This window comes from Pongo pygmaeus, chromosome 1, assembly GCF_028885625.2.
Source record: "Pongo pygmaeus isolate AG05252 chromosome 1, NHGRI_mPonPyg2-v2.0_pri, whole genome shotgun sequence".
Classification (NCBI taxonomy): Eukaryota; Metazoa; Chordata; class Mammalia; order Primates; family Hominidae; genus Pongo; species Pongo pygmaeus.
In genome coordinates, this window is record NC_072373.2 from 184271997 (window position 1) to 184739028 (window position 467032).

Sequence of the window (467032 nt, forward strand, 5' to 3'; positions counted from 1 at the left end):
GGAAGCAGAGATGATCAGTTTGGCTTCCTTCCCTTCCCCAACACAGAATACAAAATAGAGAAACGGCACGAGTTATTCCAGGATTTGAGGAGGACGCCTCTTTTGCAGGAGGACGCAGTGAACAGCCAAAGTCATCTGACACCCTTTTCCATCTTTTTCCCTCTAGTATCCCAGTTTCAAGGCCCAGGAAAGGCAGGGACTAACATATGGAGCCGTTACCCAGAGTTCAAACGGTTAATCTCTAAGAATTCATTCTCTGACACCAGGCACAGCTCTTGTCCCCCTCTCTGGGACCGTCCCCTCTGAGCCCCAGGTTGGCAGCTTCCCTGAATTCCTTCTGGGATATAATTTGTAATTCGGCAGGGCTCTGGGACCCAGGCTCAGAGACCCAGGCTCTGCTCCCTCCTCAGGTTCCAGGAGTCAGGGCTTGCTCTAAGGGAGGAAATAAACAGGCCTTTCCCTTGCTCCCTCTCCCTTTCCAGGACAGGGCCCAGGGACCGAAGAGCTTCTGTCTTTCCCTGCCACACCCCCACGCTGCAGCCCAGACAAGGAGATTCCTTGTGTCCCGACCTCAGGCAGGCATCCTTGTGACCAAATGGTGGAAGGCTGGGGACAGGGTGGGGGAAGGGCAGTCACCAAGTCAGAAAAGATGACACCTCCCCTATCCAAGATTCTGGTACACCCCCAAAGCTCTGAGACCTTGAGCTTCTCTCTCCCTGGCTCCCATCAACAAAGGACAGAGGAGGCCAGGACTCATCTGCATATAAAAGGCCTGGAGAAACTGAAAAGGCATGGACACACAGAAGCTGAACCTCCCGGAAGGGAGATATGGAGTCAGAATACAGGAGTAGGGCCAGACACAGCAGCTCATGCCTGTAATCTCAGTACTGTAAGAGGCTGAGGCAGAAGGACTGCTTGAGCCCAGGAGTTCAAGTGCACCCTAGGCAACATGGTGAAACCCTGTCTCTGGAAAAAAATACAAAAATTAGCCAGGCATGGTGATGCATGCCTGTAGTCTTAGCTCCTTGGGAGGCTGAGGAAGGAGGATCATTTGAGTCCAGGAGGTCGAGCCTGCAGTGAGCACTACTGCACTCCAGCCTGGGCAACAGAGGGAGACCCTGTCACCCTATCTCAAAAAAAAAACAACAAAACAAAACAAAAAAATGGAATACAGGAATAGGGGCAACACAGGGACAGGGTAAGACAGGGGACCATGGCAGGGCAAGCCAAACAGACTTGAGAGGAATAAATGGAGGCCCCTGAAAGCTTCTCTCCCTAAAAGCAGTCAGGAGTGCTGGCCCAGACAGGGATGCAGGGATGGAGCCACAAAGGAAGTGAGATCCGCTAGGATAAAATGAGAACACTCTATTTAAAAAGTGAGAACCTTCTGAAAAGAAGCACAAATATCTGACAATGAGAAACTTTCCTGCCAGGAGGGGTGACATGTTCCTGTTCACAAGAAGTAATGGTATGGATGATAAATAATGTGATCTCACTTAGCAGCAGGGGCTCAGATACCCCTATATGACCTACCACCATCCAAGGACCCGTACAAAGGGCTACCCATCCTGGCAGGAAATGACATCACTCAGCAGGTAGGAAGGGGTGGGTCTACCAGCCCAAACACTTCTGGGAGGGCCAATCCATAGAGGGTTAGTCCTGAAGGTCCATGTCCCTCCTCAATCCTCCATCTTGGCCAAGAGAGGGGCCAAGGCTTCTAGACTTGGGTGAAGTAATTATGCCCCCATCTCTTCATCTGTTAACTCCAGGGAGTCCTAAATTCCTTAAATCCTTACTTAGCTGGGGGGAGTAGTGAGAGATACTAAACACCAAAAGCCATAGGTCAATCCTTTAGAGTCAATATCTCTATAGAAATATCTCTAGGGGCTGGGCATAATCCCAGCACTTTGGGAGGCTGAGGTGGGAGGATCCCTTGAGCCCAGGAGTTTGAGACCAGCCTGGGCAACATAGGGAAACCCTATCTCTACAAAAAAAAAAAAAATTAAAAAATAAGCCGGGCATGGTGGTGCACGCCTGTGGTCCTAACTATGGGGGAGGCTGAAATAGGAGGATCGCTTGAGCCCAGGAGGTCAAGGCTGCAGTGAGCTGTGATCATGCCACTGCTCTCTAGCTTGGGTAACAGCATAAGACCCTGTCTCAAAAAAAAAAAAAAAAAAAAAGAAAGAAAGAAAGAAAGAGCAAGCTAGCTCTAGGGACCCAATAATTGAGGGATAAAGAGAGAGACTCCCTAGGGACTAGAGAAATGATGAGCCAGGTTTCCATGGTAACTGATTTCAGTGCAGCCTCTTCCTAGTCTCAGACTGAGGGAGAATCAATTTTGGGGGAGACCACAGCTAATGGATAAAAGAGCCACAGGATTACAAAAGGGTGGAATAGTTGTTACAAGAAGGTCACATCATCCTGGCACTGCTCCCAGAACCAGTGGGCCTCGAAGCCCAGCTTGGCACTCTCATCCTCTGGTGATTCAGGTGGTCCACCTTGAAGCCTCTCCCCTGGGGGCTTCCACACAGCTCTCAAGCTCCCTAGTCTGGTGGTTGCCACATCCATCTCAGTCCTGGCCTTCTCTCCACCAGCTATAACTTTTGCCCAGTCCATCTCGGGACGTGGAGCCCCAGGTGGGCCCTGTTCATCCAGCTCGCTGGGGGCCACTGCATCCAGGAAGCTGCCAATAGAGACACTGTCCAGCTGGTCGGTGGTGCTGGTGTCTGGCAGGCTGTCCCAGCTGCCTCGCCTTGAGCGGCCTGGGCTCCCGCCTGTCAGGCTATATTGACTGCTGGTGAGGCTGCTGCAATGACTGGTCAACGTCCCCCGCTCCTCCAACAGCCAGCGCACTGCCTCGATGCCCTCATTCAAGGTCACCAGCTGCTGCAGGATCTTCACATCGATGGCTCGCAGGTAAGCCTGGGGGAGTGGGAGAAGGAATTAGTCCCAGTTCTGGGGCGTGGGTTTCCCCAGCGTTTCCACAGGCCACTACCTGGTGGTTCAGCCAACCATGTTTCACTTTAAGATGGATGGAATTATAACGGCTTGCAGTGTAGGCTTCAGAAGCAGACAGACTGCTGCCTAACATTTCAGCTCTACCACTGATTAGACGTATCTTCTTTGAGCCTCAGTCTCTTTGTTTGCAAAACAGGATTAAATCACTTACCTCACAAGGTAGCTGTGAGGATTCTGAAATGCTGTCTATTAAGTACTCAGCACAGTGCCTAGCACAGAGGAAGGTCTCAGTAAATGTCAAGTATTAAAATCCAATCCTACTAAGCTTTGAACTTCATATTTAGGGTACTTCTTTTTTTTTTTTTTTTGAGATGGAGTTTCGCTCTTGTTGTTCAGGATGGAGTGCAATGGCGCAATCTCGGCTCACTGCAACCTCCCCGCCTCCTGGGTTCAAGCGATTCTCCTGCCTCAGTCTCCCAATCAGCTGGGATTACAGGCATGCACCACCACACCCAGCTAATTTTGTATTTTTAGTAGAGACGGGTTTCACCATGTTGGCCAGGCTGGTCTCAAACTCTTGACCTTAGGTGATCCACCCACCTCAGCCTCCCAAAGTGCTGGGATTACAGGCATGAGCCACCATGCCCAGCCACAGGGTACTGACTACTGAGCCTGCCCATATTCACCAGAAAGACATAGAAACAAAGAATAGCAAGATAGGGTGTTAATCAGGAAGTAGATTGGGCCAAAAGGAGGCAGGAGCTGGGGGATAAAGAGAGCTAACCTGGTTCCCTGGTCTCTTCAGGGCATTGGTAGCAGCCGCCGAGAGGGGAAAGTATTGGCCAGAGCTTAGAAGGATCAGAATCCCACTGGCTGGGCATTCAGGGCTTCACCCCTGTACACACCAGTCTACCTGTCTGTACTGGAAGTAAATTTGACTTACAGGGTAATCTCAAGCGTCCATTCCAGCTCAGATGCACTGTTACCTTCCCTAAGCACAAGTCTGAACCTGTCTCTCCCTGCTCAAGAGCCTTTATGGGCATTGCACTGCTCTTAGAGAGTGCGGAATCCGAACATCTACAATAGCAGGGAACTCTGCCCTCCTCGTAGAGAATGAAATCTAAACATTTTAGCAGCTGGCATTCAAAAGCCTGTAACATGTGGCTCTCGCCCATCTCTATAGCTTCGCCTCTAGCATTCTGCTCTGTGAACCCAAGGTGCTGCCACAAATGACTTTATAAAACTAGTTTTATTTAGTTTTACTTTTATTATTATTTTTTGAGACAGGGTCTTGTTCTGTCACTCAGGCTAGAGTGCAGTGGCACAGTCATGGCTCACTACAGCCTCCATCTCCTGGTCTCAAGCAATTCTCCCACCTCAGCCTCCCAAGGAGCTGAGACCACAGGCGTGCACCACACCTGGCTAATTTTATTTTTTGTAGAGACAAGGTCTCACCTTGTTGCCCAGGTTGGTCTCAAACTCCTAGGCTCAAAGCAATTCTTCCACCTCGGTATCTCAAAGTGATGGGATTACGGGTGTGAGCCACCACACCCAGCCCAGTTTTATTTCTAATCAAAGTAACAGATGTACAGAGATTAAAGAGGCAAACAGTTCCACAAGATTATGAACGTGAACAGTTCTCCCATCCTGGTCCTACTTCCCAGAAACAACTATTATTATTTATTTAGCTGTTTATTTTGGTATTTACCTCCTAATCTCCATATTTATATTGCTATTTCTTGGTATTTAAATATTAGGCATTTTCTATTGATTTCCCACACTATATAAGATTAAGGATTTAACTTTCTTTTTTTTTCTTTTTTGAGACAGAGTTTCTCTCTTGTTGCCCAGGCTGGAGTGCAATGGCGCGATCTTAGCTCACTGCAACCTCCACCTCCAGGGTTCAAGCAATTCTCTTGCCTCAGCCTGCTGAGTAGCTGGGATTACAGGTATGACCTACCAGGCCTGACTAATTTTTGTATTTTTAGTAGAGACAGGGCGTCACCAGGTTAGCCAGGCTGGTCTCAAACTCCTGACCTCAAATAATCTGCCCACCTAAGTCTTCCAAAGTGCCAGGATTACAAGGCGTGGACCACCACGCCCAGCCAGGATTTAACTTTCATCCCACTCCCCATTCCCCTGCCATACAGATACCCTTCCCATCTTCCATCCTCCTAATAGGCAATAAAATTACTCAGTGTTTACTTTATTAGGATTTGGAAATGCTCTTCACAGCTAAGCCATGTAGTTTACTATAGTTACTTTTTATTTCTTACAACATTTTATCCTTAGAATTATTATTATTATTATATTGCCTAGTTTGCTATGTAGTTATCAGTAAGTCAACCTCAAACACTCTCTCAATTCTCTGAATTTCCCTCTCCAGGCTTTTGAATGCGTGACATGTTCTATCTATTCCATCTTCTGAGAGGCATCTCTTAAGTAGCCCTCTGCTCTGCTTCTATCTGTCCTTGCTGCACAATTGCCCTCCAGGGATCTCCCTTCATTATCATCTTGGTAATTCCTTTGCCTCTTTCCTTAGCTGGATCCCTTGTTTCTTAGATTCCATATCTTCTTTTTTTTTCATTTACTCCTTCATTTGGGTGAATGGTTCTCTCCCTCTAGTAGCATCCTGAGAAAGTTGGCATAAGAGGTAAATTTATTGAAGCTTTGCATGTTTTAAAATGTTATTACACATCCATAAGAAATAATGAAATCATGTCCTTTGCAGCAACATGTATGCAACTGGAGGCTATAATCGTAAGTGAATTAATGCAAGAGCAGAAAACCAAATACTGCATGTTCTAACTTATAAATGGGAGCTAAACATTGGGTATATGAACATAAAGATGGTAATGATAGACACTGGGGACTATTGGAGGAGGGAGAGAGGTGGGGGCAAGGATTGAAAAATTAATTGTTGGATACTATGCTCACTTCCTAGGTGATGGTTTCAACAGTATCCCAAATCTCAGCATCATGTGATATACCCATGTAACAAACCTGCGCAGGTACCCCCCTCTGAATCTAAAATAAAAGTTGGGCTGGGCATGGTGGCTCTTGCCTGTAATTCCAGCACTTGGGGAGGCCAAGAGAAGAGGATCACTTGAGTCTAGGAGTTTGAAACCAGCCTAGGTAACAGAGTGAGACACTGTCTCTACAAAAAATTTAAAAATTAGTCAGGTGTGGTGGTACGTGCCTGTAGACCCAGCTCCTCGGGAGGCGGAGGTGAGAGGATGGCTTGAGCCTGGGGGGTCAAGGCTGCAGTGATCCATGATGGTGCCACTGCACCCAGCCTGGCTGACAGAATGAGATTTCTCTCAAATAAGATAAAATAGGGCCGGGCATGGTGGCTCAAGCCTGTAATCCCAGCACTTTGGGAGGCTGAGGCGGGCGGATCATAAGGTCAGGAGATCGAGACCATCCTGGCTAATATGGTGAAACTCTGTCTACTAAAAATACAAAAAATTAGCTGGGGGAGGTGGTGGGCGTCTGTAGTCCCAGCTACTCGGAAGGCTAAGGCAGAAGAATGTCATGAACCCCGGGGGGCGGAGCCTGCAGTGAGCCGAGATCACGCCACTGCACTCCAGCCTGGGCAACAGCAAGACTCCGTCACACACACACACACACACACACACACACACACACAAAAAGATAAAATAAAAGTTGAAATTATTTTTAAAAAGTTATTAATCTTTCCTCACACTGTTGATGGTTTGGCTGGATATAGAATTCCAGGTTGAAAATAATTCTTCCTCAGGGGTTAAGGCATTGTTCCATTGTCTTATTTTATTTTTGAGACAGGGTCTTACTCTATAGCCCAGGCTGGAGTGCAGTGGTGGCACAATCATGGCTGACTACAGCCTTGATCCCCTGGGCTCAAGCAACCCTCCTGCCTCAGCCTCCTGAGTAGCTGGACTACAGGCATGTACCTACACCTGGCTAATTTTTAAATTTTTTTTGTAGATGGGGTCTCACTATGTTGCCCAGGCTGGTCTCAAACTCCTGAGCTCAAGGGATCTGCCCATCTTGGCCTCCCAGAGTGTTGGGATTATAGGCATGTGCTATGGCACCCAGCCTCCATGTCTTTTAATTTTCGGTGTTAGCCTTTAAAAATCTAATGCCGTTCCGATCCCTGATCCTTTGCATGTGATCCGTTTCCCATTCTTGCTGGAAGCTTTTAGGATCTTCTCTTTGTTCCCAGTGTTCTGTTTTTACAGCAATTTGCCATGGTGTGGGTTATTTTCATCTATTGAGTTAGCCACTTGATGGGCCTTTTCAATCTGGAAACTGACGTTCTTCAGTTCTGGGAGATTTTTAAAAATTATTTCTTTGATGATTATCCTCCAGTATTTTTCTGTTCTTTCTGGGAATCCTATTACTTGGACAGAGGGTGTCCTGAACTGATCCTCTATGTTTTTGTTTTTGTTTTTCACTCTTGCATCTCTTTCTTTTTTTTTTTTTTTTTTTTTTGAGACAGAGTTTCGTTCTGTCGCCCAGGCTAGAGTGCAGTGGTGCGATCTTGGCTCACTGCAAGCTCCACCTCCTGGGTTCACGCCATTCTCCTGCCTCAGCCTCCCGAGCAGCTGGGACTACAGGTGTCCACCACCACACCCGGCTAATTTTTTGTATTTTTAGTACAGACAGGGTTTCACCATATGAGCCAAGATGGTCTCAATCTCCTGACCTCGTGATCCACCTGCCTCGGCCTCTCAAAGTGCTGGGATTACAGGTGTGAGCCACAGCACCCAACCACATCTATTTCTATACTTGCTCTAGTTTCTGAAATATTTCAACTTTATCAACTCCTCTTTTTTTTTTTTTTTTTTTGAGATGGAGTCTCACTCTTGTCCCCCAGGCTGGAGTGCAATGGCGCACATCTTGGCTCACTGCAGCCTCTGCCTCTCGGGTTCAAGTGATTCTCATTACTCAGGCTCCCAAGTAACTGGAATTACAGGTGTCTGCCACTACATCTGGCTGATTTTTGTATTTTTAGTAGAGATGGGGTTTCACCATGTTGGTCAGGCCGCTATCGAACTCCTGACCTAAGGTGATCTGCTGCCTCGGCCTCCCAAGTGCTGGGATTACAGGCATGAGCCACCACACCTGGCCTATTATCAACTCTTCGGTTTTTCTTTTTTCTTTTCCCCCCCATGATGTGTTTATTTCCAAGTGTTGTTTCTAGTTCTCTGAATGTTTACCTTTTTACACCTTCTTGTTTTTGTTCATGGCTACAATATTATCTTTTATCTCTTTAAGGATATGCATATGCTTAATGATTTTTATAAGTTCGTATCTCTCTGTATTATCTCCATTTCATTTAAGTTGCTTTTGCTTTTCCTTTTTTTTTCCTTTTGAGACAGAGTCTCATTCTGTCACCCAGACTGGAGTGCAGTGGCACGATCTCGGCTCACTGCAACCTCTACCTCCTGGGTTCAAGCGATTCTCATGCCTCAACCTCCTGAATAGCTGGGATTACAGGTGCCCGCTACCACGACCAGCTAATTTTTGTATTTTCAGTAGGGATAGGGTTTCATCATGTTGGCCAGGCTGGTCTCAAATTCCTGACCTCAAGTGATCATCCCGCCTCGGCCTTCCAAAGTATTGGGATTACAGGCCTGAGCCACCATGCCCGGCCTCAAGTTGCTTTTTCCTATTTATTTAGGTCTATATAGAGGGTCAGATGTCTATGATCTTTAACTGCTGCTCACCCTTCAGAGTGGATCTCTACAATGACTAGAAACCGTGTATGTATGAAGCTTGCCAACTCTGAGCCTCACTACAGGATGATCTGATTGGGCTGTTTAATTGGAGGTCTAAAGTCTGTATCTTTTTTTTTCTCTTGAGTTAATCGTATTCCCCATACAATACCACTCTAGAGAGTATAATGTAAGCAAGGCTTCCAGTATCTTAGGAGCCAAGTAGGGGTAAAGGCTTGGAGAGGTATTTCATGATTTAGTACTTTTTAAAGTTTTTGTAGAGACAAAGTCTCGCTACGTTGTCCAGGCTGGAGTGCAGTGGCGTGATCATAGCTCACTGTAGCCTCAAACTCCCAGGCTCAAACTCCTCACCTCAGCCTCCCAAAGTGCTGTGATTACAGGCATAAGCCATTGTGCCTGGCCGTATTTAGTATATTTTTATTTAGTCCCTCTTGTCCTCAACTATGCTCAGTGTCTTTTAATCTAGAGACCTTCTGTTCTATTCTCTATATATAAAGTCATTCGTCACGTAACAATGGGGATATGCTTAGAGAAATGCACCAGCAAGAGGTTTTACTGCTGTGCAAATATGAGAGGGTAAATGCACAAACTAGATGACATTTTAAAAAATTTACATACTTTTTAAAATATGGAAAACAAAATGTCCCAGCACAATTACTGAATATCAATCCCTACTTGATCTGCTATGCCAATATCAAGTGCCATATATCATATTTGTGCATATGCTGCGTTATAATATTATGAAATCACTATCGTATATGCTGTTCATCATTGACCGAAACATCATATAAATATTTGTATGTGTGTACACACTTATATACACATAATAAATGTTTATTTATACATATATGTGCATATATACACACATGATAAATGTTTATTTGACATATGTAGTCTATAATTGATCAAAATGTTTATATGGTAATCCCAGCACTTTGGGAAGCTGAGGAGGACAGATCACTAGAGGTCAGGAGATCGAGACCATCCTGGCTAACACGGTGAAACCCCGTCTCTACTAAAAATTACAAAAAAAATTTTAGCCAGGCGTGGTGGTGGGCGCCTGTAGTCCCAGCTACTCAGGAGGCTAAGGCAAGAGAATGGCATGAACTCAGGAGGTGGAGCTTGCAGTGAGCTGGGATCATGCCACTGCACTCCAGCCTGGGCGACAGAGCGAGACTCCGTCAAAAAAAAATAAATAAATAAAAAATAAAATAAAAAATTAGCCGAGCATGGTGGCTCTTGCCTGTAATCCCAGCTACTCGGGAGGCTCAGGCAGGAGAATCACTTGAACCCGGGAGGCAGAGGTTACAGTGAGCTGAGATGGTGCCACTGTACTACAGCTTGGGTGACAGAGCGAGACTCTGACTCAAAAAAAAAAAAAAAAAATTGGCCGCGTGCGGTGGCTCACACCTGTAATCCCAGCACTTTGGGAGACCAAGGCGGGCAGATCACGAGGTCAGGAGATCGAGACCATCCTGGCTAACACGGTGAAACCCTGTCTCTGCTAAAAATACAAAAAAATTAGCTGGGTGTGGCAGCGTGCGCCTGTAGTCCCAGCTGCTGGGGAGGCTGAGGCAGGAGAATGGCATGAACCCGGGAGGCGGAGCTTGCAGTGAGCCGAGATCGCGCCACTGCACTCCAGCCTGGGTGACATAGCAAGACTCCATCTCAAAAAAAAAAAAAAAAAATTTACATGGATGTTTATATGTTATACGTGGTCTGACATTGACCAAAACGTCATTATGTGTGTATGTGTATTTACATATACAGGTCAGATCCCGCAGGTCACACACACACAGTAAATGTTTTTTGTTATTTGAAAAATGTTTATTGAATTATTCAGGAAATAACTGCTTTATTCACATCTATGATAAACCAGAGTAAGACCATGTATTAATATTTGTACATTGAGGCCAGGCGTGGTAGCTCACTCCTGTAATCCCAGCACTTTGGGAGGTCGAGGTGGGAAGATCACCTGAGGTCAGGAATTTGAGACCAGCCTGGCCAACATGGTGAAACCCTGTCTCTAATAAAAATACAAAAATTGGCCGGGCATTGTGGTGCACGCCTGTAATCCCAGCTACTCAGGAGGCTGAGGCAGGAGACTTGCTTGAACCAAGGAGGCAGAGGTTGTGGTGAGCCAAGGTCATACCACTGCACTCCAGCTTGGGCAACAGAGCAAGACTCTGTCTCAAAAATATATATATATATATTTATTTATACATTGAGAAAATTAGACACTGGAATTAAATGGACCTAGATTCGAGTTCCAGTTTTGCCATTAATGAGCCATATGAAATTAAAATTTATTTCTTTAAACCTTCTTTATTATAATATGAGGTACTATGTAAAGGTTTGTCATGAGACATCAAAGGAACATATTAACATGCATATCATACCATCTGACAAGTATAATACTGTAAATCAATAAATGGTAGGCTATTTGGCTCTACATATTACTATGGTCGACTTATTTACTATGTGTTATATTACTCTGTGTGTGTGTGTGTGTGTGTGTGTGTGTGTGTGTGTGTATGTGTGCAGGTTTTCATCCAGTTTTTGGCTCATAAGTCCCATAGCCATTGTTACAGTTTTTGTTATAATGCTGGGGCACTCAGAAGTAGGCTTCAGGAAACAGAGTCTCTTTCTGACCTTCTCCTGCTCTCCTCTCACCTTCCCAGAGTAGAACTCTAATCTGATTGTGGGTCATAAGACCCTCATTCCAGAGAGGGTCCTGACTCATACCCTGGAGGAAGGAATGCCGCAGAGAGAGGCCAATAAGAATCTAAACAGACAGGCTTTGCTGGGTTTTGATCAGACCCTTTTTGTCCAATAACATTTTGATATGGTTGTCCATGTTTCAATTGTGGACAACCAATAAAGTCTCTTTAAAAGGCCCAAAGGACCAGGCACAGTGGCTTAAGCCTGTAATCCCAACACTCTAGGGGACTGAGGTGGGAGGATCGCTTGATCCCAGGAGTTCAAGACCAGCCTGGGCAACATAGGGAAACCCTGTCTCTACCAAAAAAAAAAAAAAAAAAATTAGCTGAGTGTGGTATTGCACACCTGTAGTCCCAGCTACTTAGGCGGCTGAAGTGGGAGGATTGCTTGAGCCAGAGAAGTACACGCTGCAGTGAGCTGTGATTGCACCATTGTACTCCAGCCTGGGCAACAGAACCAGACCTTGTCTCAAAAAATAAAAAAAGGTCCCCAAGGACAGGATTCAGGGAGCTTCCAAGTAGCTGAACAGATGGAGGGTGGTGCACCCAGGGAGAGCACAGAAGTTTCGCACCCCTTCCCGTATGCCTTGCCCCATGCATCTCTTCATCTATATCCTTTGTAATATCCTTATAATAAACCAGTAAATGTGTTTCCCTGAGTTCTGTGAGCCACACCAGCAAACCAATCAAACCCAAGGAGGGGGTCATAGGAACCCCAATTTGAAGCTGGTTGGTCAGAAGGTCAGGAGGCCCAGATTTACGACTAGTTACTGAAGACGGGGACAGTCTTGGGGACTGAGCCCTCAACCTGTGGGATGTGACACTGTCTCCAGGTAGACAGAGTTGAAATTAAATTAGTAGACACCCAGCTGGTGTCTGCTGCAGAACTGATTGCTTGCTTGCTGGTGGGAAGAAATCCTCATATATTTTGGGGTCTTCCGTATTAATGATTATTGTTGTGTTGTATTAGGTGAAAAAATTTAAAAAACACACACACACAGTTTAGGGTTTTCTAAACACTATGGCAAAAGCATAGAAAAAAATTTTATACCTGAAATTATTTGTGTTTTTGGAAGCATATCACAACTCTAATTCAATTAAACAAATGATTATCGGGTACATGGATTTGCTAATAATTACAAAGATAATGGAGAAATTGTTCCTGCTTAATAGAAGCTTGCAGTCTCAATAAGGGGAGATGAACATAAATAACTGCGATATCACAGACTGTACAGACTATTAACTTGATAAAGGAGATTATCTTCAATTATTTCATCCTGGAGACAAATATATGAACAGTGAAAACAACTGTCCTAGTCCATGACCAAACTAAATACGTTATACAAAGCTCCTCATACTGAAAACACTTGTCCTGCTGTTTTCCCCTCCCTCCTTTCCTTCCTTTCTGCCTCCTTCCATCCCTCCCTTCCTTCCTCTTTCCAAAATTTACATCTACAGCCAGGCACGGTGGCTCATGCCTGTAATCCCAGCACTTTGGGAGGCTGAGGCAAGTGGATTACCCGAGGTCAGGAGTTCAAGACCAGCCTGGCCAACATGGCAAAACCCCGTCTCTACTAAAAATACAAAAATTAGCTGTGTGGTGGCGGGTGCATGTAATCCCAGCTACTCGGGAGGCTGAGGCTGCAGTGAGCTGAGATTGGGCCACTGCACTCTAGCCTGGGCAACAGAGCAAGACTCCATCTCAAAAAAAAAAAAAAAGAAAGAAAACAACAACAACAACAAAACTTACATCTCCAGTCTTCTGCTAGAAAAAGAATTAGCTGGCACCTGGTTGCACAGTTAGGGAGGGGATCTTAGAATATGACTGTTAAACATTCAACCAGCCCTTTTGTTTTCAGCCCCACTTGTGCCCCCAGTTCCAGAAATACCTGGTGCTTCCAACCCCTAAAACCTTTAAGGGTTTTTGCAGCATAAAATGTGTTGCTTTGGCAGGGTGCGGTGGCTCTGTAATCCCAGCACTTTGGGAGGCCGAGGCGGATGGATCACCTAAGTTCGGGAGTTCGAGACCAGCCTGACCAACATGGAGAAACCCCATCTCTATGAAAAATACAAAATTAGCTGGGCATGGTGTCACATGCCTGTAATCCCAGCTACTTGGGAAGCTGAGGCAGGAGAATTGCTTGAATCTAGGAGGCGGAGGTTGCGGTGAGCCAAGATTGCGCCATTGCACTCCAGCCTGGGCAACAAGAGCAAAACTCTATCCCCCCCAAAATAAAAAAGTGTTGCTTTTCAGCTTTCTCCACTGCTGGCTTGGGACTGAGCATTTTTTAGGTCTGAGTTAGTTACCACTCTTCCTTCTGCATTTCAGCTTCCAAAATTTTGTTCCTATTACCTTGTCTCTTATTCTCATTGTCATAACGGCTTCATGCCTTTTATTTATTTTATTTATTTATTTTTCTCTTTTTGAGACAGAGTTTTGCACAGTCATCCAGGCTGGAGTGCAGTGGCGCGATCTTGGCTCATTTCAACCTCCGCCTCCAGGGTTCAAGCGATTTTCCTGCCTCAGCTTCCCAAGTAGCTGGGATTACAGGTGCACCACCATGTCCAGCTAATTTTTGTATTTTTAGTAGAGATGGGGTTTCACCATGTTGGTCAGGCTGGTCTCGAACTCCTGACCTCAGGTGATCCACTTGCCTTGGCCTCCCAAAATGCTGGGATTACAGGCATGAGCCACCGTGCCCGGCCCTCAATCTGGTATCTTGAACTGGAATTCCCACTGACTTTATTCATTCTTCAAGCCCCAGCTCAAATGTCACCTCCTCGAGGAAGTCTTCCTTGCCCTTCCTCGAGATGGAATTAATCCATTCAGTTATGGAACCAATATTTATTGTTTCTTACAGGTGTGGCACTATGTTCGATGAAGAAAGAAAAGGCATCATTTCTTACCTTCAGAGGGTTCACAATCTAGTGGGTAAGATAAGACAATGAAGCAAGCACTTAAAATTCAGTGTGGTTGGCTGGGCATTGTGGCTCAGCCTGCAATCCCAGCACTTTGGGAGGCTGACACAAACGGACTGCTTGAGGCCAGGAGTTTGAGACTGGCCTGGGCAACATAGCAAGACCCTGTCTCTATTAAAAAAAAAAATAAGGCTGGTGGGGTGGCTCATACCTGTAATCCCAGCACTTTGGGAGGCCGAAGCAGGCAGATCACTTGAGGTCAGGAGTTCAAGACCAGCCTGGCCAACGTGGTGAAACCCCATCTCTACTAAAAATACAAAAATTAACTAGGCGGATGCCTGTAATCCCAGCTACTCAGGAGGCTGAGGCAGGAGAATCGCTTGAACCCGGGAGGCGGAGGTTGCAGTGAGCCGAGATCACGCCATTGCACTCCAGCCTGGACCCCAAGAACGAAACTCCGTGTCAAAAAAAATGATAATAAATAAATAATTTAAAAATGAAAAGTTCAGGCCGGGTGCGGTGGCTCATGCCTGTAATCCCAGCACTTTGGGAGGCCGAGGTGGGCAGATCACGAGGTCAGGAGATCGAGACCATCCTGGCTAACATGGTGAAACCCCGTCTCTACTAAAAATACAAAAAATTAGCTGGGTATGGTTGCAGGTGCCTGTAGTCCCAGCTACTCAGGAGGCTGAGGCAGGAGAATGGGCTGAACCTGGGAGGTGGAGCTTGCAGTGAGCCAAGATCACGCCACTGCACTCCAGCCTGGATGACAGAGCGAGACTCCGTCTCAAAAAAAAAAAAAAAAAAAAAGAAAAGTTCAGTGTGGCAAACGCTAGGGGAAACAACTGCTATACAGAGGACTGTAGATACCTAGAGGGCCATAACCTAACCAGGTCAGGAAATGCTTCCTAGGATAAGGGACATGAGCTGAAAATTTGAGGTTAAGAAGGACTCAGATAGGATGGGCGCAGTGGCTCACACCTGTAATCCCAGCACTTTGGGAGGCTGAGGCAGAAGATCACTTGAGGTCAGGACTTCGAAACCAGCCTGGCCAAGAGGGCAAAATCCCGTCTCTACTAAAAATACAAAAGTTAGCTAGATGTGGTGGCACATGCCCATAGTCCCAGCTACTCAGGAAGCTGAGGCAGGAGAACCGCTTGAGCTTGGAAGGCAGAGGTTGCAGTGAACCGACATTGTGCCATCGCACTCCAGCCTGGGTGATGGGAGTGAAACCCTGTGTCAAAAAAAAAAAATAGAAGGACTCAGCCAGACAAAGAGGTGGAGAGAAGCATTTCAAGCAGAGGAAACAGCCTGTGCCTCCTTCCAATTTGAAGCCACCTTTCTGGAGCACAAACCCAACCACATCACTCTACCGTCAAGACTTTTCCAGGAGGCCCTTCCTGGGTTCTATCAGCACTTATCATCCTGTACTAGAAATGTTCTTCTGTCTCCTCCTTCGCTAACCGGACTGTGAGCTCCCTGAGAGCAGATCCTGCCCAGTCCATTTCTGGTGCTCGGCCCAGCACTAAGGAGGTCACATTCAGTTCTGTGATCCTCTTGCCTTTACTATCCTTGACCCCTTTGACGGTTCCCAGGATTCAGGGGTCTGGGTTGTACTGTGTTGCTCGGAAATAAATCTGAGAGCAGATTCTATAATCCTGTGACAGTGGGATTCCCTGACTGTGACAGCATCACTCCCAGAATAGAAGAAAGCAAGGCTTTCTTGCCAGAAAAAGAAACACTCTTTTCACACCATATCTTGAAGAAAATAGAGTATAGGATAAACAGCTCAGGACAGATGCAGCCTCAGAGGCGACTCCAAACCCAATTCTCCTTCCAAGGAGAGTCAGGCTCCCTACTCCTCTCCTTAACATCTACATACCAGACTCTCTGCCCAGCGCTGGGGTCCTGTATGGTTTCCTCATTGCTCAATCCAAATCAGCCCTGGGGTAAAAGCCTGGAAATCCCAGTCCGAGCTCCCAGAGCGGGGACTATCAGAATATTGTTACTACAAAGGTTGTTACTATCATCTGGTTCCACAGTCTCCATCTCCCTCTACCCCCTCCACCAAGACGAGGAAAAACTGAGGCCAGGAGAGAGATAGAGTGCTGCTCAAGACCACAAAACGTTTCAGAAGCAGAGCCAAGACTTGAACCCGTGCCTTCTTCCTTGCCTAAAGCTTTTTCTCAAACTGCCTCTGTGGAGGTGGGTTGTCATAGCAACAGTTCTTTGGGTGGGAGAACTAAGAAGAAGTTGCCACTGTTTCCCATTCCCACATATCCCAGTCTGGCTTGTTCACTCAACCTTTGAATGGAGGGTAGAGGAAGAAAGCAGGAGGGACGAGGCCTAGAGGCAGGACTGACCTTGGCCTCAAGGTTAGGCCTTCCCCCTTTGTGCAAGGAGAGCTGGGAGAGGAACAATTGAAGGACAGTCCTTAGAGGGCTTGAACCAGACCTGCCTTCAGTAGCCCGAAGGGAAACCCCTTGCCCCACCCCTTGTCCTTCCTGGGTGCAACCCAGTAGGCAGGGCAGAGCACAGGAAGAGATTAATATTAATAACATCCTGGCCTGAGGAGGGAGAAAAAAATAGGATGGGGATCTCTCCTCGTTCTGGCCCCAGAAGGCTCCCTCCCTTGTGCCCTTTCTCAGGCAGCCTCAGGCCCAGGCAAGCTGGGTCAAGAATACAGAGAGACAAAATCAAAAGTTACATGCAGCCCCTTAAAGTTTACAGACAGTTTCCACCAAGGCAGAAAAGAGAGCCAGAGGGACTAGGTGTGGCTCTTCCACTGACTCCCTATGTGAGTTCAGAATCTGCAAGCACGTTTTATCTGTAAGATGGGAGAAATGATGACCAGTTTTCTCATTTCAATGACATAAAATGTTTAGACTATCTGGCACAAAGCAGGTCTCAAAGTAAAGATGCAAAGTGCAGTCAGATGATCTGGGTTCAAATCATGGCCCTGCTTTTTGCGTGATGTTAGGCAGTTATTAAACTCCCTGTGCCTCTGTTTTCTTTTCTTTTCTCCTCCCTCCCTCCCTTCCTCCCTTCCTTCCCTTCTTCCCTTTCTTTTTTTCAGACAGGGTCTAGCTCTGAGCTCTGTCACCCAGGCTGGAGTGCAGTGGTGCGATTTCAGCTCACTGCAACCTCCTCTTCCTGGGCTCAAGTGATCCTCCTGCCTCTGCCTCCAGAGTAGCTAGGACTACAGGCACACATCACAACACCCATCTAATTTTTGTATTTTTTGTAGAGACAGGGTCTTGCTTTGTTGCCCAGGCTGGTCTTCAAACTCCTGGGCTCAAGCGATCTGCCTGCCTCGGCCTCCCAAAGTGCTGGGATTACAGGCGTGAGCCACCATGCCCACCCTGTGCCTCAGTTTCTTCATCTATAAAATATCACTTACTTAACAGGGTTACTGTGGAGATGAAGAGAGCATCATGTAAAGTGCTCATCAAGCTGCCTGGCACATGCGCTGGATGAAAGTTAGTTTTCAAAGCAACTAGACAGTCTAGATAGGCTCTTACTAGGCCTTGAGCTAAAGTTGGTACAGTGAGTCAAAGGCAAGCCCCCACTTAGGTGGGTACAGTCACAGCCTTGCTCTGGAGAATTGGGCACTCACCTCCAACCTTCAAGGCCAAGTGCACACTTGGCATTCAAGTCCTTCTCCCAGGGGGACTTTCCTGACTGCTCCGCCCACCAGACCCTCTTCCCAGCCTCTCAGCTCAGGCATCAGAGCCCTGGCTGGTCTCAGAGCCCCCATGACTTCCTTCCCCTGCTCCTTCACAGACCAGCTTGGCACAGGCTGGGCACACAGGAAGACTTATTAGCTGACGTACTCACTGTGGGCTCCTGGTTGTGAGCCATGAAGCCGATGGCAATTCCTCAGTTCCCCAGAACTGGCTGCAAAGTAGTGGCAGGTGTAAATCACCCACTTCACCGGAATCAGGGCCCTGGGGAACCTGCCAGGGCCTCAGCTGCCCTTTTGGCTCTGAATCTAGACCAGCAGCAATAGAGAAAGGGGAGGGTTGCTGTTTCCTCTTCTCCCCAAGAATGTACAGATGAGATCCAAATATCCAGTTTACCTGGGAGATTGGCTGGGAGGAGACTGAGTCTGAGGCGAGGGAATCAGCACCAATGGTGCTGCTACTCTCTGTCCCTGCTATGGGTCTAGGAACTTTCCATTATTTTAAGTAGGGCTGGGGGATGTAGAGGAAACGGAGGTTTTCAGTGCCCCTGGTCCAGGTAGTTTTCAGCAGATAGGCCCCTTTACCCACATCTTTTCTGTGCTGAACACTGCGGCCTCACAGGAACTTAAACCCTTTCCTGGTTAGCAGAAGGAGAAAAAACCGGTTGTCTTACAACGGGGACTGGCGGGGAATAGGTGGCCCATACAGGCGGGGGGAATTTGTGCTGCGTTGAGTTCTCAGTACTTCCCAGTCCTCATCTCTCTCCTCCCAATTATTTGGCAAGAATAACTTCCAAAACCCACTGCTCCCACCCCAAGTCCTCAGGACCATCAACACCCCACTCACTCTTGGGGCACAAGTAATGGACGTCACTCCATCTCCACCCCAGCGTTTACGGATTGACCTGGGAGGGATTCTGAGCAGTTAGGTGGAGAGTTTTAACTGCCTCCTCTCCAGCTTAACTCTGGGAGCATGAGTTCGTCCCTCCCGGCCCTACACTGGGGACTCGTCCCCTTGGCCCATGGAGTCTGCACTCACCAGCTCCATCTTCAGCGCCATGATCTTGTCCCCCAAGTCGTGGCCGGTGCTAGGCGCCCCTGGGAGCAGCAGGGCGCCAGAGGTTCCCAGCTCACACTCGCCTCGCAGCCCGCGAAGCAGCCCTTCAGGGGTCTTCCTGCCAACCTTACCCTCCACATCCCGCAGGTCAGGTGTTTGGGACTCCACGGTCCCCTCCATGCGGGCCCAAGCCCGAAAAGGGCTGGGCGACCGGACGCCGGGGACCGACTCCCGGGGGTCCTCCCTTCGCCGCTGCTAAAGCGGAGCAAAACCGGTGGGTCCCCGCCCGCGCGGCGCGGGGGCGGGAGGAGGGCGCCGTAACACTCAGAAAAGCCGCGCAGCACCGTCTGTGGATATATTCGAGTGCTGCGCACACAACCTCTGGCCCTGCATTGCGTGGGGCTGGGCGATTCTGCAGTTGGACCTGAAAGAGCACTCGGAGACCTCAGCGCCTTCGCCCCACCCTGGCACTGAATCCAGCCAGGCACACAGCAGGCGCCCAATACATGTTTGCAGAATGAAGTCTAAGCAGGTTCAGTCAGAGATGTGGGAGTTTAAGGAACAGTGGTAACAGAGAGCTGCAGAGGGCTTGGAAGTCTTCCTGGAGCAGAGGAACTGGGTCTAAAACGATGGCTGGATTTTAGCTAGACACACACACACACACACACACACACACACCAGGGGCTAGAATTCAGACTAACGGAGTAGAAAGGGGCAACTAGTATTGAAGCTGAAGAGGTCCACATTGGGCTTACAAGCAAGAGATGCTCCTTAAGCTTGACTGTGTGTATGAATTATCTGCGGATCTTGTTAAAATGCAGGTTCTGATTTTGTAAATCTGGGGTGGGGCCTGAGATCCTGCATTTTTTTTTTTTTTTTTTTTTTTTTTTTTGAGACAGTCTCACTCTGTCTCCCAGGATGGAGTGCAGTGGCGCGATCTCGGCTCACTGCAAACCTCTGCCTCCCTGGGTTCAAGCAATTCTCCTGCCTCTGCCTCCTGAGTAGCTGGGATTACAGGCACGTGCCACCATGCCCAGCTAATATTTTTGTATTTTTAGTAGAGACAGGGTTTCACCAGGCTGGTCTCGAACTCCTGACTTCAGGTGATCTGCCTGCCTCGGCCTCCCAAAGTGCTGGGATTACAGGTGTGAGCCACTGCGCCCAGCCAAGATCCTGCATTTCTAATAAGCTCCCAGGTGATGGCCGTGCTGCTGGTCCACACTTCAAGTAATAAGGGACCACACATTGAGTAACAAGGTTACAGAAAATGGTTCTGAGATGTTTGAGTTTTATTTAACAGGTAATGAACAGCCATGAAAACTCTGGTTTGTTTAGGCTTTTAATTCAAGTAATTCCAGCCCATGGTTGCAGAAGGATTTACAATAAGAAGATAGTTACCCCTGCCCTACCCTTTCATACCTCTAGGCCCACTCCCAATTGGCAAAAAATAACTTTTAGGTTTTTTTTTGTCTTTTGGTGTTCATACTGATAACGTTATTGTTTAGAGTTAACTAAAAGTGGTTGTCAATTGGGAGTGGGCCTAGAGGTGTGAAAGGGTAGGGTAGGAGTAACTGTCTTCTTATTGTAAATCCTACCACTACTTTTTTTTCTTTTTTAGAGACAGGGTCTTCCTATGTTGCCCAGGCTGGACTCAAACTCCTCGGCTCAAGCAATCCTCCTGCCTCCCAAGCAGCTGTGACTACAGGAGTATGCCACCATGCCCAGCCACACTACTTCTCAATTTTAAACATTCGTCTGCTGTTTATTGTCCTATTCAGATAAATATGGATATATGGGTTTAACTCACACTCTGTAGTTTCTTTCCCCCCATTGGTGGCAATATATATTTCTTTTCTTTTCTTTTTTTTTTTTTTTTTTTTTTGAGATGGAGTCTCACTCTGTCACCCTGTCACCCAGGCTGGAGTGCAATGGCACGATCTTGACTCACTGCAACCTGCCCTCCTGGGTTCAAGCGATTCTTCTGCCTCAGCCTCCTGAGTAGCTGGGATTACAGGCACGTGCCACCATGCCCGACTAATTTTTGTATTTTTAGTAGAGACGGGGGTTTCACCATGTTGGTCAGGCTGGTCTCAAACTCTTGACCTCGTGATCTGCCTGCCTCAGCCTCCCAAAGTGCTGGGATTACGGGTGTGAGCCACTGCGCCCGGCCTGGCACTATATATTTCTATCACTCTTTTTAGTTCATCTAATGGTTACCTTTGTAATTAATTTTTTTTTTAATTTAGATAGAGTCTCGCTATGTTGCCCAGGCTGGTCTTGAACTCCTGGCCTCAAGCAATCCCCCCACCTTAGCCTCCCAAAGTGCTGGGATTACAGGCATGAGCCACCATGCCTGGCCTACCTTTATAATTTTAAGTAACGTCATTTTCCTTGGTACTTTTTGATCCATGGAAGGGTTTTAAGTTAGAGATAGACAAAACATTTGTCTTTTTTTGAGACAGAGTCCGGCTCTGTTGCCCAGGCTGGAGTGCAGTGGCACCATCTTGGCTCACTGCAACTTCCGCCTCCCAGGTTCAAGCCATTCTCCTGCCTCAGTCTCTGGAGTAGCTGGAATTACAGGCACCTGCCACAACACCCAGCTAATTCTTGTATTTTTAGTAGAGACGGGGTTTCACCATGTTGGCCAGGTGGATCCACCCGCCTCAGGTGATCCAACCGCCTTGGCCTCCCAAAGTGCTGGGATTACAGGCATGAGCCACCGAACCCAGCAACATTTATCTTAAAGAAAATCACTCTGGATTTTGCAAGGAGAAAAGGATAAGAGGAGTAAAAATCTAGAGTCAAGGAGACTGATTGGAAAGCAAGAAACTGAAATGGCCTACACCGGGGCTGATTGTGAGGTCAAAGAAGAATTAGACTAGAATGGAAGGCTCTTTAGGAGGTAAGACTGACAGGACTAGGTGACTGGTTACATTCATTTATAGTGGCATTCAATAAAAATTTGTTAAAAAATACAAATGAATGATTTCAACAAATGTTATGGAGAGCTTACTATGTGCCAGCCTTTGTGTGTGGTGTAGAGAATACAATGGTGAGCAAGACATACTTGGACTGGTCACTGGAGACAGACAAGGAGTCAAGGGTGACTCCCAGCTGTTTGGCCTGGTGCAGTTCACTGAGGAGGGGAACCCACAGGAAATCTAGGAGTGAAAGGAACTGATTCCAGAAGTTGTGCTGTTGTGTTAGAGGGGCCTGTGAAGATGTCCTGCTGGACATCAGGCAGCCTGGAGCTCAGGAAAGAGGTTAGAACTGCCAATGTCAGTTTGGGCATCTAGACTGGTGACAGAGGTCATGAGACAATGAGACCATCCATGAAGAGTCAGTTTGAGGAGAAAAGAGGGTCAGGAAGGAACCCTGAGGGACACCTTTTAATTATTTAATTATTTATTTTTATTTATTTTTTGAGACAGAGTCTTGCTCTGTCATCCAGGCTGGAGTGCAGTGGTGCAATCTCAACTGCAGCTTCTGCCTCCCAGGTTCAAGCGATTCTCCTGCCTCAGCCTCCTGACTAGCTAGGATTATAGGCGCCCGTCACCACGCCCAGCTAACTTTTGTATTTTTAGTAGAGACAGGGTTTCACTGTGTTGGGCAGGCTGGTCTCAAACTCCTGACCTCAACTGACCAGCCCACCTTGGCCTCCCAAACTGCTGGGATTACAGGCGTGAGTCACGGTGCCCAGCCGGGACATCTTTTCAAATGTAATAAAATGTGTTGGGTTTTCTTCTATTCTTATACATACTTACTAGGAAAAATCATCTATTTCTTTAACTCCTAAGACAAGTACTGTTAATATTTCATTTTGGGGGATATTACCCCACCATTCAGGAAGCAGATGGAATACAGAAAGCTCAAAAAAATCTAACTGGTCTTCTGGCTTTCTCTGTCTGCTTCCAACCCATTCTCCACAAAAAAAGTAAAGGTTCTCTTAAAACATAAATTGGATTATATTGCTCCCCTGTCTAAAACTGTTCTATGGCTATCCACTTCAAACAAGCATTAACATCACCTAGAAACTTCTTAGGAATGCAAAATCCCACCCTGCCCCAGACCACTGAATCTAAGACTCTAGGGATGGGGCCCAGCACCTCTGTTTTAAGAACTCATCCAGGTGATTCTGGCGCAAGCTAAAGTTGGAGAACCACTGTGTTAAGCTAACTGCTTTATATGTATGATGTTATTTAAACCTGGCAATTCTTATGTATTGTTGCCAGCAGAGTGCGGTGGTTAAGAGCAGAATCTGGAGCTAGGCTGAGTTTCAATTCCACCTCTCCTAGCTTTGTGACATTAGGTCTTATTTCTTTATCTGTGACAGGGATAGTAGCAGCGCCTATAGCCAGCACGGTGGCTCACTGCCTGTAATCCCAGCATTTTGGGAGGCCAAGGTGGGCGGATCACTTGAGGTCAGAAGTTCGACACCAGCCTGGCCAACATGGTGAAACCCCGTCTCTACTAAAAATATAAAAATTAGCTGGGTGTGGTGGTGCACGACCGTAGTCCCAGCTATTCAGGAGGCTGAGGCAGGAGAATCGCTTGAACCCAGGAGGCGGAGGTTGCAGCGAGCCGAGATGGAGGTTGCAGCGAGCCGCCGCCGCCGCCGCCCTAAGCACCGCCCGTCGCCCTCTCACCCCGCGGCAGCGGCGGCGGCGGCGGCGGAAGCGGGGGGGCGGGCCAGGCCGGGGCGGGGCCGCAAGCGGCATGGAGGAGGCGGAGGCCGTGGCGAGCCGGGCCGAGCAGTGAGGGCCCGAGCGGGGCCCGAGCGGGGCCCGGGGCCCCTAAGCCGTGAGTGCCTCCGCGTGGGGGTCTGGAACGGGTAGCGCTGCCGGTGCAGGTCTCCTGAGCCCTCGGGCGGCTCCGGGCCCTGGGAGGAGGAGAGAAGCTGGGGCAGATAGGATGGGATGAGGGTTGAAGACTGGGGCAGGAGAGGTCGCTCTTTGCCCACCACAGGCTTGGGAAGGCCTGGAGCTTGGTCCTTGTAGGGGCTAATGAACTTTGAGCCGACTATTTGGCCTCCACCCTTGGACAGCCTTGATTCAGAGAGTTACTCCAGTCTCAGGGAATTTCCAGGTGATCCAACCCCACTGAAGGGTTTCCTGCCAGCCCAGAGAAGTTGAGCCACTTTCCCCATGTCACACAGTATGGGTGCTTGCAGGGAAGAGTTGCTGGGAGGTCCTCCCTCACCTCCCCAGAAGGCATCAGACTTTGAGAGGAGCATCTTACCCCATGTGGCCCTCTGGTCCCGTCAGATTCCTGAAGTCATGGGCTGGCCAGGACATTGGTGACCCGCCAATCCGGCATGGACGACTGGAAGCCCAGCCCCCTCATCAAGCCCTTTGGGGCTCGGAAGAAGCGGAGCTGGTACCTTACCTGGAAGTATAAACTGACAAACCAGCGGGCCCTGCGGAGATTCTGTCAGGTATAGAGATGTCCCAAACCTTCCCCACCAAGGGCTCCCTCCCAGCTTCCTCCCCATCTAAATCAGGCACTGGGACCCACGTTGGCCAGCCCCAGTTGGAAAGGGGCAGCAGGTTCCTAGAGGGGAGACCTCTATGTGTCATGTCCCTATAGGTAATGATTTGAACCCAAAGTTCTGGAATCAGAACCCAAGTACAACTTCTAAGCTTCTGACGGAAGCCTGAAGTCTGATCAGGCTGGCTTTGCCGAGAGGCACACCCCTGTGAAGCAGTTAGGGCCAGGACCCAGGTCTGATCCCCTGCTTGGGTCCCTGGGCCTGGCTCCATCTCTAGAAACCAACAATGGAGGGGACCAAGGAAATCAAGGTCTCAAATAGAAGAATATAGGAGCACTGGGTAGGGAGGGCCCTAATGGAGGGGGAAGTGTCAGGGGAGGTTCCCTGGGGAAGGTGGCTGTGAAACTAGGCCCTGGTCAGGGGAGTAGAGCTAGGCAGACAGAGGAAGAGACAGGACCCAGTTTCTCTGGATGTCTTCACTGCAACCAGGGCCCTCCTTTCAGAAAGACCCTCTAGGATCTGAAGGACAGGCTCCTCTTAATCATCCCTACCCCTCCCCTCAGACAGGAGCCGTGCTTTTCCTGCTGGTGACTGTCATTGTCAATATCAAGTTGATCCTGGACACTCGGCGAGCCATCAGTGAAGCCAATGAAGACCCAGAGCCAGAGCAAGACTATGGTAGGGCCAGGCTAAGGATGGGGTAGGGGGCCTTGGATCTCACAGCTGGAGTGGCAGGCAGACCCTAAGGGGTGAGACTGTGCTGGGGAGACTATCTCCATGACCTGTTGTACCCCACAGATGAGGCCCTAGGCCGCCTGGAGCCCCCACGGCGCAGAGGCAGCGGTTCCCGGCGGGTCCTGGACGTAGAGGTGTATTCAAGTCGCAGCAAAGTATATGTGGCAGTGGATGGCACCACGGTCAGTGGGCCAGGGTCTGGTGTACAGTCACTCTATTCTGCTCAGGGCATGGTCCGCTGGCAGCAGGGTCTATTGCCTAAGTGGGAACTGCAACTCTGCCAATTTCTAGCTGTGTGACTTTGGAGTCCTTGATTCCTTATCTATAGACTGGGACTAATGATTTCTACTTGCCAGGATTCAATGAAAAGTTTGTGAAGTGTCTTGTATGTAGTGGGATCTCAAAAGTAATCATTCATAATAGTAGGCAGTCAATTCATTGATTTATTTTATAACCATCCCCTGGTCCTTTCTTTGGCCTCAGCCTTGTGCTGGGCACTGGGGACCTGAAAGTAATCAGACCTGGCCCTACCTTGAGGGGTTCAGTGTGATGGAGGATTTTGATACCTCCAGGATGAAGCAGAGACAGCAGAGGCTCTAAGAGCCATGAAAGTCATGGAGGGGAGGGTTGTAGAAAGACGTGATCTCTTCTCATGGGAGTGCTATAGAGGCTTTCTGGAAGAGGTGGCCTTCAAGCTGAGTTGGAAAAGAACTGTGTGAACAGAAGCATAGGCAGGAGGTGATGTTTCAAGCAGCTGGTGTTTTAAGTGCCCCTAAGACAGAGACACCTTGAATGCCAGAGTGAAAAGTTGGACTTTGTCTCTGCCACTGTGTAGGTGCTGGAGGATGAGGCCCGGGAGCAGGGCCGGGGCATCCATGTCATTGTCCTCAACCAGGCCACGGTGAGTTTCTGGGGGTGGGTGACCCAGAGGGCTGGAGCTGGGCTCTTCTTGCTGATTACACCAACTCACCAGAAGTGTATCCCCTGCCAGGGCCACGTGATGGCAAAACGTGTGTTTGACACGTACTCACCTCATGAGGATGAGGCCATGGTGCTGTTCCTCAACATGGTAGCACCTGGCCGAGTGCTCATCTGCACTGTCAAGGTCAGTTATTCTGTCCTGACCCTGACCCCCAATCCCTAGCTCCAACCCTGCTTCTAGCCCCGGCTTCTCTGCCCCTCATATAACATAGTGGGAAGATTCTCTGAAGGAAGGTCACTCAGGTTCCAATCTCCGCCTTAACATTTGTATTAATTCAGCAAATAGTTATTGAGCAACAACTGTATGCCAGGTACTGCTCTGGGTGCTGAAGATACAATGGGAAACAAGACAGAGTCCCCACCCTCATGGAGCTTATATTCCAGCAGTGGGAGGTCAACAGAAACAGCCAAGTAAATGTGGATAATGCTAGTAAATGATAACTTATATAAAGAAGAAAATAAAGCAGGGGATACAGAATGATAGAGGGGAGGGGACATTTTAGAAAGGGAAGGCCCCTGCAAGGAGATGATATGTGAGCAGAAAGCTGGGGAATTTGAGGAGTGAGCCAGGTGAGTATCTGGAGGAAGAGCATTCCAGGTGGAAAGAATGGCAAGTGCAAAGCCCCTAAAGTGGGAAGGTACACGGCATATTTGAGGAACAGCAAAGATGCCAGTCGAGGTGGAGCAGAATAAGGGAGGAGAGTAGGAGAGTGGTGGGAAAAGAAGGCAGAGAGTGTCGGGAGAGAGAGGTGCAGACCGTGCGGGTTTGTGGAAAGGATTTATTAGCTGGATGACCTTAGAATCTCTCTAAGCCTTCAGTTATTATTTTATCTGTGAAAGAGAGTAACCATAGAGGGTTATTGCAATAATGTAATGAGCTATTTTAAGTAAAAGGTTGCTACATAGTTGGTGCTCTGTGAGGCCAGGTCTCCTGGAACCATGCCAGTCAGGCTAACTGCCTTCTCTGGTCCCCCAGGATGAGGGCTCCTTCCACCTCAAGGACACAGCCAAGGCTCTGCTGAGGAGCCTAGGCAGCCAGGCTGGCCCTGCCCTGGGCTGGAGGGACACATGGGCCTTCGTGGGACGAAAAGGAGGTGCCGGCACCAGAGGCCATCCACTCTATAGTATCAAGGGCCTGGGAGGAGCAGAACCCCAGGAGATGGGGTGGGGTGGGGAACAAATAGGAGCCAGTGGCAGTGGGTTGGATGAAAGTAGGCAGGGAGATGGGAAAAAGCCCCCAAACTGGTGTCTGGGCCCCCATGGCCTTCATTCCTGCCTCCTGCCAGGTCCTGTCCTCGGGGAGAAACATTCTAAGTCACCTGCCCTCTCCTCCTGGGGGGACCCAGTCCTGCTGAAGACAGATGTGCCGTTGAGCTCAGCAGAAGGTAGAGTTAGTGGAGCATGGATGGGGCAGGGCCTGGGCTGGGGGTGGGCATTTAGATCCTCTCTGTGGAGCTTTATTCCTTTGATTGTGTGCCTGGGGCTCTTCAAACCTTGCTGGCCCCATGCCTCCATGACAACCGCATCCTTCCTTCAGAGGCAGAGTGCCACTGGGCAGACACAGAGCTGAACCGTCGCCGCCGGCGCTTCTGCAGCAAAGTTGAGGGCTATGGAAGTGTATGCAGCTGCAAGGACCCCACACCCATCGAGTTCAGCCCTGACCCAGTGAGTGGGGCCTTAGACAGTGAGGTTTGGACTCCTTCCCAGCTCAGCAAGGGGGCCCCAGGAATGATCTAGGTTGGGCTTTCCCTACCCGAGCCTGAGAGAGAACCAGGGGCAGGATTTACACTGTGCTCTGAAAGGCAAGACTGGGGTGAAGGGGCAGGCCATGTGAGCAAAGCTCAGCGTTGGAGTTGGGCTGAGTGTGTGGAGAGCCCAGAACAGGGAAGATCCTCTATCCCTTCCCTGTCTACTCCAGTCTGCACCTACCCTCACCTGAGAACTCTTCCCTAGGTGGGGATCCCAGTTTGAAGGGGGAATAAGGCAAAAGCTAAATGCTATTTCTCCCACAGCTCCCAGACAACAAGGTCCTCAATGTGCCTGTGGCTGTCATTGCAGGGAACCGACCCAATTACCTGTACAGGTAAGCCTGGGAATGGGCTATACCCAGTGCTGAACAGGAGGGTGCTTAGTAAGTGGGAGGGTGCTTAAGTCATCTACCTCCAGGAGGAACTCTTGAGGTGGGCAGAAAGGCAATAGATTCTAGACCCATTCACCTCTGTGGGTAAGCATAGGGAATCTGGGCCCAGCTGTAAACATAGAGGAGCCTGAGTTGGGGGGTGATGAAGTGACCCTAACCTATCCCTGGGCTCCCCAGGATGCTGCGCTCTCTGCTTTCAGCCCAGGGGGTGTCTCCTCAGATGATAACAGTTTTCATTGACGGCTACTATGAGGTGAGCAGGACTTGGGGGGTGCCTCGGGTGGAGCACAACATGGAGCAGCAGTGATTGCCAGGGACGGGCAAGGGAGACCGCCCAGGAAAGGGCTGTGAAATGTGAAGGCCTTGGATTGCAGAGGTGGGCAGGGAGAAAGTGACCTCACATGGTGAGCAGTGGCCATGTCCCCCAGGAACCCATGGATGTGGTGGCACTGTTTGGTCTGAGGGGCATCCAGCATACTCCCATCGGCATCAAGAATGCCCGTGTGTCTCAGGTACTGTGTAGGCAAGTGGGGATGGGGCAGACACCTGGCTCTGCCTTCTACCCTAAAGCTTATGTGCCCTATTCCCACCCCACTCCCAGCACTACAAGGCAAGCCTCACTGCCACTTTCAACCTGTTTCCGGTGAGTACTAAGGATACAACTCTTGGGCCTGGGAGGGGGGAAACATGGGCATAAGGTCTGGGCCTGTTATGTGGCAAGCTCTTCCCCTCACTGGGCCTCATCCTTCACATCTGGAAAATGGGGGTAATGCTGCCTGCAAGAAGGGGGTTGGGGGCAAAGGAGACCACAGGATGGAGAGACCCCCTTGGGACCATGATGTCCCATTCCCCTTCTAGGAGGCCAAGTTTGCTGTGGTTCTGGAAGAGGACCTGGACATTGCTGTGGATTTTTTCAGGTGAGGGGAGTCTCTAGGTTTCAGGTGAGGTCCCTCAGTCTGCAGGGAAAGAGTCAGTGAGGTGTCCTAGAGAGCTTTCTGGAGGACATGAGCTCACAAGTAGGGGCAAAGCCTGGGCAAAGGTAGGATGGCAGATGTTGGGGCTGCTGTTGAAGGTAGAGTGGATGAATGGAGACAGTGGGGATTTGGGGGAAGGAGGTACTCCAGGAAGGAGGTGCTCCTGAGACCTAGCTCCAGCTCTTCCAGCGTCTCTGTGTGACTAGATTTATCCTTGTGCCTCCCTGAACTCTTTGACCCTGCCTCTCTCAGTTTCCTGAGCCAATCCATCCACCTGCTGGAGGAGGATGACAGCCTGTACTGCATCTCTGCCTGGAATGACCAGGTAGGCTGGAATGACCAGGGTTTTAGCAGGCGAGTTTATGAGGCCTCAGCTAATACCTCTCACTATGGCCCCCTGTCCCCAGGGGTATGAACACACGGCTGAGGACCCAGCACTACTGTACCGTGTGGAGACCATGCCTGGGCTGGGCTGGGTGCTCAGGAGGTCGTTGTACAAGGAGGAGCTTGAGCCCAAGTGGCCTACACCGGAAAAGGTAACTGTCAGGGTAGGGTGAGGGGGCTGGAGTCCCCTACCAACTCGAAACATCTTAACCTTCATCGTGGTCCGTGTCTGCCAGCTCTGGGATTGGGACATGTGGATGCGGATGCCTGAACAACGCCGGGGTCGAGAGTGCATCATCCCTGACGTTTCCCGATCCTACCACTTTGGCATTGTCGGCCTCAACATGAACGGCTACTTTCATGTGAGTGGGAGGCAGGGAGCAGGGCACAGTGTGGCATGACAGTCAAGAACAAGAACATGGACTCTGAAGCAATCTTAGCTCTGCTGCTTGCTAGCCATGTAACCTTGGGGAAAGAACTATCCTATTTTTGCCTCAGTTTCTTTATCTGAAAAATGAGGATAAAGGGCTGGGCGCGGTGGCTCATGCCTGTAATCCCAGCACTTTGGGAGGCCGAGGCGGGCGGATCACGAGGTCAGGAGATCGAGACCATCCTGGCTAACATGGTAAAGCCTCATCTCTACTAAAAATACAAAAAATTAGCTGGGCCTGGTGATGGGTGCTTGTAGTCCCAGCTACTTGGGAGGCTGAGGCAGGAGAATGGCGTGAACCCGGGAGGCGAAGCTTGCAGTGAGCCAAGATCACGCCACTGCACTCCAGCCTAGGCGACAGAGCGAGACTCCATCTCAAAAAAAAAGAGGATAAAATACTGTTACCTCACTTCACTGGGTTACGATATTTTGAGGTTTAAATGAGTCAATATATATAAAATGCTTTGAGTTATAAACATATATAAGGGTCAGCTGGTATTATTTTTATTTTTACTATTTTTAGCACTAGACTATGGGTGTCTGGGGAGAGTATTTCTGCCTCTAAGTACTGGTCCAGCCCTGCAATCTCTGCCCTTTCCTGTTTTGGCAAGTGCTGGAGCCTATGCTTCAGCCTGAGGAGAACAGGGAAGTCCTTAGGTACCCCCACCCCACCTGGCTGCATTTAGAGGACCATTCCCCAGTTACAGCAGCAAGGGAGGCCTTGAGCCAGCCCAGCCCAAAGGAATGGATAGCGTCTAGCTTGGAACCTCCTAGAAGCCAGAGGCCCCTCAGAGGCTGACTAATACGCGACCACCATTCCTCTCCCAGAGAGGGGCAGGCACTTCCTTCAGGTCACTCTCAGTACCAGAGTCAAAGTAGTTTTTTCCTTCCCAGCCCAGCCCGTCCCTTTGCCCACCACCTCCTGCAGGGCCTGTTTCTGACATCTGTGGCTCTAGAACAGCAGGCCCAGGGAGAACTACAAGAGGCAGGGACTGCTAGTTCATGGGTCTGTAGTGCAGTACCGTGAGCTGCCGTGACAGCATGAGCTCTCCAGCAATGGTGGAGGCTAAATTAAAGCTAGTAAGAGCTTGCTGAGGGTGCTGCAAAGAGGATGAAGAAGATGGGGGGAAATTAGAGGGCTCTTTACAGGTCTAGGACTTCATTTGTGTGTCTTATAGATGTCTGGCTGGTCAGCAAGTGGGTGTGGGCCAGACAATGTGAGGTGCTGATTTTCACTCTCATACCCACTCCAGGAGGCCTACTTCAAGAAGCACAAGTTCAACACGGTTCCAGGTGTCCAGCTCAGGAATGTGGACAGGTTGGGGCTGGCAGCAGGCCAAGGGGTGGATATCTAGGAGATTTGGAGGCCAGTCCCTGAAAGTCCCTTCCAATCCTGGGCCTGTGTGTTTACCCCAGCCCTGCTGCTACAGATTCCCATGTGACCCCCTTGCCCTGCTCAGTGCTACCCATGGGACCTGAGGGCCTGCCCACTCCCCTGACCCATTTCTCCCTCCTCTTCAGTCTGAAGAAAGAAGCTTATGAAGTGGAAGTTCACAGGCTGCTCAGGTATGGCCTAGGACAATTGGGGTGTAGCAGGGAGCAAAGAGTCAAGTACTGGGGATCTTGGCCCCATAATTTACAGGGTCCTGTGCAAAATGAAAATCAGGGCCCTAATCTCAAACATTAGGAACTTCAGGCCGGGCGCAGTGGCCCACGCCTTTAATCCCAGCACTTTGGGAAGCTGAGGCGGGTGGATCATTAGGTCAGGAGATCGAGACCATCCTGGCTAACACGGTGAAACCCCGTCTCTACTAAAAATACAAAAAATTAGCCAGGCATGGTGGCAGGCGCCTGTAGTCCCAGCTACTTGGGAGGCTGAGGCAGGAGACTCCAGTGTGGGCGACAGAGCGAGACTCCGTCTCAAAAAAAAAAAAGGAACTTCAAGGTGGCAACAGCAAAGCATTCAACCAAGTACAGGGTCCTGTGGGACACACCCATGAAGTGGGCCCTGTCTTGGCCATATTCTCCCACCCTCCACTGCAGTGAGGCTGAGGTTCTGGACCACAGCAAGAACCCTTGTGAAGACTCTTTCCTGCCAGACACAGAGGGCCACACCTACGTGGCCTTTATTCGAATGGAGAAAGATGATGACTTCACCACCTGGACCCAGCTTGCCAAGGTGCTCCAATACCATGCCCACCCTGGAGAACCCCTCCTCCTCACACACATACTGCCCCAAGATCCAGGGAGCCTTTGCTCTGGAATCTTCAACCTCAGAACCTCCTCTTTATACTCTTAGAACACCTCTTCCAACCTCGTTGTCCAAATTCATATTCTAAAAGATGCTATCTCTTACAAATTGAGGTGGTTTCTGAGGAGGGGTGGGGGCTGGGCCAAAGGGTCTTCAGTGACCCCTCCCTACAGCTCTCTGACCCATATCTCTGTCCCCATCCCACCCTCACTAGTGCCTCCATATCTGGGACCTGGATGTGCGTGGCAACCACCGGGGCCTGTGGAGATTGTTTCGGAAGAAGAACCACTTCCTGGTGGTGGGGGTCCCGGCTTCCCCCTACTCGTGAGTGACCCTTTTCTGCCCTGGGAAACGGGAGGCCTAGTGAGATCCAGGGATATAGCTAATGGCTTCTTCTCTATACATTCTTGTATTATTTTCCCAGAGTGAAGAAGCCACCCTCAGTCACCCCAATTTTCCTGGAGCCACCCCCAAAGGAGGAGGGAGCCCCAGGAGCCGCAGAACAGACATGAGACCTCCTCCAGGACCCTGCGGGGCTGGGTACTGTGTACCCCGAGGCTAGCTAGCCCTTCCCTCCATCCTGTAGGATTTTGTAGATGCTGGTAGGGGCTGGGGCTACCTTGTTTTTAACATGAGACTTAATTACTAACTCCAAGGGGAGGGTTCCCCTGCTCCAACACCCCGTTCCTGAGTTAAAAGTCTATTTATTTACTTCCTTGTTGGAGAAGGGCAGGAAAGTACCTGGGAATCATTGTAATCCCTAGCAGCTCATCCTGCCCTTTGAATACCCTCACTTTCCAGGCCTGGCTCAGAATCTAACCTATTTATTGACTGTCCTGAGGGCCTTGAAAACAGGCCGAACCTGGAGGGCCTGGATTTCTTTTTGGGCTGGAATGCTGCCCTGAGGGTTGGGCTGGCTCTTACTCAGGAAACTGCTGTGCCCAACCCATGGACAGGCCCAGCTGGGGCCCACATGCTGACACAGACTCACTCAGAGACCCTTAGACACTGGACCAGGCCTCCTCTCAGCCTCCTCTTTGTCCAGATTTCCAAAGCTGGATAAGTTGGTCATTGATTAAAAAAGGAGAAGCCCTCTGGGGATGTGTCTTGTGATTGTGATTTTGTGTGTCAGTGGGGTGCTGGAGGGAAGTGGTGGAGAGAATACTTGTGTTGGATGGTGAGTTTTCCTTACTGTCCTCCACAGAGTTTATCTTCCATTTGGGGCCATTTGGCCACCAGGGGATGCCTGAGTCTCAAACTCCAAGGTTTTTCCCCAACTCTACCCTAGGACAGCCTGACTTTAGCCCCGCCCTACTTGAGGCTTGGAGCAGCCACCCCACCTCTTCCCCACCGTTTAACCACCAGCCTGTTTCCTGCTTATCTTGCCTGGACCAGGCACCTGTCCCCAGAGATGGAGCAGGAGAGAACAAAAAGGGATACTGGGGAGTTGGAAGAGGAAATGAGAGAGCAGGTGTGCATAGTAGGGGTGGGAAGGAAGTGGATGGGACAGGACTGGGCAGGCATCATTCAAGAGACAGGCTAGGGTGCAGATGGAGATGTAGGAGCAAGGGTGTCTATAGCCCTTAGAGCAATTTGCTATTGAGAATTCTCTATCTGGGCATTTTTGTGGAGAAATGGGTCATGGTCCTCATCAGATTCTCACATAGCCAGTAACCCAAAGAGGTTAGGAAGATCTAAGTTAGTCATAGAGGCACCAGAAAATGGATGGGATTGTCCAGAGAGAGTGAATGAGAAAGCCTACGGCAGGGAAAAGGACATTTAAGGGATCTGTGAAGGGCCTAATGTCAGGAGGGTGAGTGTAGGCCACCTCTTCAGAAAGGGTCTGCCTGCCTCTGTACAAGTACAGAACTCCGGCTGGAACTCCAGCCCTCCTGCCTGCTCTCTGCCCTGCCTCTTTCACAGGTGCCTGGAGCCCAACTCGGCGACAGCACGGGTGGTATGTCGCTTGGACATATCTCGCCACCCTGACGCCTTCAGTGTTTGCTGGAGCTGGAGATAGTGCCTGAGGTGGCACAATAGCCAGGTTGAGCAGCAATTAGCCCATGATGAGGTAGAGGCCCGCCCTGGGCAAACAAATCCCATGCAGCCTCCACACAGGCACCTGGCGGAGGAGAAGTGTGAGAGGCACAGTATGGTGGTGAAGGGGTGAGGCAGGCTAGCTCCTCTCCCTGTCCCGCACCCTGGCAGGCTCCTGGTCTGGCCCTCACAGACCAGCTCTAAGGCACTGTTTGGTTCTGGCCAGGTCCCTCTTCCTTTCTGGGCTCAGCAAGGGGGTGGTGGTTCTGGGCTGCCCTGGAAAAGCTCAGGAAGAGAATTCCAGGGGTCAAAGGGAAGTAAGGAGGGGGACTGGTTTGTTAGGCTGGGCTTTGCTTGTTAGCAGACACTGTACCCTCTCGCCATAGCCTCCCTCAGGCCTCTCACTCCTGGCTCAACAGTGATCAGGTCTATATCAGACATTCTGGCCAGCTGCCCCTTCAAGTGGAACTAGTACCATGTCAGCCAGGACTACACCAGGTGCTGGAGTTCTGGGCCCAAATCTAGGCTGAGCTCTTCACGGAAGCCTGTGGGACTGGGACAAGTAGCTTGGCCTTTCCTATCCCTAGTTTCCTACCTGGAGCATAGGGATGGTTAGGGCTAAAGAAGAGATGAGGTCTAGACCAGGTGAGGTGGCTCACGCCTGTAATCCCAGCACTTTGGGAGGCCGAGGCAGGTGGATCACCTGAGGTCAGGAGTTTGAGACCAGCCTGGCCAACATGGTGAAACCCTGTCTCTACTAAAAATATAAAAAATTAGCTGGGCGTGGCCGGGCATGGTGGCTCACGCCTGTAATCCCAGCATTTTGGGAGGCCGAGGTGGGCGGATCACAAGGTCAGGAGATCGAGACCATCCTGGCTAACACGGTGAAACCGTGTCTCTACTAAAAATACAAAAAATTAGCCGGGCGAGGTGGCGGGCGCCTGTAGTCCCAGCTACTCGGGAGGCTGAGGCAGGAGAATGGCGTGAACCCCAGGGGGCGGAGCCTGCAGTGAACCGAGATCGCGCCACTGCACTTCAGCCTGGGCAACAGCGAGACTGTCTGTCTCAAAAAAAAAAAAAAAAAGAAAAACCAAAACAAAAATTAGCCGGGCGTGGTGGCAGTTGCCTGTAATCCCAGCTGAGGCAGAAGAACTGCTTGAATCCGGAGGCAGAGTCTGCAGTGAGCCGAGATCACACCATTGCACTCCACCCTGGGCAACAAGAGCGAAACTGTCTCAAAAAAAAAAAAAAAAAGAAAATAAAAGAAAAAGAGATGAGGTCTGAAGAACACCAGGTAGGCCAGCAGCAAGGAAAAAAATGAAGTGCTTGCTGAGATCCCAGAAGCAGGGACAGATCTGGGGTTTTGCCTAAGTGGGAAAGGTAGGTAGCCTGGACCCTAGGAAGGGGGCTCCCGAAGGGCTTCACAGAACCTAAGGAGTGACCCTTTCCCATTGCCCGGGTAAGAATTCGTCACAAGCTTGTTATTTTCATAGCTTTCCAGTCCAGTGCCCCCACCCAGGAGAGGGTAGTTTCAGTCCAAAGTTCTCCCCATTATAAGGAGGCAGACTGGCCTAACCCAACTGTACTTCGTCATGCCCTCTCAGCCATCCCTCTTAGTTTCCCTCCAAGGCCTGGAACCCAAATGAAGGGGAGAAATAACCACTTCTGACCCCCAACCCCACCCTACTTCCCTCCTTTACAGGGCCTTCTGAGTTGGCAGCCCCACAGGAATCCGTGGCCAGTTTAGGCCCCTCTCCCCAAGGATACATGAAGAGTCCAACTGGCAACATTGTAACTGGTCTATGTATTTTGAAGTGCCTTCTACACATCCACCCAGAGGCTCTGCTGATTTCACTTATGCCCAGGTTATAAAATGCCTTTCTCTCATCCCCCAGTAGAGCACTGGGATCACCACTAGGCCTAGGGGGCATATCAAGGGTTTAATAGACTGGGGGAATGGGCAACAGAACTGGCCACCTTAGAGGCTCTGGAATGCCCCCCACCCATCCACCCACCAATGGAAGGAAAGTCAGGCACTGCCTAAAAGGAGTGGTCCCTATTTAGCCCCAAGTCTGGAGCAGAAAGGGCAGGTCCACTCTGGCCCAAGTGACATTGTTAGATCCTGTCCCCTCCCCCAATCACTGCTTCTTGCCAGGGTGCCTCTTCACAGTTCCCATGTGGCAGCAGTAGTGGCAGAGGCAGAAGTGGACTTATTGTAGATTGCAGTACAGATACATGGACACAATCATGGCAGCCAGCTGGAGAGGGAGGAACAGGGAGAGATGAGGGGACATGATAGGGATCCTGAAGCCTGTCCCACAGACACCCTACCTGAGGCCCAGTTAGAAGTCTGTTTCCTCCAGAGAGGCCTCAGATGGGTTGAGCAGCCCTGGTCTCACGCCCATGTCCCAGTCCCAGCCTCCTCATCTGCTTACCTCAAGGCCCCCAATTCCAGCTGCCACACCACCCACGGTGACTGCATTAGTTCGGATGTCATACAAAAGCTGATTGAAGCAACCCTTCAGGAAGAGAAAAGAGCATTTATAGTTGGCAGCTGCCCTACTCCCATCCCGTTTGCCACTCCAAGTCCATGAAAACAGTCCCCACCCACTCATACCAGCCCACACCTCTACTTTTTGGTCCTCAGCCTTTTGCTTGGTGCAGGTGTCATTGGCTGTGTTGGTGATGTTGTCATTGCAGCAGAATGGGGGAAAGGCATGGTTCTCTTTGAGGTAGGGTGAGTCCTCAAAATCCGTATAGTTGGTGAAGCCACAGCACTTGAGCTGGAGACAAGATGAGGGTGGAGGTGGGGCCTTGCTTCTTTCTCTCCACCCTAAAACCTCCCCCAGCCAACCTTACCCCTTTCATGGTAGTGTTCCACACTTGAGTGAAGTCTTCCTGGGAACCGTAGTCTTTCTTGATGGCAGGCACTACCAACAATGTCAGGAAGTGCTCAGCCTGGGTGAGGCAGGACAGTGTTTAGGGGCTGGTACAGAAGGTGGCCATTCACAGGCCACAGCCCACTCCCAGGGTTTTGCCCAATCTTCTTCCCTTCCTCATCCCAGCGTCTCACCATTGTGGTGTACACCAAGGCGACCACAGCAGCTGCAACCTCAGCAATGAAGATGAGGAGGAGGATGAAGAAGAACTGAGTGGGGAACAGGGGTCTGGGTTTTAGGGAGAGACAGTCCCTCATGCCCTCCTTGCCCTAATCCACCCCCCCGGAAAAGTGAGACAGAGGCCTTAGCCTAGGGGGGTCCCAGAGCCTGGTGTCAAGGGCGAGGGGACTCTTGGTCATCGGCCTGTGGAGCTGGGTTTGACACACCGTCATGAGGGCACACTTGCTCTCAGTTTTAGCACCATAGCAGCCCAGGAAACCAAGAGCAAAGACCACAACGCCGGCTGCGATGAGGAAGTAGCCCACGTTGACAAACTGCATGGCACTGGACGACAGCGGCCCGAAGATCTTCAGAAAGGATGCCCCATCGATTGACACCCAGATGCCCACTGCCAACAGGGCCGCACCACACAGCTGGGAAGAGAGAGGTCAGGCAGGCCTTAAACAGTGCTGGCAAGTAGCTTACTACCACACAGTTGAGTAAGAAGGATGGGAGCTGAGAAACTTCCCTCTTTATTGGCTTGGGAGTCTAAAACCTCATCCTGTAAGGAGGGAAACATCCTCTAGAGCCAGAAAAATGGGAGCTGGGATATGCACAGCTAGGACCAGGCTGCACACCTGGGCAGATATAAAGGAGATCAGGGGTTCTAGAAATATCCTCAGGATGAGGGGAGGAGCAAGACTTTCCCTCACTGCTGCCAGGGTCCTGCCACATAGCTAGGATTGCAAATAGGCGGATGAGGGCCCAGCCTCCTATTTCCTTTCTGAGCGATGGGTGCCTAGAACACCTCTGTCCTCTGATAGGTGGAGACGGGGGTGGTAGCAGAACAGGCTCAATAGTCACCATAGTAATGGAGGCGTGGCTGAGGTTCCACCTGCTGGCAACCTTGGAGAGGGAGGAGGTTGAGAAGGTTCACCCACCTGAGGCCCCATTTGGCTCCCCTCCAGAATCCAACTTCAGGCCTGCCCCTCATGTAGACAAGAACTCCTTGCCTCACAAGAGGAAAGTGAGGCACCAGTGGGAATACAGCCAGAGCTTCTCTTAAAGGCTGTCTAGCTCAACTCCAAATCTCAGGGGGAATCCTGAGGCCCAGATTGAGGAGGGCCCTGCGCAGTTCCCACAGATCTTAGAGCAAAGCCTCCCGGCCCAGGGCTTCAGTGGATGAATCAGCCTGACACCACCTTGGTGACTAGTCCTCACTTGCCAGCTATAAAAACTGAGGCTAGAACGGGAAGTGAGGTGGCAGATTGTGGCTGGATTCCAGGCATGTTTGCCCAAGGACAGAAAGCTGGACTTCTAGCCTGCAGGGTCAAATTTCATGGAGCTGGAGGTCTGCCCTATCCTGCTCTGCCCAGCCTGGCAAGGTCTGGGTAACAGAGGCCAGAAATCAAACCGGATTTGCCTTTAACCCTCTCAGGGCATAGCCTCTCCTGTCCAAATCCCTGGAATATTGCTTCCTCCACATACAGGGATAAAGACTAGTTCAGGACTGGCACAGTAGCTCACGCCTGTAATCCCAGCATTTTGGGAGGCCGAGGTGGGAGAATCACTTTAAGCCCAGGAGTTCGAGACCAGCCTGGGCAATATAGTGAGAGCGCCTCTACAAAAAAAAATTTTTTAAATTAGCTGAGCATGGTGGCACACTCCTGTAGTCCTAGATACCCAGGAGGCTGAATGAGGTAGGGGAATCCCTTGAACCCAGGAGGTTGACACCAGTAAGCCATGATCATGCCACTGCACTCCAGTTTTGGTGACAGAGCAAGATCCTGTCTCAAAGAAACAAACAACAACAACAACAACAACAAAAACACAAGTTCCCTGCAGCCAAAGGAAGCCCAAGGCACAGACCACATCAGAACTAGAGAGTCTACCCATGCTTCTAAACTAATCAGTACATACATAAACTCTGTCGCCCAGGCTGGAGTGCAGTGGTGTGATCTTGGCTCACTGCAACCTCCACCTCCTGGGTTCAAGTGATTGTCCTTCCTCAGCCTCCTGAGTAGCTGGAATTACAGGCATGCGCCACCACATCCAGCTAATTTTTGTATTTTTAGTAGAGACGGGGTTTCACCATATTGGCCAGGCTAGTCTCGAACTCCTGAGCTCAACTAATCTGCCCGCCTCAGCTTCCCAGAGTGCTGGGATTACAGTCGTGAGCTACTGCACCTGGCCCACTTCCTCACTTTTACTTACACTAACCTACTCTAATGTGGCTTAGGTCTCTGGTGACATCCTGTGCTAAATCCAGTCAACATTTCATGGGCCATATTCTCCTTGACCTCTCTGATAGCTTGCTCTCCTTGTTTTCCTCTCCCCCTCCCACTGCTCCTTCTCCATCTCCTTCACAGTGGTTTTTTGTTTTTGGTTTTTTTTTTTTTTTTTTTTTTTTGCTTATCCCTAACAAATTGCGTTTCCCAGAGTTCACTTTCCAAGTGTTCTCATCCATTCCCATGGCTTCAGTGGTTACCTGTGTGCACATGATTTTCAAATACCCATGGCCAGCTCCAATCTGAGCTGCACCTCCACTGGGTACAAAGCTGCTAGTGGGACATCCCCTCCCACAAACCGGGCCCAACCCCCTGCCATCTGGGTTGCTCATGCCAGAGATATGGGCATCATCTCCAAGACCTCTGTCTCCCTTGCCCCTTCTTCTACCCCTCAGCCATCATCCTAGAGCTTTGTCCTTTGTCCACTTTGTCCATTTCTCCCTATCTCCACCACCATCTCCAGGATTTACGCCTCATGGCTCAGCTTCTCAAACATGCCCTATGCAATGTTTCTGGTTTTCTGAACGATATCAAGTTTCATTACTTCTGGCCCTTTATGCATGCTTTATAACTCCCCCACCAAGTGCAATTTCCCAGCTTCAGCTATTTCCTCCAGGAAGTATTCTCCAACCAGGCTGAGTTCAGGCTCCCATAACCTCCGTCCTAAGCCCAAACACACTGTGTTGTTATTATCTGCCTATCTGGCTTATTGGAGCTGAGATCCTTCGGGGCAGAGAAAGGCTTTGCTTACCTCCCACCCCAGCACCCATCATGGTATCCTAGACATGAATGTTTGTCGAATGAATAAGGGCTGTTGCTCTGATGAGAGGTAGGCCCTCCCTCCTTTCAGCTCCCCGTCATACGGAAGAATTTCCTCTGTACTGAATTTCCTTCTGTGGTAGGTAAACTTGGGTGGAGCCCTTCTATTTTCTGGGCCCCCAGTGCCTATAAAGGGTGGAGAATCATTCCTGGTAGCTTACTCTGCCCTGCCTGAAGCCTAGGCTAAAGCTTTGTGGGAGAGAGGGGGTGCCCCTAGCTTCTCCATCCTCTTTTTCACACATGCCACTGTATGGCAGCCTGGCTGCTGCTGGGACTAGGAATCAGCAGCATTTGGGGAGACCTTTGCATCCCACTCATAAGGGGACACATGCAGGACGAAGCCTGGGCATAGCAGTCTCCCATTCCCCAGCTTAGTCTCTGCTCAGCTTGTGACCTGCTCCTATAGGGAGCCCCAAAGAGTCCACAACGTCCATACTTACAAAGATGAGCAAATTGAAGAGGATCATCATGGTCTTAATGAAACTGAAGCACTGCATGGTGGCTCCTGGGAGGCAGACATGTGCAAGTTAGGGCCTTGTTTCCCCTGGCCCCACCTGGGCTGGCCCTGGCTTCAGATATTCAGCCAGATATGCCAGACCCCAGGATCCTGAACCCATATCTCACCAAGCTTCTCCTGTACCTGGTCTGACACAGACCTTTTCCCAGTTTCTATCCTAACACCCTTACCCCTCTATACTACCCAGGACCTCCACCAGCACCTGACACTCTGAGATCCTAACACCCCAGGTTCCTCCACCTGCACACCCAGCCTGACTCCCACGCTGCAGGTCACTCCATGCTCTTTCCTGGCACCTGTATATCCTGCGCTCCCCCCAACACTAACCCCAGACCCTCCCAGAACCCTCACTAGAGCCCCTCCAGCTCCCCAGACCTGTTTCCAGATTGATATCTCTTCACAGGATAATCTCTATCCCTATCCCATTACCTGTTCAGGGCTCTTGGCAGCGAGTTCTGAAAGAGGGAACTGCTGAGGCTCCACAAAGGACAGAACAGCTCCCAGGAGTTGCCACTGAGTGGGCAGGCAGAGGGACGCCTGGCTTTCACACACCACTGCTCACCTGCAGGCAGGGTAGGCGCTTTAAAGCCTCCTTCTGCCCGCCTGCTGGCCCCACCCGTGGCCAGTTAGCCTCCCCTTGCCCCTGCTGCCCCCTGCTGCCTGGAGACAGATCCCTACAACCACCGCCTCAGCAGGCCTCCACCTGGCAACACCAGCCCTGGGCAACGCCCCTCCTGATCTCAAGAAGCAGCAGCCCAGGGGTGGGGCAAGTGGCTCCCCAGAATGTCTGCGTGCCCTCCACAACACTGTAATGTGCTTCTTACCCTGCATTTGCTGATACACTCATACACACCCTCTGTGCTCACACTTACATGCACACGCATCTGCCCGTGCTGCCATCCTGATGTTCATACAGCAAGCGCCCAGTTACATACGTAAACATGTACTAGTGTTCCTGAATGCACTTGTGTGTGTGCGCATGCATGCGCACACACGCACACTAAATTCTTTGTGGACTGACTCCCAGCAACTAACAAACAACAGAATAATATCTGATGTACATACTTAAGTATCTCTCTCTCTCACACACACACACACGCACACAAACACACACACACACACATACTTCCTCTCTCTCTTTCTCTCTCTCTCACTCACTTTCAAGGAAATGACTGAGATTTGGCAACTTCCGCTCTCTCCTCTGAGTAGCAAATAGTTCCTAATCCTCTTCCCTCCATAAAACCTCACATTCCCCATTTTTCCCCTCCCTTCATCTTTCCATCTCCTCTCCCTCCCCATCTTTTTCTTTTTCCCCTTCCCAGTCTTCTCTTAGCGCTCTGTGTACGCTCTGTGTACACCCCTTCCCTTTCTGCCAGTAGGTGGCACCATGGTCCCATGAAGGAGCCACCCCCCAGTTCCAAGGCTCTGTGATCCCATCTTTGTTACTCCTAGTGGGGCTGCCTGACCGCTTCCTGCTCCAGCACTCCTGATGTAGAGGCGCGGGGAAAAGTCCTGGCTGGCTTCCGGGTCATTCAGACCAGGTGCTGGAATCCTGGCTCTGTCGCTTATGAACTGTATGACCCTGGGGACTTTTCTTAGACTTGGTTTTAAACTTCTGTTTCCTGGTCTTCTGTGTAACAGAATAGTTCTGGGCTTTTCAAGTGAGATTTTCTTCCTGCTCTAGAAGGAAGGGACAGTAGGGAATGAGCACAGAGCAAGAAGGTCAAAGTCACAGGCAGTGGGGCTATGAGATGGAGGAAATTGATTTTTTTTTTTTTTGAGACAGGATCTTGCTCTGTTGCCCAGGTTGGAGTGTAGTGGCACCATCACGGCTCACTGCAGCCTTGCCCTCCTGAGCTCAAATGATCCTCAGCCTCCCAAGTAGCTGGGACCACAGGTATTTGCCGCCACGTCAAGCAAATTTTTTTTTTTTTTTTAAACAGATGAGGTCTTGCTATGCTGTCCAGGCTGGTCTTGAACTGGGCTCAAGTGATCCTCTTGCCTCAGCCTCCCAAAATGATGGAATTACAGGCATCAGCCACTGTGCCTAGCTGAGGAAGTGGATTTCTAAGTTTGTTTTGTTTTTATAGTGGAAGGAGGCAGCTGAAGAGACAGAAGAGAGAGGGGCTAATAGTATTACAGACTACACTAATAATACTGATCATATTTTAAATGTCTTGTATATATTAAGGCTTTTTTTCCTCTTCACAACCATCCCATGAGATAGACTTCCTTATCTCCATTTTTAAATATGGGGAAATAGAAGCACCAAAGGGTCAGGTACTTGCCATGATCACAAAGCTTGTAAGTGGCAGAGCCAGGATTCAATCCCAGTTAGTCTGGCACCAGAGTCTACGTCTTAACCACCAGGCAGACTATCTACACTGATGGAATCTCTAAGGAGGCAGACAAGGCTGGCTTCTATAAAGAGCAAGGGAAGAGGCCTTGGTCTGACCTGAGGAAGAGGAGGAGCAGGGGCAGGTCAGTTTATAGTTACAGTTGCTAGAAGTTGATGGAAGCAGGGTCATATTCTAAGACTGAGGATGGCAAGAGTAGAGGCTGGAGGAGGGGATGGGGGAAAGATGAGGTTTATGAGGGTGGTACTAAGGGTCCCACAGAATCCCGCAGGAACAGAAAGGAGGATGAAGCTGGGAAGGGGGCCTTTGAGGAGCAGAGTAAGGGGGAAAGGAAGAAGGGACTGAGGAGTCGAAGGAGAAGGAGAAGGTCTTTTTTTTTTTTTTTTTTTTGACAGAATCTCACTCTGTTGCCCAGGCTGGAATGCAGTGGCGCAATCTTGGCTCACTGCAACCTCCGCCTCCCAGTTTCAAGCGATTCTCCTGCCTCAGCCTCCTGAGTAGCTGGTATTATAGGTGCACACCACCACACCCGGCTAATTTTTGTATTTTTAGTAGAGACAGGGTTTCACCATGTTGGCCAAGCTGCTCTTGAGCTCCTGACCTGAAGTCATCCACCCACCTCAGGCTCCCAAAGTGCTGGGATTACAGGCATGAGCCACCGCACCTGGCACCTTTCTCTTTCATTCTCAGGAAGAATTGGGACCAGATTACATTCATCTATGGCCCTGGTGCTCAGCACATATGAAGTTGTTAGTGAACATTTCCTGAATGAATGAGTGCAGAATAATGAGAATTAAGTGCTCTGGGTTTTGGATCTTGATCATCATGGATTTGCTTCCTGCCTGCCTCTAATTGTGTGACTTCACCTCACTGAGCCCCAGTTTCCTTATACAGTGGATCCTTAATATTCACAGATTCCATACCTGTGAATTTGCCTGCTTACTGAAATTTATTTGTAATTCCCAAACCAGTACTTGTGGTACTTTTTCAGTCATTCATGGACATAAGCAGAAAGGCAAAAAATTTCAGCTGTCCAACACACCTATTTCCAGCTGAGGTCTGTTGAACAATAGGACTCTCTGTCTTCTTATTTCAGTTTTCATAGAGTAAACAAATGTGCTTTTTGGTGGTCTATTTAGTGCCGCATATTCTCACATTTTTTAGTGTTTTTTGCTGGTGATTTTACTCTCTAAAATGGTCCCCAGTTATAGTGCTGAAGTGCTCTTCAGTGTTTCTAAGAGCAAGAAGGCTGTGATGTGCCTTATAGGGGAAATACGTGCTTTAGATAAGTTTCATTCAGGCACAAGTTATAATGCTGTTGGCCGTGAGTTCAATGTCAATGACTCAACTATATATATATATATATATATATAAAATTTTTTTTTTGAGACAGAGTTTCACTCTTGTTGCCCAGGCTGGAGTGCAATGGCGCAATCTGGGCTCACTGTAATCTCCACCTCCCGGGTTCAAGCTATTCTCCTGTCTCAGCCTCCCAAGTAGCTGGGACTACAGGCACCCACCACCACACCCAGCTAATTTTTGTATTTTTAGTAGAGACGGGGTTTTGCCATGTTAACCAGGCTGGTCTTGAACTCCTGACCTCGGGTGATCCGCCCACCTCGGCCTCCCAAAGTGCTGAGATTACAGGCTTGACCCACCACGCCCGGCCAACAATATACATTAAATAAGGTGTCTCCACACATAAAATCAGGTTATATGTATAGATCAGTTGACAAAAATATTGTGATCAGAGGGTTTCAGGAACCTAACCTTGCATTTACCCTTTGTTCAGTATTTAGTGTTTGTGGCGACTTTATAGAACATTACTGGGAATAATGAGAATTGACTGTATATAAATAGTTATAATGATGGCATATCCTTGTAAAGTAGCTGAGATTAAATGAGATAACGTTGGTAAAGTGCTCAGCACAGTGTCTGGCACATAGTAAGTGTTCAAAAAACATTGTTAATATTGTTACTATATGGATAAGTGAGAAAGTGAGGAAGTGAGTTCCCCGTCTAGGGCCTCTTTTCCTAAGGGGCCAAACTGAGGCTGTCTGGCTCTTGGGCTGGCTTTTAGGCCAGACCCAATAGAGAAGATTGTGAAGGAGCCTGACCCATGAGGAGGGGCCAGGGCCCACAACTTGTAATAAAGGGCCCTGCCCTTGTGAATGAAGACTTTGTATGTCATAGAGGCCTCAGCTACCCTGGCCAACAGCACCCCCAGTCACACTGCAGAAGCTCCCTGTGCCCATGGGGCCATCTCAGCTTGTCCGTGGCCCTCGGCCCCAGGGCATGCGTTCCCCCTACCGCAGGCCAGGTATGGGCTGGCCCAGGCCCCGGTTTCCCAGAATGTTCAAGTGTAGCCGCAGAAGATATCAGCAGGGTCTCCGAGGTCGAACTGCCAGCAGTGCAGCCATCAATCCTGCCACCAGGGCCATGGGTATCAACAACACCCACACTGACACCACCATAGTGTGGATCTTCCCACCTCAAGGTTAGCCAGGGGGCCTGTGAGCCAGGGTGGGGTTTTAAAAAACAGAGCCACTAGGCCGGGCGCGGTAGCTCACACCTGTAATCCCGGCACTTTGGGAGGCCAAGGCGGGCAGATCACAAGGTCAGGAGATCGAGACCATCCTGGCTAACACGGTGAAATCCCGTCTCTACTAAAAATACAAAAAAAAATTAGCCGAGTGTGGTGGCACGCGCCTTTAGTCCCAGCTACTTGGGAGGCTGAGGCAGGAGAATCGCTTGAACCCAGGAGGCAGAGGTTGCAGTGAGCCAAGATCGCGCCACTGCACTCCAGCCTGGGTGACAGAGCGAGACTCTGTCTCTCTCAAGAAAAAAAAAAAAAACCAGAGCCACTGAAGATTTCCCTACCTGGTTCTGTTTAGACACGCCAAAGGATGATCTCTGTGAAATAGCACCCCTACATATATGGGGGACTCCTGATGGCAGGCACCCCAAAGTGCTGACAGCCTTAATGGAGGATGGATTGGCTGGAAGCAGAGGGTTTGGGGAGGGGCTGAATCCAAGGGGCAGGGAACTTCCAGAACTGCTTCCTTCCTCAAACTCTTCCCTCTCCTTCCTCTCTTCAGTTCTCAGACATCTCAGGCAACCTGGGATTTTTCTGATCCTCTAGAAGTGCCCAGAAGCTAACCCAGAAGCTTGGCTTGCCCTGGACCTGCATCTCCTGAGGGCTGTGTGGGTGGTGAACAACAAATACAATCATTCTGCTCAAACTGCCTTATTCCACACAGAGGTGTTAACCAGCTGACTATGCAGGGTGTGAGGGGAGGGTTAGGGCTGAATACTTACAGGGAAAGGCTTCAGTGACCACAGCAGGGATCATAGTTTAAGACAGTAGGAGGACAGGACAAGGTCAGCAACATAGACCATCTTTGGTCTCAGCTCTTGATCTGCCCCATGAAGTAGGGGCTCTCTTGTCTTACACTCCTAACTGCACAGGAAGAAGGGTCTCTGTAAACATCTTGGAAGGTATTGGGAGGCACAGATCAGAGAGGGATAGGTTGAAAGACTGAACCCTGAGAGTATACAAGTATGAGGTGGATGTGAGGTGGATGTGCCTCTGTGTGCCTGTGATGGTCAGCGTGTAGGTGTAGCTGCTGGTGTGTGTGTCTGAGGCATCAGCAGATGTGGCTGAATGTGCCTTTGTGATTTAATATGCCTCTGTGACTGACTGTGAGTGTCAAGGAGTGTTTGTGAGGGTATGGGTGTGCCGGAGAGGACATCAGCCCTGGTAAGAAAAGTGAAGGTCAGGAGGGGGATGGGGAACAGCCTAAAGGAGGAGAACATGGAGAAGGATGAGATTCTGAGAAAGGCATACTACCTTCAGCCCTTCAACCATTCTCTGAGGTCAGTGTTTTCCAGAACCGGCAGCTGAGCTGGGGTGCTTAGGGGTGGGGCAAGACTGAGTTTGAGCCCAGAAAGTAGGGAGGGTGCTAAGCTCTCTGGCCTGGGGATTTTCCATTTGGATTTCTGAGTGTGTGCTCATTTGTCACTGGCTGTAACCGGGTTTCTGTGGGGTTGTGTCTTAGTAGCTGGGAACATTTTGTGGGACTCTGTCTCTAATATGTTGCATTATGCATGGGCTAATGTGTGTCGCACCAGTCCGAGATCTGGCTCCATTTCCAGGCCTACCTTCCCAGGGGGCTAGGGAAGGGAGTGAACCCTGAGACCTTTGGTGGCCTGGCCCCCTGGGGTTCAGGAAGTCTGGCTAATGTCCTTTGCTGCCTGTGAAGGGAAAGTGAATTGTGCTTATGTCTGTCAACCCCAACTCTTGCCAGAGACTGGGACCCTAAGGGGGGTTGAGGCAGAGAATTCACCGACACACCATGCCCAGACAGTGCTGGGCTCCTCAGGTTATGGGATGGGGGTTGCTGAACATCAGCCGAAGCTAGAAGGTGCTTGGGCCATGCTCAAGGGCCCAAGAGGGGCCATACATATAAAGATACATGACACAGTTCACAAACACATACAGACATGTAAATATAAGTGAACTCATAGACACATACTGCAACAACCACACACATACATGCAAGCACATACTATAAGCAGATATACGCAGACACAGATGCATAGATCCCCATACGATGTATATAACAACACATACGCATGCCTCTAAATGAACACAGAAACATGCATGCACCCAGACACAAGCACACAAGCATCCAGATGCAGACACATGCCTTCACACTCATGCAAACCCAGGCACACACAGACATACACGCATGCAGACACACTCACCAGACTTCCCTGCCCCTGCGGCCCTGGGACCCAGAAGCCTCCCTCCCCTATATGAGTGTGTAGTATGTGTGTGTGCATGCACTCATGCCCACACTTGTGTCTGTGTGTATCTGTGTCTGTGAGAGTGTGTGTTTGTGCTCGAGTGTGTGTATGATGGGGGTGCTAAGCTGTGGGAACCAGATGACATCATCTCTTCCAGCTATTTTTAGCTGTATCTGCAATGATGGCTTCTTCACTGCCCCTCCCCCTTCAGGTTCTTAATTCTCCTCCCCATCTAGGCTCCCAGAGGCAGCAGCAGCCAGAGGGCACCCACCACCTCAGTTTAGGTGGCTCCCGGATGACTGGGTGCAGCCCACTCTCTCCCACCCTGCCAGAGTTCCCTGGAGGCTGAGAACACCAGGCTCTCAGGCTGGAAGGGCCTGGGTTAGCTGAGCTGACCTAGATGATCTCCACCCCTTAGGGTGCCTCTGCTTCTGCTTTTCAATCTGCAACTCTGTGTCAGTCAACAGTGCCTGCTATGTGCCAGGGATGGTGCTAAATTCTGGAGATACAGCAGTGAGCAAGGCAGTGGGAGTTCTTTCCCAGAGGAATTATAGCTCAGTGAGAGGCACATTACACAGATTACACAAGCTCTTCATTAAATCGTGAGGAGGGCTCTGAGCACTGGTAACAGGGGCTCCTAGTTTGAGATGATGTTCTCTGCCTCTCTCTGTTCTTCCTTCTCCCGTAGGTGAGATAACCTGAGGAAACCAGAGGGAATACAGCCCTTACCTTGCACACTTCATCCTAACAACCATATCTCCAGAATTCCACAGAGCAGTGCTTCCTTCTCACACCCTAGGCTGTGCTCCCAACATGGCACTAACACACCATCCAACTAATTGGTGGCCCATGATACTCATATCTCCTTTTTCTTTGTTTGTTTCTTTTTTCCTTTCTTTTTTTTTTTTTTTTTTTTTTTTTTGAGACAGAGCCTGGCTCTGTTGCCCAGGATGGAATGCAGTGGCACGATCTTGTCTCACTGCAGCCGTCTTCTCCCAGAGTCAAGTGATTCTCGTGCCTCAGCCTCTCTAGTAGCTGGGACTACAGGCGTGTGCCACCACGCCTGGCTAATTTTTGTATTTTTAGTAGAGATGGGGTTTTGCCATGTGGGCTAGGCTGGTCTTGAACTCCTGGCCTAAAGTGATCCACCTACCTCAGTCTTCCAAAGTGCAGGGATTACAGGCATGAGCCACCTGGCTCAGCCCTTCCCCCTGCCTAGTTTTTAGGGACAGGGTCTCTCTCTGTCACTCACACTGGAGTGCAGTGGCCTGACCTTAGCTCACTGCAGCCTCAATCTCCTGGGCACAATCTATCCTCCCACCTCAGTCCCACAAGTAGCTGGTACTACAGGTGCAGGCCACCAGGCCTGGATAATTTAAACGTTTTTTTGTAGAAACAGGTTCTCCCAGCTACTCAGGAGGCTGAGGCACGAGAATTGCTTAAACCTGGGAGGTGAAGTTTGCAGCCAAGATCATGCCACTGCACTCCAGTTCTTGGGCTCAAGTGATCCTCCCGCCTCAGCCTCCCAAAATGTTGGGATTACAGACGTGAGCTACTGCTTGCCCCCCACCACCTCACTTTTCTTTGAAATCTTCCTGTAGTCAATCCCTGGGAGGCAGGCCACTATTCCCCATCTATAGATGAGAAAACTGAGGCTCAGAAATGGACAGCTCTGGACCACACCTCACAGTGCCTGGGGAGCAGCCCAGGGGAGATGGCAGGCAGGTGGAGAAGGAAGTGGTGGCGCACTGGGACAGTTGGCACAGGTGCAGGAGGAGCAGGCCAGGCCAAGCCACGGAATCAGGAGGTGAGGGGGAGGAGGACGATGGCCTGAGGGTTCATGCCAGGAGGAGGGCTTCCCACTCCAGCCAGCCTCAGGCAGCCACTGGAAAATCGGGTTTGGCAGCTTCAGCCATGTGCTGCAGGACTGGAAGAAGGTCCAGGCTGTTCCTGGGAGGCAGCCTAGCATGGGCTCTTCCTCTAGCCCTGAGTTTCACCACCTGGCTAGTTGGGGGAGTATTACTTTATAATTCTGGGACCCTTTGGACCGTGAAGAGAACAGCTCTGGGCTAGAGGCAGGAGCCCGGAGCTTCAGTCTCAGTTCTGCCCCAAGCCCTGATCTGATCCTCTCTTCACCTCTGTGGCCCCGCTCTAGAGAAATAGGTTCCCCAGACCCCAACTCCTGCCCCCCAGATTCTCCTGGGAGTCTGACTCAGGCACAGGAACACAGTCAGTGGTAAGGGCACGAACAGACAGCCCCTGGGGCGCCAGGCTGGAGGTCGCTTGTCACTAATAGGTCAATGGCCGGAAGCCCAGCTCCAACCCCACAATGCAATACCGGTCACCCCACCCTTACCAGTGCCCTCACCCACACCCCCACTTCCGGCCTCTGTTCCTTCCTCACCTCTGGGGAAGGCTGCAGGGCTCCCAAGGGAATTTCCCCTGGTTCCTCCACTGGCTCTTTGCCCAGTGCTTAACCCTCCTTCCCACACCTACCCATTCAGCCAGGCCAGTCTCCCACAAAACTTTCTCTCCCTGGACCCTGGGGCAGGGCAAGGAGGGCAGGAAGCTGGGTGGAAGGACTGCAAAGGAGACTGCTTTTCCTGCTACCCTCAGGTACTGAAGCCCAAGTAAGAGTTTTCAGGAGAGAGGGAGTAGACTGAGTGTTGGGCCCTAGGACTGGGCTTCCCTGGATACTATCCCACCCCCTGAGCCTTGGGAGAGGTGGAAATGACCTTCCTCTGCACCAGCGTGCCCAGAGAAGAGAGCCTGGAGCTGAGACTTGCAACTTCTAGAAAACAAACACAAAACTGAGGCCAAGAGAGTGCTGACTACTATTACCAACAAAATTCATTAAACACAATTTTTAAAAAATCATGAAATTCTAGATTCATGGAGTTCACAGTTATGGAATCTTAGCATCACAGAATTCCAGCATGGTAGAATCTGGGTTACAGAAACTAAGAAATTCAGAATTGTGGCATTACTGAGTTCCAGATGACAAAATTAGAATATCCTTGAAATGGACATCTTGAGAAATCAATTAATAAAGCCCTTACATTCAGGTGGCTGTCTAAACTAGAGGATTTCCTGCTGGGGATAGGCAAAGTTGTCCGCACATGAACTCTGAGGGGAGGTAGGGAGCCTGGGACACATAAGCCTAAACAGGCAGGGCCAGGAGCGGTGGCTCACGCCTGTAATCCCAGCACTTTGGGAGGCTGAGGCTGGTGGATCACCTGAGGTCAGGAGTTTGAGACCAGCCTGGCCAACATGGTGAAGCCCCATCTCTACTAAAAATACAAAATTAGCCGGGTATGGTGGCAGGTACCTGTAATCCCAGCTACTTGGGAGGCTGAGGCAAGAGAATCGCTTGAACCTGGGAGGCAGAGGTTGCAGTGAGCCGAGATCATGCCATTGCACTCCAGCCTGGGGGAAAAGAGCTAGACTTTGTCTCAAAACAAACAAACACCAAACCAGGCAGAAGACAGACTTTGTCCATGAGAACACATTTCTGGTTCCTGAAGATGAGGGGCAGGGGGCAGCAGGTGGGGATAGAGAAAGCAGAACTATACAAAGAAAACATAACCTAAAGAAAGAATCACCAAGTAGCATAATATGCTGACCCCAGCATCTCCAGCTTCCCCATAACTGCGGTTACCATCAGCCCAGGACATTTCTTTCCAAAGGTTAGTAAGACTCCTTATCATATTGGAATGGCTATCTTTTTCAGGAAGAAAGGTACCAAACAGAAAATACTCCATGCTTTTCTCGGGGTGGCTGGGAGGAATAGACTGTCTTCAAAGGTGCTAAGCCCTGAGCCACATGATGACACCAAAGCCACTCCATGTGGTGGGGTTCAGAGCTCCCAGCAAGGTCCTGATAGAGGACCCTGTGGAGAGCACCTGGGTGGGGTGGTGCCTAGGGGGGCTGACCATCTCTACAGAAGGAGCCAATCTTGAGGCAAAATTTGTATGGGGACCCTTGTCCAATCTTTGGGGCTGGTTATTCAGCAGACAACAAAGGTATTTACCTAGCACTTCTGGGAAACTACTGCAAACTCAGGAACCCAGAAGGAGCAGTTCCAAAGAGAGGCAAATGCCAGGCCCTGCTGGGCATGGGAAATGGGGCAATGTCAGCTGAAGGTCTTCTTGCTCAGCTGTCTGTCCTTGGATTCAGCTTAATACCTCAGCCCTGACCTCTACTCACACGCCCATTTGCCTCCCTCTCCTTGCTTGCCTGCTGTTCTACGTACTTATACCTGCTGTGTGACCTTTGGCAAGTTCTATCCCATCTCTGGGCGTCAAATCTCCTTTGCTGTCTTTTGAAGTCTATAATTGGGTTTAAGTGCAGCTTTTAGGATTGTATATTCCTGCTTTTGTCCAGAGAAGTTTTAGCTTCAGGTATCTCCATTCCCAGCTTCCAGAAAAAGTATCAGGCAGCTTCAGGGGAGAATGCAGGGAATAGGGAATAAAAATAATGCCCACATTTGACATCCTAAATGTGTCAATGCCTATGATAGGTGTTTTCATAAATCTTATGCCCACAACCAACACTCCTTGTGTATAAATCATTGCTCCCATTTTATAGATGAAGAAACAGAGGCCCAGGGAGGGTAGATAAGATGCCTAAGATCATCCAGCTAGGGAGTAACAGAACTGGAATCTCACCTAGGTCTGTCTAAATCTGAGGGCTGTGGTTTCAGATTAGCATTACTCCATGAGGCTTCAATAGGTAAAATGTGAGTCCATGGATAAGAGTTTCAGGAAGAAGTGGTCCATGCAGCCCTGAGAGGCAGTGAGTTCCATTCGTAAGTGCAATAGGAGCTGACAGCTTCTTGTGCTGTGAAAAAAGCTGAACCAAGGTTCCTTCTATTTGGGAACTCTGGGTAGTCTCAGCTCAGATTAGAGATAGCTGGGCTGAATTGGGGGTGAGGAGGTTAGAGTGGAGCATGGAATGGTCCTGAACTGGTCTTCAGGGAGTTGAGGGGCTATGCCACTGTTCCTGGAGATAGTGTGTATGTGTTGAGGAGGGGGTGTAAAGGGGGCTTCTTCACTTTCTGGGATGGGCCAGTTCACCCTCCCCACCATCCCCAGCTGGAGCTGGTTGTCAGGCCTCCAGAGCCAGGGGCAGGGGGACTTTCCAGCTGGGATAGCATCATGATGTGTTGACAACAGATTCACTGCCTTGAGGTTCCCAGCAATCTTGCACAATTGCCTCAGTTAACTGATCGAAGGGAGGTGGAAGGATTTCAGATCCCCTGATTCCAGCCCGGCTCTGCCCTGGCCAAGGTTGGGTTATGATAAGGAGGCTGGGCAATCCAGCCACTGGCTGATAGGGTCACTGGCTCATAGGGTCAGGGCTGGAGGCAGCCCTGGGGGGTCATCTCATTTAGCTCCCTCACTGGAAAGGTGAAGGAGTCTGAGGTCCAGAGAGGGAACAGGTCCTGCCAAGGGTCACACAGAACCGCTGCTGTCCCCAACACTCCCCTTGGCACCAAGGACACAGAACTGAATCAGTCCTGGTCCTTGTTCTTGAGAGCTTGCACCCTAATGGAGAAAACAGACTAGCAGACACACCAAGAAAAATGTCAGGGCTAAAAGAGAGGCTCGGACTTTGTATACTAAAAGCTTAGAGAAGTAGGGATACAGACCTCCTAGAGGCTCCACAGAAGATGCCATAGTTTTTTTTTAAATTTATTTATTTTTTTTGAGATGGAGTCTTGCTCTGTCGCCTTGGTTGGAGTGCAATGGTGTGATCTAGGCTCACTGCAACTTCCGCCTCCCAGGTTCAAGTGCATGCCTCAGCCTCCCAAGTAGCTGAGGTTACAAGCATGCATCACCACACCCAGCTAATTTTTGTATTTTTAGTAGAGACAGGGTTTCACCGTGTTGGCCAGGCTGGTCTCAAACTCCTGATTTCAAGTGATCTGCTGTCCTCAGCTTCCCAAAGTGCTGGTATTACAGGCATGAGTCACTGCACCCGGCCACAGGTAGTTTTTAAACTGGGCTTAAAGAATGGGCAAAATTTTAGCTAATGCAAAGGGGAAAGAACTTTCCTGACTGAGAAACAGCGTGAGTGGAAGCCCAGAGCAGGCACTGAGTGGCCGTGTGAGATGACTGAAGGGCAGTAGCATAGCCAGGGCCAGGACTTGAGGTCAGGATGCTTGTGCTCTGTGAGCACACAGTAGTCACCAAGGTGCAGGCCTCAGGGATATGAGGACCCCAGAAGGAGCAGGTAGGGGGAACCTGATGAGACTACAGCTGAGAGATTCTTAACAGTAGAGGTGGGGGCTGTTATACTCACCACCTCCAGGCTGGCAGTTTCCCTTAATCCAAGACACACACATACACACAAAGCCTTTACGCCTATCTCCCTCCACGAGAACCCAGGCCCACCTCAAGATCTGGCCTAGAGGAGGAGGCTGCTCCTCACCTAGCTAGCTGCCTCTCCACCCAGGTTTCAAGGCCAGGGCGCACACCCCCTCCTTGCAGTAGCTTCCTCCCCACTGCCCCATTTCCCCTCCCCCCACACCCTCGTCTCTGGACCAGGAAGGGATGGGGGCATCCAGAGCTTCGGAGCTTTGGCAGCAGCTAGCCTTCTCGCGGCTGCTGTGATGCAAATCCGCTCCGGATTTATTCGCGGGGCGTTCTTTCCGTAAAGCGAGGCGCACCCGGCGCCAGCGCTTGGCTGGAAGTGCCTTTCCTGGCCCTGACCCAAGGGCGCCAGGGCCCAGAACTGGGGGTGCCTTCCCCGCTTGAGTCAAGCAGCTAGGGTCCTGGGCGCGCGGGTGGGAGCGAAGCAGGGAGTCGCGGGGTGGGGCTATAATTAACCGCGCCGGGCGCGGAGTCAGGAAAAGGAAGCCAAGATCTTGAAGGACTTGTAGCTGGTTGAACGCAGCTACAAGTGGGGGGTCTGGGGAGCTCCTTAAACAGGCTGGACTCTGGTCTCGAGGTCTGAGCCTGGGTTTTGGTAAAGAAAATTTGAAGGTTTGAGGCTGGCAAGCATGTTTAAGGTTGGGGGCGTGGGGTGGAGGATGCAGAATCCACGTCCCCTATCCGGAAAGCGGCTCCATTGTCTTGCTTGTCCCTGTCTAAACGTAGTTTGGACACCACTAGCGAATTCGACCGATTACTGTTCTCATCCTCGAGGTGCCCTCGCAAGGAAGCGAAGTGGGCTCACTAGCAGTTACTACTCAAGGGCCTGAGAGCCTGAGGCTTCTGGGGACCGGAAGGAGGGGTGGGGGAAGGGCATGCCGAACTAGGAGTGTGCTGTGTACTTCCAGAGGCTCCAGCTTCAGGAAAGAGAACTGCAGTTTGTGGTGTAAAAAGCTTGTATGACCTGGCCAGGCGTGGTGGCTCACGCCTCCCAGCACTTTGGGAGGCAGAGGCGGGCAGATCACTTGAGGCCAGGAGTTGGAGAACAGCCTGGCCAACATGGTGAAACCCCGTCTCTACTAAAAATACAAAAATTAGCCAGGCGTGGAGGCGCACACCTGTAATCCCAACTACTCGGGGGGCTGAAGCACAAGAGTCGCTTGAACCTGGGAGGCTGAGGTTGCACTGAGCCAAGATCATGTCACTGCACTCCAGCCCGGGCGACAGAGCGAGACTCTGTCTCAGAAAAAAAAGAAAAGAAAAGAAAAGAAAAAAAGCCTATAAGCATAGGAATGGACAGATGGTATTATTGAGTGCCTATGCATACCAGATGAAGGGTGTTCACCAAATTGACCAAAAAAAGAGTGCTTCTTATTTTTTCTTGGTACCTTCATAATAAGAAAAGGACAGGCCGGGCACGGTGGCTCACGCCTGTAATCCCAGCACTTTGGGAGGCCGAGGCGGGCGAATCACGAGGTCAGGAGATCGAGACCATCCTGGCTAACACAGGTGAAACCCCGTCTCTACTAAAAAAAAATACAAAAAATTAGCTGGGCGTGGTGGCGGGCACCTGTAGTCCCAGCTACTTGAGAGGCTGAGGCAGAATGGCGTGAACCTGGGAGGTAGAGCTTGCAGTGAGCTGAGATCGTGCCACTGCAGTCCAACCTGAGCTACAGAGCGAGACTCCATCTAAAAAAAAAAAAAAAAAAAGGACAAAGCAGCTGTTTAAATTAAAAATAAACAAATAAATAGACCTGGATTTCAACACTGCTGAACCACTTACCGTTTGGCCCTGGAAAATTTGCTTCAACTTCTCCAGGCCTCAGTTTTCTTATCTGTAAATTAAGAATAATAGGGGCCAGGCACAGTGGCTCACGCTTGTAATCCCAGCACTTTGGGAGGCTGAGGAGGGCGGATCATCTGAGGTCGGGAGTTGGAGACCAGCCTGACCAACATGGAGTAAACCCCGTCTCTGCTAAAAATACAAAATTAGCCAGGCATGGTGGCACATACCTGTAATCCCAGCTACTCAGGAGGCTGAGGCAGGAGAATCACTTGAACCTGAGAGGTGGAGGTTGTGGTGAGCCGAGATCACGCCATTGCATTCCAGCCTGGGCAACAAGAGTGAAACTCCATCTCAAAAAAAAAAAGAAGAAGAAGAAGAAGAAGAATAGGAATACCTAGGTGTTGTGAGGATTGAAATAAGGCATCAGAGGTGTTTGAATAGTGCTCCCTAAATGGCAGCAATAAGAACACTTAGCCTTGTTTGGGGGTATGTGTGGCGAACTGGGGAGCAAAAAGTCTTCTGGAAGAGTAGAAATCTGAGCTAAATCTCAAAATATGAGTAGGAGCTGGTCTCCGGGAAACAAAGGGAGGAAGTTACTCGGGAGACTGAGACGGGAAGATTGCTTGAGACCCGTCTGGGCAACATAGTGAGATCCTGTCTCTAAAAAAAAGTAGAAAACTTAGTGGGGCATAGTGATGCGCCTGTAGTCCCAGCTACTCAGGAGGCTCAGGCAGGAGGATCCTGTGAGCCCAGGAGTTTGAGGTTGCAACGAGCTATGATCATGCCACTGCACTCTAGGCTGGAACGCACAGTGAGACCCCCATCTCAAAAAAAAAGGGATGGGGGGAGTGAGGAGGAAGAGAAGGATGTTAATGACAGAGGGAATAGCATAAGCAAAACCAGGTAGGTAAGAGCCAGGACAGAAAATCTGGGGAAACTACAGGTGTAAGACAGGAAGTAGAAAGAGATGAGGTTAGAAAGGTAAGCAGGGACCAGACTGGGGCAAGGTAGGGGGCTTGGAGTTATTGAGGCCAGTTTTTTTTGTTGTTATTGAGACGGAGTTTCGCTCTTGTTGCCCAGGCCGTAGTGCAATGGCGCAATCTCGGCTCACTGCATCTCCGCCTCCCGGGTTCAAGCGATTCTCCTGTTGAGGCTGGTTTTTATCCTGAGAGCCTTTGAGGAGTTTTCAGCAGAAGCAAGAGATAGGCTCCCTGTGGGGCAGTGGGGAGTCAAGGAGACCTGTGAAGAGGAGGCTGTGGCAATGCCTCAGGGGAGGGGGATCGTGGCATGAACCACAGTGTTGGCCCTGGGATGGAAAGAAATGGATGGAGCTGAGAGGTACAAGTGACAGGTCTTGGTGATGAATTTAATGGGTAACATAAGTGAGAGGGAGGTATGAGGATGATATCCTGATTTCCAACTTGGGTCCTGGGTGGTGCTATTCACTGAGACAGGGAGCAGGAAGAATAACATATTTGGGAGGAGGCTGAGTTCAGTTTTGGACATGCCTATGACCACACCCCTAGATAGATCCTCAATAATTGGAGTCCTGTAATCCTCCTACCTGTTAACTACTCTGTCCAGAGATGGCAGAGGTATTATTAGTCAGTGCTGGTTGTTTGTTCCCTGGCTGTGGCTCGTTGGAGGTCTGACTGGCGACGCCATAGAGGTAGGGGGTGCCACTGCTACCACTGGGCTGGGCCTAGTGAGTCTCCTTTGTGGTCTGGTCAGCCAGGCAGTTTCTCTGGGCACAATCATGTTATATGAGCTCAAGGATTGGGTTGTCAGACTGTTCCCAAAGAGAATCCAAGGAGGGAGACAGTGCTCTGTGCTGTGGAGATTACTGTCTCTATTTTACAGCTGAGGAAACTGAGGCTCAGGAATTGAGTGGCAGAGCCAGGAGGTGAATGAAGGTCTGTGTGATGTCTTCTCACAGTACCAGCTGCCACATCATCAATGGTGACATCTGCTCTAAGAGGGCAGGGAAAGCACCAGGGCCATGGTTCCTTGGGGGAGGAATGCCATCTGGGGAGTAGGAGGGATCAGGAAGGAGAAAGGGAAAGCTTCCTGGAGGTGGTACCATTTGTGTTGTCCTAGAAGCATCATCTTGTTTTCTGTCTCTCTAGCTAGTAATCATTGAGAATCACTTGTTGCCTGCAGTGAGGGAGACCTTTTTGTCTGAAGGGCCTCTAGGCAGAATGTCTTCTTGGACCTCAAAAAGTGGCAAGCTGGAATTCCTGCAGACAGCTCCCACAGGCAAGCCTGACATGGGGGCACTTCTACCTCAGTCTCTGGCATTGGTCAGCTGGGGCATCCCTTTTGCACTGGTACTTCACTAGCAGCTGGAAACCCAGTTGTCTATTCATTTTCATATCAAGGTCAGCACAAGTTTATGTTCTGTTTTCAGGTTTTATTTTACTTTTAAAAAAAGCATCGTGGAATGAAGTGATAGATTCTGTCTAAAGAAGGACTGGCAATTATGAGAAAAACTTTCTGTGGATAATTGAGGGAAGGTTTTAAGACATAAAAGAAATGTCGCTAACCTTCATCTGTCATCCATCAAGCATTTTCCCTCAGGTGTCCAAAAGGCTGAAGCAGCCTGATGTGGTATAAAGGGGTGGCCATATTCTTCATAGGTAAGAACAGGTGACTTCCAAAATAATGTTTAAGTAATGTTTGTTCATTGTAGAAAACTTGAAAAATACAGGCAAATAAAAAGAAAAAATATATAAAGTATCCTTTAAGAAATGAACAGTGTGGTCGGGCGTGGTGACTCGTGCCTGTAATCCCAGCACTTTGGAAAGCTGAGGTGGGTGGATCACTTGAGGTGAAGAGTTTGAGACCAGCTTAACTAACATGGTAAAACCTCATCTCTACTAAAAATACAAAATATTAGCCGGGCATGGTGGCGCATGCCTGTAATCCCAGCTACTCCAGAGGCTGAGGCAGGAGAATCACTTGAACCTGGGAAGTGGAAGTTGCAGTGAGTCAAGATTGTGCCACTGTACTCCAGCCTGGGCGACAGAGCAAGACTCTGTCTCGGAAAAAATAAATAAATAAATAAACACTGCTCTCATTTTTTATATATGGAAATCAGAGTATCATGTATTTTTAAATTTTGGGGTATATGTGTTTTTCTTTTACATGATTAATATTATACCACATAGACAGTTTTGTATCTTGCTTTAATTTAATTAATTAATTAATTTATTTATTTATTTATTTATTTGAGATGGAGTCTCACTCTGTCACCCAGGCTGGAGTGCAGTGGGACGATCTCGGCTCACTGCAACCTCTGCTTCCTGGGCTCAAGTGATCCTCCTGAGTAGCTGGAACTACAGGCACACACCGTCACTCTCAGCTAATTTTTTTATTTTTTTGTGGAGATGGGGTTTTGCCATGTTTTCCAGGCTGGTCTCTAACTCCTGGGCTCAAGTGGTCCCCCACCTGGGCCTCCCAAAGTGCTGGGATTACAGGCATGAGCCACCCTACTCAAGCCACCATGCTCAGCCTATTTTACCAAACTCTTATCCTTAGATGTATAAATTGTTTCTAATTTTTTGCTATTCTAAAAATACTATGAAGAAAATCTTTTTTTTTTTTTTTTTTTTTTTTTTTGAGACGGAGTCTCACTCTGTCACCCAGGCTGGAGTGCGGTGGTGCGATCTCGGCTCACTGCAAGCTCCGCCTCCCGGGTTCATGCCATTCTTCTGCCTCAGCCTCCCGAGTAGCTGGGACTACAGGTGCCCGCCACCACATCCAGCTAATTTTTTGTATTTTTAGTAGAGACAGAGTTTCACCATGTTAGCCAGGATGGTCTCAATATTCTGACCTCGTGATCTGCCCACCTTGGCCTCCCAAAGTGCTGGGATTACAGGCGTGAGCCACCGCACCCAGCCTGAAGAAAATCTTTATGCGTAAATCTTTGTTGATATTTTGGCTTACATTCTTTCCTTCTTTTTCTGAAATTGGGTCTTGTTCTGTTGCCCAGACAGGAGTGCAGTGGCTATTCACAGGTGAAGTCATAGCACATTATAGCCTCAAACTCCTGGGCTCCAGCGATCCTCCTGGCTCAGCCTCCCAAGTAGCTGGAACTATAGGTGCATGCCACCATGCCTGGCTTGGATTATTTTCTTACAATTTTTTCTGGAAGTGGAATTACTGGGTCAGAGGATCAAAATATTTTTAAGGATCTTGACATATATTGCCAAAATGCTTTCCAGAAAGGTTGTGCCAATTACATGCCATCACCCTGATATTAATGTACCTGTCCTATGACATAGCACTGAGTATTAACATTTTAAAAATCCTTGGCTGGGTACAGTGGCTCATGCCTGTAATCTCAGCACTTTGGGAGGCCAAGGCAAGAGGATCACTTGAGGCCAGGAGTTTGAGACCAGCCTAGGCAACATAGTGAGACACTGTCTCTACAAAAAAAAAAAAAAAAAAAAAAAAAAAAATTAGCTAGGTATGGTGGGACATGCCTGTAGTTCCAGCTACTAAGGGAGGCTAAGGTCGGGGGATCATTTGAGCCCAGGAGTTCAAGGCTGCAGTGAGCTATGATTGTGCCACTGTACTCTGAGTGACAGAGTGAGACCCTGACAAAAAAAAAAGATCCTTGCAAATTTGATAAGTGAATCATTACTTTTTGGGTGTTTAGTAGTTTCTTGGAGGACCAAGAGGCATAGTTTAATCAGGTCAATGATGTGGTCCAATCTGATTGGTGAATTCCTCTACTGATCAGACTATCTCCTTAACTACATTGATGCAGTTTGGCCATTATTGTTTTTTACCCTCCTGGGAGTCTCTCCTTTTGGTTACGGTCTCCCTATTTTCCTTTGGGGAGCACTCCTCCCCATCTTGGTCCATGTGTTCCAACTGGGCCTAGTCCACACCTGAGTTCCACGGATGGGCACTGAAATCCTATCTTGGCCAATCATGACAAAAATTGGTTCAGTGATGGGCATTTCACCCAAGTGGGGCAATGAGTGCATTTTGCTGGAATAAATGGGACAGAGGCCCTCTCTCCAATTATGGGGTTAAGGATAGAGAACTGAAGCTGAAAAATGTAGGCCTGGAGATGGCTGTTGGTCGTCTTTGTCATTCAAGGGGAGAGCCTACTTGAGATGGAAGTCAACATTAGTTAAGAGATGCCAAGAAATGGAGAAGACATACCTGAAGATTTTTTTGAGCTCCTGGGTTCAGCTGCCTGGGTTTTCTGTTAATGAGGCAACAAATCCTCCCTTTAAAAAAGACAGTTTGAGCTAGGTTTCTATTATACGCAACTGAAAAAGTCCTATGGTTTTGCATGGTGTTCAGAAAAGGCAAATGTGCCTAATTTGTTACAGAATCATAGGTTCTAAAAGTTGAAGAATCTTCACCACCTTCTTCCATGTTTTATACACAGACCTACATGTATTTTAGTTAGATATCAGTCCAGTCTTTGCTTGCTTAAATCCAAGGATGGAGTACTCACTGTCTTAAGAGGTCATCTGTCCCATCACTGGAGAGTCAGTGTTGAAGGAGAGATTTTTGGTTTTTGTTTTCTCATAAACTGGAAGAACTAAATAAACTATCCCCATGCCTGAAAATCAAGACAAAGGAATAACCTAATCTGATGAATCAACTATTTTGGACAAATCATTGGCTGTGCAAAAGGAGAGGCTAAAGAACTAAGTTTAGGGACAGAACAGAGCTACATGAATGAATTAAAAAATGAGGTTTTTGTTTGCTTGTGTGTTTTTGCTTTTGAGAATCCGGGAGTCAGGAAGAGAGGGCTGGAGAGAAAAAGAGGAGGAAAAAGAAAGTAAAAAACAACACGGCATAGCAGAAAGGTAATGACAAGAATTTAGTATTAAATTTGGGTAGTTTCCTGTGGCTATGCTAAATCTCATGACAGTAAAGTTTGGTAACAAATGCCCCTGGTAAGCGATTTTTTTTCTGTGTGTGTATATGTGTGTGTGTGTGCATGGTACTCATAGACAGGGCTGAGAACCAGGTGCAGGACGGGGATAACACATGTGGCATATGTGGTGATCTACAAGCTAAATTCAGATAGTGGAAGCTGAAACTTAGAGCCAGAGGTGATGATGACAATGTAATTGTCCTGGGGATTTTCTGTAATCTCTGGAAATATTTTGGGGAATCTTTGGGAATGAGGGCTTGAGCCAGTCTTATCTGGTCCTTAAGGGGCAGAGAGAGCCCCAGCTAACAACTGGATCATGCTCAAAATCTAGTCTTATTATAATATAATTTTGTCTTACATTAAGGCAAAATTAGCCTCTCTAAAGCCTTCCTATGATCAAAGGTATTTGCCTTTGAGGGCCATGGAGAGTCTGTTCCCCTTGTTCCACGTGACTGTAACTTTATCATCTGACTTTGGAGTCAGAACTGAGTTTGAATCTGGGCTTTGCCCCTGACTGTGTGACCATGGAATTTATAATCTAGTGGAAGGAGACTGAAAATAAACAAATGAATAAAATAGGTAGTATTACAGATGGAGATAAGTGTTATGGAGTTAAAGCAGGTAACGGGGAGACAAAGTAGGTAAGGAGAGTGCCATGGGGATTATTTGCCATTTTATTTTATTTATTTATTTATTTATTTATTTATTTGTTTATTTATTTTTGAGACAGAGTCTCACTTTGCTGCCCAGGCTGGAGTGCAGTGGTGCCATCTCGGCTCACTGCAACTTCTGTCTCCCAGATTCAAGCAATTCTCCTGCCTCAGCCTCCTGAGTAGCTGGGATAACAGGCATGCGCCACCATCCTTGTCTAATTTTTTGTATTTTTGGTAGAGACGGGGTGTCACCATATTGGTTAGGCTGGTCTTGAACTCCTGACCTTGTGATCCACCCATCTCGGCCTCCCAAAGTGCTGGGATTACAGGCGTGAGCCACTGTGCCTGGCTGTAATCTATTGTTATTAAGATGACAACTTAGTCTTCAACCTTGTCAACCATTCTTTTTTGATAATGATTTGTGATTCTCTCTCCATCCCAGTTCTGTTTCTCTGACTCATGATCTTTTTAGCCTATCTTTCTTCTGCAGTTTGTTAATCAGTCACTAAATGTACCAGCACCTGCTATATGCTACACACTAGGTTGTAGGACTTTCTTAAGATGCCTACTGTCCCATGGGGGAGAGAACAGCTGTACATTAGTAGCCACTGTATAAAGCAGAGCAGGCCCAAGAGAATAACAAGTGCAGTGCTCTGGGAGTTCAGAGGTGAGCTCATGAAAGGCTTTGTGGAAGAGGTGGCACTTGGACTGACCTCTGAGGGTGGATGAAGATGAAGTGGAGAGGGCATTCCAGGAAGAAGGAAAGGCGTGAGACGCTAGCATGCCCAAGTCACAAGTGGGGTGGGGGAAACTGCCTGATATAGTACAAGTATGATATGTTGGAAGGTGAGAAGTGGAGAGCAGACTCTAAAGTGAGTTAATTAAGTTAGGGAGTTTGGATGTATTCTGAGAATGATAGAGAGCCATTGGACACTTTTAGACAGGGAGTGAAATAGTCACAATTGTGTTTTCAAATGATTTCTCTCACTGCAGTGGAGGAGGACAGCTTAGAGTCAGCAGGAATGGGGGTGAGGAGGAGTGGGATGGGGTGACCCAGGAGGCTGTAATAGCTGTCATAGTGAGTACTGATGAAGCCTTAGGAATGGAAATGGAGAGAAGTGATGATAGAAATTCAGGGAGAAACAAAGGATGTGCTACCTGCTCCCCAAGGATTATCAGGGAGCGTATAGGAATTGCCCAAATATGATTGCAATAGAAATGTGCTGTTAACTCTTCTGAAGTTGGGCTTTGGGTGGTTGAGGTCAGCTATTTTTCAGTCCTCTCCATAAAGGTATTATGAAATACCTTTCAGAAGCGAAGATCGAGGGAAATAACATGTGTCTGCCCTGGGCACCTTCTTGTTTTGATGTCTGATAACTGCACAAAGCTTCAGCACCCTTGGGCACTTTGGCCATCACCCAGTCCTTCAAGGACCAACTTTCTGAACAGGGATTTCTCTTGGAGTCCCTGCTGACTCTAAGCTTTCCTCCTCAACTGCAGTGAGAGGAGCTTGAATTGAGAGATGGAGAATTGAGATTTGGCCCTGGGAATATAAGGTTTAAAGTGAATAAGGCTATGATTTCCACATAATCATTCCAAAAGGCTGTTTTGACTTTCTAAATGGTCCATCCAGCTGAAGAAATTAAAAATCATCCCAAATTTGATAATTTGGGTAACTCTGGATCTGCTGAGCCACTAGTTCCTTTTAAAGAGGAAAGCCAATCCATGGTCAGGCGCAGTGGCTCATGTCTTATAATCCCAGCACTTTGGGAGGCCGAGGTGGGCAGATAGCTTGAGCTTATGAGTTCAAGACCACCCTGGGCAACATGGCAAAACCCTGTCTCTACAAAAAATATGAAAATTAGCTGGTGTGGTGGCATGTGCCTGTAGTCCCAGCTACTTGGGAGGCTGAGGTGGGAGGATGGCTTGAGCCCAGGAGGCAGAAGTTTCAGTGAGCTGAGGTCACACCACTGCACTCCAGCCTGGGCGACAGAGCCAGACCTTGCCTCAAAATAAATAAATAGGAAAGCCAATCCAAACCTCAGGCCCTGGGATTTATGATTCTAGTTGCCTGAATCTATAGCAGCAACGTCAGGAGGATTGAGAGGCTTTGGCCTTGAACATGGGTGACTGTTCCGTCACTTCCTATGTAATTTTCCTATTGACAGATAGAAGGAGTCCTGTGGGCAGACTTTGGAGTGGAGGGAATTGCAGGGAGTTAAGGAGCAGGAGACAAATATCAAAATAGCCCAGCTGAGCATTTTTTTAGCTTCAAGTGTTTTTGTTCACATTAGCTAATTAACTGACAGTTTGTCCAAGTGGAGCTGAGGGATGGCAGGAGACGGGAACTCATGGCCGATCATGCTTCCAGGGTCTGGAGGTGACTGATAACGTGACTGCAGTACCAGGGCCAGAGTGTGGGTTTGGACAGCTAATGGACAGAAGCTAATTGACAGGCGTCTGGGCCTGTGTGCATAATGGTCAGCTGGTTTGTCCACAACAGTGTGATAAATGCCCCATTTAGTCCAGGGGCAGTCGTGGCTCAGAGAGAACCGGTCAGGCTCTGTTACTGATGTGATAACAAGTGCATGGAGTATTAGCTACTTCACCACAGATGTCTTCTCTGGAGAACTGTCTCTGTGTCCAGGAGACTGAATGAGATTCTTCACGGTCAGAAATGTCACATACCCTTTTTTTTTTTTTTTTTTTTGAGACACAGTCTCGTTCTGTCGCCCAGGCTGGAGTACAGTGGCACGATCTCGGGTCACTGGAACCTCCGTCTCCAGGGTTCAAATGATTCTCCTGTCTGCCTCTGGGAGTAGCTGGGATTACAGGTGTGCGCCACCTTGCTCGGCTAATTTTTGTATTTTTAGTAGAGATGGGATTTCACCATGTTGGCCAGGCTGACAATTTTTTTTTAAACAGGAAATTTTTGCATCAAAACCTAGCCAGCAATGAATTCCTATTATTCACTCTCTATGTTCTATGAGAAAAACCAGGAAGAACATGCACATTTATAGAAACATGTATGCCAGCACAGCTCATAATAACTCAGTGTAGGCATCTATAGTTTCACATTTTAAGATACACTTTTTACAATTTATATAAGTAAATTTTACTCTTTTTCATGTACATTACTATTACTAAACCAGGGGTCGACAAACTTTTACTGTAAAGAGCCAGATAGTAAATATTTTAGGCCTTGTGGACATACAATTTCTGTTGTAAATACTCAGATCTGCCAGGCCTCCACAGACAATACGTAAATGAATGAGTATGACTTTATTTATGGATACTGAAATCTGAATTTATATAATTTTCACAAGATATTATGCTTCTTGAGATTTTTTTCCCAATCATTAAAAAATGTAGATGTACCCATGACAATTAAATTTTTTTTAAAAAATTAGGCTGGGCATGGTGGCTTACACCTGTAATCTCAGCACTTTGGGAGGCCAAGGTGGGCAGATAGCTTGAGTCAAGGAATTTAAGACCAGCCTGGGCAACTTGACAAAACCCCATCTCTACAAAAACAAACAAACAAAAAATATAAAAATTAGCTGGGCGTGCTGGCACGTGCCTGTAGTCACAGCTGCTCAGGAGGCTGAGGTGGGAGGATCACCTGAGCTTTGGTAGGTTGAGGCTGCATTGAGCTGAGATTGTGCCACTGCATTCCAGCCTGGGTGACAGAGTGAGACCTTGTCTCAAAAAAAAAAAAGGAAAAAAAGAAAAAGGAAACAAAACTTGTGGAGCAGCATTCTAGGCACTGGCTATACAGAGATGTAAACCATATATCTGACTCTGCAGAGTTTCCTGTTTTGTTTTTTTGTTTTTTCTTTTTTGTGGTTGTTGAGACAGGGTCTCCTCTGTCATCTAGGCTGGAGTGCATGGTATGATGATCATGGCTCACTGTAGCCTTGAACGCCTGGGCTCAAGTGATCTTCAGGATCACAGGTGCATGGCACCACCCACAGCTAATTTTTTGTATTTTTTGTAGAGATGGGGTTTCGTCATGTTACCTGGGCTGGTCTTCAACTCCTGGGTTCAAGCGATTCTCCCACCTTGGCCTCCCATAGGAGCCACTGTGCCTGGGCAGAATTTACTTTCTAGATCAAGATATAGGCATTGAACAAAAAGCGTAAGTAAAGTTATTTCAGATTGTGATACATCCTAGTAAGACATTAAAATAGGAATAAAATTTGATATGGAGAGGGCTTTTTTGGCTAGCACTGTAAGGGAAGGCCATTTTGAGGAGGTGAAATTTGAGCTGAGACCTGAATGAAGAGAAGGAGACAATTATAGTGAAGATCTGGGGGAAAGAACATTTTAGGTAGAGGGAGAGCAGGTACCTATAAAGAACCTGAGGCCTATCAGATCCTGACAGATAAAAGGCTGAAGCAGATGTGAATGAGTGGTTGTGTATTGGGAGGGTGAGGGTTAAAAGGAGATGAGGTGAGAGACAGGGGAGCTTCAAAATGAGGCCTCCACTTATCTCTATTCCGCATTCCCTCAGTTCTGTCTCTCACACTTTACTTCCTGGGATTCTGAACTTAACTTTTCTTTTGAGACAGGTATTGCTCTGTCACCCAGGCTGGAGTGCAGTGGCATGACTGACTATGGCTCACTGCAGCCTTAACCTCCCAGGCTCAAGCAATCCTCCCACCTCAGCCTCCCAAGTAGCTAGGACTACAGGTGTGTGCCACCATGTCTGGTTAATTTTTTTATTTTTTTGTGGAGTCAGGGTCTCACTATGTTGCCAGGGCTGGTCTCGAACTGCTGGGCTCAAGCAATCTGCCTGCCTCAGCTTCCCAAAGTGCTGGGATTACAGGCGTGCACCACCATGCTCAACAGGATTCTGAACTTTTCTGTTCTCCAAACAAGCTGTTCTTTTTTATATTCATGAGTTTTGCATAGGCCTCAAGCTGGAATGCATGGCTGTGAACACTGTCTCCTTCTTCCTTTCAGCAATAGAATTTCCCCATGTTTTAACAGGGCCTATGTTTAGAGCTTCCTACCCAACCTGAACTACCTGCTTATTTCTGGACTGTTACATGACAAGAAAACAAACTTCTGTCTTGTTTGACACACTGTACATGCAGTGTCTTTATTATGTGACTTACCCTTTACTCTCACTTTCGCTTATCTGCCTAGTGAATTCTTACTTATCCTTCTAGATCAAGTCCTAAGTACTGCTTTTCCTATCCTCTCCAGGAAAAGTTATCTGAACCTGACAGATGATTTTCTTTATTGCCTCATGGTACTTTGTATGTCTATCATAGTATTCCACTAGTTCAGCAGCACTGACTAGGAGTCTAAGTCATGCACTGTGTGGTAAATAAGGAGTTTGTGGTTTAGAGGGAAAGACAGACATGTGGCAAATAATTGTGAATGGTGATAGTACACTCTCTGTGAGAAGTGAGTTGGGGGGAGTACAGACATCCTTCATTCTTCCTTTCTCCTCAATTCCCACACCCAATTCTAACAAGATGAAAAAGTCTGTATTGCCCAGATCTTGGGAAAAACATTGGAAAAGAGAGGAGGAAGTCAGGTAGTATCAGGACAGCAGTTACAAGTCACACCAGCCTCAAGGAGGCATATTTCAACCCCATCAGCAGAGGTGGCAGCAGCCAGGACAGAAAGCATTGTCCCCCTGGAAGCCAAAATAGGTTGCTGCTTGTGGTCACTATTGGAGATGCAGCAAGCTCCTGGGAGCCATCTGCTATAGAAGCTGAACAAGTAGTATGCTGGCAAGATGACTAGCCATTCAAGAACTTATTCTCAACTCAAGAGGCCCTGGAGAAACTCTTTAAAATGGCTGAAGGACACTTTGAGGTAGGGTTAATTCCTACAAGTAGGAAAGTGGGTGCTCATCCTAGAGTAAGTTGGGTAAAAAAACTTATTAAATAATATCTAATTTTGTATTTACAGGCAAATGAGGCTGAGGATATATGGATTATATTTTGAATTATTTTGAATTTTATTGAATTTTATATCCATGCCATGGACTCATCGTTACCTCTAGAAGTAAAGCCAATTGATATTTAGGGCAAGGATGAAGATAACATTGGAAAATTTGCACGTGGAAGTAGATGTAGACTTCCAGAAGCCTCTAAGAATTGTGAGATTCAAAATAACTGTGAAAAAAAACCACACATAAAATTGAAAAGACCGTGCAAATTCTCTTAAATTCCTGAACAAATAAAGAGAGCCCAGCAAGGTCTTCAGGAGGGGGAAAACACAGCCTTACTTAAGTTTGCTAAAGATGTTAATCAGGCTGGGCGCAGTGGCTCATGTTAATCAGGCTGGGCGTGGTGGCTCATCCCAGCACTATGGGAGGCTGAGGAGGGCAGATCACGAGGTCAGGAGATCGAGACCATCCTGGCTAACATGGTGAAACCCCATCTCCACTAAAAATACAAAAAAATTAGCCGGGCGTGGTGGCAGGCGCCTGTAGTCCCAGCTACTTGGGAGGCTGAGGCAGGAGAATGGCGTGATCCCAGGAGGCGGAGCTTGCAGTGAGCAGAGATCACACCACTGCACTCCAGCCTGGGTGACAGAGTGAGACTCCATCTCAAAAAAAAAAAAAAAGATGTTAATCAGCCTACAATCCAAGGGAGATACCAGGGAATGGAGTTGTTGTGTTAGATATGGTTAGACAATCTCCATAAGAAAACAACCCAATTGCCACCAGTATCGTTGGCCTAGTTATTGGGGGAGAGGTGAAGGAAAGACTATTTAGTTAATCTAGAGACTTATGAGGATCTGAAAGTTGAGGGTATTTTTAGGAAAGGTGACCCCTAGCATGGAGAAAGAGTGCTCTTGGCTAGGGTACTACTCTACTGAGATGCTGTGGGTGGTAGATACCCAATATGGAGAAGTGATGGCAGAACCTCTTAGTCTGGCAAGGGGAATTTTCAAGCCTCAGTGTTAATTGGCTGAGTGTTGAATGCTCTGACAAAGCTAGCAGTGGGGAGGGTTTATAACCACAGGGATGTTCTGAATTTTTCTCTGTTGTATCAGACGGTGAGAGAAAAGATACTTCTGAACCAAGACTGAAGAAAGTCTTATAGAAGGCAGAGGAAACAGGAGCTAGAGATCCGAACAGCATGAATCAGGTCTCCTGTATAACAGGTGAGTTTTAGGGCTGTTCCAGGATAAGACTTTGGGGAAAATTCCAGCTGCCAAACCCCGGGTGGTCTTTTAGATTCTTCTACTTTTTGAAACTAACATGAAAATGGAGGAGGAGAGGCAGCTCAAGCTATGGAGTAGAGAAAACTCAATCAATTGAGGTGATTGTAGATACCCAGCAAGGACTCCAATGACTACTATACATGAGGACTTCATGGGACAGATGAAAGGGCTAATGGAGGCCCTTTAGGTTTTGGGGAAAGAGATATAACCATGGACACCTCTAAGTCCCTAAAAGGCAGAACACTGGAGAAGCTGGGGATGAGAAGGCTCCTGGCCAAGAGGAAATCCCAGCTATAGCATTCCTAAAGTTGAAGAGCATCAGGGAACAAGAGACCAGGAATGGGCCTAGAGCTTGATCTGTCTTTATTATTATTATTTGCAGAAATGGGGCCTCATTATGTTGCGCAGGCTGGTCTCAAACTCCTGGCCCAAGTGACCCTCCCACCTTGGCCTCTCAAAGTATTGGGATTACAGATGTGAACCACTGTGCCTGGCTGGGGTTGAGCTGTCTTCAACCTGCAAAAGAGGAGGCCTCTGCCAGGCAAAGATCCCATCTTTTTCTTGTGGAGGGATAATCCTAGAAAGAGGGGCAGGCATAAAAGCACCAACTCTCAAGAGGTGCTTAATGACAAATTCACAAGTAGCAAATACCCAAGCCACCTCCCATCACAAAAATGGAATGGATCAGATGTGGCTTTGGGACCAATTGTCAGGCTTGAGTTTCCTATAAGGACTTGTGGAGATGAGGGAAGAGATGAAAAATCTGTGGGTGTATGTTGGCAATGTTCAGGAGAGGTAGGTACATTGGTGGGGATCAAGTCTAGACTCTTTAAAAAGTGTTTATCAGCGGCCGAGCACAGTTGCTCATGCCTGTAACTTCAGCACTTTGGGAGGCCGAGGAGGGTGGATCACCTGAGGTCAGGAGTTCGAGACCAGCCTGACCAACATAGTGAAACCTCGACTCTACTAAAATACAAAAAAAATTAGCTGGACACAGTGGCGCATGCCTGTAATCCCAGTTACTCCTGAGGCTGAGGCAGGAGAATTGCTTGAACTCAGGAGGTGGAGGTTGCAGTGAGCCGAGATCGCGCCATTGCACTCCAGCCTGGGCAACAAAAACAAAACTCTGTCTCAAAAAAAAAAAAAAAAAAAAAAGTGTTTACCAGAAGCATGTAGGAATAGAGTATCTAGATGTTTTATCCTTATCCAGGTGTGGAAGCCACAGCAAAATAAAGGGAGGGAAGAGCCAATAATTCCCATTTTCTCTGCTTCCACTCTGGGTTCTCTAACTTAAAGTTTTAATTTGGGGGATTCCCCAAAATTCAAAACGTAGAAAGAGAAGTTGTCATGGAAGGGCCAAACCAGGAGTAGTTTTCTCTCTCCAAGAATGGGGCTTACTATAATGGGTTTAGGGTAAGTAGCGTAAGTTAAAGTATGGGAAACCCAGACTCTTTAGAAAATGGTACAGACAGTCTGTGTTATCTTAGATGGATGATTTTTGAAATCACCTCAAAGACCTACTGATTAACTACATTAACTCTGGATTCCATATCCTATATATTCCATTTAGTGATAGTGAAGGGAAAAAATCAGGTAAGATCTGAGTTTGTGTGGATTTCCTGGCTTTCAACAGACATTCCACAATAGCCCAGCACACTGTGTTCCACATACAGGATAGCTTAGCCACTTCCTATGGCGTGAGTTGTTTCCAGCAATGAGCGTCAGAGAAGGTATTATAATATCCCTACAACTGCATAAGAGTACATAGACAGGGGGGATTTTGTCTGTCTTGTACAGGTCATCAATATGAAGGGATGGGGGTTTCAGGAATCCATGTTGTTACCAGAAAGGGGTTCTGATCCAGACCCCAAAAGGGGGTTCTTGGATTTCGTGCAAAGAGCTACTGATTAATGGCATTATCTTTGGATAACGGAAGCTGTCTTACTTTATTAAGAAAGTAAAGGGATAAAAGAATGGCTGCTCCATAGGCAGAGCAGCAGTATGTGCTGCTTGACTGAGTATACTTATGGTTATTTCTTGATTATATGCTAAATAAGGAGTGGATTATTCTTGAGTTTACAGGGATTTCCTGGAAATCTTCCTTTTAGAACATATAGGGTAACTTCTTGGCCGGGTGCAGTGGCTTACACCTGTAATCCCAGCATTTTGGGAGGCTGAGGCAGGTGGATCCCTTGAGGTCAGGAGTTTGAGATCAGCCTGGCCAACTTGGCGAAACCCCGCCTCTGCTAAAAGTACAAAAAATAGCTGGGTGTGGTGGTGCATGCCTGTAGTCCCAGTTACTTGGGAGGCTGAGGCAAGAGAATTGCTTAGACCCAGAGGGCTGCAGTGAGCCAAGATCGCGCCACTGCACTCCAGCCTGGGTGACAAAGCAAGACTCAGTCTCAAACAGAAACAAAAACAAAAACCACACACACACAAAGAACATATAGAGTAACTTCTGGGTGTTGCCATGGTACTTATAAACTGTTATGGCACTGCTAGGAGTGTCTTTTTTTGTTGTTGTTTTTTGAGACAGAGTCTTGCTCTGTGGCCCAGGCTGGAGTGCAGTGGCACAATCTCGGCTCACTGCAACCTCTACCTCCTGGGTTCAAGCAATTCTCCCGCCTCAGCCTCCCAAGTAGTTGGGATTACAGGCACCTGCCATCATGCCCGGCTAATTTTTGTATTTTTGTAAAGACGGGGTTTCACTATGTTGCCCAGGCTGGTCTTGAACTCCTGACCTCAGGTGATCCACCCGCCTCAGCCTCCCAAAGTGCTGGGATTACAGGCATGAGCCACTTGCGCCCAGCCAGGAGTATCTTTTAGCATGCTAATACATTATAATTAGCATATAATGAGCAGTGAGAGACCAGAGGTCATTTTCGTAGCCATCTTGGTTTTGATGGGTTTTGGCCAGCTTCTTTACCGCATCCTGTTTTATCAGTGGAGTCTTTGTGACCTGTGTCTTGTGCTGCCCTCCTGTCTCATCCTATGACTAAGAATCCCCTCCTGGGGATGCAGCCCAGGAGGTCTCAGCCTAATTTCACCCAGCCCCTATTTAAGATGGAGTTGCTCTGGTTTCAATGCCTGAAGGTTGATGCAGAAAGTCATTTATCATTTGAATTTATCTGGAGGCATTTTTTTTTCGTTTATATATTCATTCTCTATTCATGTCTCTCTCTCTCTCTCTCCAAAATCTTGGAGAAGCACGAACAATGGCTCTTCAAGAGTAGTAAATATGTTTTGTTCTGCTCAGATTTTCTTTAAGCGCTCTTCTCCAATTCTCAATCTCTGTAGCTTGAGTGCAACTGATCCCTGCACTCTGCTTCCAAGGGTGGCTACATGACCTAGGCCTGGCCAATTAAAACATTCCACCTAACTGGACTCTGATTGGTTCAGGAGTAAGCATGTGATCCAAGCTAGGCTGATGAGATTCAACTCCAGAACTTCGCAGTTATATGGAGAAACTTGCACTCTGCTGGAAAGAGTTGCTAGTTGGATGCAATGTAACCCTGGAACTGCCTGACAGGATCCTTGTGACCTCTTGGGGAAACAACAGAGGGAAGGAGAACTGGGAACGCGTCTGGTTCTTGCTAACATTGAGCACCTCCACTCAGCTGTTCCTGAAGTGAGACTACCCCTTTATTTGTCTTAAGCTAGTTTTCTGTCACTTGCAACTGAAAAGTCATGCTAATACAACAGTGATACTGGACCATATGGAAGCCTGAAGTTGTCCCTTTACAGCTTCAGTAAATTTGCTTGATCTCAGTGAAAGGTGTAATATCACCAAGTGGGTAAGAACAGGCCATGAGAAGATCTCCACTATTAACAGTGGTCCCTCTCCATCAACTATTGAAAATTAGAAGCATTCATAATGTTTACGAAAAACACTTCCAAGATTGCAAAATTCTTTAGTGTTTTAACTTGGCATTATCAGTGCAGATCCAGGGCACCAATTTAGAAGTCAGCTTAAAATCCAGAAGGAAGTCAATTTTCTTACTCCCTTGAACCCTTTTGAGAGTTCAATGCTTGGTAGTTTTGGTAAGCTACTTGGTTGGAGCTTGTCCTAGCAATTGCTGACCCACATGGATGTTTGGAGGGCATCATGTTAGAAAAGTGAAGAAGAGCAAAAGTCTGTTGTTTTCATTAGCACAAATCTGTCTGATAGTGAGGTGCAACACTATTTAAAAAAACAGAGTTCTGGCCAGGCACGGTGCCTCACGCCTGTAATCTCAGCACTTTGGGAGGCCGAGGCAGGTGGATCACGAGGTCAGGAGATTGAGACCATCCTAGCTAACACAGTGAAACTCCGTCTCTACTAAAAATACAAAAACAATTAGCCGGGCGTGGTGGTGGGCGCCTATAGTCCCAGCTACTCAGGAGGCTGAGGAAGGAGAATGGCGTGCACTCGGGAGGCAGAGCTTGTAGTGAGCCAAGATCGCGCCACTGCACTCCAGCCTGGGGACAGAGCAAGACTCCGTCTCAAAACAACAACAACAACAACAAAAGCAGAGTTCCTGGCCGGGCGTGGTGGCTCACACCTGTAATCCCAGCACTTTGGGAAGCTGAGGCAGGTGGATCACTTGAGGTCAGGAGTTCAAGACCAGCCTGGCCAGCATGGTGAAACCCCATCTCTACTAAAAATACAAAAATTAGCTGGGCCTTGTGGCAGGCACCTGTAGTCCCAGCTACAGGCTGAGGCAGGAGGATTGCTTGAACCTTGGAGCACGGGGTTGCAGTGAGCCGAGATCATGTCAATGCACTCCAAAGCCTGGGCAACAGAGCAAGATTCCATCTCAAAAAATAAATAAAATAAAATAAAATAAAAAACAGAGTTCCTGCTTCAAAAGTAGGAAATCACAGGTAAGTTCTGAGAAAGCAGGAGTTTCAGGTGCTAGATTACCCTCCTTCCAGCCCCTGCCCATTTGTTTCCCAGTGCTAGGCTGGTTGCTTCTAGTAGAGGCCACTATAGGTCCGTGAGGGTACAGATGTTTTCTCTTCACTGGTATACTCAGGCCACTGAGAGTGAGGCTCTGAGGCAGGTCTAGCAGGAAGCTCCTGTCTTGAATATCATGCTCATGGTGGCATTTGACTGTGTGGTCCATGGCAGATCATTACTACCCCAGCCATGAGTATAGAATTGGAGAGAGGAGAGATGGGCAGGGGGCTGTCCCTAAAATACTCAAGGCTTCCCAAGGGAGATAACTGGAGCCTCCTCCAAGGGAGATAGCTTCAAGACCTGATCGATGAGGTTGTAGAGAACATTTGACATTTTTGGCTGCCTAGCATCTGAACACCTTTCCCATTTTGGAGGACTTCCAAATCAGATGGGAGGCAGGGCCCATAAACTCTGATATGATATCGAGTATGTTGCCAGAAGATGCAAGAATAAAATAAAGTACGATTTTTAGAGTTTGTGGCTGCCTATTAAGTTCAAAATCTCTAATTGGAGGTATAATGTATAGATTGAAAGTGGGTGAGGAAAGTCACAGTGATTGACCAAAATAATTTACCATTGATAGCACAACCCATGAAAAAAGCTGCACCCCTGCTTCTGTCGCATTTGATCAGCATTAGAGTTCACGAGGAAGCCCTCTCCCCGGTACTACTCTAGGATCTTTGGGGGAACAGAGAGAAAACTGGACAGTGGTTCAGAGGGTAAAGGGAACTTAGGATTCTTGGGCTGCAAGTAATAGAATGTAGTTGGAGTCTCCTTAAATAAATAATACATTTATATAAGCAGCCCCATTAGACAGGAAAAAGAGGGACTCCTGTCCTGGGCCCCATGTCTAGAGGGCCCTGCTTTGGCTCTTCTCTGAGCCTACCTCTCTTCATAGGATGAGCAATCCATATGGCCAAGGGTGCTTCTCCACCTAGATAAGTATTCCGCTTATCTCACCCCCCTCTTCTCAACTCTGCTTAGTATCCTGAGTCCTGGAATTCTCTGCCCAAATGGACTTTAGCCTGTTTCTAGGAACTGCATGGGCCTTTTCCCTGGATCTGTTCTCCTAAGGACAGCATTGTCAGTATCAGCACCTTTAGATGCAAGAGGTGGTCAAGGGGCAGCTATTTGTAAGGAGATTGCTATGGTTTTATGTGGTTTATTCCCATCAAAACTCATGTTGAAAATTGATCCCCAGCGTGGCAGTGTTGGGAGGTAGGGACTAGTGGGAGGTGTTTGGGTCATGGAGGAGGATGGGTCACAAATATATTAATGCCTTCCTGTAGGGGTGAGTGAGGTCTTGAACTCATGGGAATAGATGAGTTAAAAGAGCCTTGTTTCCTTGGTTGCTTTCTCTTGTGTCCTCTCTCACCATGCGATCTCTGCACATGCCAGCTCCCCTTCCACTCTGCACCATGAATGGAAGCAGCATGAGGCTCTCACCAGATGTGGCTGCCCAATTTTGGACTTTTCCAGCCAACAGAATCATAAGCCAAAATAAATATCTTTTTTTTTTTTTTTTAAGTATCCAGCCTCAGGTATTCTGTTATAGCAACACAAAATGGACTAAGACAGGGATGGATGGAAGGAGCTTCGACATGTATACGAAGACTCCCTTGACAGTCTCACAGTGCAAGATAGAGCCAAGGGTAGGAAGAAAAAGAGTCAGTTCTCTTCCTTACATCTCCCCCATGTTTTGTCAGAACTCTAAGGATCTGTGAATTCTAAATTTTAACCCAGTCTTCTTCTTTTTTTTTTTTTTGAGGTGGAGTTTCATTCTTGTTGTCCAGGCTGGAGTGCAATGGCGCGATCTCAGCTCACTGTAACCTCCGCCTTCTGGGTTCAAGCGATTCTCCTGCCTCAGCCTCCCGAGTAGCTGGTATTACAGGCATGCGCCATCACACCCGGCTAATTTTGCATTTTTAGTAGAGATGGGGTTTCTCCATGTTGGTCAGGCTGGTCTCAAACTCCCGACCTCGGTGATCTACCCGCCTCGGCCTCCCAAAGTACTGGGATCACAGGCGTGAGCCACCGTGCCCAGCCTCAACCCCGTCTTCTAAGTTTGCATGAAGATATATTTAGCAAGATAGGAGAATTGAGTGTTTTTTTGTTTTGAGACGGAGTCTCGGTCTGTCACCAGGCTGGAGTGCAGTGGCACGATCTTGGCTCACTGCAACCTCCACCTCCCGGGTTCAAGTGATTCTCCTGCCTCAGCCTCCCAAGTAGCTGGGACTACAGGTGCGTGCCACCATGCCCAGCTAATTTTTGTATTCTTAGTAGAGACAGGGTTTCACCACGATGGCCAGGATGGTCTCAATCTCTTGACCTCGTGATTCGCCCACCTCGGCCTCCCAAAATGCTGGGATTACAGGCGTGAGCCACCACACCTGGCCGAGGATTGAGTATTTTTTATTTAATGGTTGGCCTGATTTGTAACTTTCAAGTATTTTGACATATGGTATATGGCTCTCCATTTATATTCTTGTCCTGGGCCCTGCAAATGTTAGGTGTTAGGCCTGACCTTAGTATAGGAACCAAGCTGGGCCTTAAGAAGCTCTATACTCAGGAAATTGATTACTGCTTGTATTCTTTCCATTCCTCACCACTGCTCCTTTCAGAGCATTTCTTTCATCTTTCCTTGGCTTTCTGAAGACTGGCTTCCTTTGCAACTCAGCCTTCAGGGTGAACATGGGCATAATACCTCCAGAGATTGATTCCGTGTTATGGGTCCAAACCCCTGAAGAGCTTAGATCTTGTTTTGGGTACTATTTCCAAATATTTGTGAAAGAAACTCTAATCAATTCAGCCTAGGCCCTATCAACTATGGCCAGGGACACAGTCATGTACAAATTGAGAAGGGGGACATCATGGTGAACTGGCCAGAGGTACTAAAATGTATCCATTGCAATGATAGATACCAGAGACTGGGAAAGGGCGTGTGGGTGGGAGCGGGGATGAAGGGAGGTTGGTTAACAGTGAGATAGAAAGTGTAAGTTCTAATGTTCAACAGCAGAGTAGAGAGGCAAGTATTATGTATTTCAAAGTAGCTAGAAGAGAAGACTTTAAATGTTCCCAACACATAAAAATGATAAATACTCAAGGTGGTCAGGCATAGCAGCTCACATCCATAATCCCAGAACTTTGGGAGGCCAAAGTGGGAGGACTGCTTGAGTCCAGGAATTTGATACTGGCCTGGGCAACATAGTGAGACCCTGTCTCTACAAAAAAAATTTTTTTTCTTAGTTAGCTGGGCATGGTGGCATGTGCCTATAGTCCCAGCTACTGGCACTGAAGAGCAGGGGTGGCGGTGGGGAGGGCAGAGGTGGGGGGATCACTTGAGCTTATGAAGTCGAGGTCGAGGCTGCAGTGAGCTGTGATTACACCACTGCACTCCAGCCTGGGCGACACGGTGAGACCCTGTCTCAAAAAACACAAAACAAAACAAGAAAACACTCAAATGTGATGGATACACCAAATACCCTGACTTGATCATCTCACATTGTATATATGTAAAAAAAATCACATATACCCCATAAATATGTAAAGTATTCTGTATCAATTAAAGAAATAAACACAAAAAAGGTATCTACTACAATGGAGCAATTGACTGACCAGCCTGGGTCATTGATCCACTCACACCCTTAGGCCTTAACCCATTAGCAGTGCTCTTGGAGCTAGCTATCTACCCAGTGAGGTCCTGGAAATGAATGAATCACATGCAGAAGCAAAGGAGAAAAATACTACCAATGAAGGGAGAGATTCTCCACAAGAAAGGCTGTAATTTCATTATTGAGTGGCCCATTCTTTAGGGTGGGGACATGCTGGTTACCTAATCACTCATCAAGTGTGGCCTTGTCTACCTCCTAAGCATCTCTCACATCTACACAAATCTACACAGGACTGTTGATCATTTGCCCATATTGTTGCAACAATGTTTTCCAAGTCTTCAAAGTTTGCCCCTTCAATCCATTTTGCAATCTGATGATTCTCAAATGCAAATCTCATCACAACACTCCTCTGCTTAAAACTCCTAAACTCCCTCCATTGCTTGAGCATAAAGTACACATTCCTATCCTGACTTACAAGCCTCTTCATGCTTACCCTGTAGCTTCATCCTCACCACCCTTTACCTCCTTTAACATTAGGACAGCCTACAATTACTTTCTTTTTTTTTCTTTTCTTTTTTTTTTTTTTATTTTGAGACGGAGTCTCGCTGTGTCGCCCAGACTGGAGTGCAGTGGCGTGAACTCGGCTCACTGCAAGCTCTGCCTCCTGGGTTCACACCATTCTTCTGCCTCAGCCTCCCGAGTAGCTGGGACTACGGCGCCCGCCACGATGCCTGGCTAATTTTTTGCATTTTTAGTAGAGACGGGGTTTCACCGTGTTAGCCAGGATGGTCTTGAGCTGACCTCGTGATCCACCTGCCTCGGCCTCCCAAAGTGCTGGGATTACAGGCATGAGCCACCGCGCCCGGCCTCTGTAATTAATGTCCATGTCCACAAAGAGCGATGTGCTCTCCTCTGGGGCTTTGTACATGTTTTCTTCCTGTCTGGCCTATATTTTCATCTGGCCCTGTCACCTAACTAGAAAAGAAACTAGCTCAGATATGATGATTTTGAAACATTTGTGTGGCATCCAGTAGGCATTTGGATAGACAGGAGAGGGGGTAGGACTGGTTTTAGGAGGCTGAAAAGGGTGCCATCCAGAGGTCAAATCTAGTGATTAGCTTTCAACTCCAGGAAAGACATGCTTCTTCAGAAAGGAAGGCAAGGAAGCAAGAATGGGTACAAGTTTATAGGCTTTTGAAGGGATGAATGAAAGGAAGGGAGTATTATGTCTGTTGATTTCTGTCAAGTAAAAGGAGAGGTCACATTTACTGATCTGATGGTGGAAGGTAGTCACTTGAGATGAGTAGTGAAGGTTTGGAATATCAGAATAAGCAGATACAGAATGAGCCAAAGGAATCCCAGTTATGACCAGAGACCAGCCCAGAGCTAAGTTGGTAAACTTGGTTTTTCTTTACCTAAGCCCAACTGCCTGGGCATAAGAGCAGAAGTAGACTGTTGTTTTGGTCTGGGATTTGGCTTTGGCTGGCTGATTCTTTTGGAAAGACAAGAGAGAGACAGTTGATGACACTGGGAGAAGATGGTTAAAAAGATTCACGTTGGGATTAGGTTTCTGGTTTCCAGGACTAGAGCTAGTCTATGACAAAGTTTTATAGGTTTGAGCACTATATTTAATGTGACTTACAGTCATTTATTGGGAAAGATGATCCTTTATTCTAAAATTATATCATCTCTACATCTTGATTTTAAAATGTGTTTGAAGGCCGGGCGTGGTGGCTCATACCTGTAATCCCAGCACTTTGGGAGGCCAAGGCAGGTGGATCACCTGAGGTCAGGGGTTCAAGACCAGCCTGACCAAGATGGTGAAACCCCATCTCTACTAAAAATACAAAAATTAGCTGGGTGTGGTGGCGGGCGCCTGTAATCCCAGCTACTCGGGAGGCTGAGGCAATGAACTGCTTGAACCTGGGAGGCGGAAGTTTGCAGTGAGCTGAGATCATGCCACTGTACTCCAGCCTGGGTGACAGAGTGAGACTCTGTCTCAAAAATAAATAAATAAAATAAAGTAAAATAAAGTGTGCTTGAAAAAAATTAAATTATGGTGGTTGTATCATTTCCTAGGGCTGCCATAATGAATTACCACAAACTGGGTAACTTAAAACAACAGAAATCGGCCAGGTGCAGTGGCTCACGCCTGTAATCCCAGCACATGGGAGGCTGAGGCAGGAGGATAGCTTGAGGCCAGGAGTTTCAGTCCAGCCTGGACAACATAGGGAGACCCTGTCTCTACAAAAAATAAAAATAAAAAATTAGCCAGGCATGGCGGTGCACACCTGTGGTCCCAGCTACTCGGGAGGCTGAAGCAGGAGGATTGCTTGAGCCCAGGAGGTCAAGGCTGCAGTGGGCCATGATCACACCAGTGCATTCCAGCTTGAGTGACAGACCGAGACACCTTTCCTCTTGCCCCTCAAAAAAATTTCAGATGGGGAGCAGTTCATAGGTATGACAGATTTGTCTGGTTCTTATTTGCAGGGTCCTGGGAAACTCAGCAGAAACACCAACCACATGCCAGTATGTCAGGGTAGGATACTGAGCTAGATTCCTCCATTGTCTTGGAAAAGAAGACATGATCCAAGTGGTACGTGTGAGTTGTATTTAGGGAACAGAGTCAGAAGTCAATGCTGCAAGAACAGAATCAGTGAGGAGTGTGAGGTTAATACTCAGCAGTCGAGGATGCCAGGAAGAAGCTGAGAAAGAGTGTAAGGCTGTTGAAGAGGAAAGACGAGGAGGATGGGTACTCTCTTGTCCTGATCTTATGGTCTTAGGGAGAGTTAGTCAGTTTAGATGCACATAGGTAAGGCCGGGCACGGTGGCACATGCCTGTAATCCCAGCACTTTGGTAGGCCAAGGTGGGTGGATCCCCTGAGGTCAGCAGTTCAAGACCAGCCTGGCCAACATGGTGAAACCCCATCTCTACTAAAAATAGAAAAAATTAGCCGGGTGTCGTGGTGGACCACCTGTAATCCCAGCTTCTCAGGAGGCTGAGGCAGGAGAATTGCTTGAACTGGGGAGGCAGAGGTTCCAGTGAGCCTAGATCATGCCATTGTACTCCAGCCTGGGCAGCAAGAGTGAAACTCCGTCTCAAAAAGAAAAAAAAAAAAAAAAAAAGCAGCACGTGGGTCAGCAAAACTGTTCTCATAAGTCTCCCTTAGTAGATGGTGGGTTCATAAAGGGCAGAAATAGTGTCTTACGGGGTACTCAGCAAAAGATCTGACCCATGGGAGGGACTCAGTTGAATTAAACTGAAAGAGCTTGTCATTTTGAGCTGTTCTTCCTGTTTACCATTAACATTTAATTAATCTACTTTAGGCACAATTATCATATTGCATATTTGGTATATGTAATGGCCAATTATATTTTTTGTGTATTTGAAAATATATTGCTTTTGAACGTATACTCCCATTACATAATTTAGAATTTCAAACACTGACATCAACAGGGAAGGAACAGGGGCCCGAATGAAGTTTGGAGAATAGTAGTGATCTTCACTGAATGTCTCATTTCCAAGAAGCCTAAGATGAGCAGAGTGGAAGGTAGCCTCTACCCCTGGAAGAAAATCACTGTAAGTGTATCATTTTCAATCAAATGTTCAAAGCTGAGGACACAAACAATCATGTTCATGCCTTTTACATTCTAGGCTTGTACTTTCTTACCCAAGTGGTGATCTTTAAACCCTAGAAGTCACATCATTTCCCCAGATTTCAAGAATGATGCCCCTGCAGAAGTGTTTGGGAAGGCTGCAGGACTTTGTTTTTGAGACAAGATCTCACTCTGTGCCCAGGCTGGGAGCCGTGGCATAATCTTGGCTCACTGCAGCCTTGACCTTCCAGGCTAAAGCGATCCTCTGGCCTCAGCCTCCCAAGTAGCTGGGACTACAGGAGCACACCACCACACCTAGCTGATTTTTTATTTTTTGTAGAGACGGGGATCTCCATATGCTGCTCAGCTGGTCTTGAACTCCTGAGCTCAAGTGATCCTCCTGCCTCAGCCTCCCAAAGTGTTAGGATTATGGGCGTGAGCCACCATGCCTGGTCTTTTTATCTTTTTAAACCAAAATTGTCCAATACGGGAACTGGACTGATACTGCCCTCTAACAATGAAATGTATAGAATGGTTTTTAGATTTGAGACCTGTGGAATTACAGGGCAATTATTGGACATTCCAGAAAGAAGGCATAAACTACAAGTTGCTCAAAACTATTGAAATAATGACCACGGGAAGTGAGCATGCTTTAAAGCCCTATATGGTGTTACATTTCAGAAAAAAGCTGAGCTGGAAAATGACACCAGTTTCTCTTCTAGCTGCTGAATTTTCCTGAATTTCCTACAAACTGCTTGGAATTTTGCAAACAATTCACAGCTGATAAAATAACAGGGCAGCGGAACTCAGTGTCTGTGGTGAAGACCCTAGGGGCAGCCAGCGGGAGGGAAAAGTCATTGTCTGCCCCTCTTGGTTCCTGTAGCCAAAGAACTGTACAACTTTTTGGTTTTCTTTTTGTCCTTTTAAATAAACAAAGTGAGCTGAAGACCTACAGAAAGGATTACTAGGATAATTTGAACTTAGACTCCCCAGACCCTTCTTGGAGAGTTTACCTGCACTTTTGCTTATTCGCTCGAAGAATATTCACTGGCTACCCACTGTGTGCCAGGCCTTGGGCTGGGCATTGATGGTTAAAGGACCATGAGGAACCACTGTTGTCCAACATAAGAAACTCTAAAGAGTGATAGGAGAGAGACCTGGAAACAAACACTTTGAACATGATGTGCCAAGGGCTGTGCAGAGGCCAGCACAGGGGTCTGTGTGAGCACAATGTGTAAGATCAGATGAAGAGAGGTAGGAGTTTGCCACTTTTTAGTGGAATCAGCTTTCGACGAAACTTTTTCAGGCTTAGAGTTAATCATGTGAATTGCGAAAACTGAGAAGTAAAGGACCACACATTTAAAGCAGGTGCATGCAAGTTTGGGGCAGCCAAATGTCACCTCTTCCAGGAAGCTTCTACTCACCTGCACATGGTTAGAGATCATCACTGTTTTTGGAGCTCCCCCAAATTCTTGTCAAATTCTTGATTATAGCGCTTATCATGTCTTTAATTATTTACTCCTTTATTGGTCTCTCCTCTGTGAATTCTGGACTCAATGTCAGGGACTCAGTCTTATTCACTTTTGTATCCTCAGTGTTTGGAAACACCAACAAACATTTGCTAAGTGAATGAATGGGAGAGGAAGGCTGTGTGGTGCAGTGGGAAAGGCAATGAACTGGTAGTCAGGACATGGTGCTCTAATCCTGACTCTGCTACTAGTGGCTGCATGACTTTGAACAAATCCCCTCATTGCTCTGGGTCTCAATTTCCTCACCTGTAAAATGAGAATAAAAATACAGCCTTCCACCCCAGGGTTATGGAGATTAAATGAGGTAACAGAGCTTCACCAGCTGCCTGCCCTGTTTGTGCCCTGTCCTCCTGAAACAGCCTGGACTATTGTTCCTGCCATTTGGATCTAATTTGTGCTCTCTCCCCTGGTGAGAGCTGAGCTGAAATCTGTTGCCTTGTTGGAGGGGAAGTTTGCAGCAATGGCATACATATCATCCAGTCGGCCCCTGGGTTACTACAAGGGCAGACATCAAAAGTTAGGAGGATGTCAAGCTAGAGAGATTTGCTTCTTTTGTGACCCCTAAACCTAAATGAAGACCCAAAGTGGGAAGAGCGAGGCAGAGCAGATCTACATCACATGCTGAGGTGTGTAAGTGAGGCCTTAAACATTGTCCCCTGAGCCCTGGAATTCAGCAGCATCTAGGGGAATGCCACTTTAATGAAGTCTACTCATTCATATAATGTCATAATTTCTCAGTGCCTCGGGTTAAATGATTAACTCTATCATGGGTATTCAAGTGCGAAGAAAGATGAGGAGAGGTAAAAAATTGCAAATGCCAAATACAACGAATACCATTTGGAAAAAATGGAAAATCACGATTTTAGACACTGCTGTCTCAAGAGATGACTATCAATTTCCAGGTGAGATGTCTTTCCAGAAGATCCACTAACATGGTTCTTTGTACATTGTGAAGGCAAACTTTTCCATCAAAACTTGATATATCTTCTACTTACAAGTCAAGTGTCGGGGGAGGCCCTAAAAATCTGCAACTGATAATTTGTAGTGCTTTCTGGGAGTCATATTTGTTAAGTGAGTTTATTTAATTGCATGGACTGGGCCTTATCACAAGACAAGTGGTCAAGGGAAGATGGTGAGAGAAGAAAAAGAAGGTATTGAGGCGGGTAGAATCCCTACCCAAAGTCTAAAGTCAGTCCTGGTGCTAATGTTTGTGACCTTAAAAAAAAAAAAAAGTACGTTTCCATTTTGCAAGGCTTTTTTTTTTTTTTTTGAGACTGAGTCTCGCCCTGTCGCCCAGGCTGGAGTGCAATGGCGCGATGTCGGCTCACTGCAACCTCTGCCTCCTGCATTCAAACGATTCTCCTGCCTCAGCCTCCCGAGTAGCTGGGATTACAAGCACCTGCCAACATGCCCAGCTAATGTTTGTATTTTTAGTAAAGACGGAGTTTCACCATGTGGGCCAGGCTGGTCTCAAACTCCCGACCTCGTGATCTGCCCACTTCAGCCTCCCAAAGTGCTGGGATTACAGGCGTGAGCCACCATGCCCGGCCCCATTTTGCAAGGCTTTTAAAAAAATACTGTGTGCTCAGATGGCACCTTTAATCATGAAGAACTTCTGGCTAAGTTCCAGACTGATTCTGCTGGCACAGAGAGCTCTGAGATCATACCCTATATTCAGAGCACAGAAGAAATATTTCATCCATCTCTGAAATAAAGAGGAAGAAATGAAGCATATTTGAACAGTCGCAGAACAACCAGGGTGAAAAGTGAAGGGCATCCTAGCCATTTGGAGTTACAGAAAAGCACTATTAATTCTAAATACTTAAGTGGCATATTTTTTCATTCTAAGTGTTTCACTATAAACTAAGCAGCTTGCACAAATCTATTTCATAGATATATAAATGAAAGCAGATTTCATGATTTACCTGAGACTACTTTAAATTAAAAAAAGAAAGGGAGAGGGCAAAGGAAAACAAGCAGCTCCCAAAGTAGCAGGTTGTGACCCAGGAGTTTGAGTGCTTAGAGCTCAGTTTAATCCACACCCAGGCCAAATATAATTCTCCAACTTGGAAGTGGTCCAGGACACCCGAGCTAACATTTTTTACCTTTGCCAAAGAGCCTGGGGCAGTTTGGTGACAAGCAATCACAACCTCACTTCTATTTCTCAACTGAAAGACCAGAATCATCTGACAGGTGCTTTCCCCCATGGCAGGGCACTGGTTTAAGCTCAAGGACTAAGAAAGTTTGCTTCCCCTTGATTCATCATTGCCTCTTGCATCACTTATTCTCTAGAGATCTATTCAAAGGTCTATTTAAGTTCGAGAGTTGGGTCATACAATTTTAGGTGGAAAGACTGAATCACAGCTTTACTCCATGTGTCAGCTTTGACCACTTGATTATATATTGTGCTTGGACTTCACTTCATCCCTCAAAGCCTTAGCTGTGGGAAAAGCCTGGGTGATTGCTCTGTGTATTAGAAACTGAAACCCCACCACTAAATGCTGAAAAGTGGTCCAGGCAAAAGGTGCTGTGGAAATCTGAAAGCCATTATCTTTTCCACACTTTCTCTCTCTTCACCCTCATTTTGTTTGGGAATGCACATGAACACCCGTGAACAAAAATAGACCAACCCACCCTTGAGTGATTGTTCTGTCTTCTGAGTTACCAAACTTGAGTGCTTCTGGCTCCCAGATATGCTGAAGTAGAGACTGCTGGGAAGGCAGCCACAAATTAGAGTTGATCTTCCAGTATCTTCTACCTGTAAGGAATGGTTCAGGAAATTATAATTAATGAGTCCTGCCCCAAAGTTGAAATCATATTTGGATTTCAGAAATAATAAGAAAGCATATAAGAATCCTGGTGTCTTTTCTTAGCTCAACCATGTCCATCCATACTTTCCGGCCCTTTTTAACCAGTTACTCTATACCCAGTCCATATACATTTTGACTGTCTGCCCTCAGGAACTGTCTCAACTCAGGGCACCTTTAAGGAAGGCAGAACCACCTTAGGAGGTAGAGGGTGAAACGTGGCAACCCTTCCATAGGCGAATCAATATAGCAGACATGCTCAAGGTAGGAGGTTTTGCTAGGGCTTAAATCAGGTTGTCAACTCAAACACAATGGGCTTTGTTATTCCTGTGTAAAGAGGAAATGGAGCAGTTTTTGGCCTCCTCAGACTGTATTGTAGGGTATACAGGATGGCAATTCCAGGCACAATCTTCAGGAGACACAAATCTGCTTTTAGCTATTCAGTGTTCCCCAGCAAGTTAATTAGCTGTTTCTGAAATGCATGGAAATATTCAGCATTTTCATAGTGAAGCCAATCTCCCAGATTTAAGCTTTGGGGGTGGAAATGAGTATGTGAGGAAGAGGGTCTGTCAGGGAAACAGAATAGAGCCCTTTTGGTGAGAGATTCCAACACCTGTGATTTATCTTAGAAATTACACATGCACTGTAATTCCAAGACTTTTTTTTTTTTTTTTTAAATTGGTTTGAGCACTCGAGCAGGAGGGCTTGCTGAGACCTCTCACTATTTTAGGCGTGGGGAGTTACCTCTGGGTTCAAAAGCCTTGGGTGGGAAGCACAGAGGAACTGCTAAATGCCTCCCTCAGAAATGCCCAATCGCTCAAGGGGAGAAGCAGGGAGTGGGGTCAGGTAGCAGCCAGGAAGGTTGCAGGGGCCACGGGCACATCCTCTCACTGAGCGGTAAGGTTCCTGCAAGTGGGTTTGAGGACCATTGCTTTGACAACTTGTCAATGGTGCGGAGAGGGCTGTCCCAGCAAGGTGAAGAGGTCTGTAGGAAAGGAGTCTGCCCAGAGACCTCCTAAGGACCAGAAGAGCGCACACCCCGCCAAGTAACAGTACGCGCCCCCTCTGTGGCCGCTCTCCTCCCCCGCGGCCGGTCTCCGGGCAGAGGCGTCTCACGCCAGCAGGTCCTCCCTGGCTCCTCTCCTTACTCGTCCGGGCGGACCAAGCCTCAGCAGGAGCCCCGCCTGTCTCCAGGCAGTTTGAGCCCCCGAGCGCTCGCCCAGCCTGTCAGTAACCGCCGTTTGCGTTTTCTTCCTTTCTTTCTTTTTTTTCCTCCTCTTTTCTTTTCCCCTTCTGCCTTTGTCCCGCTTAGTAACTGGGCTCTGACCAATCGCCGCCTTACCGGCCGGCGCCGGCTGTCTCCTGATTGGCCCGCTTGGGGCGCGCAGCCGTCTCCCGCTCCTTCGCAGGAGCAAGGCAGACAAAAGACGCAAGCTCCTGGCTCCGGCAACCGGCCTCAGCCAATCACCACCCACCTTGCCTCTCTTCCCTCTCCCCACTCCCTCCTCGCCTGGCTCGCGTGCTCCAGGCACTGACTCCTGGAGTGCGGCCAGCGCCCGGATCGTACCATTCTGATTGAGGCTGGGGGAGAGCGCGGATGGCTGATGGGGGAGCCGAAGCCTAGAGAGCGGTGGGGAGACGTGAAAGTCGAGATGGAGGGCAGCTTTTTGAACATGTTCTCAGGCACTTGACAGAATCCCGGTACATCGAGGCGGGACGGCGTGGAAGGGGCGGTGGTGATGCCTGCTGTCCCCCCTCCCGGCGCGGTTGGGTGGCGCCTCAGCGGGTGGGCAGCGTGGGGCGGGGAGGGTGTCCCCTCCGCGCCGTTAAAATGAAACTCTAGTGGCTGGAGTTGGGGCAGAGCGTGAGGGCAGTTGGTGCGGGCGGGTTGCCTCTTACACCCTGGCGGGAGCGCCCAGACAAGCCGAGCTGACTGGACTTCTCTGGCCGGCCCCATTCCCGAGGCTGCGGCAGCTTCGGTTCCGAGCCCGACCGGAGAGGAGCCCGAGTCCCGGCCTCTGGGGGATTCGCTTTCTGCAGACCAGTGGGACCCCGAAACTTGAACGCAATCTCCAGCCCCCTTTTTTACCTTCCTTTGTCACTTGCCCGGGTTTCTCCCAACGTGTTCTTTTTTTTCCTCTTCATTCTCCGTCTGCCGAAGGACACAAAAGTGGCTTCCGCGGAAAGATTTGGAGGCGGTGGGAGCTTTTCTCCCCGGAGAGCGACTGTGTAGAAAGGATTTTTGGGAAGCCGCTTTTTAACACCTCTGCCCTCCGTCCCCCAAGCCTCTGTGTAACCCTCTGAGGAGAAAAGCCCGTAGCTTGAAAGTTCGGGGGCATTTTGTTGGGTTCTGTAGGAGAGAGGGGGAGGACCCTGTTCGGGTAGTTTGGCTGGACTAGTACTGGCCGTTGGAAACCCCGAAGTACCTTTCCGTGTGGAACTTTTGCAGATATATATTTTTAGATTTTTAAATATCAGATAAAAAATATATGCCTTCTATATATCTCCTGACGACCTACCCCTGACAGCGCGATGTACAATACGGTGTGGAGTATGGACCGCGATGACGCAGACTGGAGGGAGGTGATGATGCCCTATTCGACAGAACTGATATTTTATATTGAAATGGATCCTCCAGGTACTTGGGAGAAAAAAAAAAAGAATCTCGTGATGGGTCTGATTTGTATTTACCAAGAGCTTGGTGATGTTTTCAGGGCAGAAGTATTCCTGGGTGCCCTAGGTTCGGGATGAGAAGATTTGCAGTACAGCTGCGGTAAAACTGCTTCTGGTTTACACATTTAAAGTTTGCAGTTATGACCCTGAACCTATTGTCCTGCGAAGGTGGAGGTGGGGGCTGGAAGTGGGGGTGGGAGGAGAGACCCCTTTTTAAAATTATCATTTTTTACTTTGCGTTTGCGTGTCGTTCATGTTTTTCTTGTGCCCGCCACTTTATTTTATTTTTTTCTTTTTCAATTAAAGACTCTTCTACCTGCAAAGGATGCCCGGGGTTAAAACCGGTCTTTCACTTTGGGCGAATTCTTGAAAGCTTGTCCTTTCATACATTTGTCTAATTTGGTTCGTTGTGTTTTACCCCGGTTAACTTCTGAAACTGAGTTATGTGATTATTCATTGTAAGACTCCCTTTTTCTCTTGCAGAAACAAATGCCGGTTAGTGATTTTTTTTAGGGATTGGGCGTTCGTATTCAGCCATGGTCTTAGTCTGAGGTTTTCCTTCTCAGAAGATAGTCGCTCAGAGAGATCTACGTGCAATATTTTATTACTCTTTAATTTAATGATGATTTAACTTATGGGATAGGGTTTAATGTAACTTCAATTCCTAGAATAAAGAAAAAACAAAAACGAGGGAACCTTTCTGTTTCCTGTGAACATGTGATCTATACATATGTGTTCCTATACACATAATGTAAAGTATACATATATAGCATTATATTTTTATTTTAAAGCTCTGTCTGACGCTATTACAGACATTTTGTGTATCTGGTAGGAAAGGAAAAGGAAAGCAAAATGGAAAAGTTGGCTTTTTTTTCCTTTAAAGTCTACCCCATTTTATGATTATTAGCTGTCAGATTTTCTCAAACCCTGTTTGCAATTACAGATGGTGCTTTATGTAATGATTCTGGATAAGTAGAGAGCCTTTGTGACTCCTTGTTTCTCTCGAGGATGAATTCTTTATGTATTTTAAAACGTGTTATGGCTAAGCCTACAGAATAAATGTGTGTCATTGGGGAATCTCGCTTATTATAAGACTGTATTTTCGGGAACGTTTGAAAGGATTTGAGCCATGCAAGTGTGAAGAAGTGTTAACTGTCTTATAGAAGGTATGTGGAAATTGTTTCACGTGTCCTTGCAAACGGTGAATTATCCTGTTTTTTTTTTTTTCAGTTAGTCATAGTGTTAAATGGTGCTGTACTAAAAACTAATATTGAATAAACCTTTTTCACTCTTGATGATCACTTAGGATTTTTTTCTTTTCCTTCATTTCAGAGCCTTCTTTATTTGCTTTTATAATTGTGACTGCAATCCAGATGCAGCTTTTCAGTGTTTTGTAAAGTTTGTAAGATTTGCCACCCATCTATTGTGTCTTTCCCCCTTTGTTTCCCCCTAACGGTAAAGCGTGTTAGATACATTTGTCATACATATGAATAGAAATTTAGTACATCACTGGTACTTTTATTGTAAAAAGTAAGGTTAATAATTCCAGATTCCTGTTATAAGAATTATATATTCAAACTGCCTTAGAATTATACTGCATTATATAGTACCTTGCCTTGCAGACATACAAAGGGAATTTGTTGGGTGGGAGGTGAGTAGGGAGGAGGGGAGAAAATGAAGAATGCACTTATGGTTGAAATATATTAGCCTAGTAGAAAAATACTGGTCAAGTTGAGTTGAGTTGTCCAAAAATAATTTTAAGAAAAGTTGACTATTATAACTATATGGAGACATGGGTCTTATAAGGTTGTATAGAAAATTCTGATCCAAACTTTATTTTCCATGGAAATAAACTTTTGAGTTTAAAATGTTCATCCTTGAATGAAATTGTGCATACTGAGATTCTATTGAGAATACGGAAAAATACATATGCTGTTCTTTATTACCCCTTTTGTAGCTTTAATGTAGAATATGGTTAGTTATTCCTAACGCTTTTTAAAAAGGAAGCACACTTGAGTATGCTGAAACATTGCCTATGAAGTGAATGGTTTTTCATGGAAATAGTGTGAATGTCAACCTTGTTTTATGTGATAAATTAAGTTTTCAAAACATTTAAAACTGTATAATTAGTGAAGCGGTTGCAGTATGTTTTGTAGGTTTTTCTTAGCTCCCACCCCACATCAAGCTCTTATTATTTCCTTCCTGGACTGCTGTGATAGCGTACTAACTGCTCTCCCATTTCTATCCTGTTCAAGCCACGGTAATGTTAAGAGTATCATCTGATGATTTATCTTACAATGATAAATCTTCCAATGGGTTTAAAAACCTCCCAATGGCTTCCCTTTGCCTACAAAATAAATAAATAAATAAATAAATGAATAAATAAATAAAATCCCCCAATTGCTTACCCTCTCTTATAAATCCCTCTAATTTTTGCTTCCAACTTAATTTTCTAGTTAATTCTCCTCCTGGAGTGCATCATAAATTCTATAGAAGCAATTTTGTATTTGCTGTTACTTGCATTTATGCTTTTTTTCCTCTTCTTGGGATGCCTTTCACTCGCAATAGTTGCATGTTGAAATCTTATATGTATGTGTTTTTAGGACCCAGGTCAGATGCCTTTGGTGTCAGAATATGTTCTCTAACCCTTCTGTTAAAAGTCGTCCCTCCTTCCTCTTGCCTCCCTCTTCTAGCACTTCTTTTTTTTTTTTCCTGAGGCAGAGTCTCACTCTGTTGCCCAGGCTGGAGTGCAGTGGCGCGATCTTGGCTCACTGCAATCTCTGCCTCCTGAGTTCAAGTGATTCTCCTGCCTCAGCCTCCCAAGTAGCCGGGATTATAGGCATGTACCACCACACCAGCTAATTTTTGTATTTTTAGTAGAGACAGGGTTTCACCAGGCTGGTCTCGAACTCCTGACCTCAGGTGATCTGCCTGCCTCAGCCTCCCAAAGTACTAGGATTACAGGCGTGAGACAACGACCGTGCCCGGCCTACTCCTAGCACTTCTCAGATGAAATTTTTTCCATTCTGTCTAGAGAAGCTACTGTACTATTTATGTATACTTCTCCCTATGAAATTGGCTTCCCACCTAGTCATGAGCTGCTTTCTTAGCTTGCGCAGGGTCTTGCAAGTAGTAGACAATTTAGTCAATATATGTTGAATTAGTAAATAAGGAACATTGTTTCCTTCTAGTCTTTAGGTGCCTTTCTACTTAAGGTCCTTGCTCAACTCATTGCTTGGCTATTGTAGTAGCCTAGGTCTAAATAACTTTTGAATTAGACATTTATTGACTTAGGGCCCTTAACTGTAATGGTGCCAATATTTTTATATGTTTTTTCATCTTTATTTTATTTTCAAGACAGAGTCTCGCTGTGTCACCCAGTCTAGAGTGCAGTGGCGCTGTCTCGACTCACTGCAACCTCCGCATCCTGGGTTCAAAGGATTCTTGTCCCTCAGCCTCCCTAGTAGCTGGGACTACACCGGCACATGCTACCATGCCTGGCTAATTTTTGTATTTTTAGTAGAAATGGGGTTTTGCCATGTTGGCCAGGCTGGTCCTGAACTCCTTGCCTCAAGTGATCTGCCCACCTTGGACTCCCAATGTGTTGGGATTACAGACGTGAGCCACTATGCCTAGCCTTTCATCTTAATTTTAGACTGATCCATAAATGCAAAGTTTTATCTATTATTGCTTCTAGTGGCCTTAAAAACTATTTTTCAAAGATGTTTCCCTCTAGCCTATCTTTTCAATAACTAACATTATTATGCATCCTGAAGGTTCCTAATAACTGCATGGATTGGTGTATCTACCGTCATAGTAATGTAAAAGTTGAATCCAAATGGGAGTTTAATATCTTAATGTTTGTGTATTTCCTGGCAGCAGTAGATACACTGAACTGTTCAGATGAAACATAAAACTTTTTATTGTTGGCTAGGTGTGGTGGCTCATGCCTGTAATCCCAGTGTGCTTTGGAAGCCCAAAGCAGGAGGATCGTTTGAGGCCAGGAGGTCTAGACCAAAACAGCTTTGTAGAGATGCCGTTTCTACAAAAAACAACAACAAAACTTTTATTGTAGAAATGTCAAGATTGTAGTACAGAGAATCGCCTATAAGCATCTTGGTTAGTCTTGCTATGACTTCGGGAATTGGGATTATTCTGTAGCAGAGCTGGATAGAGGCCTCTCAAAGAGCCTCACCTTTGGTCTTTTGAGGATTACCTATACACAACTGATTATAACTCATATACAAAAGGTTGTAGCTAGTGGTCTGTTAGCTCAGCACTTCAGTTTTGACGTTGTTATTGTTTTCATTTTAGGAAAATGTAATAAATAATTTCCTTTTTAAATTAATGGACAATTCTTTTTTAAAATTGTTGGCTTTTTGTTCTTATCAAGACAGACTTCTGAAATTATATATTTTTGGTTTTTTTTCTTGAGGCAGGGTCTCACTTTTGTTGCTCAGGCTAGAGTACAGTGGCATGATCATGGCTCACTGCAGCCTCGACCTCCTGGGCTCAAATGATCCTTCCACCTCAGCCTCTCTAGGAGATGGGACTATAGGTGCTTGCCACCACACCCAGCTAATGTTTTAAAAATTATTTTTTGGTAGAGACAGGGTTTTGCCATGTTGCCTAGGCTGGCCTTGAACTCCTGGGCTCAAGTGATCTGTCTGCTTCAGCCTCCCAAAATGCTGGGATTACAGGCATGAGCCACCGCGCCCAGCCTGAAATTATCTTTAGGGCAGCAACATCTCTTCCTTAGATAATTGGAAAATGAAAAGTTTTGTTTGGCAAAACATGAATATAGGAAAGTCTAGAAAAGTGGTTCTCAATTTTTTTTGGTCTCAGTATCCCTTTTAGACTTAAAAAATTAGAAGACCTCAAAGGGCTTCTCTTTAAGTGGATTATATCTATTGATATTTGTAGTATTAGAATATAACTGAGAAAATATATTTAATTCATTAAAAAATAATAAAGCATTATATATGTGGCTTTTTTTTTTGAGGCAGGGTCTTGCTTTGTTGTCCCAGGCTGGCCTTGAACCCCTGGGCTGAAGTGACCCTTCTGCCTCAGCATCCCTCTGCGCCACCATGCCTGGCAAACATGTTAGCATAATTTTTCTAAATGAAAAAATAACTATATTTTCTAAAAGCAAAAAGAATTAGTGGGAAGAATGGCATTGACATCTTTACTATCCAGCTTCATAGAAGACTTATTTGGTTTTTTTTTTTGAGACAGGGTCTCGTTCTTTTGCCCAGACTGGAGTGCAGTGGCGTGATCTCAGCTCACTGGAACCTCCATCTCCCAGGCTCACGCAATTCTCCTGCCTCAGCCTCCTGAGTAGCTGGGATTACAGGCGCCTACGACCACGCCTGGCTAATTTTTGTGTTTTTAGTAGAGACGAGGTTTTATCATGTTGGCCAGGCTGGTCTTGAACTCCTGACCTCAAATGATCCACCCGAGTCGGCCTCCCAAAGTGCTGGGATTATAGGTGTGAGCCACCATGCCTGGCCAATAGAAGACATTTAAATTCCCATGTCTGCTCCTGAGATATTACAGGTTATAACCTCTGGAAAACTCCACTGTACAGTTATAAGAGAATGAGAGTGAAAATGGCCAATAACGTCTTAGTGATACTATGAAAATAGTTGTGACCTCTTGGACCCTCTGAAGGGTCTTAGAAACTCTAGATTGCGGCTAAGCGCGGTGGCTCACGCCTGTAATCCCAGCACTTTGGGAGGCCAAGGCAGGCGGATTACGATGTCAGGAGATCGAGACCATCCTGGCTAACGTGGTGAAACCCCATCTCTACTAAAAATACAAAAAGTTAGCTGGGTGTGGTGGCGGGTGCCTGTAGTCCCAGCTACTCGGGAGTCTGAGGCAGGAGAATGGCATGAACTCGGGAGGCGGAGTTTGCAGTGAGCCAAGATGGTGCCACTGCACTCCAGCCTGGGCAACAGAGCAAGATTCCATCTCAAGGAAAAAAAAAAAAAGAAACTCTAGATCGCATTTTGAGACCTACTAGTCTAGAAATTAGACTACATAGTTTGGTGGACAACCTGGTAAAGTATCTTCTGACTTTGAAGCCAGACACAAAGGTTGTTTCGAAGAAGCTTATTTGCTTACCTTGACATACTTGGTATTTTCAACCTGGCACAATTTAGATTAAGTAACATTTTGGTGGAAAACTGGTACACTGGCCCTATGGTTGGGGAAAATATCTGCTGAGAGCTACATAGAATAAATAGGTCATCTGCCATTTCATGATCCTTACTGTTAACAGGTTAAGCAGCCTTCTGTGGTTGAATTTTTATTTTTAACCCTGCACATTTGGATTCATCTTATATAAATACTTCTCCTGTGTGTAGTAAGATGTTTCTTTTATGATCTAGGTGTCAGTTTTTAATGATATTGTCATTTGGGACAAATGCTTATATAATCAAATGATGTAAAAGCCATGCCAGTTTTTTTGTCTTCTTATTGAAAAAGATTAGTCATTGCTTTCATTTAATATATTATAATGTATAGTGTATCCAACTATGTTTCACTAGAAGTATGGTGATTCTCCCATTTGATAATGCTTTTAAAATTTATTCTCATTGTTTTGATGCTGAATGCTTTTTTATTTTTATTTTTAGTTTTTTAATTTTTTTTTTGAGACGAAGTCTCGCTCTTGTCCCCTAGTCTGGAGTGCAGTGGCGTGATTTCTGCTCACTGCAATCTCCGACCCCTGGGTTCAAGCAATTCTTCTGCCTCAGCCTCCCGAGTAGCTGGGATTAAAGGTGTGTACCACCACACCCAGCTAATTTTTCGTATTTTAAGTAGAGACAGGGTTTCACCATGTTGGACAGGCTAGTGTCGAACTCCTGACCTCAGGCAATCCACCCACCTCGGCCTCCCAAAGTGCTAGGATTACCGGCCTTTTTCTTTTTTTTGAAAAAGAGTTTCATCCTTGTTGCCCAGGCTAGAGTGCAATGGTGCGATCTCGGTTCACCGCAACCTCCACCTCCTGGGTTCCAGCGATTCTCCTGCCTCAGGCTCCCGAGTAGCTGGGATTACAGGCATGTGCCACCACGCCCAGCTGGTTTTGTATTTTTAGTAGAGATGGGGTTTCTCCATGTTGGTCAGGCTGGTCTCGAACTCCCAACCTCAGGTGGTCTGCCCGCCTCGGCCTCCCAAAGTGCTGGGATTACAGGTGTGAGCCACTGCACCCAGCTGATCATGAATACTTTTATATTTTTCTTAGAATGTAGAAAAGATAGGACATGTTTATGATTGCCATATTTAACAAGATAGGTAGAAAAATATAAATGTATCTATGTGATATGGTATAATTTTTTATTGATATTAAAGGGGGAGACAGCCTGAGTGTAGTAGAAAGAACACAGGCTTTGGAAATAGATGACATAGATTACAAAACTAGCTTTGCTTCTTATCCTGCCCACAGAAAACCTTTCTGTGCATCTGTTTTCTGTAAAATTGAACTAATACTTACCTTTGCAGAGTTGTGGGGATTAAATGTACCATATCAATATCTAGTATAGTATTTGACATATATTATATACCCAATAAGTGTAGCTTGTATTTAGAGCTTCTTATTGATAACATGTAATTATCCCATGTCTACCTCTTTGGGTACTCTTGCAGTCAAAACCTTTGAGCTATTTTGCCCCATTCTTTTCTTCCTTCCCAGTGTTTACTGGGGCCACATTTTATCCATTTTGGGTTTTGGAATTGTTCTCTAGGGTCTTTTCTAGTTATAACATTTCATGAGTCTATGGAAATGTCAACCCAAGTCATCTTTTCCTTTTAGTTTCTATTGCCTCTTGTCCAGTTCCTCAATACTTCACCTTAGAAATGATTTGTAATGAAGGTAATAGTTGCTAACATTTGTCGAAGAAATTATTATAGTCCAAGCACTGTGTTAAATGCTTTTATATGTATTCTTTTAGCCACACAACAACCTTATAAAATTGGCACTGTTATTATCCCACTCTACAGACAGGAAACTGAGACTTAGGTTTAGTAACTTACCAAGTAGCAGAGCGGGTCCGTCTGCCTAACTAAAGCCAGGTTCTTAACCAGTACCTCCTAACTGGTTGCTCTATTTCTGATTTCTTCTACCCCTCACTATAAGTTTGTCCCAAATTCTTCAGCCAGGTTAATTCTACTGAAATGTTATTTTCATTGTTTTACTGTTCTTTTCAAAAGTAATCAGCTCTTCATTTCTTTTAAGTAGAGATAATATTCTTAAACTTGGTATACATAGTCTTTACTAATATGGCACCTAACTTACATATTTATAACTTTATTACTAATTTTCTATTCACACTTCTAGTTGAATTCCTTCTAGCCCAGTACCCTGATTGCTCATTCCTATCTCAAGCTTTTGCTTAAGCTGCTTCCTATGTAGAATATGCCCGTCTCACCTCCATCTTTAAATCAAGAGCCTGTCTGCGTCCCCTTTCCTTCTTAAAACTTTCTCCAAAAATTCTAGCACTGTACCCTTTTATATGTAGTGCTATCTCTGTTATTTTGACTTGGAATCATGTGTTATATTATGATAATTATTTCATGAATATAATTCACCTCCCAAACAAGATAAGTTTCTTGAGGTCAGGCTGTTGTATTTCCTTCATATCTTTTTTTCTTTTTTATTTTTTTGAGACAGGGTCTCATTTTGTCACTGAGGGGTGCAGTGGCTCATTGCAGCCTAAACTCTTGGGCTCAGGTGATCCTCCCACCTCAGCCTCCTGAGTAACTGGGACTACAGTCATGTGTCACCATGCCCAGCTTGTATCTTTTTTCCCTAAACATCCAGTGCCCAAGTATTTTGTTAAATTTTAGGCCCGTGGATCCAACTAGCTTCATTTTGTGACTTAAGCTTTAAAATGTTAATATTATTTATTATCAGCATGTGACCTCTAAACTTATGAAGATAATTGGCTGGGCACTTATTGTAACAAAGGGAATAATGAAAAAAATGCAATACTGAATGTTATTAGCAAGATTTATATAGTTCTGAGTAAAAGTTGTTTTTGAAACTTTGAACGATTAGAAATGAGTAGGCTGGGCGCGGTGGCTCACACCTGTAATCCCAGCAGTTTGAGGTGCCAAGGCGGGTGGATCACTTGAGGTCAGGAGTTCGAGACCAGCCTGGCCAACATGGTGAAACCCCATCTCTACTAAAAGTAAAAAAATTAGCCAGGCGTGATGGTGCGCCTGTAGTCCCAGCTAGTCAGGAGACTGAGGCAGGAGAATCGCTTGATCCCTGGAGGCAGAGGTTGCAGCAAGCTGAGATCGCGCCACTGCACTCCAGCCTGGGTGACAGAGCGAGACTCTGTCTAAAAAAAGAAACGAGTAATAAGTTTTTCACAGTGTATTAGGTTAGTTTTACATAGCACAGGGCCAAACGGAGAGTTTTAAGTTATCCAGTGTGTTATTATACCAATTAATTTTACCGTGTGTAAGACTTGACTTTTAACAAGGTAAAGTGAGCCATCAAGCCTTATTAAAGATCAGTTTCCACATTGCTTGCCCATATATGTTGTATGTATTGTTCCTTGTGCATATTTGTAAATTCACATAAAGTAAAAGGGTTATCTCATTGTTTTCTTTTTCTTTTTTTAAATTTATTTTATTTTATTTTATTTTTGAGACGGAGTCTCGCTCTGTCGCCCAGGCTGGAGTGCATTGGCATGATCACAAGTTACGGTAGCCTTCCCACCTCAGCCTCCCAAGTATCTGGGGCTACAGGCATGCACCACCACACCTGGCTAATTTTTAAAGTTCATTATTTTAATAAAAGAGGCAGTAGGCTATGTCCAGCCTGCGAAATCATACAATTTTGCATGTCCCATATCAGTATGAAAACTGCCCTATGAGTTGATATTGATGAGCCAACACAGAGCCAAAGTCGATACCATCTACCCTTATCTGTACTTGGACTTCCTGTCTCATGTTCTATTTGTGGGCCAGATTGCCTGTCCTTACCTGAGGATATGTGACAACAAATCCAGAGCATGCAGCTGTGTAATCTTAAATATTGTGATAGTTTTTATTTATTAACTATTTATTTTTAAATATATGTATATTTTAATAGAGATAGAGTCTTTCCAGGTTGCCCAAGCTTGTCTCGAACTCCTGGGCTCAAGCAATCCTCCCACCGCAGCCTCCCAAAATGCTGGGATTACAGGTGTGAGCCACCGTGCCCAACCAGTATTTATTTTTAAACTTAAGAAAAATTCAATTATGAATCAAAATTAAAAATCTGAATGAAAATTGCTCTGAAAAAGGTCTTGCTGAAAGGAATTGTGCTGGAAATATATTGCTTCAGATTCTGTTCTTACATATGTATTAGGCTTTTTTTCCCATAGAGGATAGAGTGACCTTTTTACAACAGGGTCACTCAGTATGGTCTAATTTATGTTGAACTTCTAATAGACATTTATAGAATTAACCACAACCTTTTTTTCTGATATTAGTTCTGGGATGTAGTTTATAAAAAGTGTTTAATTCATATGTTTTCAGCTGCAAGCAACAGAACTAATTCAAAATGGTTTTAAAAATAATAAATATTATCTTCTCATTTAATAGAGTTAGTTGATTTCAGTAGTTCAACAATGTCAGTAAAAACCCATATTTTGCTTAGCCACATATTGCTCAGTTCTGCCATCCTTGGGACTGGCTTCATGCTCAGGCTAGTAGCAAAGTGGTTGCAGTGATTGCAGGCATCATATCCATAAACAACAACTTCTAAAAGAAGAGGAAAAGTATCTCTTCCTGTGCCACTGTTTTTGGATAGAGGAAACTTTCTCCAAAAACCTCTAGCAAACTTCTTTCCCATCTTTTTGGCCAGAATTGGGTCATAGGCTAGTTCCTGAACCAGTCACCAGTAAATAACCCTTAGGTTAATCACGTTTCTCAATCTGGAATGGTGTTGGCTTCTACTGAGGTATATGGTTGTTTCGGGGAGAGATTCTGTTAAAGAGGAAGAGGGAGAGAACTGATGCTAGGAAAGTAATTTGGAAAACCATAACTCTCTTCAGTGTTATTGTCTTTGTCAATAAACAGTATTAGCAAGTTATTTTTTACTTTTTCAAAGTTAAAATCTAGCTGTGGAAAATGCATTCTCATTTTCTATTTTTTTTGAGACGGAGTCTCGTTCTGTTGCCAGGCTGGAATGCAGTGGCACGATCTCAGCTCACTGCAACCTCCACCTCCCGGGTTCAAGCGATTCTCCTGCCTCAGCCTCCTGAGTAGCTGGGATTACAGGTGCCCACCACCACGCCTGGCTAATTTTGTCTTTGGTAGAGATGTGGTTTCACCATGTTGGTCAGGATGGTCTCGATCTCTTGACCTTGTGATCCACCCACCTTGGCCTCCCAAAGTGCTGGGATTACAGGCGTGAGCCACCGCGCCCAGCCACATTTTCATTTTCTAAGTTGGACTTCATAGGGTCACATAGTATTGAGTTAATGTAAGATGGACCTTTTTCTATCTTGTTGGTTGCTTACTAGAAGATGAGGAAGCTAACATCTCTGGTTTACAGTTAACTAATTTGAGGAATATAGACATTGGAATAGAGTGTTAGTATAGCAAGCAAATGGGTATAAGAGAACATTTTGCAAAACTATACATTTAAAATTCTAAAGTTCAGTAAATTAAGTAAACTTGGGACCTGTGGAATGATTTATGATTTGAAAGCTAGCCTGAAAAATTAGGAGCCGTCCAGACTGGGCAACATGGAGAAACCTCGTCTTTACAAAAAATACAAAAATTAGCTGTGCATGGTGGTGCACTCTTATAGTCCCAGCTACTTGGAGGCTGAGGTGGGAGGATCACTTGAGCCCTGGAAGTCGAGGCTGCACTGAGCTGTGATTATACCACTGTACTCCAGCCTGGGTGACAGAGCGAGACCCTGTCTCAAAAAAAAAAAAAAAAAAAAAACAAAAATTAGGAGTTGGGTACAATGGCACATACTTGTAGTCTCAGCTACTTACAAGGCCAAAGTGGAGTTTTGCTTGAGACCAAGAGTTGGAGATCAGCCTGGGCAACATAGTGAGACTATCTCAAAAAATCAAAAAAAATGGAATACTACTTTAAAGTAACCTATAGATTATATCTTTCAATTAAAATGTATGATGTGCCTAAGTATTCCTCAGTATGTTAGAAATCTAGAGGCAGTATAGTGGAGTAGTTAAGAGAGGAGTCTCTGGAATCAGAATGCCTGAGTTCAGATCGTGTCTCTGCCACTTCTTAACATGTGTCCTTTGGCAATTTATTCACCTTTTCTGTGTTGTGGTTTCCTCACCCAAAAAGTAGGGTGATAATGGTCATTCAATATGGTTATGAGGATTTAGTAGATTAATAACTGTCAAGTACTTAGTGTGGTACCTGGAACATAGTAAACACCTGTAAATTTTTTTGTGTGTTAATTCATGTTTTTCAACAAATATTTGACTGCCAGGCACTATTCTAAGTGTAGTAGTGAACAAAACAGCAAAAATGCTTCATGGACTGTACATTTCCAAGGGAGTGAGGAGAGCAGAGAATAATAAACAAATTCATAAGTAAAATACATAGTGATGGTGATAAATGCTGTGGAGAAAGAAACAGAGGATAAAAATAGAGTACAGGGTGAGAGATCTGCTATTTTAAATAGGAGGCCAGGGAGGGCCTGACCTAAAGCAATGAAGGAGCAGGTCATATGGAAATATAACAGGTGTGAGGATGGGGGTTCCAGGTAGAGGATATCAGATGACCTACCCTGAGGCAGGAGCATCTCCGTGATATATTCAGGGATCATCTAGGAGGCCAGTATGGCTAGAATGGAATGAGGGGAAAGTAGTAAAAAAAGACAAGTGGCTGGGCGTGATGGCTCACGCCTGGAATCCCAGCACTTTCAGAGGTGGAGGCGGGCAGATCACCTGAGGTCAGGAGTTTGAGACCAGCCTGGCCAACATGACAAAACCCTGTCTCTACTAATAATATAAAAATTAGCTGGGCATGGTGGTGGGCGCCTGTAATCCCAGGTACTTGGGAGGCTGAGGCAGCAGAATCGCTTGAACCCGGGAGGCAGAGGTTGCAGTGAGCTGAGATCGTGCCACTGCATTCCAGCCTGGGTGGCAGAGGGAGACTCCATCGCAAAAAAAAAAAAAAAAGACAAGTAATGGTATGGGTGGTGGGGCTTTCCCACTATGTATGCCATTGTAAGCCATTGTAAGAACTTTGGCTTTTAAAACTTGTATGAGATGAGAAGCCATTAAAGTGTATTGAACAGTGATGTACTATGATTCTTGGCTTAAAGAATCATTCTGGCTGCTGGTGGAAAGAGGGAAAGGTAGAATTAGAGAAACTGGTTAGGAGGCTATTGCAACAATCAAGCTGAGGGATGATGGTGGCTTGGACAAGGGTAGAAGCTGTGAGGTTGTAAAAAGTGGTTGCATTCTGAATGTTACTAGTTATATAGCTTGTCATTTCCAAACTGACTTACTTTATTTTCTAATTTCTTAGCTTTGTATTTCTCCATATGCTATATATGCTTTAATAATTAATAAGTTTAACTTTTAAAGTAATGCCAAAGCTATTTGTATATATTTTGATGTATTTTTCTGTGTGGGTTTTTTTTTTTGAGTGTGCGTGACTGGGTCTTGCTGTGTTGCCCAGGCTGGAGTGCAGTGGCACCAACAGCTCACTGTAGCCTTGACCTCCTGGGCTCAAGTGGTCCTCCCACCTTGGCCTTCTGAGTAGCTAGGACTGACTACAGGCATGCACTACCACACCTGGCTAATTAAAACAAATTTTTTTTTTATAGAGACAGGATCTTGCTCTGTTGTCCAGACTGGCCTTGAACTCCTGGCCTCAGGCAATTCCCTTACCCTGGCCTCCCAAGTGCTGGGGTTACAGGCCTGAGCCATTATGCCTGACCTATTTTTCTCTCTTTCTTTCTCTTTTTTTCTTTCTTTCTTTCTTTCTTTTTTTTTTTTTTTTTGAGACAGGTTTCACTCTGTTGCCCAGGCTGGAGTGCAGTGGCATGATCTTGGTTCATTGCAGCCTTCACCTCCTAGGCTCAAGCAATCCTCCTACCTCAGCCTCCCGAGTAGCTGGGACTACAAGTGCGTGCCACCATGCCCAGCTAATTTTTCTCTTTTTTGAAGTGTTAAGCGATTCAGATCTCTGACATCCAGTTGCCAACTAACAGTATATGTGGCCTTAGTTGTTTGATGAAAGCTTGCTCATGAGTTACTTTTTAAATAAACATTAGTTGATAAATTTAGATTGTACTATAATTTACTTTTTTTTTGGAGACAAGATCTTGCTGTCACCCAGACTGGAGTGCAGTGGCACAAACATGGCTCACTGTAGCCTTGACCTCCTGGGCTCAAGTGATCCTCCTGCCCCAGCCTCCTGAGTAGCTAGGACTATAGGTGCATGCCACCATACCTAGCTAATTTTTTGATTTTTTGTAGGGATGAGGTCTTACTGTGTTGCCCACGCTGGTCTTGAACTCCTGAGCTCAAAGGATCCTCCTGCCTTGGCCTCCCAAAGTGCTGGGATTATAGATGTGAGCCACCACACCCAGCCAATTTACTTTCAGAAGTAACTTTGGAAAAGAAAATTTCCTGATGTTCTTAATTTTTTTGGTGGGCTGTGAAGGGGAGAAGAAACTAAAGAGAACGAAGCCATGCCATACATGTTTCATTTTACTTTATGTGCTGAAGTTCTTGCTTTCTGAGAATAATTAATAGAGATTTATGTTATTTTCTTTTTGGCATAATGTTTAAGTGCTTGAGTGTAGATAGATATTGATATAAAATGGGTAAAGTATCTGTGTTTAAGAGCTCCAGACTCAGGTTGTTGGGATTTCCTATTCTAGCCCTGCCTATTTCTAGTTTGTGACCTTGGACAGTTTTCTAATCTGTATAGCATAGAAAAGAATATTAATCCTGCTCTAGGGTTATTGTGAGAATTATATGGAATAGTACACATAAGACACTTAGGGCAGGTATCTGTTACTGTTGTTATTATTTTTATTATTTATTTATTTAAAACAAAAATTTTTTTTTTTTTTTGGATGGAGTTTCGCTCTGTCACCCAGGCTGGAGTGCAGTGGTGCGATCTCGGCTCACTGCAACCTCTGCCTCCCGGGTTCAACCGATTCTCCTGCCTGAGCCTCCGGAGTAGCTGGGACTGCAAAAACACATTTTTGAAAAAGAGATAAGGTTTTATTCTGTCACCCAGGCTAGCATGCGGTGCCCTGATCATAGCTCACTGCAGCCTTGAGTTCCTGGGTTCAAGGGATCCTTCTCCCTCAGCCTCCCAAGTAGGTAAGACTACAGGTATGCACTACCATGCCTGGCTAATTTTTTTTATTTTTAATTTTTGTAGAGACGGTGTCTCACTGTGTTTCCCAGGATGGTCTCAAACTCCTGTCCTCAAGTGATCCTTCTGCCTCAGGCTCCCAAAGCAGTGGGATTATAGGCATGAGCCACTGTGCCTGGCCTATTTTCATTATTATTAATAAAACTGGGATGCTTTGTGGCTCATCTCGATAGTGTCCCATTCAGAGGAAGAACCAGCCTAACAGTCTAATTAAATTGAAAAGTAATTTAAGTATTTATTCCATCCTCTCAAAAATGCCAAAGGGGTTTACATTCATAAAACTACAATACTACTTAAAATCCTATTTCTTCATGTTTGGCATGGTTAATCCCAAACTTTCTTCTCTCTTAAAACTTACCAACTCATGAGAACTTCAGCAGTCTCATTTTTGCGTTTCTTTTGTAACCCTTCTCAAACCCTTCTCAAAGTTTCTATTCCATGAGTACCTGTCTCCCATTAAACTCTCTCCTTTGCCCGTGTCATTATTCTGATCTGTACAGTAAGGGCCAGGAACCAAGAGAGCAAAGAAAAGAAGCTATGAATACTCAAATATAGCAACATTTTTGTTTCTGTCACACTTATCTGTGGTAGAGGATATAATATGTTTTGGCTTTTGGAAAAAAAGTCTGTTTAGTTTTAGAAGGACAACAAAGTGGTTCAGACCTGTTGCAGGACATTAATTCGGGACTTGGAATTTAGTTTTTCTCCAGATAGTCATAAACTTTGTAAGAGCTGCTATCATATCTCTCTAACTGGGACTGGTTCCTAGTGTTCAGCCCTTGAAATTTAGTATTGCCAGATAAAATATATGCAGTATGGACCATGCAGTATTATTCATTGTTTATTTGAAATTCAAATTTAACTATGTGTTCTCTATTTTTATTTGCTAAATCTAGCAACCTTAATTTAGAGAGAGGATGCTGACTAGGCTGTATTTTCTAGTACATTCTCTATGGTGTTTAAGAATACATGTGTAACTTGATGTAGTGGATATGAGGATACTTTCAGTTTTGATAACAGAAAATGCAACTCAAATTAGTTAAAACAAAGAGAATTTGAATTTGAATTACATACGCTTATGTAATTGAAAAGACCAACGGGAGTGAGGGCCCCTGGCATGGTTTGATCAAGGGTACAGGCTTTGGCCCTGTTTTTCTATAATTCTCTTGGCTTTACCCTGTATTAGCTTTTTTTTCTCAGATGGGCTTCCCCAGTAGTACAAGATGGCTGCCTTTGTATGTTTCCTCATTCCTGGAGAGAAAGAAGATGCTTCCTACAAATACAGTGCAAAATCCTAAGCTTGACACTAATTGAACCATCTCGTGCTCCAAAGGATCACTGTCTTAAAATCTGGGTAGCTTTCTGTGTCTGGACCAGTGGCTTTTAAACTTGAGTGTGCATTAGAACTACCTGGAGGACTTGTTAAATTACAGATTGCAGCCAGGCACTGTGGCTCATGCCTGTAATCCCAGCACTGTTGGAGGACAAGGCGGGAGGATTACATGAGTCCAGGAATTCAAGATCAGCCTGGGCAACATGGTGAAACTCTGTCTCTACCAAAAAAAAAAAAAAAAAAAAAAAATTAGGCCTGGTGGTTATGCCTGTAGTCTCGGCTACTTGGGAGGCTGAGATGGGAGGATTGCTTGAGCCTGGGAGGTCGAGGCTGCACTGAGCTGTGATTATGCCACTGCACTCCAGCCTGGATGACAGAGAAGATGCTATCTCAAAAAACAAAAACAAAACACACAAATTGCTAGGTCCTACCCCCAAAATGTCTAGTTGAGTAGGTTCCGTAGGCTTGGTTCCAAGAAGTTATATTTGTAACACGTTCCCAGATGTTACTGATTTTGCTGGTCACAAACCACACTTTAAGAACCACTGTTATGTCAAATCAGGGCCTACTCCTGGAGCTGAGGAAGGGGTCAATCCCACTTAAACTTTTTACCAGTGAGGAGAGGGGATAAGATGTTTTGGAGATAACAACAATGTCCACTGAAGAGAGGACTGCTGGTTTTTTTGCGTATCTAGTTTCTCTTCCCTCTTATTTAGGTAAGAACTTCCTGATTTTTCTCTTGGAACCACTACTCCTTTATTTGGAATGATGTGGCTTGGGTGGTTGGCCTAACCCATTGGTTTAAGGGTGGGCACGTGATCTAGGCCTGGTCAATGAGAGCACTTGCATAGTCACAGTGATCAGCCCAGGAGTGAATAGGGCAGTCATCTTTGTAGTTTAGTCAGTGTACGTTACTATACGTTGCTATTTACTGTCCTGGCTAGGGATATGAAGATTACATAATCCCTGTCCTCAAGAAGCTCAGACTGTAATTATGAAAGACATACCTGTAAATATACCCATGCAGCGCTCCTCATTATAATTCCGTTTCTTTCTCTCATCTAAAATATATTTTTAATAGATACTGTACTACCACCTTTATAATCCTTAACCATACTTATTATCGTTTAGTGTCTTTATTCCTCATTAAATTATAAATTCCATCAGGATAAGGACTGAGTCCATAATTAGTTGCTGGATCTTCAATACCTAGCCCTGTCTCTGGCACATAGAAAGTATTCAGTAAATATTGATTGAATGAATGTCGAAGTATAGCAATAGAAGAATATATAAACGAAATAGGGAATGATTGGTTTACTGGTGGAGTAGGAGAGGTAACAGCCTGAATAAATGCATAAAGTTATTAAAACACCTTAAGTTTTGTTGAAGACAATGTATGAGATAGGACGTGGCCTGCGCATGATGGCTCATGCCTATAATTCTGGCACTTTGGGAGGCTGTGGTGGGAGGATCTCTTGAGCTGAGGAGTTCGATACCAGCCTGGGCAACATAGTGAGACCCCCCCATCTCTTTAAAAAAAATCTGGCACATGACTGTAGTCCCAGCTACTTGGGAGGCTGAAGTGGGAAGATTCCTTGAGCCCAGGAGGCTGCAGTGAACTATGACTGGGTCATTGCACTCCAGCCTGGGCAACAGAGCATAACCTTGTCTCAAAAAAAAAAAAAAAAAAAAATTGAGAGATAGGAAGTGGTATTAGATGAATCTGGACCACTAGGTGGGGTCCAGATCATGAAAGGCCCCGAAGGCTATATTTAGGGGTTGAATTTTATCCTGCAGGCATTTGGGAAGCCACTGACTGATTGGTTTTAAGTAGGGAAGAGAGTACGTTGGCTGTAAGGTAAAAAATAGATTGGAGGAGAATAAGATTAAAGAAGGAAAACTGGTTAGGAGGCTATTTTAGTACAGAAGAAAGATGTTATGAAAGCCTAAGGCTAAGATTGTAGCAGTGAGAATGAATAGTAGAGTTGTTTAAAAAGTAGGATTGGTGGGCTTTCGAGGCTATTCTGAGGAAAATGAAATAATCTAGAATGACTTTTGATTTTCTAGCTTGGTAGATGGTGGTAGTATAAACCAAGAGAAGCAAGTTGAGGAAGAAGGACAGATTTGGATTATATGGCCTCTTACATAAAAATGAGGGAGTGGTGAAATGGCCCAGGTTCTCTCCTTTTGGTGGGATTCTTTTTCTCTTAGGCTTCACTTGGGCAGGAGAGGAGAGTGGCGTCTGCTACTTCTAGGTTTGGGGACTAGAGCAGATGATAGTAAATCAGATATTACTGAGTTCGTAGGGTGGGGGAGAGATTACAGTGAGAACGGAATGCTTCCAGGTTTTAGTTGTTAAAGTAATTTTTAGTTTTCAGATGTTTAAACTGCCTCATCCTTTTTGAAAGCAAGTGTATAAATTATAAGAAAATTAAGATTCATGAATTAGCTTCACCATTGGTGGAGATGTGAATTGCTGCAGCTGTTTTGGAAAGTTTGTCAATGTATAGTAAAATAGCTCTTCTGGGGATCTGTTCTGTAGAAATAAAAGTATCAACATATAAAGGTACATGTATGGATATTTTTATAATGTTTCCAATATTTGCTACTAAAAACAGCCTGAATATCCATCAATAGTAGGAAGTATAAATTGTCTTGTACCTATATTGTGGAATATTTCGCAACTCAGAGAATGTGTTATAAGTCTGTATGTATTTACCTGGAGGGATGTCTGTAATAGATTGTAAAGTAAGACAAACAAGTTATAAAGAAATGTGTATAATAAGATCCCATTTTTATAAAAAAACCAAAAACAATATTTCACATTCTTTTTTAGGATTATAGGAACCTGAAGAAAGGTGTAAAGGTGTATTTTATTTCAGGTTCTCTTTCCATGGCATATCACAGTGAACAAAACAAAGTCCTTGTTTTATGTAGGAGGACATGTGACAATAAATAAGAAGTGAATATATAGTATGTTAGGTGGAGATAAATATTATAGAGAAAACAACTACTGGCTTAAGGGGGATGGAGGACAGAGATGGAATTGCTATTTTATTTTGGGTAGTCAGAGGAGGCCTCACTGATATGGTGACTTAACTTTTTGTGAAATACAGTACTAAAAAGTGTAGGAAACATAAACATACAGTTTGCTGACTTCATATAAATTGAACAGCTACTTAACCACCACCTAGATAAAGATTTTATAGATAGCCAGCTTCTCAGAGACCCAAAACATGCCCACCCATCCTTTTTTTTGAGACAGAGTCTGGCTCTGTCACCCAGGCTGAAGTGCAGTGGTGTGATCTCAGCTCACTGCAATCTCTGCCTCTGGGTTCAAGCAATTTTCATGCCTCAGCCTCCTGAGTAGCTGGGATTACAGGCGTGCACAGCTACACGCGGCTAATTTTTGTATTTTTAGTAGAGATGGGGTTTTATCGTGTTGGCCAGGCTGGTCTTGAATTCCTGGCCTCAACTGATCTGCCCGCCTCAGTCTCCCAAAGTGCTGGGATTACAGGTGTGAGCACTGCGCAGAGCCTAAAACATGCCCTTTTCTAATTATATTTCCCTTCTTACCACCAGAGGTAAGAAGGCGGCGGTGGGGCATGTTTTGGGTCTCTGAGAAGCTTTGTGTACATGCTGCCTTGAGAGGAAAAAGTATCGTTAGAAGACTGGTTTGAATTTGGTCTGCTTACCAACTATGTGACATTGAATGGTTGTCATATAAAATGGAAGTAATAATACTTAATTCACAAGGATTTTTAAATAAGAATTATAATATTTATGTACCCATATATATATATTCACATATATATGTAATGAAATAACACCTAGTATCTGGCATATAGCAGGTACTCTATACATCTTTTGTGAAGGTCAGTGTTTTTGTGATATGGTAATAGGGAAATGTGTAGAGCTTGTGCTAGAGATTTTGTTAGAGGCAGCTACATATCTTACTTGCTAGAGGCTACTTGGCTCTAGTATGTTTGGCTCTAAGATCAGGATGGGTAAAATCTTGGGACAAGAGAAGCAATGTAGCAAGTGTGAGTGACCATCTTTCTTTTTTTATGGGTTATTTCAACTTTTTCTATGGGAAAATTAAAAAAAACCACAACTTTTTCTGTTCCCAGGCTGACCCTCCCCCCTCCGCTTTTTTTCATTTTCTGTCTCAGTAAAATTCCACTGCTGTTCAGCATAATTACTTCTTGGATCTTCACTTCCTCTCTATGGTAAGCCTAAATGCTGACCATCTCAAGCAGTAATTCAACAAATATTTATTGAATGGCTTCTATGTGTGAAACACTTGGCACTGGAGATACAAAGATGGGTAAGAAAATATGTGCCCTAAAGGAGCTCATAGTCTTTGAGTACAAAGATAGGGTTCAACAACTAAACTATAATCACTAAACTTTATATTAGAAGGTTGAGAAGAGCTCTGTAGAATCAAAGAAGAGGTATTACTTAACAAGGCCTGAGAATATGAGGGAAAGTTTCATGGAAAAAAACATGCATAACTTGAGTCTTAAAAAAAAAAGTAGCTGGGCTGGGCGTGGTGGCTCAGGCTGAGCCTGGTGGCTCACGCCTGTAATCTCGGCACTTTGGGAGGCAAAGGTGGGCGCATAACTTGAGGTCAGGAGTTCGAGACCAGCCTGGCCAACATGGTGAAACCTCAACTCTATTAAAAAAAAAAAAAAAAAAAAAGCCAAGCATGGTGGCATGTGCCTGTAGTCTCAGCTACTTGGGAGGCTGAGCCAGGAGAATCACTTGAACCTGCGAGGTAGAGGTTGCAGTGAGCTGAGATTGTGCCACTGCACTCCAGCTTGGGCAACAGAGTGAGACCCCATCTCAAAAAGAAAAAAAAGTAGATGAGGCAGGTTGGTAAAAGAGATAGGGATGGGCATTTTATGAGGTACAGGATATGTGCAAAGGCATGAGAAAGAGTTGTGTGTTTGGATGAGCTGCAGTTATTGGTGTATCTAGGGTGAAAGGTGCCTGTGAGAAGTAATAGGAAAATGAGCTTGGAAGAGTAAGCAGAGACTGGACCATGTAGGGCCTTCTGTGCCATGCTGAAGAGTTTGAACTTTATCCTGTATGTGGTGTGGAACTCTTGAAACATAGTGTGCTAAACCATTATGGTTATATTTGAAACTCAAAAGAAGCAGAGAAGGGTGGAAAAGAACCAGGAGATTGGTCGGGCGTGGTAGCTCACGCCTGTAATCCCAGAACTTTGGGAGGCTGAGGTGGGCGGATCACAGGGTCAAGAGATGGAGACCATCCTGGCCAACATGATGAACCCATCTCTACTAAAAATACAAAAAAACTAGCCGGGGGTGTTGGCGGGCGCCTGTAATCCCAGCTACTCGGGAGGCTGAGGCAGGAGAATCGCTTGAACCCAGGAGGCAGAGGTTGCAGTGAGCCGAGATTGCGTCACTGTACTTCAGCCTGGGCAACAGGCGGAGACTCCATCTCAAAAAAAAAAAAACCAGGACATTGGTCTCTGGTAAGCCGGGGAGAGATTTTTCAAGAAGATAAAAATGGCTAACAGTGTACAATTTAAAGTGATTAAGTGAAATAATGATACAAAAGCTACTGCTGGACTTTGCTATTGAGACAACCTTAACAAGATACATATTTATGTAGTGATTGGGGTAGAAGCCAAATTCCAATAGAAGAGTAACTGGGAGGTGAGAAAACAGACTGCAAATATAGACCATTTTTAGAAAACTTGCTGTGAAGAAAAAGTAAGAGGTAGTTAGAGAAGTAGAGCAGAGAAACATAATTTTTTTTTTTTTTTTGAGACGGAGTCTCGCTTTGTCGCCCAGGCTGGATGGAGTGCAGTGGCACGATCTTGGCTCACTGCAAGCTCCACCTTCCGGGTTCACACCATTCTCTTGCCTCAGCCTCCCGAGTAGCTGGGACTATAGGCGCTCACCACCATGCCCGGCTAATTTTTTGTATTTTTAGTAGAGACCCGGTTTCACCGTGTTAGCCAGGATAGTCTGGATCTCCTGACCTCGTGATCTGCCTGCCTCGGCCTCCCAAAGTGCTGAGATTACAGGCGTGAGCCACCGCGCCTGGCTGAGAAACATAATTTTTTTGAAGATGGAAGAGTTAAGCAAGTGTTATGTTTTGGTGGAGTAGAATAGAGTTAAGACTGAATATTTAGGGCTGTGTGATTTGATGGAACAGGAAGGTGGTGGGTGTGGAGGCAAGAAGGGATTACTGTACTAGCTCAGGGAAGGAGGAGATAAACCTTTGCCTAACATTTAGAATGAAGGATATGGGTATGAAAAAGAGTAGGCTGGAAAATGGGGTGAGGTCAGATTTATTTTTTCTGGTAAAGGGCAATTGTGAGAGAAGAGATGTATAGAGTGTTTGGCTTGAGATTTAGAGTACCCATTGATTACTGTCTGGGATGGAAAAGGTCACTGATCCGGAGGCATATGGATGAATTACCAACAGTATAGTAATCTCAGTTAGGATTAGAAACTGTAAATTTGTAGTGGCATGAATTCCTAACCTGTTACGATTTTCTTCAGCAGGACTCAGTAGCTGTGGTATGGGAATAGAGGAAGCAGGTGGTTGGATTGATCCTCCTGGTTGAGAGATTTACTGGCTAGTGTGGCAAAAGAACAATAGGGAGCTGGAGAGATCCTGGCAAGAGAGTGGGTGATGTTCCACATTAAGGGAATAATTAAGTAAATGATGATACATTCATATAAAAAGCTGTGTTTCTGCTATTAACATTTATGTTTATGAAGTGTTTATAAAAGTACTTATTTTATAATGTTAAGATAATAAAAGTGCTGTATATTGTACAAAAGGTTAGTAATAACTGTAATATTCAAGAGATTGTTTTAGGCATAATGATGAAAAGATACAAAACCATTGTATTGGTCACACCTATTCACATGAAGACAATTATTTGACAGGGATTATTAGCTCTTCTTTATAGGCGAAGAAAATGAGATTTAGTAAGGGTGAATTGTTCAGGGCCACAAATTTGGTAAAAGGCAAAGAGAACTATTATAATTTATGGAATAGTTACTGTGTCAGGCATTGTTTTATCTATGTAGTATTAATATTTTTCTCACATATTGCTCTAATTTTAATTTTTAGTTAAAAAAGCAGACTCAAAGGAGAGTAACAATATAAGCAATAGATAACTAAGTATGAATTATCTAAATAGTGGATTCCAACTAACTCTGCAAGTTGCAAAGAGTGATACCAAGTGCTAGAGAAGTTCAAAAGAAAGATGTAGGCTAGAGTTGAAGAAAGACTTTGGAGATAATCGTATTTGAACTTGGACTGTGAAGGATAGGTAGGATGGTCTTTTTAAGTAAATGATGATACAGTCATATAAAAAGCTGTGTTTCTGTTTTTGTTTTGTTTTGTTTTGTTTTGAGACAGAGTCTCGCTCTGTCACCCAGGCTGGAGTGCAGTGGCGTGATCTTGGCTCACTGTAACTTCCGCTTCCTGGTCTCTTTGATTTATTCCTTTCCATATTAAAAAAATAATAGTACTCTGTAATAGTCTGGTATCTCATGTATCTGGAGCCTTTGCTTAGATAAAAAGTCTTGCTTTTTTATTTTCTTTTTTTGAGACAGAGTCTCACTCTGTCACCCAGGCTGGAGTGCAGTGGCATGATCTCAGTGGTGCAATCTAGGCTTACTGCAACCTCCCAGGTTCAAGCAATTCTCATGCCTCAGCCTCCCGAGTAGCTGGGATTACAGGCACCTGCCACCATGCATGGCTAATTTTTGTATTTTTAGTAGGCTTTCGCCATGTTGGCCAGGCTGGTCTGGAATTCCTGACCTCAAGTGATCCACTTGCCTTGGCCTCCCAAAGTGTTGAGATTACAGGCATGAGCTGCTTATTTTTTTTAAAAAGACTAAGGCAGCCGGGCGCGGTGGCTCACGCCTGTAATCCCAGCAATTTGGGAGGCTGAGGAGGGTGGATCATCTGAGGTCAGGAGTTTGAGACCAGCCTGACCCCGTTTGTACTGAAAATACAAAATTAGCCAGGCGTGGTTGCACATGCTTGTAATCCCAGCTACTTGGGAGGCTGAGGCAGGAGAATCGCTTGAACCCAGGGGGCAGAGGTTGCAGTGAGCCGAGATCACGCCCTTGCACTCCATCTTGGGCAACAAGAGTGAAACTCTGTCAAAAAAAGAAAAAAAAAGACTAAGGCAATCAATCTGTGGATATCATAAAGGACTCAACATTATTTGCTGATCCCTGGGGTATCATTTAAGACTGCTTTGGAAGGAAGGGAAGAAATATGGGTTCCAACTAACTTTCCAAGTTGAGTCATGAACTCCTTGATAGGCCTTCTAGAATATGTTTAAAGTGTAAATATAATGTATCTATCCATCCATTATCTAAAGTTATTTTTCTCCTAAGTCATTTATATTTGGTTATTATTTTTTACTATGGTTAGTGGAAGAAAAACAATTTTAAATAACTACTAAAAACCATTGAAACCAAAGATTGAGATTTTTGGGGGAGCAGGGAGATAATCATCAAGAATATATCAGAAAGGATTTAATGGTTGAGGCTTGGTATGATAGCTTATGCCTGTAATCCCAGAACTTTGGGAGGCCAAGGTGGGTCTATCCACTTGAGCCCAGGATTTTGAGACCAGCCTGGGCAACATACCGAAAACTTGTCTCTACAAAAAAAAAAAAAATTAGCTGGGTGTGGTGGCATGCACCTGTAGTTCCAGCTGCTAGGGAGGCTGAGGTGGGAGGATCACTTGAGCCTGGAAGGTCAAGGCTGCAGTAAGCCAGAGTCATCCATTGTACTCCATCCTGGGCAACAGAGCAAGACTGTGTCTTAATAAATAAATAAATAAACAAATGATTGCACTGTACTCAAGGTTAAAATAGGGAATGCTGTATGTGGATTTATTATTCATCATTTTTTATATTTGAGATGCCTATAATTGCCATGTGTAAATTAATTTCCACAAGAAGTAGTCATCATTGTAATTTTTTTTGAAGGTTTCAAATATACTTTATTTCTTCATTGATGCCATATCTTAATGGGTACACAGTGCTTTTACTTGGCATCAATTATGAGCTGTTTTTTATTTTATTTATTTATTTATTTTTTTGAGGCAGAGTTTTGCTGTTTTGGCTAGGCTGGAGTGAAGTGGCGCAATCTTGGCTCACTGCAACCTCCGCCCCCACCTTCCCCTTCCACCCCAGCCCCAGGGTTCAAGCGATTCTCCTGCGTCAGCCTCCTGAGTAGCTGGGATTGTAGGTACCTGCCACCACACCCTACTGATTTTTGTATCTTTAGTACAGATGGGGTTTCGCTGTGTTGGCCAGGCTAGACTGGTCTCGAACTTCTGACCTCAGGTGATCCACCTGCCTTGGCCTCCCAAAGTGCTAGGATTATAGGCGTGAGCCACTGTTTCCAGCTGATGAGCTGTTTTTTGTTTTGTTTTGTTTTGTTTTGAGATGGAGTCTCGCTCTGTCACCTAGGCTGGAGTGCAGTGGCGTGATCTTGGCTTACCGTAACCTCCGCTTCCTGGATTCGGTTCCAGCGATTCTCCTGCCTCAGCCTTCTGAGTAGCTAGGATTACAGGCACAAACCGCCATGTCAGCTAATTTTTGTATTTTTAGTATGTTTCACCATGTTGGCCAGGTTGGTCTCGAACTCGACCTTGTGATCTGCCCGCCTTGGCCTCCCAAAGTTCTGGGATTACAGGTGTGAGCCACCGTGCCCAGCCGATGAGCTGTTTTTTAAACAATTCAGTATTACACCAGCTGGGATGATTACTGATCTCTCCATTCCTTTGGAGTGACTCTCCCATCAGGGGACAGGTTCCATTCTATTCCAATTTGAGTTGCTACATATGTCCATACAGCAATAGAGAAAGTGGCTCCACTAGCTAATACAGCATTACTGTATTTGTCATGAAAATCAGGTGTATGTTTCTGGTGCCTCTGCCTTGCGATTGTTTGCAGAATGCTTTGAACTTGGAGATGACTTAGCGCGTTTTTTGTTTTTGTTTTTGTTTTTGTTTTTGATGGAGTCTTATTACTCTGTCACCCAGGCTGGAGTGCAGTGGCGCAATCTTGGCTCACTGCAGCCTCCACATCCCGCGTTCAAGTTCCTTGCCTTAGCTTCCTGAGTAGCTGGGATTACAGGAGCTTGCCACTATGCCCAGCTAATTTTTTTGTAATTTTTAGTGGAGACAGGGTTTCTCCATGCTGGTCAGGCTGGTCTCGAACTCCTGACCTCAAATGATCCACCTGCCTCGGCCTTCCAAAGTACTGGGATTACAGGTGTGCACCACTGTGCCTGGCCATTAGTGCATTTTTGACCAAGGAAAACATTATGAAGGTGAAGACAGAACTGTGGCAATGCAACTGCTGCTTTGGTGCAAATTCTCATGATTGTAATCTGTTTCGTTCGTAGATGTTTCATTTAATGGATTATGTGGCTTCAAATGGGTACTTGATACTTTCTGATAGGATTTACCTGGTAACTACACAGAATTAAATATTAGACAATTTAGTGAGCTATGAAAAGATAGCTTTAATAGGAAAAGCACTTTTTAAAAATAACTAAGAAAATCTTACCAAAACTGACTTGAAAAGAAATTGAAAATCTTTATAATTTTGTAACCATAAAAGAAATTTAATTAGTGATTTAAAAAAATCTACCAAAACAATTCTAGGCCCGTACGATTTCCTTTTTTTTTATCATTGCAGTTTTAAAAAAATTCATGTCCAGGCATGGTGGCTCACGCCTGTAATCCCAACACTTTGGAAGTCCGAGGTGAGTGGATCACCTGAGGTCAGGAGTTTGAGACCAACCTGGCCAACATAGTGAAACTCTGCCTCTACTAAAAATACAAAAAAAACTAGCCAGGCGTGGTGGTGCATCCTGTAATCCCAGCTACGCAGGAGGCTGAGGCAGGAGAATTGCTTGAACCCGGGGAGCAGAGGTTGCAGTGAGCTGAGATCACGTCACTTCACCCCAGCTTGGGCAAAAGAGTGAGACTCTATCTCAAAAAAACAAAAAAAAACACCTTCACATAATATAAAATATACCATCATGGTCGGGCGTGGTGGTTCGTGCCTGTAATCCCAGCCCTTTGGGAGGCCAAGGCAGGTGGATCACGAGGTCAGGAGTTTGAGACCAGCCTGGCCAACATGGTGAAACCCCATCTCTACTAAAAATACAAAAAATTAGCTGGGCGTGGTGGCAGGCGCATGTAATCCCAGCTACTTGGGAGGCTGAGGCAGGAGAATCACTTTAACCTGGGAGGTGGAGGTTGCAGTGAGCCGAGATTGTGCCATTGCACTTCAGCCTGGACAACAGTGCAAGACTGTCTGTAAATAAATAAATAAATAATACCATCATAAACTTTTTTTTTTGAGGCAGAGTCTCGCTCTTGTTGCCCAGGCTAGAGTGCAGTAGCACGGTCTTGGCTCATGCAACCTCCACCTCACGGATTCAAGCAATTCTCGTGCCTCAGCCTCCTGAGTAGCTGGGATTACAGGCGCCTGCCACCATGCCTGGCTAATTTTTTGTATTTTACTAAAGACGGGGTTTCACCATGTTTCCCAGGCTGGTCTCAAACTCCGGAGCTCAGGCAATCTGCCTTCCCAAAGTGCTAGGATTACAGGCGTGAGCCACCGCGCCTGGCCCATCATAACCATTTTCAAGTGTATTGTTAAATGATATTAAGCATATTAACATTGTTTTGAAGCAGATCTCCAGATTTCATCTTGCAAATCTGAAACTCTGTACCCATTAAACAGTGACTCGTCTTTTCCCCTATCACCCAACCTCTGGTAACCAACCTTTACTTTGTTTCTATGATTTTGTCTACTTCAGATACCTCGTATAAGTAAGTGGGATCATGTAATGTTTGTCTTTGGCTTATTTCACTCAGTATAATGTCTTCAAGATTCAGTTATACTGTAGCATATGAAAGGATTTTCTTCCTTTTTAAGGCTGAATAATATTCCATTTAGGTATATACCACATTTTGTTTATCCATTAATCTGTTGATAGACTTTGGGTTGCTTCCACCTCTTAGCTATTGTGAATAGTGCTACTGTGAACATGGGTCTGCTAGTATAATGTCTCTTTGAGACTCTGCTTTCAGTTTTTTTTTTTTTTTTTTTTTTTAGATATATACCCAGAATAAAAAGGATTGCTGGATCATATGGTATTTTTAAAAAATTTTTTGAGGAACCCCCATACTGTTTTCCATAGCAGTTGCACCATTTTACAATCTCACCAACAGTGCTCAAGGGTTCCAGTTACTCCACTTCCTTGCCAACACTTGTTCTCTTCTTTTCTTTCTTTTTTCTTTTAGTAGCCATCTTAATCCGGCCCATATAGATTTATAAATGAGTTCTACCAAACATTTATAGACAATCATAACTTAATATAAATTCTTCCTGAATCAAGAAAAAGAAGAAACATTCTCATTCTTATTTAAGTATTTAATGGGTTATTGTAAGATGAATACTGTATAAAAAGCTAAAGATAATTTGCTGATATACATGAAATAAGGTTGTTGAATCCAAGACCACTATACAGTTGGATTCCTTTATACAAGTAGCAGATAACAAATGTAATTTTTAAAAAGCTTTATTGAGATATAATTCACATACCACACAAATCACCAATTTTAAGTATACAATTCAGTGTTTTGATACGTTGTTAATTTTTTAAAATTATAAAATATGAATGACAAAATTTTTCATTTTAACTGTTTCAAGTGCACAATTCAGTGGCATTAATTACATTTACATTGTTGTGCAGCTATATTCATCTTCCATATAGAAGCTCTATGACCATTAAGCACTAACTCCCTCATTCTCCCTTCACTTTCAGCTCCTGGTAAATTCTGTTCAACTTTCTGTATAAATTTGCCTATTCTAGATATTTCATGTAAATTGAATCATACAGTATTTGTCCTTTTGTGTCTTCTTATTTCATTTAACATAATGTTGGTGTTCATCCATACTGCAGCATGTATCAGAACGTTACTCATTTTTATGACTGAATAATACTGCATTGTACATATAGACCACATTTTGTTTATTCAGTAATCTGTTGGTGGACACTTGGGTTTTTGTTGTTGTTGTTGTTTGTTTGCTTTTTTGAGACAGAGTCTTGCTCTGTTGCCAGGCTGGAGTGCAGTGGTGTGGTCTCGGCTCAGTGCAACCTCCATCTCCAGGTTCAAGTGATTCTCCTGCCTCAGCCTCCCGAGTAGCTGTGACTACAGGCGCATGCCACCATACCCAGTTACTTTTTTTGTATTTTTAGTAGAGATGGGGTTTCACCATGTTGGCCAGGATGGTCTCCATCTCTTGACCTCGTGATCCGCCCACCTCAGCCTCCCAAAGTTCTGGGATTACAGGCGTGAGTCACCGCGCCCAGCCCACTTGGGATGTTTTTACAAATTTTTTTTTTTGAGACAGAGTCTCGCTTTGTTTCCCAGGCTGGAGTGCAGTGGTGCGATCTCAGCTTGCTGCAACCTCTGCCTTCTGGGTTCAGGTGATTCTCATGCCTCAGCCACCCGAATAGCTGGGATTACAGATGTGCCACCACACCCAGCTAATTTTTGTATTTTTAGTAGAGACAGTGTTTCGCCATGTTGACTAGGCTAGTCTTGAACTCCTAGCCTCAAGTGTTCTGCCTACCTCAGCCTCCCAAAGTGCTAGGATTACATGCATGAGCCATAGTTCCTGGCCTACAAAATATATTTTTAAAAAGATACTCATTATAGCAGCAACAGCTACAATGACAACAATCGAAAAGTACCAGTGAACAAAATCAACAAGAGATGCACATGACTTTTTATGTTGAAAATTATACAATTTCCATTAAAAGACATGAGGAGATCTAATTGGGATACCATATTAACTGATAGGAAGACCCAGTGACATAAACATGTCAATTCTTTCCAAATTAATTTATAAGTTCAATACACTTCTGTTTAATATAATGACAAGGTATTTCCTGTAACTTGACAAGCTCTAAAATGTATATAGGAGAGTAAACTGCCAAGAAAAATTAGGAAGGAGCACTTAGTCTTTCACATAGCATTATTTATAAAGCCATATTATTAATATTTAAGGCAATGTGGTATTGGCACAGGATAGACCAACCTCTGCGAAGAATAAAGCGCCCAGAAATAGAACCCCTGAATATAAAGAAACTTAATACATGACAGTGAGCGTTGAAGATGAGTAGGAGATGATGGACTGACTAAACAGTGAATGATAATGGAACAATTGGTTATTTATATGGAAAATAAAATGAGATTTCTACTTACCATTTTAAAAAATGTATATGATGATTAAAGATGTTAATGTGAAAAGTTAAACTTCTAGAAAAAAGTGGGAGAATGTTTTTATTATATTAGGGCAGGGAAGGTAGAAAGGATTTCTTCAACAAGACTTGAAATTTGAACTGTAAAAGAAAAAGATTGATAAATATGTCTAGATTAAAATAAAAAATGTACAGTTATTGAAATTCAGCATGAGATAGATAACCCATCTGGGAGAAAATATTTGCAGAAAAAAATAACTAAAAAGGATTAATAATCAGGATATATGAAGAATATTTTACCAACCAGTAATAATAATAAGACAGTAGATTGGAAGTTCATAGAAGATGAAATACAAATGTCCTGCAGACATGAAAAGGTGTTCAACTTCTTTAGTAGCCATGGAAATGCAAGTTAAAACTTCAGTGGAATAATATTTTACACTCACCATTTTAGTGAGGATGTAGAATAAGGAAAACTCTATTATACTTACATGGACAGTGGAGTATCAACTAGAACCTCGTTGTAGAGAGCAACTTAGCAATATCTAGTAAAGTGTATACCCTAGGGAAACTCTAGAAGATGGACAAGAGTTTGTACCTGTGACAAGTACCATTAAGTTCATAGCAACATTGTTTGTAAAAGCAGAAAACTACAAGCAGCTGAAATGTCCATCATTAAGAGAATGAAGAAATTATAGAATATTCATGTAATGGTAGAGAACGGTGAGAAAATAAAAATACCCACTTGTATCAACATAAATTAATCTAAAAATGTAATGCAGAACGAAATGCTGTGGGAAGATTCCTCCTGTATAAAGTTCATAAAGATACAAAATATGTTAGGAGATGGAACCCCTGGGGAAAAATAAGGGAATTTGGGAGGGGTAAAAAGCAGTGGTGGAGGAAGAAAAGCCTGAGGGAAAACCATTCCAAGGAGTCTAAAAAGGAGCAGCCAGAGATTAGAACCAGGTAGTTTTTCTGTCATATAAAAAATTGTACTAGGTTGAAGTAAGTCCTGAATTGAAACACCTAATTCTTTCTGATTGATCTTTGTGTATGTATTTTTGTGTTTTATTACAACTTAAAAAGGTCTGATAAAATTCTGTTTTAAATTAGGTAGAATTTTGAAAGTAACTTTGACTACTTTTTCTGTTATGATGTAATTCACATGCTATATATCCACCTTTTAAAAGTGTTTTTAACCACATCAGTGGTTTTTAGTATAGTCACATAGTTGTGCAACTATGTGACTATTTATATCTATGGAATAAGATATTACAACTATCTTATTCCAGAACATTGTTATCACCCCAAAAGAAGTCCTGTAACCATTAAGAGTCACTCTAGGCTGGGTGGGGTGGCTCATGCCCATAATCCCAGCTCTGGGAGACTGAGGTGGGAGGATCAGTTGAAGCCAGGAGTTCAAGACCAGCTTGGGCAATTTAACGAGACCCTGTCTCTACAAAAATAAAAAAAAAATTAGCTAAGCATGGTGTTGTGTGCCTGTAGTCCCAGTTACTTGGAGGGCCAATGTGGGAGGATCGCTTGAACTCAGTAGTTTGAGGTTGTCAGCTATGATAGTGCCACTGCACTCCAGCCTGGGTGGGTAAGCAAGATCCTGTCTCAAAAAAAGAAAAAGTCACTCCCCATTCTTCTTAGCCCCAGTCTGTGGCAACTATTAATCTACTTTCTGTCTCTAAGTTTGCCTATTCTGGACATTTCATGTAAATGGAATGACATGGTATATGGCCTTTTGTGTTTGACTTCTTTCACTTAGCATAATGTTTTCAAGGTTTATCCAGTTGTGGTATGTATCAGTACTTCATTCCTTTTTATGGCTAAACAATATTCCACTCTGTGGATATTTGTTTCGCCATTCACCAGTTAATGGATATTTGGGTTGTTTCCACCTTTAGCTATTTTGAATAATGCTGCCATGAACATTCATTGCAAGTTTTTATGTGAACTTAGTTTTCAGTTCTGTTGCGTATACACCTAGGAGTAGAATTACTGGGTCATATTTTACTTTCCTGACAGCAGTGTGTTATGGTTTCACTTTTTCCACATTGTCACCAACACTTGTTCGTTATATATCTTTTTGATTATAGCCATCCTAGTGGATGTGAGGTAGTATGTCACTGTGGTTTTGATTTGCATTTTCCTGATGGCTAATGATGCTGAGTATCTTTTTCATGTGCTTGTTGGAATGGGATTTTTTTTAAAATTTCATTTTTGGATTGTTCATTGCTAGTGTGTAGAAATACTCTTGATTTTTACGTATTCATCTTGTATTCTGCAACCTTGTTGAACTCTTTTATTAGCTTTAGTAGTTTTTTGAGTATTTCTTATGATTGAGTATGCAAATAGAGATCGTCATTTACCTTTTCTCTCTGGATGCTTTTTATTTATTTTACTTCCCTAATAGCCCTGGCTAGAATCTTTTTTTTTTTTTTTTTTGAGATGGAGTTTCGCTCTTGTTGCCCTGGCTGGAGTGCAATGGTGTGATCTCAGCTCACTGCAACCTCCACCTCCTGGGTTCAAGCGATTCTCCTGCCTCAGCCTCCTGAGTAGCTGGGATTACAGGCGCCCACCATCACACCTGGCTGATTTTTTGTATTTTTAGTAAAGACGGGGTTTCACCATGTTGGCCAGGCTGGTCTTGAACTCCTGACCTCAGGTGATCCACCTGCCTCAGCCTCCCAAAGTGCTGGGATTACAGGTATGAGCCACCACGCCCAGCCCCTGGCTAGAATCTTAATTACAGTGTTGAATAGACGTGGTGAGAGCAGACGTCCTTGTGCTGTTTTTGATTGTAGAGGAAAGCATTCAGTTTGTCATCATGAATTATGATGCTAGATGTGGGTTTTCTGTAGATACTCTTTATCAGGTGAGGAAATTCCCTTTAATCTAGTTTTTGTGTATTTTTATCATGAGTAGGTGTTTAATTTTTGAATTATTATTTTTTTGTGGAGGCAGGATCTCAAAATGTTGACCAGGCTGGTCTTGAACTCTTGGCCTCAAGGTGTCCTCTCGCCATGGCCTCCCAAAGTGCTAGGATTATAGATGTGAGCTACTGCACCTGGTAGGGTGTTTAATTTTGTCACATGATTTTTCTGCATCTGTTGAGATGATTATGCTGGTCTTTTTCCTTTGTTCTGTTAATACGGTGTGTTACCTTGATTGATTTTTGTTTGTTGAGTCAATCTTGCATTCCTGGAAACAAATCTTGCTTGGTCATGATATATAATCCTATTTATATGTTGCTGGAGTTGGTTTGCTAGTATTTTGTTGAGGATTTTTTTGTCTGTGTTCATAAAGGATATTGGCCTGTAGTTTTTTCCTCCTGTTTTTTTTTTTTTTTTCTTTTTCTGGTTTTGGTATCAGGAATACTGGCCTCACAGAATGAGTTGAGAAGTTCCCTGAATACTTATCTGATCTTAGTTTTCTTCATTTTTGTTATTGACTTCCTCTTCTTATTCTTTTTTTTTTTTTTTTTTAAAGACAGAGTCTCACTCTGTTGCCCAGGATGGAGTGCAGTGACACAATCTGTGCTCACTGCAACCTCCACCTCACAGGTTCAAGCGATCCTCCCACCTTAGCCTTCCGAGTATCTGGGATTTCACCATGTTGGCCAGGCTGCTCTCTAACTGTTGACCTCAAGTGATCTGCCTGCCCATCTCCCTAAGTGTTGGGATTACAGACGTAAGCCACTGCACCTGGCCAGTTTTATTACTGCCTTCTAAAAATATATTAATGCTGTTTTTTTGTTCCAGTTATTCTTTTTAAGAACACACAGAAATACTTTGTTAGATTCTATTTTAATTTAGCTTACCAGTGAGGAATGACTTGTGGCACCCAGCAGAATGTTAATGAAATTTCTGGTATTCCAGTGAAATCTGCCTAGTATACTGTCTTTCAGATGGCTGAATATAAAAGTCCATAAAAATTAGAGATGAGAGAGACTATGGTGATATAATCAACCATTTTACAGATAAATAGACCAGATTGTCCAAAGTTACACTGCTAGGTTACCTGGCTGAGCCAGGAGATTTTACTTTGGTAGTTTTTACTTACCAATGATTAGTAATGTGTGAAAAGGATAGGTTTTTTTTTTTTTTAAAAAAAAGGTTTAATTTCATCTGCGTGTTTGTGAACAATGCTAAGAAACAAATATAGTATTTATTTGAATGAAATAAGTGTATATGCGTGCCCACTTATTCTATATTCCAGCTGGAGAAGCCCTAGAACATATAATTAATCCATTGTGTCGGGCACGGTGGCTCATGCCTGTAATCCCAGCACTTTAGGAGGCCGAGGCAGGAGGATGATTGGAGTCCGGGAGTTCAAGACCATCCTGGGTAACATAGCGAGACCCTGTCTCCATAAAAATAAAAAATATACATATAATTCATTGCTATCAGGAGGAAATTTATTATTATTATCAACAGCATTTTGGGAAGTCTTCAAAGCAATTAACTTTTAACTGAAGAAACTATTTACCCAAATTATATCATATGAGTGGGTGGTATCAAAATGAACTGAAATCTTGAAGAAACTGTCTCCAACTTGGAAAGAGGTATAGAGGGAGAATCACATTAATGTATCAATCCAATATATCAACCTAAATGTGTCAGCCTTTAACTTTTAATTAATTGTTTTCCCTTCTAATTGTTTTTTTCCTTCTACTTTTAAGTTCAGGGGTACATGTGCAGGATGTGCACGTTTGTTACGTAGGTAAACATGTGCCATGGTGATTTGCTACACAGATCATCCCATCACCTAGGTATTAAGCCCAGCATCCATTAGCTATTCCTCCTGATGCTCTCTCTCCCCCGACCACCCTGCGACAGGCCCCAGTGTGTGTTGTTCCCTGCCATGTGTCCATGTATTCTCATCATTTAGTTCCCACTTATAAGTGAGGATATGCAGTGTTTGGTTTTCTGTTCCTGCGATCCTCCTGCCTTGGCCTCTCAAAGTTAGTTTGCTGAGGATAATGGCTTCCAACTCCATCCATGTCCCTGCAAAGGACATCATCTTGTTCCTTTTTATGGCTGCATAGTATTCCATGCTGTATATATACCACATTTTCTTTATCCAGTCTATCATTGATGGGCATTTAGGTTGATTTTGTGCCTTTGCTATTGTGAGTAGTGCTGCAATGAACATACACATACATGTATCTTAATAATAGGATGATTTATATTCTTTTTGGTATATACCCAGTAATGAGATTACTGGGTCAAATAGTATTTCCGCCTTTAGGTCTTTGAGGAATCACCATACTCTAGTTGTTGAAGTAATTGTTTATTTTGATTGTGAAACAGTTTTTAAAAAATGTATTTTCAGAGAGAAATAGTAGTATAATTTTATGAAAATATCATGTGTGTCTCCAAAGATAAAATCATCCTTCAATTTTGCTGAGCCAAGAAACTCAACTAAAACTACCTGCTGGAAATGGCACAGTTTTCTATCTTAATGTCAGTAACACACGATCCAAATTCTATGTTGTGATTGGCTGTTGTGCCATTTTCATTCAGAGGTTAGTTTTGCCAACAGTGTCTGTTTTGGAATTGGGATTTAGCTCACAAAGCAATTGGTTGTTGGGGTATAGGAAGGGGTAAGTGTTACTAATGAGCACACTACAGAGAAATCATTCCACTGGGGAAAAATAGCATTTGTCCATGCATGAGCAAAGTTGTTCTGTAATTCAATGCTGGATGCCAAATAGTCAGTGAAGTTTGGGTTTGGATGTGGCAGCTCACTGATGCTGGGGGGAAATTTTGTTTAATCATTGTCTTTTAAAATGAACTTGGTAAAAGCTGTCAGTTTTTTCCCTTTTAGAAAGATGAATGTTTTTTGTCTTTTTTCTCTTTTCCTGTTTCCATAATTTTATTTTTAGGCTTTCAAAAAGCTGAAGATTTAATTAAAATAAATGTTTTCCCCTTGGTTAGCTTGATTAGTCTTTTTTTTCTAAGCATTATTCTGCATCTAAGATTATATCCTAACATCCAAGATAGTTCTAATTCGCTTCATTTTTTGTTCCTCTAAAATGAAATAGATTTGTGAATTTTAGGAAGTATATATTATCAAATTATTTTGTTTTATTTTGTATTTTGAACCTTTTATAATATCTAGTTATCACAAATAGATATCTTTGGGATTTTTTTCTTGTTTCTTAGTTCTTTAACAGATAGTCAGAATTTATTATCTGATGGAATATTTTAGGTTTGTTTTGTGTCTTTGATAACACTTTTTTTTTTTTTTGAGACAGGGTCTCACTCTGTTGCCCAGGCTGGAGTGCAGTGGTGCGATCTTGGCTCACTGTAGCCTCGACATCCTGGGCTCAGGTGATCCTCCCACCTCAGCCTCCTAAACAGCTGGGACTACAGGCACACACCACCATACCTGGCTGATTGCTGTATTTTTTGTAGAGACAGTTTCTCCATATGTTGCCTAGGATGGTTTTTTTGTTGTTTGTTTGTTTTTTGAGACGGAGTCTCACTCTGTCACCCAGACTGGAGTGCAGTGGCATGATCTTGGCTCACTGCAAACTCTGCCTCCTGGGTTCAAGCGATTCTCCTGCCTCAGCCTCCCAAGTAGCTGGGATTACAGGCATCTGCCACCATGCATGGCTAATTTGCCTAGGCTGGTCTTAAACTCCTGGACTCAAGTGATCTGCCTGCCTAGGCCTCCCAAAGTGCTAGGATTACATGCATGAGCCACCACGCTTGGCTGACAACATTTAACATAATAATTTATGTTCTTAGTATTTAAATGCCCTCAATACTATATAGCAAAGATTTATGTGACTGAAACATTTTTCTTAAACTGAGCATTTTCATGTCAAAGATATTTGTAGAAGATCGCATTTACTATTTGGAAGGTAAATACTAAGAATTTTTTGGAAAGCAAATGTGAGAAGTTGACAGAGAAGGAGATATTAGGGGGCATTGCAAATCCCTTACAGTATTTCTTTTCAGTTGATTGACCAAAATGAGTAACTAAACATAGCTTAAATGAGTTAACTGCAAACCAGAAACATGAATTAGTAATAGTGTTTTTATTTCTTCCTAATGAAACTTAAATGCAAATTCTGATCTACTAGTTTATGATCTCTAGTATACTAAACTACCAGTACCAGCTAATTAAGCTGGAAGTACTGGGGACTTTTTCCTAACACAAGAATAATACTTTTATGTTTGCCGTTTTTGGTTCTACGTATGTTACTTAGGGCTGGTTCAGGGAGGTAGAATATGATGTTTGAAGTAGCTTATAGTGAAGAATGGGAAAGAGGTAAATTTAGGGTAAGATTTTTGGATTGTTTTGAGGGTCCACTTATGGTTGGAGAACATTATTAGTGAAACCAATTGAAGATGATGTAACTTTTTTCCTCTTTATTAGCCTAGAGAGCGAGCAGTAAAAGCATGAAAATGGATTGAGCTATAGTCGGGGTCTTGCCAGACAGGTACAGTGGGAGGATAAGAGAGCAAAAGAGATGATAGTATTAGTTGAGAGAGAGAGAGAATGAAGACCAGTATGGGATAGAAAGAAAGTATTAAGTTTGAGGAATTAGAGATCTTACTGAGGTGAAAGAACAGCGGTAGTATTGCTGTAAATTGGAGGTCTCATTGAGGTGAAAGAACTGGGATTATTGGAGTAAGTGGTAAAGATGTAGAGAGAGGGCCAAGCGTGGTGGCTCACTCCTGTAATCCCAGCACTTTGAGAGGCCGAGGCAGGCGGATCATGAGTTCAGGAGATCGAGACCAGCCTGGCTAACACGGTGTGAAACCCCGTCTCTACTAAAAATACAAAAAATTAGCTGGGCGTGGTGGCATGTGCCTGTAGTACCAGCTACTCGGGAGGCTGAGGCAGGAGAATCGCTTGAACCTGGGAGGTGGAGGTTGCAGTGAGTCGAGATAGCACCACTGCACTCCAGCCTGGGCGACAGAGCGAGACTCCATCTCAAAAAAAAAAAAAAAAAAAGTCAAGGAGTACGTTTGTGAGGTTAGGAATGTGGTTCTCATTCTAGTTTTATATCAGAATTACCAATTGCCTTTTTTAAAAAACACAGTTGCCCAGGTCTCATTCTGGATCAATGGAATCAGAATCTGTAGGGAGTTGGGCTAAGGCGCCTTCATTTAAGATGTTATACAGCTGATTAAAAAATACTTTAAAATTTACATACAGTGAAGTTTATACTCTTTGGTGTACAGTTCTTTGAGTTTTGACAAGTGCATAGTGGTGCCCTTTATCAGGATAGGGTGGATAGGAACAGGTGAGGAAATGTGGTGGGCCCGCCGTATTCACAGATTGTGCATTCTCGGATTGAAATAACAAACAACTGTGGATTAGAAATATTCAGGGTGTGTGTGAAAAAACCAATAAAAATAACAATACAACAACAAAAATAATACAAATAAAAATATAGTATAATAATTCTTTACATAGCATTTACATTGTATTAGATACAAGTAATCTAGAGATGACTTAAAGTATATGGGAGGATGTGCATAAGCTATATGAAAATACTACGTCATTTTATAAAATGGACTTGAGCATCCTTGGATTTTGGTATCTGCAGGGGTCCTGCAACCAATCCTATGAGGATACTGAGGGATGATTGTATATATTTGGTTTTGAATACCCTCAAATTTGCTTGTTGCACTAAAGCTACAGCCATAGAATTCAGAAGAGTGAAGATTATTACAATGAATTAATATTTTCTCTGTCATTTCCATAAGTCTAGATCTGGAATTGACATTTTTTCTGTAAAGAGTCATATAGTAAATACTTTAGGGTTTGCAGGCCACAAATGATCTCTTTCATATTCTCTGTGTGTGTGTGTGTGTGTGTATATGTGTATGTGTGTGTTTATAAGCATTTAAAAATGTAAAAACGGGCCAGGCGTGGTGGCTCATACCTGTAATCCCAGAACTTTGGGAGGCCGAGGCAGGTGGATCACCTCAGGTCAGGAGTTCAAGACCAGCCTGACCAACGTGGGGAAACCCCATCTTTACTACAAATACAAAAATTACCTGGGCGTGATAGCACGTGCCTATAGTCCCAGCTACTTGGGAGGCTGAGACAGGAGAATCGCTTGAATCCGGGAGGTGGAGGTTGCAGTGAGCCAGGATTGCACCATTGCACTCCAGTCTGGGTAACAGAGTGAGACTCTGTCTCAAAAAAAAAAAAAAAAAAAGTAAAAACGCTGGTCACTGTGGTGCACACCTTCAGTTTCACAGCTACTCAGGAGGGTGAGGCGAGAAGATGACTTGAACCCAGGAGTTTGAGACCAGCCTGGGCAACATAGTGAGACCCTCGTCTCAAAATAATAAAGTAAAAACTACTTTTTGCACCTTGGAAAACAGGCAGAGGGCCATAGTTGGCTAACCGCAGGCAGATCATCAATACCACAGTAAATCAAGCTCTGATTTGTAGTATTTGCTGATTTCCAAGGTATAAATACTCCCACTGTGGCTGATTTCAGTCTACTAGTGTGACTGACATACCGAATGCAGAATTTGAAAGAAATCCTCAGTAGCACACAGTATTTCCATTATATAAATACAATAGATGTTTCTTAAAAGCATAGTTAAATACAGTATTAATGAAGCAATGAGTTTTGAGTATTTTTTAACTTTATTTTTAATATAATTTAATTGTGAACTTACATGATTTAATATTTAATAATGACTGTGTGGAGGCTGGGCACGGTGGCTCACTCCTGTAATCCCAACACTTTGGGAGGTCAAGGCAGGCAGATCACGAGGTCAGGAGTTTGAGACCAGCCTGGCCAATATGGTGAAACCCCATCTGTACTAAAAATGCAAAAAAAACTAGCCGGGCATGGTGGCACACACCTGTAGTTCCAGCTACCTGGGAGGCCGAGGGAGGAGAATCACCTGAACCTAGGAGGTGGAGGTTGCAGTGAGCCGAGATTGCGCCACTGCACTCCATCCTGGGCAATAGAGGGAGACTCTGTCTCAAAAAAAAAAAAAAAAAGACTGCGTAGAACAGCAGTTTGCAAAATTCCTGAAAATACAACAATCAGCTCTCACTAGCCTGTACAAGTTGAATTCAACATAGCATGAAACTTAAGGTTCAGAGAGGTGAGATAATTTACCAAATCTAGTTTAAGTGGTGGAATCAGAATAAACTCTAGGTTTCTTTTGATTTTTATCTTAAAACAGTATGGGTTTATAGTTTAAAAAGTCAAAAAGTACTGCAAGGTTTATAGTACAAAATCATCAGTTGCCTGTCCTACCCTCTCTTTTGCCACTTTCTAGCCCCCAGGGGCAACACTTAACTCTTCTGGCCTTTTCTTCTGGTGTTTACCTGCCTATTTTTCGTAATATGGTAATACTGCTATTTGTAATTTTTCACTTTTTGATGTCATTTATTCCTTCTAAGGAAGATAGTGATTTACTTCTCTTATGCCATACACTCTTTCCTTCTATGCATTTTTCCAGTGTATTTATATCACAATTATAACTTTATTAAATTATCTTCCAATATTTACACTATTATTACTGTACAGTGTTCACAGCTAAGCCATTAGTTATTATGATTGCATCCTTTCTCTTTTTTTTTTTTTTTTTTGAGACGGAGTCTCACTCTGTCACCTAGGCTGGAGTGCAGTGGCGTGATCTCGGCTCACTGCAACCTCCGCCTCCCGGGTTCAAGTGATTCTCCTGCCTCAGCCTCCCGAGTAGCTGGAACTACAGGCACACGCCACCACACTTGGCTAATTTTTTACATTTTTAGTAGAGATGGGGTTTCACCATATTGGCCAGGCTGGTCTTGAACTCCTGACCTCGTGATCTACCCGCCTCAGCCTCCCAAAGTGCTGGGATTACAGATGTGAGCCACCACACCTGGCCGCATTTCCTTTTTTTATATAAATTTAAAGACAGAATTTTATGATTCTGACAGAGCCATATAACAGAACCATAAAATTCATCACAGTATGGTTAAACATCAAATAATTTACCATTTCCATTCTTTTCTTAAACATACCCTCTAAACTGCCCTTCATCCTCCTGTTTGAATTCTAACTGTTGTTTTCAGCTGTCATCCTAGTGCTGCATTCAGCATTATGCTGGGCATTGCCATTGCTTCTCTCCTGTGTTGGCATCCATTTTCCTGCATTTTACACCACCTGCTTTCCTAGTTTATTTCTTCATTTTGGTGGAGCACATCATTCAGGAGCTTCCTAAGAAAGGATGCTGAGAGATAAGTTGGTTGAGATCTTGTATATCTGAAAATATCTATTCTACCATCATATGTAATTGATAATTTGGCAGGATATATCATTCTAGCTTGAAAAATCATTATCCCTCAGATTTGGAAGGTTTATCTTCAGTGTTGCTAGTCTCCAGTGTTGTTGAGCAACCCAAAGACATTCTTTAGTCCTTTGTGACTTTTTTTTTTTTTTTTCCTTGTGATAGATTTTAGGACCTTCTCTTTTCCCTCAGTGTTGTGAAATTCCACAGGGGTGTAGCTTGATGTGGATCTTTTTCATTCATTGTGTGGCATACTCTGGGCATTTTCATTCAGGAAATGTGTGTCCTTCAGTTCTGAAAATTTTTTCTTATTTATTTTAATGTTTCTCTTCCTGCTTTCTGGAACTTCTATTAGTTTGATGCTGGATCTTCTGAGTTGATCCTCTGACTCTCTTATCTTTCCCCTATTTTTTCATTACTTTCTCTCTTTGTTCCACTTCCTGGGAGATTTCAGCTTTACCTGCCAGATTGTGAACGACTTAAAAAATTTTCTATCATAATTTTAATATATAAGGGCTCTTGTTCTTTGAATGTTACTTTAGTATAGATCTTGTTTGTCTTTCTTAGATGCAGTCTTTCCTTTTATATATCTGAGATATTATGCTGTCTTTGTGTGTCTGTGAAGTTTTTTTTCCCTTGAATTATCTGGTTACTCCCAAGTTTCTTCTTGTTTTGGTCTCCTTTAATGTAATGGCTTTCCTCAAATGTCTGTTTTTTTTTATTTTAAGTTGTGGCAAATATATGTAACATGTAATTTATCATTTTAACCATTTTATCTGTTTCTTTTAAAATATTTATTTATTTATTTTAGTGATGGGATCTTGCTCTGTTGCCCAGGCTGGTCTCAAACTTTTGGGCTCAAGCAATATTCCTGCCTTGGCCTCCCAGAATGTTGAGACCAGAGGCATGAGCCGTCACACTCAGCTGTTTTTAACCATTTTAAAATGGTTTAAGTTCTGTGGCATTAAGTACATTCATACTGTTGTGCAACCATCACCACCATCCACCTCCAGAACTTTTTCATCTTCCCCAGCTGAAGCTCTGTACCCATTAAATGCTAACTTCTATTCCATCCTCCCCTCAGCCCTTGGCCAACAGCATTCTACTTTCTGTCTCTACGGATTTGACACTTTAGTAGTAGCCTCATGTAGGAAGAATCATAATACTTGTCTTTTTGTGACTGGCTTATTTCACTTAGCGTAATATTTTCAATGTTTATCCATTTTGAAGCTCCATGTGAGTGGACAGGAACTTGTTAACTGGAGGCCTTCACTAAGAAGTGATAAGATGATGAATACCTGCCAGGTGCAGTGGCTCACACCTGTACTCCAGCACTTTGGGAGGCCAAGGCAGGAAGATCATTTGAGCCTAGGAATTTGAGACCACCCTTGGCAATATAGTGAGACCCCGTCTCTACCAAAAAAAAAAAAAGAAGATGATGAATATGTTTTTCATTGGGTAACCCTAGAATATCTGTATTTTTAGGTACTTTTTAGGGTCCTGTCAGTTTCTGTGGAAAAAATCTCCCAACTCCTGACTGGGGGTATATGCTTGACAGCTCATTGTTTAGGTAACCAGAAAGGGATAGGGGAATCTACCTGTTTGGTAAACTTTTCTTTAGTTATGCCGTTTTCAATATTGGGCTCACCCCTATTCTCAGCTGAGCTTGGTGTTCCCCGAGTCCAGAGCCTTTCTTTTTTTTTTTACATTCTAAAAGACAGCACTGAGCATGCTGTATCTTTCTTTCTTTTTTTTTTTTATTATACTTTAAGTTCTAGGGTACATGTGTACAACGTGCAGTTTTGTTACATATGTATACATGTGCCATGTTGGTGTGCTGCACCCATCAACTCGTCATTTACATTAGGTATATCTCCTAATGCTATCCCTCTGCCATTCCCCCACCACACGACAGGCCCCGGTGTGTGATGTTCCCCACCCTGTGTCCAAGTATTCTCGTTGTTCAGTTCCCACCTATGAGTGAGAACATGCAGTGTTTGGTTTTTCTGTCCTTGCGATAGTTTGCTCAGAATGATGGTTTATGTCCTTTGTAGGGACATGGATGAAGAGTCCAGAGCCTTTCTGATTGTTTCTCTGGATTGGTGAGTTGACAGGCAGCCTTTGTCTAGGGTGGAGGATGGGTAGTTGCCTGGTTGCTTGGGCAGGTAGGGAGGAGAACTAAGGACTTAACTACTCTTTCTATAGATTGTCAGCCAATTCTTCTGTTTCTGGCCACATGACTCAATCCTCCCTTCAGAGATGCATTGTGCTTTCAGTTCCTGGCCTTTCCAGAGTACAGTGGTGTGAATCAGATTGCTTTTTTTTTTTAAGACAGTCTCACTTTGTTGCCTAGGCTGGAGTGCAATGGCATAATCTCGGCTCACTGTAACCTCTGCCTCCCGGTGTCAAGCGATTCTCCTGCCTCAGCCTTCCGAGTAGCTGGGATTACAGGCGCCCGCCACCACTCTCTGCTAATTTTTGTATTTTTAGTAGAGACGGGGTTTCACCATGTTGGCCAGGCTGGTCTCGAACTCCTTACCTCAGGTGATCCACCTGCCTCGACCTCCCAAAGTGCGGGGATTACAAGTTGGAGTGCAGTGGCTATTCACATGTGCGATCATAGCACACTGTGGGTTCGAACTTCTGGCTTCAAGCAATCCTCCCATCTCAGCCTCCCGAGTAGCTGGGACTATAGGTGCACACCACTGCACCTGGCACCATTTTTGTTGTTAAAACATATAAAGAAAACATATACAATATACATACATGCCTACAGTGTTCTCTGCTGTTCCCCATCCCTATTGTATTCACTATTAACAGTTTGTGTATTCTTCATATGTTTCTGTGCATACATATCTATATGCACACTTACACACACACTTAAAACACCTATATGTCTCTATGTTTCTTCATATAGCTACATATTAATTAAAACTGAATTGAAAATATCTTTTTGTATTGCTAATATTTAAAAACTTGTAATATAGGCCAGGCGTTAGTGGCCCATGCATATAATCCCAGCACTTTGGGAGGCCAAGGCGGAAGGATTACTTGAGGCCAGGAGATTGAGACCGGCTTGAGCAACGTAATGAGACCCTGTCTCACAATTTTGAAAAAAACCCAAACTTGTAATATAGTTTCTAAAAATGGAAAGAGAAATATTTTTCATTGTCTACTAAATAGAAATAAAAGTGCTATATATATTTTATGGATACTCATTTCAGAAGGTATTTGCTTAGGTGCACTTAACTTATCACTCAGCATTGCAGTGCTGACCTAATGTAAGAACTACTTTGTCAAGGAGTTGAAAAGATGACTAATGTTTCCTAATCAGTTTTTCCCTCAAGATAGTCCTTTTGAACTACTTAAAAGCTTAATTATTTGGAATTATTTTACCTTGATTTATAATATCACAACCTGGAAGATAGATATAAATCTGCTTATCTTCATGCAATTAGGAGATTATTAGGAGATAAATTTTTATTCACATTTGCCCAGTATATTCTACCGTCTACATGGGAGGGTGGGGAGCAACTCGCAGAGAAGGCAAAACATTTAGATGGAAGATTCAGTTTGATTTGATAGAGCTACATTTGAGTGTATTCACAATTTTAGGAACAATGAATTATCTTGAAATTTATCCTTTTGGATTATAAAGTCCATATGTATGGAGACTATGTCTATCTAATCTAGTTCACTGCTATGTTCACAGCTTCTGGAACATGGAGGTGTTCAATATATATTTGCCTATGTATGTGTGGAGTGATTATAGATAGTAGGAATGTAGAAATAGACCAGTATTGCATTCAGTTCAGATCTTATGATTGTGTTCTTTTAGCAACTTCATGTAGCAACTGTCTTTATAGTAATTTCATTCTTTTTACATTTCTGTAGTTGAGAACAGCAAGATACAAGGAGGCAGCCCTCTGTAATAGATGTGAAATGGTCATTACATGTTTGTTGGTGGTAGAGCTATCTGTGAACTATCATTATCCATAAATAGCAGCTTCCTCATGCAGTCTGGTCAACTCAACTCATCTCAATATAGAGCTCCTCCAGTGAAGGGATGTAGAAAAGTCTCCATAACACCATTTGAAGGTGATTAGAGTGTAACCCACCTGCTGATACAATGAAGCACATTGGTTCTTGAGCCCTGTTGGTCATGTACTCAAATCACTAAGGACTAGATTTGAGAAGCTTAGTGTTTGACCTTAAAGTTTCCCTTTTGCTGGGTTTCTGTTACAATTTGCTTTTTCCCCCATTCTGATGAGTATTATAGTTAGGTGTTTCTATGTGTCATTCTCTCTGGATTTGTTCTTTTGAGTGCAGGGAACACCTTGTCTTTGTACCTTTTCATAGCTATAGTGCAGTGCTTTGTATAGCACAAGTTTACACTGTTAATCCTTGTGTTAAGTGGGTAAGTAGAAGAATTATAAATTTTGCTAAGTTATAGTTCAAACTGTAGCTACTTTTATAAGTCACATAAAATCCTTTTCAAACAAGATGGTTATTTAGCTACTTTGAAAAAAAAGTGTGGATTATAGCAAATCCATCCTCATCTAGTAATTTCAGAAGTCTGATATTTATTTATTTTAAAACAGCTTTATTGAGATATAATTCACATGCCATGCAGTTCACCCACATTGTATAATTCAGTGATTTTTAGTATCTTCACAGAGTTGTACAACCATCATGATAGCCAATTTTGGAATATTTTCATTACCCTGAAAGAAATCCTTTATACATTAGCAATCACTCCCTATTTCCCCCTTTACTCTCCAGCCCTAGCTAACCATTGATTTACTTTCCGTTTCTATAGATTTGCCTGTTCTGGACAATGGGATTATATAATATTTGGCCTTTCATGACAGGCTTCTTTCACTCAGCAAAATGTTTTCAGATTCGTCCATGTTGTAACATATCAATCAGTACCTCATTCCTTTCTATTGCTGAATAATCTATTGTATGGATATATACCTCATTTATTTATCTATTCGTCTGTTGATAGATATTTGGGTTGTTTTCCATTTTGGGGCCATTATAAATAATGCTACTATGAACATTCATGTGCAAGTTTTTGTGTAGATACATGTTTCTTTTTTCTTGGGTATATGTAAGAGTGAAATTGCTGGGCAACTCTGCATTTAACCTTTTGAGGAGGCTAGACTGTTTTCCAAGCAGCTGTATCATTTTACATTCCCACCAGTAGTCTATGAGTATTCCAGTTTCTCCACATCCTCACCAACACTTGCTATTATCTGTCTTTTTTATTATAGTCATCCTAGTGGGTGTGAAGTGGTATTTCACTGTGGTTTTGATTTGCATTTTTCTGTTGGCTGATTATGTTCAGTATCTTTTCATGTGCTTATTGGCCACTTGTTTGTCTTTTGGAGAAATATATATTCAGATCCTTTGCCCATATTTAATTGGGTCATTTGTCTTTTATTGAATTGAAAGGATTCTTTTACATATTCTAGATACAAGTACAAAAATATATTTACAGATACATTTACAAATATTTACAAAAATATATTTTATCAGTTCTACTTACAAAAACGTTCTTGCATCCTGTAGGTTGTCTCTTCACTTTCTTGATGATTTCCTTTGAAGTACAGAAGTTTTTCATTTTGATGCAGTTAATCTATTTTTTTCTTGTTTGTTATTTTCAGTGTCATATTTAAGAAACCATTACCTACTAAAGTCACAAAGATTTAAGCCTATTTTTTCTTGTAAGAATTTTATAGTTTTAGGTCTTGACATTTAGGTCTTTGATCAATTTTTAGTTAATTTTGGTGTGAGGCAGGGATCCAACTTCATTCTTTTTGCATGTGGATATCCACTTGTTCCAGAACAATTTGTTAAAAAGACTATTCTTTCCCTCATTGAATTATCTTGACACCCATGTTGAAAATCAGTTGACTAAGGGACTTTATTTATTTATTTGTTTATTTTTGAGACAGAGTCTCATTCTGTCTCCAGGCTGGAGTGCAGTGGTGCAATCTCGGCTTACTGCAACCTCTGCCTCCCGGGTTCTAGCAATTCTCCTGCTTCAGCCTCCCGAGTAGCTGGGATTACAGGTGTGCACCACCACGCTCAGCTAATATTTGTATTTTCAGTAGAGATGGGGTTTCATCATGTTGGCCAGGCTGGTCTCGAACTCTTGACCTCAGTTGATCTGCCCGCCTCCACTTCTCAAAGTGCTGAGATTACAGGTGTGAGCCACTGTACCTGGCCAACTAAGGGACTTCTGTTTGGGGGAAAATATTCACATTGTTCTCCTTCCCCCCAAGATTGCTTACAATTTTTTGGTTAAATTAAGAAAAAAGAAACAATCTGAAAAAAGTCACAAGTACAGTTCAAAGAACATAATTTTTTTGAATCATTTGAGAGTAAGTTGTCAACATGATGCCATATGATGACCATGTTGTGTGTATTTCCCACAAACAAGAACATTTTCCTACAGAAGCACAATATAACCATCAAAATCAGAAAACTAACATTGCTGTACTACTACTATGTCATACTCAGATCCCATTCAAGTTTTGCCCATTGTCCCAGTGTTGTCCTTAATAGCAAAAAAGATCCAGTCCAGAATTACACATTGTATTTAATTTTCAGGATTCTTTAGTCTTCTTCAATCTGAAACATTTCCTCAGTCTTTCCTTGACCCTCATGACCTGTACATTGTTGAAGATTACAGGTAAGTTATTTTGTAGAATGCCCCTCAATCATGGTTTGTCTGATGTTTCTTTATGATTAGATTCAGTTTATAAATATTTGGCAGGAATGTCACAGAAGTAATGTTACATCCTTTTTAGTGCATTGTATTGGGGCCCACAGTTTCGCCATTATTTCTAATATTAACCTTGATTCTTGATTAAGGTGGTATTTGCCAGGCTTTTTCACTATTATTGTTTTTCCTTTTGCAGTTAGGATTTTGTGGGACAGTATATTGAAATAATAGTAATCTTGGTCCTCATCGATGTTTTTTTCTTTCATTTATTTATTTATATCTGCATGGACACATATATTCCTATTTTGTTTAATGAGTTATATTTCTTTACTATTATTTGTATTGATATGCCAGCTGTTCCAGATTTGGTCAGTGAGAGCCCCTTCCAGCTCACTGTTTTGTTCTTTTAACATAGCCTCTCCCCATTCTTTGAGCACTTCCTTCCTTTTTGGCACAAGATGATGTTCAGACTCATTTGGTACTTGCTCTATTCTGTCCCTGGAATCAGCCATTTCTTCAAAGAGCCCTGGTTCCTTTTAGTAGAGAATGGTATTAGAAAGCAAGGTCTAGGTGCTCAGTGTACATATTGGGGTGTTGTTGCCCCCAGGACCTCTCAGGGCAGCAGTCCCCAACCTTTCTGGCACCTGGGACCAGTTTCATTGCTGGGGTGGGGTTAGGGTGGGGGTATTGGTTTCAGGATGAAACTGTACCACCTCAGATCATCAGGCATTAGTTAGATTTTCATAAGGAGCACACAACCTTGATCTCTCGCATGTGCAGTTCACAGAAGGGTTTGTGCTTCTATGAGAATCTAATGCTGAAGCACAGTCAGTAATGTTCGCTTGCCCACTGCTCACTTCCTGCTGTATGGCCCTTTTCCTAACAGGCCATGGACCAGTGCCAGTCCGCGGCCCGGGGGTTAGGGAATCTCTGTCTCGGGACAGAGCTAGGGAATATATGTATTCTGTGTACAGACATTTACATATTTATGTTTATATACATTGAAATTCATGAGTTGATATCTGTAGCTGTAATTCCAGTCCAAGATAAGGGGGTTCATTCTATTACAGTTGAGCAAATTATTAATAACATACCCATCATTTCATAGTTACCCTTTTTTTTTTGGTAGTAAGAATACCTAAAATTTACTCACTTGGCAGATTATCAGTATATAATACAATATTATTAACTATAATCCTCATGTTGTACATTGGTCACTTAGTGGCTTTTGGACTGAGTTGTTTGGAAGGGGGTTGCATGTTGTCTTTTGAGAGATGATGAGGTTTTACAGACTTAGAAGTTGGTGTTTCATAAGAAGGAAAAAAACAAATATCTTGACATTTTCACTTTTTAGGCAATCAAAAGGATTCCTTCTGTTGCTAACATTGAACATAAAGTAATACTCAATTTGATTGATAATTATTAGAATCTTAACATACCTTGGTTAGTGAGCTGCTCCTGAGGAAATTAGAAAACAATAAATAATTTACATCTACAGAGTAATATTCATTTCTCTTCTAGCTCTTCCACCAAAGCCACCTAAGCCAATGACTTCAGCAGTTCCAAATGGAATGAAGGACAGTTCTGTTTCTCTTCAGGATGCAGAATGGTACTGGGGGGATATTTCAAGGTAACTAGAATGCTACTGTGATTGAATGCAGTTTTTTAAAAAGTCATTTTTGAGAATTAGTAGTTAAAGTAAACCATTTTAAGCTGGGCATGGTGGCTCATGCCTATAATCCCAGCAACTCAGGAGGCTGAGGCTGAAGAATCGCATGATACCAGGACTTCGAGGCTGTAGAGAGCACTCTGTTGCGCTCCAGCCTGGGCAACAGAGTAAGACCCCCAACTCTCAAGAAAAAAAAAAAAAAAAAGCATTGTAATGCCCTACTAATTGTTATTTAAAGATTACCATTTAAGGCTGGGTGCGGTGGCTCACACCTGTAATCCATGCACTTTGGGAGGCTGAGGCGAGTGGATTGCCCGGGCTCGGGAGTTTGAGACCAGCCTGGGCAACACGGTGAAACCCTGTCTCTACTAAAATACAAAAAATTAGCTGGGCGTGTTGGCATGCGCCTGTAATCCCAGCTACTTGGGAGGCTGAGGCAGGAGAATTGCTAGAACCTGGGAGGCAGAGGTTGCAGTGAGCCGAGCTAGTGCCACTGCACTCCAGCCTGGGCGACAGAGTGAGACTCTGTCTCTTTTAAAAAAAAAAAAAAAAAAAAACATTTAAAAAATTTTGAGTGGGAACACTTCATTAGTGTCTTAATACTTTTCTTCCCATGAAAAAGTGACAAGAAAATCTTCATTATTTATTTATTTTGAGATGGAGTCTCACTCTTTTGCCCAGGCTGGAGTGCAGTGGCATGATCTCAGCTTACTGCAACCTCCGCCTCTTGGGTTCAAGCGATTCTCCTGCCTCAGCCTCCCAAGTAGCTGGGATTACAGTCATGCGTCACCATACCCTGCTAGTTTTTGTATTTTTAGTAGAGACAGGGTTTCACCATGTTGGCCAGGCTGGTCTCGATCTCCTGACCTCAGGTGATCCACCTACCTTGGCCTCCCAAAGTGCTGGGATTACAGGTGTAAGCCACTGCACCTGGCTGAAAATCTTTAAATGATGGGTGTGATTATTACTTCTAATACTATATTGAGGATGGACTTCTAAACAAGTGACACGTAGACATTTTAGGATAGTTACATGTGTTTTAGAATTAAAAATATTTGTGGGTACTTAACATTTCTGTACCTTTCTTTCTCTAAGCCAGTGGTTCCAAAATCTTTGCATGCACAAAAATCAATTGAGGTGGAGCCCAGGAATCTGCATTTAACAGCTTTCCTGGGTGACTTTGATGCAGTCTCTTTACACACCCCAGTTTGATAAACAGGACTCTAGGACAGATTTGTTTTCTGGGTAAAGTGTAGTTTTAGATAATTTTGAACCTAAAGAGGGAATTATATACATTTAATTTGAATATTGTATTTTCTTACTAAATTTTTTTCTTCTTAAACTTGCTTTAGTAGGTCTTAGATGTATTTTCTTTTTAAAGCCCTATCCATTTCTGTCAAATCAGTTTCCAGGTTGATGCTGTATTCCTCAGAACACTTAGCTATCCCTTTCTCTTCTCTGTTCTCTTCCTCTACCAAAATGGTATTTATTTAATTTTTTTTACCCTTACATTTCAACTATTTTAAGAGTACATTTGCATTGTTGTGCAGTCATCATCACCATCCATCTCCAGAACTTTTTCATTTCCCCTAACTGAAATTCTGTACCCATTAAACAATAACCCCCCATTCTCCCCTCCCTCAGCTCATGGCAACCACCATTCTGCTTTCTGTCTTATGAATTCAATTCTAGGTACTTTGCATAAGTGTAATCATATAATAATTGTCCTTTTGTGACTGGCTTATTTCACTTTCTTCATACATCTTCAAGGTTCATTCATGTTGTAGCATGTGCCAGAATTTCATTCCTTCTTAAGGCTAATATCTTATTATATGTATATGTTATATATTTTTTTAATCCATTCATCTGGACATTTGGATTGTTTCTAACTTATGACTGTTGTAAATAATGCTGCAGTTAATATTGGTGCACACATATCTGAGTCCCTGCTTTCAGTTATTTTGGGTAGTGGAATGGAATTGCCAGGTCATATGGTAGGTAATTCTGTGTTTAATTTTTTGAAGAGGACTTAATACATTTTATTAAAAAAAAATGTTTTTTGAGATAGAGTCTCATTCAGACCCCTAGGCTGGAGTGCAGTGGTGCAATCTCAGCCCACTGCAACCTCCGCCTCCCGGGTTCAAGCGATTCTCCTGTCTCAGCCTCCCAAGTAGCTGGGATTACAGGTGCTTGCCCCACCACCACGTCCGGCTAATTTTGTATTTTTAGTAGAGACAGGATTTCATCATGTTGGCTAGGTTGGTCTCGAACCCGTGACCTCAAGTGACCTCTCTGCTTCAGCCTCCTAAAGTGCTGGGATTATAGGCGTGAGCCACTGCACCCAGCCATTTTATTTTAAAATTGGTTAGAATATTTCTATTTTAATATTGTACAATAAAATAGTCTTTCTTTTTTTTAAGATCACGTGGTTCTGATATGATTTAAGGGTCTTTTATGCCCTGCCATTTCCTTTAAGTGTTCTAGTGTTGTGCCTTAAAGTCCTAAACCAACTCTACAGCAGGAATTTGTTATCGGGACAAATTCAAACTAGGAGAATATCCTATTGAAAGGTTATGAACTTAGTGAATTTTCCCCCTTCTGTTCAGAAACAGCTGCCACTGTTGCTTCAATATAACTTTCTTTCTAAACACCGCTGTTTTTTTCCTGAAACTTTACAAGTTCAGACCTGCCTAAGGAAACCCTAAAGGCATTTGATGGAAACAGTATCTCTTACACACATTTGAAATCTGGAAGAGTTTAAAAATCAAATAGCTCTTCTGTAGATTGCATAACACCAAAAATCAAAACAGAAAGAGCATATTTAATGCAGGGAAGAACTAAATGACCTCTAAAGGGCTCCATTATTCTATAACCTCAGGCACACCTACTGCCGAAGCCGCCTTAGTAGTAACATGTAAAGACAACCAATGTTGACATTTTTTCATTTTTCTTATAATTCTGTTCTTCAGGGAGGAGGTAAATGACAAATTGCGGGATATGCCGGATGGGACCTTCTTGGTCCGAGATGCCTCAACAAAAATGCAGGGAGATTATACTTTGACTTTGCGGTAAGTACTTTTCAGTCTTTTGGCTAGTGCTCTACTGATGTTATTTTAGTTCTGGGTATACAGATATTTCTGTATTTAAATCTTTTATCTATATAATTTTTCATATTTTCATTTAATTTATGTACATAATTTCCAGTCGGGCTAATTCTTTTTTCTATACATTAAGTATTTAAACATTTTGTATAAAAATGGCAACTTAAAAAATGTAGAAAGAAAATGAAAAGGTTAAAATCCCAAAATGTAAGGGAGGAGGAAGCATACTGTTGACCTTATAAAGGAAGTAGAAGTCATGGGCATATTCTAAGGGTAAAAATGAACCTATGCTTTGAATAACCCTATTATCTTCCTTAATGCAGACTTTAGAAAGCAGAACTCAACATAATTTTGGTTGATGAGGATATGCTGAAGATAAAGCAGTTCCTAGCCTATATCATGCTTTCCATATGGGCATATTAGAGTCTTTTAAGTGATGGATGTATGACTTTTTATATTTGCACATATTTTTAAAAGGTTAAGAAAACTGCATGAGAAATTTCCACATTTAATTTTAATAATTAAAGTAGCCCAGTTACAATAAAGCCTTATTTTTTTTTAAAAAGGAACTATTTAACAAAAAGAAAATAACAGTAACAATAACAATGACTAACTTTCTTGTACTAAGGCCTTTACATGCAATATATCATTTATTCTTCACAACAACCTTATGAGGGTAGGTATTATTACTATTCCCGTTTTATAGATGAGGTAACTAAGGGTTAACATGGTTAAGGAACTTGCCTAAAGTCACATAGTTAGAAAGTGGTAGAGGAAGAGTTTAAATCCAGATTCATCTGGCTGTTTGCTGCCTTTCCAGCCTAATATCTTTAGGAAAAATAATGCTTCATTTTATGCTAATATGGCATAAATTTGGAGGCACTATTTTAGTTTCTGGTAAAGAACTAAAGAAATTAATACCTTTGCACTTGAATTGTGCTGACTAATCAGTGTTCTACAATAATTCATTGAACACAATTTTTCCTCTACTCCAGTCAGGCTTCTGTCTCTACCACTCCATGGAGACTGCTAAACACTTTTCTCTTCTTACCTTACTTGACCTCTTAGCAGCATTAGTCATAGACACTTCTTAGAAGCAGTTTATTGTTTTGGCTGTTAAGACGTCACACTTTCCTGATTTTCTTCCTACCTTTAAGCTATTTTGCTCAATATCTAAATTTTAAGTGTTCCAGGGCTTGGGACTTGGGCCTCCTTTTCTTCTCTGTATTCATTCTCTTAAGGTGAGTTTGTCCTATCCCATGGCCTTAATATATGTGATGATTAATTTTAGGTGTCAATTTGGCTGGATTACCTAGAGAACTGGTAAAGCATTATTTTGGATGTGTCTGTGAGGGTGTTGCCAGAGCAGATTAGCATTTGAGTCAGTGGACTGAGTAAGGAAGATCGCCCCTCAGTGTGGGTAAGCACCATCCAATTGGCTGACGATAGAACAAAAAGAAAGAAAAAAGAATTTTATCTCTCTGTCTTGGAGCTGGAGCACACTCTTCTTATTCTGTCATTGGAAATCAGAACTCCAGCCTTTGGACTCCAGGACTTATACCAATCCTCCTCACCCCCTATGGGTTCTCAAGGCCTTCAATCTTGGACTGAGAGTTATACTATTGGCTTCTTGGGTTCTGAGGCTTTAGGACTTGGACTGAGCCACACTACTGGCATCCCAGCTTGCAGATGGCCTGTAATGGGACTTCTCAGCCTCCATAATCATGTAAGCCAATTCCCCTGATAAATCCCCTCATATTTATCTTTGTCTCTCTCCTATTGGTTCTGTCTCTCTGGAGACAGATTTGGTACCAGGAATGATTCTAGAGGAAGGTAATTTTTTTTTTTAACACAGGTTATTGCTCTGTCTTCTAGGCTGGAGTGCAGTGGCATGATCATGGCTCACTGCAGCCCTAACCTCCCAGGCCTAAGTGATCCTCCTACCTCAGCCTCCTGAGTAGCTGAGACCAAAGGCACATGCCACCACACCCAGCTAGTTTTTGTGTTTTTTATTTTTTGTAGACGGAGTCTCCCTGTGTTGCCCAGGCTGGTGTCAAAACTCCTGGGCTCAAGCAGTCCTCCTACCTCGACCTTCCAGTGATGGGATTACAGGCGTGAGCCACTGCGCCCAGCCTGAGGAAGAAAATTTTAAGGATGAATTTCCTTAATTAATTTTGGGGTTCCCGGAATTGGCTCTCTTAATTTGATGAGACTTAAAAATGCTAAGGACCCTACTTCTAATAGTACAGAGAGCACTGATAGTCCATGGTGTGAACTGTTTATATAGAGATATGCAAAATATCTGCATTTGATACTTCTAATTTACCACCTGTAAGAGGCAAGGAACTTGGCAACCCTGTGTTTGATACTGTCAAACGTTTGTAGAAAACCAAGGTTTTCTAATATTGCTGGACAAAGTGATGAAAGAAAAGGGTGAGCTCAGGGTTTTGATTTCCCGGCCCCAGCTCTGCCATAAATAGCCCAAGAGCTTCTAAATATGCCCTAAGTCAGAATCTTATCTTCTGTTGCCAAAGGTCTGAAATTGCAAAAAATCAAACACATGCTCTCATCATGTGATTAGCTGAATTACAATCAAAGTTGAAATATCAGCCTTGTAAGGTATCTGCTGTTAAAGTGAGGGCATTGGCTGGGAAAGATGGAATTCTATACGTTTGGATGGGGATGTGTGGGAAGACCCTGATGAGGCTGGGGACATTGAGCTCCTAAATTCTGATGAGTCTTGTTTGCCAGCAGAAATGGCCTCCCACCCCCAGTAATAGCATCCCCCCTACACTGGCCTTTCCACCTTTGTCTGAGGGGATTGACTCCGCATTGCCTGAGGAAACCATAATGGCCTTCCTCTAGGCAGCTGCTAAGCCAGAGGATGCTGAGTCTTCTCAGGACCCACCCCCACCACCCTTCTTTGCTTCTAGACCTATAGCTAGACTTGAGTCCCAGCAGCCCCTAAAGATGAGGTACAAAGTTTTACTCATGAGGAGATGTGCTACATGGTAAAAAAGCTATTTGAGGTTTCTAATTTATACAAGCAGAAATCAGGAAAATATGTATGGGAGTAGATATTTAGGGTGTATTTAGGGTGTGAGATAATGGTGGAAGGAACATAAAGTTGAGTCAGGCTGAATTTATTGTTTTTTGTGTGTGTGTTTTTTTTTGACAGAGTCTTGCTCTGTCGCCCAGGCTAGAGTGCAGTGGCTGATCTCGGCTCACTGCAAGCTCCGCCTCCCAGGTTCCTGCCATTCGCCTGCCTCAGCCTGCTGAGTAGCTGGGACTACAGGCGCCACCACCACGCCCGGGTAATTTTTTATATTTTTAGTAGAGACGGGGTTTCACCTGTGTTAGCCAGGATGATCTCGATCTCCTGACCTCGTGATCCTCCCGCCTCGGCCTCCCAAAGTGCTGGGATTACAGGCATGAGCCACTGTGCCCGGATGAATTTGTTTTTGGCCCACCAAACACATTCTGCATTTAATATTGCGGCTCAGGGAGTTAGAAAAGGCAACAGTTGGCCGGTCATGGTGGCTCGCGCCTGTAATCCCAGCACTTTGGGAGGCCAAGGCGGGCGGATCATGAGATCAGGAGTTAGAGACCAGCCTGGCCAGTATGGTGAGACCCTGTCTCTACTAAAAATACTAAAAAAAAAAAAAAAAAAAAATTAACTGAATGTGGTGGCCTGCGCCTGTAGTCCCAGCTACTCGGGAGGCTGAGGCAGAGGAATTGCTTGAACCTGGGAGGTGGAGGTTGCAGTGAACCAAGATCGCGCCACTGCACTCTGGCCTGGGCGACAGAGCAAGACTCCGTCTCAAAGAAAAAGAAAAGGCAACAGCTTATTTGGTTAGTAGGCTGAAACATGGATGAAAAGATGGCCTACTGTGAGCCAGCTGGAGGTGTCTGATCTACCTTGGTTAACACAGAGGAAGAGATTCAAATTAGGCAGGAGACTGGGTTGCTACAGTGGATAGTCAATTAAAATCTACCTATTCACACTGGATGGGTTCAGACCACATACTTTTCAGCAGTACTTTGAGAAACAGATTTGTGAGGAGAACCCCATCATCCCTAAATGCCATGATTGCCCTTCTCTGTAGGCCGGACCTTAAAATGGAAACTGCAGTCAGTCAATTGAAAAATTTAAATGCAATGGGAATAACTGGATCCCAGGGTAGCAGAGGCCAAGTGAAGGGACTCAGTTGACAAAGGCAAGGTGGACATGGTTATCATAACAGACAGCAGAAGCAAAGCAACAGTCAGAATAGTCTGACTCATGTAGACTTGCGGCATTGACTGATTCGCTGTATGGGCAGCTCACTGTCTATTTTCTTCTCCCTTCCCACCTAGTCTGTCTTGGCCTACTACAATTGAAATTCTCTGAGGTTGGGGATTTTGTTTAATGATTGCTGTATCTCCAGTGTCTAGATTAGTGCCTGATAATGGGTAAGCATTAGAGAATGGATGCCTAATAAATAAATAAATATATATATATACACATATATATATATGTATATATATATTTATATTTGTCTTTTTGAGACAGGGTCTCTCTTTGTCACCCAGGCTAGAGTACAGTGATGTGATCATAGTTCACTGAAGCCTTGAGGCTCCTGCCTCAGCCTCCCGAGTAGCTAAGACTACAGGGGTGTGCCACCATGACTGGTGGCTAATTTTGTAAAAATTTCTTCGTAGAGATGAGGTCTTACTGTGTTGCCCAGGCTGGTCTCACATTAAGGGTCTCAAGTGATCCTCCCACCTTGGCCTCCCCAGTCATGGGATTACAGGCATGAGCCACCATGCCCAGGCTATAAATACTTATTTAATAGATGAATGTGCTTCTTATTTATCTGGAAAATGGTTTTGATCCCACACTAAGTTGTGGAATTTCATTCCTTTTAAGGCTGAATAATAGTCTGCTATATGTATATACTACATTTTGTTGATCCATTCATCACTTGATAGCATTAGCAAGAATGTTTGAAAGTTTTCATGTATCTATCACAAGGTCTGACATACAGTAGGTGTTTGATAGGTGTTGAGTAAATGTTTGAATGAAAGACAGAATTAATGAGAGAAAGACAGAGAGAAAGTTTCTCGCAGGAAATGACAGTTGAGCTAGGCCTTGATAGATTTTTGCAAGGCAGAAGAGTGGTGATCTTCATTCAATTTAATAAATACTTGCAACTCAGTGCTAATTACTCTGCAGGGTATCTAACAATGAGTTAAAACTTTTGTCTCCGGGAATATATAATCTAGTGAGGACAAAGGGAATGAGAAAATGGCTTTGAGTGAAAGTTTAATAGCAGGAGAGGTTCACACAATACCCTTTGGAGGCTGAAAGGAGGAAAAGAGATATCTTTGTTAAGAGAATGTAGAAAACTGACCTTCACAGAAGAGATTACATTTGCAGAATATCTTGAAGAAGGGGATAGGTTTGGACATGTAGAAAGTGGGAGGGGAGTAGCAGGAATAGGTAACAATAGGAGCAAATATACGGAGGTGAGATTTTATAGCTGCTTTCTGTGAGATGTAGTCTTGTTTGGCTAAAAGATAAAGTTTGTGAAGAAGAAGTGGTAGGGGATAGGAGGTAGGAAAGGGGTCATGTTTAAGAGGGCCTTGAATTCCAAAACTTGGGAGTTTGTATTTAATGTTGTAGGTAGGTGGGGAGAACCACTGCATTTTTTCGGCAGGGACGTTGTGATCAGACTATATATATATATAAAATTTATATATATATAATTTATATATATAATTTATATATATTTAATATATATATAAATTATATATATTATATATAAATTATATATATTATATATAAATTATATATATATTATATATATAATTTATATATAATATATATAATTTATATATAATATATATAATTTATATATATATATATATATATTTTTTTTTGAGACAGAGTCTTGCTCTGTTGCCCAGGCTAGAGTGTAATGGCACGCAGTCTCGGCTCATTGCAACCTCCGCCTCCCAGGTTCAAGCGATTCTCCTGCCTCAGCCTCCTGAGTCTGGGATTACAGTCGTGTGCCACCATGCCCAGCTAATTTTTGTATTTCTGGTAGAGGCAGGGTTTCACCATGTTGGCCAGGCTGGTCTTGAACTCCTGACCTCAGGTGATCTGCCCGCCTCAGCCTCCCAAAATGCTGGGATTATAGGCATGAGCCACCACGGGGATAGATGTTGACTTCTAGCTGCTCCAGAACTGCAAGGTAAAAATGTATCTAGGATATAGCTAGAAATTTAGGTTTAATGCTTAGGAGAGAGTATAGGGCCAGAGAAAGAGTCAAGCTACCATATGCATAAATGGGATTTTTATGGAAAAAATATATAAAATTTAAAAGGTGGAGGCTGAAGGCAAAATTTTTTTTTAGGGAATAACTAGGGTTGGAGGAGACAGAGTGGTTTGAGAGGTTGAAAGAAAATAATAATTTCATCAAAGTTATGGAAGGATGAAATATTAAGAAGGGAGAGAGTGAGGGAGAAGGAAGTCCTGGGATAAAGGAAGGAGACAGAGTCTGAATTTGTTCAAAGTCATTGGTGACTCTCAAATGAGAGGAATGAGAGTAAAACCAGACTCAGAGAGTAGTAGGTAGTGAAGAAATAGAGATTTTTCAGTTCAGTAGCTCTTATTTTTTAAATTGGTAAATAGTATTTGTTATAGAAAATCTGGATACTTAACAAATCTTTAAGAATCTGCTATCTGTCAGGCATTGGACTAGGTGCTGAGATACAAGGAGGACTAGCAGGACCTTTAATTCCTTCATTCCTTCTCTCATCTGTGCTTAGAGTCCATGGTACATTATTATTAAAATTACCCATGTGAATATATCCTTAACAAACTTGCTCCTCTCTTCCTCCAGTGTAGTCACCAGACTAAATTCCAACACAGTATTAAATTCAGTTCTCCACCTAGTCCTTGCCTATACTTGAGCTGCTGAATGTGGAGAAGGGGACGTGACCACATGGACTGGTTTCACATTAATTATGACCACTAACCTTAAGTGACCTTTAAAACTGCCCAGCTTAACTTCTGCATTTCCACAATGCATTCATCCTGCTTCCTCGTCACTTTCCTAAATGACAATTTCACATGTTCTTTTTTTCTCTTTTAAAGGACAACCCTTCTTCCCTCTTTTAACTAAAGAACTTGCTTTTAATTTCACTGATATGTGGACACAGTCAGACGAGAACTCCTTTATGCTTCTATTACCACAGCTATCAACATATTTACACATTAATGTGAATAGTCTGCCGCTTTTCTGTTCCAGTGGATGACTGTTCCAGTGGATGACTGTTCATGTCCTTGTCCAGGGTCTGCTTCTCTGTTTGTAGACTGGATCCCATCCCATCCCACTAATCTACTCAAGGACCTCACTCTAGGAATTATCTTGTCCTCTTTGTTGGATCAGCAATTTTTGTCTCTCTATTGAGTCATTCCCATCAGCATATAAATATACTCTATTATTTCCCATTTAAGAATAGTAAATAATTGACGCTATATCTCTTTCTGATACTTCCTATTTCTCTGCCCTTATTTATAGCAGTGTTCCTCGAGACACTTGTCTTTGGGCATTTCTTCTTTATCTTCTTTCATTTTCTTGAATCCATTCCAGTCAGGGTTCTATCCTTACCATTTCACTGAAACCATTTAGTCAGTTCATTTAGTGATATCTACTTTGCCAAACCTAATTATCATTGGACTTGGTTGATAATTTCCTCTTTGTTGAAGTGCTTTTGTACGTATTGGTTTTTAGGATATCACACTCTTAGTTCTCCTCTCACTTCATTAATTGCTCCCTTTTGGTTTCCTTTGCTGGTTCTTCCTTCCATGTCTCTGACCACTAAACATTGGCATACCCCAGTGCTTAGGCCTTGGACCTCTTCTTCTGTCCAGCTATGCTCACCGTCAAGTAACATACATCGGCTGGTAACTCTGGAATTTCTATCTTTAGCTCAGACCTTTCTCCTGAACTTTAGATTCTTTAAGTAGCCTGCTGGATCATCTGCTTTTGAATGTTTAGTAGGCATCTCAAACTTAAAGTGTCTAAAACCAAACTTTTTCCCCCTTTAAACATACTCTTTTTTTTTTTTTTTGAGATAGCGTCTTACTCTGTACCCCTGGCTGGAGTGCAGTGGCGTGATCTCGGCTCACTGCAACCTCTGCCTCCTGGATTCAAGCGATTCTTTTGCCTCAGGCTTCTGAATAGCTGGGATTACAGGTGCCCTCCACCACGCCAGGCTAATTTTTGTATTTTAGTAGAGACGGGGTTTCACTACATTGGTCTGGCTGGTCTCGAACTCCTGACTTCAAGTGATCTGCCCGCCTCGGCCTCCCAAAGTGCTGGGATTACAGGCATGAGCCACCGTGCCTGGAATAAACTCATTCTTTTTAAATAGCCTTCTTCATGTCAATAAATGACAATTCCATTCTTCTGATTGCTTATGACAAAAACCTTGAAATCATCTTTATCTTGTCTCTCTGTCATATTCGTATCCAAGCCATCAGCAAATCCTGTCAGCTCTATCTTCAAAATATATTAAGAATCTCACTATTTCTTATGACCTCTACTACTGCTACCCTCATCCAAGACACCATCATGCCTAGATCATTATAAAAGTTTCGCAAGTGATCTTTCCACTTCTACCGCTGCCTCCTTTGAACAGTCTTTTCTCAACTCAGCAGCTAGAGTGAACCTTTTAAACCACAAGATAGATTATATGATTCTACTGAAAACCCTTTTGTGCCTCCCCATCTCACTCAGTAAAAGCCCTTACAGTAACCTACAGACTGTTATTACATAATCTAAGCTCCTTTTACATCTCTTACCTAGTCTCCTATTACTCTCCCTTTTGGTCATTCAGGCCCAGCATCACTGGCCTTCTTGCTGTTCCTTGAACATGCGAAGCATGCCCTTACCGCATCTCTCTCTAGGAAACTTCCCATACATATCTGCTGTACTAGCTCCCTCACTTCACTTAGAACTCTGTTCAAATGTCACCTGAACAGAGAGGTTTTCCTTGAGCAGTTCAAACAATTCCTCTATCACAAGAACTCCTTTCCCTTTACTCTGCTTTTTTTTCCCAATAGACTTATTACCATTTGGTATATTTAGTTGTTTATTTTTGTGTTCTGTCTTGAGAAGTTTGTTATCTTCCTTAATAAACTGAAAGACAGAGATATGTTCCTTATGCTGTTAAACTGGAAGCTCCATGAGAGCATGGACTGTATCTGGCTTGTTTATCATATATCTGTAGTGCATTGTGTAATTCCTGGCACATAGATATTCAGCACATCATTTTAAATGAATGAATGTCTTTTAACTTTAACAGAGAGGCCAGCTTGCAATTATTGTATGTGTGAGTGTACACATTTATAGTAACTGTATATGATTAGATGGTCCTTCTCATGTACATTTAATAGAAATAATTTATCATCCATCTAAAATCTGACCTAAACATTGTTTAAATCAGCTTATAGGGTCAATCTTACTGTGTTTGACCTTTTACAAAAAACGTCTTTATGTAAATGCCATTTATATAAAATGGCATGGCATAAAGAGAGATAGGGGCATAAGCCTGCATGCTGCTATAAGAAGAGTTGAATGGGAATGGTACAGCATTTTGCTATGAATCAGCCTGCTGTGGTTTTAGGTTATGCCCTATGGGACTTGCAAAACATTGCTATTTTAAACTTTAGTTATAAATTATCTTTTAAGAGACCATTTAGATATGACTCAGTAAACAAAGGTGGCCTGAACTGTCCAAGCATGAAATTACATTCATCTAATATACATAGCTCTTCAAAAGCTATACTTTGTAAAACAGTTGAATGACTTGAATCATTTGCATGTTGTGATTGCCTGAAGAGTCATTTCTGAGAATTATAAGCAAGTGTAAAAGGCAAAATAATATAAGGTTCTAGATTAATTATGCAGCTATAAATCATAGATTAAGGAGCTCAGTTATGTTTGTGCATTAACAACAAAACCTTGAGTGTGTTGGTGATTGTGTGACAAATTTTTATCATTCCGTTCATATAGAGATGGCTTCTGCTCCCCCCGCAGAGACATACAACCACATATCTTTAGGTCCTTAAGAGATTTTTTCTGTTCTTCCTGATAAAAATATTGATAGAATTTAAATTTGAAAATTCATTCAGAATATAAACAAAAATAGAATTTACTTCTGTTTTATTTTTCTTAAGTGGTTTTTTTGGCTACATTTGTTCATACTGAATGCTGTGTAGATATGTTGACCTTTAATAACCAAAGTATTTTATGGACAAAACAATGCAAAATGAATAATATATATATATATGTTCACACACACAATAACATGCCTTTTCACTCCTTCCAGCCTCATTAACATAGTAAAACTTGTTTATCATGTGACACCAAACTTTCACGTCTCCATATGAAAGCAGTAGTTCAGTTGAATTTGGGGGAAAAAAATCCACAGTTGTTGTCTTGTTGTTCACAGGAAGGGAGGCAATAATAAGTTAATAAAGATCTATCACCGGGATGGTAAATATGGCTTTTCTGATCCTCTGACATTTAATTCCGTGGTGGAGCTCATTAACCACTATCACCATGAATCTCTTGCTCAGTACAATCCCAAACTTGATGTGAAGCTGATGTACCCAGTGTCCAGATACCAACAGGTATGATTATGGAAATCCTTGCTAGCTATTGAGCAAGTGATTATTTAACAGCCTTATTTGATTTTATTTACCAGGCTTATCAGTTTAAAAAAACTAGCCATTTTGTTGTTTATTTATTTACTTTGAGACAAGGTCTCTGCTGCCCAGGCTGGATTGCAGTGGCATGAATATGGCTCACTGCAGTCTTGACCTTCTGGGCTCAAGTGGTCCTCCTGCCTCAGCCTCCCCGGTAGCTGGGATCACAGGTGCATGCCACAACTTCAGGGTCTTGCCATGTTGCCCAGGCTAGTCTTGAACTCCTGGGCTCAAGCAGTCGTCTCACTTCGACCACCCAAAGTGTTAGGATTATAGGCATGAGTCATTGCGCCTAGTGCCTACTTAAGATTTTAGATATTTTTGGAACTTATTTTGTGGCTACCCTTCTGTAATATCTTATTGCATGTACTTGTTACCTTTATATAAAAATACTTACATTTATGTTTCCCACTTCATTTCTTAATTTTTAAAGTATTAATCATTTTGATGTGACTTAAAGGCTGATCTTAATATTATCAAAGGATTTGGTATATTTGTGTGCTTGATATTAATACAGTGGCTTAAAGTTGTACAGTTGAAATACAGTTTAAAAATAATAGATGGTTGAGGTGATATTTTCCTTTAAAAAATAGATGTGGAAAAAGTCACACATCAGAATTGTTAACATTCTTTATTTTTTTCTTTACCTGTATAGGATCAGTTGGTAAAAGAAGATAATATTGATGCAGTAGGTAAAAAACTGCAAGAATACCACTCTCAGTATCAGGAGAAGAGTAAAGAGTATGATAGGCTGTATGAAGAATATACTAGAACATCCCAGGTTGGTATATTTATGTTGTTTTTGACTAGTATGTGTGCAGTGTTTTAGTTACATCAAATTTTCTATCATTCACTTGATGATCTTTAGCTGTTTTAATGTCTTAAAGGCTTAAACAGCCTTTTTGAAACTTTAATGATATAAATTCCCCTCCCTTCTTAATTGGTTAAGGATATAATTTGTATCAGTTAATATTAACTGGTCGCAAGTGACAAAAAAAAAACAAAGGCTTCAGATAGAAATTTAGTTTTCTTTCATGTGTATATAGGCACTACAGGGATGTTAGGGTAACTCCACTGTCCTCAGAACTTATAGGCATTTTCTGTCTTGATGCTTTGCTATCTGTGGAAGAGGGCTTACTCTAATATCAGCCATCACAACCATATTCTAGTAAACAGGAAGGAAGAATAGGAAGGAGAAAGGAAGGTTCTCTATCTTTAAGACAACTTCCTAGAAGGAGCACACTCTGCTTTCACTTTTATCCCACTGGCTAGAACTAAGTCACATGGCCATACCTAGCTACAGGTCACAGCTAGCTGTAGGGGAGGCTGAGAAATCTAGTTTTTATTTGGTCAGGTGTGCTCAGCTAACATGTGGGGATTTACTGAGGAAGAAGGAGCTGATAGGTGGAAATTGTGGGCTTACTAGTAGACTTAGCTACACAGTTTTTAGATCATTAACTTTAATAACCAGTAATACTTTTCATATTTATGATATAGAGCAAAATTCTGTAGAATAATCTAGTTTCTTTCCTAGGACTTCTTAGGCCTGACTACTTTTTAGATTCTTTTTTAGCTAGACTTGGATTGGTTTAATTTGCCCTAAGTTGTTACATAGTTTGTCAAAAGTGTTTGGAATTTTGATGAAGCTGAGTATCTTCAGAGAAGTTTACCTTTTATAATATTTGGGTAGAAGTGGCTTAGGAAAATATATTTAACTGTATTTCTCATGTACATTCTCTTGGAACACAGGTTATTACTTTGAATATCAAATGATTTATAGAAGCATTAGTCTATGTTGATTCGACTTAATTCCTAGTGAATTCTTAGTGCAACAATAACTTACCCTGGGCTCTTTCTAGTAGATAACAATAATGGATTTTTTTAGCGTTTACTTTCTATTTCATGAATTTCTGCTCTTTTTAATTTTTTTCTGCTTGCTTTCAGTTTAATTTTCTCTTTTCCTGGCTTCTTAAGGTGGAAATTTTGTTCATTGGTTTAAAAACTTTCTTCTTTTCTAAAATAAGCATTTAAAGCAATACATTTTCCTTTAAGCACTGTGTATATGCATCTCACAAATTTTGTCATACTGTTTTCCTTATTATTCAGTTTTTAATATTTTCTATTTTTCTGTGATTTCTTCTTTTGCCCCTTGTGTTTTTAATTTCTAAATATTTGGGACTTTCAAATATATTATTTATTTCTAATTTAAATTAATTTTGTTGTTAGTAAATATATTCATTAAAGTTATATTCTTTTGACATTATTGACCTAAATTTTATTTTATTATTGATATTTTTATGAGACAGAATCTTGCTCTGTCGCCCAGGCTGGAGTGAAGTGGCACCATCTCAGCTCACTGCAACCTCCGCCTCCTGGGTTCAAGCAATTCTCCTGCCTAAGCCTCCCGAATAGCTGGGATTACAGGCGTGCACCACCATCCCTGGCAAATTTTTGTATTTTTAGTAGAGACAGGGTTTCACCATGTTGGCCAGGCTGGTATCAAACTCCTGACCTCAGGTGATCTGCCCATCTCGGCCTCCCAAAGTGCTGGGATTATAGGCATGAGCCACCGTGCCTGGCCAGCTCTTTTTTTATTTTTATTTTTTATTTTACTTACTTATTTTTTTGAGACAGAGTCTCACTCTATTGCCCAGGCTGGAGTGTAGTGGCATGATCTCGGCTCACTGTGACCTCCGTCTCCCAGGTTCAAGTGATTCTCTTGCCTCAGCCTCCTGAGTAGCTGGGATTACAGGCATCTGCCACCATATCTGGCTAATTTTTGTATTTTTACTAGAGATGGGGTTTCACCATGTTGGTCAGGCTGGTCTTGAACCCCTGACCTCAAGTGATCAACCCGACTCAGCCTCCCAAAGTGTTGGGATTACAGGCGTAAGCCACGGCGCCCAGCCATAAACAACTCTTTAAGAAGCTTATCTGTGATTTGAAGAGAATTTCGGAATAAGAATGCTTTTTTTTCAAAGTGTTGTTACCAGAGCTTGTTTATATGCTGCTAAGAAGGAATCATTAGACTGGGAGAGTTAATGATGTAAAAGGGGCTAGCTTATACAATAGAGTGAAGCACCCAGAAAGGAAGGGGAGCTAAGACCCAGAGCACATGTAAATAAAGGGAGGGGAAGGGAGAGAAGAGGTGAACAGGTAGGTTTGTAGTTTTGGTGGCAGGTGTAGTGGTATAGTGGCATTGTTTATGGGGGAGGTGCTGACTTAGTAGTGATATCAAATACTTTTCCCTTTGCTGCTCTACTTACCAATATATCTACCAGTGTTAATAAAGTCTAAATTATTAGTGTTTTCTTTGAAGATCCAGGGTCAGAACTTTATAATTTCTAACTTGCAAGGGAGCTAAAGCTCTCCACTATAATTTAAGAGTTGTAGAATTAGTACCAAGATATTTGGCATATGGGAATTCTAGTTAGTTTTTAGTATTAAGATATATATGATGTAATCTCAATTGTATGCACTATCACAAGGTTCCAGCCTCCCTCATCTGCTAATCCTCTAATGTTCTAGCCCTACTGGGCAATTACTAATCCTTGAACATGCCTTGTTATTTTATGTATACATTATACCATGCCTCCTTTGTGCAGTGCTATATTTTCTTCCTCTATCTCAGTTCTTTAAGACCTAGCTTAAGTGTCACCTCCTCTGTGAAGTCTCTGTAAAGCAATAAATAACTAGTTAATATCACTTGGTTGCCTCTTCCATGACATGAAACCAAACCTTATTAGAGTTCAGAAATCTGTTCCACCTGTATATTCTGAGTCCTGGAGGGCAGGCTTCATGTTTCACAAATCTCTATCACCAGATGGTAATTTCTGTATAGTGGATTCTCAGTAATCAATTGCTGAAAATGACAAATGCTTAAGCTGGGTGTGTGGTGCCCTCCTAAAGTCTCCACTAGTTGGGAAGCTGAGGTGGAATGATCCCTTAAGCCCAGGATTTCAAGTCCAGCTTAGGCAACAGTTTTTAAAAAACCAATCCACTCGCCCACCCACCAACCGAAACCGAAACCAAAACTAAAACCAAAACCAAAACCAAACACCCCAGCCTAGTAAGTGCTAGATAATGTAGGAATTATCCCATAAGCATCAAAACTTCTAGAATTGTAAACATTCAGGACAGCAGTTTTTTAGACCCTTATGCATATTTATTGCCTTTCTAAAAAGCAAACTGAACAAAATTTAACCTGAAGATTTTTGGGGAATCGTGATTCAGATTCTTTTTTTGTTTTTGTTTTTTTGAGACAAAGTCTTGCCCTGTCGCCCAGGCTAGAGTGCAGTGGCGCAGTTTTGGCTCACTGCAACCTCTGCCTTCCAGGTTCAAGCGATTCTCCTGCCTCGGCCTCCTTAGTAGCTGGGATTACAGGCGCCCGCCACCACACCTGGCTAATTTTTGTATTTTTAATAGAGACGGGGTTTTGCCATGTTGGCCAGGCTGTCTTGAACTCCCGACCTCAAGTGATCTACCTGCCTCGGCCTCCCAAAGTGCTGGGATCACAGGTGTAAGCCACCACGCCTGGCCTATTTTATAGTTTAAATGATGTATTTTACATACAAGTAATAGAGTAGGGGTTGAATAAAAGCTCTTGTTTTAGTCCTCCTAAACAAGGAGAAAGACTTTTGAAAGACTAGGTGTTATATGGGATTACATTAATAACTGGAATTACAAAATTTGTTTAAGACCAAGGTTAGAAGAAAATAATAAAGATAATGAAGCCTGTGTTTTTTCTTTTTCTCTCCTGTAGGAAATACAGATGAAGAGGACTGCAATCGAAGCTTTTAATGAAACAATTAAAATATTTGAAGAGCAGTGTCACACACAAGAACAACATAGCAAAGAATATATTGAGCGATTTCGCAGAGAGGGGAATGAAAAGGAGATTGAACGGTAAGTCTACTTAGTACCTCCAAAGGGCATCAGTGATACAGGATTTCTTTTCTTCCCCAATAGTTTCTGTCTTGTTTGCTTTTACCCCCTCAAACTGCACAGCCCTACTATTGGAACCACTTGCTGTTTCCATAATGGCACCAAATTGAACTTCCTCTCTCCTCTGCTCTTTCTTCATTCTGCCAAATTAACTCCTGCTTATTCATTAGGACTTCAGGTTATATATCAATCATCTTTTCTAGAAACTGTTCCCTGATTCCAGAGACCAATTTAGGGGCTGTATTTTGGGTCCCTACAGTGTCTGGTCCTGATCTCTAGTGTAACATTTACTGAATGCTATGCCCACTCAACTGTAAACTCATTGAGAGTAGGCATGGTGGCTTATTCTCCCTGGTAGCCCTAGTACCTACCTATGTATGGGAGTACATAAGGGGTGCTCATTGAATATTTTTTTGAATTGAATATCAACTTTGGCAGTAGTCTGAGAATAAATTGTAGTATAACAAGACTGTAGACAGGAACACCAGCCTGACTTGCACATGACTGCAACGGTTGTGGTCATCAGGTTAAACGATAATGAGGGCCTGGACTAGAGAAGTAGCAGAAAAGAAGCGGGAGGTCATGGGAATGCTAAGGACTTCATGCCTGACCAGCAGGTGTGGGAGAAGTCAAAGATTATTCCTAGATTTCTGGTGTGAGAGACTGGAAGATGGTGTTTTTCACCAAAATAAGAAGTACATGAGGAGAGTTTAGGGTTGGAACCAGTGAGTTCGAGGTTCCTGTGAGAACACAAATGGAGCTCATTGGGGGCAGGCAGCTGATTGTTTGGATTTGGAACTTGGTATAGAAAGGATTTGGGAGGCTTAGGTGTGTAGTTGATGGTAGATGCTAAGAATGAAATTACACAGAAAGGATGAGTGGCAGGAGAAGTAATGGATTTGATAACTAAAAGGATATTGAAAGCCTATCAAAGCAAATTTAGTGGAGTATTGGAAGACTAAGCTAGATTATAGTGGGTTGAGGAGTGCTAAAGTGGATAATAAATACAAGTAATTAATATGCAATGGAAAAGCAAAATTATTTCTCATATTAGGACCACAGTATTAATGTATTTCTGTGTGCATGAGTTTAGAGCTAAGCGCTGTGAGGCAGTGTAGCTTAATGGTTAAAGTGCTGTGAGACAGTATAGCTTAATGGCATGAGTTTAGAGCTAAGTGCTGTGAGGCAGTGTAGCTTAAAAGGTTAAAACTGTGGGCTTGAATTCTGAATTGGCCATTTATTAGCTGTATAACCTTGGGTGAATTACTTAACTTTTCTCAGTCTGTTTTCTCTTCCATAAACTGAGTAATATCTTGTTGGAATGCTAGAGAATTAAGTAATATATATCTTGGCACATGATGGGCTTTCAGTAAATGATAATTATTTATTTATTTATTTATTTATTTGAGATGGAGTCTCTCTCTGTTGCCCAGGCTGGAGTGCAGTGGTGCCATCTTGGCTCACTGCAACCTCTGTCTCCTGGGTTCAAGCAGTTCTTGTGTCTCAGCCTCCTGAGTCGCTGGGATTACAGGCACCCCCCACCATGCCTGGCTAATTTTTGGTACTTTTTAGTAGAGATGGGGTTTTGCCAAATTGGCCAGGCTGGCCTTGAACTGCTGACCTCAGGTGATCCACCCGCCTTGGCCTCCCAAAGTGCTGGGATTACAGGCTTGAGCTACTGTGCCTGGCCTAATTATAATTATTATTAACGATGAAGAAACAGAAAAGGATTTGTAGTTTTGTTGCAGAGGGAAGTAAAGTAGCATGATAACGTTTTGTTTTATTTATTTATTTTTGAGACGGAGTCTCGCTCTCTCGCCCATGCTGGAGTGCAGTGGTGCGATTTTGGCTCACTGCACCCTCCGCCTCCTGGGTTCAAGTGATTATCCTGCCTCAGCCTCCCAAGTAGCTGGGATTATAGGCGCATGCCACCACAACCGGCTGATTTTTGTATTTTTTGTAGAGATAGGGTTTCATCAAGTTGGCCAGGCTGGTCCTGAGCTCCTGACCTCGGGTGATCCGCCCGCCTTGGCCTCCCAAAGTGCTGGGATTACAGGCATGAGCCACCACGCCCAGCCTATTTTTTTTTTTTATTATTATTTTTTGAGGTAGGGTCTTGCTCTGTTGCCCAGGCTGGAATGAAGTGGCATGATCATGGCTCACTGCAGCCTCAACCTCCTGGGCTCAAGGGATCCACTTGCCTCAGCCTCTCGAGTTGCTAGGACTACAGGCACATGCCACTGCACTGGCTAATTTTTAAAAATCTTTTTGTAGAGATGGGGTCCTGAACTCCTGGGCTCAAGCAATCCTCCCCCCTCAGCTTCCCAAAGTGCTGGGATTACAGGTGTGCGTCCAGCCTATGAAGTTTTAATAGTAATATAAAGCCACATATTGAGTGACAAGGGAATAATGTAGACGGTTGTTACCATAAGGATTCAGAGCATAGCAAAACGTTGTGTGTTGGAAAAGCTTATAGCTGTCATCTGTTGCGTGCTTACCAAGATAATGTCAGGGAATGTTTTTGTCCTTTACATGTATTGTCACATTTAATTAACAGAAAAACCCAGTGAAGTAAGTACTGTTGTAGGTACCCATTTGTATTAGTCCATTTTCATGCTGCTGATAAAGACATACCTGAGACTGGGGCAGTTTACAAAAGGAAGAGGTTTAATTGGACTTACAGTTCCACGTGACTAGGGAAGCCTCACAATCATGATGGAAGGGAAGGAAGAGCAAGTCACGTCTTACATGGATGGCAGCAGGCAAAGAGAGAATGAGGAAGATGCAAAAGCAGAAATCCCTGATAAAACCATCAGATCTCGTGAAACTTACTATCATGAGAACAGTATGGGGGAAACCGCCTCCATGATTCAGTTGTTTCACCTTGGTCCCTCCCACAACATGTGGGAATTATGGGAGTACATTTCAAGAGGAGATTTGGGTGGGGACACAGCCAAACCATATTATTCTGCCCCTGGCCCCTCCCAAATCTTTTATCTTTACATTTCAAAACCAATCATGCATTCCCAACAGTCCCCCAAAGTGTTAACTCATTTCAGCATTAACTCAAGAGTCCACAGTCCAAAGTCTCATCTGAGACAAGGCAAGTCTCTTCTGCCTATGAGCCTGTAAAATCAAAAGCAAGCTAGTTATTTCCTAGATACAGTGAGGGTACAGACATTGGGTAAATACAACTGTTCCAAATGGAAGAAATTGGCCAGAACAAAGGGGCTACAGGGTCCATGCAAGTCTGAAATCCAGCAGGACAGTCAAATCTTAAAGCTCCAAAATGGTCTCCTTTGACTCCATGTCTCTCACATCCAGGACATGCTGATGTAAGAGATGAGTTCCCATGGTCCTGGGCAGCTCCGCCCCTGTGGCTTTGCAGGGTACAGCCTCCCTCCTGGCTGCTTTCACAGGGTGGCCTTGAGTGTCTGCAGCTTTTCCAGGCACACGGTCTAGGCTGTCAATGGATCTACAATTCTGGGGTCTGGAGGACAGTGGCCCTCTTCTCACAGTGCCAAGAGGCAGTGCCCCAGTAGGAACTCTGTGTGGGGGCTTTGACCCCGCATTTGCCTTCCACACTGCCCTAGCAGAGGTTCTCCATGAGGGCCCCGCCCCTGCAGCAAACTTCTGCCTGGGCATCCGGGTGTTTGCATACGTCTGAAATCTAGGTGGAGGTTCCCAATTCTTGACTTCTGTGTACCTGCAGGCTTCAATGCCACGTGGAAGCTGCCAAGACTTGGGGCTTGTACCATCTGAATCCATGGCCTGAGCCCTATGTTGGTCCCTTTCAGCCATGGCTGGAGTGGCTAGGATGCAGGGCACCAAGTCTCTAGGCTGCACACAGCTCAGGGACCCTGGGCCCAGCCCACGAAACACGAAACTCCTTTTTCCTCTAGGCCTCCGGGCCTTGATGGGAGGGGCTGCCTTGAAGACCTCTGACATGCCCTGGAGACATTTCCCCCATTGTCTTGGGGATTAACTTTTGGCTTCTTGTTACTTATGCAAATTTCTGCGGCTGGCTTGAATTTCTCCTCAGAAAATGGAATTTTATTTTCTATTGCATTGTCAGGCTGCAAATTTTTCAAACTTTTATGCTCTGTTTCTCTTTTAAAACTGAATGCTTTTAAGAACACCCACGTCACCTCTTGAATGCTTTGCTGCTTAGAAATTTCTTCCACCAGATATGCTAAATCATCTCCCTCAAGTTCAAAGTTCCACAAATCTCTAGGGCAGGGGCAAAATGCCATCAATCTCTTTGCTAAAACGTAACAAGAGTCACCTTTGCTCCAGTTCGCAACAAGTTCCTCATCTCCATCTGAGACCACCTCAGCCTGGACCTTATTGTCCGTATGACTATCAGCATTTTGGGCAAAGCCATTCAACAAGTCTCTAGGAAGTTCCAAACTTTCCCACATTTTCCTGTCTTCTTCTGAGCCCTCCAAACTGTTCCAGCCTCTGCCTGTTACCCAGTTTTAAGGTCACTTCCACATTTTTGGGTATCTTTTCAGCAGTGCCCCATTCTACTAGTACTAATTTACTAAATTAGTACATTTTCATGCTGCTGATAAGGAAATACCCAAGACTGGGCAATTTACAAAGGGAAGAGGCTTAATTAGGCTTACAGTTCCACGTGGCTGGGGAAGCCTCACAATCATGGTGGAAGGCAAGGAGAGGAGCAAGTCCCATCTTACATGGATGGCAGCAGGCAAAGAGAGAATGAGGAAGATGAAAAGCAGAAACCCCTGATAAAACCATCAGATCTTGTGAGACCTATTCACTACCACGAGAACAGTATGGGGGAACCGCCCCCATGATTCAGTTGTCTCTTCCCGGGTCCTTCCTACAACATGTGGGAATTATGGGAGTACAGTTTAAGATGAGATTTGGGTGAGGGCACAGCCAAACCATATCACCATTTTAAACAGATGAGGAAATGAAGGCACTGAGAAGTTAAATAACTTGCCCAGCAAGTGACGGCAGAGATTCAGAGGTAGGTAGGCTAATTGCAAAACCATTGTTCTTAACTGTTGTGTTATGCTACCTCTGGAATATCAAACGTATAGCTTTACTTGTTCAGGCATTGCTGGATTCAGGGCCCAAACAAGGTTATTGGGATTCTCTCTCATATTGTATTTTGGCTCAGTTTTTTCTCTGGGTTGATTTTATCCTCAGGCAGGCATTGCCGGTGAAGTGACAGTATAGCTGCTGGGATGAGAACTGCATATTCATAATTTAGCAATTTGTGTGGAAAGAGAGAATTTATTTTAACAATACAGTTCTAGCAAATGTTCTAGAATTGACTCTCATTGGGTCAGTTTGAGTTTTATTCCTATTCCTGAACCAGTCACTGTGGCCTGAGGGTAAGGATGGGATAGAGTGGAATATTCTTATTGGCCAGCCTGGGCCATGTGTGTTTCCAACCCTGGATCTGAGATGGGGGAACGAATCCTTACCTCCAGGGAACATCAGGGTGCTAATACCAGAAATGGGAATGGATATGGGCCAGGCAAAAACAAATGTTCACCACGCTTAAGATATTAGGACCTCACTGGGTGCAATGGCTCATGCCTGTAATCCCAGTACTTTGGGAGGCTGAGGCAGGCAGATCACCTGAGGTTAGGAGTTTGAGACCAGCCTGGTCAACATGGCAAAACCCTGTCTCTACTAAAAATACAAAAATTAGCTGGGTGTGGTGGCATGCGCCTGTAATCCCAGCTACTGGGGAGGCTGAGGCAGGAGAATTGCTTGAACCCGGGAGGCGGAGGTTGCAGTGAGCCGAGATCATGCTCCATCCTGGGTAACAGAGCGAGACTCAATCTCAAGGGAAAAAAAAAAGGATATTAGGACCATGCTCACCCATAGGATCCGTCTGCTTGATTTCTGTTTTAGCCTTAACATGTCAAATATTTTTACAGAATTATGATGAATTATGATAAATTGAAATCACGTCTGGGCGAGATTCATGATAGCAAAATGCGTCTAGAGCAGGATTTGAAGAAACAAGCTTTGGACAACCGAGAAATAGATAAAAAAATGAATAGTATCAAACCTGACCTGATCCAGCTGCGAAAGATCCGAGATCAACACCTTGTGTAAGTAGTCTGGGAGTGTATGGGGAGGGAGACACCAGTGCCAGGTTACTACCAGCACTAGAGACACTAGAGGTGGAAGAAGAGATTAGAGATTTGTAATTGAGAATTGGCCAGTAAGATGGTAAGAATTTAGGAAAGTGGCCTTGGTAGTTGTAGGGGGTACCAGAGTTAATCTGAAGTTAATATGTGGAGCAAACCAGAATGTAGGACTCTAGATTCATACAAATGCCTTGGAAATCCCAGAGGCTGGCTGTGGCATGAGTAAAATGCTATATCTTAACCAGAACAGATTAATGTTTGCCTAAAACGTAAAAATCAGAATCTTTGTTTACATACTAGAACTGAGTGGGGAATTTCTATTTCCTCTGAGGGGAAATAGGTTCTAGGCTGGGCACTGTGGCCTACGCCTGTAACCCCAGCACTTTGGGAGGCCGAGGTAGGCAGATCATCTGAGGTCCGGAGTTCGAGACACCAGCCTGGCCAACATAGTGAAACTCCGTTTCTACTAAAAATACAAAATTAGCTGGGCGTGGTGGCACATGCTTGTAATCCCAGCTGCTTGGGAGGCTGAGGCAGGAGAATCACTTGAACCCTGGAGGCGGAGGTTGCAATGAGCCGAGATCATGCCACTACACTCCAGCCTGGGTGACAGAGTGAGACTCCATCTGAAAAAAAAAAAAAAAAAAAGATGGTGAAACCCTGTCTGTACTAAAAATACAAAAAATTACCTGGGCATAGTTGGTGGACGCCTATAATCCCAGCTACTTGGGAGGCTGAGGTAGGAGAATCGCTTGAACCTGGGAGGCAGAGGTTGCAGTGAGCCGAGATCGCGCCATTGCATTCCAGCCTGGGCAACAGAGTGAGTCTCAAAAACAACAACAAAAACAAAATGACATTCTTTATTTAAATAACAGAAATGTGTCTATAGAAGGCACTTGAGGTAATTTGACTGAGTAGTGAAACCTAATTCTTTAGTATTAGGGAAAACTATATAATTTAGCCAAATATAGGCATAATAGAGATAATATCCAAATATAAATGGAAAGATAGTATCAGAATAAAATGTGTGAATTATATTTTTAGAAACATAAATAACTGCTTCATAGGACAGAATGCATGAGAAAGGAAGATACTGGATATTGGGCTTAGTTCTGGGTAACGAATAGACCGTTTTGAAATACATCTATGGGTGACCTTGATGCATGTTACACCACTCAATTCAAACTACTGGCAGGAGAAGACAGAGCAGAGACCTCTGAATCTGGGTTTTCCATAGACTTCAGTGTTCTTTGTGTGAGAAAGAGGGAGAGGATGAAATATACACCTAGAGATTGGAACTGTGGCAGAAGAGTTTCAGTAGAGGAAGATTTAAGGTGATTTTTTTTTTTTTTTTTTTTTTTTTTTTTGTGAGACGGAGTCTCACTGTGTCACCCAGGCTGGAGTGCAATGGCACAATCTCAGCTCCCACTGCAGCCTCCACCTCCTGGGTTCAAGTGATTCTCCTACATCAGCCTTCCGAGTAGCTGGGAATACACGCATGCACCACCATGCCCAGCTAATTTTTGTATTTTTAGTAGAGATGGGGTTTCACCATGTTGACCAAGCTGGTCTTAAGCTCCAGACCTTAGGTGGTCTACCCACCTTGGCCTCCTAAAGTACTGGTATTACAGGCATGAGCCACTGTGCCCGGCCTAAGGTGATATTTTTTGGGGTAAACAATTACAACTACACCATGCTGAGTAGTTTTTAATAACAGCCCTCTCAAGAGATCATTTTAGTTTGCTATTGTGGTCAAAAGTCAAGCCAAGTGTATATAGCATACTGAAGAGCTTTGTAAACAAGGCAAGGAGGTGCTCTTATCTGTAAGTAGGGTGTGTCTGCTCTTGGAATGCTCACGTGGTTCTGGTCACATGAAGCTGAAGAAAGGCTCAAAAAGGCTATGCTATACACCAAAACGATGAATGGAAGTCCTTCTTTGCCCTGAAAAGCAGTAAGAAACACAAGGAATATATCATCCCAAGGGGCGTGAATAAGTGTGGTGTCTTAGTCTGTTTAGGCTGCTATAAAAAAAAATCATAAATTGGGTAGCTTGTAAACACCAGAAATTTCTCACAGTTATAAAGGCTAGGAAATCCAAACTCAAGGCACTGGCAGATTTGGTGTCTGGTGAGGGGTGAGGATCTGCTTTCTGGTTCATAGATGGCGCCTTCTACCTATGTCCTGGTAGAAGGAGCTAGGGGGTCTCTATCAGGCCTTTTTTATAAGGGCACTAATTCCATTCATGAGGGCTCTGCCTTTATGACCTAATCACCTCTCAAAGTCCTCACCTCCTAATACCATCACTTTGAGTGTTAGATTTTCAACCTATGAATTTTGGGAAGATACTAACATTTAGACTATATAGCCTGTGGCAAACCAGACCTTGGAAGTTTCTTTAGTGGGTTGTATAAACTAAATACAGAAGACAGAAAGAAAACAACAGCAAAAAACGACAACAACAAAAACCATACACACCAAAAAAACCACAAAAAGCAAAACAGTGACACAACAACAACAAATGTAAAAGAGTTTAGATAACATCATGGATGACAATTCATAACCTACAAGTAAGGACAACTCAGAAGTGTAGGGAGACACAGACAGCCATTACCTCTTTTGGAAGGGCTGCTTCCAGGAGAATAGTTCAGTGTCCCATGGTCCATGCTTTGATGTTTCTGACAGAGAATTATCTCTGGGCTTGGTGGATTTGATCTATTCTAATGCTGGAATTTGTATAGTCGGTCCTGAAGAAGACTGGTAGTAAAATATGTGTCTCATATTAGCATTGCTGCATGATACTGAGTATGATCTCTCTCTGGTCTTGTTTTAAAGGCATAGGGTGGAATTCTGTGATACCTAGCTAAAGATTGTCATTAGTTCTTTAAGCCCCCTTTGGATGTGGTCATTTCCTTGACTGGCCACTGCATAGTCCACAAGGATTCTATGTGATTGTCTGCTGAGATCTTGCTGTACTACTAGTAGGATATTCTTGAGTGTTTAAATACAGAATTTCATTGGTTAAATATAGAAAAAAAATTTCTACGATATTATTCTATTTACTGGAAGCTCAAGAATAGGTAAAACCTATCTATGATGATAGAATTAAAAGTAGTGATTATTTATGGTGGGGATTTTGATGGGAAAATGGGATGAGGAGCCTTTAAAGGTTCTAGAAATGTTCGAATCTTGATACGAGTGGGGTTCCATGGGTTTATACATAGGTAGAAATTTATCAGTACATTTAAGATTAATGTGCTTTATGTGTATTATAACTCAATAAATACATTAAAAATTTCTTAGGTATCAATTTTTTAAAAAATTCCTTTTCAAAAAAAGGAATTTTGTTGTTAATATGCAATTCTTTTTCCTCATGAGTTTAAGGCTAGCTTTCATGATTACCATTTACCTTTTATGGTATTGTAGTCCCCCTTGGTCCATGGTTTTGCTTACCGCGGTTTTGCTTTCCGTGTTTTCAGGTATCCCCAGTCAGCCACAGTCTAGTTAGGTGAATACAGCACAATAAGACATTTTGAGAGAGACCACATTCACATAACTTTTATTCCAGCATATCGTTATAATTGTTCTATTTTATTCTTAGTTATTTTATTTATTTATTTATTTATTTTGAGATGGAGTCTCGCTCTGTCGCTCAGGCTGGAGTGCAGTGGCGCGATCTCGGCTCGCTGCAAGCTCCGCCTCCCGGGTTCACGCCATTCTCCTGCCTCAGCCTCCCGAGTAGCTGGGACTACAGGTGCCTGCCACCACGCCCAGCTAATTTTTTTATTTTTTCAGCAGAGACAGGGTTTCACCCTGTTAGCCAGGATGGTCTCAATCTCCTGACCTCATGATCCGCCTGCCTTGGCCTCCCAAAGTGTATTATTAGTTATTGTTAATCCCTTACTGTGCTTAATTTATAAATTAAATGATCACAGGTATGTATCTATAGGAAAAAACAGTGTATATAGGGTTTAGTACTGTCTGGTTTCAGGCATCTATTTGTTTGTCTTGGAACTATTCCCCATGGATAAGCAGGGACTACAGTATTCATAAACCAAAATTCATAAATTTAAAATAATAACGGCCATAACAATATAGGTACATAATGATGATGGATTTTTTGATGCATATTCTGCTTAGGGAATTGATGAGTTTTGAGTAATATATGTACTAGGGGAGTTTGCAGATAAAGGAGTTCTATGTGGCTGGGTGCAGTGACTCACACCTGTAATCCCAGCACTTTGGGAGGCCGAGGCAGGTGGATCACCTGAGGTCAGGAGTTCGAGACCAGCCTGGCCAACATGGTGAAACCCTGTCTCTACTAAAAATACAAAAATTAGTCAGGCATGGTGGCGCATGCCTGTAATCCCAGCTAGTGGGAAGCCTGAGGCAGGAGAATTGCTTGAACCCGGTAGGTGGAGGTTGCAGTGAGCTGAGATCGCCCCACTGCACTCTAGCCTGGGCAACAGAACGAGACTCTGTATTAAAAAAAAGAAAAAAGAAAAGAAAAAAAAAAGAAAAAAGGAGCTCTGTGGAGGGTGGTGTGTTCTGGTTTTATTTTTTGTTTTTACAACTTTATTGAGATACAGTTTACATCACATACAGTTCACCCATTTAAAGTGTATTATTCAATGTTTTTAGTATGTTCACAGGTATTTTGTCATCACCACATATTTTAGAACATTTTCATCACCTTAAAAAAAACCCTGCACCGTTTACTTAACATCCCTATCACCCCTTTATCTAGCCCTAGACAACCACTAATCCACTTTCTGTGTTTATGGATTTGTCTATTCTGGACATTTCACATGAATGAAAATAATGTAAAATGTACTCTTTTGTGACTGGCTTCTTTTACTTAGCATGGTGTTTTCAAAGTTTGTCTGCGTTGTAGCATATATCAGTATTTCATTCCTTTTTATGGCCAAATAATAGTCTGTTGTATAGTTATACCACATTTTGTTTAATCATCATCAGTTGGTGGACATTTGGGTTGTTCTATCTTTTTGGCTATGTCAGTAATGCTGCTGTGAACATTTATGTACAGGTTTTTGGATGGATATGTATTTTCATTTTTCGTGGGTATATGCTGAGGAGTGAAATTCCTGGATCATATGGTAATTATCTGTGTCTCACTGAAGAACTGCCCAGACTGTTTGCATAGTGGTTGCACTATTTTACATTCACACCAGTAGTGATAATTTGGGTTTCTTAAAGTAATGAATCATTCTTTAATATATTTCTTTTCTTTTTTTGAGATGGATTTTTGGTCTTGTTGCCCAAGCTGGAGTGCAATGGTGCAATCTTGGCTCACTGCAACCTCTGCCTCCTGGGTTCAAGCAATTCTCTGGCCTCAGCCTCCTGAGTAGCTGGGATTATAGGCGCATACCACCACCTCCAGCTAATTTTTGTATTTTTAGTAGAGATGGGGTTTCACCATGTTGGCCAGGCTGGTCTCAAACTCCTGACCTCAGGTGATCCACCTGCCTCAGCCTCCCAAAGTGCTGGGATTACAGGCATGAGCCACCGCACCTGGCCTCATTCTTTAATATATTTCTGATAACTAAATTTTTATAAGTGATTTTTCTTTTTAAAGTATTGTATATGTTATCCCACTTTGTTTTTATGTAGAGAATATGTCTGTCCCTAAAATTTGGTGGAAGACAAGTTTCATTCCTCTTTTTTTTTTTTTTTTTTTTTTTGAGACAGAGTTTCACTCTTGTTGCCCAAGCTGGAGTGCAATGGCGCGATCTCGGCTCACTGTAACCTCTGCCTCCCAGGTTCAAGCGGTTCTCCTGCATCAGCCTCCCGAGCAGCTGGGATTACAGGCGTGCACCACCACACCTGGCTAATTTTTTGTATTTTTAGTAGGAATGGGGTTTCACCATGTTGGCCAGCCTGGTCTCAAACTCCTGATCTCAGGTGATCCACCTGCCTCGGCCTCCCAAAGTGCTGGCATTACAGGCATGAACCACTGCATCCAGCTGCATTCCTCATTTTTTTTTTTTAAATTAAATTTATTCCAAGCTCCCACTGGCCTGGTTACATTAAAAATATGTAATCTCTGTTGTCATTCCTACCTCCTACACAGACTGACACTTGGATCATGTAAGAATGTCATCCGGAAGTAGTGCCAGAAAATTAGAGGAGCACAAGGTCCTTTGTGCCTCCCTCTTGACTGCTGTCATTGAGTGCTCCTCTGCCTAATCATTGGGTCTTGCCATCTGGCTATTTTAGAAAATTCCAAGGTGTCTTTCACCATAATCTCATCACTGGCTACCAACGGATGCTGCATCTTAAAACCTCATTCTCCATCCAGGATGCCCTGTGCATGAGGCACCGTTTTCTGTCACCCCATTTTCTACTTCAGCCAGGCTCTAGGCAAGCTTCTGCTTTCTTCCAGGACCAAGGCATCAGCTTCAAAGTCGTTTTTCCTGTCCTTCTCTCTCAGGGGTTTCCAGCTTAATCCTTTTGTCTTAGACTGAAACACAAACTCTCTTCCTCTTAAAGTATGGTAGTTGGGCTGTAAAACCAATTAGATCTTTAGAAAGGACACTATATAATACATATTTTTTCCCTTACTTGCTGGGGTAGGGTTAGGAAAAGATATGCTAACCAGCTATTTTTTCTGTCTCGTATTTTTTAAGATTACTTTGATGTAATCTATGGAAGTAGTATCTTCCTTTTTTTTTTTTTTTTTTTTTTAAGAAGAGATTGCTGGGCCAAAGAGAGATGGGTCCAAGACCATGCCCAAAAATATGTATATATAGTATCCTTTCTAAAAATCTAATTGGTTTTACAACCCAATTACCACACTAACAGAATTAGAACTGGATGTTAGGTCTTTGAATGTTTTGCCTCAGATTTTTCCTGTCGAATTTATTGCATTTATTTGTGATCAGTGCATTATTCAATAACATTAAATGTGAATTAACATATTTACTAAAGTTATTTGAGGTTTTTGAAAATGGTTTTTAAAATCTAATCAGCTCCTGGCATTGTTAATAGGTTTGTAAGGACTCAGAACTAGATAAGTCTTTGAAATGGACTTTTAGGAGATTGGAAAAGCTGCCTAAGTCAGAAGGTAGGCACCATCATAAATGGAGGGTGGAGCAAAAGCAATTTTTCTTTTTCTTTTTCTTTTTTTTCATTAGGAAAGTGTTAGGAAATGAGTTCCTAACATTGTGTGTGGCAGAAAGAGAGGCTCAGTTTAAAGAGGTGGGTGGTTAAAAGAAAATGGGGATTCAAGAGAAAATGTGGTGCATTCATTCAGTTCACACCTTTTTACTCAGTATGCATATTTCTTTGATAAAGAGAAGGTCAGTTTCTTTAAGGATAGAAAACTTTGGGTGATAAGAATGCTTAGAGGAGGGCATCTGGATATTTTGATGACAGACGTGATGGTGTGAGGGAGGGAGTTTGTTACTAAATCAGTTGTATCAAGATCACATAGTATCTATTTTCCAGTTTCGCTAAGAATAAAAAATGAAATCCAAGTTAACTAAAGGGCAATTCTTACTGAGAAAGACTGTGAAATCTGTCCAACAGAACTTTAAAATTAGGTGTGATGCCAAGTTATCTTGTATACTTGGGGAGCTACAGGGTGGTCCTGGAGAGAGATACAGGATGATCCTGGAGTTGTGAAGATTTTGTTAAAAGCAGCCCACCAGCAAATATTTACTGACAATTGAATATCTACGTGCATGTGCTGTTTTAATAATTGGCAACATAGCCACGAACAGGACAGACCCCTTTCATTACAGCAGCTTACATTTTATTGGGGAGACAGACATAAACAAATACAAATATAAAATAGGCCTGGCCTGGTGGCTCATGCCTATAATCCCAGCACTTTGGGAGGCCAAGGTGGGCGGATCACCTGAGGCCAGGAGTTCAAGACCAGCCTGACCAACATGGTGAAACCCTGTCTGTACTAAAAATACGAAAATTAGCTGGGCGTGGTGGCGCGTGCCTGTAGTCCCAGCTACTCTGGAGGCAGAGGTGAGATAATTGCTTTGAACGCTTGAGATGGAGGTTGCAGTGAGCCGAGATTGTGCCATTGCATTCCAGCCTAGGTGACAGAGCGAGACGCCATCTCAAAAAAACCCCAACCAACCAACCAAACAAAAATATAAAATAATGGATTTTAGCTAAGTGCTATGAAGATGATAAAACAAGGTAAAGTGTAGAGAGTGACTGGGGACTGCCTTAGTTGGGACAGTTAGGATAGTCCTCCCTCAGGGGATGGTGTTGATGATGAAACCTGAATGATAGGAGCCTTGCTTGGTGGGTAATGATGAACGAAGGTGCTTTCCACTCCACCCTAGTTTTAGACTATTGGCCATCTGAAAGGAACAAAATGTGCTGGTTTACCTCATTTTACATCTAAAATACTATCACATTTTAAGATACTATGATTTTCTTTTTCTTTTCTTTCTTTCTTTTTTTTTTTTTTTGAGATGGTGTCTCGCTCTGTTGCCCACACTGGAGGGCAGTGGTGCAATCTCAGCTCACTACAGCCTCTACCCCCTGGTTTCAAGCAATTCTCCTGCCTCAGCCTCCCTAGTAGCTGGGATTACAGGCATGCACTACCACACCTGGCTAATTTTTGTATTTTTAGTAGAAACGGGGTTTCGCTATGTTGGCCAGGCTGGTCTCCAATTCCTGACCGCAGGTGATCCCACCTGCCTTGGCCTCCCAGAGTGCTGGGATTACAGGCATGAGCCACTGTGCCCGGCTTGGATACTATGATTTTCTTGGTAATGAAGTTCACTCGTATTAATTACTGAGATTGCCACCCTGAATTTCTTGTGGCCTGCTTAGATGCAAAAATAGATCTTGAAGTTTTTAGTTAAAATATTAAACTCAATTCAGTAGGTCACACAGGAAGTGCGTCCTCAGGCTTAGTGGAGATTGCAAATGTGACACCATGCTCACCTAACTAATGTTTTCAGAAACAAATGTCCCACTGTGAGTGCGAGTATGTGTGTGCTTGTGGTGGCACATCCTCCAGAAAAGAAAAATGAAAAGTGAAGGGCCTAATTTCAAGTAGCCCTCTATGTTTCTGCCTTTTTCCGGAAAAGATCAGTTCATCTTGATAGGAGTTGAAAGAAAAGTAATCGAGAGACTAATTTTGGGAAATCTTTGCCCACTCTGTGGGATTAGGAAAAACAAGAGGTGTCTAGACTCTAGAAGTTTAGTTGGCTCAGACATACCTACTTTGTCCAGTCAGAGTTTGCATGGATACTGACACTGGTGTCTTTCCTCTGGCAGATGGCTTAATCACAAAGGAGTGAGACAGAAACGCCTGAATGTCTGGCTGGGAATTAAGAATGAGGATGCTGATGAGTAAGTTCTCTCTATACCTTTCTGTCAGAGGGCTTTGTTATCAATATAAGACATGCGCCTTGTTTATACGTGGTAAATATTGGTTGTCATTGTCACTTGAGGTCATTGAATCTAGAACTTTGACTGTCTTTTGAATTGAATTGCCTGAAGGTACCCTATAGGCACTGGGGTTCAGAGACCTGCCTCTGAACTCAAAATCTGGATGTGTAAGCTACTTTGAGCATAGCTACTGAGAATCTGGATGTAAAAGCACTTTTATTCAAATGTTCATATTTCAGCTTATTGGATGAAACATGAATTCTTTGCTTTATGCACCATAGCAAGTAATGAAGTTAACACCCAAATAATTGCAATTTTGCTTTGTCATTTGTGGTTTAAAGATTTAGAAGAGTGTTTTATTTATGAATTTGCTTTTAGATAGAAGTAACTTGTTAGAATAATATATTAATATTTAATTTTTAGGAACTATTTTATCAATGAGGAAGATGAAAACCTGCCCCATTATGATGAGAAAACCTGGTTTGTTGAGGATATCAATCGAGTACAAGCAGAGGACTTGCTTTATGGGAAACCTGATGGTGCATTCTTAATTCGTGAGAGTAGCAAGAAAGGATGCTATGCTTGTTCTGTGGTGTAAGTCTTCTCTGGGGATATAACCTTTTGAAGTCTTTTGCATCAATTAATATAAAATCAACCCCTCATAAAATTCAGATGAAATTAGTTAATGTACAGTAACGAGGACCCATGGCTCGGACCATAACTATTAGTACAAAAAAACCCAGCTTTATGAGAAATGATATCTGAAATTATCTTGGAGTTTTAATTTACATGGTAAGTAGATTAGGCCCTGCAGTAGTGCTGTTGGATTTCAGGTGTCTCTGAAAGGTAATGTGAGATCTTAAATTGAAAAAAAAAAAAAAATCACTTAATTGTTTAGTAGTATCCTGTATGTCTAGTATGGTCTCCAGTGTCAGATGAGGAAAGGCTTGATTAAATAGAACTGTTATTACTTCAGAAGGAAAACTCTATCTAAAATTTTAAATTACACATAATTCTGTTGATGTAGTGATAGAAAATGTGGACGTGTTTTCCATAAGATAATCATGTGACTTTTTTGAGAAAAGCCTATTTTCCTTTTAATGGAAAGTGAAATTTTGGGGATAACTAACTGTGCTTCAGTCAGATTTTTGCCTGACTTCTTCTTTAAGAAGGCAAACATCTTCACTGACAAAAGCCACACTTAGAAAAGAGTTATGATGGTGCCAGATATACTGGGTTCAACTCCTGGCTTACTGCTTACTAGCTGGGTAACCTTGGGTAAATTACTTAATCTTTCTTTGCCCAGTTTCCTTATCTGTAAAATAAGGATAATACCTACTTTAGGGTTGTTGTGAGGATTAAATGAGTTAATCTATGTAATACAATATGCTTTTAACAGTGCAGGGACATAAGAAGTAAATGTCACCTACTAATATGATGATGCTACTGATGGATGTGGCAGAAGGCAAACAAAGTGAGAAAATGATTGTGCCCTTAGAGGGCAAGGTGGAGAAGATAGACGAAAGGCATTCATATTAACAGACTTCTCAGTGCTTTATGTGATCATCTTGTTCATAGCGCTCTACTTCTATCATGGAGTCAGAGTTTGAATCCAAGTTTACCTGGTTTCAAAACCCACATTTTTCTATTGCACCAGGCTTTTTTCATTTCACCAAATATCCAAGATGAATAGAACCACTGTGAAATAAGTATCATTAGTAGGCTGTGCACATGTGGAAGCGTTAATTTTAGTGGAGAAAGAACGGATTGGGAGGTTTTGTGGAAAAGGTATCTGAGATGGACCTCAAAAAGATGAATGGGATGTCTTACGGGCAGAAAATGGGGGAGGAGTTGAAAAGTGCATTGGATTACTGTTATCCAAGGATAGAACTACTTGCAACATTTCATTTCTCCTTGACCTGGGCTGTTCAAGTTATCTGAGTGGAAATGTAGGCGAGAATGGTTCTTGTAAGACTTGGGATCTTCTAAGAATAATAAAAAGAAGGAAGGCAGTAAGCCTAGTCGCTCACTGTCACTCAGGTTATTGGGTGGCAGCCTGTAGGTTCAGGACTTGGCTGGAGTCCTTACATAAACTGATTAATCAAAAACTACCCTTGGCTGGGCGTGATGGCTCACACCTGTAATCCCAGCATTTTAATAGGCTAAGGCAGGAGGATTCCTTGAGCCCAGGAGTTCACGACCAGCCTGGGCAACATAGCAAGACCCCATTTCTACTAAAAATAAAAAAGTAGCTGGGCATGTGGCTCACACCTGTAGTCCCGGCTACTTGGGAAGCTGTGGTGGGAGGATCACTTGAGCCCAGGAGTTCGAGGCTGCAGTGAGCTGTAATCAAGCCACTGTACCCTAGCTTTCGTGATAGAGCGAGACCCTGTCTTAAAAAAAAAAAAAAAAGAAAGAAAGAAACCTTTAGATTTGTGGTTGTTTTAACACCCGTATCTGTGGCCAAGTCTGTAGGGGATGGGGGGAACGCAATTTTACAAGCTTTGCCTGGTTAACAAAAAATACTTATTTGCATAACAATTGCTCTCAGACTTCTGGCCATTTAGTGTCCCTTTATCTATTGTTACCTACCTTAACATTTCTTCTGTGGTTTGTCATTGCAGGGCCGATGGGGAAGTGAAGCACTGTGTGATCTACAGCACTGCTCGGGGCTATGGCTTTGCAGAGCCCTACAACCTGTATAGCTCTCTGAAGGAGCTAGTGCTCCATTACCAGCAGACATCCTTGGTTCAGCACAACGACTCCCTCAACGTCAGGCTTGCCTACCCTGTTCATGCACAGATGCCCTCGCTTTGCAGATAAAGAGGAAGTGGGAAGAGAGGTGGTTCTCTGGCATTTTTTTCTACAGTTTTTATTAGACTACGATGAGGGCATTCTTTCTACATAGACTGCTTGTTTTGCACAAGAAGTGATTTTGTGAATGTGAAGTGGAGAGGCCGAGCAGCAGCCGGCCGGGATGGAGGCATTAGAGGCCTGAGGTTCTCTAGGACTCAGCCATGCCGCTGCACTAACATACTAAGCTGGAAGATGTTTTTTTTGAAAGTCTATTTCATTGGGGTTTTTGTTTTGTTTAGCCAGGCACCCTCAACAGAATATTAGGCTTGATGGTTATAGCGGGTGGGGTTGTATTTGGAAGCCTCTGAAGAGGCCATGTCTTTTTTAAATCTAACTCTTGAGAGTGCAGCAGGGGCATGGCTCTGCTGGGAGTTCTGTTTTGCTTTGGCAGTCTCTCTTCCCCCCCCATGAAGAAAGCTGTTTTGTATTTGTGATAGAATGGGATTTGATGAAAAAGACAACCAAAGGAAAATGGGGAGGCTTGGGATTTCATTTAAATAATCTAAGCCAAGATGATAAAAAAAAAACCTTCAACTGAAGGTACTTTGTTTCTTACCAACATAATTTAGGCTTCAGCATCTCACCAGCCCCTCCCTCTGAAGAAGTATTATGTTCAGAAGCCAACAAAACAATGTTTGTTGCCAGACCAATGTTTGATGGGAAAACGTGGTACTCGTAGTTGAATGTATACTTCTGTACCAAAACTTGAACATAAAAAGACTAGAATTTGTGAGTTTTAGCAAACACTAAAATTGGTCAGTGTAACCCCTTCTGTCCTTCCTGCCTGTTTCTCTGAGATGAGGAATAGCATTCTTTTTGTGGGGATGGTGAGCTTTGAATCATAAAATGAAGTTGGTGCTTGTATGGTGTTTCCTTAGCCTAAAGAATGATCTGTTGTTTGAAACCTTTGTAACTTGTTTGTATGAGTAAAGAAAAGGTGCAATCCAGTGCTTTTAGGTGGCTTGATATACCAAATAACAGTATAGAACAACATTATTATATGTGCTTCCCCAAGTTTAAAGGCCCTGCAGAAATAGTAAACATGGTTTAATTTCCCTTCATCTCCCCTTCCTTTGCTGGATGGGGTTTTGGGAGCTATAGGTTGCTAAGGAGGGGAGTCAGATTGTGGTCAGGGGCCTCAGTAAATCACAGACCCAGGGGCCCTGTGGTCCAGGGTGAGAGTCATACCACATTACACATGTGCTTCCATACAGTGGTTTCTGAAGCTTTTGCAGGGAGAGAAGATGGCTTAGTGTTTAGACTGTTAGTAGAAGCCATCTGGAAGCTTTTCTCTTTGCCTTTTTTTGTGATCCTGCCATTAAGGCTATGTGCAGTCTGCTCTCATGCTCCAGTGGCCTTGATTTTAGGCCAGGAATCTTCTGCTCCATGTGGCTTAAGCCTTCCAGCTGAGTGAAGCTAGGCAAATGGAGTGGGGGCAGGCATCTATTCCTGCCTCCATCATGCCCCACACCCATCAGTCAACACTCATTTGACAAATAGAGTCCAGCTGCCTCTGAGCCAATCCTGGAACCATAGTAGGCTCAGAGTGAGTCAGCTGTTTGAACCCAAAGTTGTGCAGTCAGGCATCCTGGCTGAGCTAGAGAAGCCAGTACCTGCGTCTTGGTTTATAAGGCTTACAGCTAGGAAAGCTCTAGTTTTGGGGGTGAAAGAAAAATATTACTTTACCTGAGCACTTATTTCCATGACAGGGTCTAAAATATGGACCATGATGTAGACATAGATTTATAATTTTGGAAAAACCTCCAGTTACTAGGAAGGGAAGTGCTTATCTTTGGCTTTTTCTTGGTTACACTGCAGTTTCAGGATTGGGTGAGACAGAGACAAATGAACCCCCCTCTAAAGTCATTTAACTAATAGCCAGCACATCCCTTCCCCAAACTGTCGATTGAAATCTTAACTGAAAGTTTTACTGAATAATACCAAGCTAATTGCTGCTGGGCACACCTGGATGGCTTTGCACCTGGTGTTGAACCTGCTGAAGCAGGTGGATGCTCAAGATCACGTGCAAGGAATCCCTCCCATCTGGTACTAAAATTTCAGTGTGTTCTGAGTGTCTTTTAAACCAAAATGGAAATACAGATACATGCCTGTAGTATTCAATAATGTGTCTGCTCCTTGTTGGGCAGACACTGACGGTGTGCAGGGAGAGACCAAATACCATCTTTATCTACACTTGGGCTGGCTTGTGGAGAAGGGCTGCTTTTTTTCAGTCCTACATTCCTTCATTTTTTTTTCTTTTGTTTTTCGTTCTTGAATTCATTGTTTTGTGGGATCTAAGACCCAGGGGTCATTTGAGAGGTTTGACAGTATCTTTTCTGACCAGTTGCCTCATGACTTGCTTGACCCTGAGCCAGTGGAAATGGCATAGGGACCAGTCTACTACCCACTGGGCCTGGTGTGTAGAGGGGGAGAGGGTAGCAAGGTGCTTCTCTACGCCCATGACTTGGGAGCAGGTCTTGGCCTCCTTCATGAGAGTCTAGTGCCGTGTCCTGTCCCATGATCTGGACCCTGGGACTGTCTTGGCATCTTAACTGCAGTTTCAATGAGGCAGAGGGCAAAGAGAGACCAAGATCAGAGGGGTTCATTATACCCCTGGCTAGAGAACCCAGCTACTGACATGAAAGCAGCTTGGGGCTGGCTGGACACAGGTACTAGGCCCATCGTTTCCAGGTGACGCTTTCATCACAGAACAGTGCTGTCTCCACCTGGCCTTAGATGGCACGCCATGATTCGGGCCTGGATAGCTGCCTGTGTCCTTACCACTAATCTGGCCAAGAATGAGGCCCTCCCAACACTCTCACTCCGTCTCCAAGCCTTGATGGGACCTCCACTTAATTAGGCCTCATGTGCTTTGAAGAAGCTTTGAGAGCCAATGTGGTGTCTTCCACGGGTCTCCTCTTTTTTGCTACAGCGAATCAGCCCTATTTCTCTTAAACTGAGAATTGCACCTGGGCAATTCCTGTTTTCTAAGGCGGTCTCTGCTGCTAGTTAAGAACCCAGAGTAGGCCTCTGTGAGGCTTCAGTGGCCTCAGAAACCAGAGGGTCCAGATAGGGGGCCTGCTTGGGCCCTCTGCTGCCAACTGCTCAACCCTGCTTTAGCTCCAGCCACTTGTGGCAAACAAACAACCTCGTTTCCTTACAAATTCCAGCATGTGACTTTGGTGCCCTGTTACTTGTGAAATATCTATTCTGTTGTCTTTGATGTGTCCAAGAAAATTGGTGTAGTTTACGTAAAAATATCTGACAAGAAAGCCAACTGTATGTCTTGTGATGAGACAGTTCATAATGTAGTTCCTAGACCGCTTTACAAATTGTTCTTGTCACCAGATGCGTTCAGACATTGCTGTGCAATTATTGGGGAGGGTAGGGGGAAAGGCGAGAGGAGATACTTACTGGTCTTTTTGTTTAATACCTTCCCCAAGAGGGGACAGTCTGGCCAACTTGCTCCAGTAATGCAATAAAGACATTGCAATAAAGTAATTTTTTTGTCTTCATGCTATGAAGGAGTGGGCTGGGGGCAGAGTGGGGGTCAACAGAGATGAGTACTCATGTGTTGAACAGCCCTTGAAACTTCCAAACCTGCTCTCCAGTAAGCACCAAAAGACTAGTACTGGGGCTGAACTGGGGCAGCCAGAGGCTCTTTTCTTCCTAGGGGAGGACATTGACTCCAACTAGGCATGATGCCAGAGTCCTGTCCACCGAACACAGACACAGGAAGTCTCAGATACTGACTCTGAGAAAATTAAAACTGAATGCCATTTCCTCCACACCTCACTGCCCACTCCAGACTAATAAGCTGTTTATTGGTTCTCATATTTCTGCCGAGAATGAAAAGTGTTTCCACATTCTACTCTGGGGGAGGGGGAAATGGGCCCAGCTTTATAATCTATCCTCTTATTGCCCCAGGCCCTTGTCATCTCCTGCCAAGGCACACTGTTGAGCTTCCTGTATTCTGGGAACGTAATGAGCCAACATGTGATAACCTCTTGTTGCACAGGATATTGCAGCGCTCATCCATGTCTCAGGCCCCACCATGTGTACTCAATTACAAATAAGTCAGATTGGGCAGGGAACAGCCTGTTGTTCTAAGTGACCTTGCCTATGTCTTTTCTCCCCACTACACTTTAGCTACACAGCATCCCAAGACCACTGCCAGGAACTATGGATTTCTCCTAATCCCAGAGTTGTTCGCACTTCTGTGTTTAGGATGCTCAAATTCCTATCTCCTTCCCAGTTCTTTCTTCTGAACTCTACCTGCTGGCTGGATGTTTCCACTGGGCTCCTGGGTGTCTCACTGACACTTCAAACTTGTTTACTTGGGGCTGGGCGTGGTGGCTCACGCCTGTAATCCCAGCACTTTGGGAGGCCGAGGCGGGCGGATCACCTGAGGTCAGGAGTTCGAGAACAGCCTGGCCAACATGGTGAAACCCCATCTCTACTAAAAGTACAAAAATTAGCTGGGCATGCTAGCATGCACCTGTAATCTCAGCTACTCAGGAGGCTGAGGCATGAGAATTGCTTGAACCTGGGATGCAGGGGTTGTAGTGAGCCGAGGCCGCGCCACTGCTCTCCAGCCTGGGCAATGGAGTGAGACTCCGTCTCAAAAAAACAAACTTGTTTACTTGGCAGAAAAAGTATGATTGGCTATGAATTCCCTCACCTTCCTACCACCAAACCTACAATCTTAGCTATATCTGCATAACTATTCTCCCTCCCATCTATTAAATTACAATAGTTCCCTCCAACTAAAGCCAGTCCTTCCACATGTATTTTGGAATCTATTTTCTTCCACCTCAGGAATCTCCCAAGATTAAGATCAATTCTTTCTCTTACTTCAACTGGATCATTTCCATTGACATTTAAACATGGTTGGTTGTTTCTCATTCTACTCCCCTAATCCCTACTCTATCATCCCATATACCTTTATCTCTTTTCTCCTCTTCAAAGCCAAGCCTTTGGAAAGAGCTGTCTTAAATCTCCTTATTTCCCCATCTCAAATATTTCAGTACTGGTTCCACCACTGTTTGAAACTGCTTTTCTTGATGCCTTCAATAACCATCACTGTTAACTATCCTTTCCATGGAAAGCTCCTTCATGGACTCTATCACAACTCACTAATCTAATATTATTCTGATATCTGACTGTTCTTTTACATCTCCTGGGTTCCTTCAGTTCTCACTTAATGCCATTTTACCTGGCAGTTTTATCCACAGCCACGAATCCACCTACCATCTCTAGGCTGATTACATCGGTTTATTTCACTTGCCCAGACCTCTATTGGAAGCTACTTCATATTTAGCGTATGGAATGCAGCACTGAACTACTTAGCCCTGGTTCTCTTCCTTGTTTCTTATTTCAGTGAATGGAAATACAATTCATCTGGTTATGTAAGTCAAAAATGTAGTCATCATCCTTGATAGCCCTCTGCTTCATACCCAAAGTCCTTCACCAAGTATCAATCAAAACACCACTTCTAACTTCACTGCTTCACTACCATCTGCACCCTTCATCCTGGAAGGTCCCCCTTCTTCCATTCTTGTCCCCCTCAGATCCATTCTCATTATAGCAACCAGTCATCTTTTCAAAATACAAATCTGAACCTATGTAAAACATTAAATAAGTCTCCATTGATCTTAGGGTGAATTACAAAATTAGATGGTCTGGCTTCTCCCTGATTAAGGATCTCATTCCCCATCTTCAGTTTTTCACTGGCTCTATCCCCTCAGCTAGTGCCAGTATCTCGGGACTTCTTCATCATTCTGTGTTATGTTCCCTGGACAGTTCTCATCTCCTGTGGCTTTCATTACCCTCTACTTCCTGATAGCTCCCAAATCTAGATGTCCAGCTTCCCACTCTTTCCTTCCTTACCTCCTCACTGTTGCTGTTGTAGTTCAGACCACCAAGATGGGTCACTACATCATCCTCTGTGGTACACTCACTCCACTCCAGCCTCTCTATACTGCAGCCAGAGTGGTCTTCCTAAAACAAATGATAATACCACTTCCCCGAAGTTATCTTTTAGAAACTCTTCACTACCCTCAGGATAATCCCACCAGTTTCTCAAGGGGAACACCACTGACACTGGGGCAGTTGCCCAATGTGGTATAGGATGTTTAGCATCTCTGTGCTTCCTCCTCCCATCCCCATTTCCAACCCTCCAGGAGGGCAGTTCCCAACATCCTTTTCACCTGTGGTGCGGTACTTCTGACCAGATCCCTACATGCACGGGGCACTTGCTCCCTCACCCATGCCCCTGCCATTCTCCAGCTCACAACCTGTGATCTGTCTGCCCAGGTCCCAGTACATTAGCCCAGGGTTCGCTGTGAATGAATGAACAAGCGGAGAGGACTAGAAGGCCGAGGGGCCAAATATCTGCACAAATGGGCTCTGCCACTGTGGATACAGTGCGCCATCTGGTGGCCACAGCCTTCCCAGGCAATGGCCCAGAGGCATTTTCATCTCCAGGCCTCCTAACACGTCTTCTTCAGACCTAGGCACTGGATTGTGGGACGATCAGTGCAACCAGTGCAAGACAGTTTCTCAAGTCCTCCATCACTATGGAGACAAAGCCTTGGTACTCTACCAAGCCCCACTGCCTGCCCTGTGATGCCACCTCCTGACTCCCCTGGCACTGGTCCCACTTTTATGTCCTCCCCCTTCCTCCCACACTACCATCAAATGAAGTTTCTACTCAATGCGGGCTGCACACACAATGTCCATCCACCTCCAGTGCTGAGGCCTCTACCTGCAACAGCCCAGGAAGAGCTCACTGGCTACAATCATGAAGGGCTTCTTACTAAATATGACTGGCAGCTTTCTGTTTTAATCTCACCCTCACCTTGGCATTTATCAAGTTAACTTCTCCGTCCATTTTAAAACTCCTCCCACAGACTTTATGACTCTTCTGGTTGCTGCTTCTGTCTTCTATCTCAAACACACCCAAAGTTAAACTCTGCCTCACTTCTTCCCCTCCTCATTTCCTGGCTGAGGCAATCCAAGTTAGGAGAGACATGTGAGTTCTGGAGTCCAAGGGAGACCTACGTTCTAACCCCAGTTCTACCCAAGCTACTGTATTACCATGGGCATCAAAGTCTGAGTGCCCTTATCTATGAAGGAATTTTAGTTGCTACATGTATTTTCTGGTTACCCATCACCTTCACAAAGTCAAATCTCCTGGAAGACCATTAGACATGGCCCTTGCCTCACTTGCCAGACCCATTTCTACTTTGAATTATCTTTGGTTCCTTGAATATGCCAGGTATACTGTATGTGCTAAACGTTGCCTGGACAGCCTTTCTTAAGCCAACCTCCACTCTTCCACACCCAGCAAACTACTACCTATCATCTATTCTTCATGTTTGAGCTCAAATGTCAAAGCCTTTGGGAAGTCAAGCTGGGTTAGGTGGCCCTCCCCTGATGGTGGAAACTGTTTTATTCACCACTATGTTCCCAGCAGCAACACAGGACCTAGTTACATGTGGGTTGACTGAAGGAAAACAAGCAAGCAAAAGACATAAAGATGGTTTCCAGGAGCATATATTACACAGGTCTGAGTGCAAGAAATGGCAAACAACTGCTATGTTTGCTTTAAAAGCTCATCTGGAACCAATGCCAAATCCCGATGCTTTTGATGGCCCCCTGGTTCTTGGCCCCTCCAGAGACTGGGCTCAGACTTTTGGGTGAGGGGGTAGCCTCGGCATGGAACGTCCTGCCTTCTGTCACCTGAGGCATCAGGCACTTGGGTGATGCTCAGGGCTGGATCCTCTTTCACTGCTTGTGCACACTCAGACTCCCATAGCCAGCCCTGGCTGGGATCCTCATAAGGTGGATGGGCCAGTCTGGGGGCACTAGGTGGCTGTGTCTTCCCCTGCTCCCTGGGAGACAGGTTCTTAGGGTGGGCTGGAGTTGTGGTTTCCAAATCCTGGAGGTTGGCTAGCCCACCTGCCATGGTTGCCTTTCTGCTTGGGGATGCCCTGTCTGGGCCCTCAATAAGGGATTTCCAGGATGACATGCCCAGCTTCCCAGAGGTGGAGCTGGGAGGAGAGCAACTGCTGGTGGGGGTGAGTCCCAAAGTGCTGGGAGAAAGTGCTGTTAGTGCCTGGGTGTGGAGGTGCTGTGTCTTCCAGCAACCTTCAGGAGGGATGGGGTCTGTGGCTCCAGACCTACCCAGGTTGGGGCCTGGTGAGGAGGAGCTGGCAGCCTCCTCAACGGCTTGTGGGCTCCCGAGCCTCCTGTGGGGACCACTGGGACTTTCCATTCTGGGAGGCCCCAGTTTGATCCCTGTCAATAGGCTTGGGACCACTGGGCCCGGGCTCCTAGGGTCTCTGGACGGGAAAGGATCCTCTTCCCCACTCTCTCCTGCTCCTTTGGGGGCCGCACTCTGGCTCACTTCTGGGTGAGGTGCCAAGCTCAGCTCCTGTGCACCCTGGCTGTTCTCAGGCCCCTCCTCGGTGTCGTCCTCTGAGGAGTCCACCTCACGAATGGCTTCTTGCTTCTGCAGCGACTCCCGTCGTTCAGCTCGGTCCTGCCGGAGGGTGCCTAGGGCCCGTGAGGGAGCAGGCTGCAGCACCCCCTTCCCTGGCAGGGCCCCCTTGCCAGATAGCACACCCCTGGCTCCAACTACCTCCAGAGGGCTCACTTCCCTGGGCGGCAGTTCCTTCTTTAGTTCAGAGTGGGGCAGGTCAAGGCTGTGCTTGCGAGAAGTGGCTAGCTTCTTCTCGGAAGCGGCAAGTGCTGCTGCCAGTTTCTCAGCCGACTGCACCCTCTTGAGTAGTGGTGAACGGGGTGGCTCCGCACTCTTGGGCCGCGAGAGTTGCCTACCCAGGGGAGGTGACAAGTGAAGCTTTGTGGGAAAGGCCTGGGCTACATGGCCAGACAGGGGCGATGGGGACCGCTGAGGTGAAGCTGCTGGGGGTGGGGGAGAAGGGGTGTGGGCCAGTGGTGACAGTGGGATGCTGCCTGCTGACTTGCGCCGTGGAGAGCGGTACTGGCGTTGGAGCTTGGGTGCCAGACCGTGGAGGGAGCTGGGCCGTGTGTGCCCAGAGCCGGCTGGGGAACTGGGCACGCTGGAGCTGGGGGAGCTGCTCTGTGATGAATTCCCTCCCACTTTGTACAGAGACAGACAGACAGACAGACAGACAGACAAAAGCAGAGCAGTGTTAGCTGTTAGAAGTGATTCAAGGGCAAGACAGGGCTTAGCCCTGTTATGTCCCAGAAACCAAGCTACCCCCTTCCCCATCAATTAATTCCTCCCTAAGACTACAGGATCTTTCAGGGGGTGGGCTAAATGAGAGATTCAGAGTGGGATCTGTGAGAAGCACACAGGGCCTAGGAACTTTCCTATTTCCCAGGGGTTGTCACTGATCTGCAGGGAGCCCTTCGTACCTGAATGCACAGCATCGGGGGTCACCCGGTAGCCTTGAGTGGGAGACCGGGGGGAAAGGCTGTGGCTGTGTGTGGGAGAGCCTGGCCCACTCTCCCCTGATGACAAGGAGCGGTTAAGGGAAGAAAGGCTGCGGCTGGTATGGAGCAGGGATGCTTGCTTGGTGATCTTGCGGAACAGGGAGCTCCTTTTTCTGCTGCGGGGATAAGGGTCAAAGGCTGAGTTGGTGCAGTGAGCACAGCACACACTGGACCCCCCAGGGCCAAGGCACCTACCACGTACCAGCACTCATGTGGCTCAGAGAAAACCCTCTGGACTGCGCCTGGCTCACCTTTCTTGCCCATCTTTGCCGCGGCTCCTCTTGCTCCTTCGGGCCATCTTGGCCTTGTAGCTGCCCTTCCGAGCTGGCCCCACTTTAATGGATGTGTTCTCCAGGGGAGTTGTTGAAATGGCCACCTTGTTTCCACTCTGGGGAGCAGAGCATGAGGCCTAGGCTAAGCTGGAGCCATATTCTTGCCCCTTCCCTCCCCCAATCCTTCCCTCCTGGCATGGCTGTACCATAGCTCCAGCTCTTGCCCCTGCAGCAACACATCTGAACCATAGGCCTATATTATTGTCTTCACAGATGAGGAAATGGCTCCCATTGGAGCCCCAGAGTGGTTTGGGGTAAGAAGGTAGAAAACAGGCTAACCCGTCCCATTTTGCAGCCCTACCCACAGCTCAGAAGGATCCCTGGGCCTTAGTCAGGGAAGGTACTGCCTTGTGGAGAAAACTCTCTGTTGTGCCACATTCAAGTTCTGTGTGTACCTACATCTTTTTTTTTTTTAAGACAGAGTCTCACTCTGTCACCCAGGCTGGAGTGCAGTGGTGCGATCTCAGCTCACTGCAACCTCTGCCTCCTGGGTTCAAGCACTTCTCCTGCCTCAGCCTCCCAAGTAGCTGGGATTACAGGCATGTGCTACCACACTCGGCTAATTTTTTTTTTTTTTTTTTTTTTTGGAAACAGAGTCTCGCTGTGCCTCCCAAGCTGGAGTGCAGTGGTATGATCTCAGCTCACTGCAAACTGCCTTTCGGGTTCAAGCGATTCTCCTTCCTCAGCCTCCCGAGTAGCTGGGATTACAAGTGCCTACCACCACGCTTGGCTAATTTTTGTATTTTTAGTAGAGACAGAGTTTTGCCATGTTGGGCAGGCTGATCTTAAACTCCTGACCACAGGTGATCCACCCGCCTTGGCCTCCCAAAGTGCTGGGATTACAGGCGTGAGCCACCACACCCAGGCATTTTTTTTTTTTGTATTTTTAGTAAAGGCAGGGTTTCACCATGTTGGCTAGGCTGGTCTCGAACTTCTGGTCTCAAGTGATCCACCTGCTGCAGCCTCCCAAAGTGTTGGGATTACAGGCATGAGCCACTGCGCCCGGCTTGTGTGTACCTACATCCATACTCGGTGTAGATGTGTGTGCACCCAACTCACCCACTCCCCTAACGGCCATCACAGACTCACAGGCTGAGGTCATTCAGGGACCATGCAGGCAGCATGCCCAGCACTAACCTTCAGGATCAGCTCCACCACCTCCGTGTGCACCAGGCCATGCACAGGCTCCCCATTGACATGGGTGATGAGGTCACCTTGACGAAGCCCTGCCTCGCTGGCCGGACCTCCATCCTCCACGTGCTGCCCCAGGAAGAGAACAGTACTCAGACTGGAGCCTGAACACGAAGTATGGGGCCTCGTTCTGGACATTAAGCTGTGAGCCCCTTCACCACCACCCTTTGACCCCCGAGCAGGGACAGATGGGCTCCACAAAGGGGAAGCTGGAAGGATGATGAAGCAGGGAGACAGCAGGTCTGGATGGTCAGACATACCCACACCATATGGTGCACGGTGTAGACATCGGAGTCACCCATGTAGACGCGAATGGCCCGCAGGGTGAAGCCATACTTCTTGCCAGCTCGGTGGATAATGATGGGAGGCCTCATGCTGCCAAGGGCTGGCAAGAAGTCCCTACTTGGAGAAGAGTCCCGGGATGATGGGTTGGACGACTGAGAATGTGGGGACATAGGGCTGGCCAACGGGGAGCAGGTGTGGTGTTCTGGAGAAGGAGAAGCCAGGACTTAGTGGGTCAGAGGGCCTTGGCCTGGCCCCCGGTCCAGTCTGTTGATGTCAGCACAACTCTAGTCACAGACAGAGCCTGAGCCCAGGTCCATTTTCCCCACAGCCCCTGACCTGTGAAGCTCTCTCACGTGTCCAGACCCCAAGAGACGGTGGTGGTGATGAGAAATGGCAGCTAGCATTTATGTGTGTATCAGGGACTGTATAAGCTTGTCATACATATTTAAATGTCACAATTAACCTATGAGCTGGCCACTATTATATCCACATTTTTGGAAGAGAAACTTGAGGCTTAGAGGAGTTAAGCAACTTGCTCAAGGTCAAGAGCCTGTTAGTGATGGAGCCAGGATTTGAGTGTGAGCTCTCTGCCCCAAAGCCTGCACTTGTGACATGGTGCTCTCCTGCCTTCTGGCACATGTATACACAACCCCAGACACCAATACACACCTTCAGAGACCACAGTCTCTCAGATCCCTGCTTAACACACACACACACACCCCTTCAGAGACCACAGTCTCTCAGATCCCTGCTTAACACAGACACACACACCCCTGCCACGTGCAGAACCCTGCCAAGGCCTAGAGATTCCAAGGCCCTTTCTGTGAGTTTTATCCTAGCTCCCCAGGGGCCTCACCCGATGGAATGAGGAGTGAGAGGGCTGTGGCTGAGGCGGACTTGATCACTTTGTTGACAGGGCGAGCGGTGCGCTTCTCTGTTGAGTCCCCAGAGAGCAGCCGGTGGCGGGCCCTACGCACAGCCAGGTCACTGATGGCCTTGGCTGTGGCTCCCTCAGCCAGCTGTGGGGTCCCACGGCCTCGGGTCTCCATAGCTGTAGGCCCAAGTGAGCAGTGAGACCCGTGATGCTGCTGAGCCTCCCCCCTGCGGTATCCTCCAGCTTAGGTCCTTTGGCCACCCACTGGGCCATACCTGGACTGGAACCACTGCTCCGACCCACAGCTTCCTCATCCAGCTTCGGCCGCTGCTCCCCCGAGGGTTCAGTGACAGGCCCAGATACCCCCTCTCCAGAGGGGGGTGTCAGGACCCATATACCCTCCTGTGGTTGCCTCCTGAGGGTGCTGCTGGCCTCCTCAGGGCCCTCTGGGAACCGAGGCGCATCCAGGAGGCCCGAGCAGCGGCGTCGCACTGTCATTGGAGGGCTTGAGTCACTCTCTGTGTGGGACGACTCAGACACTGACAGCCGCTTCCGTAATCTATGAGACACAAGGCCTGGGGTGAGATGACCCAGGTGGTCCCCCTCCTCCTGCCAGGTCTCCTTAGGGGTTATAGTAACACAAGGGTTACAGTAACAGAACTTTCCTCCGCAGACATTTCTCCAGGAGCCACCCTTGTGAATGCCCCCTCCCTGCCACCTGCACTCCTTGGCATCGGAATCTCTCCCATGATCTGTGACAATGCAGGGATAGCTGTGTCGCCCACCCTGGGTGAACTCTGGGTACTCACATCTCAGGGGAGCCAATCACCCAGCTCCGGTCTCGGCCTTTGAGCCCTGCCAGGCCATCTGAGCGGTCCTCCTTCTCCTCACTCAGGCTGCGCTTGGTCGGCGGTGGTGTCCGGCGCTCCTCGAGCAGTGAGAGCCGCTCCATGCTGCTGTACACCTGTGGGCACAGGGGATGCGCTGGGGATGGGCTCTGGCAGCCGTACCTCGCAAGTGGCATAAAGCGTCCTTGGCATCGGAAACCTAGGAATTTGAACCAGTTGGCTCCTTCCCTCTTCCACACACCCCTGCTGAATATTTGGGGAAGCGGTTATTCCATTGATCTGACCTGGCATCTCATGTCAGGGACTGCAGTGGTTCTAGAAGCACCTATATATAGCTATATGTAGCCCCAGCCCTTGGCTCCTCTTTTTCTAGAGGTGGCCCCAACCCCAACTCCCTGAGCCTGCCCCAGGAGTGCCCTTTGACAGGCCCTCTTCTTCTAATCCTCCAGCCTGTTCTGCCCATTCTGGGCCTCCTCAGTCACACCTTGCTGAACCTTGGAGAGCAGGAAGAGAACTGGCGGATCTCAAGGCAGCCATCCTCACTCACTTCTTCCTCATCCTCCGAGTCCATGTGGTGGTATCGCTCTGAGCGGGCTGGGCCAGACATAAAGGACACTTTCCTTCAGAGCCCTGCTGGTGGCCTCCTTGTGACCCCATTAGATTTCAGCAGAGCCCTGAGAAGTTGCTCCCAATGCAAGTTAAGTGCGCACAGGTGTTTCTAGGCAAACAGGTAGGACCCATCCTCCACCCCACCCATCGGTGGCCTTACTGTCAAAATAGCTAGTATCGTCCTCTGACTCCAACTGAGGAATAAATTCAGCCTTCTGGCGGAGAAGTCCTGTCCAGTCCAGACCAGTAAAGAATGGGTGCTGCTTCACCTCATAGGCACTGCCTGTGGACAGGGAGGGCATGGGCCACATGGAGTCCAGGTCAGCAAATCTAGTAAGAAGCCAGACCTTCAGAAGCTATACCTAGGGGATCAGCTCAAGCATCTTCCCTTTTCTGCCTACAGAGAGCAGGGCAGAGTTTCAGGATCCAGAGGGGCTGCCCGTAACTGAAGCCTGAACCTCCAGGGTACGTGACCCAGCCTCCCTTACCCCTCTTCCAAGTAGTGAGAAGTTAGCGGGGTCTGCCCTACCTGTGCCCAGTCTCTCCAGAGGGTTCTGGTGGAGCAGTTTGGAGGTGAGGTCCTGGGCGTCTGGGGGCAGTGCATCATCACCCTCAGGCCACACAATCTCATCTGAAGTCATCAGGGGTGAGAGGGAAAGGAGAAATTGTGCGTAGAGTGGAGAGATGCAGAAGAGGGTCCCAGAACAGTGAAAGGAAAGGAGGCAAAAAGGACCCAGCCCGGAGCCCCTGAAAGCCTTGCCTGGGACCCCAGTCCTTAAATTCTATAGGTTCCTAGACCATAGCTTGATCTCTGATCCACAGCAGGCACTGCAAAGCTCTAGCTCACCCTGCTTTTATACTCCACAAAACATACAGACATACCCCTCACACTTATGGGATGTGCACATACACAGACAGGAACACACAGGTGTATATGGGAGACATGGGAAGCCCCAGGGGACACAGTGTGCACATGTATGTACATGCAGAAACACAGAGACACCCACCCCCAAAGCAGCAGACATCACAAACACACATGGTGAGTTCAGAACAAGAGCTCACAGGCCTCACAAGCTGCCTGCATACATCATATTTGTGGATCCAGACTCTGTTTCCCCACTGGGCCAGGGGGATAGTACCTACCACTGATCACTTGCCCAAAGAGCTCCTCCGGAGTATCTCCAAAAAAAGGGACGCAGCCCACCAGGAACTCATACAGGATAATGCCCATGGCCCACCAGTCCACTGGCTTCCCATAGCCCTGGCGCAGGATCACCTCAGGCGCAATGTATTCTGGGGTCCCGCATACCTGGGCACAGAAAAGCCAGACTGGCTCAGCCTCCTGAGGCTGCTGACTGGCATGACAGCCGGAGATGGGGGATGCTCCCACCTCGAGCAGAAGAGTCTCTGAATGAAGACTCAGCCCACCTTAGTTAATGAACAAGATCAACAGAAGCCCCAGGGAACAAGAGTCGGAACTGTCAGTAGGTATTTCCTAATAAACAAAAATGTCTCATTCTAGCCCGGAACTACCATCCCTTAAGCCCTCAACACCCACCTCTGGCATCTGATCCCACAATTGGCCTCTGCACTCCAGCCTCTAACAAAACAGACCCTATCGGTCACGTAACTACTACAGGGACTGGTGAACAGTCACAGCCTGAAATGTCAAACCAGGGAACATCCAGAGGCTGCCTCTCAGGACGCTGGGCCACAGCCCAATGGAAATTCAGAGCTGTGTTCCAAGAACCTCAGGCTCCAGGAGAGCCTTGTCCTTGATTCAGGCTGGGAGATTCAGGACTGATCTCATATGAAATTCTGTGCTAACAGTTACATGACCTATTTTCCCCAAACCCTGAGGAGGAAGATGACTTTGGATTTTATATCCATATGATTCTCATGGCTCATCCTGTTTTCCAAAGTGCTACCTATCTCAATGCCTCTCTAGAACTCAAAGGTAGAAAAGATAGGGGTTCCCAATCTTAACATCTAGCTACAAGGTAGGCATATGGCCCCAAGGCCTTATTCTAGGGCCTGGAATCTATGTATGTGTACACAAATGTAAAGATGGGGTCTCACTATGTTGCCCAGGCTGGCCTCAAGCGATCCTCCTGCCTCAGCCTCCCAAAGGGTTGGGATTATGGGCGTAAGACACTGCGCCAGGACAAGGGCCTAGAATTTAACCCCCAATGTATCAACTACTCTTCCTTACCTGCTTGTCCAGGAATTCCCGGGCATCCTTTTCAATATGACCCTCATACAAGTTAGTTGTCAGACTCATGAGGCCAATTTTGGACAGTCCAAAGTCCGTGAGCTTGATGTGCCCCATGGATGTAATTAGGAGGCTGGGAGAACGGAGAAATAAAATTAAGAAGTTATTCCTGGTTTTCTGAGAGTACTGATTTTAGTATATGCCCAGTTTCCCCACTCAGGCTTCCACGGGGGTACTGTGAGACACAAGCTGGGTAGCTTCAGCAGGGGGGACAGGCAGGTGTGGAAACGTAAATCGCTCTGGCTGTGTGAGTGCTACATTCTGCACAAGCAACGAACCTGCCTTTTGCCCATTCCCACAACTCCATTTCTGTTTATTGCCCTAACTGTATTCTATATTGGGGGCAGGAGTCATTCAGTTGAGGAACAGAGTTTCTTCTACAGAGCTGAGATCAGCCTCATCCTAAGGCAGCTGCTGGAGCCACTCCTAGTCCCCTCTCCCAATCTGACTGGCCCATAATACTCCTGTTTCAGGGAGAGGGGCAGGGGGCACACATAATTTTGTTCTATGTCCATGGCTGGTCTTGGGAGGAGGGTTAGTTGGGAGAAACTAGAACTAAGATCCCTTTATATACTCTGCCTGAGCCACTCATTTTGTGCTGAAGGCTTTACCCTGCCACCCTTTTATTCTAATCATTCCCCAAATACTACCTCTGGCTCCGACTTCCTTTTTGAGCTCCAGGCCTACCCAACTGCCCATGTGTCTTACAGGCTTCAGAAACTCAACCTGTCCAAAACAAAGTCACGCCTCCCAACTGGTTCCCCTCCTCAGTGAAAAACAATAATTTCGGTTATCTGTTGAGCTCTGTGCTAAGTGCTTTAAAAATATTCTGGCCCCTGAAATGTTTTCTAGAGTAACACATCAAAGGTAGGTATAATTATTCCCTATATTAGAAAGGAGGAACGTGAGGGTCAGGGAAATTTTAATTAATAGACTCAAACTCAGACTTAATAAGCAGAAGAGTGGCCATCTGAATTCAGGTCTGTCTTATGTCAAAGCCACTTTCTCCTACAGAGGCTTATCACCCTGCACCAGTCCCAAGCTGGAAATCTGGAACACATCCCAGCCTCTTCTGTTCCCTCACTTCCCTTCCTACCCCCACCCCAGCCTGATCCTCTTTCCTTTCTACTTCCCCACGCTACCTCTCTTCTTTCTATCCTGACTCCCTGTTCTGCTGCAGGCAGTGCTGTCTTTGCCCTGGTCTCAGTATCTCTTTGGCAGTGGTCTCAGTGTCTCTTTTCATCGGCAGAGTGAGCTTTCTAAACCTAAACCATAATCTGGGCATGCCATTCTATCATATCTTTGGTTAGCAGACCCTTCCAAGACCCTCTAGGCCCCTTTAAAATAAAACCCAAATATAACAAAAGAGCTCTTGATGAACTAGTTCCTGCCTCTCTCTCTAGCCTTTTCTCTTACTACTCTCTCACCATCTAAGCTGTTGCCGTATTGTACTATTTGTAGTTCCTGAACAAGTGCTGTTCTCTCGCACCTGTGTGCCTCTGCACATTCTGCTCTCCTGCTTTAGAACGCAGGTCTTCCTTTTTCCACTTGACTAATACCCTCTGAGAAGAAGCCTATATACATATATTTCTGTCTCCCACTGTAGACTTAAGTTCTACATGCCAGGGACTACATTTAAAAACCCACAATATAGTGCTGGCACAGAGTAGATGTCAGTAAATGTCAGGACACTTGTTTAGCCATCTACTAGATGTGCTTATTCTTTTGTTCTTGCTTGGTTTCTTCAGTGGGGCTCCTCAATGACTCTTTCATGTCACCAAAGACTTATAGTGTTCCAGCCAGACCTTGAGGCAATGATCTGCATCTGGGGCGGTCGGGGGGCTAGAGAACTAGGCCCAGATGGACACACACAGGAACATGTTTTCCCAGCAGCCATCTGGATAGATTTAGAGCTACTGTGCTTGCCAACATTTTGTCTAGAGACCCAAGAGGGAGACCCTGGACAAGGGACACAGATTGTGGACATACTTGTCAGGCTTGAGGTCACGGTGTACGATGCCATAGTTGTGTAAGTACTCCAGGGCCAGCACAGTTTCCGCAAAGTATAGACGCACCATGTCCACAGGCAGGGCCCCAATATTCTTCAGCAGAGTGGCACAATCTCCCCCTGCAACAAGCCCAGGCTACCATGAGGAAAGGATTCAGTTCCCTGCTCTAGCTAGCCAGCTCCCATCTGGCAGTTTCTGAGGTCCCAGGGAGACAGCTTCATGGAATATCCTGGTGCTGGAGCCTCTGATTCTAGCCCCTTTGCTGCTGGCATGGGTGGGAGACAGGGTGATATGGTTTGGCTGTGTCCCCACCCATACCTCATCTTGAATTGTAGCTCCCATAATTCCCATGTGTTGTGGGAAGGGACCTGGAGGGAGATAACTGAATCATGGGAGTGGATCTTTCCCATGCTATTCTTGTGATAGTGAATAAGTCTCATGAGATCTGATGGTTATTTTTATTTATTTATTTTTTTGAGGCAAAGTCTTGCTCTGTCACCCAGGCTAGAGTGCAGTGGTGTGATCTCAGCTCACTGCAACCTCTGCCTCCCAGGTTCAAGCGATTCTCCTGCCTCGGCCTCCCGAGTAGCTGGGATCACAGGCGTGCACCACCACACCCAGCTAATTTTTGCATTTTTTGTAGAGACGGGGTTTGCCATGTTGGTCAGGCTGGTCTCGAATTCCTGACCTCAGGTGATCCACCTGGCTCAGCCTCCCAAAGTGCTGGGATTATAGGCATGAGCCACCACGTCCAGCCCATCTGATGGTTTTTATAAAGGGGAGTTTCCCTGCACAAGCTCTCTCTCGTCTGCCACCATGTGAGACATGCCTTTCACCTTCTGCCATGATTGTGAGGCCTCCGCAGCCACATGGAACTGTAAGTCCATTAAACCTCTTTGTTTTGTAAATTGCCCAGTCTCTGGTATGCCTTTATTAGCAGCATGAAAATACACAGGGTATGGAGGGGGGTGGAAAGTAAAGTGAATCTGCTGATAGCTGTCATGGACATTTTTCAGGCCAGAGAGGGAAGGAACCCAGGCCTTTATTAAAAGTAATGGCAAAAATGCAATTACTTTTGTACCAGCCTAATATTTTAGGACAGGAATACTGCATACTGTAAACATATCTGGCTGAGATGTTAACATTTGTTCATGTTACTTCCTTCTTACTGGCTTTTAGTTTCTGAGTAAAGTAACACTATGAACCCCCAGCATGTACCCACTAAACACTAAAGGACATTTTTGTTCAGCTTCAGCTTCAAGACTAGGCACAATATCTTTGGAGGCTGTATACACAGTGAGAAGGTGAGAGGGAAGGCCACTGGCAAAGCTGCTGCCTCTCTCCAGAACTATGCCCCATGTTGCTCTTCTGTTCTACTCCCAGAGCATTTTGCTTGGTTTTAGGGGGTGTCCCCTTTGCAAGCCATTCAGGATAATTAATGGCTTTCCTTTCTTCTGAGGGTCCGGATGCAATCCTCCTAGCACCCAATCCTGGGCTTTTGCAGCTCTGCTGCCTCCTCTGTTGCTGTCTGATACCAGCAGTAGAAAGCATGCAGACTTTGGGGTGCAAGATTCTATAGCTGCTGGCCTGCTACATCCTATCCCAGAATGCCTCTCATGGTAGAGGCAGGGAGCTTTGTGCCCACTGTGGCCAAATGGTCTCTGTGATCCTGAGGCGGAAACCAATGCCAAAGGTGGACTGGAAAGCTGGGCCCTGAAACTTCACCTCTGTACAAAGCTGCTGGTCCCTGTTTAAGGCTAAGTCTCAGATTGTGCCTTGGCCTCCATGCCAGGCCACCTTTGCCTCAGTACCTTCAACGTACTCCATCACCATGCACAAGTGGCGCTTGGTCTCAAAGGAGCAGAACATGCTGACCACAAAGGGGTTCTCAGCGAAAGTCAGTATGTCACGCTCCACGAAGGCCTGCTGGATCTGGTTCCGTAGGATCAGGTTCTGCTTGTTGATCTTCTTCATGGCAAAGCGCTGCCGGGTGGACTTGTGCCGCACCAGGAATACAGCCCTGGGAAACACAGTCCGGCCCATCCCCCATGGACCCTCAGCACCTGAGCTGTGCTCTCTGCCACCCAAACTGCCTTCTCTCACACCTTAGTAATAATGCACAGAACAAGGGGGCAAGGGCATGCATGTCAATGAGAAGGGTCTGGGACCCCCTGGTCCATAGAACTCTTAAACTTCTTGATAGACCATGTCCTGATGACACGGCTCAATGCTTCCCCAGACCTCAGGGAATAGAGGATGCGTGGTAGTAAAAGGCATGGGAATCTTGTCTGGGAAAGGAACAATGATCGGATATAGGAGGAATCTGAACTCCTGCCCACCCAGGAGGCTTCTGGGAGTGAGAAGGTCCACCCCGAGGCATCTGCCCAGAGGACTGGACAGCATACACTCTCACATGGAAGAGATCAAAGGCTGACCTGGCTTCAGTCCTGGCCACACCCTGACCCCTGCCTTTACCCATAGGCGCCATTGCTGATGAGCTTAATGGTCTCGAAGTCCTCTTCAGAGGGTGTCTTTTTAGATGGCAGAGATGTCCCACGGCCCTGGAAGACAAGGGAAAAGGCAGGAGACAGGCATGCTTCTCAGAGCCCATATCCTTGCAGAAGCTGTGGCTCTAGCATCTTCTCAGCTCTCAGCTCTAGTGCAGTCTCCTGCCCATTCTTCTGGGAGTAGAATGACTTCTCAGTGTTTGCTGTCACCAACTCCCCCATCCCTTCCTCAGATATTCTCTTAAAGAGAATTCATAGCTCTTTGCTTCATAGGGCCCAGGCTCCAGGAATGGGGTAGGAGCTCAGGGTTTTTACCTCAATAGAATCATCTGTCTCTGGAGTGTCAGGACTGTCACAGCTGCTCAACTGGGCCATTTCTGGAAACAAAGACACAAGAGAAGAGTGTGCGTGGCAATGTCAGGTATCTCAGCAGTATCCTCAGATCACACAACAGGTGCATGTAGGGTAGGCATTAATGCTTTTTGCATCAGCCTAGGATGTGAATTCAGTCACACGGCACTATACCCAATGTAGTCCCAGCTTTTGGATCAGGAAACAAGCCAAATCCTACTGCTACTCCCATTTCCAGAAGTCCATTGCCATTCACAGGGCCTGGCAAATTTATAAACTTGGGACATTTCCTGGAAAACAGGGCCTGAAACTGGGTTACTAGTTCCCATCCTGCTGGCCAAGACTGCTTCACTGGATGGGGCTGGGAAGCACAGAAGGCAGGAGCAGGATACCTACAGACCAGGGACTTGGAAGCCCATGGTTGCTGTAGGCGTTCAGCAGGAAGCCCAGAAGAATGGCGGTATCCTCTGAAGCCCTGTGTTGGACCACCCCAAAGACACAGGAAGACCTGTAAGGTGGCCAAGAGGAGAGGCAAGTTGCAGAGGAGGTGACCATTTTTGCAAATGTGATTGTGGCCCTTTGTTGTTGACCTCTTTGGAACTGAGGTTCTAAATGCAACTCAGCCGGCCGATGCAATCCAGGTTGGGATCTATCAGGCAGATGTGAACAGCAGTTCCAAAGTAAAGACTGTTTTGTCACAGAGATCACAGTGTATCTCCTAAAATCCTGAGGCCCCCGGGGCCATGTTGTGTCCATGGCCAAGCTAAGTCTCTTTTCCAAGCAGCTTCCCTGCTGTTAGAGCTTGCCAGCAGCGGTGGGGCCTCTTTGCAGCCACTAGGCAGCATGCTCACCCTCTAGGGGATCCCGTGTGAGGCCCAGCTGGCTAACGATGTAGCGGGGAATGTCACATTTAATCCCTTGTCCCTCTTTGGCGTGGCCCTCAGCTGCTTCTAAAAGGTGGTAGAACTCTTCAGGGTCAAACTCCTGTACCAAGGGAGAGAGGTAGTCAGTGGTGACAGATATAACCGAAAGCTGCTGGCCTCTTTGGTTTTAGAGCATATAGTAGACTGAGATGAACAAGACTTTCTCTGTGATAGGACACTCCCACCCCTGAATATTCAGAAACAACATGATTCAGGGATCACAGGAATGGGGACAAAGATGTCTTACAGGTCACCTCCAGATTGGACATGCTAAGCATATGCTGTCTTCCTGGCAATAAGAACTAGAGGTTTTACTCTAAAGAGAGCTCAGCCTATTGAGCTAGTCCCATACTTTCCATCAGCCAGGTGGCACTGTCTAGTGTATTCAGATGCCCAGTCCACAGCAGTCCTGGCACACACTCAATTATGGTTCACAGGAGCTTTGGCACAGCCCTACTGGTGCATGTATACCTTCAAATATTTACTGGGCATCTCCTATGTGCTAGAGGCTGGAGATCCATTGAAAAGCACAATCCTTGTCTGCATATAACAGAGCGCCTACTAAGTGCCACACACTGGGTTAAACCCTCTAGCAACTCTTTGACCTCACTGAGGAAATCAAGGCTCGCAGGGATGCACTGATTTGTCCATAATCACAGAAGTACGAAGGAATAGAAAACCAGCATTCAGCCCAGGTCTGACTCCAAGCCCCTGCTTAGCCAAGGACTTCATGTTCCTGAGGGAGAGGCTCTCTGCTCTATCACAGCACTAGCCTCTGCTCTGAACTCTGTTCTCATTCCCTGTGGCCCCAGTGTTTTGGAGAACTGTACCTGTCTGGATATAACCTACGCCAGACCTGGAAGTCCTTTTAACTTCTTATCGTTCCTTAGCTCCTATTTGGTCAGAATGTCTCTCTCATAAATACCCCTCTAATCCACCTCTTTCTCTCTGTTATCCTACCATTCATTGTCTGAGTTCTGGCCACCCCATCTCACATGAATTGCTTTGAGTACCTCTGCCCTGATGTCCCTGGCTCATCTTGCCCTCTCTTCCAATTCACTATCCATATTGCAGCCAAAGTAATCTTTCTTAGGACTAAATCTGATGTAATATTTACACAGAAATAAATAGGAACCAATTACTGATACATGCAACAACATGTATGAATTTCTACAAACATGCTGAGTGAAAGAATTCAGAACATACTACAGAAACCACACAGAAACATGGTTTCATTTCTAGGAAACTGTACAAAAAGCAAATCCATCCCTAGTGAAACAAAGCAGGTAAGTTATTGTCTGGGAGCAGGAGGAAGAGAGGACTGACTTCAAAGGGGCACAAGGGAAATTATATGATAGAAATATTCTCTATGTCACCTGTGGCCATGGTTCTACAAGTGTGTATTTGTTAAATCTCAACGAACTGTACCATCAAAGGGATATATTTTATTGTATGAAAATTATACCTTAATAATATTATTTAAGAAAAAAGTAAATGTGGCCATGTCACATTCCTACCAAAACTTTCTGGTGCCTTCAAGTGGCCGTAAGGGTAATGAAAAACTCCAGAGCCAAGAACCCGACACCCTCTGTGACCCTGTCATAGCCTACCTTCCAGGCTTACCCCTCAGCACTTCTTCAAACCCACCCTGTGCTCCACTGAATGCTCCTTCCTATGCTCCCAATCTGGGAAACTTAGACTCATCCTTCAGTTTGCTGAATAAGCCTCACGTCCCCCAGGGAGCATTCACTGAATGTTCCTTCCAGGGAAGACTAAAGCACTTCCTTTTCCAGGTTCCCGTTACGCTGTGTACTGACCTCAACTGCAACACTTCTCGCAGTATTGTAATTACTATTTACATGTCCTCATGCCTCATGCTTCCCAACTCCACTGTAGAGGAAACATCCCAAGATCAGAGACTGTGCTTTATTCATGTCTGTATCTCCAGTGTCTAGCACGAAGTAGGTACTCAGTCAAGTATTGCTGAAGATAAAATGAAGGACTCAACTTGTGCAAACTAAACTGGGCTATGCTCCTGACACTTCTCACCCCCAAGACTCCAACTGACATGAGCCCTGCTCATGTTGGGGTGGGCTAGACTAATAATTCTCCCTGCCACATCCCCTCAGGACCATACATTTGTGCTCACAAAAATCTGTTTAGTCCCCCAGTGGTGGCAAATCATATTTAAATAAGGACCTAAGCAACAGAAATGGCAGTGGTTACCACCACAGTTTTGCTGTCATCAGGATACTTCCTCTATAGTCCTCCTCTAAATCTGCCCACCCGACTTTCCTAGAGTCCACTCACCAGGCATTCCAGGAGACGTGCTGGGCGGGCAATGACAATCATCAGCTTTTTCACCAGCTGCATCACAAAAGCCACTTCTGAGCTCTCTGAGCGCTCATGAGCCTATAGAGAAAAGAAGCGTTGCTTAATCTATTGGCCCAGTGTGGCTGGGCTAAGCAGGACCAGACAGGGCAGAGCTGACTCCAGGGAAAAACAATTCGGTAGCATAGAGAGCTCCGCAAAGCAAGGAACTCAGAGAAGGCTGGCTGGCTGTAAGAGGGAGCGAGTTGCTCATAGGGAACCATTTGAGCTTTAGAACCCTACATGACACCAAGAAATGCCACACAGACATACAGCTGTACCAGCTCCTCCATCCAACAAGCCTCACTTACCCTCCAGACCCCAGCTCAAGGGGCAGCTCTCAATGGCGCCTTCACTGATGTTCACTTTCCACCCTAGACTGTAAGGAGTAGAAAGACCTCAAAGCTGAGGAGTGATATGACCAGAAAGGTACTTCAGAAGGATCACTCTGGCTGCAGTGTAGAGAGTACACTAAAGAGGGCAAGGCTAAATGCAGGAAAACCCATTAGCAGGCAACTCTAATAATTCAGATGAAAAAGGCATAGGTCAAGGCAGAAGAATGCAGACAAGGGGACAGACGTGGGTTACTACAGAAGCAGATAAGGGGTGAAAGAAGCATGAACAGAAGGCAACTACAACTTCAATTTTAGGAAAATTTCAATGAATAAGTGAAATAGTAACTATAAGAAGCCATTTAGGTGATAGGTAAAGAATGTACTGCATTTGGTTTTAGAGAACAGCTAGGCAGAAAAGATAAGCTCAGTTTCGGGCGGGTAGAGTTTCAGGCACCTACATGAGAGTCTCTTGGGTATCTGCTTGGCCCATGGGCCTTTCTCTTTTTTTCCTGAGAACCGCTCTGGTTTCTAGGAGCCACATTTGTACTGTGTGTCTGCACCTTCCCTCCCACCTCTAATAGCTGACCAGAGAGGATCACTTTCCTAGGAATTTAAAAAAGGATAGAAAGACAATTGTTAACGTCAGTGTGGCCGAACTGTTTAAGAACTGTGGAAAGGGATGGCCATACCTACCATGGAAATAGAGGAAAAGATGCATACAGAAAAAGGAAGAATGAAGACTTCCTGAGCTTCCTGGAGCTTCTGGTTTCTAGTTTTGGTTCCTTCTTAAGGCCTGGTTATATCCCTCGCTTCAATTCTCTAAGACCTACCCCTTTTACTGTTATAATGTTTCCCTTTACTGTTTAAACTATTCTGAGTCAGTTTCTATTACATGCAACCAAAGAATAAGAACCAATATGGGGAAGTCAAAGTGAAGGAGTCCAGCAGGCAGCTGGGTGCACTGATCTGAAGCTCAGGTGAACAGTAAGAGTGGCAGCCACATGTGGGAGTCCTCAGCGTAGAGATGACAACTGAAGACATGGGAGCAGGTGGCAAGACATCAGAGACAGAGTGGAGGAAGGAGAAAGGGGAGACCAGGCATGCAGGATGGTGCCCTGTGACACACCAGTAGGAAGAGGTGGGCAGCAAAGGAACTTGTGAAGAGGCAGCAAGACTGGTGAGAACAGTGAATTGACAACTGGGGAAGGAAGTTTAGGAAGTAGTCACTGTGCTCCACAGAGAGGTGGCAGAAGATGGGAACTGAAAGTGGCCACAGGATTTGGCAACTGGCCAATGAGTTCCTTGGTGAATTTTGCCTGAACAGTTTTGGTAGACTGGTGGGAAGGGAAACTGGAAGGCAGAAGATTGAGTAGTAAATAGGATACAAGGAAAGAAAAACAGTAAATGAGGACTTTTCTTCTTTTAAAGTATTGGTTATGAAATGAAGAGAAAGGTTGAGCAGTTGGTGAAATCCCATTTATTCTTTTAAAACCTGTCTCCTGTTCCCAACACACATATACACACACACACGAGAAGAAAAAGAATTGCTGTCTTTAACATGTTCTCTTGGCTGTTCATGCATACCACATGGTACTGTCATGCTGTTTCATAATGAGCTGTCTGTCTCTACAGCTACACTGCTGGGCCTAGTGAGTAAAGAGGCTCTGTGTCTTTTTCTTTTCTTTTCTTTTCTTTTTTTTTTTTTTGAGACAGAGTTTCACTTTTATTGCCCAGGCTGGAGTGCAATGGCATGATCTTGGCTCACCGCAACCTCCGCCTCCTGAGTTCAAGCGACTCTCCTGCCTCAGCCTCCCGAGCAGCTGGGATTATAGGCATGCGTCACCATGCTCAGCTAATTTTGTATTTTTAGTAGAGATAGATTTTCTTCATGTTGATCAGGCTGGTCTGGAACTCCTGACCTCAGGTGATCTGCCTGCCTCAGCCTCCCAAAGTGCTGGGATTACAGGAGTGAGCCACCACACCTGGCCCTTTTTCTTTCCTCAAATGCTAAGCCTAGCAGAATGCCTCCTATACAGCAGATGTCAGTCAATGTTTGTTGACTGTTTGAAAATGTATGATCTTAGGCTCTGGAATAAGCCAAACCTGGGTTGGGTCCTGGTTTTGCTACTTAAAAAAATCAGTTATCTTGAGCTAACTTAGTTTCCTTATCTGTAAATTTAGGAAATAATATTAAGTACCTTCCTTACAGGGTTGTGAAGATTTAATCAGATAAATTAAATGAGGTAATGTGTCTAGCATGTATTAAATGCTCCATAAATGTTACTGACTTTTATTATTCTAAAATCTGATCAAGTCATTTTTCAATTTGTCACATTGGATGATACCCACTGCCTTCATGATACAATCTAAGCTCCTCACAAGGCCGTTCAGCATCTGGCCCCCAGTTCAACTCTTCAAATTCATCTGCCAGCTGGTCGGGTGTAGCGGCTCACACCTGTAATCCCAGCACTTTGAGAGGCCGAGGCAGGGCAATCACTTGAGGTCAGGAGTTTGAGACCAGCCTGGCCAACATGGTGAAACACCTGGCTAGTGTACAGAGGGGGTCTCACTTTGTTGCTCAGGCTGGTCTGAAGCTCCTGGGCTCAAGTGATCCTCCCATCCTGGCCTCCCAAAGTGCTGGAATTACAGGCATGAGCCACTGTGCCCAAGCAAGAGGTTGTTTATGCTGTTTCCTAGCTTCAGTGAACTCCTACCTGTTTGTTAAGATCTAGCCTTCCCTGAACTTTCCACAAAGAGTCAGCATATCCTCCTCTGTGCTCAGAACCTACTTATCTCTAGTGCTCATCAATCACATTGTATTGTAGTCAGTGGAAGTGAGAGAATTCACATCTCTCACTTCAGTGTAGTCATAACTGTTATTCAGTGTAGTAATAACTGTTATTTTTATTAAGTACATGTTGATGGGTCTGTAACCCCATTGATGGCAAATTCCCTAAGATAGAGCCTGCACTGAATTCTTTTCTGCATTCCAAGGGCTTCACAAATTAGGGAACAGATGAACAAACTGGCTCCAAATTCAGTGCTCTTCCTATTGTATCAAACAACCTAACCGTACAAGCAGTCAGTCTGGGAAAATGCCTAAAGGTTTTGGGCAAGGCTCTGACTTTAGCATTTTAGAAGATAAATCTTAAACGTACCAGGAAACTTGGAAGTTACTCTACATTAATCCTTTACCTGATGCAGTAATCCCTGATTCCTATATGTCTCTGGGGTACCCCTTTCCATTGCTGGAAAACTGTCGGAAAGTTTTTCTTGAACAGAAACAAACAGCTACCAGTGATTTTCATGGGACTCTGGCTTTCTAAAGTTATACTTCTACAATGTTTGATTTTAAGTATTTCTTTTGAAATCACAAAAAGATATTTTTGTAGAAGGAACTACTTTTTCACCTATTAAATCAAAACCTTTCTCGCTGTAACTTCTGCCCACTGGACTAATTATGTCTTTCAGGGATACTAAGAACAATCTGCTCTCTTCTATATATGAGAAACTTTCCACTACTTGACAACAATAATCACGATCATCTTTAGTCACCCTTTCTCTAGATTCAACTGTTCTCTGAAAATTTGTTTAAACTCCCTGCTCCTTCTTATTTCTAGACAAACACACTGATGTCCTTTTGATCATTAGCCCTGGACCCTCAGTTCAGTTGGTACTACTCCAGAGAGAGAGGTCTTGGTCTGGAGGTAATAAGGGGTTCTGGACTGGGAAATTTTCTAGTGACGTGATGAGCTCTGGGAGGACAGGCACATCCTCTCTCTCCCAAACTATATTAATGGATAACATGGAGCCGCTGTGGTCTGAGTGAGATGGCATCTGGCCACCTTAATCAAGAGGCTGATAGCAAAGGAAGCGCTCGTGCAGGAAGCAGTGCTTAAGAACTCTCATGTGCTTTGGTCTTGGCCATCTCTAGATTACTTTACCTTTAGCCTCCCAGAGATTTTTTCACACCAGGGAGGATCAGGTCTCAAAACATGGAAGTCACAACTAGAGAACTTCTCACCATGCAAATGGCTAAACCCATCGTGCAAGCCTCATACCTGTTTTCCCTTGGCTGAGGATAAACAGTCTGAAGGCTCTGCTTAAACCAGTATTTCCAGTAGAAGAAAGCCCGTCACAGCCACTGGAGCCACTTTTTGGCTTTGGGTAGCAAACCTTGTAGTCAAATACTTACGACTACTACCCATGGTGGAGCTTCGTGTAATACAACAAAGTAATACAATTTTGGATTTAGAAAAGGAACAGAAGTGACTTCGTTTGATATCAAGCACGCTTCTCTCAGTATTGCAGGGGACTGAGGAGGAATCTAAGTCCCTCAGCTCTACCTTTGAGGGTGAGTAACAAGCAGTCTGTGAAGACTGAGAATACCACTAATGCCCTGATCTTAGCTTGGGATTATGAATCCAATACCAGGTGGAGGTTTTTTCAGAACCCCAGCAGAAGGACACTCACATCTTGTAAAAGTTTTTCCAAATTCTCTTGAAGTTCGTAGAAGTATTGTGATGTAATGAGGCCACTCCGAGATTTATCCAGGCAGTCTCGGGCCATCTCAATCACTTGATGATGAATAAAGCTCAGGGCTCCATCTGCCAAGGGCAGCACGCAGTCTGGAGTGTTGGAGGAAATAAACTCTGCTAGTCGCTCTTCCATTTGTGCGGTGGCCTGGGAAGAAAAGCAAGAAAGAAACACTTCCCTTCTAGTTCCAGCTCAGTTGGAGCTAAGCCTGAAGGACCTGGAAACAGCAAAATAATGGGCTCCCTCTGATCCTGGTTTCCTTACACTGCATTTGGGAAACATGATAACTGAAGACATTAATAGATCACCTTCAAGTCAAGTCAACTCAAGATGCCTTAGCTTTATATTCAAGGCCCTCTTTCACCTGGTCTTGCCCATCTCGCCCAACTCCCTCCAGGGCAAGCTCTTTTGCTGTACGGACACACAAGTGTTTGCTATCTTCCTTCTTTACTATGCTGTTTCATGCCTGTCTGTTTATGCTGTTCCCTGTATGTGGCTTTTTGACCCTGCCAAGCCTGCCTGGCAAACTCCTAATTCTCCTTCTAATCTCAGTTCAAATATTGTGTCTCCTCTGGGAAGTCTTTCATTTCCCCAGGCAAATGGGTTTCCATTCCTCTGTTCTTCCACTGGACCTCCCAACTGTGTAAACTTAGTGTATGGGCACTGCTGGTTTCTAAACTGGGAAGTTCGTTAAGTGAGAGAGAGTTTCATTTATCTCAGGATCCTCTTACTTAACCTTAGGACCCAAGGGAGTTAGGCATGTGCTTGGAGAGCTGCTTAGTGAACCTGTCTGGTCACAGATGGTGAGTTGGAATGAGGGGACTGTGGATAGGAACATGACCCTGGCCTGGATCCCCAGCAGAGGAGAATGGAGGTCTGGCTCCAAACCTCTTAGGGACCTAACTACACAGTCATGTCAAAATGACAGATACACATCTGTGAATGAGTTCTTAGCTGCCTATCTAAAACTCTGCCTTATTTCTTTTGCTACCAGGTGGTGATTTCTGATTTCCAGTGTGTGTTTAGGCAAATGTATACCTACATACATATATATGTGGTGTGTCTACATGGAGAATGAAAGAGGAAGAGGGTGAAAAAGTGGGAGTAGAGCAGAAAGAAGTAAAGGAATCTTAACACATTTTCTCCAACAATAGTTCATCCTATAGGAAGGAACTGGAAACATGCCTATAAACACAAACATCCAATGCTACAAAAACACCTAACACACAAGGAGGAGGAGGACAAGCATGAGATACATTTCTCAACATTATATACTCCCAAACTTCGTAAACACCATATACGTCAAAATGAATTCCTAGGTGTTTGTTCTGCCTCCTTCTTCATGCTTATTGTCTAGTGCCCACTCCAAAGCTGGAAAGCACAGACCACAGGGCACAGGTTCTGCAGTCCAGTATCCCCTCTCAGTCAGGAACAGGGCCTATCTTCAGGAGGCCAGGTCAGAGCATACAGGCATGTGGTGTTGAAAAATACAGGCAAATGTGGCCACGTACAGTGGCTCATGCCTGTAATCCCAGCACGTTGGGAGGCTGAGGCAGGTGGATCACCTGAGGTCAGGAGTTCGAGACCAGCCTGGCCAACATGGCAAAACTCGTCTCTACTAAAAATACAAAAATTAGCCGGGCATGGTGGTGCATGCCTGTAGTCCCAGCGTCTCAGAAGGCTGAGGCAGGAGAATTGTTTGAACCCCGGAGGCAGAGGTTGCAGTGAGCCGAGATGGTGCCATTGCATTCCAGCCTGGGTGACAAAGCAAGACTCCATCTCTTAACAAAAAGAGACATGCAAACGGGAAACAAGATCCTAGTTCCATATACAAGGAGGTTCACCGCCAAGCAGCAGAGTTATGAATGCTACTTCTCAGCTATCTCAGGATAACAACCTACTTTCCTCCCTCAGCATTTTCCTGCTTGAAAATGAAAATTCAGATGTTAGCAAGCAACTCTGAGATCTGTCTCCCACTCCTACTGCTCTCTCTGGCCTTCTTGCCAGTGCAGCCTACTTCTGTCTGTGTACTCTCTGACACCTGGTAATGAGGTGCTGCTTAAGAAATCTCTATCAAATGAATATGCCACCAGAGGGCAAATCCTGTAATGAGTGAACCCTGACTCATGGATCCTCATGTGCACAGTGAGAAGTAAAGCCTCCAGTTCTTTCTTTCCTCTTTAATATATGGTGGGATACCTTTCTGACATTCCCCTCTGGATAACTCTACTTCTGGGTAGTAAAGAAATAAAGGCTCTGCAAATACAGTTCCCAAACTCATAGCTTCCTGCTGTCTCCTTCTCCAGCAGTCTGGAAGCCCTTGTTGCTGTGTCCACAGCCTCCTGGCTGACTTTCTGTTCTTCTTCTTGGTTATCTCTGGAGGTAGCATTTCATTCCTTCACTCCAGAGTCTTCCCATTGGGGCTGGCTGTAGGCAGCCACCCTGAGGGGTATTGCCACTCTCCTTTTAAATGGATCCTTACCTTTGGGAATCTTTCTTTGTACACATGATTCATCATTATTATTTCACTATCAAAGGAAACTGGGGATCGTCCGGGACTAAAAAAGAAAGAAATGATTGTGTTACTTTAGTGCTATGGAACTATCAAGAAGAAAGATGGCCATCTCCAGAGACCCTGCCCCTCCCACCGTCTTCAGCAGCTACATACTCCCACTTTAATGGGTACTGAGTTCCAGAGCCTTTCTTATTCCTGGAGTTTCCAGTATACCTTGTTCAGTTCAAAATGGTACTATATGGAGTTAGGCTTGGTTTTCACAAAGATCTCTTCCAGGCTAGAAAGACCTAGAAAAGGACTTACTCCTAAGCGTACTGGTGGCTTTCCCAGGATAACCTCCCCCGGAGTAGGATTCTCTGTGTCCTCTTAGTTTTGGTCAATAGGGTTGGGTGTGCCCCAGCATATTCTTGGGAACAAAACAAATAAAAAAACTACCAAAGCAACCAAAGGGAGATGGTGCACACGTACATTTTTTTCCAAACTAGCTGCAGGCATGGACCTAACTTGGGGATGAATGAGGCCAGTCCAGACTGTTGTGAGTTATACATCTGGGTCATTTACTGAAGGCAGCCGGTATGTTTTCTGCCTTAATTTATTATCTTCCCTGATAACCTAAATCTCCCCCTCTGGCTCATGTGTTGTTATATCTCCTTAAAAAATTTCAAAGTTGGAGCCACACAGTTGAATGGATATGTGGGTCTTGCCCAGTTTACTGCCCCTGACACATGATCCCAGATGTGCTAGGTTCACAACTGTCCCACTCTGTCTTTCTTCCCTGGAATGTGCCATGTTTTGCCTGCTATACTGCTGCACATTACCAACGATTTAAGAGTAATATAGCAGGGATTTCTCTGAGCATCACTGTGGGCCTCTCAATCTCAACTGGCCTAAAAGGTACCCTTCTCTGTGTATGGGTTGTTGAGAACACCAAGACTCAGGTGTTCCTCTGTGAGACAGAGAAAGGCACTGGAGATTCACACCTGCTCGTTTGTATGCTTGATCCTTTGCACTGAAGCCTCAGGTGCCATCTTCATCAGTCTCTGAACCTGAACCAGTCATTGTGGTCTGGCCCAGCTTACTCCCTGACACTCCTGGTGCAGTGCCAGCACTACCCGAGGGGATTCTTTCTGGGAGGAACTGTTGCTCCTCTGGGATCCTACCCTGCACATCTTAGCCAATTCATTACTTCTTAGGGACCCTGCAAAACTGAGCTCGGTCATTAAAGTCATGTTCATTTTAATCTCCATCACCTTCCTTAACCTAAAATTCTGGCACTGATTTACCAGCTAATGCCAAAGAGAATCGAAAATTAATCAGCAGCTGTTAAGGTTAGTTTGGTTTGATGAAGATGTGCCCAGGTGATTCACAGAATAAAGACATATTCAAATGGACATTTAATTCTGCTTTTGAAATGGGCTTCTTCCCCACGCCAGCAACCTGTCTTCAGCAGCAACTTTTTTAGCTGGCCTAGATCATACACCCAGGGCCAATGGGTTCTGGAGCCAGATAACCATCAGAATTGACGATACCATTGTTCTCCTTTTACCAGATATAATCTAAAGTATATTTCTGCTGCTAACTACCTTTAAACAGAAAAAGAGAGGGACCACTTGACAGTATTGTAAAATACCTCCTGGGGTGATGGATTGAGCTGTACCTGAAGCCAAAAATAGCTTGGGCTTTGTTGAACTTGACTCACTCAAGTTGGCCAGTATATTATGCCAGGGGTTAACAAACTACAGCCTGCAGACTAACTATGGCCTGCTACCTTTTTTTTTGTTTGTTTGGTAAATAAAGTTTATATATTATTTGTGGATACTTTCATACTACAACAGCAGAGTTGAGGAATGTGACAGAGATATATGGCCTATAAAGCCTAAAAATATTTACTGTCTTGGCCCTTTATAGCATAAGTGTGCCCACCTCTGTGCTACGCAAACAGGCTGAAATCCACATGCACTGGAACAGTGGGCAGAGAGCACCCTCACCTGAGGCTCCGGGAGCGAGGCCGCATGGCTGGGGACTGCCGCCCTTCCTCATCTGGTACGCTCTCTGTGCTGAAATGCTTCGTCAAAAAGTGCAGCTCATCAGCTGTAGGCTGGAAAGGCAACTGATGCAGCTTTTCCTGTGAGGAACATGATGACTAGAGGGGAAAACATTAAGAAGTGGCATTAAAGACATGTCCCAGAGCAGTCCAAGAATGGGGAAGGACTGAAAATGGTCAGGGAACTTCCCAGTCACTATAAACCCAAAGCAGGTCTTCTTTCCCCTACTCCCTTAGCCTTGCCTGTGCTTGATCCTATTTTTCTCCAGCCCTTCAGAGCCCTCAGCCCTGACGAATTCAATATACTGGAGTCCTTCAAGAGTTGTGCAGGGAGTTGGGCCCAGACCTTCATGGAATTTTAGAACTGCAAAAGTAGTTAATAAATCATGCTTTCTCACTTGGGACATGTTTTAGGTGTACCCAGCTGCAAATAACATCCTCTTAAGTTCTCCCTTCCACAATCTTGAGAGTGCCACCCTGGGGGCAGCTCAGCAATGTTTCCTTTTGGCTGTCATCTGGAGGAGAAGTGCCTTTGCTGGTGCTGTGAAGGCTGCACCCAGACTCACTCAAGCTGGCCAATGTATTATGCCAGGGGTTAGCAAACTACAGCCTGCAGACCAACTATGGCCTGATGTCCAGCAGGCAAGAAAATCCAGCAGGGAAGAAAATTACTTTTACATCTGGACCTGAAGATTAGGCTTGGCCTGAAAACACTCATGAATTCTAAACATGGCTCAGTGACTGAGGATTCCTCACAACAACACTGCCAATCTCAATAGGCCATCTGAGGGAGGGTGCTCGGCTATCACAGGACTTCTACAGGCGCAGCTAATGCTGAAGCACCCATTCAGCCCCAGGATCAGGGAACTCCCCCCCATTACCTGACAAGACTGACAAAGAGAACAGGCAAGTTAAACACTGTCAGCCCAAGTTCTATTTACCAAACTGATCAATGATCGGGGGTTTGTTTTTTGTTTTTTTTTTTTTTTGAGACAGAGTTTCGTTCTTGTTGCCCAGGCTGGAGTGCAATGGCACGATCTTGGCTCACTGCAACCTCCGCCTCCCGGGTTCAAGTGACTCTCCTGCCTCAGCCTCCTGAGTAGTTGAGATTACAGGCATGTGCCACCATGCCCGGGTAATTTTGTATTTTTAATAAAGATGGGGTTTCTCCACGTTGGTCAGGCTGGTCTGGAACTCCCGACCTCAGGTGATCCGCCCGCCTTGGCCTCCCAAAGTGCTGGGATTACAGGCGTGAGCCACCGTGCCCAGCCTGTTTGTTTTTTTAGAGACAGGATTCTGTTCTGTTGTCCTGACTGGAGTGCAGTGGCATTATCATAGCTCACTGCTGCCTCAAACTTCTGGGCTCAAGTGATCCTCATGCCTCAGCCTCCCAAGCAGCTGAAACTGCAGGTGCATGCCACCATGTCCAGCTTTTTTTTTTTTTTTTAAAGTGACAGGGTCTTGCTGTGTTGTTCAGGCTGGTCTTTTGGAACGCCTGCTTTGACCTCTCAAAGTGCTGAGATTATAGGCCTGAGCTACTGCTCCCAGAGCCAAGGTTTAAATATCTAAATCCATTTAAGAATCAAAGCTAAAGCACCACACTGCGATAACTCTGTTGTCACAGGCTCAATAAACAAGTGAGAAATCAGCATTTCTTTTTGGCTAACAGTGCACATTTTCTCTCATAGAATGCTATAATACATGAAGTTATAAACAGCTAGTGAGATGTCTCCACAGGGTTATTTCTTGGCCACATTTTAATAAATGAGTTGGATCACAGTTGCAAAAAGTATTCTTACCAGCTATAGCTAACATGAAACTAGTGAGGCAATGTAAACTACAGTGGGCAAAACTGGTATTTTAAAGAATCCTAATAAGCTGGAGCAATGAGTTAAGTCTATTAAAATTTGCAGAAAAGGAATATTTACACATAGATGGTTCTAAAAAAATCACTTGTTTGAGTAAAGAGTTATGGGAAAGGGGATTTCTTTTTTTTGAGACAGTCTTGCTCTGTCACCCAGGCTGGAGTGCAGTGGCATGATCTCGGCTCACAGCAATCTCCACCTCCTGGGTTCAAGCGATTCTCCTGCCTCAGCCTCCTGAGACACTGGGACTACAGGCGCGTGCCACCACACCCAGCTAATTTTTTGTATTTTTAGTAGAGACGGGGTTTCACCATGTTAGCCACGATGGTCTCGATCTCCTGACCTTGTGATCAGCCTGCCTCAGCCTCCCAAAGTGCTAGGATTACAGGTGTGAGCCACTGCGCCTGGCCCGGGAAAGGGAATGTTTATTAGAGAAAGATCTTAAACTTAACAGTTGCCAAAGACCAGTGACATCTTTGGATTAATGTGATAGTAATATCTAGGTTGGAAGAGGAAATGTACTCCTTTTCCCAGCTCGAGATTGAGGAATAAAGGCGCACTGAGCAGGGAAGACCTGAAGAATGCTGCAAGTAATGGGGATGGGGTCAGCAGGTCTACGGCCTGCTTCTGTATGGCCTTCAAAGACTAAAACATTTACTCCCCGTTGAGCTCTTTATAGAAAAAGTTGGCCAACCTTGTCATTGTGGTTTTAATAAAAAGTTGCTCGGCTGGGTGTGGTAGTTCACACCTGTAATCCTAGCACTTTGGGAAGCCAAGGCAGATGGATCACTTGAGCCCAGAAATTTGGGACCAGCCTGGGAAGCGTGATGAAACCCCCTCTCTACAAAAAATTAGCCTGCTACAGGGTGGGGGCATGCCCCTGCAGTCCCAGTCTACTTAGGAGGCTGAGGTGGGAGGATCATCTGAGCCTGGGGAGGTTGAAGCTGCAGTGAGCCGTGATTGTGCCACTGCACTCCAGCCTGGGTGACAGTGACACTCTTTCAAAAAAAAAAAAGTTGCTCAATGAGGGCTTACTTAAGGGTCAATTGTGCATAGCAGCAATTAGTACAGCTTTTGTGTTTTAGGCTAAAACATTCTCCAAAAGAAATAAACGTTTTAGAGACAGGTCCAGCTTTTTGCTTCATATGCATCAAACTTGGGTATCAAATAACAATCACTCTTCCCTTCTTTTTTGAAAGAAAAAGGTGAAAAAGAGGGGAGAGTCTACCAAGTGCTTCAGATATGAGAAAGGTGATCTGCTCTTGGTTCCAGTTCTAGAAATAAGGATGGAGGAGTAGGGGAAGTATGCTTAAGAATCCCCATATCTGGTGGTCTCATTGTCAAAGCAAAAGTTCATCCTCAAGCTCTCCTCTGCCTCCACTAGAAGTAACTGATTCCCAGAAAGGGCACTGGTCATCCTTTCCAAAGGCACTTATGGAGGTGGCTATGGTTGGGAAGGTGCCCCAGCCCTCTGTTGCACCCAACATCATCTCTCAGCAACCTCTCTGAGTTTGACTTTGGAGAAAAAGTTGAGAACCATTTTGTAACACTAGATAACCCAAAGGGAAGTACTTCCTCAGGGTGAAGGAAGTATGGCCACAGATTTGGCTACTTACTGAGACAGTGGAGCTAGGAGTGTTAGTTCCATATCCTGAAGAGGGCAAAGAGGCCAAAGACCAGCGCCGCCCATCAGTCCTGTATGCAAGAAAAAGTATTAGGCAGTTTCTGCAGGACTACACCCTGACCCACGACCTGCCTGTCTGTTCATCAGCATTTTGGGGGCAGTTGATTCACTGTAGGGCTCCTCCTTAAGACATTACTGCTCAGTCTAGTACATGCTTTTATATCTCTCCCCTACAGAGGGCTTATTGTTGTTTTCCCTGCAAAGACAGACATCTCTGACTATAAAATAGTCCATAACTTTGTATAACAGAAGAACATCTGTCATATAATACTGTGGTTTTGGAATATATATTTTCATACTCTCAACTTACTTTCATAGAAACAATGACAGAGGATTCCAGCTATAGGCAACATTACAAGATAGAACTGCCACTGAAATGCAGCTATTTCCATTTGTGAAGGCTCCATGTTAAGGGCTCTTTGGTCTTCCCCAGGCCACTGGCTGACAACAGGAGGAAGTGGGCCACCATCTGGGTCTGAACTGAGCTAATCAATGGGAAATAGTTATAGGCTGCCTAGGAGCCGTTAGGACTCATAAAACCAATATTTGGGAATGTGTGTTGAAGAGTGACAGTAACTTTATGAAAGAAGAGGGAGGTGACATACCCTTAGCTGTATATGAGACTTTGGGGGAGGCTTCCTGCTGCTCTCAAAAGGATGCTCCCCACAGCTCTCATCAAAATAAACAAACAAAACACGCCCCCACCCCCCCCCCCCCCACCCCGCCACAGTTATTTGCTTTACTGTAGAGGGGAAAGATCAAGCAGAGATCTAGCTTGAAACTTTTATAATATGAACGTGTGATTCTTTGCCTGGACTGTGGGATGTGGTGTATTCTTTTTTGTAGAGCTTAAGGGTACAGCTTGCTCTGGTTGAAGTTAGATACAAAGTTTTTTTGCTGTTACTCACAGAACCTTAGACTATCAGCAATGGAGGATCTTTATAAGTTCATATTACAATTTACAGAGAAAACACTAAGATCCTGAGATTTGGGTGGTTTGTTCAAGGATTCATGGTTACGGCAGGGACAGGGAGAGGAACAAGCAAAAAGAAATAAATCTTGCTAGGGCTTCTCCCTTCGAAGCACTCCTCCCCACCCTCACCAATACCTAGCAGCTTTTCTACTCTGTTCTGTAAGGGGTGAGCCGCAGGTTCCATGCCACATGCACATGACTCAAACTTCATGCCACCCTGGCAGCAGCACATATAGGCTATAACTCTGCTGGAACCTAGTCTCTGAGGTTCAGACATGTCCAGGAAGGTGCTCAGACATGATGTTCTCTCTGACCTCTTTGCTGGGTCCTGGGAGCACCATACAATAAAGCAAGTCAGTTCCAGGAAACAGCTCAGCAAAGATGAGACAGGTATAACTCAGGGATGGATTTCCCAAACCCTTGTCAAATACACTTTTGTACACGTGAGTTTTCCTCCCCTTAGATAGAAATGAAAACCAGTTGCATGGCAGCTATTTCTCTGTATAATGAACAGCAGGGGCCACCAGAGTCAGGAAGAAATGCCACCACATGATGCCTCTATTTCCTCTAACTGGTCACCGCAGTCACCTGACTGTGCAAAGCTGTGGGAATAAGGGTGACTTGTCCCTAAGCTCAGAAGTTTGGAACTATTCAGCAATTCCTGCCTCCAAGCATATGAGCTCTGAGCCTTGGTTCCAGCAGGTAGAGGGAGATCCCTTTGGGCCTCTTTGCAAGACATGAAAGGCCCAATGTTCATACCCACAGTCAGAGAAGAATTATCACAACCAGTTTTCACCAACCACAACATCACAAACCATATTGTCTGGCCATGCATAGCAGTTTCCCAGCCCCTCTCCCCATTATACCCGCTATTACCTGTCAGCTCTGTGGCTATGGCTGTAGTAAAAAAATACACATTATAGTGAGAACCAAAGGAACCAGAGAGAGTGATCTTTTTGAATCTTGGTATTTGGTCTAGCTTGGCACATTCCTTCTGTTTAGGAATATGTGATAGTTTGAAGTGAAATTGTAGGACCAATGGGTCTATCCTTAGTGTTCAATTCAATCTGTCTTTTGTTTGACATTGCAAACCAATGTGATCCTCCAAAGCGCCAGCCAGTAACACAGAAACAAACAATTCCTGATACTCTGTTTGGCAGGGTTGAAACACTTCTCCCCATCCCACCAATAACCAGCAGCAGCTTTTCTTACTATGTTCTATAAGAGGACAGCCCAGAGATCCATGTTCCATGCACATGACTCAAATGTCATGCCACTTAGCATAGACCTGTTTGGGTCTCAGTGGTAAAAACCGGGCCCTGAAGCCTCCTAGGTGGTCCTACTCCTAAACCCAGGCAATGAAACAGACCCATGGTATCAATCGAACTGGCTGTTCCCTCTGCCTGGAATGGTCTACACACACCTGGGTCCTCACACCTAACATGGCAGCTGCTTCTCATCCTTCAGAGAGGCTTTACATGGCCACCCAGTGGAGGTTTTCTGGCTTTAGTCTCTTCCTGTTCTTGTTTTGTTTTGTTTTGTTTTGTTTGAGATGGAGTCTCGCTCTGTCGCCCAGGTTGGAGTGCAGTGGCACGATCTTGGCTCACTGCAACCTCTGCCTCCCGGATTCAAGTGATTCTCCTGCCTCAGCCTCCCGAGCAGCTAGGATTACAGACCTGTGTCACCATGCCCAGCTAATTTTTGTATTTTTAGTACAGATGGTGTTTCACCATGTTGGCCAGGCTGGTCTCAAACTCCTAACTTCAAGTGATCCGCCTGCTTCGGCCTCCCAAAGTGCTGGAATTACAGGCGTGAGCCACTGTGCCCGGCCCTCTTCCTGTTCTTTCATGCAGCATCATGCTCTTTCCCACTATGGTGCTTGTCATAATTTATAACCACATATTTGTTTGTCTTTCTCTCCCACTACTCATTTGTCTTCCCGCCAGGACACAGCTTTCAACAAATGAAGGTATCTCTATTAAAGGTGACTTGATTGTGGTTGAATTGAGACAGAAAATATGCAAATAAGATAATATCAGGAATTGAAAAGTACTAGTTTGAAAATAAAACTGGATGATTTGATGGAGAAAGACAAGAAGGCCCCCTTAGATTGAATGTTTAGGGAAGGCCTCTCTGAGGAGGTGACATTTAAGATGAGATATGAATCATAAGAATGAGTTAGCTAAATGAAGATCTGAGGGAACAGCATTCCTTACAGAGGAAACAACCAGTACACAGACTCTCCTACATCCTGAGTTTCAGGGAAGTAGGGACTATGTCTGTTTTGTTACCACTACATAACTAAGCACCCAGCCGAGTGCGCCTGGCTCTAGTTGGTGGTGCCCCATAAATATTTATCAAATGAATGAGAAATAACTCAATGCCACCTATGGGGATCTGGCCACAGGTCTTGGTGTCCCAGCTCGTACCTACTCTGAGAGTACAGTTTATATACAGTCCAGGCAAGAAGTCTGGGATAAGTCTTTCCAGCTGGGTTGGACAAACAAATGCATCAAACCAGCATATTCTTATACTGTAAGTGATCTTATCTGGATCCTTGCTTAACAAATTGGAAGTTCCATAGGGTAGGAGAGATGAGCCCGTGGAACAAACCTGGATAAAATTTGTTTTGAATAAAGTAAGTGGGTTGAAGGAGGAAACCCAAGTCAGCTATCAAACTTATCCCAACCTGTTCATGTTCTTTTCAGCTGCAAAGAATCCTGGAAAGAGGATGGATTTATTTTGGGTTGTCACTGGAATAGTGAGTTAACACCATTTCCAGGAGCCTCCCCTTTTCCTAATATGTCTTTTTTTAAAAAGTAGTCTAAGTAGGCCGGGTGCGGTGGCTCATGCCTGTAATCCCAGCACTTTGGGAGGCCGAGGCGGGCGGATCACGAGGTCAGGAGATCGAGACCATCCTGGCTAACATGGTGGTACCCCATCTCTACCAAAAATACAAAAAAAGAAATTAGCTGGGAGTGATGGTGGGCGCCTGTAGTCCCAGCTACTCGGGAGGCTGAGGCAGGAGAATGGCGTGAACCCGGGAGGTGGAGTTTGCAGTGAGCCGAGATCGTGCCACAGCACTCCAGCCTGGGTGACACAGTGAAACTCCGTCTCAAAAAAAAAAAATTACAAATCTGGAACCATAATTTTCCTGGAGGTCTTATACCAGGGGCTAACTCTAACCAAGAACAATTTTAAAAATTAAAAAATAAAATAAAATAAATAAAAACTCTGGCAAAGAATCTTAGAAGAGTTCTGACAAGAAATCATGTGTGTATAGAGCCTAGGTATGTGATTTGGATGGATTAATCTAATTCAGCTTTCTCTAAAGGCCTAATGATATTCCAGCCACAGGCAGAGCTGTCAGCGTTGCTGCCATGGGCCAGAGCCACGTTTGTTATCACTCTCAAGAGGGAAGAAACATGGGAGGAGGACTGTAAGCATGGCTCTGTATGCACCAAATCTTTCTAAATTCATAGAAGGAAAAGTGAAGTCCCTGTAGTCTCTTTATCCCCCAAATGAACTCCAGCTCAAAGTCAAGGAGAGAGGCACAAAGGGCCCTTCCAGCTGCTTTAAACTAGCTGAGTTAGAGAGGACAAAGAATATAACTTTGGGTCCTCCTGGAGGAGAGCTTATTTTCTCATTCATCACTCTAGGACAGTTCTAAATTGAGAGTATAATGCTTTGGAACATACCCGTAGGACATCAGGGACTTAAAAAAAAAAGTGAATTATACAAATAAATCTACTTTTACTTAATATCTACTCTCCTGTTCAAACATTCAAACACAAATACATGGGGCACCTACAAAGCAAAACCAGAATACGATCATTACAACCTGGGAGAGGAAAGCAAAGACAGAGTTTTGATGGATGGGAGCTTCAGGTAATACACTTGAAAGAGTAGTGACACTTAAAGGAGGAATCTGACATTCAACTAACCCTCATGCAAGTGCCACATGTGCTGGTCCCAGAGGAGGTTTCCTATCAACTTACCTACGGGCAGGAACAAAAGAAAAGTGAGCAGGTGCATTTGGAGAGAAATTCCGGGGGCTGTCCAAAGGACTGTTACCTGTGGATGGGAAAAGAAATGAAACTCTGTGAGGTTTGCCTGTGAGGAGGGTGGACATGACTTTTGGGCAAGAAATATTCCCCTAGCACTGGCAATTATATGGTTATTTTCTCAGGGCCACTATCAGTTTAATGAGTCTCTTTCTGTAAAAGTTTCATAGCCCAGAGGTTTTCTCCCTTGTTCCCAAGTTTCCTGTAACAACCCATGTCTCTCAGATAGCCATTCTAGATCTAGCAGCAACTTGACTATTTCCTGCCCTCCTAGGAACACACCTGAGACTTCAATCTATCTCGTCAAGTGAACCAACATTCAGAAGGCTTAAAGAGCTCATTCAGTCAGAGGGTATAGCCAAATGTTCATGCTTTCTCAAAGGGCAATAGGACCCCTAATCCAAAAGTTTCTTGCATATATATCTCTGCGCACTGTATCCAAGGGCTAAACCAGGAACAGGTGTGTTTTAAGGGGAAAGAGAAGTTCTCAGGTAGGGACTCAGGATAGTAGGAAACCTTAAGATAGTTCATAATCAAGGCCCCCAAGTCTACAAAGCATACCGCCATTTCTTATTAGTATTCACGTGTTCCCTGTAACTTGCTAACTTAAAGCGCAGAAGCTTTGAACAAAACTGTAAGTTTACCTTTGCATTAATCCCAATGGTTCTTAAACCTAAGCCTGCCATACTAATCTGGGCTATCTTCTAGCTGGGGGCTGGTACGTAGGAGCCCCTAGTTGGCAGTTGTTACTATGACTCTACTCAAAAGGCCATGTTGAAGTAAGCACCATACTCCATGCTGTGCTGGCTCCCCTCTAACCCCTGTCCAGCTCCTCTCTTCTGTGCTTACCTCCCAGGGGCCTGGTACTTCAACATGCGCTGGCTTTCTCTTGGATAGTATGTTTCCTGCACAGGGTATGGATGTTCCAAGTTGCCAAAAACCTACCCCTTTGTTTCCCACTTTCTCTATCCAATAGGGCTTATATAGCACTTAATGTCTTTTTATACTGATCTAGTAGAAACCAGCCTCTCAATCAGTGCTCCTACTAACCTATGCAGCAGCACCTCTGTATCAATTATATAATGGCATTGTTTTTGGTTGAAATAATAAGAGGCATTTTCAGTTCTTCTCACCCCCAGGTGCATAAAATATACAACTTCATCCAGTGGATCTGCTCTCAACATTGCATGAACTCTGGGTTTTCCATGCTCTGTGTCAGGGCTATCTGTTATGACCTCTCCCCATCTTCTGGCTAGCAGGCACCAGGATATAAGGGAAGTGATCCTGAGTAGCTGTTTCCTTAGCCAGAACTTAATAAGGGTCAGGCCTCCTCAGAAGTATCAAGGCTTATTTTTTAAAAAAAATTCTATTGTTTTTTGATAGTGTCATCTCATGTCAAAGATTAACAAATACCCACAGTTTGATTCTTGACATGCAAAGTCAGATGCCCTTTGTTGGTTCCCGAAACTACCCAGCTAAAGCCTCAAGGAGATGCCTGGACATGAGCATCCTACAATGACTAGCCTTCCAAGGATCGGTCTGGTTACAGAGTTACAAAGAATCTTCCAGGTGCACATAGTACAGCTAGGGTTACATAACACACACGTATGTCAGAAATAACTAACACCGAGAGGGGAAAAAAAAGCAGCAAAAAAACTAAATAAACAGCACCACTGAGCTGTAGGACAACTTCAAGCAGGGGGAGGGGAGAGCAGGGGATACAGAAAAAAGATAGGAAGAAATAATGGCGGACAATTTTGCAAATTTGATAAAAACCATATACCCACATGTTGTGTGACGGGTCCTTTACCAGATTATTTAAAGGTACACATGTTCACTGCCTGAAACCTGAAGGCTAGGCCCATGGCAATGGTACCCAGCTGAGAAGCAGGTATCCCTGAGAACCAACCAAACATCCCAGAGAGTATCTGAGAATCTCTCAAGAAAAACAGTATCATTGTTCAAACACAGTAGGCAAAGATCCAGAAAGTTAGCTTAAAAGCAGTTTAGAGGGAGCCGGGTACAGTGGCTCACGCCTGTCATCCCAGTTTGGGAGGCTGAGGAGGGCGATCACTTGAGTTCAGGAGTCTGAGACCAGCCTAAGCAACATGGCAAAACATCCCATGTCTAAAAACAAACAAACAAAAAATGCGGTTTAGAGACAGCAGGCAGCGTGGATCTCTAGAGCTGTCCTGCTGCCGTCCAGGAGTGCCTTGTATGTAAGTTGAATAAACTCGTCTACTCATCAAGTTAAATGTCTGAGTCATTCTTTGGTCTCATGGCTCCTTCCCAGTTTATATGGGACGTTGCAGTCCCAAGTTTTTCTTGTAACATCACAAATCTAAGAATCTCTAAGAATCCCAAACATGAGAAAGAAGAAGAGAAGTACATCAAAGAATACCCAGTCAAATCGCTCAAAACTCAAGATACAGAGAAAAATCTTAAGAGTGGCTAGAGCTTGGTGGAGCTCGGTAAAGTGAGAAGAAGATATGTTATACAGAGGAACAAAGACAAGGATTATAGCAGATTTCTCGTTGGAAACAATGCAAGAAGACAGAAGAGCAATATCTTTAAATTATGGAAGATATGGGCCGGGTGTGGTGGCTCACGCCTGTAATCCCAGCACTTTGGGAGGCCAAGGTGGGCAGATCACGAGGTCAGGAGATCGAGACCATCCTGGCTAACACAATGAAACCCTGTCTCTACTAAAAAACACAAAAAAATTAGCCAGGCATGGTGGCAGGTGCCTGTAGTCCCAGATATTCGGAAGGCTGAGGCAGGAGAATGGCGTGAACCCAGGAGGTGGAGCTTGCAGTGAGCCAAGATAGCACCACTGTACTCCAGCCTGGGCAACAAAGCGAGACTCTGTCTCAAAAAAAAAAAAAAAAAAATTATGGAAGATATGGCTATTCTCCTGCCAACCTAGAATTCTAGACCTAGCTGTTGTGTAGTAAAGAATTTGACTGGCCTTAGTCCCCAGTTCCTGGGAAGGAGCCTCTAAATCCTTGGAATTTCCCAAGTGATAGGAGTGCTTTTGTTATTTATGATAGGGCCTGATACTTTATGCTAATGATGTAACTCAGGATGGGGGCTGGCCACACCTGAAAGACCAACCGTGTAATTGGAGGGTTGGGGCTTTGAGGCTCACCTAGCACCAGGGAGTGCTAGCACTCACCTAGCACTTTGGGAGGCCAAGGCAGGCAGATCACCTGAGGTCAGGGGTTCAAGGCCAGCCTAGCCAACATGGCAAAACCCCATCTCTACTAAAAATACAAAAATTAACCGGGTGTGCTGGCACATGCCTGTAATCCCAGCTACTTGGGAGGCTGAGGCAGGAGAATCACTTAGAACCTAGGAGACGGAGGTTGCAGTGAGCCGAGATCATGCCACTGCACTCCAGCCTGGCTGGGCAACACAGTGAGACTCCGTCTCAAAAAAAAAAAAAAAAAAAAGAGAGGGTTAGGGCTTTGAGCCACTTGCTATCAGTCTGACATAAACCTGACTTCCCAGAAGTGGAGAGGGGCTAGAGATTAAGTTCAGTCATATGGCCAATGGGTCAATCAATCATGCTTGTAAAATAAAACCTCATTCTGGACAAAAAGCTCCTGTGAGCTTCCCTGCTTAATAATAATTTGTATGTATTGTTATACATCCATGTGCTAGGAGGGTGATGCATCCTGACTTCACAGGGAGAAGGCACTGGAAGCTTTGTGTTGGGACCCTCCCAGACCTTGTCCTACACATGTCTTCCTTGCCCGGACCTGATTTTTATCTTTTTTGCCACAATAAAATTGTAAACCTAAGTATAGGGGTTTCCTGAGCTCTGTGAATCATTCTAGTGAATTACTGAACTCAGGGGGTAGTAAGAAACCTCAAATTTGTATCCATTTTGTCAGAAGTATGGGTGACTTGGGAACCCCCAAACTTCTGCTTGGTGTCTAAAGTGAGGGCAGTTTTGTAGCAGACTGGGCCCTTGTAAAGTTTGGCCTAATTTGGGATAGTTAGTGTCAGAAGTCATTGTACCAGCAAAAAAAATTTTTTTTTGAGATGCAGTCTCATTTTGTTGCTCAGGCAGGAGTGCAATGGCATGACCTTGGCTCACTGCAAGCTCTGCCTCCTGGGTTCAAAAGATTCTCCTGCCTTAGCCTCCCAAGTAACTGGGATTACAGGCACGTGCCACCATGCCTGGCTGATTTTTCTATTTTTAATGGAGATGGTATTTTACCATGTTGGCCAGGCTGGTCTCGAACTCCTGACCTCAAGTAATCCTACTGCCTCAGCCTCCCAAAGTGCTGGGATTATAGGCATAAGCCACTGCTCCTGGCCTCAGCAAAAATATTTTTAAAAGATAGAGGTAAAAAATAAATACTTTTTCAAACAAAAAAACTAAATAAAATTTTCAACAGCAAACCACACTACAAAAAAAAGTTTTAAAAATGTCCTTTAGGCAGAAGCAAAGGATACCAGGTGGAAATATGGATCTGCACAAAAGAATAAAGAGCAGTGGGAAACTTAACTACATGGAAAAAGATGCATGACATTTTCTTATTATTTAAATCTCTTTAAAAAGCAGTAAATGTTTAAATAATAATAATATTATTACTATTAAATAATAATAGTGTGGGATTTACAACACATGAGGATCAAAAGTTTGAAAACAACTATATAAAGGCTGGAAGGGGAGAAATGGAAGATTCTTATCCTGTATGTGAAGTGGTATAATATTATTTGAAGATTGATAGGAGGGATGTGTTAAAGATATATACTATAAATGCTAAGGCAAACACTAAACAATAAAGGGTTATAGCCTATAAGCCAATAAAGGACATAAATGGAATAAAAATACACACTTAACCCCAAATAAAGCAGCAAAAGATCACGGAAGGAGAAAAAAACAGGTGGAATAATTAGGAAACAAATAGGGAGGTGGTAGACATAAACAAACCACATCAACAGCCATATTAAATGCCCCAATTAAAAGGTAGAGCTTGTTAGATTGGATTTTAAAAAAAGAAAGACTCCATTAAAGAAACTGAGTCAATAACTAATAATCTCCAAAAAAAGCACCTGTTTCAGATGTTTCACTGATTAATTCTAACAAACACTTATAGAAGAAATGATACCAATTCTCTACAATCTCTTCCAACCAAAGATGATTGTAACATGATTCCTAACTCATTCCATGGGGCCAGTATTACTCTATTACCCAAAGCAAATAAAGATATTGTAAGAAAAGAACACTATAGACCAATATCTCTTATGAAAACAGATGCAAAAATTCTCAATATTAGAAATATCAAATCCAACAATGTATAAAAAAGTTATATACCGTCACCAAATGGAATTTATTCCAAGTATGCAAGGATGGCTCAACATTTGAAAATCAATTATCTACCATATCAACATACTAAAGAAGGAAAATCATATGGTCACATCAACTGATACAGAAAAAGCACTTGACTAAATCTAAAACCCATTTAAAACTTTTTTGATAAAAACTCAGCAAACTAGGAATACAGGTGAACTTCCTCACTTGACCAAGAACATCTACAGAAGACATACTTGTTGTTAAATTAACATCATACTTCATGGGGAGAAACTGGGTATTTTTTCTCCAAGAATAGGAACAAGGCAAGGATGGCCTCTCATTACTCCTATTCAGTATCATACTGGAAGTCTTAGCCAGTGCAGTAAGGCAAGAAAAGACGACTGGGTGCAGTGGCTCATACTTGTAATCCTGGCACTTTCGGAGGCTGAGTTGGGGGGATTACTTGAGCCCAGGAGTTCAAGACCAGCCTGGGCAACATAGTGAGACTCCATCTCTAAAAAAAAAAATAAATAAAAAAGCAAAACAAAACCAAAAAGGCAAGAAAAGGAAATAAAAGGTAAATACATTGGGAAGGAGGAAATAAAGGTGTTTATGTTTAGAGATGACATGATTGTCTATGTAGAATATTCTAAAGAATCAACAAACACTCCTGTAACTAATAAGCAATTACAACAAGGTGGCAGGATACAATGCTAATATTAAAAAGTCAATTGTGTCCCTTTATACCAGAAATGAATAATCAGAATTTGAAATTAAAAACACAATGCGATTAACAGAAAAACTGAAATGCCTACATATATATTTAACAAATACACTGAAAATCTATACACTGTAAATTACAAAACTCTTATGAAAGAAATCAAAGATCTAAATAAATGAGACATTGCATGATCATAATGGAAGAGTCAATATGACTAAAATGTTAATTATAAGCAATTTGATCTATGGATTAAATGCAATCCCAATCAAAATCCAAGTAAGTTAGTTTGTGAATATTGACAAATTGATTCTAAACTTTACATGGAAAGGCAAAATAACCCAAACAACCAATACAATACTGAAGAAGAATAAGGTTAGAGGACTGATATTACCTGACCTCAAGACTCACTATAAAGCTATAGTGATCAAGACAACATGGTACTGGTGGAAGAACAGATACGTAAATCAGCAGAACAAAGCAGAGACTCCAGAAACAGACCCATATAAATACAGTCAACTGATATATGACAAAGGAGCACTGGCAATTCAATGAAGAAAATATATATTCTCATTGACGAATGGTGCTGGAACAACTGAATGTTCATATGCAAAAAAATGAATCTAGATACAACCTTTTACAAAAATTAACTCAAAATGGGTCATGAAAATGATCCGAATGTAAGATTTACCTAAATGTAAAACACAAAACGATAAAAGTTGTATATGATAACATAAGACAAAATCTAGGTGACCTTGAGTTTGGCGATGAATTTTTAGGATATGAAACCAAAAGCAAAACCATGAAAAAAAAACATTAATAAGCTAGACTGCATTAAAATTAAGAACTTCTGCAAAAGATACTGTTAAGAGAATGAAAAAGACAGACCACAGACTAGGAGAAAATATCTGTAAAAAAACACATACTTGGCTGGGCATGGTGGCTCATGCCTGTAATCCCTGCACTTTGGGAGGCTGAAGATGGAGGACTGTTTGAGCCCAGGAGTTCAAGATCAGTCTGGACAATACAGGGAGATCTTGTCTCTACAAAAAATTTAAAAATTAGTTGTGTGTAGCAGCCTAACGCACCTGGTCTCAGCTACTTAGGAGGCTGAGGTGGGAGGATCATTTGAGCTTGGGCTGTAGTGGGCTGTGACTGCACCACTGAACACCAGCCTGGGTGACAGAGCAAGACTTTGTCTCAAAAACAAACAAGAAAAGTCAAGTCCCAACCCCCAACCCCCAAAACAAAACAAAACAAAAAACCCACATACTTGATAAAAGACAAATGTGTAAAGAACTCTTAAATCTCAACAAGAAAACAAACAACCCAATTTTAAAAATGAGCAAAAGATCTGAACAGCCACCTCACCGAAGAAGATATACAGATAGCAAACAAGTATATAAAAAGATTCTCAACATCATTTGGCATAGGACATTGCAAATTAAAACTACAATTAGATACTCATACATACCTATTAGAATGGCTAAAAAGGATGGGGAACAACAGGAACTCTTGTTATTGTTAGTAGGAATGCAAAATGGTACAGCCACTTTGGAAGACAGTTTGGCAGTTTCTAAAACGCTAAACGCAGTCTTCCCACACAATCCAGCAATTGCTCTAAATAATTACTTACTTGGGTTGAAAACTTGTCTACACAAAAATCTGAACATGAATGTGTATAGCAAGTTTATTTGTGATCGCCCAAAACTGGAAACAACCAAGATGTCCTTCAATAGATGATGGATAAACATACTGTGGCACATCCATACAACGGAATATTATTTAGTGATAAAAATAAACAAGCTATCAACCTACGAAAAGACAGGAACCTTGAAGGCATATTGCTAAGTGAAAGAAACTAATTTGAAAGGCTATATGTCGTAAGATTCTGACCATGTGACATTTTGGAAAAGGTAGGTATAACTATGGAGACAGTAAAACAATCAAGAGTGCCAGCGGGGAGCAGATGAGGGACAAATAGGTGAAGTACTGTGCACTATTTTAGGGAAATAAATCTGCTCTGTATGATACTGTAGTGGCAGATACATGACATTACGCATTTGTCAAAACATACAGAACTTTATAACCTAGAGAGTAATGTAAGGGAAAAAAAAATTTAAGCCTTGGTTTGTCACCTCTAAAGGCAAATTAAAAAAAAATAACTTATGAGATCAGAGGATCCCAGAGAAGAATGCAAACTATGACAACAGAATCTAACTGTATTACAAATGTATGAAACAACATCACTGAAGAGGGTGAAGGGAAAAGTGCTGACCTAAGAAACTTTAGAAATGAATGAAATCAGTTAGACTAAAGATCAAAGGAACTACAGGTAAGTACTGAACTCAACTTGATAAAGTTGTTTCTCAAGGAGTATGGGTTAATAATTTTGATACTGCTATGCATGTATACTGGAACTGAGTAGTTTATGTGTATGGATGGTGGATGATGGGACCCAGGTTTCTCATTGTTGGAGTGGAAATTTACAGATCAGCAAAGGGAAGAAGAAGCTGGAATGATCCATGTGATATTGAATTGGAGCCAGAGACATCAAGAAGAATTCATGTTTAATATAAATACAGACAATTACATATAAAAATATTGATAGATATGTGTACATTCACAGGTTAGTATACATACTAATACTATATGTCTTTGATCAATCAGCTAAGAGGGACTAGAAAAAGGACACCCCAGTAGAAACAAGCATTCCTAGAACCCAGATCTTGATTTGTAATACTGTCCTCCAATTTAAAAATCCAGACCTCTTGGAGAAATGGCTGATTCTAGGACTGGGGTCAGAAATATACAACATGAGCCTGGAATATCTTATAGTCGCAGATAGGAAGGGATAAAACAACAACAAACCAAAACCAAAACCAACCAAAAACCACCAAATTGATGTACGTCAAGGGGGAAAAGGAGCCAACTGAAAGGACCTTGATGGCCAAAACGGAACAACTTAAGCAAAAAACCTAAAGTATTAATGGATTATAGTCTGATCTAGATAATAAATATCTATTAGTTCATACTGATATAAATGATTGAATAAATAAATGGGAAGAACATCAGTGAGGATGTAGAACACTTGAACAACACTACCAACAAACTTGACATAATTGACACTTACAGACCACTACCAAACAGTAGTAATATACATTCTTTTCAGATGAACACTGAACATTTGCTAAGAAAGATCACATTCTGAGTCATAAAACAAAACTCAATAAATTTTAAAAGGATTCAAGTCATATAAATTATGTTTTCTGACTACAATGAAATAGAATTAGAAATCAGTACAGAAAGATCTCTGGAAAATCCCCAAATATTCATAAACTAAACAATATACTTCTGAATAATTTGTGGGTCAAAGAAGAAATCAAAAGGGAAATTAGAGGCTGGGTGTGCTGGCTCATGCCTGTAATCCTAGCACTTTGGGAAGCCAAGGTGTGGGAATCCCTTGAGGCTAGGAGTTCAAGACCATCCTGGGCAACATAGCCAGACCATGTCTCTACAAAAAATAAAATAAAATAAATTAGCTGGGTGTGGTGGCAGGCAAATGTGGTCCCAGCTACTTAGGAGGATGAGGCAGGAGGATCGCTTAAACCCAGGAAGTCGAGGCTGCAGTAAGCTATGATCAGGCGACTGCACTACAGCCTGGGCAACAGAGCAAGACTCTGTCTCTTTAAATAAAAATGAAAACACATGTCATACCACCAAAGCAGTTCTTACGGGGAGAATTATATCACTACATTATATTAGAAAGGAAATTATATCACTACACTATATTAGAAAGGAAAGACTAACTCCCAGCACTGTGGGAGACCAAGGTGGGAGGACCACCTGAACCCAAAAGTTCAACATCAGTTGGGGCAACATAGTCAGACTTGGTCTCTACCAAAAAACACCAAACCAAAAAAAAAAAAACAAGAAATGACCTCACTTTCTATCTTAAGAAATTTAAAAAAGAGGAGCAAATGAAACCCAGAAGAAAGGTAAAGACCAAAGTAGAAATCAATTAATAAAAAAACCACTGGAAAACAAGAGAGAAAATGTATAAAACCATACACAACGCCAGGCATAGTGGCTAACGTTTGTAATTCCAGCACTTTGGGAAGCCAAGGCAAGAGGATTGCTTGAATCCAGAGGTTCAAGACCAGCCTGGGCAACACGATGAGACCCCATCTCTACAAAAAATTTAAAAATTAGCTGGGTATGGCGGTGTGCCTGTGGTGCTGGCTACTTGAGAGGCTGAAGTGGGAATACTGCTTGAGCCCAGGAGGTTGAAGCTTCAGTGAGTCATGTTTGTGCCACCCTACTCCAGCCTGGGTGACAGACCCTGTCTCAAAAAAACAAACCAAAAAACCCAACAAAAAACATACACAGGTTTTTGAGATCAATAAAATTAAAACAGTAGACAGACTAATCAGGGAAAAAAAGACAAAACAGAAATTACCAACATCAAGAATGAGAAAGGTCACATTTCTATGGATTCTACAGTTATCAGAACAACTTTATGTCAATTATTATAAACAACTTTATGTTAATTAATTTGACAACTCAGAAGAGACTGAAAATTCTTTGAAAGATATACACTACCAAAGCTCACTCAGTAACAGATAACCTAAATAGTCCTATATCTAGTAACAAAATTAAGTTTATAATTTAAAACCTTCCCACAAATTCTAGGTTCAGAGGCTTCACTGGAGAATTCTGCCAAACATTTAAGACAGAAGTAGTAACAATTCTACACACTTCCAGAAAATTGAAGAGGAGGGAATACTTCCCAACTCATAACTATGAGGTCAGCATTACCCTGACACCAAAACCAGACAAAGATATTATAACTACAGACTAATATTCCTCATGAATATAGATGCATACATATTAAAATTTCAGCAAATCAAATACAACCACATATAAAAAGACTAATACAAACGAATATTCTCTTTTCTCTCTTTTTTTTTTTTTTGAGACAGAGTCTCTCTGTGTCGCCCAGGCTGGAGTGCAATGGCGCAATCTCGGCTCACTGCAAGCTCCGCCTCCCGGGTTCACGCCATTCTCCTGCCTCAGCCTGCCGAGTAGCTGGAACTACAGGCGCCCGCCACCACACCTGGCTATTTTTTTGTATTTTTAGTACAGACAGGGTTTCACTGTGTTAGCTAGGATGGTCTCGATCTCCTGACCTCGTGATCCGCCCGCCTCGGCCTCCCAAAGTGCTGGGATTACAGGCATGAGCCACCGCGCCCGGCACAAACGAATATTCTCTAAATAATGGGAGGTGGGAGCAAATACATCATGACCAAGTAACGTTTATCTCAGGAATTCTAGTTGGTTTAAAATCTGAAAATCAATCAATACAAGTCACTACATTAGTAGGCTAATCAAGAAAAAAACATATAATCATCTCATTAGACATAGAAAATGCATTTGACAAAAGTTCAATAATAATTTTTGATAAAAACTTTTAGCAAACTAGGAATAGGACACATTCTTCAGTTGATAAAGGGTATCTATGACAAACTTAGAGCTAACACCACAGTTAACAGTAAAGACAAAATGCTCTAAGATCAAGAACAAGGCAAGAATATCTACGATTACCATTTCTATTCAAAATTATACTGGGAGTTCCAGCCCAGTGGAATAGGCAAGTTGTCTTTATTCATGGACAACATGAGCATCTCCAGAAAATACAACAGAATCTACAATAAAGCTACTGGAATAAGAGAGTTAGCAAGGCTGCAGGATAAAAGATCAATATACAAAATCAACTACATTTATACATACTGTAAATAATCAGAAATGAAAAACAACAATACCACTTATAATTGCATAAAAATATGGAACACCTAGTGATAAATTTGACAAAAGAGGCATAAGAACTTCAGGAAACATGTTGAGAGAAATTAAAGATGATCTAAATAGGTGGAGAAACAAAGCATGTGCATGGGTTAAAAGATTTGATATTGTTAAGAAGTCAATTCACTCCTAATTGATCTACAGATTCAGCACAATCCCAATAAAAATACCAGCTGCCTGTCTGATAATCTGATTTTTAAATTCATATGGAAATACAAAGGACAAGACACCAGACAAAAAAAACAGTACATACTATATAACTCCATTTATATAAAATTCTACAAAATCCAAAGTAATCTACAAGTGACAAAAAGCACATCAGTGGTTGCCTGCAAGTAATTACAAAAGGACCTAGGGAAACTTTAGGAGATGACAGATGTATTCACAATTTTGATCGTGGTGATGGCTGCACAGATGTATATACTAGGTTGAAAGCTGGCTGGGCGTGGTGGCTCACGCCTGTAATCCCAGCACTTTGGGAAGCCAAGGCGGATGGATCACCTGAGGTCAGGAGTTCAAGACTAGCCTGCCCAACATGGTAAAACCTGGTCTCTACTAAAAAAAAAAAAAAAAAATTAGCAGGATGTAGTGGCAGGAGCCTGTAATCCCAGCTTCTCAGGAGGTTGAGGCAGGAAAATCATTTGAACCCGGGAGGTGGAGGTTGCAATGAGCTGAGATCACGCCACTGCACTTCAGCCTGGGCAACAAGAGTGAAACTCTGTCTCAAAAAAAGAGAAAGTTATCTAATTTTATACTTTGAATACTGTATATCAATTTTATCTCAGTAACATTTGTTTAAAAATAAATATAAATAAGTAAAACAAATATATTAAATACCTTACATATTCATGGTACAAAATTTTTTACCTTTTTATTGAGAATGCAATGTGATTGAAGATAGCTCATATTTATGTACTCATTTACTCATTTTTATTGATTTTTTTTCTGAGACAGGGTCTTTCTCTGTCACCCAGGCTGGAGTACAGTGGCTCAATCACAGCTCATTGCAGTCTTGAACTCCTGGGCTCAAGCAATCCTCCCACGTTGGCCTCTCAAAGTGTTGGGATTATAGGTGGGAGCCACTGTGCCTGATCAGATGGCTCTTATTTTTAAAAATCTTAAGTCTAAACCCTTCTGTGGTTTGGTTTTTTAATTTAGATTTTGACTTGCTTTTATTATAGATAAAAAATAGGCCAGGGGTGGTGGTTCTTGCCTGTAATCTCAGTACTTTGGGAGGATGAGGCAGGAGGATCACTTGAGGCTAAGAGTTCAAGACCAGCCTGGGCAACAACACAGTGGGACTCTGTCTCTACAAAAATTTAAAAAATTATTAGCTGGGTGTGGTGGTGTGCATCTGTGGTCGTACTTAGTTGGGAGGCTGAGGTGGAAGATCACTTGAAATAGATTAAAAATTGAACCTTTCTTTTAGAAGATTAGAAACATTCTATTTCCAACGTTTTCAAATGATAGACTTACCAGCTTTTAGAGGAGGCATAACATTTTTCAACCAAAATCACATATAGATGGTAACATTTCTAAACGTCCATCTTCAAATTGCTTTTTTCATGGCACAAATTTCTTTTAAAGTGTAGCTACATTTGCATTTAATGATAAAATATCACTTTCGCCCTAAAGAGAGTGTTTGTGCCCCTTACCCCAAATCTCCTAGGGAGTATACTACTAAAAATCACTTGTTAGCACAGAAAAAGTTGGCATATTTGGAACACACTTTGTAAAAGAAAATTGGGCCTGTAATCTTAACACTGTGGGAGGACTTCTGGAGTTCAGGAGATTAAGACCAGCCTAAGCAAAATAGTGAGACTCCATCTCTACAAAAACTAAAAAAAATTAGCTGAGTGTGGTGGTGCACACCTGTAGTCCCAGCTACTTGGGAGGCTCAGGTGGGAGGACTGCTTGAGCCCTGGAAGGTAGAGGCTGCAGTGAGCTGCGATCATGTCACTGCACTCCAGCCTGTGTAACAGAGTAAGATCTTGTCTCAGGAAAAAAAAAAAAAAAAAAAGTGTCTTACTCTTAAATTTAGAATGGACAGAATAGAGAGGGAAAAGGAGTTAGGGGGTATCTTCGATATAGGGGGTATCTTCGATAAGCCAAATGAAAAGTGATGAGGGCTTCCATAAGGTCATGATAATGAAATCAGAATGTGCTTAGTTTACAACACCTTCTAAGTCAAAGACTTTTTCCGAGTCTTACATTGAATTCTTGGTGACACCTACCAGAATGAAAGGCATCATATGATAAGTCTTTGCTCTTATATAAATAAGGTAAATACTGTACTTATTAAGTAATCAATTTTTAAGGTTCGTTTATTTATTAGGATTTTTTAGACCTGATTCACAATTCAACATTCTACATTACCAAATATGGCCAATGTTGCAGAAAAGAAATGGTTTCCAAGTTATGGAGTTGTTGCCAGGATAACAGCAAAAAACAGACTACTATGTATGTGATGGAAATCTTTGGCAAAAGGCATCTGTAATGCAAGGGGAAGTAATGATGAATTCCCACCAACTGCAGGCAACAATATAATAAACAAGCATTCTTTCCAACTGGCCAGGCTCTGCAGACTTTTCAGAAGATGCTATTCTGACACTACCTCAAGCTGGGTATACTGCAATTAAACTCTGATGCCATCCATATAGAGTTAGCATAGACCCCACAGTTTAAGAGCAAAGTCCTCGACAAGACTGCCTCACTTCCAACACCAGTCATAAGTCTTTGTGGGGATGGCAGGGGGAGGGGCCAAGACCACCAGCATACCTGGCTGACTAGCTGCAAGTTCAGGGAGTACTCACAGCCCTCCCACATTCAATAATTTACTAGAACAACTAATAGAATTCAGAAAAGCACTATACTTATTATTACAGTTTTATTATAAAGGATACACAAAGGCAGGGTGAGGTGTGGGAGGGGAAGTAGAGATCCTGTGACCTCTCCTTGTGGAATCCGGGAGTGTCACCCTCCTGTGTTCACCAGCCAGGAAGCTCTACTGAGCTTAAGGTTTTCCAGAGTTTTAATTTTTATTACATAGTCATGATTGATTAAATGATTGGCTAAATGACTGAACTCAATCTCCCGGTCTCTATCTCAACCTTCTAATAATGCGGTTTGTCTTTCTGGTGATCAGTCCCCATCCTGAAACTATCCAGGGGCCTACTATGAGTCACCTCACTGGTATAACAAGACAATCCTATGTTTCAGGAAATTCCAAGGTTTTCAGAGGCTCTGTGCCTACATCTGGAACAAAGATCACAGAAATTCTTTATTCTACTACAGATGCTAAGGCCTAAAAATGTGTGCTACTTTTATTGGGTTTTCTCTATTTCTCCAATATACATTTTACCTTAAAAGGCCAAAATTACAACCGGGCGCGGTGGCTCACGCCTCTAATCCCAGCAGTTTGGGAGGCGAGGCCGAGGCAGGCAGATTGCCTGAGGTCAGGAGTTTGGGACCAGTCTGGCAAACATGGTGAAACTCCATCTCTACTAAAAATACAAAAAAATTAGCTGGGCGTGGTGGTGTGCACCTGTAATCCCAGCTACTCGGGAGGCTGAGGCTGAGGCAGGGGAATTGCTTGAACCAGGGAGGTAGAGGTTGCGGTGAGCTGAGATCATACCACTGCACTCCAGCCTGGGCAACAGAACGAGACTCTTTTAAAAAAAAAATTACTACCATTACTACCATTTTCAAGTTTGTTGACAGAATAAAATCAATAATTTTGAAACTGCCTTTGCCAAAATTATGACAGTGAGAAAAATCTGACATAGGAATATTATGACAATGAAAGAAATCTGACCTAACCAACTCCATCTTGCTTCTAACCTCCAAGCTGCCCTTGTACATTTCTAAGCTTAGGCCAAAACTAACTTTGGTAGGAATTTAGTTTACTTTGAAACAAAGATGGTAACAGCTCCTCCTGGGAAAAACCCTCTGAAGGACTGGGGACCAGACCACTTTGGTAAAACTGACAAATTGGCCACAGGGTTAAAAATTATGGCTCAGGAGTTATTCAGCCAGAGGCCACAAGATTCCTAACCTCACAGATTCTCCTATAGACAACATCATCCCTGACTCAACCACTCAACATTCCCCCATTCCCTAGCCCCCTGCCCACCAAACTATTCTTAAAAAACCCTAGCCTCGGCCGGGTACAGTGGCTCACGCCTGTAATCCCAGCACTTTGAGAGGCCAAGGCAGGTGGATCACCTGAGGTCAGGAGTTTGAGACCAGCCTGGCCAACATGGTGAAATCCCATCTCTACTAAAACTACAAATATTAGCCGGGTATGGAGATGCACACCTGTAATCCCAGCTACTCAGGAGGCTGAGGTGGGAGAATCATTTGAACATGGGAGGCAGAGGTTGTAGTGAGCCGAGATCACGTCATTGCACTCCAGCCTGGGCACTGGAGTGCAATTTTTGAGACTCCATCTCAAAACAAAACAAAACAAAACCATACCCTCCGAAATGTGGGGGAGGCTGATTTCAGTAATAAAACTCCAGTCTCCTGTTTGGCCAGCTCTGCGTATATTAAACCCTTTCTCTATTGCAATTCCCTTGTTTTGATAAATTGGCTCTATCTGGGCAGTGGGCAAGGAGGACCCATTGGATGGTTACAATTTGAATTGGTCTTATTTTGGGGGAAGATTAAGATGTTATAATAACATTCTGGACCAGCATGGTAGCTCACACTTGTAATCCTAGCACTTTGGGAGGCCAAGGCGGGAGGATCACTTCAGCTCAGGAGTTTGAGGCCAGCCTGGGGAACACAGTGAGACTTTGTCTCCACAAAAAAATTAAAAAATTAGTTGGGCACAGTGGTGCACACATGTAGTCTCAATAATCGGGAGGCTGAGGTGGGAGGATTGCTTGAGACCAGCAGGTTGAGGCTGCAATGAGCCGTGATCATGCCACTACACTACAGCCTATGCGACAAAGCAGGACCTTGTCTCCAAAGACAAAAGCAAAAACAACAAAACATTCTGAAGAAAATATTTAAACTGATTCTTTAAAAATTCACATAAAAAATAATTTCAACTTTTATTTTAGATTCAGCGGGTACACTTTCAGGTTTATTACCTGGGTATATTGCGTGATGCTGAGGTTTGGGGTACGATTGATCTCATCACCCATGTAGTGAGCACAGAACGCAATAGCTATTTTCAACTCTTGCCCCCTCCTTCTCTGCCCCCTCTAAGTAGTCTCCAATCTTTTGTTGCCATTTTTTGTTTGGTTTTTTTTTTTTGGAGACACAGTCTCACTCTGTTGCCCAGGCTGGAGTGCAGTGGGGCGATTTCAACCTCCATCTCCTGGGTTCAAGCGATTCTCCTGCCTCAGCCTCCTGAGTAGCTGGAATTACAGGCGTGTGCCATGACACCAGGCTAATTTTTGTATTTTCAGTAGAGATGAGGTTTCTCCAGGTTGGCGAGGCTGGCCTTGAACTCCTGACCTCAAGTGATTCACCTGCCTCGGCCTCCCAAAGTGCTGGATTACAGGTGTGAGCCATTGCACCTGGCCTGTTGCCATCTTTATGGCCATGAGTAACCCGCTGTTTAGCTCCTACATGTAAGGGAGAACATGCAGTATTTTATTTTCTGTTCCTGCCTTAATTAACTTAGGACAATAGCCTCCAGCTGCATCAGTGATTTCATTCTTTTTTATAGCTACATTTTTTTGTTTGTTTTGGTTTCAGGTAGGGTCTTATTCTGTCACCCAGGAGTGCAGTGGTGCAGGCATAGCTCATTGCAGCCTCAAAACTCCTGGGCTTAAATGACCCTCCCACCTCAGCCTCCTGAGGAGCAGGATCTACAGGTGTGAGCCATCATAAAGTGGAAAAGCCAGATAATTTTTTAATTTTTGGAAGAGATGGGGGTCTCACTATGTTGTCCAGGCTGGTCTCAAGCAATTCCCCTACCTTGGCTTCCCCAGGTGTTGATATTACAGGTGTGAGTCACTGTGCCCAGCTAAGCTGATTGTTATTAATGACTGACATTCACGGTTCTAGCTCCAGAAAAAATGACATTATTGAGAAGAATCCTTCCTTAAGGACAGCAATAAATGGCTCAATGGGACCAAAAAAAAAAAAACTGACAGAAAATCTAGCAGCCTAGCAAGCAGGCTTTTTCCAGTTTATGAATCGATTTTAGCAGCTGGAGGAGACAGTTCAAAGGTAAGTGATGATTCATCCCAGAGAAACAAGTTATAAACAAAACTGGGGAGCAGTCAGTTGACCTTGAATCAGCTGCTTCATTTATACAGTTTAACTAGTTATAAAGGAATATAATTATATAGCAAGCACCTGTGTAAACACCATCTAGGTTTAACAATGCCATCTTCCAAAATCCCTCCACATAATCCCTCCTGATCAAAACCCCTCCCTTTACCCCATCTAAAGTCAATATTATGATAATCATTTCCTTATAGCTTTACCAACTAAATATGCAACTCTAAACACTTTAGTTTTTCTCTCATACAATTTTAAAAGTGAGATATAACTTTCATGTAACATTTACCCTTAAGCATGCAGTTTAGAGGTTTTTAGTATATTCACAAAGCTATGCAATCATAACCATTATATAATTCCAGAACATTTTTATCGCCCGAAAAAGAATCTATACCTGTTAGCAGTCACTCTTCATTTCCCTCTACTCGAGCCCCTGGCTACTACTAATCTACTTTCTGCCTCTATGAAATTGTGTATCCTGGACATTTCATAGAAATGAGATTATATAATATGTGTCCGTTTGTGTTCCAGTTTGCCTGTTTCTGTATTTTACGTAAGAAAACACCAAGCTGTTTTGCAAAATAGTTGTATTAATTTATACACTCACCAGCAGTGCTTATGGATTCCTACTGTTTCACATACTCATCTATACTTGGTTTTGTCACTCTTTAAGCCATTATTGGTCATATAATATATTTTTGTGATTTTATTTTGCATTTTCTTTCTTTCTTTCTTTTTTGAGACAGAGTCTTGCTCTGTTGCCCAGGCTGGAGTGCAGTGGCGTGATCTTTGCTCACTGCAACCTCTGCCTCCCAGGTCGAAGTAATTCTTGTGCCTCGGCCTCCTGAGTAGCTGCGATTACAGGTGTGCGCCACCATGCCTGGCTAATTTTTTTGTATTTTTAGTACAGACAAGGTTTTGCCCTGTTGGCCAGGCTGGTCTTGAACTTCTGGCCTCAAGTGATCTGCCCACATCAGTCTCCCAAAGGGTTGGCATTACAGGCATGAGCCACCGCACCTGGCTTCTTTTGCATTTCCATAATTACCAATGAGAGTAAATTATCTTTTCATGCATTTATTGACTACTTGGATCTCTTTTTTGTGAACTGTCCAAGTCCCTTGGCCATTTTTCAATCATACTATCTTTTTATTTTATTGATTTACAGGTTTTTTTGTGTGGTTTTTGTTTTTTAAATATAAGAGATAGGGTTTCACTATGTTGCCCAGGCTGGTCTCAAACTCCTCAGCTCAAGTGATCCGCCCACCTAAGGCTCCCGCAGTGCTGGGATTATAGGAGCCACCTGTGCTGGCCCCAGGAGTTCTTTATATATTCTGAACCCAAGTCCTTTGTTACTTTTATGTGTCACATTATCTTCTCGCACCTTGTGGCTTGTTGTTTCACTCTTTTCATAGTATCTTTTGATAACTAGAATTTTTTTTTTTTTTTTTTTGAGACAAGAGTCTTGCTCTGTCACTCAGGCTAGAGTGTAGTGGCGCGATCTTGACTCACTGCAACCTCTGCCTCCTGGGTTCAAGCGATTCTCCTGCCTCAGCCTCTCGAGTAGCTGGGATTACAGACACATGCCACCATGCTTGGCTAATTTTTTTGTACTTGTAGTAGAGACAGGGTTTCACCGTCTTAGCCAGGATGGTCTCGATCTCTTGACCTTGTGATCCACCCGCCTCAGCCTCCCAAAGTGCTGGGATTACAGGCGTGAGCCACTGCACCCGGCCTTTTTTTTTTTTTTTTTTTTTTTGAGACAGTTTCCCTCTTGTCACCCAAGCTGGAATGCAATGGCGCCACCTCGGCTCTTTGCAACCTCCACCTCCCGGGTTCAACCTGCCTCAGCCTCCTGAGCAGCTGGGATTATAGGTGCCCACCAGCACGCCTGGCTAATTTTTGTATTTTTAGTAGAGACGGGGTTTCACCATGTCAGCCAGGCTGGTCTTGAACTCCTGACCTCAGGTGATCCACCCGCCTTGGCCTCCCAAAGTGCTGGGAATACAGGCACGAGCCACGTGCCTGGCAAAATTCTTCATTTTAAATGTAGTCAAATTTAGGAATCTTATCCTTTATATCCTGTTTTTAAAAAATTTCCCTATTTTAAGGCCATGCAGATTTTCTTCTGTACACCTTCTAAAAGTTTTACTGTATTACCTTTCACATTTAAAATTATAATTCACCTGGAATTGATTTTTTTGTGAAGAGCCACGTTTTCCAATTTCTCTATACAAACATCCAATGGATTTTGCTTACAGCTCTATAGTGCCACTTTTGCCATAAATTAAGTGTCTGAATACATGTAAATTTGATCCTGGGTTCGTCTTCCTCCCCCTAACTCTTCTCTTCCTATTAGTATTCCTTATCTAAGTTAAAGGTATCAACACATGGCATTAATCACTCAGGGAATGTGAAGACAATCAATCCACATGCCACTGATTTACTCTCTTACATTTTTCTCATATTCATATATTTTCTTTATTTCAAACATTCTCCTAACATCTTGATAATGGCAATGGCCTCTTAACTGGTCTTCCAACTGACAGCACTGCCCTCTGTTAATAACTTTTATTTTAACATTTTTATCATACAATTCACAAATTCTTATGGCCAAAAACAGTAGCAAATTGAATAAAAAGTGAAAGCTGCTTTTTTACTTTTTTCCACAGGTAATCACCATTAGAAGAATGTGATTTTAATTTTTCCAGAGTTTTCCTTGCATTCTTCTCACATGTTGCGGCCCCGAGTAGCTGGGATTACAGGCATGTGCCACTATGCCTGGATAATTTTTGTATTTTTAATAGAGATGGGGTTTTATCATGTCGACCAGGCTGGTCTCCAACTTCTGACCTCAAGTGATCTGCCCACCTTGGCCTCCCAAAGTGTTGGGATTACAGGCGTGACTCACTGTGCCCGGACCACTTTGCCTCTTCAAGCCTTAAAGAGTATTTAGTTTTGCCTGGGTGTGGTGGCTCACACCTGTAATCCCAGCAATTTGGGAGGCTGAGGTGGGCGGATCACCTGAGGTCAGGAGTTCAAAAGCAGCCTGGCCAACATGGTGAAACCCCGTCTCTACTAAAAATAAAAAAAAAATTGCTGGGTGTGGTGGTGAGCACCTGCAGTCCCAGCTACTTGGGAGGCTAAGGCACAAGAATCACTTGAATCCAGGAGGTGGAGGTTGCAGTGAGCCGAAATTGCACCACTGCACTCCAGCCTGGGCAACAGAGAGAGATTCTGTTTCAAAAAAAAAAAAAAGTATTCAGTTTTTAGATTAAAAAACCACCTTTGGCAAATCTTGCCTCCAGAAGAAAATGAACATATATACAAAATTGGGAATAAAATTTTAGGAGATTTATGGCACTTCTAAAACCACTCAGGGTCCATGGATCTTAGGTAAAAAAGAGTCCATGTCATGGACTCTTCATACCTCATCCCTTTAGCACTGCATATAGCCCTCCATGACTTTCTGCCTACCCATCCATATTTGATTAGCAGTTTATAATCTAGTAACATATGAGCTGTACTTTTTTATGGTCTGTGCTTTTTTTTTATTTTTTTTTGAGACAGAGTCTTGCTCTGTTTCACAGGCTGGAGAGCAGTGCAGTGGCGTGACCGTGGCTTACTGCAGCCGTGACCACCTGTACTCAAGCGATCCTCCCTCCCACCTCAGCCTACTGAGCAGCTGGGACTACAAGTGTGTATTACCACACCTGGCTTTTTTTTTTTTTTTTGGTAGAGACAGGGACTCACTATATTGCCTAGGCTAGTCTCGAACTCCTGACCTCAAGTGATCCTCCCACCTTGGCCTCCCAAAGTGTTGGAATTACAGGAGTGAGCCATCGTGTCCAGGCAACTATAATGCTCTGGACTGTTAATTTCCTAATCATATAATTCTATTTCATATAGATCTTAGAATGAGCTTTCTACCTCATTCAATGAGCTACCTCCAAAAAGAACACCTTGCTTAATGACTAGCTTGGGTTACAAATCTTTACTTTTGTACTCCCAAGCACCCTGGACATACATTTAGTACAGCCCTTAACATACCCTGAACAAGTTGAAAATTGACTGTCCCCTGTGGATGCAGCTTCCTTGGCAGCTCTCTCAAATGATGGCTGTTGGATTTCACACGCCCTTTGTACCACTACACCTAGAGGTGGGGTAGACATCCTGCTGGCTCATTTCATCTTCAGGCATTCTCCCTCTGTTCTCCGTAAAAACACCCAGGTTTGAAATGATGTCATCAGACTACAACAGCCATTACCCCTCCTTGCTAAAAGTCACATACAAACCTTTGGGAAATCCCCTTCACTCTTTAAAGATTTTTATTCCTGTATCACTGACATTCTTTTTATCACGCTTTCTGTCAGGAGTAATTTCAGTATCTTCACACAATCTTTCCAAAATCCTAGCCTGAGAAGTTTCAGAAAGTCATATAGAAAAGCTGACTGGTCTCATTTTATGTGTATGATCACTAACTTTGGCTCTTCATACTACTGGAAATCAGACCATACTTCTTAGTGTATTCTTTCTCCCATCCTTTTAAAAGACTGTATCATACTTTATCCTCTCTCTTCAGGCTCTCAGCTAATCACCTCACTTTCCATTTCAGTGAGAAAAAAAATTTTTTTCGAGACAGGATCTTGCTCTGTCTCAAAATCACAATCACAGTTCCGTGCAATCACAGCTCACTGCAGCCTCGAACTCCTCAGACTCAGATGATACTCCTACCTCAGCCTCCCAAGTAGCTGGAACTACAGGTATGCAACACCATGCCCAGCTAATTTTTGTATCATTTGTAGAGATGGGGTTTCACCATGTTGCCTAGGCTGGTCTCAAACTACTGGGCTGACATGATCCTCCCGCCTTGGCCTCCCAAAGTGTGGGGATTACAGGCGTGAGCCACTGCACCTGGCCTCAACTAATCAGAGAAGAACTTCAATAAGCTATCTTTACCACATCTACCCAGCCATAATCTGCACTGTATTCCCCACATCCTCCCCTATTCCTAGAGAAGGACTGTTTGTGTTCCTGGCTAGGCTAACCTACTGCTTATTTACTAGATCCCATCCCCTCTCAACTACAGAAGGACACTGTGCCAGCCATTCTCCTTTCTCTTGCATTATCAGATCTTCTCTTGCTGTTGAATCACTTCCATCAGTGTATGTACATAGACACTGTTACTTTTTTCAAATAAGAAAATTCTCTTGATCCCTCTACCCATCTTTGCATTTCATTTCTGCTCTAACAGCAAAACTCCTTGAACAAATTATTTAGTTATTATCTCCATTTTCTTTTTCCCCTTCTTTCTTGACTCACCAATTAGGTTTTGCCCCTACCATTCCATCAAAACAGCTAATCAATGTCAACACTGACATCACATTGCTACATCCCACTGGCAATACTCAGACTTCATGTCACTTGATCTGTCTATATCATTTGGCTCTGGTGATCACATGCTATTTCTGAAATACTCTTTTTATGTGGTTTCCAGGACACTATATATTCTGTTTTCCTCTTTCCTTTTGGGTCTCTCCTCATTCTCTTGATCTCTGAAAACTGGAATGTCCCAGGGTTCAGTCCTTATACCTTTAGTCCTTTCTGTCTATGTTCACTCCCTAGGTGATGACATCTAGCTTTAAGATCTTTTTATATGGTGAAAGTCCAACATTTGTATCTCTAGCCCTATTTTTTCCTTGACATCAAGACAAACATACTGAATTATTCACACAGATGTCTAGAAGACATCTCAATATAGTTATCGAAGGTTCCCAAGGATTAAAGGTCCTGGGATCAAATGACTGTTTTTCAGAGGTAGGGTTTCTAGATGACACAAGCTATAGAAAGATTAGAGGTGGTGCTCAGAGAGCAGGAAGAAGGAAACTGAAATTATGGAGACAAGGTCTAAAGTACAGATCTAGGGCATAAGTGATTGAGGTAGGGTAGTGGAGAAGTTCACTGGAAGACAGGAGTTCAAAGAACAGAAAGTCTTAAGAACTGGAGTTATCAACTACGGGTGTATCAAAACCACCAAGAATAACACATTACAGCTCACAAACAGACTGAAAAAAAGAATAATACAGGAGTAGAACTGAAGAGAGTAATTGGAGTCAAGAGCTAAAATTTTTACAATTGCAATGTATGAGAGTTTTACAGCTGCAATGATAGGTATTAAATGATACAAATTAATGATATATAAGATTCTAAGTATGGGGATATTAGGGAGAAGACAGTGAAAATAAAAGACAGAGGACATCTACCCTTACTACTAGACCCAATGCTTTGAGATTATGAGAAAAGGGCTAACACTTGAGCAGCCTGCAGATAATCAGTGTTCTAAGCTCTCCCTCTTCCCCTATGATTCCACTAGAACAGGAAGAAGAAAGAATGTTTAGAGAACAGATTAGGAGACAGATTTTGCTGATAAAGAACTGGAATTCCAAAAGGTACACTGGAAGGGTTTCCAGAGTCAGGGAGGGATAAGACAGAGTAGGGAATGTTCAGAGGTTTAGATGAATTAAGCATGTAGATGATGGGGTGCGGGTAACCTGAGGGTTCCTGTGGCAATGGGAATAAACAGGAGTAAGGGATAATGAAATTAGCCCAAGTAGATTCAACGCAGATAGAGGTGAGGAGGCTGTAAGTGTCACGGAGTAAAGAGGGATGGATTACTGGCTGTAAGGGATGTAGCCGTCACATGACCTGCCACCCCTCTCCAAGACTGCCCAATTAGTGGCCTGGGTCTAAAACTTTCCCTCATAAGGAAGCTGTGTGGCAAGCTGTCACTTGGCCACAGATTCCTCTTCCTTATTAGCAGAAACTTTTCCCCTCTTCTGGGTATGGAGTAAACTTCTTTGTATTGCTTAAGTGTGTGTGGCATGTGGCACACGGCCAGCCCCACCAGTGTATCTGCCCACCACAAGATGGAATGGGATCTCTGCCAGTAGCATGAAAAAGATGTGTGCAGTCCATCACCCTCCGCAGGCCACTGGAGGGACCCAAGGGCCATGAGAGACTGGTGCACATCACAGACTCTGATCTTGTTGTATCTATCTTTTCTGTGAGTGAAATGCTGTTCCAACCAGTGTGTTGAATGTTGAGTCCTCCTCGACAGCTTCAAACCCACAGAAGATACAGTGGGCCGAGGTCTGTGGACTCCTACTGACGGCTGGCATTATTACGATCTTTATCATCTTCCACGCAGCAGGAGTCCTCACCTGGAATTGGCAGCTGGATCTTCCTGCTTAACACTAGGGCTTGAACTTGACCTTGAATGATAGGGACTGAATGCTTTTATGGAAGGCACACTCTTAGTTCCAGAATACTCATGTAAAATCAGTTAGATGATATGTAACAAACAACATTAAAATATGCATGCCTCCTGACCTATTGATCCTATTCCTAAAAATTTATACAGTTTATTCCAAGATTCACCAATTCCATGCCTCCATATATAGGCCAGAAAAAGTCTGTGTACATATATACAAAAAGAATATGAAGAAGGATGTTTCTGCAGCATTGATGACTATAACAGTGGAAAAGTATAAACAATCTAAATGTCTATGTTGGTTATCAATTTAATGCCACTGAGCTTCAAATTAATCCTTCAATACCTGCTCTGAGATAAAGAAGATAATTCCTTTAAGCATCATCTATCCTCTACAGTGAGCATGATGTTAAACTTTCTCAGTAGAGGGTATTGGAGGCACACTGCAGAAAGAACAGGCTCTTCGTGCTAATTCTAGCAACTGCATTATCAGTCAGTGGTGTGGGAACGTGGATATGTGGGTTGCTCTGCCCCAATCACACAGATACCTTTCCACAGCCTTACCTACAAAGATACTGTGTGCTCCAGGCCTGTCCGCACTGACTCTCTCTGTTTGCTTGCTCAACACCCTGACCCCCAGGATTTGTCTTTCACGTCCTTCCTGAGGACACAAAGTGCTCACAGCAGCACCTCTACTTTCTCTAGGCCTGACCACTGTCTGAGACTCACCTGTGCTCCAGAGGGCTATTCCCTGATTGCTGAGTAACTGTGGACTAGCTTTGGTCTGGGCAAACCAGAAAACATCTCTGCCACCCAGTGGGCTGCAACTATATCCAGTGGGCTGCAACTACAACAAGGCCTGAATGTAGCCTAGAGAATCCTCCTTCCAAGTTAGTTCTTCCTTGAGAACTCTCCTTCAGCTCTATGGTACCCTATGGAGTTTTCTCACATATTAAAGTTAGGCTCTTATTGTCATAGTTTGTATTACTTTTATTAAAACTTGTTTAAATCACTTGTCTGTTATCTGTCTCCTGATTGGGCCTAGACTGATAAAATATTCACCAATAAGAAAATGAATACATTGTGGTACAGTTATACAGTGAAATACTCTACAAGTTATAAAAATAAATAAACTGACTTCCAGTTCTGGCCTGGCATGTAAAGAGCTTAGGAGCTGCCACTCTGTTTTAACAAGTAAAAAGCTGAACTGGAAAAAAAAAAACAAAACAAAAAACACTTCTTAGTCTGTCAGCGAAGTGACATCACAGGATGAACCATTGCCCGCAAAACTGTACAGACAGACAGTAGACACAGTGAGGTACAACTTACTGGAGCAGAAATTCCTTCTTTTTTTTGAGACAGAGTCTTGCTCTGTCACCCAGGCTGGAATGCAGTGGCGCGATCTGGGCTCACTGCAAGCTCTGCCTCCCGAGTTCAAGCCATTCTCCTGCCTCAGCCTCCTGAGTAGCTGGGACTACAGGCACCCGCCACCACGCCCGGCTAATTTTTTTTTGTATTTTTAGTAGAGACAGGGTTTCACTGTATTAGCCAGGATGGTCTCGAACTCCTGACCTCGTAATCTGCCCGCCTCAGCCTCCCAAAGTGCTGGGATTACAGGTGTGAGCCACCGCGCCCGGCAGGAGCAGAAATTCTTAAGCAGAAACCTCCATGGCAACCAGTGCCAGGGCAGGAAGACCTGAACTGTAACTGAGGAATTGCTGGAAGCTCAGTGTGGATTATGCTGAGAGTTAAAAACTCCAGGGGGATCTAGTCATGAGGGGGCTCCCACATTTTTGTAAGTTTTATCCAAAGGAGCCTTACTGGATCCTTACAGTGATTACTGAAGAAAATCTCACGATTCCAGCAGGAGGAGGGAAAAGGAACTGTTTCGATACGCGCCAGAGCATTCTGTTCTTAACAAGCCTGTCCTTGGGAGAAACTATTTTGTTTGCATCTAACTTGCTGGGATTTTATCAATGCCAGCTCTACTTGGGGGAAGAAATACCCAATTCCAGCAGCCAAGAACCATCCTGTCCCAGCTACGGTGTGGGGGAAAAACTGAGAAGCAATGGAGAAGTTCACAGTCCAGGGACAAAGGCTCATCAAAAGACTGAGACCTAGTCACAAGACTATAGAACAGCATTCCCCAACCTTTTTGGCACCAGGGACTGGTTTCATGGCAGATAATTTTTCCATGGACCAGGGAGTGGGGAGGCAGGGGGTTTACAGGATAATTCAAGCACATTACATTTATTGTGTACTTTGTTTCTATTATTATTACACTGTGATGTATAATGAAATAATTATACGGCTCACCATAATATAGAATCAGTGGGAGCCCTGAACTTGTTTTCCTGCAACTAGATGGTCCTATCTGGGGGTCATGGGAGACAGTGACAGATCATCAGGCATTAGATTCTAATAACAAGTGTGCAACCTAGATCCCTTGTATGGACAGTTCACAATAGGGTTCATGATCCTATGAGAATCTAAATACCACAGCTGATCTGACAGGAGGCAGAGCTCAGGCAGTAATGTGAGTGATAAGGCGTGGCTGTAAATACAAACGTAGCTTCGCTTGATTGTCTGACGCTTACCTCCTACTGTGTGGCCTGGTTTCTAACAGGCCACGAGAAGTACTGGTCCATGGCCCAGGGGTTGCAGATCCCTGCTATAGAATACTTCTCCTCCCCTACACCTTACCAATACATTACTAAAGGCCTATTTATCATAGCTACTTCTACTCAGTTCATCTCGTCCACCTTTTAACAAAAAAATTACAAAGCTCACTAAAAAGCAAAAAACAGTTGGAGAAGACAGAACAAGCATCAGAACCAGAGTCAGATATGACAGGAATGTTGCAATGATCAGACTAGGAATTTTTCAAAACCATGATTAATTATGCCAAGCACTTTAATGGGAAAAGTATACAACATACAAGAACAGATGGATAATATAAATAGAAATTCTAAGGAAGAATCAAAAGAAAATGTTAAAGATCACTGTAACAGAACTGAAGAATGCCTTTGATGGGCTCATTAATAGACTGAACACTGCTGGGGAAATAATCTCTGATCTTGAGGATATGATAACAGAAACTTCCAAAACTAAAAAGCAAAGAAAAAAAGGACAGAAAAAAAAACCAACAACACCAGAACATCCGAGAACTGTGAGACAATTACAAAATGTGTGATACGTATGTAGCAGGAATACAAGAAGAAAAAGAGAAAGGAAGGGAATTATTTGAAGCAATAATGACGTAAAATTTCCCCAAATTATAGTCAGACACCAAGCCATAAATTCAGGAAGCTCAGAAAATACCAAGCAGGATAAATTCAGAAAAGAACTGCACTTAGACATATCATATTCAAACTATAGAAAACCAAAGGTACACGAAAATCTGAAAGAAGCCAGAGGGAAAAAACACCTTATCTTCAGAGGAGCGAAGACAAGAATTACATCCAACTTCTCACAAACCGCACAAGCAAGAAGATAGTGGAGTGAAATATTAAAAGTGTTGAGTGACAAACAAACAAACAAACAAACAAAAAAAAACAAGCAAGCAACCTAAAATCCTGTACCCTGTGAAATTATACTTCAAAGGTGAAGAAGAAATAAAGATTTTCCCTGACAAAAAATGGGGGATTTTATAGCAGTAGATCTGCCTTGCAAGAAATGTTAAAAGAAGTTGTTCAGAGAGAAAATTATATAGGGGAGAAACTGAACTCTACATGAAACAAGCAAGCACACTGGAGAAGTGGTGAAGGTAAACTAAAAACTTGTTTTTCTTATTCTTAATTTGTCTAATAGATAAGTCTGTTCAACATAATACAGGATAAGTATCCCTTATCAGACCAGAAGTGTTTTAAATTTCAATTTTTTTTTCTGATTTTGAAGTATTTGCATTATACTAACCAGCTGAACATCCCAAATCTGAAAGCCCAAAATCTAAAAGGCTCCAACAAGCATTTCCTGTGAGGTTCATGTTGGTGCTTAAAAAGTTTTGCATTTTGGATTTCAGATTTTTGGACTGGGAGTGCTTAATCTGTAACAGCAACAATGTATGTGATTAGGTATGCTTTTACATACATTATACACACACTAACACACATGTGCTTATATATAAGTGAAATGAATGACAGCAAAATTACAAGGTACTGAAGAGAGGATTTAGGTTTATTTTGCCATCATAAGACAAAGTGGTATAGTGGTATTTGAAGGTTGATTTGGATTACAGTGGACCTTAGAACTACACAGGTTTGAAGTGTACGGATTCACTTATACACAAATTTTTTCAGCAAAAGTTATGTGCCTGCCACTCCTGCATCCCCTTGTACCTCCTCCACCTCTTCTGCCTCTGCCACTGCTGACATAGCAAGACTAGTCCTTCGTCTTCCTCAGCCTACTCAATGTGAAGATGATGAGGTGAAGAACTTTATGATGATATACTTCCAATTAATGAATAGTAAGTATATTTTCTCTTCCGGTGATTTTCTTAACAAATTTTCTTTTCTCTAACTTATTTTGTTATAAGAGTATCGTATACAATACATAAAACGTACAAATTGTGTTAATCAACTATGTTATCAGTAAGGCTTCTGGTCAACAGCAGGCTATTAGTAATTAAATTTCGGGGCAGTCAAAAGTTATATGCAAGGCCAGGTGCGGTGACTCACACCTGTAATCCTAGCACTTTGGGAGGCTGAGCCAGGCAGATCACTTGTGGTCAGGAGTTCAAGACCAGCCTGGCCAACATGAAACGTCATCTCTACTAAAAATACAGAATTAGCTGGGTGTGGTGGCACACGCCTGTAGTCTCAGCTACTCGGGAGGATGAGGCAGGAGAATCGCTTGAACCCGGGAGGTGGAGGTTGCAGTGACCCAAGATCGCACCACTGCACTCCAGCCTGGACGACAGAGTGAGACTCTCTCTCAAAAAAAAAAAAAAAAGCCCTGCCTGGGCCTCCCCAAAGTGCTGGGATTACAAGTGTGAGCCATCGTGCTCCGCCAGGAATTGAAAATTAAATGAGATACCACTACGCATAGATTAGAATGGCCAAAATCTGGGAGCCTGAGAGCTCAAGGCTGTACTGAGCTATGACTGTGCCACCATACTCCAGCCTGAATGACGGCGTGAGACCCTGCCTAAAAAAAAAAAAAAAAAAAAAAAAGACCCAGATCCACACACTGACACCACCAAATGCTGGCAAGGATATGATGCAACAGGAGCTATTCATTTACTGCTGGTGGGAATGTAAAATGGTACCACCCCTTTGGAAGGCAGCCTGGGAGTTTTTCTTTTTATGAGACAGAGTCTCACTCTTTTGCCCAGGCTGGAGTGCAGTGGCACAATCTTCGCTCACTGCAACCTCCACCTCCCTGGTTCAAGCGATTCTCCTGCCTCAGCCTCCCAAGTACCTGGGATTACAGGTGCACACCACCATGTCTGGCTATTTTTAGTAGAGACGATGTTTCACCATGTTGGCCAGGCTTGTCTTGAACTCCTGACTTTAAGTGATCTGCCCACACTGGCCTCCCAAAGTGCGGGATTACAGGTGTGAGCCACCACGCCCAACTTGAAGAGTTTTTTTTTTTGTTTTTTACAAAATCAAATATACTCCTACCATTCAATATAGCAATTGTGCTCCTTATTTACCCAAATAAGTTAAAAATTAACATCTACCCAAAAACCTACATACAGATGTTTATAGTGGCTTTTTCACAATTGCCAAAACTTAGAAGCAACCAAGATGGCCCTTCAGTAGGTGAGTGGATAAAAATAAACTGTGGTATAAACAGACAACAGGATATTATTCAGAAAGAAATGAGCTATCAAGCCATGAAAAGATATGGAGGAAACTTTAGTACGTATTACTAAGTGAAAGAAGCCAATCTGAAAAGGCTATTGCATGATTCCAACTATATGACATTCTGGAAAAGGCAAAACTGTGGAGACAGTAAAAAGATTACTGGATGCCAGGAGTTAAGGGGAGAAAGAAAGAAATAGGCAGAGCACAGATAATTTTTAGGACAGTGAAAAGACTCTGTATGATACTATAATGGTAAATATGTATCATGATAATGTTGCCCAAATACACAAAATGTATACCACTAACAGTGAATCTTAATGTAAACTAGTGCCTGGGTGATGTGTCAGTGTAGGCTCATCAACTTTAACAAATGTAGCACTCTGGTAGGGAGCTGATAATGGGGAGCCTATACATAGGTGAGGGCAGGGGGTATATGGTTTATCTCAGTATCTTCCTCAATTTTGCTGTGAACCTAAAATTACTCTAAGAAATAAAGTTTATTAATTAAAAAAAAATAAGGTAGGGAGTTTCCATTTCTTGAATGGCTGGGTATGTACCTACTGAACTGACATTACTGACACTGTAACCTACTTATGTAGTAGATATTTAATACTGAATTGAACTATATGGAATAAATGAACCTACTTTCAAATTAACAGGCCTCATACTATTCAACAGATTCAAAACTTAAAAGTGATAGTAAAGTGTCATGGCATATCCTGTGGATGTAAATTTCAGGATGTATAAGATTTGAGGGGTTCCAAGATGGCCGAATAGTAACAGCTCCAGTCTACAGCTCCCAGTGTGAGCGACACAGAAGACAGGTGATTTCTGCATTTCCAAGTGAGGTACTGGGTTCATCTCACTGGGGCTTGTCGGACAGTGGGTGTAGGACAGTGGGTGCAGTGCACCGAGCGTGAGCCGAAGCAGGGCAAGGCATCGCCTCACCCGGGAAGCACAAGGGGTCAGGGAATTCCCTGTCATAGCAAAGCAAAGCTGTGACAGACAGCATCTGGAAAATTGGGTCACTCTCACCCTAATACTGTGCTTTTCCAATGGTCTTAGCAAACGGCACACCAGAAGATTATATCCCGCGCCTGGCTTGGAGGGTCCCATGCCCATGCAGTCCCGCTTATTGCTAGCACAGCAGTCTGAGCACAGCAGTCTGAGATCAAACCGCAAGGCAGCAGCGAGGCTGGGGGAGGGGCACCCACCATTGCTGAGGCTTGAGTAGGTAAACAACACAGCCAGGAAGCTCGAACCGGGTGGAGTCCACCACAGCTCAAAGAGGCCTGCCTGCCTACCTCTGTAGACTCCACCTCTGGGGGCAGGGCATAGCTGAACAAAAGGCAGCAGAAACCTCTGCAGATTAAATGTCCCTGTCTCACAGCTTTGAAGAGAGTAGTGGTTCTCTCAGCACAGAGTTTGAGATCTGAGAACGAACAGACTGCCTCCTCAAGTGGGTCCCTGACCCCCGAGTAGCCTATCTGGGAGGCACCCCCAAGTAGGGGCAGACTGACACCTCACACGGCCGGGTACCTGAGATGAAACCTCCAGAGGAATGATCAGACAGCAACATTTGCTGTTCAGCAATATTTGCTGTTTTGCAGCCTCTGCTGCTGATACTCAGGCAAACAGGGTCTGGAGTGGACCTCCAGCAAACTCCAACAGACCTGCAGCTGAGGGTCCTGACTGTTAAAAGGAAAACTAACAAACAGAAAGGACATCCACACCAAAACCCCATCTGTACGTCACCATCATCAAAGACCAAAGGTAGATAAAACCACAAAGATGGGGAAAAAACAGAACAGAAAAACTGAAAATTCTAAAAATCAGAGCGCCTCTCCTCCTCCAAAGGAACGCAGCTCCTCACCAGCAACGGAACAAAGCTGGATGGAGAATGACTTTGACGAGTTGAGAGAAGAAGGCTTCAGACAATCAAATTTCTCTGAGATAAAGGAGGAAGTTCGAACCCATCGCAAAGAAGTTAAAAACCTTGAAAAAAGATTAGACGAATAGCTAACTAGAATAACCAATGCAGAGAAGTCCTTAAAAGACCTGATGGAGCTGAAAACCATGGCACAAGAACTACGTGACGAATGCACAAGCTTCAGTAGCCGATTCGATCAACTAGAAGAAAGGGTATCAGTGATTGAAGATCAAATGAATTAAATGAAGTGAGAAGAGAATTTTAGAGAAAAAAGAATAAAAAGAAATCAACAAAGCCTCCAAGAAATATGGGACTATGTGAAAAGACCAAATCTACATCTGATTGGTGTACCTGAAGTGATGGGGAGAATGGAACCAAGTTGGAAAACACTCTGCAGGATATTATCCAGGAGAACTTCCCCAACCCAGCAAGGCAGGCCAACATTCAAATTCAGGAAATACAGAGAACGCCACAAAGATACTCCTCCAGAAGAGGAACTCCAATTGTCAGATTCACCGAAGTTGAAATGTAGGAAAAAATGTTAAGGGCAGCCAGAGAGAAAGGTCAGGTTACGCACAAAGGGAAGCCCATCAGACTAACAGCGGATCTCTCGACAGAAACTCTACAAGCCAGAAGAGAGTGGGGGCCAATATTCAACATTCTTAAAGAAAAGAATTTTCAACCCAGAATTTCATATCCAGCCAAACTAAGCTTCAAAAATGAAGTAGAAATAAAATACTTTACAGCCAAGCAAATGCTGAGAGATTTTGTCACCACCAGGCCTGCCCTACAAGAGCTCCTGAAGGAAGCACTAAACATGGAAAGGAACTGGTACCAGCCACTGCAAAATCATGCCAAACTGTAAACACCATCAAGGCTAGGAAGAAACTGCATCAACTAACAAGCAAAATAACCAGCTAACATCATAATGACAGGATCAAATTCACACATAACAATATTAACCTTAAATGTAAATGGGCTAAATGCTCCAATTAAAAGACACAGACTGGCAAATTGGATAAAGAGTCAAGACCCATCAGTGTGCTGTATTCAGGAAACCCATCTCATGTGCAGAGACACACATAGGCTCAAAATAAAGGGATGGAGGAAGATCTACCAAGCAAATGGAAAACAAAAAAAGGCAGGGGTTGCAATCCTAGTCTCTGATAAAACAGACTTTAAACCAACAAAGATCAAGAGAGACAAAGAAGGCCATTACATAATGGTAAAGGGATCAATTCAACAAGAAGAGCTAACTATCCTAAATATATGTGCACCCAATACAGGAGCACCCAGATTCATAAAGCAAGGCCTTAACTTAGAGACTTACAAAGAGACATAGACTCCCACACAATAATAATGAGAGACTTTAACACCCCACTGTCAACATTAGACACATCCACGAGACAGAAAGTTAACAAGGATATCCAGGAAATGAATTCAGCTCTGCACCAAGTGGACCTAATAGACATCTACAGAACTCTCCACCCCAAATCAACAGAATACACATTCTTCCTGGCACCACACTGCACCTGTTCCAAAATTGACCACATAGTTGGAAGTAAAGCACTCCTCAGCAAATGTAAAAGAACAGAAATTGTAACAAACTGTCTCTCAGACCATAGTGCAATCAAACTAGAACTCAGGATTAAGAAACTCACTCAAAACCGCTCAACTACATGGAAACTGAACAACCTGCTCCTGAATGACTACTGGGTACATAATGAAATGAAGGCAGAAATAAAGATGTTCTTTGAAACCAACGAGAACAAAGACACAACATACCAGAATCTCTGGGACACATTTAAAGCAGTGTGTAGAGGGAAATTTATAGCACTAAATGCCCACAAGAGAAAGCAGGAAAGATCTAAAGTTGACACCCTAACGTCAAAATTAAAAGAACTAGAGAAGCAAGAGAAAACACATTCAAAAGCTAGCAAAAGGCAAGAAATAACTAAGATCAGAGCAGAACTGAAGGAGATAGAGACACAAAAAACCCTTCAAAAAAATCAGTGAATCCAGGAGCTGGTTTTTGAAAAGATCAATAAAATTGATAGACTGCTAGCAAGACTAATAAAAAAGAAAAGAGAGAAGAATCAAATAGACACAATAAAAAATGATAAAGGGGTTATCACCACCGATCCCACAGAAATACAAATTACCATCAGAGAATACTATAAACATCTCTACGCAAATGAACTAGAAAATCTAGAAGAAATGGATAAATTCCTCGACACATACACCCTCCCAAGACTAAACCAGGAGGAAGCTGAATCTCTTAATAGACCAATGACAGGCTCTGAAATTGAGGCACTAATTAATAGCTTACCAACCAAAAAAAGTCCAGGACGAGATGGATTCACAGCCAAATTCTACCAGAGGTACAAGAAGGAGCTGGTACTATTCCTTCTGAAACTATTCCAATCAATAGAAAAAGAGGGAATCCTCCCTAACTCATTTTATGAGGCTAGCATCATCCTGATACCAAAGACTGGCAGAGACACAACAAAAAAAGAGAATTTTAGACCAATATCCCTGATAAATATCGATGCAAAAATCCTCAATAAAATAGTGGCAAACCGAATGCAGCAGCACATCAAAAAGCTTATCCACCATGATCAAGTGGGCTTCAACCCTGGGATGCAAGGCTGGTTCAACATACGCAAATCAATAAAACGTAATCCAGCATATAAACAGAACCAAAGACAAAAACCACATGATTATCTCAATAGATGCAGAAAAGGCCTTCGACAAAATTCAACAGCCCTTCATGCTAAAAACTCTCAATAAATTATGACAAACCCACAGCCAATATCATACTGAATGGGCAAAAACTGGAAGCATTCCCTTTGAAAACTGGCACAAGACAGGGATGCCCTCTCTCACTACTCCTATTCAACATAGTGTTGGAAGTTCTGGCCAGGGCAATGAGGCAGGAGAAAGAAATAAAGGGTATTCAATTAGGAAAACAGGAAGTCAAATTGTCCCTGTTTCCAGATGACACGATTGTATATCTAGAAAACCCCATCATCTCAGCCCAAAATCTCCTTAAGCTGATAAGCAACTTCAGCAAAGTCTCAGGATACAAAATCAATGTGCAAAAATCACAAGCATTCTTATACACCAATAACAGACAAACAGAGAGCCAAATCATGAGTGAACTCCCATTCACAATTGCTTCAAAGAGAATATAATACCAAGGAATCCAACTTACAAGGGATGTGAAGGACCTCTTCAAGGAGAACTACAAACCACTGCTCAAGGAAATAAAAGAGGACACAAACAAATGGAAGAACATTCCACGCTCATGGATAGGAAGAATCAATATCGTGAAAACGGCCATACTGCCCATGGTAATTTATAGATTCAATGCCACCCCCATCAAGCTACCAGTGACTTTCTTCACAGAATTGGAAAAAACTACTTTAAAGTTTATATGGAACCAAAAAAGAGCCCACATTGCCAAGTCAATCCTAAGCCAAAAGAACAAAGCTGGAGGCATCAGGCTACCTGACTTCAAACTATACTACAAGGCTACAGTAACCAAAACAGCATGGTACTGGTACCAAAACAGAGATATAGACCAATGGAACAGAACAGAGCCCTCAGAAGTAATACCACACATCTACAACTATCTGATCTTTGACAAACCTGACAAAAACAAGAAATGGGGAAAAGATTCCCTATTTAACAAATGGTGCTGGGAAACTGGCTAGCCATATGTAGAAAGTTGAAACTGATCCCTTCCTTACACCTCATACAAACATTAATTCAAGATGGATTAAAGACTTAAATGTCAGACCTAAAACCATAAAAACCCTAGAAGAAAACCTAGGCAATACCATTCAGGACATAGGCATGGGCAAGGACTTCATGTCTAAAACATTAAAAACAATGGCAACAAAAGCCAAAATTGACAAATGGGATCTAATTAAACTAAAGAGCTTCTGCACAGCAAAAGAAACTACCATCAGAGTGAACAGGCAACCTACAGAATGGGAGAAAATTTTTGCAATCTACCCATCTGACAAAGGGCTAATATCCAGAATCTACAAAGAACTCAAACAAATTTACAAGAAAAAAACAACCCCATCACAAAATGGGCAAAGGATATGAACAGACACTTCTCAAAAGAAGACATTTATGCAGCCAATAGACACATGAAAAAATGCTCACCATCACTGGCCATCAGAGAAATGCAAATCAAAACCACAATGAGATATCATCTCACACCACTTAGAATGGCGATCATTAAAAACTCAGGAAACAACAGGTGCTGGAGAGGATGTGGAGAAATAGGAACACTTTTACACTGTTGGTGGGACTGTAAACTAGTTCAACCATTGTGGAAGACAGTGTGGCGATTCCTCAGGGATCCAGAACTAGAAATACCATTTGACCCAGCCATCCCATTACTGGGTATATACCCAAAGGAATATAAATCATGCTGCTATAAAGACAATGCACACGTATGTTTATTGCGGCAGTGTTCACAATAGCAAAGACTTGGAACCAACACAAATGTCCAACAATGATAGACTAGATTAAGAAAATGTGGCACATATACACCATGGAATACTATGCAGCCAAAAAAATGATGAGTTCATGTCCTTTGCAGGGACATGGATGAAGCTGGAAACCATCATTCTCAGCAAACTATCGCAAGGACAAAAAACCAAACACCGCATGTTCTAACTCATAGGTGGGAACTGAACAATGAGAACACTGGACACAGGAAGGGGAACATCACACACCGGGGCCTGTTGTGGGGTGGGGGGATGAGGGAGGGATAGCATTAGGAGATATACCAAATGTAAATGACGAGTTAATGGGTGCAGCACACCAACATGGCACATCTATACATATGTAACAAACCTGCACATTGTGCACATGTACCCTAGAACTTAAAGTATAATAAAAAAATCTATAAAAAAAGATTTGAGGATATAATCTAATGCCATGTGGGATCTGTGTGGAACAATCAGTGCTGCCTGTCTCAACAGCTGGATAAGTATAGTCTACAGTCACAAATTGGGCTTTTATGTCCATTCTTGCCCCCTAGATTTTCTGCAGTGATTTGCTAAGAGATAATACAGATGCTAACATTTGTAAAGTACTAAGCATGTCACACACATTAACTCAAAGCTGGAGTCTACAGATCCAGGCAGGCTGAAAAGGCCAGGTGGTGTTCTCAATCAAAGCCACCTGAGTAGGAAGATTTAGTTCTAAATGCTAACTGTGGAGAATCTAAATAGAGAGATAATCATCTAGAGAAGAGCAGCCAGTAGTAACTACTGCTCAGTACTCACATTACAGTTGTGCAACTATATACAAGGTCTAGACATGTTAAATTTATTCCTATATGATAAAAAGGTCAGGTCAGATAGATGTATGCTGAGTTTCTCTAAAAATCTAGGATGTGCTGTTTGAGCTAATCCAGCGAATCTCAGTCAATTTTTTTAGAGGAAAGCACCTAAGCACAATGAGAGCTTTGCTTTAAAGGTCAAGTATGTCTCCAATTCCCTGGGATCCCTGTACTCTTGGTGGTATCTTCTAAAGTGACAGCTTGTGATTGAGAGATTTACTGATTCTTGGAAAGGGGCCATCATCACACTAAAAGGCTGGCTTCTAGGCTAAGAGAATCTGAGCCAAAGAAGGTGAGATCCTTCTCCCAAGGACAAAGTTCAGTTTCAGAATCACCAGACTCTCAGGACCCTCAAATACTCCACATGTACCCTCACTTTCTCCCTCCAAAGACAGTAAACTGTGAGCAAGGAAACAAATCCATGGAGAATATACCCATCTTACTCAGCCTGATGCTGACCCATTTCATTGCTTTGATATCCTGCTTTAACGCCCAAAGACAGACAAGGTCCAGGCTTAGGACAACAGTGACCATGGCTTTCTATGCCCAGGCAGCAAGCTCTGACAGTTCTAAGTCTGTCAATTGCCACTAACTGTAGGTTTAGAACTTCCATTATAAAGAGTGTAGCAATGAACTGCATAGAAGTGCAGCAGTCCTTTCAGCAAAGCTGAGTCCCGTGGCCTGGTTCCCCTGGGATACAAGAATATACCTTCTACACAGAAGCACATGGCTGACTCCGATGAGGTCTTTCTTCTGCCCCTCTCCTGGGAAGGACAATGTGCCAGAATCAATGCAAGCCTCATATTTTTTTTTCTTTTTTTTTCTTTTTGAGATGGGGTCTCATTCTGTTGCTGCCCAGGCTGGAGTGCAGTGGTATGATCTCAATCTCCATGGGCTCAGGTGATCAGGCGATCCTCCCACCTCAGCCTCCCAAGTAGCTGGAACTACATGCGCACACCACCATGTCCGGCTAAGTTGTGTATTTTTTGTAGAGACGGGGTTTTGCCATGTTGCCCAGGCTGGTCTCAAACTCCTAAGCTCAAGCAATTGGCCCATCTCGGCCTCCCAAAGTGCTGGGATTACAGGCGGGAGCCACTGTGCCCAGCTGCCTCATAATTTTTATCTATTCTTCAGAGCCATGTAAGTCAGTCCTTATACTGTTGGGAAGAGCCCATATTCCAGGGGTAGAGCAGCCTGAATCCATGAGGTCATTTGCTTTAATTCCAATATGTAATATCAGTATCGTTATGAAACAAATCCTCCAACCCGGGTGCAGTGGCTCACACCTATAATCCCAGTACTTTGGAGGACGAGGTGGGAGGATCACTCGAGCCTAGGATTTCAAGACCAGCCTGGGCAACACAGAGAGACCTCATTTCTATTTAAAAACAAACAAACAAACAAACCAACACACACTCCTCTTGCTTTTGTTATCTCCTAATCTAAGTGCAGGAAGGTTAACAGGAGTCCCATTAGACAAAAAACCCTCTCTGTGAGCCCTAATCCTTGGGCACGGTAGTACAAAATATTAGTGGACTCCTCATCAAATGGCCCAAGACAAATGGAGCTGTAACACACTAGAACACACTAGAACAGAGGCCATAAACCCAGGACACATATCTGGCCCCAAGATATGTACAAGACTAAAAGGAATGTTGAGAGAACAAGGTAAGAAACAACTAAGAGTCAAAAGCAGGCTAACTCATTCTCGTACAGAAAGCAAGCCCCTGAGCTCTGTCTGCTTCAGTCAGCCAAGTAAAGTGACAATGTAATATACTGAACTGCACAACATGAGAAGTAGGAAAGAAATTGGGCATCTGTGGCCACTCTTTCATTCAACCTTTCTTAACCTTCAAGCACTCACCTGTGTGGCCATGGAGTGGTGAGTGTGGCCGTGGTAGTGTAGGTGATGTGCTAGAGGTCACAATCAAGCTCTTGCGGTTACTTGTCCGACAACTGCAATGAAAACAAAATATGAATTATAATAGGGCCACACCATGGGCCTAGAGACCTTGAGTAGTTTTTAAGGAACTAAAGAGGGACACCATTTCACGGGCTGCACAGTATACTTCTTTAAACTGAACTGGGTCAGCAATTACACTCGGCACCAGTTAGATTCTATAAAGCACTGTGTTCCACCTTGGAATAACTTTTTTCACTGCCTTGACTTTCATCTTGTATTGCCACTGTGCTTCTCCAATGTTTAGTTTTACTTCCTAAGCAAACACAAGGAGCTCCCTACGGGCAACAACCATGTTTTAAACAGTATCCAATGAAGAATGACCACTGCAAGTTGATTTACAAAATAAAAAGCACAAGTCAAAATATTCTCATATTCTCTAAGAACCCCCCAAAACTATTAACTTAATCTATGAAATTATTATTTTTAGAACTGCTTAGTCCGTGAATTAAGTAATATTCTCATTTCAGAATAAATGTCAGAACAGGCCTGGGTTTCTTCTATAAACGGGCTTTCCACTACATATTAATGCCTGAAGCTTTTTCTTCTGGTTGGAGAAAACCAGATGGTGATGAAAAGCCATTTCATGCAACATCTATTACTGAAAAGTCTCTATCAATTTATTTGAAAGTCAGCCTATCTTTTGAAGGCATTAGGGACGTTTGCCATTTATATTCATCCAAATATTTACTGAACACCTACTATACACTAGGCAGTGTTTTAGGAGGGAAGCAGTAGGGAACAAAAGAACAGTCTCTATCCTCATAACTGGAGTGAACAGTGCTGTGGGAAAAGGAAGAGGAAGAAAGAACAGAAAGAGGGAGAGAGAGGGAGAGGGGGATAGAGGGGGAGAGAGAGAGAGGGAGGGAGGGAGAGGGAGAAAAGGAGAAAGGAAATAAGAGACTGGTGAGGGAGTGCTAACTAGGGAAGTGAAATCTGATGAGAGAGCTGAATGATATGAAGAACTCAGACAAAAGTAGAGCTGAGAGGCAGAGAGAAAAGTAAAGGTAAAGGCACTGAGACAAGAACAAATTTGGGATGTTCAAGAAATAGCAAAGAAGTCAAGAGCGGATGACAGGAGGGGAGAATGACAGAAAAAGAAGTAGGTTATAGAAGCTATGGGGAAGGCCACAGCCAGACTCTGTAGGGCTGATGGAAGGAATGAGATCAATCTCAAGAAAGAGATTATCAGTAGAAATGATAACCATTTTCCCCTAAGAAACCATCAGAAGGAATCCAATCATGCCCACACCCCTAACTACCTCAGTCACCATGGAATGCCCAGCCTTCCACTCTCTAACTTGACAGTCTCCCACTACTCTGAACCTTTGAGAAAAGCTTATACTTTGCCTCCTTGAACTCAGTATGTCACCAGCAAACTGCCTATGTCCCCAATTTCTCTTCTGAGTGTCTGCTTTAAATTCTAGCTCCAAGTGAAACGTTGCTACCTCCCAAGGACACCAAAGTCCTGGCGAAATCCCAACCCTTTACAACCAAGCTTTCCATCTATTTTGCAACTGCACCTGGAAACTTAGAGTGACTGAAGAAAAACCCAGAATCATGCCGGCTGATGTGTCTTTATATTCACAGTGACAAACATCAAGTGGGGCCTCATTACTGCCTGACAATCTTAGCATATTTCCCAGAGTAATGTGCTTGCTCACTCTCCAAGACAACTAATTCACATTTTCTCCTTAAACCTCCAATACCCCTTTTCCTTCCTCAAATCTGTACAGAACATAAAAATTAAAAAAAAATTAGCTGGGCATGTTGGCACATGCCTATAGTCCTAGCTACTTGGGTGACTGAGGCAGGAGGACTGTTTGACTCCAGGGGTTTATGGCTACAGTGAGCCAATGATTGTGCCAGAAAAGAAGAACAGGTACAGTTGGGGCAATTAGAAAACAAATAACATATTTAAACCCAATCATACCAATAATCATATTAAATATAAATGTTCTAAGTACATAGCCAATTAAGGCAGAGATTGTCAGACTGGATAAAATAGCAGGATCCACTTATATGCTGTTATTTGTGAAAGCCCGAAACTACAAACCACCTAAAATATGCACCAACAGATGAGTGACAAATCACAGTATATCCATATAATGGAATTCTACTCAGCAATAACAAGGAATGAACAATTGATTCACACAATGGATGAATCTCACAAATAATTATGCTGAAAGCAAGATGCCAGACAAAAAAAGAGTACGTTGTATGGTTTCATGGATGAGTTGAACAATTTGCCTCTCAGGTGTATTCAATCAAAAAATTTGTCCCTGGATATTTATACTAAAATATACTAAAAACAAAAGTCAAACATAATGTTACTTAACAGGAGATTGTTCTGACACATGCACTAAAAGGGAATTGAAAACATTATTTCCAAGTCAATCATCCCACATAAATTCAACCAAATACGAGTCCAACACATTGTGACGAATTCCTCTCATGGTCTTGCACTTTGCTTTGCATTTATTTCAATAGCACTAGATGTTTTGGGTATGTATGCCAGGAGGTGATATGAACTGTGCTCAACTAGGCACTGCAAAATAGGTGGCAAGGTTTGGGCAGAACAGTCACCAGCAATTTCCAAATAACCAATAGCTGGCTGATGGGTGTATCCACCATACCAAAAGCCCATTATTTCTCTCTCCAGAGCATGGCTATAGTGACACTTGATTTTGCGGCTAAAACAGGACTCACTGATTTGCAAGTAATGACCTAAACCACTAAGCTGTATCGGATGTAGTTCAAAGTAATGCTTGCACACTTTGTGACAGAAATTGTGGACACTGACCATAGTATGGACTGAAATTCCAGTAATAGCAGTAGTTGCTCTCTCTGTGACTTCCATAGACCATAACAAGGGAAGATGAAGCAACTTATTCAGGGAAATGCTGGATTTTGTGCAAAAATATTCCTTTCAAAGACAGACTCATGCTGATTGGCAATTGCAATGAACAAATTTTCATGAATAGCTGTCTTTATACCGGCATTGTACCACCCACAGTAAGGGTTGGTGATATGAGGAACATTTAGGAGCCATAGATAACAAACTACACTCCTTCAAGAAGTCAATGATTGGCAGGTTTGAAGTGTTGACAATAGGTTGCAATGTATCTTGAAATAAACATCTATCCATTGGGAGAGATGAAATAAAAATGTTCTCAAAAGTAGAACCACTAAAAAAATAAAATTTGAATTTGACCCACCACAATTAAGAAATTTCACTGGTGGGACTCACAAGGACAAATTGTTTAGTTGATCCAATTCCATTTATATAAAATTATAGAAAATGCTAACTAATCTATAGTGACAGACTGCAGATTAGTAGTTGCTCAATGAGAAGCAAGGAATGGATTATAGATAGTCATGAGGAAACTTCTGAGAGTTACAGGTCTGTTCATTATCTTCATGTTCATTATCACAGTCATACAATCTATTATATTCCAGTCATACCTCAATAAAACTATACAAAACTATACAAAAACTATACAAAAATTTTAAAATGTAAGCAACATCATGTCCCTCTTCCATTTAAAATTCTCCTTGTCTCACTGAGAGAAAAAGCCAGTTCTGACAATGGCCTACAAGGCATTATATGGTCTGGATTCTCCATGACCTCTCTCCCTCCTGCTCACTCTCCAGCCACACTGGCCTCCTCACCTTTCTTAGAAAATGCCAAGCGTGCCACCCATCTCAGGGCCTTTACAATTGGGATTTCCTTTGCCTATGTTTCTCCCAGATTGCCTCGAGGGTTGCTCCCCTCTTCCTTCAGGTCTTTGCTCAAGTACAACCTTCTGGGTGAATTTTCCCTGATCATTCTATTTAAAATTGCAACCCCTCCCAAACTCTCTATCCTCCTTTCTTGATATATTTTTCTCCTAGCACTTATCATCATCTAACACACTACAGTCAGCAGGTGGGTTCCACATCCATGGACTCAACCAACTATGCGTGGAAAATATTTTTTAAAACTTTTAAAATAATATAAATTTTAAAAATACAGTATAACAGCTATTTGCATAGATTTGCTTTGTATTAGATATTATAAATAATCTAGAGATGATTTGAAGTATACAGGAAGATGTGTATAGGTTATATGCAAATATTATGTATGCTCTTTTATATAACAGACTTGGGCATCTGCAGATTTTGGTATCTGTGTGGGTCCTGGAACTAATCCCCAATATATATATGATGGTATATATTTTGCACATTCATTTTGTTGTCTCTCTTCTCATCAGAAATTAAACTGTATGAGGGCAGGGGTTTTTGTATGCTTTGTGTACTGCTGCACTCCTCAATACCTAGAACGCTGCCTGGCACACAGTAGGCTCTCAATAAATATTTGTTAAATGAATGGATGAGTATGATTTGTTACAAGGATTAAAATAAAGAAGATACATGTATACCTGGCCTATGAAAGGTAAATCAAACTGTTATATCTAAATCCTTGTGTCTGAAAGTGAAAATTTCTTGAAACTTCAGGGACGGATAATTAATTCCAGCTTCATTTGCCTTAACCTTATTTAAAATTTAAAATAAAAGCCAAAACACTAAAGATCATATTTCCAGGCCACATGCCTTTTTATAAAGGTACACATAATCTCACTTGGCAAATCTTTAACAGCTGCCAGGGGAAAAAAAGGTCAGACACTCTGCTACAGATACCATGACTCAACTGAGATCCACAACAAGGAACTGGCTAATTTTTCCATTTCAACAGGCTCTGGCCATTTCCCCAGGATCCTAAGAAGATAAAGGGCAAGTCTTAATTCTTTCATTCCAGTAAGATGAAGTACTAGATATCTGCAGAGTCGGGTACACTAACTCTCAGCGGACGGGTGGTAGCCTGGAAGCCCCCTGAGCTACCTCATGCAAAGACTGGTGTTAAACCATCCCAGTCACTTGGATACTTGGAGTGAGACTTGGCATTTCAATTTCTTACATGCCTTGCCATGGTCATCTCAGTGAACAGCAAGAACAAGGGCTAAGGCATATCGTGCATTCTGTGTGACCATGTTGAATTGTAACCACATTTGGAGAGTAGTAGCTCATTTCTAGCCTTCAAAAACCCCTCCCTCCAGCAACTAGCAGGCACTCGGAAAATCTGACCCCTGCAAGAGCTGCTGTAAATTTACTTAGGAAGCCTGCTTCCCAGTGTGAAGCAACAAAGGGTGTGGAATAAGATGCCTGGCTGCAGATCCCTTAGGCCTCTCCAGTCTCCAAATCTCAGAGGTCTAGCTGCTCCTAGGAACTTGAGCACTCCGTGACTGGATAGTACTTGGCAGCCACATTTTAGAATTTAGAATGAGGAAAACATCACTTCTGTTTCAATAAGTGTAAACAATATAAAGAAGAATGTGGAGCTGGTTACAGTCAAGCACTTCCAGATGCTATAATATTTCAGAGTAACAACCAAGATGTCCTGGTTAAGACAGGGAAGTGAGAGTGGGAGAAAAATACATATTCCCTCCCCAATAAAGGGAGATATTATTACGTATCCATCATATTATTATTGACATATTATTTATTGCTTACCTGGATTATTTCAATACCCTCCTAACTAGTCTCTCTGGTTTACTCTTGTCTTCTACCCTAATCTGTTCTTAATATGAGCAAGCCACAGTGATTCTTTTAAAGCACACATCTGATTATTTCATTCCTCTGCTCAAAACGTTCCACAGGCTGCTAATTTTGCACAGGCACTTCTAGCTACTAGGACCAGCGTTAACTGTTCCCTTTACTTGCAATGTCCTTCCTTCAACTACACAATGGCAAAAATCCCTCACTTCTTCAAGGCTTTATTCTAATGTCACCTTCCCAATTTTCTGTTTTCCTGAATCCCTTTTGCTCTACCTTTTTTCCCAATAGCATTTGTCATCTTCTAACATACTACATAAACTATGTTTACTGTCTGTTTCTTCTTTTCTAGAGTGAGCTCTAAGAGGTATCCCAATCACCTAGAAATAGTACGCAGGGCATAGGAGGTTTTCGACAAGTGTTTATTCAACAAATGAATGTATTTCCACAGAAGCAGGTAGTCAGAATTCCCCGCAAGGGCAGCAGGCATCAGAGGAACTAGGAAAAAAGTCTTTGCTCTAAGGTAAAGTTTTCCTCCAAGTCTGATGGCAACTCTCCTTGAATTAATCAAGTTTTTTTTTTTTTAACCTCTGCTCTATTGGTTTAGAAATTACATATTGTTTTGTTTTTTTCTGTCCTAAAGTAGTTGTTATTATTCAAGGTTTAATAGGTGTTCTTGTCTCAACAAAGTCTAAAGTTAACCAGCACCTCAACTCTCTTTCTGAACAAAATTAAAAGATCCTAGATGGCTTTTAACTCCAATCCTCCCACTCCCTTTCAACTTACCTATTATTGCAATCTATTATTTCAGGTCTATCTTACTTTTACATTGCCAAATTAGTAATTATTATTTTATACAATAATTGCTTGCTTAGATTTACTCATGTATTTTCTAATTTCACTGCTTAACATTCCCTCTTGGGATCTCATGTATTTCTTCTTTGTTTCTGAAATATATCCTGTAGTAATTATTTCAGAGAGGATCTGATAGTAATAAATCTTCTCTATAGATTTTGTTCTCTTGGTTTTTGATAGTCTGAAAATGTCTTTTTGGTCACTCACTTCCATTGCTAATTTAGCAAGTATGGATAATTCTAGTGTCTTGTTCAGAGTAACTTTTTTCTCAATACTTTAAAAATATTATTCTGCAGTCTTATGGCTCCTGTTATTGCTGTTGAAAAGCTTACTCTTAGCATAAGTGCTGTTCCTTTGTACTTAATTTTTCTTTTTCTGTCTGGTTGCTTTATTTTAACCATTAACTTATTTTTTTTTTTAGATATATTTCCAACAATATAAAATTCACCCTTTTAAAATGTACAACTCATTCATTTTTAGTATATTCACAAGGCTGTGCAAGCACTGCCACTATCTAATTCCAGAATATTTTCATTGCCAAAAAGAAACCTTGTACCCATTAGCAGTCATTCTCCATCCCATTCTCCCCACGACCAACCACCAACGTACTGTCTCTATGGATTCACTGTCTCTATGGACTCTACGTATTCTGGACATTTCACAGAAACTGAATCATACATTACGTAGTCTTTGGTGTCTGGCTTCTTTTACTCAGCATGTTTTCATGCATGTTGTGGCATGCATAAATTCTCCATGCCACAATTGTTAATCCTTTCATAAAATGACAAGGTATTTGGGTTGTTACTACTTTTTGGTTATCATAGATGCTGCTGCTGTGAATATTTGTTTACAAGTTTTTGCATGAACATATATTTTCAATTTTCTTGAGTGAACTTTCTTGCTGAACTCTTTTAGTTTAGTGAATTCTTGAGGGTTCTTTTAAGATATTCTCTTTGTTTTCATGGCTCTGCAGTACTGCAATGTATCTAGATGGGGATTTATTTTTATTTATTATAGTGGGGACTCACCATGCTTCAAGATGTTACTTGTTTGTTTCTAATCAGTTTTGGAAGGTCTCAGTCATTATCTCTATGAATACTGCCTCTTCCCATTTCTCCATACTGTGTTGGACCATCTGATCATATCTTCTGTATTTCTTAGCTTTCATTCATAGTTTATATCTTCCCATTTCTGTCTTGCACTCTTGATAAAAATTTTACTTTGTCCACAGCTCTATTATTTAACAAGACTGTTGCATTTTCAATTTCAACAACACAATACACATATTTTATTCCTCGAATTCTAATTAGCTTTTTGTCCAAATATATTTGGTCTTTTTTTCTCTTGTTTCTGTTTCCTTCTTTTATATTCTTTTTTGTTTGTTTTGAGACAGGGGATCACTCTGTCACCCAGGCTGGAGTGCAGTGGCTCAATCTCCACTCACTGTTGCCTCTATTTCCTGGGCTCAGGTGATCCTCCCACCTCAGCCTCCAGGGTAGCTGGGGCCACAGGCCCACGCTACCATGCTTGACAAAGTTTTGTATTTTTTGTAGAGACAGGGTTTTACCATATTGTCTGGGATGGTCTTGAACTCCTGGGTTCAAGTGATCCACCCGTCTCGTCCTCCCAAACTGCTGGAATTACAGGCATAAGCCATCACGTCCAGCCTCTTTCTTTTATATTCTTAATCATTTTAAATATACTCATCTTACAGTCTTAATATCTAATGTTACTTTGTTTTTCTTTTTGAGACAGGGTCTCACTCTGTCATCCAGGCTAGGGTGCAACGGCACAATCACAGTTCACTGCAGCCTTGACCTCCCTGACACAAGCAATCCTCACCTCAGCCTCCCAAGTAGCTGGGAAAACAAGCATGCATCACCATGCCCAGCTAATTAAAAAAAAAAAAAATTTAGTAGAGATGAGACTTCACTATGTTGTTCAGGCTGGTCTTGAACTCCCGGGCTCAAGCGATCCTCCCACCTCAGCCTCCTAAAGTGCTGGGATTACAGGCATGAGCCACCACACTCAGCTAATATTCGTATTTTTTTGTAGAGACAGGGTTTGGCCATGTTGCCCAGGCTGGTTTCGAACTCCTGGGCTCAAGCAGTCCACCTGCCTCAGCCATCCAAAGTATTAAGATGAAAGTTGTGAGCCACTGTGCCCACCCTCTAATGCTACTTTCTGAAGTTCCAAACTGTTTCTTTTATCTATTGATTTTCACTTGGGCAGATTGGTTGGTTGGTTTGTAATTTTGTACTACAAACTTACCTTCAGTGAAGCTGCATTTATGAGAATCCTATGCTACCTGATTTGAAGGTATGTCACTTAATAGAAGTGTTAAGTTTGTTTCTGACAGATGAGCCAGAGTTACTACCAGCCCAGAACCAGCTTCTAGACCACACAAAGAGTATAAACTCCAACCCCTAATTTCAACTAAGTGAAGGCTTACAGGTAGAAATTTTCAAGGGAGATGTCTTTCCTTTATTAAAAGCCCTATTCAAAATCCAGATGAGATTAAGAAAGTTCTTTTTATCTGTACATGCCAGTGGTTTTCCTAGTCCATTCCTGCACTGAGGGTGAAGTCTTTTGAGGGTCCTAATTGTATGTAGGGGGTGTCAATTCTAATTGCTTACTCTAAACAAGCCAAGACCTCATCTTTTTTCCCCTCAAGGTTATTAAGACTAGCACATCTCCTCCCTGACCCCATTTTTGGAAGCTTCAAAGCTGGCTCCTACTGTTACTATTTTTTAGGTTCAGGGGTACGTGTTCAGGTACATAGGTAAACTCCTGACACAGGGGTTTGTTGTATAGGTTGTTTCATCACCCAGGTATTAAGCCTAGTACCCAATAGTTACTTTTCCTGCTCCTCTCCCTCCTCTCTCTCTCCACCCCCAAGTAGACCTCAATGTCTGTTGTTTTCCCTTCTTTGTGTTCATGAGTTATCTTCATTCAGCTCCCACTTATAAGTAAGAACATGCGGTATTTGGTTTCCTGTTCTTGGGTTAGTTTACTTAGGATCATAGCTTCCAGCTCCATCCATGTTCTCTCAAAAGACATGATCTTGTTCTTTATGGCTGCATAACATTCCATGGCATATATGTACCACATTTTCTTTATCCCATCTATCGTTAATGGGCATTTAGGTTGATTCCATGTCTTTGCTAATGTGAATAGTGCTGTAATGAACATTCGTGTGCATGTGTCTTTATGGCGGAATGATTTATATTCCTCTGGTATATACCTAGTAATGAAATTGCTGGGTCAAATGGTACTTCTGCTTTTAGCTCTTTGAGGAATCACCATACTGCTTTCCACAATGGTTGAACTAAATTACACTCCCACCAACAGTGTATAAGTATTCCCTTTCCTCCACAACCCTGCCAGCATCTGTTATTTTTTTACTTTTAACAACTGCCATTCTGACTGGTGTGAGATGATATCTCATTGTGGTTTTGATTTGCAGTTCTCTAATGCTCGGTGATATTGAGCTTTTTTTCTTATGCTTGTTGGTCACATGTATGCCTTCTTTTGAAAAGTATCTGTTCATGTCCTTTGCCCACTTTTTAATGGGGTTGTTTTTCTCTTGTAAGTTTGTTTAAGTTCCTTATAGATGCTGAATATTAGACCTTTGTCAGATGCAGATTGCAAATATTTTTTCCTATTTTGTAGGCTGTCTGTTTACTCTGTTGATAGTTTCTTTTGTTGTGCAGAACCTCTTAAGTTTAATTAAACTTGTCCATTTTTGCTTTTGTTGCGATTGCTTTTGGTGTCTTTGTCATGAAATCTGCCCATTCCTGTGTCCAGGATGGTATTGCTTAGGTTGTCTTCCAGGGTTTTCATAGTTTTACGTTTAAGTCTTTAACGCGTCTTGAGTTGATTTTTGTATATGATGTAAAGGAGGGTTACTATGTAGCTTCAGTCTTCTGCTTATGGCTAGCCAGTTATCCCAGAACCACTTACTGAATAGGGAGTCTTTTCCCCACTGCTTGTTTTTGTCAGCTTTGTCAAAGATTAGGTTGTCGTAGGTGTGTGGCCTACGATTTTAAAATCCCTGATTTTTAAAATAGGCTCTCTATTCTGTTCTATTGGTTATGTCCCTGTTTTTGTACCAGTACCATGCTGTTTTAATTACTATAGCCCTGTAGTATAGTTTGAAGTCAGGTAATGTGATGCCTCCAGCTTTGTTCTTTTTGCTTAGGATTGCCTTGGCTATTTAGGCTCTTTTCTGGTTCCATATGACCTTTTTTTTTTTTTTTTTTTTTTTTTTGAGATGGAGTCTCACTCTGTCGCCCAGGCTGGAATGCAGTAGCACGATCTCGGTCCACTCCAACCTTCACTGCCCAGGTTCAAGCAATTCTCCTGCCTCAGCCTCCCAAGTAGCTGAGACTACAGACACACACCACCACACGCAGCTAATTTTTTGTATTTCTACTAGAGATGGGGTTTCACCATATTAGCCAGGCTGGTCTTGAACTCCTGACCTCATGATCTACCTGCCTTGGCCTCCCAAAGTGCTAGGATTACAGGCGTGAGCCACCGCACCCGGCCCAGTTCCATATAATTTTTTAAATAATTTTTTCTAGTTCTGTGAAGAATACTCTTGGTAGTTTGATAGAAATAGCATTCAATCTATAAACTGCTTCAGGCAATATGGTCATTTTAATGATATTGATTCTTCCTATCCATGAGCATGGTATGTTTTTCCATTTGTTTGTGTCCTCTCCGATTTCTTTGAGCAGTGTTTTGCAATTCTCATTGTAGAGATCTTTCACCTCCTTGGTTAGCTGTATTCCTAGGTATTTTATTCTTTTTGTGGCAATTGTAAATGGGACTGCCTTCCTGATTTGGCTCTCTCCCTGGCTGTTGTTGGTGGATAGGAATGCTAGTGCTTTCTTCTAGTGATTGATTTTGTATCCTGAAACCTTGCTGAAGTTGTTTATCAGCTTAAGAAGCTTTTGGGGCCAGGCACGGTGGCTCATGCCTGTAATCCCAGCACTTTGGGAAGCCGGGGCAGGTGGATCACGAGGTCAGGAGATCGAGACCATCCTGGCTAACATGATGAAACCGCGTCTCTACTAAAAATACAAAAAATTAGCTGGGCGTGGTGGCAGGCGCCTGTAGTCCCAGCTACTCGGGAGGCTGAGGCAGGAGAATGCCATGAACCTGGGAGGTGGAGCTTGCAGTGAGCCGAGATGGCCCCTCTGCACTCCAGCCTGGGCGACAGAGCGAGACTCCATCTCAAAAAAATAAAAGAAGCTTTTGGGCTGAGACTATCAGCTGTTCTACATATAGAATCATGTCATCTGCAAACAAGGGTGGTTTGACTTCCTCTCTTTCTATTTGGGTACCTTTATTTCTTTCTCTTGCCTACTGCTCGGGCTAGCACTTCTACTCCTATTGATTAGGTGTTGTTTTCTCTCTCTGATTTGGATCCCTCAGGGTTTTCCTTATGTTCTGCTGAAATCAGCTATGAATTTAAAACAACAACGATAATATCTAACAATTACTAAGAGCTAACTGGGCTTGGTTTAAAGCTAACTTGTCCAACTGGCAGCCCATAGGCCACATGCAGTCCAGGACAGCTTTGAATGTGGCTCAATACAAATTTGGAAATTTTCTTAAAACATTATGAGGTGTTTGGTTTTTTTTTTTTTTTTTTAGCTCATTAGCTATCATTAGTGTATTCTGTGTGTGGCCCAAGACAATTCTTCCTATGTGGCAGAGGGAAGCCAAAAGATTGACTTGTAAAACTATAACAACCCTGGTTTAAAGCATTACATGTAGTATCTCACACCCTATGAAGCAGCGACTATTATTATCGCTTTATTTGGACAAGGAACTGCAGGCTAAGAAATGCTACGTAGCTTTCCCTAAGTCAAGATAAAGTAATAACATTATTTGAAGGCCTAATCTAACTTGAATTTTCTTTGCCCTGGGACTTTCTTAGTGTGGTGCTTCATCCTCAAATGATTTAAAAGTCAAGTATCCAGAAAATCAAGGGCATTTTATGGGGCCTAACTTCATGGACGAGAGGACAGCAATAAGTACCCTAGGGACTGGTGTAAAACTCTGACATAGGCACAAATATTGGGGAGCAGGTCTGCTATGACAGAGACTAAGGAAACAGTATGCTCTCACCAAAGTCTTCAGTCATGACCACCTTGACTACTATTGTGACTATCAACCCTATATCAGGACACAATAAAGAGAGCGCTACCTTGAGCCAGACAAAAAATAAAGAGGTACAGATTATCTCTACACTGAATAATCCTGAATCCTTTCACTATATTATAGCAGAAAAGACCACCAGCAATGCAAAGGAAGCATAATTCAGTCCCGGGCAGACTACACCAGCCAAATCTAAACATCTCTGCTACATGTTCCTGCAACAGTTACAACTTACAGTGAAAAGAAACGAACAGGTCTAAACCTGGAATGCCAAGCCCAAGATACCATGAATTTAATAGACTAAGAACACTTGGAAGGAATCAAGAGTTTTAAAGAAAAGACATAAAGAGAGGGAGGAAATTGGCCAAATATAAGCCAGTACAATCTCCCGCCCTGGAATAATTTATGTGACGTAGTAGCAAGTTCCCTTCATGACAGGCAACTTGCCTCCATCCCCAGTCTCAAGATGAGGACAGGATTTTCCACCACACCTTAGTAAATCTGCCCACCACCAAGAAAACAAGATAATTCTGTCTTTGATTATTTGCAGTTGACATTCACACAGTTCTAATGGAATCAACCTGGTAAAAGAGATAGGAGAAAAATTTAAAAACCCTGGACTGGACACTGCCTCAGATTCTGGGTATTCTAGGCATGCCTATATTTCCGGTGCCCAGGACAGTGCCTGATACATGTTTATTATTTGGAGAATTAATGAATGGGAGAGACTGGAGAATTAAGGAAAGGGAAATAATGGTTTTGTAATATATTCTTAAAGCAGTACATCTCTTGGTAATCAAAGGAAAACAGCCAGTGAGACTATAGATTTTTTTCTCTGAATGGAGTACACTTCCACTACTTGAAGCCCTCCACAAACATGGGCCTTGGAACTGGTATAGACTGCCCTGGTAACATAGTGTCTGGGAAGTTGTGGTATATTTGGTTTGTCTTTACTAGTTCCCATGGCCTCTGGATTTCTCTGGAAGCTCCAAATTATAAGCCCACTCACAGGTTACATTTCTAGACCAGGTGCTTTGAGAGCTAGTGGTTGACAGGAAATGCAAAATGTCCTGTAATCACTATGTATTTTGGCCCAATACATACATAGTTTAAGTGTTACTAATACATACTTTAATCTGTTACTTAATACATAGTTTAATCTGTTACTAATACAGATTAAACCCATCCTGTATTAGTAACAATCCTTCTTTTCTACCTCCTTCCTCAATAAATTGCCCAGCTGTCTGGCCTGTACCCAAATTTCCATAGCAGAAAAGATTAGAACACAGTTAGTTTCTACGAGGCAGCCATGGGTACAGACGCTACATAAGGACCAGGCCCCCACTTTCAATAGACCAGTATCATGGTCATTTTTATTGTTTTTATCTTTTTATTATTCTGTTTTTTCTTTTACCCTCAATTTTTTATTTTTTATTTCATTTGTATTATTTGCCACATGCCATGATCAGAAAACACAGTCTTTTTGAGATAGTGTTTCACTCTGTCACCTAGGCTGGATTGCAGTGGTGCAATCTCAGTCCACTATGGACTTGACCTCCCAGGATTAAGTGATCCTCCAACCACAGCCTCCTGAGCAGCTGGGAATAAGTGCACACCACCACACCTGGCTAAATTTTGTTTATTATTTCATAGAAACAAGATCTCACTATGTTGCCCAGGCTGGTTATGAACTGCTGGGCTCAAGTGACCCTCCTGCCTCAGTCTCCCCAAATGCTGGGCATTACAAAGGCTTGTGGCAGGAGCCACCACACCAGGTCCACAGTCATTTTTTAATGACAGCTAATTGCAAGGTTCTATGTCAGGCACTTAAAATACTCAAAAAGGTGCAAGTATACTCAATCCTTGGCCTTCAGAGGCTCATAGCTGAAGAGACTTAGATACGTGAAGAAGAGAACTCAAGCAACATATTTTGGCACAGGCAGTCGTGGCACAGAAGCACAGGAGGCTTCCAAGAGGAAGGCAGAAGATCTGAGGAATTCAGAACCCACAGTAGAGAGAGATACTGGAAATACCATGATGGCAAATAAATATGCAAGGGGACTAGAAAATAATCAGTCTGAGTTGGAGGAGAAGATGAGAAGGCTCTAAAAGAAATGTTTCTGGAAGGACGGAGTATGGTGGGGGAGAAGACTAAATTAGGAGATTAAATCATCTAATGTAATATACTGAAAAACATTTTGCAGCTCTGATAGAAAATTTGGGGTGAATAAATGATTGCTACATAGAATATAAAGCAATGCAAAAGTGAGACAATTATTACCCTCAGGAAAACAAAAAGTTGCAAAAGAAAACAGACAATCATAATGCACAATGACTTTATTAGAAATAATATTAAGTTGTATTAATTTGACACTGAAATAGATAAAAGAATTTAAAGTAGTTGGTTTCAATAAATAAAAATCAAGGATGGTAGGAATGGGGTAAGGGAATTTCAAAATCCCTTTATTAGCTTTAAGGAATTAACAGACTTTTGAAATTATGTCCACATATTTCTTTGACAAAATAAAAATTAAATTTAAAATGTGGGCGGCTTACCCGTATGTAAAGAGTACAAGAAAGGGAGTGATATTACCTAGGTAGGAGAATGTGATGGCAGTAATTATTCTGCATTTTAGTTGGTACAATCATGGCTCAAAGCCAAGCTATAGTAGCATGTTTAAAGAAGACTGTCACTAGAAAAGAGGTCTTGTCTGAGACCCCAAGAGCAGGTTCTTGGATCTCATGCAGGAAATAATTCAGGGTGTCACAGAGTACAGCGAAGTTTATTAGAGACTTCTCTATTACAGAGCAGGACATCCTCAGAATTCAAGAGGAGGAACACCCCTACCTTAAACATACTGCTTGCTTATATAGGTTGTTAAGGATAGTGTACTTCATTACAAAGGGTTGTGATCAGCTGTGACAGGCTATCAGTACTGTTATTTCCCTATGTTACTACAGATTTTAGCAAAAATTCATGAGTGCATTATTATCTTTAAAGCAAAACCTATTTTTTATTTATTTATTTATTTATTTATTTTTTTGAGACAGAGTTTTGCTCTTGTTGCCCAGGCTGGAGTGCAATGGCGTGATCTTGGCTCACGGCAACCTCTGCCTCCCGGGTTCAAGCGATTCTCCTGCCTCAGCCTTCCTGAGTAGTCAGGATTACAGGCATGCGTCACCACGCCCAGCTAATTTTGTATGAAAGCAAAACCTATTCTTAAACTAAGAATGCTTTTTGTTCTTCAAGTACTGAAACATTTCATAAGTTTCATAAGCATCTTTTAGTTAGTTAGCATCATTAACTTGTTCCCTCAACCCTAAACATCTTGTGACCAACAGTGTCCAACCCCTTGGGAATGTAACCTAGGAGGTTTGGCTTTATCTGGCCTTTATTCAAGATGGAGTCACTCTAGTTTGGATGCCCCTGACCAAACTATCAGATGATCACATCAATCCCCTGTTCAAAATCCTCCAACTGCTATGGCCAAATAAATAAATAAATATACAAATTAGTGATGAGCATGACAATCAAGACTCTTCATGGTATAGCCCCCTGCTAATTTGTCCCACCCATCATCATGCCTCCAAGAATCTACCATCCACACACTTTACATCCAGTAGTAAACAAGGCCATACCATTATGTCTCTATTCTCTTGCATATGCTACTGTTTCAACTTAAATAACCTTATCCCAAATGTATACCTAATATATGTTAATTTTTTACTTCTCAGCTCAAATTTCCTTCTCTCTGAGGCCTTCCCTGTGTTCTCCAGGACAGAACTGGGGATTGATTGGCTTCCATACACTGACACTGAATCTTGTATTATTCTTCTAAAGGGGACCAGGAAATGTTATCCTAAAGTATGGCACTTTGGCATAAGGACTATTTTAGCTAAAGACACTGAGAAGCAGCAAACTCTCTGCCTTCCCCCTTTCTGCCTAAAAGTAAGGTATAAATTTCCCTTTTGTAAAAGTAATATAAATTTGCATTTGTAAAGGTGTTCCATCTCATGTACCAGGAAGATTCTTAATCACTGGAGATAATTCTTATCACTGGAGACAGCAGTGACTTGAATCTACATGACAAGTATTACTAAACAACCCTTATCTGCCAAACATTTCCTAGTCACCTTCACACAATTTACTGCCCCTAGCAGCCCAAGCCTTTGTCTAGTTACTTCACAATTAATCATCCTTTGTTAAAATGGTATATAATACCCCCATAACATGCAATTTACCTATATAACAAACCTGCATATGTACCCCGAACCTAAAAGTTAAAAAATAAATAAAAAATAAATGAAATGGTGTACAAGCACCAAATTCTCAGCACCTCTTTGAGTTACTCATCACTGAGTTTTCTCACATGAATACACGTTGCCAAGTGTAAAACTCTATTATGCATCTCCATGTCCTCATCACCACAGGTAGCTTTACTGAAGAAAACTAAAAAACTTTCAAAGAACAAGTGGTCTTTGTCTTATAAAGTGCTGGAAAATAGAATAAGAGAAAAAGCTGCTTAAGTTAATTTACAACATTACTGTAATTTTGATTCAAAGCCAGATAGCAACAGTCTAAGAAAATTATAGTTCCATATCCTTTATAAACATACATGTTTTAATTCTGTAAAATTTGAGCTGGTTCAGTTAAAAAAAAAAAAAAAAGAAAGAAACCCACTACAATCAAGCTGGACAGTGATTCTCAAAGCATGGTTGGCAAACCTCTTGGGGTCCCTGAGACTCTTTCAGGAGGACAGCAAAGTCAAAACTATTTTCACAGGAATACTGAGACATCATTTACCTTATTCACTGGGTTGGCATTTGCACTGATGTTATAAAAGCAATGGTGGGTAAAACTTCTCACACCTCAACAAAAGAAAACCTAAATTGTTCTAGCAGCGAATGTATTACTCTCCAAACACTTCTTCATAATTTTGTTACAATATATTACAAGAAGAATAAAGGACAAAAACTACACAACCATCTCAATAGATGCAGAAGACACATTTGACAACAAGACTGAATGCTTTTCTCCCTAAGAGGAGGAACAAGGCAAGTATGTTGGCTTCTACCACTTCTATTCAACATTGTACTAGAGGTTCTAGCCAGTGCAATAAGGAATAAACAAATAAAAAAACAAAAAACAAATTAAAAAACAAATAAGGAATAAACAAATAAAAAAGATTGGAAGAGAAGTAAAACCGTTATCATTCACACACAAAACAATCCTATATGTAGAAAATCCCAAAGAAATTTTTAAAAAACTAATACAACGGCCAGGCACGGTAGCTCACGCCTGTAATCCCAGCACTTTGCAAGGCCAAGGTGGGTGGATCACAAGGTCAGAAGTTCAAGACCAGCCTGGCCAAGATGGTGAAACCCCGTCTCTACTAAAAATAGAAAAATTAGCTAGGCGCAGTGGCGGGCACCTGCAATACCAGCTACTCGGGAGGCTGAGGAAGGAGAATCACTTGAACCTGGGAGGTGGAGGCTGCAGTGAGCCGAGATCCCGCCACTGCACTCTAGCCTGGGTGACAGAGCAAGACTCTGTCAAAACAAACAAAAACAAACAAACAAACAAAAAACCAAAAACACCTAATAAAACTTATATAAATAAGTTTGGTCATGTCACCAAATACATATGTGAAAAACTGATTATGTGAGTTGGAGCTATCTTGTCATATCCAAGTAGAATCAAGACAAGAGGAAAAGAAAAGCACTCAGGGCACAAAGCACCAACCCAGAAATTATATTGCAAGCTAGCTGCCAAAATAACCTGCTAAAACCTTAAGACCAGTTTTATCTACCACTGTCATTCACCAGTCAGAGCTTGCCAGCTTCTAAAAACTTTGCAAGTACCAATGACTTTTCTTCCAAAACAATATGCAACAATTCTCTTTCTAATAAAATCCTCATAGGCCAGGCACGGTGGCTCACGCCTGTAATCCCAGCACTTTGGGAGGCCGAGGCAGGCAGATCACGAGGTCAGGAGATTGAGACAATCCTGGCTAACACGGTGAAACCCCGTCTCTACTAAAATACAAAAAAATTAGCCGGGCGTGGTGACAGGCGCCTGTAGTCCCAGCTACTCGGGAGGCTGAAGCAGGAGAATGGCGTGAACCTGGGTGGCAGAGATTGCAGTGAGCCGAGATCGCACCACTGCATTCCAGCCTGGGCGACAGAGCGAGACTCTGTCACAAAAAAAAAAAAAAAAAAAAAAAACTCCTCAACCTTCTCTTTGCTCTGTAGACACACTGAAGACTACTCTACTCTGTTTGTATGCCCGAAATTACATTTCTGTTTTCCCAAAGAAAACATTTTGTTTAGAGATGTATCTCTATATTTTTATTTGACTTTGACACAGATAGACAAAAGTCAATTGTATTTCTATATTCTAGCAACAAACAACCCAAAAATGAAATTAGGAAGGCAATTCCACTCACAATAGCATTAGAAATATTAAAATACTTAGAAATAAATTTAACAAAAGAAGTATAAGACTTGTATGCTGAAAACTATGAAACACTAAAAGAAAATTTTAAAAAGCTAAACAGGCCGGGCATGGTAACTCATGCCTGTAATCCTAGCACTTTGGGAGGCTGAGGTGGGTGGATCACCTGAGGTCAGGAGTTTGAGACCAGCCTGGCCAACATGGCGAAACCCCGTGTCTACTAAAAATACAAAAATTAGCCAGGTGTGGCAGTGGGCGCCTATAATACCAGCTACTCGGGAGGCTGAGGCAGGAGAATCACTTGAACCCGGGGTGGGGATGGTGCGGAGGTTGCAGTGAGCCGAAATTGCACCACAGCACTCTAGCCTGGGCAAAAGAGCGAAACTCCATCTCAAAAAAAAATTAAAAATTAAGTAAACAGAGAACTTCCGTTCTTGGATTAGAAGACTCAGTATTGTTGAGGTGGCAATTCTCCCTCAAACTCATCTATAAATTCAAAGTAATCATTATCAAAATGCCAGCAAGGTCTTTTGTAGAAATTGAAAAATTGGGCTGGGCACGGTGGCTCACACCTGTAATCCCAGCACTCTGGGAGGCCAAGGTGGGCAGATCACAAAGTCAGGAGTTTGAGACCAGCCTGGCCAACATGGTGAAACTCCGTCTCTAGGAAAAATACAAAAAAATTAGCCAGGTGTGGTGGTGCATGTCTGTAGTCCCACTGCTTGGGAGGCTGAGGCACAAGAATCGCTTGAATCCAGGAGGCAGAGGTTGCAGTGAGCTGAGATCGCGCTACTGGACTCCAGCCTGGGCTACCGAGCGAGACTGTCCCCTGCAACCCCAGCCCCCCCCCCAAAAAAAAATTGAAAAATTGATCCTCAAACTTATATAGCAACACAAAGCACCCAAAACGCATAAAATAATTTTGGAAAAGAACAAAGTTGGAGGAATTATACCACCTGATTTCAAAACTTAGTATAAAGCCACATTAAACAAAGATAGTGTGGAATTAGCACAAGGATAGGCATATAGATTAATGGAAGGCAAGAGAGAGCCCAGAAATAAACTGTTAACACTTGTGGTCAATTGACTTCAACAAAGGTGTCAAGAGGATTCAATAGCAGAAGGATACCCTTTCCAGCGAATTCTGCTAGAAAAATTGGACAGTCACACACACACACATTTGACCTCATACCATACATAAATATTAACTCGAATGGATCATAAACTTAAATTTAGGAGTAGAAAATGTAAAACTTCTGGAAGAAAACGGAAAAAAACGTGCAGGCCCCTGAGACTGAATCTGAGGTACTTAGGGGGCCTTAGAATCCTCCTTCCTCTCCTTCTTTCCTGAATAATTCAGTCTAGAGGCCACAAGATGATGATGCTGGTGGCCATGTGGTTGGGTTGGGGTTGAGGTACCTAGCCTGGGATGTCAGAGACTGATGGGGATAAGGAAGTTGTCTGCTTGAAGAGAACAGTGGTGCCAGTCTTTCATGGGGTATTGGAGACCCAGTGAAGTAAGAAGGGCATACACACAGAAGGCTGGTGGTTACAAAAGGAGATTAGTTACACAGAGGAAAAAATGATCAGATAATCAAGTACCTCAACAAACTAAGCACCAAAGGAACATACCTCAAAATAATAAGAGCCGTCTATGACAAACCTGCAGGTAACATCATGCTGGGCAAAAGCTTGACACGGTCCCCTTGAGAACTGGAACAAAACAAGAATGCCCACTCTCACCACTCCTATTCCACATAGGAAGTCCTAGCCAGAGCAATCAGGCAAGAGAAAGAAACAAAAGGCAAACTCTCTCTCTTCACAGACAATTATCATTCTATACCTAGAAAACCCCACAGCCTCTGCCCAAAGGTTCCTAGATCTGATAAACATCAGCAAAGTTTCAGGATACAAAATCAATGTACAAAAATCAGTAGTGATTCTATACTCCAATGACGTCCAAGCTGAGGGTCAAATCCAGAATGAAATCCCAACGACAATAACCACATAACGAATAAAATACCTAGGAATATGGCTAAAGAGGGAGGTGAAAGATCTCTACAACAAGAATTAAAAAACACTACTGAAAGAAGTCAGAAATGACACAAATGGGAAACTATTCCATGCTCACAGATAGGAAGAATTAATATTGTTAAAATGGCCATACAGCCCAAAGCAATTTACAGATTCAATGTTATTCCTCTCAAACTACCAATGACGTTTTTCACAGAGTTAGAGAAAACTATTCTAAAATTCATATGGGACCAAAAAAGAGCCCAAATAGGCAAGGCAATCTGAAGCAGAAGCAAAAAGAACAATTCCAGAGGCATTACACTACCTAATTTCAAACTATACCACAAGGCTACAGTAACCAAAACAGCACAGTACTGGTACAAAACCAGACAAACAGACCAATAGAAAAGGTTAGAGAATCCAGAAATAAAGCCACACATCTACAACCTTCTGATCTTTGACAAAGTGGACAAAAGCAATGCAAAAAGGAATCCCTATTCAATAAATGGTGCTGGGATAACTGGCTAGCCGTATGCAGAATGTTGAAACTAGACCTCTTCCTTTCACCATATACAAAAATCAACTCAAGATGATCAAAGGCTTACACGTAAAACCTAAAACTATAAAAACCCTAGAAGAAACCCTAAAATATACCACTCTGGACATAGGCCCTGGCAGACTTCATGATGAAGACACCAAAAGCAATTGCAACAAAAACAAAAATTGACAAATGGGACCTAATTAGACTAAAGAGCTTCTGCACAGCAAAATAAATTATCAACAGAGTAAACAGACAACCTACAGAATGAGAGAAAATATTTGCAAAATATACATCTGACAAAGGTCTAATATCCAGAATCTACAAAAAAGCTTAACTGAACAAGCAAAAACCAAATAACCCCATTAAAAAACAGGCAAAAGACATGAACAGACACTCCTCAGAAGACATACAAGCAGCCAACAAACATGAAAATATGCTCCACATCGCTAATCATCTGAGAAATGCAAATCAAAACCACAAGGAGATACCATTTTACACTAATCAGAATGGTTATTAATAAAAAGCCAAAAAATAATGGATGCTGGCGAGACTACAGAGAAAAGGAAATTTTTGTACATTATTGGTGGAATTGTAAATTAGTTCAGCCTCTGTGGAAAGCAGTTTGGAGATTTCTCAAAGAACTAAAAGTAGAATTACCTTTCAACACAGCAATCCCATCATTGGAAATACGCCCAAAGGAAAACAGGTCATTCTATCAAAAAGACATATGCACTCACATGTTCATCACAGCACTATTCACTATAGCAAAGACACGGAATCAAATTAGGTGCCCATCAACAGAGGACTGAATAAAGAAAACATGGTACATATACACATACCACAGAATACTACACAGCCATTAAAAAGAATGAAATTGGCCGGGCACAGTGGCTCACTCCTGTAATCCCAGCACTTTGGGAGGCCAAGACAGGTGGATCACTTGAGGCAGAGTTCAAGACCAGCCTGGCCAACATGGTGAAACCTCTTCTCTACTAAAATACAAAAAGTAGTCGGGTGTGGTGGCACACACCTGTGATCCCAGCTACTTGGGAAGCTGAAGCATGAGAATCGCTTGAACCCAGAAGGCAGGGGTTGCAGTGAGCCGAGATCATGCCACTGCACTCAAGCCTAGGCAACAGAGCTGGAGTGCAGTGGCACAATCTCAGCTCACTGCAAGCTCTGCCTCCTGGGTTCAGGCCATTCTCTTGCCTCAGCCTCCCGAGTAGCTGGAAATACAGGCACCTGCCACCACGCCTGGCTAATTTTTTTGTATTTTTTAGTAGAGACGGGGTTCCACCGTGTTAGCCAGGGTGATCTTGATCTCCTGACCTCGTGATCTGCCCGCCAGAAATTATGTTCTTTACAGCAACATGGATGCAGCTAGAGGCCACCATCCTAAGCGAATTAATGCAGAAACAGAAAACCAATTACTCCATGTTCTCACCTACAAGTGGCAGCTAAACACTGAATATACATGGACACAAGGAAGGGAATAATAGACACCAAGGCCTACATCAGGGTGGAGGGTGGGAGGAGGGAGAGAACTGAAAAACTACCTGTTGGGCGCTATGTTCATTACATGAGTGACAAAATAATCTGTACACCAAACCCCCACGATACACAATTTACCCATGTAACATATCTGCACAATTCCCCCTGACCCTAAAGCTGAAGTTGGGGGGGAAAAAAAACTTAAAATTTGTCATTAAAGTAGAAGGATACAATATTTTGTTTACTAAAACAAATTAAGGAAAATAAACTAGTGATTAGAGACTAGAAAAAAAAATAAGTAAATATATCAAGGGTAATGGGGGGTCAGAGTTCACTTTCTCTTTTTTTTGAGACTGAGTTTTTGCTCTTGTTGCCCAGGCTAGAGTGCAATGGCACGATCTTGGCTCACTGCAACCTCTGCCTCCCAGGTTCAAGCAATTCTCCTGCCTCAGCCTCCCGAGTAGCTGGGATTACAGGTGCCCACCACCACGCCCAGCTAATTTTTTTTTTTCTTTTTTTTTTTGTAGTTTTAATAGAGACGGGGTTTCACCATGTCAGCCAGGCTGGTCTCAAACTCCTGACCTCAGATGACCTACCTGCCTTGGCTTCCCAAAGTGCTAGGATTAAAGGCGTGAGCCACCATGCCCAGCCAGAGTTCTTGCTTTCAAAGAAGGAAGTTACAAATATAAAAACAAAAACTAGAACCAAACTAGAATTAGAAGTGGAGGTATCAGTGTGAGCTTATAGTTTTCAATAAACAGAAATTAAGAAATAAAGACATGTGTGTTACATGTATACATTCCCTGGGAGCAGTGAACCTAAGTATCAGCAACCATGTCTACCGTCAATATTTGCCACCCCCCCCCGCTTTTTTTTTTTTTTAACAGACAGGGTCTTGCTCTGTTGCCCAGGCTGGAGTGCAGTGATGTGATCATAACTCACTGCAACCTTGAACTCCTGGGCTTAAATGATCCTCCTGAGTAGCTGGGACTACAGGCATGTGCTGCCGCACTTGGCCTTTTTTTTTTTTTTTTTTTTTAAGAAATGGGGTCTCACTAAGTTGCTCAGGCTGATCTTGAACTCCTCAGCCCCCTAAAGTGCTGGGATTATACCATGCCTGATTCATATTTTGGCTTTTAAAAAGCATTCTCCACTAAAAAGAACTATGCTGCCTAGAGAAAAAGCTCAAGGGCTAGTGAGGGTACAAAATAAGCCAGCCAGGAATATCTTCTCAGGCCAGAAAGTTATGTAGTTCTCAAAGAATGACAGAGACATCAAAAAGACACAAAAGTCAGCCTGAAGAAATTTCCCTTGACCAGATAATGATACAATTTTGAGCATCAAAACTATAATGGTATTAACAGATTATATAACCCATCAAATAAGACAAATCCACTAAATTTTTTTTGGATTGGGGAGGGGGCAGTGGAGAGACAGAGTCTCACTCTGTCACCCAGGCTGGAGTGCAGTGGTGCAATCTTGGCTCACTACAACCTCTGCCTCCTGGGTTCAAGCGATTCTCGTGCCTCAGCCTCCCATGTAGCTGGGATTACAGGCATGAGCCACCACGCCCGGCTAGTTTTGTATTTTTAGTACAGACACAGTTTCACCACATTGGCCAGGCTGGTCTTGAACTCCTGACCTCAAGTGATCCACCCACCTCAAAGTGCTGGGATTACAGGTGTGAGCCACAGCGCCCAGTCAAAAGTCCACTGAATTTATACAGTATAATAAAGTAAGTGAAAAATGAATAGGGAGAGGTTAAAGCTTTTGCTACGGTGAAATGCCAACTGATGGGTATAGAAAGAATTATGAAATTGTAAAAATACTATTTGGTGACCAGCATAGTATAATAATGCAACCAGGAACATCAATGGATCCTAAAAACAGGGGGTTAAAATTTGATGAGGAATGGGGTACTTACATAATTTTAAGAACATTCCCATAAAATACTTACTAATTACAAAGGGAAAAAAAGAGTAACTTCACAGCAGCAAAACTTTACAGCAGCAAAACACCACTTTAATAAAGTGATCAAGGTTAACTTCATAGTAATGGGACAAAATGAAAACCTGTACCACCTAACAGGATGCAATGAGAAGAACACAACATTGCTGGGTGCAGTAGCTCATGCATGTAATCCCAGCCCTTTGGGAGGCCAAGGCAGGAGGATTACCTGAACCCAAGAGTTCAAGACCAGCCTGGGCAACACAGCAAGACCCTGTCTCTAAAAAATTTTTTAAAAACTTAGCCAGGCATGGTAGTGCATGCCTGTGTTTCCAGCTACTCTACTCAAGAGGCTGGGGTGGGACTGGGCGTGGTGGCTCACAACTGTAATCCCAGCACTTTGGGAGGCTGAGATGGGCAGATCACCTGAGGTCAGGAGTTCGAGACCAGTTTCACCAATATGGTGAAGTCCCATCTCTACTAAAAAAAATACAAAAATTAGCCAGGCGTGGTGGCGGGCGCCTGTAGTCCCAGCTACTCAGGATGCTGAGACAGGAGAATTGCTTGAACCCGGGAGGTGGAGGCTGCAGTGAGCCCAGATCGTGCCACTGCACTCCAGCCTGGGTGACAGAGCGAGACACTGTCTCAAAAAAACAAAAACAACAAAAAAGGCTGGGGTGGGAAGATCACTTGAGCCCAGGAGGTAGTGATTGTGCCACTGCATTGCAGCCTGGGCAACAGAGCAAGACTCTATCTCAAAAAACAAAACAAAACAGAACACAATACCACCTTTTTGTGATATTTCTGCCAAAGGTTCATAACCTGATTCTAATCCTGAGGAAATAACACACAAATTCAAATTAAAGGACATCCTATCAAATAAACTGGTTTGTAATCTTCAAAAGTATCGAGGTTATAAAAGTTGAGGAAATAACTACAAAACTGCGTCAGATTAAAGGAGATAGAAGACGAATAACAGTAAAATTCTAACACATGATCCTGGATCGGAGCCTTCTGTTACAAAGGATATTACTGGGACATTTGGTGAAATATGAATTAAACTTGTAGATTAGATGGTAGTATTTATTAATGTTAATTTTCTGATTTTAATGGCTGTATTGTTATGAAAATGTCTCTGTAGCAGCTATACACTAAAGTGTTCAGGGCTGATGAGATAACATATCAGGAACTAATTCGGTATCGGTTAGGACAAGGGCTGTCAAACTTTTTCTGTAAAGGCCAGATAATAAGTATTTTAGGCTTTGCAGGTCACATGTGGTCTCTGTCACATATTCCTTGTTTTTTGTAAATATCCCTTAAAAATGTAAACTTCATTATTAGCTTGTGGCTTGTACAAACACAGCCTACAGGTCACATTTGGTTCATGGGGTTTATTTTGTTGACCCCTGGTTTGGGGGGTGAAAAGCTCTTTGAACTATTCTTAGAATTTTGATATTAAAAAAATATTTCTGCTAACATCCAAAGAAATCACTTGAAAAATTCTGGGAATGACGGAATAGGGGTGAATAAGGCTGAAAGCTTATGAAATAAAAAGCATCCCTTTTACTCTACCCCGTGCTGCAAAGTTTCCTGTTGCCTATGTGGGCATCTTCTCCTGCTCAGAGGGCCTAGTATGCAGTTGAATGTATGAATGAATGAATGAATGAATCTATCTCAATTTCCTAGGACAGGAAACTGATTCCCTTCACATAAGACTAAAAAAAACAAAAACAAAAAACTGGCCGGGCGCGGTGGCTCACACCTGTAATCCCAGCACTTTGGGAGGCCAAGGCGAGTGGATCATGAGGTCAGGAGTTCAAGATCAGCCTGGCCAAGATGGTGAAACCCCGTCTCTACTAAAAATACAAAAAAAATTAGCCAGGCGTGGTGGTGGGTGCCTGTAATCTCAGCTACTTGGGAGGCTGAGGCAGAGAATTGCTTAAACCTGGGAGGCAGAGGATGCAGTGAGCTGAGATTGCACACTCCAGCCTGAGCAACAGAGAAATTCCATCCCCCCTCAAAAAAAACTTCATCCTTAAGGAATATTTTAATATGACTTTTTACCTGGCTACATTGAGATACCATTTCTTAGCTCTCAGATTAGCAAAAATTCAAAAGCTTGACAATCATATTGTTGGCAAGGCTGTGTGCAAATAGACATTATCTTAAACTGCTGATGGAAATGTAAAATAGTATAACCATAGACTGTGGAGGGAAACTGGACAATATCTAATAAAACTATATATACATTTAATTTTTGACTCAGCTATCCCAGTTCTAGGAATTTATCCTGAAGACACCCCTCCAAAAAAGAAAAAAAAATCAATCTATCTATTTACACATACATATGTATATATTAACAAACAAAGCCACGAAAATTAATTCTTCTATGTCAAGGATCTATTATTGTAAATTAATCGTTTCTCTGACTCTACTCCAGTATGCTAGTTTCTTAACAGCAGGACTCTCTAGCCCTAAGCCCATCCTATCTACCAAAATGAGGCCATCAGAATCAGCAATGGCTCCTCCTCTTGTGGCATCTAGGGACATGAAAGAAAAGCTGCTGCCTTCTAGATTCATTCTCACCTCTCAGAGTTCCAGGGTCTATATAACAAGCATGACTACTACAGATAATTCCTCTTTCTAAGTGGGCCAGAAGAGGAAGCCAAGGTTTTCCTCAGCTGAGCAATCAGTTAGCTATTTAAATGGCAAACTCCAAGGGGCTTCACCACCAACAACTCCCCCTGTGCTGCTCTGGGCAAACAATCTTCACTACAAAGCAGTAATCAGCAGGTATGAAACACTGACCAAGGAACCGAAGATGCTCAGGCTTTAGGCTGAAGACTCAGGAAAGAGTCTAAGCTGAGTTGACACAAGTAAGGGTAATTATCTGTACTTCAGGGTAAAAAAAATCAGACAATGAGGAGAAAATTCTTTTGTGTAAGTACTGTAGTTAATAAAGGGAAGGGGAATCATCTTTTGCAAACTCCTAAGAAAATAATGAATCTAGGTGATAATTATCAATGGCCACTACTAACAAAACAAGGGAGAGACTTGACATTACCTGCCTCCTGACAGATATACACTGAACCAACTGTTAAGTATTCTTCCCACCCCCTCAACCCAACCAAACCACAATCAGGTCAAGCCCCAGTTTATAGGAAATACAGAGCTCATAAGAACATGTCAGACAAAAACCTCTGAAGGATGCAATCAGCAAAATCCAGAATGTGGGAAAGTCTACAAGAACAAACAGCTCGGTTTCTGCAACAAATAAATTGCAAGGAAAAAAAAAGATGGGGAGAACACCCTAGATTAAAATAAACTTTGCAGTACAGCCTGGGCAACATGGCAAGACCCTATCTCTACAAAAAACAGAAAAAATTAGCCAGGCTTGTGGTGCGTCTGTAGTCCCAACTACTTGGGAGGCTGAGGTTGGAGGATTGTTTGAGCCTGGAGTTCAAGGTTGCAGTGAGCTGTGATCGTGTCACCGCACTCCAGCCTGGGCAATAGAGACTCTGTCTCAAAAGGAAAAAAAGAAAAGAAAGAAAAAAAAAGAAAGAGTGATCAGACATCCCAATTATTTTATTTAACAGGTTTATGTCTGTTGTCCCAGTAATATTAACATTCCTCTTTCATTATATAAAGTTTCCTAGTTTAGACACTAAATTGTATCACCACCCTACTTAAGAGATGTATTAACCAAATACACTGTGCTGACATAGTTTGGCTACTGATTCCAAAAAACCAACTGCAAAAAAAATTTGAACATAAACTGGATATTTGATGATATTGATAAACTATTGTTTTAGGTGTGGTTATAATACTGTGATTACATTTTTAAGGAGTCCTTACAATTTAGAGATACAAATATGTACAGATGGAATGACATAAAATTTGAGATGTGCTTCAAAATAAGCGAGAGACAGAGAAAGAAAATAGGTGGGGATGTAGATGAGATAGTATACCATGAGCTGACAATGTAGACGATACTGGGGATGTAGTATGAGTCTTTCTACTTTTGAACATTTTTGAGATTTTTCCATAATACAATGTTAAATTTAGTAAATAAAATTTTCCTAGTTCTAGAAACAGAAGTATCCTAGAAAGCTTCAGCTTCCTGCTCTTAGGCAAGTGTTGAGGGAAGTCAGGGACCCCAAACAGAGGGATCGGCTGAAGCCATGGCAGAAGAATGTGGATTGTGAAGATTTTATGGACATTTATTAGTTCCCCAAATTAATACTTTTGTAATTTCTTATGCCTGTCTTTACTGCAATCTCTAAACATAAATTGTAAAGATTTCATGGACACTTATCACTTCCCCAATCAATACCCTTGTGCTTTCCTATGCCTGTCTTTACTTTAATCTCTTAATCCTGTCAGCTGAGGAGGATGCATGTCGCTTCAGGACCATGTGATAATTGCGTTAACTGCACAAATTATACAGCATGTGTGTTTGAGCAATATGAAATCTGAGCACCTTGAAAAAAGAACAGGATAACAGCAATTGTTCAGGGAATAACAAAGATAACCTTAAACTCTGACTGCCGGTGAGCAGGGCAAACAGAGACACGTTTCTCTTCTTTCAAAAGCAAATGGGAGAAATATCGCTGAATTCTTATTCTCAGCATGGAACGTCCCTGAGAAAGAGAATACGCACCTGGAGGTATCGGCTTATAAACAGCCCCCCTGGGCATGGCCTGTCGCTTATGGTTGAGGCTGCAAGGGGCGAAATAGACCCCAGTCTCCCATAGCACTCCCAGGCTTATCAGGAAGAGGAAATTCCCACCTAATAAATTTTGGTCAGACCGGTTGATCTCAAAACCCTGTCTCCTGATAAGATGTTATCAATGACAATAGTGCCCGAAACTTCATTAGCAATTTTAATTTCGCCTCGGTCCTGTGGTCCTGTGATCTCGCCCTGCCTCCACTTGCCTTGTGATATTCTATTACCCTGTTAAGTACTTGATGTCTGTCACCCACACCTATTCGCACACTCCCTCCCCTTTTGAAAATCCCTAATAAAAACTTGCTGGTTTTTGTGGCTTGTGGGGCATCACGGATCCTACCAATGTGTGATGTCTCCCCTGGACGCCCAGCTTTAAAATTTCCCTCTTTTGTACTCTGTCCCTTTATTTCTCAAGCCGGCCAACGCTTAGGAAAAATAGAAACAAACCTACGTGATTATCGGGGAACTGCCCCGATAGGCAAGAGCAACCATTTGGCATCTAGCCATACAGAATTATATCTTCATTCAGGGTCACCTGGAGCCAGGGTCTATGAAAAACTATCTGTCACATATAAGGGTTCCTGAAGTTAAAGCACAGCTACTAGTCTTTATTATTTTACCTTTTCAATGAAAAAATAAAAATAAAAAAACCTTCCCTTCTCTAACAAGAGAATCACTTCTTCTGAAGATACTCTCAAGACGCGCTTTCCCTGCTGTAAGAGGAGAAATGAAATATCTTAAAACCGTTTTGATGGACTTTCCTCATTGCCAAAAAAATGGTCTTTTAGAAAGAATGTAATTCAAAGTGTTTTTCATTTCAGTCCATGTCCTGCTGAGCCCCAACAGGCCAGTTTTCAGCAGAAACAATTAGTGAGAATGCATGAGAGGGCAGGAGGGCACCCAGCTGCCACTGCCTCACCTAAGCCAGTAATGGAGCTTCTGCAGTATGGACATATGGTAGGCAATACACAGAGTTATCCAAGGGAAAATAAGAATATGAGAAAAGTAATGGAAGCAAAGAAAAAAGTAATGGAAGCAAAATGAAGTGCTAAGAATTAGCAACATCTGAGTTTCCCAACAATGGAAGCAGCAAAATAACCAGTCTAGGAGCCCAGGTAATATTCTAAACAATTGTAGATGTACTGACTCACTTAATTCTTACTATAATCCTTGAAATACTATTGTGAGTCCCATTTTAATAATGTAGAGAACTGAGTTAGAAAGAAGTGAAGTAATCTGCCTACCACCACTATGCAGCAGGGCCAGGATAAGAACAAGTTCTGGGAGATGTTCCTCTTTTGAAATTACTCTGAAAAGCAGTTGTTTAAAAAAAGACAAGACAAGAAAAGCAGGTGTTGGTAAAATGAAAACAGTGCTTTCTCTTTGGCAGGAAATAATTTTGACACTACCAAAAAGGGGTTTCAAAGGCTGCCTAGTTCTGGAGGAGGCCCAAAGGAACAACTGTCCATTTGCCACACAAGTCTACCAAAAGTCTCTCATACCTGTGACATAGGAGGCGCCAGAGAACTAAATCGGTACCAATGGATGAAAGCTTTGAGAGTGAACTGCTTGTTGCTGAAGATGTTCAAGCAAAGGCTAAATAGCTTTTTTCTAGACACTGTATGGAAGGAATTCCTATGCAGTAGTAAGCAAGCTAAAGCTAGAATGCTTCCAATATAAAAATCACTCTAGTAAGGATTTCCTGCTGCAAGCCCTCCTACTTCAGGGCTGACAAAGTCTATGGCAATTCAAAACTGATTCAAAACCTAAGTCATTCTGTGTTCCATTAAGTTGTTAACATCAAACTTCTCTCCCCAGCAGGCCTACAGCTGGGCCAGTGAATAGCCAGACACACAACTGCCTCCTCTCTTCAAGGACACCAGTTACAACACAAAGTCAATCTAGCACTCTTACTCTAAAAATGCAACAACCCCATCTGAGTACCAATCAATACTCTGGAATCATTTTCTTAGAAGACATGCAAATGGACTAAAGATTAGTGGTTATTTAATTCAACCCAAATCACAATGAAATTTATTATGCCTCTTAAGGTTCATCATACCCATCTGAGACACTTGAGAGCTAGCATCAATGTCTGTTTATAACAGAGTCATTCCTTCCAATCAAGGCATAAAATGCAATGTATTACAGAGCTAGAGTGGGTATCATTTCAAAACTGTATCTTCATTGTCCTTCAAATTATTATGGGCAACAATTTGTAAGGTCCTAAGACCATCCCTAATATGCAGTCAATAAAGAGGCTTAAGACCTTAAGCAGGGCTAGTCCTCACTACACTATGATGCAAGGGGACACTGTTTTCCAACCCTCTGGGGCAATGCAGCCAAATGCCTCAATAGCTGTGTTGGTTTACTAGGGTTGCCATACATAACCAAGTATCACAAACTGGGTGACTCAACCAACAGAAATTTATTTCCTCATAGTTCAGTTAGAAGTCCAAGATAAGGGTATTAGCAGGGTTGGTTTCTTCTATGACCTCATTCCTTGGATTGTAAATGGCTACCTCCCTTTGTCTTTGCATGGCCTTCCCTCTGTGCTTGTCTGTGTCCTAATCCCCTCTTCTCGTAAGGACACAAGTCATACTGGATTAGGATCTATCTCAAAGACATTTAACCGTAATTGCCCCTGTAAAGATTCTATCTCCAAATACAGTGACATTCTGCGTTACTAGGGGTTAGGACTTCAACCTATACAAATTTTAGTAGAACATAATTCAGCCTATAATAGTTATACTCATCAAATTAAAAAAAGAGAGAGAGATAAAAAAGACATCCTAATATGGCCAATGACATGACTCTGGCTGCAGTAGGGTATAGGAGCAGGCTACGGGTCCTCAGGTGCAGATGCGAGGTGGGCAGTCTCTGGAACCCGCCCCTGGAAGTCCCCCCTCCTAATTCCCTCTCTCCTGGAACTCAGAGTCAAATTCACTGCCAGTAGCACTCAATTTTCAGTTCTTCACTTATGCACATTGTTTACTGGAACCATTTTTCTCATCTTTCTACTTTACTTGCTTATTTGCTTAATAAATTGAGTAAGAGAGGTTCATCATAAGGATGTTGCAGAACGGAGGTTCATCACCGTTTTCACTAAGCACAGATTCTGTCCTGGACTGTGAATTTGAGTACAGAGAACAAAACTAAATAGATGACAGTAATGAGCAGGGGTAAAATGGAATGATACAGGCCTAAAAAGGCAAAGGGATTTTTTTGCCGAGTGTGGTGGCTCATGCCTGTAATCCCAGCACTTTGGGAGGCTGAAGTGGGCAGGTCACTTGTCAGGAGTTTGAGACCAGCCTTGCCAACATGATGAAAGCCAGTCTCTACTAAAAATACAAAAATTAGCCAGGTGTGGTGGTGGGTGCCTGTAATCCCAGCTACTGGGGAGGCTGAGGCAGCAGAATCACTTGAACCTGGGAAGCAGAGGTTGCAGTAAGCTGAGATCATGCTACTGCACTCCAGCCTGGGTGACAGAGTGAGAACTTGTCTCAAAAAAAAGAACAGAGTTTTTACAAGAAGGTAATACAGGTAATGACCTAGAAGTGACAACAGACTGTGGGAATACCAATTCCCACCCCCAGGATTGGAGGATTTATTAAACAATGTTATTAATACATCACCTTGGGAAAAGACCCAAGGCTGCAAAAACTACTTTGGTTCAGAACGTATGATATTACATAATGATAATATCTCAAATGGAGATATGGAACAGTGTGGTTGTTAAGAATGTGATCTCTGAAGCCAGACTACCCAGGTTTCTATCCCAGTTCTGCCACTTATACAGCTGTGTTATCTTGAGCAATTTATTTAATCTCTCTGCACCCTCGCTTCCTGTGTGAAATAAGTACAATGATAATCTCTCTCACAGAACTGGTGTGAGAAGCAAATGACCTTTACATTTTAAAGTGCTAAGAACAGTGCCTGGGAGCTAGTAAGTGCTCAGAGTTTGTAAATTTATTAAATAAATTCTCGATTGCATATGGTTCATCAGAAACATTACAGTGATGGCAGCGGCAGCCCATCACTGCCATGAAGCAGTCACTGCCGTGACGCCGGCTGCAGTGGGGCACAGACGCAGGACACGGGTCTTCTGGTGCAGACGCCAAGGTGGGCAGTCCCTGGAACCCTCCTTTGGATGCCCCCCAACAAGCTCACTGCCCTGGGAACCCACCCCTGGGAACTGCCACAATTGGGCCAGGCTGAGCTGAGCCGTCCACCAGTGGGAGAGAAGTGCACAGAGGAACAGGCAGCAAGGGGCACTAGGGCGGAGCTGGGCCCAGGGTGGTCCCGCACTTGCACACGGAGCATAGGGGTCTGGCCCGAGACACTGAGCTGGCGCCATGCTTCAGGGGCCCAGGGTGGGAAGTGAAAGTGGCACCCCACAGCAGCAAGTACAGCATGCCCACATTGTTCGCCAGCCCCATGGAGCAGATCACCATGTAAACAACTGGCACGGCCACCACCAGGAGCACCAGACTCGATGCGCTGGAGCAGCCCAGCACCTGGCCCGGGACAATGCATCGGACCTGGAGCCCTTGCCCAAGACTGCTAAGAGGTGGAGCTAGGGCTGCATGCTCTACAGAGTCGGTGGGAGCCAGGGAAAAGTGGGAGCCCCACCCCTTCCGAGTTGGTGGGGTGGGAGTCCCCTGGGTGCAGCCACCACTGCCCTGCTGCAGCTTCAGACCCAGGCATCTCTGAACTCTCAGGCCTAGGAAGGCCCCTGCCCCTCGCAGGCTCAGAATCGTCTGCTCCCGCTACCTGGCTTCTCCCCTCTGTCGGTGCCTACTCCAACCTCGGAGCAAAGTTGGGGCCCAGCCCGGGAGCTGTCACAGCCCAGCTGAGTGTGCACATGCTCGGGGCAGTGCTGACATGCCAACCCCCTTGCCACTTTGGCCCCCTTCAAGCTTTGGGCACTGACAAGCATGGGAAGGAGGCTGAGGGGTACACTGAGGACAGCCCAGTGCTGGCCTGCAGGCACCCCTTAGCATGAACAGCCTGGGCACCATGAACAGCAGCAGGAGGCAGACAGGCTCCTGGGTGGAAAGAAGCTGGTCCACAGTAAAGACCCACCTTCAAGCCACAGAAAACCTGAAGCCTGGGGGCTGGGTCGCCAGTCCCAGAAACCACAAGGGCAACTTGTGGTGCTTTTCCCTGGGCCCACCCATGGCTGCCCATGGACCAACCAGCATGCACTTCCTCCCCTCTGAGGCCCATAAAAACCCCTGGACTCAGCCAGGCTTGGGGAGAGGAGGGAGGGACCATAGGGAGATAATGGGACCACTTGCCTGCAGAAAGGAGCCATCCACTCCAGGACCTCCTCTCTGCTGAGAGCTGAACACTCAACGGGAGGACCTGCCTACAGATAGGAGCTACCCACTGTGGGTCCCCTCTAAGCTATTATATCACTCAATAAAGTTCCCCTTTGTCTTGCTCACTCTATATTTGTCTGTGTACCTCATTCCTTCTGGATGCAGGACGAGAACTCAGGACCCACCGAATGGCAGGGCCAAAAGAGCTATAATACAAACAGAGCTGAAACATGCCCCTTGCTCACCACATTGTGGGCGACAAGAAGGAGAGAAGAGAGAAGGGGAGAAGAGAGAAGGGGAGAAGAAAGAAGGAGAGAAGAGCTGCAGCCCTTCGGAGAGACCGGACCTGAGAGCTCCCCGAGCCTGAGCTGTGACTCCTGCTTTGGGGCCTGGTGGCTCCTGAAGTCTCCAAGTTTCTGGGTACCACCGCGTTCCCTTGTGCCAGCTGTGGAAGTTGCTTGCGCTGCGCCTGGTCCTGATGCAGCCTCACAGTGAGCTAGCACCCATGCCAGCCCTTGGAGCTGGCCGCCCTGCTGCAGCAGGTGGCATGCCTGACTGTGTGCAGTGGCCAGACCCTATGCTCGCTTGCTCACACACCCTTCACCATTCCACTCCAGTCTCTTTGGAGGCGTGGGATCCAGGCTGGTAGCTCCAGCCAAGTGCAGCCTGCCGGGCCAAGTGGGCCCAGCAGGCCTGAGCAAAGCTCAGGCAAAAGCGCCACCAGCCACAGAGGTTTCTAGCTAGAAAAGCAACACCTCCCAGGATCCCGTAACAACAGCTGAGGGGTTAAGACCACAGACATAGGCTGGGCGCGGTGGCTCACACCTGTAATCCCAGAACTTTGGGAGGCCGAGGCAGGTGAATCACGAGGTCAGGGGTTCGAGACCAGCCTGACCAACATGGTAAAACCCCGTCTCTACTAAAAATACAAAAATTAGCTGGGCGTGGTGGCAGGCGCCTGTAATCCTAGCTACTCAGGAGGCTGAGGCAGGAGAATTGCTTGAACCCGGGAGGTGGAGCTTGCAGTGAGCCGAGATCGCGCCACTGCACTCCAGCCTGGGTGACAGAGCAAGACTCCGTCTCAAAAAAACAAACAGACAAACAAAAACACCACAGACATTGGAGTAAGATACTGTGGGGTTGAATGGTAGTTTCTACTACTTATTAATAACTTCCTTAACTTCTCTGTACTACAGTGTCTTCATCTATAAAACAGATTTACTCAGATTATCCACCTCATCGAAAAAAAATGAACATGTGTCACCCACCTCATCAGAGCATTTTGAGAATTAAATTTAACAAATGTAAGTCATTTAAAAAATATTAAGACATAGTAAATGCTCAGTAAATGTTACCTATTCTTATTCTTTTCACATTTCATTTTCCAACTTTTCTTGACTAAGGAAGATAAAACAATTTTAAAAGAATCTGCTTCTATTGGGCTTATGCAATGTGAATCAGTCAACCAATAATCTCATAAAGCAATAAGAACAACTGATGATAGAAGCATGAGCTCAAAATATTAGCAAGACTAGACTTCTGCTTCTCATCATTATGGGGAATCAGAGATCAGATTTACCCTTGCACCTTAAAAACAAAAAAATTAGATGAAATATATGAAACAATAGTTTGCAGACACTGGACCGATGGGAAACATGTAAAATAAGCCCTAAGACGGCATGTCTAGGAAGCAGCAAAAGGGGGTACTCAAACAGAGTCCAGCAGTCTCCCTGAGTTGAGAAGACACAGTTGAGAACTTGGGGAGGCTAAGGTGGCTAGAATTTTCAAAGCAGGGTACCAGAGAAGACAGAGATATACAGAGGGGAACTCTGGAGATCTGCAGGGGCTTCCTCTCAGTTTTTAGCTGAATATCTATCAGCATATGTGGATAAGGAAACTATCCAAGAACATGAGCAGGTACCCTCTTCAGAGCTCACAAAGGACGCAGAATTGTTCATGTTCCCATCAGCCTGAGTGGAAAAACTCACAATACATGGGCATCAAATAAGAGTACTCAAAGTATTGCCTCAGTAGTAAGAAAAAATTAGCCTCAAGTGCTGCCCTGGTCTCACCAAACAAAGCCTAAAAGTATTCCTTCAAAGGATCAAACAATTTCTAAAATAACTGCATCCCAGATTCTCAAGAATGTTTAAAGGAATATAAAAATATCTAGCAAACAACAATCTAAAATAATCTTGTTATATCAATGAACTGGCACTTTGCATGGCATGGATACAAAAGAAGAATGGAATGAAGCACTAATACAGTGACCACACATGTGAGCAAGTCTACGAAAAAAAAAAAAAAAAAACCATGAAATTTAACAAGTTTCCATGAAATTTAACAAGCTCCAAAGCTGTAAGATGTCGCTCCAGGTTGTGCGTTCTGAGACCACAGTCATCAAGAGATACTCAAAACCATGTGCCAGGACTGGGTACATCTTGGGGGCTACCCAACTTAAAATCTTTCTCAGCCTCATACGCCAAGCACTAGTACGTCTAGAAGAGGTGCCTTCTGAGAGAGTTAGCCTCTAACATTGTCCTATGTCAGTCTATCACTGTCCCAAATTGTCTGTGGAATTTAAGCTCCTGTATCAAATAATGTCACTTAAATCTGTGTGATACATTGTGCTTCACTTAAACTTTTGGTTTTTCTGGTTACTATTCTCTAACAAAAAGCTTAACAAATACCTACTGATCAATCTCACTTTCCTTTTTTAACATTTTTTTTTCAACTGGCTTCTAAGATACTTCTCCTAGCCCTTGTTCCTGAATGAATAGCTAATTCATTTTAGTCTAATTCCTCACTATCGCCCCAACCTCTAAAACGCCCCAGAGCTCAATCCTTGGATATCTCTTCCTCGTCTATCAATTCTACCTTTAAAATAATCCCCAAATCTGACCACTTCTTATCTCAATCATCATGGGTCCAAATAACCATTGTCTCTTACCTAGAGGCCTTCTAACTATAACCAGAGTGGGTTTTTTTGTTTGTTTTTGTTTTTTTGACAAGGTCTGGCTCCAAGGCTGGAGTGCAGTGCTGTGATCTCAGCTCACTGCAACCTCCACCTCCCAGGCTCAAGCCATCCTCCCACCTCAGCTGCCAGAGTAGCGGGGACTACAGGCACGCGCCACCATGCCCAGCTAATTTTTGCATTTTTTGTAGAGACGGGGTTTCACCATGTTGCCCAGGCTGGTCTCGAACTTGTGAGTGGTCTTGAACTCAAGCAATCCGCTCACCTCGGCCTCCTAAACTGCTGGGATTACAGGTGCAAGTCACTGCGCCCAGCCCAGCGTGATCTTTTGATCTACATCAGATCATGACATTCTTATTTAAACCTTCCAGTGACTACTTATCTCACCCAGCATAAAAACAAAAGTCCTGGCCAGGAGTGGTGGCTCACACCTGTAATCCCAGCGCTTTGGGAGGCCGAGGCTGGTGGATAACCTGAGGTCAGGAGTTTGAGATCAGCCTGGTCAATATGGTGAAACCCTGTCTCCACTAAAAATACAAACATTAGCTGGGCGTGGGGGCAGCCACCTGTAATCCCAGCTACTCAGGAGGCTGAGGCAGAAGAATCGCTTAAACCTGGGAGGCAGAGTTGCAGTGAGCCGAGATTGTGCCATTGCACTCTAGCCTGGGCAACAAGAGTGAAACTCCATCTCAAAAAGCCTCAAAATTGTTTAATCTGGCTGCCCACTACACTTCAGGCCTCATTTCCCAACACTTACCACCTAACTTATTCTGTACCAGTATCACTGGACTCTGTTGCACAAAGAATACACGGAGCAAGCTCCTAGATCAGGCCCCTGGCACTTCATGTTGCCTCCACCTGGAACACTCTTCCAGATATCACCATTCAGGCTCTATGACTTCCTTCAGGTCTTTTATGTCAACTTACCACTGAGGACCTCCCTGACCACCTTATATAAAATGTCAAGCCCTGGCCTCTACATTCTCTTACCCTACTTTATTTTTCTCAGAAGCACTATGTCTATCCGTTATGCTACATATTTACTCATTAACTTGTCTCTCTTTCTCCACTAGAATCTAAGCTCCCTGAGGACAGGGATTTTATTGCTTGATATGTTCACTGCTTTGTTTCTCATGCCAAAAACAGTGTCCTAGCAGATAGTACGTAATCAAATAATGTTGAATATAAGAAAAGGAAGGCAGAAAGAAATGGGAGAAGGGCTATTTTCCTCAACCTGAACAAACCATTTAACTTGTTTTGGACTCAGATTTTCCCATAGTGTAAAATGTGAGGTTTGAACTTTTTTACCTCCTAAGAGTTCTAGCACTCTGCCATGCTATGGGGTGGTCACAGGTCATAGTTCACAAGGCTGTCCAATGGTCAGGATGGGCACACAACTTATAATAGCCTCAAAAATCCAAGTACTGATAGCCTACCCTCCTTTCTCCTGACATTTTGAATACAACAGAAATCTGTGATATTTATTTTACTCTTCTCTGTGACAGAACCAAGACTCTTACTCCATTTCTCCCCATTATTAAGGAGTAAGGTATGGGTTTTACTATTTGGCCAGAAGCAATTGTCAAGGCCCAGATTCACAGCAAGTTTCCTTACCTCCACGGCAGTGGGCGGCTGGAACAAGGAGTGCCAGGACTACTGTGGGCTCGTGGGTTCAGGAAAATGGCAAGAGGAGAAGTAGCCAAAGCACAATCAGCACTAAATGGGACTTTAGTGAGGAAGAGGGCTGGAGCAGATGTGGGTGAAAACATGTGCTGGTTTACTTCAGCTCCTCGGCAAAGGGTAGAGATTCTGACAAGGTACCGCAATAGGAAAAAAACAAGGTCAGTGATAACTTTTCAACCAAAAAGAAATATATTCAAAGTGGCTTGGTTTAGGCAAAAAGCTCAAGAAAAGTAAGTGGTCAAAAATCATTCTCCAATATCATACTTCAGTACCAATGTTGGTACAGGATGACAACAGAGATGAAAACTTAATCCATAAAATTAAAATACAACATTTAAGATTTGGCTATTCAACAAATTTGTTATTTATTTTTATTTTTATTTTTTGAGACGGAGTTTTGCTCTTGTTGCCCAGGCTGGAGTGCAATGGCACGATCTTGGCTCACTGCAATCTCTACCTCCTGGGTTCAAGTGATTCTCCTGCCTCAGCCTCCCAAGTAGCTGGGATTACAGGCATGCACCACCACACCCAGCTAATTTTGTATTTTTAGTACAAACAAGAGTTCATCACATTGGTCAGCCTGGTCTCGAACTCCTGATCTCAACTGATCCACCCACCTCGGCCTCCTAAAAGTGCTGGGATTACAGATGTAAGCCACCGTGCCCAGCCTGATGTATTTAGAATTGGTTTCTGGGCAAACCAAACACTGCAAATTTACTACATCAATTAGTAGGCAACAGTTAATATTTAATATTCAATGACTAAAACTTCCTAAAGAAATGTATATGTCCCTAAGAGTAAAACTTTCTGAATAGTTTATAAATTATTGATTATATCAACAATAATACCAATTTGTTTAGCTAACATTTCTCTGATGAATGTATCAGATAATGTCAGTTAACTATGTATTTTGCTTCTACTTAAAGTTTAGATTCCCAGGTTATTTTTTCCCATAAAAACAATCTAGCCATTTTGATATGTTAAGTCCTATCGAAGATTATTAAATAAATAAGATCATTAGATTGAAAACAGGTGATAAATACAGATTTCTAATTTGCTACCATTAGTAGAACTGACACATGATAAAAATAATAAAAATAATATTCATAATATTTAATTTGCTATCTTATTGGCATGGCTTTCTATACACAAACCATTATTTAATTTCCAAGGTAAAAAAATTACTTAAGTATCACATAAGTACCTGATCTACTTCAAAATGATAACATTGTTAGTTTCTCGTATTGTTATTTCTGACTGTTTATAATATGGATACAGTGACATTCTACTTGTGCTTACTTACATATATTCAAAGGAAATCTTCACTTTCCTAGTCATTATCACTCTAGTGGTCTTCAGTTTACTTCTCAGGTAGGTACACAATATGGGGTAGTAACAGGATAGAAAATAGGAGGGCAAACAGCTATTTAAAATTACAGTTATGCCCACATTTCCACAAACTCAACATTTTTTTTAAAGTTAAAAGAAGTAAAAATGTTAATTTTAATTTCTCATTTTCAAAAAGAATTTTCACTCTTCCAAAGAACTATTTCAAAGTTAAGCTCCTTCATATATATAAGTTAGAACTAATTAGAACATTAGACAGCACTTACTTGTTAACCTGAATAATATGTTTGTACAAAATTTTGAAGCCTTAGGTCTTATCACATAAAATGAGGTTTAGACATTTTGTTCAATATATAATTGAAATTGTAAAAATCTATGAAAGCCAAACTTCATTTTCTATTTTTTTTTTTTTTTTTTTTTTTGAGACGGAGTCTCACTCTGTTGCCCAGGCTGGAGTACAGTGGCGCCATCTTGGCTCACTGCAAGTTCCGTCTCCCAGGTTCACGCCATTCTCCTGCCTCAGCCTCCCGAGTAGCTGGGATTACAGGTGCCCGCCACCACGTCCGGCTAATTTTTTGCATTTTTAGTAAAGACAGAATTTCACCGTGTTAGCCAGGATGGTCTCGATCTCCTGACCTCGTGATCCGCCTGCCTCGGCCTCCCAAAGTGCTGGGATTACAGGCGTGAGCCACCACGCCTGGCCGGCAAATTTCATTTTCTTTTTGCCCCTAATTACTACTCTGCAAACTGGTTATACAATGGGTCTAGAGTCTAAAAAGGATTGTTTGAAAAAGGAAAAGGTGATATACAAACTACTTATTAGCTCCTCAGGGGGTATTTTTCTAACTCAAAGTCAGTAAAACAGATAAAACGATTACCAACAGCAGTGTACCAACATTTGAAGAGCATGATTTGCCAGGTATGGTAATCTCAGCACTCTAAGAGGCTGAGGCAAGAGGATCACTTGAGCTCAGGAGTTCCAGACCAGCCTGAGCAACATAGAGAGACCTTATTTCTACAAAAAAATTAAAAAATTAGCCAGGCTTGGTGGTGCATGCCTGTGGTCCCAGCTGCTGAGGTGGAAGGATCCCTTGGGCCCACGAGGTCAAGGTTTAGTGAGCTGTGATAGCACCACTGCCCTCCCGCCTGGGCCATAAAGTAAGACACTCTCAAAAACAAAAACAGAACCATGATTTTTGACCATTTAAGTTTTCTTAAACTACAAGCTCCATTTAAAAAATTTTAATTTTGTTAACAAGTGATCTTTACTTTAAATAACACATTAGTTGATGAAGTCTGTTTTTAAGTGGTCTTTTACTTTTGTGTCAGTATGGTAATAAAAGATTTTTTTTAAAGTGTGTCAATACTCCAACCTTATACTTCAAACACATCCTGTTTCTCAAGGTCTAATAGAATCATTAATTTGATCAATAAGCATCCACAGACACTGAAGGGCAACATCACAAAGGAAGCCCACTGAAGAAACCTGTCTGTCTCGGGGCAAGCAGTTTGACTCAGAAAGAAAATCTGAAGTACACTCCCTTCGCCCTGTGGGTTAAACAAAGGCAGTTCAAGACAGATAATTGAGGTGAAATGGATTCTAGGTCTCTTCTTTCACTGGTTCTCTAATTTACTGATGAATTCACTTGGCACTTCTTCATTAAATAAGCCTGAGCTGCTCTTGGAAAAGTCACCCTGAAGAGGAAGCCTTCTTCCACTCCCAGCTTTGATATTCTGACCTAATAAAGTTTATTTCTATATTGGCTAATATAGAAAAAAAATAGAGGTCACACCCTAAAGGACCCATGCTTGAATCTGCAAGGGCAGATCTGAGGTCCTGAGCTGACAGGCCATGGGCAGAAATACAATACCCTCTCTAGTCAAAGGAGGAGGTACTTTTTGTTTCCATTGGTTTCTCACATTCATGGGGTTTGTATTTGGAGCTTTGACACTAACTTTAAATAAACATTTGCTTTCAAGGCAAGAAAATAATTGTCTTCATTTTTTTACCCAGTTCTCCAAGTATTCAGGAACCCCTAAAATGACATCTAATTCAGTTTCTGGAATTGGAAACCTCATATGCCCCTGCCAAGGACCACTGTTTTGACCTTGAATTAATCAAGCCAGCTCAGCCCTCTTCCTGACAGGCATCTCCAAAACAGTCTTCATCCAAATAAACGAAGCTGTGTTAGTTGGGATTAGTTTTCTTTTCCTGACATCTGCCAGTTTCCATAGAGACCCCAGCCTCCTTACTGAATCCGCAGACATGGTGCTCCCAGTCTCTCTCGCCTCCGTTTCATCATTCTCCTGGCTACTCAAGTTTTGCTCTCACACTGGAGTCTTGGTAGGAAGTTCTCTCACACAAGGGGTATGCAGTTCTGTCAGCCAAAGGAAATTATAAAAGCTTCCCAAACTTACAGTAAAAATTAAAGTACTTTTCTTCAAAAACATGATCTTCAGAACACCCCTCCCATCCCCCCTCAAAAGACCTAAGAGCCCACGAGGCAGCAGTGGGACAGTGACAAGTTCCAGATCCCAAATGAATCAGCTGTCCTCTGATCTGCCTGACATCATTCACACTCAGCCAGCAACAAATCAGAGCTACAGAAAGCACCTTGTTCCTGCGTCAGTGACAAGCACCAAACTCCCTCCCCCACAAATCAGTTGCAACCTCCAACCCTGAGGCCTGGCGGCAGTAAAGACTCTGGCAGAAATTATACATAGCAACTTGAAAACTCACACTGTGTCAGAAATACTATTAACCCAGAAGGCATGGGCCAGGCTAAACAGCTGTTGCAGTGGGCAAGGGACTGGAAGAAAGATTAAGGATCCCAAACTGGTAAAATAATGAGCGAAGACTATGTGGGCGTTTCTGCAGCATTATTCATTCTCAAACCCAAGCCTGAAGGAAGACTACAGGGCTTTAATGTTAGGGCTCAAAGCACAGTCATTATTCAAATGCCGAATTTGACCAACTTATCTAAACTGTACTCCTTCAGACAAAGTTCAGTGCCATTTTTTATTCAATTTCTATTACTCTCTTATCATTCTTGTGGTAAGAAAAGCCATAAGGAAAGTTAAGAAAATAAGCCCAGAAACTAGCTTAATTTCATCCATTAATGTTTAAGGTAAGTTGCAGAAGACCTCTATTGAAGGGTAAGCTAAGCATACTTCTGTATGCTTTGGTTTCCCCACCTGTAAAATGAAGATCATTAAGGTACCTAATATATAGGTTGTGGTGAGGATTAATATATGTAAACAGCAAAGTGCCTAGCACAGAGAAAGCACTATAAAAGTGTTAGCTATTACTGAAAGTCTTGCCCTCTTGGAGCAATCTCCCAGTCTAAAGGAAGAGATTAGTCCCAACAAATAGGAAGCCATCTGAGAAAAAGAACCTAGACTCAAGAAAACCAAGTGATCAAGTAAACTGTGGAGCTAAACCCTGGCAGCTAAGAGAGCCAAAGAGAAGCAAGTCTTGTCCCCTCCTTCAGAGCCTCTGCCAACTCTGAGGGGCTTCTCTCATTCACCTAGATGACAAAGCATATCAAACTGTTTTTTCTAGGGTAATGTTCAAAGGACAAATTCATAGGCAAACCAGTGCTTTTTCAAATGTGGGTCACATCTCTTTAGTAAGACATTATATCAATTTAGGAAGTCAGGATCAACATTTTCTAAAAAGGGAAACTACCTGCACACAAAAAGTACATATGCAAATGAAATAGAATAGAAAAGAAAATATTAGTCCTTCGCACACAGTAAGGGTAAGCACTGTTTTGTGAAATGTGTGTTTATGACATCCATTACTGAAATACATACAAATATACAAATGCGAACATGTGTGATGGGTCATAATGTAAACTCTATTTGTTATTGAGGTCAAAGTCTAAAAAGTTCGAAAGCCACTGTTCTAATTACCCAAGCAAACTCACCCACCTAGTAGCTACAGGCCCTCACTTTTCCTCTCCATGTATTAGTCCAATTATTCAGCCCTCTCAGCACCCTCTTTTTTTCAGAATCCCCAGTTCAGTAGCAGGTCCTAAAGATAACTAGAACACCTCAGAAATCTAGCAGTTCTCAACAAGTACTGGCTCCCACTTTGGAAAGCCTTGTGATGATATCAGGGTCAGTTGCCAAAAGCCCCAACCTTGGGTCTATCCTCGCATCCCCAGCTAAGGCTTGCAGTTATAGCTGAATCCTAAGTTTCTACTCAATATTCTCCAATTCTCTAACACCCGAGACTAGGCTACCTAATAATAATAATAATAATAATAATAATAATGATATGATGATGACATAACAGCAACCAACATTTATTAAGTGCTTAACTATTTATTAGGTTCTATTCTAAGCATTTTACACATTAATATTCATGTAGTACTCATCATAGCCATATGATATATGTACTATTATTCCATTATTATTATTTTTAAAATTATTATTATTTTTTAAAGACACAGAGAGGTTAAGATCATGCCAATCGTAAGTAGGAAAGTAGCATTTCCTCAATATGTTGGCACCTGGTTACCTATATATGAATTATACAAGCCAGAAGTGTTCCTGTCTTCAGCCAAGTTGGTAAACTGAAGCAGTCTAACTCTAGTTTCCAATGCTATAAATCACTGCGCTTTACCTTTCAGTAGAAATTTCTGACAACAGCAGCAAATGGATTTCTTTCTAGCCTGCTCTGCATATATTGAAAAGTACTATTGCAGAGCAGTACTCCCTGGGTGGAGGAGAGAGAACACGGAGCTCCCTAAATAATGCCAAAGTGAGAAAATATTTGTTTGATTTTTAGAGAATGAAAGCCATATTTTACATCCTTTATCTGACCAAAGAAGATATTACTTTTACCTCCAGGTAACACAACCCCACACAGAGTACTTTATTTAGTGGCATTAGAATCCATTTGTGCCAATATTCCTGTGGCTTTGCCAGGACTAGGAAGGCCTAACATTTCCCTGGGACTGGTGACAGGGCTCAATAATTTGCAGTATGGCAAAAGAAACATCTGCCTTCTCTTATTCATTCATACATTTATTTATTGACTGTAGAGCCAGAAAAAAGGCCTCTGCTATGGGCTTCTCACTTTAAAGATCCTGCAAAATAACACAAACACAAAAAACAAATTCATTAAAGAAATGGGGTTTCCTCTGTCACAAGATTCTGCACTGGCAAAGCGGAACCCTAAAAATCCATTCTTGTAAATTGTACAGTTCAGACCACAGGAAAACCTCTGTCCACATATTTCTTCCCATGTCCTTTAAAAGAGAGGCAACTATGCCAGAACGCCATTTATGGGTTGTGAAACTGCAAACTTCAGAGAACTCTGCCTGAGATTATGAAATATTTGAGCAGCACAGGGTGTCAGAATAAAAAACAAGACAAATTAACTGTTATATCCTTCCTGTCAAATAACATCAATATCATAGATACCTTTCCTAAGAAAGTATTGTCTCCTAACAGAGTCAAACATCCATTTATTTGGTTTCTTCCTGTTCCAATTCACAGTTCTGAAGGTACTCATAATTTAGCTCACTATTCCTAATAGTAGCACACAGCAATTGAGGAACATTTTGCAGAATTAAGGAATTCATATTACTAGTACATGTATTTATATGCAGGTCCAGAAATGACACATATAAGGCAAGGAATCAATTTATTACACTGATAAATAGTTGAACAGTTAATGCTAGAATTACAATTTATTTTTATAAAAATATGTACTTACAAAAATTTTAATTCAGCTTATTTAAATTAATTTTGAGTATTTAAAAGAAAAATAACTTTTAAAAGAATACAAAACTTCCATTTTTTACGCTTTATATTTTTGATGAGAATATATTCAAACTTTGTACTCTGTGAATATAACTATGTCTTATTTTTAAATCCTACAGATCACTGAAAATGAGTACAAGTTGTGATCCCAACATAGACAGAAAAATAAGAAAGTGGAGCTTAGAAGAGGAAAAAGAGAAAATCTACAAATAAGCTAGTCTGCTTAAATTTGGAGGAAAAAAAAAACTGCACACATAAAGTACTTACACAATTACTATCACTGAAGATTGAAAACACAGAAAATAAACCAGAGTATTCAAAAGACAAGTAGCTGGGCACAGTGGCTCATGCCTGTAATCCCAGCACTTTGGGAGGCCGAGGCAGGCGGATCTCTTGAGCCCAGGAATTCGAGACTAGCCTGACTGAGGCAGGAGAATCGCTTGAACTCGGGAGGCGGAGGTTGCAGGGAGCCGAGACGGCACCACTGCACTCCAGCCTGGGCGACAGAGCGAGACTGTCTTCAAAAGAGAAAAGGGCCAGGTGGGGTGGCTCACGCCTGTAATCCCAGCACTTTGGGAGGCAAAGGTGGGTGGATCACGAGGTCAAGAGATCAAGACCATCCTGGCCAACATGGTGAACCCCCGTCTCTACCAAAAATACAAAAATTAACTGGGTGTGGGGGTGCACGCCTGTAGTCCTAGCCACTTGGCAGGCTGAGGTAGAAGAATCACTTGAACCCAGAGGGGGAGGTTGCAGTGAATTGATCATGCCACTGCACTCCACTGCACTCCAGCCTGGTGACAGAGCCAGACTCTGTCTCCAAAAAGAAGGGAAAAAAAAAAAAAAAAAACATAGAATGATGGTGGGATTGTTCTTAAAAGTGTAATAGTATATATACAATATTTAGCCAGATTCCCCTCTCCTCCGATGGTTTAAAAATAGTCACAGAAAACAATGGAAAATTTATAGGTTTAATGTAAATGATATTGAAAAGTAATGCTAAAATGGCTGCACATGTAAGATAGATTTTTAAAATGATAAAACAGTCACTGCCTATGATAAAGCCTTAAATGAAATTATTTATTTAACTGGTAATAAAGTGAGAAAAAGATACCTAACTTTTTTTAAGTAAATATTATTCAGTTCTATAGATTATAACAGGGACAAAAGTCATGTTAAACAACAAACTTTACATACTGTCGAGTTACCTAAAGAAGAAAACAAGAAAGTAGAAATAAATGAGAATTTTACAGCTTTACATTTGATGTAAAAAGTACAGGCTTTGTCTTCAGTGAGAACTAAAGAAAAAAACTTTCGATTTTAGGCAGGGACCTAAAGATTGGCAAACTTCCACCTGTAACTATGACATTACCAAAAGAGAACTAGCCATTCTACTACAAATCACCATAAGAATAGACAAAATATAGGATGTAATAGTTTTCAGGCACTGGGACACATGTAATGCAAGAATGAAAACCCAGAAAGAAGGGAAACTCAAAAGTCAGGCTGCTCCCTCCTCGGCTGCCTGGGAGCAATTTTCTTACAAGGGCACAGACAGCTAGAGTTCAAGCAGAGCACAGTAGTTCCACTAAGCTGAGGAGGCATGGGCTAGAGTTCAGGGAAGCTAATCAAGCAGACATTGCACGTTCACCAAGAAGACCACATGCTAGGCCATAAAAAAAGTCTCAAGAAATTTCAAAATATTGAAATTCCATAAATTATGCTGCCTAACCACAACAGAATTAAATTAGAAATCAACTACAATAAAATATAAAATCTTCCAATATTTGGAAATGAAACCACATATTTCTAAATAATCTATTGGTCAAAGATGAAATGACAAAGAAAATTAGAAAATATTTTGAATTACACTATAATAAAGACAAACATACCAAATTATGGAATACAGTTAAAGGAGTGCTTAGAGGCACATATATACCTTTAAATGCTTATATCAAAAAATGAAGACCTGAAATCACTAATCCATACCTCTGCATTAAAAACTTTAAAAAGTCCAGGGAGGGATAGCATTGGGAGAAATACCTAATGTAGATTATGGGTTGATGGGTGCAGCAAACCATCATGGCATGTGTATACCTATGTAACAAACCTGCACGTTCTGCACATGTATCCCAGAACTTATAATAAAAAACAATTTAAAAAAACTTAAAAGTAAATTAAATTCAAAATATAATAAAGAAAAGAAAGCAGAAATTAGGAACAGAAAATAGAAAAAAGTAACAAAACCAAAAATTGGTTCTTTGAAAATATTAATAAAATTAATAAAACCACAGTAATAGACATCAAGAAGAAAAAGAGAGAAAACATAAATCATCAATATCAGAAATAAAAGATGAGTTATCACAACAAATCTAAAGACAGCAAAAGAATAATAAGAGAATAGCAGAAACAATTTATGCCAATACATTCTACAACCTATTTAAAATAAAGTTCAAAAAATAACTTACCAAAACTGACTTTAATATAGATATGCATTATGCTAAGTGACATAAGCCAGACACAAATGAACAATACTATATGATTCCATTGATATGAAGTATTTAGAAGAGGCAAATGCATAGAAAAAGAAAGTAGAACAGAGACTGCCAAGGCCTGGGGTAAGGGAAGAAGGGTGTTACTGCTTAATGGGCACAGAGTTTCTACCTGGGACCATGGAAAAGTTTTAGAAATAGATGGTGACAACAGTTTCATGACATTGTGAATATAGTTAATGTCATTACATTGTATACTTAAAAATGGTTAAAATGCCAGAAGCTGAGGCACAAGAATTGCTTGAATTTGGGAGGCAGAGGCTGCAGTGAGCTGAGATCACGCCGCTGCAGTGAGCTGAGATCACGCCACTGCACAGCCTGGGTGATAAGAGCGAGACTCTGTCTCAAAAAAAAAAAAAAAGTTAAAATGGCAAATTTTGTTATATATACCTTGCCATAATTTTTAAGACTTTAAAGAAATTAATTCAAAAGGAGTTAAGATTCAAACATAAAAGCTAAAATTACAAACTTCTAGAAGAAAACATTGGAGAAAATCTTCATGATCTTAGGATGGGCACAGATTTCTTGGACAGAACATGAGTGAGTACTAACTATAAAAACTCACAAAGAACATCAAAATTAAGACCTTCTGCTCTTTGAAAGACATCCTTCCAAAAAGGAAAAGGCAAGCTGGAGAAAAATAAGTCACAATATATATATAGTGATACATCGCTTAACAACAGAGATACCTTCTGAGAAATGCATTGTTAGGCGATTTCATCATTATATGAACATCATGGAGTATACCTACATAAACCTAGATGGTATAGCCTACCACACACATAGGCTATATGGTATTGTATAGCCTATAGACTGCTTCCAGGCTGCAAACCTGTATAGCATGTTACTGCATTGAATACCGTAAGCAACTGTAACACAATGGTATGTATTTGTGCATTTAAACATTAAAAAAGTACAGTAAAAATACATGTAAAAGATAGAAATGGTACACTTGCATAGGGCACTTAACCATGAGTGGGGTTTGCATGACTAGAACTTGCTCTGGGTGACTGAGTGAGTGGTGAGTAAATGTAAAGGTCTAGGACATTACTGTCTACTACTGTAGACTTTATAGAAGCATTGTACACTTGGGTTACACTATTTAATATTGCATAATAACATTATATAAACATATAATAATATAATTATATGTTACAAACATATAATTATATATGATTATATCATATAAAATAACATTATATAATAATATAATTATATAATAACATTAATATATACAACATTATATAATAACATAAACATTGCACACTTAGGCTACATTATTTTTTTCTTTAACAATAAATTAATCTTAGCTTACTGTAACATTTTCACCTTGAATTCTTTAATTTTTAACTTTACTCTTAAAACACAAATTATACTGCTCCACAAAAATATTTTTGTTCTCTATATCTGCAGTCTATAGGCTGTTTTTTATTTTTAAATTTTAAATTTATTATTTCTTTTTAAATGTTTTTGCCAAAAATAAAGACACGAACATACACTTTAGCCTAGGTGTGCACAGGGTCAGGATCATCAAGATGTCACTTTCAGCTCCTTTATAATCTTATGGGACCACCAGTGTCTATGCAGTCTGTTGTGGACCAAAACATTGTATGGTATTGCATGACTATATATATCTGACAAAATATCTGCATCTGAAATACATAAATAACTTGTACAACTCAATAATTTTTTATTCATTTTTTCAAAATAAGCAAAATATCTGAACACATTTCACAAAAGATTCACAAATGGCAAATAAGGACATGAAAAACATATTCAACATCATTATTCATCTGGGAAATGTAAGTCAAAACCACAATGATATACCAGTATACACTCAATAAAATGGCTCAAATCTGATCCTAACAAGTTTTGATGTGGAAGTGGGCCAACTGGAACCCTCAACATCCTTAGTAGGAAACTACAACAGTATAAACATTTTGGAAAGTTATGTGGAAATTTTTTAGAAACTTAAACATACACTTACCAGTTACCATTTGATGGGGGTTGGGGTAGTATCCTAAATCTAAGTTTGGCTTTTTTTTTTTTTTTTTTTTTTTTGAGACAGAGTCTTGCTCTGTCTCCCAGGCTGCAGTGCAGGGGCACGATCTCAGCTCACTGCAAGCTCCGCCTCCTGGGTTCTCGCCATTCTCCTGCCTCAGCCTCCCGAGTAGCTGGGACTGCAGGTGCCCGCCACCACACCTAGCTAATTTTTTGTGTTTTTAGTAGAGATGGGGTTTCACTGTGTTAGCCAGGATGGTCTCAAACTCCTGACCTCGTGATCCGCCGCCTTGGCCTCCAAAAGTGTTGAGATTACAGGCGTAAGCCACCATGCACAGCCAGCTCTTTCATTTTTTAAAAGATTAAACACGCCTGTAATCCCAGCACTTTGGGAGGCCAAGGCGGGCAGATCATTTGAGGTCAGGAGTTTGAGACCAGCCTGACAAACATGGTGAAATCCAGTCTCTACTAAAAATACAAAAAAATTAGCCAGATGCGGTGGCGCATGCCTGTAGTCCCAGCTACTTGGGATACTGAGGCAGGGGAATCACTTGAACACTTGAACCTGGGAGGCAGAGGTTGCAGTGAGCCGAGATGGTGACACTGCATTCCAGCTTGAACGACACAGCAAGACTCTGCCTCAAAAAAAAAAAAAAAGGATTAAACATACTTTAGTCAAAAGAGTTTTCATGTACCAGATACTACAACAAAAGTAACTTTGTGACCAGGTGCGTTGGCTCACGCCTACAATCCCAGAACTTTGGGAGGCCGAGGCAGGAGGATCACTTGAGCTGAGGAGTTTGAGACCAAGATGAGCAACATAGGGAGATCCCCTATTTATAAAAAAGTTAAAAAAAATTAGCCAGGCATGATGGCGTGTCCCTGTGGTCCCAGCTACTCGAAAGTCTGAGGTGGGGGACTCATTTGAACCCGGGAGGCTGAGGTTGCAGTGAGCCATGATCACACCACTACACTCCAGCCTGGGCAACACAGCAAGGCCTCTCTCTCAAAAAAAGTGACATTGCAATAAAATACACAAAAACTAAAAGCAAGAAAATGACAGTCTGGGTTGGGTGCGGTGGCTCATGCCTGTAATCCTAGCACTCTGGGAGGCCAAGCAGGGTGGATCACTTGAACTCAGGAGTTTGAGACCAGCTTGGGCAATATGGCAAAATCCCATCTCTACAAAAAATACAAAAATTAGCTGGGTGTGGTGGCATGTGTCTATAGTCCCAGCTACTCAGGGGGGCTGAGGTAGGAGTACTGCTTGAGCCCAGTTCAAGGCTGCAGTGAGCTGTGATTGCATCAATGCACCCCAGCCTGGGCAACATAGCCAGACCCTGCCTAAAAAAAATTTAAGGCCGGGCACGGTGGCTCAGGCCTGTAATCTCAGCACGTTGGGAGGCCGAGGCAGGTGGATCACCTGAAGTCAGGAGTTCTAGATCAGCCTGGCCAACATGGTAAAACCACACCTCTACTAAAAATATAAAAATTAACCGGGCATGGTGGCAGGCACCTGTAATCCCAGCTACTCAGGGTGCTGAGGCAGGAGAATCACTGGAATCCGGGAGGCAGAGGTTGCAGTGAGCTGAGATCGCGCCATCACACTCCAGCCTGGGGGACAAGAGTAAGACTTCGTCTCAAAAAAAAAAAAAAAAAAAAATTAAAAATTAGCTGGGTGCAGTGGCACACACCTATAGTCCCAGCTACTAGGGAGGCTGAGGTGGAAGGATCACTTGAGACCAGGAGTTTAAGATTGCAATGAGCTATGATAGTGCCACTGCACTCCAGCTTAGCCAACTGAGACCCTGTGTCTAAATAAATAAATAAAGCAAATAAGCAAGCAAGAAAATAGGAAAAGTGGGCTTTCACGATGTATTAGTTTTCTATTGCATAACAAATTAGCAAAAACTTAGCCACCTAAAACAATACACATTTACCATCTCACAGTGTCTGATTCAGGAATTCAAGCACAGCTTAGCTGGGCCCTTGCTTAGGGTCTCTTAAAGCTGCAAGCAAGGTGTCACCTGGGCTATGTTTTCATATGGAGACCCGATTCAGGAAGAATCCACTTCTAAACTCATTCTCATCTGCACACAGAACATTCTCTAAAATTGACCACATGCTCGGTCATAAAGCTAGTCTCAATACATTTTTCAAAAATAAAAATCATATCAACCATCTTCTCAGACCTCATGGAATAAAATTAGAAATCAATATCAAGAGGAACTCTCAAAACCACACAAGTACATGGAAACTAAACAATTTGCTCCTGAATGACTTTAGAGTAAACAATGAGATTAAGGCAGAAATCAAAAAATGTTTTGAAATAAATGAAAATAGAGACACAACATACCAAAACCTCTAGAATACAACAAAAGCAGTGTTAAGACTAAAGTTTAGGCCAGGCACAGTGGCTCATGCCTGTAATCCCAGCACTTTGGGAGGTCAAGGCAGGAGGATTGCCTGAGCCCAGGAGTTTGAGACCAGCCTGGGCAACATGGTGAAACCGTGTCTCTACTAAAAATACAAAAATTAGCCAGGTGTGGTGGTGCGTGTCTGTAATCCCAGCTACTCAAGAGGCTGAGGCAGAAGAATCGCTTGAGCCTGGGAGGCAGAGGTTGCAGTAAGCCGAGATCACGCCACTGCATCCAGCCTGGGCGACAGAGTGAGACTCTGTCTCAAAAAAAAAAAAAAAAAAAAAAAAAAAATTTATAGTGCTAAATGCTTAACATCAAAAAGAAAGACCTCAATTAACAACCTAACATCATAGCTAAAGGAACTAGAGAACCAAAAACAAGCCAAACCCAAATCTAGCAGAAGAAAAGAAATAAGAAAGATCAGGGCAGAACTAAATGGTATTGAGACCAAAAATATGACATAAAGGAGCAACAAAACAAAAAGTGGGTTATTTCAAAGGATAAACAAAACTGTTAAACTGCTAGACAGATTAACCAAGAAAAGAGAAGATTTAAATAAGCACAATCAGAAATGACAAAAGTGGCATTACAACTGATATCACAGAAACACAAAAGCTCATCAGAGACTACTATAACATCTCTATGAGCATAAACCAGAGAAACCTAGAAGACATGAATAAATTCCTCAAAACACACAAACTCTTAAGAATGAACCAGGAAGAAACGGAAATCCTGAACCGACCAATAATGAGCTATAAAACTGAATCAGTAATTTAAAAATCTACGAACCAAAAAAAAAGCCCAGGACCAGAAGGATTCACAGCCAAGTTCTACCAGATGTACAAAGAAGAACTGTACCAATCTTACTGAAACTATTAAAAAAAAAAATTGAGTATGAGGGATTCTTCCCTAACTCGTTCTACTAAATCAGTATCATCCTGATACCAAAATCTGAGAAGGACACAACAAAAAAACTGCAGGCCAATATCCCTGATGAACATGAATGTAAAAATCCTCAACAAAATACTAGCAAACTGAATCCAGCAGCACATCAAGATGATAACTGGATCATGATCAAGCGGTTTTATGCCTGGGACACAAGGGTGGTTCAGCATACACAAATCAATAAATGTGATTCATCACATAAACAGGATAAAAAACAAAAACCATATGATCATGTCAGCAGACACAGAAAAAGCATCTGATAAAATCCAACATCACTTCATGATTAAAAACCTTCAACAAATTAGGCATTGAAGGAAGACACCTCAAAATAGTAACAACCATATATGATAAACTCACAGCCAATAGCATCATACTGAATGGGCAAAAACTGAAAACATTCCCTCTAAGAAATGGAACAACACAAGGATGTCCACTCCCACTACTCCTATTCCACATAGTACTGGAAGTGGTAGGCAGAGCAATTAGGCAAGAGAAGAAAATAAAAAGCATCCAAATAGGAACAGAGTTAGTCAAATTATATCAGTTCACTGACAACATAATCCTATACCTAGAAAACCCTAAACATTACTCCAAATGATTCCTAGACCCAGTAAACAATTTTAGTAAAGTTTCAGGATATAAAACTAAAGCACAAAATCAGTTGCATTTCTATACACCAACATTCAAGCTCAGAATCAAATCAAGAACTCAATCCCATTTACAATTGCCACAACCAAAATAAAATACCTAGGAATACATTTAACCAAGAAGATGAAAGACCTCTACAAGGAGAGCTAAAGAACACTGATGAAAGAAATCACAGGCAACACAAACAAATGGAAAAACATCCTATGATCATGGATAGGAAGAATCAATATCATGAAAATGACTATACTGCCCAAAGCAATTTTAATCAAATTACCAATGTCGCTTTCCACAGAATCAGAAAAAACCATTCCAAAATTCATTTAGAACCAAAAAAGAGCCCACAGAGTAAAAGCAATCGTAAGCAAAAATAACAAAGCTGGAAGCATCACATTACTCGACTTCAAATTATACTACAAGGCTGTAGTCACCAAAACATCATGGTACTGGTACAAAAACAGACACATAGCTCAATGAAATAAAACAGAGAACCCAGAAGTCAATCCATACACCTACAGTAAACTGATCTTCAACAAAGTTGACCAAAATAATCAATGGGGAAAGGACACTCCTTTCAATGAATGGTGCTGGGAAAATTGGCTAGCCATATGCAGAAGAAAGAAACTGGACCCCTATCTCTCACCATATATAAAAATTAACACATGATGGATTAAAAATTTAAATTTAAGACCTGAAACTATAAAACCCTAAAAGAATACCTAGGAAAAACTCTTATGGACATTGGCCTAGGCAAACAATTTATGACTAAGACCTCAAAAACAAATATGACCAAAACGAAAATGGACAAATGAGACTTAATTAAACTAAAGAGCTTCTGTACAGCAAAAGAAACAATCAACAGAGTAAAAAGACAACCCATAGAATGGGAGAAAATATCTGCCAACTATGCATCCAACAAAGGACTAATATCCAGAATCTATAAGGAACTTAAATCATAAGAAAAAAACAAATAAATCTACTAAAAAGTAGGCAATAGAAACGAACAGACACAAAAGAAGACAAACGACCAACAAACTCATGAAAAAAATATCCAACATCACTAATCATCAGAGAAATGAAAATTAAACCACAATAAGATACTATCTTATACCAGTCAGAATGGAAAATGACAGATGTTGGTGAGGATGCAGAGAAAAGGGAATGCTTATATACTGTTGGTGGGAATGTAAATTAGTTCAACCCCTACAGAAAATAGTATAGTGATTTCCACAGAACTAAAAACAGAACTACCATTTGATCTAGCAATCCCACTACTGGCTATCTACCCAAGGGTAAATAAATCTTTTTTTTTTTTTTTTTTTTTTTTTTTGAGAGAGAGAGTCTCGCTCTGTCGCCCAGGCTGGAGTGCAGTGGCACGATCTTGGCTCACTGCAACCACTGACTCCCAGGTTCAAGCAATTCTTCTGCCTCAACCTCCCAAGCATCTGGGACTAAAGGTGCACACCACCACGCCTGGCTAATTTTTGTATTTTTAGTAGAGACAGGGTTTCACCATGTTGGCCAGGCTGGTCTTGAACTCCTGACCTTGTGATCCACTTGCCTCGGCCTCCCAAAGTGCTGGGATTACAGGCGTGAGCCATCGCGCCGGGCAGGGAAAAGAAAGCTTAAAAAAAAAAAAATTTTTTTTTTTTAATTGTAAAGCTCTTTTTTTCTCTTGGGCCTTATGACATAGCATAAGAAAATTATTTTATCAAAAAGACACCTATACTGGTACATTTATCGCAGCACTATTCACAATACAAATTCATGAAATCAACCTAGGTGCCCATCAACAGTAGATTGGATAAAGAAAATGTGGTACATACATGCCATGGAATACTATGCAGCCATAAATAGAATGAAATCCTGTCCTTTGCAGCAATGTGGATGTAGCTGGAGGCCATTATTCTATATGAAATAACTCAGAAACAGAAAATCAAATACCATGTGTTCTCACTTACAAGTGAGAGCTAAACAATGGGTACGTGTGGTCGTAAAGATGGAAACAATAGACACTGGGGACTCCAAAAGGGGAGAGGAGGTGTGGCAAGCACAGAAAAACTACCTATTGAGTATTATGTTCACTATTTGGCTGATGGGTTCACTAGAAACCGAAACCCCAGCATTACACAATATATCCATGTAACAATCCTGCACATGTACCCCTGAATCTAAAAAAAAAGAAAAGAAAAAGAAAAGAAAATATTTTTGGCCAATTCTAATTTCTACTGCTTCAACAGAGCAAATCTCCTCCAAATAAAATTTAATTTTAAAAAAATTGACCAAAAGCTGCTTGGTTCATGGATGGCAATTCCAAGGTAAATGAAAACCATCCTGCTTTGGAAGACTACTCCTCTGATCAAAGAAGGTAAAAACAGATCTGCTTGGTGGGCTGAATTGCATTCTATTTTTATAACAGTGACTGATGGAAGAATTGAACAATGGTAGAAGCCCCTGTGTTTCAGTCTTTACTGAACTCATGCGATGTAACCAATGGCTTGGCTATACACTCAGGCGAGAGGACAATGGAAATCTGGCCTGTTGAAAGAATGCCCATATGGAGCATGGCCCTAAGGAGATTTGAGGGATGCATTAAGGTGACATGGATCAATAAGTAGACATCCATGTGCTCCCTTGAGGTGGCCAACTCAGTCCCTGAAAAAAAGTGAGTATGGGGGCAATGCAGCAGTGCAGAGATGAGCCGAATCTAGACATGATCCTTTTGCACCCTTTCAGGTACAAAATGCCAGAAAGAACTGTTCTGTTTCTCAGCAACAGAGACAGAGATTGCTGATGGCTATGGGGCAGATTCTCTGGTAGGAAGGCCCTGAACATGGCTGGCAAATGAGACTGATGCTGGTAGCCCCGGGAGCTACAAAGGGGTCTTGACAGGAATAGACACTGACTCTGGAGTGGGCTTTGCTTATCCCATGGAAGATAAAAATGCTCAGAGTACCATAAAAAAAAAAAAAAAAAAAAAAAACAGAACAGAAGATACTGCATGGATTTGGATGGCCCACCATCATTCTTCAGACCAAGGAACACACTATACAGCCCATAATGTCCAACAATGGACAGAGTGAGATATCCTCCTTAGAGTAATAGTTTGATAGAGAAGTAGAATGGGCAACTGAAAACTGGTTGTCTAAAACAGGGGGAGATAAAACACATGAAGGGCTGGCTTACAGGCGATCATAAGGACGTATGTGCTCATACTTAACGTGGGACTTTTTCTCTGTTTATCTGGTTGATCTGAGGAAGAGGGGATGGGGAGGATGCTAGTATGACTACACAATTCTTACCAGGGGAGGAGCGCGCTTGTATAACTACTATAATTTTTTCTTTTTCTTTTCTTTTTTTGGTTTTGTTTGTTTGTTTTTGAGAGACGGAGTCTCACTCTGTCGCCCAGGCTGGAGTACAGTGGAGCCATCTCGGCTCCCTGCAACCTCCGCCTCCCAGGTTCAAGCGATTCTCCCACCTCAGCTTGCCAAGTAGCTGGGACTACAGGCATGCACCACCATGCCCAGCTAATTTTTCTGTATTTTTAGTAGAGACAGAGTTTCACTATATGTTGGCCAGGCTGGTCTTGAACTCCTGACCTCAGATGATCTGCCTGCCTTGGCCTCCCAAAGTGCTGGGATTACAAGTGTGAGCCACTGTGCCTGGCTCTGTTTGTTTTTTTGAGACAGAGTTTTGCTCTGTTGCCCAGGCTGGAGTGCAGCGGCGTGATTACGGCTCACTGCAACCTCTGCTTCCAAGGCTCAAGAGATCCTCCCACCTCAGCCTCTTGAGTAGCTGGGACCACAGGCAAGCGCCACCATACTCAGCTAATTTTTTGTATTTTTGGTAGAGACAGGTTTTGCCATGTTGCCCAGGCTGGTCTCAAACTCCTGAGCTCAAGCAATCCTCCTGCCTTGGCCTCCCAAAGTGCTGGGATTACAGGCATGACCACTTCGCCTAGCCTATAGTTTTTTCTTTCCTCCCCAAATCACCTTTAAAAAATTTATTTTTTCTCTCCTACCTGATGCAGTGGTCCTAGGACCAGGGTTGCAACTACAAGTGCTGAAACATCAGAGATGATTTCTAAGAAAAAACTGTAACTATGTTTTTAAACCTAATGGCAAAATTCCTAAGAACATTACTGGGGTGAGTAGTGCTTTCACCCCATTTAGCAAAAGTGGGACTAACAGTGAATGCAACTATATTGCCTGATGGTAAAAATAGCCCACTAGTTCTGCTCCTATATAACTTTACCCTATCTGAATGGGAGTGGACTGAGGAAGACCTACTCCTAGACTTGGATTGCTGCCTGCAATCTGGAACAGCACAAGAGAGATTCTAATGTCCCTTTCAAAGGTGAAAAAATTGGGGTATAAACGGAAAGAAGGAGAAACCATAGCTGAAAGTAAAGAAGTGAATAAATGAGTTAGGGTTACTAACTGAGGAAAATTCAATGTTACGTTAACAGCCCAAAGGAGTCTAAGAACAAAAGATGATACTGTCTCAGGCTCAATTATTCCAGATGCATGAAAGTATGAAGCCGTATGTTTACCAAGGCCAATCCCGCTTTTGGAACTTGACAAGATTTAGGAAACTTGCAAACCTGAATGGCCTCATCCTGGGAGACACTCATACAATATGATGTACTGGACTAATGATTAATGATTGCATATACAAATATTGTTTGATATAAAAGATCTGTGGTCACAAACTAGGGGGTGACCTGTGGTGTTATGATATACATACTGGTTTTAATCTACGGTTTCTGGCTTATAACTCCCATAGCCCTAGTTACAGTCTTTTGTTAGAATGTTGGCTGTGTTAGGCCTCAGGGGCAGGCCTCTGACCTTCTCTGGCTCTCCTTTCACTTTAATGTTCCCCAACCTTTCTGACTGTGGGTCTTAAGGTTCTCCCATGAGAGAGTCCCACCCTATACCTGGGGCAAGAAATATTGACTTCATGAAGCTTCCATAAAAACCCAAGAGGACAGGGTTCAGTGAGCTTCAGTATAGCTGAACACATGGAAGTTATTGAAGTGACATGGCCAGGTAGGGCACAGAAGCTCCCTGCCCCTTCCCTAGTAACTCACCCTATGAATCTCTTCATCTCTATCCTTTGCAATATCCTATAAACCAGTAAATATTAAAATAAAAATCTAAGAGGCTAAGTACAGTGGCTCACACCTGTAATCCCAGCACTATGGGAGACCAAGGAGGGTGGATCACTTGAGGTCAGGAGTTCAAGACCAGCCTGGCCAATATGGTGAAACCCCCATCTCTATAAAAACACAAAAATTAGCCAGGTGTGGTGGCACCCATGTCTGTAGTCCCAGCTACTCGGGAGGCTGAGGCATGAGAATTCCTTGAACCAGGGAGACAGAGGTTGCAGTGCTACTGCACTCCAGCCTGGGCAACAGAGCAAGACTCGGTCTCAAAAAAAAAAAAAAAAATCTAAGAAATATAGTCATTCAAGAAAGTCTGTTTCATTTGGCATTGCTATTAAAAGAATATAATTTACAAGAAATTATTGATTACAAATAACGATTTTGGTAAAAATAAAGCCAAAGAAAAGTGTAAATATTTTAATAATTTATGAATTTGCCTTTACTTTATTGCTCATTTAAATAGATGAAGACACAGACATGTGCAGTGTTAATTCAACTGTCATTTTTGACATTTTGCCATTTTCAATTGTATAAAAATTGATAATGGAATTGGTTGTAATATTTGCCTGTTTCCCTCTTTGATGATATGCTGTTTTTCTTTCATCTTTGAATGTTTTCATTTTATATCTGGATGAAAGCCATGATTTTTTGTTTTTACTTTTTTTAAAAAAAACAGTCTGTTAAACAGTTTTAGAAGTCTTCCACCAAATGTCCAAAGAATTAACCTGTGAGTCACATCAGAGAAGTACACCTCACATGGACCATCCATGTACACCAGTGCTTGGTTCCCACAGGTAAATCTGAAGTGGTAATCTGAAGTTGGCTCCCAGATGAACAAAGAAGTTTACGGAATCTCCACATTTCTAATTTCAATTTTTCTTTACATAACTGGGTTTTGTTTTGTATTTATTTATGGCTAAGTTATTCCCATCTGTGGCAGCAGAGTGGGACACTGATTTTATGGGCTGACCAATCCCGGGTATACACCCAAGAGAAATGAAAACATATGCCCATAAAAAAAAAACTTATACATGAATGATTATAGCAGCTTTATTCATAATATCCAAAAACTAGAAACAACCCAAATGTCCATCAAATAGTGGTATAGTCACAAAAGGAAACATTGAAACATAAAGGAAGCCAGATACAAAAAAGCAGGTCATTTGTCCTTTTCATTTATATGAAATTCTACCACAGGCAAAGCTAATCTGTAGTGCCAAACAATAGATCAGTGGTTGCCTGAGGCCAAGACGTGGAAGACGGGATTGACTGCAAAACTATAGAAGGAATATTTGGGGGTAAGAAAAATGTTCCATCTATTAATTGTGGTTGTAGTTACATGGGTATATATATTTGCCAAAATTCATAAAACGAAGGACCCCAAATTGTTTCTGTGGGATATAACCATCAATAATTACAGTATTGAAAATGGAAACTGAGACATTAAAAAATACTGATTCATTTGATGATAACACTAAAAATGTACTGCATCTTAATAACATCTTAGTACTCATTACCAAATTAATTCTCACCTTGAGAACCCCTAAAACTTGTACGCAAGTAAAGCGTCAGTCTGTTCCAGAATATGAAGACTAATGAAGGGCACAACTCGGAATGTGAATTTTGACTGTCATGGTTTAGAATACCTGAGTCTGAAAAGCTAAAACTGGTTAAAATTTTAGCAAATAATTTATTCAATTTTGGTGAGTCCATGTCCTTGGTTTACTGTTTACTGCCATCCATTACCTACAATATTAAAGTATATTCTTTTATGCTGTGTAATACGCCTAGTTAGCAAATATTTTGTGTCTTGCTAGAAAAATTTTCTGTGCTTTATGCTGACTTATCATGTCCTTAATCAAGCAAGCATAGGGCTCCTCATAAAAAAAACTACAGTTATTTAAAATTGTGTTACTTTCTATGTTTGTTTATAAATGTTTTACTGTCACTTAGGTTAAATAAGTAACCAGGTATTATTTCTCAAGCACCAACAATCCTATCTTAAATGTTTCCACTAACAATTCTTTGAAGATTTGTCTTTCCCAAATCAGATCCTACGTGTAGAAAATAATAAAATAAAACTTTCAGTGTAATTTTTTTTTTTTAATTTGAGAGAGGGTCTCACTCTGTCACCCAGGCTAGAGTGCAGTGGCATGATCTCAGTTCACTGCAACCTCCACCTCCCAGGCTCAAGCAATCCTTCCACCTCAGCCTCCCAAGTAGCTGGGACCACAGGTGTGTGCTACCATGTCCAGCTAACTTTTACATATTTTTGTAGAAATAGGGTTTCAACATGTTGCCCAGGCTGGTCTCAAACTCCTGAGCTCAAGCAATCCTCCCACCTTGGCCTCCCAAAGTGCTGAGGTCAGTGTATTTTTAATACCAAAAACTATCTCTGAGATATCCCAAAACATCCTTGGCCACATCACAAAGACGTGTTTTCTCCTTTTTAGAGAAATGTTAGAAATAATTAGGTTTAATATTTTGTTATTAATGAATTTCATGAGAAAAGTTATCTACCAGAAGACATGTTCAGTGTTCCCCTAGGTTAAAGTTGTATGGGTAAAATGCTATTACTATAAATATTCTAGTTATTGTATGATTAGTAGAAAACTCCTAGAGATTTGTCAATGTCCTCATTATCCACAATGTTTCTGAGTCCTGACAGAACTCTGCCAGATTTTAGGAAACAAAAGTTTAGTGTTTTCAGTCTTTTTTTTTTTTTTTAATCTCCTACAGGAAGAAGTGTTTTCAGTCTTAATTTCAGTTATTATCTAAAATACTGGCCAGGTGCGGTGGCTCACATCTGCAATCCCAATGTTTTGGGAGGCTGAGGCACAAGGATCACTTGAGCCCAGGAGTTAGAGACCAGCCTGGGGAACATTACAAGACCCTATCTCTACCCTGCCCCCTGCAAAAAATTAAAATAAAATAAAAAATAAATTAAATGAAATAAATAAGCTGGGCATGGTGATGCATACTTACAGTCCCAGCTACCTGAGAAGCTGAAACAGGAGGATCGCTTGAGCCCAGAAGGTTGAGGCTGCTGTGAGCTATGACAGAGCCACTGCACTCCAGCCTAGGCAACAGAGCAAGACCTTGTCTTAAAATAAATAAATAATAAAAATTGAAAATGTTTACTTGGTAACAACCTGACTTTTAACATTTGAATCCAGCACCTTCTAGGTCAGTGGAGTTTTATAAAAATATAGATGTATAGGACTGGAGTTTTATAAAAATATAGATGTATAGGACTTATTCCAGACCCACTGAATCTCTTTACTTGATATCCTTAGTATATTCTTGGTATGTTTTTGGTGTCTGTATAATACCACAAGAATATTATATGTTATACATAAAGATTTTTCCCTCTCTAAAAATTATGTTTATCTATGTTTTCTAAATCAGATGTAACCTTCACTGTCTTATTTGCAATAATCTCTTACAGTTTGCTATAAGTTTTTGGACTGGCCGTATTATTCTCATTTTACATGTAACAAAAACAACTTAATTTCCTTGTTAGTTGCATTATTCTTATGATATGAGACTCTCACATGCAGAGAGATTCTGTTTTGTGCTGAGGCCTGTCTGAAGGCTCTACAATCAACTAGAAGCCAGAGTCTGTGTCTTCAACAAAGAAAGGTTGTCGCAGAGCTCCATGGAAAAGGACTGTGGCAGGTATTTTAAAACTACTGACACATCAAAGAATAGACAGGCTTCCAATAGCATTGCTTGGACTACTGGACAACTTCCAGATCATTCCAGTGGAATGAGTCACAATTTCCAGAACTCTTTTTAGTTAAGAAGCTGACTACTAACCTAAGATCCAGTGAAATGAGAATTAGGTACACAGAACTGTATGAACTATAAGAAATGATTATAGTAATTTGTTTGAAATATTATTTTAATGTCCATTTTCTAATATGCAAGGGAGCCAGTTGTATACCTTGTTAGGCTATCTATAACTCTTAACAATTAAGTAGACTTTGCTCTTGTAAAATGAAACATTCCTAAATCACATCTGATTCTCACTGACCCTCCCCTAACCCAGAACTAAGAACGTCTTACTGAGTCTCCTTACAATTCAAGGCAATACGGTTATTTGAATAGAGCTAACAAGAATCTGTTCTCCTTTTGACCAGAATATAATTGTAAACAATGGTTGTCCAACAAAGAGCTTGCCTGAAAGGTCACATTTGAGAATCATGCTTATTTGATCAGGTATAACAAACCACTTTTAAGAAACTATGGTTGACTTTATGGAGCCAATACTTACAAAACCTTCCTGGGAAAACTGGCCTGGTATCTGGCTTTACAGGGTCCAGACTTACAGATGGTAAGGAAGGTCACTTCCTGGAAGGCCCAGGACCCTTAGGAATTCACCCAAATTTATAGTTATTACAAGTGAAATGTGGTATTTCTTAGGCTTGCCTTCCTAGCCTTGAAATACAAATAATAGAGGCCTTTAAAAGTCCAATCTGAGATTCTTTATAAAAATTTACAGCAAAGTAAATTTAAGAAGGCCTTATGGTAAATTAATATTCTGGCCACACTATGCAAATAATCAGGCCAAACCCAATGAGACCAACCTTGTTTTGTGACCAAAAAGGTTTCAGATTATTTTAGATGAAAAGGTAGGAGATTATTAAAAAAAAAAATGGAAAAAGTTAAAAAAGAAAAAAAGGTTACTAGATATTTCCAATAAAAACTATGCATATTGTTTAGAGAATACTCTTCTAGTTTGTCTTTTATTGTCTTTGAGCTACTTTACAATTCTGTAAGTTATAGGTAGGTAACTGAAGTTATGTGAAATAATTTCTTTTTTTTCTTTTTTTTTTTTTTTTGAAACGGTCTCTCTCTGTCACCCAGGGTGGAGTACAGTGGCACAATCATGGCTCACTGCAGGCTCAACCTTCCCACTTCAGCCCCCTAAGTAGCTAGGACTACAGGTAGTCACCACCATACCTGGCTAATTTTTTTAAAAAAACTTTTGCAGAGATAGGGTCTCACTACATTGCCCAGGCTGGGCTCAAACTCCTGGGCTCAAGTGATCTTCCTGCCTCAGCCTCCCAAAGTGCTGGGATTACAGGTGTGAGCCAGTACATCCAGTGCACAAAATAATGTTTGTCTATAGACATGCTGATCAATTCTGTACAGTGAAGGTGCAACTGACTTCCCTTCTCTCCATGGAAAAACTCAATTTTATAATAAATAATACATTTATTTCAACACTACACATACACATATCACATATCACTTTGTGGTTCCTTTACTTCTTTGAACTGGCTAATATATCTGCCAGATTCCCTTACTAATAATGAGTTAAATATTTAACATGTGCCTATTTTTAAAAAATCAATAGCTTTACACATATTTCAAAATTTGTTATTATGCAACTATATTTCTAGAGGTAGGAGGATAAAACATATTTATTTTATTTTACAATTTGGTAGCTCTATTTTAAACGATTAAACATGTATACCTCTATTTGTATTCTTGTGCCAGACCATACCAATGTTTGGAACAAGCTCAAATGATTGCCAATTTGTGTTAAACTCTATAATAGGCTCTGGGATCAGCATATTTGTACCGCACAACATGGTCCTGACCTCACGGAGCTTACCATCTGTTATGGACTAAACTGTGTCTCCCCAAAATTCATGTTAAAGCTTTCACCCCCAATCTGACTATATTTCCATATAGGTTCTTTAGGAAGTAATTAAGGTTAAATGAGGTCATAGGGGTGGCTCTAATCCTATAGGACTGTTGGCCTTGAAAATGAAGGAAGAAATAAGGAAGGAGGGAGAAGGAAGAAGAAAAAGAAGAAGAGATAGATCTATGCCCCTATCCTCAGGCTGGTGTACCACATAAAGGCCACGTGAGCACACAGCAAGAAGGCCACTCTCTGCAAGCCAGGAAGAGAGGTTTACCAGAAACTTAGCATGTTGTTACCTTCTTGGACTACTAGTTTGCATAATCGTGAGAAAATAAATTTTTGTTATTTAAGCATGTGGTATTTTGTTACAGCAGCCTGAGCTAATACTTACATACTACACAATGGGAAAAGGCAGACAAATAGTTCTTTATTTACAACTGATGTAAGAGCTATGAAGAAAAAGTAGAGGGTTTATTGAAAGTATGTTCTGGGAAACCCAACTTAGTCTACAGACAGCAAGGTTTGGGCGAGGTCAGGAATGCCTTTCATAAGGAAGTGAGATGTAAGCTGGGACTTGAAGGGTGAGTAGGAACTAGACTGGTATAGACGGAAAAAGAACATTCCAGCTGGGCACAGGGGCTCATGCCTGTAATCCCAGCACTTTGGGAGGCCAAGGCAGGCAGATCACGAGGTCAAAAGATTGAGACCATCATGGCCAACATGGTGAAACTCTAAAAATATAAAAATTAGCTCAGCGTGGTGGAGCGCACCTGTAGTCCCAGCTACTTGGGAGGCTGAGGCAGGAGAATTGCTTGATCACCTGAGGTTGAGAGTTCGAGACCAGCCTGACCAATCTGGTGAAACCCTGGCTCTACTAAAAATAAAAAAAAAATTAGCTGGGCGTCATGGCGTGCACCTGTAGTCCCAGCTACTCAGGAGGCTGAGACAGGAGAATTGCTTGAACCCAGGAGGTGGAGGTTGCAGTGAGCCAAGATCACGTCACTGTACTCCAGCCTGGCAACAGAGTGAGATTTTGTCTCAACAAAACAAAACAAAACAAAACAAAAATTCCAGGCACAGAGAACATATTGTGTAAAACATGGAGACAAATATAGCAACCACACTGTATAGACAGTCAGGTGTGATCCTAAGAGTAAGAAAAAATTCACCAAAGGCCAGGTGCAAGAGGCTTATACCTGTAATCTCAGCACCTCGGAAGGCCAAGGAAGGCAGGTAGTTTTAGCCCAGGAGTTCAAGACCAGCCAGGGCAACATGGCAAAACCCCATCTCTACAAGAAGTACAAAAATTAGCTGGGTGTGGCGGCGTGCACCTGTGGTCCCAGCTACTTGGGAGACTGAGGTGCGAGTACCACCGCAGCCCAGGAAGGCTGGGGCTGCAGTGAGCCGTGATCACACCACTGTACTCCAACCTGGGTGACAAAGTGAGATTCTGTTTCAAAAAAAAAAAAAAAAATTCACCAAAAAAGTTTAAATTAATATCTAATAATGAAATCCGCATTTTAAAAAGCTTTTCCTGGCTATTGTATGATAGTTAGGTAGACTGAGGGTGAGCAATGCCAGATAAAGAAAGGCCAGTTAGGAGGTTATGGCAGTAGCAGAGGCAAGAGATTACAATGGCTGGGACTATCTGGACAAACCAGGGGTAGTATAAAGACAAAGAGAACACCAGCCGGGCACGGTGGCTCAGGCCTGTAATCCCAGCACTTGGGAGGCCGAGGTGGATGGATGATGAGGTCAGATTGAGACCATCCTGGCTAACGTGGTGAAACCCCGTCTCTACTAAAAATACAAAAAATTAGCCAGGCGTGGTGCACACGTCTGTAGTACCAGCTACTCGGGAGGCTGAGGCGGAAGAATCACTTGAACCTGGGAGGCGGAGGTTGCAGTGAGCCGAGATTGTGCCACTGCACTTCAGCCTGGGTGAGAGAGCAAGACTCCATCTCAAAAAAAAAAAAAAAAAAAAAAAAAAGGCCGGGCGCGGCGGCTCACGCCTGTAATCCCAACACTTTGGGAGGCCGAGGCGGGTGGATCACAAGTTCAGGAGATCGAGACCATCCTGGCTAACACGGTGAAGCCCCCGTCTCTACTAAAAATACAAAAAAAATCAGCCGGGCGTGGTGGCGGGCGCCTGTAGTCCCAGCTACTCGGGAGACTGAGGCAGGAGAATGGCGTGAACCCGGGAGGAGGAGCTTTCGGTGAGCTGAGATCGCACCACTGCACTCCAGCCTGGGCAACTGAGCGAGACTCCGTCTCAGAAAAAAAAAAAGGCCGGGCGCAGTGGCTCACGCTTGTAATCCTAGCACTTTGGGAGGCTGACGCGGGCGGATCACGAGGTCAGGAGATCCAGACCATCCCGGCTAACACGGTGATACCCGGTCTCTACTAAAAATACAAAAAAATTAGCCGGGCGGGGTGGCGGGGGCCTGTAGTCCCAGCTACTCAGGAGGCTGAGGTGGGAGAATGGCGTGAACCCGGGAGGCGGAGCTTGCAGTGAGCCCAGATGGCACCACTGTACTCCAGCTTGGACGACAGAGCGAGACTCAATCTCAAAAAAATAAAATAAAATAAAAATAAAGATAGAACACCAAGAGATATTTGAGACGTATAACAGAAAAGACTTGTGAGTGTAAGGAAGAGCATGGCAACAAAAATAACTAAATTTTCTATCTTGAGGAAGAAGTACCATTTAATAAGCTAGAGTATAAGAGAGGACCTGATTTTTGAGATAGACAATGACTCAGATTCATAAATGCTGCAGTTCAGATGTCACTGAAATATCCAGTCACATTATGGTGAATGGACAGTTATGAGATCTAGCGATATAAATGTGGGGATAATAAGCATGACAACTATTCTCAACATACAGTAACAAAAACAGGTTCTCAAGGATTTTCAGATCCCAACTACACAGGCAGAGCTCGCAAACAACTACGTTCATTTTTTAACAACAAAATGGTTCCCTGTAGGGATATGAGTGATGACTATGGCTACTTCCCTCCCAACCTCTGCTATGTCCTGCCTTCCCATTGGACATTTAGAGCATCTATATGAAATTACTTCCTATATAAGACCAACTTTTAAAAGACAGGGTCTTAAATGTAACAAAGCTATCACTCTGGCCTTTAGAGTCCTGAAAGGTTGCAAAATTTCCTGATTTTCAAAGCCCCATAGAAAACCTAAAGCCCTATATCAGACACCACTGATACCTCAACAAAGGGTTTATTATGTGTATGCAGCAGGTGGTATCTCTTTTTAGCACATTTTCCAGAAGCATTGATCCAGGCATCAAGTTGCATCAGAATGGGAAAGTACATGACGCTGTCAGTTTCATAGGAACAAAGTTTGACACATCACATCCCTGGGGCCCAGGAACTCCTCCCTGGCCACTATGCAGTGCCTATCACTGCAGACACCAGACATCAACTTTCATCCAATATCTGGTATCTAAGTCCACTGCCCAAATGAGTAAGCTGACAAAATAAAAGGTTAACTATCCCCAAGGGCTTTAAAGACTACAAGCCAGCAATGTCAATAATATCAACATACACATATACACATACCCTATGATGAATACAACCAACAGCTACCTCTCCACTCCTACAGTCCATTATCTCAATTGACTGCTCATAGCCTCTAAGAAATAAAGCAAGACATTTCATGAAATATGAGGAAAATTATCTTAAGCCTAATGGGTATTAGAAAAGCTTTACTTTCAGGGTAACTGGAGACATAAGCTTTATTTACATTAAGCTCCCAAATGCAGGGTCTAGGTACTGGTGCTGAAATTCACAAACAAAATAAACAGTCGCCAGGCATTGTGGTTCATGCCTGTAATCTAAGCACTTTGGGAAGCCAAGGTAGGCAGATAGCTTGAGCTCAGGAGTTCCAGACCAGCCTGAGTAACATAGTGAAACCCCATCTCTACAAAAAATACAAAAATTAGCCAGATGTGGTGGCAGGTGCCTGTGGTCCCAGCCACTCAGGAGGCTGTGGTGGGAAGACCTCCTGAAGCCAGGGAGGACCAGGCTGCAGTGAGCTGAGATTGCACCACTGCACTCCAGCTTAGGCTACAGAATGAGACCCTGTCACAAAAACAAACAAAATAAAAACAACAGCAAAAGAAACAATCCTATTTGAAAGGAATCATCAAAAAGAGGCCCCCTCCATAGCATTGGGCAAGAAAAGCCATTCAGAGCTGCTTCAATTATGAAAAAGTAAAATATAAAACCCTTCTAGCCTGGGTAAACAGATACAAGTAACTTTAGAACTTCAAAATCTTCTTTTCACAGATATTATACTTTGAACAAGGTTATCAACTCCCTTAGGTCTGATATTCTAAACTACGTTTTTAATGCATTAAAAAATACCCAGATGGGTTTAAATATGAAATAGCTTTCTAAAAACGAAAATGATTTAGTTTCAGGAAGCTACATCTAAAATAAATGCTATGAGCCAGGCCAAAAGAACTTTCATAACCACCTTGCCCCAATAAAGCCCTTATCATGGCAGGCATAGATGATGTTTGCATTTTGCGTTTTGGAATTTAACAGCTCTCTTCCCTAATCTAACCAATGTCACTATAAACGTGTGTGTGTGTGTGTGTGTGTGTACTTATAGATACATATATAAATATGTATACAATATATAAATATACATGTATACTTATATAAGTATATAAATATACATGTATACTTATATAAGTATATAAATATATATAATATATACATATATATTTATGGATCTATCTCTATCTCAATATCACTCATTCCAGACTCCTGTTCTCTGCTCAAATGTTGCCTTAATGAGAAAATTCCTGAACAATCCACATTTTTTTGATTTTTAAAATTTTTTTGTAGAGACAGGGTCTCACTATGTTGCCCAGGCTGGTCTCAAACTCCTGGACTCAAGCGATCCTCCTGCCTTGGTCTCTCAAAGTGCTTGGATTACAGGTGTGAACCACCACACCCAGCCTAGACAATTCAATTTAAAATTTAAAATTTAAACCCTCACCCCCACAGAAACACACATCCTCCTATCTGATATCTGGCTTTATTTTTCTTCATAGCAGTAAGTACCATATGGCATATCATATATGTTTTTGTCTCTGTTAAGTAGAATGGAAACTCCATGAGCACAGGGACCTTGTCTGCTTTATTCACTACTGTATCTCCAGTATCTAGAATAGTGCCTACACATAACTGGAACTAAAATAATATAGTATGATGGATGCATGGATGGAAAGATTTGAGCAAATGACAAAGTGAATGGAGGCAAAAAGACAAAAATATAGTAACTGATTTTACCAAAAAACATCTAGTAACTAATAGTGCCGTGACTGAAACCCACATCTACCTGAGTTGCAAACCCAAGCTGTTAATTTTTATGCTATACTTCCACTTACCAATTTGGAGACTTTGGAGGAATTACTTGTTGGGTGGAAGAATGTGTATTTTGTACAATGCCAAGTTGTCACATAAGTCTAGAAACCCATATTTGAGTTCCTGTCCATTTTAATGCAACTAACATATTACGTGAAAAGCATAGCAATTGAAAGCCTCAAAAAATAATTAACAAAAACGCTCTCTCAAAGGACAAGAACACCAAACTAGAGGCAAATTCTAAATTTCTCTATGTCCATGAAGGATATGTCAGAGGAAACGGGCCTTTATAACTTGGAATGAGCACACCATAGGATTCGCTCTTGGGAGAACCATTCTAAGAAAGACAAACAGGGACACAAATATAATGCCCCCTCCTTCTGACCAAGACTTACATGACAATTATAGAAACTTTAAAAATTTTCCAGATCAGGCTATGAGGACGAGAAACAGTGGAAAAATGGTAAGTCACTCATTTTATTAACATCAGTTTTTCCACACAACAAATTTTGTAGTAATTAAACTTATTCAAATATTTGTTTTGTGGTTCTACCTGTTTTCTTTACTACAAATGCTAAGCAGTACTTTGCCTCCTACTGCACACTCCCTACAAAGACTTGCCCAGCTCTGTGTACAACAGGTACCATGGAACTTTAATTGTTTGGGGAGATGACTAAGCCTAGAGATCAGGTAGCCAATCCCTTCATTTTACAAGTATGGCAATTCAGGTCCAGAAGTGGGAGCTCCTGTTTTAAAGCCACACATAATTTGTTAGTGGCAAAGCCTATATTAGTACCCATGTTTCCTTGCTTCCTTCCAGAACAAAACTTTTTCGACTCCTCTAATATTAGAGACAAGAAAGGATATTGTTTATATTAAAGAAACTGAAGAACTTCTGGCTGACTTAAGTGTAAGCTCTTCAAAAGAGAAGAATTTATCTAATTGAATCTTAACAGCCTCAGAACTTAGATCACTCTACCCAGCACAGAGTAGGCTTTTTTATTTGTTTATTTATTTTTTGACGGAGCATCACTCTGTCGCCCAGGCTGGAGTGCAGTGGCATGATCTCAGCTCACTGCAACCTCCGTCTCCTGGATTCAAGCAATTCTCCTGTCTCATCTCCTGAGTAACTGGGACTACAGGCGCACGCCATGACGCCTGGCTAATTTTTATTTTTAATAGAGACAGGGTTTTACCATATTGGTCAGGCTGGTCTCGAACTACTGACCTCAGGTGATCCACCTACCTTAGCCTCCCAAAGTGCTGGGACTATAGGCGTAAGCCACCACACCTGACCCAGAGTAGATATTACTATGTATTTACTAAGTGATCAATTGTTTAAATGTGAGTTACTTTATCAAAAAAGAGGAGGGAAAATCTATTTCTGATCCTTATTAATTAAACGTTTTTAAGGCAGTTAGAGTAGGCCTAACTTTAGATATCACTAAAATGACCAAAAAATTATTCTGGTATAAAATAAAAATAAGAATACTCCTCCTTCTCCTTCTTCCCAGCAACTCCATTCATTGAGGACACACATTCTGCAAGAAGCTACCTGTCTCAGGCCTTAATTTATTTCACTTAATACTAAGAAAAGGCAAATCTCAGACAGTTTTCAAATAGAAGCAACCAAAAAAAGGGGGGGGGGGGGGGGCAGAAATAGTAGAAAAATGACCAAGTACAAATATTTGCTGACTATGATGCTGAAAAGCTACTCCTTTTCAGTTATGCATACCTATTTGGTGTATCATTCCTCTAAGAGTCCTGGTAGAGCCCTTGCCATTTACAGAAGACTCAGGACACTTGTGAAGCTAGACTGAATATCCACTGCTAGAAACTGAATTTAAAATTTAAAATGTGCCTCTTAAATAATAGAATTCATCCAAATTTAACCCATTAAGAATTCTAAAACTAATATATATTAAAATTAAACTATAAGTAATAAAGCACTATACATACATTAAGTGATCCTTCTAACAGGCTTAGTAAGAAGAAAACACAGGTAACATTACCTTCATTTTATAGATAAGGCAACTGTGGTTTAAGAAGATAAAGTGATTTGTCTAGGTTTACAAAGCTAGTTAAATGGCATGGTCAAGACTGAACCTTATGAGTTTTCTGACTCAAGTCTCTTCAAATCAAACCAAAATAAGTTTTCGTAAACAGCCCAAAAGGCTTCACAAAAATCTCAGAGGAAAATTTAATCACTAGAGCATTTTTCACAAAACAAAATCCTAAAATGGACAGTAACAGAAAGAATTACTATGTGTTTCATTTAAACATTTAAAAATTGCATATGATGTGTATGTAAAGTATACTTAATAGATAAATATGAATGCTGTTGTGATCTCCTTAATTACATCTCTTTTTTTGTTAAGGAAAAGTTTAAAAGCCATTGTTTTATCACAGCTCTATTTCCTTAGGGTTCCCCAGATGTGACTTTACTAGTAAATCATGGTAAATATGAGTATGTTGTAGGGTATATACAGTACAGATTTTTGGGCCCCAACACAGAGATTTTAATGCATTAAGTTCACACTCTGCACTTTAACAAACATTCCAGGAGATTCTGATTGGCCAAATTTCTAATACTGCCCCAACAGAATTCCTAGAGGAAAAGCAGTCCAAGAGAATATAAGAAATTAAAATCCAGGGACAAAGACTATTTATTAATCTCCCCTAACCCTGAAGCCAGAAAAAAACCAAACAGGTTGGGAACCTATTCCATTCAACATAGTCTCCAAACTTAGCTGGCCTTGCCTCAACTTATCAGAAAAGTTGGTCTCCTCCTCATACCATGTTATGGGATAGATGTAAATGCAAAGGGTTTCCATTTTAATATTCCTACTTCCTTAGCTTGAGTCTACGAAAACTCAGTAAATCCCAAAGCACAAGTATAAGACTGTGATGAATATTTAAGTTGTAACTTTCCCAAAATGCTATGTAGAAACTGAGACGGAAGAGGTTTGGAGGTCGGGAGGAATGGGGAAGAGGGGAAGATCTGACCTAGTGGGAGAAGTCAGTTGGCCTGCTGGCTTCCCTAGCTCAGACAGGAGTATACAGAAAGAAATTGTGTACAGAGTGGGATTCCTCCACATGATAGTGGGAAATGTTCCCAAGAGGGGTTCCTAAGTAGGAGATCATAATCATAATGGTAATAATCATCTACTTACAAGCTGCCTCTTCTTGGAAGGCTCAACTCCTTCTGAAAAACAAAACATATGCAAGTTAGAAATAAGAACCCATCTGAGTCCTGTTGGTCTACCTAAATGTCCTAGGAAATTCACAGCATTATCTTAATAATGGAAAAGGCCACATATTTCTAAATAATAACTTTTTATTTGTCTCTTAAATTTTATTTTTTATTTTTATTTTTATTTTTTTGAGACGGAGTCTCATTTTGTCTCCCAGGCTGGAGTGCAGTGGCGTGATCTCGGCTCACTGCAAGCTCTACCTCCCGGGTTCACACCTTTCTCCTGTCTCAGCCTCCTGAGTAGCTGGGACTACAGGCACCCGCCACCAAGCCTGGCTAATTTTTTTTTTGTATTTTTAGTAAAGACGGGGTTTCACCGTATTAGCCAGGATGGTCTCGATCTCCTGACCTCGTGATCTGCCTGCCTTGGCCTCCCAAAGTACTGGGATTACAGGTGTGAGCCACTGTGCCCAGCCTGTCTCTTACATTTTTGTGAAATAAAAGGACTCAGGCAAACTATTACTTCTTTATTCTTCCTTCCTAAAAGGAATGTCTCATAGAATACATGCAACATTTTTCCCACTAGATGGAACCATCTCCCCAGTGTAGATTACAGGCATTCTAGGCCAGCCATTAACTGCTGCTGAATTGTAAAGGGCATTAGTGGCAAGCATACAGAAGGAATGAAATAGGATTAGGGGCAGTGGGTGATAATTAGAAAATATTTTAGACAAATAAAGTAGTATAGTTAATAATATAACAAAAAGATGACTTCACACACCACTGGCATAAGAAATAACCTTTACAATAACAGTTGGGGCCCCTGTGACTTGCTTTCCAAGTGTATCAAGTCCCACCTCCCACCAGTCCTAAATTAACAACTATTCTTAATTTTTTAAATATTTTCCATATGTGTTTTTGGATTTGTAAAAAATTAGTAGTATTGTTTTACATGTTTTAAAATTATATATACATGGTATTATATTATATGTATTCCTCTGTTGACATCAGCCAACATTATGAAAACTGGGAGATTTACCCATGTGGATATATCTCACTTTAGTTCACTGATCTTCAGACAGTGGTCCAGTCTATGACTATACCAATATTTATTTATCTATTCTCTAGTAAATGGAAATTTAATTTTCTTTCCATCTTTTTCTTCTCCATTAAAACAATACTCTTGTAAACATTCTTGTAGTTGTTTCCTAGTGCACATGTAGAAAAAGTTTCTTGGACGTTAAACTACTGAGTCATAAAGTACTGGATATTCCAAATTGCTCTCCAAAACAACTGTCCACCTAAGAAATATATCCCTGATACACAGTCATGAATATATGTGCTTATATTTTCTTCTAAACATTTTATAGATTTGCTTTTTTCTTTTCTTTTTTTTTGAGATGGAGTCTCACGCTGTCACCCAGGCTGGCCGATCTCGGTTCACTGCAACCTCCACTTCCTGGGTTCAAGCGATTCTACTGCCTCAGCCTCCTGAGTAGCTGGGATTACAGGCATGCACCACCATGCCCAGCTAATTTTTTCGTATTTTTAGTAGAGACAGGGTTTCGCCATGTTGGCCAGGCTGGTCTCAAACTCCTGACCTCAAGTGATCCTCCCACCTTGGTCTCCCACAGTGCTGAGATCACAGGTGTGAGCCACCACGGCCAGCCGGTTTACTTTTCACAATAAGTTTAATATGCCTTATTTTTGTAAAATTCACTTATTTTATAAAATTATTTTTGCTAAAATTCAGTATTTGATTGCAATTCTTTTGTGTGTTTTTCTAGGTAAATTTACAAACATTCAACTGTACAAATCTTAAATTACTTAATCTTACGCATGCCAATTGATAAGTCTGGTAAGTATATATACTCAGATAACCTAAATCTCTATCAAAATATAGAACATGTCCATCAATCCAGAAAGTTCCACCATGTCCTTTCTTCGTAAATCCCCAAACAAACCACTATCTTCCTACCCCAAGCAAATATTATTCTCATTATGTCACCACAGATTACTTTTACTTCCTCAAAACTTCATATGAATGGAACCATACAAATATAAACCTTTTTACATAGGCTTCTTCAACTCAGCATAGTATTTGTGAGATTTATCCATGTTGTTGCAGGTAACAATAGCAATATGAATAATATACCCCAGTTAATTTATCCTTTCTCCAATTCCATTTTTCAGCTATTAACATTCCTGTAACATGTCTTTTGACAAGCTATATTTCATTTCTCTTGGGTAAATCCCTAAAAGTGTAGAATTACTCAGTTAAAGGGTAGATATACATTTAGATTTATAAGAAGCCACCAGACCTTTTTCTAAAGTGATTATACCATGTTACATTCCCATTAACAATGTATGAGAGTTTCAACTGCTTCACATCCTAGCTAATACGTTACGTTCACATTAATAATATAAGAAAGTTCCAACTGCTCTACATTCATGCCAATACATGGTATCAGTCATTTTACATTTTAGCCATTTAGGTGTGTAGGGGTATCTCATTGTGGCTTTAATCATTTTCCTGATGACTAACGATGTTGAGTGTCTTTTCATGTGCTTATTAAACATCAATATATATTCCTTTGTGAAGTATCTTAAAATTTTTTTACCTTTTTAAAAATTGAGTTATCTTTTTACTATTGAATTATAAGAGTTCTTCATAATCTTCTAAATACAAGTCCTTTGTCATATATGTTTTGCAAATATGTTCTATCTATGGCTTGCCTACTAAAATTATTGGTGGTGCCTTTTTTTTTTTTTTTTTTTTTGAGATGGAGTCTGCTCTGTCACCCAGGCTGGAGCGCAGTGGTGCAATCTCGGCATGCGGCAACCTCCACCTCCTGGATTCAAGTGATTTTCCTGCCTCAGCCTCTCGAGTAGCTGGGATTACAGGCACCCATCACCATGCCCAGCTAATTTTTATATTCTTAGTAGAGATGGGTTTTCACCATATTGGTCAAGTTGGTCTAGAACTCCTGACCTCAGGTGATCCACCTGCCTCAGCCTCCCAAAGTGTTGGGATTACAGGCGTGAGCCACCATGCCAGGCCAGTGGAGCCTTTCAATGAGTGAAAATTAATTTTGAGGTAGTATGTGAGATGAAATTAAGGTTCATTTTTTTTCATATGGATATCCACTTATTTCAATACCATTTATTGAAAACACTGTCCTTTCCCTAACAATTTTTTTTTAAACCTTTCTGGGCTCTCTATTGCATCCTACTGATCTATTTTTCTGCCCTATGCAAGCACCACACTATCATGATTCTGTGGTTTTATATTTAGTTCTAAAGTCAGATTGTACAGTCCTTTAACTTTGTTATTTTCCAAGATTGCTTTAGATATTCTAGATTCTTGCATTTCAATTTGAATTTTTGAATCCAATTATTAATTTTTACCAAAAAAAAAAGCCTGCTGGGATTATACATCAATTTGGAAAGAAGTGATATCTCAAAATATCAAGTCTTATAATACATGAACATAGTACTTCTCCATTTACCGAGTTCTTTAATTACTCTGAACAATGTTTTATTGTTTTTAACAAAAATACCTTGCACTCCTTTTATTAAGCTCATCCCTAAGTAGACTTTTTAAAGCTATTATAAATAAAAACTTTTATTTAATTTTCCAATTGCTTGCATGTTTACAGAAATTCAATTAATTTTTATATTGACCATGTATCCTATACTTTGGTAAAATCATTATTAATCATAAATGTTTTGTACATTCCTTAGAATTTTTCTATATAAACAATCATATTTTCCATCAATAGGGAGAGTTTTACTTCTTTCCATTTTCTAGAATTTTCTATAAGATGTTAAATGAAGTGGTAGACATCTTTGTCTTGCTTCTCATCTGATCTTAGAAGAAAAGCATTTAACATTTTGAATATTTAATATTATGTTAGTTATAGGTTTTTCATGGATAACTTTTGATCAAGTTCTCTTCTATTCCTAATTTGTTCATAGTCTTTCTCACAAATGGGCACGGATTATGTCAAATACTTTCTCTGCATCTACTGAAATGCTTACATAGTTTTTCTCTTCTGTTAATGTGGCAAATTACAGTGATTGATTTTCTAAGATTAAACTAATTTTGCATTTCTGAGTTAAAGTCAACTTTTTTTTTTGAGATAGAGCCTTGCTCCATCACCCAGACTGGAGTGCAGTGGCGTGATCTCCGCTCACTGCACCCTCTGCCTCCCAGGTTCAAGTGATTTTCCTGCCTCAGCCTCCCAAGTAACTGGGTTTACAAGCATGTGCCACCATGCCTGGCTAATTTTTGTTTTTAGTAGAGACGGGGTTTCACCACGTTAGCCAGGCTGGTCTCAAACTCCTGACCTCAGGTGATCCACCCGCCTTGGCCTCTCAAAGTGCTGGGATTACAGGTGTGAGCCACCGTGCCCAACCTAACTTCAATTTTATCAAATACATTGCTAGATTTTATTTGCTAATATCTTATTAATGATTTTTGCACCTATTTTCATAAAGGATAATAATCTCTAATTTTCTTATAATGTCTTTGTCAGATTTTTGTATCACAATTATGCCGGTCTCCTAAAACTGACTGGGAACTGTTCCTTACTCCTCTATTTTCTGAAAGAATTTATGTAAGACTGGTGTTATTTCTTCCTTAATTATTAACAGTTTTCACTAATAAAAGTATCTAGGCCTAGAAACTTTTATTTAGGATATTTGCCTGTATGTTAATAAGTAAGACTGGCCTATATACTTTCTCGTCTCAAATTGTTCTTGTCCAATTTTGACATCATACTTATACTATCCTCACTGCTAAGGTTTCAATGTTTGTGTCTCATCCAAAATTCACATTGGACTTTAAAATCCAATGTGATAGTATTACGAGGTGGGGCCTGTAGCAGGTGATTAGGTCATGAGGCCTCCTCTCTTGTAAACGGGATTAAGGCCTTCATAAGGCTTTAAGCCAGGCATTGTGATGTGCACCTGTAGTCCCAGCTACTCAGGAGACTGAAGCAGGAGAATCGCTTAAGCCCAGGAGTCTGAGGTCAGCTTGGCCAACAGAGCAAGACCCCATCTCAAAAAAATCAAAATTAAAAGAAAAAAAGAGGCTTCATACAGCTTTTAGCCCTTTTTGCCTTTCCATCCTCCACCATGTGAAGAAACAGCAAGAAGGCACTCACCACACAAATGCCAGCACCTTGATCTTGGACTTCTCAGACTCCAGGACTGTGAGAAAATAAATGTCTGTTCTTTATAAATTATCCAATCTGTGGTATTTCTTTATAGCAGCACGAACAGACGAAGACACATAAAATGTGCTAAGGTAATAGATCCTCTTTTTCTACTTTCTGAAACAATGTATATAAAACTGGAAATATTTGTTCTTTGAATCTACATGACAGTTCTGACTTCTTGAATAGTTTAAATGGGTAATATGGTAGACTATATTTTTGGCTAACAATAATAAAATTTCCTAAAATGCATATATGCCCCTCTCTGCATTCCTTTAGAGGCACAGAAATGCATCCGTGGAAATGCATCCCTTCCGACTTCCTTACACCTATACAAAAGCCTGCATTTGATGCCCAGGACTCCAGATCAGTACATTCTGTGACAACTAAGGCACAGTGGAACAAGAAGGGCCCAACCACATAAAGGTAGTCCAAGGAGCAATGATTTCTCAATCCTCCTTTTCCCAGGCAATATTCACAGCGAGTTGGGGAGAAAAGCTACACAATCAGGAAACTTGGCTGAGGCAAGAGTACTCCCATTTAGACAGATAACCATAAATTATTTTACTCATAACCTTCCAGCAACTAGGCTGGTAATACCTGGTAATACATTACAATATCAGGTGAAGCCCATTCCATTCAGCCTTCTCTGATCTACTCATTATCTCTTGACTCTTCATGTTCTTAATGATCTTCCTGATTAGCATTCTGAACACATTCAAGTCTATTCCAGCTTGAGATAAGGAAATACATTCCCTTAATAACTACACATCCCTCTACAAACACTGCCTTATCAATTTTATTTCCCTTCACAACTACACTTCTTGAATGAGTTATCTACATCCAATGTCTCTAATTTCTCACTTCCTACTCATTCTTCAACACTCTATAAATATCCCCAGACCTTACCAGCTCATTTAAACCATTCTTGCCACACTGCCAATGTAATGTATAACGCCAGTGTAATGAAGCTTCACTGCATTTTTAGTCCACCTATCTTTTTTGGCTCCACTGCTCAACAGCACCTGATAGTACAATTCACTCTTCTGTCCTGGAAGACTTTTCTTGCCATGAAGCCACATTCTCTTGTTTTTCCTCTTATCCCCACAAACACACCATTTAAACACCTTTGCAGGCTCATCCTTCATCACCTTAGACCCTTAAATGTGGACTGTCCTTGAAGTTCTGCTTGTACACTCTCCTTTCTCTACATATTTTACCATCTCAAATTTGTATCTCTATCCCAGATCTTTTTGCTGACCTCTATAGTTGTACATATAACTACCTTGTCCCCAATATGTCTAAAACTCAGCTGATCTTTCTACTCAGTCTCGCTCCTTCTCTGTTTTCTATTTTGATGATGGTACCACCAAACCCAGGGTCATTCTTGATTTTTCACTTTCTCTCACTTTCTACATCCATTATTCATCAAGCTCGGCCAATTCTACTTCGAAAATACCTATCTTTAATCTGTCAATTCACTTCTACTTCCCTGGGCAAAAGCCACCATCATCCTATAACATCCTTCTAATTGGTCTCCCTTTCATTCAGTTTTGCCCCCTTGATTAATGTTATATCAATGTAAATATCATATATAGTACCTGTTTTCTGAGTGATAACTGTGGGTATAATGAAATAAATACTGAAGTCAAAAATAACTTTTTTTTTTTTTTTTTTTTTTTTTTGAGATGAAGTCTCGTTCTGTCACCCAGGCTGGAGTGCAGTGGCGCGATCTTGGCTCACTGCAACGTTCGCCTCCCAGGTTCAAGCGATTCTCCTGCCTCAGCCTCCCAAGTAGCTGGGATTACAGGCATGCGCCACCACGTCCAGCTAATTTTTGTATTTTTAGTACAGACAGGGTTTCACCATGTTGGTAAGGCTGGTCTCGAACTCCTGACCCCAGGTGATCCACCTGCCTCGGTCGCCTAAAGTGCTGGGATTACAGGCGTGAGCCACCATGCCCAGCCAAAAATAACTTTTTTAAATGGGTCCTTTCTCTCTTATAATTCTGCAATGGATAAAGTCTAAAATCCTTCCTGTAGTCTACAGGGCACTACCTGGCTCTGACTGCCTCCCTCCTCAGTATCATTTGCACAATTTTCCAGTCTTATTGGAGTTTTGGACTCAGGCTTGCCATGCTTTCTTTCACCTTCAGGTCTTCACACTTATTGTTCTCCTGGTCTGGATTACTTTTCTTTATCTCTTTTTATACATTCCTGGACTTCAGCTTAAACTTTGTTTCCTCTGGAAAGTTTTTCTACAGTTTCCCCAGCCTCCTTCCATATATTATCCAAATATTCCTTTAATTCCTCAATCATACCTACTTCACTCGTTATTATAATTATTTGCTAAATTATCTGTTTTCTTTGACTGTTAGCTCCAGGAGAGTAGGAATTAGTCTTGCTCTCAAGGACATTCCTGGCATCCAGCAGAATACCTAGCCTAGTAGGCAACAAATGAATACTGGATGAATAAATCTATGAATCCATCAAGTAAGTAAATGGTTCATACTATTATTTTTATCATCATTATAAGGCACACAATAGGGTCCTGTCTACCAGTTTGGAGTTGCATTGATGAAAACTATCAATTGCAATAATTTCAGCAAGAAGCTTTACTAGGGGAAGAATATGCTCTATTATCACATATTATTTACTGACAGTCTCCTGGCTGGTAGTTACTCCATGGAGAGTTGGAATGCTTTAAGAAGAGAAAAATATTACCTAGGAAGAAAATCTATGTTAATATCATTTACTATCTAGTCTTAAAAGGAACATTATCTCCTGACCTTGTGATCCACCCACCTCCGCCTCCCAAAGCGCTGGGATTACAGGCGTAAGCCACCATGCCTGGTCAAGAACACAAAATTTAAAGTTTGGAAAACTAGGCTTCTGTCATGGCTCAAAAACATGTAACTGTGTGACCTGGGATTCCATCTACCTCAAAGGCTTAGATACAGCAGTTGTAAAAGTCAAATAAAGTAATGTACATGAAAATACTTTAGACCAGTCACAGTGGCTCATACCTGTAATCCCAGCACTTTGGGATGCCGAGGCGAGAGGATTGCTTGAGCTCAGGAGTTCGAGACCAGACTGGGCAACATGGTGAAACCCCATCTCTACAAAAACTACAAAAAATAGCTGGGCATATTGGTATGTGCCAGTGGTCCCAGCTACTCAGGGGGCTGAGGTGGGAAGATCACTTGAGCTTGGGAGGCAGAGGCTGCAGTAAGCCAAGATCACACCACTGCACTCCAGCCTGGGCAACAGAGAGAGATTCTGTCTCAAGAAGAAAAAACAAAAACAAAAAAACAAAAACCTTTATTCTATAAATAATGTGTTATTCTCATTTGAGTTTGATGAACAGCTTGATGATATTAACAGGATATTTCTACATGGTATAAAGAAACTAGGACTCAGTCTGAAAAATACGTGAACACAATTCTGCTACTTACTTCCTTATAAAATCTTGGTCAGTCATTAAACCTTTCTAAACCTCATTATTCTTACCTGTTCACCTGAGATAAAAATACCTACTCTGCCTTTCTCACAAAAGTTATTCCTAGGCTTGAATTTTAAAAATAAACATAAAAGTTTAAAGTAAGACACTTTGGATTAATAATAAGAAACTGACCATGTGTGGTGGCTCACACCTGTAACCCCAGCACTTTGGGAGGCCAAGGCAGGAGGATCCCTTGAGCTCTGGAGTTCAAGACCAGCCTGAGCAACACAGTGAGACCTCGTCTCTAATAAAAAAGTTCAAAAAAAATTAGCCAGGAGTGGTGGCGCACGCCTGTAGTCCCAACTATTCAGGGGACCGAGGTGGGAGGATCGCTTGAGACCAGAGGTGAAGGTTGCAGTGAGCCAAGATCACGCCACTGGACTCCAGCCTGGGTGACAGAGCAAGACCCATCTCAAAAAAAAAAAAAAAAAAAAAAAAGAAGAAGAAGAAATTGCATTTTTCTAATCTAACCCACCAGTAGCGAAGCTCTAAAGCTAAGTGATAAGATGCTATTCTCTAAAAACTAACCCCATCCCCAATACTCCATCCCTATCACTCCACCCCAAATATTCAAGGTATATTGTTTAAACAGTCTCCAAAATTTTATTACCATTTGGATCCCTCAAATTGATACATTTTGATACTTTCTGCCAATTATGATATTTCCCAAAGAACTTTAATTAATGTTTCACTATACTGAACAAAATAAAAGATATTAAACTATATTCTGAAGTTACAAAGAAAGTTATACATACTAAATCCTAGAGAAATAACCAGTCACTCTCTTTCATTGTCCACAAAGCAAACTTCTAAAGGTATTAAATAAAACACGAAATGGTGCCATTCATGGCCGGGCGTGGTGGCTCACGCCTGTAATCCCAGCACTTTGGGAGGCCGAGGCTGGTGGATCACCTGAGGTTGGGAGTTTGAGACCAGCCTGCCCAACATGGAGAAACCCCGTCTCTTCTAAAAATACGAAAATTAGCAGGGCGTGGTAACGCATGCCTGTAATCACAGCTACTCAGGAGGCTGAGGCAGGAGAATCTCTTGAACCCAGGAGGCGGACGTTGCGGTGAGCCGAGATTGCACCATTGCACTCTAGCCTGGGAAACAAGAACAAAACTCCATCTCAAAATAAAAAAAAAAACACCACGAAATGGTGCTATTCACACAGATGAGGATTCACTGCCTATATGCGCTACTCATTATTCACAATGACTAAAGCCATAAAATATTTCCAAAGAAAAGACAAAGGCCAAGTGTCCAAAGGCAGTAACCGCTACCCCCACAAGTAAATATGCAAGCCAGGAGTCACAAGGCTGGTCCTTGTCCTTTATGTCAACAGTCACCAGCATGGAGATGACTATGGGTCAAAGCTGTCTCTGCCTGAGGCAACTCCCTCCCTGGGACTCAGCCTGGCTCATTTGCTATTGAATTCTCACACTATACATATATTGATCCCCGCTGCAGTAGCAGCACTCTTTCCAGAGAAGGAAATTAACGGACTCTAAGAAATATAACCCAATAATCCACTCCATTGGAAGTGGATAGAGAATTGGGTTTTGGAGACAATAACTTTTCAACTAACATTTAAAATCAATGAGGCAAGGTGCTGTGGCTCACGCCTGACGCCTGTAATCCCAACACTTTGGGAGGCCATGGCGGGAGGATCACTTGAGCCCAGAGTTTGAGACCAGCCTAGGTAACATAGTGAGAACTCAAGAAAAACAAACAAGTCAATGATGAAAAAAACGTATTCTCTGCCACTAAAATATTATATGTCTCTTTATGTAACTCATAATTAAACCCACATAATGTAACTAACATAAATAACACTGCTTGGGGTTAGGGTAGGAGTGGTGAACATTCTAGGGCCTACTCAGAATCCACTGCTGATAACAATACCATTGTCAAAGGACAAAATTACAACAGATTTAGTTTAAAGATCAAACTGACTTTCAGTTTAAAGATCAAACTGACTTTTGTTTGCAATTCTGTAACATCTCATTCTTTAAAATAGAATGTGTATTCTGCTGAGCTAAGCAGAGGGGGCTGGCTTTCTAAGCAGTAAAGGGGTTAAGAAAGCACAAACAGGGAACAAACAGCAGATTATTCATTACAAAGTGACTCTCCTTATAGAGTTAAAACAGAACTTTCTTATCATGCTAGCTCAGGTAAACTGGGTCACCTCTGGTTACAGTGAATTTCATGGTTTTGTTGTTTTTTAAACTGGCCTGTTTCAGTTCAGTTTGATTACATGGTCAAATAAGTTTGGGGGAGGTAATAAGAGACAAGGAGTGCTTGTAGTGTTCAGGAGGGGGTTAAAGTTTGAATTTGTTCTAACACACCAGTAGAAATAGAAAAAGAAAATAAGAAAACAAAAAACTCTACCAATATTTTTAAAGAGTAAAAAAAAGGGGACAGTAAGGCATAGAGATGTAGGACATGGAATACAAAAAATAATATGGCAGAAACAAGTCCAAATATATCATTAATCATAATAAATGTACACAGACAAATTTTTCATTACAAACAGGACTTTTTTTTTTTTAAAGAAAACCTACTGTATGCCATTTGCAAGAGATATACCAAAAGCAAACTGATATGAAAAGGTTGAAATAAAGGGATAGTTGATTTCTGGAAAAACTAACAACAACAACAAAAATCTTCCATGAATTTTTGTTGTTGTTATTTTAATTTTTTTTGAGACTGGGTCTTGCTGTCACCCAGGCTGGAGTACAGGGGCACAATCATGGCTCACGGCAGCATCGACCTCCTAGGCTCAAACGATCCTCCAACTTCAGCTTCCCAAATAGCCGGAACTACAGGTGTGCACCGCCACGCCTGGCTACTTAAAATTTTTTTTTTTTTTTTTTTTTTTTTTTTTTTTGTAGAGACGTCTCACCATGTTGCCCAAGCTGGTCTCCAGCTCCTGGGCTCAAGTGATTCACCCACCTGGCACTCTCAAAGTGCTGGGATTATAGGCATGAGCCACTGTACTTGGCATTCCACTGATATTTGATCATGAAAAAAAAGTCTTAATACCCAATATTAGAAATACAAAGAGAAACAGAAGAACAAATCAGCAAAGGTTTAAAAGAAAAAAAATTATATATATATATATATAAACAAATTGATCTCAATAAATAACAAAATAAACAAAATGGACAAACTCTTAAAAATATACACCTTACCAAAACTACCTCAAGATGAAAAGTAGGAAACTTACATTATATACATGAGCATTTTAAAAAACTGAATCATACATTATTCCTGAGTTGGGTTTACCCACAAAATGTGAAAGTGGTTATACAATAAAAAATTCACAAATGTTATATACCTCAAATAAATTGGGAAAAAATAAAACAATATCAGATGATATAGAAAGGCATGTCAAACAGATATAAAAAGAACCAAAGCTGGGCACAGTAGCTCATGCCTGTAATCCCAGCACTTTGGGAGGCCAAGGTGGGCAGATCACCTCAGGTCAGGAATTCGAGACTAGCCTGGCCAACATGGCAAAAGCCCGTCTCTACTAAAAATACAAAAATTAGCCAGGTGTGGTGGCAGGAACTTGTGATCCCAACTACTCAGGAGGCTGAGGCTGGAGAATCGCTTGAACCCAGGAGGCGGAGGTTGCAGTGAGACAAGATTGCACCATTGCACTCCAGCCTGGGTGACAAGAGCAAAACTCTGTCTCAAAAACAAACAAACAAAAGAATCACAGGAACAGAGATCTTCAAGACTTTAGAAAAAGGAAAGGGAGAGAGCTAAAAAAAAAAAAAAAAAAAGGTGGAGGTCTTTACATTGAGACATAAATGGTGCAAACTCAAATGCTTTAATGAGCCAGTAAGGTAATATACTGTACTTTATCAAATCTGAAAAACTATCAATTGCAAAAGATACTGTTATTTTTTGTAACAGTAAGAAACATTTTTAAAAATGCAAAGCAAAAATAAGCCTGGCCAATTAACGTATAACACACCATCAAGAGTAACACTGCTATTTCAAAGCTGTTATAAAGTAAAAAGATGTGCGCCTTAGAATAGATGAAATTCAGTAAATATATAAAGCAGCAGAGGATAAAACAAAAGAGGACTGATAGAGACTATGTTGGTTGATTTTTCTTTAAATCTCCAAAGGTGGCTAAATAAAATATATCTACGGGAAACAGTCACCAGACCACCAATTTGTAATCTAGATTTACACAGACAACACCAGAATTTAATTCAGAGGTGATCAAGGGATGTAATTGTAAATCACTGTAAGATTTCTGAATCAAACAGTTCCCTCTACAGAATACATGGAGTCTACAGGAATGTATTGTTAACATAGACTCCAGATAGCCAAGGAATTCTAAAGATCTGAGGCTGGACTGATTATCCTTGTCTACAAAGATACTGGAGTTACCCATAATGACTATAATATTTGAAAATTAGGTACTCAGGTCTTAACTGCATGGGGATTATCAGAAGGTTGATAGGTAGAAAAGGAGGATAAAACCACTCAGGAATGGGGGGGAATGTCAGAAAAAAATGACTATGAAAAAAAAACAAACAAATGTACAAGACTGGTGTAGCTGCAACATAGAATAGGAATACATGAGTCAGGGCAAAGAAGAGGGACAAGAGTGAGATAAATTCCTTAACCTTCAAAGCCATCTAATTTACTAACTCAATGAAAACATCTTAGTGGTACTAAAAACTGAAGAGTACAAACTGAAATTTTTCCTTTATCAAGCTTCCCACAGAAAAGAACAAGGAAATGTAAAACAACAGAAGCAAATAATTAGGTTACATTTTTATCCATGTCATCAGCCTTTTTAAAATGAAATTTCAAGAAGAAATTGAATGTCTGAAATCTACCTGGTTCTTGAAGATTGTTTTTAAGAACTAAAAATTAGCGAATCACATTTTGTAAGATGACCATAATTTATGACAGTCATAATTTGCAAAATAAAAAAAGTCCCAAGAAGGCTTTCTCAATAATAATGCTTCCCAGTATGCATTATGTTGTCATATATCCTCCAAAATAATTAAGTACCCGTAAACAATGACACTCTAAGTACTCTCGTTTTTGAACAGCAAAGGCAAAAAGCAAGCAGGGGGTTGGGGGGTTGCATAAAATACTATACAATTTAGTTTTTGCCCGAAGGCAATAATTTTATCAGCACAACAAATATTTTCAATTCAGAACCTGGGAAATTGCACTGTCTATACAATGAAGACTGATTACTGTATCTGCCTTATGGGCAAATAATGTGGAAATTATGGCACTAAGGGAGTTGACAACAAAAATTTGCTTATGGTGGCTAGTCCCTGACCTTTCAAAGTTAAAATCATCCCCCATAAAGTTGATTGGGAAACAGGGCAAATATAAAAGCACCTCCTTCAATTCACAAGGAACTTCAATCTCAAATGTCTCTCCATGTGTAGATGCTTCAAAAGTAGATGTAAGATGAAAGCCAATTTTTACCACAAAAAAGACCCAACTTGAACAGCTTTTCAAGCAAAACAGTGTCAATTCCTACACCGACAGAGGCTCCTCTAGTGTAAAGAAAAGATGCTCACACATAATCTCCCAGATGCCCTTTTACCATTAAGACGTAGGGATGTTGTAGTGTGTGACTGTGCAGACTGAAACCGCTACAGTTCTTTTTCTAACACATAGGAAGCAAGTTTGAGAATGAGGCCAAAACACAGAGGAAGACAAAAGAGCAATGAAGCTGAGCAAAGACACCAGATTACCCAACTCTGAAACCCATCCACAAAATGTATTGTGAGTCAATACATTTACCTAACATTTAAACCACTCAGAGTCAAAATTTCTGTTACTTGTAGTTCAGAGTACCCTAACCTATACATCTAGCCTGGCCATACACCTACTTGTCTGTCCTTGAGGAAGCTACTGAGCTTCACGTATCTGTAAAAATGGCCAATAAGAAAGTCCTCCACATCGTCCACTGCTATCACCCCTCCAATCTGTTATTATTTCTTGCTTTTTTTGACCACAACAGTCTCATAATTGGTCTTTTTGCTGCAGCCCTTGCCTCCACTGTCTACTCTCAATATACCTGTGGAGTACAGAAATGAAATGAAATTTGGCTGTGGTTATATGACTAGAACATGGCAGAACTGTAATTTGAACAAAATAGACAAGGTCTTTGCTCTCATGGGAACTTCTAAATGCACTGTTTACTATTCTGCTACCTCCCAAGAAACTCTGCAGAAAAACCTGGAGGTATCAAAGTAGGCTGTGTTTTAGCTGATCTTCTGGAAAAGTTTTAGGAAATCTATTTCACCAGAAAGCAATTAGCGAAGCCAAACATTTATTTGGATTTTCACCTTCAAATCCGAGGTTACCCAGTAGATTACCTGTACCACCAGGCACACTTTACCTTTGTGTGTTTATTTATATAAATCTATTAATAAAACTTACCTTTAAATCTTTACATTATAATGTAACTATTTAAAACAAATAATCTAAACTGCTGCTTTTCAAGCATTAGCTCTGTTTTGGAATGTTCCAAAGCAATCTTCTGGAGAATGAACCTTAAAGTTTATTTTTTAAAAATAGGCAAAATAGGCTGGGTGTGGTGGCTCACATCTGTAATCCCAGCAATTGGGAGGCCGAGGCAGGTGGATCACCTGAGGTCAGGAGTTTGAGACCCGGCCGGCCAACATGGTGAAACACCGTCTCTACTAAAAATACAAAAAATTAGCCAGGTGTGGTGGCACATGCCTGTAATTCCCCAGCTACTTGACTGGGGAGGCAGAGGCAGGAGAATCACTTGAACCTGGGAGGTGGAGGTTGCAATGAGCCAAGATCACGCCACTGCACGCTCCAGCCTGGGTGACAGAGACTCCATCTCAAAAAAAAAAAAGTAGACAAAATAAATAAGGGGAAAAATTTTTTATAAGTATAAGGCTGTAGGAAAAGATCTTCCAGTGCTATGTAATCTGGCAGTTTAGAACTCCTGCTAGATAGAAACAAAGACTCGAGAGGAAGGGCATCAGTAAACAAGGTAGCAAATACTAGAGACTGACTCAGGCATCAGGGAGAAAACGAATGATTTAACACAAAACAGGAAATATTTCCCATTCAACAAATAGGATTCCCTTTCTGAATCCTAGCAACTAAAGAGAAATAAAGATATAAATAAGCAGTGCAACTAAATGGGCTTACAGAGCCAGCCATTTTTAATTAGCAGCTGCTTGAACATACATCACTACATATGAGAGGTCATCTGAGTACAGTACTATATAAATACTACTCAAAATAACCCCAAGAAATCAAGTGACAAATCTCATCGAATCAACTGTGCTAACAGGAGAAATTAGTATCAGGCGCTGGAGTTTATGTTATTGACTTTTAAAGCCCAGGTCATACTGGACAACTGCTAAAGATTCAGTGGGTGCTCCCTACGGGCTCTGAATGTTTACAGCACCATCAATAAGAAGTACATATAATAACTAGAAACAATACAATTTGTTTAAATTTATATTTTAAGTTTACTAATCCTATACATTTTCTACCTGAGAACTTTAAAGAAACTAAAATAATGTTAATTCATGATAATTTTAAAATCCTTAGGTATTTTGTACAAAAAAAGTGCTTTATAAATAATGTCAAATAAACAAAATGAAAACAACAGAAATAGCTACAGTTCATGACTAAACCATCACAGGTTGATTGATTAGCTCAGTGATTTACACTAGAATCTTCATTATGTCAATTCTCAAAAACATTCAGTGATAGACTAGAAGCTGGCTTGCTCTTTGCTAACAAGACTAAGATGAGATAATCTACAAAGCATGAAAAAAATAATCATCAAATTTGGCATGTATTCTTTTAGTGCTAAGGATATTCATTAAAACTCAGTTGAAGGTTGCCTATCAGTCTATTTTCATTCACTGTTACATCTTACATACCTCTTCATCTAACAAACTACCTATGATTTAAGAAGGAAAAAATGGTAGGTAGGTAGGTAGGTAGGTAGACAGGTAGACAGACAGACGGATGGATGGACAGACAAGACAGACAGACAACAGATAAGTAGATGGAACGTATATAGGCAAAGTGATAATTTAGAAAAGTTCTTAAAACTATGTATAGAATCAAGCATATACTACCATACATGTGACTTAATGGGGGGCAGCCCAGGCATGGTGGTCAGAAACAGAATATGTTCACCGTAAACAATCTGTCAGCAGTAATGTCTAATGTTCTAAACTAGGATTGTATCCCATACAGGTCTGATTTAGTTGCTCTACTCACTAAATACAGTGTAAATAAGCCCAAGCAGCATTTTTCTATCAAAATAGCAAGATTTTAGATAAGTTCTCTAATTATAACTATACATCAAAGAATAAAGAGGAACTTAGCTGCACTCCACCCTGCCTCCTACCTCAAATGAATTAAATAAATTATAACAACCTGTTCAGTACATTTACAAGAGACATTAAAAGGAAGGAGATCAGTGAAAAAGGTTTTCTTTTACTCACCTGTAACCCTCTCCTTCTCAGAATACTGGAATCATCCATGATATCAGACAAAAAAAAGCCACTCCCCAGACAGTCAACTATTAGTGCCTACTTACTGCTGGATAAAGAGGCAAGCAATCCTTTCAGCACACCACTAACCCACTGTTCCACTAAACCAGTTATCCCTCCGTCCAGCATAAGTATACAATCACTGCCTCATATCAGAATCACATCTTTCTTCACAGGAGTACAGATACATCTCATCTGAAGCACTGCCAAATAGCGGAAAGACTTCATATTTGTTTTCATTTTCCATGCATACCCCTTTGGTTGAAATTATTTGAAGTACTAAGAAAAGAACAAAAGGTTCCAGGGGAAAAATTCCAATCTTTGATATCCTGACTTTGCTGCTTATTAAAAAGGTTTAGCAAACAAAACAAGAGTCTCCACCTACAGCTACTAAGCTTATAAAATCCATGTCACGTTTTCCTTTCCAGAAACAAAACCACTCCACATACGTTTTTAAAAAGATGACAATTCTTCAGAAATACAAAGAAAAACATATGATTCTGATGCCTGTATTTTAGACTCAAAATGATATAAAACCAGTTATTGTTTTGACTAAGTCGGCAAAATTCCTTTCATCCTTTGTACAGACAAAGCAAATGTCAGATTCTTTCGATACTGTCAGGGGCTCTTTTGTTTCTTTATCGCTAGACTCACTGGTCTTCACTTCTTGGACAGTAACGAAAGCCTCTTTTTTCAGGAGCTAGATCATTGCTAAGGCCGGTTTCCCTGCTCTTTTATGTGCAGGAGGGGGCTAGTCCACGTGTTGTGAGTTCTGAGCATGGACAAATTCATTCAGCTATTCATCACTTACAGTGCTGTCACAGGAAACGCTCCCCATTCCCCCAGACTTCTAAAAGGGCACAGCATGAAAAAGTCTCATTTTATCCAAGCTTTAATGATCTCAAGAATTGTTTCTTTGGTTACTGGCTGCCATTTTTAAAGTAGAACTTCAGCCAAGTTTAAAGATGCGTCTGTTTCTTAATTCATGGCTCAAAATACATAATCTTTTAGATTTTAAGAGTGAAAGATTGTTCTCGTGATATGATTCTGTCCCTTAAACACTCCATAAGCAACGTTTAAACTTTCCAACTTTATGGTAATTGTCAGAATCTTAGTAAACAAAAAGGAAAGTTGCTGATCTTTCTAATAAGTCACACACACAAAATTGTTAGTGAAGGCAGCACTGTATTTTTAGGAAGTGAGTTTAACACATTAAATTCAATCATTTTTTCCAAACTATAAGACATGCTACAATAATTACTCTCCAACAAAATTCAGGAGATATGAATCCAAACTTCCTAATTTGACAGATAAAGGTATGTATAAAGCACACAATCAGCCAGTTATACTACCTAAGGTGTAAATATAGCAATAACTAAAGGCCAGATTCAGTCTGCACTCAAAAAGGAAGAAAAGCAGTCCCTCCTATAATTATGACAGCTGCAACCAACAGTCTAGGGCTTGAAGGAAAGTCTATTTACAAGATCTTTTTCTGGTCTTTTTACAACTGATTATAGTCACAAGAAATTGCCACACTGCTGAAAACAGCACAAAAAATAGGATCCATGTCCCTTTCATTCAGCAGAAATCTTCTAACCCTTAGCATAACCAGTGTGGTCTTTCATTGTGAGAGCTAATAAATCCACATCTCCACGGATTCCTTCTCCCATCTGCTGCTTTGAACAACTAACGGCTGGATTATGTCTATGGGGAAAACAAACACAAGACCTGAACAGACAGCTGATTTGCATAGGGTATGCTGTACACTGTATGAGTGTCTGCAAAGTCATAGGCCTTTAAAGTCACAGAACTCCTCTATCAAAATAGATTTAACTAACTAAAACATATGTATCAGCAGAGAGGAAGTAGGAGTGCCTTCTAATTTATTCAACCCTGTAATCAGTAAAAATATAAAAAAGATGCATTCTGAGAAGCTATTCAGACAAAAGATTCAAAATTCAAACTCTTTATTCATTTACTAATTCAAGAACCATTTATTTTGCCAACCACTGAGATAGGGATGAGGAAAGATTACCAAAATCAACATTACCCATAAACTAATAATCCTATTCTAGAAGAGCTAAAATCCAACGGGGAAGCCAAATACAAACAAGTAATTATGACACATGAGAAGTGTGCTACATCAAAGGTATGACAAAGTGCTATGGGAGTGTCAAAGAAGGCTCAATTCATTACAGCGGAAAGCCTACAAAAAGGCTTCAAGTGGAAGTGCCATTTGGTCACTAAAACTAACGTTATGGGATTATCAATCTTTGGCCAAGACAGGTTTCCTTTCCCAAAACGTTGTACACAGCTTAAAAATCTTCAACCTGGCCAGGTGCAGTGGCTCCCCAGCACTTTGGGAGGCCGAGGCAGGTGGATCATCTGAGGTCAGGAGTTCGAGACCAGCCTGGCCAACAAGGCGAAACCGTGCTTCTACTAAAAATACAAAAATTAGCCAGGCATGATGGCAGGCACCTGTAATCCCAACTACTTGGGAGGCTGAGGCAGGAAAATCGTTCAAACCCAAGAGGCGGAGGGTGCAGAGCTGAGATCGTGCCACTGCACTCCAGCCACTCAAGGTTAAAAAAAAAAAAAAAAATTCAGTCCACACTATCTAAAAAATTAAATAAAAAACTTCTCCCCTTGGTATTCAAGGCACCCCATAACATGGAAACAACACATCTTATCTTCAGTAGTACCTTATTGTAACTTAGCCTTCCAATTGGAAAGAACAAGGCACTGTTTCCTGAACATACCCCATCTTTCCCCACCTCAAATCCTTTGTGGATAAACAAGAATACAACCATCTACCTTATAAGGTTGTTGAAAGGAATCATTTATGAAACATGTATGAATGATTCACAACTTTTTTCAGTATCTCTCACAGAGTACTGTGTAACCTGCTCAAAATTTCCTGCCACAACCTGGTTTCCTTAAAGCCTGTTTGGTTCTCAAAATTTATACAAATTTTACATTCTTCTCTGTAAGATAATAAACCTTTATTTATTTAATGTTACAGTAATATTTGTAGTAACTGATTAAACTGTAGGAAACAGGAGAAGAGTAACCAGAGAGGTGGAAGGAAATCAAGACTGCAAATGCTATTAAAGAAGCCAAGAAAAGATAGTCAGGAACTGCTGAACAAACGCTGCCTGGAGGCCCATCATTAAAGAATGCCATCCAATTTAACTGACTTGAAGTCAACTGGTACCCTTTGTAGGAACAGTTTCAGCAGTGGAGGAGTGGTAGGAGCAAAAGCCCAACTCCAGCGAGTAGCAGATGAGGAAATAAAGACGGTGAATCTAGACAACTCTTCCAGCTTCCATTTAACTCTCCATACTCTCTGCAGCCAAAGTTCTCAAAAAAAAAGTTATCCTTGAAAAGGAAGGGAGGGGATTGAGAGCATAAACAGTGATAGAAGAAGGAATATTTCTTCCACCACAACAGATGAAAAGGAAAAAGCAGGTACAGGTAACAAAATATTTGTAACTTTAGTGGTAAAGAAGCTAAAGAAGCTTCCACATTATAGCTATTTTCTCCATGAAATAAAAAGGAAATCAGCAGAGCAAGGAGATTCCAAATTTGAGATGAGCAAAAAAAAAAAAAAAAAAACTGAGAGAGATAACATAGAGAACAAGAAAATATGCTGAACAAAAAGTAGAATTGGTAAGCAGCATTAAGGACTGACCTACATCATTCTTCATCATTTTACAGGCCCACCAATCTGCTCCATTGTGTGGCTTTCTTCAGTAGACTACAGTAATGCAAAGGCAAAGTTTTACTAGACAGCTTTACCAGATAAATTGACCAAAAATGGGGCAAACAGTTTATGACACGGAATAGAGAGAGTAACAATGGAATCTAAGCTAAAAGAGGAGGAAAGTAAAGATGAAAAGACAGGAAGAAAACATTTAATAGAGGTGCTGGTAAGTCTGAGAACTGGTATACTTTAAGAATAATTAAATGAGGAAGCTAAAAAATTTATCAGGTTGTAGTGAGGAGGTTACCTAGAGTTACGATTTTAGTGAAGGAACATTTCAGAGGTATGACAAGGCAGAGAGCTAAGTAGACTAGAAATGATAATGAGGTCAACAACTATGCCAGGATATTATTGGCTGGATCCATCTACATGGTTGCTGAAAATAACAAAGATAATAGCAGGAGTTGAGAGGAGTAGTAAGATTTTTTTTTTTTTGGAGACGGAGTTTTGCTCTTGTCGCCCAGGCTGGAGTGTAATGGCATGATCTCAGCTCACTACAACCTCTGCCTCCCGGGTTCAAGTGATTCTCCTGCCTCAGCCTCCTGAGTAGCTGGGATTACAGGCACCCGCCACTACGCTCGGCTAATTTTTGTATTTTTAGTAGAGATGGGGTTTCACCATGTTGGCCAGGCTGGTCTCAAACTTCTGACCTCAGGTGATCCGCCTGCCTTGGCCTCCCGAAGTGCTGGGATTACAGGCATCAGCCACTGCGCCCGGCCAAGAGTAGTAAGATATATACTTGATTATAGGATCTAACATGAAACAGGAAGAATAATTAAGTTGGTAAACAGCAGCCAGGAAGGGAAGGACTGCCAAGAAAAATTACCCTAATGGGTCATACATGTATTGATTCTTGCTTCACATAAATTTTTTTTTTTTTTTTTTTTTTGAGACAGATTCTCACTCTGTCACCCAGGCTGGAGTGCAGTGGCATGATCTTGGCTCATTCCAACCTCCGCCTCCCAGGTTCAAGTGATTCTCCTGCCTCAGCCTCCTGAGTAGCTGGAATTACAGGGCCCGCCACCACTCCTGGCTAATTTTTGTGTGCGTGTGTATTTTTAGTAGAGATGGGGGTTTACCATGTTGGCCACGCTTGTCACAAACTCCTGGCCTCAAGTAATCTGCCCATCTCAGCATCCCGCCACCTCAGGATTACAGGCATGAGCCACCCTGCCCAGCCGAGATAAATTTTTATCAAAGTGGATATGCTAATTTACCTCAAATCCCCTATTTTACATCTGGAGAAATTAAGACCCAGAAAGGAGATGTAACCTGCTCAGAAACAGTGTAGTAGAAACTTGAACCCATGCTTCCAACTAGAACATTCAGCTTTATTCAGTTTCAACTAAAAAGAACAGAAAGAGCAGGGTTTCTTGTCCAAGAACAGATGAATAAAACATTTTCATCATCTTCTCTACTATGTTATTAGTATTGAGAGGACTATCAGCCAATGACTAGACAAAAAGTCAAACACCTTGCAGAAATAAAAGTAAATACATAAATTCTCAGAATAGGCTGCATCTAAACATTTCCTCAACATAAATTATCCTTTTATTTATCAGTAAGTGAATAAAATATAACTAACCCCATGTGGAAAGCTATAAGGTTCTTTACATGGTAAGCAAGCCAAGATAAGCACAATGAAAAAATTAACTTTAGGCCTCCCTGATCAGCTCATCTTGATTTTCTCCCTCTCTTGTTGTGTCTGGCCACATCAAACTATGAGTACTTCTCTTGCACGCACCACTTTGTTTCACTGCTTCATGCCTTGGTACATGTTCCCACCTACTGGAGAGGTTCCCTACTTCAGCTCTCACCTAGTAAACTCCTATTCATTCTTCAAAACCCAGCGCAAGGGCCGGGCACAGTGGCTCATGCCTGTAATCCCAGCACTTTGGGAAGCAGAGGCTGGCAGATCACTTGAGGCCACGAGTTCGAGACTAGCCTGGCCAACATGGTGAAACCACATCTCTACTAAAAATACAACAATTAGCCAGGTGTGATGGCGCGTGCCTGTAGTCCCAGCTACTCAGGAGGCTGAGACAGGTGAATCACTTGAACCCAGGAGGCGGAGGTTGCAGTGAGCCGAGATACCAATGACTTTCTTCACAGAATTGGAGAAAACTACCTTAAAGTCCATATAGAACCAAAAAAGGGCCCGCACTGCCAAGACAATCCTAAGCCAAAAGAACAAAGCTGGAGGCATCATGCTACGTGACTTCAAACTATACTACAAGGCTATAGTAACCAAAACAGCATGGTACTGGTATCAAAACAGAGATATAGACCAATGGAACAGAACAGAGCCCTCAGAAATAATGCTACACATCTACAACCATCTGATCTTTGACAAACATGACAAAAACAATGGGGAAAGGATTCCCTATTTAATAAATGGTGCTGGGAAAATCAGCTAGCCATATGTAGAAAGTTGAAACTGGATCCCTTCCTTACACCTTATACAAAAATTAATTCAAGATAGATTAAAGACTTAAATGTTAGACCTAAAACCATAAAAACCCTAGAAGAAAACCTAGGCAATACCATTCAGGACATAGGCATGGGCAAGGACTTCATGTCTACAACACCAAAAGCAATGGCAACAAAAGCCAAAATTAACAAATTAACAAATGGGAATCTAATTAAACTAAAGAGCTTCTGCACAGCAAAAGAAACTACCATCAGAGTGAACAGGCAACCTACAGAATGGGGGAAAATTTTTGCAATCTACTCATCTGACGAAGGACTAATATCCAGAATCTACAAAGAACTCAAACAAATTTACAAGAAAAAAACAAACAACCCCATCACAAAGTGGGCAAAGGATATGAACAGACACTTCTCAAAAGAAGACATTTATGCAGCCAACAGACACATGAAAAAATGCTCATCATCACTGGCCATCAGAGAAATGCAAATCAAAACCACAATGAGATACCATCTCATTTCAGTTAGAATGGCAATCATTAAAAAGTCAGGAAACAACAGGTGCTGGAGAGGATGTGGAGAAACAGGAACACTTTTACTCTGTTGCTGGGACTGTAAACTAGTTCAACCATTGTGGAAGACAGTGTGGCGATTCCTCAAGGATCTAGAACTAGAAATACCATTTGACCCAGTAATCTCATTACTGGGTATATACCCAAAGGATTATAAATCATGCTGCTATAAAGACACATGCACACGTATGTTTATTGCGGCACTATTCACAATAGCAAAGACTTGGAACCAACCCAAATGTCCATCAATGATAGACTGAATTAAGAAAATGTGGCACATATACACCATGGAATACTATGCAGCCATAAAAAAGGATATGTTCATGTCCTTGTAGGGACATGGATGAAGCTGGAAACCATCATTCTCAGCAAACTATCGCAAGGACAAACAAACAAACAAACAAACAAACACCGCATGTTCTCACTCATAGGTAGGAAATGAACAATGAGAACACTTGGACACAGGAAGGTGAACATCACACACCGGGGCCTGTCATGGGGTGGGGGGATGGGGGAGGGATAGCATTAGGAGATATACCTAATGTAAATGACAAGTTAATGGGTGCAGCACACCAACATGGCGCATGTATACCTATGTAACAAACCTGCACATTGTGCACATGTACCCTAGAACTTAAAGCATAAAAAAAAAACTAACTTTAGTTACAAAATCCGAGTCCTGCAGCAGTCTCAGAGACTCATCAGGCCCATCACAGTGGTCCCCATCCAGCACAAAGCACAGAAGCTGGAACCTTTACAGTCTGTGGTAGCTTCTCAACAAAAGATTCTTTTTCGTTTGTTGCTTAAACAGAGAGTCAATCAATCAAGTAAAATTCCTTCCAAATAGAAAGGCCTTTTTATAGAGGACAAATATGCTCCTCAGGGTAAAAGGACAATGACTTTCCTGCTATTCCATAGGGATCATATTTTATCATTTACATAGGCTTATGATTAAGATTCCTTATTCCAATATCCTAGAAATCACTCTTTTCAAAGTAATCCTCCTTTCATTGATTTACAATTAAGTATTCTCTATGTACCAGATGATATCATGGGCCTAGATATACAACTGTTAATAGAAATAGATAAAAATCCCTGACCTCTTAAAGCTTACATTCAAGTGGATGTAGACAGGCATTAAACAAAAAATGAATACATAAAATATACAGTATGTTAGAAGATAATAAATGCAATGAAGAAAAATAAAACAGGGAAGGATTAGGGGTTTGGGAGAATATTTTCATGCAAATTTGATGTTTGAGATACTGAACATATTGATGAAAAAGCTATGCTAATATTAAGGCAATATGAACACTTAAACAAGTACTAATTCCCTTGCTAAAGTATTATTTAACAATAACTAACTTAAGTCTACTCCCTACATATGATGCACATCTCCTCCCCAGCTCAGCCCAGCCCACTACCCTCATGACATATACATTCAAGCATACTCACATAAAAAAAAAAAACAGATCTAAAGGATAACTTCTCCCCACTTACATACAAAACATGGTTCCATGATTCTTTTTTGTTTGTTTTGCTCTTCCTCGGTATAATTGCTCATTTATTTTACTGTGCCCTGTAATTTAGAATTCTCCTAACTTAAAACCAATTAGATAATGGTATCTTTTCAAAAGACAGAACGTTTTTTTAACATACAGAAGCGAACCAAACCAAACGACATGTAACACTCAAAGAATAAAGTGTCTTGTTAGTAAAACATGAAACTTACAAGGCATGCAAGTAAACAAAAATAAACAAAAATATTTGATGTCAAAATCACATGTGCAACTGCGTGTGTGACTGCAAATAGTCTCACATTTGTCATTTCAACCTGAGTTACACTATATCTTGTCTGAAAAGGTTTTCCCTAGACTTCTTATATGAGAAGAAGCCACATATTAGTTCCATTTATTCATTTAAATATTTGCTCAACAAACAATTATAACTATTATTATTTTTAGATACGGGATATTGCTAGGTTGTCCAGGCTGGTCTTGAACTCCTGGCCTCAAGCAATCCTCCCACCTCAACCTCCCAAAGCATTGGATTACAGATGTGAGCCACCCATGCCTGGCCTCAAACATTAATTACAAGTTTGCTGTGTACCAAGCCCTGTATCTTCAGAACTGTCTTCTTCAAGAAGCTCACACTCAAGGGAGGCAAATAAATAAAAATTATATTGCACTGTGTACAACTCAGGACACAGAGCTTTTACTGCCTTCAGCATATTCAAGATCAATATTCAAGATCAATCCAAGTTAAACTTCTGAAGTCCAAGAGAAGCCGAAAATCTGAAACTGTAATGATACGTGAGTGAAACTAACATTTGCTAGTCCCAAATTAGGCTCCTGAAGTCAGCACTACCAGAATAAAAATTTAGTGTTTAATTAAATCCTAGCCAGAGCAATAAAGTAAGAAAATGGTAGAAAAGGAATATATAGATTGGAAAAAATAAAACTGTCCTATTTGGAGATGACATGATTGCCTATGTAGAAAAGCTCAGTCTACAAGAAAAACTCCTAAATGAGTTCAGCAAACTCACCGGATACAAGATCGGCACACAAAAACCAACCATATTTCTATATACTAGTAGCAACAAACATGTAAAAACTAAAATTTAAAATACAACATCATTTAAAGTTGCAAAAAAAAAAGTTTCATCTCATTTCTTTTTTCTATCTGACCTCTTAAATTTCAACCCCACTTGAAATAAATTACCAGCACTGAGGGACTGAGACTGTTCCTGGCAAGGAGCATGAAAATACAAAAAAATAAAATACTTAGAAATCCAACAAAACATATACAAGATATGTATGCTAAAAATTACAACATGCTGATGAAAAGAATTAAAAATCTACATAAATTGAGAGACACGCTATTTTCATGGGTCAGAAGAATCAAATAGATAAAAAAGCCATTTCTCCTCAAAACTTATTGTGATATTGTGATTTATAATAAAAATATATATTTTTTGGTCTTCATCCTAGTTCTTGACACAGTGCTCCCAATCCATTAGAATTTGTTGGGTGATAGAAATGCCTTCTGTTCTAACAAAGGGAATGTTAACTGGGCTCCTGTATGGAGGCTGTGCACCAGAAAGACCAAGCCATGATTAGAAAATTGGAACTTTCCACCCCACCCTCCAATCCTCTGGGAAGGGGATCATGCCTATGTGATAAAGCTACCATGAAAATCAGTGAACCACAGGGTTCAGAGAGCTTCCAGGATCCTGACCACATGCAGGTACCTGGAGGACAGCGAGCCCAGAGAGGGTGAAGCTCCACACTCCTTCCCACCTACCTCATTCTATGTACTTCTCCACCTGGTGGTTCATCTGTATCCAATTTACAGCTGGTCAGTCAAAAAACAGGTAAAACCAGCCAGGACCGAAACTGGATCTAAAGTAGGGGCAATCTTATGGGACAGGGCCTTAGCCTATGGGATCTGATGCTTATTCCAGGCATACAGTACAGGAGTTGAGTTAAATTATAAGACACCCAGCTTGTGTCTGCTGTTTGGTGTACAGGGAAAAAAACCCATAAATGTGGTGTCAGAAGGGTCCTGTGTTGTGGTGAGTTTGAGAGTAGGTAAAAGTTTAGTTTTTCCTTTATCTCATATTTCTTTATAGGTTTAATGTAATTCCTATCAAAATCCCAGCAAGACTTTTTGTAGATATAAAAAAGCTTATTCTAAAATTTAAGTAGAAAGAAAAAAAAATCACTAAAACAATTTTGAAATAGAACAATAAGTGTAAGGAATTACTCTACCCAATGTTAAGACTTACTATACAGCAGCAGTAATCAAAACATTGTGGTATTGGCAGAAGGATAGTCCCATAAGTGAACTGAACAGAAAAGAGAACTCAGACATAAACCACACAAATATGTCCAATTGATTTTTTTTTTTGAGACAGAGGGTCACTCTGTCACCCAGGCTGCAGTACAGTGGTACAATCTCAGCTCACTGCAACCTCTGCCTCCTGGGTTCAAGTGATTCTCCTGCCTCAGCCTCCCGAGTAGATGAGATTACAGGCATGAACCATCACACCTGGCTAATTTTTATATTTTTAGTGGATAGGGTTTTGCCATGTTGGCCAGGCTGGTCTCGAACTCCTGACCTCAGGTGATCTGCCCACCTTAGCCTCCCAAAGTGCTGAGATTACAGGCATGAGCCACCGTGCCCGGCCTGAATATGTCCAATTGATTTTTGGCAAAAGTGGAAAAGCAATTCAATGCAGGAAGGACACACTTTTCCATAACTTATACTAGAACAACTGGACATCCATGAGCTAAATAAAAAAATAAGCTTAACCTACACCTCACACTATACACAAAAATTACTTCAAAATTGATCATGAGTTAAATGTAAAAAATAAATCTGTAAATTTTTATAAGAACACACAGGAGAAAATCTTCAGAACCTAGGAATAGGTGAAAAGTTCTTAGACATGACACCAAGAACACAACTTGAACTTCATCAAAATTAAAGACATTTTTCAACCTAAGAAAGCTGATTGAAAAAAAAAGAGATTGTACACATAAAGGTAGTATAAAAAATTTTTCTTTTAAGAAACAGAAAAACAATTTTAGGATGGGCACAGTGGCTCACGCCTGTAATCCCACCACTTTGGGAGGCCAGGGTGGGTGGATCACTTGAGGTCAGGAGTTCAATACCAGCCTGGTCAACATGGCAAAAACCTGTCTCTACTAAAAATACAAAAATTACCCAGACGTGATGGTACACACCTGTAATCCCAACTACTCAGGAGGCTGGGCAGGAGAATCACTTGAACCCAGAAGGTAGAGGTTGCCGTGAGCTGAGATCAAGCCACTGCACTACTGCCTAGAAGACAGAGACTCTGACTCAAAAAACAATAATAATTTTAAAAAATTAATAAATTTGTTATGCAAAACACTCTGTTAAAAAGAATAAAAAAAACAAAGAACAGACTGGGCAAAGTTATTTGCAAACCACATATCCAACAAGGAATTTATATTTAGAATACATACAAAACTTTTAAAAGTTTATAGTTTTAGGGCATGGGGCTCACATCTGTAATCCCAGCACTTTGGGAGGCCAAGGCAGGTGGATCACCTGAGCTCAGGAGTTCGAGACCAGCCTGACCAACATGGGGAAATCCTGTCTCTACTAAAAATACAAAAATTAGTGAGCATGGTGGTAGGCGACTGTAATCTCAGCTACTCGGGAGGATGAGGTATGAGAATCACTGTAACCTGGGAGACAGAGGTTGCAGTGACCCGAGATCATGCCACTGCACTCCAGCCTGGGTGACAGAGATACCATCTCAACAAAAAATAATTTTTTTTAATTTAAAAAAAAAGTTAATAGCTTTAAAAAAACCCATTACCAGTGGTACAGATTCAAAAAACAAACACATAAAATCTATCAACATGTGAGTAAATAAACAAGTGATGTGTGACCATACAATGGAATACTACACACAAAGAGGGAAAGAACTGAGTGGATACATGCAACAATTTAGATGGATCTTAAAAACATTATACTTACTGAAAAAAATCTCAAAAGGTTATATACTATATGGTTCCATTTATATAATAGTCACATAAAGGCCAGGCATAGTGGCTCACCCTTTTAATTCCAACACTTTGGAAGGCTGAGGGAGGAGGATCACTTGAGCTCAGGAGTTCGAGACCAGTCTGGGCAACATAGCAAGACTCAATCTCTACAAATTTAAAAAAAAAAAAAAAAAAAAAAAAATTAGCCAGGCATGGTGGCTTGTGCCTGTGATCCCAGCTACTCGGAAGGCTGAGGCGGGAGGATCACCTGAGCCTGGGAGGTGGAGGCTGCAGTGAGCCATGACTGCAAAACCGCACTCCAGCCTGGGGGACAGAGTAAGACCCTGTCTCAAAAGGAAATATAAATATAATTCACATAGAGAAGGAGAACATATTAGTGGTTGCAAGAAGATAAAGACGGGGTGGGAAGGCAAATATAAAAGGGCAGCCCAAGCGAATTCCTTTGTAATGACAGCACAGTTCTGTATGTTGATTGTGGTGGTGGCCATTACACAAATCTATTCATGGGATGAGATTGCATGACTTGTACATACACACACAAACATATACAAGTGTATATAAAGACCAAATAAGGGCTATAATCTAGTTAATGATATTGTACAAATGTCATTTTCATGGTTTTAATATTGTATTATAGCTATATAAGATGACACTACTGGTGAAAGCTGGGTGAAGGGTTCATAGTACTCTGCACTATTTTTGCAACTTCCTATGCATCCATAAGTATTTTTTTAAAGGCTAAATAACTGAACAAAAAAGTAAATTCCTATATTTTCATTTTACTATCTCCCTATAAATGCATGTTACTTTATTCCCAAAATGCCCCAACACATCTCAGAAATGTTTCTGTTTGGAGCTTTTTGCCCTCTTTAAAAAACAGTCCATTAATTCTATTTGCCAGCAGCAATCTCAGTTCCTCAGCTCAGGTAATTCATTTCAAGTAGGGCTGAAAATTTTTTCTATTAGGTCAAGCAGAAAAAAAGGAGTGAGATGAATAGATGCAGAAAAAGCTTTCAGTAAAATCCACCATCCCTTCATGATAAAAACCCTCAACAAACTAGGCATCCAAGGAACATATCTCACAATAAATAAAAGCCACCTATGACAAATCCACAGCCAACATCATGCTGAACGAGAAAAACTGGAAACATTCCTCTTGAGAACTGGAACAAGACAAGGATGTCTACTCTTCTGACTGCTGTTCAACAGAGTACTGGAAGTTCTAGCCACAGCAATCACACAAAGGAAAGAAAGAAAAGGCATCCAAACAGCAAAGAAGTCCAGCTATCTTTCTTTGCAGACAATATGATTTTATACCTGGAAAACCCTAAAGACTCCGCCAAAGGCTCCTGGAACTGATAAATGGCTTCATAGTTTTAAGATACAAAATCAATGTACAAAAATCAGTAGCAATTCTATATACCAGTAACGTTCAAGCTGAGAGCCAAGTAAAGAATGCAGTCCCATTTACAATAGCTACAAAAAAAAGAAAAAGTACCTAAGAATACATCTAACCAAGGAGGTAAAAGATCTCAACAAGGAGAACTACAAACACTGTTAAAAGAAATCACAGGTGACACAAACAAAAGGAAAAAAATTTCATGCTCATGGATTAGAAGAATCAATACTGTTGAAAGAGCCATACTGTCCAAATCAATCTACAGATTTAGCGTAATTCTTATCAAACTACCAATGTCATTTTTCACAGAACTAGAAAGAACTATTCTAAAATTTACATGAAACCAAAAAAGAGCTCAAATAGCCAAAACAATCCTAAGCAAAAAGAACAAAGCTGCAGGGATTACATTACCCAGCTTCAGACTATACTATAAGGCTACAGTGTTTAAAAAAAAAAAGCATAGTACTGGTACAAAAGCAGACACATAGACCAACAGAACAGAATAGAGAACCCAGAAATAAAGCCACACACCTACAATCTTCTGATCTTTAGCAAAGTCAACAAAAATAAGCAATGGGGAGAGGACTCTCTATTCAATAAATAGTGCTGGGATAGCTGGTTAGCCACATGCAGAAGAATGAAACTGGAACCCTACCTTTCACCACATACAAAAATTAACACAAGATGGATTAAAGATTTAAATGTAAGACCTCAAACTGTAAGAATCCTAGGGAAAAAACAAACAAACAAACAAACAAACAAACAAACTAGGAAACACCATTCCAGACACTGACCTTGGGAAATAATTTATGACTGAGTCCTCAAAAGCAATTGCAACAAAAACAAAAATTGTCAAGTGGGACCTAATTAGACTAAAGAGTTTCTGCATAGCAAAAGAAACAATCAATAGAGTTAACAGCCTACAGAATGGGAGAAAATATTTGCAAACTATGCATCTGACAAAGGTCTAATATCTAGACTCTATAAAGAACTTAAACAATTAAACAAGGAAAAAACAACCCCATCACAAAATGGGCAAAAGACACGAACAGACACTTCTCAAAAGAAGACATACAAGCAGCCAACAAACATGAAAAAATGCTCCACACTAACCATCTGAGAAATGCAAATCAAAACCACAATGAGATACCATCTTATGCCAGTCAGAATGGCTATTATCAAAAAGCCAAAAAACAACACATGCTGGCAAGACTGCAGATAAAAGGGAACACGTATACACTGTTGGTAGGAACGTAAATTAGTTCAGCACTCTGGAAAGTAGTTGGGAGACTTCTCAAAGAGCCTAAAACTGAACTACCATTCAACCCAGCAATCCTATTCCTGGGTAAATATCCAAAAGAAAACAAATCGTTCTACCAAAAACACACATGTACTCGCATGTTCATCACAGCACTATTCACAATAGTAAAGACATGGGATCAACCTAGGTCCCCATCAACAGTGGACTAGATAAAGAAAATATGGGCGGGGCACAGTGGCTCACGCCTGTAATCCCAGCACTTTGGGAGGCTGAAGCGGGCAGATCACGAGGTCAGGAGATCCAAATCACCCTGACTAACATGGTGAAACCCCATCTCTACTAAAAATACAAAAAATTAGCCAGGCGTGGTGGCAGGCACCTGTAGTCCCAGCTACTCCAGAGGCTGAGGCAGGAGAATGGCATGAACCCAGGAGGTGGAGCTTCCAGTGAGCCTAGATCACACCACTGCACTCCAGCCTGGGCGACAGAGAGACTCCATCTCAAAAAAAAAAAAAAAAAGAGGGGGTCCAGCTTTAATCTTCAGCATATGGCTAGCCAGTTATCCCAGTATCATTACTTGTTTTTGTCAGTTTTGTCACAGATCACATGGTCATAGGTGTGCAGCTTTATTTCTGCCAGAAATAAAGTTCCACTGATCTATGTGCCTTTTGTACAAGTAACATGCTGTTTTGGTTACTGTATCCCTGTAGTACAGTTTGAAGTCGGGTAACATGAGGCCCCCAATTTTGTTCTCTTTGCTTAGGACTGCCTTGGCTATTCAAGCTCTTTTTTGGTTCCATATGAATTTTAAAATCGTTTTTTCTAGTTCTGTGAAGAATGTTCTTGGTAGTTTGATAGGAATAGCATTGAATCTGTAAACTCCTTTAGGCAGTATGGTCATTTTGATGATATTGAGTCTTCCTATCCATGAGCATGGTATGTTTTTTCATTTGTTTGTGTCTTCTCTGATTTCCTTGAGCAGTGTCTTGTAATTCTCATTGTAGAAATCTTGCACCTCCCTGGTTAGCAGTATTCCTAGGGATTGTATTCTTTTTGTGGTAATTGTGAATGGGATTGCCTTCCTGATTTGGCTCCCAGCTTGGCTGTTGTTGGTGGATAGGAATGCTAGTGGTTTTTTCTATGTTAATTTGGTGTCCTGAAACTCTGCTGAATTTGTTTATCAGTTGAAGGAGCTTTTGGACCAAGATGATGGGGTTTTCTACATATACAATCATGTCATCTACAAACAGGGATAATCTGACTTCCTCTCTTCCTACTTGAATGCCCTTTCTTTCTTTCTCTTGCCTGATTACTCCGGCTATACCCTTAACTATTTTCATAAATCCTTCAAAGACTACCTGTGTCAGGGGTCACCAAGACCATCCCCAGGTTCCATGATCCTCCAGGAGTACTCACAGGACCCTGCATATAATCAGCATATGGAAAAGGTGCATGAGGCAAAGTCTGGAGGAAACCAAGCACAAGTTTCCCAGAGTTCGCTCCCAGTGAAGTCACATAAGACACACTTATTTCTTCCAGCAACACCTGGTAACTATATCCATGAAATGTTGTCTACCAGGAAAGCTCACCAAAGACTCAGTGTCCAAAGTTTTTAATGGAGCTGCTCACACAGGCACCCTCTTGCCTACTACGTACCAAAATTTCAGACTCCCAGAAGGACAGTAAATGTTCAGCATAAATCACATTGTTTGCACAGTAAGTCACTCTTATCATTCAAGGAAATTTTTATCAGTGTAGGAAACTGTTTACCATTCAAGTTTCCAGATACCAGACAAGGGTCGACCTTCCGCACAAGGCTTTCTAAGGATAGTAGTCTCAGGACTGCTATATTAATGGTTTATTGTACACTACTACTATTTCTTAACATTCCTATCTCTTAAGGCCACCAGTCTACACATGCTGAAACCAGCCTTGTTCCCTATACATTCTATAGATAAGACATATTGCAAAAATGAAGAATGACAACTGACTCAATGTTCCTGAGAAAATATAGGAGAACATACATTAAACTAGGAATAGGGTCTAGTAACTATTAGTTCTCTATTGCAACTAAACTATCACTAGTAATTATATTGTCTACATGATAGAATGCACCAGTAGCACTGCTTTTCAATCTTTGCTCAGCACTGTAAATATACCAGTGCAAAGCAACACATGACAATAACAGCCTAATTAAAAGACTAGTACTCACTGGGCATAGTGGCTCACACCCTTTGGGAAGCTGAGGCGAGGAGATGGCTTGAACCCAGGAGTTCGAGACCAGACTGGGCAATATGGCAAAATCTCATCTTAAAAAAAAAGAAAAAGGGAGGCCCCAGGGGGATTTGGCCCGAGTACTCCTGTGAGCTGCTGCTCTTGTGGTTGGTGAGACTGCCTGGGTCTAGAGTGCAGAGCTCCTCTGTGGCCGCAAGGACGTCACTATACCTAAAGCACCAAAGGGAAAAAGTGCAGGATGGGGAAAAAAGTCATTCATCCATATAGCAGAAAAGCAGCTCAAATTATGAGAGAGGCCCACAAACAAGAAAAAAAGGAAAAATTGAAGAATGAAAAGGCCTTGTGTTTCAATCTTATTGGTGAAAAACTGCAATGGTTTCAAAATCATCTTGATCCCCCCCCCAAAAAAAGATATTCAAACAAAGATGCTTGTGAACTAACTGAAAGGTACTTAAATTAAATTGATTTAGCAGTGAGCTGGAGCAGATTGAGTTACATAACAGTATCAGGGACAGGCAGGAGAGGCGGCACTGTTCCCAGGACACCATCATCAAGCAGACGATGGAGCGGGAGGGACAGCAGTATGAAGGATGTGGCCTTGAGATTCCAGACACTCTAAATGCAAGTAATCTGAAAACATTTAGGGAATGGGACTTTGATCTAAAGAAATTGCCAAACATTAAAATGAGAAAAATCTGCGCCAATGATGCAATTCCCAAGAAGTGCAAGAGGAAAACTATTATAACTGTAGACCAAGATTTAGCGGAATTGGAACTAAACGATGAATCAAATGACTCAGATGAGGAAATGACTGGAGTAGCCTAATCATCTTCACTTGAATTCAAAATAAATAATTTGAGAGCTTCAAATTATATTCATTGATTATGATACATAATCATCAAGATACAAGAATTTGATGTTGACATTCTCTTATATGATGAGAGTTTCATTTGCAGTTTCAAAAATGGTGTTATGATTTTTTTTTTTTTTTAAGACGGAGTTTTGCACTGTCACCTGGGCTGGAGTGCAGTGGCATCATCTCGGCTCACTGCAACCTCCGCCTCCCAGGTTCAAGCAATTCTCCTGCCTCAGCCCCCCAGGTAGCTGGGATTACAGGCACCCACCACCACGCCCAGCTAATTTGTTTTGTGTTTTTTTAGTAGAGACGGGGTTTCACCATGTTGGCCAGGCTGGTCTTGAACTTCTGACCTCATGATTCACCTGCCTCGGACTCCCAAAGTGCTGGGATTACAGGTGTGAGCCACTGCACCTGGCCTATGATATTTATTTTAAAATGAAGATTGCTTTTCATTTATATTAAGTTGCTAAAATAGATAGACGTGATCTGCAAAAGTTATTTAATCTTTTTCATCTGAATTTCAGGCCAGGGGGGAGCAATATAACTAAGGACAGAAAATGTTTTGTTTTTCTTGTATATTTATGATCATCTAATTTCACATCTTGTGAAACGGACAGTAACCTGTTTCCTAAAAGATTCCTGTCACTACTTTTTCAGCTGTGATAACAGCAAAATTGTCTTTCAGTAATAATATCAAATTAATCCTTCTTTAAACATTAAACCTATTTTCTTTTTTTACAACATAAGGGAAAATGTGATAAGAAATTTGTATACACTGGTGGATTATAGATTATTATTTATCTTTTGAACCAGAGTTAAATGGTAAAAAAAAATCAGTGATGATTGTTATATTGCTCTCCCACAATTAATTTATCTTTTGAAACGGGATAAAGAGGCCGGGCACAGTGGCTCACACCTATAATCCCAGAGCTTTTGGAGGCCGAGGCAGGTGGATCACTTGAGGCCAGGAGTTTGGGACCAGCCTGGCCAATGTGGTGAAACACCGTCTCTACTAAAAATACAAAAAATTAGCTGGGTATGGTGGCAGGCACCTGTAATCCCAGCTACTCAGGAAACTGAGGCAGGAGAATCACTTGAACCTGGGAGTCAGAGGTTGCAGTGAGCCAAGATTTCGTCACTGCACTCCAGCCTGGGCAGCAAGAGTGAAACTCCGTCTCAAAAAAATAGATAAATAAAAGTTTAAAAATAAACAAAAATAAAAATTAGCCAGGCATGGTGGCCCATGCCTGTAGTCCCAACTACTCAGGAGGCTGAGGCAGGAGAATCACTTGACCCTAGGAGGTTAACACTGCGGTGAGCCAAGGTTGCACCACTGCACTCCAGCCTGGGTGACAGAGCAAGACCCTGTCTCAAAAACAAAAACAAAAACAAAAAAAAGTAAGGCTATCTACAATTTTTGTAAGACAAATTCAAGATAAGAAAAAAAATTTAGATGTCACTATTTTTAAGGTATCTTAAATTCTTTACAAATTAACACTAAAGAGATGATTAAAATGCTTAACAATTCAAGATGAAATTCAGCTCCGAATTTGTTCAGGCAAAGTAATTAATGTGTTCTTATACTTCTCTCTTAAGGATGCTCTTGAGACTAAGCTAGGACTGCCAATATACTGCTCAAGTCTCATGAAATTTCACAACTTTTATTTTAAAACCTCAACATTACTCATATACCTTTCAAAAGACACTAGATGGCATTAGAAACAAGTTCCTCTTACAAAAAGAAAAACTAAGAGTGAAAAGGACAGCAATTCTCAAGTGAATGCACTTTATCTAAACTCCTACAGTTCTTAACTAAGTTGAATACTTCACTGTCTAACATTATCTATCCTTTCACATGTAATTTTTTCATGTTCCCCTACATTCCTTTTATTTCTCTGTACTCTCTCCCATGGTGATTTAATCCACAGCTTCCAAGTCCACATCTATAGCCCTAAACTGCTGTACTTTACTCTGGACATCTAACTCTTGAAAGGATACCTAAAAAGTGATATCCACATGCAAAAAAATAAACTCTTACCTCACACTGAATATAAAAACTGACTCAAAATGGGTCGATGAAGTAAATATAAGAAGTAAAACCATAAAATTCATAGAATAAAACATAGAAGTAAATCATGACCTTGGAGCTGGCAATGGATTCTTAGATATGAAACCAAAAGCATAAGCAATAACAGAAAAACACAGATAAGTTAGACTTCATCAAGGGCATTTTTAAACTTCAAAGGACATTATCAACAAACTAAAAAGACAACACACAGAATAGGAAAAAATATTTGGAAATCATATAACTAAGGGTCTAATACCCAGAATATATAACAAACTTAAAACAACAAAAATATTCAACTAAAAAAAATGGGCAAAGGACTTGTAGAGACATTTTTCCAAAGAACATATATAAATGATCAAAAAACACATGAAAAGATGCTCAACATCATTAGTCATTACAGAACTACAAATCAAAACCGCAACGAGGTACCACTTCATACTCACCAGGATAGTATAACTAAACAATAATTTTTTAAATGGAATATAACAAGTTGACAAAGATATAGAGAAACTGAAACCTTCGGTACATTGCTAGTGGAACTGTAAAATGGTAAGCTATTACAGAAAACAGTTCGGTTATTCCTCAAAAAGTTGAATTACCATATTTCTTTGTGATTCCACCCCAGGTATATCCCCAAAAGAACTGAAGACAGGTACTCAAGTACATGTATACATATAGTTCATAGCAGCACTATTCACAGTATCCAAAAGGTGGAAACAGCCCAGTGTCCATCAATGAACAAAAAGTTGTGTTGGACACATACAATGAGATATTATTCAACCAAAAGAAGGAATAAAGTACCAATATATGCTAGAATATGGATGAACATCCAAACATTATGCTAAATGAAATAAACCAGATACAGAAGGTCACATATGTATAATACTATTTATATAAAATATCCAGAATAGAGAAATCCATAGAGACAAAATGCAGGTTGCATGGAAGGGGAGTGGGGAGAAAGGGCTTAATGGATAAGAGGTTTAAATCTAAAGTAACAGACAGCTTTTGCAACTAGATAGAGGTGGCAGTTGTATTGTGAAAAACAAATCTGCCAGTACTAAATGCCACTGAATTGTTCACTTTAAAATGGTTGATTTTGTTATGTAAATTTCATATCAATATTTTTAAAAGGATATGTACACCAGATTACCTGTCATCATCTGAGAATCAAACTCATTAATTTTCTCCCCCAAACCTGTTCCTTTTCCTGTATTCTCAATTTCAGATAAAAGTACCAGCCAGGTACAGTGGCTCATTCCTATAATCCCAGTACTTAGGGAGGCCAAAGTGGGTGGATCGCTTGAGCCCGGGAGTTCGACACAGAAGAATACAATGATCACCTAGTGGCAATCAAGCAGACCATCTGAAGACAAAACTCCTTATCTGAAAAACTGAAAAGTAATTAGATTTCTCTATTATCTAAAGCCAGCATCTGGTACCAGGCTTCTTTCCCAAAAATGTATAAGTAACTAGAATTTCTATACATCTCCAGAATGCATGCATGTCAAAACTTATTTTGCAACCCTTGCTGACATCAAGGCACCCAAAGTGTACAAATGTAATAATTTATCATGACCTACATAAATAATATGGTCCAAATTACCCTAAGGTCCTGCTTTAAAGTCCATAAATACCCCTAAGGAAAATCCACCGCAACACACTCAGTCCCTTCTGCTGAATGAAGCACCGTACTGCACTCTGCTGCAGCATTCTATCTAACAAAACTTTCGTTTCTAAACCTATACTGCTGTCAGTAAATTCTTTTACCACCAGTGAGCCAACAACTCTCCACAGCCGGGTTCTGACACCTTGCCCAGCAGAGACTAGCCCACACAACATGGCAAAATCCTGTCTCTACAAAAAAGTCAAAAAATTAGCCAGGCATCGTGGCATGCACCTGTGGTCCCAGCTACATATATAAGGAATACATGTATTTCTTACTGTATCACAGTAATTATATATATACAGAAGAAATATATATATGTATATATTTCTTTATACGGTAAGAAATATATATGTATATATTTCTTTATACGGTAAGAAATATATATATGTATATATTTCTTTATACGGTAAGAAATATATATATGTATATATTTCTTTACACGGTAAGAAATATATACAATATTTCTTACTGTATCACAGCTACTAATAACTATTTGAAGTACGGAGGCATAAAAAGAAAAAAATATATACATTTTGTTCATATTGTTAAATGAAAAACCTGAGACAAGTTAAATTTAATGACTTAATTGAACAAAAAACAGATTTGCCAGGTGCGGTGGCTCACCCCTGTAATTCCAGCACTCTGGGAGGCAGAGGTGGAGACTGGAGGATTGGTTGAGCCCAGAAGTTTGAGACCAGCCTGGGCAGCACAGGGAGCCCCCACCCCCAACCTCCATTACAGATAATAAGGAAATGAAAACTGTGGTCCCAGCTTCTGGGAAAGGTGGGGGAGGGAGCAGCCTGAGGCAGAAGCATCACTCAAGCCCAAGAGGTCCAGGCTGCAGTGAGCCATGTCACTGCACTCCACCCTGGGTGACTAAGCAAGCCCCTGTCTCAAAAAAATAGAGATTAATGAACCAGTTAGCATCCAGTACCAAATGCAGTTCAGAATGCTCCATCCCCCAATGCATGTGGGCTATATTTATAGCCAGAGAAACAGAAAGGACATACAGAAGTAGCCTGATGAGCTGCAGTTCAGGTGTTTGCCTTATTTGAACATGTTTTGGCAATATTCAGCCTATACCACTGGCTGAAAACTTGGCTGCTATGCTTGACTGAGGCTCAGCTACTTGTTACAAGAGTATACTCTTAGGTTAGGTTGCAGGTAGTTTATATATTAAATTAGGTTATAGTTCACTATGTAGAGAGGTAGCTTTTGGCTGCCTCTAAATTTAACTATAAATCTGGCACTATGCTATTTTAAATGGATTGTCTCATTTCATCCTAAAAACTGCATGAAGAAAGTCTTAATATTATTTTGAGTTTAAAGATGAGAAAACAGAGGCTTAAAGAGGTTCAGTGACTTGCAGAGGGTCATATGATTACTAAGTGGCAGGAGCAGGATGTGGAACACAGGTGTACAGCTTGTATTTACTTTTGTAAAGTAGAAGGCATTCACAATGATTTCATTCAAATATATTTTCTTGAGTAGAAATGAAAAAAGTATAAATTAACGGGTAAACCCACAGGAGTTGCATGCAAAGAACATTCATTATGACTTCTAGATATGTATTAAAATCCAAACAGACAACAAAATCTGTTATTAACTCTTTAACAAAAGCATTACTCATCATTCCACCCCCTTGTAGATACACTTCAATTTGTCTTCATCCCATTAAAAATAAATACTCAAGAGCAAAAATTTTTCTGATAAAAGCCAATTTTTTTCTTTTATAGGTCAAGCTTTTTTTACTCCAAAAAACCTTTGCCCCACCTAAAATCACAAAAATTTTTTCCTGTTTTCCTCTACACATTTTATGATTTAAGCTCTTACATTTGTTCAATTACCCACTTCAAGTTAATTTTTGTACAGCATGAGGTAAGTATCGAGGTTGAAATTTTTGTGTGAATTGTTTCAACACCGTTTGTTATGAAGACTACCTTTTCCCCCATTAAATTGCCTTGGCAAATTTGTCTATTTGGTTCCAGTGATCTATATATCTATCCTTATACCAATAATCACACCGACCTGATTACTGTACCTTTATACAAAGTCATAAAATAAGTTTGATTCCTCTAACTTTGGTCTTCTTTTTAATATTGTTTTGGTTATTCTAGGTCCTTTACATTTCAATATACATTTGAAATCAGCTTGATATTTTCTGAAAAATACTACCTGGGTTTTGATCGGGACTGCATTAAATCTATAGCTTAATGGAGAAAATTTACATCTTCATGATATGAGTATTCCTAGACTGGGCACCAGGTGGTTCACGCCTGTAAGCCAGCATTTTGGGAGGCCAGGGCAGGAGGATTGCTTGAGTACAGTAGTCCAAGACCAGCCTGGGCAACATGGCGAAATCCCATCTCTACAAAAAATACAAAAATCAGCCAGATGTTGCTGGGCGCGGTGGCTCACGCCTGTAATCTCAGCACTTTGGGAGGCCGAGGCGGGCAGATTACGAGGTCAGCAGTTCGAGACCAGCCTGGCCAACATGGTGAAAGCCCATCTCTACTAAAAATACCAAAAACTAGCCGGGTGTGGTGGCAGGCACCTGTAATCCCAGGTACTCGGGAGGCTGAGGCAGGAGAATCACTTGAACTCGGGAGGCGGAGGTTGCAGTGAGCTGAGACCATGTCGTTGCACTCTAGCCTGGGAAACAGAGCGAGACTCCGTCTCAAAAAAAAAAAAAAAAAATTTGTGATGGTGCCTGTAGTCCCAGCTACTTGGGAGGCTGAGGTGGGAGGATCACTGGAGCCCAGGAGGCGGAGGTCGCAGTGAGCCAAGATCACCAAGATCACACCCCTATACTCCAGCCTAGATGACAGAGTGAGACCCTGTCTCAAAGGAAAAAAAAAGAAAAGATATGGGTCTTCCAATACACAAAAATGTTGTATCTCTCCATTCATTTAGGTCTTCTTTAATTTGTCTCAGTAATGTTTTGTAGTTTTCAATGTACTGGTCTTCCAAATGGTTTCTGGAATTTATCTTCAAGTAGTTCATATTTTTAAACTATTGCAAACAGTCCTGATTTTTAAGTTTTGATTTCTAATTACTCATTGTTAGTATAGAGGGATACAATTGATTTCCACATTTTTTGTATATAAATGTTTGTGTAAAACACTGATAAGAAAATGAAAATGTAAGTCACAGACAGGGAGAATATGTTTAGAAGGCATCTATTTGATATATAACTTGTATCCAGAATATACAAAGAATTCCTGAAACTCAATAAGACAAAAAAAAATTTTTTTTAAATAGACAAAAGGTTTGAACAGACATTTGATCATAGAATGTATATATATAAAAATAGCTGACCGGGCGCAGTGGCTCACGCCTGTAATCCCAGCACTTCGGAAAGCCAAGGCGGGTGGATCACCTGAGGTCAGGAGTTCGAGAAGAGCCTGGCCAACATGGCAAAACCCCGTCTCTATTAAAAATACAAAGAAAATTAGCCAGGCGTGGTGGTGCATGCCTGTAATCCCAGCTACTCAGGAGGCTGAGGCAAAAGAATTGCTTGAACCTGGGAGGCGGAGGTTGCAGTGAGCCAAGATCATGCCACTGCGCTCCAGCTTGGGCAACAGACTGAGACTCCATCTCAAAAAAAAAAAAAAAAAAAGAATATATATAATTGGCAAATAAGCACACAAAAATATGTTCAATCTCATTAGTCATTAGAGAAATGCAAATTAAAATTAAAACCACAATGAGAAACTCCTACACATCCACTAGTATGGCTAAAATTTAAAAAATGATAGCCGGGCGCGGTGGCTCACACCTGTAATCCCAGCACTTTGGGAGGCTGAGGCAGGTGGATCACCTGAGGTCAGGAGTTCGAGACAAGCTTGACCAACATGGCGAAACCCCACCTCTACTAAAAATACGAAAATTAGCTGGGCGTGGTGGCGTGTGCCTGTAATCTCAGCTACTTGGGAGGCTGAGTGAGGAGAATGGCTTGAACCCGGGAGGTGGAAGTTGCAATGAGCCGAGATTGTGCCACTGCACTTCAGCCTGGGCAACAAGAGTGAAACTCCGTCTCAAAAAAAGAAAATATGATAATACCTAGTACTGATAAGATGTGGAGCAACTGCTGGTGGAAACGCAAAAATGGTATAGCCACTTTAGAAAACAGGTTGGCAGTTTCTTATAAAGATAAATTTACACTGGTAAATATATATTCCACCAGTTTCATTCCTAGGTATTTACCCAAGAGAAATAAAGCATATTCCACACCAAAACAAAAACAAAAAAACTTATATGAACTTTCACAGCAGCTCTCTCCCTACCAGGCAAAAACTGGAAACAACCCATATGGTCATTAACTAGGGAATGGAAAAGTCTATATACCCAGGCCAATGGAACACTTTTCAGCAATAAAGAGGAACAAACTATTGATACTCAAAACAACATGGATGAATCTCAGAAGGATTATGCTAAGTGAAAAAAGACACAAAAGACTACATACTGTATGATTCCACTCCTATGAAATTCTGGAAAAGGCAAAAACTGCAGTGACAAAAAGCACATCAGTAGTTGCCAAAGGCTGTACCTGGGGAGAGAGAACAGACAGCAAAGGGACACAAGCGAACTTGGGGTGGCAGACATATTCTATACCAGGTCCATGGCCTGTTAGGGACCAGGCCACATGGCAGGAGATGAGCTGTATGAGGGTGAGCATTACCGCCTGAACTCCGTCTCCTGTCAGATCAGCAGCGCAGCATTAGATTCTCCTAGGGGCGTGAACCCTATTGTGAACTGCGCATATGAGGGATCTAGGTTGCACGCTCCTCATGAGAATCTAGCTAATGCCTGATGATCTGAGGTGGAACAGTTTCATCCTGAAACCATTTCCCATCCCTCCTCCACCCATCCGTGGAAAAACTGTCTTCCATGAAACCGGTCCCTGGTGCCAAAAAGGTTGGGGAATGCTGTTCTGTTCTATACCATAATTCTTATATATCTATATCACAGTTGTGGTGGTGGTGACACAACTGTATACATCTGCCAAAAGTCATCAAATTGAACACTTAAAATGGGTGAATTTTATTCTATGTAAACTATACCTCAATAAAGCCAACTGACATATAGATATAGATATCTCTACCTTTCACAGTAGAAAATGCAAAACTACAGCAGCAGAAAGGTAATACTGAAAGGGGAAGTGCTGAATTTGGAATCTCTTTATAATACTGAAGTAGGTAAAACAAACATCTATGGGTTTTTCCTCTTTGAACTCGTGAAAATTAAGGAAAAATAAATTAAGAATGATGGGATTACTTTTCAACTAAAATAATATAAATTAAAATAAGAATCTTTTTAATGATGAGAAAAGGTTCTAGGTTCTAAGAAAAGTCTTGGAGTTTTGTTATTTCCTTTAACAGCATACTCCATGTGACCTCAACAGACAGTTCTAAAATATTATTAAAATATAATACTAATCAAAGCCACAATAAGACACCACTTAACACCCACTATGATGGCTATAATCAAAAAAACAGAAAAGTATTGGCAAGGATGCAGTGAAACTGGAACCCTCATATATTTCTGGGAAGAATATAAAATGGTGTAGCAAACCAAAAGTGTGGTGGTTCTTCAAAAAGTTAAACAAAGAATTACTGTATCATCCAACAAATCTGCTCTTAGGTACATACCCAAAATACAGAAAACAAGTATTCAAAACAAATTCATGTACACAAATACAGCAGTACTATTCACAATGGCTAAAAGGTGGAAACAACCCAAATGTCTATCAGCAGACAAACGGATAAAAGTGTGGTTTACCCATACAACGGAATCTTATTCAGCCATAAAAAGGAATAAAGTATTGATACATGCTATAATGCAGAAAAATCTTGAAAGCATTGGGCTAAGTGAAAAAAGCCAGGCACAAAAGGTCACATATTTTATGATTCCATTTATATGAAATATTAGAATAGGTAAATCCACAGAGACAAAAAGCAGATTAGTGGTTGCCCTAGCTAGAATGAGGGTGGAATGAATAATGACTGTTTAATGGGTAGAGGATTTTTTTTGCAGGGGATGGTGGTGAAAATGTCTTAAAACTTGATAAAGGTGGTGGCTGCACACATTGTGAATGCATGAAATGCCACTAAAATGTACACTTTAAAATGGTTAATTTTATGTTATGTGAGAATCTCATCTCAACAAAATTCAATAATAATATAGCACTCAAAATGACATCATATTCAACATGAGAACTGATGATAAAATGTTCAACAGAATATCATATCTTTTGTTCTGGTTAGAAATATTCCCAATTCAGTTTAAGATTATAGCAGTTTGCTATAATCACAGTATCACGTTAGAATGGTTATTGGTAATCATGATTTGAACATTTTAGATTACTTCTATTCTCACGCTGTTTTTTAGTAGAATTGTTTCCTAACGAAAATCACTCCTTGATCATGGCTCTCCCTGTCAGAACTGTGTGCACTCTGTAACATCTTTAGTCAAAGTAGTCTTACTTTCCTGATAACTTTGTTAATGTGATGCGAAAGATTGAAAATTTGAGTATGTAGTATATATACTACTAACTTGTGAACTGGTAGATAGGTAGGATGTATGTAACACTTGACAATACTGGTATTTTCCTTAGGATACTTGATGGCCTCCTAAGGAAAATTTGCCTCCAAATTTTAAGCTGGAAAGTCACTGGAATAACTGTTTAAAAAACAATTACAACACATGGCTTTTTAGATTTTCAGTAGATATGTTAAGAACTGTGTACAAATGGAAATGTCTGTGTACTTATCCTCAACACTACCAATAAAATTTCAATTATGGAAAAAAAAAAAAGACAGGGAATGAACAAGGAAGAACTGGCTTGGGCGGATGGAAAGACAGTAGACAGGTAGAGTGAGTCTTAGAAATGGTGATACAGCCAAGTGGATTTACATCACAGATACAGAAGGCAAAGATCAAAACTGCAGATACTAGTTAACATACTCAGGAGAAAGCAAAGCAGGAACTGACCTCATTTTACAGATGAGAAAAACATTGGCTCCAGTATGTTTATTCAGATTCACATAGCAGCATCAGAGCTTGGTCTTCTGATTTCTAATGCAGGGGTCTTTCTCCTATGCCACTTTTAACAACAGATTTTAACTGTATATATATTTTTAAGAATACAAATAATAACTAATCTTGAACAAGACGCTATCTAAGTTTCACTCCATCCCTAAGAACATATAATAAATAATATGATTCTATGATCTGTTTTAGAACATGCCCTGGGAACCACTAATTAGGATCATGGTTCCTACATATATGGGGAAAATAAGCCCTCTGAGAAATCCTCTCAACAGACACCAGAAAATGAAGGAGTCCAAAAATCTCTTCATAAAAACATCATCTAGATGGCCTCAAAATGGAAATATTTGCAACTTCAAGGCTTTTGCTTATCTATTCTCCAGACTCTGGTCAAGTCTAACCTCCTACCAGTTACCATTCCAATAATTATAACTAGTATAATTCTTGCTCCCTTTTGTTACTATTTAAATAATAATCAATACAATATTTATTTAAATGTGATGTTTTATTATTTTTAAATGGTTGTCCTGTTACATGTGAATCCTGTTCTGCTAACCCAAAAGTTCTTTGGAGGCTCGGTCCATGTACTATAGACGGCCATTACTCCAACGAGAATACATTCTAGTTAAGATTTTTCAGAAATGTCACAGCCAGAAGCAGGGTAGACACTGAGGTTTATTCCAGTATGGGTGGTCAAAGCAGAAATAGGTATTTAATACCAACTAGCAAATGTGCCACCTAACATAAAATATTCAACTGAAAATCTTTGGGCAGGAGAATGGGAAGAGAAGAGCTAGCTTGAAGTTACAGTAGGTAAATAAGTAGCTCGGGAAAAAAAAAGCACAAGAGAAAACAAAAAGCAGTTCCCTGGGAAAGAGAAGAAATTGGATTCAGGTCTAAAGAAACAATTATTTTCCAAACTTATAACAAAAGAAACACTCAATTTTAAAAATGGCCAATAATCCAAATAGACACTTCTTCAAAGAAGACAAATGTCCGGTAAGCACATGAAAGACGCTCAACATCATGAGTCATTAGAGAAATGCACATCAAAGACACAAGATATCACTTCACACCCATCAAGATAGCAAGGATGTAGAGAAATCAAAGTTCTTCAAATGATTAAATATAGAGTTACCATATGACTCAGCAACTTCTCTCCTAGATATATATCCAAGAGAAATGAAAACATATATCTACATTAAAATTTGTACATGAATGTTCATAGCAATATTATTTATAATAGCCAAAAGGCAGAAACAACCCACTTTTAACAACAGATTTTCACTCTATATAATTTTTTTTTAAGAAGAAGAAGAAGAATAACTAATCTTGAACAATACGCCACCTAAGTTCTTCTCCATCCCTAGGAACACATAATGATATGATTGTATGATCCTTTTTAGAACACGCCCTGGTAATCACTAATTAGGATCATGATTTCTACATATATGGGAAAAATAAGCCCTCAGATAAATCCTCTCAATAAACATTAGAAAATGAAGGGGAAGAATGAAGGAAATGAATCATCTGATGAACAGCTAAACAAAACATGATATATACATACAACAAAATACTATTCAGCAATAAAAAGGAACACATGCTGCAACATGGATGAATCTTGAAGACATTAGACTAAGTGAAAGCAGCCGCCACAAAAGGCCACATATTTGATTTGATTTATATGAAAAATACAGAATAGGCAAACCTATAGAGGTGGAAAGTAGATTAGTGGTTGCCTAGTGTGGGGGCGGAGTTAGGGATGGAACAATGAGGAGGTGATACCTGAAGAGTACAGTTTCTAAAGTAAAGAAAATATTCTTAAATTGACTACAGTGATGGCTGTACGTCTGTGAAATACACCAAAAAATACTGACCTGTATACTTAAAGTGGGTGAATTATATCATATGTGAATTATATCTCAATAAACTGTTAATTTAAAAAAAAACATAATTCAGGAATATTCTAGCTCACTTGGCCTAGGCTCCAGTAACCTCAGTCCAGGAATCCCTTCTGCAACATAGCACCTTAAAGTGGAATATTCAGCTGTATCATGGTGGCAGTAGCTCTCAAAGAGGTACGTTGTTAGAATCAGGGTAACACTTTAAAGAAAATACAGGCCAGGCGCAGTGGCTCACGCCTGTAACCGCAGCACTTAGGGAGGCCAAGGCCGGTGGATCACTTGAGGTCAGCAGTTCAAGACCAGCTTGGCCAACATGGCAAAACCCCATCACTACTGAAAAGACAAAAAATAGCCAGGTGAGGTGGCACACATCTGTAATCCCAGCTACTCGGGAGGCATGAGAATTACTTGAACCCAGGAAGCAGAGGGTGCAGTGAGCTAAGATCATGACACTGCACTCCAGACTAGGATACAGAGGGAGAACCCGTCTCGAAAAGAAAAAAAAAAAAAAAGAAAGAAAGAAAAGAAAAGAAAACACAGATGCTTGTGACTAACCCCAGACATCTGGATCAAAATCTCTAGGAGGGTTCACTCATCCATTTTTGCTTGTTTGTTTGTTTGTTTTAGGTTCCAAAGGTTAAAAGGGAAGCAGGCGAGGCTTTAATAGACATGTTGGGACCAAGTAGGAAAATCTCAATATGGTCTTCACATTATTAGATGTTACTATTAAAATGATGTGGCCTGGTACAGTGGCTCACGCCTGTAATCCCAGCACTTTGAGAGGCCGAGGCAGGTGGATCACTTGAGGTCAGGAGTTCGAGACCAGCCTGGCCAACATGGTGAAATACCGTCTCTACTAAAAATACAGAAATTAGCCAGGTGTAATGGTGCGCACCTGTAATCCTAGCTACTTGGGAGGCTGAGACAGGAGAATCACTTGAACCCAGGAGACAGAGGTTGCAGTGAGCCAAGATCGCACCACTACACTCCAGCCAGGGCGACAGAGCGAGACTCAGTCTCAAAAAAAAAAAAAAAAAGATATTAAACATCTTAGATCTGATCATATATTGTAGTTATTTAGGAGAGTATCCTTCACCTTAGGAGAAATACTTAAGGATGAGGTATCGTAATTAGTCTGTGACTTGCTTTGAAATGCTTCAGGAAAAAATACATATACACACACAGAAAAAAACAAATATGGCAAAATGTACAAATTAGTCAGTCTAGGTAAAACTTACATGGGTGTTCACTGTACCATTCTTTCTATTTTTCTGCAGATTTGAAAATTTCAAAATAAAAAATTAAGGAAGTGGGAATTTTCACAAATGATCCTGATTCTTTCTGTGGCCTGAGAATCACAAACTTCGGTATTATCAGGATATCCTTTGACCCAAAAATTAGCCTCCCACCTGCTACACAAAGACATCCTCCCCACTACTCCCACTTCCCATACTGAACAAATGGACAAAACTTTCTACTCCACATATGTTGACCCAAAAGGCTTATATCTTCAAGTATAGATGAGACTTTAATAGTAACAAATTTCTGTTATTGTACCCTACAAATTAGTAGGTGCCTAGACCTAAGGATAGAGGGAACAGTGTGAGATGAGCAGAAAGCCAGTGGGCGCCTTTGGTACAAAAGCAAGTTTGAGGGTAAAAGGGTATAATTTGTAACAACAGGCAGAAACAAAGCAACCTGCCCAGGCTACACAGCTTTAATTTTGTAAGGCCCTGCCTATCACACAAAGCCTAGACAAACAAAAGGCTTTTTTTTTTTTTTTTTTTTAAGACAAGGTCTCACTCTGTCGCCAGAGCGTGGTGGCACAATCACAGCTCGCTACAGCTTCAACTGCTCAGGCTCAAGTGATTATTCCACCTCAGCCTTCTGAGTAGCTGGGACTACAGGCACACCCCACCATCCTCGGCTAATTTTTTTTTATGATTATTATTATTTGTATAGACAAGGTCTCACTATGTTGCCCAGGCTAGTCTTGAACTCCTGGGCTCAAGCAATCCTCCTGCCTCAGACTCTCAGAGTGCAGGAATTAGAGACGTAAGCCACTGCACCCGGCCCTCATTCTTATATATATACTTAAGTACCCATGATGTGCCAAACATGTTCCCTATCCTCATGTACTAAATATGTATACCACAGAGCTGTAAACGAAAGCAGCACAACTGTACCAGATTTAGAATCATTTCTATAAAAAGAATGTTCTTTCCCAGGAAAATTTAATCATTGAAGTTACAACCTTATAGAATCTTTTCCTTGACCCTCACTATACAATTAGTACCAGCGACACTGACAGTATGAGAGGGCAATCAAAATAGACTTAATTGGGCCAGGCACAGTGGCTCAAGCCTGTAATCCCAACACTTTGGGAGGCTGAGGTGGGCGGATCATGAGGTCAGGAGTTCGAGACCAGCCTGGCCAACATGGTGAAACCCCATCTCTACTAAAAACACAAAAACTAGTGGGGTATGGTGGCGGGTGCCTGTAATCCCAGCTACTTGGGAGGCTGAGGCAGGAGAATCACTTGAACCTGGGAGACAAAGGTTGCAGTGAGCCGAGATTACACTACAGCCTGGGCAACAGAATGAGACTCCATCTCAAAAAAAAATAGACTCAATTAAAATTTCATTCTTAAGGCCGGGAGTGGTGGCCCCCACCTGTAATCCCAGCACTTTGGAAGGCTGAGTGGGGAGGATCACCTGAGGTCGGGAGTTCAAGACCAGCCTAGCCAACACAGTGAAACCCCATCTCTGCTAACAATACAAAAAAACTAGCCAGGGGTGGTGGCGCACACCTGTAATCCCAGCTACTCAGGAGGCTGAGGCAGGAGAACTGCTTGAACCCAGGAGGCAGCTGAGATCACACCATTGCACTCCAGCCTGGGTGACAAGAGCAAAAATCCGACTCAAAAAAAAAAAAAAAGAAAAAAAAAATTTCATTCTTAGCCTGATGCCATGACATGTACCTGTAGTCCCTGCTACTTGGAAGGCTGAGGCAACAGGAATACTACAGCCAAGTAGTTCGAAGTCAGTCTGGGCAACAAAGCAAGACCCTATCTCTAAAAAAAATAATAATAAATTCATTCTCTTCCATACTTCATTTTGAGAAACTGAATTCTCCAAATCCTAAAAAGGAAAAAGAATAGATGTTGCAATGACAAATGACAATTATGGATTTTTCATAGAGCAAAATGCCACCTTTATGAACACTTACCAGGCCAGCAGTAAGAGAAGGCGCAGACTGTCCAAGGGACTGGTTTCTCATTCGAACCAGGTTTGATGCTTCTCCTGACGACTGCCAAGTCACCTGTCCCACACTGCTATGTACACTGCTGGACAAAGGGAGCAGCTGCTTACCTTCAAATACAAGGTTTGGAAAATATACATGTAATTATTTATTGATAAACAAATGAAAAAATACAAATACAGTGATATCAAGTGGATAAAATCATACTGATACAAAGTAAAATTGTTCACATCCATTTTAGAATCTATTAAAATTTCCAACTATCCATTAAAAATTGTGACTGTCTTGGTGGTGACAATAATGGCAAGTGGAACACTGAAATGGATTAACTATTTTATGTTTTCTATAATATTCACCACATGCCAGCCTCCCACTCTAACACCCAAACTAGCAGTCTAGGAGTTTTCCAATCCCTTCTAGCCTACATAGTTTCTCATCAACTCAATGTAACATTAGAGATGCAAGTTTCCAGCAGGCAAACAATGAATCTATTCTGCTCTCACTAGACTCCATGTGCTCAGTTCAGGTTTACTGTCTGCCTTAATCTCAATGAAAGAGAGTCACTTATAAAGACCGAGTATAAAGAATTCCAATGATTTTTTTGTTTGTTTATTTGTTTTTTTGAGACAGACTGCCTCTCACTGTTGCCCAGGCTGGAGCGCAGTGGTGTGATCTCAGCTCACTGCAACCTCTGCTGCCCAGGCTCAAGCAATTCTCCTGCCTCAGCCTCCTGAGTAGCTGGGACTACAGGCATGCGCCACCATGCCTGGCTGATGTTTTGTATTTTCAGTAGACATGGGGTTTTGTCATGTTAGCCAGGTGGGTCTCCAACTCCTGACTTCAGGTGATGTGCCCGCCTTGGCCTCCCATAGTGCTGGGATTACAGGCGTGAGCCACCACACCCGGCCTGCAATGACTTTATAAATGAGTTGAAGGTCTCATTTCTCCCCTTCTTTCCACCATTCTTCATACTTTTGTTTGTGATCTAACCAACAAAAATGTGTTCATGTCATTTCCTTCCTAAAAAGCCTCTGATGGCTCCTTACTATTTGAAGATATTATGTCAGACATTTTGGCATATGAAAAAGACTCTCCATAAATCCAGATTATCTTTCTGGTCTCATCTCCTTTGACTCTTCCACACTTATTCACTCACTCAACTTCAATATTAGCCCTGCACTTTCCCCTGGCTTTATCATGATCACCCAACTCACTTGAAAATCCTTCCTGTGCCTGGCAAAATCTTAGTCATGAAAATACCCAATGTAGTAAAGATGTGAAGAAAAGGCTTGGGGGATATTTTTGTTTTTGCTGCCAACAAAATATGATACAATTCATTTGGAGAACAATTTAGCAAAGCTAACCGTAGAAGAAAATTAAGCCATAAAAGAAAGTAAAAATTAAGAAAGACTTCAGGACAGGTGTTGTGGCTCACACATGTAATCCCAGCATTTCCGGAGGCCGAAGCAGGAGGATCACTTAAGCCCAAGAGTTCAAGACGAGCCTCAGCTACATAAAAAGACCTCATCTCCAAGAAAAAAAAAAAATTAGCCAGGCATGGTGGTGTGTGCCTGTGGTCCCAGCTACTCAGGAGGCTGAGGAGAAGGCGGGAGGATCACCTGAGCTCAGGTGGTCAAGGCTTCAGTGAGGCATGGTCATGTCACTGCACTTTAGCCTGGGAAAGAGAATGAGAAGCTGTCTCAAAAAATTTAAAAAAAGGAAAGACTTCACTTTGACATAATGCATGTTTTTGTAGTGACATTTTTTATAACTAGCATGTTTTACTAGAAAATTACAATATACTTTTAAAATCTAGTTAAGTTTTCAAGTCTCAAATGTACCTTTTACTGGAAAGTCTTTCCATAAAGCCCTCCATAAAAAAAATAATGATGATGATGGTGTTCTGCTCAAAACTTCCATAAGCCCAGAGTAGAGCCTGCCTGCCTTCTTTCCTTCATTCTGCAAATGTGCATTTCTCCAGATGACCTGCCTACTTCTCACCTATTAATTCTAAAGGAAAGTCAGCTTAACTTATCCTATTTACACAAAGATTACTATCATCTCTCTCTTCAAAATAAAGGCCTGTTGGGAAAGAAGCTTACACACTGTAGAAGAAACCTATTTGAGTATACACCAGTAAAGACTGAAGCATACCGCAGACTGCCAAGAACTTGAGGAAAATAAACAAAACAGAAGGAACAACATAAACAAACGGAATAACAATCAGCTCTTTAGTAAATAAATAACACAGAAAAAAAGAAAACCTCTTAAAAATTCTAATTACTATTCTTATAATAATTCAAGAGGCTATTGCATAAAACATTCTCAGTTAAAGATGGCAGACCAAGCACATGCTTTTAGCTTTTGTCCTCCAGGAAACACCATAAAAATGAGACAAAACAAGTAACCTGGGCAGAGCGTGGTGGCTCCCGCCTGTAATCCCAGCACTTTGGGAGGCCGAGGCAGGCGGATCACGAGGTCAAGAGATTGAGACCATTCTGGCCAACATAGTGAAACCTCGTCTCTACTAAAAATACAAAAATTAGCTGGGTGTGGTGGCATGGCACCTGTAGTCCCAGCTACTTGGGAGGATGAGGCAGGAGAATCACTTGAACCAGGGAGGCAGAGGCTGCAGTGAGCCGAGATCGCACCACTGCATTCCAGCCTGGTGACAGAGTAAGACTCCGTCAAAAATAAATAAATAAATAAAAATAAAAAGTAAGCAAACAAAGGCCATAATGACAGAAACGGACAGACACTGATAATGAGGGGGTGAAAAAACTGTGAGGAAATCTAAAGCAGATAGGTGGATTGTAACCAATGCAACTGGGCAAAGAAAGGTATAAGCTATAGTAAGCACGGAGGGGATTGCAATTAAGTGGAGTATCTGGCCTGGCCTGGTGGCTCAGGTCTATAATCCCAGCTCTTTGGGAGGCCAAGGCAGGACTGCTTGAGCTCAGGAGTTCAAGACCAGCCTGGGCAACATGGCAAAACTCCCTCTCTACTAAAAATACAAAAATTAGCTGGGTGTGGTGGTGCACATCTGTAGTCCTAACTACTTAAGAGACTGAGATGGGAGGATTACTTGAGCCGAGCCCAGAAGGCAGAGGTTGCAGTGAGCTGAGATCACACCACTGCACTCCAGCCTGGGTGACAGAGGAGACCCTGTCTCAAAAAAAAGTGAGGTATCATCTGCCCTGCAAACTCTTAGACTAAGCACTCAGAAATGAAAAGCACCCCAAAAGTCATAAAGTAAGACACAGGCTGAAATCAGATAAATGGAAAATTCCATAGAAAGAACAGTCAAACACAACCACATTTCAACAATGTACCCAGCAGCCATGCAATTACCTCACAGGATAAAAGGGATTTAGCATTTTAGAACAAAACACTGAACATTCTGGTTGTTAGGTGCTCAAAAGAAAGAGTTGATCCAGGTAAGAAAATCTTACTTTTTTTTTGTTTTGCTTTGTTTTGGAGACAGAGTTTCGCTCTGTCACCCCGGCTGGAGTGTAATGATGCTCACTCAGCCTCCACCTCCCAGGTTCAAGCGATTCTTGTGCCTCAGCCTCCGGAGTGGCTGGGATCACAGGCACATACCACCATGCCCAGCCAATCTTTATTTTTAGTAGAGACGGGGTTTTGCCATGTTGGCCAGGCTGGTCTTGAACTCCTGACCTCAGGTGATCTGCCTGCCTCGGTCTCCCAAAGTGCTGTGATTACAGGCGTGAGCCACCACACCCAGCCACATTTTTAAATCAAAAATCTAATTTACTCATGACAATCAGAAGATAATCACATCCCAGGCAGGCGTGGTGGCTCACCTCCCATCTGTAATCCCAGCACTTTGGGAGGCCAAGGCAGGCGGATCACCTGAAGTGAGGAGTTCAAGAGCAGCCTGGCCAACATGGTGAAACCCTGTCTCTACCAAAAATAAAAAAATTAGCCAGGCATGGTGGTGCGCGCCTGTGATCCCAGCTACTCAGGAGGCTGAAGCAGGAGAATCGCTTGAACCTGGGAGGTAGAGGTTACAGTGAGCAGACATCATGCCACTAAACTCCAGCCTGGGCAGTAAAGTGAGACTCTGTCTCAAAAAAAAAAGAGAAGATAATCACATCCTTTTAAAAAAAGAGGAGAATCGGCCGGGCGCGGTGGCTCACGCCTGTAATCCCAGCACTTTGGGAGGCAGAGGCGGGCGGATCACGAGGTCAGGAGATCGAGACCATCCTGGCTAACACAGTGAAACCCCATCTCTACTAAAAATACAAAAAATTAGCCGGGTGTGGTGGCGGGCGCCTGTAGTCCCAGCTACTCAGGAGGCTGAGGCAGGAGAATGGCCTGAACCCAGGAGGCGGGGCTTGCAGTGAGCCGAGATTGTGCCACTGCACTCCAGCCTGGGCGACACAGTGAGACTCCGTCTCAAAAAAAAAAAAAAAAAAAAAGAGGAGAATGTTATGAAAACCAAACAAGAAATGGCTCTATGTAACTAAATATATGACCAGCAAAAATAAAAATTTAAATATAAGAGGCCGGGCACGGTGGCTCACGCCTGTAATCCCAACACTATGGGAGGCTGAGGCGGGCGGATCACAAGCTCAGGAGATCGAGACCATCCTGGTTAACACAGTGAAACCCCGTCTCTACTAAAAATACAAAAAATTAGACGGGCATGGTGGCAGATGCCTGTAGTCCCAGCTACTCAGGAGGCTGAGGCAGGAGAATGGCATGAACCCAGGAGGCGGAGCTTGCAGTGAGATCGCACCACTGCACTCCAGCCTGGGCTACGGAGCGAGACTCCATCTCAAAAAAAAAAAAAAAAAAGGAAAGAAAAGAATTATGCCACAATGTACAATGTAATTGCTTCCTTTTGTACTGTGACTTCTTCATATAATTTTTTCCCCCTAAATTTTTTAAGCCTTTTCTTTGAAGGAGGTAGAGGCCACTATGAGTTTTAGGTTTTGAGAATGAAGAAAAAAAGAAAATCTACAGAAGCAAAGAATATAAAGTTTACAGAAATAGGCAGAGAGCAAAAATCAGAATAAGAGAGAGTGACCACTAGTGGTGATCAACCAAGAAATATCTATCAGGTCCTACAGGTTAGCAATCAGAGATTCCATGAGGAAGAAGTAAGGAGAGGAAGACAGCCTTACCATAAATGTTCTATACAAGACTACTACCAGAGAAGAAACTGTCAACATGCCAATTCAATTAATATACCCTTAAATATTGACCACATGGTCCCACATTTCTTAAAACAACAAAATCAGATATTTACCCGACAGAGAGCTGGCCAGGTTTCCTCTCCATAACTTACAATCATCCTGACTCAGTTGTCGCTGAAGTTTAACTTTTCCAGTGGATGAAAATATGTCAGGATTACTGAGTTTCCTGAAGAGCAGGGGACTAAGTCCAGTTACTACATCCTTCAAAGAAAAAAAGAGTAAAACATGAGTCTTTAATATCTCCTCTGAAGTATAAAAACTTTATATTAAACATCTCTACAGCATTCACTACAGTTTAAAAGTGCCAACATATTATACTTCCCCCTCCATAGCTAAAACCAGACACATATTTCTTAGCAAAAGCTAGGTATGCTGTAAAGGACACAGAATATTGTTTATTAAAATGACAAAGGAAAAATAGGTGAGAAGGGTCACGGGATGACAGACATTTTGACAGGATATAGTATTCATAATGAGTACACTTCTTAGTTAAGTTTATTTATGTTTATCCTTTTATTCATACCCTTCCTATATCCAATAAAGAAAAGCATATTTTAGTTTAAAAAAAATCATTAAATGGTAGACTTTACCTGGCATACAAAGTCAGAAATATCTCTAACATTCAATTAATGCTAAAATTAATATTAGAGCTTTCTTTATATGCCTATAAGAGGAGCTAAATACAGGTTTTCAAAGAAAAAGTATAAAAGTACTATGAAAAAATACAGGCAATACGAAACATTGACAGAACCTTCCCATTCCACTCCAACACCTCTTTCTCCTCATTCAGTAAGCAGTGTCCAATAATATTATCAACATGTAGACATTTTTAAGCCAACACCCACCTAATCAGGAGTATTATAATAAATAAGAAACTTTTGAAAAAAATTAGCCCAATGAGGTATATCTATTATATGTCAATGAAGGAAGCTATAACAAATACAGATAAGTAACACATCAAACTGATCTAGACAGTACAGAGACAAGAACCATTCTTGTCTATTATATGTCAGTGAAGGAAGCTATAACAAATACAGATAAGTAACACATCAAACTGATCTAGACAGTACAGAGACAAGAACCATTAGAGAATAACTGGGCTGGGTGCAGTAGCTCACACCTGTAATCCCAGCACTTTGGGAGTCTGAGGCAGGTGGATCATGAGGTCAGGAGTTCAAGACCAGCCTGGCCAAGATGATGAAACCCTGTCTCTACTAAAAATACAAAAATTAGCCAGGCGTGGTGGCGGGTACCTGTGACCCCAGCTTACTCGGGAGGCTGAGACAGAGAATTGCTTGAACCCAAGAGGTGGAGGTTGCAGTGATCCAAGATCACACCACTGCACTCCAGCCTGGGCAACAGAGCGAGACTCCGTCTCAAAAAAAAAAAAAAAGAGAATAACTGACCCCATGTCACCTGCCATTTGAAAAACAAGCTTCAAGTAACTGGCACCATAGCAATACTAAAAGCCACAAGGGGCAAAAAAGGAGGAAATTTCCAGTTCTCTAAGATTTAAAAAAAAAGAAAAAAAAAACAAATTCTATACAGTTATATGTTGTGATTAGTGAGTTCAAAAAAATGGGAAAGTACTAATATTGGTTGGTGGTGACTATCCAAAACATGATTTACAAATGCCCAAACATAAAAAAGAAGAGTGAAGTTGGTGAAGAAAAACACCTGAAAAGAAGAAAATGACAATTTCAAAACATGGTGGTAAGTGAATAAAAGGATAAAGGAGGATATTGAGGCACTGAATCAAACAATTGATGTGTCCAGGCACCTAACTGTAGCAGGACTCAGCAGTGAGACAGGGGGAACAGGAAATAGAACTTAATGCAAAAACAGAAGGTAGCAAAGGAACAGCTTGTATATTCACTATTTGGCATGTCAAGGATGAAACAGTACCTATGGATCAAGGAGAAACCAGGGAGGGAAGCAGAGTTTGGACTAATGCTGGTAACCCATTAAAGAGGGTTGGTCACTCACAAAGGTGACAAGCACAGCAAGAAGCTCTAGGTAGAGAGAACTGAGGAGGCCTTGGAAGACATCAAGCTAAAGTGGATATCCTCTATGAAGGCAATGTGGAGAGGGAAAGATCCTATCCCAAAAAAACTTACAACCAGCTGCACGGGAGAACCAGCATTTGGATGCCTGCTACACTGTATGGATGAATAATCCATCTTAGCCAGAGAAAGAACAATCAAGAAAGAATTTGATCAGTACCAATTAAGAGAAACACATATACTTTTCAATTTCCCTATTCCCTCCCACAAGACACCAAAGGAAAGAAACCAGAAAACAGAGGAGGAGAAAAGAAAGAGAGGATCACACCCCTTCTTATTGCAAGTCTCTTCCAGTCAAAACCTGGCAAAGGAAAGGAAATATAAATTAAATATGAAATTTGAACTTTTAAGCTAGGATTTTTAACTTTTACTGAAGTACATTACTCATTTTAGAAAAGTACACATACCTAAGCATAGAACTCAATGAATTTTCACAAATTGAACATACCCACTAAGCAGCATCAAGATTAAAACACTGAAAATAGCCAGGCACGGTGGCTCATGCCTGTAATCCCAGAACTTTGGGAGGCTGAGGTGGGCGGATCATTTGAGGTCAGGAGTTCAAGACCAGCCTGGCCAACATGGCAAAACCCCATCTCTACTAAAAATACAAAAATTAGCTGGCCGTGATGGCACGTGCCTGTAATCCCAGCTACTTGGGAAGCTGAGGCACAAGAATCGCGTGAACCTGGGAGGCAGAGGTTGCAGTGAGCAGAAATCACACCATTGCACTCCAGGCTGGGAGACAGAGCAACACTCTGTCACAAAAAAAAAAAAAAAAAAAAAAAAAGGTGAAGGTGAAACAATATATGAATATGGGAATTCTAGAAGAGAAGGGGGCAGTAAGAACATGTGAAGAGGCCGGGCGCCATGGCTCACGCCTGTAATCCCAGCACTTTGAGAGGCCAAGGGGGGCAGATCATGAGGTTAGGAGTTTGAGACCAGCCTGGCCAACACGGTGAAACCCCGTCTCTAATAAAAATACAAAAATCAGCTGGCGTGGTGATGCATGCCTGTAGTTCCAGCTACTCAGGAGGCTGAAGCACAGTTATCACTTGAACCCAAGAGCGGAGGTTGCAGCGAGCCAAGATCCTGCCACTGCACTTCAGCCTGGGTAACAGAACGAGACTCTGTCTCAAAAAAAAAAAAAAGAAGAAATAACATCAAAACTTCCCAAATGTGATGACAGATACAAATCTACACATCCAAGAAGCTCTGCGACTTCTAAGCAGGTTAAATTCAAAAAGGTTCATATGGAGACACATGATAACCAAACTGTCAAAGCCAATGGCAAAGAAAGAATATTCAAAGCAGCAAGAGAAAAACAACTTGTCAAATACAGGAGATCCTCAATCAGACGAACAGCTCATATCTCATCAGAACTGTGGAGTCCAGAAGTGAGTAGGATGACATACAGAATTCTATCTTGAGCATAACTGTCCTTCAAAAATGAGGAAAAAATAAAGGCCGGGTGCAGTGGCTCACACCTGTAATCCCAACTTTGGGAGGCCAAGGCAGGCAGGTCGCTTGAGCCCAGGAGTTTGAGATCAGCCTGGGCAACACGGCGAAACCCTGTCTCTGCAAAACACATAAAAGTTAGCTGGGCATGGTGACATGTGCCTGTGGTCCCAGCTACTCAGGAGGATAAGGCAAGAAAATTGCTTGAGCCCAGGAGGTCAACACTGCAGTGAGCCAAGATTGCACCACTACACTCCAGCCTGGGAAACAGAGCAAGACACTGACTCAAAAAAAAAAAAAAAAAAAAAAAGAGAGAGAAAGAGAAATCGAGGCATTTTCAGATTAAGGAAAAAAAAGCAGACAGAGTCCATCACCACTACATATGTTCTACATCAAATCCTAAAAGGCATCTTCAAGTTGAAATGAAAGGACACTAAACAGAAACTTAAAGCCATCTGAAAAAATGAAGATACAAAAAATAAAAAATAAAGATCCCCAGCAAAGGTAACTATATGGACAAATATCACAGCCAGTATTATTCTATTTTTGTTTTTTAGCTCCACCGTTTTTCCCTATATGACTTAAAAGACAAAAGCATTAAAAAAATTATAAATCTATGATATTTAGCACACAATGAATAAAGATGTAATCTGCCACAAAAACAACATATCAAGGAAATGGAGCTATACAGCAATAAGGTTTTTGTATACTACAGAAGTTAAACTGGTACCATTTCAAACCAGACTGTTATAAATTTAGTATGTTACATGTAATCTCCATAGCAACCAAAAAAAAAATTCTAAAAAACACACACAAAAGGAAGTGAGAAAAGATCCCCTTGATCCAGTTTTGCTTTGGTTGCCTCTGCATGTAGGGTATTTATTGCTCAAGAAATTTTTGCCCAAACCAATGTACTAGCAAGTTTCCCCAAAGTTTTCTTTTAGTAGTTTCAGAGTTTGAAGTTTAAGATTTAAATCTTTAACACATTTTTTATTTTTGTATATGGGAAGAGATAGGGATCTAGTTTCACTCTTCTGCATGTAGATATCTGCATATAGATTTCCAGTTTTCCGAGAACCATTTATTGTACACACTGTCCTTTTACCAAAGTATGTTCTTGGGCACCTCTGTCAAAAACCAGTTCACTGTAAATGTATGGATTTATTAATGGGTTCTCTACTCTGTTCCATTGGTCTATGTTTGTTTTTATGTCAGTACCATGCTGTTTTGGTTACCATAGCTTTCTAGTATCTTTTCAAGTCAGGTAATGTGATTTCTCCAGTTTTCTTCTTTATGTTGAAGATAGCTTTGGCTATTCTGAGTCCTCTGTGGTTCCACATAAATTTTAGAATTGTTTTTTCTATTTCTGTGGAGAATGTCATTGGCATTTTGAATATGAATTGTATTGAATCTGTAGATTGCTTTGGGTACTATGGACATTTTAATAGTGATTTTTCCAATCCATGAACATGAAACATCTTTTCATTTTTTTAATGTCCTCTTCAATTTCTTGCATCAGTGTTTAATAGTTTTCATTAGAGAGATCTTTCATCTCTTTGGTTAATCCCTAGGTATTTTATTTGCAGCTATTGTAAATGGGGTTACTTTCTTGATTTTTTTCTGATTGTTCACTGTTGGCATACAGAAACACTACTGATCTCCGTGTGTTGACTTTGGATCCTGCAACTTTACGGAATTTATCAGTTCTAATAGTTTTTTGGTGAAGTCTTTAAGCTTTTGCCAAATATAAGATCACATCATCTGCAAACAAGGATAATTTGACTTCTTTTCCAATTTGGATACCCTTTATTTCTTTTTCTTGTCTAATTACCATAGTTAAGACTTCCAGTACTATTAGGTTGGTACAAACGTAATTGCGGTGGTTTGCATGGTTAGAATTTGTCATCTGATATTGGAATACATTCTCTCTTTTTTTTTTTTGAGACAGACTTTTGCTCTTGTTGCCCAGTCTGGAGTGCAATGGCACGATCTCGGCTCACTGCAACCTCCGCCTCCTGGGTTCAAGCGATTCTCCTGCCTCAGCCTCCCAAGTAGCTGGGATTACAGGTATGTGCCACCGGGCCTGGCTAATTCTGTATTTTTAGTAGAGACAAGGTTTCGCCATGTTGGTCAGGCTGGTCTCAAACTCCTGAACTCTGGTGATCCAGCCACCTCAGCCTCCCAAAGTGCTGGGATTACAGGCGTGAGCCACTGTGCCCGGTCTTGGAATACATTCTTAAATAAATGCCACTATATTATACATCATTTTAATGTGCATTTTTTTGTTTTATGTTTTTTGGCTAGAGACTTATTTACTTGCTGTTTATGTTTTAGACTATGGAAATGAAGTTAGATAAAAAGCAAATTTGAGCGATTTTTAAATAAGTTCAAAATGGGTCGTAAGGCAAAGGAGACAACTCACAACATCAATAATGCATTTGGAGAGGAACTGCTAACAACTGTACAGTGCAGTGGTGGTTCAAAAAGTTTTGCAAAGGAGGCGAGCCTTGAAGGTGAGGAGTGTAGTGGCCGACCATCTGAAGTTCACAACGACCAATTGTGAGCAATCATCGAAAATGATCCTCTTAGAACTACACAAGAAGTTGCCGAAGAACTCAACATCGACCATCCTACAGTCATTCAGCATTTGAAGCAAATCGAAAAGGTGAAAAAGCTCGTTAAGTGGGTGCCTCATGAGCTGAGTGAAAAATAAAAAAAATCATCATTTTGAAGCGTCGTCTTCTCTTATTCTATAGAACAGTGAACCATTTCTCGATCACATTGTGACATGCAAGGAAAAGTGGACTTTATACGACAACCTGTGACAACCAGCTCAGTGGCTGGACTGAGAAGAAGCTCCAAAGCACTTCCCAAAGCCAAACTTGTATCAAATAAAGGTCACGGTCACTGTTTGGTGCTCTGCTGTTAGTCTGATCCACTACAACTTTCTGAACCCCAGTGAAAGCATAACATCTGAGAAGTATGCTCAACAATCTCAATGAGACGCACCAAAAACTGCAATGCCTGACGCCAGCATTGGTCAACAAAAAGGACCCAATTCTCCACAACAACACCCAACTGCACATCACACAACCAACCTTCAACAGGTGAATGAATTGGGCTACGAAGTTTTCCCTCCCACCATATTCACCTAACCTCTCACCAACCAACTACCACTTCTTCAAGCATCTCGACAACGTTTTGCAGAGAAAACATTTCCATGACCAGCAGGATGCAGAACATTCTTTCCAAGAGTTCGTCAAATCCCAAAGCATGGATTTTTACACAACAAGAACAAACATTTCTCACTGGCAAAAATGTGTTGATTGTAATGGTTCCTATTTTGATTAATAAAGATGTGTTTGAGCCTAGTTAAAATAATTTAAAATTCACAGTCCAAAACCACAATTACTTTTGCAACAACCTAATACCATACTGTCTATGTCTGGAAAAGTTGTTGTAGTTATTATGATTGATCAATTCATCTTTTCATGATATGAGTCATTTATACACCATAATTATTGTTATTAATATAGTAGTCTGTTTTTCTGTGTACTTACTATTACCAGTCAGTTTTGTACCTTCAGATGATTTCTTATTGCTCATTAACATCCTTTTCTTTCAGATTGAAGAACTCCCTTTAGCATTTGTGTGGGACAGGTCTGGTGTTGATGAAATTACTCGACTTCTGTCTTGTAAAGTCGTTATTTCTCCTTCATGTTTGAAGAATATTTTCACCAGATATACTATTCTAGGATAGAAGTTTTTTCCTTCAGCACTTTAAATATGTCATGCCACTCTCTCTTGGCCTGTAAGCGGTTTCCACTGAAAAGTCTGGTCCCAGACATATTGAAGCTCCGTTGTATGTTATTTTTGTTTTTTCTCTTACTGCTTTTAGGATCCTTCATCTTTTACCTTTAGAAGTTTGATTATTAAATGCCTCGAGATAGTCTTCTTTGGGCTAAATCTGCTTGGCATTCTAGAACCTTATACTTGAATACAGAAATCTTTCTCTAAGTTTGGGAAGTTCTCTGTTGTTATTCACTTCGATAAACTTTCTACCCCTATCTCTCTACCTCCTCTTTAAGGCCAAAACTCTTAGATTTGCCCTTTGGAGGCTAGATCTTGTAGGCATGCTTTTTATTCCTTTTTATCTTTTTCTTCTTTTGTCCCCTCTGGCTGTGTATTTTCAAATAGCCTGTCTTCGAGCTCACTAATTCTTTCTTCTGGGGCCAGGTGCTGTGGCTCACACCTGTAATCACAACACTTTGAGAAACCGAGGCGGGTGGATCACGAGGTCAGGAGATCGAGACCATCCTGGCTGACACGGTGAAACCCTGTCTCTATTAAAAAACAAGAAAATTAGCCAGGTGTGGTGGCACACACCTGTAATCCCAGCTACTTGGGAGGCTGAGCCAGGAGAATCGCTTGAACCTGAGAGGCAGAGGTTGCAGGGAGCCATTATGCCACTGCACTACAGCCTGGGCAACAGAGCGAGACTCCATCTCAATAAATAAATAAATAAATAAATTCTTTCTTCTGCTTAATCAGTTCTGCTATTAAAGGACTCTGATGCATTCTTTAGTATATCAACTGCATTTTTCAACTCCAAAATTTCAGCTTGGTTCTTTTTAATTATTTCCATTTCTTTGCTGAAGTTACCTGAGAGGATTCTGATTTCCTTATCTGTGTTATCCTGTATTTCTCTGAATTTCCTCAAAACAGGTATTTTGATTCTCTGTCTGAAGGGTCATGTACCTCTATCTCTCCAGGATTGGTCCTTGGTGCCTTACTTAGTTTGTTTGGTGATGTCGTGTTTTCCTGGATGGTCTTAATGCTTGTGGATATTTGTCAGTGTCTGGGCACTGAAGAGTTAAATATATATTGTAGTCTTTGCAATCTGGGCTTGTTTGCATCTGTTATTCTTGGGAAGACTTTCCAGGTATTTGAAGGGACTTGGGTGTTCCAATCTAAGTTTCTGGTCACTACAGCCTTATCTGCTTAGGAGGTTCCCCAAGCCCAGTAACACTATGGTTCTCACAGATTCACAGAGGTGAATTTTGGTGGTCCTGGATAGATCCGCAATAATTCTCAAGATTACCAGGCAGAGATTCTTGTTTTCTTCCCTTTCTCCCAAATGGAATCAGTCGCTCTCTCTCTCTCTCTCTCTCTCTCTACCTCATACCAAGCTGCCTTTCTTGGGGTTGCCAGAGACTACCTCTGCCACAGGCCGCAGAAAAGCTTTTCCAGATCTCCTATCTGCGCTTGGGAAAAAGGCCTTTACTTGCATTCAAAATTGTTATATAACTCAAAACTGTGGGTCTAGAAGGAAAAAAAGGAGGCTATGGTTCCAGGCTGTCTATAACCAAAATAAATGGATTTCTGTATGGTTCTAAGCTAAGGACTACATTGGGGTTTGAGTCCTGTGGCAGGAACTAGTTAGAGGTTGATCAAGCATGATTCACCTTCCTCCTGAGCACAGGCCACATGACATTTCCCAGCCCTCCAGTAGTTAGGCATGGCCCTGAAACTGAGTTCTGGCAATGGAATATGAGTGGAAGGGATTAATCCATTTCTAGGATTGGCCCATCCTCCACTTTCCTCAGGTGACCTTGGAAGCCATGTGTAGAAAATGGAAGCGCCTCAATCAAGGGGTCCTTCTGAATCAGTTACAGGAAGTAATGTTCTTTAATATAAAAGACCAAAGACTGAGCTAGTCACAAAGTATCACTTTCTCTTACTGGTTAAAGGTAGAACTTAAATGTTCCTGGGTCATTTAAACAAAAATCACCTTGGTTACACCCCTATGAAATAACTTAAGGACTTAAAAAAAAAACTATTAACAACTATTTCTAAATCCTCTGCTTTTCAAAACATTCCTGAAAGCCTAACAGATAGAAAGTTTGACCAGGCACAGCGGCTCATGCCTGTAATCCCAGCACTTAGGGAGCCTGATGCGGGCAGATCACCTGAGGTCAGGAGTTCAAGACCAGCCTGCCCAACATGGCGAAACCCCATCTCTACTAAAAATATAAAAATTAGCTGGGTGTGGTGGCTTGTGCCTGTAGTCCTAGCTACTCAGGAGGCTGAGACAGGAAAATCGCTTGAACCTGGGAGACAGAGGTTGCAGTGAACCGAGATCACATCATTGCACTCCAGACTGGGAGACAGCATGAGACTCTGTTTCAAAAAAAAAAAAAAAGAAGATCTGACAAAACTATATTACTTCTGCTTTGCTGAAATAATGGCAAAGAAACGATGTAGCTTATTAATCTCCAACAAATTAATGGTTAAAGGATATATGCATCTACTACTCAGGTTCACCCTTAAGGAAACTACACTAAAGCTGGTACAACTAAGATAGTATCACAGAATTTTAACACATGGTTCCCCTGGGCTGAATTTTTCTTAATTACATTCTAAAACCTAGGGAGACTATTCTATCTTCTAAGCCAGCTACTTAATAAAGAAATCCATAAAAGTTTCCCTGAAGGGGAAAATGCACAAATTAGAGCCTCCTTTCAAGCTGAATAAAATAAAAGAATAGTTTAATAACACCAACAAATCAAAGGTCAAGATAGCTTTTTCTTTTTATTTTTGAGATAGAGTTTCGCTCTTGTCACCCAGGCTGGAGTACAATGGCGTGATCTTGGCTCACTACAACCTCCAACTCCCGGGTTCAAGCAATTCTCCTGCCTCAGCCTCCCAAGTAGCTGGAACTATAGGCGTGTGCCACCACGCTGGGCTAATTTTTGTGTTTTTAGTAGTGACGGGGTTTTGCCATGTTTGCCAGGCTGGTCTCAAACTCCTGACCTCAGGTGATACACCCGCCTCGACCTCCCAAAGTGTTGGGATCATAGGCATGAGCCACCGTGCCCAGCCTGTAAGTTTATTTTAAAATATTTTTCTCTCTTTAGGCCGGGCGCGGTGGCTCACGCCTGTAATCCCAGCACTTTGGGAGGCTGAGGCGGGTGGATCACCTGAGGTCAGGAGTTCAAGACCACCCTGACTAACATGGCGAAACGCTGTCTCTAATAAAAATACAAAAATTAGCCAGGCATGGTGGCAGGCACCTATAATCCCAGCTACTCAGGAGACTAAGGCGGGAGAATTACTTGGACTCGGAAGGCGAAGGTTGCAGTGAGCCAAAATCACGCCACTGCACTCCATCCAGCCTGAGGGACAAAAAGAGACTCCATCTCAAAAATAAAATATTTTTAATAATAAATTAACTTTACCTTACTGTAATTTTTTACTTTATTAACTTTTTAATTTTTTTAAAAAAAGGGTGTCATTCTATTGCCAACGCTGGAGTATGGTGGCACAATCATAGCTCACTGCAGCCTCTAACTACTGCACTCAAGCCATCCTCCTGCCTTAGCCCCCCAACATAGCTGGCTACAGGTATGAGCCACCACACCCAGCTAATTTTTTTTTTTTTTTTTTTTGAGATGGAGTCTCGCTCTGTCGCCCAGGCTGGAGTGCAGTGGTGCAATCTCAGCTCACTGCAAGCTCCGCCTCCCAGGTTCATGCCATTCTCCTGCCTCAGCCTCCCAAGTAGCTGGGACTACAGGCGTCCACTACAACACCCGGCTAATTTTGTGTATTTTTAGTAGAGATGGGGTTTCACCATGTTAGCCAGGATGGTCTCCATCTCCTGACCTTGTGATCCACACTCCTCAGCCTCCCAAAGTGCCACACCCAGCTAATTTTTTTATTTTTTGTAGAGACAGTCTTCCTGTCTTGCCTAGGCTGGTCTCCAACTCCCGGGCTCAAGTGATCCTCCCACCTCAGCTTCCCAAAGTGCTGAGATTACAGACACGAGCCACCATGCCCAGCCTTCTTTAACTTTTTGTCTCTTCTGTAATAACACTTAGCTTAAAATACAAACACATTATACAAAATATTTTCTTTCATTATCCTTATTCTATAATCTTTTTTCTATTAATTTTTTTTTTTTTTACTTTTTAAACTGTTTTGTTAGAAGGTAAGATACAAACATATGCACTAGCCTAGGCCTACACAGGGTCGAGATCATCAATATCACTGTCTTCCACCTCCACATCTTGTCCCATGGGAAGGTATTCAGGGGCAATAATGGAGCAATAATGGAGGTGACACGGAGCTGTCATCTCCTATGGTAGCAATGTCTTCCCTGGAATTACACTGAAGGACTTGTCTGAGGCTGTTTTACAGTTAACTTTTTTTTTTAATAAGTAGGGGTACACTCTAAAATAACAATAGAAAGTATAGTATAGTAAATACATAAGCAAGTAACATAGTTGTATATTATCATCATTTGGTATTATGTGCTGTGCATGCACTAACTCTATGTGCTGTACCTTTATACCATGGCAGTGCAGTAGGTTTTACACAGGCATTACCATGAACATGTAATGTGTTGCACTATAATGCTGTAATAGCTAGATGTCACTAGGCAATAGAAATTTTTCAACTCTGTTATAATCTTATGGGAAGCCAGGCATAATAGTTCATACTTATAATCCCAACACTTTGGAAGGCCAAGGCAGAAGGACTGCTTGAGGCCAAGAGTTCAAGACCAGCCTGGGCAACATAGCAAGACTTCATCTCTATCTAAAAAAAAAAGTTTAATAAAAAAATAATAATCTGGCCAGGCGCAGTGGTTCATGCCTATAATCCCAGCACTTTGGGAGGCCGAGGTGGGCGGATCACCTGACGTCAGAAGTTCGAGACCAGCCTGGCCAACATGGTGAAACCCTGTCTCTACTAAAAATATAAAAATTAGCCAGGTGTGGTGGCAGAAGCCTGTAATCCCAGCTACTCGGGAGGCTGAGGCAGAAGAATTGTTTGAATCCGGAAGGCAGAGGTTGCAGTGAGCCAAGATCGTGCCACTGCACTCCAGCCTGGGGGACAAGAGCGAAACTTCATCTCAAAAAAAAAAAAAAAATTGGTCAGGCGTGGTGGCGGCTGCCTATAATCCTAGCTACTTGGGAGGCTGAGGCAGGAGAATCGCTTGAACCCAGGAGGCGGAGGTTCCAGTGAGCTGAGATCGCACCACTGCACTCCAGCCTGAGCAACAGAGCAAGACTCGGTCTCAAAAAAAAAATGATAATAATAGTAATAATCTTATGGGACCCCCATCTTGTATGTCATCCATCACTGACTAAAACATAATTATGTGGAACATGACTGTATTCAGAGAAAAAGAAAATGAATAGTTGCATCTATACTGAACACGTATAGATATTTTTTCTTGTCACTATTACCTAAGCAATAGAGTATAACAGTTATTTACATAGCATTTACATTGTATTATGTATTATAAATAATCTGGAGATGATTTAAAGTACATGGGAGGATATACATAGGTTACATGCAAATACTATGCCATTTTATAGATAGAACTTGAGCATACCAGAGTTTGGTATCTGTAGGGGGTCATGTACTCAATCCCCCAGAGATATTGAGGGACAACTGTAGCAGCAGACAGACCTGAGGGGCTGAATGTGGAATACAGGTAAGGTTAAGAAAAAAATCAAACACAACCTCCAGTTTTGTTCTGGTAAATGAGTAGTACCATCTATTGACATGAGGAAGACTGGGGAAGAAGCAGACTAGAAAGTGAAAATCAAGACTTCATTTTTGGACATGTTAAGTTTGAGAGGTCTCTGAGATATCCAAATGAAAATGTTACACAGACTATTAAAAATAGGAGTAGGGCCAGGCACAGTGGCCTATGCTTGTAACCCCAGCACTTTGGGAGGCCAAAGTGGGCGGATCACCTGAGGTCGGGAGTTTGAGACAGCCTGACCAACATGGAGAAACCTAGTCTCTACTAAAAATACAAAATTAGCCAGGCGTGGTGGCACATGCCTGTAATCCCAGCTACTCGGGAGGCTGAGGCAGGAGAATCACTTGAACCTGGGAGGTGGAGGTTGCAGTGAGCCAAGATGGCACCACTGCACACTCCAGCCCGGGCAACAGTGCCAGACTCCGTCTTAAAAAAAAAAAAAAAAAAAAAAAAAGCTTACAGATTGATCTTTAGGCCAAGAGACATCCAGAACAATTACGGGAAAACTCTGTAAGCACATGTGTCTTACCCTCATCAGGGAACATTTGCCAACCTGCTTCAAGCCACCATAGGCTCTCTGCTCCCAGTACTTTTGATGAAACTAAATATTTCAAAGTTAACAGCTTTTTAGGAGCTAGCCCTTACCCATACCCTGGAGAAGAGGGAAAGGAGGTCAAATACCCTTTTGCACTGAAAACTCGGAAGACTTCTCAAATGCTCATGTTTCAAACAGCATGTCCTGCATCCTATCCTCCACACAGTTGCCAGAGTAATCCAACTAAAACACAAATAAAAATATACTGCTCCTGTGCCGCGCACGGTGGCTCACACCTGTAATCCCAGCATTTTGGGAGGCCGAGGCGGGCAGATCACCTGAGGTCAGGAGGTCCAGACCAGCCTGGCCAACATGGTGAAACCCCGTCTTTACTAAAAATAGAAAAATTAGGCCGGGCACAGTGGCTCACGCCTGTAATCCTAGCACTTTGGGAGGCCAAGACGGCGGATCACGAGGTCAGGAGATCAAGACCATCCTGGCTAACACAGTGAAACCCTGTCTCTACTAAAAACACAAAAAAATTAGCTGGGCATGGTGGCGGGCGCCTGTAGTCCCAGCTATTCGGGAGGCTGAGGCAGGAGAATGGCGGGAACCCGGGAGGCGGAGCTTGCAGTGAGCCAAGATCAGGCCACTGCACTCCAGCCTGGGTGACAAAGTGAGACTCTGTGTCAAAAAAAAAAAAAGCCGGGTGCGGTGGCTCACGCCTGTAATCCCAGCACTTTGGGAGGCCGAGGCGGACAGATCACGAGGTCAGGAGATGGAGACCATCCTGGCTAACATGGTGAAACCCCGTCTCTACTGAAAATACAAAAAAATTAGCCGGGCATCGTGGTGGGCGCCTGTAATCCCAGCTACTCCGGAGGCTGAGGCAGGAGAATGACGAACCTGGGAGGCGGAGCTTGCAGTGAGCCGAGATCGCGCCACTGCACTCGAGTCTGGGCGACAGAGCGAGACTCCGTCTCAAAAAAAAAAAAAAAAAATACAAAAATACAAAAATTAGCTGGGCATGGTGGCATCCCAGCGACTCGAGAGGCTGAGGCAGGAGAATTGCTTGAACCCCACAGGCGGAGGCTGCAGTGAGCCGAGATCGCGCCATCGCACTCCAGCCTGGGAGACAAGAGCGAGACTTCGTCTCCAAAAAAAAAAAATATATATACTGCTCTCGGCTAGGCACGGTGGCCCACGCCTGTAATCCCAACACTTTGAGAGGCCGAGCCAGGTGGATCACTTGAGGTCGGGAGTTTGAGACCAGCCTGACCAACATGGAAAAACTCCGTCTCTACTAAAATACAAAATTAGCCAGGCATGGTGGCCAATGCCTGTAATCCCAGCTACTTGGGAGGCTGAGGCAGGAGAATAGCTTGAACGTGGGAGGCGGAAGTTGCGGTGAGCCGAGATCGTGCTACTGCACTCCAGCCTGGGCCACAAAGCAAGACTCTGCCTCAAAAAAAAAAAGAATATACTGCTTCCCTACTTATTACCTTTTTTTTTTTTGAGACGGAATCTCGCTCTGTCGCCCAGGATGGAGTACAGTGGTGCGATCTTGGCTTACCGCAACCTCCACCTCCCGGGTTCAAGCGATTCTCCTGCCTCAGCCTCCCAAGTAGCTGGGATTACAGGCGCCCACCAAGACGCCTGGCTAATTTTTGTATTTTTAGTAGAGACGGGGTTTCATCATGTTGGCCAGGCTGGTCTCGAACTCCTAACCTTAGGTGATCCACCCACCTTGGTCTCCCAAAGTGCTGGGATTACAGGCGTGAGCCACCACACCCAGCCAATTATCCTTTTATATCACACTAAAGACCCTCAACAATCAAGGCTTCTTTAATGTCTAACTTAGCATTTATGCCTTCAACATAAAGCTCTGGGTCTGGCAATAACAAACCGATTATAGTTCCTACATATATTATGCAGCTTCCCTTCTATGTGCTTTCTGCTCTATGCTTTTCCCAATGTACTAACCCTGTAATGCAGAAGAAAGAGGTTCTGATTTCCATTAAAATAATTTTTTAAAATTCCTGTCACACTGAGGGTATTTTAGGAACTAAAGTTGAACTCATCTTCTGCCATCCCCAAAAATATTCTATTTCCTTTGTCTACTCCTACCATATAACCATTATTACTCAAATTACTAAAATTTAAAATATTTGAATCATTCTCCATTCATTCATTCAATAAATAATTACTGAGCACCTATTGTGAGCAAAGCCTTTGGCTCTGCATTGTTAGACAAAATGATGACATAGTTCTTACCTTCAATAACATGCAACTTAGAAGCAAAAATGAAATACAAAAAAACACAGAAAGATGAAAGTGCTAAAACACTGATTCATCCTTTCATTCAGCAAATATTTATTCAGCATCTACTTTATATGACCAGGAATGGATCAAACAATGTGTTACAGAAACAAAATGAGATAAGACTACTTATTAAGCACCTACTTCTTATGTGCTTTCCAATCATTTTTGCATTTGATCTCTTGGAACCTAAGCTTTCACTTTTAAACCACAGAATTTTGAGAACTGGAATTTCAGGACATTCACAGATTTCCTGAAGCCCAATTAAGGATCCTCCAAGGATCCCATGTGGAAAAACAACTTTGCAGAAGAGTTTTTTTGTGTGTGTGGTTTTGTTTTTGTTTTTTTTGTTTGTTTGTTTTTTGCTTTCTTTTTGAGACATGGTCTCACTCTGTCACCCAGACTGGAGTGCAGTGGTACAACCTTGGCTCACTGCAGCCTCAACTTCCTGGGGTCCCACCTCAGCCTTCCAAGTAGCTGGACCCACAGGCACGCACCACCAACCCCAACTAATTTTTGTATTTTTTGTAGAGATGGGGTTTCACCATGTTGCTCAGTCTGGTCTCAACTCCTGAGCTCAAGCAACCGGCCTGCTCAACCTCCCAAAGTGCTGGGATTACAAGTATGAGCCACCACACCTGGCATCACAGAAGTTTCTGTGGCATTTGAGTTAGGCCTGGAAAACTGAGTAGAATTTTAATATGTAGTGGCAGAGAATAAAGAGCTTCTGAAACTGATGACTAATTAAAGTAGATCAAAGTGCCTAACAATAAACAAATACTTACTGAATGTCTATTACATATCAGTTAAAATACTAGAGGCTGAAGATACCATGATGATTAAGACAGCCTCAGAGGAATTCATTTGAAATGACTTACAATCAATTAGGACATTGAGCAAATATCTATGTTTCTAATAAATACACAAATAACTATGTTTCAAGTACTATACTAAGCCCTAGGTATACAGAATTAAATGGAACAGTCTGAGTCTCAAAGAACTTACTAATGAGAGAAACAAGATAATTTTAGTATTGTATGCCATGATCGAGAAAAGCAGAGGGTCCCAAGGAACCAAGAGAAGTGGCATCTAACTTTGACTCTTCTAACAAAAAGTGCTAAGTATCAAGTAGACCTTGAATGCCAAGTCCTCAGGCTTAATTCTATGGGTAATAAGAAGCTTATGAAGGTATATGAATATAGAGAAATGAAATGAACATTTAATGAGTATTTAAAAAGCACTTACCATTAGCCAGGGAGGCAATGAGTTCCAATCTTTTGTTAATAGAACATGAAATATATTAGAGGTTAAAAGACTGAAGACTGAGTAATTACAGTTAAGATACTGCAACAACCAAGACTAAAGTTTATAAATATGAAATTAAGGTAGTGACAATGGGAATAATGGTTTGAAAGATTTCATGAAGGTAGAATCGAGAGAACCTAATGCCAGACTGGCTAAGGGAGTCAAAGGAGAAGAAGTAAAAGACCACAGATGTAGGCCAGGCGCAGTGGCTCACGCCTGTAATCCTAATACTTTGGGAGGTCAAGGCGGGTGGATTGCCTAAGCTCAGGAGTTCGAGACCAGCCTGGGCAACACAGTGAAACCGCATCTCTACTAAATACAAAAAATTAGCCAGGCATGCGCTACTCAGGAGGCTGAGACAGGAGAAACGCTTGAACCTGAGAGGCAGAGGTTACAATAAGCCGAGATCGCGCCACTGCACTCCAGCCTGGGTGACAGAGCAAGACTCCATCTCAAAAAAAAACAAACAAAAAAAGCCACAGATGTAATTTCATGTTGGATGACAAAAAGGAAAGACACAGAGAGAAGCATATTTCAACACAGAAATTATTCTATTTTCATGATACAGTAAACCACTGACCTTCTGGAGATCCAAGTCCTACATCCTGATTAGAACGTATTCCTAAATACCAGTATAATAAAAACTGTAACAAGCACTGTTCCATGTCATGAGAAATGGAAAAAAAAAGTTACCGGTGAGATGTAGATGCTTGCTGATCAGCTGGGCTCTTACTACCCAAATAAATAGAATTCAACCAGTCTCAACACACACAATGAAAATTTTGGCCTTTTTAAAATCATAAATTATTACAAATTATGAACTTTCAAGGTCACTATCAAATTATAAAAATCACAAATGTTAGGCCGGGCACAGTGGCTCACACCTGTAATCCCAGGACTTTGGGAGGCCGAGGCAGGTGGATCACCTGAGGTCAGGAGTTTGAGATCAGCCTGGCCAACATGGTGAAACCCCGTCTCTACTAAAAATACAAAAATTAGCCAGGCGTGGTGGCGGACGCCTGTAATCCCAGCTACTGGGGAGGCTGAAGCTGGAGAATCACTTGAGCCTGGGAGGCAAAGGTTGGAGTGAGCTGAGGTCCTACCACTGCACTCCAGCCTGGGTGACAAAGTGAGACCCTGTCTCAAAAAAAAAAAAAATCACAAATGTTAAGAACACAAATGATGAGTCTATGGTGGAAATGTTAAGCACAAAAATGGAAATGTAGAGCTAAGGAAAGAGGTCACACCTAAAGAGACTCAGCTCACTTTACAAGGATGTTCTGGGACACAATGCCATAAATAAAGAGGACTGCAGACCCTTGTTCTACATCCTCAACATCTACAAACAGAGTGAGCCTGCTAAATAGAGTACAATAAAGGATCAAGCTAAGGACAGAGGACATGTCCTCAAGGAACATTTCAGGAACAGGAAGAGAAAACACAAGACAAAGACACGCAAGAGAGCAGTCAGAGAAGCAGTAACAGAATGGATATTATATGAAAAAAGAGAAAAAAATGTCAACAAGGAACACACAGTCAACAGTAACAAATAGTTCATACAGGTCGGACAAGATGAGGAAAAGACTATCAGATTTAGTAATTTAAAGGTTCCCAGGACTTTTACATATTTCTCTCTGTAACTATTTCACAATGAAAACTTTTCACAAGTAGCCATGAATTATATTTTAATTTGAAAAACAAGCTGGGCACTCATGCCTGTAATCCCAGCACTTTGGGAGGTCAAGGTGGGAGAATCACTTGAGCCCAGTAGTTCGAGGCTAGCCTGACCAACATGGTAAGATACCACCTCTACAAAAAATAAAAAATTAGGCCATGGTAGTTCACGCCTGTAATCCCAGCACTTTGGGAGGCCAAGGCGGGCAGATCATCTGAGGTTAGGAGCTCATGACTAGCCTGGCCAACATGGTGAAACCCCATCTCCACTAAAAATAGAGAATTAGCCAGGCATGGTGGTGCATGCCTGTAATCCCAGCTACTCGGGAGGCTGAGGCAGGAGAATGGCTTGAATCCGGGAGGCAGAGGTTGCAGTGAGCCAAGAATGTGCCGCTGCACTCCAGCCTGGGCGACAGAGGAAGACTCTGTCTCAAAAAGAAAAAGAAAAATAAATAAAAAAATTAGCCGGGCATGGTGGTATGTGCCTATGGTCCCAGCTACTTGGGAGGCTGAGGCAGGAGGATCACTTGAGCCTGGGAGTTCAAGGCTGCCGTGAGCTATGACTGCACCACTACACTCCAGCCTGGGTGACAGAGTGAGATCCTGTCTCAAAAAGAAAAATAAGTGTTAGTAACCATCACAATACATTCATACAATGGAAAATTACACAGCAATGAAAAAGAACTGTTTCTATAAGCAACAACATGGATGAGTCTCAAGACATGATCCGAATGAAAGAATCTGGTCACAAAACAGTACAGACTATGATTCCATTTATATGAAGTATTAGTTCAAAACAAATCTATAGTGACAGAGGTGCTGAGGGAAGTTACATCTGTAAAAGGGTAGTGCTAGGAGAAAGCACAGGGAGCATTCTAGGGTACTGGGAATGTTCTCCATCCTGATGTGAGTTGTGATCATACAGGTACTCATTCTGTAATATTTCATGGACTGAATGAACCTTTGATTTGTCAAACCTCAATAAAAAAGTAATCCCACACAAAAAAAGGTTTTGGTGACCTTAAAGACATCAGTTTTGGGAAAGTATAAGTGAAGAAGCCAAACCATATTAGAAATGTATACAAGGTGAGGAAGCTAAGACACTGAATACAAACTCATTTTTCAAGAAGGCTGTTGGGGAAGCAAAGAAGAGATAACAAAGTCGTTTGGGTAGGTTACACAATTCAGGGAAATTATGTTGTTTTGTTTTTATTTGTGATATAAAACAAAGAGAGTAGTAAGGGTCTAAGGCAAACAAAAGAGGATGAAATCAAGGACATAAGTAGAGAAATTAGACTCGGAGAGGAGGATGAGTACTTCTTTCTCTGAGACTGAAGCTAAGGATGAGTAAACACAAAAATCATAAAATAAACAGGAGGGAAAAATCAAGTAATCTTGAACTCTTCCATGAAATATGCAGTAAGGTCAACTGGACAGGTAAACTGAGACAGGAAAGGATCTGGACTTGAAGTTCATTGTACAAGTTTTGACTAGATGATACTGCAGAGAATGTAAAAGGTAAGTATTAGGTACATGGCAGAGTAAATTGCAGCAAGAGGACAATGCTCAGCAGCTGGAAGCAGGGGCAGAGATGGTCAATGGTGCAGTCTCCTCAGGGCTCAGTGGGGAATAAGAGGTGGAAGAACAAAAGGGGAGAAAAGTCCAAGGGCTACCTAGCATGGTATATAATTTTTAAACTGTCTAAAGAGCCGGACACAGTGGCTCATGCCTGTAATCCTGATTACCTGAGGTTGGAGTTCGAGACCAGCCTGGCCAACATGGTGAAACCCTGTCTCTACTAAAAATACAAAAAAATTAGCTGGACATGGTGGTAAGCACCTGTAATCCCAGCTAGTCGGGAGGCTGAGGCAGGAGAATCGCTGAACCCAGGAGGTGGAGGTTGCAGTGAGCCGAAATAATGCCACTGCACTCTGGCCTGGCCGACAGAGCGAGACTTCGTCTCAAAAAAAAAAAAGTGTCTAAGGAAAATGCTAATTTATCTGAGAGAAAAGAGGTAAGAGACCTGTAAGAAGTCTTAAAACATTCAAGGATGAAATCACTATCAGCTCTATCAGCACCCGAATAGAGCTGAACAAAAGGAAAGCTGTCACTAGAGTTCATTACTACAGAACACTTTTCTGTAAGTCCAACAAGACCAAGGATCACTTATTCTCCTTTCACTAAACTTACTACCGCTGCTAGTGGCAGCTTCTCCTGCCTGATAAAACTGACCTTTATCCCCTACTCATAAATACACCTATTCTTGACTAATAAATTACATAAACACATCCTGTTCATTCAGAAACTCCATGAATATTTGTATGCTGCTGTGTTTTCCCAGTAATGCGTTTTCAGTGGAAAACTAGAAGGCAAACCATATATCTACGAATTCTATTCACAAAATTGGGCTTAACACTGCTCACATGCAGGTGTTTCACAAGTGCTTTCTTGTGAAATAGATGATTGGTAAAGAGAACCTTAACAATGATTGTGAACACACTGGTACAAAAGTATAATAATGGCCAAATCAGAGAATGCTTGGGAGTGTCATCCGTTTTTACAATTTTAAGGACAACCTCTGGGAAACAGGATAACACTATATCAAACTGACTTACATCTTACTCTATTTACTCCTATGGATAACTCCTCAACGCCTCTTTAGTAAACCTACTCGTTGCAGCTCACACAACTCAGCCCACACTCCAGCGTCCTTTCGCCCCATCCAGAACCCCTATCTCTTGCACCAATTTTTCATTCTTCTACTCCCCCATTTCCAATACAACCCCAGGCCACCACTTCCATTTCTCCACTCCCCATTTCTCGGCCTCCCCAGACCTCCCACTCCTCCCCGCGAACTACTCAGACCCCACCCCTCCAAAGCTCCAGTCCGGGTCCTCCCGCCGAAGATCCCCTCCCCCACGGCTTCCATTCAGGTTCCCCCTCCCGGATTCCAACCCGCCCTACCTGCTCCTTGCCCTCGGGCCCCGCGGGGCCCGTCCGCTCCTCCAGCCGCTGCCTCCCGGGCGGCGCTCGCCGGCGCGACGGCAAAGACTGGGGCAGCTCCGCCGCCCGCTGAACTCCATCCTCCCGGCGGTCGGGGGGCGGCGGCTGCGGTCGGTCGCGGCAGCGGCTCCGCTTCATATCTGCAGCTGGGGCCCGCCGGCGTCAGCGCCGCGACTGTCCCGGCTCCGCACTGCCCCGGGCCGCAGCGCAGCCGCGCCAACCACCGCCCGCGGCCACCATGGCCGGGCGGGCGCCCTAAGCCACCGACCCCAGCCCGCGGCGCCTTCGAGCCTTCTGGGGCCTCCGGCGCTGCGACCTCCTCTGCGCTCCTCACGGAAGAGACAGCATCGCTGCCGCCTCGCCTTCTCCCACCCGGCACACGCTGGGAAGGCCACCCGCCACCGGCTCAGTCGCCTGCCTACAGCCAGCCTTCGGCCGGCCCCGCCCCTCACGCGCGCGCACCGGGAGCCCGCCCGCCACCTCCGGCCGCGCGCCGCCTCCCGCGCACGCGCCAGCGAACGGTCGCAAAGGACCCGCCCGTGGCCCTGGCGCGCAGTCGGAGGACCAGAAGGGGGCGGGACTCTCGGCGCGCCGGCAGCGGCTGCGGACTCCCATTGAATCTTTCATTCATCCGTTCATGAAACTGCCGGGCCAAGCTCAGTGCTAGGGACCCAAAAATGAGTTCGAGTCGATCGGTGTCCTCAAGGAACTAGGGAGAGAGGGGCCGGGAGCAGGAAGGAGACAGAATAACACAACTAATGAATAGAAGGCTAATGCATGCCTTTTTATTTAGTGCCTGCCAACCCTCACCTAATTCTCATATCACACTCAGGAGGCAAATCTGCGCATTCTCATATTACAGATAAAGAGACTGAGGCGAAGTGAAATGCACCAGGTCACCCAGAAAATCAGTGATCAAACTAGACGGAATTCTGGCTCTTCTGTCCCTTTCCACCGTGTTTGCTCTTTCCGGACAGTAAGACAGTGTGGAAACGCGTATAAAAGTGGAAAAAGTGATGGATTCCTTCTGGGAGGAGGAGAGGACAAAAACGGCATACAATGAAGTCATCGTGTAAAGCCCAGCCCAGTCTGCTGTGGCCTGGGTAGCCTGACCTGCTGCCTGCAGTGACTCATCTGCTCAGCAACATGTGGTGGTAGCTCAGCTCTGGCCTCCCTCTGGCTTCAGCTGGTCTGCCACATGTTGTGTTTTTCCTCTTTTGACCTAGAAGCCTTGCTTAAAGCCTTCACCCATTTGTCCTGGGCCTCTTCCCTGACCTCTTTCTGAGTAATAAAAATACCCAACACTATGGAGTGCCCACTGGATACCACACACTGTGCATTCAATTCAGACATACACAAACAAGAAGTAAGTTGTATTTCCATTTTACAGTTGAGGAAATAGGCTCAAATTACGTAATATGCTCAACATCACACAGTTTATAAGTCCAAAGCCAGGATTCAAACCCAGGTCTGTCAGATCCGGACAGAAAGACAGTGTGGAAACACCTATAAAAGTGGAAAAAGTGATGGATTCCTTCTGGGAGGACGGGAGGACCCACATAACCAATGTGCTCTACAGCCTGTCACCAGCCTGCTCCTCTATTCCCTGTCCCAGTTCCTTACCACCCATCCAGTTGCCTCAACCAGAAACCTGGAAATCATCTGGACTCCTTCCTTGTCCTTTCCTCACATCCAATAAATGAACAAGTCTTATTGCCTCTATAACCTCACTATTTCTCCAATCTGCCTCCTCTTTCAGTCCCATTGGCACCACCTCAAGTCTCATCTTCCCTCACCTACTTGACTGGGAAAACCTTCTAACTGGTTCACTTATGCCAGTCTCATTGTCTTCAAACTCATCCTTCAAAAAGCCCTCACAAGACTCTTCCTATATGTTACTTGCTTGCTTAAAACCATTAAATGGACCGGGTGCAGTGGCTCACGCCTATAATCCCAGCACTTTGGGAGGCCAAGGCAGGCAGATCATGAAGTTAGGAGATCAAGACCATCCTGGCTAACACAGTGAAACCCCGTCTCTACTAAAAATACAAAAAAATTAGCCAGGCGTGGTGGTGGGCGCCTGTAGTCCCAGCTACTCGGGAGGCTGAGAACTGCATGAACCCGGGAGGCAGAGCTTGCAGTGAGCCAAGATCTTGCCACTGCACTCCAGCCCGGGTGACAGAGCAAGACTCCGTCTCAAAAAAAAAAAAAAAAAAAAAAAAAACAGTTAAATGAGGCCGGGCATGGCGGCTCACTCCTGTAATCCCAGCACTTTGGGAGGCCAAGGCAGGTAGATAATGAGGTCAGGAGATCAAGACCATCCTGGCTAACACGGTGAAACCCTGTCTCTGCTAAAAATACAAAAAATTAGCTGGGCGTGATGGCAGGCGCCTGTAGTCCCAGCTACTCGGGAGGCTGAGGCGGGAGAATGAAGTGAACCCGGGAGGTGGAGCTTGCAGTGAGCCAAGATCACGCCACTGAACTCCAGCCTGGGCGACAGAGTGAGATTCCATCTCAAAAAAAAAAACAAAAAACAGTTAAATGAATCTCAAGATGAAGTATAAACTTACTATGGCTGGCAAGGCCATCCAAATCTGGCCTCTACCTCCCTCTCCTTCTCTCATTAATCCATGCTGTGACAACTATTTATAATTATTCCAGCTACATGTACAGGGTCTGTCACATCCTTAGTTACAAATAACAGAAACAACTCTGACTATCTTAAGCCTAAGGGGTAATTTCTTAGAAGGCTACATAGAATGCATCACAGAGCTGAACAGAGATAGGAGAAAAAGGCTTATGTAACTGGCAGGAAACAAGGAGCCCCCACAGACTGCACCTCAGGGACAATCTCAGGACACTGCTGTCACAACCACCAGGCAATGAGCTGCGCTGCTACTGTGCACCCCTGCAAAGTAATTCTAACCCTCTCTTCATAGTTGCATCATCATTACAGATCAACAGTCTCTGGCAGGAGAACCCACTGACTCAGCCTTGGTAACTTAAGGACCAGAACCCATTCTACCTTCTCACCTTCCATATTGGGACTGCGAGAGTTATTGGGCAGATAGACTCTAAGCTAGTCCTCCTGCTCTACCTGCTTCCCGGTATTTTACACCTTTATGTAATCCCTTCCCATGAATGGAGATGAGGACTTTGACTTGTTTCCAACCAATAGAATACAAAAAAAGTAACACGATATCATTTCCTTGATTATGTTACATTATATAAGACTCTATCTTGCTAGAAGACTCACTCTTGCACTCCTAATGGCCTTGACAAAGCAAGCTGTCATTCTCTGAACTGCCTATGGAGAGGTCCATGTGGCAGGAAACTCCAGGCAACCTCTAGGACAGCCTCTGGCCCAACAGCAAAAGAAAAGAAACAAAAGAAAAACAAAACAAAAGAAAAAACTCTGTAGTTCCAATCCTACAAGCAGGAGGAAATGAGTTCTCCTAACAGTGAGACTGAGCTTGGAAACAGGCCCTTCTCCAGTTGAGCACCCAGATGGGAACACAGCCCACACAACTTGGTGGAAGCCTGATGAGACCCTGAAGCAAAGAACCGAACCCTGAAGCAAAGAACATAAATCTAGACAGAAACTGTGAGATAATAAATGCATGTTATGTTAAGCTTCTAAGCTTGTGGTAATTATATATTTGTATTACATGTTAATACAAAACTAATACAGCCAGATACTTTCTTAGCCTCCCATCAGCCAGAAATGGCAATGTGACACAATGTGGCCCACATCCACTTTTTTTTTTCTTTTTTTTTTTTTTTTTTTTTTGTGATGGAGTCTTACTCTGTCACCCAGGCTAGAAGTGCAATGGCTCAATCTCCACTTACCACAACCTCCACCTCCCAGGTTCAAGTGATTCTCCTGCTTCAGCCTCTGAGTAGCTAAGATTACTGGCACATGCCACTGCACCCGCCTAATTTTTGTATTTTTAGTAGAGACAGGGTTTCTTCACATTGGCCAGGCTGGTCTTGAACTCCTGACTTCAGGTGATCTGCCCACCTCAGCCTCCTAAAGTGCTGGGATTACAGGCATGAGCCACCACGCCCGGCCCCACATCCACTTTTATACTTGTCTTCACCAGCTCAATAAGTGACAAGTCAATTTTTTTTTCAGTTGCTTAGGCCAAAACCTCAGAGTGATCCTTGAGTTCTCTCTTTCTCACATGCTTCATATCCACTCCATTAGCAAATCCTGTGCAAATTAGTAGGATATTATAATTAGCTGAGGGAGAGGTGATAGTGACTAGTACTGAGACAATGACAACAGGGACGGACGAACATGGGTGGACTTTAGAGAGATCCAGAAAGTAGAAACCACAGGACCTGTTAACTGCATCAAAGGTGCAGAGAGAGAAAAAAAGCCCTAAGAATGATTTCCAAGTTTCTGGCTTGGACAACTGAGGTAGGGAACAGAAGAGGGAAAAAAAAGTGTGAAACAGATTATGGTCAATTCCATTTTAGATGTGTTTGCTCTGAAGTGCCAGTGAGATATCCAAGTGAAGATGTCTAGTAAGCTACTGGTTACACCAGTGTAGAACTCAGAACTGAGGGCCACCCATAGTTAGATGTTTAACCGATATGAACAATACCATACTCTTAGAATATAAATATGATCACATTACTTTTCCTTATTCTAGTTAGGCCCCTTATGTCATATTATTAGGAAGCCTAGTATCTCCTCCTTAATTGTTTAAGAACTCCAAAATTGTTTCATATTCTAAAAGTTAAGTATGGGCTGGGCACCGTCGCTCACACCTGTAATCCCAGAACTTTAGGAGGCCAAGGTGGGATGATCACTTGAGCCCAAGATTTTTGAGACCAGCCTAGGTGACATGGCAAAACCCCATCTCTACAAAAAATACAAAAACTAGCTGGGCATGGTGGCACATGCCTGTAGTCCCAGCTACTCAGGAGGCTGAAGTGGGAGGATCACTTGAGCGTGGGAGATGGAGGTTGTAGTCAGCCAAGATCACACGACTACACTCCAGCTTGGGTGACAGAATGCGACCCTGTCTCAAAAAAAAAAAAAAAGGTAAGTATAGCAGTTATCTATTGTTATATAACAAACTATCTCAAAACTTGTGGCTTAAAACAACAACCATTTATTTAGCTGACATTTTTGTGAGCCAACTGGGCTGTTCTTATGGTCTGGTCCAGTTTATCTAATCACTGCTAGGCTTGCTCATGCATCTGCAGTCAGCTGAGGGCTGGCTGGCTGGTGGCTAAGTCATCTAGAACGGCTTCTGTCACACATATGGCAATTGGCAGGCCATTGGCCATGGCAGTGGGAATGACTAAGCCATATAGCTTTCACCATCCGTCAGGCTTACTTGGACTTCTTCACATGACAGCAGTGGTAGGGGGTCCCATGAGGATGAAGAGACAGCGAGCCGCAATGTGAAAGCACTTTTCAAATCTCCGTTGATGCCACATTAGCAACTGTGTCATTGCCAAAGCAAGTTATAAGTCACAGAGTAAGTCATTGTCAAAGCAAGTCAGTGTGGCCAGGGACTAAAGTTACATAGCAAGGGGGAATAGATTCAGGGAGGGGAAGAACTTGTGGCTGTCTTTGAAATCTACTTCAGGAAGATCAGTCCAACTTCCATAGCCAAATTCAGCTATAATTAGATCAGTCCATTGGCATCTTTGCTCCCTGGGACCATGTTATGGACTGAATGTTTGTGTCTCCCCCAAATTTGTACGTCAAAGTCCTAACACCCAGTGTGGCTGTATTTGGAGACGAGACCTCTAAGGAGGTAATTAAGCTTAAATGAGGTTTTAAGGGTAAGGCCCTAATCCTATGGGATTAATGTCCTTATAAGCAGAGACACCAGAGCACTCACTCTCTCTTGAGGCACATGTACTGAGGAGGGCCATGTGAGAACATAGTGAGAAGACAGCTGTCTACGGGGCCAGGAAGAGTGCCCCCACCAGAATCCAAATTGGCTAGAACCTTGATTTTGGATGTTCAGCCTCTAGAACTGTGAAAAAAATGAATTTCTGTTGTTTAAGCCACCTAATCTGTGTTCTTTTGTTATGGTAGCCCAAGCAGACTAATACAAACCACATAACATTGCTTTCAAGAAAGGTCCTTCCAATTCAACAGAGATTTTTTTGAAGGAGGACAATTTCCCTCAGTACTAAGCTCAGTCAAGGATGCCCAGGCCAGAGTTCCCATAATTGAAACTTAGTCCTCCACTTTTTCATGTCCCATGCATAGCACAGTCATCTCCCAGGGAAACAAGCAGCCCCAGCACAAGTTCTCCCAAGAAGTCCACTTTCTAGGGACCTTCTGCTCTTCCTGTTAAACACTCAATATAGAAGGGGAGGCCAGGTGCAGTGGCTCACGCCTGTAATCCCAGCACTTTGGGAGGCAGAGGCTGGTGGATCATGAGGTCAGGAGATTGAGACTATCCTGGCCAATATGGTAAAACCCCGTCTCTACTAAAAATACAAAAATCAGCTGGGTGAGATGGTGCATGCCTGTAATCCCAGCTACTCGTCAGGCTGAGGCAGGAGAATCACTTGAACCCGGGAGGCAGAGTTTGCTGTAAGCCAAGATCACACCATTGCACTCCAGCCTGGCGACAGAGTGAGACTTTGTCTCAAAAAAAAAAAAAAAAAAAAAAAAAGAAGGGGTAATTATGCTCCCTTTCCTTAGGCAATGATTACTTGCTAATCCTCTTAAAGGAGATTACCCTAGCGGGCTGGGGAATCTACACATACCCTCCAGGAGAAGGCTGCTTTCAGTGATTCTAACACGCTCTGCTCTTCTAAGACTCCCTAGGTAGTTCAAAAGGGCCCACATTACTCTTCGAAGAGTCAGCTTCGTGCTGGGCACAGAGGCTCACGCCTGTAATCCCAGTACTTAGGGAGGCCGAGGTGGGCAGATCACCTGAGGTCAGTCTGGCCAACATGGCGAAACCCAGTCTCTACTAAAAATACAAAAACTAGCCAGCCGGGCGTGGTGGCAGGCACCTGTAATCCCAACTACTCAGCAGGCTGAGGCAGGAGAATTGCTTGAACCTGGGAGGCGGAGGTTGCAGTGAGCTGAGATAATGCCATTGCACTCCAGCCTGGGCAACAGAGCAAGACTCTGTCTCAAAAAAAATGATCCAGCTTCAATGATTTCTGTATTATTACAGAAATAATGAGAAAAACAGATAGTTGTCTCCCAGTATCTATTCTCCCCTTCTTCTTATTGTTGGACACATGGACACCGAGAATAAAGACAAATTTCTTTGCCTTTGTGACTAAATACAGTCATGTGACTAAGCTGTGGCCAGTGACATGTGAGCATAAGTGATGAGTGCAGCTTCTAAATTATGCTCTTAAAGAGAAGAAATACATCTTCTCTTTCTTCTTTTGTCCCTTCTTTCATCTTGTTTCTTAGAAAGTATCATGGCAGAAATCGATCTTGGACCACAGGAATGGGAAAAACATCCTAGGGATGACAACGCAACAATAAAGAAAGTTCCTAGATGAACTGACAGAGCAGAACTGCCATACTTGCCTTCTGTACTATATGTGAGAGAGAAATACACTCCTATCTCATTGAAGTTAGTTACTTTGTGTATCTGTAACAAGTAGCCAAACTTTTTTTTTTTTTTTTTTTTTGAGACAGTCTCACTCTGTCACCCAGGCTGGAGTGCAGTGGTGCCATCTCGGCTAACCTCCGTATTCCAGGTTTAAGTGATTTTTGTGCCTCAGCCTCCTGAGTAGCTGGGATTACAGACGTGCACCACCGTGCCTAGCTATTTTTTGTATTTTTAGTAGAGACAGGGTTTCACCATGTTGGCCAGGCTGGTGTCCAACTCCTGACCTCAAGTGATCTGCCCGCCTGGGCCTCCCAAAGTGCTGGGATTACAGGCGTGAGCCACCATGCCTGGCCACGAGTAACCAAATTTCTATCTTAATTATTTACTATGAAGATTCTGATACCTCTTTTGCTAGAGAAGCTAGTGGGTCACAACTTTTTTTTGATTTACTTATTTTAATTTTTTAAAAACTCTGTTTTGTAGAGACAAGGGTCTCACTGTGTTGCTCAGGCTGGTCTCAAACTCCTGGCCTCAAGCAATTCACCTACCTCAGCCTCCCAAAGTGCTGAGATAACAGGCATGAGCCGCCATGCCGTGACTTTAAAAAAATTTTTTTAGCCTGGGCGCGGTGGCTCATGCCTGTAATCCCAGCACTTTTGGAGGCCAAGGTGGGCAGATCACCTGAGGTCAGGAGTTTGAGACTAGCCTGGCAAACTTGTTGAAACCCTGTCTCTACTAAAAATACAAAAATTAGCCAGGCATGGTGGTAGACACCTGTAATCCCTGCTACTCGGAAGGCTGAGGCACAAGGATTGCTTGAACCTGGGAGGTGGAGGCTGAAGTGAGCAGAGATCATGTCTCTGCACTCTAGCCTGGGTGACAAAGTGAGGCTCTGTCTCAAAACAAACAAAAAAAAATTATTTATTTATTTATTTATTTATTTATTTATTTTTTGAGACAGAGTCTCACTCTGTCACCCAGGCTGGAGTGTATGGTGCAATCTTGGCTCACTGCAACCTCCGCCTCAAGCGATCCTCCTGCCTCAGCCTCCCGGGTAGCTGCGAGTAGTACAGGCGCCCGCCACCATGCCAGGCTAATTTTTGTATTTTTAGTAGAGACGGGGTTTCACCATGTTGGTCAGGCTGTTCTCGAACTCCTGTTCTCGAACTCCTGTCATGATCTGCCCACCTCGGCCTCCCAAAGTGTTAGGATTACAAGCATGAGCCACTGTGCCCAGCCAAAAAAAAATTTTTTTAAGATGAAGTCTCACTCTGTCATGCTGGAGTACAGTAGCATGGACATAACTCACTGTATCCTGGAACTCCTGGGCTCAAGAGATCCTCTACCTCAGCCTCATGAGGAGCTGGAACCACAGGCTTGAGCCACCACACTCACGTAATTTTTAAAATTATTTTTATTATTATTATATTTTTGTTTAGACAGCCTGGAACTCATTCCAACTAAAATAATTGGATTCCCCACTCCTCCTTTTGTCTTCTCCAATCTATGCTTCATCCAGCACTGGTTTCTAAGAAATATAAATCAAGCGGCTTTGTTTAATGTACAAAGCTGAGCACATGTTTTTACAACTGCCCTTCCAAAAGTCCCATGGAATTTGTATCAAAAATAAATAAAATAAATCCAGTCTGATAAATTCCTAAAAGACTAAAAGCAGACAAATACAATATCTAATCCCATACAATTATTAAAAAAAGAAGACACTTTTTTTTTACAGAGATAGGATCATAATGATGGATAAACTAGAGTTGAAAAAGCCACAGTTCAGAAGAGCAGTCCCCAACGTTTTTGGTACCAGGGACTGGTTTTGTAGAAGAAAACTTTTCCGAGAGGTGGGGGTGGTTTCAGGATGAAACTGTTCCACCTCAGTTCATCAGGCATTTGTTAGATTCTCATAAGGCGGGCACAACCTAGATCTGTTGCACGCCCAGTTCACAACAGGGTTCGTGCTCTTATGAGAATCTAATGCTGCTGATCTAACAGGAGGTGGAGCTCAGACAGTAATGCTCATGTGCCTGCCACTCACCTTCTGCCGTGCAGCCTGGTTCCTAATGGGCTGCAGACCGGTACCAGGTGGCCCAGGGGTTAGGGACCCCTGGTCCAGATTATGCACAGAAAAGGCTAAAATGGGAGTGGAAATAGACTTCATGGGAGAGAGAATTTATAAATTGAAGTTAGCAGGAACAGAGAACATCTGAGAAGGGAAACAAAGATCAAAATAATAAATTGGAGCAGTCTTTGGAACAGCTGCACTACTTGACATCCTTCTCTCTAACCATAGACAGCCACAAACTCCCCTGTTACTTCTAAATATATCCTGAGAATAAATGGAAGAATCTCCCTAGGAGATTTGGTGTCCTAAGGCTCCTTATTTTGGTATTTGGATGGGGGAAATTTTGTTAACCAATTCCTTCCCCATTATAATTATTTATTTTCCTTTGAAAACAAGCCCAAACATCAAACTTTTTTTTTTTTAAGTATTTATTGATCATTCTTGCATGTTTCTCGGAGAGGAGGATGTGGCAGGGTCATAGGATAATAGTGGAGAGAAGGTCAGCAGATAAACACGTGAACAAAGGTTTCTGGTTTTCCTAGGCAGAGGTCCCTGCAGCCTTCCACAGTGTTTGTGCCCCTGGGTACTTGAGATTAGGGAGTGGTGATGACTCTTAACGAGCATGCTGCCTTCAAGCATCTGTTTAACAAAGCACATCTTGCACCGCCCTTAATCCATTTAACCCTGAGTTGACACAGCACATGTTTCAGAGAGCACGGGGTTGGGGGTAAGGTTATAGATTAACAGCGTCCCAAGGCAGAAGAATTTTTCCATAGTACAGAACAAAATGGAGTCTCCTATGTCTACTTCTTTCTACACAGACACAGTAACAATCTGATCTCTCTTTCTTTTCCCCACATTTCCCCCTTTTCTTTTCGACAAAACCGCCATCATCATCATGGCCCGTTCTCGATGGTCGCTGTCTCTTCGGAGCTGTTGGGTACACATCCCAGACGGGGCAGCCGGGCAGAGGCGCTCCTCACTTCCCAGACTGGGCGGCCAGGCAGAGGCGCTCCTCACATCCCAGACATGGGCGGCCGGGCAGAGGCGCTCCTCACCTCCCAGACGGGGTGGCCGGGCAGAGGCGCTCCTCACTTCCCAGACGAGGTAGCCGGGCAGAGGCGCTCCTCACCTCCCAGACGCGGCGGCCGGGCAGTGACGCTCCTCACCTCCCAGACGGGGCGGCCAGGCAGAGGCGCCCACTTCCTAGACGGGGCGGCCGGGCAGAGGCGCTCCTCACCTCCCAGACGAAGGGCGGCCGGGCAGAGGCGCTCCTCACGCCCCAGACGATGGGCGGCCCGGCAGAGGCGTTCCTCACCTCCCAGTCGGGGCAGCCGGCAGAGGCGCTCCTCGCCTCCCAGACGGGGCGGCCGGGCAGAGGCGCTCCTCACTTCCTAGACCGGGTGGCGGCCAGGCAGAGGCTGTAATCTTAGCACTTTGGGAGGCCAAGGCAGGCAGCTGGGAGGTGGAGGTTGTAGCCAGCCGAGATCACGCCACTGCACTCCAGCCTGGGCAACATTGAGCACTGAGTGAGCGAGACTCCGTCTGCAGTCCCAGCACCTCGGGAGGCCGAGGCGGGCAGATCACTCGAGGTCAGGAGCTGGAGACCAGCCCAGTCAACATGGCGAAACCCCGTCTCCACCAAAAATACAAAAACGAGTCAGGCCTGGCGGTGCGTGCCTGCGATCCCAGGCACTAGGCAGGCCGAGGCAGGAGAATCACGGGAGCCCGAGGCAGGGAGGTTGCAGCGAGTTGAGATCACAGCAGTATAGTCCAGGCTGGGCAACAGAGGGAATCCGGAGAGGGAGAGGGAGAGGGAGAGGCAATCCGGAGAGGCAGAGGGAGAGGGAATCCGGAGAGGGAGAGGGAGAGGGAGAGGGAGAGGGAATCCGGAGAGGGCCAAACTTCTTATCAGTTAAACTTTTGGCTATTTAGTTGTTCAGAAACTTCATCTTCCATGTACTCTTCTTGAAAAAAAAAATTCATTACAAGTGTGTATTCCAGCAAAAAATATAAATAAATCTTAAAAAAAAAAAAAGGTTGATATGGGGAGAAACAATTGACCTAATATAAAAGTACAATGAAAAGAAATATCAAGATTTAGCTACACAACAGGCCTAAAATGTAATTGTTCCAAATTAGAATAAAAAGTCAAAAGTTGGGCCGGGTGCGGTGGCTCATGCCTTTAATCCCAGCACTTTGGGAGGCCAAGGCATGAGAATCACGAGGTCAGGAGATTGAGACCATCCTGGCTAATATGGTGAAACCCCGTCTCTACTAAAAGTACAAAAAATTAGCCGGGCGTGGTGGCACGCACCTGTAGTCCCAGCTACTTGGAAGGCTGAGGCAGGAGAATCGCTTGAACCCAGGAGGCAGAGGTTGCAGTGGGCTGACATCGCGCCACTGCACTCCAGCCTGGTGACTGAGCAAAACTCCGTCTCAAAAAAAATAAATGAATAAATAAAAAAGTCAAAAGTTAAAATGGGTCCTAGCCAAAGAAATTAGTCAAGAAAAGAAATAAAGGATCTCTAAACTGGAAAGGGATTAGTCAAATTGTTCCTGTTTGCAAATGACATGATCTTATATGTGGAAAACCCTAAAATCTCCACCAAAACACTCCTAAAATTCATAAACAAATTCAGTAACATTGCAGAATGCAAAATCAACATACAAAAAATTAGTAGCATTTCTATACACAAACAACAAACTAATTTAAAAAGCAATCTCATTTAACATAGCTACAAAAAAGTAAAATACCTAGGAATAAGTTTAACCAGAGAAGTGAAAGATCTCTACAAGGAAAACCATAGGACACTGATGAAAGAAATTGAAAAGGAGGCTGGGTGCAGTGGTTCACGCCTGTAATCCTAGAACTTTGCGTGGCCAAGGCGGGCGGATAACTTGAGGTCGGGAATTCAAGACCAGCCTGGCCAACATGGTGAAATCTTGTCTCTACTAAAAATACAGAAGTTAGCCAGGCATGGTAGTACATGCCTGTAGTCTCAGCTAATTGGGAGGCTGAGGCACAAGAATTGCTTGAACCCGGGAGGGGTGGACTGCAGTGAGCCATGATCGCACCACTACACTCCATCCTGGGCAGCAGAGCAAGACTGTCTTAAAAAAATAAAAGAAAAGAAGAGGAGAGGGGAGGGGAGGGGAGGGGAGACAAGACAAGACAAGAGAAAAGAAGAGAAAAAAGAAAAGAAAAGAAAGAAGTTGGAGAGGACACACAAAAAAATGGAAAGACATCTCACATCTCATGTTCATGGATTGGAAGAACCAGTAACATAAAAATGATCATACAACCAATAATGTGAAAATGATCATACAACAAAAAGCTGTCTATAGATTCAATGCAATCCCTATCAAAATACCAGTGACATTCTTCTCAGAATGTTTCACAGAAAAAAATCCTAAAATTCATATAGAACTACAGAAAACTCCTAATAGCCAAAGCAATCCTGAGCAAAAAGAACAAAGTGGGAGGCATCACACTACCTGACTTCAAAATATACTACAAGGCTATAGTAACTAAAACAGCATAGTACTGACTTAAAAGTGGATATATACACCTATGGAATGGAATAGAGAACGCATAAATAAATCCATGTATTTACAGCCAACTGATTTTTGACTAAGGCACCAAGAACATTCATTGGAGGAAGTAAAGTCTCTTCAATAAATGTACTAGGAAAACTGGATATCCGTATGCTGTAGAATGAAACCAGGCCTTTATCTCTCACAATATACAAAAATCAACTCAAGATGGACTAAAGACTTAAATGTAAGACCTGAAACTATGAAACTACTAAAAGAAAGTATAAAAGAAACACTCCAGAACATGGGACTGGGCAAAGATTTTATGGATAATACCTCACAAGCACAAGCAACAAACGCAAAAATAGCTGGGCCCAGTGGCTCACGCCTGGAATCCCAGCACTTTGGGAGGCCGAGGCGGGTGGATTACCTGAGGTCAGGAGTTTGAGACAAGCCTGGCCAAAATGGTGAAACCCCATCTCTACTAAAAATACAAAAAATTATTTGGGCATGTTGGTGGGCACCTGGAATCCCAGCTACTCGGGAGGCTGAGGCAGGAGAATTGCTTGAACCCGGGAGGTGGAGGTTGCAGTGAGCTGAGGTCATGCCATTGCACTCCAGCCTGGGCAATAAGAGCAAAACTTTGTCTCAAAAAAAATAGAAGCAAAAATAGACAAAAGGGATTATTACTATATCAAACTAAAATCTTCTCCACAGCAAAGGAAACTATCAACAGAGTGAAGAGACAAGCAGTAGAATAGGAGAAAATATTTTCAAACTATTAATCTGGCAAAGGATTAATACCAAGAATATACAAGGAACTCAAACAATTCAACAGCAAAAAAACCCAAATAATCCAATTTTTTTAAATGGGCAAATGAGTTGAATAGACATCTCTCAAAGGAGACATACAAATGACCAGCAGGTATATAAAAGAACGCTCAACATCACTAATCACCAGGGAAATTCAAATCAAAACCACAATGAGATAACATCTCACTCCAGTTACAATGGCTACTATCAGAAAGACAAAAAAATAACAAATTCTGGAGAAGATGTGGAGAAAGGGGAACTCTACATATTGCTGGAGGGAACGTAAATTAGTACAGCCATTATGGAAAACAGTATGGAGGTTCCTCAAAAAATGAAAAACAAAGCCAGGCACGGTTGCTCACACCTGTAATCCCCAGCACTTTGGGAGGCCGAGGTGGGTGGATCGTGAGGTCAGGAGATTGAGACCATCCTGGCTAACACGGTGAAACCCTGTTTCTACTAAAAATACAAAAAATTAGCTGGGCATGGTGGCATGTACCTGTAATCTCAGCTACTCGGGAGGCTGAGGCAGGAGAATAGCTTGAACCCGGGAGGCAGAGGTTGCAGTGAGCCAAGATTGCGCCACTGCACTCCAACCTGGCGAGAGAGTGAGACTCTGTCTCAAAAAAAAAAAAAAAGAAAAGAAAAACAGAGCTGTCTGATGAGCCAGCAATTGCACTACTGAGCATATATCCAAAGGAAATTATGTTATCTGCACTCCCATGTTTATTGCAACACTATTCACAACAGCCTATGTATATCTATAAGTTATATACAGATATATAAGATAGATATCACATTTTCTTTATGTGTATATATGTATACTCCATTGTGCGTGTGTATATACTCCATTGTGTGTGTGTATATACGCATATGCACACATATATATACACATACGTGTGTATGTACATGTATATACATACACACATATATAATACATACAATGGAATATATATATACACACACACACTGGAATATATATAGACACATACTCAATGGAATACTATATCTATACACACACACACACACACAAGGGAATATATATATACACACAATGGAATACTGTATATATATATATACGCACACACACCCCCACAATGGAATATATATATGCACACACACATATATATACACATACACTTAATTTCCCTCACACACACAATGGAATACTATTCATCAATAAAAGAACAAAATCCTATCATTTGTGAAAACATGAAAAAGTTACCTGTAATCCCAGCTACTCGGGAGGCTGAGGCAGGAAAATGGCTTGAACCCGGGAGGCGGAGCTTGCAGTGAGCTGAGATAGCGCCACTGCACTCTGGCCTGGGCGAAAGAGCGAGACTCTCTCTCAAAAAAAAAAAAAAAAAAGAAAGAAATATCACACTGTACCCGGTAAATATATATAATTATTACGTGTCAGTGAAAAATAATAAAAGCAAAAAACCCTTTTTAATGTTTTAAATAGTTAAAATGGAACAAATGCCAATTAAATGATAGTATGTTTATGAAGTTGAAAGATTTTATTGATATGGCAACAAAGACAGTAGCTTCTAACAAGATAAAAAGAATGGCTATTAGAATTACCTCGCTAGCGCAGTGGCTCATGCCTACAATCCCAGCACATTGGGAGGCCTAGGCAGGAGGAGCAATTGAGGCCAGGAGTTCATAGACCAGCCTGGGCAACACAGTGAGATCCTGTCTCTACAAAAAATTTAAAAATTAGCCAGGCATGGTGGCACATACCTGTAGTCCTAGCTACTTGGGAGGTTGAAGCAGGAGAATCCCTTAAGCCCAGGAGTTTGAGGCTGCAGTGATTTATGATCATGTCACTGCATTCGAGCCTGGGCAACAGAGTTAGACCCTGTCTCTAAAAAACAATAAAATAATTTTTAAAAAGGAATTTCCAGAAAAACATAAAACCATGGTTTAAAAATGAAACAAATTAAAATGCTGCTTCTATTTTAGCAATCAATGGATAATAAGATAAGAAAACCCACATGGTCCTGACACTTCTATTTCTGTTTTTAAAATTTTATAATTTTGAGGTTAGATTTTTTAAAATCCTGATAGACTTGCGAACATCTTTGAAAACTTCAGCCATTATTAATTATGCTTGTCTCCATCCATTTCTTGTCCTTCCTCTACACTGCTGTACACTGCAGAGGACTAGCTCATGCAAGTTATGTTTCTTTTTTCTTTCTTTTTTTTTTTTTTGATACGGAGTCTCACTCTGTCACCCAGGCTGGAGTGCAGTGACACAATCTCGGCTCACTGTACCCTCCACCTCCCAGGTTTAAGCGATTCTCTTGCCTCAGCCTCCAGAGTAGCTGGGATTACAGGTGTGCGCCACTACATCTGGCTAATTTTTTATTTTTAGTAGAGACGAGTTTTCACCATGTTGGTCAGGCTGGTCTCAAACTCCTGACCTCGTGATCCTCCTGCCTTGGCCTCCCAAAGTTCTGGGATTACAGGCATGAGCCACCATGCCCGGCCACAAGTTATATGTCTTTCTTTGTTTTTGTTTTTGTTTTTGTTTTTGTTTTTTTGATACAGGGTTTTGCTCTTATTGCCTAGGCTGGAGTCCAGTGGTGGGATCTTCGCTCACTGCAACCTCTGCCTCCCAGGTTCAAGCGATTCTCCTGCCTCAGCCTCCCAAGTAGCTGGGATTACAGGCATGTACCACCATGCACAGCTAATTTGTATCTTTAGCAGAGATGGGGTTTCACTCTGTTGGTCAGGCTGGTCTCGATCTCCTGACTTCAGGTGATCCACCCACCTTGGCCTCCCAAAGTGCTGGAATTATAGGCTACTGTGCCCGGCTGGCTGGCTTGCTTGCTTGCTTGCTTTTTTTTTTTTTTTTTGACAGAGTCTCACTCTGTTGCCCAGGCTGGAGTGCAATGGCACCATCTCGGCTCACTGTAACCTCCTCCTCCCAAGTTCAAGTGATTCTCCTGCCTCAGCTTCCCGAGTAGCTGTGACTACAGGCGCCTGCCACCACGTCTGGCTAATTTTTGTATTTTTAGTAGAGATGGGGTTCCACCATGTTGGTCAGGCTGGTCTTGATCTCCTGACCTCAGGCAATCCGCCCACCTCGGCCTCCCAAAGTGCTGGGATTACAGGCGTGAGCCACTGCACCAGGCCTGCAAGTTATATTTCTAAAGTTCTCTCACCTGGTTACTTTTGGTTAATAGGAGGGATATTGGAGGATTTCTGCTTCAGCCAGCATCTTCAACATTGACAGTGTCTTTTTGATCTCACCAGAGTCTCTTCCTCCTTATCTTGCTTCCACGGGGTGGTCCTTCCCTTAGTGGTTTCAGTTCCCATTGAGTGGTCCCAGCTCACGGGCTCTGTTACCACTACCTCCTCCACTGATTCTCCAGCCCTCGGGGTGGTAGAGGCTTCCTGCTGTTGCTAATTTCTGAGTTGCTTCCCCATTCCCTGTTACAACCCATTTGTAACTACCCTCCTGTATAAAATTCCTTCTATTTAACAACGTGGCATAGACTCCATTTCTGTTTCTCTGACTGGACCCAGATGTAATTAATCTAAGGTAGTGTATATGGACCATGGGAATTAATGCCATTCAATCAACCATCAAAAGACAAGGAGAGGCCGGGTGCCATGGCTCACGCCTGTAATCCCAACACTTTGGGAGGCCGAGGCAGGTGGAACACTTGTGGTCAGGAGTTCAAGACCAGCCTGGGCAGCATAGCGAGACCCTGTCTCTACAAAAAAAAAAAAAAAAAAAAAAAAAGCCAGGCATGATGGTTTACACCTGTAGTCCTAGCTACTCAAGAAGCTAAGGTGGGAGAATCACTTGAGCCCAGGAATTCAAGGCTGCAGTGAGCCATGATCATGCCACTGCACACTTCAGCCTGGTTGACAGAGTGAGACCTGTCTCTAAAAAAGTACAAAGAAAAAAGAAATGAAAAATAGAAGCCTAAAAGATTTACTGTCTGGCCATTTACAGAAAACATTTTCTGACCTCCGTATTAGGTAATGGAGTAGCCAGGCTCAGAGACATGCTTTGAGAAGGCTGGTTGCGCTTGTATAATCATTCCAAGCAAGGTGGAAATTGGTGGTAGAGAGGCTAGTGGGGAACCCAATGCAGTAATCCAGAAGGGAGATGAGGAGGGCTGTATTAGTCAAAACTTTCTGATTGCAAGTGATCAAAACCTAACCTAACCAGACAAGCAAAAGTGAACTTGGAACACCCTGCAAATTGTCTCTCCAATATCCATTCCTTGTCTTGCATACTAAGAAAAGCCCAATTTAGTATGGGTCAGCAGTATATGTAGTAGCTAAAATATTTACCTTTCTAGAGTGCAGGTTGGGATAATCTGCACTTAGGGCAGACCATATATGACCCAGTTCTGGCCAATGGAAGAATAAAGGAATTTTCAGAGTTAGGCTTGCAGAGGTACATGCCTGGTATGCTTGTTCTTTCAGCCCTTTGTCCCTCATCTTTTCCCTCTCTTCTTGCTAAGAAAGCAGACTCCATTTGGGATGTACAGTCACTATCTTGCCTCACACTAAGGATAGTGGAGCAGGCAAACATAGAAGCCTGGGTCTTTTATGACATCCTGTAACCTGGAGCAACTGCTCTAACCCTGGAATGCCTAACTCTAAGCATTTTTTTTTTTTTTGAGATGGAGTCTCACTTTGTCACCCAGGATGGAATACAGTGGTGAGTGGTGTGATTTTGGCTCACTGCAACATCTATCTCCCGGGTTCAAGCAATTCTCCTTCCTCAGCCTCCCTAACAGCTGGGATTACAGGCGCCCGCCACCATGCCAGACTAATTTTTGTATTATAGTAGAGATGGGGTTTCACTATGTTGGCCAGGCTGGTCTCAAACTCCTGACCTCAAGAGATCCACTGGCCTTGGCCTCTCAAAGTGCTGGGATTACATACATCAGCCACTGTGCCCGGCCCATCTATTGATGGGAAGAAAATTAACTCCTATATGGGTAAGCCATATTAATTACTTGCAGCCAAACACATCCCTAACTGATAGAGAGAATTTGTTGGAAAAATCCTGAAATAACTGAGATTATACAAACTGAATCCCATTACTGTCCTTTGCATATTGGATTCATTTTCTTTTCTTGCACTCATCTGGCTTTCTTTACTCCTTGATCCACATGGCAGAAAATATGGCCATGGCTGGCCGGGTGAGGTGGTTCACGCCTGTAATCCCAGCACTTTGGGAGGCCGAGGTGGGCGGATCACGAGGTCAGGAGTTTGAGACCAGTCTGGCCAACATGGTGAAACCCTGTCTCTACTAAAAATACAAAAATTAGCCAGGCATGGTGGCACGTGCCTGTAGTCCCAGCTACTCAGGAGACTGAGGCGGGAGAGTCACTTGAACCCGGGAGGCAGAGGTTTCAGTAAGCCAAGATCATGCCACTACACTCCAGCCTGGGTGACAGAGCAAGACTCCATCTCAAAAAAAGAAAGAAAGAAAGAAAGAAAGAAAGAAAGAACGAAAGAAAGAAAGAAAATGTGGCCATGGCCAACAACGGCGTCTATGTTTTACATTGTATACCTACAGTCATTGAAGAGAGATTAACCACACTCTCTTGGTCTTAAATATAAAAAAGTAAGAAGAAACTCATTGTCCCACTTTGGGCCACATGACGGCCCACAGACCAATCAACCATAGACAGATAGGGTAGGTCAACTATAGACATGAAATCTCCAGCAGGAACGACATGAATAGAATGGGAGGAGAGGCAGTACCCACCAGAAGGAAGATGCCTGACAGACAAAACCACAGATATTTACTACAAAACCTGAATGAGGGTGGTGGTAGCAGAGTTAGAAGACAGATTCAAAGAATAATTAGGGAGAAATCAATAGTTGACTGATTGGTTTTGGGGGAGGGCAGTGAAAAGACAACTTTGGCCAGGCGCGGTGGCTCATGCTTGTAATCCCGGCACTTTGGAAGGCCGAGGTGGGTGGATCATGAGGTCAGGAGATGGAGACCATCCTGGCTAACACGGTGAAACCCCGTCTCTACTAAAAAAAATACAAAAAATTAGCTGGGTATGGTGGTGGGTGCCTGTAGTCTCAGCTACTTGGGAGGTGAGGCAGGAGAATGGTGTGAACCTGGGAGGCGGAGCTTGCAGTGAGCCGAGATCGCGCCACTGCACTCCAGCCTGGGCGAAACAGCGAGACTCCATCTCACAAAAAAAAAAAAAAAAAAAAAAAAAAAAGAACTTCAAGGTTTTTGTTTCTTGTGAAAAAAAAAGAATTACTGATTGAATCAAAATGAATTATTATAAACAGTAACTTTGGCAGTCAATTCTTCTCTTTACATACTTCACACAGATTTTAACACCAGATTCTAACCTTAGTTCCTAAAGATTCCACACATGTCAATATGAAAATCACAAAGCTGCCAGGCGTAGTAGCTCATGCCTGTAATCACAGCACTTTGGGAGGCTGAGGCAGGCAGATCACAAGGTCAGGAGTTCGAGACCATCCTGGCCAACATAGTGAAACCCTGTCTCTACTACAAATACAAAAAAATTAGCCGGGCGTGGTGGTGTGTGCCCCTGTAGTCCCAGCTACTCGGGAGGCTGAGGCAGGAGAATCGCTTGAATCCGGGAGGCAGAGGTTGCAGTAAGCCGAGATTGCGACACTGCACTCCAGCCTGAGCGACAGTGCAAAACTCGGCCTCAAAAAAAAAAAAAAAAAAAAGTCACAAAGCTTCCAATGAATGAAGGAGCAGAAAGCAGGGAATAGGTAGTTCACAAAGGATGAAATTAAAGAAGCCGCTGGGCACGGTGGCTCACGCCTGTAATCCTAGCACTTTGGGAGGCTGAGGCGGGCAGATCACTTAAGGCCAGGAATTCAAGACCAGCCTGGCCAGCATGGCGAAACCCAGTCTCTACTAAAAATACAAAAAATTAGCCAGGCGTGGTGGCATGCACCTGTAGTCCCAGCTGCTTGGGAGGCTGAGGCACCAAAACCACCTGAACCTGGGAGGCGGAGGTTGCAGTGAGCCAAGATCTTGCCACTGCCCTCCAGTCTGGGCAATAGAGCAAGACTCTGTCTCAAAAAAAAAAAAAAAAAAAAAATTAGAGGGGTTAACAAACATGAAAAATGTTCTAACTTACTAGTGATCAAAGAAATGTAAATCAGGCCGGGCGCGGTGGCTCACGCCTGTAATCCCAGCACTTTGGGAGGCTGAGGCGGGCGGATCATGAGGTGAGGAGATCGCAACCATCCTGGCTAACACGGTGAAACCCCGTCTCTACTAAAAAAATACAAAAAAATTAGCTGGGCATGGTGGCAGGTGCCTGTAGTCCCAGCTACTCGGGAGGCTGAGGCAGGAGAATGGCGTGAACCGAGAAAGCGGAGCTTGCTGTGAGCGGAGATCGAGCCACTGCACTCCAGCCTGGGAGACTGAGCGAGACTCTGTCTCAAAAAAAAAAAAAAAAAAAAGAAAGAAATGTAAATCAAAACAAGGAGGTAAGTCATTCTAAAAAGCTTATTAGATTAGCAAGTGGGCTGGTTACTGAGGCAATGTGCTAGACCTGGGTGTTCAGCTGTGTTTCAGATGACAAAGGAAATAGGCACAGCCTTTAAAGTAAGCATTGTGGCCAGAGTTATTCATGAACCATAGAAATGTTCCACCTCCGTGATTTCACCACTGAAAAAAGACCCTAAGCAAATAATCCAAACTGTGGAAAAAAAGCCCTATGCATTAAAGATGTTTTTCACAGCATTGCTTAAAAGAGTAAAAATAATTTACAAACAAATAGTTGGCCAGGTGCAGTGGCTCACGCCTGTAATCCCAGCACTTTGGGAAGCCAAGGCGGGCTGATCACGAGGTCAGGAGATCGAGACCATCCTGGCTAACATGGTGAAACTCCGCCTCTAGTAAAAATACAAAAATTAGCCAGGCGTGGTGGTGGGCACCTGCGGCCCCAGCTACTCAGGAGGAGAATGGCGTGAACCTGGGAGGCGGAGCTTGCAGTGAGTCAAGATCCCGCCACTGCACTCCAGCCTGGGCAACAGAGCAAGACTCTGTCTCAAAAAACAACAACAACAACAACAACAACAACAAATCTAATAGTTAAGTACTGGCTTAATAAATTATGATATCCTGTTACAATGCAACCTTATGCAACCATTAAAATGATACCAAATAAAAAGGATATAGCAACACAGAAAATGCTTTTGGCCGGGTGCGGTGGCTCATGCCTATAATCCCAGCACTTTGGGAGGCTGAGGTGGGTGGATCACGAGGTCAGGAGTTTGAGACCAGCCTGGCCAATATGGTGAAACCCTGTCTCTACTAAAAATACAAAAATTAGCTGGGCATGGTGGTGTGCATCTGTAGTCCCAGCTACTAGGGAGGCTGAGGCAGAAGAATTGCTTGAACCCAGGAGGTGGAGGTTGCAGTGAGCTGAGATTGCACCACTGGATGACAGAGTGAGACTCTATCTCAAAAAATAAATAAATAAAAGAGAGAGAGAGGCCGGGCGCAGTGGCTCATGCCTGTAATCCCAGCACTTTGGGAGGCCAAGGTGGGCGGATCACCTGAGGTCAGAAGTTTGAGACCAGCCTGACCAACGTGGAGAAACCCCGTCTCTACTAAAATACAAAAACATGAGCTGGGCGTGGTGGCGCATCCCTGTAATCCCAGCTACTTGGGAGGCTGAGGCAGGAGAATTGCTTGAACCTGGGAGGCGGAGGCTGCGGTGAGCTGAGATCGCGCCATTGCACTCCAGCCTGGGCAACAAGAGTGAAACTCTGTCTCAAAAAAAAAAAAGAGAGAGAGAGAGAGAAAGAAAATGCTTTTAATGTAACTTTAATTATATTAGCTATGTTCCATGTATAAATTCAAATAAACCCAAAGCATATGAAGTAATAAATGAAAATTCACTTCAGGTAATTATTACTAGAAGTTTTGTGTGTCTGCAAACTTTTTCTATGCACACAAAATCGTATATCTCAATACTTTTACTCTTCACGTGTCAAAAATTTTCCATGTCATTAATAGTTCTCTGAAACATTTTAAATGGCAGTTTGATAATGTACTGTGCAAATAACATATAAGTATGTACTCAATATTCCCATTATTATCAGTAAACTATGATAAACTTTTGGCTGCAAATAATCGAAACTCACCCAAGCTAGCTTAAGGAAAAGATATAAGCTGCTATAAGGATACTGAAGTGTTTCACAGGATGCAGAAGTAGGAATACAGAAAGTGACTAGAATGTAGGTGAAATGCTCCAGAGAATATTTTGTCTCTATCTCTTATCTCTGCTTCTCCCCACATCTCTGCCCCTATTCTCCTCTCTCTGCAGACTGGCTTTCTCTGTTTTTCAGTCTATCTGGAGGACAATAGCCATGATACAGTTCCTAAATTTTTACACTCCTACCATTCTAGATATCAGTCCAAACTAAACCAGAATTCGTAGGTGTGAAAGACAATATAATTGACCTAGTTTGGTCAGGTGTCTACCCCAGTCTAATCAACTGTGGTCAGTGGATCAAGGTTCTGCTTCTGAGGCTTGAATAAGAAAGGTGGTGATGTGAATCAGTCCCACTATTCCCAAAAAAGGGTGAATCATTTGTGAGCTGGGAAGATACCCCAAGAGATGTCTGCTATAGCCTCCATGTGTCAATTTCTCTTCTTAGAATGGATAGATTAAGTGAAATTATTAAGTCAAATGATATGAGCATTTTAAGACCAATTGCTTTCCAATCTACTTTTATTTTTTATTTATTTTTTTTGAGACACAGTCTCACTCTGATGCCCAGGCTAGAGTGCAGTGGCATGATCTCAGCTCACTACAGCCTCTGTCTCCCAGGTTCAAGCGATTCTCATGCCTCAGCATCCCCCATGTAGCTGGGATTACAGGTGTACACCCCCCCACCTAGCTAATTTTTTGTATTTTTAGGAGAGACAGGGTATCACGATGCTGGCCAGGCTGGTCTGGAACTCCCGGTCTCAAGTGGTTCTCCCACCTCAGCCTCCCAAAGTGCTGGGATTACAGATGTGAGCCACTGTGCTCAGCTCCAATCTACTTTTTTTTTTTTTTTTTTTTTTTTTGAGATGGAGTCTCGCTCTGTCACCCAGGCTGGAGTGCAGGGGTGCTATCTCCACTCACTGCAAGCTCTGCCTCCCGGGTCCATGCCATTCTCCTGCCTCAGCCTCCTGAGTAGCTGGGACTACAGGCGCCCACCACCATGCCTGGCTAATTTTTTGTATTTTTAGTAGAGACGGGGTTTCACCATGTTAGCCAGGATGGTCTCGATCTCCTGACCTCATGATCTGCCCACTTCGGCTTCCCAAAGTGCTGGAATTACAGGCGTGAGCCACCTCGCTTGGCCCCCAAAGCTTCTTAAGCTGATAAACAACTTCAGCAAAGTTTCAGGATACAAAATCAATCACTAGCAGAAAGCACTAGCACTCCTATCCACCAACAACAGCAGGTGTCTGGGCTTTCGCAGCTTCTTCTTGAAGTAAGCATCAGTAAGATGTTTGGGGATTTTTACATTACCGATATCAATTTTAGTTGAGGTGGCAATGACAAATTTCTGGTGTGTTCTTCGTAGAGGAACTCGATTGAGGACCAGAGGTCCAGTCACAAGTAACAAGCCACTAGCCAGCTGCTTCAGGAAAACCACCTTCTTGCCCCTGTGGCGTCCAGTGAGGATGATGAGAATGGTCCCGGGAGTGATGCTGGCTCGCAGTTTTCTCACGTGCTGACTGAAGGATTTTTTGCCGTGGCTCAACAGCTTTCGAGGCACATCCTCAGTAGGATAATATCTAGGCATTTTGAGAAGTTTAACCACCTGGGTACCGCCATTCTTGTCACCACCAACTGGTTTTGTAACAGTTGCAAGAAACTTCTCCTTCTTTTTCTTTCCAACCTTAGATTTAGCGGCTGAGTACTTCCTCTTGTACATGGCCTTTCTGGAATACATGGCAGATCGGTAATATCTGCCAATTCCTCTGACAAGGACAGGACATTGCGGCTGCAATGGGGCTTTCCCTTCTTGGGCTTTTTAGCCTTGAGGTTACCCTTTTTCACCTTGCCACCAACATCAGCCTTCTTGGCTTCGGGTTTCTTCTCTTTAGTATCTGGCTTCTCAACTTTTTCACCCACCATCTTGCAAGATGGGAAACAAGTGTCTGCATTTCTTCCAGTCTGCCCACACCTGTTCTTCAGCCACTGCTGTCTCCTGCCTGGTTCCCCTCCCTACCCTGCCACCAGTTCTTCTGGTCCTCTTCTCCTCCCTGGGAGCCATAGCTGCCTTTGGGCTATACAGGTCTCCCAGCTCTGTTTTCTGGAAAGACAATATTTGTAGAGAAAGTTCAGAGGTCCTCATTAGCAGGAGTCAACACTGCAGCAGTCTATATTGCAGAACAGAAGCTGGGCACTTACATGTGGTATCAAAGCATCAGCTGCCTGGAGAACTTTTCTTTGCTAGTGCTGCGGATAGAGCATGCAATTATGCAGACGAAAGTTTCATTCCCCTGCCCTGCATCTCTCCATGATTTCACCCGCCCCACCCACAGACTCCAATACACAATTCAATCATTACATTTTGTGTATGGTGTTGTCATTATCTATCTCCCCCTTAAAGTACTAACTCCGGCCAGGTGTGGTGGCTCACGCCTGTAATCCCAACACTTTGGGAGGCTGAGGTGGGTGGATCACCTGACGTTAGGAGTTCGAGATGAGCCTGATCAACATGGTGAAACCCCATCTCTACTAAAAATACAAAAAAATTAGCTGGGCACGGTGGCAGGCGCCTGTAATCCCAGCTACTCGGGAGACTGAGGCAGGAGAATCGCTTGAACCCGGGAGGCGGAGGTTGCAGTGTGCTGAGATTGCACCACTGCACTCCAGCCTGGGAGACAGAGCGAGACTTCATCTCAAAAAAAAAAAGGACCAATTCCTTGAGGACAGGGACTATGTCTACCTTGTTTATCTCTGTGTCTTCAGTACTATTAAATTCCTCTCCTAGATTTCCTCTGCTAACACTTCCTCGGATCCTCTTAGATTAGCTCCCTCACTGGGAAAAATAAAAAATAAAGGCTATAGGTAGAATAGAGGTTCAAGAAGAACCATTTGTCATCCACAAAGCTAAAGAACAAGAGCAGTAAGTTTGTTCTGTTTTGTTTTGTTTTTGAGACCGAGTCTTACTCCGTTGCTCAGCCTGGAGTGCAGTGGCACAATCTCAGCTCTGCTTCCCGGGTTCAAGTGATTCTAGTGCTTCAGCTTCCCAAGTAGCTGGGACCACAGGCGTGCCACCACGTCTGGCTAATTTTCGTATTTTTAGTAGAGATGGGGTTTTGCCATGTTGGCCAGGCTGGTTTTGAACTCCTGGCCTCAGGTGATCCACCCGCCTCAGCCTCCCGAGTAGCTAGGTGCCACCACACCCGGTTAATTTTTGTATTTTTTACTGGGATTACAGGTGTGAGCCACTGTGCCTGGCCAAGAACAGTAAGATTTTTTAACTGAGCCCTGAATTTACAAGGCTTATGGTGAAAGGAATCTAACATTTTCTAAGTGCCTACTAAGTACTAGGCATCTGTCTTATTCAATACTCTCTCCTTTACTTGGTTTCTCTCCACCGTAGGAAAGATGGTAGCCAGCAGCCCCAGGCTCACATGATCTCAGACAAGATCCTGCAATGAAAAAGGAGAGGGATTCTCTCTCACAGTATATAGATTAAGCCAATAAAGGATTCTGATTAGCCCTCTTGAGTTACATGTGCCCTGTGGACCCATTACTGCACCAGGGAGATGAAATACTATGACAGACGTGGCTGAGTTATGTGTCCTATGACAAAGAGGGGCAAGTTATTATCCAAACAAGTGGGGTAGAAAAGCTTGATGGGCAGCAAAGAGCATTAGTTTACACAGCTATGGAGTATTAAAGCAAGTCGCGCGTGGTGGCTCACGCCTGTAATCCCAGCACTTTGGGAGGCCGAGGCAGGTGGATCACCTGAGGTCAGGAGTTCGAGACAAGCCTGGCCAACATAGTGAAACCCCATCTCTACTAAAAATACAAAAAATTAGCCAGGTGTGGTGGCAGGCACCTGTAATCCCAGCTACTCTGGAGGCTGAGGCAGGAGAATCACTTGAACCCGGGAGGTGGAGGTTGCAGTGAGCCGAGATCACACCATTGCACTCCAGCCAGGGCTTGAACAAGAGCGAAATTCCACCTCAAAAAAAAAAAAAAGTATTAAAGCAATTCTGTCATTGGAGCCTCTCCTCTAACATTCTAACCATTATACTATATGGATTGCCTTTTTCTGCCCTGAGGAGATGGCTTCAAAGATTTAAAGGGCCTTTTCAGCTCTCTGTTAGAGAGAGAACGTGTTCTTTGCACCATACCTTGATCACTGGGCCTGATCTGAAATAATCCAGAGAACTAGACATCCAGCACATCTGGGTGGATCAGCTCCCATGACTAGGTCTTCAGAGCTGATATTGGGACAGACAGGAAATTTCAGGCCCAGACAGAATCCTTATCAGTCCCCAAGCAATGGGGATTGTTTTCAAACCAAAATACACTCACACCCCATTTATTTGACCTACTTGATTATCAGTCTTCCTTCAAATGACAACAGAACCTTCAAACTCACCTCTGCTCTAGCCATTTTATCCACTTGCTTTTGAAAAAGACTTGCCGCTGAAATTCATCCATCTCTTCAAAAATAATTTGTTAAACACCTGCTGTATATAAGAAACTATACTGGGTAACTTTAAAAACCTTAAGAATAAAAAGTCTGCAGGTGGTTGAATCTGCAGACGTCAGTCAGACCAGATGAAGTCTTCTACTGAGTTCCTTCAGATACATCCAAACTCAAAGGTCAACAGAACAATGATCAAAGCAGATATGACAGGCCCAGCACGGTGGATCACACCTGTAATCTCAGCACTTTGGAAGACCTAGGCAGGTGGATCACTTGAGGTCAGGAATTGAAGACCAACCTGGCCAACATGGCAAAACCCTGTCTCTACTAAAAATACAAAAATTAACCGGGTGTGGTGGCACCTAGCTACTCGGGAGGCTGAGGCAGGAGAATCGCTTGAACCCGGGAGGTGGAGGTTGCAGTGAGCCAAAATTGTGCCATTGCACTCCAGCCTGAGAAACAAAAGCGAAACTCTGTCTAAAAAAAAAAAAAAAAAATTAGCTGGGCATGGTGGCATGTGCCTATGGTCACAGCTACTTTGGAGGCTGAGGTGGGAGGATTGCTTGAGTCCAGGAGGTCAAGGCTGCAGTGAGCCCTCATTATGCCACTGCATTCCAGCCTGGGCAACAGTGAGACTCTATTTCAAAAAAATTTTTTAAAGATTAAAAATGGCACACATGTATAGGGTACGTACCATGAATGAGCTTGTAGGACTGGAAATTGCTCTGCATGAGTCAGTTAGTGAGTGGCAAGTGAATGTGAGGGCCTAGAACATTACTATATACTACTGTAGTCTTTATAAATAATATACACTTAAGCTACACTAAATTTACTTTAAAAATAAAGTACTTGTGGCCGGGCGCGGTGGTTCACGCCTGTAATCCAAGCACTTTGGGAGGCCGAGGCAGGCGGATCACAAGGTCAGGAGGTGAAGACCATCCTGGCTAACACGGTGAAACCCCGTCTCTACTAAAAATACAAAAAATTAGCCGGGTGTGGTGGCGGGCGCCTGTAGTCCCAGCTACTCAGGAGGCTGAAGCAGGAGAATGACATGAACCTGGGAGGTGGAGCTTGCAGTGAGCTGAGCGCGCCGCTGTACTCCAGCCTGGGGGACAGAGAGAGACTCCGTCTCAAAATAAATAAATAAATAAACAAACAAATAAATAAATAATAAAGTACTTGTGCTGCAACATTACAATGGCCTCAGCAAACTATTGTAAGGGCAAAAAACCAAACACAGCATGTGCTCACTCATAGGTGGGAATTGAACAATGAGAACACTTGGACACAGGATGGGGAACATCACACACTGGGGCCTGTTGAGGGGGGGAAGGGGGGAGGGCTAGCCTTAGGAGATATACCTAATGTAAATGACGAGTTTATGGGTGCAGGACACCAACATGGGACATGTATACATATGTAACAAAACTGCATTTTGTGCACATGTACTCTAAAACTTAAAGTATAATAAAAAAAAATCTGGATTAAAAAAAAAACATTACAATGGCCTACAATGTCACTAGGCAATAGACATTTTTCAGCTCCTTTATAATCTTACGGGACCACCATCATACATGTGGTATATGTGTCACATGACCATAATTAATTAAGGCAAGAACAATCATTAGATGCTAAAACCACTGGGTGAAAGGCTTTGAGGGAACAGAGTATCTGCACTGTGCCAAAGCATCACCCAGAGATTATTTTGTTGCTACTTGCAAAGAGAAAAACAAATCTTTGGGTGGGCACGATGCCTCATGCCAATAATGCCAGCATTTTGGGAGACTGAGGCGGGCGGATCACTTGAGACCAGAAGTTTGAGACCAGCCAGGTCAACATGGTGAAACCCCATCTCTACTAAAAATACAAAAATTAGCCAGGCGTGGTGTGGGCGCCTGTAATCCCAGCTACTCAGGAGGCTGAGGCAGGAGAATCACTTGAACCTGGGAGGCGGAGGTTGTAGTGAGCCAACATCGTACCATTACACTCCAGCCTGGGCAACAGGAGTGAAACTCTGTCTCAAAAAAAAAAAAAAACGAAAAACAACTGGGGCTCACGACTGTAATCCCAGCACTTTGGGAGGCCAAGGTGGGCGGATCACCTGAGGTCGGGAGTTTGAGACCAGCCTTACCAACATGGAGAAACCACGTCTCTACTAAAAATAGAAAATTAGCTGGGCGTGGTGGCGCATGCCTGTAATCCCAGCTACTCGGGAGGCTGAGGCAGGAGAATTGCTTGAACCTGGAAGGCGGAGGTTGCAGTGAGCTGAGATTGCACCATTGCACTCCAGCCTGGGCAACAAGAGCGAAACTCAGTCTCAAAAAAAAAAAAAAAACCTGAAAAAATAAACCACAAATCTTTACAATTTAGAGATCTGGGGTTTGCTATTGAAATCAAGTCATCCAATTTAGCATTGCTGTTCGTGGAAAACATAACATTATGTGCCTCATGATACGATACAGTATGAAGTACACAGCAAAACTTATTAAACATTCCTGCTAAATGCTTAATTGAATTTATTTATTTAGTTAGTTAGTTATTTTAGACAGGGTCTTGCTGTCACCCAGGCTTGAATGCAGTGAGTGATCATAGCTCACTGTGATGTCAAACTCCTGGCCCCAAGCCATCTTCCAGCTTTGGCCTCCCAAAGAGCTGGGATTACTGGCGAGAGCTACTGTACCCAGTCTGTTTAATTGAATTTAATCAAACTTTTAGACCAAACTTCTAATTTACAGGAAACACAAAGAACAGATAAATTGTATCACTAAAAAACAAATAAGACAAATTGAGAATATAGGACATTCAGAAGATAACTGATGTAATCTCTCCTCAAAGAATTGATGTCATGAGAGAAAATAAAAGGCAGAAGAACTGTTCTAGATTAAAATACAATAATGTGGCCAGGCAAGGTGGCTTACACCTGTAACCCCAGCACTTTGGGAGGCCGAGGTGGGCAGATCACCTGAGGTCAGGAGTTCGAGACCAGCCTGACCAACAAGGCGAAATCCCATGTTGGGACTTGGCAGCTGAGGCAGGAGAATCGCTTGAGCCCTGCAGAGGTTGCAGTGAGCCGAGACCGTGCCACTGCACTCCAGCCTGGGCGACAAAGGAGACTACGTCTCAAAAAAAAAAAAAAAAAAAAAAAAGGCAGGGCATGGTGGCTCATGCCTCTAATCCCAGAACTTTGGGAGGCCGAGGCTGGTGGATCACTTGAGGCCAGGAGTTCAAGGCCAGCCTGGCCATCATGGTAAAACCCTTTCTCCACTAAAAATACAAAAATTAGCCAGGCATGGAGGCATGGACCTGTAATCCCATCTACTCAGGAGGCCGAGGCACGAGAATTGTTTCAGTCTGTGGGGTAGAGGTTGCAGTGAGCCAAGATTACACCACAGCACTCCAGCCAGGATGATAGAGTGAGACTCCGCATAAAAAAACAAAAACAAAAACACTAATGAGGTAAAACTAAACCCAATGAATGAACTTTAATGGGATATTGGTTTGACAAAACAAAAACAATGTCTCTATAAGAGACATTGTTGTAATAACTTTCTGATATGAGCATAACATCAGTGTAATGCTGGTCTCATAGATGGAGTTGGGACGTATTTCTTCTTTAACTTTTTGGAATACTTCACGTGTTGTTTGTGAATTAGTATTATTTCTTCCTTAAATGTTTGGTAGAATTAATCAGTGAAGACATTTTGGATGGGCGTTTCCTTCATGGGAGGGTTTTTAACCAAATGTTGGTTTTCTTTAATAGATACATGACTATCCAGGCTATATGTTTCTTATTAAGTGAGTCTTGGTAGTTTATGTATTTCAAAAGATGTATGCATTTCATCAAAGTTGGTGAATTTTTTGGCATAAAGTTCTTCATGCTATTCCCTTATTTTGGTTGTAATATCTATGGGACATTGTAGAGATGTCTCCTCTCTTTTTTTTTTTTTTTTTTTTTTGCTTTTTGAGACAGAGTCTCCCTCTGTTACCCAGGCTGGAGCATAGTAGTGCAATCATAGCTCACTGTAGGCTTGACCCTTCTGGGCTCAAGTAATCCTCCTCCATCAGCCTCCCAAATAGCTGGGACCACAGGCAGGAGCCACCACGTCTGGCTAATTTTTAGAAAAAATTTTCATAGAGACAAGGTCTCCGTATATTGCCCAGGCTGGTCTCAAACTTCTTGGACTCCCAAAGTGTTGGGATTATAGGCATGAGCCACTGCATGCCTGGCCCCTTTTCCTAATTTCTTAAGGCAGAAGCTTAGGTCATTGATTTGGAACATTTTCTTTTTTTTTTTTTTTTTTGGGATGGAGTCTCGCTCTGTCGCCCAGGCTGGAGTGCAGTGGCGCGATCTCAGCTCACTGCAAGCTCCACCTCCTGGGTTCACGCCATTCTCCCGCCTCAGCCTCCCGAGGAGCTGGGACTACAGGCGCCCGCCACCATGCACAGCTAATTTTGTTTTTGTATTTTTTGTAGAGAGGGGGTTTCACCATGTTAGCCAGGATGGTCTTGACTCCTGATCTCGTGATCCGCCAGCCTTGGCCTCCCAAAGTGCTGGGATTACATGCATGAGCCACCACGCCCAGCCACATTTTCTTTTTTTCTAACATACACATTTAATGCTACAAACTTCCCTATGGACTGCTTTAGCTGTATCTCACACATGTCGATATGTTGTTTTCATTTGGATTAACACCAAATTATTTTCCAATTTATCTCTCTATTTTTTTTTTTTAAGATAGGGTCTTGCTCTGTCACCTAGGCTGCAGTGCAGTGTCACGATCACAGCTCACTGCAGCCTTGAACTCCTGGTCTCAAGCGATCCTCTCACCTCAGCCTCTGGAGTAACTGGGACTGTAGGTGTGCACCACCATGCCCAGCTCGTTTATTTATATTTATATTTTTATTTTTAAAAAAATAAGAAAATTTATAATGGTGGGGTGGGGCAGGGGTCTCACTATGTTGCCCAGACTGGTCTTAAACTCCTGGTCTCAAGTGATCCTCCTGCCTTGGCCTCCCAAAATGTTAAGATTATAGGCATGAGCCACCTCTTCTGGCCTAATTTCCTTTTTGAGTTCCTCTTTGAATCAGAATTTCTTATTATTTTTTTTTTTTGTTCTGTTTCTTAGAGACAAGCTCTCTTTCTCTCACCCAGGCTGGAGTGCATTGGCAAGATCTTAGCTCACTGTATCCTTGAATTCTGGACTCAAGTGATCCTCCTGCCTCAGCCTCTGAAGTACCTAGGACTACAGGTGCATGCCACCATGCATGGCTTTTTTTTTTTTTTTTAATGGAGTAAGGGGTCTTGCTACATTTCTCAGGCTAGTCTTGAACTCCTGGCCTTAAGCAATACTCCCACTTTGGCCTCCCAAAGTGCTCGAATTACAGGCATAAGACACCACACCCGGCTTCATGTGTCACTTAGAAGCATCTTACTTAGTTAACAAATAGTAGGGGATTTTCCAGACACTTCTGCTCTCACACCACAACAATCATCAACACAGAAGACTTCTGTGACCAAATGTGTGAGGGAGGGTTTCCCCCCACCACCAAGCAAGCAATCAATTCTTCAGTGGCCACCAACTGGGTGTCCTCCAATTCATTTCTGACACTGTCTACTTGGAGTCCCCAAACTGCTTCCTGCTTCAGATCCTAGTCACAAGTTCGGGCCTCTGGAAATTCTGACTGACTGGCTTCAAGTTAGGGTTCCCACATCTCCCTCTTTGGGTTCAATTAATTTGCTAAAGCAGCTCACAGGACTCAGGAAAACACTTGTGTTTACTGGTTTATTATAAAGGATATTATAAAGGAAGAGATGCATAGGGTGAGGTATGGTGGAAGGGGCACAGAACTTCCATGCCCTCCCTGGGCATGCCACTGCCCAGGAGCCTCCACGTGTTCAGCTATTCAAAAGCTCTCTGAACCTCCTTTGGGTTTTTATGGAGGCTTCATTACATAGGTGTGGTTGACAATCACGTAGAAATGTGATTGGACAAAAAGAGTATAATCTAAACCCAGCAAGGCCTGTCTGTTTAGATTCTTCTTGGCCTCCCTGTGAAGCATTCCTTCCTCCAGAGTATGGGGCAGGACCCTTTCTGAAATAAGAGTCTTAAGACCCACAATCAGGTTATAGTCCTGCCTTGGGAAGGTGAAAAGAGGAGAGAGGAGAAGGTCAGAGAGAGAGATTCTGCATACTGTTACAAGGGCTATGGAAGTTAATAGCCAGGATCTATGGACGAAAACCTGTATATATATTCAGCTGGGTACTAAAAAAATACATATATGTTTTCATCCGTATATAAATTTATTTGAATGTCACAATTTTTAATTTAATGTTATTTGTGTGGCCAGGCATGGTAGCTCATACCTATAATCCCAGCACTTGGGAAGCCCAAGATGGATGGATCGCTTGAGGCCTGGAGTTCAAGACCAGTCTGGCCAACATGGCAAAACCCCGTCTCTACTAAAAATGCAAAAATTAGCCAGGCATGGTGGCATGCGCCTGTAATCTCAGCTACTTGAGAACTTGAAGCACAAAAATCACCTAAACCTGGCAGACAGAGGTTGTAGTGAGCTGTATTTGTGCTCAGAGAACACATTTTTTATATGAATCCTTTTACATTTATTGTGACTTGTTTAAAAGCCCAGAATAATATAATCTATCTAAGTGAATATTGTATCTATACTAGAAAATAGTATCTATTCCTGATATTGGTTATAGAGTTCTATAAATGTCAGTTAGGTCAAGTGGTTGATAATGTTCAAGGCTTCTGCAGGATACACATGCCATCAAGGTCGGAGACAATGAGAACTGACACAGATTTCAGTCCATCTTTTTGGGTTCCAACTGTGCCTGTGGCCATTATTTTTCCAGGCTTTTTACTCTTTGTTTCATTTTGGATAGTTTCTATTGCTATGTCTTCAGGTTAACTGAACTGCAGTATTTAATCTCCTGTAAATCTCATTCAATATATTTTTAATTTCTTTTTTTGCCTCTAGAAGTTTTATTTGGGATTTACAAAATATCTCCCAGGTTTCTCTTTAGCATGCACATGCTTCCTTCTACTTTCTTTCTTCTTCTTCTTTTTTTTTTTTCAAGAGACAGAGTCTTGCTCTGTTGCCCAGGCTGGAGTGCAGTGGGGCAATCTCTACTTACCAAAATCTCTGCCTCCTGGGTTCAAATGATTCTCCTGCCTCAGCCTCCCAAGTAGCTGGGATTACAGGCATTCACCACCACATCTGGCTAAGTTTTGTATTTTCAGTAGAGATGGAGTTTTGCCATGTTGCCCAGGCTGGTCTTGAACCCCTGACCCCAGGTGATCCACCCATCTCAGCCTCCCAAAGTTCTGGGATTACAGGCATGAGCCACTGTGCCCGGCCTACTTTCTTAAACATATGAAATGCAGTTGGAACAAATTATTTTAATGTCCTTGTCTTAATTCTATCACTCGTTTCATTTCTGGATCTGTTGTCTACTGATGGATGTTTCTCCTCATTATAGGTTATATTCTTTGCATGTCTGATTGCTTTTGATATTAGATGCCTTACATTGTCAATTGTTAGGTGCTAGATTTTTTTTATTCCTATAAATATTCTTGAGCTTTGTTCCAGGAAACAGTTTGATCCTCCAAGCCTTGCTTTTAAGCTCTGTTCAATGGAATCAGTGCAGCAGTTAGTCTAGGCTAAATCTGCTACACTACTAAAGTACTACTGAAGAGTACTGAACATAGTACTCTACCTGATGACCTACTCTGCCTCTTGGGAACATTAACTATTTCTGGCCTGTATGAAGATAGGATTTTTCCCATCTGCTTTCCCAAGATTTGGATAGTTTTTTCACACCCATGTACTGATCGGTATCCAACAGAACCTAGGAGGGGAAACTTCTGCAGATCTCATAGTGCTCCCTCTGTCCAGCTCTCTCTTCTATGTGCTGCTCTCTCCTCTCTGGTACTTTGCCCTAAAAATTTGATCCACCTTGGCCTTCTCCAATTCTCAGCTCTCTCTCTTCAACTCAGGGAGAATGCTGAACTCTGTTTTTCTTGCTCCTTGAACTGTGGCCAGGAAATTCTCTCCATGCAGTAAGCTGGGGCAACTATAGGGCTCACCTCATTGGTTTCCCTTATGTCAGGGATCACCCTCTTGTGCTCTCTGTTTCCCAGCATTTGAAAAATGTTTCCTCAAATATTTTGTCCAGTTTTTTAGATGTTTTATGTCAGAGTACCGGTAAATTGCAGTTGGAAGTGAAAGTCTGCGGGAGAATACTTCAAGATTTTGTAAATATCTGTTCTCCAATATATTTTTATTTTTATTTTATTATTTATGTATGTATTTATTTATTTATTTTTTGAGACGGAGTCTGTCTCTATTGCCCAGGCTGGAGTGCAGTGGTGCAATCTTGGCTTACAGCAACCTCCCCTAGTTTCAAGAGATTCTCCTGCCTAAGCCTCCTGAGTAGCTGGGATTACAGGCGCATGCTGCTACGCCTGGCTAATTTTTGTATTTTAAGCAGAGACAGGGTTTCACCATGTTGGCCAGACTGGTCTCGAACCCCTGACCTCAGGTGATCTGCCCACCTCAGCCTCTCAAATTGCTGGGATTACAGGCATAAGCCACCATGCCCGGCCCTATTTTTATGCAACGGTTTTAAGCATCTGTTGATAACTCTTATTTATATCATTTATTGGTATGATGGTTGAAAAATAGTGATTTTCTTTCTATTATTTCTTATTCATTTGTTAGTTGGCCTGCTACCATGAAAAACAGCTTTTCCTTTTTCCTCTGTTATTTATGTATTTAAGTCTTTATAGTTAGTGTCGGGGACAGACTCTAGGGTCGTCTCCATGATCCCTGCTTCTCAGTGTTCACTGCCTTATGTGGTTCCCTCCCTTTGAGTGTGGGTGGGACCTCTGACTTTCTTCCAACCAATAGAACATGGCAAAGGTGACTGAATGTATGTGGTCTTCTGTATGTGATTATATTACATAAAATTCTAACTATCTTACTAGGAGATTCTATCTCTCCTTTGCTGGCCTGGAAGAAGCACTCCTATGCCGGGTGCTGCCATAGGGCCACCCGGCAGAGCTGAGGGCAGCCTCCTGCTGACAGCCAGCCAGAAACAGGAGCCCTCAATCCCACAGCCTGCAAGGAACTCAATGCTGCCAACAACCACAAGTGCTTGAAAGTGAATCTGTATCCAGTCGTGCCTCAGATGAGCTAGCAGCCCTGGCACACAAGCTGTTTATAGCTTTGTGAGACCCTGAACCAGAGGACCAAGTTAAGGCATGCTAGGACTCCTGACTCACTGAGATAGTAAAGAAGTGTTGTTTTAGACCATTACATTTGTGATATTATTGTTACATAGCAGTAGATAGCTAATAGCAGTTAGTTATTCATATCTTTTAGTGTCAACACTGAAAGGATTCATGGATCTTTTTCCAAGTTATCTTTTTAAACTATAATATCCATTAAAGTCAAGTATAGAAAGGAACTGGATTTAGAATGATATCTTCATAGTACTGTTTCACAAGATATTAAAGCAACATTTTTTTTTTTTTTGAGACAGGGTCTCACTCTGTCACCAAGGCTGGAGTGCAAGGGCTCAAACGTGGCTCACTGCAGCCTCTACCTCCTTGGCCCAAGTGATCCAAGGGCTCAAACGTGGCTCACTGCAGCCTCTACCTCCCCGGCCCAAGTGATCCTTCCACCTCAGCCTCCCGAGTAGCTAGGACCACAGGCGCATGAGCCACCATGCCAGGCTAATTTTTGTATTTTTTGTAAAGACAGGGTTTCACTATGTTGACCAGGCTGGTCTCTAACTCCCGAACTCAAGCAGTCTACCACCTCAGCTTACTGAAGTGCTGGGAAGAGAAATATGAACCACCACGCCCAGCCCCGTATTTTACATTATTATTATTATTATTATTATTATTTTCAGACGAAGTCTCACTCTGTTGCCCACACTGGAGTGCAGTGGCATGATACCAGCTCACTGCAAACTCTGCCTTCCAGGTTCAAGCAATTCTTTTGCCTCAGCCTCATGAGTAGCTGGGATTACAGGTGTACGCCACCATGCGCAGGTAATTTTTATATTTTTAGTAGAGACAGCGTTTTGCCATGTTAGCCAGGCTGGTCTCAACTCCTGAGCTCAAGTGATCCATCTGCCTCAGCCTCCCAAAGTGCTGGGATTATAGGCATGAGCCACTGCACCCAGCCTGAGCCACTGCATCCAGTCCCCATATTTTAATTTTATAGTTTATTTATAATTTATACCAAAATAAATATACATGGCTGGGCATGGTGGCTCACGCCTACAATTCCAACACTTGGGGAGGCCAAGGAGGGCAGATCATTTGAGGTCAGGAATTCAAGACCAGCCTGGCCAACATGGTGAAACCCTATCTCTACTAAAAATACAAAAAAAAGTGAGCAGAACGTGGTGGCATGCACCTGTAATCCCAGCTACTCGGGAGGCTGAGGCACGAGAATCACTTGAACCCAGGAGGTAGAGGTTGCAGTGAGCCGAGATCGAGCCACTGTACTCCAGCCTGGGTAACAGAGTGAGATCTTGTCTCAAAAAACAAACAAACAAACAAAAATAAATATACATATATTTGGAAGTCACTTAATGTATTTTGCTGGTAAAGTGTATAATCAAACAGGCTGGCATGTACAGTTCTCTATGTATACTTTTTTTTGCCCAATTATCAAAAGCCTCCAAGTTTTTTACTCTATTTAGAACAGTTGTTCTCATCCCTAGCTGTATATTAGAAACACATGAAGAGAGATATATTTCTTTTTATTTTATTTATTCTGTTTTTGAGACAGAGTCTTGCTCCGTCACTCAGGCTGGAGTGCAATGGTGCAATCTCAGCTCACTGCAACCTCTGCCTCCTGGGATCAAGCAATTCTTCTGCCTCAGCCTCCGGAGTAGCTGGGACTATAGGAATGTGCCACCATGCCTGGCTAATTTTTGTATATTTAATAGAGATGGGGTTTCACCATATTAGCCAGGCTGGTCTCGAACTCCTGACCTCATGATCTGCCTGCCTCGGCCTCCCAAAGTGCTGGGATTACAGGCGTGAGTCACCACACCCATCCAAGGATTTTATTTTTGTGTTGGTGAGAGGCGTGTGCCCTACCCTAAACGAATTTAGTCAGTATCTCTGGGGGTCAGGCATGGTATTGTTTCTATAACTCCTCAGGTGATTTCTAATGTGTGGCCAGGGTTGAGAACTGACTTTGAAATAGACAATTAATTATCTTTGGAAAGTACTCGGTGAAAAAAAGACTCGGTTGGAAAGACATCCTGTTTGGGGTGTGATTCACTCAACCCAACTCCTGGAAGCCCTGAAACTGACCCCTAGGGGAAACATAATCCAGATCTCAAGATGTCCAGCCAGCATTCACTTCTCTTCTCTTTACTAAAATAAAGCTGTATTAAGTAAAGATAAAAACCAACACGTTTTAGATGCAAAATGGCCTTTTTTTTTTTTTTTTTTGAGACGAAGTCTCGCTCTGTCGCCCAGGCTGGAGTGCCCTGGTGTGATCTCAGCTCACCACAACTTCCACTTCCCGGCTTCAAGCAATTCTCCTGCCTCAGCCTCCCAAATAGCTGGGATTACAGGTACCCACCTACTTGAGAGGCTGAGGCAGGAGAATCACTTGAACCTAGGAGGCAGAGGTTGTGGTGAGCCTAAATCGTGCCACTGTACTCTAGCCTGGGCAACAGAGAGAGACTTCGTCTCAGAATAAAATAAAATAAAATAGAATAAAATAAGATAAAATAAAATTAACAAAAATTAGCATGGTGCAGAGGCATGTGCTTGTAGTCCCAGCTGCTTGGGAGGCTGAGGCTGAGCCTACAAGTTTGAGAATACGTGAGCTGTGATCACGCCACTACTCTCCAGCCTGGGCGAGAGAGTGAGGCCTTGTCTCTAAACAAAACCAAACAACCCAACTAAGCAGTAGTTGCTCCATATAATTTGCTGACTCTAGTTGCTTTCCTTTACTGTCTTCCTAAAGGAATGACAGAATTGTTTTCTATCTCCCCTGCATTTCAGGGTTATACATTTCTTTGGCTAACATCAGAATTTCTGCTTTGTTTTTGCCTCTGGTAATCCTACAGAAATTTTTTTGTCCAAACCTAAAAGCAGGCTTTTTATTTTTTATTTTATTTTATTTTTTTTGAGATGGCATCTCGCTCTGTCGCCAAGGCTGGAGTGCAGTGGCCACAATCTAGGCCCACTGCAACCTCCACCTCCCAGGTTCAAGCGATTCTCGTGCCTCAGCCTCGAGAGTAGCTGGGACTATAGGTGCGCACCACCACACCCAGCTAATTTGTGTGTGTGTGTGTGTGCGTGCGTGTGTGTATTTTTAGTGGAGATGGGGTTTTATCATGTTTGCCAGGCTGGTTTCGAAATCCTGACCTCAGATGATCTGCCTGGCTAAGCCTCCAAAAGTGCTGGGATTACAGGCGTGAGCCACCATGCCCAGCCTAAGCAGGCTTTTAAATTAAATTGCCTTTCTTTCTTAACTCTGATTTCCAGCCCAAACTATTATTTTTAAGAAGAAATAAAAAGCATGGCCAGGCATGGTGGCTCATGCCTGTAATCCCAGCACTTTGGGAGGCCAAGGCAGGTGGATCATTTGAGGTCAAGAGTTTGAGACCAGTCTGGGCAACATGGCAAAACCCTGTCTCTACTAAATATAAAAAAATTAGCTAGGCATGGTGGCGCATGCCTGTAATCCCAGGTACTTGGGAAGCTAAGGCAGGAGAATAGCTTGAACCCAGGAGACAGAGGTTGCAATGAGCCAAGATCATGCCACTGCACTCCAGCCTGGGCGACAGAGTGAGACTCTGTCTCAAAACAAACAAGAAGAAATACCCAGGCGTGGTGGCTCACGCCTGTAATCCCAGCACTTTGGGAGGCCAAGGCAGGCAGATCACCTGAGGTGCGGAGTTTGAGACCAGCTTGGCCAACACGGTAAATCCCCGCCTCCACTAAAAATACCAAAAATTAGCCTGGCGTGGTGGCAGGCACCTAATCCCAGCTACTCAAGAGGCTGAGACAGGAGAATTGCTTGAACCCAGGAGGCAGAGGTTGCAGTGAGCCGAGATTGTGCCATTGCACTCCAGCCTGGACAACAAGAGCGAAACTCCATCTCAAAAAAAAAAAAAAAAAAGAAAAGAAATTTTTAAAAAATGAGTTTCTGATTATTATATTCTGGCTATTTCTTTGTGAAACAGATTGCTTAATTGGAAAGTGTCCATTCTCTAGTCTTTAAGATAATCTTCCAAGGAAAATAGCTCTATTATCCAAACTGTGTTAACAACTCAGACTCTTCTTTTTTTTCTTTTTTTTTTTTTGATACAGAGTCTCGTTCTGTTGCCCAGGCTGGAGTGCAGTGGGGCAATCTTGGCTCACTGCAAGCTCCACCTCCTGGGTTCAAGCGATCCTCCTGCCTCAGCCTCCCAAGTAGTTGGGACTACAGGCGCCCACCACCATACCCAGCTAATTTTTGGTATTTTTAGTAGAGATGGGGTTTCACTGTGTTAGCCAGGGTGGTCTTGATCTCCTGACCTCGTGATCTACCCGCCTCGGCCTTCCAAAGTGCTGGGATTACAGGTGTGAGCCACCACACCTGGCCCAGATTCTTCTTAAGATGATATATGTTCTAATGCTGTAGCTGTTAACCCCCTCTTCTGCCCAAACTATGGTCTCTAAAAACCATTTTCTTTCTTTCTTTTTTTTGAGAAGGAGTCTCACTCTGTCGCTCAGGCTGGAGTGCAGTGGCACAATCTTGGCTCACTGAAACCTCTGCCTCCTGGGTTCAAGCAATCCTCTCACCTCAGCCTCCCAAGTAGCTGGGATTACAAGAATGCGCCATCACACCTAGCTACTTTTTGTATCTAAATACCTTTTTTTTTTTTTTTTTTTTTTTTGAGACAGAGTCTGTCTCCCAGGCTGGAGTGCAGTGGCGCGATCTCAACTCACTGCAACCTCCACCTCCTGAGTTGAAATGATTCTCCTGTTTCAGCCTCCTGAGTAGCTGGGATTACAGGCACCTGACACCACATCCAGCTAATTTTTGTATTTTTAGTAGAGATGGGGTTTCGCCATGTTGGCCAGGCTGGTCTCAAACTCCTGACTTCAGTTTATCCGCCCACCTCGGCCTCCCACAGTGCTGAGATTACAGGTGTGAGCCGCCAGGCCTGGCCCTAAATACCATTTTTTTTTTTTAAGATGAAGTCTCGCTCTTGTCGCCCAGGTTGGAGTGCAATGGCACATCCTTGGCTCACTGCAACCTCTGCCTCCTGGGTTCTAGCAATTCTCCTGCCTCAGCCTCCTGAGTAGCTGGGATTACAGGCACCTGCCACCATGCCTGGCTAATTTTTGTATTTTTAATAGGGACGAGGTTTCACAATGTTGGCCAGGCTGGTCTTGAACTCCTGACCTCAGGCTATCTGCCCACCTCGGCCTCCCAAAGTGTTGGGATTACAGGCATGAGTCACTGCACCCCACCATAATCCTTAAAAAGATATAATTTCCAATGGCACAAAGAAAAAAATATTCAGGAATAAATTGAATAAAAGCTATATAATATTATTATGGATAAACTTCTGAAACTAAAAATGTCTAAAATTTAATTTTGTTAATGGATAAGAACACTCAATATATGAAGTTGTTCTCTCCAAATTCTCCTATAGATTTATAGGAACTCTAATAAAACCCCACCTGTGTGTGTGTGTGTGCGTGTGTGTGTATGTGTGTAAAATTTAACAGGCTGATTCTAAAATCTATGTGAAAGAACCAAGAGTACCAAGAATAGCTAAGACACCACTGAAGACGAAGAACAAGATAGGGAAACTTGTCCTACCAGATATCAAGACTTATCACAAAGCTACAGTAATTAAAATAGTAAGGCATGGGTGAACAGAGCAATAGAATTAAATAGAGAATTGATCCTAGCCCAAAGGAAAACATTACATGGGAGAGCTGATATTGCAGATCAGCTGGGAAATATGATATATTGAATACATAGTGAGTGTTATGACAACTGATTATACATATGGAAAAACACAAAATGAAATTGAATCCGTATCCCAATCTGTACACAAAAATTAATTCCTAGTGACTGAAAGAATTAAATGTGATGGAATGTAATACTTTTAGAAGAAAATATAACATTTCTATGATATTAGGGAGGGAAGACGTTCTTAAGCACACACCAAAAGTGCAAAACATAAATAGTCTGATAAATTGCTAAAATTATGAACTTTTGTTCAACAAGAGACAATAAATAAAAGGTATAGATAAACCACAAATTGGAAGAATATACTGGCAATGTTGGGACAACTAAGTTCTTCTTCAAAGACTCAACTTCCCGGTCACAAGTTATAGAAGTTGTAAATTAATCCTACCCCCCTTTTCCTTCTTCTTTTCACAAATCATGCATTTATGCTATTTGGAAAAGTTTAAGTCTTAGCCAATTAGGATCAGCTTAGATTGTGCGGTCCAACCCCAGCCAATAGGGGAAGGACACAGACACAGGAACTGCATTAGGATTAAAAATTCCTTCCCTCCTTTGTTTGGTGTGCTCTTGTGATTGTAACAGGTGCAAGCAGCACCCTTTTGCAGAAGTAAAGGTGCCTTGCTGAGAAATTTTCTAAGTGCAGGTTTCTTTTGGCTATGCCAAGCACTTGTTTCCAACAACTTTGGGGGCTCATCTGGGATCCCGTTCTCCTTTGGGAGGGGCTAGCAATTATCTTTTATGGGGAGACGCATCCCACTGCCTCATTGTGGTGGCCCCAGGAGTGGAGGATTGAGTCCTGCCCGAAGTGACAAATAAATACAGACTCTCAGCAACACAGGCAGTAGGGAGGATCCTTAAGAACTCCATGGTGACCAGATAACTCTGCACAGACCAAGGTAAGAAACGTCGCTACTGGGGCAACAAAGTATTCCTTGGTGGTCAGGGTCTCTGGAGGTTGAAAGTGTGTGAGTGAGATGCGCCATTGGGGGTGATGTGAGTGCAGAGTCTGGACTTGGTTCCATGGTCACCTCATACGGCTTAGGGCCATTTTCCAGTTGGGGGATTATACTGACCTGCCAATGCTAACAGGGGCCTAAAATTCTCACAAGGGAAGTAGCCAATAAGGATGAAGTGAGTGCTCACGAGAGTGCAAGAAACCTCCAGTGGGGACCGGGCATGGTGGCTCACGCCTGTAATCCCAGCACTTTGAGAGGCTGAGGTGGGCGGATTTCCTGAGCTCAGGAGTTTGAAACCAGCCTGGGCAACACGGTGAAACTCTGTCTCTACTAAAAATACAAAAAAATTAGCCAGGCATGTCAGCATGCATCTGTAGTTCCAGCTACTTGGGAGGCTGAGGGAGGAGAACGGCTTGAACCCAGGAGGCGGAGGTTATAGGAAGCCGAGTTCGCCACTGCACTCCACACCCCAGCCTGGGTGACAGAGTGAGACTGTCTTAAAAAAAAAAAAAACGAAACCTCCAGTGGGAAAAGGGGAGGTTGAGCCTTTAGGATACAGGAGTGCAAGAAATCTCTAATGCAAGAGATTGAGCCTCATCAGCCCCCAGGATGGGAAATACCCCAAATAAGACAGGGACTATAAAAGGCCAAGCAGACAATAAAATTCCCCCGACAGGCCCCTAGGCCTCATGTTAAAATACTGGAAGGATAATGAAAGGAACAAACACAAGAAAAGACAACAAATGATAAAGTATTGCTGTTTTATTTGGACTAACGACCCCATCCTCAGACCTTCGGTCTTTTGGCCAAAGTTTGGGTTGAACAAGGACTGGATATGCCAACTCCTGATCCAATATGTCAATGATAAAAGTCCAGTTTCTCAAGAGGAGATAGATTATGCTCTATGTTGGAGACAAGGACCTGTCCTTCTCTATCCCCTAAAGGACGAAAAAGCAAAGCCAAACTTAAAACCCCCCAAAGACGACCTAGCTAAGTCATATCCCATATCTAAAGATGCATGGGATCCTCTAGATCACCTTCTCCTGCCTAACCCTCTGCCCCAAGCTGAACACTCAGCCCTTCCCCTGCTTACCCCTCTGCCCCAAGCTGAACACTCAGTCCCTCCCCCATATAACCCTGCCCCATGGGCCTTGACACCCCACACCCCCGCTGGACAGCCACCCGAACATACCCCTTCCTCAGGAAAGCTCCAACAGGAAATAGAACAATGCCAAGGGATATTCAAAACTTTTGTTTCCCCTCTTCCTGAAAGAAGTGTGCCCCAACTCTTTTTCCCTTAAGGGAAATACCAGTAGGAGGAGGGGATATTGGCTTCATAAATGCCCCCTTAACCAGTTCAGAGGTTAGAAATCTAAAGAAAAGGAACTCAGACCAGTTAGATGACTCTTTTGGAGTCGCAGATCAAATTTACCAATTTCTGGGGCCACAACTGTACACTTGGGCTGAAGTAATGTCTATCCTAGGTATTCTCTTCTTAGGAAAGCACCATGATCCGCAGGGCCGCTGTGATAGTCTGGGAGCACAAACCCCTCTTGTCAAAACGTCCTTGCAGTGGAGCATAAATTCCCAGCCCAGGATTCTCAATGGGATAATAACAGTGCGGCCTACCAAGAAAACATGAGAGATCTCAGAGATATGATAATTAAAGGGATTTGGGAAGCCATTCCTCAAACCCAAGATATTTCCCAAAGATTTAATATACAACAAGGGAAAGATGAAGGACCCATGGAATTCTTGAACAGATTTAAGGAACAGATACGGAAATATGCAAGTTTGGACATAGAGGATCCAATGGGACAGGGGATGTTAAAGCTCCACTTTGTCACCAATAGTTGGCCAGACATTACAAAGAAATTATAAAAGATAGAATAGTGGAAAGACCATCCCATAGAAGAACTTTTAAGAGAGGCCCAAGAGGTATATGTATGAAGGGATGAGGAAAGGCAGAAGCAAGAGGCAAAAATTATGCTGTACACCCTACAACAGGGAACTTCAACAGGGAGCCCAGGGAACTAGAACTTGTAAACTTCTAAGCACCCTGACTGCCAGACCCTATACAGGAAGCAAAGGGATGAAAACCAAGAGTCAGGGAACAGGGAGGGGAAGAAGGGAAAACAGATGTTTCAGGTGTGGAAAGCCAGGACATTTTAAGAGGAAATGTCCCAAATGGGAAAGGGAAAAGAAAGTCCTTCCACTCATGACATTTGAAGAAGAATAGGGGGGTCAGGGGCTCTACATCTTCCATCTCAAGTCCCACCAAGAGCCCTTGATAAGTTTAACAGTGGGACCCAAATCGGAGATAGTCACTTTCTTAGTAGATTCGGGAACGGCTTGCTCCTCCCTATGTTTTCTCCCATCAGGTTTAGCCTGGTCAGCAGAAGGCCATACTGTCTCAGGAGTTAAAGAGGAGGGTTCAGGGCAAAAATTCTAGAGGAAACCGAAGTCAAATATAAGAATAAGTCGCTTACTACTAAGTTCTTGTTAATTCCTGAAGCAGAAACTAATTTATTAGGAAGGGACTTAATGTTAAGATTAGGCATAGGCCTATATGTTAATCAGGAAAAGCTCCTTACTTCCTTAAACCTGATCACCACTTCAAAAGAAAGCCACATCCATCCCAACGTATGGTCGAAGGAAGGAAATCGAGGAAAGCTACGAGTTACTCCAATCCATGTCAAATTAAAAACTCCTGGGGAAGTAGTGAGAAGAGAACAATACCCTATTCCCTTGGAAGCCAGGATAGGTTTAAAACCTCTAATTGAAAGCCTTGTCCATGACGGACTCCTTGAACCCTGTATGTCCCCTTATAACACTGTAAGGAAGCCAGACGGGTCATACCAGCTAGTGCAAGATCTCCGGGCTATTAATCAAATAGTTCAGACCACCCACACTGTTGTTCCCAATCCTTACACCAATGTCAGGAGAATCCTGCACAACCACCAGTGGTTCACGGTGATAGATTTAAAAGATGCCTTTTGGGCTTGCCTTTTAGCAGAGGACAGCCAGGACATGTTTGCCTTTGAGTGGGAGGACCCTCACTCCAACAGCAGTACCAATGGACAGTCTTGCCCCAAGGGTTTACAAAGTCCCCAAATCTATTTGGTCAAATTTTAGAACAAGTCTTGGAAACTTCTCCCTGCCTTCATCCATATGCCAATACGTAGATAACCTGCTCATTTCAGGAGATAACAAGGATCAGTTAACAGCAATTTCAGTTAACTTTCTAAATTTCCTGAGGGAACAAGGGTTACAGGTCTCAAAGAACAAACTTCAATTCGTAGGACCTGAGGTAAAATATCCAGCACAGCTAATCAGCAAGGTAAGCGAAAGATAGAGCCCAAACGAAATGAAGATATCATATCTTTGCCTTTACCCGAAACAAAGCAGGAACTTAGGAAATTCTTAGGATTGGTCAGATATTGTCATCTGTGGATTGACTCTTATGCCTTAAAAACAAAGCGCCTATATAAAAACTCACTCAAGAAGGACCAGACCTGCTCCTTTGGACCCTATCAGAGATCCAATAAGTAAAATAATTAAAACACCTGCTTGTAACTGCCCCCATTCTAGCCTTGCCCTCCTTAGAACAGCCATTCCACCTTTTTGTTAATGTAAGCAAAGGAGTGGCCTTAGGGGTACTCACCCAAAAACACAGAGGCCACTGGCAGCTCATAGCCTTCCTGTCAAAAATCCTTGACCCAGTAACCCGTGGATGGCCCGTATGTGTCCAATCCATAGCAGCAACTCCCTTGCTAACAGAAGAAAGCAGGAAAATAACCTTTGGAGGAAACCTCATCATAAGTGTCCCTCATCAAGTGAGAACTGTTCTTAATCAGAAGGCAGGGAGATGGCTCATTGACTCAAGAATTTTAAAATATGAAGCGATCTTATTAGAGAGGGATAACCTAACACTAACCACTGACAATTCACTCAACTCCACTGCTTTCCTAACAGGAAATCCAAACCAGGAAGAACTTGAGCATAAATGCTTAGATTTAATCAGTTATCAAACTAGAGTCAGAGTGGATCTAAGTGAAACCCCTTTCCAAATAGAGGGTCATCTCTTTATAGACGGCTCCTCCTAGGTCATTGAAGCAAAAAGGCACAATGCGTACTCCATAGTTGGTGGGGAAACCCTCACAGAGGTAGAGTCAGGAAGACTGCCAAATAACTGGTCTGCCCAAACATGTTAACTCTTTGCATTAAACCAAGCCTTAAAATCCCTGCAGAATCAGGAAGGAACTATTTACATTGACTCCAAGTATGCCTTCTGAATAGTCCATACCTTTGGAAAGATCTGGATTGAACAAGGCCTCATCAATAGTTAGGGCCAAGATTTGGTCCCCAAGGAATTAGTTATGCAAGTATAAGAAAATCTTCAGCTGCCGGAAGAGATTGCGGTTGTCCATGTCCCACAACACCAACACCAAAAGAACTCATCTTTTGAAAGCCGGGGAAATAAACTCGCAGATCAAGTAGCTAAGCAAGCTGCCTCTTCCCAAGTGGCACCCATTTTCCATCTAACTTCTTCTCTTCCCCCTCCAGCTGCAATCCCCATCTTCTCCCATGCAGACCAAGAGAAACTAAAGAAAATAGGAGCTAAGGAGAGCCCAAAGGGAAAGTGGGTACTAACAGATGGAAGGGAAATGCTGTCTAAACCCCTCATGAGGGAAGTATTGTCACAGCTTTATCAGGGAACTCACTGGGGTCCTCGAGCCATGTGCAATGCAGCCCTTAGGGTCCATGGGTATGTAGGGATATATACCCTTGATAGGCAAGTGGCGGATGGTTGCATAGTGTGCAGAAAAACTAATAAGCAAACCCTAAAGAGGGGGAAGAAACCCAGGGCTGAGGCCGTTCTAAAGCGTCCAAGTTGACCATACTGAAATGCCCCCAATAGGCTGTCTCAAGTATTTGCTAGTCATAGTAGACTAGCATCCACTGGGTAGAAGCCATCCCCTTCCCAAGCACAATAGCCAGCAATGTAGTCAAAGCCCTGTTGGAACATATCACACCCACGTTTGGACTAATAGAGAACATTGATTCGGACAATGGGACCCACTTCACTGCACACATCATTAAGGGGCTAACCCAAGCAACAGGAATAAAATGGGAATATCATACTCCCTGGCACCTCCCCTCATCAGGGAGGGTAGAAAGAATGAATCAAACTCTAAAAAAATCACCTAACCAAGGCCAGGTGCGGTGTAATCCCAGCTTCTCAGGAGGCTGAGGCAGGAAGAATTGCTTGAGACTGGGAGACGGAGGTTACAGTGAGCTGAGATCGTGCCACTGCACTCCAGCCTGGCTAACAGAGTGAGACTCTGTCTCAAAAAAAAAAAAAAAAAAAAAAAAAAATCACCTAACCAAGTTAATCTCAGAAACCCAGTTACCATGGATAAAATGCCTTCCCATAGCCTTACTAAGAATCCAAACTGCCCATTGAAAAGATCTTGGCCTGTCCCCTTATGAAATGCTCTGCGGGCTGCCTTATCTAAATTCCACTACTGACCTTCCCACATTTGAAACAAAAGGTCAGCTTCTCAAAAACTATATATTTGGTCTGTCTTCCACCCTTTCCTCCCTCAGGACTCAAGGCCTCCTAGCGCAAACTCCACCCCTCGAATTCCCAGTTCACCAACACCAGCCCGGAGATCACATCCTTATCAAAAGTTGGAAAGAGGGAAAGCTCACACCAACCTGGGAGGGACCTTATCTAGTACTCCTAACCACTGAAACAGCAATCCCAACAGCCAAAAAAGGATGGACCTACCACACTTGAGTAAAAAAGGCCCCACCCCTTGGAGAGTCATGGACCCTCACTCCAGGACCTACGGTCTCCAAACTAACACTCAAAAGGGTTTAATCTGTCTTTTTCTTCTGCCTTTAGCTACTCAAGGACATCTTATCATCAATGTAACCCAATCACCCTCCCCCCAAACAATTATATTTAATGCCTGTCTTCTCATGCCCTACGGGGATCTCCAAAGTGAAAGACAGCTAGCCTCTTCAGAAAAGTACCTTTGTCCCTCTAGGATAAATTACACTGCCTACAAAACTAACTCTTGCACTGAATGGGCACGAACTTAGCATTGATGGTTTTGCTATACTTGGGGAGATGTTATATGGACTACTAAGTATCAGGGCTGGACCTCCTCAGAGGGTTGCACCGCCCTAAAATCCTACCTCCACTTCACCAAAGGAAACACCCCCTCTAGTTGCCAATCACACCATTGCAACCCAGTACTTATCTTTACTAATACCCCTACCTCCACCAACCCTACACCCACTTTAGAGTGCTTTTACGGCCTAGGAGCAGATGTCACTGGAAAGGACCCTATAGGCTTCTTTGAAACGCGCTTTGGTCTTCCTCCTCCATCTTCCACCATTACCCTCTCCCCAAACCCACAAAATCAAACCATTTCTCTCTTCATGCCCAACGACAAAACCAAAGTAGCTATAGTAGAAGTCAAGGACTTAAAGCAAACCATAGCCATAGAAACCGGGTATCAAGATGTAAATGCCTTGCTGAAATGGATTAAATATTCTGTTGACACCATAAATAAAAGTGATTGTTATGCTTGTGCAACGGGCAGGTCAGAAATCCCAATTGTTCCCTTCCCACTCGGATGGGCCAACCAACCCGGCATGGACTGTATGGTAGCTCTCTTCTAGCACCCCACAGCTTGAGGAAACAAGTCATGTGCCACTCTTTCACTACTTTTCCCAAAGGTCAGGAGCCCTATGGGACAGCCCCCAAGGGCCATTCAACTTCCAGCTCTTGATGCCAATTTTACCTCATGTCTCTCATGGCAAGGGGAAAATTTGACATTACTTGGAAACATAATAGGATGTAGTGAGACTAAACTTTTTCAAACTTTTTTCAATCAGTCGGCCCTATCCATCCTTGAGTGGATGTGTGGTGGTATTGTGGGGGACCAATATTGGGTACACTGCCAAACGACTGGAGTGGCACTTGCACTCTGATCCAATTGGCCATCCCATTCACCTTGGCATTTCATCAACCAGACAGGATGCAGGTAACCCGAAGAAAAAAAGTCCTGATTAACAGGTCCTTTGACCCCCACGTTTACATAGACAGCACTGGGGTCCTGCCGGGGGTACCAAATGAATTCAACGCTTGAAACCAAATAGCTGCTGGGATCGAGTCTATCTTATTTTGGTGGTCCACTATAAATAAAAATGTAGACTAGATAAATTATATATACTACAATCAGCAGTGATTCATCAATTATACCAGAGATGCCATAAAAGAAATAGCTGAACAATTAGGCCCTACCAGCCAGATGGCCTGGGAAAATAGAATAGCGCTTGACATGACGTTAGCCAAAAAAGGCGGAGTCTGTATCATGATCGGGGTCCAGTGTTGTACTTTCATCCCTAATATTACAGCCCCCGATGGGACAATCTCAAAAGCCTTACAAGGCCTTACCACCCCAGCAAATGAATTAGCCGAAAACTCTGGAATAGAAGATCTCTTTACGGGCCTGATGGAAAGGTGGTTTGGAAAATGGAAAGGACTCATGACCTCAATCTTTACCTCCCTTGCAATTGTTACAAGTGTACTCATCCTTGTGGGCTGCTGTATCATACCCTACATTCGTGGGTTAACCCAGAGGCTCATAGAAGCAGCTCTCACAAAATCCTTCCCTACGTCTCCCCCTCCGTACTCAGATAAGTTCTTGCTCCTAGATAATCAAGAAGAACAATGAAGCCAAATCCTGTTGAAGAGGAAGAACTATAGAACAGAAGAGGGGAAATTGTTGGGACAACTAAGTGCCTCTTCAAAGACTCAACTTTCCGCTCGTAAGTTGTAAAAGTTGTAAATCAATCCTACCTGCCCCCCTTCTTCTTCTTTTTGCAAATTGTGCATTTACCATATTTGGAAAAGTTTAAGTCTTAGCCAATCAGGATCAGCTTAGATTGTGCAGTCCAACCCCAGTCAATACGGGAAGGACACAGAAACAGGAACTGCGTTAGGATTAAAAACTCCTTCCCTCCTTTGTTTGGTGTGCTCTTGTGATTTTAACAGGCGCAAGCAGCACCGTCCTGCAGAAGTAAAGGTGCCTTACTGAGAAATTTTCTGTCTAAGTGTGGGTTTCTGTTGGCTTTGCCAAGCACTTGTTTCCAATAAATTTGGGGGCTCGTCTGGGATCCTGTTCTCCTTCGGGAGGGACTAGTGATTATCTTTTATGGGGAGATGCATCCCACTGCCTCACTGTGGTATCTCCAAACACCATCACATTGGAGGCTAGGGCTTCAACATGTAAATTATGGGGAGGACACAATTTAGTCTATAGCAGCCTATAAGCATTTTTTTTTTTGAGACAAAGTCTTGCTGTTTTGCCCAGGCTGGAGTGCAGTGGCATGATCTCAGTTCACTGCAACCTCTGCCTCCCAGGTCCAAGCAATTCTAAAGTTAACATTTTATTTGGGAGGCAAGAATTTCAATTCAAAGCATATACACAGACTGGGTGTTCTTTGGTTCACTTTGAGGTTTTACAAAAAGCAGACATGTTACATATGGCTTTGAAAGAAAGTTCATTGGCACTAGGAGAGTTTTAGGTTGCTGGCAAGCTCTGATTGGTGAGTGACTGCAGTGGGTAAAACTAGTCCTTTGAGGCTGGGCTCAGTGGCTCAAGCCTGTAATCCCAGGACTTTGGGAGGTTTAGGTGAGTGGATCACTTAAGCCTGGGAGTTCAAGGCCAGCCTGGCAACATGATGAAACCCTGTCTCTACAAAAAAGACAAAAATTGGCTGGGCTTGCTGGTATGCAGCTGTAGTTCCAACTATTTGGGAAGCTAAAGTGGGAGAATTGATTGAGCCCAGGAGGTCAAGGCTGCAGTGAGCCCCGCTCCGATCACACCACTGCACTTCAGCCTGGGTGACAGGGAGAGACCCTGTCAAAAACAAAACAACAACAACAAACAACAACAACAACAACAAAACCCACCAAAAAACCAAACTAGTCTTTGAGTCATGGCAGGTTGTTTCAATAGCTACTGGGTAAAACTGGTTTCAGGTTACAACAGGCAGTTTCAGAAGCCAGGGTTGCAGAGAATTACATTCTTTGAGCAATGAAATGTGCCCTCAGTGTTTCCCCTCCCACCGTTTTCGTTGGGTATGAGAAGAATGACCCAATTTGTATGCTCAACTTTCACAGGTGTAATCCAGTGTAAGTCATGAAATTGATTTTAGTAGTGCTGAAGTATAATTTTCTGAAAAGTAAAATCATGACTCTCTTACAAATATTAAAAAAAGTATCAAATATTTTATTTATCTCATTAACTTATAAGGGAGCCAGTAAGATGTTTAGGAATGTAGCATGAATTTGCTAAGAATCAGGAATGTTTAAATGAATTTGCTAAGAAGGGTAAAAATGGCTTAATATGTTACAGGTCAATAAAACAATGTTTTGGTGTATCTTTTCTACAGATGGGCAAGAATTATTTTAAGTACTACCAGTTTTCTGGTGAAATAGTTTAGTCAATAGAAAGTCAGAGCTCCCTATGGATGCAAATCCTTCCAGCCTTACACTGAAAGGGCAACCAGAATTCTCTTTTCCTCATTTCCAAGTCTTCGACAATGTTTGCTGACAATAGGTCCGTGTTAGCAGTTTTTGGTAATGAAATAGAAAAGAAGAAATAGAAATTTAGTGCACTGCAGGCTGTAAATGTAAACATTGTTTTGTGAAGATTTTGTTTCAGGACAGGCACGGTGGCTCACGCCTCCCAGCACTTTGGGAGGCCGAGGCGGGAGGATCACTTGAGCCCAGCAGTTGGAGACCAGCCTGGTCAACATGGCAAAATCTTGTCTCTACTAAAAATACAAAAAAATAGCCTGGGGGTGGTGGCACAGGCCTGTAGTCCCAGCTACTCAGGAGGCTGAGGTGGGAGGATTACCAGAGTCCAGGAAGTCGAGGCTGCAGTGAGCCGAGATGGCATCACTGCACTCCAGCCTGGGCGACAGAGCCAGGCCCTGTCTCATAAAAAGAGAAAGAAATACACTTTGGGAGGCCGAGTCGGGCGGATCACCTGAGGTGGGGAGTTTGAGACCAGCCTGACCAACATGGAGAAACCCAGTCTGTACTAAAAATACAAAATTAGCCAGGCATGGTGGCGCATGCCTGCAATCCCAGCTACTTGAGAGGCTGAGGCAGGAGAATCGCTTGAACCCAGGAGGCGGAGGTT

General features: G+C 42.8%; 7 protein-coding genes and 2 pseudogenes across 35 annotated transcripts; 4 read left to right on the forward strand and 5 right to left on the reverse strand.

Annotated features, from left to right (window-relative positions):
- Positions 1-75: 75 nt before the first annotated feature.
- LURAP1 (leucine rich adaptor protein 1) lies at positions 76-19470 on the reverse strand. Its single transcript, XM_054489558.2, has 2 exons — positions 19039-19470; positions 76-2922 (listed from the first exon to the last, which is right to left on the reverse strand). Exons 1-2 carry the CDS (start codon positions 19234-19236, stop codon positions 2401-2403), a joined length of 720 nt encoding a protein of 239 aa, XP_054345533.1. The 5' UTR covers positions 19237-19470; the 3' UTR covers positions 76-2400.
- A 4253-nt stretch (positions 19471-23723) lies between these two features.
- On the forward strand, positions 23724-33538 carry POMGNT1 (protein O-linked mannose N-acetylglucosaminyltransferase 1 (beta 1,2-)). Of its 2 annotated transcripts, XM_054489553.1 has the most exons (23): positions 23724-23856; positions 24321-24490; positions 25108-25222; positions 25343-25461; positions 26115-26180; positions 26271-26384; positions 27237-27354; positions 27547-27645; positions 27798-27925; positions 28273-28343; positions 28578-28653; positions 28829-28912; positions 29002-29043; positions 29259-29317; positions 29627-29699; positions 29782-29910; positions 29995-30120; positions 31442-31506; positions 31710-31754; positions 32232-32367; positions 32654-32737; positions 32864-32979; positions 33241-33538. In XM_054489553.1, the coding sequence occupies exons 2-23, from the start codon at positions 24371-24373 to the stop codon at positions 33500-33502; spliced, it is 2247 nt and encodes a 748-aa protein (XP_054345528.1). In that variant the 5' UTR covers positions 23724-23856; positions 24321-24370; the 3' UTR covers positions 33503-33538. The 2 variants fall into 2 exon arrangements, with proteins under 2 accessions (XP_054345528.1, XP_054345525.1); XM_054489550.1 differs by having other exon boundaries at positions 32654-32763; positions 32864-33538.
- A 2722-nt stretch (positions 33539-36260) lies between these two features.
- Positions 36261-47183, reverse strand: TSPAN1 (tetraspanin 1). 3 transcript variants are annotated; one of them, XM_054489775.2, is made up of 10 exons: positions 46874-47183; positions 46436-46554; positions 42665-42878; positions 41122-41186; positions 37802-38008; positions 37550-37624; positions 37336-37434; positions 37104-37259; positions 36912-36995; positions 36261-36734 (listed from the first exon to the last, which is right to left on the reverse strand). In XM_054489775.2, exons 1-10 carry the CDS (start codon positions 46905-46907, stop codon positions 36687-36689), a joined length of 1101 nt encoding a protein of 366 aa, XP_054345750.1. In that variant the 5' UTR covers positions 46908-47183; the 3' UTR covers positions 36261-36686. The 3 variants fall into 3 exon arrangements, with proteins under 3 accessions (XP_054345750.1, XP_054345759.1, XP_054345766.1); XM_054489784.2 differs by lacking the exons at positions 42665-42878; positions 46436-46554 and adding an exon at positions 41628-41760 and having other exon boundaries at positions 46874-47169; XM_054489791.2 differs by lacking the exons at positions 46436-46554; positions 46874-47183 and adding an exon at positions 41628-41760 and having other exon boundaries at positions 42665-42801.
- Positions 45766-51232, forward strand: P3R3URF (PIK3R3 upstream open reading frame). 3 transcript variants are annotated; one of them, XM_054489805.1, is made up of 3 exons: positions 45774-46052; positions 49966-50171; positions 50981-51232. In XM_054489805.1, the coding sequence occupies exons 1-3, from the start codon at positions 45809-45811 to the stop codon at positions 50996-50998; spliced, it is 468 nt and encodes a 155-aa protein (XP_054345780.1). In that variant the 5' UTR covers positions 45774-45808; the 3' UTR covers positions 50999-51232. The 3 variants fall into 3 exon arrangements, with proteins under 3 accessions (XP_054345788.1, XP_054345780.1, XP_063521362.1); XM_054489813.2 differs by lacking the exons at positions 49966-50171; positions 50981-51232 and adding an exon at positions 46654-46797 and having other exon boundaries at positions 45766-46052; XM_063665292.1 differs by lacking the exon at positions 49966-50171 and having other exon boundaries at positions 50981-51220.
- Positions 47176-180821, forward strand: PIK3R3 (phosphoinositide-3-kinase regulatory subunit 3). Of its 14 annotated transcripts, XM_054489712.1 has the most exons (13): positions 47334-47431; positions 62278-62358; positions 67080-67220; positions 70103-70213; positions 139989-140097; positions 143106-143204; positions 153744-153924; positions 154655-154780; positions 158762-158904; positions 164865-165041; positions 174351-174425; positions 174888-175058; positions 177089-180821. In XM_054489712.1, exons 4-13 carry the CDS (start codon positions 70189-70191, stop codon positions 177285-177287), a joined length of 1305 nt encoding a protein of 434 aa, XP_054345687.1. In that variant the 5' UTR covers positions 47334-47431; positions 62278-62358; positions 67080-67220; positions 70103-70188; the 3' UTR covers positions 177288-180821. The 14 variants fall into 14 exon arrangements, with proteins under 14 accessions (XP_054345643.1, XP_054345654.1, XP_054345670.1 ...); XM_054489679.1 differs by lacking the exon at positions 62278-62358 and having other exon boundaries at positions 47303-47431; XM_054489695.2 differs by lacking the exon at positions 67080-67220 and having other exon boundaries at positions 47306-47431.
- On the reverse strand, positions 115925-116149 carry LOC129012698 (cytochrome c oxidase subunit 7B, mitochondrial-like; the record flags this gene model as incomplete). The annotated part of the gene is made up of 1 exon (XM_054448646.1): positions 115925-116149. A coding segment is annotated over one exon (225 nt), but the record flags the coding sequence as incomplete, so codon positions are not given.
- A 4040-nt stretch (positions 180822-184861) lies between the features above and the next one.
- On the reverse strand, positions 184862-416521 carry MAST2 (microtubule associated serine/threonine kinase 2). 11 transcript variants are annotated; one of them, XM_063665154.1, is made up of 31 exons: positions 413116-416521; positions 391298-391445; positions 385990-386132; positions 334702-334733; positions 259755-259846; positions 226343-226459; positions 219325-219400; positions 216203-216223; positions 214286-214364; positions 210749-210903; positions 208728-208803; positions 206183-206392; positions 201315-201416; positions 198933-199065; positions 198046-198107; positions 197699-197784; positions 197035-197243; positions 195204-195342; positions 193155-193287; positions 192086-192251; positions 191472-191573; positions 191103-191225; positions 190818-190927; positions 190295-190449; positions 189761-190044; positions 189468-189662; positions 188587-188813; positions 188273-188395; positions 187055-187191; positions 186726-186916; positions 184862-186446 (listed from the first exon to the last, which is right to left on the reverse strand). In XM_063665154.1, exons 1-31 carry the CDS (start codon positions 413290-413292, stop codon positions 184918-184920), a joined length of 5532 nt encoding a protein of 1843 aa, XP_063521224.1. In that variant the 5' UTR covers positions 413293-416521; the 3' UTR covers positions 184862-184917. The 11 variants fall into 11 exon arrangements, with proteins under 11 accessions (XP_063521224.1, XP_063521222.1, XP_063521233.1 ...); XM_063665152.1 differs by having other exon boundaries at positions 186726-186919; XM_063665163.1 differs by lacking the exons at positions 391298-391445; positions 413116-416521 and adding exons at positions 299556-299750; positions 303225-303349 and having other exon boundaries at positions 186726-186919; positions 385990-386074.
- Positions 355851-370036, forward strand: LOC129012756 (translation machinery-associated protein 16-like; annotated as a pseudogene).
- Positions 416522-437550: 21029 nt separating the features above from the next.
- On the reverse strand, positions 437551-438278 carry LOC129044946 (large ribosomal subunit protein eL6-like; annotated as a pseudogene).
- Between the last annotated feature and the right edge of the window lie 28754 nt (positions 438279-467032).

Excerpts from the sequence above, each read along its gene's own strand:
- MAST2 (XM_063665152.1), bottom strand. The coding sequence starts at position 413,292 with ATGAAGCGGAGCCGCTGCCGCGACCGACCGCAGCCGCCGCCCCCCGAC. Across the intron at positions 190,045-190,294 it reads GTGATTGGCTCCCCTGAGAT|ATTACGGAAGCGGCTGTCAG; the intron begins GTGAGTACCCAG and ends TGTGTCTCATAG. Across the intron at positions 188,396-188,586 it reads CCGTGCACCATATGGTGTGG|CACGTGGAGGATGGAGGTCC; the intron begins GTATGTCTGACC and ends TTCCTGGGGCAG.
- LURAP1 (XM_054489558.2), bottom strand. The coding sequence starts at position 19,236 with ATGGAGGGGACCGTGGAGTCCCAAACACCTGACCTGCGGGATGTGGAG. Across the intron at positions 2,923-19,038 it reads TGGCGCTGAAGATGGAGCTG|GCTTACCTGCGAGCCATCGA; the intron begins GTGAGTGCAGAC and ends CCACTCCCCCAG.
- P3R3URF (XM_054489805.1), top strand. The coding sequence starts at position 45,809 with ATGGGGCCATCTCAGCTTGTCCGTGGCCCTCGGCCCCAGGGCATGCGT. Across the intron at positions 46,053-49,965 it reads GTGGATCTTCCCACCTCAAG|TCAATCCCTGGGAGGCAGGC; the intron begins GTTAGCCAGGGG and ends ATCTTCCTGTAG.
- POMGNT1 (XM_054489553.1), top strand. The coding sequence starts at position 24,371 with ATGGACGACTGGAAGCCCAGCCCCCTCATCAAGCCCTTTGGGGCTCGG. Across the intron at positions 26,181-26,270 it reads TTGTCCTCAACCAGGCCACG|GGCCACGTGATGGCAAAACG; the intron begins GTGAGTTTCTGG and ends ATCCCCTGCCAG. Across the intron at positions 29,911-29,994 it reads AGTGGCCTACACCGGAAAAG|CTCTGGGATTGGGACATGTG; the intron begins GTAACTGTCAGG and ends CGTGTCTGCCAG.
- PIK3R3 (XM_063665237.1), top strand. The coding sequence starts at position 88,496 with ATGCCTGCTGTCCCCCCTCCCGGCGCGGTTGGGTGGCGCCTCAGCGG. Across the intron at positions 88,543-89,284 it reads GTTGGGTGGCGCCTCAGCGG|CGCGATGTACAATACGGTGT; the intron begins GTGGGCAGCGTG and ends TACCCCTGACAG. Across the intron at positions 140,098-143,105 it reads TACTGGGGGGATATTTCAAG|GGAGGAGGTAAATGACAAAT; the intron begins GTAACTAGAATG and ends TCTGTTCTTCAG.
- TSPAN1 (XM_054489775.2), bottom strand. The coding sequence starts at position 46,907 with ATGATCCCTGCTGTGGTCACTGAAGCCTTTCCCT. Across the intron at positions 42,879-46,435 it reads GCGTGTCTAAACAGAACCAG|AGCAGGAAGAAAATCTCACT; the intron begins GTAGGGAAATCT and ends CCTTCCTTCTAG. Across the intron at positions 36,735-36,911 it reads CTGGAATTGGGGGCCTTGAG|CTGGCTGCCATGATTGTGTC; the intron begins GTAAGCAGATGA and ends CTCCCTCTCCAG.